General features: G+C 43.3%; 12 protein-coding genes and 4 long non-coding RNA genes across 60 annotated transcripts in view; 7 read left to right on the top strand and 9 right to left on the bottom strand.

Moving 5' to 3' along the window:
* LTK (leukocyte receptor tyrosine kinase) overlaps positions 1 to 62,606 on the top strand; it is a 108,927-nt gene extending 46,321 nt beyond the window's left edge. Inside the window, exons 3-29 of the mRNA XM_068945930.1 lie at positions 1,430 to 1,585; positions 2,243 to 2,465; positions 9,765 to 9,904; positions 11,868 to 12,005; positions 12,920 to 13,072; positions 14,289 to 14,389; positions 15,625 to 15,791; positions 21,178 to 21,272; positions 26,193 to 26,294; positions 28,522 to 28,699; positions 29,239 to 29,389; positions 31,432 to 31,563; positions 32,097 to 32,253; positions 33,123 to 33,305; positions 33,825 to 33,923; positions 34,428 to 34,580; positions 35,346 to 35,456; positions 36,126 to 36,312; positions 37,157 to 37,247; positions 39,465 to 39,529; positions 41,439 to 41,568; positions 44,007 to 44,104; positions 48,476 to 48,568; positions 53,413 to 53,514; positions 55,035 to 55,169; positions 56,000 to 56,090; positions 56,834 to 62,606. Of these exons, the coding sequence (XP_068802031.1) occupies positions 1,430 to 1,585; positions 2,243 to 2,465; positions 9,765 to 9,904; positions 11,868 to 12,005; positions 12,920 to 13,072; positions 14,289 to 14,389; positions 15,625 to 15,791; positions 21,178 to 21,272; positions 26,193 to 26,294; positions 28,522 to 28,699; positions 29,239 to 29,389; positions 31,432 to 31,563; positions 32,097 to 32,253; positions 33,123 to 33,305; positions 33,825 to 33,923; positions 34,428 to 34,580; positions 35,346 to 35,456; positions 36,126 to 36,312; positions 37,157 to 37,247; positions 39,465 to 39,529; positions 41,439 to 41,568; positions 44,007 to 44,104; positions 48,476 to 48,568; positions 53,413 to 53,514; positions 55,035 to 55,169; positions 56,000 to 56,090; positions 56,834 to 57,610 (4,208 nt within the window). The 3' untranslated portion in view covers positions 57,611 to 62,606. The remainder of the gene's footprint in view (positions 1 to 1,429; positions 1,586 to 2,242; positions 2,466 to 9,764; positions 9,905 to 11,867; positions 12,006 to 12,919; positions 13,073 to 14,288; positions 14,390 to 15,624; positions 15,792 to 21,177; positions 21,273 to 26,192; positions 26,295 to 28,521; positions 28,700 to 29,238; positions 29,390 to 31,431; positions 31,564 to 32,096; positions 32,254 to 33,122; positions 33,306 to 33,824; positions 33,924 to 34,427; positions 34,581 to 35,345; positions 35,457 to 36,125; positions 36,313 to 37,156; positions 37,248 to 39,464; positions 39,530 to 41,438; positions 41,569 to 44,006; positions 44,105 to 48,475; positions 48,569 to 53,412; positions 53,515 to 55,034; positions 55,170 to 55,999; positions 56,091 to 56,833) is intronic.
* A 475-nt stretch (positions 62,607 to 63,081) lies between these two features.
* ITPKA (inositol-trisphosphate 3-kinase A) lies at positions 63,082 to 101,940 on the bottom strand. Of its 4 annotated transcripts, XM_068945931.1 has the most exons (8): positions 101,293 to 101,940; positions 78,177 to 78,273; positions 75,718 to 75,931; positions 74,341 to 74,391; positions 73,806 to 74,010; positions 69,082 to 69,183; positions 67,905 to 67,976; positions 63,082 to 67,049 (listed from the first exon to the last, which is right to left on the bottom strand). In XM_068945931.1, exons 1-8 carry the CDS (start codon positions 101,794 to 101,796, stop codon positions 66,846 to 66,848), a joined length of 1,449 nt encoding a protein of 482 aa, XP_068802032.1. In that variant the 5' UTR covers positions 101,797 to 101,940; the 3' UTR covers positions 63,082 to 66,845. The 4 variants fall into 4 exon arrangements, with proteins under 4 accessions (XP_068802032.1, XP_068802034.1, XP_068802033.1 ...); XM_068945933.1 differs by lacking the exon at positions 67,905 to 67,976; XM_068945932.1 differs by lacking the exon at positions 74,341 to 74,391.
* A 17,159-nt stretch (positions 101,941 to 119,099) lies between these two features.
* LOC104150422 (carbohydrate sulfotransferase 9) lies at positions 119,100 to 177,605 on the bottom strand. Of its 16 annotated transcripts, none has more exons than XM_068945922.1 (5): positions 142,280 to 142,389; positions 137,603 to 137,683; positions 126,369 to 126,539; positions 123,695 to 123,842; positions 119,673 to 123,371 (listed from the first exon to the last, which is right to left on the bottom strand). In XM_068945922.1, exons 4-5 carry the CDS (start codon positions 123,786 to 123,788, stop codon positions 122,521 to 122,523), a joined length of 945 nt encoding a protein of 314 aa, XP_068802023.1. In that variant the 5' UTR covers positions 123,789 to 123,842; positions 126,369 to 126,539; positions 137,603 to 137,683; positions 142,280 to 142,389; the 3' UTR covers positions 119,673 to 122,520. The 16 variants fall into 16 exon arrangements, with proteins under 16 accessions (XP_068802016.1, XP_068802017.1, XP_068802019.1 ...); XM_068945923.1 differs by lacking the exons at positions 137,603 to 137,683; positions 142,280 to 142,389 and adding exons at positions 167,550 to 167,664; positions 177,375 to 177,605 and having other exon boundaries at positions 119,867 to 123,371; XM_068945920.1 differs by having other exon boundaries at positions 119,867 to 123,371; positions 142,354 to 142,411.
* Positions 177,606 to 182,952: 5,347 nt separating this feature from the next.
* Positions 182,953 to 211,734, bottom strand: RTF1 (RTF1 homolog, Paf1/RNA polymerase II complex component). Its single transcript, XM_068945913.1, has 18 exons — positions 211,461 to 211,734; positions 208,661 to 208,771; positions 200,299 to 200,446; positions 198,753 to 198,957; positions 196,270 to 196,384; positions 194,549 to 194,660; positions 193,558 to 193,693; positions 192,760 to 192,937; positions 191,620 to 191,702; positions 190,336 to 190,423; positions 190,142 to 190,249; positions 189,479 to 189,556; positions 188,159 to 188,280; positions 187,746 to 187,803; positions 187,089 to 187,166; positions 185,829 to 185,924; positions 185,434 to 185,545; positions 182,953 to 183,777 (listed from the first exon to the last, which is right to left on the bottom strand). Exons 1-18 carry the CDS (start codon positions 211,710 to 211,712, stop codon positions 183,671 to 183,673), a joined length of 2,187 nt encoding a protein of 728 aa, XP_068802014.1. The 5' UTR covers positions 211,713 to 211,734; the 3' UTR covers positions 182,953 to 183,670.
* A 113-nt stretch (positions 211,735 to 211,847) lies between these two features.
* Positions 211,848 to 221,052, top strand: NDUFAF1 (NADH:ubiquinone oxidoreductase complex assembly factor 1). 16 transcript variants are annotated; one of them, XM_068945901.1, is made up of 6 exons: positions 211,853 to 211,970; positions 212,542 to 212,630; positions 214,893 to 215,518; positions 217,479 to 217,664; positions 218,121 to 218,195; positions 220,592 to 221,052. In XM_068945901.1, exons 3-6 carry the CDS (start codon positions 215,009 to 215,011, stop codon positions 220,730 to 220,732), a joined length of 912 nt encoding a protein of 303 aa, XP_068802002.1. In that variant the 5' UTR covers positions 211,853 to 211,970; positions 212,542 to 212,630; positions 214,893 to 215,008; the 3' UTR covers positions 220,733 to 221,052. The 16 variants fall into 16 exon arrangements, with proteins under 16 accessions (XP_068802004.1, XP_068802005.1, XP_068802002.1 ...); XM_068945900.1 differs by having other exon boundaries at positions 211,869 to 211,961; positions 212,527 to 212,630; XM_068945899.1 differs by having other exon boundaries at positions 211,869 to 211,970; positions 212,527 to 212,630.
* A 1,064-nt stretch (positions 221,053 to 222,116) lies between these two features.
* On the bottom strand, positions 222,117 to 235,767 carry NUSAP1 (nucleolar and spindle associated protein 1). Its single transcript, XM_068945896.1, has 12 exons — positions 235,580 to 235,767; positions 234,081 to 234,146; positions 232,769 to 232,960; positions 231,528 to 231,696; positions 230,373 to 230,471; positions 229,540 to 229,652; positions 228,717 to 228,782; positions 228,322 to 228,509; positions 226,136 to 226,323; positions 224,527 to 224,637; positions 223,816 to 223,927; positions 222,117 to 223,289 (listed from the first exon to the last, which is right to left on the bottom strand). The coding sequence occupies exons 1-12, from the start codon at positions 235,670 to 235,672 to the stop codon at positions 223,202 to 223,204; spliced, it is 1,485 nt and encodes a 494-aa protein (XP_068801997.1). The 5' UTR covers positions 235,673 to 235,767; the 3' UTR covers positions 222,117 to 223,201.
* A 270-nt stretch (positions 235,768 to 236,037) lies between these two features.
* OIP5 (Opa interacting protein 5) lies at positions 236,038 to 241,282 on the top strand. 2 transcript variants are annotated; one of them, XR_011141476.1, is made up of 6 exons: positions 236,053 to 236,335; positions 236,570 to 236,636; positions 237,218 to 237,340; positions 237,893 to 237,974; positions 238,839 to 239,081; positions 239,154 to 241,282. XR_011141476.1 is itself a non-coding variant. In XM_068945895.1 (5 exons), the coding sequence occupies exons 1-5, from the start codon at positions 236,053 to 236,055 to the stop codon at positions 238,995 to 238,997; spliced, it is 714 nt and encodes a 237-aa protein (XP_068801996.1). In that variant the 5' UTR covers positions 236,038 to 236,052; the 3' UTR covers positions 238,998 to 241,282. The 2 variants fall into 2 exon arrangements, 1 of the variants encoding a protein (XP_068801996.1); XM_068945895.1 differs by having other exon boundaries at positions 236,038 to 236,335; positions 238,839 to 241,282.
* Positions 241,283 to 242,691: 1,409 nt separating this feature from the next.
* LOC104150390 (uncharacterized) lies at positions 242,692 to 259,355 on the bottom strand. The gene is made up of 4 exons (XR_011141475.1): positions 259,207 to 259,355; positions 253,198 to 253,234; positions 252,424 to 252,653; positions 242,692 to 251,658 (listed from the first exon to the last, which is right to left on the bottom strand). It is a non-coding gene; the product is annotated as an uncharacterized lncRNA (long non-coding RNA).
* A 2,444-nt stretch (positions 259,356 to 261,799) lies between these two features.
* CHP1 (calcineurin like EF-hand protein 1) lies at positions 261,800 to 282,930 on the bottom strand. 4 transcript variants are annotated; one of them, XM_068945891.1, is made up of 7 exons: positions 282,545 to 282,930; positions 277,008 to 277,080; positions 269,027 to 269,107; positions 267,566 to 267,693; positions 266,545 to 266,606; positions 265,357 to 265,479; positions 261,800 to 263,771 (listed from the first exon to the last, which is right to left on the bottom strand). In XM_068945891.1, exons 1-7 carry the CDS (start codon positions 282,831 to 282,833, stop codon positions 263,718 to 263,720), a joined length of 810 nt encoding a protein of 269 aa, XP_068801992.1. In that variant the 5' UTR covers positions 282,834 to 282,930; the 3' UTR covers positions 261,800 to 263,717. The 4 variants fall into 4 exon arrangements, with proteins under 4 accessions (XP_068801992.1, XP_068801990.1, XP_068801993.1 ...); XM_068945889.1 differs by having other exon boundaries at positions 267,539 to 267,693; positions 282,545 to 282,848; XM_068945892.1 differs by having other exon boundaries at positions 267,539 to 267,693; positions 282,704 to 282,848.
* On the top strand, positions 282,785 to 305,688 carry EXD1 (exonuclease 3'-5' domain containing 1). 3 transcript variants are annotated; one of them, XM_068945886.1, is made up of 12 exons: positions 282,785 to 282,948; positions 283,143 to 283,350; positions 284,163 to 284,231; positions 285,236 to 285,287; positions 286,847 to 286,977; positions 288,244 to 288,311; positions 289,566 to 289,652; positions 290,773 to 290,877; positions 290,989 to 291,069; positions 295,514 to 295,657; positions 297,318 to 297,509; positions 303,683 to 305,688. In XM_068945886.1, the coding sequence occupies exons 1-12, from the start codon at positions 282,943 to 282,945 to the stop codon at positions 303,995 to 303,997; spliced, it is 1,458 nt and encodes a 485-aa protein (XP_068801987.1). In that variant the 5' UTR covers positions 282,785 to 282,942; the 3' UTR covers positions 303,998 to 305,688. The 3 variants fall into 3 exon arrangements, with proteins under 3 accessions (XP_068801987.1, XP_068801988.1, XP_068801989.1); XM_068945887.1 differs by lacking the exon at positions 289,566 to 289,652 and having other exon boundaries at positions 282,868 to 282,948; XM_068945888.1 differs by lacking the exon at positions 282,785 to 282,948 and having other exon boundaries at positions 283,047 to 283,248.
* A 1,142-nt stretch (positions 305,689 to 306,830) lies between these two features.
* On the top strand, positions 306,831 to 376,717 carry INO80 (INO80 complex ATPase subunit). Of its 4 annotated transcripts, none has more exons than XM_068945885.1 (36): positions 306,831 to 306,902; positions 315,842 to 316,027; positions 316,908 to 317,074; positions 317,175 to 317,242; positions 318,667 to 318,828; positions 320,718 to 320,838; positions 322,127 to 322,341; positions 323,399 to 323,452; positions 325,061 to 325,264; positions 326,672 to 326,867; positions 327,064 to 327,131; positions 327,457 to 327,666; positions 328,236 to 328,316; positions 329,537 to 329,632; positions 332,051 to 332,110; positions 332,697 to 332,839; positions 333,943 to 334,027; positions 334,503 to 334,620; positions 334,983 to 335,068; positions 336,042 to 336,209; positions 336,622 to 336,755; positions 337,594 to 337,661; positions 339,086 to 339,179; positions 340,348 to 340,525; positions 346,422 to 346,562; positions 352,733 to 352,958; positions 358,627 to 358,754; positions 362,657 to 362,751; positions 366,649 to 366,721; positions 368,401 to 368,559; positions 369,959 to 370,061; positions 370,624 to 370,712; positions 371,536 to 371,691; positions 372,897 to 373,056; positions 373,860 to 374,075; positions 374,682 to 376,717. In XM_068945885.1, the coding sequence occupies exons 2-36, from the start codon at positions 315,885 to 315,887 to the stop codon at positions 374,897 to 374,899; spliced, it is 4,683 nt and encodes a 1,560-aa protein (XP_068801986.1). In that variant the 5' UTR covers positions 306,831 to 306,902; positions 315,842 to 315,884; the 3' UTR covers positions 374,900 to 376,717. The 4 variants fall into 4 exon arrangements, with proteins under 4 accessions (XP_068801986.1, XP_068801985.1, XP_068801984.1 ...); XM_068945884.1 differs by lacking the exon at positions 306,831 to 306,902 and adding an exon at positions 307,199 to 307,295; XM_068945883.1 differs by lacking the exon at positions 306,831 to 306,902 and adding an exon at positions 307,491 to 307,648.
* Positions 376,718 to 380,657: 3,940 nt separating this feature from the next.
* On the bottom strand, positions 380,658 to 392,282 carry CHAC1 (ChaC glutathione specific gamma-glutamylcyclotransferase 1). 2 transcript variants are annotated; one of them, XM_068945881.1, is made up of 3 exons: positions 391,951 to 392,282; positions 391,823 to 391,858; positions 380,660 to 391,503 (listed from the first exon to the last, which is right to left on the bottom strand). In XM_068945881.1, exons 1-3 carry the CDS (start codon positions 392,179 to 392,181, stop codon positions 391,072 to 391,074), a joined length of 699 nt encoding a protein of 232 aa, XP_068801982.1. In that variant the 5' UTR covers positions 392,182 to 392,282; the 3' UTR covers positions 380,660 to 391,071. The 2 variants fall into 2 exon arrangements, with proteins under 2 accessions (XP_068801983.1, XP_068801982.1); XM_068945882.1 differs by lacking the exon at positions 391,823 to 391,858 and having other exon boundaries at positions 380,658 to 391,503; positions 391,951 to 392,247.
* On the top strand, positions 392,052 to 436,724 carry LOC138067475 (uncharacterized). Of its 2 annotated transcripts, XR_011141474.1 has the most exons (4): positions 392,052 to 392,185; positions 401,356 to 401,443; positions 434,926 to 435,131; positions 436,593 to 436,724. It is a non-coding gene; the product is annotated as an uncharacterized lncRNA (long non-coding RNA). The 2 variants fall into 2 exon arrangements; XR_011141473.1 differs by lacking the exon at positions 434,926 to 435,131.
* Positions 424,917 to 438,148, bottom strand: DLL4 (delta like canonical Notch ligand 4). Its single transcript, XM_068945880.1, has 11 exons — positions 437,117 to 438,148; positions 436,722 to 436,985; positions 436,080 to 436,137; positions 434,789 to 435,058; positions 433,470 to 433,530; positions 433,231 to 433,361; positions 431,619 to 431,788; positions 430,337 to 430,556; positions 429,175 to 429,883; positions 428,293 to 428,401; positions 424,917 to 426,763 (listed from the first exon to the last, which is right to left on the bottom strand). The coding sequence occupies exons 1-11, from the start codon at positions 437,168 to 437,170 to the stop codon at positions 426,758 to 426,760; spliced, it is 2,052 nt and encodes a 683-aa protein (XP_068801981.1). The 5' UTR covers positions 437,171 to 438,148; the 3' UTR covers positions 424,917 to 426,757.
* Positions 438,149 to 505,261: 67,113 nt separating this feature from the next.
* On the top strand, positions 505,262 to 524,305 carry LOC138067317 (uncharacterized). Its single transcript, XR_011141190.1, has 3 exons — positions 505,262 to 505,626; positions 519,591 to 520,081; positions 523,091 to 524,305. It is a non-coding gene; the product is annotated as an uncharacterized lncRNA (long non-coding RNA).
* An 11,900-nt stretch (positions 524,306 to 536,205) lies between these two features.
* On the bottom strand, positions 536,206 to 545,512 carry LOC138067474 (uncharacterized). Its single transcript, XR_011141471.1, has 4 exons — positions 545,341 to 545,512; positions 541,111 to 541,205; positions 537,660 to 537,839; positions 536,206 to 536,471 (listed from the first exon to the last, which is right to left on the bottom strand). It is a non-coding gene; the product is annotated as an uncharacterized lncRNA (long non-coding RNA).
* Positions 545,513 to 573,272: the final 27,760 nt, after the last annotated feature.

The raw sequence follows: 573,272 nt of genomic DNA, 5'->3' as shown, positions 1-573,272 counted from the left end.
TTTCTGTTTAAAAGTGATGGGCTGAACAGTGCAGGAGACGTTTGCTAACCTGTGTCAGCTTGGTGAGATGGGCTGGGAAGACTATTGAGGTGATGGCTTAGCTGGTAGGGTGAGAGAGGCAATAACTTCCAGCCGCGAGCAGGCAATGCTGTACAGCTGCAACTGGAAGAGGATGTGCGTTCAGGCCAGAGTCACAGCCTGTACCAAGCCTCAGTGATATGCAACCCCACAAAATCCTGTGTTTCTCTTACCTCTGCACACTGGGTGAAGTTTTTTAAAAATGTAGTTACAATTAACTTCAAAAATTGGGAAAACTTATCTACAGCGCTGAAAAGGTATTTTTTTCCCCTTGACTAAAAGGGTACTTCCGTTACAGTTTTCACTAGAAGTTTAGGTGAAGTATGGCCAATCTCCTGGAGGTTTTTATGTTTTGAATTCTGCCTGCCTGCGTTGCCTGTGCAGCCACCTGTCCTTGTTCTGTCACTGGCTTCAATTCTGTTCTTTAGACCTATCTGTTCTCTACCAAAGGGAAAACAGTGTCATTCATGTTTGCAAGGTCTGAATACTGCCTGAATGTCAGGATCCCAGATACAAATGTTTAGTCTCTTACTATTTCTGCATATGGCCTGGGGGTCCTCCAGTTATTACTGGGATATTATTATTACTACTGAAAATAAATATCACACAAGTTAATATCAGCCTACCGTATCTATTCAGCCCTATTCTCTGTGGGAGAGCTTTGTGCAACTAATACCCCTTCAGGGAGCTTATATTAGATTGATGAGAGAGCAGTGAATTACTTCTTGTCTGGTTCATAATATGCTGATTATAAAAAAAAAAAAAAAAAAAAAAATTCTGGCCAGGATGGTCTAGCGTTCTCAGTGTTGCAAATGGACTCTGGAGTTTGTTAGGAGGCATTCTTGCCTGTTCTGCTGGAGGAGACCAAAACTGTTTTAAAAAAAAAAAAAAAAAAAAGTAAAGCTTGCCTTGCTCAGCTGTTCTTTTGAGCTCTTCCTACTGCTGAGAGAGGGTTAACCTCAGAGTTTCTCATGTCCTTATCTGCCAAAATGCTAAATCCATACAGTTTCAATACCATTGCTGCACTGGGAATTATTCAGGATTTTATGTACATATGGGCCAGATTTTCCACTGATGTAAATTCACGTAGCACTGGTGGGAGGATGCTGATTTACACCTGCCAAGATTTTACAGGGTTGTTTTTCCTTCTGGAATGTTCCTTCGCCCACCCTGAGGGAGACTCTCTGATGTGATTGCACAAGACAAATTTTCTTTTTACCTTTCAACTCTTCCATTTTTTGGAAGAGGTGGCCCCCTACACTGGAAATCTACTCATTCAAGTCCCAGTCGGACCCCTGTCTTTGAACTGGGGAAGGCACCACTCAATAAAACCTTCGGTTTCTCGTAACAGAAACCTCATGCATCATCGGCTCAAGCTGCTCCTGGGTGATGTCTACAGATGGTTTTGGAAAAGCAGACTGGGTGTTATCTTCAGTTGGTGTCCTGGTGTCTCAGGAGAGGCAGCAGCTGCTTCTGGAGAACAGCTCCTCTAGCGGAGATGTTGAAGGTAGGCAGAATTACTGTTCCCTCCCTGGAAAAGACATCTGCTTTCCCCCAGCACTGGTAGTAGCCTTGAGGGAGGTGGCAACAGGAGTCGGTCGCATGTCAGTGACAATACTGCCATATGCTGGTTCTGGTGCACGACTCGTTGGTGCAGTGTCTCTGCCCAAGAGAATCGGTCACTAAGAACCATATATAATGCATATGTTCTATATGAGAACTGCTTGGGTTGTGCATGTGTGTACCACACATACAGCCAGACCCTTTATATACTTCCTTTGCATCTACTTCAACATAAGCTACTTTTGCCTGCAGAGACTGGGTATTTCTTAGGAAACTCAGTCCTTTACACGACAGGGCTGCTTCCTCATGTTTGCTGTCTGATTTGCAAAGTCTTTCGCTTGTGTTTTGCTGAATGTGCCTTCACTGCTTTGTTTTGTTTTTTTCTCTCCTCATTCCTTCCATCGCTCATCACTTCTTATTTCCTTCATTTTTACTTTATTCTCTTTTCTCTTCTTTCTGTTATTTTTACTTTTTTGTGCATGTTCCTCTCCTTTCTTCTGTTCTGAACCCAAACTTATCCATTTTCCTCTTATAATCTCTCCTCCATCTGCACTGTCTGTCTCTCTTTTTTTTTTTTTCTTTTTTTTTTTCTCTCTCACAGGGGACATTTTCCTCCTGAACACCAGTAGGCTCCCAGACAGATGTGAGTTCAGCCTGCATAGCCCCATCCTGCCTGGGAGCTTGGACTCTTGCTTGCTGGAACTGGCGATATATTCACAGGATGCTGTTCCTCTCCTCCAGAGGTTCACAGTTGAAATCACACATGTGGAGACAAACAGAAATATGATAATTCCTCTGAGAGTTGGCCATGAGGAAGATGCCAGGTAAGACAATCAATTTGTAGCTGTTTAGTTTGAACTGCAGGGTAGGATGGAGTCCCTTCAGGCTACGGTTTATCCATATCTTCTCCCTTCTTGAGATCATTGCTTCTATTACACCAGAAAAAGAAGGAAGGGCTGTGAGAACCAAAACGTGCAACTCCCTAACAGGATGTCTGTAGCAGACTCAGGTTTTGTGTGTCCCCTTCACAAGGAACACACTTGATTAGGAGTCATTCTTCTTTCTTCACATTAGACAGGGTCAAGAGTGATTGACTCTCTCACTGATGCTAGGATTATAGATCTAAAATACAGTCAGCCCAAAGACTGCCTTGTCTAAGTATTCAGTGCATACTATCAGAGTTACAAGGGTCCCATTTCTCATTTTGAGGAAGGGTTAATTTTGCCTCTTGTGAATTTCTTCCTCCTAGTGTCTGCAAAGTTCAGGAACATTCACTTTTGGTTCATTTGCAGAGTTCAGGGAGGGGAAGAACAGAGGCTAGAGGCAAGAAGAAGTGAAAAAAGGAAAAAAAAGTGCAGCAACCCTAGACCTGTCCTGCATTTTCTTCTCTTTGATCACCCCCATGTTTCACTTTCTCATTCCAGCCGATAGCAGAAGGCAGTGAGAAGGGAAATGGGCAAAGAAAATGGCTTAACAACAGAAGAAGGAGAAAAATCCACGTGACATCTGATTTTGCCATTTTCTTTGTGCTTGTTTTTCCTTGCAGCAATCTGCCTCCTAAGAACCTGAATCAGGGCTTTTTGTTTCCATCACCTGACTGACTCCCATGGAGAATTTAAGCAATAGATCCCCATTCTTGTTTTCTTTGAATTCCTTGGCACTTCCCAGGCTGCCATGGGAGCCGTGTAGCCAAGACTGCTGGTCAGCCCAAGATAGCAGAGTTTGACTAAAACAACGTATTTATTTCCTTTCAGATTCCTCTCTCTCCTGCTTTTAGCTTTTGCTCACTGACTTCCTGGCTACTCTTTCTCCCTTCTTCTTGCCACTTTCACAAGGAATCTGTTGCCTTTTCCAGGGTCAATTTCTAATGTCCTCTTTCATACCTATAACCTTGCTGCTTTTCGTATTTGACCAGCCTCTGCTGGCATAAGCAGCTAAAGCCCACAGCTCCATTCCCATGTATTAATTTATGTAATGCCCTTCTGATGTACCTGCCTTCCCAGAACAGGCACCATCACCATCACTGCAGTGTCTCTAGAATGAATCATAGATGTGGTTAAACAGCTTATTTGAGCACTGTAAAACAATTCTGCATGAAACTAAGATCATCTCTCTTTAAACGTGGTGGCATTTAGATATATTAGAATGGAGTTAGCGCCACTGGAAGTTGGCATAGGCCTTGGTATTATTTTTTCCTAGTGAGTGAAATGAAGCACTGATAAGCCCAGATGCTTTAGTTTTAAGGACTTAAAGAAGGAAGGTGACTGAGTCCTGTTTTAAATCAAGATAGAAAGGAGGGGAAGGAGTAAAGATGGAATAGGGTTAGGAAGCCTTTTAGGTCAAATAGTCTTCCTTTTCTCCCCTCTTTTACAGGGAAACTCTGTAAAATCTCTGCACAATTCCAGGAAAATCTGACTGTGCGGGCAGAAGAAAATTTACTTTTACACAGTGACTGAGCTGCTTCCTACTAGACAGATGGTCAAAGATGAACATTCTCCCCTGATTAAGATTTTAACAATTCTGGTTGTCAAGAATAGATACTATCCTGAAGCGTTCCAGCTTTCCAGTGGCTTTCCAGATGGAGTGGGAGTTCTGCAAGCTTTTGTGTGTTGACAAAACACTGCTGCACAACTAGGAGTGAAACAAGGAGGACAATGAGCAAATGGCCTTGAGGCAGATGCCTGTGTGTAGTACCAAGTTTAATCTCTGATGATTACTGTGACTCTTGAGGTCAGAGTAGATACTTAACTACAGAAAAAAGCTTGAGTGTCACTTCTTCAGATAATGAGGCACTCCAGAAAACCCTGCTTCAGTCCCTTCTACCACCCCTTAATCCCACGATCAAGCTGTATACTTCATCATAAAATCCAGCCGCACCAGACCACTTCAGTGAACTCTCCTCTTTCTAGAGGATCCTCTTTTCTGGAGATCTTCTGATCTTGTTTCCATCTTCAGGATCTGTCAGCCACACAGTTTCCAAAAGCTTAGATGTGTGTCATGAGAGAAAGTTACTCTCCCTGTCCACGTCACTGACAGCTGGGATTTATCATCAAATCTGTAGTATTGAAGCTGCCACTCATTTTCTCATGCACGCACTTTAGGCACAGACAAAGACAGAAACAGCTGAACCTCTAGGCACTGAGTCCTCTGGACAAGTAGGGCAAAGGCATATTGTTCTATTGTTATTGTATACCCCCCAGTGTGAGTATTCTGAGTTACTACCATTAGAGAGAGAACTGCTCAGGGAGTGAGATGTTTGGAATTCTGTATGTTTACAAAAATATATATAAAAACTATGTATCCCATGATCTGAGAGAGCTCAAACATCAGCAACCTGTAGCTTTGCTTGAAAGTCCAAGGCCTTTTTATCGCTCAGAAAGCTGTCTTCAGTTTTTCAGGGTTACAGTTAATGGTTCTTGCTCAGGCCATGTCTGTTGTCTTTCTGACTATTTCGCTTATCCCACCTTTTCCCCTCTTTACCACACAGAGCTAAAAGCAGCCACAGCTGAAAATTCTTCAGAGTTCTGTGTGGTTTTGTTCTGAATAGTTTCATTTGCTTGTTTGTTGTTGGCTACAATTATTTCAGGAAGAATTCTATTTCTTACAACTGTAAGTGCACACGCTCCAATGAAAATGAGAAAACATCACTTGGTACAAGGGTAATCTTTGCCCCTTCCATGACAAAGGGGTGCTCAATAAGCCAGGTTTATTTTGTTCTGTTTTCCTTCTGAAGTATAAGACATTGGCCATGGTTCTCTTGGCCAAAAAGCAACAAGTTCAAGGCTAAGTTCATGGATGGGTGATCAGTTAGCCAACTGCACACAAAAGGATTGTTGCTTAATTTTTCCTGTCTTCCCCTCGGAGAGGGCTGGGGGCGCACTAAAATGCCCTGCCAACTTCCGAGAGACTTGTAGAAACTTACCATCTTTCAGAGTTCCTCTCTGCTATCAATTCTGGTTTTTATTGTCCACAAGAGTTATTTAACTTCTGCTATGGATCATACATGGAAGCATTGCCGTATAGCTGATCTGAACATCTAGAAAAATCTAAAGTTGTTTGGGATTAATAAATCAGATGTCCTAGAACATAAGCCTTTGAAAGAGAGTGGTCTGGTAAGCGGCCTCAGAAAATGCCTGATACATACTGAGAACAATGAGCACAGCCACTTTGATTTAAAAAATGCAGCTAGAAAAGGAGAAGCTGTCTAGCTGTCATATAAGACTAGCATTTTGAATGCTAATCTGGCAGTATGAATTACTGCCCCTCATGCTTCTGTCAGAACTGCACCCAAAAATGTGCTGGCCGTAGGAGGAAAGATCTTGACTCTCTAACCGGTTGGTGAGGGCAAGACGGGAGACATATCTTCCTCTCTCTGGTCTATTTCTAAGTCCAAAGGCTAGAACTGCATGCTTGTGAAGACTTGGAGCAAACAACTTCCTATACATATAACAAGTAATGTCTTCGAATTTGTATGTTCACTAACTGAACCTACAGTCATTTAGCATACCTTTCTGTAATAATCTGTGCAGTGAATCCCCCCAACTCAGAAAAGTTTTCAGTTTTCCTGTTCAATTTTATTTTGTCACTCTTAATGAAGAAACTTGTTGATATTAAAATAGTCTTTCTTAAAATTCATGATCACTTCCCTTTGTTGGAGACAGAAAGGCATTGCATGGAAAAGAATGGTAAGGAGCGGGGAAGGCTTTTGTTTAGCAGGGGAGATCAAGAGGCTAATCTTAAAATAAAAATCAAAAGTTAAAATCACAGGTTTGCACAGTCAATCTTGAATTCTCTTGCATTAAGCATCAGGTTGCTTGCAACTCCAGACTTTCTAGAAGTTTCTCATAATGGTGTGAGACTCTAGCAGCCTCATCATACGTACAGAGCAGTTTTAACATCTGAATTTAAAAGAAGAGTAATATTACCTCATTAATTGAGATCTGGCTTGACATAAAATCAATAGTAAGGGTATTGCCAAGCCATGCTTTTCTGAAAGCCTGCTACAGTGATCCATCTTCTGCTAGATCGACCATGGGCTTCGTTCCTCATTCCATTAAGAAAATTAAATTGGCTCTGACTAGCCTCTGTTTGGATACTGGGAACAAGCAAAGAAGGTGCATTATTTACAGCATTAGAAAACTTGCTGCAGTTGGATCTTAGGTTGGAGGGTGTCTCTGAGAGGAAATACCTGGCTGGTTATGAGAATTTGTACATCAAAGTATTGTGTATCATGCAAAGCCGCTTGTCATTTTTGTGAACTCTGGGTGCTTGCCAAATTTTCCTGTGGTGGTATGAATGGAGTCAAATTTGAATATCAGACATCTTTTAGTGCGGTCCTGCAATGTTTCGTGGGACCTAAGAGCTCTGACTCAAAAGAGCTGCCAGTTCACACATGGTGGTTTAAGATATTAGCCATGCTCTTCTACTAGAAGCCACAGTTCTCCACTCTTCTCTCTCTTCTCTTCTCTTCTCTCTCTTCTTTCTTCTCTTCTCTCTCACAGTAAAGGTGCTGTAATGGACAATATGTCTCTTTCTCAGCTGTAACATTTCAGAGGTTTATTTTGATATTTATTTTGATATACCAAGCTTAAAACTGAAACATCTGAAATATCCGGCCCATAAACCATTTAGGATTAAGGGGAAGCTGCTGAACTGGTCATTGTTTGCAGCTGTGGGGCAGTAATTGCTTTAGTCACTACTATTAAGTCTAACAGAGGCTGTGAATTGGAGGCTGAGTGCTAAAGGTTCCTGCCCTCAGGGGTCTGATAACCTTGGTGATGCAGTGATGTCTCATCTGGGAGGTAGGCTGTAGCTTGGTGGAGGTAGTAGAACTATAGCTCAGTGTTTGGAAGATCTAGTATGCTTAATAGGTAAATTCAAAAGATTTTAAGGCTCTCTATATCCTCAGTGGCTCACTGAACCATCAACGATCTCATCAACGTGTATAAGTATCTGAAGGGAGGGTGTCAAGAGGATGAGGCCAGTCTTTTCTCCGTGGTGCCCAGCAACAGGACAAGAGGCAATGGGCGGAAACTGAACCACAGGAAGTTCCACCTAAACCTGAGGAAAAACTTTACTGTGAGGGTGACAGAGCATTGGAACAGGTTGCCCCGAGAGGTAGCGGAGTCTCCTTCCCTGGAGATAATCAAAACCCGTCTGGATGCGATCCTGGGAAATATGCTCTAGAGGGCCCTGCTTGAGCAGGGGGGTTGGACTAGATGATCTCCAGAGGTCCCTTCCAACTCAACCATTCTGTGATTTTTGTGGCCAACAGGATGCAATGCTGAGTAATGCAACAGAAGTGTGGGGGCTGTGGGTCAGTGCTGAATGGTCTTGGACCATTCACAGCAGGGCAGAGAGACTGTGCTTGTACGTGTCTCAGTGCTGAAGATTCCAGAAGCTGCACTGAAATACAAAATGGAAGCAGAGCAGTCATTCTGCTTTGCTGGATAGTAGAGCTAATGCAGTTGTGGTTCAGGTCTGGCGATTTCTGAAGCTGAATTAAATTATATTGAAATATTGAATATGATACGATGGGACGGGAAGCATGGGAAGTAGGGTCATCTTGATAAGAGATGGCTCAGCTTCAGCTGAGTCTATGGTGTCTGTGGGTTTTTGCGCATGAGTGCAAGACTGAAAGTGGAAGATGGAGGGGAGGCCATGGGAAAGGATAGTAATAAGCTCTCACCAGAAAAAGGCAATATGGTTGGTTTGTGGCAAGAAGAATGAAATAGGTGGATAATCAGTGGCAAGTGAAAGTGGAGAAGGTGATTAACAATCTAAGTTACCTTTAGTTTTTTGCAGGTTGCAGATTAGGTGGTCTGTGCTTTTCACATTGTGTCTAGTAGACATCCGTTTGTCCTCTAGGAGTTGCCTTGTAATCTGTTCCTGGTGCTGGAGAAGCAAATATGGTCATTGCATGGCAGCTGAAGGCGTTTCCCAAAGGAAAAAGTACTACTAGGAGCAGAGCCGTAGCAACACATCTTGACACTGTGGCCTGGCCTCCTGCCAGCTGCTACTGTCTCCTCCTCACCCCACTGGCATTGGCTCAGAGTCACTTGTTCAGGGTGTCAGCAGCAACATCAGCAATGTATGGGATTCAGACAAATTTATCTGTGTCTGGCATCCTTTTCAGAAGAGAGCTCAGAGCAGGGATTCCTCTGTTCTTATCCTTGCTACGCCCCCCCCCCCCTTACAAGATAATCACATAGACTATCAACTGTCTTTTATTGCCCTGTTCACATGAGATGGAAGGACACTTTTAAAAAATACTGTTAGTAATCCTGTGGGATTTGTTTTTAATGACAGCTGGATACCCTGACTCCCATCAGACCAATTCGAGTGAGGTGCTTTGAGAATTCCTATTTGGTATTTCTCTGTAGCTTTTGATGCCTAACTGTCTTTAAAATTAGAGTCCGTGGGGCCGTCTGTCTTTCTCTGAACTTCCAGAAGTGTTGCACAGTTTAAAAACCTTTGCTCTCTAGGGGTTATGGCATTTGTTTTATGGCAAAATGTAAATTCGCAGAGCAATCAGTGTTTTTTGGAACACCACTTCTCTTGTTCCCCTTGCTTTGTGGGTGCCTTCTTGCTTTTTAAACTAGAAGATCAGACTGAGAATGCACAGAAAAGGGTTCTTGGAGTTTATGCAACCAAGAAGCCCTCGTGGCCAGTCATTTACTGGCTGCTCCTTGCAGAACATAAAACATCAGTGTTTGTTTGAGGAGATCGAGGTCTTGTGCAACTGCTTGGTTGAACTGTACTTACATGGTTGTGTTCTGTTTGCTTGTGCATGTGGAAGGCACACATTGGGGATGAGGAGGTTGTCCAAAAATGGTGATAATTTCAGCACCGTTTTGACTGGAGAATCCTTGAGAATGATTGGCTGTTTTCATCATCAGGAGCAGAAACAGGATCGGCAGCATAAAAAACTCAACGTGAACTTTGTCCGACTGAACATCACTTGTTTTCTGTGAACAACTGTTTGTTATGCTGGAGTTTACATTCATCAGGCTATCCCCATGTGAATGCTATCACTTCTGTTTGATACAGTACAGAATTTTAACGCAGAGACCCTGTGGACTCCACTGTGCTCTGTGCATGTCTGATAGCTCTTTGTCTCCTAGGATGAAAAGGAAATCACTGATGGCCCAGATTGGCCGAACAGAAAGACCTTTTAAAATCACCTTGCTGTATTCAAGCTGTGGAGCACAAGAGACTGGACTATTGGCAGTGGGCTCTTTGCAGCTCAGGAATTGCTTTCATGGTATGTTCCAATATAGTCAGGTTTGGAATAACCAAATGCAGTTGAAAAAGCGAGCATCGTCTTCACCAAAATTGATAACTCTGATCTGGGAGTAAGCTGGATGGGAAATAAATAATAGCTGAATTACCCCCAGGGTTTCTGGCAGTGCTTTACCTATCAAGGGTCATATTTGCATGTGTTTCATGTATGTAAACACATGTGCATGTGCTCTGAAGGCAGGGTTGAAGTTCAGAATTATAAAATTGACTTCAGTAATCCACTCTGCTTTTCAGGTTTGCTTTGCATAGTCTTTGGATGAGAAAACAACAGGGTTTACGGTGCATCCAGCAGCAGGGATGGAGAAAAGTAATTATCTAGATTATTTTAACATTTGTTATTTTTCGTTCTTAAATAATAAAATCCTTCCCAGTGTCACCCAAGCGTTTTCTATGCTGTGGTTCCGTGGTCCAGATCTATAAAGAAAAGAAACACTGGTCTGTACTCTGTGGAGTCTGCTTGTTACTGCCAGGCTGGGAACTTCTGTCTAAAGTTAGAGTAATTAGAATGTAATTATTTTCACTGAAGTACTGAGTGCTCAGCTTGGAAATACTCAGTTTTACCAGGCATTTACAGCCCTGTTGCCAATTTCATGCAAATCGTCCTCATTACCTGTGCAGAACCCTGCTGATGTCATTTAGACTCCTTGGAAGTCTGTTGGCACAGGCAGCCTGCAGGTTAGAGACGTAATCATCTTCACTTCCTGGTTTTCATGCATTAATATAATGCTGTTACTTCTGTTTTGCAGACAGTGTGGAAAAGCTTTGAATGTAAATGTATCCAAGAGATACTGGTTTAACAGAGCTGTTTCATAACGTAGCATGAAACCATTTTTGATCATATTAGAGGTTTAATTCTATTGTAGTCATTAATTTTTTTTAACAGATGGTATATTTTTAATGCAATGTTTTTGACAGTCACAGAGTTTTTGAGGGCTTGTATACGGCTTGAAATGCTGTACTAACTACTCTCAAATGGTCCCTAAATAAGGTGATACGTGTATGCAGCACAACACAGTGCCACGGAGAGATACTGTATTGGACCGCGTACTTGGATTTCTGCAGATATGTCCTTTTCTTTGCCTTCTGGAATTGGTTACTGAATTTGTGCATTTTTTCCAGAGCAGTAACAGTCCCAGTGGAACTTCTGTGCAGAGCTCTGCTAATGGGGTGGAGGTCTAGAAGTCCTAGGCATGTTCACTCTATACACACAGATCCACAGGACAGGCTGGGTCCATTAGGAGTGATGATTTCAGGAAATATCAGACTTAACAAATTGTGTACAAACCAGTTGCTGGGTACCTGTGCAGTAGAGTCAACTGCTTCTGCAGTACAGCTGACTATACTAATTAGGGTGCGTTAAGTGAAGTTCCTGCACAGAAAGCCAACCTGCAAGGAAAGCAGCCCACTTAATGGGCTCGATTCCACAGAGCCAGCATAGAAATGTTCCAGCAGCATAGGTATTAGTTATCCCTGACTCTCAATAGGTTATAACGATGTGTCTGTTGGGACCAGAGCTAAGGGGTGCCTCTGCCTCTTGCAATAGAGTGTCATGCAACATGCCCTAGCTGCCTGATGGGTACGCAGTCACATGTGCAAAACTGAAGAGCATACCATGGTAGGAAACTTTGGGGTTCTTAGCCAAGAAAAAGCTGATTATATAAAGACAGCACAAAGGCAGCAGAGAACAGTGGGTGAGAGAAATAAATGAGCAATAAATTTTGTCTCCATGAAAGCTGAGGTGATATGCAGGAACCTCATGCTGGAGAGAAACCTTCATAGTAAATAGTCAAGATAAGGATCACTTATCACCCCAGTAACACTTTCTGAGGTCATACACATGAAGGCTAGAGACTCATCTCAGCCAAAACCCTGCTGTAGACCTGCTGATGCCTCACCTCTGGCCTTTTTTCTGTTTTTCCCTTTAGATAAAGACAACCAAGATCTTTCTATATATGACAAAGGCTCCACCTTCCCATGCCTTCTCGGGGGCTGTGTCAGCCACTTGCAAGTCTGTGAATTCATCAGCGACTGCCCTGCCAAAGAACAGGAAGGGGTGAGGTGTGGTGAGTATGTAGCATGCCACTTCATGGGAATATTCATCCCATCGGGAGAATTAATTTAGAATGAAAAATAGGTTAAATTGATTCCATCTCTAGATGAAATCAGTTTTTTTGCCTCCCAAGTTAATTTAGCCTATGTATGTAAATTGAGTATCAAGATTCTTCGAAAATTCACCCTCTATAGGATAATATGGATTTGGGACTTCTGATGTGTTTGTTTTTTTTTTTTTTTTAAATACTGCAGTACTGAGGTCAATGGCCTGCCTTTCGTAATTACTGCTGTTTCAGAGAAAGGCAAAACCTTGTTTATACATCTGCAGCTGGGTGAGGAATTCCTTCTGAACCTGCCTGCAGGTAAAGGCACTGATCATCATTCTAGTGCCACCTCCAACATGATCAGTCATAAATCTGTCCTTCCAAGATCCCAGTTCAGAGCTCATGTTGCATGTCATGATAGAAAAAAATCTCCTGATTAAGCAGAAGTGGTGCTAAGAAGCATCTTTTAGCTTTATTGCAAGTACAGTGGCAGAGATGTAAAATAGTCTGTCAATAGTCAATCTTTTAATTGGGCATAGAAACCCTTGTGATGTCTGCAATTTCATGTACAGCAATGGCATTTACAAACGTATGGCACTGATTTACCGCTCTGGAGAGCGTGGGAGGTGTTCTTCGGTATCTAGAGCAGGACAGAACTGCAAGGTCTCTAATATTTCCAGATGCAAGTAGTGTTGACTTTTTGATGATGACTCCATGGAAATAAACAAATGAGACCTGATAATATTTTGTCATTGAAAGACTGTGTGGCCTAAGTTGTGTAACTTAGGGAACCACAATGAGTTTTGACTTCTGCTGCTGTTTGTTTTCTTCCATAATCAAATTTCTTCTACTTCCTTAGTTTTTCGTATTATCCCTTTCAGACAGACTCCCGGAGGGCTCACATTGCTCTTTTGAAGAAGGTCCTTGTGGCTGGACACTGAATGGCACTGCAGCATCCACCTGGTCTATTAGGGGCTTTACCAAAACAGTTCAAGAAGCCTCATTAATAGGTTCTACCTTGCAAGCCACTGAAGGTTGGTTTCTCATCGTTCTCTCTGACTGTGTGTGCATTTGTGTATGTATAATAGCCTCAACCCTAATTTTTTAAAATTCATTGAAAGTTCTTGGCATCTCCATTGCCAAATCAACTTTAGCATCGGTGTTATCTAGACAAATTCATAAACATAGACAAAGTTAACTTCTGAGCATAAGTCAAAGCCTTATTGGAACAAGTTCAGCAGCAAAGTTAACGCAAAATTGAGGCAGGCTAGGATTTGTCTTCAGTTTTAACAGGAATTATATTATGAATTCTTTTGTCTCTATATATACCTCTTCCCACCCTCTTCCTCTTATGAGCTGTGCAACTGTAGAGTGCTTCAGCAGCTGCATGACAGCTGCTGCCTCACAAAGTAGAAATTCCCCAACAGAACTAAGCAGCTTATAGAAGCACATATCTTTTGGAGACCTCTTCCAGACTCCACCAGTGGGTTCACACTTAAGTATATCCCAAGGCCAAATGTTCATGCATGTTTTGTGCCGTAGGAAACTACAATAAAGAGTCAGATTCAATTCTCATAATGCTAGCTAGCTTGGTAGATAAGAAAGAGGGAGGCTCTTTTATGTACAGGCTTAAAGTCAGAAATGTTCAGCGCAGCATGTCTTGGCTCACAGTTCCCTGCTGAAATGAAGGGTGTCTATATGAGTGTCCTTTTTGTGTCTTGAGAACTTGTATAAACTGTTCCTGGGAACAAAGACTACAAATAAGCTCTTCCAGCCCACGATTTGTCTGATCAATTTGTTTTTGATGCTTATGGTGTAAGAATTATGGCTGAAGAGGGAACTCACTATAGATTGCTGTGATCCCTTGTATTTGGATGCGATAGCTGAGGTTTGTGCACTCGTGTTTCAAGAACGGGTTTGGGATGTTGGCCTTTATGCTGCTAATATCCACTTTCCTTCAGTATTTATTATATCCAGGTTAACTACCTCAATGGTGGATCTGCTATCAAGCCCTAAAGTAGTTTCCACTACATCTTCTTACTTGCATTGTGCTTCAGCACAATGATAATTTATGTCAAGAAAGTATAGAAAAGGGAAACATTAGACAGATTTCTTTGACAAGTTCCTCCTGGGATCAGGTGTTCATGAATCAATATACGTGTTCAGCAAGTGAACATCTAGCAGCAGACATTTCTTGTTGGCAGAATGAGCATGAATCTTGTCTTTCCTGATTCACTTTTTTGCTTGCAGGACACTTCCTCTACCTGCGAGCAGACAGCAGTCAGACTAATGGTATGGCCAAGGCTTACAGTACCAGCTTGCCAGCCAGTATTGCCACTGAAGGCTACCAGGTAAATCACTCTGTCTTAGTATCTCTGTGAAGCAGATCCTCAGGCTGTGGGCACTCTCTGCACAGTATGCCCATTCTGCCTGTGCCTCTGCATGCTGTACAAAACAGTGGAAAGCAGAAGAGCTGACTGTACTTCCCAGCTAGCTGAATGTTGAACACCAGAAAGGAGACATGAGGTGCTACCTTAGTAAGAGAAAGGAGGAGCCCCAAATCTACTCCCAGGTGTGGGTATATTCCCCAGCCTAGCTGTACTGACCCTTCCTCTGAAGGGTACCCAGACCTTGGTTTGTAGGAAAGGGAGTTGCCCACCCGGGCTGTTGATCCATTCCGTATACCTGCTGCTGAGACTTTTGCTCCTAAATTCTGCTGCAGGTTAGTGGCAGTTAACAAACTTGAGAGCTTCACTGAGAACAGGAGCATGAAGTTAATGGGGCATCAGACTTTCCAGGAATAGATGAATATCAACTTTTGCTCACATTCTTCTAAAATCTCAAGTGGTGAGGGTAGCTAGGTGTGGTAAGATCATGTATCCTGCTTTCAGCCCAGATCTCTATAAAGAATAAGGGGAGGACTGGGATGCTGGAGTTAAAAAAAAAAAAAACAACAAAAAAACAACAAAAAAAAACCAAACAAGACATTAAATAAAATTGCACTCAACAGCACTTAGGAAAATTAGTGCCCTTGGAGTTGTACCCTGCAGAGTGCCTGGGTAGACACTGAGCCACGTCAGTGTAACACACTGACCTGGGTGGTTGCAATGGGAAATCTTAAGAGATGTGGTTCAAACCCTTTCCCATGAATCTTTAAGCTGGTGAGAACACTGAGGAAGAATGTATTTGGTATTGTTTTTCTAAAATGTGTGACTAATAGAAAAGCATTTAGTGATAAAGAGGTTCTTGAGTAAAGCCTACTTTACTGCCTGTTCCTGAAGGACATAAAAAAGGCAACTGGCACTCCCTCACCCAGATGGTGTCTGCCACAATGAACGTAGTCATTAGTGCCTGCAGATCGGCTGTCCAACATGAATGTCAATTCAGGTCTCCACCAAGAAAATTCTGTACTGTGAGCAGCGGTGAGTCATGCGCAAACACTGAGGGAACTAGGGGCATGTGCGCTTAAACAGATTGACTCAGCATCAAAGGTCTGATGTCTCAGATCCCCAAGGAGAGAAGTCCAGAATGCCATTGCCTTTTTATCAGAAGATATCCTCCTTTTTCTGTTCTTCCTCTATTATAGGTCCAATTCTCAGTGCATGTTTTTGGCAGCTACAACGGTACCATCTCCTTCTCTGTCAGGGAAGAGACAAAGGGAGCCCCAACCACCTTGCAGATGTGGGAAAGAGCAGGGAGCTGGAGCGACCACTGGTTTCTCATCACTTTACCAATGCCAGTGCTTCGGAACTGGTGAGAGCCCCACTGACAGCATCCAGGAATGTTGCTGGAAGTCTAGTAAACTGTTAATGTCTTTGTTGTGAAGTATTGCTTTTATTCTTGCCTTCTTCAAGTGCCATTTCTAATGAAAAAATTACAGGAGTACAGCAATTCAGCTTGCTGAGGAAGTCTTGTTTCGCTTTGCACATCTTCAGGCACATACCTAGCTTAGGTCAGCACAAGACCACAGTGTGTGTCTGCACTCACGTGCAGGCGCAGTGTTTAGGTACTGGGAATAACAAGTGTCTACACTAGAAACGTTTTACCAGTGGGAGAAAACCAGTATACTCACAATGGCAAAGGGCTCCCAGTAAGGACACAGCCATACTAGCAAAGCTGCCCTTTGTAGTCCTACAGTAAAAACAGCCCTGAGAGTCAAATAAATGATTGTGGTAAAACCACAGTTTAGCCAATACATCTGTCTATGCTACGGGCTATATCGGTGCAGCCTGGGCAGTCGGAAATCATTCATTGCCACATCACTGACGCAACATTCTCAGCGAAAGACTGTGGCCCAAATCAGTCTTGCAGAAAAGTGTGTTTCACAGTCATGGATGTGAAAATACAGAGTGACGTTGGCTTTCTAAAACAAGCCAAATATTGAAGATTCCAAGAATTTCAGCTGAATCTATTTTTAATCAGATATTTCTCTTCCCCTGCCTGGTGTCAGTTGATCTCAAGCCCTGTAAACTGTATTGGCAGCTGGGTTTTTTTGCACCACACAAGTGATTTTTTCAATTGCTCCATTCTGCTTTTTGCTTCTTTCTCAGGAGAGCCTCTCTCCCATGACACTTCTAACAAAAAAAAAAAAAAAACCCTCAGAGTCTATTCAGTGTATATTATAAATGGGAAAAGATCTGCCTAATATTTGCAATAAATAGTATATTGAAACTTCATGGATTAGAAGGTGTGAGGGGATTCCTTTTAACCTCGAATGTTCTCAGCCTTTTCCTGTAAAAGGCAAGGGATTTGGGTCTGGAAGTGAAAGCAATTCACATCCAAAAGGCAGTAAGATTCAGAGAGAGAGAGAGAGAATGTTGTTCCACTCTCTGGCTAGTTTAATTTCATGGTTACCTTTGGTCTGAGCATTATCAAATGTTCACCGTACACACCTTTGCCATGAATGATTCCTTCAAGAGAGGGCAGGCTGGCAGTGCATGTGATATTTTTGTCTGACACTTTGCTGATCCACAGGGCTCTAGACAGCTGTTTAGAACTGAGCATGTAAAGTGAAGCTGTCTAGAATAGCTCTTTTTGCCAGGCACTCCCAGTTGGAACAAACCGTTTAGGATCCCAGAGCAGAGTCCTAGGGGCTCTGTGGAGATACCTAAGATCTGTCTCCTCTGAAAAATGGTCCCTTATGTTTGTTCCCTGACACTTCTGATTTCTGTGTCAGCCCTTGCATCTAAGAGAAAGTGGATCTTCTGTGGCAATACAGAATGGATGGCAAGAGGCTTCGGGAACATTATTCAGCATAGCATGGAAAAAAATTGATATTCAGATACTGTTATATTTGAAAGAGTTGAGCACTCAGAACAGAGAGAATGAAAGAAGTAGGTAGCTCCTGTATGTGTGTATTAGGACAGTCTGTTTCACGTAGTAATAGCTTGTTTCTCTTCATGTAACCTTTTTGTATGTCATTTTCAAGCAAATTTAAAAAAGCGGATAATCTATCATGTGGTATGACAGTGATAGTCACTGTGGGTAAGGCTGGATGGAGTTGTTTCATCTAGCAAGCAAACATCTGCTATTTGAGCTAGCAGAATAACTGACAGCAGTAATAGCGTGTCATCTGCTGCCCTGGCCATGACAGAAACAGAAGCAGCACACGCTTTGGTGGAAGGTGTTACAGCTATTTGCCCAGAGCAGGGAAACCCTGGTCCTCCTGCTGCCAGGACTCCTGGGCCGCGTTCCAGACTTTTGTCTTGTTCCTTCCGTGCTATCCTCCTCCTGCATTATCCCACCTGCTTCTGTAACACCCTGTACTTTCTTTCCTTATTTTCATACACTTGATCTCTCTTCCTTCTCCTCCAGGCTCCTTCCTATTTGTGATCCCATTTTGTGTGTTACACGCTTCCAGTCCCACTCTCACTTTCTGAACTCCTCACTGCTTCTTGTTTCAATATCTCTTCTAGCAGGTAGTTTGTCTCTTGTGTGGCTTTTTATAAAGTCTGTCTCCCTTCCCTGCACTTCCATTCCTTACTCCTCCTAATCATCTCTTGTGCTCTCTTTTATTTAGGTGATCCCAGATCTACAGGCAAAGTTTATTCCCAGCTTACCTACTGCAATTGGCTACTTGTTTCTCTCAGTAGATCTCAGGCCTAAACCCCCTGTGCACCAAATCCAAGCTTCCTTGGCTGTAGCATTCCCAGGGAGCTCCTCAACCTCTCCAAGATGCCCGCTTGTTCACTCTGGATTCAGTTCAGGCAGCTTCTTTCTCCTGTTTGCCTGGGGTTCAGCGAAAGGAAGAAGGGCTGGGGAGCAAAAGATGTATTCATAAATTCAGAAAGGTACTTCCTCTGCTCTCACCTCATGTGGCTGAAGCAGGACCTGACACAGTTCAGAACAGCACTGCCATGGAGAGTACTGCTTAGCTCTAGGCTTGAGGATATCCAGGGCAGAGGAGACTTTAGGATTTAAAAAGTTCTTGCAGGCATGTGGAAATGTCAGGAATTTTGAATTTGCAGGGATGTCATTAAAGTTTGAATAGATTCCCATGGAAATGGCAAAACGCTTGTCCCTGCCGTTAAGACTATCTTCCTCACACATTTCAGATCCCAGCTCCAATTCCTGGCAGCACAGAGTACTTAAACACTTGTCAGCATTTTCCAGCATGGTCAAAAGGATGAATTCCTACATTGCTTCGTTCTCAACACTGGAAAAACATTTTGGTTGCTATGCAAATTCTACCAAATCACCCAAAATAGGAAAGTTCAGCCTAAATTGATTTAAGTTTGGCAAAGTTGCAGGCAACTGTAAACAGAGGCTTGTTGTGAACATTACTGCACAAACTTAATACAGTTTGCTATAAATCTCTGTGAATGACTTCTGTGTATTTGCGAGTGTTGCCAGCTTTCCTCTGTAATGCAAGCTCCAGCAATGCTGTACTTAGGGAAATTTTTAGCACTGAGTTTGGCCTGGCATGCCACTCTCCCATATTCTGACTCTTCAAGCAACTGCTATCCTTCCCTTGTTGTCACTGAGAAAGGATGAAAGACCTGTTTTGTTTTTTTTTTTTCCATGTTTCTTGAAGGGATAACAGTCAGTGGCAAAATGGTTGGGAGGGGACAGGTTGGGAGAAGGAGCAGATAAGAACTGCAACCCACATTGTTGGTGTAGGAGGACATTTCTGTGTTGGTGAGACCAGAAGGAGAGAAGCCTTGGCAGATAGAAGGAGGAGGTCATGTAGGGGATAAAGATAGTTTTCAGCAAGAGCTTCCTCCAGTGAATTTATTTTTCAGCTGAGGGGAGATGTAAGACAAACTACACCACTAGCTGATCAGCCTCCCGGTTGGGCATCTAGCTACTTGGAAAACTGCTTTTGGTGGTCAACTGGCAAATTCACTCACTTAGTTCATACACACAGAGAAAACAGGCTCTATCCGAAGAAAATTAGAAGGCAGAAGACCAGAGAGCTGGAGAGTGTAATATGTTAGCATCAGCAAAGTGAACTCAATTAACAGGAACACTGGAAACCCTTCTGGCTACACAGCACTGGGTTCAAAAGATGAATTCCTCCCCTCTTTCTGAATTTCTGAAGGAAGAGGAGGCATGCAGAGCCCAGAGATTAAGAGAGAGCTGTTCTCCTGCGCTGGAGGGGGTCATTCCCCAAGCTCCCACTTGTATGCAGCTGAAGCAGAAATCTACCTTGTAGTGTAGTGCCATGGCCCTCTTCCCACTCTAGCTCTATAGACCAGGCACAAAAGATTGATCTGACCAAGGATACACTGACATGTGGGTGTCTTAATTAAAAGGTAGACTGTGGTGCTGTATTCGTTATGAGGATCCCAGAAGTGTCTTAATCCTGACCTCCTACTGCTATGATTTCATCTTCTATCTCATGGCCAGAGGAAGTGCTGTTTTGTGTCAGTGGAGTTACGTACAAGACCTGAAAATGCAGAAGTGTTACTAAATCTGCTAATAAGGAGGCAGGTTTCTGTACAAAGGGGCTCCAGTGGCAAATTCCTCTACTAATCCCATAGCTGAAAAAGAGAGGTGATCCAAGGAACCCTGGATTTGCATTTGCTGCAACAACACTGTTACTCGCAGAGGGCCCAAATCCTGTAAGTGTGAACGCTTTCATTTAAGCATAAGGAGCCGTTCTCGAGTAGGGATAAAAGCAGTTTATCCCTAAGGATTTTAAAGCAGCTATGCCCTGTTACATCAGCTGTGGATATGGACCAACATTTGGCTGGTGGGTGGAATATACATACATACTTGATTGCCACTAATTTGGGACAAGTGTGTTCCTAGGCTGAATGATTAATATGGTAGGCAAGTCAGTGCTTGATCTCCCATAAATCATGATTGAGTTTCACCAGTGACAACAGCAGAGGTCCTCTCCGTATGCTTTTAATAAGCTCTAAATGGACTGGACGTCAGACATCTGTTTATTTCTGAAGTTAAATCAGGAACAGTTCAGTTCTAGCCATTAAAAAGAGACCCTTCAGCCCATTTTCTTTTCTCCTTGTGAATTCAGAATGTGGCAACACACATGAGATGTGACGGACCCCTTAGATAAGTAGCTAGTACCTGGTCATGCTGGAAAAAGATGAGACAGCCCAGAAAGCAAATATTTCAGGGAGCTATGGCTAAAATATAAAAAGGCCTGAGCTTCAGCTAAAATAAATTTCTGCTACCCTGTTGTTTCACTGATTTACCTTGGCTGAGAATCAGGCCCAAGGTTCATCTCTGTTAGGATGTTGCTGTTATGTTCAGTTTTTATTTTGGCCATCTCCTTGGGGATGGAAAGGAGAGGATTCTTTTTCGCTATGCTTTTGTGCATATAATCCCTTACTACTGTTAGGGGTTGAACAGGGACGGTTGTCTGTGTGTGAATATTTGTGAAGGATGGCAGCTTGTGTTTCTACATGTGTGTGCACATGGCTGGGGAAGCAGAGCTTTTATTCTTCCCCATGAAAAGTGGTATTATATGAATGTTAATTGGTCCTTACTAACTGCTGATGTGTGGATAAGCGATTTCTAGCAAGTCCTTTTGGCTGCTCAGCATGTATTGTCTGGAGAACACGTTCTAAATAGTGATTATCATGACTGGATGATGAAGGGATGTTTTATTTTAAGGGTTTTTCCCCTCTGCCCCTTTATCTGTGTTCTCTAAAACTTCTGTCTTATTGCAAAGGTTTCACCTGCAGCTGCTGGCAACCTGGGGCTGGAATTGCCAAGCTGACATTGCTGTCGACAATATTACGTTTGGACTGGACTGCTTCACTGATGGTGAGCCACACGTTACAGAATACCTGAAAGAATTTGGATAGGGATCAACATCCCGCAGGTCCAGGACACGCACATGCAGTTCCCTCCACAGAGCGTACTTGGATCATTTGTGTTAGCTTTCGTAGCGCAATAGCATTTTATCTCAGACCTACTGAAGTTTGCAAATGGAGGCAGTTTTGCAGTGTGTCGGAGTCTCCTAGCACTCTTTCTTTTCCCTGCTCTGAGATATCCTGTGTAACATAGTTGAGACCTGTCTTGACAAGAAACACTGGACTTACTCCTAAGCCCCTAAGTAGAAGGATTACATCACACTGTTCTTCAGCAGTCTCCTCTGACCCATGTACCCTGGCAATTGATAGCTGAAGGGAATTTGTTGAAAGCTAAGTGCAAAGTCACCATATTTTAGAGGAGAAAAGGAGGAAGATGGAAGTATGAAGCTTCTGTCTCACATAAAAGTTTAGATTATTGCCACAGGTTTATTTTACCCTGCAAAGAGGTGCATCAAATGTCACTGCCGGGTGTGTAACAGATATATGCTTTCCTCTGCTTCATTACTGCAAATGCGATGGATCACAAGGTACGCCACTGAAAATGCAGCCAACTCTACCCTCTGAAGCAGTGTAGCAAAAGAGATGAATTTACATAGAAGACAAGTGGGAAGAGGTTGGATATTTGTACCACTTTCCAGTATTAGAAACTGGCTTCTTTTTGTCCCTGGAGAAAAGCGCCAATTGTAAAGCAATTGGAGAATATGCAGCACTTTGAATCATGACTTTTGTTACAGACAAAATGTACATCAGTAGCTTTGTGCTTTGCATGTCACCGTATCTAGTACGTCAGCATTCAGGGTAATAACATGTCCCAGCAGAGACTAGCTGTAGTCTAATGTAACTCATGGGACGCTTTGTGTCAGAACTGACACATGTTAAAAGTTATACATCAACAAAACGCCTTTTCACTTCCCCACCTCTGTCTGATTCAGTCTCTCGTTCTCTGCCACTTTGTTCTATGGGCACTGACACCACTATTCTCTAAAATGTTGAGCACCCACATTTTCCTTGAGGGTAAAGTCATTTGTTCACTTCGGCTCCTTGAACACCTATGGGTCCCAAACGCTTTGGGACCTCCATACTAACACTTTGTTTTGAAATCTTTTGAGGAAAGCAAAGGGAGGGAGTCCAGGTGATCTTGTGCCTCGCTGCTCTCCTCCTCGCTGCTGCAGTTTGCTATCCTTCTGAGAGCAAATAGAGCTGCCTGTGTAATTATACCTCTGTGCTAAGGCTGTTGCTTTTGCTCTAGTGCACCAGTTTGGAGGGCTTGAACTAAGGCACTGAACTCTGGGCTAAAACGATCAGTGAACCCGTAGGCATTTTGTTGGCTATGGTGTAGGGACGTAGGCTTTGGCAAATAGGCGGGGCAGAAATGCCACTGAAGCGATGCTTATCAGAGCTTATCTACTCAAGCTCCCAAGTTACTTCTCATTTTTGATTAGTATAAATTGAAACAAACTTACAGGACTGACTTCCCCTATCTGAAGGTGTGACCCAGAGGTGTGTGACTCATGCAGGAGAGAGACAGCGTGAAGGAAATATGTTTCTCAGAAGCCTTACACTTGCCATTGTTCCTTGAATCCTCTTTGTGAATTGACATTTTCTCGCCTCTGAAAGCAACCCCCTTGCATTTGTCTTCTTGTGAGTTTAATTCAGTTAGGCTGTGGAGAAGCCCAGCAGCTCTGCTGTGTTTTCAGTAATGAAATTATCTCTGCCTGGCAAGGAGAGGCTTCAGATGTCACTGATGGAGCCAATTAAGACCCAAGCAGTAGTTTCTACGCATGAGGGCAACAGGAAGGATGTATGGCAGGAAGGAAGAGTTTACTGTTTGCTAGGATGTAAATATTAATTTCTCCGTCTATTTCAATCCTGTAGTTGAAGTGCTCTGCAAAATCCAGTGCAGACTTTAAATGCACTGCTTGTATGTATGCAAACCAGGAAAGAAGGTGAGATTTAGGCAGAAAGAAGTGGGTAGTGAGGTCAGCTCAAGGGACATCAGTAAGGACAAAAAATAAACAGCCCATCCCTTGGATGGGAGTCCCTGGGCAGAGACAGGCAAGATTAGAAAAGTGAAAAGGCAAGATTAGACCATCTTCTGCTTAATGCAAGCACCTTCTGTAAGACAGTGTCGCAGGCCAAAAGATGTAGGTCTGATTCGTTACGAGAACTCTCAGGGGACAGGAATGAAAATATTTTAAGCTTTTAGTTATCTAGTGCTTGCACAGGAAGAGGTCTGGCTTTTGAGTGTCTAAATATCTTTGAAAATGTGGCCTGGCATAGCTAATAGACTGCATCTGCGTGACTATTGCCCTCCTCAGTCCTTAGGTAGTCGTTACTTTTTCTCTGTGACCTTTTAGTACTCTGAGCATGCTCTTGTTTCCGTTAAGATCACAGGCCTGTGGTCTATCGAAGTGTACTTTCCTACCTTGGCCTAGGGCTTAATATACGTTTCATACCATGCATTACTTGCGCGTTCCTAAAAGACTGTTTATTAAATGGCAAGACTGTCCAAAGAGAGCTTCGTATGGCATATGCCCAGTTTTTGACTTTGAGTTTGCCACCCCAGCAAAGCTTGGGCCTGTGGACCTGCCGGTCTCATTGCTAGACAGAAATGGCAGGCGGTGGTTCAAACTACTCAGCGCTGCCTCATTTGGCTAATTTAGTAGAAGTGTTGACTGGAAATGCAATATATCAACCAAAGAGTTGAGGGCAGGAGAAGCTGGCACAGCTTCCTTATTCCCTCTCCCACTCCCGGACAAGCTGGAGAGGCTTGCAGGAGTACTCCAAGCTGCGCCGGTAATGCAGGATCTGTGAAGGGACTGTATACGCTTTGGGGATACTTCAAGGCACCTTACTCTGGTCCCTAGAACCGCTGTATTTTTTTCATTACGGTCTCAGAGACAGAGAAGTAGGAACTACTTTAGCTCTGTTCCTGCAGGAGTTCCTCTCCTCCTTTCTCCTCTTTCTCCTTTTCTCTTCCCTCTGTCCTTCTCCAGTGTGGAAATTAACAGCATGAGCTGAGTCCTGGAGAAAAGGAGTCCCTTGCTCTTCAGATTTTTCTCATATAAGTACACCTTAATAGGAAGAGGTCTTGTTCCCTTCTGTTCACTTACTGTCAGCATCTTGGCTATTAGAGGAGCAAGTGGAAGCGAAAATAGACTGGAGCACCAGGCCCTGAATCCCACAGCTACAGCATGGTAGTAGAAAATGCCATCTTACAAATTCACATGTCTGGCAGCACGTGAAGTATCAGCCTTCTAAGAGTTAACAGCTCATGTGGGCAGGCTGACGCTCAGCCTGTCATGCAGCTTGTCTGCTGAGCACGGAGGAGACAGAAGCTTCTTTCCAGTGTGAGAGGGTTTGAGACTGTTTGGAGAAGGAGGAAAGATTGTTTGGAAATGAAGCATTGCCTTAGGATATACTCAGTTGGGTTGCTGCAAAAAAATCCATGCCGACACACAGACTAAGTCTGTATTTCAGAGACTGATTTACATTCCTTCACTCTGGCAAAAGTAACCAGGCTTCTTGTACATCTCTAAGCATCCGAAACTGTTGTGACCTTTGGGATTCATAATTGAATGAATGCTTTGGGAGACCAGGCATCTTTTCTGGCTATGTGTTGTCTTTTTAGTTTGATTTTCCTTCTTGTCTTTGATCCAGATCATTTGTTTTGGGTTAATTTCATTTTTTGCTGGCTTGACAGCTCTATCCGTTGAAGTTCTCTGTCTCTGCATGGACAGAGTCTGTCAGTACAAAGCTCCCTTTTACTTCCATCTCCCAATGTGCTTTCTGCCAGACCTGGGGGGAATGTTCTCAAGAGTAAGAGCTGAGCAAGGTCACCATACTTCAATTACTTATTTGGCCTCTCTGACACAGCTAACAAGGGTGTTAATTATTGCTATTTAGAGCACTGGCTTTGTGGCAGAGATAATTGCGCAGCTGGAACTGAGTGACTCTTTTGAATAGAGCATCAAACAGCTGTTAGATTCTCACAACTGGAACAAGTTGAAATATTTGTAATGTTTTTCAACTAATGAAAAATGTTCACTATTAAATTAACCAAGGGCTCATAAAATGGAAGGACGTCTCTCCTTTTTTTTAACAGAGATTTTCTAATCAAATATCTGCATAAAAATGTGTGATTTAACTATTGAAATAGGATGTTTGCAGACTATAATACAAGGTCTCAGTTATTACTTTTTTCTGTTGCGAGGCAGCTTTGGTTATATACGCTGTTCTTAATGCATTCAGTGCTTTAGATCAGCAACTGCTTTGAAGTCCCTGTTCTCTCAGAAGGATCCAGTTTTTAAAGGCCTGTTTCGCTGGTCAGAAATGTAACTTTTTGCTGTGTGTTTTTCAAAAGTGTTTGTCCAAAGATTTGCGACTACGTCAAGGGTATGCTGCTGCTTCTTAGCTGTTCATTTTAGTAGGTATGTCATTAAGTGATCCATTAGACTGGTTTACCTGCTATGATGCCATTAAGAACCAAAGATGATAATTTTTGACATCTCTCTCCTTTGCACATTCACTGATTTGGCTGCCCAGCATTGTCACCTGCCCCTTTGATGGATACCCTACATGGTATCCATTTCTCCCAGGCCATGCTTTTTCCAAAGTCTCTTGTAATCACAGCCAGTGAAATATGTAGACCAAGGAGTTTATCCTGCAGGTGAGACTGCATAGGATAACGTGGGGAGCTAAGCCAAGATTTGGGCCCCAAAGAATAAAATAAATGCACAGCTTTTCTGCACAAGGCACTCTTTATTTGTTTTAACCAAATGATTGTACTTGGTTCATTCATGTGATTTTATGTATTTTCCATCTCTCTACTGCCTTCCCATCTCTCTCATCCATTCCACAACTGTAACAGGAAGACAACCAAGCTATTTTGGTGGGAAGCGCCAGTACCAACAGGAAACTAGTATCCTGGATGAGCATCTCCTGAACCCACTGGAAGAGCCCTCCCTCCCAGGTAGATTGTTCTGTACTGAAAACCTGTCTTTTGGGCTCTAGCAGGTAGTTCCTTGCCCATCACCTATGCGTAATCTGCCTGCCCTATAACAACAGAGCAACTAAGTATGATCCGTCCCAAAGATGTGGAGACCACATCCGGTAGTCTCTGCTTGGCTAGAGTGCAGCAGGATGCTAGAGCCCAACTTACCAGTCCTTAAAGAGTGTAAAAGCAGAAGCTACCTGACTCAAATGCAGAGAGGACAAAAGTCAGGCCAGGAGGGAAAGGTGTAGCCCAGCACCGGAAGCTGGGGATGGACAGAAATTTACTGGGACTTGGAGAGCAGTGAACTGACCCTAATGGGTGGGCAATAGAGGTGTAGAGATGGGAATCCAGAGAGGGAAACAAGTGCGAATCTGAAAATCCACTGAGGAGAGAGAATGCTAAAACTGGATGCAAAGCGAGGAAAAGGGGGGCACTGGGGACCAATTTGTTGGTAGCAATAGAGGCTGGCACTCTGGAGGGTAGATAACAACTGTTTGGGTGAGAAGAACTGGCTAAAGGAGGGCCTGAGGAGGGGAGGCTGTGCGTGGGCAGTCTTGGAGCCTGGGGTTGCCTGAGGAGCCGGTCATAGGGAAGAGGCACAGGCAGTTTGAAGGGGACAAGACGGGACGTAACAAGCTTGGAGCACAAGCAGAAGTCTAGTAAAGTACCCAAGGAAGTATATTCCACCTCAGAACCTGCGATGAAATGCAGGATTCTTGTGTCTTGAGGTTGCTGTGCTGCCAAAAAATGCATGTGTGACTGCATGCTCTTGGCCCCTGAAGACTGGGTCCACCTGAAAGGTGACAATCTGTGCTGCTCTCAGGCTCCTCTACTAGCTCAAGTGACAGAGATTTCTGTAGTGGAGCTCCCACCCCACTGATCTAGCTGCGTGTTGGCAGGAGGACATCTATTGGAATATTTAGGGATAGTTTTGCTTGCCTTTTTCTTTAAATAAGATTGCAAGTTTTAAAAAAAGTTTGTGCTATTTACTCTTTTACTATTTACTGTTTCTGGCATGTACTATTTTGATCATTCTGCTCTTAAACAGTTCTACTATGGCGTATCCTGTGCCACCTGATTCTGGCCCTTGAGCCTGCCCTATGTGGTACCTGGTACAGTTTTTAGTTACGTTATCCAATAGTTTTATTCTTAGGCCTTGTCTCATTCACTGGACAGGATGGACCTGTTTGGGACATGAAAAAGAGTAGTGAAATGCAGGAGATGGTTATTTGCCACGTTGTTGCAGAAACTACAAAGAGTAATGAGAGCGAGGAAGAAGTTTGATTGGAAAAAAAAAAAAAAAAAAAAGACCCTAGTGAAAGTAGGAAGATGCTGTTCTGCCTTTTGATGCTGCTACCTTAGACAAGTTGTTTAAACCCAGGCCTTTCATAGAAGGTTGGTAGCAGTACTGGCAGATGTTCTCAGCCTTTACTTCTGGGTATACGTTTTGGTTCCCATCTGGAAAGCTGAAAGAATATCTTCTTGCATCCTACTGGCACTGAGAAGAGAAATTTGGTAATGTCTTTGAGACACTTGGATAAAACTCATCAGAAACCTGCAAAGAAAATTACAGGTTTAGCTGCAGTCCATGATTTATTAAATAGTGTGTGGGAAATAAGGTGAGAGAAATGAGACAAATAATGGCTATAAAGAGAGCACTCTTTGTGCTATGACTAGAGTGAAGCCGGGATAGTGTGATGAAAATAACTGTGTTATGATGATATAATTAAGGATGATATCATAGTGGACTGTATTATGAGGGAGCTTCACTGAAGTTGTACAGATAAACTTAACTTTAGCATGCACTGGCTTTGAAGACCTTAACGTTGTAAATGCAACTTTAAGCTTTTTTTTTTGATAGTTCACAATCATATGAATGATTGTTATAAGTATAAGCCTGTGACCAAATGAACGTATTTGATTTTAAAGCCCTGCAGATAGCAGGTACTGCTGTAACATGGTCTTTCTCATGGCCATCTGATTTTTATATAAAAATCATTACTGTTGTTTGTGAATAACAATGTTGTGAAGTTTGTTACTGAATAAGCTTCCAGTTTGATCACTAAGGAAACGTATCAACAGGAACAGCTATTTGTTTTGATGATATTTGTCCTTTGGTTACATAATTCTGTGAGTTACTGCACCTACCTTAGAAACAAAGGGAAGCTGACGTCTGTCCCAACTCTTGCTGTTTTGATCACAGGGGACACATCTGTCATTCTCTGGTGGTTCACAACATGTGGTGCCAGTGGTCCACACGGGCCAACTCAAGCACAGTGTGACAGCGCCTATAAGAACAGCAACGTGTCAGTGACTGTGGAGAAAGAGGGCAGGCTTCGAGGAGTGCAAGTCTGGAGAGTGCCAGCCACAAACCGATACAGGTGAGTATTAGTGTGTACTGGAGAGGTGACCATTTAGCTGCTTTCTGGTCGTAGACCTCCAGCTAGCTAAGTGTGGGACTGTTCCTATTGAGTGGGCAAAGGGACCAGTGAAGCAAGAGAGAAGTGGGCGCGCTGGCTGTCAGGATTTGTGTCTGAATTGCCATGAAGTGTGGAAGGGTGGTAGTGGTGACTGAGAAGAGATCAGAGCAGGAGTGGCTGTGGGGGTGAGGTCAAGTGCAGGTGCTGCCATCATTTCAGTCCTAAAGCCTTGGTCTTTTAGATTTGGTTGTAACAGCTCATGTTTTCACTCCTGAAGCCTCTGTCTCCAGTGCTCTGGCTGAGAGTCCGCCCATCCTCTTGAGAAGATGTGGCGGTGTGGACCTTGGAAAAAGGAACAGCTGTGAGATGCTGTGGCAGGGGAGCTTGCTCTGGAGCGATGTCTGTTTGGGAGCGCAGGGTGGCAGGAGCTCACAGTGGGAGTTGCTTTGGGGATGAGAAGTGCCAGATTTCTGTCTCTAATTACTTCCTTTTTCTTCCAGGATTTCTGCCTATGGAGCAGCTGGAGGGAAAGGAGCCAAGAACCACAATAAGAGGTCCCATGGGGTCTTCATCTCGGCCACTTTCCAGCTGGAGAAAGATGAGCTGCTGTACATCTTAGTGGGGCAGCAGGGGGAGGATGCCTGCCCTGGGGTGAGGGCTGCACAAACACATGTGGGCAGAGACTTTGCAGAAAAGCATCAGCAAGATTCCGTGGGTGGCTTGGGGTTTCGCTGTATTGGCGATGAGTGATAGAAATCCCGGGATCCAGCAGTGAAATCCAGTCAGGAGACTGGGAGGAATCAGTGAGCCAAGTTAGAAAGAATCTTCTCAAAACAAATATAAAGAACTCTAAAATGAGAAACCATCCCAAAATGCACAAACAAATACAAAACCCACAGGAACTCTGCTTTAAGCTCATGTTTAAAATAAGAAATTCTTCCTCAGCTTTCTTCTGTTTGTTTTAAGCTACTAGGCAAGAGTTGTGCGCTCCCTATTTTATTTTTTCCACAGTCTAGATTTCCTTTTATGTGCTAGGATTTCAGATAATTTTCTGTTAATTACAGGAGTTTCTACAAGCCCCCAGCAGCACGGGGCTGCACTCTGTTAGGTACTCTTCTAAGTTTGGAGACTAAGGGCTGAATCCAAAGCCTGTCAAAAGCGGTGGGATTCTTCCCACTGACAATAGTGGCCCCTTGATTAGATGTACATAATGACAAAAAATCCACTCAGGAAGAACAGAAATTGATGTTTTGGATGCTTATACAAGCGTCCTCTAATGTTAGACACCAGTGTTTTCAAAGTCCTTTTACCAGTTAGGCTCAAAAACTACCTCTTTTTAGCCTAAGTTCCTCTTTTCAGAAATGTGATCTGGCAGCCCATGCCCAGGAGCAATGCTGTTCTCTCTTTTCCCCCCAGATAGACTACTGAGCTTGGGGATACAAACACTGTTCTTGTAGGCATTCAGAGTTACCCTTTACTTTGCCCAGAACATACAGTGTCTTACTCAGATACTGCAACAGATTCTAAATCCAACCATTCTTTGCTGAGACAGTACAAGAATTACGTCTGTCTAGATAAAGCATACCTTTGTATATCTGCACATCTCACACTAGTGCATTCTCTAAACCTAGGTCATGAGCTTCATAGGCGTCCGTTATTCCCTTGCATTTCATGGACTGCTCTTCAAATGGCAAAGTTATCTGCCTGCACTAGCTTTCTCCCTTTGGCAGATGCTGCTATTGGAAAAAGCTTCCCTTCTTTTTTCCCTCTTGGCCCAGCTTTCTTTGTCTCTGGCTTCGGAAGTCCTGCTGAGTCTGTATGTTGGGTAACTAACATGTTTGTTGTCCTTCCTCTGAAGAAACTCTGTAGCTCTGAACTTTCATCCTCTCCCCTCAGTGTTTTCCCAGTTGCTTTTCCCTTGTCCTCGGCTACCCTGTCACCTTTTGCCCTCTCCTTTGAATAAGCGAAGATAGCCAGCATAACTGGCCCAATGCTTCTGGCCTAGCTATGTGACATGACCCAAACACGTGGGGATTTCACCTGCACTGAGGCAATATAGCATTTTCTGAAGTCATTCAGAATTCATTGTCTGAATGAAGCTGGGCAGATTTATAAAGTCATTGCACCTCGTGGAACTCAGCGTCAAGCAGTCTTCAATTTTTCAGTGTCCTCTAGCATTTATCAGGGAATGGGAAGCTGGGGCTCCAGATTTCTATGCTGAGATGTATCAGTAGTCACTATTAACTATGTGCAGATCACCTCTGTCTGCTTTGTATTTAGGAAGCTGAGAAATACCTATTAAGTACAGCAATAAGGAAGTTCTGAAAATTAATCCATAGTTGAAACACACTTTAACGTTCTTGGATGTAAGAAGTTATAAATGTGCAAAATATGAGTTTGTGTTATCAATAATGAGTTATTGCTGCGTTACTGTGGTGTTTTTTTCTGTGGGCGTTTGTGTTTTCACTTGCGTGTGTGCAATGCGAGTTTGCAAATCAGAGGTAACAGGACAGATCCCTCCCTCAGCTGTTGGTCCCTGTAGAAGAGCTTGCTCTCCACACAGATAATGTATATCAGACATATATATATCATTGTATATATCTCAAACAATATATTATTACCTTGAGAGATACAGATAACTCTCGAGAGTTGGACTTTGCTGACTTAGGAGTGCCTCTGTTGTCTCCTTTCAGGGCAATCCTCAAACCCAGAAGATCTGCTTAGGGGAGTCATCTCTCATTGAAGAAGATTACAAAAAAAAAAAGGACCTGAAGGACTGGGCTGGAGGAGGTGGGGGTGGAGGAGGAGCAACTTACATCTTCAGAGTAAGTACTCCCTCTTTCCATTCTGCCCTGGTGGGTGGTGTGCAGCAGAGCAACTAGTTTTCACTGTCCTGTTGTATGACACTCTCAGTTCTTACAAGAAGGTGATGGAGAAAGGAGTCTGTTTCCCCCTCTCTGTCTGTTTTCCTCTCTCTGTCTTTATGTCTTTTCAATTCAAATTCTTTACCTCTTTTCATATCCTTGATCACACTTGTCACAGTCACGAAACAAGCTGAACTGCTTTCTCAGGTCTGGCAGCTCTGGTCTGGGAATCAGACCAGGACCCCTCTTTAATACTGGCAGCGGTCCTACCGAAAATCCCTGGTGTTTAATTGAACAAAACCAGTTCCTTTTGCACACAGAAACACTGTGTAAAACATTTCTGTAATGCAGTCAAGAAACAATCATTAGTGATGTCCTGGCCTTGGGCCATTGTCCTTTAGGTTGCTTCCATGCTTTTTGATGCAAAGAGTTGTGTGAGTTCACGTATCCAAGGGATGTGAAGTTTTTCTGATGTTTGATGGGGGGTTTTCCAGCAGAAAGATGGGATTTTCGAACCTTTGCTCATCGCAGCAGGAGGAGGAGGGAAAGCCTACCTGAAGGCTCAGGACAGCTCCCTAGATGATGTACCCCTCGAGCAGTTTGAGAACAGCACTGCAGTACCTGGAGTCAGTGGGAGTACAGGGGCAGCAGGTGAGACACTAAAACCTCACAAGGTCTGGATCTGATGGCTGAATGTACAAGTTGTTCTGTAGACATGAAACGAGAGCCTTCTCTTTGATCTTTTGTAATTTTTTTGTGGAAGCAGTTGTTAGAAATGTGTTGGCAGTTCACAAAGGTTGTCTTTTCATGCATTGTGTTACCAGAAGAGAGAGAATGCACAGGGCAGGTGAGGAGTGCTCCAGGAGAGGCTGTTCTATAGGAGGGGTCCTCTCTTCCACAAAACGACCTAGAGAAAGAAAATGGTGTTTTGTGGGTAGAGCCCACTCCTCCGCGCTGTAGTAATGGCCTTTAAAGAGAAGAGAAGACTTTTTCCCTGTTACTCCCCCAAAGCAAGAACATTTCTGGAATTATCCCAGAAATCAAACCTTATTCATAACTGAGTGACAGCTATGCCTGGAACCGATTCCTGAAAGACAAAAAACCAAGTGATTCTCCATCTCCTGCTGTAATAGCCTTATGTAGGGTTCTCTAGAGGGAGATGGGAAGTCCGGGTTAGATTTTATGTCCTCCGGGGAACTCAGCATCTCAAGTGGCTGAAAGCCCCAACCAGCTATCCCAAAGTGGACTAGTGGGTTCCCTATTTCCCCAGTACCACTAGAAGCTGGTGCTTAGGTGCTTGTTAGGCAGCAGGTACCATAGATCCTGCACTAGATTTCCACTTCTTGTCCATAGCAACAAGAAGCTTGTCTGTATTCTTCTCCTTCGAGGAAGAGTTAACTTGAATGCAGGCATATCTTAGGACCAACCTCCATCTCTTTCCAGTATCATCCTGCCACTCTCCTCTGCTTGTGCTTGCCTCACCTGTTCTTGTTTTGTTCTCTCACTGTCTGTCCGTGAAGGTGGAGGTGGTGGCTGGCAAGACATGACTCTGCTTCCTCAGGCTGGGAAGTCCCTCCTGGAAGGTGGAGAAGGGGGTCAGGCTTGTCCCCAGGCACTAGCCAAGCTCCAGTGGGCCACCTCTGGTGGCTTTGGTGGGGGAGGAGGAGCTTGTACTTCTGGTGGAGGAGGCGGAGGCTACAGAGGTAAGTTTGTTAAAGGAAAAGACACGTCGTCTAATTTGGTGCAATTCAGAGCACCTGCTGGAGCTCTCAGTACAGAGGAAAACTGCTCCAGAAGATGATTCACAGAGGCTTCAAGTTAAATCATATGAAGCCCTTGTACCCTCTCTTTTTAGTTGGGGGAATTAAGGTTACAGAAATATGCCTATGTGATTTCATGTTTGGAAGGAGTGCTGAATCATCCCTTTGTTTGCCCCCAAGTTGCCTGTGGAAAATGCTCCGTTTTCTTTTTCTGTTGAAAGCAAATACATTTTTACCTTGCTGAACTGAGAAACCTGCATTGGAACAATTCACTTCACTAGCCCTGGGACTGGTTGGGTTGAATGAATGTTATCTGTCAAGGGCATGATTCATATTAATGTCACGGGAAGGTCGCAGAATGACCCCAGGTGATAAGAGCCAGGAAGAAATGGAGCACTTTAGAGGCATCATATTTTTGCAGCATGCAGCGCTGATCAGCTAGTCAGACTCTTCTTTCTTCAGGGGGGCATGCCTCTGCTAATGATGATATCACGGCTGGTGGGCAGGATGGCATCTCTTTTGTGAACCCCATTGGAGAGATCTTCTTGCATCCCCTGGCAGGTACAATGCACTTTTTCTTCTTCCTCCTAGTTCTTTTCTTCCTTCTTGTCTCTTCCTTTCTTTTTTTTTTTTTTTAACTTCCTATTTCCTACCCCTTCTTCTCCTGTCTTTGCCTTTCATACGTCTTACTCAGGCATATTTCACTCTGCAGGACAGATCCTCAGCTGTGCTCATTCCTTTAAATACATCTATACTACTCTAGGACTTTCCCACCTATATCTGATAAGCCAGGAGAGACACCATTGATCAAGTTCAACTGCACATCCTCAGCCCCAGGCGTTTCCAGGCCAATTCACTTCAGGACCTCTGTGCCTGCCTGAGGGACTGAACCCCTTTTTTTCTCCTGGCCTGCACCAGCTGTCTGGCATGTCTCCACACTGTTGGACTGTTTGGTCTCCTGCAGAGAAAGAGAGAGGATGTAGTGTTTGCTCTTTTGTGTCCTTACCTAAGCAAGATAGGAAAAGCTAAACTAAACCTGCCTATTCTGTCTGATTCTTTATTCAGCCATGGAGAGTCACGGTGAGGTGGAGGTTCAGATCTATCTGAACTGCAGCCACTGCCACTCGGACAACTGTAAGCGGGACCCTGATACCAACCTGCCAGTCTGCCAGTGTGAGATAGGGGCTGTGCTAGCCGACGACAATGTCACCTGCACTGGTAAATTGTGGAGTTTTATCCTCATCAGATAGCTTTTGTGTTTTTTATGTCTCCTCTCCTCCTGGTTCTTTTGACAGTCAAATCACTGAGTTACAGCTGAGGACTCCCGTGAGCTCAGTGTTACGAGAAATTTCTGGCCAACATATGACTGAAAATTCCTGATGTCCTTTTCTTACACACTAAGCTGCATCTCTGTCACCATCTCCAAAATTCAGGTTTGGGTTAGGTAAAAGGTAAAATAGATGGAAAGGGGCACAGCATAAATTTCCTGAATGGGTGTAGTGCGTCAGATTGCTTTATCTGCAAATATTTAAGCATAAATACTTCACTGGTGTAATATACTACCCGACGCTGGGTTACTTAAGCCACAAATTACTTCCTTCCACAGCAGTTTCCTGCTGTTCCTGTTTGCCTGATGCCTGGTATTTGTTGTTATTTCCTGACACAGTCTTTTGGAACTCCAAAGCATAAAGACTGTAATGGAGTTTCAACTTGTGAGCAGTGTTTTTATCCATTAGTGAAAAACTGCGCAATAGATAAGTGGTTCTGTGTTTTGTTGGTCAGTTTTTTTATCTTTACAATTTTTTTAATGAATTATGAATGTTTTCAATCTCCAGGACTGTGAAGAGATTTGCTATAATTTTTAAGAAGGTCTGGTCATGATCTCTGGGTCATTTTCTGAAACAGAAGCAACCTTGAAAGGGATTCTTAACTGCAGCTCTGGTTGCTTCCTGATTAATGCGTCTCTCTCTTTACTTTTTCCAGTACTCCAGGGTCCTATCCTAGAGGCACACCTGTCTTTTCCGCTCCTCCTAGCTGTGGTGGCAGTGATTGTGGTGCTTGGAATGATCCTCACTTGCGGCAGCCTATCTATCAGTAAGAAACATCTTCGCACTTGCTCCTTATCTTCCTTTGACTTGGCCTTTCCCAGTGAAATTAGACAAAAGGAAAACACCCTACCACGTGCTGCTACAATTAATACTTGGAGCCAGACTGTTTTGGTCGCCCAGGTGGATCAGAGGGACAGGGAGAAAGGAGTGGTAGGAAACATGACCCTCCCAAAATTAGACACAAGTGTAGTTCCATAGAGCAAAGACTGCTCTGGCTTGGTATTTGCAAGAGAGAAGAGTTTGGAAAGCCCTCTTAGCAGGCCCTCTTTAGCCACTCTTACTACCTAAGCTGAAGTCATAATCTGCAATTAAACATAAAACTCATTCTGGTGAATGTCATGTTTCACGTGCTTAGCTTTTGGGACTGAATGCCAGCAAGGTTTCTTGTGGACCAGCCTTTCCTTAGCCAACACATGAAGAAATAGAGGAAGCTGAAGCTTATTCTGAGTGATAAGGACTCTGTAGAGATAAGGCTGTTTGCCTATCCCGGATTACGCTATAGAGTGTGGAAATAAGAGTGACGCTAGAAAGCTAAAGGGAGTTCTTGGGCATTTATAATTACTGATTTGATTTCTTCTTTCTGTTCTGTATGGTCAGTATTGTCTTTCTCTCCAGATGTTGATCTTGTTTGCCTTTTTATTTGCCCCCAATCCAGTTTATCACCTTAAGAAGCAGCAGCTAGAAGGAGCCGGAGCACGACTGCAGAGCCCAGAATATAAACTGAGCAAAATCCGCACATCAACCATCATGACAGATTACAACCCCAACTACTGCTTTGCAGGGAAAGCTGCCACTCTGAGTGAGCTGAAAGAGATCCCACGGAAGAACATCTCTCTGCTTCGGTAAGACTTGCTGCAGGGGCTGTTCTCTGGCACAGCAGAGGAAAGGCAGCCTGAAGCTAAGGCAGAGGTAGGGCTCACATGCTTCCTTTATTCACCATCAAGCATCCCGGACAAGAAACTGAGGGCCACCTGCCTGGCTAACTGGAAAGCACCTAGTCCAGGGCAGCCAAAATATGACAGATATGACACAGTGTTCTCCAAAATATTTTGATCCAGTAAAGAGCTCAAGCAGAAGTGTAAATTCATGAGTGTCCTGTTCCATGGACCAGTTTATGCTGCCACTCAGAGCAGAGTGTATTTCACCTCTGTGTTTTTATATGATGTCCTGGATAGCGCCCACCCCCTGGCAGTAGCTTCTTTCCAAATCGATAGCACTATTTCTTTTTCAACATTTTCTGTTACAAGGAAATGCACACTAGGTTGCTTTTGTGCTCCATACAATCCAGATGATGCTGGTTAAAGCTATACAAACCTCAGAATGAGGAGCTTGATCATCCTCGTGTGCACTATTTCCTGTAGATATCAGCTCAGAGTCTTCCTTATCTCTTATTCCCCATCTCTTTCTTGCCTTGCAATTGCTATACTTTGAGACAGGGCTCTAGGACTGAGCAGCCTGCTTTATTTGTTCAGAACTATTGATGATCTAGCTTCTCTGGTTTAGGGACAGCACCAGGAGATACTAAAAAGTTATTTTGGGAGTCTTTGAGATTAAACCAAAACACTGTCATCAAGTCCATCTCTTATAGCAGGTTCTAAACCCATTCTTGGACTGGACAAAAAGAAGAGCTCAGCCAGTGCTGGATCCAGGGCCGTAATAACGTCTGTTCTGTCTCTTTATTCCCAGAGCACTAGGACATGGTGCGTTTGGAGAAGTTTATGAGGGGACAGTGGTAGGCATTGGAGGAGATCCCAGCCCTCTTCAAGTAGCAATCAAGGTCAGTACCCACAGATTTCTTATATAGCAGAGTAACTGCCCCTAAGGGCCATACTATCTTATTACTGTTCCAGTCAGAGAATCACTGTCATATGCAGTGATTCATCACATGCATAGTCATCACATGCATAGTGTTATATGTGAACTTTGATTTTAAAGCTGTGTGGCACTAGCAGCAGGTTGAAAGAAGAACATCTGTCTTGTTTGCTTCATGCCTAATGGCTGTAAGTTGTGATCTAACTAGGATGAGAATCTTAAGGAGTATGATGGTCTCTTTTGGTAGCCTCCATTCCCGTGGCTCAGGAAAGATACAGCCTTTGCCCTCAGATGGGAAGTTGTGCAAATTAGTCACCCAGGGACTGCATAGTATTATTAAATATTGTTAAAACGATAAACCAAATTATCTATCAGCATAAACAAATATAACTCCCTTGTGATCAGCCGGGCCCACCAGTTCACTCTGGTATAGAATCTGGTCTGCCCTCATAAAATTGACTTCTCTTGAGGTGGTCACTGAGCATCTTACTGAAAATCCTTGACAGCACCACTAAGCTGATAGAGCTCCTGTCCAGTGCCTTTCTGCCACAATGATTTAAAGATCTGAGTAGCGAGAAGAGAAAGAAATTGGGAGGGAAACCCCAACAAACAGATTCCTAAGGCCGGAAAAAAGAAAAAGGATACCCTGACAAAAATTATTTATCTGACAGCAAACATTAAACACTGAGACTAATGCTTAAAATATTATTAATTCTGCAGTTCAGTATTCTTAAGTGCCTTCTTGAAAGTTTTTCATATGAAGTTACTGCATTTCAAATTTTGTATCATTTGATAGCCACCTTTCCTTTACACTGAGGGTTGTGTCTGCCTACCACAGACCAAACTTTCAGGTAGTCTTTAATACTCTGCAGTGTTAACTATGCTGCTATAAATATATATTGCGATATCATGTGAATTTTCCATATTTTTTCACTGGAAGTACAAGCTTTTTCATTATCTCTGTTATAACATTAATCTCTTAACGTATTTCTCTGAATTTCTTTTTGTTTATAAGTCCACAATAGATCCACATTTATTTTCTCCCTGTTAAGCAATATGTTAGCAAACCGATATACAGTTTAGCACTGTGGTGGCTGCGCAGCTCCCTCTCAGACACTGGCCGTATTTCTCATTATCCAAAAGATTTTGTACTTATGGCTTAAGCAAATGAGCAGTGCTTTCTTGGTGTTAAGTAAATTGTTTGTACCATATTTATTCTTTCTTAAAAAGGAATTAGTTCCTTTTTCTTTCTTAGTTTCTTCTCCCCTGCTGGAAACTGATACAGTATCCACGGGGCCCAGGGTCTGACTGTGCTTATTTTGCATCGTGATGTAGTCAATTGGCCCTGATCAGGCCTTGCAGAAGAAGCAGATGCAGACTATGAATAAATTTAAAAAGTATATTTGCAACATACTGTTTGTAGGTATTCCACCGATGTAGTAGATCATCTGCAAGGTACTCTGTGAAGCAATGACTTACTTCAGACAACGAAGCGCAATCCCATCCTCTGTAGCCCATGCTGCAAATGGCAGGAACTGTATTTCCATGCCAGCCCGCCCCACGCTCAGCAGCAACATCCCACCTCTCTGTGTGCACTTTGGCAGCAAGCACTACCCACAGCTGTGGCCAAATCATCCCGCAATGTTAGAACAGTGGGTACAGCCACAGGCACTGCTTCTACTGCAACCTGCGCTCTCAGTTCACGTACACCAGGGGAAGGTGCTGCCCAAATCTTGTTCAAGAGAAAGCTATAAAGGCAAAGACACAATTATATCCATCATGTTGTTGTGTGTCTCACGTCACACAGGAACATGTGCTGCACTGTAGAAACACTGAAAAGGAGAATAGATTTGCACCTGTGGCTATAAAGTGCTTATCAGATCTGTAGAAGCTATTTTGCTCCAGCACACTGGATGTAGTTAAATGCACGCACAAAGCTCCCTAAGTAGGTCACCAGTTGCCTGTTCCTTTAACTGCCAAATGGGTCATGGACAGACCAATAAACTGGGCACTGAAAAGATGAGGCCCTCCTCATAGATTCCTGAAGTCATTGACATTCATGTTCCTTGCTTGTTCTTTTCTTTTTCTTCTTCTTCTTCTTCTTCTTCTTCTTTCATTAGTGCTTCCCTAAATGTTCTCAGTTCTTTGCTGGGGTGGTCCTCACGTTCTTTCTTCTCAACAGACATTACCAGAAGTCTGTTCTGAGCAGGATGAGATGGATTTCCTGATGGAAGCATTGATAATCAGGTACAGTTTACGGTTCTTAAACCTGTAGTAGGCGGGACGAAGAGGAGCAATGTAATAATAATTTTGCTTGGATTTGGTAAAGAAATCTAGCCTTATTATTTTTCACCAGATGGCAGTTTAGTAGTGCATGGTTGCTGGTTTCAGCCGCTTGTTCATCTCAGACAGAGTACCTTTGTTTCTTTTTTATGGGCATCTCAACAAAAATTTCTTCTGGCTGATTTTGCCGGTCACATTCAGAGAAGTAAAAAGGTACAACGTTCTTGTACAAGTGTGTTCTGTGTTTGAACTGTTTTCCTTTTCAAATAATCCTGTTGCTGTTTTTCTAAGTATAAATCATGTCCTGAATCCCTTGTCAAATAAATTTTCAGTGGTGAAATGGAAAGCAGACCATGCAACAGGAAAGTTGAAGATTAGTGCCACCTGTGCAGCAACTCAGATGACCAGCCTCTGCCAAGATGAAGACGAGCACCAAGGTGGTGCAACACGGGCTGCGTGTCAGGGAGTTAAGCTTACTGTGTGTCAGGGAGTTAAGCTTATAGGCTTGGATGCTAGGGCTTAAACTCTATCATCTCTTGCAAATAAAGACGAGGGTTTTTAGAAGAACAGGTTTTACAGCTGAAGCAGGTGTGAAAAGCTTTTTCCATTGTGGCTTTCATGTAGCTGCCAAGGATACATGCAGCCTTTTGGTTTTCCCTGTCTATGGATCAGTTTGTTGTCAGAGGGTGCTTTCTGCAGTGAAGGTCCTTGGGTTTTGGCCCTCCCTCAAACAAAAATAGCTGAGTGAGGCCCTCTGAAACCTCTGTAGGGGTGAGATGGGGAATATGGCTTCCCTATATGCCAGTAGCCAGCACAGATAGAGCACAGCCCTTCTCCCAGTGAGGCCACTTCTCTTAGATGTCTTCTGGTTTTTGATGTCTTTGCAAACTTGATGGGAACTTTATAAGGTCTCATGTGCAAGATCCTCTGACAGTGACCAATGAGCTATATAAAATTTATTTGCCTGGATAATGGATTGAGCCATTCCTGTAACTACTTGTACTTCTCATTGTCTGGCTTGGACCGTATGCAGATGCTGTTTTTCTTCTGTTAAAGCATGATTCAAGAACGAATCTCATAACGTAAGGCACTTCCCAAAGTCTGCAAAAATTTGAATGAAGTGAAGAGGAGGTAACACTGATTCATGATTTTTAAGGAGCATTTCAATCAAACAATTACAGAATGCTTTGATTTAGTTAGAACATGACCCTCCCTCTCTCCCAAATTCCTTTTCATTCTCAGTTCCCATATTACCTAGATGATCACTATCCAAGGAAGATTCTTACTTTCTAGTGTTGGGGGTTTTGCTGAGCTTGCTGACAGTCTTAGCTTTCTTTTATAAGAGACAAAAGGCTATCACACAAACAGCTGCCATAGGAGGTACTTAGCTGGGCCTCTCTTTGGCAAACTAGATACTGAACTTAGTCCACCAAACTAGACAGCAGTGTGTATTTAAAGTAACCAAGGCTGAAATAAAATACAGGACAGGATTTTGTTTCACAAATGCCAGTAATTTTTGGATATTTGAATTGTGTGGTTTCCTTTTCCCTTTCACCTCTTCCTCCCCCATTCAGTGTGTCCACTAAATCCTCTCTTCACAGACAGAAAGCTCTGCTTTACTTTCAGCTTTTCACACCTTCTAAGGAAGTTTTTCATGGACAAAGCCAGGCAGAAGCCTGTTCTTGGGACCCTCGTAATTGGAGAGGCACTTTGATACGGCTGAAGTTGGAATTTGTTTGGTAGTTTGCACTGCGTTCGAGGTTCCTTTCACTCCAGGTTGTCAAAGCTCAAGGCAGAACAGTGAGCGTCATAGATGCTGGCCGGTTACTAATCTTGTTTCTGTTTCTCATGCTGCTATGATCTTGGCTTTCAGTAAGTTCAACCACCAAAACATTGTGCAGTGCATCGGTGTGAGCCTGCAGACGCTGCCTCGCTTCATTCTGCTTGAGCTCATGGCTGGAGGAGATATGAAGAGTTTCCTTCGGCAGAATCGACCCAGGGTGGTGAGATAACTTCCCTGCTAGGCTTTTGACTGTTTTTATTACTGCTATTTTTTTTTTTTTTTAATGAATGAGATAAAGGCACTGAAGCCAAGCAGGGCTGTCTCTGTGTCTCAGCTCCTACAAACTTCTGGACACATCTGTCTCTTTGCCTGGCTTGAGCAGATGTGAGGAAGAGAAAAAGAAAACAGAGCAAGAGCTCTGGTCTATTAGTGACTAAGGAGGAAAGAGAAAAATCCTGTCCATTCATTCCAGAGTTCTCTGTAACTGGAACACAAGCGTAGGGGTATTTTTCTCGCAATGTCTGCGTCACTTTCTGTGCACTGTGGTGGTATGTGAGGAGTTAAACACTGATAAGCAGTAATGGGAATTTGCTGCACCAGATCCTTAGGTGTACATCAACATCACAGGCAGACACATAAATTTATACTAGCTGAAGAGTTGGGCCTGCATATAGCACTGTGGCAGGGATTTAAATCAATGTAAATGAAATTATCAAGTCAAATGTTGTGTTTAAAAAAAGCTTTTATTAAAAAAAATTTGTCATGAGGGTTTTTACAAAACAGATCTGATTTCTAATAATGCAATGACGATGACCAGGTACAGTGAATAATTGGAATGAATGATTTTCAATGTTCTTATTATTCTAGGTATGTGCTCTTGCATCTTAACAGTGTGTATGCTGGACACCTCTGTTAAATAAGCACATATATCTGCTTGAGCAGAAACTTCAAAAAAAAGAAGTGTTCGGCCTGGTTCTACATTAATTTTTTTTATATTGATATGCCTATCTTGGCTAGAGGCAGGCACAGAAGGAACAAAGAAGAGTGTAGGAGGGGACTGACTGGTACCTCGGGTACTACATCACATGACGCCGTTGCACAACCTCTCCATACACACATACACGCTCCCCCATACTTATGACAATATAGTTTCATGTGTGTATACTTTTATGCTGGTGCTAACTGCTGTTAAAAAGTCTAGCTTAATTCCTTCCTCTTACAGAAGTAAATATACCACTTAACAGTGATATAACAGCACCTATATGGAGGAATTTTTATATCTTTAATTCTAGCATTTATAATGAACGTAGTGCACTTTCTGTGGGCAGATAAAGTCTGTGGGATCAAGATGGGCAACAAAAAATAATATTCTTATTTGTACGTACTATATAGCGGTAATGTGAAGAACAGTTATTTTTTAAACATCATGTGAAAACAAACCCGCTACTAAGTATGTTAGCGGATAGTGAATAAAACAGTTGAATTTCACTTAGTGCCCAGAGAAATGTCCCTGTACACCTTTTTTGAAAACAGAAGTTGCCTAACAACTACAGAGAAAATGAATCCCTGCAGCCTTCTGGCAGCGGGATCCCGGAGCAGAGATAAGGTCTGCTGTCTGGGGTTCTGTTCCTCCTCCTTACTCTTCATTTCCTCTCTAGAAATGCCTACTTTATAACTATAATATTTCTCACTGGCAGATGTCCAAGAGCTTTGTACAATAACTTGCCTAGCCAATAAAAACGGGGCTCAGTAGCTGTAGTGCAAGTTACGTGGTTTGACCATGAGAAATTACAGACAGAGGCACCCAGAAACAAAAGCAGGTTTGACAAGAGAAATCAAATGAATTGCTCTTGGGCTTTTGATGAGCAATGTAGTAATTTTTCCCCATCCTTTCCCAGAGCAATGCAGAAGTTCCTGGAGAAGCACCGAGGAACTTTCCCTACAGGGATATAAATGACTCCATGAAAATAAGCAGGGATCGTGGAGAAAGACTTCTTTATTTCTTCTTGTTAGGAAAGTGTAGAGTGTGAAGGGCTGGTACCACCTCAGAGGCCATAAAGAATCCTTTTTGTGCCTACTGCTCCTGAGGGTATTCTCTGCCCTTCCACAGCAGTGATAAGTTGATGAATGCTGAGTGCTGGTAAAGAGATGTGTACTTGCGCATCTTTCCCCTGTTCCCTCTCTCAGAGATCACGGGTATGTGTTTTAAGAAATTGTCTGACTTTTGTTGCAATTTGCTTAATTCAGTCTTTTAAAAGTTCTCTTTTTTTTCCTCACCCTTTAAACCTGCTTGTTTTTTTTTTTTTTTTATTTCACGAAGTCCAACACCACTGGGGAGCAGTTCTCTCCCACTCCCTTGTACCAGGGTATTCAGGCTAGGCCATAAATCTCTCACCAGCTCACACTCATGCGCTGTGCTCAGGAGAATCCGAAACTTCTGAAAGCTTTTGGCTTCAGTAAAAGCTCATTCTTTTTCTAATTCTTTACCTTGATCTGCCTGTGTTCCTCTTTGCTCCTTACTGACTAACCTTTCCCCCACCATGTATGTATGTTTCTCCCCTTCCCTTCTTTTGCCCCTCTCTAATTATTCTCTGCCTAGACTATTCTCTTCTCCTTCTCCACTATTCTTCCCTTACCATTTTCTGTGTCCTTTTCCAGAATCAGCCATCCACACTAACAATGCAGGACCTGCTGAACATAGCTAGGGATATTGCCTGCGGTTGTAAATATCTGGAAGAGAATCATTTCATCCACAGGTGAGGAGAAACAGACCCTTCAGACCTATGTCCCCTGAAGGTGTGCTAACCTTACGCAGTTTCTATTTGCAGTGGATTGCCCAGAGCTAATCTTCAGGCAGAAGCCAGAGATTTCCTCCACCAATATAGGTTGTGCTTAGGTGCCCAGACTGATCTCGCTGGCTGCTGGTAGAGTTGTGTGCTGCTCCTTGCATCTTGGGGAGAAAGGAATCTTCCTGTTTGTAGTGAACGTTTTCACGTGTTAACTTTTGGGTGCCTACAAGGGAAATGCGCTTGAGATTATCCTTGTAGGCCACTAGATGGTAGTATCACTCTGTGTTAGTTTGTAAGACAAAGCAGTATGATTTCTCTTTCTTTTCTGATCTCCCTGTCTTGACTTACTGTCCCATCAGCACCGGAGAGCCCAAAACGTTTGAGCCACTGACTAGAGAAAGGGAGAACAGGGACATTAGGAGAGAAAACATAGCGTATGCATGGCCTGAACTCTAAGATTTTCTTCTCAACTCAGCAGCTGACCTGCTGTGTGATCTTCAGCAGCCTGTATTTATCTGTTCACACCTTTTACCTCATTTGTAGAGTAAGAAAATGTTGATATGGCAGGCTTAAAACATGAATAAAATAATATAGAAGAGGCAGAGGTTATTATAGGTAGCCTTTTAAAATTCTCAGCTGGATGTAGGAGTCCTTTGCTTCTGATTAGGAGTTCTTTCAGCTCATAATGTTCCCACACATAGCATGCCATTGAATTCCTTCCTGAGTATGAAAGTCCATGCTGAGCTCAGCTCTTGGCTGTAAAGGAGAGGAGAGGCCTGCATCCAAGAGGGACACATAGGCTCTGACTAAACCTACATACAGCCTGGAGTTATGCAAGGAGACAGCAGATGCACCCACACGCTCAAGCACATGTATATATATGCACATGACATCGCACAGAGCAAAGAGGCAGAGCTAGGCAAGAGTGGGTAGAGATTGGAGGAACTGAGGGAAACAAGTGGCAAGCAGCAGCTGGAGAAAAAAAACATGAGATTGAGATATGGGTTGTGTTATGACTTTGTGATTATAACATCAGAGGCAGCAACCGAAGGATGAGCAATCTTTTGCTACATCTGCCACAGGCTTGAGATGTGGCCTCAGTTAAGTCTCATTCTCTCCTTGTTGCCCCAGTTCTTCCGCGCAGACTCAAATCGATATAAGAAGATAGTAAAGTACAGCAGATAAAGATTCAGAACCTTCAATAGGTGGTGGTTAGTAGTAACTAAATGAAGAAAAGTGCAGTGAAAAAAGATTGTGCATCTGGGTACAGAGGTAAACAGGTCACAGCAAGAGGCCTCTCTTCCTCCCTTCCTCTCATGTGAACCAGTGGAGCTGGCTGGATGCAGAGGGCAGCGTGTGCTGTGTGTGTGGGAAAGCCCTGCATGGCGGTCTGTCCAGCAGAAAACAGGAGCTCCGGGAAGTTTGTGGACTAGAGCTGAGTCGATTTCTTTTGCTAGCTGTTCCTATGATGGCATAGCTGTAAATCCTTCTCCTTTGCTAAAATCCGTGGAGTGTGACAAAGGTACATTGGAAAAGCCAGAGATGATCTGCTGCTGTTTTATAAATCCTAAGTGTAAGAGACTGAGAGACAAGATGCTTTTGAGAGCAGGGCATCCCCTATCTCCCTGACAGCTTAAGGCAAATCACATCTTTGCTTTGAGCATGGCCTCAGGAGTGGCTTTCCTAACTTCCCCCTGCACACATAGCCACAGCATCTATTGGGATAGCAGATCTTGTCAAAATTGGTTAAGTTTTTCATGAAAGGTCTCCATGCTTTCAATACGATCCCATTTTTGTTCTTAGCTCTGCTAAACTCCAAAATTATGTATATTTTGGCTTAGGGTGGCTTAGAGAACTTCATCTCTTTCCCCTCCCACCCGAACAGTGGATTATGGAGCTGGTTACAGGAACATGATCATTTGCTGGTAGGAACTCTGCAAGGGCAATATTTGTATGGTCGGTGAGGTCACACAGAAGTGCCTTCGCTATACCAAGGCCAGAATTAGGGCTTGAATTAGCAGTTAAGTTTAACTGCTGTTTCACTGGGATAGGCTTCCTATCCCAAGAGTAGAAAAGTTGTGGTAGAGTCTCCTCACCCTCGGAGAATTGCAAGAGGCTTGCGTGTTGACTGTAGGCAGAAAATTTTGCCACCTGTTAGCATGCAAGGAGAGCATCAGAGCATCTGTGTCTAAGGAGTGCCAGAGCTACCTCTCTCTCCCAAGCTGTTCTACCTCCCAGGCAGGCTCTCGCTCTTGACAGCTTTCTGGTACCGCAGGTTATGTATCTCCAGTGGCTCTAGCACACAGTTCATTCTAGGCAGTCAGTATTTGTCAGGGACCTCATATTCAGCAGCAGCAGCACACGCAGCACCAGATCAGGAGATCTATCCCTTATAGTGAAAGCCTCTTCAGAGCGCATTAGTTTGACGTATTTCTTTGGGAGCTATCCTGCTGACAGGTTTCCAAGTAAAGGCTGCTGGGCAGAGGGGGCCATTCGTCCCTCCTGAGAGTTGCAAGACCAGAGCAAGTGTCTGAAGGACATACGGCCTCAACTCTAGGCAGATGTCACCGTTGCTCTAAAGAGGATCGCTGCAGACTCTATCTTCATCCAGGAATTAACCCACTGAAGAATGATTGGAGGTGACCAGAGAAGGAAGAACAAAATTATTGTCCCATTGACAAGTATACGTCTTCACAGAAGGAAATGCAAAGAGGCAGAATTATCAACAGAGCTGTTAAAATATCAGAAAATGAAATGTTCAGTGTTAATTCTGCTTTATATGGGACAATAAATAAATTCCTTTGAGCAGGTGATTAGAGGCTTCTGTAGTAAAGAAGAGCAGTAAGAGTGTGCAGCAAATTTTATCTCTTGGATCTCCTAATAAGTACATGAGAGGATCGATACTTTAATTGGAAACATCAGACTTAATCACTACAGCATTATTTTCAAAAAATCTAGAATGTGATAGTAATATCCTCCATCATTCCCTCACCACCACCCCAATCTGCTGAATTTATGATGAGGGACAATTTTTGTTTGTGCTACAAGAAGCTCAATAGAAATTAACAGAAAATTCCTCCACTTGTGTTTTATCAGACCAGTTTTCATTTCTCCTGTCAATTAGAAGCTCCCTGATTTTTCTTTTCTTGGCACTGAGCCTAACAGTCATCACACAAAGCTGCTAACAATTATGCGAAGGAATGGACAGGCCAAATGTTATTGCTCGAGACCAGACTCCATTTCAGGAGAGAAATGGAAGATGCTTGACTTTAACAATAGCATGTCTCTGTGAAAAACTCTCTGGCGCAGCTCTTCCACTGTTAGATCTCTAGTATAAGCAACCTCGCAATGGGCTCATTTTGTGTTAGCCAGCAATTCCTTCCATACTGATTTACTGATTTTTGTTCAGGCCCTGTATTAGTATCTGTTAGTGAAATCCATATTAGAGTGAGTGTGTGTGGAAGCCAGGGAGAATGGCTGCCAGTAGAGGTAGCAGGTATCTGAGAGGGCAAGGCAGGGCAGTGGGGTGGCAGAGGTGTCACTAAGGGCAGGTCTTGTCACCTAGGAGTCACAGATAATGAAGGAAGAGAAAGCTCAGCTTGACTTACAAATCCTGAGGGAATTTTCAAGGCTGGCAGTGGAAAGAAATGTATGAGTTGTTTAAGGAGTTCATTTCTCTTGGCAGTCACCAGGGCTCCCGCAGTGCTATGATTTTTTTAATGAGTTCCTCTTCAGAACATATTTAAAATAAATGCAAACCCTTCAGTCTTGGTCATGCAGTCATCGCTGCCATTTGTCACAAGCTAAACCTGCGTCCAGCAAATAGTTCCTCCCATATGTAGCTTTGTTTGGTTCCACGGGAGATAGCCAGAAGGAACACAGCAACAATTTGCTGAATTTGGCCCTACATTGACTTTTCAAGAAGTATAGTAAGACTGCCAAATAGCATCGCATTTGTCATTGACAGAGATAATGCTGAGCTACCATTAAAAACACCCCTTAAAAAAACAGAGCAAAAAAGAAATGTGTGTCATAATGTGGTTGAAGCAAGAGGGGTTGGATCTGTCCCAGGTCTGACATCGATCCTGTTTTCTGCCTTTGTGAAGGAGATGGTAGTGGAGAATGCTTGGAGATCACTGCGTAAAAAGTGCGACATAAACGTACTTTATTAATTTTGGTTAATAAAATGATAATGTAGCTAGCATTGGTTTTTGTTTTTAATATCTGTTCTTCATTTGTGTAAAGATAATTAAGACTCGTAGCACTGGGTGTAATATTCTTTCTCTATTTTTTTAGCTACTTAAGAGTTTAGAATTACTTTTTTTTTTTTTTTTAAAGGGACATAGCTGCAAGGAACTGCCTTTTGACCTGCATTGGGGCAGGACGAATAGCCAAAATTGGTGACTTTGGGATGGCCAGGGATATTTATAGGTAAGTGAAAGGGTATTTCTGTCCTGTGAATAACTCAGTAATCATAACTAAGTCATATATCAGTCTGAACAATATGAGCTCAGAAGCTGAGCACGAATCAGTGAAACTGTCCATTATGTGTCTGAATTTGATTACCAGTTAATTAACTGGAGTTAATAGAGTGTGAATTAAAACATTTGTGCCTACTAGCCAATACAGTTCAACTGTGTTTTTTTCCAGATTGGGCCCTAGAGAACACTGCAAACACGTGCGGACACTAAACCAAGCATAGATAAATTTATTGACTAGATGACCACCAATAATCTTAAGTTAAAAAAAACCCTCCTAATTCTAAGTTCAGCATGTCAAGAAGACGTGCTGCATCAATGCCCTGTGCCAAGCATCAGCAAAGTCTGATTTGTGACTTTGAACGCCCTTAAGTCTCCATCCCAGTTGCGAACAGGGTATAAAATATTGCTCAGATGCACTTGTTGTTTTGATGCCTGTTTCCCTTTTGGCCCCCACTGCTGCATTCACTTTCCATTTGATGCAGTGGTATGAGTTTTTATACATCTGAGCCCTTTCAGGGTATGCCAGCAGCGCAGCCAACAGAGGCAGCGAACAGACGCAGCAGTTTGCGCAGAAGGGCGGCAGAAGGCAAAGAAGGCACCTCTCCATTTTGCACAGTGGTGTGTCCTTCCCCGGGGCATGGTCATGACACGCCACAGAGCACGTTCCCCAGTGGCAGCTGGAGGTGCTGCATCGGCTGTGTCTGAGGCTTCAACCCACACAGACCCTCGGACAGCAGACGCAGCTCTGCAGGTGTCAGGCTGCAGGGAGTGCCTGGGGCCTCTCTGGGAGGCCTGGGCTGACAGTCAGCTCTCCTGCATGAAGTGTGCTGTGGTTGACCAGTTGCGTCACCAGATAAAGGAGTTACGGGAGGAGGTTAGTAGGCTGCGTAGCCTCCGAGAGGATGAGCAGGAGATTGACAGGGCGTTCTCGGAGACTGTTCAGCTCCAGGAGTCCCCTGCCCCCACTGCAGCGGAGGTGTCAGAGGGCTCAGCACCGTGTGTAAAGGTGCATCATAACACTGTTGAAGAGGGCGGAAGCTGGTGACCTCTCGTAGAAGGAGAAAGGCTCTTGCTCCTCCTCAAGAGTTGCCTGTGAAGAACAAGTTTAGCGCCCTCCAAGCTGAGGAGGAGCTGGGCATGGCTCCAAGTGAGGCAACTGGCCTGGCAGACCCCGTGCCGTGCAGGAGCCCCCGGAAGAAGCGGCGAGTGATTGTTGTGGGTGACTCCCTGCTGCAGGGGACAGAGGCACCTATCTGCCGACCTGACCTCTTGTCCAGAGAGGTTTGCTGCCTGCCAGGGGCTCGAATAAGAGATGTCGTGGAAAGACTGCCAAGGCTTGTCCATGCATCAGACTACTACCCTCTGCTGATCTTCCATGTGGGCACTAACGACGCGAAAGGCAAACTGGAAACCATCAGACGGGACTTCAGAGCTCTGGGAATGGTGGTGAAGGGTCTGGGAGCCCAGGTCGTTTTCTCCTCAATCTTGCCTGTGAGGGGAAAGGATGGGAGGAGGTGTAGACGAGTTTTCCAAGTTAACAGCTGGCTGCGCCACTGGTGTTGGCAACAGGGCTTTGGTTTCTATGACCATGGGACCCTGTTTGAAGATCGACAGCTGATGGGGAGCGATGGGATCCACCTTACCAAGCAGGTCACGCGCGTCTTTGCCAACAGATTGGCCAGCCTGGTACGGAGGGCTTTAAACTAGGCAAGATGGGGGAAGGGGAGTGGTATAGTGGCAGGGGAGTCAGTAAAACACCGCTCAAGTCAGGATGCCTCCAGCGGGTGCATACAGCCAGGGGAGACAGCATGGAACATGGCTATGAAGATGCTCTTGCACCTCTCCTGGGAAGCTTGCATGCTTGACTGGCTCTCTGAAATGCCTGTATACCAATGCACGCAGCGTGGGGAATAAACAGGAAGAGTTAGAGATCTGCGTGCGGTCGCAGGGCCATGATCTCATTGCGGTTACAGAGACATGGTGGGATAGTTCACATGACTGGGATGCTGTCATGGATGGCTATGTGCTTTTTAGGAAAGACAGGCCAGGAAGGCGAGGTGGTGGAGTTGCTCTTTATGTGAGGGAGCAACTAGAATGTATGGCGCTCTGCCTGGGGTGGGGTGGGGTGGGGTGGATGAAGAGCAAGTTGCGAGCCTATGGGTAAGGCTTAAAGGGCAGGCTAACGTGGGTGACACGGTGGTGGTGGGGGGTTTACTGCAGGCCACCCGATCAGGAAGAGGCAGTCGAGGAGGCCTTCTACAGACAGCTGGAAGTAGCCTCACGCTCACAGGCCCTGGTTCTCATGGCAGACTTCAACCACCCTGACATCTTTTGGCAAGACAGCACAGCTAGGCACAAACAGTCAAAGAGGTTCCTGCAGAGGACTGATGATAATTTCTTGACTCAGGTGGTGGAGACACCAACGAGGAGAGGTGCAATGCTAGACCTTGTACTAACGAACAAAGAAGGTCTAGTTGGAGATGTGAAGGTTGGGGGCAGCCTTGGCTGCAGTGACCGTGAGATGGTGGAGTTCAGGATCCTACGAGGAGGGAGCAGGGCAATGGGTAGGATTGCAACGCTGGACTTCAGGAGCGCTAACTTTGGCCTCTTCAGGGACCTACTTAGAGGAATCTCATGGGGTAGGGCCCTAGAAGGAAGAGGGGTCCAAGAAAGCTGGTTGATATTCAAGCATCACCTCCTCCAGGCTCAAGATCAGAGCATCCCTCTGAGGAAGAAGTCCAGCAAAGCGGGCAGGAGACCTGCATGGATGAGCAAGGAACTCCTGGCAAAACTCCAGCAGAAGAAGGAAGTGTACAGAATGTGGAAAAGGGGACAGGCCACTTGGGAGGAATACAGGGACGTTGTCAGAGCGTGCAGGGCTGCGACAAGGAAGGCTAAGGCCCAGTTGGAATTAAATCTGGCAATGGACGTCAAGGACAACAAGAAGGGCTTCTTCAAATACATCAATAGCAAAAGGAAGACTAGGGAAAACGTGGGCCCGCTGCTGAATGGGGCGGGTGCCCTGGTAACAAAGGATACAGAGAAGGCAGAGTTACTGAATGCTGCCTTTGCTTCAGCCTTCACTGCTAAGGCCAGTCCTCAGGAATTCCAGACCTCGGAGACAAGAGAGGAAGTCTGGAGAAAGGAAGACTCTGCCTCGGTCGAGGAGGATCAGGTTAGAGATCTTTTGTCCAAACTTGACATCCATAAATCCATGGGCCCCGATGGGATGCACCCACGAGTGCTGAGGGAGCTGGCGGATGTTATCGCTAGGCCACTCGCCATCCTCTTTGAAAGGTCCTGGAGATCAGGAGAGGTGCCTGAGGACTGGAAGAAAGCCAATGTCACGCCAGTCTTCAAAAAGGGCAAGAAGGAGGAGCCAGGAAACTCCAGGCCTGTCAGCCTCCCCTCCATCCCTGGAAAGGTGATGGAACAGCTCCTCCTGGAGGTCACCACTAAGCATGTGGAGGACAAGAAGGTGATCAGGAGGAGTCAGCATGGCTTCACCAAAGGGAAATCATGCTTGACCAATCTGATAGCCTTCTATGATGGGACAACTGGCTGGGTAGATGAGGGGAGAGCAGTGGATGTTGTCTCCCTGGACTTCGGCAAGGCTTTGGACACTGTCTCCCATCACATGCTCCTAGGTAAGCTCAGGAAGTGTGGGCTAGACGAGTGGACGGTGAGGTGGCTTGAGAACTGGCTGGATGGCCGAGCTCAGAGGGTTGTGGTCAGTGGCACAGAGTCGAGTTGGAGGCCTGTGGCTAGTGGTGTCCCGCAGGGGTCAGTCCTGGGTCCAGTCTTGTTCAATGTATTCATCAATGACCTGGAGGAAGGGACAGAGTGCACCCTCAGCAAGTTTGCTGATGATACTAAACCAGGGGGGAGAGACTAACACACCAGAAGACTGTGCTGCCATTCCGAGGGACCTGGACAGGCTGGAGAGCTGGGCAGAGAGGAACCTCCTGAAGTTCAACAAAGGCAAGTGCAAGGTCCTGCACCTAGGCAGAAATAATCCCATGCAGCAGTACAGGCTGGGGGTTGACCTGCTGGAAAGTAGCTCTGCCGAGAAGGACCTGGGAGTGCTGGTAGACAACAAGTGAAGCATGAGGCAGCAGTGTGCCCTTGTGGCCAAGAAGGCCAATGGTCTCCTGGGGTGCATTAGGCAGAGTGTTGCCAGCAGGACGAGGGAGGTGATCCTGCCCCTCTCCTCAGCCCTGGTGAGGCCTCACCTGGAGTACTGTGTCCAGTGCTGGGCTCCCCAGGACAAGAGAGACATGGAGCTCCTGGATTGAGTCCGGCGGAGGGCTACAAAGATGATTAGGGGCCTGGAGCATCTCTCCTATGAAGAAAGACTGCAAGAGCTGGGCCTGTTCAGCCTGGAGAAGAGAAGACTGAGAGGCGATCTCATCAACGTGTACAAGTATCTGAAGGGGGCGTATCAAGAGGATGAGGCCAGTCTCTTCTCCGTGGTGCCCAGCAACAGGACAAGAGGCAATGGGCGGAAACTGAACCACAGGAAGTTCCACCTAAACCTGAGGAAAAACTTCTTCACTGTGAGGGTGACTGAGCATTGGAACAGGTTGCCCAGAGAGGTTGTGGAGTCTCCTTTGCTGGAGATATTCCAAACCCGCCTGGATGCGATCCTGGGAAGTATGCTCTAGAGGATCCTGCTTGAGCAGGGAGGTTGGACTAGATGATCTCCAGAGGTCCCATCCAACCTAAACGATTCTGTGATTCTGTGATTGTGTGATTCTGTGATGTGACATTCTCTATGCATTTTATCTTTCCCAGAGCAAGTTACTATCGCAAAGGAGGAAGAGCCATGCTTCCTGTCAAGTGGATGCCACCAGAAGCTTTTCTAGAGGGGATATTCACCTCCAAGACTGACACCTGGTAACAAATGTCTTTTAATCACCTCCACTATTCAGGGATAAGGGTCAAGGAATCTGCTACTCTTGAAAAAAAGTCAGCTCAGCAGGAACCTTTAAAGATGTCAGAACTTCCCCAGGTCCTTAAAAAAAATTGGAAATTGCTTCTCTGCATTCGGTTAGAAGCATAGCTAAAGAATTCTGAGTGAGAATTAAAAAAAATCTAATATAAATGGAGGGCAGAAAAATAGCCATACATAAATGCAGAGTATCATCTAAGGGTAATTGCAAGTGTAAGGAGAGGGCAGTTTAGATTCCCAACAAGTCTCAGCTTAAAATCCTTACAAATACATAAAATCACCATCAGAGACTTCCCTCAACTCTCAGTATCTGCCACTCAGTTTCTATTGGTGACAAGCCCTGCTTAGATATCCTATAAATGGCTCTCTCTATACTGCCCAAGATTACTCCTTTGTATCATTTTTTTCTGGTGTATACAAAATTACAGCATATTTAAGCAGAAGTCCTTGCTGGTTGCTGAGGAAACAGTATTTATATACCCGCTCCTCATGTAACCTATTCTTTCTTTAAAATAAGCACCCCCTCAACAGTAGTGCGTTCATGCAGACGTGCTGGGGAACGGAAGCTTTCCGGTTGCTCAAGAACACCTTGCTTCCTATACAGTAGCTTCTTCAGTGTACTGTACTGAGACATTCCCCTACATGCCACACTGACCCAGTTTCCTAAAGTTGCTCATGATGCCAGAAGACAAGGGATAGCATATCAGAGCACACCTGGGAGTAGCCAGTCCTGAAGATTTTGAAGGAAAGTGCTGCTATTCCTGTAATGGACTATTATAAGTAATGTGCGTGTGCTGGAAATTTCTTCAACCTTTCCATCAAATAGTGACTCTTAAAATTCTGACCCTACAGAAATCTTGGCAGAACTCCCCTTGACTTCCCCGGGTCAAGGTTGTCAGTTATTTTCGGTGGTACTGCTTAACAGACCTGCGGATGACATATAAAAATGACGAGCAACCATATCACAACAAAAAAATTCATGTACTGCCTTTCATTTTCGCTGGAAGTCTCTGACTTGTTTTTATTCTTGAGCATCCTGTTTTCAAACACTCATTCAAACATCTTGAGTCTTTCGAAGGAAGGTAGGAATCTCCAGGTGAGATCCAATGGTTCTTCTTCTCAATCAGACCATACATAGCAAGGAAATACATTTCAAAGGTGGTCTGGCATTTCCTGTTCTAGAAATAACAAATGCAGCAGAGAGAACAACTTCAGAGTTATTCAAGTATTTTGAAATCTCTACAAAGCTACTTTTGAAGCTTGAGCAAGGGTTTTGATTGATCTTTTTTTTTTTTTTTGTCAGTTGACTTGTAATCATGCAAATTACCCATTCCCGGGGCTGGCCTATAGCTTCGCTAGCTAGCTAGCTAGGGCAGTTGCTGCAGTATTACCTGAACAGCTTCGTGCAACGTTTGTGGAGCACAGATGATACCAAATTGACGTTGTTGGCTGGTTTCTGACACAGGTCCTTCGGTGTGCTGCTTTGGGAGATTTTCTCTCTAGGCTACATGCCCTACCCTTGCAAAACCAACCAGGAAGTGCTGGAATTTGTCACCAGTGGAGGAAGAATGGATCCACCGAAGAACTGTCCAGGGCCCGTGTAAGTATTTCATCACCCCCACAAGCTAAGGGATAGTGAATATCATAAGGGTTAGGCAAAGGTAACTAGACACCCCCGTTCAGCCAGCAGAAATTACCCAAATAACTTACAGTTTCCTGAAGCTTTAACACAAGCTTAAGATGTAAATATCACAAATTCCTACCCTTTTTGGTTGTTTCTGGCCAGAGAAGCAAGAGTGGGAGACTTAACTAGCTTACCCTCAATGATGATCTTTCCTGAATGTAACTAGGGAGAACAAAGAAACGTTATACTAACTTCCTACTTGCTTTGTGTGTAAACTGGAGACTTCGGTTTCTAGAGCTAGTAACCTGGCAACTGTCAGCATAAATAAAAATACATAAAATTAGTAGTAGATAATACATAAAATTAATAATAGATAACCCAGTTACGGATGTTCTAAAGCCCTTTTGTGCCAGCAGTCACCAGTGTTTCCCTACTGATAGGAATTCCCAGATAAATTAGAGTTTGTGCATGTGCATCCCAGCTCCAGTTGGGAGACTGTGTCATCAGTGCAGTCAGGGAATGGTGATTACCCAGACTGTTCCCCAGGTGTTATTGAACCTCTTCTGAGCCACTGCCATTTGTACACAGCTTTTAAGCACCATAGGATTTGCTTTAAATAGTGGTCCCCTCATGAATCGGGATCTGAAGATGCAGCAATGACATGTCCACTTTTGCTCTCCTCTTTGGGGCCTGTTGCTGAGTGCAGATCTTCTAAACCCATAATACTGAAACAATTTTTCATAATTATCTTTAACCGACACTTTATTTATTTATTTATTTATTTATTTATTTATTTTTGTTTCAAGGTACCGGATCATGACACAGTGCTGGCAGCACAGCCCAGAGTATCGGCCGAACTTCTCCACCATCCTAGAAAGAATCAAATACTGCACACAGGTATTGGTCTTTGGGATCCAGGTGGATGATAATCCATGGAATCCCAGCTATTCAAAGGTACCAGCATTAGTGCCCAAAACAAGAAGATTTAAGATTCCTGACAGACTGATCTAATTGCGTTCCCGATTGCAGTGGTGGTCTTGGCTGAACTTTCATTTGTTTCCGTGTGCCCATCATAACTCTCCCATCTTCAGCCCAGCCAAAATGAGTTTATACTGTTCCTGTGCAAGCAGCTGCTTCCAGTTCTCAGCTTGTTCAGTAACAAAACGTGCTTCATTTTGTGATGGAGAGATTTTAAGAATCTCTCATCTCTTTCAAGGCCCATATTCTGACTTTGCATAGTGTTTCTTGAAAGCCATAACTGAACTGATAGGGAGGGGGGAGTGAGATATGGCACAGTGAGTTCACCACCTAGTAGCATTCTACAGCTGGATCCAACTTGCCCAAGAGAGAGAAATGATATATTGGTGACCCCTGCTTAGTCACTCATTTCAATAAAACACAGCCTCTGTTCAAAGGAAGCCCATAAATGAGAGAGGATTTTTTCAAGTTCTAACAGAACGCATTCTCTAGATGTCATATGGCAGCTTGTACAGACTGCAGGAGTATTGCCCAAACTTGATGTTAACCATGGCCAAAAGCGTTTTTTACTCTCCTAGGCATTTCTGTGAAAATGCACATGCGACAGGCTCCCTGAGGTGCTCAGGATGTAACAGGCTCTTGCGCAATCCTCTCTTTTTCAGGACCCTGATGTGATCAACACTGAGCTGCCCATTGAGTGTGGCCCAGCACCAGAGGATGAAGGGAGCACAGTAATGCGCCCAAGCATTTCCAGTGGGATAGTGCCCCTGTTGGTGAGCCCTTCTCTCACACCTCAGATGACTCCTAGAACACTCGACTCCCAACATGCTGGGCATAAACCTGGACAATGTCCACAAGAGCTGCTGGTGGAGAACCTGGGCAACTGGACTGCTCGAGGGCCCAGCCTGCCCTGCCTCAGTGATTTCAACAGCGGGTCCTGGTTTCAGCAGAGCTCAAACCAGAAGTTGGAGCTCAGCAAACCATCAACTCACAGACTGAAGAACAAAACCAAAAACCTTTGGAACCCAACCTATGGATCATGGGTGCTAGACAACCTGTGTCACTCCAGCCCCAGCTCCAAGCTCAAAGCAACTCCAGAGCGAGAAGATTCAGGCTTTGATGGGAATTGCAGTTCTTCTCCTAGTTCTCGAGCATCTCCAGCATCTCCAAGTCGAAGCAACTGCCCTCACCTGGATATCGGTGGGATTGAACTGGTGAAACTCCAGACTTTCCCCTGCGGCAATGTAAATTATGCATACGATGATCTGTGCTATAGTACTGACCACCAGCCATCAGCTTTGGCAGGGGCCAGAGCAGCTGTGCTAAGGAGCTCCAGTCTGCGTAGAGATGAGAAGCCTTTTTATAAACCAGAGAAAACATCAAGAGAGAGGGACTCTGGGCTGTCTTTGTCAGATGACTTGAGTGTTACACCAGTATAACAGAAAAGATTCTTCCAAAGATCAGGGAACGTGTATGTCTGGAAAGGCAAACTTGAACTGCTTTCTATTTCATTTACTTCCTCCATTCTTCAGATGGATGATGTTTCAACATCAGCAACGTTCTGCTTTCTCCTTCTACCTGCTGGATCCCCAGATCTTCAAAGACAGTTGCATTTCTCTCTCTGGCCATCAAACCTGTTCCACTGAACCAGTGCCTCTGCTTAGCTGCAGAGAACAATGGCATTGCTGCACTGATTCAGAATATGGCACCTAATAAAAGGAGTCCTTTTCAATGTGCTCAGGTGAAAAAGAAAAGGACCTAGCATCCAACCACAGCATTTCGATGGAAATGATAACCAACACAGGCTGTTCTTCTTTCTGAGCTAAGAAACCAGAAATGCGTGCTGTGCCAGCAGCAACTAACTTGCAAAGGCTGCTGTATTCCCTAGAGCTTTGTACAGTCCTGTTGACTTATTAATGATGCTCATGCACTGACAGGGAAGTAAATAAATAGCAGCCACGTTTGCACCTGTTTTCTTAGCAGACTCTGTGAAGAAGATGAAAATGAAGCTGCTGTTCAAATTGGAAGCAGTAGGGAAGATGTGTGTGTTTTGAAAGTAAGCAGTGAAGAAGAAAACAAATTCAGTATTGAAAAAATGGTGGAGGTGATGGAGTCCCTCTGAATAGTGAAGAAAATGTGCTGCTTGCCTCAGGGTGTTGCTTTCCTCCCAGCTTCTGGCATGGAAGGGGCAGGAAGTTTTCCGAGTAATGGTGAGCTGCATGGTGTGGTGAGAAACAGACTTGCTTTTCTTTTAATGGACAGTAGTTGGGATGAACTTCATTTTTGTAAGTAAGTACGTTGCTATTCAGCAGTAATTTCCTGTGCTATGTTGGTAAGCATTAAGCTGAGATTTTTAGGGTAACTGTGTAGCATGCGGTGCTCTGGAGTTCTTGTTGGTTTTACTACATACTCTTCTGAGATGCGTTCAACAGAGTAAGGCCAGGGAGGGGCAGAGTGAAGGGGAACCTGTTTAATACAGCTGTTATCTTACAGTGCCCCTTACACAGCAGGGCAGAACAGCTCAACTCTTTGGGCTGAAGCCATTACTTGGCTTCACGCACCTGAGCAGGCCGTTTATTGTTTTTTGACTCCCAAGCATACAATCCTGGTGGTTAAGGTAAGTGGTGTTTCTTTTGAAGAGATACTATTTCTAAGGTTTTCTTCTGTTGTTTAGGCTCTAAACTGTTGTTTACTGGTGAAATCTTGCAAAACAAGGAGACTGAAAAGGTAAATCATTGGGTTTAAGCCTGAAATAGCTCAGAAGCATTTTGTCCTTGTCCCACACCTGAATGTTGCACTGCCAGCCTACCACAGCAGAGGAGAACTTACGGTTGCAGAGAATGGGAAATGACAGAAAATGTAGAGCTGTATAACAAGTCAGTGATAGCACTCAGGGGTCTAAGCGGTGGCAAGTGCAAGGACAGAAAAGGTTTCTAAATTACATGCTGCTTTCACATGTAATCAGGCTGTGTGCTGAGGGGTCCGTCTTAGACGCTGTCTAGTTCCTCTCTGAGGAGAGAAGTGCTGTGGCACAAGCTTCATGCATAGTGATTCCTGCCTGTTCAGGCTGAAGGCGTGGGTTGGCAGGAGGTGGTTTGCTTTGAACACACACTTCATGTCCTCTGCATCATTCAGGAATGGATACTACTGATGTGGGATACAGAAAAGCACAGCGTGAAGAGTCGGATTCCATCTTTTGCCAGCAAAGTGCGTCTTCATCTCAGTTTTGGTTTGTCTGTGTGACGTTGTATTTGTTTCCTAGCTTCCTATATTCTTAGGCCTTTGGTTTTAGAATGAGCGATTTTATAAACTCTTTTCAGAATCTGTCTGGTGATGATGGCTCCTTGTAGCAATGACCTTTATGGTAGGGTAAAACAAATCACAAATCCAGGCTGTGCAATGACAGCTGGTCAGAACAGAGGTGTCGTCTGGCCGTCCGTGCCCGCCCCCCCCCCCCCCCCCCCCGGCAGTGCATAGGCAAGGTCCAGGAGTGGTTTGGGAGCAAAGGGCTTAGTAACCAAGTCAGAAAGTTTTCTTTGTCTCTCACCCTCCCTTCCCATTTCACCTTCCTTTTAGCTCTGTGGCTTGGTCATTGCCTATCCAATCATATCCCCTAGGAGCTTGTGCAGCCTGGTTAGATGAAGCACAGTAAGCAGGGTCTCTCCATTGAATTCTGGCAGTGCATTTTTTTTCAGTTGATTGGCAAGAGACAGCCCAGTCATTCCTGCAGAGGCTAACACGCATTTTTTTTAACATGTCTCTGGCTGGTCACCTCGGAATATTGCCAGTAAAGAATAAATGAATTTATTCTTAGCTAACTGGAATAACACCAGCTCATCTTCAACATCCTTATCTTTCCGATTACATTAGTCCCATGGTTTAATGCATTAGCAGCTTTTTTGCCCAAAGGAGAGCTAGCAGCTCTCCAGCTGTTACTACTGGGCACCAGCAGCTCAGCCCCGGCCGCCATGCGTTTGTGATAGGCAAGGCCCTAGCAGAGCGCAGTGATCGTGGTGCAGTTGTGACGGCGGTCACGTTGGAGCACCTTCCCACCTCTGTTTGCATCAGGCTCCATTCTGAGCAGAGCAGTGGTGGGTCATGACTATGCTTTTACAGGCCAATTATGACTCTGCTTTCAATCCTCCTTAGCCGTCAGTTTGTACAAGAAAAATTGATGGTTAGTGAGGCGGGAGATACTGACTTGTTTGGAAGTCAGGGGAAGCTGAGACGTGTATCACCTTTCCTTTCATCTGTGAACTTTCTGTAAGGTAGTAGGCACTAGACAGCTCCTTTTCACACAAGTAAGATTCCAGGGAGAAGCAGGTATGTCCATATGGTACCTGCTGTCCATATGGTACCTAGCTTGAGCCAACATTGTTTTCCCTATACATATCCCTTGCCTTGGCTTAATTCACAAATTTAGAATGGCAAATAGTGATAAAACTAGATAACTCACTGGAAAGTAAAGTGAGAGAAGAGCAAAGCTGGAACCACAGTTTCTATTACTCTCCAATGCCATAAGCAGGCTTGTCTGCAGATCATCTCTTGTTTTATAAATAAAACACAAGTTCTTCCATCCTGCGCTGTGGACAACGTACGTGTTTTTAACTGAGCGGTTTAAGTATTCACAGGAAGATCATCGGAAAAGCTGCACTGAGCCAGACTAAAACTATACAGCCCGGTATCTTCTCTCTGCCAGGTGTCTGAAGGGCAAAGATAAGAGCAGAGTGAGCATGTAGCGATTATTTCCTGTATTCTCCTGGTCTACAGCAGTGCGTAGCTCGGGCACTTATGGCGCTAGAGGCGGCGTCTTGTAGCAAGACAGAACCTGGATGTGCACATAGTTAACGGGCACTAAGAGAAACAGTTGAGAATTTTATAAGAATTAGCAACCTATATTTTCTTTATGCTCTTAACTCTCTCAGCTGGAAATAAAGATAGGTAAACTATCTTCTGTCTGCACAGTTATCATCCGTCGTTGATCTGAAAAAAAAAATTGTGTATCTGATCTCTTAGTTGCTTCTTAAAAAAACCCCTCACAAGAGTGAATTTTTAATGGATATCTTAGAGGAACTAATGCTAATATTACTCCTGTTGTGATGGTGAAATGCTACATGCTTTCCAAAACATATTTATCTTAAAAAAACAAAAAAGCCAAAAAACCCCATATACCATTACATTCAAATCCTACAATTCTGAGAAGAGGCTGGGAAAAAAAAAAAAAAAATCACTATTCCCACAATCACAGATTTCATACAGTGCCCAAGTTGTAGCATTTCAAAATACATTCTGCTTGAAATTGTTTTTTAAGACACTTTTAATGAGTAATGAAAGAGTGAACCCACACTGTCAGAATTATAAGAATTTACTTTGGCAATTGAAAGCCAAAAAAAGATTTTTCTCCATAGAGGAATGACATAAACTGGAGGTCTGGGGTTAATTCAATCCTGTAATCCACGTGAAAAGTCTTCCAACACGTCCCCCATGGAGAATCAGCCACCTAGAGGAATAGTATAGCTTATTTTTCCAGATGGTCATTGTGTTTTAACATAAGTTGTTGGTAGTTACACTATTTTTAAATACAAGTGTATTTATATTTTTCTCTGGGCTTTACATTAATAGTTTATGATGTTGCTCATACAGCCTCATACCTACATTTTAAAGAGTGGACTTTATAACACACGCTAAAACAATAACGCAAATTTCAATTTGTCTTTGCCTTCTCTTCGCTCCTGTTGCTATTCTGGTTCTGTTTTCTTTGTTATCTATCTGTAGTTTTTCCTCTCTCCTCTGTTTTTTTCCAAATGTTTTGCATCTTCATTTTCCCTTCAAAAAACCCCTAATTTTTAACTGTGAACAGATCTAAGGTGTGTCCCCTTCTCATCATCTCTTTTCCTAAAGTAGGTGCTCCACTAATTTGCCAGGGCGGGTAGAAAAAGAAAGCTTTGCAGGCATAACTAGTTATGAGCTTTTACAAGTATAACTTATTCCACCCCCCACTATCCTCTCCCTCATTACCCTAAAGAAAAGAAAATTCTACTGGTAGGAGTATGGTTTTCCCCGATGTAATTGCACCTACACAGCTGTGTCAGCCAGGGCCCACAACTCCTCATACACCTGAGCAGCAGAGCTATGCAAGACAAAGTTTCTCCTGTAGATCTGGCCTTGCTCTCTCTCCTCCTGGCCACCTACCCTGTTCGATCTGATGCAGAGACATGAAGGGAGACACCACTATCCACAAGTCTTGTCACATGACTTTTTCATTTAATTGAATTCCTTTTGATTTGTCATTACCTCTGAACAAGGCAGCACTTCTTGCCAACTTACTGTTTTGGTTGACTACTGTACATAAGTAGATGACAAGCCTGCTTCTATGCAATTTAAAGTTGGACAACTGTATACTTCTATATTTGCAACACAAAATAAAGAGACACTAGTGGTTGCTATTTGTCTCTGTCTCTGTTAAATATTCTTGGCACTCAGGTGAGAGGACGCTCTTGCTTGCTGATAAATGTTGCCAGTTCTAGAGCCTGAAGTCCAGGAACAGAGTACTACTTGCTCCCTGCTGGTACAGGAGGCGCCCTGTGGAAGTTAGCTGTGCTGAAGACAGCGAGTACCTTTTGATATGCTTTTTTTTTTTTTTTTTTGAGGTCTGTAAGACTATGAACTGAGATTTTTGAGATAGAACTTACCTCTGTGGAAGCTGTCAGACTTTGTGTGGATCAGGTGCTAAAGCAAACAAACCTAATTCGTTTTGGCTTTAGATGTCTTCGAGCCAGTTTTGCTTTAGGAAATATTAGATGCTAAAGACTAAAAGCACAAGAAACACTGAAAGAAGTGATTTTTCGCTCATCTGTAAAGAAATTCTTGAGGAAAAGAAATGACCCAATCATAGTTTATGTCTTTTTTTCCTCCAGTCTCATTTATTTAGTAGCATACACACTCTGGAGCAACACACACTCAACCAATACAGTCAATGTCAAAAGTGACCATGGTCAGCAATTGCATTGTAGTGTTCAGAACGGATGCACTGTGGATGATACAAGCCATTTGATCGCAGTACCTTAAGAATAACAAAATAATAACAGCAATACAAAAAAAGATAAGCAAGAGCCCGTTGAGATACTTAGGGGTTTGGTCCAACTCCCTTTGAAATCTTCCCGTATAGTAGGAACTGGATCAGATGATGTTAAGTGAATTCTCCCTCTGTGTACAATGAAGAGGGATTTAATTTGCACCACTCTGGATGAAAGTTGACCAAATTCGTATCCTTGTGCGGCCACAACACCCATCATTTTTAACTTAGCCAATATATTTGTCTGTCTGTTTCTTTCTATATTGCACCATCCTCCAAAGAATCTCACAGCATCTTGCAAGCAATAATGAAGTACAGCCTCACACCATTCCTGTGAGGTAAGGGTACTACTCCCATCTGTAAAATAGGAACAAAACTGAGGCCTAGGAGATAGTTGTAAAGGCCAAAAAGCAAGTCATTGACAAAGTTAGGGAGATATGTCCTACTGCTAGATTCACACAAGAATGAAGCACCTACAGCACTGAGCATTGCTGCATCTAACTAGTGAGGACCTTGGTGCCTAATGGCACTCCCAGCCAAGGTTAGCTGTACAACACCAAGGTGCCACTGAGCCAGCACGTCTCACCATCTCGCCAAGGAAACACCGGTACTTTCAGTGTCTCCAGAGTGAGGCAGTATCTCAGCTGAGGCACTGAAGAGCTACATTCTGGACTCGTTTGTGAACAAGTGTTTTGGTCATCATGCATCAGCTCTTTTATGTTAAATGCCTGGGCAAAGGCGTTATGTTGACCTGTCAGTAAATGGAAGCTTGTTCAAGGTTAACTTACCCCACAGTGAAAGGCGGCTACGCTGCTCCCTTACACCAGCAAGTAAGTGTACACAGGCAGGCACTCTGAAACATCTGATGTGAGTCAAAACATCTACCTTACCCTGTGGTAATTTGCTCATGAGCTCATAGCCTCCAGGCCTCACTTGGAGTCCTGCACTTGCAGTTTGCTAATTAAAAGCTCCCTCCTCCTCTCTTTTCGTGAAACAGCAGCAGAATGTTAGACTGTGGCTTCCTCCCTTCTAACCCCATGACAAGCCAAAGGGCCATTTCAAAACAAACATGATAGGACTATTTCTGGTCTAAACTGAGTTTCCAGGCCAGGGTCTGCTGTAGTACAGGTCTTTTTTTTCCTTGGTCTTTGCAACTACTGCACAGGAATAAATCATTTCCCATGTTTTCCCCCAAGACTCTGTACTGCAAACCATCCTTCCAGGTACTAGCAGCAGCAGGTGTTCTGGGTTTTTTTGTTTGTTTGTTTTTGAAGCTACTGGTATCACTTTGTTTCTAGTTTTCCATTAGAACTGAAGAGTCATTCTAAAAGTTCGTCTCAAATTGTCTTCTGATATTTAAGCATCAGTTTTTATATTCTAATCCCCCCCCCCCCCCCCAAAGATAAGTTGCACTGGCACAAGAGGTTCACACATGTGGTAACAGAAGAAAGAAATTTGACTCTGGAGGTTAATTAAAATTAGACAAGAAAACCACTAATGAATTGTATCACCTTAACAGTCTCCTTTCTAACTTCTCTAGTTGTAATTTTATTTTTAATTGTGGGAGGACTGCTTGAAATTGCAATTTTATAGAAAAAAAATCTATATATTAAAGTCCTTTCCTGTGACACCTATTTACTTCCTATTCTCTTTAAGCACTGCTAACAGACGGGCTACCTGGTTGCTGCAGGAAAGGAGGAAAACTTTAATTCTATGCAATTCACCACAGATGATTAATTTGTTATCTCATAAAAATAAGTTTGGAGGTATCTGGAATAATCTGTGTGCTTGCTGTTGAAGGCTCACCTTCACTTACTTAAAAAACAAACAAACCAAAAAACCAAGTTTCTTGACAGCCTATCTTTTTCAAACAACTGTGTAGCCCTTCCGCAGCTCTACATTCACTAAGTTTAAACCCTCTGAAATACCTAAGTGTAAAGAAAAAGTCATTAATATATCATGAAAATAATACTGAGAGGGACTCTGGGAGGCCACAGAACAATTCTGACTTTGCAGTGAGCTGCAAAAATAATTACCAGTTTCAAACAATTTCTGTAGGCAAAAACATTTCCATTTCTCAGTGCTTCCTGCAGACTCCCCGCTCTACCTTGTTGAACTTTGAATGAACTGATGAATATTGATAATACTTATATTTTGATAGTGTTTATACTGCTAGCATTTAAAGAACTGTTCAAGTGACCAGAGACAACCAGAGCTGACATGACAAGAAAAAGTATCACTTCAGTCTTTCTTGATTTTTAACACGTCAAACTGAATTTTCTGTGGCTACCCCTGGGCCACAGCAAAAGAGAATCAACCACAGATGGTCCTGTGACTCCAGACAGGGATTAGGGAATCTCATATATTGACATTCCTCCCTCTAAACTCCCCCTGAGATAACAGCTGATAGCTCAGAGGAAGGATGCCTAGGACTGGATCTCACCATTAGTGTAATGTTGTAAATGCAAAAACATTTACTTCATGATCTCTGTGCTGGTCTATATATTCAAGTGGCAGCCTCATGTTTGGGACTAGGATAAACAGGGCCAAGAAGTCACCTCTTTCGTATGCATTAGGAGAGCGTCAAAACTATGGTCTAAGAAATCACACTGGTAGCAGGGTTACTCCTGTGGGGGGTGGGGGTTATATAGGGTTTTAGCTTTAAAAATAATCAAATCCTGAAAAAAAAAAAAGTCCTTTGCTTCCCACACTGTGCACCAAAAAAAGAGTCGTTACTGATTTTTTTTTAGAGCTGCAGTTCAACTGCAAGGGGCCAGCCTTGCCACGCTAGCCACTTTTCCAACAGCCCACCCAGTCTGAAAAAAAAAAAAAAATCAAACATTTTTGAAGACTATAGGGTGCTGTTCTCTCACTAGAGTATCTGTACTCTCCTGAGAAGCTCCATAAAAAGCAAAAGCTGTTCTGACAGAAATAAACTGAGGCTAGTGTAGGGAAGAGAAGGAATGGTCAACAGCAGTTACTACATCCAGCCACTAATGCAGTCTCTGGTACAAACTGGTGCCTCCCTTTGGTCCAATTTTCACCAATTCCCACGTTGTGCACACTGTAACACAGGGCAGCACCTGTTCTTAGCCCAACCCGTAGTATTCATGGGAGGAAGGAGACTCTGAATTTGGGGGGTGAGGGGGGGAAAATACTCTTGCTGGTTTCAAAACTGTGCAGTTCCCTGAAAAAAAATTCAGCTACCCCCTACCCTGCATCCCCAAGTAGTTGCTCTGGTTCACTAAGAGGTAACCTAGAGTCGTATCTGTTTGCCTGAAATCAGAATCATGCTGGGTTTACCATACAGACCTCTTGACTCATGCTGGTGTGATTCCTGAGTGTGGAGATCCTGATTCTCTGAGGACCAGTCCGAAGTTTTAGGTTTGTGCAATACACACCATTCTGGAGTTATTCAGGTTCATAGAGGGATGATGCAGTCATTTTGATCACTAACAGCTGGGCTCTGGATGCAGCTCCCTCTGCAGTGTAATGACCCCCAGGAGTCTGGAGAGAATTAAAGACGTTTCCTTCTAACTGAGTGATCCCAGTAGAGCGGAAAGTTACAAAGCAGCCCTGTGAGTTTTGTGCCACTCATCTCATCTTTCAGTGATGCTTTCTAAGATGCCAATCAAATTGTCCAGTCCCAACAGGTACCCATCTTCCCTGTTGCCTTCTTGCCAGGGAATTCTGTGATCCAGTGTCTGCCCATCAGGCAGAAGGGTGGTCTTTCCAAAATCAATCAGCCACACGTTGGCATTCCCACTGTCGTCATGCACAAAAAGTAGTGAACTTCCAACGACCTGGAAGACAGACGAAGATGTTTTATTGACCAGATCATCCCTAAGTCTCCCCTACCACTCACCCTTCCTGCTAAGATCACCTCCTCAGATGCTCTCCTCATCTGTGACCAAACAGATGAGCTGTATTGCTGACAATCCGTATGCCCCATTTGCATAACAAAAATCAATCCTTAATTTATAAATGGGCATGTAGATGGCAAAAAGGGACCCAGCAGAGCGAGGGAAGAAAAGCAGTTCTCCAGCTCACTTGGCAGCAGGTCTCAATTTTAGCGAGTCAGTAAAAAGACAGTGACCACTTTCAAAGAAAGACCATGGTGTATATTATAAACAAAACTGCCACTAGTGACTAGTGGGAATCAACACCAACAAGGTAAAATAAGATGTCTGACCTCAAGATCTTGAGCCGTAGCAAATAGAACTTAAAATGCTAACACTGCCCCTCTACAGCAAAACTTACAAGGAGAATCCCGTATAACTCCAGTAAAGCCTTGACTGTCAAACTACAACTGAATGCTACTGTACTAAAGGAAAGCTTCCACATTACTACTCCCCCTGCAGAGATTCCCACTGGAACATATTGAAATTAGAGGAGCCATAGGAAATTGGTACTAATAAACCATTTCCTGTGGTGACCCAAAGCTATAGGAATGGGAAGATTTATTACTCCTCAACTGGATTAGCCTTCTGCATTATTGTGATGGAGGCTTTGAGGTATCTGTATTGTTAACATATGTTAGTTTTCTACTATTATAAACTCCTCTCTACTAATACAGCAGGCTGTTCTGAAGCGCATCTGAATGATCAAATGAAGCAACAATGCACCTCCACACCACATTGCACTCGCTCACCGCTCACCTCATGCCGCTTGAAGAAGTCTGAGGACTCAAGAATGACATGAATTTCCTGCAGACGCTTGAGGTATTTTTTCTGGAAGAAGGGGGGGGGGGAGGGGGGGGAAACCTTTTAAGTAAGTGGAGGATGAATGAAGATACTCTGCTTACAAGAATCATAATAATGAAGCAATCATGTTAATTTTAGGCCAGATGTCCTTCAAAACAACAGGCTCATCATTTGAAAGCCAATCAGAAAATACATTTCAACAGACTGCCTTTACAGAAGAACAGTACAAAGTTCCTCTGCTGCTTGTGTGCCACAGTGAACATACATACTCATCGGTCTTTGGCTTTGGAAGCAGTGAGATAGCATCTGGCTACATACCCTCTGCACTCTTTCTTTTTGAATGAAGAGAAAATAAGTTTCAAGCAAGGAACAGTCTTTCAGTTCTCCATAGGGAAAAAGAGACTGACATTACATTAGAGAGACAAGGAGCTCCAACCATGTTATGGGAAAAATCGAAGCCTAATGCCTAAAGCTGTAGTAAGCATTTTCAGTGCTGCCTTGTGTTACCAGGCATGCTGCTCTTGAAGAGTTGGTCTTCCCCTGTAATGGCTTCTACATGGTCGCAAACCACTACGGCCTCCTTTGAAGTTCCAAAGACAAAGCCATGTTATGCCCCCTGCCGTATGCCTGCTGTGCTACCCTTGAAGGACCTTGAAGTAGCATACAGGAATTACTCCTTGATCAAATCTCACCCTTGGGGAGCACAGCCAACCACCAGTCTCACTTCCTGGCCCCCATGCAGGTTTCATCCTGTCTAGACTGAACTCACGAATCACAAGCTTTCCTGTCACCGTAGCCTTCTCTTAGACATCAGCATCTTTCTGATACCACATACACTCATGGTGGAAGGCTAACAGCAAGCCACAAGTTGGCTTGTCTTACTTTTTGCTAGCACAAGCAATGTGAGGGGAACTCATGGTACTCCAACTACGGCAAGAGTTGTGGCAGGTGGCCTTAACCACTACTGCTCACAGTCTGCCAAGACTCCAGCTCCGCCTGCTGAGCGGGCCAGAAAGTTCAATCCATTTTCTTCCTCAGTAGTTTCGTAGAACGTTCTTCTTTCAGAGGAAGCGTGGCCCCAAAGCAAGCTGAATGAGCCAAAGATCAGTGTACTTAAATAGTTCAGACTCACCAGAATAGTTGTGTTACCCTCAATGAATTCCACAAAAACTTGGAGAACTTGCTCCTGTGTCTTCGTAGTTTTGAAGTTTGTGTTACATGTTCCATCTGCCTTCTGCACAAAAACACACAAAGACAGAGAGGGTGTATACTGCACATAGTGTTCCTCTCATCAGTAAATCCTCTTGAACCATCAGCAGCTCAGCTCAGCTCTCACTAACCAGCTGAAAGTGAGTAGCTGAACAGGAAGAGAGAAGATAAACCAAGCAACAGGTGGAAGAAGAAAAAATACAAGTGCTGATTAAATAGTTTTAAACAGCACTTCATTTCCTGTTGACTGCAGTTTTAAAAAACATCTCAAGATATTACCAGCCAGTAGAAGGATTTTTCTCACATCTCAGTAGTAGCAATGCAAAGTTGAAAGGAGCAAACCACAGTGACATCTTTTTGGTTGTCTTCTCATCTAGCTTGGTGCAGGCATCCCCCCAACTGGGATTATAAAGGGACATTCCCAAATCCTGTTTTCACTAGGTTTTCCCCCCCCCCCCCTCCTTCAGATGGGGAAACCAAAGAATTGCAGGTAAGACTCTTAATATACCTTTGCACCTGAACGTGATCTAGAAGTCATAGAAAGGAAAGCTACTTGCAGACTAGAACTAAGGATCTGCAATACTGTCTGATACAAATGTTAGCGATAACAAGGCACATGTGTGACTTTTGGCAAAGGACAGCGTGAGTATGCATCCAACTGGTGCTGGAGAAATACAGAATATTTTTGTGCTAACAGCACAGCTCAATAGAGAAGCATCCTGCTACTGAAAGACAGCAGAGCTTTTGTGAACTGGTAGCGGCCTGTCTGTGCGTTGTCCCTGTTCTTTCAGGTGACGCAAAAACACACTTTGAGGACATATATATAAAATACAGCAATTATTGCGGGCAGTAGCCTTTATCTACCACAGAGCTGCAAGAGCATCAAACCATATTTTCCTCCATCATATCAGTCCAGTGAAGCCCCCTTCATTTCCGTTATAGGAGGAACTCAACTAGCCACAAAAATATGTTCCCTCCTACATGTTTAAGACACTGCACCAAAACTGGATAAATTCAGCCCTGGTCTCAGCAGGTGCAACACTATTACTCCCCAGAAGAACTCAGCCCCTGGTAGGTACATGAAACAAAAAGATAATGCTAAAATTCCAGAATTATCGCACAAGCAAGTGAACTGACTGAATGGCAAAGCCATGCAGAACAGCCTCCCACCTACCAGACTTTTTAGCTGCAGAATAAACAGAATTTTATTCCAAGGCTGTGGGCCAGATACAAGTGTGGTTTGTCAGCCTGACGAGATGTGTAAGTTATGCAAGAGGAGTTCAGCAGGTAGGCAGGGGAAGTTAGGAGCCATCTGAACTGATGTATGGTAATACTTAATAGTATATAGAAATGTGGAAATTATTTTGATGCCTCATATCTTTTCTCTAGGGAGCAGCAAAATACTATTGAGAGGAAAGCTACTGTAAAAATAATTTCTCCCATCCCTAAAGCCCAGAGCAAACTATGGAACAGCGGCTGTGTTTTCCCTTTTCTTCCCTTTTTGTCTGGATGTATTAGCTGCTTGGTTCCTTGTTGTTCAGAAATATTTTTACGATTCTGTTCCCTGGCAGTGGTTGGCAGAAAACATAATCACTGCCTTTCTTTACTTGTTGTAAACACCTGTCCAGTTTTTGAGTTCCACCATCCCTCACATTCTACACCAGCTCCTTGCAACAAATCTGGGTGTACCTGATCCCCAGCAGGAGCTTGCCAACCTGCTCCTTGAAGCCACAGCTTTGTCAGCACCTCCACGTACATCCCCTCACGGTGGAGTTCTCTGTTGCACACTCCAGCTAGTGGCTCACCTGTGGCACTTCTCACTAGATGTGACAGTGACTCAAGCAGCAGGAAATCAGGTTTGGCTGCCCCATACAATAGTGCTACCTGTCTCTTAAATGCTTAGCTCAGCTTCTTCTGCAGACTTCTCTTAAAGGGCTCTGGGCTAAGGCCACAACCTAAAAGGATTTACAAATATTTATGAGTCAGATCTCCTGTTCTCCTGGGAAGATGGCTATCCCTGACCTACAGCTAAAGGAACAGTAACAAAGGGAGAAGCAACTTCATAAACTGCACAGAGATTCAAATGGCAGAATGAGATGGCAGGACTGCTGAGTCTCAGCCCTGTGCGTATCTACTCTGCAAGACTGTTAGCTCAGTGTTGGAGAGATGACGTTTGTGAAGCTTAGCACTCAGTGTCTTCCAGAGAGGAAGCCTGCCTTCTGAAGCCAGCAGGCACAAGAGGCTGAGTGTCAAGTGCCAGCTGTAAGAAAACCCAACGGCTCCACCTACTTCTGATAAGAGGAGGAGTGACATATTCAGTGAATGAACCTGGCCTGATTTCAAGGACATGGAAGTGATCCAAGGAAAAGAGATGGATCAACCAAAAAAAGGTACCCCACTGATGAAGGAGGAGTGCGTATCGTGAATCAGATCTCACTTATAGGGAGCCACCTCGGAGCCCAGGGCTTCTGTAATTTCACCTTCTTTGCTTCTCACTGCCGCAGGCACAGGAGTAGGAATATTGCTGAATGACTAAACCCAACATGTGCTCAGCTAACCCAGGGAGTTACTCCCTGTACTTAGGGAGAACAACCCCTCTGCTTCCCATCAACCACTAGCTGGCACCACTGATCCTCACAGGTTTTTCTCTCAAAATTAGAAACTCTGCAGCAGGGTTTCGCTCCACTGCAAATAAGCAGAACTGGATGTACAGTTCAACTACAGTAAAACAGCGTGGGGAGTACTGACTGGCTGTATTGTTTAAACAACTCACTTCTGTCTTCATTTGTCCATATATAAAATGAAGAGAGTGACACCTACATCCCCATAACAGTACAGAGAGAGAGAGAGGAAAAAGTAAGTTTCTGGAGTACTCCAAAGTATTTCCTCCCCCGGACTAAAAGCTTCAGTATCTGTGTCCTGTTTTGCACTGTTACAGCACTATCCCAACTGAGGGAAACATCATGCAGTCAGCATGCGCCATACTGCTCCTCCCTGCCTCTACAACCAGCCAAACCAGACAGAGCAAGTCAGGAGAGGTTACTGGAGCTCCCCTGGGCTCCCCTGGTTCAATCACTCTTCAGGACTCAACATAATTCTGTAAATCTGTGTTGACCAAAGCTCTTTCCAATAACATATGTATAAGGTCTTGAGAACATCTGGGTTTCTAATGCCATTACAGAGAGCATCCAAAGACTTAAGTGGTATAGGAACTAAAACAGGTACCTTGATAATAGTATTAGATGGCTAAAGGGTAAGCCAGGAAAGTCTTGGTTAGGCTGGAGCCAGATCATTTATCACCCAAACATTTCCTGTATGAGGGTGCCTGTCTCTAACAGCCAGGAGTGGGTGGCAGAGCGTACAGGGGGCCAACACAGCATGAGCTGGAACTCCTAGTTCCCGCATCACAGCGGGAAGGGAGGAAACACCATGGGGAAGCAGAGAAAAAAAAGGGGTGGCTAAGGAGCCTCTGCCTGTCAGCTTCACCCTCTTCTATCCCTTTCTTTTTCCTATGTGCTTTAACTATGGAACGGAAGCAAAGTTAATCCAGAGTCTCATTTACAGCATCTTAACATACGTAAATTAAACTGATGAAGGACACAAGTGTGCTCTGCTGAACATCCTGGAATTCACACAGGGTAAGCCATGCTAACTTCTTCATAGCTGTCAAGGCATGAGCTCCAGCTAACAGTACTCACCCACGGTATAGGTGGGCTTGGGCAGCCCCCGTCATGCTCTGTACTGCTAAAGGAACACTGCTATCAAAACCTGAGCAAACCAGTTTAAGGCTAGCTCTGACAGGCCTATACAAACAGAAAGCACACTTCTAGACCACAAGTAACTCGGTCAGGTGGCTGATATTCTGAGAGTGGGTCTAAATGGGCTTCTAGGGTAGGTCTATCTGATACTGCCACAGAGCATGGCAAATATAAAGAATTGATGACTAGGATAAAAAACTGCAGAGGCTCTTCCATGGCTGTAAGGTAACATCCTAGAAAGGTATAAGGATAGACACTCTTCCCTTAAGATTAGCAGATGAACTCTGTTGATGCAGAAATTACATCTTTGGTTGTTTTGGCTTTATTCCAGCTCCATCTAGACTGCATATTGTCATGCACTTAAAAGGAAAAGGGGTTTCCTCAGTCGCAAGAATATCCAGCTAATGCTTTTACCCTGCTTTGCAAATAAACACAGCTGGAATAGAACTGCTTTACTGTGATTCACTTGGAATAAATATGTGAGTTCCCAGAATAGCTCCTGGATATAGATATATAGAAAAAAAAAAAAAAAAAAAAGCAATTGCATGAGGAGAGGTGATTATTCCACCAGTTCTGAATTCCTCCTTTTATCAGTTTCATTTTCATTGTACCTATACTGTGTATCTGCTTGGGTCCTTTCTGCAGCGTCCCTGTGGTTGATCCAAGTATGGCTGATGCGCATCTGATGACCAGCTTACTTGACGCTACTCTGCTATAACTATAGTGGATGCTATAAGGTCACAGTACACTGAACTCTGTTGTTTCAATTCGTAGTGTTTTACATAATCCTTTGGAAAACTTGGCTAGCGATGCAACACTAGCTTGCTGATTAACTAACAAATCAGGCAACGTTCAGTCACGAAAAACAGGCAGAATTGGAACTATTTACCTTAATCCCTTCAATCCTGAAGCCCAAGTTGGCACTGGAGCTGATGGTTTCCCTCCATTGCATGTATCGGGGCTTGGTGACAGCATGCTGCGCGTTCTCTTCTGCTGTAGGAGCAAGAGGATCCACTTCTATCATTTTCTTGTACATGTCCTTACGCAGCTTTGGTTTCTCACGGGCCTTAGTCAACTCTTCCTCCAGATATGTCCTGCAAAAACATCACATCCCAACAAAACTGCAAGAACTCCCCAAGCATTTATTAGTCTCAGAAGAGGTCAACCACAAAAATAAGCATTATCATTATCCCAGCTTTGCATATGGGGAAAACTGAAGAACACAGATTAACGGCTGCATAGAGTTATTTATGAAACAGTAACAGGAGTTAGGATTCTTGTCACTCGTTTCTTGCTCTAACTACCTTTACTTACTGTTACATATTATTGCTATATCCTGCTTACAGATTGTAAGAAAGCTGAATGCCCGTTCTTCCATGATACAGAAAAGTATTTTCAGAGGATAATTAAAAGAGATCACTTACAGTGAAATCAAAAGCAGATGGGCCTGCTGAAGCCTTACAGTAGTCTCTCTCCTCAAAAAAAAAAAAAACTAACTTCAGTCATGCTTGATTTTTCAGGCCTCAGAAGGCACTTAAGGCTACCTTTATGTATCGGGCAGCGAGCAAAGAGTAAAGCACATTTATCTGAGGAACTGCAGCTCCAAACCAAAAGAGGTAACTAAGAAAGGGAAGGTGCAGGGTGTCACGGTGCAGGGGGTCTTTCACATTTTGCTGTTATCACTCTAACCGTTAATTTGGTAACCATTAGAGTTAGAAAGGTACCATGCACGTTCTCTGCACTCCACTGGACTCCTACAGGTTCTCTCTCTCCATAAAGCTTGCACTTTGTCAGGTGCCTGGAGTGTACTTTCTTCATCACAGTGACATAAACAGGGCTGGCATTTAGGAGATGCTGTCGCCCGTTACCAGAATGACAACTACTTTGAATAAAATACGTACTGCTGCAAATCGCTCATCTTTCTTCTGGGCATGTCTGTGCTACACGTTTCTACCTTGAGTTAGCAGACAGACAGACACTTAAGGTTCTGCACCTATTTGAAAAGGCTTGCCTAGACTCCTCCAAGTTGAATACTTCATTTAGCCCAGTAACTCTGAGCATCTGAGTTAACACCAGAAGATGAATAGACAGTTCATACCTCTCTGAACTGTTCCTCCAGGCTCTTAACAGATTCCTTATCTATTTATTAGTTATGCTTAGTTAACCTTTTACAGGTTTTCCTCTCAATCATAGACAAGGGAAAAGGAAAAAGAAAAGAAAACTCTTCTGGAGAGCAATGCAATAGCATCATGGAGATGTCAGAGTGGGGAAGGACATAGGCCAGTCCTGGAAGGATTGTCAACTTTTTTCCCTACATGAAAGATCACTACCACTGAAGAGTCATTCACGTTTTAGAAACAGGCTTTCCACACTGCTATTTAGTCAGTCATACTTAGAGAAGGCAATTTTACTCTGTTGGTTTTTTTGAATCACTGTGTAAGCAAAGATTAAAAGAACTGGCAGTGAGTGAATCACGTAATTTTCCCCTCCCCCACCCCCCCGTGTAGTATCAGGCCATTGCAGAGAAACTTTGCCTCAAATCACCCCTGAAAATATCCTGATGTGGGTAGTTTTTGAGGCTACAGATCATTCAGTCTCCAGAACCTATGTACAATTAGACAACAACAGAACACCTTCTCCTCAGGTTGTCAAGGCAATTGCCAAGCCAATAACAGGCTGCGTACACTGAACCCTAAGGCTCCAAAAATGTTATTGAGCTCCTCCAGGCAGAGCATGACAACATCTCCCCTTACCCCAAGCACATTCAGGCTAGAAAGCACATTCTCTTCCATGTCTCTCACCTGATCCCCATCTTGCAGTCCATCACACATGGCCCTTCAAAATCAGTAAGCAAGTCATCCAGCTGAATATAGCTCTCGCCATCTCTCTCCACCACACCGTGGAAGCAAGGAACGCAGGAGCGTAGTGGGTCTTTCATCAGTCGCTCAAAACACTCCTTTTCGTTCTCTGAGAAGCGCTTGAGAATCTTCCCACTATCGGCTGCCTTGAAACTCCCTAAAGAGAAAATCAAATACGTGCTGACAAGGCTGACCCTGCAGAAGAGGAAGACACCTTCCGCCACTACCCTGGCCTCATCTACCTCACCCTCATGATACCAAATAAAGATTCTCCCTGAACAGAAAAGGTAACATGCTTCTCAAAAAAAATAAAACACCCAGGACAAACACAGCCATTGGCAGTGAAAACCTATTTGGATACATTTCCATATCAGAATTTATAGCTTTAAGGAGTGCAGCTGCTCCAGGCCATAGCATGGAGGGGGGAAAAAAAAAAAAAAAAAAAACCAACACACCCCCAAACCCTAAACTCTTTGTTAGGATATTAAACATTGCTACACTTATTAACACGCACAGGAAGAAGCCACAGGCCAGACTTTGCTAATACTCTGACAGGCTATTTTAAAGCTGTATAACACTGCCAGTGTTGGCTGTGCCCTGAATCCTCCTATAGGGTATATCTGCTAAGTGTGTACGTACCAAAGCGGTGCGGTCAATCAGTGATGATTAAGCAGCCACCAACAGGCCAGAAGCCAAGCACTGCCCTTTCTACACACACACACACACACACACACACACACTCTGCGACCGCACATGCCTATACCTCCAGGTACTGAGCTCCTCTGGAGCCCTGCTAATCCGCAGGTACAAACTGTAGCACAATTGTTTTACAACCATGGGTTTGAATCTCATCCAGTACAAGCGATACCGTGTACGTAGGCCAAGATTGGCAGTAATTAGATTGCAGCCGCAGAAGTCACTCTCCTGTCCTGCAGCATGCCAGTAACATCAGAGGAAAGTACATGTTTCACTCAGACGTAGCCTTTAATCTACACAGCATAAAATAGGCTCCAAAGTAGGAGCCTGATTAAACCTGAGAGTGAAACTCAAATTTTTTAATCACAGTAGGATCCTCCATATTCAGCCATTAGCAACTGGCTCTTCTCTGACAAATCCTAGAACTGGCACTGCCTCAGCACAAGGGCTGGGGTGGTGATGGCCCACATTATAGTTTAGAAAGAACTTGTCATATCAGAGAAGACTAGCTGCAAAAATGATGGACTAAATGCAACTATAGAAAACTACCTAAAGGCAACTGGAGCGGTCTCTCTCCTTCTAATCCGCTTCTGGTAATCTCTCATCCCTCCTCCTCCACCCTACACAAACTCCACAAAGGGTTGTAATTACATAACCAATGTACCACTCCACGCAGATCAAGCCAACCCCTTATACACTGCGACAGAAACTGCAAGCAGTAAGACCGGGTCATCTTGGCACACTACCTGATACCATCAGCCCCACCAACACCACTGTGCAAATGCAGCTACCTCATTTCTAGGACTGAATAAATACGTCTGCACAGCTTTGCAACTAGCATATAGAGAAGTGGTTCAGATACTGCACTAAAGCACTATGCAGTGTTAGGTGCCTGCCCACGTGTACTAATAAATTCTGCACTAGCAAATTAGGAAGAAGGGTGGCTTAGAAAATGAAGCGTTAGAGAAGGAAACTTGATGACTTTGGTTTTTTGCCTTACCAATGAAACAAAGCCTAAATCAGGAGCACATTTATCAAGATCTACAGACACTAAACTGGACTCAGCTGACTGAGCTGCTCCTTGTGCTCATGTAGTGAGCACAGGAGACTCACAGTGCAAAACACCTCGTCATCAAGTCCCTATTTCACCATGTTTGTTTTTCGCTTGTGGGTTTACATTCAGATATGAGGTTTGGAATTGGTGCTAGAAACGCAGTACTCACCAGGGCTGAGGCACGTAAAGGAACGAACAGTTATCCTTTCCACTAGGGAACTAACATGTTGGCTGCTCACTTGAGAGAGATGATGCCATACCACAAGCAACAGCAGGTAGACCAGGCCTTCGACTTCACTCCCCACTCCCTCTTGTTTTCCTCTAACATGTATTTTACTCATACCGTTTTACAAGAAGTGCATACAGGAGCATGGCCCTTTCCCCTGAAGTCTGCCCACTGCATCCTTGTTCATCTCCTTATTTAGGTGCAACACTCTCCCTTTTCTACCCCACAACGCAGCTGAAAGAAAGGCGTTCTACTTCACAGAGTCATGTGTGTCACATAGTACTTGCTTCCTTCAGGTAAAAAGGAACAGACTGATCACCTGCCCAGATCCCAACACAAAGCAGCTAAACAAACACCGAAATAACTGTTTTCCTTGCTGCTGCTATCCCCATAAGAGGAACAAAACACTGAAAATACTCATCTCACCTGTATGCCCAGCCAGCTGCACCCATGAGTAGCGTTTCTTGAAGGGGCTGATGACTGGTAAGTTAACCATGGTTTTAATCGTATGCCATGCCTTTTTCTGGAATACAGAGAAAAGAAATATTAAATTGGACAAACTCTGAAATCCTGTCGCACCACAAATGTACCCAGTAGTCTGAAATTCATGCACACTGAGTTGTCCCTCCCCAGTTTGTTTGTAAAACTTGTAAATGTTCGAAGGTGGAACCACAAAACGTACACTATGATCATCATTGGAAAAATACACAGGTGAGAGCAAGAATGGAAATACTTCCTACAGTCCATAAGAAAACCGCCTCCAAGGCATAAAAGATGTGTCATGCTGTGCATGTCACAGGCCTGTTCTTAGCCACACCTGACCCTCTCTGAGTCATGCAGTACACAGAGAGCAGACTCTGAACCCACACATAAGCCGGCTAAAGTTTTTATGAGGCATGAACATAAGCAGTTTGCCACTGTCAACAATACTTCTCTTCCCAGAGGCCTTCAGCATCACCTCATGATTAACAGCTTTCTCCAAGTCAGCAGGCGATTCTTATTGTGATAGATGCATAGAAAATGCATCCGTAATCAGGCACCAAGGTCACCCAGTTCCCTGTAACACCAGTTGACAATGTGCTGTAGGATCTATTCCAGGTCATGGATTTTCCTGCTCTCTCCCCCCCTCCTTCCCAATCCTGTTACATTTTAACAAAGTTGGGCACTACTCTTGCCACCTTGGCTGTCCCACAGTGCAGCTGCCTGGATACCACTGCAGGCAGACAGGGAAACACAGCAGCTGCTCAGAAACAGCTCGAGTGCTCTGTCGCAATGGGGCAAAGTAGAAAGTGAAGAAGTCCCACACTTTGGAACTGAAACCCAGGTAAGTAAGAATCACAGCCCATAATGACACTGACTCACAGAGTGAGTGATCCCAAAGTGCTTTATAAATGAGGAAGGCGGGCTCATTTCTTCTTCCTCTAGAACAAGATGCCCTCCTGAAGAAAAAGCAGCTGGTAACAGCCTACAGAGGTTCTGCACAACAATTTAGTACTGAAGTTTTTCTGTTAAGATTTTTTTTTTTTTTTTGCTAAGATCAAGTATAGTTGGCGGGTAGGCCAGGTTTTCAGTAGTTTTCACTTATCAATGGCCTAAACATGCTCCATAAAAATCAATGGGAGCCACTGATTTCACTGAAAAGAGTTTAGAGCTTGCTGAACACCTTAAAATCCACCTTTAAAACACTACATGTTCTCTAGCAGGGACAATGATTTGATGATTTAGATGCTCAAGCCACCTAACAACTACTGTCTTCTACAAAAGACTTTGTGGAAGTGAAAAATACAAAAAGTGAAATTGCAGGCAGTACCATCCAGGCAAAATGTAGTTTTCCAGGTCACATTCTGGCATGGTCACCCTTCCCCACACTCATTCAGTTATAACAGGTTTCTTATAAGGCATCCTCTAGTGATGCTGGTCGCTGTGTGATGGCAAAACCCTGTGGCAGTCCTAGGGCACATCGAGAGGATATGGCAACTCATAGAAGCAAGTGATCTTTCTTTTAAAGGTTTGTTTTCACAAGAACATCGTAAATTATGCTGCAAATTTAAACTGACGTAACAATAGAATCTCCATAGGGCTATACTTATCCTGGAAGAAGATTGCTTCTTTCCTATTTAACTTATCTTGGTTTTGAAAGCCGTTCAAGCTGAAATGAAATCACTCTTGGTCTGACACGCGTCCCATGCAGCAGTAATACTTTCATAAACATACAGGGCTAGTAAGAGGGAGCATCCAAAGAAAGTCCCAGACGTTTCAGAATTATGAAAACTCAGTTGCACTTATGCAACACCACAGATGTCACTGGCTCTAACTAAACTACAGTTTAGTAAAGACTTTCTGCAGGTTCAAGTGTCCCTGCAGTCTCCAGTGGATTTCATATTATGTATTATTTGCCTTAAACTGTTCTAAATTGCTACTGTGCACTGCTAAACAGTGGCTGGGCTCTATCCCAAAGCTAGCTGCTTTTTAGTGGCAATGAAAGAGATTCTCGTACATCATTTGGGAACATCCGTAGCCTCCCTTCTGGCCAAAAGGGCAATGTAAATATTGTTATTCAAGTAGAAAAGATAGTAAGTGTCTTTCGTATAGTCCATTTGCCAGATCTAGCTGATAGCAGAATCCCTTCAGTCTGCTCTGCTGTTCCTGCTCCAGATGGGCAGGGCTAAGTTATTTACAGAATAGCTGAAAGTAAACCTCATTCTGAACATAGCCTCTGAAGAAATTTAAGTTTTTAAAGACTCCAGCTGAATTTTCAGGTTAGCACTGCTGTTTCCCCCTCCCTCAATCAGAGATGAGGGCTCTACATCCCTCCCGTAAAGATCCTATGCTCATCACAACGTCCCTTTCCTAACATACTGTATCCTGTCTGTCTCCCAATGATTTGTCCTACTGCTATATCCAAAAGTGAGGAGAAGCACAGGTTTTCAAGGAATGCACGTCAGCTGTCAACGCAACACCACACGCTAGTGGCTTTCCCACCTCCTCCCACCCACCTAGCCTTAGGAAGCTCCAGCTTATATTTTTACTGTGGGGGTTAAGGAGAGACAATGGGCCAAATTCAGCCCCAGCTCAAGCAGGCTTTGGCTGCTTAGGTTACCGCTGCCTTGGATGAATACGTTTGAGCTACTCACACAATAAACACACACGGTCAATTTGTTACAATCTCTTCACAGGCCTTTTTGCCTTAACAGGGAAAGCATGAGGCTCAAGCTAGGATGGAAAGGACTGCTGCTTCGGCACCTAGACCCCTCCCAACACGCTGCCATCAGCGGGGCTTCGGCAAATGCACTCTCCCCCACTGCAGCTTCCAGTCCCCAAACTCACTCAAGCCATTGCCAGCATGCAAACAGGGTTGCACGCTCTTGGAGCAGCGGTGTGAGTGGGAAGATGAAGACTTTTTGTGCCTGTTGTGGGAGGAATCTTTCTCACTTCTATTTCTAAAGCAAGATCTCTTCCTCTTTGTTAGCAAATGGTTTTATGTGCTTTTCCAACCACTGTTTCATGCATCAATGGCAAAGAGGACTGCAGCCTATGTGCAGTTGCAGTCCATGTCTCCCTCAGTCCCCATTTCTTCTAGATTCTTGCTCAGTCTTCCTTGCTCTCTTGGTCAGGCTGGTTTTCTCCAAACCCCTCAGTCAGTGTTTGATGCTATCCACGTATATTCAGAGAAAGTTCCGATTTCTCTCTAACAGTACTGCCTGAATCAGATGCCTCTGACATCGCCGATGCAGTTTCATATTTCTCTTCAGATCTGTACACTCAAGAGTTCTGCAGTAGCAAAAGGAAGACATTCCAGAAAGGCCCAAAAGTCAAACAGGAGAAATGTTAGCATTCTTAGATTCAGCATACAAATTATGGATACATCTATACATATATATATATATATATATATATGTATATAACGTGTGTGTGTATGTGTGTGTGTATATATATATATATATATATATGCGCAATAAAAGGAGTGGGGTGCTAAAGAAGGGAAAAGCTAGTTTCCTGCTGTCTAGCCAGCAAAAAAGCAGAAAGCAAGTGGAAGAATATGGGAGAACTGACCCCTACCATGGGGCCACAGTGCATTCAAGGCATTGTGGCCTGATATCTGATGTTCACCTGTTCTGTGGTATCTGGATTACTCATTTGAATCACTCTTCCAAATGTGAAGCACAGCACTGGAGAGAGGCATATTTCCATGCAGGAGATGTGGCAAACTTGCCCTATGTTAGCACTGACATGTGTGGATATGATACTGGCCAGATGGCCTGTGCAATAGCATCTCCAGCCTATTCATCCCTGGATAGGGGTAGCTGTTGCCATAATGCCTATCCCATCAAGAGGCAACGAAGAAGGGCAAGAACCAATAGCCGCTGGCTCCTGTGCACATAGCTCCCCCAGGCCTGCTCTCACGATGAGCGCACAACTTCATATGTTATTAGTATGCAGAAGCACAACTATCACACAAGTAGGACTTGGTAGAAACTTCCTAGAACCTTAGTAGAGCAACACTCCCTGGGAGCACTTACATCCGTTCCCTAGGCATCACCGTCCCCAAGAAACAATCTGCAGGAACTGCCAGGCTTTCTTGAAACCCTCCCATGATCAGGGCAAAAACATCCTAAGAGCAAAGTCTGTTGAATAGATTAGTGCAGACATTTGATTCCCTGTTTTTTGTTTTTTTTTTTAAATAAGAGCAGTATAAAACAAGTTAAATCTCTCCTTGAGCATATATGCTTAAATCCCTCATGAAGAGGTGATCTACTCTTACCTCTAAGGACCACAGAGGACCAGGACCTGTACCTTCCTCTGCTGTTCCATGGGAAAACAAATACCTCCCCCTTATTCAATTCTGCAAATGCCTAAAACACATACAACTATCCTCAGGCAAGCACTGGCAATCAGGTAACATATGCAGGAATTTGTAGAATTGAGTCCTAACTGAAGCAAAGAAAATAAGCATTAAAAATAGCTATGATGTGTAAACTAACATGGGGGAAGGGGGTAATGAGAAAAACTTCTTCTCAAGAAAAGTCCAACAGTTCTAATGAACCTCGTATGATACTTTGAAACTATAGTGATTTAAAGAAAAACAGTAGGCAGAAATGCAACATAAATTAATAAGGGCCCTAAAAACATTCATTTTTCCATTATCATCAGCAGGGTGGAGGAGTAGTCTCTTGCCTAAGCCGGTAAATTTTCATGGAAATTTTGCTAGGCTATAGTAAACAATGACCCTTGGATCCTTTTTCCCAGAAAACTTCAGCAGTTTCTTTATGCAAGATCCTGTTGTCTTTTTTTCTGTGCATTAGTACAAGCCTACGCAAGCCTACAAAGAGCTATTATGACAGTAAGAAACAAAAGGATAGGGACAAATTTCTTTTAAATCTTTTCTTTTTTTTTTTTTTTTTTTTCTAAAAGGCTTTAAGGAAAAAAAAAAAAGAGTACTAAATTGTCAGTCATCATAATCTACTGTTCTGTTAAAGTCCTTAAGTTATTTAGGCTAAATTCTGCAACTCTGGGACATGGGGGCTGAAATGTGATCTGTATCACTGGTTGCCACTGCCTACTCAGTGTCTCACTAACTCCTAGAAGGAACAAGTTTCTTCCACAGGGACTTACAAGGAGTATAAAAAGCTATAATTATCAAAAAGTTACTACACGTGTTTCAAAATAATTCTTAAGAGCCGTGCGTCCAAAACACAAAAGCACCAAGTCATACCTTCCTTGCCTGGCAATCTCAGCCAATGCAGTGCAACTGAGCAAGCACATGGGAAGGTGCCGAGTCTCGGCCCCTTGCAGAGCACAGAAGCCAAAGCAGCGCCTGGAAAATATAACACCTGAGAAGGCATCAGAGCATTCGCTGAAACTACTTTGTATGAGTGGGCCCCGAGCTAACAATAAGTGTTACTAAGCTAGGTATCGGTTCTGGGTTATCCACACAGAGTATTACTCATTCTCCAGTGGCTGGCTCACCTTTTTTCTGTGGGGGTTTTTGTTTTTTTTATTTTCCTTTTGTACTTCTTCTTTCCTGGGTCACACACTAGCACCCATGTTATTCTTTTTGTGCGACACAAGAAATCCTAATAATGTTCATGAGATTACTCACAGAGCTGTCGTAAGTATCAGTGTGAACAGGCGGTAGGGTCGAGTCCTGCAACGTTTAGCTCTTTGTTAACACTTGTTCTCAACGACTTGTTTATTTTAAACTCTGTGTACCTTTTACAGTTTTATCGTTGTATTGGTTTTACATTTTATAGTATGTACATTTACTTTAAAACCTCAATAAAATGCTTTGAAGCTTTTAAAACCCAGTAAGTTCATTACATCTATAACATACTTAACTGTTTTACTTGCCTTCAGTTTATTAAAACTGAAATCAGCTTGAAAGCTAGTTTTGTTTTTTTAATTCTTTATGCTTTTTATTTCACTCAAGTATTTCATTAAATTTGGAAAATTAATGTATTCAGATTTGTTCTCCATTTCCAATAGTCTGTGGTTTTATTTTAATTAGCTTTGACCTGACAGACTGGACCTGCACAAAGAACTTAAATATGGAAGCAAGCAACCAACCATACTATTTTAATAAACTATATAATAAACAACCATAGTGCTGCAATAAACTAAAGCTAACCTGAACGAACTTTGTAGTCAGCTGTCTCACTGCTGCCACTGCCAGCTGTCACCAAAAAGGGCTCCCATAAAAAATCATTCTGAGCAGACCTCTACTGAGACAATTACTAGGCTAATTTAATCACTTTGTAATTAGATATATGCTTCTCTCTCTAGGTGAAAGTAATCAATAACTACAGCACTATAATTACAACCAATAAAAAAATTATAAACACTTCAACAAGAATCTACTGCTTTGTCAAAATCACAATGTTCCACAGAGACAAGTTGATATCAGCATAATTCTCCTCAAACCAATGGAGTCTTCCATGGGTTCAGCTTCACAGCAGCCAGCTTGAAAGGTTGATTAGGGACTTTACTGTTTCAAGGGTATGCAGCTCTGGGACAGTGAACTGTACAGTTCCATTTGATGGAGAAATCCAGGGATTTGAGTGATATAAAACATATTTTAAAAGACAACAAGTGCTGCTGAACACTAGCAGCTAGAATTTACCTATGGAGGGATTCCTGTTTGGAGTTCTTTCAGTGTGAGGCTTACTAGATCTTTGCAGACCTGAAACAGGCAGGCAGTTAACTTGGTCAGAGACAGATGCTGGAGCAACAGCTATTTTTATGCCTAACATAAGCAAATGACAGTTATCCTTGTTTTTTTGTCTCTATGTATGTGTGTCTGTGCATGCGCATGTAGGTGAACACATACGGATATAGATATATACGCGTGCAGACACACACACGCATACACACACACACTTTAAAATATTTAAAATATCTACAGCATCTAGTATAAGCTTTTCATTGCAGTCTATCAAAATTCCATGACTACTTCGTTATTGTCCAGACCATAAAAGCTCCTGAGTTAAGGATCACTTGGCATTTAAGAAACTTAGAAGACCTAATAAAGCATCATACTACAATGGAAAAAGTGAGGCATATCTGTACCTTCTCCATTTTTTGCTGGAGGAAACACAATTTAGATATCCACCACACAGGTTCTGTGAGGGGAAGCAAAGCGCAAGATTTGCCCATAGCTAAAACAAAAATACCTCTAATAACAAGCAAACCTGGATTCATAATATAAGGCACTTGCTTGCCACTTTCAGCAGCTTTCTTCTGCTCTTTTGCCCCTTATTAAAGGTTCCTGGAATCCTTAAACTAAGGAGATTCTTGCTGCCAAGTCTACTACCCACTTGGATGAATCAGACATGAATCACAAATCAAGACAAGGATCTCAACGGGTGGGAGGTGAAAGAGCAAGTCAACAAGAAGAATGCTCCCCAAGCAAGCTCTGACAGGAGTAAGTGAGCAAACACAACCCTTACAACCAAGTTTGAGTGCAACGCTTGATTCAACTCCCAAGATAGGGTGAGGCTCTCACAGCAAATGACTTAGCCCTGTTATTACCACATTTCATCTTTTGTCACTGGACAGACAAACAGGTTCCTGATGCACACAGGAAACATTACTCGTCATCACATTCCCAGATGAGACTGTTCATCCTAAGACAAAAACGTATTTTGGCCTAGAATCAAAACGTTGCTCTACGCTAACTTATATTGATGGATAGCCCAGCCCAGAGTCCAGATTTTGGAATATCTACTTGAAACGGGCTGTGCCCTGACCTAATGAGCACCAAAATCATTCCTCAGACTATCAGAGGGGTTATGCCGACCAACATCAACTGATAATTCGTGCAAATCACTGCACCTGGCCTTTTGCCAGGGCAGCTGTATTAACCCAAATGCTGTCAGCTGTCACTCAAGGAACATAAACAGGATAACAGTGTCCTAAATCAAGGAAATGACCGAGTAACCTCCACATGTCAGACTTAGGAATTCCTTGCATCTGCGTTAGTCAGGGGAGTCCCCAAGGAACTAACGCTTGCTGCTTTCTCACACGGTTGATCTTCCTGTGGTACAGTGCCAGCTGGAGCAGGAAGACTGATGATCAACACCCAGGGAGAATGCACACTCCTGAGGAAGAACAGCAGTTTTCATGCTGCATGAGCACCTTCCTCATCAGCACCTCCAATCAGACTGCTAGGCAAACTGTGACTACACCTTCATCTCTCTCTCTGTCTCTCTCTCACCATCCAGCCTCCCAAGCTTTGAGAAGAAATAGCGCTCAGCCTGTACTTAGCCCTTGATGCTTCTGCTTTTGCGCTCAACCATGGGTGAGGGCCGCAGCTGCTCAGGCAGCCTATGGCAGGTGTATCCTCCGACTGTGGGGTTTTCATTTCCTGTTTGTACCACAGTCAAGACAGGCTGGGCTAATTCTTCAGAGTCATGAGAAATTCTTAACGCAATATGCGGAAACAAAAATGTAAGACAGAATCCTCAGGTTCCTGCATTCTCCTCTTTGTCATACCTCACCATGCATTATGCAGTGAGACGCACACATTCCTTGGCTTGCTCTCCTTTAGAGTACCTGGTAAATTTGTTTGATACTCATTCTGACTGGACAAAAGGAAGAAGGGAAGAAGAAAGAAACTGATGATCAGTATCTGACCAAATTCCTTGGAGCACAAAGTCTCTGGTCCCGCTTCCCAGCTGGATTCCACTTGTAATTCCAGGAGCAAATTCCCTCTCCAAGTCAGAGGAAGAGTGAAGTGCCATGGAGTGAAAGCCCTGCTTGCCATTCTGCGAGCAGCATCAGTGACCACAGTCTACTGACTGTGCTATAGCAATCAACATTGGCATTTTGCTTCTGACCAGTATCAAGTAAAATATCCACAATCTTTATTGCATTCCCAGGCCGAAAGCCAAAGCAGCCAAGGAATTAGATAGCTTTAGAGCTGCTCTGTCACAAGGGTTTCATTCACTTTCCTTACAAGGATTCTGTAAGAGCCAATTTTGTAAGAGGCAACACTTAACTAAAAGCCAGATTTTGATTTTTCTTTTAATAAGAAAGGGACAACATTTGCTGTTTTGAGGGATACTTAAATCTCCAGCTTTCAAAACAGAGCTTTAACAAGCCCCTATTTCCATTATCACTACCTACACAACTTGTGCTGTGCTCTGCTCTGAAAGACACTGGTTCTCTAGTAGGATGGTGTTCTGCCACCTGTCCTTACTAAACCTGAGCAAAACTGAACCAAAGAAGTCCTGTCCCTACCAGGGTTCTGCCGGAACATCAGTCTTTGCTGGAAACCTAAATGTTATTATCCAAAAGTAAATGGAAACTTCCTCACCACAGGAAACTTGACTCATTTTCAGAGCACAGACACCCGGAACAATTTTGTGGTAAATCAAACATCACTTCAGCAGATGGTGTGGTAGAAGGAAACAAATCTTTCTTAACCTTCAAAACAGCTGCAGTCTAATTCTTCAGAAACTTTCTATGCCACAGTTCAACAACTTGAGAAATCTGACCATCCTCCTTATCCATCCTTTATTTGTCACGGGTCACTGATTGATATTACCAGTCATGAGGCTGGGACACCTAAAAAGATCATACTCGTGGGATGAAAAAATGAGCCTAGCATCCTATTAGATAGGACACAGAATTACCAGTTCCAAACAGGATGAATCTTCGGGTATTTCTAAACCCAAACACATATCCACTCCTCTATACACACACCAATAAAGAGGTCCAGGCTGCAACATAAGCGCAATTTGTCAAAGCAAAGTGAACTGTGTATGACCTCAAATCCAAATGTATTACAAAAAGCACCAATCCACTTCAGTCAGGTGTGGCTTCTGCCTAACATCAAGAGAACAACAAGCCAGGAAACAACTTCAAGAAGCTAATCTGCCCTGGGTGTACTCCAGGCGCTCTCAGGAAGGGAGCTGAGCATGCGCTGCATCTTATTTGTGAGGGTGGTGCAGACTGTTACCTGGAGGCACAGCTCTAGCCAGCCTGCTGAGCCAGAGCTGAGGGCTAGGCTCACCACCAGTTTACCACCCCAGTGATTTACTGGGAAATCTCCAGTTCAGAGAGATAACCAAGAGAAAAGAAGGACATTTTTAATGATTACCCTTGATTACACCTCCTTGTTTCCCACTAACACATTGGTCACAAACTACTACCATCAGACAGAAATTGCACCTTTGTCTACTATTGACTGGTCAGACTCTTCTCTTCCTATCCCTAGCAGAGTTGGATAGTGAACACAGGTCGAAAGCTTACTTTGTCACCGTATCCTCACATATGGGCTGGTATGGGACATACAAGCCAACATCCCATATGCCTTTGAGATTCAGCTTGACAGGAAGGAATGATGCGTACAGACTCTGACATTGTGACAACACAAGGCTGTTGTGCTATAATTTATTTTTTCAGTAAGAAAGGATGGAAAGCACAAGGGCAGAGTTAAGGTTGCTCTAAGAACCTACTGGTTACCCATGATGATTAAGCTGCACTTTGGTCACTGTTCGATAAGAGTTTTGACAAACTGGAGGAAAGATCAGAGACAAACAACAAATATCGCTGAGCAGAGGTTGAAGGAACTGTGGTTTTTTAACCGAAGAAGAGAGGACCGAGTATGGTAACTTTCTTCTAATACACAGAAAGTTTTCATAACTAGAAGAGCTGTCAATTCTTCCCCATGCCCCCCAGAAAAGGCAAGAACAAACGGCTTCAATTTGCAATATAAAGAGAATAATCATGTGAGATATCAGAAAAAAAATGTCCTGTATGGTGGTGAGACACTGGAAAAGACTTTCCAGGGGTATCAGTGAGTTTACCTTGTTGAAGGCTTTAGAACTAAACTGGAAAAATATCTTTATATCATGGTCTAGGTCAGTGATGGAGGGCATTTGCCACCAGGAGTGGGTTGATCCCAGTGACAATGAGCTGCAATACTTGTAGAGGAGTTCCACAAACAGGCACCAAGAAAGTTCATCATCACTGTTCTAAAGATAACTGATCTCCTGCAGTGCAGTGAATAAAGTTAGATGTTCCCTTTCTGCACTAGATTTCTACATCCTAAAAAGTATTAAAATATTCATTTACAAAATTAAGTCTCTCCTACCAAGATTTGTCTGTAAACTAGGTTTTTAGAAATCATTGTATACATGCATGTACATATGTACATACATATAAAGAAGTTACTGACAGGTATTTATTTTTAAAATGCACTTAAAATCTATTTTGGTTCTTCTCTACATGATAACTCAGTGTCTAACATCCTAAAACGTCACTCACTTGCGAAAGACCTGAGAAACTCTATTGCCTCAGTATGGGACCTTGGTCCAGACACATGTCCCCTCTCTGTTCCAGTTACTGCAAGTGCAAGTTATAACAGCTATACTTCAGAACAGTGTTCAATGACTGAAGTAATGAACGCTTGTAAACTACATTACAGGCACTCAAATAAGGCATTCAGGTACTCAAAAAAGAAACAGTATAGCAGTAAGTGAAAAGCATTATTAGAATCTAAAAATATGCAATATAAAGAACAGATCAGCCGTGCAAATACTGATAACAGTTTACCATCTGCTCTTCTAATCTATCACAAGACAAAGTCCAGTACTCTGTTCCTCCTCTCCTCCTTTGTCTCCTCCAAGCCTACACCTCCATTTTCCTCTAAAGAGGCAAGAACAGCCACTGCTTCGCCTATCAGGAACTCCAGCTTGCTATGCAAACAAGGTCCACCCTCAGCAAAGGAATGCAAGTGTCAACACCCGATAGGGCACTGCTATTGAGCAGGGTGTGGTATTTACCTAAAGGAAAGCCACCTCCTTCAGCAACCACTTTAATAGCTCGAGGCTTTAACATAGTAACTGTGAGATTATTCCAAACCACTGTGTTGAAAGGATTTTTTTTTTTTTAACTCCTTTTTGGGTTTGCATCAGAACGTAATAAGCAAGGATGGGCGTCTGCAAATGGAACCTGGCAATGACAAGAGAAACTTGGGATTGAAGGGAAATGGGGAACCTCCACCCTCCCCATAGGAGTGAGGGGGTCTGCTGGGTCATCAGATAGCAGTTTGCTTTCAGAGCAAAACTAAGATCAGAGAAGCTCTCCCTCCCTCAAGTCAGCACTGAGAGCAATACAAGGATTCTGGAGAAGAGGAGGACTTCTCCCTTGAGCAAAACTACAGAATCAGAAGAGAATTTCTGTTAACAGAACAGCACAAGAAAGGCAAGTTGAATTCCTCCTCCATACCAGAAGCAGATAGTCCCAGCAGACACGAGATTATTTAAAATTTTAATTTTCATAGCCTAGCCTTTTGAAAAGAGTCAAATTCAGGCCTTATATAAGCAGGAGTGACTCAACGAAAGACTGGAACTGAAACAAGGCATCTGCCTTCCTGAAGGGTTGTGGGTGTCCGAACAATAGTCAGTGTGTTGTACAGAGTATGTTTCCTCTGCCCTGTAGGTAAACAAATGTGTTTACAATCGAGATCCTGGGGAATCCCACCTTTTCAGAAGCACAAGCATCAACTGTCAGTTATTAAGAATCTTGCCAAACTAAAATAAAACTAAAATAAAACTAAAATAAAACTAAAATAAAACTAAAATAAAACTAAAATAAAACTAAAATAAAACTAAAATAAAACTAAAATAAAACTAAAATAAAACTAAAAAGGCTTATGTATAAGCTACACCATTTTATCTACCACAACTTTTACCTCATAGTAAAACATAGACAAACAAAAAAAAAAAACCCACGTGAGTCTGAAAATTTTTCTACTGTTGGGTTCCTAGCAACAGAATGACAACCCATGCTCTCCTAGCTTGCACAACCACTTAGACCAGCCTCCGAAAATTTGGAACAAGCAGCGTGTTCTATGCCAGTTTGGACACAGGTAGCAGAACCCAAGAGTGACTAATACCAACATACCAGAGCCCAGCAGATGAGGAAAAGAAAGACAACATCCGAAATGTCATTTGCAGATGGCTTATGGCTTGTAGAGAATACAGGGAACAAACCATGCAGAGACTTATGCTTGACTTCATAAGCCAAGACTGATTTTGCTGCCCTGTATGCTCTCATTCTTGCAGAACGCAACACAAAAACTGGTGATTTGGCTTCATTCATTCCACAGCCATCCCCTTACTCAATAGCTGTGATGGCACAATGAGTGAGCAAGTGATAGGAGACAGCACCTTAAAATCCCCTCCCATAGGATTTTCAACATAAAGGAGTATCTGGCCTGAAATGAGGACCTCAGGATTTCATTGCTTAGTCTATCCGGGTTTGTGCAAAGAGGACAGAAAAGTTGCTTATCTCAATTCCAAGGAGTAAGATAATACAAACTGGGTTCAATTATCAGCCCAGAATTCTGACGCTCAGCATTTTACACTATGAAAAGTAAAAGCTAGCTCATGGGAAGGTTTCCTAGTTTCTCCAGATTACATTCTCCTCTGAACAAAGCTGACCCTTTGTGGAAGCAGCGCCTCTGCTCCTGCAGAGCTCCCATGGGCAGGAAAGGCTGGGGAAGGAGCCCACAGTCGGCACAGCTTATCGTGATGAGAACATTCAGGTCACCCTCAGCCAACAGCCCACTCAAACCCCACAAAAGATAACAAATGGCCTATCTGCGTGCACAAACGCTTTCTGTTCACACGATTATCCTTTCTATCACAGCATCGTAAGCATACAGCGGTGGAGAAAAATTCAGAGGCCACCTTTTAATATTTGCCTGATCTCTCACAGGGGCTCTGTAGAAAAGCAAGCAGTTCTCCAGATCAACATTCAGCTCTGCTAATTGGGAAGTCTTTTCCTGTGGTCTTCTGCCTGATTCACTGCATACCTACCTATTTCAGCAACACAAGAAATGGAGATCCTGCAAAACATGGCATTAGTCGCTATGTAACCGTAACTTGTCTCTTGAGTTGGTCTGAAATATAGAATAGCTGCTTTTTAATTGAGAATCATCCATTCTGCGCATCAAATACCATGCCAGCTTGTAATTAAAGACTGTTGGGTATTAATATGCACAGACTGCACAGTCACTTCAATACTTTTATTTCATAAATTTTCAGTGCTTGCATCTATGTTTTCCTAATATAGTTGCTTCATGTTCTTTCAATGTGGTTTTTTGGAGAATGTATTTTCCTCATGTTTTAAAGCAATAGTCTGCTTGCTCATTAAGTTTTAATCTTCTGTCTAGTCTTCCCTCTCTCATTTCCAATGGCATTCCCAGCCAGTCCCAATCACTCCTTCTATTCCCCTGTATATGTCCTGCAGCTATCGCAATCCTCTCATCTCCCTCTTGTCTCCAAAGTTTTTTTTGCTCTTGACCAGCCTGCATTTTTATCAGGCAGCTTTCTCCTGCGGTCTCTCTTTCCATAACACAGGTCATTAGAAAGCACAGGAGAGAACCGCTACCCATGGCACATGCTAAGTGGATTTTTAAGGGTTTTCTGCACAGGTGCTGAACTTCAGAGCATCTGAATGCATTCCAGTAGTGGAAGGTACTGACACCTCACAACAGTGTTTCATCCTCACTTCCTTTCCAAAAGGCATGCTGCACAGTGCACTAGGGCTGGCTGGTATATTGAAGGTGCTTACGCTGAAGAGGACACTCAAAGGAGCGTTGTACTTGGAGAGGATCTTCTGCCCCTGTGGACGATGGCTCTCTTGTATGGGGCAAACCTGAGATACAGCTGCCTCCTCCACAGCAGAGCCTTCCCAAGCTCCCCCTGTGGCGGACGCGTGGGATGGCTGAGCACACTCTTCTCTGCTGAGCTCTGCCAATCTCGTGTGTGTGCTGCATCCAGACTTTGAGGTGTGCCAGCACCGCAAAGATGAGAAGCAGAAACATACATCTGATTCAGCGCTCCACCACGGGAAACGAGCGCAAAGCAGAGCACAAGTATGACATGCTGCCCACAGTGAACATCACTGAGAAGAACTACTGCAGTGTTCTCAACTAGATGGAGCTGCTGAAAAAAAACTAAGACACAAAGAAAGCTGTGTTCTCTGTTGCAGTTCACAGTAATGAAGGCTAGCTAAGGCTGGATCATTTTATATCAGCAAGTGGCAGAGAGCAGGGGACAGAACCAGCTCTAATGACAATTAATGAGGATTTCCTACTATCACTAGACAACCAAAACATTCTCTTTCTATGCAGGATCCAACATATCGGACCAAGAGATATTACTCCTATAACATGAAAGGGGTATGAAAGGCTACAGCAGTTTACAAGTCCTTCAATGCAACATCACCAAGCACCAAGCAAATGATGCCATTGCCACTCAGCTTCTTCTTGCAGCCTCCTGCTAAACTGGTAATCATTTGGTGGACTGATGAATGATACAAACTTCCATGCCAATTACCTCTAGACATAATATGTATCTATCTATACCTATTCTTTATCACCCAAGACCGCACCTCTGTTATCAAGGTGTCCCAAGTGTGGATGAGGTCAGATGGCTGATGAACTGCAGATCAAACCTGAATGTGTGCAAAATAAAGGTGTTTTCAGTAGGCTTGGGTACGCAGTTCAAAGAGTTTGCAGTCACTGTGCCACCTCATTTGGATATTTCAACCTATAGATTAGGAGCATTCCTGGAATCTGGGCTAATGCCAAGCTCCCGCAAGGCAGCATCTGTCATACCTGCTTCAGCCACCAACTGGCTTGGAGATTCTGTCCCAGGCTCCGAATTCAGATTGTGCCAGGTCTATGATATTGTTTCAAATGAGCTGCCGACTGGGCTTTGGCTAACTTCTTCCTGAGCTTGCCAAGGAATGGAAGGTTTGGTAACAGGAAATAGTAGCTAGGTCTGATGGGTTCAGGGTAGGCTGAACTGTTGCATGTTTTACAAGGGAAGGGAAAATTTCATCTGGTGTGGGAAGCTAACAGTTTATAGATACAAAAAGAAAAAAAACCCCAAATACTACTTGCTATGTATTATCCCAAAAAAAGCATTCTCCATTACTGACAGGAGTGAATCAGTTAAGCACAGAAAACAATATATCAGTGTGACTGCTAGTCTGACATCGCCTGAACCGCTAGCCTCTCCCACCTACCCTGTGCTTTACCCGCTGCTCTTAGATCATAAAGAAAGAAATGATGGAGCCTAACTCCTTTCTTTTTAAAATATTTTCCCATAGGTATGCCATGTTATGGACAAACAACGCCATCTTGCCTACCCAGTGAGCTTTACAGAGGAAGATCTGCCAGTAGAGAAGGTTGAGGAGAGTACTTAAAAAAAAAAAAAAAAAAAAAAAGAAGAAGAAGAAGAAACCCTAAACCAACCAACCAACCAACCAAATCCCAGTGCCTTAGTCCTCTTCCTCTGCAAAAACTATATTGAGAGATAGAGGAAGTAAAAGAGAGATAGATAGTGACTTTATTGGTGCTGTGCACAACACAAAATCACTTATTCCTTCTAAGGTATACAAAGATAATATTACTTTTTCTGCCATCACATTTTATAGATAATCACCCCAAAATGAACCATGTCTGATGATCCTTAGTCCTCTGAGTCATCACTAAACAAAACAGACACCTACTACATAAATAGAATCTGCATTCTTAGCTTCCAGAAATAGTCCAGCCTTTAGTCCAGGCTGTATTAAAGTGAATTGCATTATGTTGTGACCATTTAATCAAACTGATTCACTTTAATACATTCTGTATATACTAAGTTGTGAGTATAGCCTTAGTTGTGAGTTGACAGTTGTTTTTGTTTATGTTAACTACCACCAGTTCAATAAAAAGTGTTCACCTTCATCAAACCTGTCAAATAGGTTAAGAGTAGCAGAACCTCAAAACTATAAACAGACATGCTAAATTTCCAAGCCATCACTTCAGCCACTACCCTTATTCCTTTTCCTACTGCCATGGGTTTTCGCAAACATATCTCCAGCCCGCCCCACGAACTGATGGTAGCCTGTGAAAAACGTGCCTAGGTGAGCCCTCTTTGTATATGAGCGCATCCTCTCATGGCAGTAAGTCACCACTTTCTTTCCTGCTTTCCAGCTGTGATGAGTGCCACAAGGAGCTTTCAATCATAGGAGTGCACACACACAGAAAGAACAAACTTTTACAACTTTTACAACTTGATCCAATAGGTTCATAGGAAATAAAATTATAATAGAGCTCTTCCAATTCTAAACTGTCCGGCAGGTATCCTTTACAATATTAAAAATGAGAACTATCAGGGGGGACTGAGTGGTTCAGGCAACTGATGTGAAAGAGAAGAATCTTGTAACCTGTAAGTCACCATTTGAGATATATCCAGGGTCAGAAGCTATTAACTAACAGTATTCAATGCCTCTCTCAACTGATTTGCTAAGATCTAATTCATTTTCTACTAGACAAGAGTTTACAATACTTATAAACAGTCACCACTGAAACTGATACTGCAGACGTTTCAGATACACACCTCCAGCTGAGCATACAGTGGAAAGCAAACCATTCTCAAACTGAGAAAAGGCTCCCAATTCAGAGTTGTGGCCTGGTAACTGGGCGACGTAGGAAAACCTACGCTACTGCTGCTCACTTCATATTTGTTCTGGGTATACAAGAATGTCATTATAAATTAGCATTTTTCAGAATCACAAAACGTATTCCATCAAGACTAGTTGTCCCATGAACAGCAAATAAATGAAACCTGGTGTCTAATGGACTGGTGACCTACAGTCCTGCACCCTCATCAAAACAACCACAACCTGCTGCTGTGTCCTCTACGAGCTTGTGCCCCACACCCACCCCCCTCAAAAAAAAAACTCCAATCCCTCTCACATTTCCACATCTCCCCACAATTTCCTCATCTTCCTCCCCAGTCCCCCAACTCCCCTAGGGTCATCCATATTCTCTTATCTCACCAGCCCACAGCACGGCATGCTCCTTCCCATACTTCCTCCTATTACCATCAGGACAGGAGGCACCACATGCTGCAGCAGGCTTCCCAGCACATTAGCACTAACCAACTGGCCAGTGTGCACATGCCAGTTCAGTAGTAAACTGGCAAAACAGAAGGGAGAACCACTGAACTCATGCTGCACCTTCTCCCTCAGAGAAGGAAAGGGAATGCACTGCTTTGGGTTTCTCTCCTCTACTCAGAGGTTGCTTTTTGTGGAACTTTAAAGAGATCTTGTCAGAAACTTTGAAATCGCTATCCCACCATCAAATTTGGCTGAAAGCTACCTGAAAGTTCTTAAAGTGAAATTGATAGACAGAGTGATTACACAAGCTTTGTTTCTTTAGGAAAGTAGGCTAAAAACCCATTAAGAGTCTACTTATGTCATCCCTTCATTCCCATTCTTCATTTAAAAATAACAATTCTATTCTAGTGTGTTAGCTTACATAACTCTCTTCCAAGCTGAAACAGTTCAAACTTTCAGTCCATATTTATCAAGCATGTGTGTATGTATTTTTGTCTATTTTAAGGTGTTTGGTAGGAATGGAAAGTAATAGCAAGAAGATCAGCGAAACCAAATAAGCTTCGCTAATGGCTATCTCCCAAACTTTTTGGATTAGTATCATTGCAAGTGAGAACTGAACTGCTTTTTCTCCAGCAAGCTGTCAGCTGTTCTCATGGTTACAGATCTCGGAATTTGGAATGACAGGTCACAGTTATGAGAATGAGTAGATTTATTTGGCATGTTTCTATCTAGTAAATAACATTCTGCTATAAACAGAACAAGAGACTGCTGTACATTATCATGTTGTTTATTCTTTGTGCAAACCACTTTTTAGAGTCTCTGTCCCAGCAAAGAAGGTGCTAACCAGACTTACATATTTCTTAAAATTGCTCACTCACAGAATGAGGACAGAAATACCTAACTCTTGCACCCTCTCCATTACTATATATAAATGGACCAATGGGGCTTTTGTTGGAAGAGCCAACTGTATACATACACTTTCCAGATGGGACTTCTTATCCCATGGTGTGAAACAGGAGTGGAAAAGCACACTCCATTCCAATGCAAAAGGAGGCAGGGATGTTAACTGTTGTCATAGAGCAAAATCTAATCTGTCAATTGGCTATTTAAAAAATAAGCAAAACATCTTTTTCATTAAGTTAACTGCCAAGATTTGTGCCATTCCAGATATGATGTTAGGCAAAATATATTAACATTGATACATGCAACAGGTTTCCACAAAACCACAAAACTCAGCTAGCAGGATAGCAGCAGAACAGGGCTCCCTCACACTTCAAACTGCTCCTGGAAGGGAGCTTGATGACTGCAAGCCTCTATTCATTACTGCAAAATCAGCTGAAGAATTTGTGATGAGGAACTGGAACACAAACCCAATGAGTTTCTCTCAAATCTGGACCTGCCTAGATGGGAACCACTTTTAGTCCCTACTGAGCCAGGCTGGAAATGTACTGTAATCCTCAGCCATTAGTCTCAAGGTATTCAGTCCCCTTAACAAGGGCCCTAACACTTCAGGGACGTTACCCACATACTGTGCTCAATAAGAAGCAAAATTACATGTTGTCCTGATGTGTCAGTTCATTCAACCCAGGATGTTCTGTGAAAAGTTTAACTGAAACGCTCACGCTCTTGGAGAACTATCTGCTTTCCTAGTGAGCAGCCAGGCAGTACAGTCGTCCAAGGCACACAGCTGGGGACAGTGCTCTGGGGCTCACCATCCCAGGACTTTAAGGCTTGATTACTCCAGGGCAGCAAGTCCCTTTACATGCAGTAAAGACTCCAGAGCTTTCGGTGCTTCAGACAGGCTTGCACTAGTAGCCCAAGGGTCTACAAGATTTTAAAGACCCAACCAGGTCAACAAAATGCTGCCTGCATTTCCAGGCCAACAGAAGGGAGGCCTACAACCAAGAAGCCAAGGAGGGCCTTCTTCAGCTTAGGTCTCAAGCTCCTGAGTCTGCACATGGAAGCCTTGAAGCCCTGATAACAGGAACATTATCAGAACTTCTGCTCTCACAGATGAAGACCTGGGCAAGTTTCCAAGGTCCCTGCTAGGCACTGGAAAGTCTAGAAAGGTTTGACTGCCCAGCAGTCCTGTGAGTGCTGGTCTGAGCTTAGTCACAAGGTGCCAGGCTCCAAATTCATTTCTCACATTTCCAAAGGAAAGTCTAGGGAAATTCCATTACAAGTGAAATCTCAAAATGTCAAAATTTCCCATGAATGAGGCAGGGTATACCAAGTTTAGTCCACCTCTGTTTTCAGTTTCCTTCAGAAAATCTTTACCCTTTGTGTTCCACTCTGAGAACGAGCTTTCATCTGTTAAAATACACACCCTAAAACCATATATATGAACAAAATGCACAAATTAACCTCTCAAGAGAAACCTTCACAATATGAAACCATTCCTCAAGCTGTACTAAAATTTCTACAGTTACTTCCACGTGCTTGTGCTTGCCTTGAACCCACAGCCTTCCCTTATAAAAATCAGAAACCGATCTATCCTGCCTCAAGACTAGTAGCAGAAAAGATAAAATTCTATGAAGATGAACCCACAGAGATATTTAAAGCACGCACTTCCATTTTGGCATGCCATTTACTCACTATTTCAGTAAAGAAGCAGTACCTGTAAAGAGACGAGAGCTGAGTGTGGGGATTGCTAGCATCAGAGTGCTGTCCTATGGTGGGGAACATCAACAGCAACAAGCCTGTTCCAGTCATTACCAGGTATCACCAAGCCCACAGTGCAATCACTTGAGGTGAAGGGCAATGTGCCTCTCCACAGGGAGAACAGCACATTCCTGGGATTCTAGCTCTCATCTAGCCAGCAGCAAGGAAGGGAGGGACGAACTGCATGAGCATGCACTAAGTAAATGTAAGATTTGGCCTATTTCATTTATAAGGCAGTGTCAGAAAGCTGTTGATGTTTAGTTCTGCCATTTTAGAGTCGTCAGTCCCAGTTCCAGCTCCGATTTGTCAACTTGCTGCAGAAGTGAGAGTGAAATAAAGAATATCAGTCAGAACTTAGGCTCTCAGTGGACAGTTCATGCCACCTTCTCCTACAATGCAAGTATGGTAAAGTAACTCTGTTATTAAAAATATTAAGTACTTTACCAGCTGAGTGAATACTTTACCAATGAGACATTAAAAAATCCTGAAGATGCACTAAGCTTGGGCAGCCTCCAAAAAAACGTTAAAAAAGTGAATTTCCCATAATACCACTAAAGTTCCTGATTTCCCATGCACCTAAATGAACTGGACATTCTCTCAGAGCTGTAAGTATTTATAATATGGCTATTTTGATTGTCTATAAACCATTTTTAAAGAGGTTTTTTTGTTTTTGTTTTTTTTTACTTTTAAAACTTGTGTTCCTTGTCATTAAAAGCAAGGTGAATGGAATCCTCTTCAGTTTTACACAGCGCCTAGGAACTTTATAAAATTTTAAAGAAAGTAGTACAATTTACATCCATTTACACCGTATGTTTTAAGATATGCCCATATCAGACTAAAGGGGAGGCTATAGCTCTAACTCATGATTTAGCGCCCACTATTGTGTACGGTATCACTGACCTCAGCAGAGACGCAGGAGAAAAACCTTAAAGGCCAAATGGCTCCTTCCCTGAAGAACAGTTTTGCTTCACTCTATAATCAGAGACAAACTAACTTTGAGATGCTGTTGCAGCATGTGGTTCTCTGAATTGCTAAAGCGTTACTAATAAATTCCTGTTCTCTATTAACCACGCATTCAGCTCAGGGTTTACCTCAGCAGAATTCATTCTCACACTCATTTGCCCACTGGAATAGCAGGGGTATTGAGCCAAACGATTCAATAGCCCTTTTCCGTCTTTAACTTCCTATTCTTCTGCTACTTACACAAAATCCCTAAAAGCACAGCACATAGTTTAAAAAAGAAAGCAATAAAGCTATCGAGTAGCAATTGTTTCCCCCCTGCAAGGATCAAAAGGGCTTTGTGCACAAATTGAGTAGTAGTGTTATTAGTTTCTTGATACAGAATATGCCAAAGTACAAAGCATTTTTTCCCCAAGCTAGGCCACAAGTTGACGCAAACAAAACCAATATTGCACACAGCATTTTAGCTCCTGTACTATGTGTCCTCCAGTGTAGCAAGCCCACAATTATCATGAGAAAAGTCCAGCTGGAGGTATCACCTACAAGTAGCATTATGTCTTGCTTATGTATTTTTTTCAAAATATATGTTCTTCTTGAAAACAATTCAGTACCAAACAGCTGGCAGTATGAACAACAATTTAAGTTGTGGTCTCAGTAAAGGTAGGAGGGGGAATTTGCTAAAAGCCACGTATTTCAGTTACAAAGCCTTGAGAACCCTATTATAAAGGGCCACGCAAGTATACGTTATAGATCATGAAAAAACGGCTAAATGTATGCCTTTAAAAGTGCAGTTCATGGTTAAAAGTGAGATTCATGGGTGAAAGCCGCCAAATTACAGAGGGGATTTGCTGAGAAGAATGTGTTACTGCCAGAATGGACAAAAGCATGCATTCTACCCGTTCCAAGCTCCTCCCCGTCTCCTGTCATGCTCACAGCAAGAAGCAGCTCAAAAATTGACAACCACAGACTCCAGGATTGGAGGAGACAAAAAATACCTGCTGGTAAATGCTTGGAAAAATGTTATTTTGAAGATCTAATAAAAGAGACAGAAAAAATACCCACGATCAGAAAAAGCCCCCCAAAATTCTTGAGGCATCAAGCCCCATTTCGCAGCGCAAAGGAAATATAACACACACCTGACCGGGTTTTCAAAGAGCCAACACTCAGAAATATCTTTTAAAATAGCAGCAGCAGCGTATATCCTATTATCGCCCCGCTACTAGCCCCAAGGCAGGCGTTTCCCAGAGCGTGTGGGGAAGGGGGAGCAGCAGCTGCACCCTAGTCGGGTCACTGGAAGCGCACTTCAGCGGGCAGCGCGGGGGAGCCCCGCAGCGGGGCCAGGCGGGAGCCTCCTACTTCTGATTTCCGGTCGCCGCTGCTGCTGCTGCTAGTTGCAGAGCACGGCGGAGCCCTGCGCCCCCGGGCCCCAGCCAGGTCGCCCACCCCCGGCGCCAGGCGGTGCCGCCCCCCCGGGCCGCGCTCGCCCCGGGCGCCAGCAGGAGGCGCCCGCCCCTACCTGGTTGGCGTCCTCGCCGTGCTCCAGGTGCACGATGCCCTGGCTCCTGCCCTCCGTGTCGCTCAGCAGGTCGTCCTCGGAGTCCTCGAGCAGGGACGAGGAGCCCGTGGAGGAGAGCGAGGAGGTGGAGAGCCGGCGGGACTGCAGGTGCAACGAGCTGTCCGTCCTCAGACAGCCGCCTTCCGGGTGCGGCGGCAGCGCCTTGGGGCTGCCCTGCGCCTCCTCGCTCTCCTCGGCGGTGACGGTGAGCCGCGGGATGACGGGCGGCAGCACCCCGTTAGGGGGGCGGCAGCCCCGCTTGGCCGGGTCGGGCAGCTGCCGGGCGGCGGCGGCGGCCACGGCGGCGCAGCGAGCCTCGAAGAGGGAGCGCAGCTCCCCCACGCTCAGCCGCGTGGCCCGGCTGAGGTCGGGGCTGCTGTGCAGCCCCGCGCGGGGCTTCATGGCCGGCTCGGCGCCCGGAGCCGGCCGGGCAGCGCTCCAGTGCCGGCGGCTGGGGGCGTGCATCGGGGAGCGCCGCGCCTCCGCCGCCGCCCGCCGCCTCCGCCGCCGGAGAAACTTCTTTGTGGCTCAACCCCCGGCCGCTGCTCGGAGCGCGGCCGCGGGGCTCATGTCCAGCCCGCCCGCCCGGGGCAGCTCCGACTCACCCGCCGGCCCCGCCGCAGCCGGCTACCGTGCGCGCCGGCCCGGCGCCAGGGCCATGGGGGCGCGATGAGCCCGCCCGCCGCCGCCACCGCCCCGCTCCGCCTCGGCGCTGAGGGGAGGAGCGAGCCGCGCCGCGGGCAGCCTCTGCCCGCCCGTTTCCTCCGCCCTTTTGGTTTCGGTTTCCCTGAGGCGGCCGGCGGGCGGTGGAGGTTCCCTCAGGGCCCCCGCCCCTCCCCCCCCTTACCTCCGCGCCGCCCGCTCCAACGGCCGCTGCCCGCCTGCCGCGCGCGCCCCTCCCCGCACCCCGGCGGGTAACGGCTGCCCGGGCGCCACGGCGGCTGCGCGGCGGCCTCGGCCCTCGTGGGCCGCAAGGAGGCGCCCCGCGGCCCGTCCCGCCCGGCGAGGGCGGTTTTCGCGCCCTGCCGTGACCCGTGCTGGGGCCGGGGCCGGGGCCGGGGCCGGGGCCGGGGCCGGGGCCGGGGCCGGCGCTGCCCCCCGCGCCGCTGCCCCCGGGCCGCGGCTGCGGAGGGCTCCTGAAGTTTGTGCGCATCGGTCAGCGCGTTAGCTGCTGAGCTGTGCTTAAGGAGTTTCTCTTAACCCCCACAGGCTGCTGAGGTGCCCTGGCCTCCTTTTCTGAAAGAATCTCTTCAAATATCTTCCCCCCCCCCCCGATTACTTCTTGCCTACTGTACTCCCACTCTTTACCTAAATTGCAACCCCTGCTGGGTTGTGGCATGTGTTGCAGTTGCAGATACGAAGACCTTTGGAAGGGGAAAGGCGTCCTACCCATAGGGTTACATCAGCTGAGATGATTAGTAAAATTAATAATTTTGGAACCGAATGCTGAAGTCTTCCGCGTAGTTTTTGCTCATTTGCCTCATTGTTTCCTTGTACTCTCCCATCTGCCTCCAGCCATCTGTTGTCTCCTGCCTGACGCTGAGACTGTGAGCTCCTTGGGAAAAGGGCTGGGCTTTGCTCAGCGCAAACCCCGAGGCCCTGCAATGGTGTAAAGAGGAATTTGCTAGCCCATCTCAAAGCCTTCTGATTGTCTGGCTGGCGCTGACGGTTTCATAGTCCCGGTCCTGCAGGCAGTCTCCGAAAAGGCCTGTTTCACCAGGCACCGCACAAGGCGCACCTTCGCGCGCTGACTGCCGGGCCGCTCACAAATCGCGGAGCTTGGCAACGCCACGGAGCGATTGTGAAGGCAGCTGGGGAGCGCCGTAAGTGAAAGATTAGGCCTCTTTAGATGCCTTGGCTAGCCACTAGTTTTGCCGATCTACGTTTCCAGCTTAAATCGCCGTGTCTTGCGGTGCATTTAGTTCGCTGCATAGAAGCAGTTGCAACCGTTGTCACAAAGACCTGCCAAGGTGTGTGGCGTGGGTGACAGCTACTGCACAGGTAGGTAGAAACATCAGAAGCGCTGTGCGGAAGAAAATGGTTGGCAGTACAGCGTTTCACCAGCAGACAGAGGTAAAACTACAGTGTCGGTGGGTAGATATTTCTTCATGGTAGTCAGGAGCAAGGTAAAGTTCTTTCTGTAGAAAGATACAGTCACCACCTTCATTGTTAGTTTTGTAATTCATTTTAAATTTTATAGTGCAATCTTAACATATTGAGACTGGTTAGGCCCGATGCATATGTAAAATTGTACCAGAATGTTGAAAAGCATGATTTTAATTGATAGCTCTATAAGAAGAGTCATTTACAATGGTAAATTTATGGAAATAGCAGAAAACAAAGTAGCCAGTTTTAAATGAGTACAGAAGATTACACATGCACAGGTTGGACCCATTTAACTAATATAAGTAACTGTCATAGCTTCAGTTTTGTAGATAAGCAAGACAGAAGAAGAGTTTATTCACAGGGTAGAGATAAATGCATGCCTCCACAGGCCAAACAGGAATCTCAGGGAGCCCTTCTGCATGTGGAAAGGCAATCCAGCTTCCAGCATCTTTTAGCCATTGCTGCGTGTGCTGATCCTACGATTACAGGATTATGTGCGGTCTGTGATTAGGAAACTCTACTTCTAGCAACTGTTCGGAGACCACCGACTCACTTCACATTGGGCTAAGATTAGTTAACAGTAACATTATAAGATACAATTTTAATAAACTAAATTTCAGCTAATAAAGATAGATACAAAATATATGCAATAAATTTAATTTTAATAAACTAATGCATATAAGTATAGAAAAATAATTTATATATTTAATAATAGAAATTAATGGTGATTTGTTGGATAAGATTAGGTAAGTTTACTTAGCTGCTTTTCCAGTATCAGCTTTAAAGAGCTACAGATCTCTTAAGTTTGCATAGGATTTAACCTGAAGACTTTAAACACTAACAGAAGTACCAAGAGATTCTTCAGTCAATCAGGAATGACCACGTTAGTTAATTTGTAAATGTACAACTGTTTTAACAGAAGGGGTGGGGATTCCTGTCCTAAGGTTGGACAGGCAAAGTGCTAATGACTTGTACTTTACACTTGTGAATTATTCTGGACTGTGGAGTGCTGTCAGCATTCATTAATGATGCTTAGCAAAAGTTAAATCTGATAAGATGCAGATATGGGTACCCGTCTATTTTATAGACAGGTACACTGATACACAGACAATAAATGAGTTGACTACAGTCATACAGTGAGTCAGTGGCAGAACAGAGGGCGTCAGATTTGCTGCCTGCTACTAACCACCAGATCACGTTCCCACCTCCAGGGGTATTAAGTCATGTTTATCTCCGTTGTTCTTACTCATGTTGGTGTTACTTCTCAACTGCCGTGGTTTCAAATTTCACACGCTCCTGCTACAAAAAGAACTTTCTGCCTTTATTTATATTGGCAAAAAAAAAAAAGAAATCATTCCCATGAAATCCTTTTCTAAACATTGTTATCATTAACATATTGCCTATTTTCACTTCCGTTAATTTGCATTTATATTGGATACGCCATGGATAAGCCATGACTATGCAAAGACAAAAAAGGGTGCTACAGACACTTTAACAAGTTTAAAAGCTTTCATACGGACAAGAGTTTAATATGGTTTAGAGGGGAGCCTTGGTTTTAACTTGACCTGCTTAGCACATATAAAGTATTTCATTGTCCACATTAAGTTTTTCACACAGTTTAGTGCACGTCAGCTGAGAAATGCCACATCTTTAAATGCCAACCTGAGCAAGGCCTAAGAAAACCTGAAAAGTAACTGAGAGTTGTGGTTCACGTGTCATTTCCAGATACAACCACTATAAGCAAGATAAAGTTTACAAGAAATTATAAGATCTTTTTCTGGGCCAACTGATATAATTGGAAAAAAAGATAGGCAAGCTTTCATATATGAAGGCCCCCTTTCAGGACTTGAGGAAAGCAATGTGGGCCTGAAAACTCGCCTGTCTCTTCTAAGAGTATCAGTCGGTCTAACAGAAGATCTTACCTCTCCCACGAGCCCTTCCAGATAAAGTCTACGTGTCCCCCCAGCGGCTGAAACTAAGATCACAACCCCACGTGGAAAGTGGATGAGAAAAGTGAGGGGTTGACTGACTTCTCCGGGGGAAAGGCGCAGATCAGGAGTAGCTCTGCTGAAAGGTGCTTCTGCCCTGCAGGGAGAAGGGGCGAGTGTCGCAGGACCTGAACGACCCTCGCTGGCAGAGAGCAGCGGCAGCGAGGGTAGGGAGCAAGTGCTTTATCTGCAGCCAGCCACCAAGTGTGAACAGGCTGTGCCCTCTGATGGTTTATTTTAGTCGCTGCTCTTTGCTGCTCGCTAGAGTAAGCAAGTAGGTTAGTACGTTACAGTCACATCTTCATTTTATCATATAAACATAACCAAATCGAATTATCCAACTGCAAAGCTACTGCATGCAAAAGGAGAATGAGCTCCCCAAACCAGGTTATATGAAGTGAAAGAAATCATTGCAATAAGTGGGAGCTGTTTATTTTTCAGACTACATTTCATAGGCTATTTACCAAATTCCTCTGTGAAAGACTTGGAGAGTTTTTGTTAAAAGCTCTGGATATCTGCTCAATGAATGCCATATAAAAATGATTTAGGAAATCTATTCTCCGATTTTTAAGATGATAATGCGGTTAGTTATTAAGACGTGAAGTGACACAAACTATGCCTCAGCCGTCCCCTACTCCACATGCCTGTTCTGTGGATCAGCTTGTGCGGAAGTCACTTTTCTGTTCCTCACTCCCTCAGCCAGCTCAGCTGTTAGTACCCCTTTGTATAACTCCTGAGCAACCCAGACGCTGGGAAGAGTTCATGACTTGGAAGGGGAATCTAAAGCTGTTGGGGAAACATAAGAAAGATGATATTGGTTTTAAGTAGTGGAATAAAGTTTGTTTGGATGCAGATTCCAAGGAAACTGGAGAGTTGACTTAACAGGGGTTACAGATCCTCACCCAGGAGAGAGGTATTGTGTTTTGGTGGAAGTGAGCATGGTTGTATTGGACTGAGTGGATGTATCAGATGAACCTTAAACTACGGAGGTCCCCTCGTGGCTGAAATTAAAATTACATTTCCAAACTGTATTCCTGAACAGAAGTACCTGGAACTATTTAGCTACTCATCTGTAATAGGGGGAGCTAATGGGGGGACAATAGGCCTCAAGCACAGTCAGGTGCCATTGCCCCCTAGGAAAAGAGACTGCAGCGCTTTGGGACCATAAAGTGAGAACTATGATAGTGAGAAAAGACACAAGGACAGGAAAGGGGAGAAGGAAGGCGGGCACGCAGCACCCCTGCTTACAGCAGCCTGCTGATACAGAGTATAGGGAAGTACGAGGTGAAGAGAGAGGAAGTCACAAATGACAGGAAAACAAGGGGAGAGAAAGAGCACTTTTCTCCCACACCTGTCCCATCTTTTGCTGCAGTATTACTGCTCTTACTGTTTTTCATTATGAAAGGGGAAGAGTAAGGCCCGGTCTTTCCACTTCCCTCTCAGCCTATCACCAGTACTTTTCTCCCTAGCATTCTTACTGCTGGCCTTGGGGCCAATATACCCAGGCAGTCAAACAAAAGAGGGAGGGAAGAGGAGAGGGCCCAGGTATGCTATTGCATGACAGGAAGAGTGCACTAGCAGGAGCAGGCAGGTGAATAAATGGTAGCAGCGTCACTGGCTGAGGACGGCAGCCGCGGGCTGGTTAGTTTGCCATTAGGTCAGTGAGCTCCCTCCTCACTTAAGAGTGGCTGCACGTTAGTAGAAGAGCATCTGAGATACATGGTTTCTGTTTGTGTTTTGCCTGTTCTTGGATTAAATAAAAGATTCAACTTTCATGACTGTCACTTTAGCACAAGATGCATGTAAAAATGTAATAACAAGAGGAAGCTTTGTTGTCATATGAGATAATTAGAGGTAACACTTTACCATAATAGCCATGTTCTTAATAGTTCCCTGTGAACTGAGAACTGATTCTGAGAGCTTCGGTATGACTTAAAGATAAGTCCTCTTGGTGAAATCATTTATTAGCTTTACGCTTTACGTAAGCACAGTTGTTATTTCTGGCTAGCCATTTACAACTGCCTCAGAACCAAGGGGCTAAATTCTGCCTATGCCTACAGTAATGATTACATTACATTTTTCAGAATTACTCCTGATTTATAATAGTGCAACGAAGAGCAGGATATGCCTCATCATGTACACAGGCAGACTCTTTCTAGAGGTTTAATTTCACCTGTTCACCCTGCAACCTAAGGATTTACTTGAAAAATAACTTTACATTATTCCCTATCAGAAGAGATTAAAACGTATCTCAGCAAGAGGCTATTCCACTTTTAATAAGTCAGAAAGTATAAATTATAAAAAACTTTCAGGTTACTGAGAAAACTGAAAGACTGAAATAGCATAACTAGTTCAGATTTTGGCAAAGATTAAAGCAGAATCTAATGTTTTCCACACAAAGCATCACTAACAGTATTCATTCCAACAAAGGATCTGGCACGGTAGCTTAATTTAAATGGTCTTCTCAGCGATGGATATTATTAGACAAATGTAGTCAGAAGTTCATACCCCAGCTATTACAGAGCTGTGCTCCCCATTTAAAGGGGGAAATTACTGGAGAACTCTTAGAACTTCTTACTGAGCTACACAGCTTGCTCTGCAGGTTCATTTTACAGTGCTGCACTAAAAGTCAAATACATCCTGTAAAGACCTTAGAAATAATGATGATGTCATATGAGTATATCTTCATGAAAAGGGCAAGCAGGTATAACTACTAAGCAATGAAGAAGCAATTTTGTTTTCACGTAAGCATCTATTTTGTGCTTCTGCAAAAGTACTTACACTTGGAGTGTTTTCAAGGGTTTTTCTAGGATACGTAGGTGCTCTTTAGCACGACCTAATTGCAAATTAGTGCCAATCTGCCTATGACAATGTTCATTTTGTCCTGCATATGCCAGTGTGCCTACTGGCACACACATTTGTCCAGTTTTTGCTGACTAGCATGATGAAGAAATTGAAGGGATTTGTATTCACAAGACCCAGTTATATGTCATGTGGAATCAGCTGAAATATAGAATAAAAATATAAATACAGGATAGAATAAAAATAAAATGGTTTGCTAAAATATTCAGGAAAAGTTTCCTCTACTTTTTCTTTCCTTCTTTCTTTTTGGCCCCCCAAAAAAGTGAAATATTTGCGCGCTTCTCATTTGCTTACCCCTGAGAAGCTTGCTTTCCTTACCTAAAGTCATAAGAACACATTTAGCACTAGAATTCGGAAGCGGTGAGAGAAAGGCATTTCCAAAACCGCTGCCAACGTCAGCTTTGTGCCTCATAAGGTAGCAGGGGCGCAGGAGCGGTGCGGCTGCCCGCAGGGGCGGAGGGGGGCCGGGCGCGGGCGGCTTTCAGCACTCGGGACAGCTCCCGCTCCCGTCCCGCCCGAGCCTGGGAAACCCGCCACCCCCGCCGCTCCACGCCTTGCTCACCTTTCGGCTTTCCCTATATACCACAGACAGCTTTCTTGCGCTGTACCGGTCATTTCAAGGCTATTGGTACCAAAGCAGTGTTACAAACCAAAACAAAGCTTACTATCGGTGCTGAGTTACGTTAGTGGGTTCTGTTTTTCTCCAAAACAGAAACCCCATATTCTGTTGTCACCTACAAAGTCCCAGAACCACTGCTATTACTAATGTCTCTGAAACTTCTTTGTATTGGATGTTTTGAAGATTTCCTGACAGTAAACAGACAAAATTCTCAGTTTCATTTTTAAATTACAGTAGCTGAACACAAGCCATCCTCTTACACTTTCCTTATCATCCAAACTTGCCTTGGGCTCAGGTTTCTGAAATACTCCATGGTGACATGAGTCCTCCTTTTTGAGCTATAAGCCTTAATATATGGGTAATGCAGAAACACAGGAGCTGCAAAGCTCTTAAAGGCACGTTCAGTGAATTTTTTTCCAGCTCTCATATCTTACTTTCTCATAATCCTACAACAAATACTACAGAATCACAACCTAAACATCCACAGGGGAGACAAAGTTTCTGCCAGCTGGAGCTAACTACGCTGGGCACCTTACAGTAGATGAATTTAAGTTAATGCTCCACAAGCTTGCGTGACAAGAGGCAGGTAGGCTTCAGATAGGCTGAGTGCTGCTTAACATTACAGTAGATCTCATTCACTGGCAGCCTGCTGAAGGAACTGGGAGCAATAGCATGTGCAAGGAAGATATACCTAAGTGGAATACAATATTAGAGTGCTTCCTTTCTCAGTCAGAACGCAGGTGAATCCCTAAAGATATTAAAGGAGTGGAGTAGATGTCTGTCAAACAAGAATATTGGACTGCACAGCTTTATAAAGAAGTACCACATGGACCATGGTCCATGCAGTGCAGGAACTTGGAGTAACTGGATGGCTATCACTAGTGAAACAATTATATCTTCAAAAGCCAGCTCTTGACTTTATATCAGGCTTATGTTTAGTTTACTGTTGTAGACAAAATCTTGATTATCTTTTCTGTACCTCAGTACTTCCATTTTTAGACTGTTACTAATCTTTCTAATCTTTCACATCCATTTCAGGTTTTAGCAGAACATAAGCTGAAAAACAGAGTAGAAATAGAACATCTTCACAACATTGGCTTTTAAGGGAAGAAGTAGGGAAGAAGGATGCAACCTTCACTTGTTTACTAGTGAACATTTTACAGTAAACATTTTCCTAATGTCTCCATTTCACCTGTCAGATCAGCAGACAACATACATTTGCAAAAATATCTTGTACCTGCAAAGGATATGTCTGTTGCAGAGTACTCCACAGAAATGGGCCTGATCCCAAGGGCTCTGCTCACATGAGCAGTCACACTGGTCATGTCTACGTCATTCTGTTGGATCCCTCACCACACTGACTCAGTAGTCAGAGGCTGACACAACCATCCAAGACTGTACTGTAGACCCTTAGAGCATCTCCAGATCACCGACTTGTGTCAACACTCCAAACCGCTTGGCCGCCTGCCTGCTACCACACCTTGCAGCACCCCAGACAAGGCCCTTCTAGCCCTCATCATCTCCCTAGCTTCTCCCACGACTGAACATGTCCCCCAGTCCCACCATAAAGCTCTATTTAAGGGCTCCCACTCATTGCCACCTTTCCTCATCTGCACTGATATCCTTGTACTGACATGTGATAAGTCACAACTCAGGAAAGTGGGAAAAGTTGAGAGGAAATTACTTGCCAGCCTGAGACCTGGCGAGTAAAAATGACTCTGTTTTGCAACCCTGTACAGACTTCTTTCCCTACTACAACCAAGGCTACGCGTGGAACGCAACAAACATGAGATTCGCTTTTCTTCTGGTCACCACCAGTACCTTAAGCTAGGCAGTCATGAGCACATCTCAACCATTATTCAGTAATCAGGAATTCCTGCAGAAGGCCCTGCTGTCTTTCATGTAATCACTTTGTGAAGCCTCATTCATGCAGGAACATGCCCCAGAGTCAGTCCTGCCTGCTAGTTGTTGACCTCCATTGCAGAATGTCTAACTTTGCAAGCATACAAGCAGTGAAAATTTAGATATGAGTAATTTGCATGACTTACTTGAAGTGAACCATGGGAATATTGAGATACAGAAAGTACCCTGTTGCCCAGGAAGTAGTGGTGACCTTTCTCATTAGTTAGAAAGAAAAACAAAGATACGACATTTTAGCTACATACGTTGTTTAGGTCAAGCTCTTTTGACACTTATCTTTGATAAGACACTTGAACAGTCAAGCAATGATGACCCTGTAACTTTAATGATGCTGCTCATGAAAGCATGACATAACATTTGATGCTTTGTAACCAATCTAAATAGACAGCCTAATGCACTAAATGTTGCAAGAGTAAATCGGTATAAACAGTAAATAAAAATAACATATAAATAGGCATATTCAAGGACTGGTTCTTCTTCTTCTGTATGGTGTTTCAATTACTGTTTTATTTCAAATTATTTTGAAAATAAAGCAAGTAACTGGCTGAATGGAAAACAATAATTTCTGATTTCAGCATTAAAGAAATGTTAACTCTTGATTTCTGCTGAAGTGAATTAATAGTGGGGAAGGTCCACTTTCCCCAGGGCCAGGGACCTGCATTTGTCATTTGTTCAAATCAGAATATAAATTGTACTGTCTTTTCCTTCAGCCTACTGGATAAACTTTGAGATTTCCTATACCATCTGCCTGATGGGTTTCTTCAATCCTGTTTATGATTAGAAGCTGTCCAGGACCCTGGTGCAAAAGCTAATGCTGCCGTACCTGTGTGCTGACTTCATATCGGGCACTTCTCTTTGGTAAGGGCGCGAAGAGTTCGCTTCAGTAACCTAAACAGGGATTTCAGATCACTCAGTTGGGCTTTCATTTCTGTTTCTCTTCAAGGCAGCAGATTTCTGGAAAAAAAATAAGACAGAAAAACATCATCCTTCTTTCCTCATAAGGAAACGTGTTACTATTTTATAAGCCAGGAGTGGTCAATCTTTCAGTAAATTCTTCTCAACCCTATGACAGAATAAGCATATATGCAATCAAGTGTACCTCCAGCCTCCTGAACCCATGGTGCTTTCTACTGTTTCATCCCCAGGTTTGTTTTTGATGATGCTCAATTTGTCCTAATAAACAGCAATAACCAAAATAGCCCTGCAAAAGCAGTAGGAAAAGTAGACTATCTGGCACAAAAAAACCATTTACATGATCTTTACTGTGATGAAAAAATATAGCAAAAACAAACAAAAAACAAGGGTATTTTACTCATGCGTCCAATATACTATTTGCCTTGGTAAGTATGATTTTGCAAGGCTGCATGATGACCAGAGAGGAAGCAAAGAAAAACCACATCCTCTTTGAAACTGCAAGGAGAGGATCTTTGCTTCTCCAGCAGAGCTTTTATCAATCTGAGGAAGCACTCTTTGTTTTTAGCTTGATTTTAGTTGGGAAGAGTGACTGTAAATTAATTACGATGTTTACTAACTAGAACCTTTTTTTTTCAGTATATCAGCTGGAGGAATAGTGAATCCTATTTCACCTAAATGCTATCGAAGTACTAGCAAAGAGCTTGAAAAATTGCCTCATGAGGACACAGGCAACTTCAGAAATGGAAATAGTGGCCTGAGATGATGTTGAGAGACAGAAATCAAGTGTCTCGGGGTTTGTTTGAGTGTTTTGCTTTTCATTTTAGGAACTGCATTTCTCTCACAGACAGATTTTGGTCATTTTCATAACAACTTTCCACTTCCAACCCATGCACATGAATGCCTGAAAATAATATTATCTGCAGATTTCATCATGCAAACACACTAGTAGAATTTTAGCTGAGGTTAGTAATAGATGTTATGAGCTGCACTTTATAGAGAAAATGCCTAATGGTAGGTTGTATGCCCATACATAACCTTACACCTCCATTTATTTTGCAAATTATCATATGGGTATCAAACTGATAAAGAGATATTCAAAGAGGGTGAATGGCTAAAATATCTGCCTGAAGCAATGATCAAGATGCATCAAAGCACACAAAATAAAAAGTCTTTTCAAATGTGGGCAACTGAAAATTAACTGTATTCATAACTGCTTTTTATATTACATTTAATGACAATGTTCAGCTACAGCTTTATGTGGGAGCTGAGAAATCAAATCCATCATGCCATATTTTCCTGCCCAGTCGCAGGCCAAAAATGGAGAGAGTCAACTTTCACTGTGGAAGAAGCTAAGTGCCACAGGGAAACAAGAGGTCCTTGGTGAGGGGGCACAGGCTGATCTCCAGGATCAGAAGCAGGACAGCCACAGCAGAACAGTCCTCACATCTGAGTTTGTCAGGGTAAAAGGTTTGGGCAAACTGATTAATGAGCTGCTGGGATAAGGAAACCATCAGTGGCAAAGTTGAAACTGAACACTTGATTTACAGAGAGTGAGAAAGAGTGAGAGAGAGTGAAAGAGAGCAAAGGAGAGAGAATGAAGGAGAATGTACAAGCATGAGAACCTTGAGATAAAAGACTCTAGGTCAAAAAAACATTGAAACACGGAAGACTCTGTCAAAGCAGCTCTTCTTCAGGTGAAACATGTATTCACGCTCGCCTCGCCCACACTTTACCACCAGGTGGCCCCGTATGAACTGCAATGAAAAATTGCTTACCAGCTTCAAAGATGTATTGTCATTTAAATCTGTTTAATTTCCAAGGGTGCTAGGCGCCAAAAGAAAAAAAAACCTTCAAAAGTCCGGCCATATGGGCTGAAATAAGACAAGAGTTTCAACAGCTCCAAATTCAAAAGCTTGAATTGGAATCCAGGTCTCAGGTCCTGGATTCAGGACCATGGTTCAGTCTAACAAACCTGAGAGGTGAAGAATCAGCATAGCCATGACAGTGAAATCACACAAATGGGTGTTTGGTATATAACATACCTGAGTTCAGTCTTTCAATCTATGCAGCACTGGTAAAGTCACAGGATTGCACCCAGCTTTGGGCACTTCCTTCAGGAAAGACAGAGACCATCTGGAACTGGAGAGAATTCAGAGGAGAGCAGCAAAGATGAGTTCTGCAAAATGTAACAAGTATGGAAAGCCTGAGAAAACTCGCTCAGCCTACAAAGGGCTGAGAGGGTTGTGGAAAGTCAGCCATGGGAAGCTTTGAAGAATAAGTGTGTCAGACCTCTGTCAGGAGAGATTCTCACTGATTCTGCCTCAGCAACATCTACCAAAACCTCTCAGCCTTTTCAGGTTTTTGAGAAGGTTTTTAATGGCCTGATCACCACCAATAGGACCTCATATGGCTCCACAGCATGCTTGCAATGCGTCCCCGTCTTCCTTGTCAGGATTTGCAAGGGATTAAGGGGCTGAACCTTTTACTCGCTGCTGTTGTTTGCCCCATCAACAAATGGGGGTGCAAGTGGCTGTGCCAGGCAGATGCAGGCAGCTGGTGGTATTGCTGCCATGTGCCTCCATCAAAATCAGGAAATTTAGCAGGGCACTAGGGCATTGGTTGGCCATGAGCTAACAAATGAGAGCTAATAAATCCTGGAATAGATGGTCTCTTCAAGTCCCTTCCAGGCTCATTTTCTAAGGTTTCTAGGAGGAATCTTTGCAGAAAGACTCAAGGGAGTTAAATTACACATATCAGTAGAAAACTACTAAATGCCAACGTCAACTCCTCCAGCAATTCCACCAAAAACCCTTCTAGAAAAGGTGAAGTACAGTCAGATCTGGCATCCCAAACATTTGACAAAGATGGGTCAGATGAGTGTGTGTCTAATTATAGAGCAGAATTTAAAAGCCAGTGAGATCTTGATATTAATCAGTGCTTATTGTGACAAGCCCCACACCAAGGAGCAGCAGTGCCAGGGCTGTGATTCTCAGGTTTCTTGTTCTAAACACTTCCATTTCTGGCCCTTGCTGGGGTCCCAGGGGCCGTTGCACACTTCAGTAAGAGGATTCTGCTTGGATTTCCCAGTTTTCCTCTCCTAGGCTCAAGGCGTTGTGGAGCCCTCTATTAGCTCTTCATTTCTCAAAGAGAGGAGAGGAGAAGAAAGCACTGTCATTATGCTTAGTAGGTTTATTCCAGATAAACTTCCATTACTAGATTCACAGCTGATGCAATGAATGCTTGAAAGACCACAAGTTCTAGCCAATCTCCTAAAAGGGAGGATGCAGGCGGTAAGCAACTGAGTTCAAGAACACAGACCTTCAAATCTTCCATCTATACTTTGGGCACCAAAAATTTCATCAATGCATTTTCAGAGATGCTTGAAGTACTGCTGTGGCACTTGTGCAGACTGGTAGCACTGCCTGCCTATGCCCACTGGAAATCTCCAGCCTGGACAATCCTGTGCTCACAGCTCTTGAGTTAGTCTTGACAGTCAGTGTGCTCAAGGCACACTTGTCTCACTGCGGCAAGTCCAGGATTTCCCCAAAACTCAGCAGCCACAGTGAGCAACTTCACTTTTCTGAATAAAGCGCTAAATGCAGAAGAGAAATATTTAGATCTAAAGCCCTCTTCAGGCTAAGGCAATTCAATTCTGGAAGGTACTCCAGATAGATACCTACCTGTAGGATAAGCCATGTTCAGGCGCTGTTCACTCCTCTGGCTGGGTTAATCTCATGTTGTATAAGGATAAGAATCAGCTTGCCACATACCTTTACACGAAAGTGTTGCCATGCATCTTGGAGTCCAGACATTTCCTACCCTGGAGGAATGTCCTGTGGGAGTTTCCATACAGAGACAGGAATATGAAGCACTGTAAAACAACCCTGTAAAATATTACCAATAACTGGTAATCCTTCCCTTGCTTTCAGATAGAGATGCACGTATTTGTCGTATCCTGTCCTGAGAGGGAGAGGAGGAAATATTCTTTGATGTGTTGATTTGTTTATTTGTTTATATATTTTACCTTTCAAATACCACAAGGTCATTATCATCCCTATAGACACCTTCCTCATCAATGATAAATTTAAATTGTGAACTGTTATTACAGGGTGTGATGCATGTCCAGGTTAAGGGCCTTTAAGGAACAGCTAATTCGACATTTGCTTTACAGTGAGCTGCCCTAAAAGACTGAAAAGCTTTTAAACTTACAAAACCTATAATTTATTAGAACATAAATTAGGAAAAAAATGAAGCAAAGCAAATAAGAATTGCAATATATGCTCTGTACTAAAGCTGCAGGACTTTAAAAAAAATTGCATGAAGAATTTATAGAGCAATTTACACACAAAATAAATAATTAAAATATCTATTTTGGAACTATTATTTATTCATATTATTATAATTTTAGAATGATTAAATATTCTCAACAACTCCTAACCCTGCAGTTTGCAGAGTGTAGAGTATAAGATCTGTTTCAGACACAAACAAAACCTGAAAAATTGAGCGGAACGCGAAGCTTTGGCACAGGCTGTAATAAATGCCTAACACATAGCACCCAGTCAGCTGCCAGCAGTGAGACAGCGTACTCCTGAGAATCATACATCATGTAAACAAGAGCAACAAGAACTTAATGGAACAAATCCAAATTCTGACAGGGTATGCATTTATGTGGGTGTCTGGCTCTGTATAGCAACAAAGAATACTACTATGAATAAAAGCATTGTTATGTCCCTTTATTTAAAAAATACAAACCCAAAAAAGGCTCTACCTGTAGTAGTAGCTGCTGTGCTGCAAACCAAAATGCCAAAGCCATAATCTCAGCCTTCCAAATAGCAACCTAATGAACAAACACAAAATATTACCTTCAGCCCCACATACTATCAGGCTACCAAGTAAAATCAACAACCTTTAGGATAATAATTTGTTTGTATTAACTAGATTGATTTCTCCCTTTTCTTTATTTCTTACCTAGGCTGTCAGACTGGATAGACCCAAAAATCAATTGTTTGATGGCAGATGGCAGATGGATTCTTTCCCAACTTCATCACATTTTTATGCTTATCAAAAGCTAGAAGTTTCAAGGAAGTCCTTACCATGTAGATACCTCTGGAGACAAGCCTTAGCCAATCTCTGCGGTAAACAAGATTTAACCCTGAAAAGAACGCTGGCTGCTAATGAAAGAGAATTTCCTTTTTTTTTTTTTTTTTGGTTTATAATTACTTGGGGCCTCTGAGACTTGATGATGACAATGAACTCAAAATTAGGTTTCTCCCTTGCCTACCATCTGAACAGAAGATGAGCTTATTTTCAGGAAAAATGCCTTCAAAACTTCTTTCACTTTATATTGACATCTCACCTTATATTAATATCTTGCTTGTGGAACAGGTGTTTGAAAAACTTTTTCAGGGCCAGCTTACAATAGTTGCAGTATATCCAGCAACTCGCACCTGGCAACAACCCACGCCTGAGTAAGTCAGCATCTACTGTGTGGTCCCCCCCAACTGTGGGAACTCAGCAGGAGACCAGGCATGCATTTCAGGTGAACACTGAAGAAGGAGGCTGGGAAAAAAGGGGGTACAATGTAAGGAAGTGAGGTGGGAGTAGGGATATTAGTCATAGATTTGTAAGTATAAAAGCTTTCCCCATACCTATGCTAAATTTGAGAAATACAAACCAGAGTATGCCTACGAGGCTTTGGGCACCTATGCTAAGTTCTGCTCTAAACTGCAATGATGGTTGGACTCTAGTCCTTTTGTGGGACACCACAAACAATGTGTGATCTTATGAACAATGTCTCTGGAGAGTGGGATGATGGGAATTTTTAAGGAAGCCCTTTAATCTTGCTAAGTTTTGATATATCTCTAGGAAAAGCCGAAGGAAGAACCCTGGAGGTTTAAAGCAACACAAGAAAATGTTCTATGGTTGTGAACAAAGGTGATACAAATATGGGCAGTGTGGAAATCGTGCTAAGCTGCCTTCATTTCACAGACCTGATGCTATGATGTATCACACACTTTGCATTTATTGATTCATTGTAATTTTAATTGAGACTGAGTGAGGTTTATGAGCTCTTGAACTTTTTCTTTAAAAAGAATTCGTATTGGAAACAGCATTATAGCAATATACCTTCTGTGTACATTCAATACCCCATCAAAACTTCAAGAAAAACTTCCTGAAATTTCAGACAATTCTCCTATTAAGTAAATCCTCTGCTTATTCTAATTTAGTTCATATAAACTTTATAATTATGTAAACTATTTAATTTATTAACTTTTTATTTTACACTGGAGCATGACCTAGCTTAAAATTCTGAGTATGAAGGAAGGGAGATAAGAAATGCTGTGACAGGAAGAAAACATGCCAGGCCTACACTGCTATAGGTGGCCATTACTGTGCTTTTCTTTCCATTTATTTTCCAGTCATAGCTGTCAGCCTGGAACTGGATAGACCCAAAGAAAGGCAAAGCAAGAAAACTGGAGACTGTACAGCTTAAAGCTTTAGAAGTATTAAGATTCTGAATACGAACATACAATCACCTTTTAGTTTTGAGCTGGCAGGCCTCTCATTTGTTACAAGTAGCTGTGACTTGCACAGGTCATACTTACTTTGTATTCTTCCGCTTGGTCAAAGGAAGCTTTTCTGTAGCAGTGAATGCTTGAAGTTGTGTCATTCCTCATGGCGTTCTCCCATCTGCATGATTTACTGTGTTTTAGAGGTTTTCTGAACAAGAAACCACTAATCTCTGTTTACTTGTTGTTTTAAGACCCACATTCAAAACTGTATGAAAAATTAAGACTACTTAATGGCATCACATGATTTTTAAGCGAAGGAAACGTCTGGTTAAGTGGATTATTGATGACATTGCCTCTACTGTTGGTATACACTGACCAACTCTTGGATCTATTATTCCTTCATGAAGGGGTGTGATGTCAGGTTTGTAGATACTTCTCCTGAAAGGATATGTGTGTGTGGATATCCATAAGGATGGGAAGATGCTCCCTTATTTTCTCACTGCTAATGAGAAGACTTATAAGAAAGCTGCGAATTTGACTTCACAAATTTTTCTCTCTCTCTTTCTTTCTCTCTTCTCTCTGTTTTTTCTCTCTTTCTCTCTTTCTTTCCCAGCTTAGCTCCACTTTTTCCCAAAACTGGAATGTCTGTTACTATTTGCTAATTCTTTAAACTGTTTAAAAAACTTGTGAGATACTTTCTTATGAATATATTTAAGCAGAATCAATGGCTTTGAATTTATTGTTGTCCAATAGCTTGTGATCTCTGTTATGATCTGATGGAACAGCCCAGTTTTGTTTTGGTTTTTTTTACAATAGTTGTTACAGAGAAGGATGAACAAATACATTACTGTGTTAACCTGCTACTGTTTATTATGGTAACTAAAAATGAAACATAGCAATAGTTGTATCACGGGCAAATATGATATAAAATCAGAAGAAATCAGTCAAGTGATTGGAGTACCAATTGCATACAGCAGCTTATTAAATGGATATATGGGATCCAACTAGAACAAGTGCCTTTCGGGCACAACATCCCCCTCCAGTTTTGCTGTATGGTGTGAACACATGCAGCTGCTCTCAGGGCAGGGGCAGCTCCTGCTCTGAGAGGAGCAGAGTCTATCTACCTCTATCAGTACTTCATACACCTTGCTAAAATGTTGCTCTGTGATTCTGTGTGAAGTAACATGCGGCAGTTTTAATGCAGTGGCAGTAACAGGTAGCTAAGGTGTTACAACATTAACAAGTTTGCTTCTTTTCTTTAACTAAGCCTTAAATACCTTAGAGATTTCTTGTGCACCCCTGTGCTGTATTCTTCAGTGGGGATTTTGCTAGGTCTTCCAAAACTTGTAGATAAGGACAACTGGTAACTCAATCTGAGCATGAAAAAAGGCCTGTAAGAGAATGCTACAAGGTCCTTTACAAGGTGATGGATATTTTTATTTTCTGTTTTCCAACAGATAACAACTTAATATTCTCGTTTTGTTAGTTTTATCTTGATAACACATAACCTTGATAACCGTTCTTGTACAATATTGCTTTCTAAAACATCTGTTGTTATATGTGCATACACACACACATACACACATCTTCTGCAAAGTTTTTTTTTTTTTTTTGGGAACTGCACTGACTAAACAGCAGTACAGCTGTCAGTGGTTCAGGGACATATGCTGCTGAAAATTTCCTACAGGTAAATGCCAAAATCTGACATTCTGTCATTAAAAGTTAGAGATTTTTCTGCAGCAAAAATAGCCTTCTGTTACTGACCTGCATCTGCAATGACTGAACTAGCCATCTCTTTTCTACCGCCACTGGAGGAAGAATACAGGATGCTGTGTGAAAGAGGAAATAAGATCCAGGAAGCCAGTCAAATACAACAGCAAGAAACTGGAAGGGAGCATTAACAAAGAGTAATGATACCAAAGACACCTCTCAAACCTCTTCAGTATTATTTCTTCAGACCTTTCCCAGACTGGCTGGCAGTGCCAGAAAATAAAAGTATCTTTGCTGAGGGTTACAACTCAGGAGGAACCTAACATGTAGAAGGAGGTTATAAGGCAAACCTCATTCTCCTCCCTCTTCTTCCTCTGCATGATTTGGTGAAAGACAGGAGAAGCGCATAGCCAGAGATGGTGCCAATTCCGATTCAGGAAAGTGACAGAGAGAAACCATCCCACTGCATAGGCTTACTTTTGCTAGGCGTCATTTTCAGCTTCCCTTGCCTCAGCACAACTAAAAAGTGAAAAATCCATATGAAATTCAGGGGTCTCAGGGAGATATGAGCAATTCTCTACTGAGGGACAGCAGGACTGTCGGGACACCAAATATGGGGGTGGCAAGGGTAGGATCCGGAACTATGAATCCCTCCGTAGAAAATCATGAGCTATTTTTTTTTTAAATTTGTTTCAGTGTGCTTACTTGGTCTTCTCACTTTGGATCTCTTCCTGTCCCACTTTGGATCTTCTCTTCCTGTCCCAAAGCTGCACCATTCATGGATTAGTCAGCCATGCAAAAGCTGCCAGGTCTCCTGAAAGGCAATCCTTAGCTTTGCGTACCATCTGCCATTGAGGAGCGATGCACAGAGCTTCTTCCTCTGCCTCTGCCTGTCCCCAGAGTCTCATCAGTTCTGTCACCAGCTGATGACCAATATATCACTTCATCTTCCCTCTCAGGTTGATTGCTCCTGCATCCCATTCTCAATTCCCTCCCTACACAGGAACTCTCCCCGCCACACTCATGACTCAAAGCCCATCCCATCCATTTGTCCCAGTCCCCTTTCCCACCTTCCCTGGCCATGCTGTTGGTGGGATTAGCTGTGCAGCTAGGTAGCTGCAGTGTAACTAAATTGTTTTGTCCTTTTCTATGCAACTGAGAAGCTGGTAGCCAGCTCTGCATCCAAAACTAACCTGCCAGCCTTAGTACGTTTGCGGACAAAGCTGATAGGAATTAGCTGCATTTGAGAGAGTGGGATTTGAGGCATTTTCAAATTAGCTTCAGGGAGACTGACACACCCAAATGGTGGTGCTAATATTAACAGATAGTTTCTAAAACCTGCTACAGTTAACATGGTCACTAATTAATTTTCAATGTGACTAGGCCATAGATTTTCAAAAAAAAAAAAATTGAACAAATATCATTCTTAACAAAGGAGCAATTATAGACCCCCCAATGACATAAAACCAGAGCTACCCTAGGAAAACAAAAAATGGGAGAAATTGCTCAAACTATTATCCAAGTGCTTCATTGCTCCCCTCACCATAATTCTGCAATTAATTTGCACTCATAACCTGCTGAGAGGCAAGAAAGCAAGAGGCAGAACAAATGTATGACAGTGGGTTACATACCTTCAATTAAATACCACAGTCAGGTTAGTCCCCAGTCCTCATGGCTTCCAGCATGCACAAACGGGGAAAGCCCAAACACTTTCATTCTTGTGCTGCCTGGCCAGTCAGTAGATTGACTGACCAGCGCTTCTGAAGAGCGGGTAAGAGAGTTTGGTTTTCACTAACATTTCAGATCCTGCCTCACTCCAGCTGTACAGTCTAGGTGCCTCTACCTGCCTCTCTAAGAAAGAGTTTCCCTCTGAACATAACGCTGACAAAGGTGGTGAAGACAATTTGCAAAGATACCAGGAACACAAGACACACTCATCAGAAGATTTTGAAGAGACACAGAGGAAGGCCTGGTTGGATCACTGCCAACTATACTTCCTCAGGGAAGAGGCTGGTCAGCTGTGATAAGAACACTGCCAGAGGGGAATAGAGTGAGGATTTAAGTTCTGTGTAATGCACCTCCAAACATCTGAAGTTATCTGCTGCTTTCCTATAGGATTCATGATTGAGGCTCTTACAGAAAAAGGCTGATTTGATTCTAAAGTAGATTATTTATTGTTTTGTATGTCTTTTTCTAATCAAAAATTAAAATCACTCATATAAAAAAGATGTTATAAAATATCCATTGTGAAAAACATAACATTTTTGTCCTTTCCCCACCTCTTCCCAACAGACCAAAATCTATCATTTATGAACAGTCTTAATGAAATAAACATATCCGATTAATGATCGACAGAAGAAAATCCTATCACGTAGATGAAGCACTGTACAACAGATCATCGCAGAGATTTGCTATAAGGGTGCCTAGGATGAATAAAATCATGTTTCATAACACCAGTAAAATCTCAGCAGCAGTCACTGCTAACCCGTCTATAAAGCACCTGTGGGGATAAGTTCAGCCCATTTTGCACAAAAATGGCCCTCTTGTTTAAACTAAATTAGCTTTCCAGGGAAAAATAATCTTCATATTTCATAGTATAATTGAACAATAAAAAATCCATTTGATACAATTTTTTGATCTTCTCAATTTGCTCTGAGCTCAATTGTCTGAGATACTCCAAGGTGATATCATCAGTAGTTCGTTTCTCTGAGCTATACCTCTTCAAGCTGGGGTAGTGCAGGCTCTCTGGTGCTCCAACGATCTTCAGAACATGCTCAGAATCTAACCCTAGAGTTTCATACTTGCCCAGGACATCGTAGTGAATGTTGCAAGGATCACAGAGCAGAAACATTGGCTTCCAGTGGATATCTAGAGTGTCTGGTTTTTTTTTTATAATAAAGTTGACAAACTCTTGGAAACTCACTTTTTCAGAAGAATTTTGATTCTTTCTGAACATGGCCCTAATCTCATTTGCAACAGTGATACTATAGAATGGCTCAGAGTGCAGAAGCTTGTCTCTGTAAGCTGAAACCAGCCGTTCCAAGGGATGTCTGGTGAACATCACTTTCGTGTAGTTGTTTAGAAATTCATTTTGTTCGGCAGGAGGGTAAGACGTCAGTTTTTTGATCAGCGAGGTTCTGTGAATGTGGTCGTGCTCAATTTCAGCAGCTTTCACGTTCAAGTCTCCTTGGAGAAGAAAAATAGTTCTCTTCCAGTTGGAGCAGCCTACCTTGGGAACCTCACAGTAGATTAGTTTATGTTTATGCTCCACAAAGAGATGGTTTGCAATATGAAAATCCAATTTGCTTCTTGATTTAAGAAGGTGTTTCTCCAGGCAGACAGAAGCCAGTGTGTTTTTGCGAACATTTTGAGTCACCAGCCAATCTTCAATGCGATCAGGAAAAGAACCTGCAACCAGCAAAGACATTTAAACAATTAGTGTGAAAGAAACTCATACAATTATTTTCTTCACTGTGACAACCATAGCATTCAATCTACCTACCAACATACCAAAACTAATGATCAAACACACCTAATGTTAAGTGTTTTTTGTAATGTTCTTCCCATACATTGCTAAGATAGCTATCACAGGTGAAGTGACAGGGCCTTAGATATTTTCCTAGCAGTGTTTTTATCACTTGGGCTATATAGTTACTTTTCAACACATCTGGGAAGGATGGCCCTGGTTCTAAAAACCTTTAAGTCTTTCTGTTGGTAAATTCTTTACTCACCGGATAGGTTTCTTTGTCTCTTATAAGATAACCCAAAAAGAAATATCCCAAACAGAAAGTTTGGGAGGAGGAAAACTAACACCTTCTGGTTCATATTATTTTCACAGGAAGGACGATGATGTAGTCTCTTAACTGGGAATCTGCCTTTCTGTCAACAAGAAAATGTAATACAGGTTAGATTTTGTATGACTGATACAACAGAAATGACATGGTATCATCTACAGAATTTAAGATAGTGGAAAGACCTTTCAAGCCCTAAAAAATATAGGCTTTGGTAAGAGCCTTTTCATTCTACTATGAAAAAGACTCACCATAATTATACTGTTAAACCAGACCAAACAAATAATATGACCGTTTTAAATGATTACAAGAATAGAAGTTCCTTCTTTCTCAGAATAAAGAGCCATGCATGAGTAAGTACTCCTCCCTCTTCCTCATTTAAAGGTGGTGCTTCTGCCAAGGAAAATCTTCTACCCCTTTGCACTGTATAATAATAACAACCTCACATAGGATTATAGAGATCTGTTTAAAAAAAAAAAAAAAAAGCACACACCTTACAGGTAATACAAACAAGTTTTCCTTAATTTGGAGAAGCCCTATTTATAAGCTTACGATGGATTTAGGATGTGATTCTTCTCATCTCTCTCACCGAAGCTTTCCACTTGGTAAAACTAAATCAATATTCTCTGCAGCAGAAACTGTTTCATGTTCCAGCTGAGAATCCAAACTACTAAGCAACAGATTCACTCTCCTACTTTCTCTATCCCAAAGACTGCACAGCACACATCTGCTGCTGCTGCAGCACACAGGACTGCAGGAAATGTTCAAAAAAAGGTGCACTATGGAAGAAAGCATACAGAAGAAACAGAGACATCCCATGTTCATAGATAAAAGATGAGAGCAGGCTAATGCAGTGCGCTACTCTGAATGTACTCCTTCCCCTGCATTCCCTTGTTCTGTCCCCTAGTGCTGCCTGGAGGTAGAGCTCTTAATTCTTCTGTGCAGCCTTACGGTATCGTCCCCACTAGGAAGCTCTCCATCAGCCAGCTGCTCATCACATTTTTTCCTGGCATAGCAAAATTAAGTGAAAAACCTAATTGCTTCTCAACATGACATTCTATTTTTGACCCATAAAATCTGCACTGCCAAAAAAGTCAAGACACATTGTTTTGCCTTTTGTGTAAGTTTTTCACCCTGCACTTCCTTGGTAACAAAAGCATCATCACCTGGATTTCTCAAGGATGTGACTTCACCTTTGCTGTTTTTATTTTCACAAAGATATAACACAACCAGAAAGTTATTTGGGGTCCTCCCAACAGTGTGGATGTACATAAACCTAAGCTGGAATTATGGAGACAGATTTCACGTGTGTTATGAAGCAGCAGTATAGATATAACTACCTTACTTCAGTTATACCACTGCAAATGAACTTGTACAACACAGCTGCTTTCTTTCAGGCCTGAGGGGTGTTTTTTTTTATACCACATACTCTTGCCACACATCTTCATTTAAACTCATATAGTTAGGAGCATTACTAAGAATCAGTTCTCTCTTAGTGTAGGTATGACCTTAGAAAGAAAGAGGGATGACTGTTCACTATTTCTGACTTGTAAGCACAGACATGTACTAGTCCACAATTATACGTTAAGTATTTTACTTGTATTTATATTGCATTCATTTGAATGAATACTGAAATGATTTAGCGTTTACACACACTCAAATGAAGGCAGTGCTTAAACGTGCTCTCCTTTACGTAGCCAATACTTTTGCATCTGCTCGGCTGCAAGAGCAGCAAGAGGCTACAAGAAAAAAGGCTACAAGAAAAAATATGGGTTGACCTTTGACCCTTCTGTTTAACTTTTTCTTCACTGCATGTCAAGTTCTCCCTTCACTATTGCCTTCTTATGCATCAAGGCCTTTTTTCAAAGCCAGCTGAAGTCAGTCTGAAACTGTTCATTGATCTCACCGGGTCTGAGACCAAGTGACACCTTCTTATTCTTTTCCAGAAGTATTCAAAAGCACAGTTTCACACTTTGTGGCAATTAAAATGCGTATGACATTAAATGATCCTGTACAGGGATTTCTTGTTAGCGTATACTTCAGAGAAAGAGGTTAGGCATCAGTCACCCTGAAATCGTCACCTCAGAGTGGTTATCGCTATTATAGATGTCTCCGTCAGGAACAAGAAAACGAGCTAGATTCATTTATCCTATTCAGATATTTGTATCATGCATATTTGTTAATGAAATGATTTTTATAGAATAGAATGATTTAGAATAGAATAGAATAGAATGATTATAGAATGATTTTTATAGGGTCCACTGTAAGACATTTCATGCTGAAACATGTCACTGAGACACCAGAGGGAAACAGGAAAGTTTTGCCTCCTAGAGGCAAAGAAGCTGTTTACAAACTAGTCAAATATAGGAGACAACTCCTCTCCTCTCCTCAAAAAGAGACATTTGTATATTTGTGGAAGCAAAAAAATCCTTATTTTAATTCAGGAGAATGGCCAGGCTGCCTCCTGGGTAGGGAGGGAATAGAACAAACTCCAAAGTGAAAGATTAAATCTGTCTGAATCCCTTAGGACACTTTAGAGTGCAGACTTGCTGCAAGAGCTGACATCCTCAACCAAGAAGGAAACTGGGTCAGACTGATGATTTGGAGAAGCTACCTGGTGGTGAAGTTCTGAGGATGCTTCTGAGGGTGTTTTCTGATGGGAATTCCTGGCAATAAGTTCTGTATAATGGAAGGACCCAATGACAAGAATCACCTAAAGGCAACCTGAGGCATAGGCAAGAAAGGAAATTCTGAGATCCATCTTTTTGGAAGAGGAACAAATAACCTGGAAATGAAAAAACAAAAAACAAACAAAAAAAATTTAGTTACATATCTACTGTCTTAGTAGATCAAATATACTTTTCCATCTATTTCTTCTGTTTTTTATAGATATTCGTTAACTGTGTTGTCTATTTTAGAAGTAATGAATAAATACTTTTATTTGCGTTTTACTTTGGCCTGCCTTGAACTAAGCGTGATTTAAGGTGACTGGATAACTACAAGGCACTCCTCACACAAGGTGTGATGAATCGATTAACGCAACAACTCCTCAACAAACACTCCAGTTTAGCTGTATCCAAAGGGTAGCAGAACGTGCCCCCACAGGCAGGACAGAAAGGTAGCACCACAGGGCTCAAAAAAAAGAGGCAAAATGTCTTCTAGCGAAAGAATGCTTCTTTGGAACCGACGTATCTCAAAAGAGGGGACAGTATACTGAAAACTGAATGTAGGGCATTAGTCTGCTTTGTTGTCGTAGTTGTGCTCATTTTTTATGAAAAACGAAGTCTAAATACAGACTTATACTGCACAGGTGGTTTACACTTATTCTTTAGATCACATCATTATAGATCACCAGACATAGCCACTGCTTAATATCTACAGCTCTGCCAATCTTAGCGGCAACTCCAGACTTTATCAGAAATTATTTTATGGGTTTTTTTTGGACATTGCTAAAAATAGTAAACAGGGCAGTAAGAGGAATGATCCTTGTAGAACCATTTCTGGCAGAACTCTTTAGGAAACTTTTCTACCAGATGGTTAGATTTTGAGGTCTGTCAGTTAACAAGTGTTTAATGCCTTTACTGTGTGTCCAGCTGATTTCATAGCTTTCCAGCTTCTCGGACAAAACACGCTGCAGTATCGAGTCAAATGCTTCACGCAAGCCTACTCTGTTAAATTCATTACCTTAATCAACCTATCATCACCATTTAAAAAAAATCAAATTAATTTGGTGAGATCTATTTGCTATAACATAATGAAGTTTTATAAGAGAGCAACCAGAGCAATTGCTCAAGCCAACAATGGTGGCAAATAGAATGCATTACTGTAGGAAGCAGTAAAAATCATCTAATCTTGCATTCAAGATGAGAAAAAGGCCTGGAGCCCTCATAGAATCAGGAATATCTATTGAATTCTACCACCCCTCTCAACTAATCTACTATAAAGTTTTTTTTTCCTAATATATGCACTCTTTAAAACAAAAACGAAAAAGTTGTGTTATATGCTTATCATATCTTTGTTCTTCAGTCTTCTTAAGAAGATGTTCTCTCCATCTTTTTGTTTCCTTTAAGAGTTTATGAAAGTTTTCTGCTTTTAATTTATACCGATTGCTTTCAGCATCCCCCTTTTCTGTATGTTATACTGAGGATACGGGAGGGACTAGCCACCTACTTCCGAATCCCCTGTGTATTGGCTAGTTCTTTTGACCCAGTAGAGCTCTCTGCCTCAATGACAAGACTGTACTTCTGCGGGGCTCTCAGAAAACATGCCCCAGCTATTGGATATATTTTCTGTTTAATTGCTTTCTCTTGGTTAATTTATCTTATACTTGCTCTCCATTTTGTGATACTAGACCCTCTGTAATCATTATTTATATCTGTTAGTGATCTGGACTTTAACTGCTGGCATAAAATGTAGCCACATCACAACCACTCACACCCATCCAACCACCAACTTTGGTTCTGTAATGAATTCCTTTTCCTCTGACCAGAATGAGGTCTGTTATAGACTCACATGTTCATGATCCAGACCTCTTTCAAACAGCAAATATTTAGACAGTCCAAAGATATTTTAATGCTGAAATAATGTGAGCACATGATCTAGCATATCACACCCAAACTGAAATTCTTCCTCCTACCATACAGGTTTATTCTTAGATACTATGTACTGGCACTGAAGGACTAGATAGCGTTGCCTGTAATAAGTATCACTAATACCCCATTCTGTCCTTGAACTATTAAAACAATAATGCATAATACCATATTCCCTAATCCTTCTCTTGAAAACTCTGAAGGCATCTAATTGAAAATCTGCAGTTTACTGGTATTAAAAAAAAAAAGTCTGAACAACAATATTTTGGTTCTTTTATAAACAATTATAAGACTTACGATTGGAAATCACAGAATCACAGAATGGTTGAGGTTGGAAGGGACCTCTGGAGATCATCTAGTCCAACCCCCCTGCTCAAGCAGGGTCACCCAGAGCACATTGCCCCAGGATTGTGTCCAGATAGCTTTTGAATATCTCCAGGGAAGGAGACTCCACAACCTCTCTGGGCAACCTCTTCCAGTGCTCTGTCACCCTCACAGGAAAGAAGTTTTTCCTCATGTTCAGATAGAACTGCCTGTGTTTCGGTTTGTGCCCGTTGCCTCTTGTTCTATCACTGGGCACCTCTGAGAAGAGTCACCCCACACTCTTGACACCTTCCCTTCATATTTATACATATTGATCAGATCTTCCCTCAGTCTTCTCTTCTCCGAGCTGAATAGGCTCAGCTCTCTCAGCCTTTCTTCATAGGAGAGATGCTCCAGTCCCTTGTTCATTTTAGTAGCCCTCTGCTGGACTTGCTCCAGGACCTCCATGTTTCTCTTGTACTGGGGAGCCCAGAACTGGACACAGTACTCCAGGTGAGGCCTCACCAGGGCTGAGGAGAGGGGCAGGATCGCCTCCCTCCACCTGCCTAATGCACCTGAGGAGACCCTTGGCCTTCTTGGCCACAAGGGCACACTGCTGCCTCATGCTTCACTTGTTGTCCACCAGCACTCCCAGGTCCTTCTCGGCAGAGCTACTTTCCAGCAGGCCAACCTCCAACCTGTACTGGTGCACGGGGTTATTCCTCCCCAGGTACAGGACCCTGCACTTGCCTTTGTCAAACTTCATTAGGTTCCCCTCTGCCCATATCTCCAGCCTGTCCAGGTCCTTCTGAATGGCAGCACAGCCCTCTGGAGTATCAGCCACTCCTCCTAGTTTTGTATCATCAGCAGACTTGCTGAGAGGCACTCTGTCCCTTCCTCCAGGTGACTGATGAATAAGTTAAACAATACTGGGCCCTGTGCTGACCCTGGGAGGACACCGCTAGCTACAGGCCTCCAACTAGACTCTGCACTGCTGATCACAACCCTCTGAGCTCGGCCATCCAGCCAGTTCTCAATCCACCTCACCGTCCACTCATCCAGCCTGCACTTCCTGAGCTTGCCTATGAGGATGTGATGGGAGACAGTGTCAAAAGCCTTGCCAAAGTCCAGGTAGACAACATCCACTGCTCTCCCCTCATCTACCCAGCCAGTTGTCCCATCATAGAAGGCTATCAGATTGGTCAAGCATGATTTCCCTTTGGTGAATCTGTGCTAACTACTCCTGATCACCTTCTTGTCCTCCACATGCTTAGAGATGGCATCCAGGACGAGCTGTTGTATCACCTTTCCAGGGATGGAGGTGAGGCTGACAGGCCTGCAGTTCCCTGGGTCCTTATTCTTGCCCTTTTTGAAGACTAGGGTGACATTTGCTTTCTTCCAGTCCTCAGGCACCTCTCCTGATCTCCAGGACCTTTCAAAGATAATCAAGAGTGGCCTAGCAAATGTTACATAATGTTAAGTCTCTATGTATGGCACCTATTATCCAAGTATAAGAATACACATACAAACTCATATGCATGTATACACACACACACACACACACACACACACACACACACATATATATATATGTATGTGTGCATACACACACATATGCGTAGTTCAAAAACACATTAATATCAGTTATACCAGCATACTATTTGCTCCAAGTAAACTAACTAAATAGGTTGATAAGGATTTAAAATCTCCTGGTGATAAACTTACAAACAGAGGTGTGCCTCCAGCTAATTTTTGGTAAAGACAGACCTTGGTCACAGCTGAGCATATGGGTGATCCCCGGGACTCAGCCCCATGATAAGTGGGACTTTCCAGATTAAAAGAATGAAATGGTAACAATACTTGTGTGTGTCCCTGATATACTTGAACTCCGAGGCGAAAAATGTACCAGTAGGGTAGCTCAGTGGAAGGCAGAGAAAACCTCTGTAAACAGATAACATTCTCAGTGATTGGGTCACATTCTCTACTTAAGCTCTGTTAATACCTTCAAAAAGACAACTATGAATACACACATACCCATATGCACATGGGTACACAGCATATGAGGAGGAGGTGACGTGTAGCAGCCCCACACGAACAACCAGAACAAAAAAGCAGCAGGAAAAACAAGCTTTGCAGGAAGAATGTCTGACTGTGGGTCCTAAGAGGGTGAATCCCCCCTTTAAAAGCAAGAGGCTTGGTCACCCAAATCAACAGCTCCACCTGTTTCAGTCTGCTCATGGTGAACAGGAGGGAGTGAGTCTGAGCAGACAGGCTGGTCTGCTACACAATATGGAAAATCATTAGCAGATCAGGAACTTCCAGCAGGCTGCAGAGAGCCAAGGGCTCATTGCAAGAAGGATAATCTGATCTGGGTCATTTTGTTGGCAAGAGCCAGATTCTGACAGTATCTCATTTGCAGAAAAAGGGCTTCAAGTTCTTAAATAAAAGTGAGTACAAGCTTGGCGAGGGGACAACGTATGACTTCAGCTGGGGGCTGCTGAGAAAGAGACTGACAGGGGTTTCTTACAGTAGAACGCACTTCACAGCAGTGAGGCAGGTACAAGTCACAATCTGCAACACAGCTACACAGCTAAACCTCTTATCCAGACTGTGGTCACCTCTGACCTCCATTACTGCATTAGGTTTCTTTCAGGCCTCAACAGTTGCAAAGTTACCTTCCTTACTGCCATCACTAAACTGCTTGTCATCCTCATTGCATCACCTCTTTATACCTGTCCCCTGGCTACTCGTTCTCCATTGCAGCCCTGGTTATCTGCCTGTCTTGCCTTCCAAGGCTTCTCTTTATCTGTCACTTTAGGCAGCATTAAAAGCTTGACTTTCCCTTCTGATCAGTCCTACCACTACCCTCCACTACTAATTTTTCAAACAAATAGCTCATGCTTGCTCCTATGGTGCCTCCCTCCTTCAGAAAAAGCTTCTAAAACTTCTACAGAGCTTTTGCATTTTTCACCTAAAAAAATCACTCCTTAAAATCCTTTTCTGGGATGCCAACAGAAAAAAAATGACACTAGCTAGGCTGCCAGTGTGCTAGAAACTATTACCAACCAGCATGCAAAAGGGCGAGAGAAAGCAAGAGCCAATTTGAGGATGAAAAGAACCAAAGCAAGGAGAAGAAAGAGGACACAGAAAAAGGCAAAATGGAACCTGATGGAAGAACTCTAGGAGAAGCAGGGAGCTGTAACCCAAGGAAGAGCAAAGGAGCCGGGGTGATGGGAACAAGACCCTTTCATGTAACCTGCTCAAGCAACGCTGTAGGAAAGGGAGGCTGAAAGTGGGAGCAGCAAAGATACTAAGTATAATTCCGTCAAGTAAAGATGGAGAAAAATAAATTCAAGGTGGTACACACTGAGATGATCTTGCATACAGAGGATATATCTAAAATGATCCAATTAATTACCATAGTCTTTTAAAAAGTAATGAGATTAAATGCAGGCTGACCACACTCCAGACCCCACCCCTTTCTTTTCAGTCTGACTGGTCTCTTTCAATGTTGAGACATGTTTTCTTTCCTGTAGCGGTAGCCATAAGGGTCCCAAGTTTTTGGTTTTGTGAAGTGTGGCCACTTCCATTGGATACTGATAGAGAGCAGCAAGGGCCAGCTGCTCCCAAAGGGCCAGGGAGCCATGAGCTGAGGGCAGTAACACAGCTGCCGGGGTAAGGGTCTTGCCACACAGGGCTCCATCTCCCAGTGACGGAGCAGGACAGGCTGGTGGGTGGTAGCCAGGTTCAAACAAGAGTCCAGATCATCAGGCAAGATTATGGTGATGAGGCAGAGCCAAGGTCAAGCCAGGAAGTCAGTCCACAAGTCAGGGACCAGAGCAGCGGGGTCTATGGCCAGGTATAGGCACGATTATGTCTGAGCTGGAAGCCAGCAGGCCTATAGCATAGCTCAGATGGGGACCGAAGGCCCCAGGCTGAGCTTAAATGAGGCTCCTGGATCCACTGGGGGTGGGGAGGGGAAAGGGAAGGGGAAGGGGGAAGGGGGAAGGGGGAAGGGGGGTGAGGGAGGCCCCAGGTGAGGCTGGTCAGGGCCATTAAAACCTCTTAGTGTCATCAGGGCCCTGACAGATACATGAGAACAAAATCCACTCTGCTCTGGTTACCTTATGCGCCCAAGTGTTTGAGCCAGTTGGGACTCAAAGGGTGAGGAAGAGGCACAAATGCATGCTACAGTCAGGGAAGGGCGGGGAGAAAGGGATGGGAGAGGATGGAATTCACTTTCCAAGTGTGCATTGACAAGAAAACCTCAGAGATTTGAAATGGGAATTATAAACTGGTAACAAAGAGAAAAGCCTATGAGCCCAGCTCATCCGGGCTACATGAGCCACAGGAACCAGAGGCTGTGTGGCATGCAGATTGCTTTGTGGATGGGGGTGAAAAGAAGGCTGGGCAGACAATCCTCTAATTTTCCTAGCTCTAAGGCTGCCTTAGCCTCATCACTGCAGAATTTCCTTTAGGTAGGAACATCCTTACAGGTGCAGGTCTCAGGCAATTATTCCTTCTGGAGTCCCAGAATACCTGGCATTAGTGTGGTCCTGCAGTGCTGAACTGGTAAATGTGCACTACAGCAAAGGAAGTACGTATAGAAAGCTCAGATTTTCATTGACTGGTGCAAAACAATCTCCTGGTTGGAAAGCAAAGCTGATCTTTGGCCACTCACCTCCTTCTTGATTGTGCCTATAGGCAAAACGCCAGCTCTTAATCTACTGGTAACGGGATGTAGGGCCTTCTTATCTAAACTCCTAATTCAAAACCCCACTCGTGTTAACTGCCACTTAAACCACTGCAAAACTAGTCATGGGAGAGCAAGCCTCCACCACTCTTTCTTTCAGGGAATCTAGATGAGCCTATGAAACTTGAAAAGGAGGAAGAAAGGGAGAAAAGAGAGTAGAAGAGCTTAGAATATGAAGCACACTTACTACTGTGGCAATGAACAACCTCATCCCAGGCTTATTTTATGGGAAACTCGTCCTCATAAAATCCCTCTGCTTGTCTTATTATATTGATATATAGGGTTCTGGCTTCTTGTGTGTCTTACCTTCCCCTCCCAAATTCCTCTCTTATCCGTTACTGTTGACAACAGTGATGTCTTCCTTGCCATTCAGGTCTACCCACATTGTCTCAGTCCTAGATCCTCTCTCTCCCTTCCGACTTTTCACCTCACTGTGTAAATTTGATTCATTCACTCCTGCCATTGCACACTGAATAGAACAATTCAAAACTTTATTTAAAAGTCCGTGTTGCTTGGAATTCAGCCTCTAGACTGCTGTTTGCCTAGTTGTATCCTTCTTATGCTCTCTCTTCTGGTAAAATCTCTGACACAGTTCATGACAGTCATAATCTCCCTCCCTCTTTTTACACTTCAGTAAAAAAAAAAAGTGGCACAAAGTGCCACCACTAACATTATTTTCCTTTTTGCTCCCATCTTCTCTAGCTTCTTCTATCTCATTCACCCTTGCTTCAGGGTCCAACACTATGTCATCCAAAACTCTGCTCTCATTTCCTCTAGCTGTTTATTTTTTATATTCCTTCCGAGACTCCTTCTGCCTTATCCTTACATTGGTGGTTTTGTGCCTGCTCTTTTACAGAAATGAACTCCTGAAATAGCCTGACACTTATTGACAAAAATGCATGCATTTCTCCTTCTTCCTATGCCGATCCAGGTCTATTTTTCCTCTCCATATTGATCTCCTTTGTGTCCCAGGACAAGCTGTTCAGCAGAAGGATTGTGTTTTAGCCTTCATTTTTACAAAACATGCTTTTATATTGTACACTTATGGCACATGCAATATCAAGTATTCAAAAGTTAGGAAACAGTAGCATTAAAGTTACCTATGAGCTGGAGCACAGAGAGCATAAGATGAAATATCTACTGACTTCTGGTTTCAAGATTGCGATGCCTAAGACATGACATTTCAGACTATTTAACGTTATGGTACGCTCTGTAAATTCAAAATAGATTTGCTGATTCAGTTACAGACATGAATGCTCAAAAGTTCTGCAAATCTGATTCCAGAGCCTCCTCAGGTACCCAGAAAATAGAGAATGCACAGTCAATGAGAGCCCTGGAGAAGGTGGGTGCCCCACATCCTGTGGAAATATTGTGGCAGAGAAAGAACTCAAACTCTCATACTAAAACTTCTCACCCGATTCATTGTGCACCTTCCCTCTTCTGGTGCAGACAGAGGTGATGCTACTGCACAGCCCTAGAGATTCTCAAGAATATGTCCATCCTGTGAACTGAATGTGTGAAACTGTATGTGTTTAATATCCTGTTTCTTTAAAAAACAAATGCTGAAGGAACTCCCCCAAAATGCCTTCAGGTGGCATCATGCTTCTCCTTTGTCCCTTCCCAGCTGTGACACCCCCACCCTTTCCCAGTGCCTGGTTCCATTCCTCAGGCTTTTAATCCAGCCTCCAGCAAATCCTCATCTCACCTCTGCAAGCCATGTTCATACCTTTCCCAGGCAGTTTGCCCAGCAAATCCTGTTTTCCAGCTTCCCAGATGCCCATCAGATCTCACCCTGATTCTAGTGTTCAGCATTCCTCAGGCATGACCCAAGAACTGGCTCCCACTCCCTAACTCCTCCCTTTGGTTCCTCCTTCAGTCTCAGAGCCCCCTACAGTAACCACACTTCTGAGCCCAGCTCATCAGACCTGTCTCTCCTTCCTCTTAAAACCTCCCACACAGTCCCACTGCTTCTCACTTCGGAGCTCTGTATTCAGCTAAGCCCAAGCTCTGCACTCCAGGTCTGCTAGAGATTTTAGTATACTGACATTCTCCTTCCTTTTCCTGCCACATCAACCTTCATACTACTCATCAGGTCATTTGCTTCCTGCCAGATTCATTATTTGAATCTATTTTGCCAGTGACCCACAACAACTTCCCAGAAGAGTCTGGCTCATGCCATCCTTATTTAAAATGTGTGGTTTCCTTCTCCATGCCACTTCAGTCCAGCAGAGATTTCAGAGATAATATTCCAGAGGAAATCCTTCGATTTTATATTTAAACGCTTTTTCCAAAGCCTGCCAAGCACCTGAGCTTCTCAGAGGAAAGGTTTCCAGAACTGTTCAGCATGAGGAAAGGGAACACAGTTTCCAAAGCACTTTGTACAAATGCCTATAAACTATTTTTGCTCAAATTAGAAAAAAAAATATCCTGAGGCATGGAAAAATTCTGCTTAAACATCAGAAATTTGAGAAAATCCTATGCAGTTGCAAACTGTACTGAAATGAGAAGAATCAAGATGCCTATTAGGTTCACCTATAAAACTTTACTGTCATGCAATGCCAGAAATGAATGAAAGCTTCTGTCTCCTCATTTCAAATATCAGAGTCATTAGAGCATCAACTTTTAGCTGTATGTTAAACACCTAAGTACTTAATTTAGGACAACTAAAGGAATGAAAAATAAAATTCCAAAAATCAATACTCTGTAGATTCACTTCCTCATGAGGTGAGTTCAAAAGGTAAATATTATTAATGCCCCAGCTTATTTCTTGAGAGATTCAGTGGTGATTTCATGGAGAATACATAAATGAAAAAAAGTAACCTTGTGATAGAGAAATCTCCCTTTGTGAAGATTTGACTATACTATGGAAATCACGATACCATGAAAAGCCACTAACAATCCATTTTTACTCACCAGTTAAACAACCTTAGTGAAGACTTCCCACTTCTCTGAATGGTGGTAAATAGAAAACAAAGATCCAGAGAAAGAAAAAGTGGGCCAAAGAAACATTTCATTTTATGCCTAGGTCTGCAGAGGAAGCGGGAAGAGGTTTTGTCTTCTTACCTGGACTTCAAGGCTGGGCAAAGTGTTTCTGCATCCGCACAGATGCCTTCCCAGAGGAGCATCTGAAACACTCTGCATATGTAGGATTTATTCTGTTTTCACTTTGATTAAGCGCCCAGCTAAAGATGTGTTTCCCTATGAATGTTTAGGTGCCCGTTACAGAGCAACGTGCTGTGTCTGTCTCTGGGTATAATGAGCAGCATTTAACCACTCCCTGCATATGGTCTACAGCAGCTGTCAGAGCCTGCCAAGTGCTTCAACAGCAGCCTGCCAAGAGGTTGCCTGCTAAGCGACGAAGAGGGAGGATGGCTGGGAATACGAGGGTAAAGGTAATCTGGGTGAGAGTGACCGTGATGTGATAATGTATATTATTTTAGATGAGGTACAAGAGGGAGTTTGCTTTGCAAAGCAAACCCAATGGACTTTATACAAGTAGAATCCAATAAGCCTTGGGAACTGCAAGGTAAGTTCTCATGAGAAACGCAGCTAAGGCAGAAAGAATTTAGTAGAGTTGGCAGTTTCTTAAAGAAATGATGTTTAGGGTACAAGCACAAACAATCCCACACAGTAGGAGGATAGGAAGTATGGTCAGAGACCAATTTGGCTAAGTAACAAGGTCTTCAATGACCTGAAACACAAGAAGGAAATGTACAGAAAGTGGAAACCAGGTCAAATTGCTAAAGACAAGTATAAAAGAATACCAAAAGATGCTGAAACAAAATCAGAAAGGATAAAGTACAAATCTAACTGCAAAAAGCAATGGAAATAAAGAATAGCAAGAAAACAATCTATAAGGAAAAGAAAAGCCTAGTGATAGATCACTTGCAGAAAGCTACGGTACATTTTGCTTCACTCCTCACTAAAAGGGTGATCGCATGACTAACATAACTAAACCTGGGAAGAAAGAATTCAGCTAAAATAGGGAAAGAACAGGTCTGAGAATAATTTGGTAGGACTGCAATTCACCTCATCCGGAAGTGTGCACCTACAGCAGGTCTCCAGAATAGCTCTTTATTGGTCATCTACTATACTAAGTCTCCCATGACTCTGATGGGGCAGATATAGATAGCTATGATACAGACGGTTAAAGTTAGGCACCAATAATGAAGGCAGGGCCTGAGGAAGCGCAAGTGAGGATACCTTGAGGACACGCTGAAGGAAGCGCAGAGGTGTTAGCTTCCCTTCTGAAAACTCATGGAAGATGTGTGAGATTCCAGAGAACTGTGGAGAAATGAACACAATGCTCATCCTTAAAAATGACCAATCCTGGAAAAATATTGGCATTAATAACACAAGAAATTGTTCATATAACAGCTCAGGGATAATTTAAAAAGCTGACAGCCAACATGTCAGAAATATAAAGCAATATAGTTTTTGTAACATGACAACAGGTCTCATAAATAGAGAAGAAGTAGGTCATGTAATATGTCTTAATTTTAGTAATACCATTGATTGGCTTACAACATTTTTATAAGCAAGTTAAGAAACAAAGTGAAGCTACTTTAGGGTGAGCACAAAACTAGCTGGAAAAAATAGTCTTTTAGATTAGATTACAATCATTAATTGTCAAACTCAAAATAAACTAATCAATGAGATTCTAGCTGGGTCTGCTCTGGACTAGGTGCATTTTCATTAGTCACCTGAATACAGGAATGGTCCTTCAACCTTGTAGATAACTATAAGCCCAGACAAGCAGCAAACACATTGGATGATATGTTAAGTTCAGACTGTTCTTGACAAATAAGAGACATGGTCTGTAGGAGAAAAAAGGGTGCAATGCACTTGTGTTTACAAGTGTACATTCCTATGCAGGGTTGGCAATGATCAATTAGGCAGCCATTCTACCAAAAAGGGATAATAGGGATAGTAGTCAGTCACAAGCCATACAAGAGTAAGTAATATTACACTGCTCAAAAAAAAAAAAAAAAAAAAAACCTTGCATATTACAAAGATAAGCAATTTTGTTTGTAAGATATATTAAGGAATCCTGTTATATTTTGGGCTAGCAAAGTGGCCAGCATCACTGTATACTGTTGCAAATAAAACAGTTTAGGGAGAAGGTAGACCAAGTGGAGAGAGTCCAGAGAAGATCATGGAAAATGGTCCAATGTCTGGAAAAACAAGAAAGAAATATTGAAAGAATTGGGGCTGCTCAGTCTACGGAAGAGAAGGCCAAGCAAAGACATGAAAATAATCATCTACATAAAAGCTACCTGTAAAGAGGTAGGGACTAAATTGTCTTATCTGTAGTGGATATGAGGTAATGGGCTTAAACTGTGACAATGGAGCTTATGGTATGTATGAGGAAGATGTTATTAACAATAAAGATAATTAAATACTTGTTCATTTCCTAGGTATGCTTGATCCTTTCTTGGAGCTTCAGAATGCATAAGATGACCTCTTTAGGTCTTTTCCAGCCTCATTTTCTGAAAGTCTGTGGTTGTACAATTTAGAATTGTTGTGTAATTTAGAATATCCATGTTACATCTCTAGAGAATATAAATTTTTTAAAGTTTGCATGTTAAATGAAAAGTCAGGTGGTGGTTTCAACACAGTGACTCAGAGAACCGATGAAGCCACTATGGGGCTTACCACTGCCCAGATTGGCATGATGCCACCTCTGTTTTTTCAATACCATGTCCTCTTAGCTCTCATAAGATAAATAAAATAAAACAATTTATTCTAAAATAAAACAATTTATTCTATTGGAGTTCAAAAACTTTATAAAGCCAAGGAATATCCTTACTTCTAAAGGCAGCCTGTCTTTCTTCCTGCTTGAGTGTAGACCTTTCAACTAATACGCCTGTTTAAACCCACCAAGGGACCTCATTGCCTCAACCCCACAAGTAAGTGCCAATACCTTGAAAAGTTCCCTTTCCGTTGCTATCTTATTTTGCCAACACCTACGTTTTTTCAGTGCCTACCTTCTCCTAGTAAATCAGGGGCCCGCTGCCCAAGTCCTAAATCTCGGAGCTTAAGCCATCCCTAAGCCTTATAAATATTCTCCATAAAGTCTATATTGTCATATATATAAAGAGTATCATTTCCTTCAAATACTTTTTACTGTCAGAGGCTGCTCAAGCCACCCTCAGCCTCCACTACTAGCTACTAGCTGCTCTGTCCACTGTCCTCTCCTGATACTCTTGGATACAGCTGCTTTCACCACAGGCAAACCTGGCTGCCTCAGGAGCTGTTTCTAATCCCAGCACCTCCAGGGATCGGGTCACTCAGCTTGCCCAGCCACAACGCTCAGCTTTGCTCTAGATCCTAACGCAGGTCTTTTGATTTGGGTAAGTAGGAAGTCCCAGTAATATTATCACACAGCGAGGTGAAGCCATAAAGCCCTCCCAAGGCAGGAAAAAGGTTTGATATTTATGCAGTGGACTAGGATACATACTATAATATCTTTCTTTAGACGGTGAATATCCAGAATAGATAAAAAGGAATGAGACTTCAGGCAGAGGACCCCATCAGCTTAGCAAGAAAACATTGTGGGAAGCAAGCTGCTTTAATGACTTGATTCCGCTGAATTCTGAGAGCGCACAGATCCTATATAGTTTTAGGGCCAATGGCCATAGGAGTCCAAAACACCTGACAGTGGCTGAGAAGGAAGGCTATGAGCTCAGGCATTTAATCCGTATCAGGCAACGAACAGTACAAAAGTCAAGGTCTTAGTGCAAATTCAGCAATCATCCACTGAACTTTCCGAGTCCCTGGCAGTGTACTGCTCATATTTGATATTAAAGGGGAATATGAACCAAAAAATGCTAATGATGATACCTGGCATGGAGCAGGTATTTCAGAAAAGGGAAGACTAAGAGTCCCAGGAAACTGTTTTGAAGTGCCAGGCAATAAGCTTGAAACAACAATTTTCCTAGAGGCCCTGCCTCGAAACTTTAAGGTTTCGAAGTCCAAAGTCCAGCACATGAAGCAGTGGCTGCTGTGAGGGTCAAGGTCTGTTCCTTCAGCAATACAAAATGCAAACTGTATTTTCAGATGTGAGATAGAGATGTTGTGACGTTGTGGAACTGTTTTATAATATCAGTATGCTCTATAAGGAGGCAAATACAATTCTACTAGATGAGAGATGTTAATTTAAACCATTTTACTTAGTAGCAACAGTATCTAAAACTAAGTAACTATTAAGATACACCACAGCTTTCCAACAACTTCTACAACTCCAAAAAAAGGCAATGATAGCATCTAGATTTAGGATAAATAATGGAAAAGTTTAACTATATAAAGCCAAAAAAGAAGGAAGTAAACAAAAGATGCATTATTTCTCTTTCCTAAGAATAATTACAGTTACAAAAATAGTTGCAAATGTATCACTCAGTAAATTATTAATTCTTCTCTGATTTTTCACAGATCATAATTAAGTCTGAATACGGCAATACACACAAATATGGCTTTTGATGGACCTTTTACAGTTATTTGAGAAATGGGACACTATCACGTTGTCCCGTCACAACACAGGCTCTACAAATATGACTGTCCATATCGGTGGAGCTATGGCTTGGAGCTCCCTCAGCACAGCAGATGTCCGAAGAATGCCTGTACGAGTGAGGGAGGAAAACGGCAGAAGCACTTTGCATACACAAACATTTCTACAGGTATCTCTTGCTTCATCCGCAGAAAAGAAGGACGATTAAGTGTATAAAGCATAGTTCGGCTTTACATTTTTGCGCTTTCTCAGAGAATTTGCCAATACGGTTTACCAGAATTTCTAACTGGTGAAGCACTCCTAGCATAAGTGAAACCAGAGGAACAAACAAAGGCAGTCCTTCACTTCTGTTTTCTCTTTGTTTCACATTTAGAACTACCAGTGTCTTTCAAAAGGCTAACATTTTCAAAAAGATCAAAGTAGAGTAAAAGAAACAGAAATACAAGCTAGTAATTTATTTGTATTCTCAATAAGCCTTGGTAACCGTCATTCAAACGCTGCAAGAAATGAAAAACAAAGGCAACTCAATACTTCTGAAATATTGTAGCAGAACTCATTTTATAGGCAGAGGTGTTCAAAATTTTAGAAGTTTTATTGTGGAAGGATTTCCAAAGCAGCTTCAGGAATCTGCGAGTTAAGAATGAAAAAGGAAAGAGTGTTCTGGAAAGAACCTCAATAATAACATGACAATGAAGGAGAAAATTTGTGGGCATTTTTGTATTCTCTGTTTTCAAGAATCAGAAGAGTTGTTGTACTAGTATAAAAATGGATTTATGACACCCCATTGGTAGCTGAAAAAAATGTCAGTAGTCTGAAAGGAGAACCAATTTTTTTCTCGTAAGAAGAGGTTTTTCTACGGATTTGCAGCTATACTGCCTGTAAAAAAATATAAATATCAAAGAAAAAACTGAAGACATTAAACAAGATCATGCCCTGTTTTGTAAACAAAGCAGAGAGAAAAACATGCAGAAAACATAGACTGTAATATCCAATGAAGCTTCAAATAACCTATAAACAATATCAGCATTTCTTCCTTATACATTTTCTTTAAATTCTTTAAATATTATCTACAAAATATTACTATTTTGTCTAATTCCTTAATCTCCTTTATACTGCTATTTACGCACCATATTTCTGAGGCAACAGGAATTATTCAGTGGATATCTGGCTATAATTGTGTAAATTTATGATTTTCTTTTCAGTGCAATTAAGACAATGTAAAAATAAAACAAAAAAATAGCAACAACTGTACAACTATTTCTGCTTCTGAAGAAATCTATTAGGAAGTCAACTGCCTTTGCCATCGTGAAATCTAAAGTCAGAACTCTGCAACTTTTAAAACACAAATAGAGAATACAAATGCTTTCATTTACCTTCAAAGTGCCCAGAAGAAGAAGGAAAAAATACAAAATATTCTATGAGAAATAGAAAAACGAAGAAAAAGTACCTCTACAATATATTCTGCCTCTGCAGCCTCCTGTCTGGATACAGCTTTGCACAACTCTGGCTCCAGTTTGCTTTCTGTTTACTTAATACCTCAGCTCAAATAAAAAGAAGGTGTATCCTTGAATACTATACGTACAGCACAATCCATTGTGGGCTTTCTTTAGCCCAAGAGTTTAGGTTTTTTTCTTAGTAGTATCAGGCCACAGGAAAAACTAGAAGAAAATATTTGGACTGAGAGTTCCCTTCACTTTTAAAATTTTCCTTCATTCATGCACTGCACTTGCACTGTGCAGCCTGTTGATTTCTAATTCAAAAAGAGTCTGATTCAAAGCTCACAGAAGTCGTTTGAGATGTTTCAGACACTGCTGACAGATTGATTTCTACCCATTCTGGAGTGGCCTGGAATCATTCCACTTCTAGCCAGTTTGGGTCCCAAGGGCGGCTTGGCAACCTGAGGATACACAAAGTTTTCCAAGGGACGTGTGTGGAAGGGTGTGCACTGCATTCATCCTGAGAGTCACAGTCATAGAGGAAGCGAGAGATTTGTAAAGGCAAAAAAAAAAGAATGGAATTCAATACCTAAATACTATGTGTTTAGAAATCTCTTTTTCCAGCATCTGTCCTTAACTCCCTTGCAGTTCACTTTGATGGTATGAGCACAAAGGGTGAACAACAAAGTCGCTCGACTCTAACAAACACATCAACAGCAAATGGGCCAATCCCTGCACGCATGCATGGTATGCATCCTGCATACTGTGCCGGCACCTTCCTAGTGAGTGGGAAGGGGACTGCAGGAGGTCAGTAAGACTTTCTGGGCACGACTCATTACCTGCCGACACTAAAAGCAAAGTGTCCACAGAAGCTTTTGGTCTGACTCGGAGACACAGCGGCTCCTGGGAATTCTGCAGCAGCAGCTCTACCTAGGGCTGTCTTTTAGGTCATTTCATCCGCATGTTTACATCTCCAAACTGGGAATCTTTAGTCTGCAATAAAGTTAAGTGTTTAGTTTTGGGGATGAACTCCACACTGTGTTATTAGACCAGATTGACAGCCTAAGGACCGATCTCACTGAGACTGACCTATCCAAAGACTAGGACAACAACACTAGGGACAAAGTCCACAGCATGAACCCGGTATGTTCTGTTCTTGTAACACATAACAATAACATGATTATTATTAAAAATATACAGGTGCAAATTGTTTTCTTGATTCAATTTCTGATTTTGTGCTTTCTGCAGGAACAGCGAGTGCTGCGTTGACCCATACTGCTGTCCTTTCGTTATTGCACTGCAATAAAAATAAAAATTAAAAAAAAAGCAAAATCACAGAACAAGTTCACTGAAAATCATTCCCCACCGCAACACTTTTTTATCCTCATTTAACAGTCTGTAACTGGCTCTTTTACTTATCTGCTGATGGACAATTATTGCCTAGCTTGGCCAGTCATCATGTAACAAGCTTTTAAGACTGAACCATTTCCAGGTAAAAGCAGTTTTCTATCCTATCAGGTGCAGCAACATCACAATAGCAATATCAGCTAAAACCACATATCAGTGGTACGCTGCCTATGTAGCTTTATGAATTTCGCTGCCAACTAAAATAGCTATCACAAAAATATGACCTGCAGGCAACAACAATCATTGTGATTGTTTATATGACGGCAGCACCTACAGAAGAATCAGCAGATCATTGTTCTAGCCTGCATATATAACAGAGAGACAGTCCCCACCCAGGAGGGCTGCACTAGAAAGGAATATTGCTGACAAAACAAACTGATACTGATGGAGAATTACAGGTATCAGGTGAACCTAAGCAGATGCCTCCCCACATAGGAATAAGTGGGTTTTGCTAGTGTTTTCGTCCTTTATCTTACTCTTATGTTTTTAATAAAAGGGAGGTGGGAATATTTGCAATATAGTAAAGGCACGGGCAGATCATGTTTACATTTGCAAATGTGAAAAATTTCAACAAATGCTGATGTTACTACAGAATAACATGCTGTAAACTGAAGAGAAAATTTTATTAATCTTTTAATAACTTAGCTACTGTCTCTGCCAGAACCTTTTTTACTTACTTCTACTTCCACCTGTGGTGAGGAAAGGAAAGAAGGCACAACAGAGGGAAAACAAGGTGACCATGTTTCAATAGTGATGTCTGATGTTATAGCATCCCACAGCTCCTATAAAGCTGGAAAGTTCTGCTTGCAATACATGCACTTCTTGAAGAATTTATTTGAAAACTTCCATGACTGAAAAAAACCCTTAAATTTTTTAGAGAGTTATAAAGCATCCAAATATGGATGTATTTTCAAAAAAATCTATCCCTCTTCCTGGAACAACATTCGTACCTTCATGGCTCAAATCACAAACATATGAGAGCTTCTCAGTGAAATGACTGTGAATTTTAATATGAGAAATACAACACTCCTAGATCTAATGGGCTAAAGACACTCTGGTTATCTAGCCTAGTCCCCTGCAAAACTCTGGTTTGAGTTAATTACTGCTTAAAACTCCAGAGATGGGCTTGAGCTAAAACACACTTTTCAGAAATGCACCCAAGCTCAATTAAAATATCTTTAATGATATGGAACTCCATCTTCAACTCTTTGTATCTTGAATCACCCACCACTCTTGTATCTTCCCTTCTAATAATTTCCACCCAGTCTGAACTTGCCTAAGAGCAGTTACCAGCCCCAGAATCTTATTAAACATTTCTCCAGGAAGACTGAACAGGCTTCTGCCATCAACTTCTGGTTCATGAAGTAGGACGCAGGAATAAAATCAAGCCCAGAGCAACTTGGAGGACATTGAGAGGAGCTCATTGTAAGCACATTTCAAGTATTCTGATTATTATTTTGACTCTCCCCAGTCTTCAACCTCTTATTTGAAGTACCAACAGAAGAACTGGAGGTGGCATCAGGAAAGAGTACATACCAGTGACATACCCAGAGGAAACATTCAGTCTCCTTAAACCAGTGCTTGAAATGCTTTATTTTCCCTGAATGTAATATTCAGGCACCTAAAGGCCTAGCTACATGCTCTCTACTGTCATCTGATGGCTTGTGGCAGATATTAGTTATTACTCCATTCAGCCCTTTATCGTTCAAAACAATGACCTGCAAAATAATATACTCTGATCTTGTTTTGGAAACATTAAGTGATTTCTATTTTTAATTGCAAAAGTAATAAGTAAAAATCAAGTTTATGCATTTTCATATTTTCAGTCTAAACAGCTAAATTTAGGAAAAATTATAAGTAACTGACATTCTTACAATGGAAAATGTTGTACAACTTTAAAGGTAGGAGTATCTGTATATGGTAGCTCTTATCTCCATATGTGGATATATATTAACGTACACACACTATAGTTCAGAAGCTTAATAATATCAGTTTCACTCAAACTGGCGTATTATTTGTCTCAAGTAAACTAATGAAAATGGGTGATACATATTCAAAATCTCCTGGAGATAAACTTATAAAAATGCAGGTGTGTCTCAAACAAAAACTTGGCAGGGACAAATCTTGCTCACAGTCGAGCACAGGGTGATCTTCAGCACTTGATCTTGGGATAAGATTTGCCAAAAAACAAAAAACAAAATGACAATGATATCTATATGTGTTACTGATATGTTTGAGTGCTAAGGCAAATGGTTGAAATGATAGGGTTGCTCAATGAAAGGCACGAAAAACCTCTGGAAACAGATAGCACTAGTAGCGATTAGGCTGTGTTCTCTGCATAAATTCTGTCAATCCCGGGATGGTTAATCCACCATCTAGCTATTAAAATTTGATTATTTTTGTGTTGGCTATTTTATCATCAAATTCCTTCAAAAGTGTTCAAAAAATAACTACTGCTGCCTCTATCGGGGTTTGGAAAAGATACATTTTCTCTCCTGATAGGGGAGAGAAGGGAAAGCAACATATACCAGCCACATATGGAAAAAAAATACATTCATTAAAGAACATAAAAAGGAAAAGAGCTATACATAGAGGATCCTCCATAGTCCCTCAGAGTGGTGGCTGCTATCTAAGTGGTTAATATGGCTCAAACCATAAAACTAGAAATCAGGTTCTTACCCCTCACACTTCAGTTATTACCACCACCTTTTCTCAGGCCTTAAGAAATACAGTCTTATCCTGCTCTAGCCACTAAAGTTAATAGTCTGTCATGTCCCATCCACTCTATATCTCTCCTTTGTATTCTGCATTTCAGTCACATCAAACATCAATTGCTTGGTTTTGCTTTGTATGTCCTTACTCTTCATTTATCAGAAGGGCAGCTGACATCCCTGACTACTTCTCATCTCCAGGGATGATCCTCTACCACCAATACATTCCATTCTTAAACACCTTTCTGCGCTCCCTCACGCTGAGTTTTAAGCGTTAGGGAAGTTAACTACAAACATCTACAAAACTATTTCAATTTTCCTCTTTCAAATCTCTCCTTAAAACGAACAATTGCCATGACAACTAAAAACTATCACAAATTCCATCTACTGCCATGTTAAAGTCGCTGCCTATCAGGCTTTGAGAAAAATTGTCTCACTGTGCTCCTGACTCCTCATAAAAGACTCCAAACATTTTGGGGACAACAGTTATTTTCTTGTTTCGCATCTGCAGAACACATACCACAATCCATGGAATGCTAATCATTAGGTTACTATGTCGGGCTAGGAACTAGTAGGCTTGACTGTGACAACTATTTGTCTTCTCCCATAGCGGATTGCTGGTGAAATTTGAAATGTTCTTAAAATAGCCATCACAAACTATTTAAGGTGTGCTATAGATACTCTATATATTAGAGACTCCTTGTTTATAGAGCAGCAAACAGGCTGGATGTCATATTTCAGGTGAGACAAGTGCAGGTAAGCCAAGTATCTCTAGCAGAAGGAATAAAATGTTAGCTTCTGCCTTCCCTTGCCTTAAGGGGGCAGGATAATTGCCTTGCAATTATTCCCACTGGTGCTTTACTTCAGGTGAGGACACTTTAGTTAAGAAGCAGTTTGCACTCATGTGACAGGCATGTATCATTAAACTAACTCAGAAGAAAAGAGAGATAAAGCTGTATCCAAGGGATTTCAGCTGTTTTAAGCTTTATGTTGACTTTTTGTAATTTAATGCAGGATTTTCTTTCTTTTAATATTTCCTAAATATTAAAATTGGCCAAAAAAGATACTTCATAATCAAGAATTATTCCATAGCCGACAATATGCCATCTCACGCCATGTGGAGATCCTGGAGAACCTACTCCATGCTCACTGCACAGCGCTCTGACTGTGACACAGCCCAGGCTTCAATGTTATTGCTATGCAAGCAACCTAAATAAAAGCTATGACTACATGTACTGGTAACAAAAGAAAGATTTTAGGTTATCAGGCATGATCTAGCCCTGGAAAAACACCCTGCTTTCTATCCCATTTTTCATTTACTTTGTATCTTGAATTAATCCTTCTTTCCAACATTTGTTCTGAAGCTTTGCATGCTGTTCAAGTCCGATCAATAGACTGTAGTTGCTTACATCATTTTTGACTTTTACTTAAATACAGTACTGTCCTTAAAACTTCACAAAATTCTGTGGTGGTGATTATCCATCCCTCCCATTCTGAGTGCACCAGTCTCACAGAGTTCTTCTCCCTTCTAGGAGGTACTTTTGTTAATTACCTTTTATCAACACGGTAGAAAATGATGCAAGATATTTTGTCAGGCCTTGATTGCTTTAAAATTATCTTACCCTGACCTTCATTGTATAGGAAGTCTAATTCTGTTTTTCCTTTTTGCCTTTTTATCGCTTTTGATGAAGCATCTTTTGTTAATTCTTTGTATGCCCATTAATACAGAAAACAAGTGATGTAAAGGCCTCATATAACACCACCACTTTCTGAAACATCTGGTCCTTGACAGGCCCTAGAGTGCAAAAGAAGATGTAGAGATGGTCAGTGACCACCTCTACGTGACTAAATAGAAGCACATTTGGTTATTTCTGGCCTATATTAGACCCACTGGCTTTAGGGCTGCCTGGGCATAGTCACTACAGGGCAGGACACAAGTGGCAGGGCCCGCTCTCGTGTATTTCACATGTAGTCTCTGTACGTGTAAAATCAAAACCTTGAGCCCTTGCAGTTGAAGGAGAGAAAACCATCATCTTGTTTCATGTTCATATTTGGAACTGACATATTTGGAAGAAGGATGACAGAGCCAGAAAACACAAGGTCCATGGACATTGCTTACCCAGCAGGATATTTTTAAAGTTTGTGGTTATTTCCTAGCAGATTTCATAGCTACCTCACTTTTTCCCAAATCTGTCACCAACTATCTTCATCAAGAGCTCACTAGAGCAACCATTGCAGTTACAGGCCACCTTGCCTAATTACTGAGGGAAGAATCATTCAGTAACTCCACATCCCAAGGGAGTTCAGCATGAAATGCAGTGCCTATCAATTTCTTTTAAATTTCCTCTTGTTTCCTTGGGACAGATAGGAGAGAGTTTAGCACCAGACCAGTTCAAGTCCCCTACACCAACCAAAATCAACACCCAATGTTGTAGAAGGTGCTCTATACTGTCAAAGTTGTTCGCTCCTTATTTTGCTCCAGGGCCCTTGTCCCCGCAGGCATGCTCTTTGCACACGTTTTACTATAGTCCCTGGCTCCAGTATGTCAAACTGTTTGTATATTACTTCCAAGATACTATGAATGTTATCTCTGTGGCTTGGCACTGCAATAGTGTTTTGTATTTTGAATTGCTCCATGCCATACCAGCTTCTGAGACTGAGCTGCAGGCCAGACACCTTCATTTGGCCTGGCTGTGTCCACCTGAATACCGAGAAGCTGTTGCACAGCCATTTTTCTCCCCAAGTTTCTCAAAGTCCAGAGGGCTTTGCCCAACTAAGGATAAAGGATGATTCTCAGCAAACCCAGGCCTAAGCAGGGGAGAGCAGGGAGTCACACTGTTCTAGAGGCAGCGTCCAAGATTTCTGCAGTTTGCACACTCCTTCAGGCTGAAGCCACCATTTTCCTTCACGTGGTCAACCTCAGCCTCTCCAGCAGCGTGAAGCTACATGCTGAAGCAGTTACCCTCAGCCAGTACCTCAGTCCGGGGTATGATGAGTCCCAAGCAGGGATATAACATGTAGAACCTCTCATTGCCCTTTTCACTCTTGCCCCTGCATTGCGTCACACTGGGGTCAGAATGAAGCAAGACTCTGTAAGTCTCTTCATCATGTTCAGTTAGCATACATATACAACCTTGCATGACATTGGAGACCTTTTGCGTTCCATGCATGGAGCCCTGCCTGGTACAACACGCTCACTAAAGCTGTTTTACACTCCGATCCTATCTCCTTCCTGGACACCTACTATATCACTTGTCTCTTTTCACAGACTTTTTGTCTTTACAACTCTTGTGAGGAAATTGTTTGGAAACCTTGCTTCTTTTCATTTCCAGACTAAAGATCTTTATGGCAAAGATTAAACCTGTATGTGTGTTAATGATGTTCTTAAGCTTAACTAGCACTTCTGTGTCCCTGACATTTACCCCACAACACATTACAGTGCGCTATCATATTCCATTCAGCCTTACCCTTATCCAATAAGCCAAGCTGCCTTGGTTTCTTCTAATTCAATAGGCTGTTCTTTCCCTTGGCTACCTTACTAGACCTTTGCTGGAGTTTGCCAGTTCAAATTCATCCTTTTGAGTATAGCTAGCCCGAACTGCATGTGGTTTTCTCTTTGAGAGTCTACTAGTCACTTGGTGGAGGGAAGTAGGTATTTTGAAGGTACACGCGATCTGGCCTACTTTAGACAGAGGAATCATGACAATGAGAGGAATCATGCTCCAGCATTGCTTGTTGATTCCACTAACTATTAAACCAAATCCAGATGACCAGCTCAGCTGTGGGCCTCTACATGGTAGGCACCCATATTTGGACAGTTGAGTCTCACTGTGGCTATGCGAAAGTTTGACGTCTAAGCCAAGAACTCTAGTTCCTTCTGCCTGAGAGATAATCAATCACAAGAAAGAAACTCATCTCTCTTACACAGCTTAGGAGAGGATAAATTACACCCTAGAGGAAACCAGGAGCATCATGATGTGCCTTGTACTGTGGTATTCCATCCCATTTCTACTGCCTAGAAATCAACCTGTACTTGGTGCCTAACATCCCAGCTCATCAACTTCCACTGATGGTGGGTGCCTCCTCAGTCTGCACTATCAAGAGGTCTTCCCTTTTTGGTGCCAAGTTCTTCAATAGAAGTATTTACCAAGACCAGTTTAATGACTAATCTTTTAGAAACCCCACTAGAAATCTCCCCACTATAAACTTAACCCAGTGCTTCCACTTCTTTAACTAATTCCTTAGAGCTCTTCCCCACTTGCAAAATTTTCAACATGATACTATATTAAAAAAGGCTTTCCTGAAGTCCAGATAAATTAGATCCACAGCATTTCTCTTAACTAGAAGATCATTCATTTCACCTAATATATCAAATCAGTACAGCATGATCTACCTTTGGAGTATGTTCCCTTTTATTCCATTTTCTTGTCCTGCCTTAATTAATTCTTTCCTTCAAAATCTGTTCTAAAGCTTTGCACACTGTTGAGTCAGACTAAAGGCCCTATTGTTGCCTGGACCAATTTTACTGCCACTCCTGACCCTGCTTTAATACAGGTACACTGTCTGTTAGAAGAGTAACTGATAGCCCTGTAATCTGCATGATCTGAAACAGTCCAGAGTCATAGTGGACTAAGCATGGCCCATTCCCTGTAGGCACTGAAATAATTCGTATGCTAGGATCTAGTGCCTCCTTTTTCTGGAGGAATTAAAACTCTGGATATTTGGCTATTACAGTCTCTGTGGCCTATTCACTCCTTTATTATCTGCCAAGACAGATCGAACAGTGTCAGCAGTAAACTGATACTACTGAATGTCACATATATTGAACAGAACATTATGTGAAAAGTTTTGCTTGTTTTACCTGTACACAAACTGTATTTGTCAATTGGCATGTAGACGTACAAGCATCTTGTGCAAGCAAAGTATACAAAAATTGCATCCTGAAAATAAACTTCCCCCTAACCCAGGAAATTCACACCTCAACTACGTGTTTCTGCCTTTCTGTGTTTTTACACCATGCTCCTATTTGTAGCTGTGACTCAGCTTGACTCGTGCTCTTTGGTATATATCTTCCAATATCTGTGCGATCAACTCTGCCTAATCAAATAACTATCCGCTATGTTTAAGGTTCCTCTAGGACTTTCTTGATTCCATTGTACAGGAGGAACGTTTCTGGGCATAAGTATGCATCTAAAACCTCATTTTAGAAAGAAGTCATACATTTCAGGGTAGCCACCAAACAGGTAGAGCAAGAAAACAGTGCCAAATATATAGCAGGAAATATATCAGACTTAAAAATCACACACTGGGGCTGTTTCAGAAAAAAGACCAAGCTGATAAGTTTTAAGAAGTTCTTGCTGAAATCCTTACAGCTAAGAAAATGGGCAAATCTGTGTTTTACTCACTTTGCAAAGAGAAAAAATTGTAATCCTCCCCATGGGCTCTTTTAGTAAAACCTTTCTTTATCTTGTCTAACACTGTTTATGAATTTTCCATGTTAGGTTGCAATCAGGGAGAAATAAATTTGTGTCTGTGGCTTTTCTGTTAGTTTATAGATACCTATTCTGTTAGTTATTAAATATACACGCATATGTACTCTCTGTCTCCTTTTCATACAGTACAGTGATACTTGTTTGACCTTTCTAAATGAAAAGTTGAACATATTTTTTACTCACTTAATCTCTTTTTCTCATGGGCACAGGGCAGGATGAACACATTCTGCCGGTTAAAGAAAGTCAAGACATTTTTACTGTCTTTATTTTGCTCTCTAAATTCTGAGATTTAAAGTGGTCAGTAAGTTAAAGATGAAAAATAAGGTAATTAAAACACACAAGCAATTCAACATACAATTGTCTCAAGGGATTAGCAACACAATGCAAAAACATCCCTGTACAATGTCCCACTTCAAATGGCACTCTGGCAATTAATGAGCACCTATATAATTCTCAGAGGTACCAATCTTCTTACTGCTGGACTGCTCACTACTGATTTAGACAGAAGCACACAGATTACATATATCAAATTCCACCAGCATGTACCAATGTTTACGGAAACCCCTTGAAATTGGTCAGATTAGTCTTGCAATAATTTGATACTTTGCCCCTGCTCAAAACATAATATTTTCAGTGGTTTATTTGTTGAAAAGTGTGAAACACGTTTTGCATGAATGTGTATCTCACTCTGTGTATCCCTTTATCGTATTTCTCAGGATTATGCATCCAAGCAGTGAATGAACGCATAATACTCTATTTATTATTCCCATATGGGGTTGGTTATCTTTAGCACAAAGAAAGGTTTCCTCTGTTTCTTCCACAGGTCTTTCAAGGGTCACAAAGATACATTCACATCCACATAGAGCCCTGTCAGTTACCCTTGACAAGTGGCCAAGAGAAGAGTTGCTCTTTTTCCAAATTCCTGTCTATATCATTCAGTAATAATTGGACCTTTCTACTAAGAGGCTGAGAAAACAATAAAGTTATCATCATTACATTACATAGTTGGTCGAGTTGAGAAGTAGTTTTTTTCTCAACAACTGTTTCTGACTGAATTCACTCGGAAGCCAGCGTTCTGAAAATATTTTGTTCACTGCTTCAGTTGATAACATCTAGAAATTTTGTCATGCTTGCTCTGGAATGTTAAGGCCACTTCTTGCTGTGTAACCACACCGCTGACATTGGGGAACATGGGACATTCTCTTAAATGTACACTTAAATTCTGCAAAAAATAAGACAATTACCTTAGTTTCACAAAATAAAAGTCACTGCAATAGGGTTCAGTCTACCCTTGGTACAATGCATAGATTTTATGACAATGGTCATTCAAGGATATGGCAGGCTAACTGAAAATTTCATTAGAATACAAAATATGTGGCATCTAGTCGTGTAAAATTTTAGCCATAATATTATAATAGGAGCAACCTTCATATTAGGGAAGTAAACGTAGTTCAAGAACTGCAGATGTGCTTAAAGCCTCTCATGTATATTGGGGCATGTGAACAAGTAGCAATAACTGTTAAGTGCATCAATATTTGCAAAGTTCTTTCTGTTGTTGAGATAAAAGAATGATCTGGATGTCCATGGGCTATCATTATGAATAGGAAAAGGAGACCGGAAAGAGCTATTCAAGCAGTGGCCCGTTCTGCCAAAACGTGGTATTCCAAGTACTTGCACTGAGATACAGTAATCAGTAAACAAGGCTAATTTTGTAGTTAGTATTTGCTGGATGCTGCACTTAACTTTTTTCAGTCCAAATTTCCTTGGTAGAGATGGGCCAAGGAAGCCATCTTTAGTTCTAGGGTAGTTTTAAATGAGGATTAGGCATCTGAGCTTGAGAATAAACCACGACAGATTGAAGCTTCTACAGTATTAAAATTAGTAGGCTATAAGCTGAAGGCTTTGCATCCTAATAATGATAATCTGCCATCACACTGGCATTGGGGTTAGGAGATTTGAGGCAAAATGTTATTTATTATTGTTATGGATCAAAATTGGGGGTTTTTTTTGAGAAAAATCATGTTTTACTGTGTCCTAAGCAAAAATAAAAACTGAGAGGATTTGCCGATGTCTTGATAGGCTTTGTTCATTTTTGTTCATTTTAATTCAAACTAAAGAGAACTCAGGAGAGAGAAGCGGGGCAGATTAGACATCCAAAGACCACGACCTATCATAAAGAATTGTAAAAACTGATGTCTAAGAACCTCAATTAGAGGTAATAACCTCTCTTTTTAAAGAACAGAAAACTGAGAGGGAACATAACAGTTTTCAAATATGTAAAAGACTTTTCTTAAGAGAAAGAGAATAATCTCTTGTCTTTGGAAAGAACAAGAAATAATGGGTCTGAACTACAAAAAGGAACTTTTAAGTTAGACATTAGAAATAAATCTGTAGTGATAAGGTTGGTAAAGCCCAGCAACAGACTGCCTGAGTATGTTGTAGATTCTCTATACTGGGGTATAGTGACAAGACGGTATCTTTACAGACAAGACGGATAATCATATCAGGACTGATGTAAACGTAATGGATGCTCTGCTGGGGCCAGGGATTTGGTGACTGAACAGCACTTCTTCCTGCCATATTTGTCTGATTCTGGTAAGATGATTTTCTTGGTTCTTAATGGTTCCCCTCCACTAAACCAGAGTTAATTAAACTCAACCCTCAGCATCAGACAGCCAGCTCTGATGTTCACTTTCCCGAGGGAGAAAGGGGGCTCTGTCTGCAGAGCGTGCTGTTCTCAGCCCCAGCCTATGCAGCCACGTAGCTGCAGTACAGCTGCCTCTAGACAACCCTCATTACTTCCTCACATAAAGGAGAATTGTTTTGCCCTGGTAACCTGTGAAGGGAACTGACCATCCCGTTCAGTTGCAGAACGCTTACACACACCAGCGGGGCTCCTCTTTTTTTATGCTTGATAGGGAATAGCACACAACATGTGCATTGGTGCTAAGAACAGACAGGAAGGATGTCTTTCATCTTTTTTGCAAAAAACTGCTAGAGAAGTCTTTCCAAAAGCTGAAGCACGCACACACTAAGCTATCCGAAAAGAAAGCTTTTACCTTTTTTACAGCTTAATACATTATGAGTATTCCCCAATCAACTCAGAGCTCATACATTTTGTAAAGAATACCTAGCAGTATGCCAAGGCGGTTATCTTGCTACATACCTTTCTCAGGATGTGAATGTACCTCCAGGTTTTCCTTATGCAGCAGGTGAAGAAGATACATTTATCAACTGTGGACTGAAGATTTGGAACGTGCCAGATATGAATGTCACAAAAAGCTCACCAACAAACAAATCTGTAACTGCCCTACACCCATTCCTTTCAGATTCCACAGAAAACTTAGCCAGAACTCACACAGGTGAATTTATACCAGTCAATAATTTGATTTCTCTTGTTACTAAGAAATCAGGCCAGTATGAAATCTCCTGGCCTCCAGTGAAAAGGGAGGAGAGCTGTTACAGAAAGGTACGGATGTAGTATAGGCGGTTGAATTCTTAAAGTTCAGCCAGCTGTGGCTGAACTGCAATAATTAAAATTGTGCTGGCACCAATCTGTATAATCATTTTAGAAAGTTTCTGACAGTGCTCTACTAGCTGTGACAGACATGCAGTTATCAATACGTGGTTGTCAGAAGTTAAGGTAATTCCCTCATTTTATTATTCTCTATTATTCTCTCATTTTGTATGAATTTAATGTTTGTGAACGGTGCTCATAGTCCAACCTTCAGACCGTAATTCTTTACTTACTGACAAGGCTGGTTCATTTTTTAAACAAGCTTCCTCATTGTCTCAACTCCTCAGTTCCAGTCTATTCACATTTCTTTATTGTTTCTAAACTGAGATTGCTTTACCTGGAATACTCCATTCTCTGCTCAAATCCTGCCATGGTACAGGTATGTAGCGCATGAGTCAAAGACCACAGAATCACAAAAAACAGAGAAAAGTTGGCCAGAAGGGGCCTCCGGAGGTAACCTAGTCCAACCCCCCCACTCAAAGTGGGACAATCACCAACACCAGGTCAGGAAAGCCACAGCTTTGTCTAGTAAAGTCTTGAAAAGCTTAAGGATAGAGAGTCAGAAGGGACTGGAGGAAGGTACCTAGTTCATGCCTTGCTTCAGTGTAAGGTCAACTGTACTAAAACTACTGCCTGATCATTCCTGCTGCTCTCCTCTGTAGAGAGGTGTTATAATTCACATAGCATTTGTGTTTATTCACTGCAAACAGTGAATAAGAACATTTCCCTGAGAAGTGTTAACGTCAAGAAGACAAAAGTCCTTGGGCACTGATCTGGACAATGGTCTAGATCTCTTCAGTCTACTCTTCAGTCTTTGTAATACATCCTAAGGAAACCCCAGAGCGAGATCCTGAGCCTATTCGCAGTATGACTGCACTTACATTAATTCCTGCTGAGAGAAACGGAACAGTCATGTTACTCTGAACTACAACAGAAAGGTCAGCTTGAGAAAGCAGAAAGGACATTCATTGCTACAATACAGAAGGTAAAAATCCAGGAAAAATTGGTTATTCTTATTTAAAAGAATATTTTCCAGTATCTCCACTACACAAGGAAAGTAATGCACCTGTGCCATCTCTGCGGCCCAGGTCTTTACTCCTGTCCATCATTGCTTGTCCCCATATGAGGCACTAACTTCTTCCAAAGACACCTGCTTAGAAAGTCCTTGCACCTTCCTTAAGGATAGCATCATCATTACGTCCATTTCAGAGGCACGGATCTGTATAGCTGGGATCTGTGTATCTATATTTGTGTATGTAACGCTCCTGATTGATACCATTTCCCTGGCCTCTTGCTGTGCAACTGAGAACAAACTGGTGGTTTAAGTCAAACTGCGTTTACACTATACTGTGCCCTGCCAGCACTTATGATCAGTTAACTATGTTGATTATTTTTCGTACAGTCCAACTTCTACATCACCGGTTCCCTGCTGTCACTTTGTCACAAGAGTTAAGTCCACCTTTGGCTTGCAGACCAGAATGCCTCAGTACAATCACATGCGGTGGAGCCATTGTGTTGAGTGTTCTCCGATTCCATTATACATTTGCAATCCACATTTTTTCAGATGACTTGGAAAGAAGATAAAGAGATCTGTACCAAGTTATTTGTCTTAATCTACATCCTGCCAAGAATGATTATAAGGTTTTATAATTAATAGCACAAACAGCACTGCAAATGTACATAGCATTGTATCAAACAGAGTAAAACTAAAGAATTTATACTCCATTACACAGTAGGCAACATTTACAGAGAGCAGGGTTGATCAAAACCACAGAGGATGAACTGAAGGAACTGGAAAGGACTCTGAAAAGAGATTAAAAAGAAGAGAGAGGAACTAATTCCCTAACAAGCAATATACTCTACCAATTATATGTTCTAATCTATGTTCTTAGAGGCAATATACCTCTAAGAACAGGGTAATACCAGAGGCAATGGGAAATAAGAAACAAGGAAAGGAATGAATACAGTGCTATAAAATTTGGGATGCAAGAGTAGAGAGAAATAACAATCTGGTCAGCAACAATATCGTCCCAAAGCTTGAAAGAAATGGCAAGGCAGGTCAGTACAATCCAACCAGGTCTAGTAAAAGGAAACAGAGGGCTCTCAGGGGACCTGAGGGAAGCAGCACCAGAAGGTTTAGGCATTGGTACTTTGTACAGAGGAACATGATGATAACAGCATGCACAAAAATGTTACAAGAAATGTATGGACAAAAATGGCAAAATAAGAAAAGGGTAGTTTCTCATGACTTCATGGAGAAGCAGACGTTGGAGCATGAATATAAGCTTGTCTTTCCTAGTTTTCTCTCACAGACTGCTTAGAGGTAGTCCACGGACCAGTGGAAAAATCACTGATTTGTTGCATAGTTCTGAATATAATTGACAGTGCTACTAAGTTTGGATTTAAACTCAAGCTAGCTGAGGCCTATTAGCACTTACTGGACAAGTAAACCCTTTCAGCTGCAGTGGTCCACAGCTGATGTTTGTGGTTGGGTGTCATATCTTCTCCCGGCCTTTGCCTTATAACTTGGCTCCCACCACTGGGTTCAGCTCTCCATGTGCCAGTCCCTTAGAAGCTGCTCCAGAAATAGCGTCTCCAAGCAGACCATACATGCTGAGCTTTCCTCATCGTTCTTTTGCCTGCTCCTCAGAGGAGCGTGCCGCTGAGCCACAAACAGTGTGCTCATCTCTAGGGAGCTGCAGCCTAATAAGGATCTGCTGCTTCGCACAAGGACAAGATTGCCAGGAAGCTAAGTAAGATGAACTATAGGGAGGTTCAGTTTTGCTACGTATCCTACCACATCCGTATCCCATTCAGATAGTGAGGGGAAGTGCTGAGATCTAAAGCAGGGGACTCTCAGGTGAGAAAAGAACAGGGATTTCTTGAAGTACTAGGATGGGCATGCGCAGTCAGTAATCCTGATGAAGAGCTGGGAATGGCATGAGGACTGAGCTTCTTGAGGAGAAAGGGAGAGGGCTCTTGGGAGGCTGATTTTGAAAAGCAGCTGGCAAGCTAGCATATTTTGGGCTAGCACCTCAGACCCCTCACACGGAAGCTGACATTTCATAGGAAGGAGGGAAGGCAAGAGTCCCTTTGAAGCGATGCAAAGGACTATGTTTCCTCTCTATCACCAAATATTTTACAAAAGTACAGTCTGTTTTGTTGCCACACAGAAGGCTCAAGTCTTTACAGAAGGATGGAGAAAGTGCACAGGCGTTGCGCAGTCTAACACACAGGCAACTACCTGAGAAATTGTGGAAGAAAGTCAATAAGGAAGAGGAAAGAAAGCTTATGATTAGTTTGTTTGCAGGTATCTCCTACACTGATAATCGAGTGTCTCATAATAAAATAATAGAAAAGGCTGGACGTTTGCCCACAGCTTGGCAAGACTTTATCTGATATCTTGAAGATTTGTTCAAATGCTCCTTTAACCACAGGCTTACCTACACGCTGTATACAACTATTTAGTGCAAACCCTCCTACTGCTTATCACTTCACTCACTGTTTGACAAACGCTGAGTAATTCTTAAAACTCTATGAAATAAGAACAGAAACCGAGGCCTAGAGAAAGATCAAATGACTTATCCTAACATGCTGGTCTACAGCATACAGAAAGGGGTTGGGACGTTGCTCAGAGGTATCCTGGCACGACATGAATTGTACTAATCTACTAGATTCTGCTATGTACCGGAATTCAAAAGTACTAACTGCTCTAATTTTGAATGTTTTGTTACCCTCAGCAATTTTCCAGGAATGCCCTACGGAAGATCCATTCTGGGAAAATTTCAAAGATTAAAAAATCTAATGAAGATGGCCAGGGCAGGGGGACTTTTCACAGACCTCAGAATCTTGCAAGGTCCAAACAATCCTTGTAAAGAGACTTTAAAAGTAAAAGCTCTAGTGATTCACTTTTCTTAGGTTTTTAAAGATACAGTCTTCTTTGAAAGTGAAACTACTATAGTGAACGAACTAACTAATCTTGGCTTTCACGCACTGTTGCTTTGAAGCAAGAAGTCAGTCATTTTCTGAAACAGTGAGTGGCACTATCTACAGTCTACGAAGTTCCTAACTACTGAACATTGGAAACTTAGGTGGATATACCAGGGAAGCATCACTTAAGGTAGCTCTCTTTCTTCTGCCTTTCTTTAAACACCAACTATTGGTGCTTTTAGGACAGGATACAGGGCTGGATGGAGCTTTGGAGCTTTTTTACAAAAAGGAAGTAAGTAAAGAAAAAGCCCACTACACACACACCTCTTCCAGTATTCCCGAAGGATCCAAGGATTTTCCAAAAGTCTGATATTTCCCTACCTAAAGAGAGAACTTTTGGACATTCAATAGAAATCTGACATTTCTAGTCTGCGGTCCCCGCAACAATGTCTGCTGGACCGTAAAATACAGCCGCATCTATGTTGCTGAGAAACTCTCTGAACTCAGGGAACCCGCTGTGGTCTGGTGTACACAGGCTACCATAAGTTTCATCTGTTCTTGTGGCTGGCAATGTCAGGCGCTGCTAGAAAGGACTTCATGGCCTCTGCAAGATAAGATCCTGCTTTGTCTTGTTTTTCTACTTGATGTCACTACTGCAAGCACATATGGATAACTAGATTCCTGTGGCCATGTGAACTCCAGGTTACAGTGCTTTAGGGTGCCTTTGTCATAGGAAGTATTCTTAGTTACCCTGCCAGAAATCTCAGCAAGATCAAAGAACTAGCCAAACAGGTGCTCCTGAAGGCAAAAAACATAGAAAGATGTTTATTTTGGTCCCAAGGCTGTCCTGGAGGGTGGTGATAGGGACTCCACACAGCAAGACAGACGCAGTCTATAACATTGCAGATGCAGAGATAGCCATGTTCTTAAGCATTGGCTCTGTGCTATCCTAACTTGAAGCAATATGGCTAATAGAAACTAATATGGAGGATCTGAGCCACCACCATATATGTATGTGCCTAAATACTTGGGAGAGAAATAAAACATTGGAGGCGCCTACTGAAAAGGTTTTCAAGCTGTGAAGAAGAAAATTATCTCCCTTTGAGTCTTCAGTTATTCAAGAATGCAAAACTTTGATGTCTTTATTCACAGAATTATGTGATTTGCATAGCTGGCTCTTTCTGCAGTTTCTCCTCCTCCTACTTGACTCTGAATTCTGGTACCTGCCTGGAGCAAAAAAGATACGAGAGTTTTAGGCATCTTGTTCTTCTGACCTTGCTATGTGCTCCATGTGCTTGCTGTACCATCTGGATTTCTCCTGGTTCAGCTTTCCTATAAAATCTGAAATTACAGGCAGTCAAGAAAACTGATACAATATTTTTTAAAATATTGTTTTGTAGTATACATAAGTCATCTGAACTTGTCTACAAAGACGGGTCAGAACTGATTAATAGGATGGTGATTACTGAATGTGTTTTGCTGATCATACAGATCTTTGCGCTATCCTTCTTAGGCACTGACAGTGAATCAGTGAAACAATTTTTACACTTACATGAGGCTTTCTTTCTGCTGGTCACCGATGGCAAACAGTCATTTTGCAAAGGATTTCTATAAATAAGCTGAGCTGGGTCTTCTGCCATCAGGCAGACAAAGGACAGGGATTCCTGCAAATTCTAAAATGTCAGATTTAAAGCTTCCCTTATTCATTTAGATGACCTTGGTTTTATTTTGAGGAGGAGGAGAAGGATGTTTTTCTTATTAAAAGCAACACAGAGAGCAAAAATGTTAGACAGAGAAGTCTGTATCTGTAATAACCCAGGAACCCCAGTTCGGAAACATTAAGAAAAGAAGCAGGAAAAATCTACATTTTTAAGGTACAGCATATGCAACTGCCCCTCCCCAGGACTAGAGGAATATATTTTTCTGGATACTAAAAGAGTATAATGAAGTTCTGATCACGTCCTCCACTTCTCTTGTGGGCACTGAACCAGCAAGACAACTATCAACACACGGCATTTTTTGGGAGAAGAAGTTGCAACAAGACCCTTAATCCGAACTAGAGCTGCACTTTAGAGTAGCCAGAAACTCACCAGCTCCACACTCCACTTCCCACAGTGTATTCCAGCACTGCACTTCTGCTGCAAGTGACACCAATTTTATTTCCTGCTATCAAATTATGCAAGAAATTATGCAAGGTTTATGCATACTCAACAAAGCCATTAATTAAATTCCTTTCTAGACATTTTATTGCAGACATATATTTCAGCTGTATGTTAAAAGCAAGTTTCGCTTTAACCTGTAATGCACCTTCACTGGAAAGATCTGTTTATGTTCAACTGACATGTAGACATTCACTTCTACGTTGAAATTTGGAGTGAGTATCTCCGGGTTTTGTTATCGTCTATGTGCTTTGTTTGTTGCTTTATTTTTTTCCTTAATTTGTAGATTTTTAAGTTCGTATAATCATAAAACAATGACATAACAAACACACACCTCGGACATCAGTTTTCTAGTGCTGTGAATAACTAGACTTTTAAATGAGCCTCAGAGGTCAAATCATGTATCAAAACTCCATCAATCTACATGCTATGCAATCATGAGATAAAAAGGTTGCTCTTAATCTAAAGAACAAGTCAGGCATGCATACAAAGACAGCTAGAGATAGTAATGGCAGTAGACGTCCCTAGAATATTTTACAAATTAAGACTTTTAACCTAAGTTAGGCCAAAAAGAGAGGCAAGAGGAAAAGATTTAGAAAAAAACTGAAAAATGATCACTGAAGGAATGAACTTTTTGTTTCAACAGCTAGAGCTAACTAAGGAAAAGAATTGCTCAGTTTAAGTAGCCACAAAATGTAAATATTAGACAAAGGTTAAATCTAGTTTGCTTAGAAACAGGGAGTCAACTTACTATAGCTATAATAATATAACTTTATATTAGTTATTAGATAATAAAAAATGACACTAGCTTGGGGCAGCACTCCGCTGACATAAAATCTCCATTCTTGAGTAAACTCCGACAGCCACATCCAATGTGAACCTTGCAACTTGGCATCTGTAGTTTACAGCAAAGTTTAGACCTAATATATTGGTGACTTTTAGTGTTTCTTAACATCTTAGAAGTTAAAACGTCTGTATCAACATTTTTCTCTTTATTATACTACTTCTGTATTTCTTTCAGGCAGTATTTGTGTTGCATTATTTTAATTAGTTCACTGTATTTTGTGAAAAACATTTTCAGTAGAGTTCGTTAAAATCAATCTGCATGCTCGGGCTACTTGGCACTCATAGTTCAACTCATTTGGTTCCCAGCCCACCTCTGGGGATCAACAGTTTCTTTACATCTATGGCTATAAGGGAGACTGCGTGCTGGAAAAGGTTTTAGGTTAGCAGCCCCAGATCCTCTTTCTAGCCATCCTATTTCCCATTTCAGTTTAAGATGTGTTCTTGCAGCCAAAATATCTGTCAAGCTGGCAACATTGCTTGGGGTGCCAACCCTTTAGTGAATCTTTGTGCTGTGCAAAAGCTGTATAGCCAAGACAAAGTAGCTCTAGGCACAGGATTTTCTTCTTCATACTCCAGTGCTTCTTTGTTCTGCTTTGTTTGTTTGTTTGTTTGTTTGTTTTCCCGAGATTCGCTGTCACAGGATAGACTTACTGCAGGTGAAAAGGTAGTAATCAGCTCAGCAGCCTTCACCCAATACAAGCCTGCCAATATGTACTATTTTCTCCACAGGTTCCTTTGTTTCTGTCTGGTAAATAGGAAGAAAGGTGAGTCATCAAGCTGGCTCCTTTCATGAGAATATTCTGAAGTTCAGTTACTGGAATTCTCACTAAACTTTGCTCATGGCAAATTTTCAGGGGCTGCAATAACCTTCAGAATACGTTTGGCTCAAGCTCTCAGACTTCCCTGTAATGTTGCAGTGACTATTACACTGATGAGAAAACAGGACTCCAGTTTCCAGTGAAATAAGCCCACAAGTTCTTGTTCTCTTGCGTGCATGGAGTTAATCGTTCTCAGAAAGCAACCACCTTCTCAATAAATTTTCATATTTGCTAAGGTAGCTTTAATCTCATTTGCTGAAGAAAGTAAGATCAGCAGTGAATGGAAATAATCATACTACTGTGTCATAACTGTGTATCTTCTTTTCATTCAGCAGAGCTCCAGTTAATACTCTGAAATGTTCAGCTAACCAATTCAAGTTTAAAATCTTTTCTTAAAAAATTTCACAAGTTAAAATAAAAAAAGAAGAACTTAGGAGGCACGAAGTGCTGACATAGACCCTGTATACCTCACACCGCCTCACACCAACAGCTTTTTTGGATCAGTGGTGACAGTTTCACAAAGGGACAATCATCTGTACATCTCCATCTCCCATAAGAAAAAATATATTAGCATTTCCAGATCAAACAAGACATGTATCACTGGTTTTCAAATAGTCTCTGAGGTCTCTTCTATTTCATGACTCTTCAAAAGAGCTCCTAGGATTTGCTCTCTGCAATATTTGCCTCACGCTGCCTCTCAGAGCCGACTGATTTTAACAACTTGTCCTCTATTTTGACTCAGAAAGTCAGAGTTCTTCTTACTTTCCCCTTCCCCCCTTTTGTGCAATAATTCAGCTGTGAACTATCCCTTTCATAGGCATGATCATGTTCAGTAACCACCTTGCAGGAACTTGAAAAGTTTAGAAATGCCTACAGTCCCTTCCACCTTAGTTGCAACTATGCTGTCTTGAGCTTGCTTTTTCGTAGAGCGTTTTCTGTTTTATTTTCTCTTGTGCAAGTAAAGGTTCACAATATTCCCATTTGTAATGGGAAACTGCAAGAACATCTGTTTCTCAGCTTTCTGTTGAATACTTTATTGATGATAGTCCTAGTTTCAAAGATTTTTAGCTATGACAACTAAGAGTTTGGCTTAATTCTCTAGTCTTTTTAAATTTCTTTTAACATGTCAGTACTGTATTCCAAAAAATTATGAGATTGTGGCTACTCTGTACGCAGTAGGAAATGCATACAGTCACATGCTTTTGCAAAACATTTACACATACTGCAATCAGCTTGGAAGCCAGGTGTTCACTCTTTACTACAACTGCTAAGCTCTTGTCACATTTAGCATGGCATCACAAACACATCAGTGTACTGCACTTGAACTCTCTAACAAACAGTACTATTTCTGTGTATCGAGAAAATAATACAAACTAGTATGTAATTTTTTTCAAGTATACGCACGTAGCGTATACTTAAGCTTCTGCAATTACCATGACAAACCTTTTTTGGACATTTTTGAATTTTTTTAAGTTTCACATTCTTTGACATACTTCTACCCCTACAGCCATCTGAGGCTAGCACTACACAACTTTAGCCATTTTTATATTGCTTAAGTCTCTGGAGCTAAAAGCAAGCAACGGTTTACACCTTTATTTTCCGTAACTACTACAGCATTAACCCACTACGTAGGCCTTTACCTTCTTCTGTTTATCAAATTCCTCTCTTAAGTTTTTGCTTGAGCACTAAAGACACATTTACAGATGAATTTGTTGGCAGTACAACTTCATCTTATATTAAAGCGACTTCCACCTCCACCTTTAAAACATTAAATGCTGCACCTGTGAGTACCTGTCTACCTAGCGTGCGCATCCTCCAAACGACACCTGGCGTGTTTACAAGCACGGAATAAGTATTTCTTTTCCTAAAACAATTTAAAACTATTTATTTCAATTTTACCTTTATATGTCAATCATTTACGCATTGGAAAGGATTTCCCTGCTGTATAATCTGAATTATGATCAGCAGCAGAACAGTTTCCTAACTTTTGTTTACTACTGCAGATTAACTTCATGCCTCAATGCTTGACAAACATGTAGTCAGATTTACCTAACAAGCAGATGTTCCCGTCTCTTTAAACAGCTTGGTCTTTACTGTTTTCAAAATAATTCTTGTGTATCGCAAGCACATTTGCTTAGTCTCTTGGTAAATATTTTCACTCCTTGGCTTTGGGCTCTGGTAAAGTGGTTTTGCTCCTTACACCTGCACCGTCTGCTCCCAGATACTGGGAGCAGCTTCGCCCTCTGCTATTTCCTCGTGCGGCCGGGCCGGCTGCTCCCTGCTAGCTCGGGCTCATTGTGTTTTGCGGGCTCTTTCGCCTCTGCCCGCGCGCACTGTTGTTGTTTGCTTAATATCATCCAGGACAACATAGTCTTGTCCCGTTCCAGCAGCTGGAGACTGGTTCGTTCTGGTTTGCACCCCAGTGCATTTGCATCGCTTTTTTCTAAGCCCAAATCAGAATAATCCACCTCATTTTTTTCTCAGCTTCGGATGTCCGAGTCCTACTGCAAGGCCCTCTTCGCTTAGATACCCCCCCCAACCATTTTTTACCCGGTTGCGTTGTAAAGACTTGACACCTATTTCTTTTTCTTTCCTTCCGGACACCGGACTGGCTTTCCCTAACTTAATTTCTGGTTTCCGACGGCTGTCTAGCCGCTGCCCCAGCAAGGTTTTCTCCATCAGTCAGCCCTGCGCCCGCCATTTCGCGGGGCTGCCCGGGGCCTGTGGGGAGAGGCGCCGTCCTGCCCCGGACGGCTCCCGGGGGCCCGCCGCGCTCCTGCGGCCTTTCAGGCGCGTGGGCGACGTCCAGCTGCTGTCACCCGCCAGCGCTGTCGCCCTTTCCCCCACCTGCTCCTCGCGCCGTCGCCCGCTCTTACCTGCCGCCGGCGCCACTCCCTGCCCCGCCGCGCGCCCGGTCATGCTCGCTAAACCCAGCTCTGGGCTGCGGCCCCGAACTGCCCTTCAGAGCAGGGCGAGAGCTGGCACCGGCGCGCCAGGGCCGCGGGTGCGAAGCGGCGCGGGCCGCTTGGCTGGCAGGCGGCGGCGGGGGACGGACGCCTCCTTTTATAACTCATGCTTCCTTCTGGGGCCGCCGGGCAGCCCCCCCGCCGCTCTTTTCCCCTTCCCTCCTGGGGAGGGGGGGGGCTTTCGCTTAGGGCTGCCGGGGCCCTGGGGAAGGGCCGGCCTGTGGCTGCCGCCCCGGCCCGGGCGCCGCCGCCAGCGCGGGACGTGGGGCCTGAAGGGGCGGAGGGCCCGCGCCCCTCACGGGCGCCGCGTGGGCACAGAGCGAACGGAGACTGGGGTACAGCACGTGGTAACGCTAGCAGATCAGGGCGGCGTGCCATGTTAGTGACCGCGTTTCAGCTCCCCCCCTCCGCCGAGGGAGAAAGAAACCTCTTCCCGTCTTTCTGGGGCGAGCCGTTGGCCAGCCGACTCTACTACCGTGAGCCCAGACAACAGATCCTTTGGGGTCTGAAAGGATGGATGAGTGCAGAAGCCAGTCCTGGTGGTACTTATTAACCCAGTTCTCTGTGAAACACACGTTTTGCAGGTCAGAAATATGCAGTCCTCAGTCTAATGCATTTAATTTCTTCCCCGAGAGCACAGGGCAAAGCTGGAAGCGTGTTCAGTCTCGGAGAGGGAGGTGATGAAACCACCATTGTGGTGCACCATTGTTTGACCACTTGAGAACTGTATGACCTTTGGGTTTATTGAGAAATATTAATAAATATGCAAACATAGCGAACCATTTCTCTTTTCTGAAAGCTTATTGTGCTGCGTTCAGATTTTTGGAAGAGACGTTTGTAACATTTGTTTGTGTCAAAGATAAAAAACAGTCCCTCCCAGCTACCTTTACTTAGCATGAACGCACACGTTGTATAGTCTTTCCTGCAAAGCATGAAAGGAAACACCAACCCCAGCGAACATAAATATTTCAGGACAGAAGAGAATTTTCTGTCCCTATCATACATGCTTAAAATAAAATAACTCTGGTTTTATTCCAGGAGGCACCAGCAATTCTGCAGAGCAACTATTCCAGCGGCTAGAACAGAAAGTAGTGAGCATTACATAGCACGGGCTCCCCTGGCTGACTGAAGACGAGTGCCGGCTGGCTGATCCAAAGTCAGTTCTGGCACTGGTGCAATAAACAGACCTCCGAAACGCCATCTTGTTAAGGGGATTCAGTCCGCAGGGACAACAGACAAAGAGCTGCTCCTCTTCGTTACAGGAACAAACTCCGAAAATCTAATCATAACAACTTAATGCCAACTTTTCAACTGTTCCATCATTTTAATAGAAACGTCAGAGTGTTATTGAAAAGCGGTACCTGGAATTTGGAACGAGCAGCAGCGTTGTCTCGCAAGGCCAGAGACCGTGGCGGTTAGTTTTAGCCTGAGGTTGGGCAACGCCCTCCCTCCACACGAGCAGGGCTGCTCAGGAGGCTGGAAGGAAGCATAAGTGGAAAATAAGAAGCATTATTTCTGAGACAAAAGTTTTCATTCAAGCATGTTGATTAGAAAACGGAACTACTAGAATTAATAGTTACAAGGAAGATCAATCAATACATAGGCTGGATTCATATAAAATACATGCACATAAGACATTTGTTTTGCTCATTCAAAGGACAAGTACATCAGCAAAAATCCCCAGGTTCTAAACTGAGTGAATGGCTCAAGTCATTGTGGCTTATCTGTGATACTATTCTGATGTTTTTTACAGGAGTTTCTCTATTTGCTCGTTTCTCCAGGTAAGATGTGAACCAGAAATACTTGTTTGCTCCAAACTGGATTGAGGCTAGCAGCTAGGAGATCAGTCTCTTGGAAGTTAACCCTTGCGTTCATTAACTTGAAAAATGAACACACAGTGGAACATTTCTGAATTATACTACTAGTTCTTAAGCCAATCAGATCCTGAAATTACGCTTTCATTTTTTTTTCATATTTTCACTTTAAAAACATCTTGAGATTTTGGAAAAAATGCATCTCTATATCTAGTTACTCACAAGAAAAAAATGCTGACTGAAACGAGAACGTGGACTTCATGTCACTTAAAGTGTAAAAGGTATGTGGTATGGAAGGAGGACAACGTTATCAAAAAGCTGTTAAAGAAGAACCACAACAATTTGTTCAAGAACTAGTTTATTTTTCACACCTTGCAACTTAAAATAAGATTTTCACGAACCCTTACAGAAATGTCAAACAGGTTGTTAAGAAAGGTTTTACGGAAGGAGAAAATATGTGGAGGGCAACACAGTTATTTTCTTTATGGAAGATGATGAATATTCTGGTTTTCTCAGTAAACATACACGTTTTTATCTGTAACACCTTAGAGCGTCTTTTAGGCTCCTGCTTTAGTTTCTTTTTCAAACATATTATAATAATAGTCAAATAAGAAGATACCACTCAGGAATATTTCCTTATTGTGCTGCATTTGCACAGAACTCAGCTGTCTGAGGTGCTCCCAGATGGGGGTGACAGTCCCCTTCTCTGAGACATACCTCCCAAACTCAGCACAGACTGCTGGAGGCACCAGGTACCTCAGGAGGCCTCTTATCCAAGGCCTCATGTTTGCCTCGGAGGTCGTAGTGAATATTGAAGTGATCACAGAACAGGGACATTGGTTTCTAATGAATTGCCAAACACTAAGGGCTTAGACTTATACCAAAATCAACAAAATTCCTGGAAAGTCACATCTTAGTACTTTTTTTCTTTCCTCACAGCCCCCGCAAGTCTATAGAAACACTCAGGGCTGTAGAAGCTTGTCTCTGTAAGCTGGGACTGGCTACTCAATGGGATGTCCAGTAAACATCACTGCAGTGCGATTGTTCAGAAATCCCTGTTTTAGCTCAGGAGATTACGGCTTCAGTTTCTTTATGGGTGACTTCAGAAAGGTCCTCCTCAAGAGCTTTTGGTGGAGAAGCCTGTGCAACCAGGCACCTCCCAGGAGATGAAATAGAAGCTGTTCTGTCTGCACGCTTATTTCAATGCTGTACCAACCCCACATCCATGAGAGACAGGCTATATGGCCTGTGAGGAAAAAATATGTAAAGAACTTTGCAGGAAAATCCAAATTATGCTGGAACACAGTATGTTTAATCAGGAAAACGTTATCAAAAGTTGACACCTAGTTCTTAGTTTGTTTTTTAAAATACCTCTGTTTTAACTTGGTTGCTACCCTTCATATGGTTTTGCATGTTTTAACAGGTTTAATTTGAAACTATAAACAAAGGCTGAGATGACAAATATGCTTTTTGAGCCTTCAATCCTTTATATATAAGCTGTGCCGGTGGCTTCCACAGGTACTGAAGAATCAGGAAATATTGCTGGATTTGAAAAATGTTTCCTCATTGCGTTATTTACCATGGCTTGTTACAGAGGATCATGTGTTTTCTAGTTTTTTCCCCATATCTGCTCCTCTTCCCATGTCTGCGCTTTATTTGTTCCGTGTTCCCTCCTCCTTTACATTTGAGAAATGGTCGCATAACAAAATAGTGACTGACCCCTTCTTACCTTATTTTCAACAGTAGACTTAAAGAAAGGAAAATCTGCTTCTTCAGGCACCAGGTATAAACAAACTGGAACTGGTAGCTGAAGAGCAAGGCTCACCAACTGGCAGGATGAAGAACTAAACAACAGCGAATCTGTATCCCTATCCCAGCCTGTAAACAGAGTTTCCCTTTTAAAAGGCTGCTTGAAATGTTCTTCAGTGATGTGCAGCACAGAGTAAGTCTGCAGGAGCCCGTGCTGGAGCTGAGGAATGCACCACAGGCAGCTGCCACTGAAAGCAGGCAGGAGCTCAAGAACAACATGAAAAATCTCTGCTGCCTACTCCTGCTGGATGGCTGCAATCCCTGCCTCCAAGGTGCTCCCCCAGGGCAGAGCTGGAGGAAAAGGCTGAGCCTAAGAGGCTAGAAGCTGACCAGGAGAGGAGGGCAGCTTGGCTGGAGGTGGTACAGTGGGGGACTGAGGTCCCGGGGCACAAAGAGGTCACCGAGCTCTGTGGAGGAAGCCAAAGGGCGATTTGGGACGCTTGAGAGCGTTTGCAGAAAGCTCCTCCCAAACCTGAGAAGCAGCACAGGAGAAAGCATGAAATAATTTGTTTGAAAGATGTTTATGTCAGCCATAGAGATTAGAGGCAGAAACAGGCATCTCATTAATGATTGAAGATAATTAGTAGGGTGGGGATAAACAGCAGAGAGCCTTGAAAGTAAAGGCATAAAGCCCACGTTTGATGTAATTAGAGAAGCATACATCAGCAAAGAGATCAAAAGAGAGGGGGTCATGTATTATCAACGTTACTCCAAAAAACAAGATTTTAGGAAAAGTACCCAATAGAGTTATCTTCCAATTAAATTCAAGGAGTTGCCACATCACGTGGACAGCATCTGACAGGCTCTATAACCTTCTCTCAGGACAGCACACCTCAGTCAGCTAAGTCCTGACAACAGCAAGGACGGTCAGCATGGCTACCTGCCTGAGGAACAGTGCTTATTGCCCCACACCAACAAAAAAACTGTATTTGTTCTGCTCAAATTTCAGCAAGGAGCACAGGCCAGCAGCCAGCTAGCTTAGAGCAGCCAGGCTGGGGGTGATGGTTGCTTTGTCCCTACACTGTTCCCATTGCAGTTTGCTCCCTCGTTCCTAATGTGAAGAAGCAGCTTCAAAAACCATCAGTGACATTAGTCACCACAAAACTACCTGTACTACCCAAACTGAAAAGTACTTGAACATCGGTTTTCCCCAGGAAGCAGGAACACTTTTTCTCTTAATTCCTTTTCACTAGTTCATTGCAGGGGGTAAGGAGGGAAATCAAGATCCTTTTCCTCCAGCAAAGAATCAGCTACCTTAAAGTCTACTATTCCACCCACACTATACAACTCCTCTGCAAATTACATCACTTGTCCTACACTGCTGGGTGCAATGAAAACCATCCTGGTTTTTCCTGCCCTTTGCACCTTCCCACAAACACTCTTACTGGCAAATCCCAGACACTGCTGCTCTCTGTATCTCTCAGCTTCTATTGCTTGTGAAAATTGTAATGGTTTCAGCCACTTTCCTCTTACCTGGGTTCCAGAAAATACCATGAACAAACGCAGAGAGGATAGGTCCATTAGTGGTTAAGACGGGTTAATGGTTTGGAAACAACCTGTGGTTCAGGAAGCCCCTGGACTGTGGCTTTTAAGAGCTGGGAAAAGATACTAAAGGGAGAGAGCGTTTTGTATATGCCCTATTTCTTATATTGTTTTCCTAATCACTCCAGACTGCCCCTTGTCTGAGAAAAGGATAACAGCCCAAAGGGATACTTGATTAGACTCAGCAGGGCAGTTCTTACGCCCTTCCCCACCTAAAGAAGGAAGGCTGCTTCTCCCCCCAAAGAAAGTGATGGAGCAGTCCCTGGCAAAACCTCTCACAGTCTAACTGCCTTCTCATGGCATCTTTGCTTCTCCCCCTTGATAGATTTTGCAGGATTTATAAATCTCTCTTGGGAGAATCTATTAGAAAGCCTACTACATTCCTCTCTTTTCACCACATAATTTCACTGGAAAATATCCAATCTCTTATAGAAAAGTGATAAATCAGTCTTTTGCAACATAGGCAAGACGAGTAAGAAAGGAAGGTTGATTATAGCTGTATGCTTGTCCCACACAAGTTCTTCCTTACTTTCCCACAGAGTTCCTCAGAGGTTTTCTGCTATTTTAAGTGAACCCTGAATCAATTGAAAGGCTGAAAAGAAAATATTCTGCAAAACTGCAAAAAGTTTTTACTATTACAAATAAGGGCTCCTACTATTTTTTCCTCAATAATGCAAAAAGTGCCTATCTGATTAAATTATGTTTTGTTTCAGCTTTGTTCGTGTCTTAAGGTAAAGTCTGGGATCAAGACACGGGAGACAAAACAAACATTTAAACATTTGATCAGCTACAAGCTAGAAGCCACTCTGTTTGTTCCGTGAGCGGGCCTCCAGCTCCTTCTGCAATTGAGCAAGCAAAGCAAACCGTTTCATTGGCATCCAAGGAGTGTGGTCTTATTCCTTCTACACCAAGGAAGGCCCTGGAGAACGTCACCCCTTTGAATAAGGATAGCAAAGTGAGAGTTAAAGAGCAACTCGCTGTATAACGGTCTCCTGAATGTTACTCCATTAAGAGGGATTGGTCAAATCCCTTTTAAAACCACCAGCCTTCCCCTGATTTTGCGTTCTTGCATTTCTCCTCATTAGTAACTACTACATACTATCTTTGTCTCATGCTTTTTGAGCACGCTTCAACCACAGGATTTCTGGAAAGGAGTCACCTAATTTTCTAAATCCTCAGCTTTGACCTAGTCTTCCATTTACAGAGAGACAAGTATCAAGACAGACATTTCATCAGTTTTAGCTGAATTGCTTTATTTAAGAATTTTATTGAATACTTAACTTCTACTTAATACTTGATTTTAGTTAATAGCCTTGTGATGTTGATTGCTTCAATGATGTGCATGTTGTGGCCGTTTATTACAGAGCGAGTGCGCTGTGTGCTCCTCCGGGTGATGTTTTTGGACATGCTTGTCCAGGTGGACAGTTACCACGGTTACCTGGCATGCCTGAACGGTGCTTTGGCTCTCTGAACTTGACAAATAGATTCATTTTAATACTGAATAACTTTTTACAATACCATGTTGGTCTTTTCCCAGGATTAATTTTCAGCCACGGTAATAAGTTAAAAGAGCAAAATATACACATACATATAAATACATAATTTTATAAAGAAACCAAAGGCAGTAGCATACTACAAGCACATTCCCCCCCCTCCCCCCCCGGGAATCTAATCAAGTACAGCTGCATTATTACAAACTCACACCAAGCCCCAGAAGGTGTTTGGAGAAGGGTGCTCATGAGCCACCACTGAGCAGCTGTGGGAGTCGATTTAAACATGCTCAGGAGCAGCATTCACTCCTCGCTCTCCTGAACTCGGGGCACTGCAAAAACAAGCTGAGAGCATTAGTCAAGTTGGCAAAGCCCAGCCCTGCTTTATAAGAACAGATCCCAGCTTTTTAGTGGTAGGCCTTGAAGACGCTGCCTTTCACCCTCCTTACTCTGCAGACACCGCAGCCTCAGTGCCCCTGGGTCCCCTCATCCCTTCCCAGCCGCCCAGCCCTTGCTTTCCCAGAGCCCTGTGCCCCCCCTTCCCCCAGAAGAGAGACAGCAACACCGCTGCTGGTAGTGGAGCAGGAAGACAGTAGGATGAAGGGACAATGAGAAAAGCTGCTGCAAGGAAGACCACTGCTGTGCCTCTCCAGCACACGTTGCTGGTTCCTGTCATTGCCTCCTTACCAAAGCACAGAGCTCAAGCGAATAAGCACAGCAGAGCGTTGGGGCTTAGACTCCACACGTCGTTTTTGGTGTTTGAGACAACTCATCCTTAGCCAGAGAGTTACAAATGCTTTCACGCAGCACAGACTGCTCACTCTACCCTCTGACAGCTTTCTGCCTCCCACTTATCTCCTCAGCCAGTCTCTCCTTTCACAGTTGAGATTCAGATCACATTTAGTATCTAGTTACATTCCTGGCAAACTCTTAACTTTAGCCTGGCCCTCTTTAACATGTGAAAAAAACATCCATTGTTCAGCTATTGCCATCTGTTACTCTCCCCAATAAGTCAAGGCAAAAATACCTCTGTACTTTGAAGAACAGTGTTAGCCAGGACCCAAAACATGTATAGACAACCTGATCAATGGGTTATTTTAAAGGCTTTTACGAATGGACTGGACCTGGTTTCTACCTCTAAGGGTAGGTTAGCATCACTGCTCCCTTTGCAAAGGGGCTGCAGGGAAGGAAAGCAAAATACCATATAAATACAGAGACAGAATAAAGACCTTATTTTATCACAAGGTGGAAGTTAAGAAACAGGACTAGGAACACATAAAAATGAAGGGGCAACACCAGCCTTCAGAACTTAAGTGTCATCTAATTTTAAAGTCATAGCTTATAGTTAGTTAGTAATCAGGCATTAACTAAGGAGAAGATAACAGGACCAGAGGAATTACCCAGGCTGTCTTATCCTAGCATTCAAAACTTTGGTGCGTGGTTTTCTGTGAGGCCTTCAGTAAACAGCACAAAATAATCACCATGGGAACAGTCTTGCCCTGTGACTTTGCAAATTCAGGTCACCGGTAAGTGAAAACATTCTCCATGAGAGAGAGCTCTATCCACTTCCCACTGCCCTCCACTGAGTCTTCCCATCTGCTACAACAGAAGCTGGGCTGAGCCCTAAATCAACCATTATATAATATTAGGGATTGTATATTTTGAGGCTCCTGGGCATTCACCCATACTAAAGTACTTCAAGAGGCAATTTATAAACTCTAATTTCTTCCCCCTCACTCTGCCTCTTGAAAAGAACTATTTACTGTGAACAGACGGACTGATTGAAATAGTCTGGAAGTCACAGTCCACAGTGACTGGAAGTCTAGGACTGAGTGCTGTCTTATTAAGAACTCTTTAGTGCAGAGCAGTAAAGGTATTTTAGCTTAAGTTTATCGATAAAGATGATATATCCCATGATTTGACAGTATTTCATTCCCAGACTTTGCTTGGTAAGTTAGATTGCTGAACACCTCACAGAAGATCCTTCTACTAGGAGTGGAGCTAAAAAGAACATCTTATAAAAGGCTAAAGCTGTCTTCAGTTTAATTTCAATTTAAGTTTGAACCATCTCACTTCGCTGTCTTCAGCTTCTTGTTTTTGATCATTTGAGGAAATTAGTATATATATTACATACAATCAGCTTTTCTAGCACAGCAAACAGGTTTTTTCCAGACCAGGGAAACCTACGCCATTACACTAATTGTTGAGCATGTAGTTGGGCTAACTGCAGCCAGCCCCGCCCCCCCCCCCCAAAACAAACAAACAAACAACCAGCATTAGAGCTACTCTTAGGGGAATATTAATTTCTCATAGGAATCTTATAAAGCATAGCTGGGATACAAGCAACAACTTCATTCAAATCATCATAGCCAGTCATTAACAGAAAGTCTGTTGTTGCTTGAATGAGATGAGAAATACCTGGGATATGTAACAAGCCAAGAATATATTAGAACTACCCTCTTAGGAAGAGTCAGTATGTACACTGCTGAGTCACTGCTGTTACGACTATTTTCTCACAACACTGTTTTCTCACAACAGCTTGTACTCCTCCATCAGCAAAAGGCCTAGGTGTCTGGTAGTCGTGCATCTGATTCAGGGAGCTTCTCCCTCCCCCCCCCCCCCCCCCCCAAAACGATTTCACAGTTAGAAATAATGGAAGAGAATTAACAGCTGGACGACCTGCCATCAAGAGGAGTTACAGAAAATTGATGAGGAAATAGTCAACCGTTTTCACTGTTGCACTTCAGACACATACACCTTTGTCCCAAATGGGATATTTTGCAATTGCATGTTTGTCCACAGTCATGAAAGCAAACAAATGGGCAATTCAAGAAAGGACTGCCACAACCATCAGGGATCTCAGTAAAATTTGTTTGATTTACTAGCATGTTTTACAGCTCTCAGGAATTTCCACCTTGCCACTGTTACGTGACTTTCATTTGAACTTCTTTCCTGGAAGAGGCACAGCAAAACAACATGCAGCAATGTTATTTATGCTGTCTATAGAGGCAAACTACCCTCAACTTCAATGAGTACCACTCCTTTCTCAGAATCACAAATCCCTTAAGACTTGAAGTTCTTTTAGTCATTGTATGTATATAAACTTGTGCTAGGAAATAACCTGTATTCTTTGCTTCTGTGTACATTAGGCTGTATTTATGAATTTTGTCTGAAATGAGTTTTCTGGTCAAGTTGTTAAAAACCACCTGCAATATAATTTATTACCCTACCCACTCTTGTAGTTTGTGCAGTACAAGCTGACAGATTTACTAATAAAACAAAACCTGCCCCCAGGAAGACTGAGGAAGTGACATATTTTACTTGAGAATTGACATAAGGTTTAGGACCTTCACCTGAGACTTGTTTCAAAAAAAGTCTTTTGTGTTTCAGTACTGGAGATAGAGTGCAAAGTTAATGTTAGAGAATACATTCTGCTCTGAAATGATTTCAGGTAATTGTTTCTTGACTATGCTTTCATGGTTACGTAAAAGAAAAACCCACCACAGCCAACCTACTCAAACTCAGATTGATTATTTGGCTCTAGAGAAAATATGCTTTATCCTTCAGACTTACACTACTAGGGTGCAGGATGGCGTGAATTTGTTATGAGCTGACTTAAGTTGTAGGTTTCTCCAAGAAATATAGTTTTGAAACATTGCCCTCCCAGTGAACTACATTGACAGAACTGCTCTTCATACTTTCCACTCAGTTAAAAGCTGTAAGTTAAGAAACTTATTTAGTGGAGCTAGATTGTAACTAAACCAATCTCCTATAAATCCTGGGTGGCAAGTAGTTAAGTGCTGTGTTTGGCAACCTGAATAATTCTCAGTTATCTCAAAAACAGCTTGACAACGGGGCAGACAAGTTACAGCAAAGTTAATCTGGGTGTGAATTTACCATACACAGGATCACACTACCATTCAGGTTGGAAGGGACCTCAGCATGTCCATAGTCCAACTTTCAGCACAAAACAGGGTCAGCTATGGGGTCAGACTATGTTTCTCAGGGTTTTATCCAGTCAAGTCTTGAAGATATCCAAGGACATAGGCTGCACAACCTCTCTGGGTAACATATTCCACTGATTGACTGGCCTCATGGGGAAAAAGTTTTTCCTTATCTCTAATCAGAGCCTCTAGTTTCAACTTATGCCTGTTGTTTCTCATCCTCCCACTATGCACCACTGAAGAGCCTCATTCTGTCTTCTTAAACTCTTTGTAGGTACTGGAAGGCTGCTGTTAGGTCCCTCTGAAGCGGTCTCTTCTGCTATGCTTAAAGTCTTGTTTATGGGCAAAGAGGAAGCATACTAAATACATAAGTAAAGCCATGAATTCATTGTTAGCATAACTGAAATCTTAACAGTCTAATTCAAGAATCATTATTACTCTAGATCTAATTATTATAGAAAGGAAGAATAATAATGCCATTATAATACTTCTATACAGAAAAAGTTTCAGTAATAGTTCAATGAAAATTGTAACACACACACACACGCGCCCTTAGTTTCTGTTCCTTTCCTTGGGGTTGTACTCACCCTCCCATTACTCCTCTGGGTCTTAAAGTCAGTAGCTTCAGAAGCTAGAGGGTAACACTAAGTCATCAGCCTCTGGAGTCCAACCCCCAACCATCTTGCTGGCCCTCCCTTAACTCACTTCAGGTGGTCGATGTCTTTCCTGAATGGGGATCCCAAAACGGGACACAGTATTTTAAATGTAGTTTAATACACAAGACCAGTTACTTCACAGTAAGTACCATCAATGTGCTCTCTTGCCTTCTGTTTACCACAGATAAATAGAAGTACCACCTTCCCTGCAGTTATCTTGCAATGATTTGTTTAACTGGTCATACCCTTAGCTGGATGCTGCTTCTCTCAGAATTTATACAGGCCATGCATCCAAAGGCTGGCCATGTCAGGGGTCCAGCTTGCTATGAGCCAAGACACTAAGGTCACAAGAGCCTTTAGCATTTAGATACACATCAAGCCATCAGGAACCCTAACAGAGTATCTACTGGCTTGCTTTCCAAACAGCTGGAACAGTTTAACACATTACTACCATCTCTTCATGTTTACTACCCCTGCAGTTGAACTGAAAAGCAGAAAATCAGGCATACCTCTTTTTTTTTTTTTTTTTTTTTTGACTACTACAGCTCAAACAACTTTTGCTAGAGAATCTCGCTGACTCACTTAACTCCACATGATAGCAGACTAAAGAAATTACTCATATGATATTCCTTCAGCAGCTGGGGGTGAGGGGCGCTAGCTTCTGGAATGGTTGACTGTGGTGGTAGAGCAGAAGCAGTGAGTGCTTAACCACTCCAGCTGAAAGAAACAAAATTAAAAGTAAAGGCCATCCATTTATTTAGCTACTTAAACATCTACCCCTAGGTAGAAAGTGCTCTGGACAAGTTTAACTATGTTCCCTAGCTAAGATGAGATTAAAAACAGCCAGAAGATACCAAAAATAAATTTGGGATGACATCCACATGTCTAAGCCTAACACACAACAATACTGTTAGAGAGTGTATTATATTTAAGAATAACATTTACACCTCCTTACCAGATTCCAGTTGGAGTCAGGAAGTGAAGAAGTCCTGAAGCTGTGGCAGTGGGTTTCTTTATGACTAGCCAAGACTTCAATCTCTCAGTCGTGTTGTGCAAACACCAAACTGCTTTCTCTACCATCTCTGCTGCAAAGGATCACAGTTCTCCTACATCTACAAGACACAGCAAAATCTCCTTTTGTACAAGGAGGGAAACTGTGAGAGTCTGCCTCCTTTGCTAGAATACTATGTTCTCCTGTCACCACCTTGAAGTTTTTAACAGTAACTGGAATCTGCCATAAAACAGACATAGGTGCAAAAAACATTCATGACATCTCAGGAGTTTTGCCTTTCTTGGGGCCTGTTAACATCCATTTTTCTGGGTAATATTTTACTGCAATATTTCACATTTAGATCTGTACTAAATTTTAACTTCCGTCTGATATTTTTCAAGGAACATAAAGATATGAATGTTTTGAAGTCTAGAACATATTACAGGAGGTGCTGAAAGGTGTTCTACCAAGCATGTTCCTGCAATAACCCTCACAACCATCAACACTTGAAGATGAGTCTAAGAACTTTTAAAAACTGCAGAGCCATACTTTTCAGAGGCTATATTGTCTGCAATTGGCTTTTGCGTTTGTCAGAGTAGGATTGTATTGTTAAAGCAATACAGAAACCAACTGAAGAGTGTATATACATACAATACCCAGCTGCAAGCATCCACTGAGATTATCAGCATGCATATCAGCTCTCATGTGATGTATGGTACCTCCTCCCTTTCCCCCAGCCCCATACTCTGCCTATTTTTTCTCCTGTTCCAATTGGGCATGCACTTGAGGGGGGCAGGGAAAGGGGGTGTCTTACAGCATTTACACTTGACTGTTATGATTAACAAGTCTGTCTCACTGAGGCTGGAGCTTCAATGTAAGCAAAACATTTTGGTAATGCTAATTCCCCCCTCCCCCCCCCCTCAATTTTCAGCATACAGGAACTACCGCACAGACAAACAAGTCTTCCTCTGGAAAGAGGATGCCCACTGGAATTAAGTGATTCCCAAGGAAGCACTACTCCTCCGAGACAGAGGATTTTGACACTTACTGCAGTCTAAGCCTTTCCTCCATATGACAGTCCCATTCTTTTACCAATTATTGTCCTAGATGCAATTCCTAGGCTTTCCGAAACAGACTGCCAGCATCACTGACTTCAGCCTCGAGACCAAAACAAACAGAGCTGCAGTGACAGAAAGCCTGTTTGCACAGGCAAGAGGCATTTGATTTTATCCATGTTGGACATATAGATTTAAGACACCATTTGAAAACAGGTTTTTATTCTCCAGTATGTATAACAAATGAAGCATTTCTGTAAGCCTCTCATTTTAAGTTTGCACCTTCTTCTCCTAGAGCACTTTCTCTTCACAGCTATTTCATTCCTTTTCTTTTGAGGCAAAACAGCCTCCATTTTTCCTTTGATTGATTATACCTCCCAAAGCCAGTTAAAAAACTGTCAACCCATCCTCAAGACTCCTTATGCTAAAGCTTTCTTTAAAAATCTGTGGCCCTGCACAGCAATTAAAAAGCATATTCAATTAAAGCACAACAGGAGGTAGAAAACTCAAAGTATACTTGTATAATACCTATAGCTATGGTGTAGGTTAGAGTTTTTACAACCCATTCAGTGAGAAATCTCTAGAGACAGTTTCATTTCAGAGAAATAGTACTAGCACAAACTCTAGATATCCACACCTAACAGGTCAGAAAGCATGTCTACTGGAGAGTGCTGCACTGCTCATTGTGAGCCATCCAGCTTCATGAGAAAGGTTCTGTGAGCACCATGTAGGAAGGGAGACTGGGGAAAGCACACATCAAAAAAAACCTGGAAGACGCCATGTTACATTATCTATAGCATATCATAGGATAATTCAGGTTGGAAGGGACCTCAGGAGAGCTCTAGTCCAGCCCTCTGCTCCTATTAGGGTCAGTTATAAGGTTGGATCATGTTGCTCAGAGCTTTATCCAGTCTAGTCTTGAAAAAATCTCCAAGACGTAGACTGAACAACCTCTCTGGGCATCCTATTCCACTGACCGACTATCCTCAGGGTGGAAAGATTTTTCCTTGCAGCTAGGCACAATCTCTTGTTTCAACTTAGGCCTGTTCTCTCTTATCCTCCTACTATGCATCCCTGAGAAGAACCTGGCTCCAGGTTCTTAGTTTCAATAGTTTTCAACAGTTTTTCTATGCTCAGCTACACAGTATAGCATCTTTGATTACAGGAGTAGCCTAGATTTCTATGAGACGAACAAAGTTTGTGTCTTTAGCGAGATGGAGCAGAAATACAAATGAATTAACCTTCCAGTGGGCTCCATTTGATTCTAGTGGCAAGGAGCAACTCCAGCAGTTAGCAGAGAGTGATCCAGGAAGTCAATAGTCCTTCTTGCAAAAGAAAGCCCTTATTTTTCATTAAATATTTTACAACATTGGTATTTTTAAAAAATTGTTGCAGATTGATGCACAATGTATCAGTTTCTGAAAAGCAAGATTTCCACAGACAAGCAGTCCTGAACATCTCTGATAAGGGATAAACAATCAACCTTATTAAACCAACAAACCAAGTTTATTTATAGAAGCCTGTACATTTGTAATGAACTATGCTAGAACACCAATGAAACAAAGCAAACAAATCTCTCCCCCTGTAATGAGTGGGAGGTATAGTCACTCACCTTTACATGCACTTAAAGGAAAAAAGATTACAGCTTTCATACAAAGTTCTGTAACTATCCAAGAAAAGTACTTTCTTGATGTATTATTCTTAACATAAGAGGTTTGCATGATGACTTACTGACTGTTGCCTTTCCTCAAAAACAGTATTTCAGCAAAATCCAGAGACTTTCAGAAGATAAGTGGCAGTTTCATAGTTGCAGATAACTAGGACATAGTCATACCATTCAAATCCGCATTCTAAACTCACTGCCTCTCCTCTGTTTTGATTATCTGATTATTTGCAACACTGTATGGGTCTTGCCAGCATTTTGACTATACAACCTATTCACGGGTTACCAAATGTAACAGTCTGCTAAAACCAATATATCAAGGGCAAATATATTAAAAATACTGAATCTGAGTTAACTTTACCTTCAGAGACCACTTTTCACTGCACCCCAAAGCTCTGGCGCATTTCTGTGAGCAAATCAAGATCTGCATTGCATGATTTTGCAGTTATTTCTGAAAAGGATGATAGGGCAATTTTGAAACTTAATTTGCAGTAGCCAGCTTTAATTTTTTTTTTTTTTAATTACAAATCTGTAACATCATTGAAGCTGTTGCAAAACCAAAACTGTATCAAATGCATATCTACACAGTGGATCATGATGTCTCCTAAGAAATTACGATGGCAGATTCCATAAATCCACTCTCAAAGTTAAAAGTACATATATGTGAGAGCCTACAACAACTCCAAAGAAGCTGCTAAAAAAGGCTATCAAATAGAGCAGTCTATTACATATTTACAGAATAATCCATGCGAGAGTCCTAGCATTATGGACTATTCAGTAAATAAGTATGGAAGGATCCCTAATTATTTGTTTACATGGTAGCTAAGAGCTGCTTCATAGGTTGACTTTCATTTTATACACAGTTTATAATATCAATCTGCACACAATTACATGATGTTTCTTTAAAACTACCATAAAAAAAGAAATAAGAGAAAGTTAAATATAAGAACTAGATTAAAATTACATTAAGAATCCAACATGAAAGCATCAAACACAGGTTTAAAAATAACCAGTGTATGATTTCAGAAAAACAGTAATGCTCTGACATAGGAAGAGCATCAGCATTTTCCCTTTTCAGGGTCCCCCAGAAATATTCCTATCCAGTTCAGTGCTCAAGTTAACATACAGGTACTGGCCTGAGTAGGAACAAACACGTGCTTGCACGCTTACCTGAACGAGGGCCTCTGACCTGCAAGATTTCTAATTCTCTTTTAATTTAGTTCTTAGCTCCATATATTCAGTTGTATCTTGTTTGGAAAAGCTCTTTTTAAAATGTCACTTATATTTACACTTTGATTTTTTACACCTGAGTGATAACTGAGCTGTCACCTTGTGTCCAGTCAAACATTCCATAAAGTCATACAATTTTTGTGCTAGTGTTGCACTGCACATGTACCAGTTTATATGAAAAACATGCGTCAGCTACTGCTCTTGTATGTTACCCACTGACCTTTCTACTATTGTGTCCTTCCCCTTTCACACAAAGCATTAAAATTTTTGTTTGTTTATAGAAGCCAAGTTTAAATGGTTCACAAAAGCAGGAAACAAAACCTGAGCTGGAACCCAGTGAAGATAAGATGACTTAAATATGTGATATTGGAGGCTTGGAGAAGTTAAATCCCAATCAATGAGCACCCCAGGGGCATCGCATAAAGAGCTACTCCACTCAGTTACAGCTGGAGACTCTGGGTGTGCTATAGATGACAAGTCTCACATCAAGATCTATGTACATATCTCTCATCAGTTAAGTGTAAGGAAGGAAAAAAAAAAAAAAAAGGAACATAAAGTTAAACAGCTATATCAGCCAAGCCGCTTTAGTAAGAAGAATCACATTTAATGAGTTTCTTTCTTGCAATTTCAGATGCTCAAGTACAGCTGGTAGAAATTCAAAACAGCCGTAAAGAACTGTGACAGACGGATACAAATAGTACTGCAGCTTAAAAATGATAAAAAACACCTGAAAAAAAGTCACACAACCCTCCCAAAAAAATTTACACTTTGAACCTAAGCCAGTTTTTGAAGATTCCCTTCTCCAGAGCTAGGATGAAGGAGGAAGAAGAGGAGGAAGAAAGTGCAGATGACCTTCCAGCCACAAAGGTCTTGAGCCAACGTTTATTCACCATGCCTGTGGTGGTATGTAAGGGGAGATCACCAAGTGCTGATTCTGCAACCACCAAAGAGATTCCTATGGAAATCCAGACCTCAGGCTAATACTGAACACAGAGTGGACCAACGAGCTGCATCAACAAAATAAAAACAAACCTCAAACTAAAAGAAATGGGAGAACCCCAAATAGCACAGATCCACATTTGTGAGGGGGGCAGGAAGAAAGGGCAAGAAGGGAGGTCTATACAGTAAATAGTTGAATGGTTTATGTTACAGATGACTGGCAGTTTTAAAGAGTCTCTTCCCAGCTCCATTGCTGCTCCAACCCAGACAGGAGAACTGAAAAGGGAGGAAGAAAAGGTAGGACATCATCATGGAGCATGCAGGATCAGAAGCAGCAGAGTGGGCACGCTCAAATAAGCCCCCTCCTCTTTTTGTAGTCCTCCAAGTTCAATGATCGCCGAGGGGCACCATCTTTTGCTGGTGGAGCCTTGGAGGTGATGGCCAGCGCCTTAGACTCTGTTGGAGATAAGAGAAGAGTGAGGACCGAAGTACATGAAAACTAAGGATTTTTACTTGTTGCTTTTATGACAACTTCACCATGAGATCACATTTGGCTTTTCTGGAAAACATCAGTTTAAATGTTCAGTTAATAGAATAGCCAGTTTACAGTTGTTTATTGTTAAAGATATTCAGTCCTGACTCAACTTGTTCATCCTGCTTACTGCCAATAAACTTCCGTTTCCTAAGAAAACTACTCTGCAGCACACCGAAATAACAATACAAACAGAGCTTTCAGGCCAAGCTCTCGAATTTCTCTGATAGGTCATTACCCCATGACAACAGCAAGCACAGGTAACAGGTAGAGGTACAGGTAATAAAGGGACAGAAGTCAGACCTCCTACCCATGCCTATGATGCATGCTTTAACCAAGCCCCACATTCTTCTCCTGTTAAGAAATGAGGTTGCACAAAGCAAGATGCCCAAACATTGTTCTGTCTGAGGAAAAAAAAACAAACAAACAAACAAAAAACCAGCCATACTTAAACCTCTACCTATATTCTTTCTCTTTCTCATATCCTTCTCTTTTCAGCCCCTTCCTGGCTTTCAGTGTCCATCAGTGCCCAGCCCTCAGCTGCTTTGTAACTCTTTGACATTCCTAATTCTCACTTCCCCCACCACTTCAGGAAGTCTGCTCTTGTTATCCTACTTTATTCTACACAATCTTATGTCCAGAGTTCCAATTTTCATCTAGTTTGGAAAGATTCAACTCTTCTACTTTCCTTCTTGACAAGGTTTTAAATCTTTGTGAATTCCTACAGTAGATCAACTAAATTGTTGTCCTCCAAGAATCCTCAGCTCTAATCCTTCTAGCAACACAAGGGAGTCTACACATGAGTCTACTAGCACTGCTACACTCCCATGCTTTCCCTCCATTAGAAAACAGTTTGCTCAGACTCCAAACTGTTCTTCCCACAAATCTCAGGCCCTCAAACAAAGTCAGGATCACAAAGAATATTTGGAACAGTCAGCAAGTTTAAGCAGGGAGTACAAGTGTGCTTATGGAGATAGTTTATAAACAAAAATTTGGGGGGGGGGGGGGGAAGACACCGAAAAAGCTATCTCTATTACCAAAGTTAGGAAGCAGCAACTTGGTAAGAAGCAGGTTCAAAAACTAGATAAAAATATTTTAACCACGTAACATGTGGACATACTATAGAACAGGACATAACAGATACCAGATGCTTATCTGGCTTCAAAAGTGATTAGACAAATTCATAGAGTAAGTATCAAGGTAGATATCAAGGCTTATTAAAATATAAGATTATCAGCTGTTCCTCAAGGATTGTGCGAGCCACAGATACTGTAGACTGGAAGAGCATATTGGGAAATTCTTTACTCCTTTTCTCCCTAGACACTCAGAGCAAGGATACTAGGATATACAGGCTTTCTGTCTAACATGGCATAGCTTGTTTCTTGTTTTCTTTCCTTTTTCTCTTAATGGACATCACTAGCACACATCCCCCCTCTCCTCAACTCAAGGTACTTGCCAAGACAACAAACAGAGCGCTTGCTCCCATCTCAAAGTCCACTACTGATTTGTATTCTGGAGGAACTGAGCTCTACCATAGTGATATGGGCGATTACCTTGCCATACACAACTGAAACACCTACCTGAGCTGGGAACCTGAAGATCAATCTTTACATCAAAGTCATGTACTTTAAAAAGATCTTCTGAGAGGTCACTGGCTGATTTAGAGTTCACATCTTTATCCTTCCCCTGACCCTGAAATAAAAACTACAGGTAAATCCACAACCCATATCTGTCCAGATAAGAGTAATTCCTCCCACTCCTGTCACATACATATTTAGTTTTGCTATCCTATTGCTAGAGGAACTTAATTTTCTCTCCTCAAGGAAGAAAAAGCTGTTCCTTTTCTGAATAGTGCTCCTCAAGATACTATTTCTAAAACTGAAGATGCACATCTACTGTTAGTCACAGGTTTCTAGAGTAAAATGGTGACAATGAGGGGTGGGGAAACGCAGCAGAGACAGAAAGGTGAACTTGCCTTACTCATGTCCTTTGGAGCATCTGGTAGTACACCAGATCCATATTTTGCATTTAGCTGTGCAAGGATGGCAGCCTGGACAGCAGGATCTCTGGACTGTAGCAAGAGGGAGAAGAGAGGGAGGAAAGAAAAAAAGAAAGAATTAAATTGGTGAAAACTATAGAAGATCACCCATTTGGTTAAGAAAGTGCTTATATCCATGAATCTAAAAACCATAAGAGGCTGTAGATCAGTTAACCAAACCTTCAGGATCTTGGAGACCATTAAAATCATCCAGATACCTGTGTAATGCATCCAACAGTGAGTACTGAATAAAAGTTATCCTCCAGAAAGTCTTCACTTAAGAGAAGTAAATTACTTTCTGATGTGGTTTGTTCCTGTGACTGATCTTAATGCTAACTTTAGATGTATTTGCTTTTAGCTAACAGTTCTGGCTGGAATACTCTACTAGAGAGAAGAAATCTTTAAAAGACTTCACATGGTAATAATAGCTGTATACCATAATAAAGCTACTCAACTATGATTCTTCTTTTCAATAAAGATTTAGTTTAAGCATTGCAATGAAATGCTTTTTCCATCTCTTTACCTTCTTGCATTTACACATATCTTGTGTGTGATGAGCACCAACGCAATCAATTTTTTGAAATACTGATATCAGAATCACATACAAAACACCAGAATAGACTTTAACAAAGCCATATTGTTTAGAAGGAGGAGCTAATCACTCAACTTGGCTATCCACCATTTATATAGCTATGGATTGCACTAGCAGTTTTTGCCACTGCATCACAGTGAAAGTTTGTTCAGCTACTTTATCCATCACAGCCTCAACATGCTTAGCCTCCACTCCTTGCCAGATCTTTTAGAATAAGTCTCAACTGATTAGAAGTGAAACTCACAGCTAAAGCAAGCTGTCTTCCCAATGGTAACTAAATTTTATGAGTAATTATACATACAAGAACTCACTACAGAAGCATAAACCACAGTTTCTTCTCCATGTACATACCCATAACACTTACGGCCTTCACACCTTGCTACAGAAAAGTGGATGTACTGCTTTTTCCTTCTTTTGGGAAACTGAGACCAGGATTTCACTCAGTTATACCTCACTCTGGCATCTGGAGTTTCAATAGCATATGGCACAGTTGGGAATGATTGTGAATATTACCCTACTTTTTTTCCTACTTTCTGCATTACATTGGTTTCTCTCTCTGCAAGTTGCCTCAGTTGGTGATCAGTTGCCTTCAGTATTACACTCACATTAGACACTATCGTGGGCTTGCACTGCCGCCTAGTAAAGGGGTCCATTTGTTGGTTTTTCATGCTGTGACTTTCAGCCTGAAGAAGAAAAGTACACGGGTTTTGCACAGTTAGCTACCTGCACCCTTGTAAATCCTCCCACAGCACCCCATACATCTCCCCATCCCAACTACATATGCTATTAAGGTCAGAGGAAAAAAAAGCAACAGCAGTACACACTAGAAAGAATGTCACATCCACAGTGCTGTTCTTCAAAGGGAAGACTGCCTTATTGAATATAACACAGAAAGTAGCTGTACAACTCTTAGGGTAACTGTTGGGCCTAAACTTCTGTTAACAAGCTTAACTCTTCTCAAATAAAAGCATCACCACAGAGAACAAAATATTTCCTTTACTGTTTTCTCCTCTGAAGTCTGGTTTCTGGTTCCCTTCCCATACAAAATGGGGATGCAATGTACTAAGTCATTATTACAGTCAGTAATCTCCTGATAATTAAGCTGATCAAAGAGATAAAGCTATCTTCTTATCAAAATATCACTTGATACATTGAAAGATTTTATGGGTTATTAAAAAGCAGAACAACTTCAGCATGCAATTATCCCCATTCACATGAATTCATCTCTTCTTGTACAGAAATATTAATTCAGTTTTATTTACCACAAGAGCCTTCTCAGACTCTACAATATTCCATTCTCTATTCCTCTGGTTGATGTAACTGCAAAAATAAATAAATAATTATTATTTAACAAGCCCTACACAACAGAATGCCTGACAACATTCTTGCAGCTTCATCATGCTCATGAATTCACAAATTACTCTTATTGCAACAGAACTGCTACCTGGGGGGTAGGGAACAGAGTTTCTATTTCTGGCTGTTTAACTGAATGACACATACAAGCGAGTGGAGAGAGGCAAACACTAGTAGAGCCATCATGATATGCACTTCAGGAATACATCATGCAGAAAAGAGGAGTCAAAACCTTGCAATTAACTCACTACTGCACTAGTTTCTCCTCACTGCGTATCCTGACTGATACTGTTTTAGAAAGTTCCCAGTAGCTGTTTCTTACCTGATTGCAGAAATATTTTTTGTTCGTTGACGATCCAGGGCCTCTGCTCTCTCCTCAAGTTCGTTAAGCTGATCTTGAATTTGCTTGGCCTTATCTTGGTCCCCTAAGTCCTCAGCCATGGCCTTCAACCAAACAGTAACTCATTAGGCATAACTCTTTTTGCATAGAGCTAGTCAGAAAAACGAAGGACAGATCTAGGAATCAACTAGCTAACCCTATTCCAGTTGCAAATGTTCCACACCTTATAGTAAGAATACAACAAGGAGCTAAATTGTACTTATATATGGAAGCAAAGAAAATAAAAGGGGGGGGAGGAGATAAGACTTCTTATTCCAAAACACTTTTGTAAAACCTTCAAAACCCTTGAAACTACTGAAGACTTAGGAACACCAGTCCCAGCATGAATAGGAGAAATAATCAGTCAGATGATTTAAGTTACAGCTTTGAATAACATTTAATATTGACATTACCAGCCCAGGAAGAGAGTGATTATTTCTGCAATTGTCATTGCCACTTACTCTGGAGAGTCTGAATCTCCCTATTGCAACATCAGACCAGCAATAATAGCTTACTACGCCACCTGGTGACAGCAGAGAGCAATCGCAGTCTCCACAATGGAAAGCTTACATATTTGTGCATAGTAAAATGGTGACCAAACCATACAGTTAAGGCAAAGAACATGAACTCTTTGTTTTGATCGTATTTGAAGCATGAATGGCTAGAAAGAGATCTACACAAACAAAAAATATGCTATATCAATCTTTATCCTCAGAGATATTTAAGATTGCTTCTTTACTTGACTTCTGGGCTTTGGCTTCTCAAGTAGAATACTCAAAGCCCTGTACTGTTAGGTCTATTCGTTCCAGGAGGCTTACACGTAAGAGCAGGTCAGTGGCAAATAAATACTTCAGCAATGCATTCTTTTCAGTATAAAGCTTTCCAATATAAATCACTGGGTAAAAGACAATTCAACACATGCTCTTTTTTCAGAGAAGAGGGGAAAAGAATTCAGCTTTCAAGTGTTACTTAGGGATACTCTGCAAAAAAGAAAATGAGTTTCTACAACAGATCATCAACTTAGGAGCTTCTTCTCCAAAAGACATGGAAAGGGATAGCTAGAGTAGCTGCTCGTAGTGAAAGAACATAATAGCTTAAACTGGGTTCTAAGTATTCTGAACCCAGCAATGAACCTTGAAATCAGCCTTTTAGCTGCATAATTAAAGTCAAGCTTACTGCTGACTACTGCCAAAATCCAGTTCAGCTCCAGTTCTTCAAAATCAAAGACTGCATTAAGCTTGCAGGCATCATCTCATCTCTCACCTTCTCCTTCAAAAGCTGAGTTTTCTTCATGGCATAATTTGGAGGGGCTTTTCTGAACCTTTCCTTCTCTTTCACAATCTGTAAGATACGAAGAAAACAGCAAGGATCTCCTGTTATTAAATGACTGTTTCGGTACTTGGACACTAGAAGCGACAGATGAGTGCCACCTAAGAAATGTACTTACTGCCACAGAATTTTACATGCTCTTTCTCTGCTGCATTTTTTAATTTGCAAATTGGTAATGCGTTAGAGCTCCATTCCCCTCATTTATGACCTACAAAAAACCTGACACTAATCACATTTGGTCAGTATTAAGCAAATAAGAAGCTACAGAAACCATGATAAATGCATCTATCATGACACTGTTAGCTTTTCAGAACTTGAAAACGTAAGTCATCATACTCAAGTTGGGAATTCAGACCTCTGCAGGACAAGTTCAAAATGAGGGAACAGGGCACAGGGGGTCGAATAAAGCAAGAGTGAGCACCGAACAAGAGCTGGATCACTGAGCTACTCTATCCAGTTATCTGATTTCACATTGAGCCTTTTTTCTTTTTAGTAAGCAGATACCATGATCATTTTGCTTTGGAAGAGCTAATGCTCTGCTCTGAGTTCCTGTTACCTCTGAGCACTGCCCTAACCTCACTAAAACACATTGTTTACCTCCTCAATGTCCTGATCATTGAACTTGTAGTTGAGGGCTTCTTTGATGGACACTTCCTTCTTGTTTATCTCATCTAATGTGGGTAGCTGCATCCCAGCAGAGAACATCTAAACACAAGTGAAAGATGTTACTTTCCACTTAAAATATCCTTAGCAAAAGGCTTCTGGGAAGAAACTAAGTTTGGCAAACTTACCGCTTCCTTCCACTTCATGAACTCACTTTCAGTAAATTCCTGATTTGAGACAAACTCCAAACGAAATACACGCTGATCACTGCCATGCCTGCAACAAGAAAACGTAACATCTCTCTCTGATGGTAGAGAGCTGTGATTTGGATCTATAGGTGTAAACAGATTTGAGGAATCCCAAATCAGGTTAGAGGCTGTGGAGGCTACTCTTTTGGCTCACATGCTATCCACTTTTAACTTCAAACAGGTCAACTGCTGTTTAGGAGCTTTAGACAGTTACCAGCTCCAAGTCATAGTGAGTCTGTAGGAGACAGTCATCCAGTTGTGGCAGTAACAGCTCCAGGAGGAGACAAACAGACCTATCTCACACCTAGACCTTATATACCGTATCCAGTGACCCACTGCATGACCTTCAGAAACATAAGACTCACTTTCTGCTTTGATCAGTAGTAACCACCTTTAAGCTGGACTGAATTATATGATGCTGAAGCCAACCCCTATCTAATTTCTCGTTCATCAGCAAGTCAAGAGCCAGAAATCCTTAAGGATTATATTCTGCTGAGCACTTTCTTTGGCACTACCAGCTAAACTACTGCTACTACTAAGCACTACTAAAACTAGCTGTCATGGTGCAAAATTCAATTTAAATACAAAGCTCTCTCTCCTGAGAGAGCAAGCCTTTAACAGCCCAAGAAGCTATTAAATATCACGATGCATTCAAGTAAGACTGTCTTTTTTTACTCCAAGCGTGCACCCATGTCCATTCTTCACATGTGTTCCTGTTTTACTCAATTAGTTAACATCTTGTCATCCTGGCTCACCAGAATGTTTTCTATTGTAACTATTAGCCTGCACCTTGTGATCTTTATAATAGCCATAAGAACAACTGACAAATCTGATGCTGTATTCAGCTTCCTCCCTCCAAAGTGCTGTTGATATTGTAACACAAAGGCACATGTGATTGTGTTTGATGCAAGTGACACATTTCTAACACCTAATTTTAATAATGGTGGAGAAAGATAGGAAAAAAAAAATATGGCAAAGCCCAACAGGTACATATAAACAATGCTGGGTTACCAATGCAAATGAAATGCTCAGATGTCAACACAATCACAGGTCCTCAGGTGAGACTTGCCATTTCACTATGCCTTCAATGGGAAGAACTTTCAGAGTGCCACAGCAAGACTCACTTTCTTGCTTAGCTTTCATCTCCAAACCACACATGGACCACCACATGCTATCAAGAGAGACATTGATTTATGAACTGTGAGGATTAGTTTTATATCTTACCGCAACTGTAGTCCTTTGTTTGTTCGGGTACCGCCAAGCTGGTAGACTTTTGCAGTCTCTACCACACCAGTTATTTCAGCGACCTATACCACACAGAAAAATACACGAGAGAGCGCGTGAAAGGGCGTTTTTGCTCCTAGAACATATTTAAGCCCTTTCACTAGAGATAAGAAAACTTAATCCAATTAACAATTCTAACTACAGCAAGGAAAGCAAGACTTTTCACTGTATATTATCAGGTACTAAATTAGTTGCTTCATACGTCACCTTTGAGTTGGCAAGTTATATTATCTGAAAGCTTGATGGAATTTTCATATGTTCTCAGTCTACCTTCCTACCAAGTGATGTGCATCTTCCTACATTTCCTATCATGTTTTCCATTAAGCACACAGGTTTAGTTAATGTATCTTCCAAATAAATTATACCCAGTGCTGCCCACATACTAAACACAGCTCCTCTGAGTACCTTTTTAAAGCAATTTTAGAGAATTCTATTGCATGCTATGATTGTGCAGTTGCAGCAATGAAGCAGAACAAAACTGTTTCTCAATCGTCATCTCTTCTGAAGAGCACAGATATACTAGAAATACTTTGTAAAGCAAGAACTGAGACCATGCAATAAGAATAACTTGGGAGCATTCCCAGAAATAAGAATTGAACGTTACTCATCCTTACTTGGTCAAAGCAGAATCTTGAACTCTAGTTTGCAAAACAGATGAAAAGGCAGGACAGCATGAACCAGAGCTGGAAGAACAGGCTTTCTTAGCGTCCTCTCTCTCACTATATACAGTGAGATATATATCCCTCACAGTGTAAATCCCTATATATAATGGTGTATAAATCACTATACATAGCAATATATCTATATATATATATCTCACTATATATAACCACATGGCACAAATCAGCTTGATTTAAAGGCCAATAAACTGTTTCATCTCTTCACCTAGCTAGTCCCACAGATGCATTTATTTTTAAAGCAGTCTCCTCCACTAAGCACTGATTATGCTTTCTGGTTACAATCAGTCTTTTCATACTAATTACCCAAATGGCCACAGGTACTTTTCCTGAGAAATGCTAAGTAGCAAATATTATGCCACAACACTACAAAATAACTGAAATCCCTTGGAACTAAACTCACCCGATAAACAGGCTTACTATTGTGATTTCCAATGCCAATACGGACAAAGCAGCCAGTGACTGTCTTGGCAAAGAATGGCATGTGACACCAGCGTTCCAGCTTGTGTCGCGATAGCCGTACTCGGTTGAGTTCTTCAGGCAAGGACACTGGCTGGGATTTAGGAGGAATTTCTTCTTTCCTAGTTTGGGAAAGATGAGAAGGAAAAGGAAAAAAAAAAAAAGAGACATTATCAAACAAAAGGGTCTTGAGCAAGGTACAGTGTAAGTGCCAACTATTTAAAATACTATTAAAGAGAATGACTGTAGATGTACAAATTTAGCATTCACGAGAAAAGGCCCAGTTCAGAGTCCTGATGAGTGGACTTCTTACCCACTGCTACCACAAAGCATAAACACTCAGATGCACCAAGGCAGTTATAGGCCAATGCTTCAAGAGAAGCTGGCACAGTTCCAGCTTCCTACTGATATGCCAGGCTAAAATTTGCATGGGTTCTGCAGCTACTAAACTGTAGGACTAGACCAACCTGTAAACAATTCCCACTTACAAGTGGAAGTCAAGGTAACAGCAGGGAAATGGAAGCTGCAAACCAGTTCATGATAAAATCCGTCCCAGCTCTGATTCAGAGGCCAAGGACCCAAATCTCAACGCTAAGTGTTCCACAGGTGCCCAGAGGCAAAGCCATCTGAGACACACTAATTTGCCCTCAAATAATCTCAAACAGTACATGTCCACATGAAGTGGATATGCGTCTTTTAAAATACACAGTTATAGTAATCACAGTATGGCGTTGCTGCTTACTCTTCTTCTTCATCAGAGGATGAGGATCTAGATGAGCGATCACTTTTCTCACTAGACTTATCATCCTCCTCCTCCTCTTCATCATCAGAGTACACTTCACTGGTTTTTAATGGCTGTTTCTTTGCAAGCAATTCAGCTGGGGGAGGGAGGAGAGAGAACAGAGACAGGCAAGCTATGATTTTTGCTGAAAGCGTCTTTTCAGAGCTGAAACTTTACTGTTCTAAAAAACAGCAGCACAAGCAGATAACTGTTAAATGTATGTTGGAAAGATGTGCCACATATTTAAATTCACCTGTAAGCTAGGTACTCCATTGTATATATTCAAGCAAATAAAACGGAGTATCCAAAAGCATCGTAAATCTCAACCGTACTCATCTTCAAACAGTTTCTCAATTTAACTGCAAGTAGCAATACAAGATGGGCATAACAACTGGATATACAACTATTAGGAAGAGACAGTTCACTGTCATCTTGCAAGGAAAAAACGAAAATCTAGTATTTGGCTAGAATAATTAAAACCCAGCAGAAACACAAACGGGGTTGCATCAATAGTCTGGCGAGAAGGACAAGATGATGTGCCAGTGAAGAAACGAGCAAATGCAATCATGATAGTACAATAAATATGGTTTTGACTTAATAGATTTGATAACAAACTTCTACGCGACCAGTTCAAACACGTGAAATGAATATTTCCAACTAAGTGCCACTCAATGGACTACAAAGAAAGTTTACTTCTCCCCCTTGCCCCTCACAACATTCCTTAGGAGATGTGAGGAAAAAATACAAATAAAAATAGACACAACAGTGCCAAATAATACCCTAGGTGGCCATCTTGGTCACAAGATCAAGGAAAACACAGACATGGAGTTCATTCACTCCAAAAATGTACCAAGGTCAGGCTTGTAGTGTTAATTACAAGTAAGTAGTAGCACTCGAAAAGTGGTGTTAACATCTCAAAAAATTCACAATCAATAGCAGCAAGTTCTTATACCTGTTCTGTTCTTCCTTTTCTCTCTTTCTGCTTTTAGCTCCTCCATTGCCTGAGATTTCTTGTCTAGTTTCTCATCCCGCTTTGATCGCCGCTCTTTGTTGTGTGACATGACCTGAAAAACATGCACAGAGAGTGCCTCAACACCAAAGTACAATTCATAAATTGAAATGAAATAAAGCTAAGATTGTTTGCACACTTTGAAAATTTTTTGAATGGAAATCACTAAAACTTAATTTTGAAATCATTTTTTTCAAAGTTTTTTGTTTTCCCAGGGGCTAGGTGTGAATCACCCTGAAGCGTATTTCTTTTTTCTGCTTAGCATTGAAAGCTGCTAACTTATTCCGTTTTCAACATTTCTGCCAGCAAGTTTTAGCCTCAAAATTCCCCCTCAAAGTTAAAAATGACTAGAGAAATAAAATGGAAGTACTTCTGTGACTAACAAGTCACAAGGAAAACTTGAAGATTATTATTCTCATTGGCTTTTCCTTCTGAAAGTCCAATTAAAGACCTCCACTTTCATTCAGTAGCAAAGGGAAGTCGGGAAAGTTCAGTTAAATACTTTATGCAGAAATAAAGTTCTGTGCAAAATCTGCAGTATGCATCCAAATCCAAAAGCTTTCTAATATTTTCTTTTACTAACAAGTCTACTAGAATACCAAGCAGCACAGAATGAATCTTCTATAATAAGCACTCGAGACAGTCATTTGAAATAAGTCAAAGTAATTTCTGGAAAGTGCTGTAGAACTCTGGATATTTTATCTACATATACATCTAGATATATATGTATCTAAGAGGGGTGGGGAGATGAGATTCACTCCACTTAACAGATGCCTGAGGGAAAATTCATCTCATACAGCTTGATTTAAATGCGAGACATCTATTTCAGTGGAAAAAAACATGGGTTGAATTGCCCTCTGGAGATGCCCTCCTCTATTGCACAGAGGGACAAGTGACAAAAAGCATAAACAACAAACTAGTTCTTAGACAGCTAAAGTTAGGCAAGATGAATCCCATCCCATGTTGGGAGCTTAACTGTCCAGGCTCTATAAATAGAGAAGGGAGTGATCTTAACATAAGAATTCAGCCATCTGAAACTACAGTTCAGTTACTCGGGCCTCACCCCAGAAACTGGTATTGTCCTTTTTCTACAGGAGGTAGAAAGAAACTATAGGAAGAAACTATCGGAAACTATAGAAAGAAACAACTTACTTCTGTTTCTCCTAGATTTCAGATTTCTCCTTCACACCCCCAGCAGTAGAAACTAAATATTAGTTCCACACGATGCCAAAAAAACACACCACCACACCAAGTAATTTCTGGCCTAATCTCTCAAAAATTTCATTTGCAAGTAAGACCAGAGTCTGAAAAGTTTGAGACAACGCTAGAAGATTGACTAAAATATAAGGAACTGCAAAAGCTTACCTTCCTGTTCTCATATGGAAGGATTATCACAGCAAGTATAGCTATAGTTGCAACTTTTTTACTTTGCGTTTTCATTGGGAGGAGTTACTGGAGCACCCCTCAGCAAACCATGTTAATCTCCTTTTAAAGGAACTCAAAAAGCTAAAGATAGCTTGAACACATAGATGAACCAAATTCTGACCTGCCCATCATGCTGCTTGACAATTCTAAGGGAAAAGGTCATGGGCAGGGAGAGACAGCATCCCATCTCTATTGACACAGGAAAAGGGTTTGTTAGTAAGGACGGTTTCATTTCCTACCTGGGATTCCTGGATCTGTGTGAGCTTTTTCTTCTCCTGTTCTTCTTCTTGCTTTTTCTTTTTCTCCTTCTTTTCTTTCTTTTTTGCTGTTTTTAGTTTTTTCTTGATTTCAAATCTGGTATCAGATGTTAAAACAAAGAGAGCACATGAAAGAACGCTCCTGCCCTGAGTGAGCAAAGCATCAAACACTACCTCAGCTTTTGTTGTTCGGAGACTGCAAGGAACACTTCCACTGCTTGCCCCAGACCAGTGACCCTTTAACCCTACCTGCTACTCTGGCCACCTTGCCCCCTCCCCAAAGAGGGAAAAATAAGATGAAGGGAAGCTAAGCACAGAAAAGTGCAGTCTTACAGAAGATGGGAGCTAACCTAAAGGGCTGAGGAGATCACACAGGACTAGCTACCCACTAGAAACCTGTCCTTACCCCATCTTCATCTTTGCCAGTGCAGTGACCGCAGCAGGCAGCCTCCAAATATAAGAACTATTGCACACCATTTGAAACTCCGGCTAAAAACTTAGCCATTTAAAGCCTACTATCATGCTAACTTTCTCCTGCTTAAAGTCCACCTTTCAACTGGCACTAGTTTGTATAAGAAAGACTGCAAAGCAGCCATAGCAAGTCCTCCCACAACAACTACAGCACATTCCATCAGACTCGGGCAGCTTCTGCAGTACAGCTTAGGCATTCCTCTTTCTACCTTCACTAAAATACATCACCCTGAAATCTCGTACTCAGCCACTGTATTCATAAAGAGTAGTGATTTGACCAGAACTATCCTGTGACAGATTCCACTGCAGCATGGACTCATTGCTTTAGTGAAGTGTGCACACGGACGAATAAAAGAAGTTTGACTTACAATAACTGAAATTCAAAATATGTTATCCATGAGCACACTATACAATCCACTCTTCTTCAGAATCCTTTACACCTGGATTTTGCAGACAAGAAACTGAGGTGCCAGACAAGCTTGTTGTCCTTTATGCCTTTAACATGATGCATAGCAGATAGAGCACAGGCACTGCATCACGTGATGTTTGCTGTACGCAGCCAAACAGATGCTTAGACTGTATTTTGAAGATTTGACTTACCAGAAAGTAAATAACTCCCCTCTCTACTTTAGTTCTACCTGTTACCCCCTCTACACAGAACAGGATAGACTTGTTTAAGATTAGATCAGTAACTCAAGCCTAGATTGTTTAGCTTCTTCCTATCAAGTATTCTCCAATTGTTCATTTTAAAAGGAAAAATATTCAGTTACCACTCAGCTGTGAATGCACTTCAAAAATATGATGGCCTATCTGATCTAAATCCTATCTTTCACCCATTCTAATCCTTTTGAGGAGAGCAGCAGACTAAAGAAAACACTGAAAGTAGTATTAAAAGCGCAAACAGTCAGAGCTCTTGTTATAGCTTGGAGAAATGGACAGTAACAGTTAATTGTACCGACACGATTCACTAGACAGATGCCAGTCCTCTAGAGAAATTTCTCAGTAAGAAGTAGAGAGAAAAGTCACCGAAAAGAAGGAAAAAAACTGCAGAAAACTTTCCCCATATAAGCCACAATTTTTCTGTTAGATACACTGGAAAGAAATATCTTTAACCACAATGGAGCTGGCTGACAGGACAGCATTCTAACAACAAAACAAATCATAATCCTGAGACAGACATCCAAAAATAAACCCTTGAAAGTGCCACGTCCAAGACCACCCCTCCCTATTTCAACGTTTCTCTATTAGGTCCCTAACCAGCTTCACACCCATGCAGAGGCAACCCTTGTGTTGCTCTGTGCTTCACTATTGCATTTGAGAAATTCCAAGCTCAAATCCACACTGCATTTTGTTTGAACTGTATTTTTCCAAAGTATCAATATATGACAGTCAATATAGGAGGAAAAAAAAGGGGGGAGAGAAAGAAAGATGTCCTACTGACTGTCTGGTATGTAGCATTTGAAGCAGTAACAACTGCAATGGTGGCTGACAGACCCACATGTATTCAACAACAGAAAAATGCCTGCTTGTGCAATACAGAATTCATGCTACATATTTCCAAATGAGCTATAAGAATATTTACACCAAAAAAAAAAAAAGAAGCTTGATTCACATTAGAGTGCTGACTACTTGCAGCCTTCATACTTAATTCTTAATTAAAAATACAAAAATGCTATGAACAGAACAATTCCATCTCAACTCCTCGCACTGTGCTATTTACGAAACACAAAAATTGAAATGTGCTAGCTGCAAGTCAAAGAAACAGCAACTTCAGGTAAATGTTATGAACCTTAAACTCTAACAGAAATGAGAAAAATACACGTTTCACACAACAGGAAACACACAGGATATGCAATACTTTATTGTTAATTCTGCTGTAGGATTTAGTTTCAACAGTTTAACTGAATAGTGCATTGAAAAGGATTTAATTAAAATATTGTCTACATAACAGCCTCTATGAACTTGCTATCCAATATCAACAGATATAAACTCACCTTCTCTTTAGCACTTCTCTCTTCTCTATCCGGTTAAACAACTCCTGCTCTCTCTCCTTCTCTGTCATTTGTTCTAGTCGAGCTCGGTCTTCCTCATCTCCCATCAGATCTTCCCCATAGCCATCATGGAACTCTTCATCTTCAGATGAAGAATCTGAATCTGAGCTAGACGAGGAGCTGTTGCTTTCTGAGTCAGATACTTCTCCTGAAACAGAATCACAGGACAGTCGGATTCAACAAGGGCAAAACATTAAGAGGGGGTACTACATACGAACACAAATTGGTCATAAGTAAAAACTCTCAGTAGAACAAGCTATTTCTGGGAGCCCTTTTGATTAGCGTTAAAGTCTTAGGATTAGATTTTTATGCCATCGTGCTTGTGTCACTTAGAGGTAGCTTGCACATCCATAACTTCACAAGTGTGTGTGCACCTCAAATGGCACTATGAACCACTGTCAATACTCCTCATTAGAGCAACCTGAAGGGCTAAAATTTGTTGTTTCAAGATTGCAGCAGTATGAATTGTTACAACCCAAGGTAAGGTTGAAACAGGCAACCCTCAGACCTGGCAAAGCCATGACACTAGCTGCACTACTGTAACAAGCCCTCCCCAATTTACACATCAGCTTAGGAAACAGCTATCTCCCTGTTAATATTCAGTCATAACACCTTTCAACTTGATCCAGATCCAAGTGCTTTCATTATCTTACCTAGTCAACTACATTACACCAAGTCACAAAAGCACAGTTATTGTGATTCTTTCCTCCAGTTTTGTCCTAGTCTCAGTATTTCTAAAAATCTTCCAGCTTTGCAAACTTACTCCAACTTTGCATGCACTTACAGGTAAAGGTTCACTCACTTCACACTTCAGGCTGTCTCAGCTGTGCTAAGTTACATAAAACTGCAGTCTTTATACTCTTTCTTAGCTTTATTGCTTTTCAGTATCAACTGAAATCATAAATAACCACCCACAAACCTACACAGTCATGATGAGAACAGGAAAGAAAAGAGGACTTTATCTGGCATACAACAGACTCAATGTTCATCTAAAAATACCTGGGACGGTTAAAGTCATGATTTTCCTTCAATTTCAACAAAAACCTGTAAGAATTTTGAATCAGAGCAAATACGGGAGATTATTTTACATTTGAACCATGCATGCTATACACCTTCCCCTTCATTGGGATAAGATGTTTGGAAGGAAGAGACATCAATGGGAATAAAAGAAAATGCAACTGACTACAGCTAGGTCAAGCTCGAAGGAAGAAAATAATTTTCCAGGAGGAAGTCAAATAATTAGATGTTATACGTTCCTCAGTTGAAACAGTATTGCATTTTTAATGGTGAACTTAGAGCAAGACTGTACTGAATTACATACTTTGAGGTCAACTTCAAGCCATGGAAAGTCTAACAGTCATCTAGACTACTCATAACAAAGGAAGCTCTTTGAAGATAATCTTTGACATCACCAGCTTTTTATTGTTCAGTGTGAAATGACATGACTTCCCTGAGAGTTGCACTGTAAGTAGATGCGCATGTGTCTTACCCTCTTCAGGTGCCGAGCTCTCAGCGGAACTGTCTTTATCTGAGCTGCCTGAAGAGGCAGCTTTGTTTGTCTGTTTCTTCATGGCTCCTTTCTTCTCTGCCTTACCCGCTTTTCCCTTCTTTTTGTTTTTAGACCCTCCAACAGTCCACTGCAAGGAAAGATACAAGAAAGGGATCATGAGATAGGAACATCACATCTCTCCCTGCCCCAAAACACTGGAGTAAAAATGATTGAGAAAGAGTTGAATACCTGACAGCAACAAGTCAATGATGTAAGGGGCGGGGGGGACTGAATAGGAATAGGAAACTTGTCATACAAAAGTAATTTACAAGTTTTTCATTAGTTATCAGCACAAGCCAAAAGCTGGTAGGACACTCCTTTAAAAATAAAGGCCTCAGAACTCAGGGTCTGCAATACCCAACAGAAAAAAAGAAATTCCTAGGAAAACAAGTTTAAATAACAAGTCTCCAACTGTATTTGTAAAGCTTTGCTTCTGTTTCCTACTATTAAACAGGAGAAGCAACAGATGTGCTTCCAAAACCAGTTAATTCAAGAGCAGATTCTAGATTTCATGAAGGCAAACCAATTACATATGATGGTGTTTCAGAAATCTCAGTTTTAACAAGAATACACAGTATCCGTATATTTCTATGCAACAGAACAGCGTACTCAAACTGTAGTGTCACTGATTGCATCTACGTACAGTGCACAAGCTGGAATCAAATCAGAATCACAGAAGCCAAAAATCAAATGTCTAGTCTTAATTTTCTCTAGCATCATATCCTCAATGAGCTTGGACTGCAGCTTCCAAAAGCACCACATATACCACCACATACATGTAGGCAGCAACTCTAAACATCAAGCACCCAGGAGAAGAGCTGGCATTTATCTTACAACATGATTTCTTACTAGAATGTTTCATTGTCCCAACTACCTGGTTAAAGCCAGAAGACAACAGAACCACTGAGGATTGTCTATGTATGATTTAAGTCTTAGAAATATTTTGTACCAAGCTACCTCTCCTAGAAGTTCTCCAAATGGAAAATGTTTAGGAATCAGACAGATAGTTTCTTTTTAAGTAAACATATTTAGAATATTCTCCTCCTCATACCTGTATATTACTCTCATCCTCATACATCCCACCACTTGTTCAAGTACCCAGTCTACTCAAGAAATATCCTAATTCAAATGAGCAAGCATCCTTTTGCATAACTGCTCTAACTGGAAAAAAAAAAAAAAGTCTTATATCTGACTTCAAGGGCATACAAATCTCAGGCTTCTCCCCCAACTCCCTTTCTGTGGCATGAACCAAACCCATCCCTCCAGCTAGTAATCACTGCATCAAATCTGACCTCCTCTTCTGCCTGATTAGGCATTGCCTTTAGAATATTTAGATATGAGAGTCCTCTGAATGAAATTCAACTGTTTAGTTAGAAGCTACTACCCAATCTCCTAATACCATAGGATTTACTACCTTTTGATCATTGTCACACTCAGTCTTGTACCTCCCACGTCTTCTTTAAGTGTCACCTGTGCATTCAAACTAATCAGTTAAGGCCAGGCAGAACATTTCTTTTCTGAGATGAATACAACCACCTAGTGGTAAGCCTTTGATTGGGGTAACTGCATAGAGCATGTTTTGCAATCTGTAATGCTGCACAGGATCAGTGATAAGCTCTGCACAGAAGGCAACTGACTGTACATCAGCCTGGGCTTGCAATCAAGTCTTCGTTGGCTTTCATGTTTTACTTGTTGAATGTCGTAACATACAAGCTACCTAGCTTCACCAGTATGGCCAATAATATTTCTAGCTAACTATGCCCATGTAAATTAGTTAAGAACAAGCTTGTACGCAATCTGAATGTGCTCAAAGCTCAATGTTAAGGAATCACCTCGGATGTACTAGAGATCAAGATAAGTATATTTTTGCTACTCCTTCAACAAGCTCACCTATCATTAGCATACCAGTGGTAAAACAAAAGGGAGAAAGTGAAACTAAACGTTTGGCAAGGAGGAGCAGATCCCTCCGAGGCAGGACAGGTGCTTCCTCCCAGAGCTCTGCTGCTTCTCTTCTTTTCACTGTTCCAGCACTGACTTCTACCTTGCATCAGCATGCTGTTTAGCAAGAAAGAAGCATAGAGAAAGCCATATGACATCCCCACAGCTATACCAAGACCTTGACAGGCCATGCTGAGATAAAAGTTGAGATCAGATGAGAACAGCAAGATTTAAATGGTTAATAAAATGTTTAATAGGTGTAGGTACATGTGCCACAGATCACCGTCCTCAGTCTTTGACTCACAAGCAGTATCGTGGCAAGAACCTGAAGCCTGGAAGATGGGACTGAGGAGAGAACTGTGTGACACAGCCTCTTAAATTAAAAAGTCTGCTCTAACGTAGGAAATTTCACTTTGGTTTCTACTCAAGATAACCTTATCCTGAAGGTTTCACCATTCTCTGTTTACGCAAATGACCCCTACACCTCTGAGGTAAAGGAACTGGTTGTCATCTCCTAGTTTCAGTGCAACCACAAAGCCAATTTCTTCCCCATCTATCTCAGGTGCGTCAGGGGTCACCCAACTACAGGTCTCTCAAGAACACTCGGTCGTTCCTGCTGCCACTACAGGACAAAATAAGGCTTGAGCAAGCCTCGAGGACAAACAAATAATTAAAACTAGTGCTAGGGCTAGGGCACAGTGCTAGGGCTCTTAAGCTCATGGTTTGCTCTGCTGGGTCAAGGTAACAATATACAAGAACCATCAGCTGTCATTCGGACACCGAATGACTGCTCTGTATCATACAGAGCAAGACTAGCTAGCATCAGGCTGCTTCTTACAGCAGAGAAAGGTAACTGAGATTAGCAGGTCTGGGAAAGAGACAATACTGGAAAACCACGAGTTGCTTGGCAACCTGCTGCCCAAACCAGAGTTTTGAGCCCCTTCCTCATGCTCTAGCACACCAGCAGGAATGAGAAAGGCAACAATGTGCTCGCATGTCACATCAAGTAAAAGTGTGCACCCAGTTATGATCAGCAGCATTTCTTAACTCTGTTTCTCTTCCTTTCATGCATCTCAAACAGCAAACAGTAACCATAGTTTCCAAAATCTGCCCTCTACTGCAGCTTCTCTAGGCTCCCTCTTCATGTTCCACGCAAGCAAAGTTGGGCAACGCTTTTGATGACATGCTCTCTGCAACCGTAACACCTCCTCTGAACAGCCCCTCTATTCACCACTGCCTCCTTGCGCACCATCTTTACCTCTGTGGTTCCAGACACAGCAAGTTAATAAACCCATCCAGAAGCGTTCTGTAACATTGCTTTCTGTTTACTGTTTGGTACTATTGAACAATAGAGCTTTATGGTTCAGTCACAGGAAGTAGCCAGAAGAGCATTTCAGTATTTCCTCTTGCTTCAAAAGTTCACAATACTAATTACTTAGATATTGCCCAAAGAAGCACAAGTTATGGGCCCAGAATGGACTGCCAATAACAAAAAGCAATTAGAAACCAGACAGGTTTAGAAGTCAATTTCTGCAGAAGCAACTACACACAATCACTGAATTAAAAAAAATTAGCAAACTTCACACACATTTCCACTGGGGAGATGAAATGAGACGGGGGGTGGGAGAAGAGAGGGAAGACTGACACAACAACACATAGAGCTTGACAGTCTGACAGTGCAGAGTAGAGCAGAATTGTTTTGCCCCTGTTGCTCATATGGTCAGTATTTTCTACTATCCATACAGTACCTAATTGCATCATCCATCAAAATTTTCCTTTGCAAGTAGTAGGTATTCTCCCTGCTTTTTCTTCAGTCATCTATGTGCAGAGATGCAGAGCTGAGTTTACCTGCCTGTCCTTGCCATATCCTTCCCTCCTGGATCTGCCTTTTATAAGCAGAAGGCAAATTACAAGCCACAATATCAAAGCAGAACAGGTCCCTTACTGACCTGCGGGCCAGATATACTTACATGCCATGTCATCATGACGACATAAGAGCCCAAAGGTAGAAAACATTAGACCAGCTTCCAAACTTTCACCCGTTCTTCTCCATTAAGATAGAGAAAATAAAAGGCAGTCCTCCAGGCAAGTCAAACTGCAGCTTCAAACTGACTGAAGACAACAGCAGGCAGTACAGATATCAAGATAAGAAAGTGTTTACTCTTTTCAAGGTGTCTCAAAGCTGGGAGAACTCCAGAGATAGCACTTCAAGAGCTACAAGGAAGAAAATATTCTCCCGCTGCTACTACCAACCAGCAAAGATTAGCTGGGCTAACAAAGGTCTAACCATTTCTCTAGATATTAGCCTGCACCTTACTTATACTATTACAGCTGGTTCCCAGGAAAAATTGCTCCCTGGGTACAAAGGAAATGTTAATTCAGTGAAAAAACACTTACTCTAATACCTACATCAGCCTATTTCTGGAGTGCCCTGGTCCATGCAACAGCTCTTGCAGACTCACACCATGTAGTTCATGTCCCCAGAAGTTAACCCCACCCTAGCTTGCAGTTTGAAGAAAAAAGTTACCTACAGATCAAATTTTATACCTCCTATTTTGTTCCCACAGTGCTTCTTTCTGCATGTTAGCCTTCACACAGTTAACGTGCGCTATTCAGATTTGTACTTGCACTTTGTGTGTTGTGGGAGGAAGGAGGGGGGAAGGGAAGGAAGAGCATTTCTCTCTTCCATAAGGAAAGCGCAACCATTACACATGTTAACAGTTAAAGGAAAGTCTCCAGGAAAAGTCAAAATTACAAAGCATGCAGCCTATATAGCTGTGAGAGAAAGATTACAGTGCACACTGCTTCAAATTTCTTAAGCCTGAAAAATGCATAGCAAAGACCTCACAAGACTGGAGAACCCACTCAGTCTTGGAGGCCTAAATAAGCAGTGCTATGAAACAAAAGCACAGAGGGAAGACATTTACCACAGTACTCTCTACAAACCCACAGAAGGCATCCCCAAAACAGAAGGAACACATGCATTTTTCTGCTAATCTGTGGTTACCCAGAGTACTCTATAACTTGAAAAGCACTAAGTAGATTTAAAGTCTTAAGTCCTTTCCTTATAATATAGGCATAAAGTCTCCTAGGCAGGCTGCTATTCAGGATCATCTTACTCACTAGCAGCATAAACGCTGTCCATCTCTTCCTCTACACCCCAGCTCTCAATAAGATCTTCAACTATGCTGTTTCCTGTCAACTCCACACATTTGAAAGCAAAGGCCTACACAGATATTCTTCACTAAACTCCAGCCTAGTACCAAGCACTCATGATCTAGCTTTTAATGTCCTGTCTTTGTGAGACACGATATGTAACGCTATCACCCTATAGTTCTTGAACAGCACAAATAAACCTTTTGCAATCATACGGTCAACATCAGCACGAGTAGAAGGATGCAGAGACTCATACCAGCACGGCTAACAACAATCCATTCAGGAGAAACAAATAAGTTTTTAGTCTAACCTACGCTGACATTAGTGACGCTGCTGCAGAAGTCATCCAGGCCTCGTAGCACAACAGAAAGAAGTCTATTACAGAGAGCAATGATGGCAGGATAAGAAAAAGAGCAAGAATCCAGAATTAACCTAACACAGGTAAACAACACGATCAACACAATGTCTTCAATAAGTAATAAGGGTATCTTTTCAACAGACACATATACCTCCGGCACAACAGCTCCAGTGGTAATTTGGCTAACAAACTGGTTACCCTCAGCAGGCTCACAACAATTTGGCATGGTGAGCTGTTGGATGGTCATGGCCACATTCTTCTCTACAGATAAAGGAATCATCTCTCTCCACATCTGTGTCAAGCTTAGCACATCTCCCTCGGAAGGCGGTGCTTCTTATTGCAAAGTCCTACAGTCACTGCTAGTCATCTGACCAACAGTTCACAGTCAGTTAAGTCATGTTTGTTCCATGGACCCACCAGAAGATGGTCCAGAGCATCCTTCCTACCTCATTGCCTGCAACTCATTTTCAATCCCTTCCCCATATAGATATATGATTCAGACCACACGGGTCCTTAAAATTTTACATAGGCCAGCATCTGCATCATGAACACCTGATGTGGCTAAGAGCTTTCACAGAAGTGTATTCTTACAGTGTTACATACTGTGTCTCACAAAGATCTACCGAAATCACTTGGGCACCACCATATAGATGTGGCACGATTTGTTTCTGCAGCTATTCCATAATTCTAAAATGCATCATCTTCTCTACACTCTAACTCCCACCCACCATCACCAACTTTTTTCCCTATGAGAACAGCAAAACACAGCATTTGGCCACTGAAGCAGAGATTTGGGCTCCTTTCCTGTACATGCAACATAACTACCCTGGAATGGTTAGCACTTGCCAGGAGGCACAAAGGATGTACACACTGCAATATCTGCGTGGAAGCAAGTGAATATGATTAAGTACTTTTGCCCAGGGCAACAATTCCCATGTTTTTGCCTCTAGGTCCACATCTTGCTGCAAGTCCAGTAAGATCATCTCAACTTTTAGAATACCCCTCCCCCAAAAGGTTAAGCAAACTTCAAACCAGCCACAAGAACACCGAGCAAAACCAAAGTTGTTCAAGCAGGAACACTGGGAAGTTTGTCCAGTCTAGGTATGCATACAACTGAACGACTGGCAGAAGCAGAACTGTCATAACCCAGCTCATCTCATCCTACGAGAAAAAGCAGTTCAGAATGCATAGTTCAGGCACAGGAATAGAAGCAAGTGCCCCAATTACCTCTTCTCTAAACCTTTTCCTCTTGCTGCATGGAAGTTAGAAAGAACAGAGTATCAATTAGAAATGACACACAGATTAGAAAAGTCAGAGTATCAATTGAACATGGTGCAACAGAGACATTACTTTCTATGCGCAGACCTTGCAAATGCAATCAGAAATGACTTTACAGTCACTCGTTTTCCGGGCAAGAACAGAAACATTGTCATAGTCTACATATAATGGAAAGGTTGACCTTATTTGTAGTTTTGCAAACTGAAAAAAAAAAATTATTTATTCTGTCAGTTTTCAGAGATAAACACAAGCCATAAGACTATCATCAAGGTGCTCTCCACACTTAAGTCTACATTTATAGACAAGTTGGTCTCCAAGCAGCTTAAAAATAAGCTGCGTGCTGGCAGATCAGAACACACCAAGTGACAGACCGAGCAGTCACCCGTTAACACACCTAATATCCAGCTCATTCATATCTTCCTCTCTCCTTATGTATGAAGTATGTATTAGATACAAGTCACTAAATGTAGTAACAAAACATCAGCTATTCTTTTTAAGAAGCTGACTGAAACAGTTGCAAAAGTATTTATTTCATATATCCCTCAGTAAGAAAACTATACTGTCACATTCTTTACAGGTGCTGAAGAACTCCCAAAAGCTTAGCACTTCATAGTTTATCTTTGACCTGCACTATTGGTTTTCAAGTTGCCACAAAATAATCTTTCCTGTAGTTTCAGATGAAAGAGGAGAGAGGAGAAAAAGGCAAAGAAAACCAAAACAAACTTCCTTGTTACATTTTTAAAAATGGATGGAATAAACAACCTCTCTGTATTGCATGGTAGGCTCACAGAGATGTCTCTAACACTTCAAGAAAACATTTTTATTCAAGAAGCTACGTGACCAATTTGTCAGTTCTCTGTTTTAACGAGTCAATTTCAGTTTTCACTTATAGATGAAAGCAGGCACTTTTAACTAGCTCTAGAACCTAACACCAAGAACCCATAATAGAAACATATCTAACAGCTAAGCATTGCTACAGAACAAATGGACAAAACCCTAGAACAAAGTAATTCTAAATTCTTGTTCTCCTCACTTTCTTCAAAAACACCAATAAAAATACACTCTGTTGCACGTTTGGATGATCAGACAAGCTACTTCAAAGTAGCTACTTTGATTCTCCAAGAGCTCTAAGTAGGACAGTTTTATTGCCTCTAAAATAGTACCACCTGTCTTAGCCCTTCTCTCCTTTGAGGAAGGAAGCTCTCTTCTAAAGCTCAAGAGAGAGAGGTTGTCTGCTAAGGGTCCAGCTTCAGCAACTTTGCTGCATCTTCAGCCACAGAAGCAACACTAGTTGCAGGCAAGATCACCAAACCGTTCAAAACATGGGATTAAACATGAATATGGGATTAAACAGGCAATCAACTCTGCTATAGACATTCAGACTATTTTGTACACAGTTATAATTTCTGGCTTGTTAATTAAAAGAAAAAAGTATTTCTGAGTACACTCCCCCTGGGCTTAATGGGCCTCCATCAGTTCCACTGAAGTCAGCACGCTAAATATACTTTCACTGCTTAGGTATGCTCAGACAAGTAACCCATAGTAAATTCAGTGATAACAAGACAAACTCACCTCATCATCACTATCTGATGTCTCAGAGTCTGAAGATGCTGTAGGTTTGCTCACAGGTGGTTCCTTCTCTTCGGAGTCACTGCGTTTCCGTTTGGCCAATGACAAGAGCTCCTAGTGTAAAAAATAAATAAATAAAAACGTATTTTAAAATGATGTCACTAGTTTACCAATTTGGGTCAGCACATATACACCTTCTCTGTGATATTTGAGCACGTCTCAGTAACACGATTATCCCCACAGACTAGGGAACAAAGACTACAAATGTTTTTAGACATCTACGTGCGCGTATACATATGTGTATATACACACACACACAATTTTAATATAGATGAATGCTAGAAAAGGATTTTGAAGATAACAAAACCTAAGTGTTACTGTCATTACTTTTTTGAGATGAACATCATGACAAGTTACCTTCAGATTCATGTCCAGGGCTATAGTGTTTGGAGCGGGCAATAAATTAAGAACAACCTAGCTACACTGTGTAGCATTAACATAAAAAAGCCAAAGGCTTTTTTAGCCTAAAAAAGCCAAAGGCATGAGACTCTGAAGAGTCTCGTGCGAGCACCCTAAATCTTTTTAAAAAAAAAAAAAAACCTGACACGTTTGTAGCACCCTTTAAACTTTAAAAGATACTTTGTTTCTCACGTCATGGCAGATACATTTAGTTAGTCTACTGAATTTCTTTCAACATCCCCTAAGTACCCGAGAATGCACTTAAAGCTTTGGATATACACATAGCAGGCATCAAGCTCAAAGTCTGTCAAACTAAATAAACCTGTTTCCTTCAAAAGAAAGCACCCTCAAAGGCAACACATAGCAGCACAAAGAACTAAATGGCTCACAAATAATCCCATCAGCTGCTTCTTCAGATGACAGCAGTAGTAGCATAAAATCAACACGTTTCTGAAGCTGCATTACTGTCTGCATAGTCTGTGAAACATGCCATATTCTTGAAAATTTATCTCTGGGGCTGATGAACCTGAGCTGCAAGCAGAAGCCACACCAACTTCTGCAGTCTTGGGAAGACAACACTAGATTGGCTTACATGAGTTGTACAACTGGAAGGTTATCTCCACAGCATTATGGATTAGAATTTAGCATCTCAAATGAGAACATAAATACTGCAGAAACCAATGGCCTAGGCTACTTACCGACAAAGAAATCTTCCACTAGTAATGGCATTTTACAAATCTCCCCCTGAAGACAACACAACATCAACAGTGCACAGCTCTCTTGAGGAAGCTCCTGATGTTTTCTATAATTATCTTCTAGACTTTCCCTCTTGCAACTGCCTCTGAATAGTCCTTCAGCCCAGATTACCTGCCTGCATGATATCTGGGAACATTTACCACTATTTTTATTCCAGACAATTTTCCTTTGTTTGCTTTCTACTCTTGTTCTTTCTGTTTTTCAAGACACTGTATTCAAAAGGCTCCTATTCCTTTGGTTCAACAGGACAAGATGGCTACAGAAAACTGTCAACTATTTAACCTGCAGGGACCCCACTTGGCATACTCTCCTAGTCAAACTGCAGCACAGAAACATCTCTTATCCCTGTACCTGCAGGCCTCTGCTGCAATAGTTGCTACAAACAACACCATGGAGGAGGAAGCATAGACAGGCAGCTTTGATGCCACAACCTACTATCCAGGTACAGCTGCAGAAGCATGTTTTCAGTGAACATGGGAAGAGATGGAGAACCAGGCAGCTATTCCTACCATCATTGTTCTCCTTCCCAGATCTAATCAAGGGCTAGTCTGACTCTAATTTTCAGGCTCTAAAGCAACTACAGAATTAACGTACCAGCAGCAAAAAGCTGACAGCCCTAGAGACTGAAGTGGGATGTAGTAAGATCAGCATGATGAGGGCATACACCATTCCAATAGATTTGTCTAATAAAGTCTCCAATTTGACTTTCCTAAAGCTCCAAGTAGCAAAACTATTTTCAAGCGTCTGTGTTTTTGCAACACAGCAACATCTTCCATATTAAAAACCTTTAAGGTCCGGCACATAAATTATGTCAGATACATAGGCTTCAGTACATTTAACCAGCCAAAGCTCCTCAGAGGACAAGCGCTGCTGGATGGCCCACAACATACTTCACCTATAGTGTCTTTCTTCACCATTGATATCACATCATGGATGACTGCCACACTTGGAAGATAAAAGCCCCCTCCAAAGACAGGGACACCCCCTTTGGAGCCCTGACATGACTAAAGTGATGCCAGACACCGTATTTCCAGTCCCAGGAGAAGCCCTGATGATAAGTAAACGCTTCCCCTTGCTACATCTGCAGGCTCCTAACCTCGAGCAGTCTCCCACCGATGGCGCTCCCCCAGCACGCAGCAACGACTGCCCCAGCAGCCCGACCGCCCCGACGGGCAGCGGCGGGACCCGACACGCTGCTCCCCCCGCGGGTGCCCCGGCGGGCGGCGGCGGCGGCACAGGGAAGTTGCCGGCGCCGCGCTCCCGCCGCTCCCCGACGGCGGCGGGCCAGCAGCCGGGCCCGCTCCCGCGCGGCCGCCGGCATCGCCCCACGGCCCCGCCGCGGCCCGCCAGCCCCGCGGGCCGCGCCGCGCCGCCCCGCCCGCGCCTCCCGCTCCGCCGCCGCGGGCCGAGCCCCGCCAGGGCAGGCCAGGCCAGGCCGGGCCGGGCCGGGTCTCTCCCCGGCGGCCCCGGGACACCCAAGGGGCGCGATCCCGCCGGCGCGGCGCGGGCCCGGCCGCCCCGGCGGCGGGAGGATGGCGGCGCCGCGGGGCGGAGAGCCCAGGCCCGGGCCTCCCGCCGCGCCGCGCACCTGGTCCAGGTTCTCCTCGCTGCCGCTGTCCTCGGTGTCGGAGTCGATGAGGACGCGGCCTTTCCGCTTCTTCACCATGGCGGAGCCGGCCCCCGCCGCCGCCGCCGGCGGGGAGGGAGGAGGGCGGAGGAGGGCAGAGGGGCGCGGAGCGGAGCGGCGCGGCTCAGCGCAGCGCGGCGCTGCGCGGCGCTGCGAGCGGCCCGGCCTGCCCCGCGCCGCCCGCCCGCCGGGGACACAAAGGGCACCGAGCATGCGCAGCGCACCGCCCCGCCCGCGGGGGAGGGGCCGCGCCGTGGCGGGCGGTGGCGCGGGGCGGGGCGGGGCGCACGTGCCGGAGGGGCGGGGTCTGGAAGGGGGCGGGGCCTGGGGCGGGGCCCGCCCACCGGCGGGGCGGGGGCGGCCGCGAGCGTGCGCGGCGGTAGCGGGAGGGGTGGTTGCTCCTTGAAGCGCGGCCTGGGCTGTCAAGGGGAATTACAACGGCCCAGGCGAGACTAGCTACAGGTTAGAAAGGTTTGTGGCCGTCTGCGGCGAGACAGCTGCTCTCTGAATTCACAGGAGGGGAGAAATTCCGGGCAGGTCGCTCTTACAAGGGCTTAACGCAGAGCATTCCCCTGCACGGTGCGGGCTGAGGGGAGGTTTTTTTTGCTGCGTTTTATAAGCGTGTTAAATCCGTTCTTCTAGCTAGTTGTGAAGAAGCCTGTAGGCTATAGCTTAGCCTGTAAACTACTGTAGGTTAGCTGCAGTTTAAACGCAAAATAGGGAGCTGAGCTGTAAGGTGGCTGGACAGCTGCAGTGTAAGAGGCTGGAAACTATACCGCTAAGATGACTAAGGATGGATGTTTTAAAATTTGTCAGTTCAAAATCCAAAAAAGTTTCCTTCATTGACTTAAAATACACGCGCAAGTGTAGCACATGCGGAGGATAGCATATGCGTAGCGTAGCAGTACAGGGCAAAAGTAGTGTTTGAGTTTATCCTAATAGGTGATGACATCAAAATAAGTGAGCTAATAATTATGTTTGTGTCTGCCTGTTTGTAATCCCTGGAAGTAAAAGCTTTTAATTGCAGTTTGGTGGTTGTCAGGCTGAGGGTGGTGATTAAAAGCAAGTAGGAGGAGCTTGGATTTCCAAAGCTCAGCTAGCCACTGGCATTCGTGAGGAAAATGCGATAAAGTAAGTCTGAAGACACTGCAGTACGCCACTTAAAAAGTATGGGTCTCCGCGCCCTGCCCGTTGCTGGTGCTGAACGGGAGCGCGGCGCTCTCTCCGGGGAGGCCGCCGCCGCCGCCGCCGCCGGGCCGCCCCGGGCCGCCCGGAACCCGTGCGCCGCGGCCGCGTTCCCCGGCGGGCCCGGAAGCGGCGGACCGGCGGCAGGTGAGGCCGGTCCCCGGCGACGCCCCAGCGGACGCGTCGTCCCGGCGGAGCCCTCGGTTACCGAGCGGGGAGCTCGTGGTCCGTCCCGAGCTGAGGGCGGGGGCGAGTTGGATTTGGGGCCCCGCCCGGGGGGACCGTTGGGAGGGGGCGGTTGGGCGCGAGGGCCCCGCCCGGGGGGACCGTTGGGAGGGGGCGGTTGGGCGCGAGGGCCCCGCCCCGGGGGACCGTTGGGAGGGGGCGGTTGGGCGCGAGGGCCCCGCCCGGGGGACCGTTGGGAGGGGGCGGTTGGGCGGTGACTTGCCGCCCTCGGCGCCGAGGGGAAGCAGGGGCAGGCTGCAGCGTGCCTGGGAAGGAGTGAGGAGTGCGGCTGTTCGAGAACTTTGCTTTCTGTCGTGTGTGTTTTGGGGAAATGTCTAGGCAGGGCTCAGACACGGGCTGGATAACCTCCCGGGATAACTTCCTGGACAACTTTTATATGGTTCGCCCTCGGCGCGGAGGGTATGGAAGATTGTGCATGTGTTTTCTTTTTGAGAAGCTTGCCTCCTTTCTTGCTGAGTGTGAGGGAGAAAATATGACTTCCTTCAATGTAATTTTAGGCTAGAGTGCATAGCTTAGCCTGTAAAAGATCAAGCGTGGAAAAGGAGAACAACAATACTGACCTCTGTCTGGAGTGAAGGAAGGTATTTGACAGATAGGATGAGAATAGAACATGGTTTGCTGCAAGTCTTTTTACAGTGTCGGCTAATATATGGCTTGTTACTCGTAGCTTAGATTTATTATGATCAGGTGACAGACCTCAAAAAGACATTTTGCAAGTGTTTCTGGAAAATAGTACAGTGCTACCACTACAGCTGGTCCAAGATGCAGACTGATTATAATTGATCTAGCTTTCTGATGCATGCTATGCTGTGGAAAGCAAGCTTCATCTCTCAGCTCATGTTGCAAGAAAAAGAGATAGAGAAGTTTAAAAAGGAAATGGGGGGGGGGGGGAGGATCAAAGAACAGGAAAGGAACATCCCACCGCTGTTCCACAGCGGTGGTAACAGAATTGTATGGGACTTCCAAGCTCAGAAGATTTTGTGAGTGAAGGGGGGAGTGAGTGTATTTTGCAACGTAAACGTTCTTAAGGGGAATGAATAAGTTCAGAGGTCCAATATGACACTTCCATAATTTGTCTTGAGTGACGACTCCTTTCTTAAAATCTTTGAGAAGATGAACTGATTTGGCATTGGTTTTGGATTTATTGCATAGCAAAAAAAAAAAAAACCCAAGTAACTAGCAAGGCTAATCTTATGAGCTGGAGATATAATAGCTTCTGTACAGAGCATTGAATATTAAGGCTCTCCATTATCAACTAGAGAATAACTGGGTGGCATGGCCATTCCTACCAGCAGTGACTCAGGGCAAAACAAAGAAAAGACTTTCAGATTTCTCAGTGCTTTATCAAAAAAATAATTGAAATACAATCTTTTGTATTAATGGTTGTGGTCATTTTCATTATTTGCAAGCCTTTTTGTAATCCAAGAGGCCCCTCAGGATGGAAGAAGGAAGTACTATGATTGCTACAGGACTTAAGAATTTTCAGATGCATAACATGTATTATTGTCTGTGACTATCAGCTGAGACTGTCCTTGCAGTCCATATGGCACTAGGGTCTAGCTGCTGTGAATTTGTCATTTTGTTGTAGGGGATATTACTTTCCAGCTATGTAGGTGCCATCTTTTAGAAACATTTTTTTTGTAAGACTGTTTGTGCTACTAACTACTTATGTTACTTAAACTTACTTATAGTGAATGGATAAAGAAGAACTGGGTTTTTTTCTGTCTTCAGTTTTATTTAATGTATTTGACTTAGTTTTTTCCTATTTTCCTGGGTCACCATGGGGAGAAGACATAGGGCAAAAATCACTGAATAAACTAGAGAACTGAGCAAATGTAATACTTGAAGTTATATTTGACTCCTTTTTACAATGGATTAGATTTCTAATTGATGTTCCTTTTTAAAATCAGTTTTACAAGCATTCAGTGTGTAATTTTTTTAATCTACTCTTTTTCACTGAAGGTGGAGACACGCTACAGTAACTACAGTGAGATACCTCTGGATATTAATTTTGTTTTTCAGTTAATTGCAAGCCTGATAATTGCCTTACTGAACCTGAATCTTTCAGCTTTACTGTTATGGCTCTGGCTGCTACATTGCTGAGCAGTGCTTTCATACGCGGTAGATGCTGCAGGCACAAAGTCTTGCATCCTTTTCTTGGACCTCTCCTCATTGAGTCCGTGTCAAAATCGTATAGCAGCTACAGGAGGCCAGGATCACAGCCTGAAAAAACACCATCTTGGCAAAAGATTGATTTCAGTTTTAAGAAGGGAATAGATGTCTTAAAGACTCAACTAGGACTGCTGAAGAAGGAGAGCAAAGATCACTTAATCGGACCTGAAGGCCGTCCACTCAATGAGTACATCTTAGAACAGACAAGGGTTGTGTGGGTATTTCGGAGCCAAGAAGATTTAAATAAATGGGTAATTTCCTCTGATGTAGAGATTGGAGGGAAAAGTGAGGTCTACCTAAAACTGGGTAGGAATAACCAGGCTGCTCTGCTATATGGGACCCTCAATACTGAAGTACCTCGTGACGGGGAGACAAAATACAGTGGATACTGTAGTATGAGATCCAAACCACCAGTGGTAAGTACAGCTTATTAGCATTTGTTATTTAAGCAGAGAACTCTTTCCTGTAATGAGAACAGGAACAGGGGGAGCTTTTGGTAACATTCTCACCCCTATAAGGACAAACGACCTCACCGTCAGGAACATTAGGTATTCCTTCATCAGTCCCATCACAGATGTAGTTGCTGCTGTATCCTTTGACCTGGAATGAACTTAAACTTCTTCTCAGATTTGGTTCTCCTTTCTTAGAAGAGGAATATTTTATGTTTAATCATTTAGTACTGTACAATAGGAAATCTGCTCATTAATACAGGCCACATTAATACAGTATGCATTCTCCTCGCAAATGAAGGATTAGTGATGAAACTTCATATCCAAAATTGGTGTGATTAAAATAGATGAGTCTTTCTAAATTGGAAGTTAATCGAATGTGTCATAAGAAAAAATTTTCCGGGCTTTAACTCAGCCTATTCATCAAACTCTTGTTTTAGGTGAATGAACTAGTCTTTTCTTTCTCATAGAGACAAAAGTGCTCTGAAATCTGCTTTTTAAAGATCTGAGACCTAAAAGATGTCAGAAAAAGCAAGAGACAAATCTCTGGTAGCTCTAAATTGAGCAAAACAGAAGCAGAAATGCATGTGCTTACTATTGATACTGCTGTTTTCCTTCTTTTTTTAAACATCTTCAAAAAGCAAAAGAACATTTTGACTCGGTGTATAAAATACTTACCTTTTTTGTCTGTTCTGTTGTTTGTGACTTGACACTAGAACACGGACAAAAAATTTTTTCTGAGCTAGAAATTTGGAGAACGGAGAACTTGAGCAAGCAAAATCAATGGGAAAATGAGAGGTAGATGAACACTGATTAAAATGACAACACTGATTCAGGGGAGCAGAACACTGTGCTGAATCTCATCTGAGTTAAATTCCCAGGACTGCTACCGGCTTGTGCAAATGTGACTCAGTCTTTTGTTTCCTAACTCTGAGGCAGTGGAGGTATCAATCCATCTTTACGATACAGTTTGAGGTCAGAGGATGAAGACATAAATTCAAAGTCTGGGGTGGGGGAACTGCTTGTTGTTATTTTTCGTTTGGGCGGGGTTTTTTGTTAATTTTTAGGTTGAAAGCCTCAAAACTGGCAAAAGCATAAAATCAACAGAGCCCTTGTATTAAGGTATTGATTATCATTAGTCATCTTTCCTGTAAGATGAATTGATAAAAGGAAGGTTGATAGGTAACCATAGTGCTGCAAAACAGAGGGGAAACCTCTGAATTTTTGGTGCTATTTTTGACTCGGCTTAAGCAATTCTGGTCAAGAATAGCCCTGCCACCTACAATTGCTGCAGTGACCTCAGAAGTTTCTGAAGGTTCCTGGATCTGCCTATGTGCAAATTGCAATGCCTGGACTTTTAAGATCTTCAGTAAAAAATTCAGATGAGACTTAGCTATGCCTGTAATGCATATCATTATGCACAGTTAATGACAAAGAGGTTGGAAAACACACATGTGGTTTCAGTGCTCAAGTCAGTTGTTAATAAGGGAAGTTATCACGGGGGTAAGTTATCCCACTTCTGTTTCTTGCAGCTTCCTCTGGATAATCTAGTACTGACACAGAATATTAAACTTCATGAACTGCAGGCCTGGTCCATCATTGTAGCATTTTTGTACTTGCCTGGTCGGGAATTTGGTCCTAAGAAGGATGTCTCATTCCCGATAGTTACACTGTTGTGATCTATAATTAAAGCATGGGTCTTTAGAGTGATGATACTGCATTTTGTGGGCTTTAATACAGTGCTGAAATTCAATGAGACCACTGACTAGTATGATGAAAGAGTAACCCAGTTTCCATTACATGACTGTAGCTACCATCTGAAATAAGAACAAGGAAAGTGATCAAAGCAGTAGTATTCTGTTTTTCATGATGAAAATTCCCATTTAAGGGTTAAGCAGGAATAATATTATTTATTAATGTTTTGTAGGGATCTTTTGCTAAGAAGAAATACTATGACTGGTCAAACTTCAATAGTCTGTATTTACGTGTCCGTGGTGATGGCAGACCTTGGATGGTAAACATTTATACAGACCCCTACTTCTCTCATCAAAAAGATGATCTGTACAACTACTTCATGTTCACCAGAGGAGGGCCATACTGGGAGGAAATAAAGGTAAATTAATGACTCCTTCAGTAAATCTAAAAACAAAAAAACTAACTCTCTCAAATATGTTACTGTTTTAGAGGTTTCTGAAACAAAGAGAGTCCAAGGGTTCTGGCCCTACCTCTGTGAAACAGTAATTCTTTCAACAGTCATACTTTGTTTCCATTTAAATGCCTTGTCTATTTAAAAATGCTTCTGTTACACAATGACTAATAATCCTGTACAACAGCTAGAAACATCCATCACAGGACAGCATGGGACTGGGGCTAGCTACAAGAAGTTAATGAAAGAATTATTAAGTGTGAAAGAATAATTATTATTATTATTTCTCTGTGGCAGTTCTACGTACCTGAGTGGTGCTGGTACCAAATGTAGACCGTTATTTTGTTTAGTAAGGCAGGCTTGTCTCTGTAAGTTTTTATTTTATGTACTGTTGACACTAAAGTCTATATTTTTTGCTATCAGATTCCATTCTCCAAGTTCTTTCTCTCCAGTCGGGGAAGAATCCAGGATGACCAGCATCCTCTCTGGTTAGACAAGGCAAGTTCTGTATAGGTCTCATCTCTCTGAAATTTCCCCTAAAATTATTTTGTCACAATATAGCTAATTTAGAAATCTTTGGAACATCTAACTTTTATGAATTTGAAAATGAAGTTTCCCTCCACTCCTGTTATATGGTACTTATTTTTGTGTGCTTACCTTTGCCTTTAAACTATCTTACTTTGTAGTTATAATGTCAGTTTACTTTGAAGTAGCTCCAGATTCTTTTTTTTTTTTCTAAGCGGAAATAACCAAGAAACATCTCACAACTTATTTGACTTTTTTAAAAGCCCCTTTTTTTTTTTTTGAAGAGCTGATCAAAGTCATTGAGAAAACTAAAACGTGAGTTGACAAAGTACTGTCAAAAACAGTAGAAGTAGATATATATCATAAACTTCCTTTCTGACAGAAGATTGTAAGGGATTATTACAGGATTCTATGTGAGAATATACTTAACATCAGTGACCTTGATGGTGAGCAGTAAACTGACATATAGTAGGAACTGTTTTAGTTTCATCAGACTTTATAGCCTAAGTATTAAACAAATTTGTTGCATTTTTTTTATTTCTGCAAATAGATTGATTCATTTCACTAGTTAATGGGGGGAGACAAGTTGGAAGAAATTGTTTCTGTATGTGTGGGGGTTTTCTTTTTCCTTCATTTCAGTGACTTGAGAAAAACTTCTATATGTAACTGAGGGCAGCCTAATACCCAATGACTATCAAAAGAAAAACAAATAACGTTAGGAATTCATTAGGGGAGAAAAAAAGGCCCATTACATGAGTCAGTGTTTGAGTTGCCTAGAATCCTACATTGAGTTCCAAATTGCCTTAACAAAAAATAATTTAGGAAAAAGAAGGCAATTATATAAAATATAAAAGGCCTATGTTTAAATACAGGCACTGAAGAATTTAACAGGATTTGGAGTATATAATCCAATCAGAATGGTTAATGAAACTATAGAACTACATTGAGTGTTACTTGAAATGTTTACTAGGGAGTTAAAGGGATAAAATGGTACTTGATCTAAGCATTCCTCCTGCCCTAGTTTTCTTCCCTTGTTGTCTTATGCTTAGTATTTCATAGACAGAATAATTATGATTCCGGTAAAAATCATGAATTTGGTATTTCTCATAATACAATGTATAGTTTTACCAATGCATTTTCATAAGCCTATAAATAGGGAAAGCAGCATGAAGTCAATTAAAGTATATTACAGAGATCTTGATAAAACATCTGTCTTTCATGTTACTGTATGTTTTCCCAGTACCAACCACAGGAAACATGGGTGGGTAAACAGGAATAAAAAAGCAGGAAATAGTCATTGTATCTAGGGTTTGCAAAGGAATAAATTCCTTAGAGGATAGAGCTTAGGTAGGTGACTCCCACAGTCATCTGAAACAATAGGATGCAGAGAGATGTAGCTTTAAAAACTCTTCAGGCTGTATAAATGCCAAGAGGCAGATTACAGTTTGATTCTGAGCAATGTTGCTGCAATAAAGCAGCTGAAACACTAGAACAACCTGAGAGGGATGTTAATGTGTTTAATTGAAAGTACTTTTTATTGTAACCATAATAAATTCCAGAAAAACGGCTGTGGCTCAGGCATGCTTCCTATTAGCCTGTAGCTTGCCAGAAAGCTTTCTTGGTTATTGTATATTGCCACTCCTCTTTCATAGCCTCTGGCATTATCATTTCTCAGAAGAAATCAGATAACTCAGAGGAGGAGCATCTATTAAGCAGTAGGTACCCCTGAGCTGTGCCAGGGGTTCAAGTCCATCTGTATCCATGATTTTAAGGACTGCTGTATATACAGAAAAATAATGCCTAGGATGTCAGATTATTCAACTTTGACCACAGGAATTGAGGATAAATATGTACTGCAGATAGATGCTAAGTAAATAATAAAACAAAGAAAATAAAGAAGTTGGCAGGGTGGTGAGGGAAAACAGTAAGGGAAGGGAATGTGAGACATTCTTCTATTTCAGAACATTAGACAGTCTGATTGGGGAACAGTGGTTAAGAAACTTGCCTTAACATAAAACTAAGTAACAAAGTGCCATGCATACCTGTTTTGGCATATTTTCACATTTATACCACATATTTAACTTTATCTACAATGAAAGCTCCCTTCAATGCTTAAATACATCTTATGTATATTTCTCATCTTGAAAATGTAACAGACTTTAAAAATGTACTTGTTCAAATAGTTGATCATGATGAAACTAGCTAGTTGGATAGAAGTCCCAGAATTGACCCAGGCTGAGATCTTTATTTTGAATAAATACCACTGTTCAGAAGGGATGGCCATAGACAGACTTTTGTAAAAATATGGAAGTGTGTTTGCTTTCAGCATTATTACAAACACTATTTTAATATATGCATTTTAAAATTAGATTAGTACCCTTGGATTCACACTGGGAGATAAAGTAGATGGACCATTCCAGTTGGAGATCGATTTTATTGGCCTGATCAATGACAGAGCTCACACAGAAGAATTTGCATATGAGAAATATGAAAGGAATCCTCAAGTCTAAGATGGTCTTGGTGTCCTTTGGAATATACTTCAGCAGCTTATTAGTTTTTTTTGTAACTCTCCTTAAAGTGTGGTTCATAACAATTTGAAGATTATGTAAATACTAAAAAGTTAAACGCATGAAGTGTTGTCTGTAGTAATCTGACTGCTAGCATCTTCTAGCTGTCAAAATGCAGAATCCTAGACAGACTTACGTACATGGACTGGAATGGAACATGGCCTGAGGCAAGTTGTGATACATATTTACAAAGTAGTAACTGCTGACTGTAAAATAGGGCTTCTATCCTGACCGTTACAGGAAATAAAGACAATTTGCGAGTGTGTTGTGGCTTTTCTTCATACCACTTCTCCTTCATTTTCTATTACATTATGCTGTTTATGGACATAATTTTCCCACTTAAACTATTGGATATAACATTGTTTTACAACTACCATGAGAATCAGTACGCTAAGAAACAGTACTGAAGTGTGATTCAGCCTCCGAAAATAACAAAGGACAGGACCCAAAGTGGAAAGGGCAGAAGTATTGCAGTCTTCTGGTATTCACAAACAAACAAGAAAACCTTCCACTGTCAAGCCAGGAACAGTAGCTTTGGGTGATTTGGGGGGGGGAGGGGGGGGGCTTTTTATTTTAGAGCTGGTGATGATAGCTTTACTTCTTTCAACAACTTTAGCTCTACAAAGTTGTAATGCTCCAAGGTTGGGGAGGGGGGAGGAAGTGGATGACACCCCCCATCACTATCAGTTCCCTAAAATGACGCAGCGGAGAACTTGATGAGCACTGCCCTTGGCACTATAGTTAGAGAGGGACAACCTGGAACCGGCAAGATCTGGTCACCCTTTCTGATAAGAGGGCAGTCAGCTGAACGCAGCAGTACTGTAAAATCACAGGCTCAGCTGGCATCACAAAAGCTCAGTACCTCAATTTTTGAGGTTTGTTTTCTAGTAAGTTGAGACAGTGTTAAAGGACAATCAGTCACTGAATAGTTTAGTTCCACATGTTCTATAATCTTAGTCTAATCAAAACATAGACATCCTCCACACACTCCTTATTTAAGAGCATTTAAAAAATATTAAGTGTATCTATCTTTGATAGGAGACTCATGACAAAACACGAGGGTGTCCTATACTATCATTTTCTTCTTGCACAAAATTAAGTAATAGATTAAGAGCAAAACAGGGGCAATGCTTAGCCTTTCTGAAGTTATCAGAATACACGTGTATTCAAAAAGTGGTAGGCAAGCTAATCAGTAAGGAAAACCAATCAGTTACAGAAAAAGGAGACGAGTAATAATACGAATGTGAGCAAAATCAGTGCTATAGTAGATGCAGTTACACATAGTGCACACAAGTGATATAACAATAATATATTCAAAACCATGATATATACAAAACATTTATTTTTTCTCCCATTTAAGTTTATAAAAAAATTTTCTGAGCTTGACATTCCAGCATATATTTGATGTGATAGGAGAGTATACTCAAATAATTATTTGCTCACAATTCTAACTATGAGATTACAACTGCTAAATTACCTTTCCAGTCACTGCTTCATCCAAAATAATCCAGATAGTTACTTTGGGTGGGAAAATAGACAGAAAACCTGACAGCAACACCAGCTTCTAAATCTGAGATCCTGAGTGTACCTCAGTAATACTTTAAACACCTTTTAAGCATTATAGAGAATAAAGCAGAGTAATTGTTGTATTAACATCTGCTATTTAACATGGAAAAAACCAAAATCTTAACTGTTCACAAAGCATCCAGTTGGTAACTTAAAAAAAATCACTTTTTAGTTGTGACTTTTAAAAAAGTTATATTTTAAAATTACACTATGCCATAAGCTTTGTAGCTTCCCAAAGAGGTCAAATATTTGTTATTCTCCTGGAGATTTCTAATTGCATATGGAGTAGCAGGGAATGGTGAATAATTGGTCTAACGGTTGTTAAAAGATTTAAGGATTGGTTTGGGGAAAGGGGCAAGCAGGTATCCCCAGCTGTTTTTATTACCAGTAGAACATTTTGAAGCTTGCAGTCCAAAGAATGCATTCTAGCAAGTAAGGAATGCACTCTCTTGGGGAAGCCTGACTTAAGTTACAAGGAGGCTCTCTGAGCATCTTTTTTCACTTACATTTTCTCCTTCAACATCTTTTAGTTCAGACTTATCAAATCTACTTGTTGAAGATGCCTTTGTTCAAAGTCAAGAGTATCCAGTCAATTCAAGAGTTAAATGAAAATATTATCAAGTAACTGGAAGTAATTCTAAACTCCTAGAAGCTTAGAACTTTCAACTTATTGGAAGAGTCAATCACTTAAACATTATGCTCAGATACACTATGAGGTCTTATTCAAAGCTCTTTCAATTCCACTAGTAATAGCAACTTGACAAATACTCTAATGCACAGATAGCACAAATATTTACATGAGAGGAACAGTATTTACAGTGAGCTCTTAGGTATTTCTGATTGCTCCTAAGCCACAGTTAGTCCTCTACGGTTTCCGAGAGCCTGAGCCTTTTTCTTCTTTCTCTCCTGCTCATGCTTTTCGCGCCTTTCTTCCCTGAAGAGGGAGAGAAAATTAATCAAACTGGAGGTTTAAGTAAAGAAGCAACCAAAAGGAATCTTAAGTTAACCAAGGCTTTACATACATTTAACCAAGCTTAACATATATTTTACCAATGCGCTGCATTAGCTATGGGCAGAGAACAGTTCCACTTTAGATCGACTCCAAACTTTCAGACAAACATTTCTTCTCAGACATACAGATCTAACATTGACATACAGATCTAACATTGATCTAACAGATCTAACAAAAAAGTCAACGTTCACAGCTGCTTTCTGAGATAAAGATAAATGGCTAAGTGCTCATATTAATAACTTTCATGGAATAGAAGTCTGCATCTGATTCATAGTTTCCTTCTATCTTTCTGGCCTTCCTGATACTAGACAACCGTTGGAGGCAAAAATTGCTTTAATACAATAGTATTCTTTCCTGAACTATATATTTAAAAATATGTAAAAAGTCAAATTGAACTATCACGTTAGCTTTATATGAGTAATGTTATTTAAAATAAAGTTGTACTAACCTTGTCTGGAGAGGTGGCTGTTTGTAGTCTTTCCTGTATGAAGAGATGTTGCTGTTCGCAGACTTATTTAGGACTGTACTTTCTTTAAATTCTCCCCAAGGTTTTAGTCTTCCTATAATTTAGAGGCAAAGAGGCCAGTGAATTAGTATAGTTCATTGCTTAACTTGTTCTTATCCTGATTATACTAGCTAGCTTGTTTTGTTGGTTGCCTTTGAGATTAAATGCAGTCATCTTCAGCTGCATTTTTAGTTTCATCAGCCCATATCTGGCAAGTAGATTTCTGAGTAACAGTCTTTACACAAAGAGCACGTCAACTGCTTTGCTTCTCCAACGTTGCATTCTTTATAGAATAAGAGCACCAAAAAAAAAAAAAAACCACCAAGAAAACCCCCACAACACAACAAAAAACACCAAACTTATATTTCTTGTGCATATATACGTTCAGAGAAAGACAAAGATGTTCATTCATGTACCTTTATGAACAAAGGCAATAAGAGTGTGTTCTTTGGTAGAAATAGGCTTTTAAAAGCCTATTTACAAATTTAACATCAATGCACAAACTGAAGTTTGCAAACACTGTGTGGGAATGCAGTCTTAATCAGGTATGCAAAAAGAACGAGCAACTTCGTTACATCATGGTTCGTATGAATGTCTTACAAGGACTTTACTATATGGGATATACTGACAGCAAAAGGCACAAGATCACAGTACCTTTATGGGGCTGATACCGAAGCGGCCTTGAGAGACTGGCTTTGAGATCAAATGTCTTCTTTGTGCTTGTGGATTCTACAACATGAGCTGCGAACTTGAAGGGGGTGATAACTACAAAAAGCATCAAGATATCATATTTAATAAGAAATAGCAAGAACATCCCTGTATATATCTAGTTATAAAGTATCTGAGGAGACCACCTTACAACTATCAGAATTTAAAGGGCCATAAAATGCTACCTTCAGCTACCTTGGAAGGCAGAATTCCACAAATACCACATATTTGAAATGGGGAGTTTTCAGATCTAGAGAAAGCAAGAGGTGCAGAGTAGTAACCGTTTTTTGCTCCGATTTTAAGCAGAGTGCCCTGGGAAGCAACAAACCTGCTACACCTACAAACTGGATGCAGTGATTCTTAGTTTAAGCCAAAGTTGTAGGCACAGTTGTGTAAACCATATTACAGATATCGTTGGCCACAGAAACTGACTATTTAAATTGCATAATTTTATACCGAAATTTAAGGTGTCATTTATACATATTAATTCTTTAGTCAAGTGGTTCTCAAGGTGCCTTAAACCATAACCTCAGACTGCATTTGGAAAGTAAATTTCTGTAAATATTGTCCTATCTTCTCACCAAATGAAACTGGCAACAGTTTTTTTCCTGAGCCTATTTATTATTCTTTTGGGATACAAATCATTACTTTTATTAAAAAAAAAAACAAAAAAAAAACCACACTAGGGTGCCACAATTCAGCTTTGTAATACGACTACGAATAGCACATATTGACCATGTAGCTTTCTCATCCTTAAGAGAAAGTTGTTTGCTTCCATAATCTCTGTACTTTTATTTGGTAACTCAAATAGTTTAATGCACAATAACAATTTTCTGGAACACTTCAGCTTCAGTGCACAATAACAATTTTCTGGAACACTTCAGCTTCAGATCTGCAGTGCATCTTTCCCCTTCCCCCCCTCAGATTTCAATATTCTCATACAGCAAGGCAAGCCACTCTGGGCTCGTGGGCTATGCTAGTGTACTTCTGATGCTAGCGTTAGGTAGCAGAGCTGTGCTGATGCAGAGGTTATTAGTCATAGGAAGATTTCTGCTTTTTCTTAGAGCCAGGGTTTTGGATCACAAGCCAGCTAGAGTTGCTGAGGGTGATGACACCAGGTTGTCCTAAGACACAGCTAGATGCCGGGTGCATATCCTTTTTCTGCAAGAAGGATGAGACCCCTGAGAAGGTATCAGGGATCCCTCTCACAGAGGGGAGAAGGATCTCCCTGTCTCTGTTACACAAAACTTTTGCTATGTAGTCCATAAAAGTCCAGAAAGGTTTCTAATCCCTCCCATCCTATATTTAGTCACTTCCGTAGGCAGATAAGGCATTTCAAAGTCTTCACGCTTATTGTGCCCTTAGTTCTTAGCACCTAAGCTTTTAGTCAAAAGACACAGGAAACTAAAAGAAACTACTGCAGCTTCTAAAGAATCAGTCTTGAATTAGAGAATTAAATTAAAACCTGGACCTACAGGAAACTAGGATATAGAAGATTCGTATAAAAATATTCAGTAGGAAAAAAAAGTCTTGATCTGAAAATCCAGGTATTTACCATTCACTTTGCCCTTTGATGCGTTCAGATCATTACTTGTTGCATTCCCCTTGCTGTTTTTCCTACTTAGGATTTTGCTGCTCTTCTGGCTATCAGGTGTGCAGGCCTCCTCCAAGTACGGAGACATTCTAGATGGAGTCTTAGTAAGAGAGCGCTTATGCTCATTATCTCTTGTGGCTTCTGAGAACCTGAAAATTATTAGAAATACGAAGACAAAATTAGTTACCTATATGGAATGCAAGTGGTACAAAGTTTGGTCCTTTTGTATTCTGCCATGTTTTACAGGTGCAAAGTTCTTGCATATAAGATATTCACAGCTAATGCAGCAGCCACACTAAAAATACCTTTCCTGACAGCTTTCACCTTATGATCCATCATTATCTGCAATAAGTACTATTAAGATTTATAGGAAGCTGACTTTCTTGATGTTTTGGAGAGCAAGTATATTTAGATGCAGTAAGCTGGGAGATGTTCTTCACTAAGAGATGTAGTTTACTTTACATTTGGATTCTGTAGTAAAGCATTTATAAAAAGTAATATTTCCTTTATAATAATTTGAATTTTCAAAGTCAGGAGAAAAGCTAAAAGAGAAAGAAGTAGCTAGCCGAACTTCACAACTCAGTGAGAGTAAGGTGAAAGCTGCAAGGTATGGAAAGATAGTGAGTAAATATTGCAGAAAGCTATGTTTTAAAGGCTAGAAGATTTATGGATAAAGTACAGCTTGCAATATCTAGCTCAGCACATCTTTGTACAAATGGAATAGAAGTGTTGTTGTTTTCTATTTTACATATTGTCCAAGAATCAAGTAGGACTGCAGTGAAGAGAATAAGCAATATTTAATAAGACACTAAAGGCAGAAAGAATGTTATTTTCATACATTGTCATCTTTACTGAAAACTGATACAACAGAACCAAAACAGGTTAAGTAGTAGGAAAGAGCATGGAAACTAAAAATAGTATTTTGAAACAAAGCTAGTAAGATTACATTCTTGATTTTGCAAGGACCGGGTAATCCTCATCTCTGAATAGCAAAAGAACTGGCACACAAAAGTTACAAGCCCCATAAGTATACATATTTTTTTAATTAAAGGTTGTCAATATCAGAAGTTGTACTATTTGACTTGAGAATAACAGAAAAAAAATTATTCAGGGACAAAGAACAGTCCTAACAACTAGACTTCTTGGCACGTCAGTGTTCTGAATAGCTCTTAAGAAAACAAAGATTATCAGAAAAATAGATTATAACACAACAGATACTTGAGATTAACCCTCTATCTTTAGCAAGGGAGAAGGATCAGGGCAAAGTATGGGATGTCTCAATCTGGATTTCAGTCACTGTGGAAAGTTAAGTAAATTGAAGAAAGTAGGGATTAATACAACAGTTAGAAGCCAACCAAGAAATAGTAAAGACAATGAACTTTGCTGAAAGGAAAGCATTTGGGCAGAAGGGTATTTAGTAATGCAGTACCATAAGGACTGTTCTTTCAATTCCTTAAGTGTTTCTGTTCAAACCTTGAGAAAAATTAGTAGTAAACTAATAAAGTTTATCGATAATAAAAATTCAGGAGACAGTAATCTAATTCTCCACTGTATTAATGTGTAGGAAGACAAAGAGTCCATCATGCTTTAAATGGAAATTAAATTGAATAGCATCAAGTATGAGCTTATTCACTTAGGAATTCATTGTGACTTTCTGGTGTCAATGTGCTTCCCATCTGTTAGAAACAATCTGCTTTTATCAGTTGAGCGCAAGAGCAAGTTTAAAAAAAAAAAAAAAGCAGCAAATAAACCATCTTGGGTATAACCACCCAGTGTATACAGTTGGAAGTAAGAGGAACCTGTTACCATTCGCAGAGGTCCATTGGGAAACCTCACCTGGAATATAGTATACAATTCTGTTAAGTTATCTCCTAGATAAGTTAATTCAAATGTAAGAGACAAATAAGAAGAAAGTGAAGGATGAAAGAGGCAAAACTCCTATCTTCATACATTAAACTGAAGAATTGAGACAGTATCAGAACCATCAGGTTTAAACTAGCCATGAAGTTAGGCTGAAAGTTAGAAATTAGTCTCATGTATTTCAAGTTCAAAATAGAGATAAAGTCATTCAAATCACAGTCAGTGTTTAGTATTTCATGTATATTATATCAAATTGCTGACTGATGGCTTTAGTTCATTCCTTTTACCTGACATTCATTTTGGTTGTTGAGAGGACAGAAGGATTAAATGAAGATTTCCTGGATAAAATAGTCCTATTTGCAGTGTTCGAAGAACTGCGTGGTGAGCGTCGGAGGTTGCTAGGAGTGCAGGTGGTGGAGAATCTGCCTCTCTCTGGATTTGGGCTGAATAAGAATGTTTTACCACTGGAATGTTTCTAGGGAAAAGCAAAGCATGAGTTAGCACATTCCTCTAAAAATATATTAGGAAGGAAGGAAGGCTAAGAGGAAGGAAAAAAATACGTACAATGAATCAAAAGCATACAGTCTTTTCTGCTTTCAAAGAAAAAAAAAAAAGACAGATCTCCTATTTTAAACACAAGAAGTTTGTATGTTATTTAAAAAGTGATCTGAAAAACACATACCTTAGAATTGTTATGTGGAGTACCTTTTTCTGATACCCTTAAATGATTAGATTTTTTGGCCAGCACCTGCCAAAAATAATTTATCTTAGGTACATACATATACATTGCTTGTCATAGAAAGAGAAACGTAACATGGAGGAGTGTTAAGATCGATACAATGACGTTAATTCTTACACAGTGTCAGAACTACTGGAATAAGTCTGCTACACCCTGAAAGAGCCCCTATTTTCAGTTCTCACGTATACAGGTACCAAATACAAGAACTGGGAATCAGGGCCACCAAGAACAACATATAATGCATATAATTTAAGGGAGAGTTGCATGCAGTCATTGGTCTAAGGCGCTTTTTTTTATGTCTTAAAGAAGGAAAGAAAAATATTTAACTCCCGCTTTTTGAAGAATGATTTATCTGCAGCAATTCAAGCAGTCATAAATAAAAGTTTCAGAATATCCTCCACAAAGTAATTAAGAATTAGTTAAACTACAAATTAGTTATAACAAGTAGTTATAACAAACTTAATGTCACTTCTCAGTAAAAATACATAAATAACTGTATATAGTTATTTATAACTGTAAAAGTTATATATAAATTTATATATAAGGCATATATAAATAACAATGTATAACAAGTTATGTAGGACTCCAGTTTAGTGGAATGCTTCGATCAGTGAAATTGAAGGTACGCATGAAAAACCACTTACAGTTCTAAAGAATCTCTGCAAGCAGGACTTTTAAAATGAGGCTTTGTGTAGGTAAATGAATATTGTCTCCGATTTTCCAAAGACCGTGTGAACAGTGGATGTCTTCCTATGTCAGCGCTTACCTTGACTTCATTGAGAGAACTGCTGCAGTTTTCAATTATTTTTTTTTTCCTCTCAATGTAGTCAGCAATGGACTCCATTTTCCTGAAGTGAGCCTCATGCAACTTTTTGAAGTCTAAGAAGTTCCAAAAATAGGAAGAGTTATGCATCTGATAAGATTCTAAGAAAAATTACTATTACATAGAACATAGAAAACTTGCAACACCTATTACCAGGGGCTGAGAAAAAACATGACAGCACCTTTAATGAAAGACTGCATCTCTACACATGGTCAAATACCAAATGAAATAGCATCTACTTCACCAACTATTTAGCCAGTTATATGGTACATATTCTGGAGAATCTTTTAGCTCAAGGGGAAAAAAAAAGAAAAAGAGAAAGAAAGAAAAAGATTCCTTTATCTGGTGATCCAAAAACTTTAAATGCCTATCTGATTTTTTTACACAGCGATCAAAATCGGCAAATACGTGGTAATATACCACAACAGAAATATTTATGAAGTGTAAGCTGAACAAGTAGGAATCACAGCATGTCTTCCTGCTCTTTTTTGTTTTGACCATTGTGAATACAGGTATTATATCCAGAACACATCAAAACATGTGACAAACCACTTTTAAACTAGGCACAAAAGTCATTTACTACCATAAATATACAAAAAACTATTGGAAAATAAAATTCTCAATGCAACTTTCTGGAGGTTTGGTTGTTTTAAAGAGAGGGTATTTTCTTTTTTCAAATTAAGTGAAAAGAGAAGTTTGATCCATAAAAATTGTGGGGCAAGTCTCTCTTCAGACACAAACAATACATCTATTTATAGAGATGGTAGGTATCTTACTCGGTGTGGTAGCTTTTGTTCCCGTTTTCCCAGACTTAGATGCACGGCCTACATATAAAGGGATCTTCCCTCCTGCGGGATGAGCTAGAAGAGCATCACCTAGGGCAGAGAGGTTAGGCAAGGTGGTTAGGACTACTGGACATTAATTTAGCGTAATTAAAGCCCGTTTTGAAAAGCTACTTGAAACGCAAGAAGCATGCGTTCTAAAGTATATCTCCTCTCCTCAAAGTATCTCTTTCCTTTGAGAAATAAAAGGTCAACTAGAATGAATTTGTCCTCAGTCTTTTGAAAGTCTTTTAAATGGTGTATGTCAATAATGACATGTCTTGGTGAACTACAAGCTTAACGTGAATCTGCAGTTCAAGCTAGGTTATTTTATTTTGAATTATTACTTCTCTTATTTCACATAAATTTATACAAATTAGCAAGAAAACTGCTTGTCACAACTTTAAATGCAGAGAAGATCTTTAACTGCTTAATAAGCTAGCAATTTTTAAATTTTGATACCTGACAGAACAAACACTTTTTAGCAAACTTTTCAGCTGCTGCCTTAAATATACACAGAGTAGAGTTCTTTTTATCATTTCTGCCCTCAGGTCAGCTTCTGTTTAATCTTGTCTCTACCTATGTTTTTAAGTATAGTATTAAATTTATTTTCTTATTTAGTACTTAATTGTATTTCATTTTAAAAAGTCAACTACAGACTTCAGATTGAGTTCAGTAAGTAGGAAAAGAAAGATGAAGTGCGAGGAAGAAAGTTCTCCATTTCTTGCCTCGTTCCAAAGGGGCTGAGTAGCGTATCAGTGGTATTCCTAAAGGCACTGATCCTAAACAAGGTGCAAGACTCAAATACGCTCAGATCTTTGAGAACTCCTTCACTAAAACCAATCAACAACAGGACCGCAGTTCTCAAGTCAAATCCAGCAGAACGGCTATACTGCTGACTGTGTGAACTTGCTTTACAATACGATAAGCAAACAAGTACATAAGCCTAAATTACACAGATTCTGTTCAAGTATCCTTACTCAAGTACTGTTGGTCCATCAGATCACCAGACATTCCACAAAAATCTTTGTGGACACAATCAAATGCACTTTTTGATTATTTTAATTAGTACGAATGACTAAACTTACTCTGTTGGAAGTTTTTACTTACATTCCACTCCACTTCTCTTAGTGGAAATCTTCTCTGGTTGCTCTTTCTGCCCCATACCCATCGCTGGATTCTCTATAGCTCTCTTTTTAGTTACTGATTTATCGTTTTGGAATACTTTCTGTCCCTTTTCATGCTGTGGCACTTTGTTTTCTTTCATTTCTGAATGCTCCTGTGGTTTAAACATACTTCGGTTAGGCAGATTTTTTCAACTGGACATAAGGAAAACATTTTCCACAGGACAGACAAGAGATTTTCTGAAATCCAACCTGAATTATAAAGCACTTTAATATTAAATTGATTTTGTTGGCAAAACATAAATTCACTGACCATGTCACTTTTTACTACTGTAGCTGTGGTTACTGTAGGCTTTTGCTTACTCAGACATTTTGAGAAATTTTCACCTAAAAAATGATTTCTCTTATTCTCATTCTTCCACCTTTACACCAGTAAAAGTCTTTCATAAAGTTCTGTCTTAGTTCTCCCTCTACTTGCATGTGATTTTAGAGGGGAGAAGAAAAAAGTTTTATCCCCACCTCACCTTGAAAACCTCCTCTCCCTCAGTCATACAACCAATACATATTAAAAAGAAAAAAGGGGGGGGGGGGGGGGGAGAGAGGAGAAAACAACCAGCCGAACACACCAAGACACTCGCCCCACATACTTTGAAATTGAGAGGAATGGGAAACCTCCAGCCCACCAGAGCAATTAATCTGCCTTGTAGTTAGTCTGTCTCTATGTATAGTTCTTCAGAAAATAATCTAAGAGTTACCTTTTAATAGAAAAAGGAATTCATATGAAAAGGCAATCACAGAGTTTCTGTGAATTTTTACTATACAGGAAAGTGAAAACAGCCTGATTTTAGATAAGTTTCAAAACTTGCCTAACAATCTCGTGAATACTATGATGAACCAATGAAAATAGTCTTATATTCTGATAAAATAATTTGAATGATACAGTCTTTATTTGATCTTTTTCTTCAATAATATTCCCTCCCCCCCAAAAAAATGTACAAAAAGAACAAATTATATGTTCATTTTGGAGTAGTGTATAGTCAAATTGGACAAAAACAGAGCTATAAAGCACAGAAGACCAATAACACTAGTAGGTCTGCATACCAAAAAGTGAATGTTACCTGTTAAACACTGGTAAAATGAATCAACTCCGTTTAACTTATGCTTCACTACATGTGTTTAGCGGAGGGAGGACGGGGCAGACACTCAAACCCAAGAAACGTAAATCACCTCTTTCTCAGCAGAATGCCCTGTATTGTCTTCACTGCTGTTAGTTTCCTCATTGGAATTGTTTTTTTTTCTGGTTGCTTTCTTTTCTTTTCCACGCCTTTTTGTGATAAAACACACTGGATCAGGCATAAGTTCCTCCTGACTGTTCTGTTCATCCAATTCGATGGAAGCAGATGCACTTTCTTCAGAGTCCTATATCAGATAAGTATCATCATATGAAACATATCTGACATATACTACAAAGAGACAGCCTCAGCGTTATTATCGGAAAAGGCGTGGTCTTTAGTAGCACAGCAATGAATGAGTGATATCTAGGTTTCCTTAAATAGCAAGCTGATTATTGGAAGACTGAGACAGAAAACCTACAGTTGTTTCATTATATGCACAATATTCTACAAAGACATTTAAAAAAACCTAATAGTTTATATTGGAAATTTGACTTGCATGATGCTGTGATCTGCCAAGTTTTTACATTCCTATGGAATAACCTTAAAAAAAAAAAGAGAGAGATACAACAACAGCATTCTTCCACACTTATCATACCAGACTGTAATCAGATGTTGGAAAAATATGTAATATATTCAAGTTGTTACTCATGCGTCGAAGCTTGATAAAATTAAAAATAAACTGACAAGGATTACACAAGCTCTCCATATTTTAAAAGAAGCAGATTATAAAGGAAGCATTTAAAATATATGGTGTGTTTTAAATAGATTCTAATTTACTTTTGTCAAAAAATGTATAAACATTCCATACTCAATGAAATACTTACAAAAGGGAAAGCTTTAGGAAAAAAAAAAAAAAATCAAGAAAATAACATATTAAGAGATGATTAAAGGAAAGGTTCTCTTCTCTTATAACATCAGTAAGTAAACTGTAGTAAATGGAGAATGCTTTGAGATGAATACCCAGTCCCTCCCTCATCTAGGCATTTTTATATTTAGTATTGACTAGCACTTGGAGCTAAAGAGGCAAAAATTAAGATTTGGTCAATGGAAATTGAAGTGTTAGCGTTCACAGGGGATAATTTTGTGCTTACACTGAAAAAATACACTGCTGTTTTTGGCATGAGGGGGTGGGGGGAAAAAATAAAAAAAATCAGCCTTCAGTCATACACACAACCACTTTAAAGCTAATATCAACACATCTATTTCAATCAGTATGCAAGTATACTGAACACTGTTTAAAAAAAATATATTTTTTGTTACAGTTTGCACCATGTTAAATGCGACATTCACTACATGCCATACTTTACTAGTTACAAAGTTAGATTTATCTTTCTTAAAGAGAATAGCTAATTTCTCATTATTACCATATTTTCATTTTCTTGTTTTGCTCCATGAAAATGTTGCTTCAGTGCTTTCAACAATTTGTCTGCCTGCAGAGAAATCAAAACATATGAACTAAAGATTATATTAAGTCATCAGACACTTGCACAAACCCTATAAGCACCCTAAAAATCAGTCCAAACTAGCAAAGCACTTGCTGAATCCAATAAAATAGAACTCTTAAAGCATGCTTGAAGCCTCATTAAAGTCAGTCAGATTTGAGAACATACTTAAGGCCCAGGCTAAATATGTAGCATACAAAGAGAGATTTCCCCGACCAGATTTCTTCTGGTCTAGCTATTGTCCAGAAAGGTCGATTGTTCTAGGATAAAAGAAACTATTTCAGCAGCCTAACTGAATGCTAATAACATTGCACCCAACTTCTCTAATAACTTTTTCCCATTTCACACAATACTATATGGAAAGCATTCTCCTCATCCCTTCTGTATATTCACATAGAATAATAATAAAAAAAGACACACCATCGATGTTTTAATCTATGAATAAAAGACTTTAACTGGAAAGGTCAGCATAAAATCAGTTCTGAACTAGAAGTTACACACAAAGTAACAGAGAACCAAAACCCCAAGCAGAAGCCTCAGTCCTGTGAGGACAATTAATCCTTGATCCAAATTACCACATAAGTGGTGCATCTGGGGTTTCCCTCTGTCTGTTTTTAAAGGCTGTACGCCTTCTCGCACTGGTGGTGCGGGTCTGACTTCTGCTGAGGGATTTACCAGCGGTACCTGCCAAGATCAGGCCAGGCTGGGTCACTGTCATATACCCGTAGGGCCCTAGGCAAAACAGATGGGCACATGCTTTAACTCCTTGTTCTTAATTCCTATCGGTAAGTAAAAAATAATCACTCTCGACCCTTCAGGCTCCCCGTGGTTACCACTCTTCCCAGCCCCAGTCGGATGAAACGCCCGCGTCGGCGGGTACGGCCGGCGCGGCGGGGGCAGCGCGGGCACGGCGGGGCTCCACGCGCCAGCGCAGCCCGGACGCGGGGCGGTCGGGGGCCCGGGAAGAAGGGAGCCCCGCCTTCTCAGCTTCGTCTACAGTCTCACGCCCCTAACTGAAGGCGGTAAGGAACGCTTAAGCGTCAAACTATCAAACTGCCGGCTCCACGCCCCAGGCCCGAGCCGCGCCTCTGCCGACACCACCTCCAGACCGCAGGTTTTCTCATCGCAGCGGCCGAAAGCAGAACAACGACCGCGGGGCCGCCGGGGGCACTCGACCCCCACGACGCCCGCCCGCCCGCCCACACTCCCGCCGCTCCCGCTCGGCTCCGCCGGGCCCCTCGCTCCCCCCGGCGCCGCCCTAGAGCTCCCGGCCGAGCGCAGGGGCAGCGCCGGAGGCGAGCCGAGCCGAGCCGAGCCGAGCCGAGCCCGCCCGCCAGAGCGGGCAGCCCGGAGCTCCCGCCAGCCCCGCGCCGCGGCGCCGCTCGCTGCATCGCGGCCGGGCAGCCGCCGCGCCGCCTCACCCGGAGGTTGGCCTTCAGGCCGGCGGCCTTCGCTATCCGCTGGAGCTCGATGTACTTCAGCGAGTCCAGCTGCTGCAACGAAGAGAGCGCCATGGCGGCGCGACCACCGCCCGCCGGCAAGCCCCAACCGCCGCCTTTCGAATCTCGCGCTCAACTGACACGGCGCCTTGCCCCGCCCCCGCCGTTCGAACTGGCCCGCCGCGCCCTCCCACTGGCTGATCGGAGCGAAGGGGACGGGCCCGCGGGCAAGGTAACCACCAATAGCGGCCCGGCCACAGGGATCGTGTTTGTTTCAAAGGCGATAGGCGCTCCCGGTAAGGGGAAACCCTGCCCCCGCCTGCCTGATTGCCCAATGGTCTCAGGCGAGGAGGATTGACTTGTCTCTCGCCCAGTGGCAACGCAGAGCTGTGTCCCACGCTCCAATGGGGAGGCCGAGAAGGCGGGTGCCGCTCTCGAACGCAGGGCGGGAGAAGATGGCGGTGAGGCGGCGGCTGCAGGAGCTGTTCCAGGACCCGCAGCTCGGCGGGGTCATCACCGTGGAGCGGCCGCCGCCGCCCCCCCCCGCACCGGCGCGGGTCCAGCCGCCGCCGGCCCAGCCGCCGCCGGCTGCGGGCTCGGCGGAGGCGGCGCGGCGGCGGAGGCTGCGGCCGGAGGAGTGGGCGGTGTTCCAGTGCCGCGGCTGCCGGGCCGTGCTGGGGGACTCGCTGCACCTGTGCGCGCAGGAGGAGCGGCGCCTCGGGCTTCTCGCCTGCTTCAGTCAGTGCTGCCGGGGCCGGGGCTGCGGAGCGAGGGGTGTCCGGGCTGGCGGGACAGGGCCATAAGCTTTTACTAATGCAGGTTTTAATACCGGAGCGGAAACTTCCAGCCCCGCGTTAGAAAGAGGCCCGTTGTGCGCCTCGGCGGGGCTCTGCGTCGCCTGCCGTGCTGGGGGGCGCTGGGGCGACCGGCCGTTGCTCTGGGGTTGTTCACTGGCTCTGCCTTTCTTCGTAGAAGTCACAAATGAGGTTGCTTGGGAAGAGTCGCTAATGATCGGCCTTGAAGGAGCCCTCCTAGGCTGGTAGGTAACGGACGTACCTCTTGCTTTTGACATCAAGTTTTAGTCATCAGATGAAATAGGTGGACCAAAATAGGCCTCCCCAAAGTCAGAGGGAAAGAGTTCCTGCACGTTTTCTAGCTGGGGCACTGAGATGTCTCGTGGAATTGATAAAGTCCTAAGTGATTTTTGGACCTGTACTTCATAACTTTGAACTGAAAATTCTTTTGTATATGTGTAGCTTTAATTCTTATCAAAATCAGAAGAAGTTTTGTCAGCATTTACCCTTGTTAACGGAGAGAGAGGAATGTTTGAGCAATGCAGTAAAAGGTAGCCTATAGCCTTTTACCCTTTTTTTTCCTCCTGCTCCTGCCTTTTAAGCATATATCATCTAAATTAATATATAAATTATATATTTTATTTATATAAAATATAAATTTTATATATACGAGCATATATATAACACATATATAGAAAAGTAATATTATGCACTTTGTTTGCTCTTCTGGTAAAACTAATAACCTGATGTCCTCTGATTAGCAGGCAGTATCTATGGTTTCAGAAGCTTCTGTTTAAACATACTATTTTCCCCTTTCTCCTTTCAGCACTTTCAATGCATTATCCTGTCGTTCATGTGGCTTGATTGTGGGCTTCATTCTGTATTCTACTTTCAGTGATCTGGCTTATCTCCGAGGCTTCTTCTGTTTCTTCAAGGACAGCATCCTCTGGTGAATATGCTGTTTTTTTTAATGGTAAATGACTTCACAGGAGTTTGTAAGTGATTCTGTTTTAATCAGATAGTTAGTTATTAGTATAATTAATCTACAGCTAACAGAAGCTGTTTTACTTTTGAATGCATTGGTGCATGGGTTTTAATATTCTTTCTATTTAAATTGCTCATGTTGGCACAATTCCATTTGATTTGGCTTACATTTTTAAGTATCCTCATGTAATTTCAAGGATTAAATTTAAGTGCTTGCAGTATGAGATCAACTTTACTTCCAGATCCACTTAAGTAACGTATCAAAACGGTTCTGTGCTAGATTGAAGACTTGATTATAGAAACTATAAATTACTTTTAGTTGATGATGAGAGATCTTATGATTTGAAAGTAAAACTATTGTTATGTTTTAAATATTTTCATAATATATTGACTACTTTTGACAGCAGTTATACGATCTCCTTAAAATCATCTTAAATAGTCTGTCTAAACAATTAATACAACCATGTTTTTTAAAACTGTTTTTCTTGTCTTTCCCCTTTCCCTGCTTGTCTTCCAGTTATCTCTTAAAAACTAAAATGATAATAGAAGCCTCTAAGGTAAATTTTCCTGCTTTGAGCCTAAAGGAAGAACTCGGAAAAGTAAGGTTCTACATGACTTTGTATGTAAAATGCAAAAAATGCCAAATTTTTTTTTAGAGATCAGTCCAAAAATATTGTTTTTTTTTTTTTTTGCTTGTTTGTTTTTAAGTGCAGATGATGTAGAAGATATTGGATTGTAATGTAGCTATGATACACGTGCGGAACATACAAAACATTTTCCGTAACAACTTATCTGCAAAACATAAAAAGTTCTAGCTAACTTTCTGACAAGTGTGTTACCCTGTAATGAGTATGTATATTTTTGTGGTACCTGAATGTCATCAAGAGAGAAGAAGGGATTTTTCTGCCTCTTGAAAAGAGAAACCCAGAGAAATCTATACTTCATTTTTATGTGTTTGTCATCTGTTTCCTCACTCCCTTCTTTATGCTCCCTTCAAAGCACATACGCTATCCTGAGTGAAACGTAACATAACAGATGAGTATATTTAGGTGTACCCCTAAGCAAAGATGAAACAGTCTGTCCAGATCTTGTCAAAATAGGTCTCTGGCTTTGTAAAAGTTGTAATGAGTTAACCGGGAAATGTTATGTTGGTCATACTAAGGCTTCAGCAGCTCTGGCTGCTTACTTAAGTGGAAAATTTCCATGCATCCCTGAAAGGGCTTCTGCTGACACACATTCATCTTATATGTGTAACGGAAGCTTCTGATTTGGGTGCTAGTTTTGGCTGTACTAAGCATAGGGTATAGAGATATGTCGTATTAGACACTAGTGATACAACAGAGTCCAGTTTCATTTTCCATCTTGAAAGTCAGCTGCTTTTTAACTACTTAAAGTGGGGTACACATCTTGCAAGGACCTGATGTTAGGACAATGGTATTTTTTTTTATTTATCTTTTTTCTAGCTAAAAGAAAAACTTGTGGTGGTCCACATGCGCCTAGAATTGCTGATGAAGAAGCTAGAGGAATTGAACCAACAGAATAACGTGGCAGAAAAGCAGAGCACTGCATCAGATGCAGCTGGTCTCATGCCAGGATATGCAGTAGTCAAGATGAACAAATAATATGCCTTTTTAAAAGAACTACTGGAGTCGTTTCTACATCTCTGCGGGGTTTGTTCATTATGATGAAACAATGCACAAAAAAAGGTCAGAGACTTAATCTTTTACTTTATGTGCGTATAGAAAGAACTTATGCTAAAGTGCATCTCTTCAATCTAGGGGGACCATCCTGAAGCTATGCTGTGAAAAATTAATAGCTCACCCATGCAGCACAGTACTCTCTGAGGCAGCAGACCCACGGCTGTGGTTCTCCCAACAACTTTAGGGGAAAAAAGCAGCCTTCAGAAAGCTGAACTCAGCTTTTAGGGACTATATGAAACATACTAATAAGGTGATACACAAGAGGAGCCATTATTAATTAAACCTTCTTACAGAGGTCTACAATTTTTTGTCTTACCTTTTCATATAGTTACAATGTTTACGGTAGCTAGTTGTTGATCAAGAGGCTTGTTAGCTGCATCAGGTATGAGAGGCACTGCTAAATGGTGTCCTGATAGTTCTTTTTTACTTAGGTATGTGGCCTGCAAAAGAGGCCAGCTAGCATGTCATAGAAGCTGCACGGCATGCTCAAAGCATGGGAATGGAAGGCACGTTGCTGCTTGGAGCACAAGGTTTTGCATTACAAATTCAAGCACAATTCAAGTGCCTGCCAAGTCCTCTGGAAGAGCAACTCCATGGCTGCACTGAGCTGGGTCAGATTCCGTCTGCTTTGTCAACCTCAGACCGTGGGCAACTGCTTTTAATAGATTTGAGCCCATCTCTGGGGTTGAAGCCATGAAACCAAGGAATGCTCTTTTCTCCTCCCTTCCTTTCTGCTCAGTCATGGGAACACCGCTCTGCTGAAGCTGTGATAGTCCACCTGCTGCCTTCCCTTGGCCAGTCAAGATGTTTCACAAAAAAATAGCCGAAGGGTACTCATCAGCGTTTCTGTTAGTTTTGAATAGGTTCTGCTCCTCTCCAAACATCTAGAAACTCATTTGATGGAGAGGAAAGAATGCTACTTATCCCTTCTTATTGCGACAGAACATCTTAGTCCTTAATTCCCATTAGCTGGAAGATTAAGGGTCCTTTTCTTCTCCCTCCTGCTGCCTAAAAGTTTGATGTTTTAAAGCTTCCATTAAGCTTAATGACTGCCTGTAATACTCTAGAGAGGAATGTATTTACTTGATTGACTTAATTCTGGTGATGTGATTTGCCCTCCTCTACTTCTGTTTCCACATATGAATGGCAGATTGTAGCATGGTCTCAGTTGTTTTGATGTATTTGTAAAATAACTGTTATAATTGACTGGAGGGGATGAAACTCACTGCAAGGCACCCCAGGAGTTTAGACGGGCAACTGGTTGGTACTTATCCTGCTACTTATGTACAATGTAACCAATGCTTTTTGGTTAATGGTTCTGGGTGCTCTCGAAGTTTGTTCGAATTGAGTTATAACATAAAATATCAACAGCTGTTCTGCTGGAAGAGGAGCTCGTCTCCCTCAGTTAAATTATAATATTATATGCTACCTGAATTACTATTATTGCTTGTTTAGGTCACTGACAGACATGAGTGCAGAAAAGCAGTGCTTTTCAATTACAGCTAAATTCAAGATATCAAAAGTAACTACTTGAAGTAAATATTACACTTTTGTAAGATCTGTTTCATTGTCTGTAATGATAAACGTTTTCCTCTCTAAAAAGAGCTCTAGAACCCTTATCCAGGGAGCTGTGCTTTTTAGAGTTGTCATTGTATGTTCATGTAAGGTTGGAGTTGCTGTATTTGATTACTTCATTATTAAAAACAAGGAATTTTTTTTGTAAAGTTGTGTTGTACAGTGACTTCTGCACTATGTTTAAGGGCCTGTTGGTCTTTAACTGGGGTCTTGTGACAAAATTCATTTTGTATGATCATCCTCCCATCTCAGGTGAACGTTTTCACTTGTATAACTTCAGTTTTGTCTTACTTTCCAAGTGACAGCCCTTTTGTTGTTGCATCAGTCTAAGGAACGTGACTGATAATGGGACTATTTACTTTTACCCTTTCATTCTGGTTTCTGCATTGACTTTGTTTCTTAATATACACTTTACATCTACTCTGTGTGTAATATAAATAGTGGTGAAGTGTCTTGTTTCATGTCTAATATTCTAGATGCAGGAATTGTATTCACTGAACTTAGCTAAGCGTCCCTAAGTGGAAAAAGAAGCTGTCGGTTGTCTTTGTTATGATTTTACTGTTACAGTTGTAAAGAAGAAATTTTTTAATAAAAAAAACCCTGAAATTCAGAAGTGCATATTATACAGATCACATGTACTATCATGCGAGTCTTAAGTCTGCTTCTTTTACTTAGGTTACAAGATGATTGCAGCAAAGACCACCAATTTATCTTGTACATGCAGGTCCTGGCTTATTGTGATGCATTGAATTAATAGTAATGCAATTCCTTGCATTACTTTGCTTGCTTAGCAGGAGTAACTGTTCATGATTTTAAGCAATTAATGAGTATGTGCTAGATAATAGCTGGTAAACTTTCTCAGGCTAATATTAAAGTGCATTTCAGTAACCTTTGGAACTGGAAACGCCTCAGGTCTGTTGAGTCCTTTATGTCTCAAACAAGACACTTTCTCAGCACCAGCCTAATTTACCGGCTGGCACTAACAGCACTACGCTGCTAAGCACTTACTGAGATACCAACTTAAACCCAAGGGTGTGCTTTGAATTAAGTGATGCGTAACTTTTTCTTGCTGAAGGATTCAGCTTTGGATCCGTCTGGCCCAGATTCAAATTCCTCTGAATTTACAGTTGATCAGTGAGTATTCATTTTCTTAGTGGAACCTAATCTCTACCTGGGCATCTTGAGACGTGTTCTCACTTTTCTAAGTGCAGCTGGACCACTCTGGCTCAGGAAGGACGGATTTTATTTAAACGAACACCAACTGCTTAAAAAGCAAGTGTCAAGGTCAGGCCACAGCTATTTTTATTCTTGTGTGTGCTAACCTGAAGCTGTCTTCTCTAGAACTCTATCCCTAAGGATAAAAGGGAGCAGAAAGTGAAACAAATTAGGTGTCTGAGCAGGCTATTGAAGTAACAACCCTACCGCACACCTTTTATAAGCTAGTGTAAGGGTAAGCAATCCATAACAGGTTTTGGAAAGCATGCAGCAGGGTGGGGAGGCATGGCCACTGCAGCACATATAAGGTGATGTCCTGCTACTGTGTTACAGCAGTCCTGAAAACAGCTCTCGGAAGCAACTGCAGGGAAAGTTGTGCTTGCCTCTAGGCTGCCACATACCGACTACAGAAAGAATTTGGAGGAAATATAATTACCAAACAACAAAAATGTGTGAAACAGTTTTTCCTAGGGACTTACTACTTTTTAATCAAGCTTTTATACAAGCAACAGAAATTTTCTGCTACCATCTAAAACAACCCTTAGAGCTTTTATTTGGCAATTGACCATCTTAATCTGATCAAAGTGACAATCTTCCTTAGTTGCCTCCAGGAAGTCAAGAGCACTCTTCTGCCTGAAGTCTCCTGGAACAGCTGGACCCAAAGCAGATACAAGAATATGTGAGTGAGTCCAAATTGCTAAACTTTGACAAAGTTACAGCAAGTGACAACAGGTCTTAAAAGTGGAAGCAGTTAGTTAGCATCTCCACGAAGATGCTGCGTATAGTAACTTGGTTAATTTGTCTTTTGAACAAATGACACACAAAGTTTTTTAGTGCATTCTCAGCCTGTGCTGCTTTATTGCTAAAAAAAATTTGTATACAGGTGCAGAGTTTCCAAGTTCATTTTTAAACAGTTCCTCTTTACAGTGTTCAAAAGAATAAAATCTTATCTTGAAATCCCCAAAGATGCATAGATATAAAAGCAAGCTGCCTTTTGGAAAAACTTCAGAATTCACAGGGAGACATTCTTTTACTGTTGCCATGTAAAACGTGTGCAATGGGAGTACATAGTTTCTAATGATACCAATAATTTCCTCCACTAACCCATGTGAGCATGCCATCAGAAGTCCAGTATAAGAAGCACTCTCTAACCTGGTTTTTAAGTATTTGAATGCTTTTAAGAATCTGCTACAACTGTCTAATACTTCTCCTCTGCTGCTACATACCTTTCAAAAGGAGGATAGCTTCACTGAAGTCCTAAAGTACCTTATTTCCCCTGGTTTTGTATTGAAGGGGATAAACATTAAGAATGGATACAACTACTTACTCTTCACATGAAAAAATACATTTAACAGGGTTTAAAACCACGTGAAGCATTCTAAAGAATAGCGACTAGGTTTTAGATGGCCATGGTTAACCACTGGACTCAACTTGTTTTACAAATTCCCTTTTTGCTTGAAGTTGGCTCAAATTATTTCATTTAATCTAGTTTTTGATACCATAAAATAGTTATCTTCTTTTCATATTCCTGTCTTCATTTGGCAATTCTTATATATTGATAGAAAGAGCATTCATGAGGAAAACATGGCCCCTGTTCTAAACCCAAATCACGGTGCTTTGTGGATGGTTGCCTAAGTATGATTGGGAGTTAACTTGACAGTTTCTTCCTCTAAGAAAGACACTTCCTCTTTCTATTTAAGAAAGAAAGCTGAGCCTCAAGTATATGGAGGAATATTTGCACAAGTTAAGCCCACCTATAACATTAAGCTAAGCTGTTAAGTATGGAATCCTGCAGTAACAAACTAGCATTCTACTTGTTTGAATACTTCAGACTAGGAAAAGCATTAGTGATATAGGCTATGCCACAGGTGCTATGTTATTTTCATACTGCCAGCAGAAATTCACTGCATCACCCACTAAAAGACTTGGGAAATAATACAGAGAACATACCAAAAGTTTACAGAAAGATGGCACCCAATTTCCCTTTTATTAAATAAGTGAAACAAAGAAAAAAAATACTATATTGCAACCTGTGTTGTGGAAGATAAAGACCTCCAGTGATCAAATCTCATTTTCTATTTTAAAAATCTCTTTGTCAAAGAACTTAAAAAATATACAAGGTAACCAGTATTTTCAGGCTCATTCCTGCAGATGCCATTATTGCTGGCTGATACCAGTATGCTTCAGTACAGCTGCCTATGTGGCTAAAGAGTTACCTGAAAATACTGTCTATTAAAAAGCTATTCAACACCTGAAATATATGTACTGTGCTTATTGATTTCAGTCTTCTCCAAATAATTCCTCTCACCACACCCAAGCCTTTTACCTACTGTCTGGCAAATAACCATTCAATTTGAGTCTGTTGTTCCTGTTATTGTGGGGTTCTTTTTTTTTTTCCTCTACGAGTTGCTCCCCCCTGTACCTTGTGAGAAACTCTGCACCCTTTTCCTTGCTACAGCTGCAGCAGGTGAGAAACCTCATCTTGACCCTAAACATGCTTAGTTCATGCCCTGCTTTTTACATGCCCAGGGCACTAACATGAACCAGACAAGAGGTTATAAAGGCAAGTTCTGCTGATCCTGGTTCCTGATTTGCTGCTGTTTTGGTGCCATGCTTCTGTCCCTATCTGTACATTCTGCCCCTTTCTCTACAGGGGCAGTGCATTCTCTAAAAACACATTTTGAGAATCAAAGCAGGAAGTTCAAGCTATTGGTATATTAATTCCTATTGCTTCATTATGTATAAATGCATATCTCAATTTACTGGTAATAACTACATTACACTAGACATTTTGAATCATGCATAATTAGAATACTAGCTCTAAGATTTGGTTTGTGGGCCTGTGCTACTTTCCTTCAGTTTCACCATGCAGTTCTTCCTTCTAAGGCATCACAAAAGTAGCCTTTTCTTTGACTTGCAAACATGCTCATTCGGAAGGGAAGAGAAGCAACCAGGATTTACACAGGACACACTAGATGGTAAGTTACCTTTTATCTTTAATAGTAGATTTTGTAAAGTCTTAGGGAATCCGTATTATAACCTGGTACATAGGCTCAGTGACAGAAACACACTCTTTCTTTAAAACTATTGCTCAGTAGAAAGTGCAGAGCAGACTGAAAGAGTTCAGAAATCCATAGTTAGTGTTCTGCACTAATAAATGAGACACCCTGGTTCCACTGCTGGCTTTTGTGTGCTAGTCAAAGTGCTGTAGAGGCAATACGCTGGATCACTCATTAGAAGAAATCCAATGGTATCTAACTTGAACTGCCATTATACAGCTCTGTACCTGAACAGCAAGTAGGATTATTAGGTTTTGAAGGAAGACCAGATAGTTTCTTAGAGAAGTGGGGAAGCAGATATTTCAAAGACAGGTTGTTCTTCAAAAACTGTTCTGCCCTTCCATATTCTTCTCTGCCCAGAAATACACTGCTAGCTCTTGTCAATGTACTCCTTGTGTAAAGCATTAGTGTCCTGGAGCTTGATACAATTTCTTCTCTCTATATTTAGGAGTCCTTGCAAGACTTTGTTTATTTTAAGTCCTGAATTAACTATTATCTTCAGCAGAAGTTGCAATTTCCAACATAACTACTGACTAGATCTTCTGCAGCAGCAGCACCGGGTAAGGAAACACTATATACATGCATCATCTGAGTTTAGTACTGCTAAAGGAGTCATGTCTGTAGTGGGCACTACATGTTTGATATCCCACAGTGAAATGTGCTAGCATCTGACACTTCTGCTTAGTTTTAGAAGCAGTGAAATCAAGGGCATGGGGGCCAAGTCACACAACAGTTCAGGCAGCTGTAAGGCAATGGGATTTCTGCTGCTGCTGTGAATAGTAATTTCTAGTCTAGTAACCCATGGAGTACAGATCATTATAAAGTCTGAATGGGGATGTATACATGGACAGCTTGCCTGGCTACTGCAGTCTTAGTTTTTTTCCCTCTTCTCTAAATGAATAAAGCCTTGAAGAACTCTATTCAGCCACAACATGAAGTGTGAACATGAGCATGTTTTCATTATTATGTAAGTGTACTTGATAACCACTGACTAGAATAAATTTGTAATTTATCTAATACTATCTAATAATCAAATTAAGGTTCCGCCATGGCCAGCTTCCAGTTTTATCAGAAATCCAGTAGCTGGAATTTAAGCTGATTACAACCTTCCAGATCTATTAACTTTCCATATGCATATTACATATTAGCTAACACCTCATTTAGTCATCTTCATGTTTATCTTGGTTACTTTAGACTGTAAAAATGCTCACAGCCCTCACAGTCTCATTATCAACTTATGAAGAGCCAAAGGATTTCACTTAAGTAATTTTAGATCTAAGAGTAGCCTCCCTTAAGCTATAACTTATGGTTCAAATTACTTCACCTTTCTAGAAGAAATCCAACCAGACAGAGGTACATCCAGAGGTACATCTCTGACACAATAATTCTGTCCAAAAGAGTATTATATATTGAGCCCTACTGTCTCTACAGACTACATACCTACACTGAAAACAAAGTGTCAAACATGGACTACTTTTTCTTCTTCTTCTTTTTTTTAAACAGAGGCTACAGCTGTAGATCAATACCCCTTTGTGTTATGAGAGGCTTCACAGCATTTGTCTCTCAAAGCTTCAGGCAACAGAAATCAGCCGTGGTCTGAAATAGGGTGCTTAGCAAGCCCAAAATTATTTTGGCTGTAAAGTAATATTTTTAGAATCCTACATTTCTGTTTGAGAAGTACAAATGTTTCGAGTGTCAAGTGTTCTCCAATAAACTTTTTTTTTTAAATTGGTCTTTTTAAAGAAAGAAAACAAAAAGCACTTCCTGCAATAAAATGCCTTCTAACAACAGAACCAGGTTCTCTTCACAGTTCAGTACTTGGAAGGGTTCAGTTTTACCTCAGAGAAACAGAGCATGTATTAGACTACAAAAAAATAAAAACAAAATAGGGAAACTTCACCCATACTTTCAAGAAGAACTGCCTGCCCTTCCCCAGCACACATCGATTCAGACACGTTACAAAACTAACCAATGTTTTTCGTACCAGGTTCATTAACAAAGTATTCAAGTGCCAAGTTCCCTCCAAGGAGAGGAACACTAAGAGGAATTCACCCATCTTCTTAGGAAGAAGTGCAACTCCCTGCAGCACAGAACGCCACAAACTTATTTGGTTATTACCCACTTATTCTACTGTACAATCTTGCTAACGCAAGTTATTTTACTATCACATGCAAAACAGTTATTGCTACTAAAGTTCTATTTTTTCTTATTACATCATCTTATGGCTTTGTTTGCATCAGGGATTCTTCCCCCTACATACTGTGCTATTTTGCATTCCAGTTTCAGAGGTATTTTTCAATTGATTCTCCCAAGCACTAAACTACTTTATTCAATGGTACAGCTACACAGCTACTTTTGTTCAGAATTGAATCTAACTCCAATGACAGGTCCCCCAGAGCTCTGCCGTAAATGGCCCACCTGCCCAATTTTCTTGGAGATGTAGTAAATGCAGAAGTTCCCCCCCATTACATACATTAACTCTGCAAGGATTACTGGTTTCGCACCCAAGTATATGCTGCTTAATTACTTTATATTTATATTAAAATTACAAAACCAAGCTACTTATTCCCTCCCTCCCCCTAATGGCCATTTACAGGCAGGTCTCAGGAAAAAAAGATGCAGTATCCTCTCTAAGCTGACAGAGAATTTTGTTCCTATAAAAGAGAGAAATGGGTGAAAAGAAACACTGGCACCAAATAAAACACTTTTTCCTAGGAAATCAGAGGATGCCATCCACAGAGCATTGCAAACCTTGGAGATTATAACAGTCTCTTATTTGACCAGTCCAAGCTGCCCATTGAGTGCTACATCATTTGGACTTCCCCCGGTCTAAACTTTCCTTCTTAAAAAGCAGAGGGAGAGACAGCAACTATTAAAATTGAGATTAGAGATGGAAAGCAATACTGGAAGTTATCCAAAATAGAGGATATTGAGTTCTCGGTAATACAGGGGTGGGGAATCTATGACCCATAGGCCAGATACGGCCCACTGAACAGCTACAGTCTGCAGCATTGACTTTTAACAGCCCTTGACCTTACTATTCTCTCACGTTATTATTAAGATGTGTGTAAATGCAGGATCCACCATTGGTGTTTTAGAGATTCAATAGGACTTCAGCAAAAGAGGTTCCCGATTCCTGCAATAATAGATAAAAGTTTCTACAGAGAATTGGCAGATAGCATTTTGCAACCATTAATTTATAAGATGAGGAGGCTAACATTTAACTTGTAACAATTACATAGTCAGAACTGAAAAATTGTTTTGATTTAATTAACAGAGTTTGCAAATGATAATCTTAAGGTAGCAGAGACGTGTACAAAATGCACACTAGCTCTTTAGCATATTCATGCTTTCTGAGTATATCATAGGATGGGTAATAATAAAACTGAAAACGCTGCTCATGGAAGAAAGCACCTTCACTAAAGACTTAAAAAAAAAAAAATCACCACCGGTAAAGAGATGAGAATTCTAGACGCTTACGTACAATAGTCTACTACTGCAGTTGGACAGATTTACTAAAAACAAAGAGTCAACTATGATTCTATGAAGCCCATTAAGTGAATGCATTCCATTTCTAAAGATAACATTACCATTGCCAAAGGGAGGATACTGCATATTTAGACCATGTTTGTGACATTTTTACTGTATCCTTTCTATTGTTAATTACATTATCACTGTTTATTAATAAATTTGTCACTCTGAAATTGTAAAAATACTACTAGGCTCATGCACTGATCCTAACATGGCACTACAGTTTGCTACAAAGCACTAATGCTTATGGAACTATACACATCTCAAAATGGAAGACATTGGTGATTTTGTTGTTTTCAAACAACTTGTAACATCATTTTGTCCACAAGTATTAAAATATATATATGTGTATATATATGATCTATTGCACATGCCCCTTATTTTTATAATCTTTCACATGGGAAGATTTCCAACCAACATAGAGAAAGAAAGTGGAGCAAGAAAAAGTAAGAACGCTGAGGCAGCATTTCCTAACACCGCAATTTTATAAAGAAGCTGGCTGGAAAGATACAGCAGTGGGGGTCTCTTGGGCATGCACTATTGGAGTATTATTTCTGTGAAAGCCACAGATCTTTAGCCCTGCTAAAAATGTTATGTTCTAAAATTAAACTTAACAACTAACATTGTCACATCGTCAGGGATAGAAGTCAGAAAAAAAAAATCAATAGGTCTATTTCTTAGAATGCAGGGTTACAAAATACAAAATGTTGAGTTATTCCTATGGACATGGCATCAAAGAGCTTAAGGTGTGTCTACTCTCTAATCAGGGTTTTGTACCTACCCACAGAAAATAAAATACATTCCTGTCCCCCACGTATTTTGTCATCAAGCAGTGCTAGAAACAGCTGCTAGCTCTAATGTCCAAAGGATAATGAGTATAGGTAGAAGGAAGAAAAAGAAATTCCCAGATTTAGGAACAGATGTTTCTTATGCCAGATACCTTCCAACCTCATATAATCCTATGATATTGACAGTATTTTCCATCGCTTAGAGATGGATCCTGCTTCTACAGACATCTACATTAAATCCCACTGGTTTCAACATAAGGAGGACCTAAAAGGAAAAGTCCGTTTCTAGTTGTCTCTAGCACAATAAAATTCAGACCGTATTCAGTAAAGAAATCCTGCATTCTTAAAAGTCAGGCCAAGTTTGTGGTTGCCTTGCCACAATATAACGTGACTCTTACACAGCTCAGAGTGTCACCCACAATGTTAGTGCACCTCTCTGCTCGTTACAATTGGCTTTACTTTGATATGCAGTGTCTTGCCCATCACTCCTTAACTTATGAGCCTGATCTTTTCTTCCTGGAAACAAAAAAGGGGTAAAGCTGCCATTAAATCCTATTGTTACAATGCATATCTAGATGTGGATCTAACTGAACTCTGTTATGAAGACCAGAATCAAGATCAGTATTTGTCCTTACTCCACTATGGAACTTGTTCACCATTAAATTTCAGTACATTTTAAAAAACAGAATGCTGCCCTTGCAATCTATCATTAAGATTTAGGAAGGATTTCAGCTGTTGCTTTTTTTTTCAGCCATTTGCAGGCTGTCTGGCTCTCTCCAGCAGTTTTCTAAAAGGAAAAACAAAACAACCCCCCTCCCCAAAACGTCCCCTAACCCTGCTACTGTCCCCCCAAACCCTATTAACAGAACCTAGATACCTTTATTTGATCGAGATTTGAAAATATTATTTTAAGCTAGTAAGTCACATTTTCTAAATCACAAGCTTGGAATAAGGTGCACTAAGAAGAGCTCCAGATTAAAGTGGAAAAGAATACATAACCTATTTCTGGCTCTTTTGCCAAGAAATCATACTCGCCACATACAACATCACAGCAGGGAGCATGTGAGCATTATAAGCTCGCATTTCAGACTGACAGAAAACATCCCAAATAATCACAAATGATGGAGACAAAGAATGCTATGTAAACATAAAAACAACAGATTGCTCCTTAGTTTGGGAAGGAAATTCAGAAGGAACCAGAAAAAAAGCCCATCCTAAATATTTCTGCTCTCTCAACACATCACTCTTACGTGGCTAAGAGTTCATTCTATTGGGCCTATTTCCACCTATATATGATGGAAACATGTAGGTCATCTCAGTTCTCCATCAGCCACAGAAGAATCGAAAAGCTAATTTCATCAGCAGTATGAGAAGCTGAAACTGTGCCAGGAAAGTTGAGTGGATAAACTGAAGCTTTACACCTCTGGTCTCTTCCATCACACCAGAAGAGAATTTCTTTAACAAATAAAGTTCTGCCCCACCTCTTTGATAGTAGAGTGTTTTTGTTCCTTTTGCTGCTTAGGGTTCATAAAAAGCCATGGAGAGAGAATGATTTAACATAAACCCAATCATTATCCTGTAACTCTAGAGGTCTTTAAAGCTTCATTTTCTTTGCGAAAAATGAAATGTGCAGAGTAATTTCTCCTTCCGGTCAAAGCTCATCATATCCAGACTTATGTGGATTTACACATGCAAAATATATATTTTGATCACAGATTGGGATGATGCATTTACACACTATAGACAAGGTGACTCTGCATTTGTTCCTTTGCATTAGTTGCTTTATGTGAGTTGACATCAAGACATCTATCTACAAAGTCAAGCCTAGGTCCTGGACTAGAAAATACCTGCTCTGGGGCTTCCCCAATTGTCTGGGGAAGTTCCTTCCTCATTTCAGAATGGAAAGTATATTCTGGTTCTCCTGTTGTAACCTCTCATGCACATCAAGGCAATCTGGCATAGCAATACATGCAGACACTTTATCTGATAGGAGCTCCAATATGACACAGTGAAGAACTTATCCCTCCTGAAATGAAGAAGGAAATATCAGTGAAGACGACTGGCTCCTTCATGCATCTCATTACAAAGTCTTTCTCATTTTAAAATAGAATGTAGAAAGCTGAATGAAGAGCTGGCACAGGAGACACTTCTTCAGGGAAACAAATGCTCACTTCTGTTACTCTGCTTTTGAGTCTTGGTAAGATGGTGGGTGCTTCTGTGGGAGAAGCCATCTGGTGACTCAAATGTTGGGTAAAATGGTGGAAATCGGAAGTAGAGAGGTCTTTGTTCATTCAGCTCCATGGAAATAAAGGACAGGCTTTCTCTTGCTAGAAGAGAAACATCCACATCTCACAGCCTGTGAGCAGTCACCAAGAAAAAGCAACAGGACCACCTTCTCAAATGTCAAGAGAGGATCTGGAATCCCAAAACAAAAGAACAGGAAAGATAGTTTAGGAAACAGAATAAACTATATTCAACATGGAAATAACCACAAATTCATTTCTTTAAAAGTCTAATTCTAATGAGTAAAATTAGCTGGCTTCACAAAGTGCAAGAGTCCCTTGTTCTAAAAGATTTTAAATCTAATTGCAGATGTTTGTAGGCTGGCTAAGAAAATACTATGGAAATGCTAAATTAACTTATTATGCTTACTCAGAAGCAATGCATCCAAAAATATACAGGTGATAATAAGCTATGGGGCTTCTTAACTGTGACTCTAAAAATAACATGACAATGTTGAGGTAGCACCAGAATACATACTGCACACAGAGCGTGTATTCTGCTTTAACAGGTCATAACTCAAAGAGATGCTATAAATTATCACCTAATTAACTAAAAAATTGTCAATGCTGTATGAAAACAAAAAGTGCTTATGACAGCTGTACAATCACAGAGATTAGGCATTTTCTTTTATTCATTTCTCCCTACTTGCCCACAGCGTAGATATACTTCAACGTCTTCCATCATGTCACTGATCTCCCGGCCTTTCATCAGCGATACTCACCTGGTATAACCTAGTCCTGTACTGCAATGAGAGAAGTGTTTTTCCTTTTCTCTCTTGCTCTTGCTCTCTCTCCTTCTCTCACATACAAGAATATGGGCATACACAGTATTTTCTACCCCTTTCCTCTCTTCTCCCTGATCTTTCTTTGCCTACATTTCTCAACTTACTCCAATTACCTTAACCCTTTAGTTGATCAAGTTCTGAAATAATCTTCCAGCGATAATTTTCAACTCCTATATTAGGAGTAGTGAGTAGATCATGAGAATGGATATACAGCACACATCACCGCTTTCTCTCTGAGGCATTCAAATACTTCAGCTGATCATAAAGTTGACCATCCATACCCACACTGTTGGGAAAGTCTTATTCTTGTTGTGAAGCTGGGGAAAACCAGAGGCCTGGAGAGCTGCAACAAAACATGCCAAAGGTTTGTGGCAAAGCTGAGAACAGAATCTAGAATTTCCTAACTCTATTATATATCTTAACTGCCAGAACTTTACTTATTCACTAGGCAAAAAAACAAATCAAAGCTCCAGAAGTTGATTGCCATCCTTTGAAATTCTGAATGTACTTCTTTTCTACTCGATAACTCATATTTTGACTATGTTATCGTTCTTCCTATGCTACTGTTTAAAAAATATAAATTTTAAGATGACTATTCTAAGTTAAATTTATACAATAAGCATCTTTTAACAGACTAAAATGACAGCATGAGACAAGTATTTCATAACTTTAAAAGCATTAATTCTTTTTTAGAATACACAGTTAAATCAAGCTTTCTTTCACGAGAAGCCCAACCCAAAAGCTGACACAGAGGTAACATTCCAGTGCTCTGAAAGTACGCTAAGAAAAATTACAATCCCAATGACTGATGGTCATTTGAGTGGTCAGAAAGGAGAAAAAAAACTGAGAACTGCAGTACTTATCGATGTCCTGATGGCTTTACCCACCATTATTTGTCACCATCCAACATTCTCTTCAGTGAACCTAGACAGAAAGAGATGAACAAATAAGATTAAATTTGCAGCTAACAAGCTATTCAGATGATAGAACACCTGCATAAGATACAGTCGATTAGCCATACCTTCCAGGAATTAGTTAAAATTTTTACACGTTTTATATAAACCATGCTGATGTTACTTTTCCTTTAGTTTAACAGGAAAGATGATCAAGCAAGTGAGGCTTAACTCTGGAAGACCCAGGACAGACAGCTTACCCTAAGAACAAGGTGGGGAGGGGGAGCACACGTCCAAAACATGCTTGAAAAGCTTCTGTTCAAAAGCCATTCTGTTTCCTGGAGTAAAACCATGTGTGTCATTCTACAGAATACAGTTTGCAAAGTAATGAACTCCCTTCTTTCCTAGATTTTGTTAGTTCTTACTTCACTGAGAGCAGCCAATAATCCATGCTTAACTGACTATACCGGGAGACATAAGTATACATTACTACTCAAACTTTTAACTGAGCATATTTTGAAAATAAGCAATCCTTTTTACAGTAAGCTAACATCAACAGACACATGTTCCAATTTCATAGGAACAGAGATGGACAGAACAACTGTAGGCTCCAATAAGACAAGGAACTCTTTCATGCTTGCACAGACCTGCCGTACCAAGGAGACATAATGCCTGTACTCAAGGGTGCTGAGCCAACAACCTAACTGCAAGAAAAATGGATTGCTATACGCAGGACTATCTCATTATACAGGACTTAGAAGAATGAAAGGTCCCAATATCCTCTGCAGTATTCTTGATTTCCATCTTCCTGCACTACAGAGCATTTTGGCAAGCAGCAGAGGACCCCCACCTTTACAAAACTGTGGTCAGTTGGCCATCCTAAACCCTGTGTTTCAGGCTATTTCTTCCATTATGACCCCTGCAAATGACATCTTGTCAAGGTCACATAGTGCTTGTTAGGTTCTTGCGGGAGGTTGGGAACTCAATAGCAAGTCATTCACAAAACAATTAACTTGATAAAGAAAAGTTATCAGGAATTTTCACATGCTTACTGATTGTGATAGTGGAAATGAGACAATCCCCAATATTAGTCTTTGAAAAGCTGGGTTTCCTTTCACTCATTCAAAACTAAATACTACCTTAAGTTTCATTATAAAAAGGCAGCAAGTGACACTTAAAGTAACTCATACCAAGAAAATGCTTCAACCAATACTGAAATTCAGTTGCTTTAATCCTTTTTTTAAAATCCACTCTTTGATTTTAGATGCTCCAGTTTTTAACTGCTCTGCTTGATATACTTTCTATCCAACTTTCATAGAAGATGTGAAAGCAGAATTCACAACAGTATCATCAGAACTTGAAAATGCAACCAAGACTGAAATTAGCAGAGACGGAAATTGATAGTAACAGTACCAACTCCATAACTAAAATCTAGTGGAAGCTTTGGTTCACCAAAAAAAAAAAAAAATTGATTTTTTTTGTTTCATAACTGTCTGACTGCATACCTAAATCAACTGATCTGGAACAAGAAACTGGTTGTGAAAACTCCACGTTATACTTACTAGTCAAAATTTCATGAAAAAAAATTAAAAAAAAAAAAAAAAGAAAAGGCTATCTCCTACTCATGAACTTTGAATCTCATTCATATTGACAATTTCCGGAATACAGACAACTTCACAAGCTTGAAAGCTAAAAAGACACGAAGAAATATCTCATTAAAAGAAGCATTTGTCTTCTCATTTAGATCAATTTATCTTACTACTAATGGACCAACTGGAAAAAAAAAAGCAGCCTTCTAGCATAATCTGCACACTGGAAATGGAAGCTATAGTGACATGAATAGTGGTATAACCATGCTACTAAGCATTGTCAAATTCCTTACCTTCAAATTTAAGGTATCTTAAGTTTTAATCAGATTAGTGAGCAAGAACTCAGATCCATCAGATGTGGCTTTCCAAAATAACACTTATAAGTTGTACTTAGAGATATAACACACACACACACGAGCGCATGTGCGCTCAAGGAGGTAAGTAGAAGAATTAACAGGAATGTAGAAGACAGGTTTGAGGGCTGAGAAGATGAGTAGAGTAGCATACGAGGAAGGAAAGAGCTAGAAATAGGTTTATGGAGAAAGGCCAAGATATGAATGTTTGAAGCTTATATGTGATGGAGGTATTTGAAGATACAGATAGCAAAATAAATGCTATAGTTTGCAAGTCCACTGAGATCTTTTTGATAGCTTAACAAGACATGTCTTGGAAAGGCAATTGACACACACAACAGTTCTTTTTTAAATAGGCAAACTAGAAGAACAGTTACTTTAAAATGTAGTTAAATACAGTTTAAGTTACTATACATAATTACATTAAACACTAACTGCTTTGTATCTAGAAGTCCTCAGTTTTTGTCTTCCCTTTAGGTCAGCCTTTTTCAGTCACTAGTATTTTTTAAAATACAGATATGACCAAAACAGTGAACACAGGCAGGAGCCTGTAACTTGATTCTTTTTCGGTATAACTTCTAGTAATTTCTTCTAGCTTCTTGAATTAAAAGAATATGCCCTTTTTCTCTAGTAGATTCAATTAGATTCCATCCTGCTTTCTATATGACAAATTTTTCAATGATATGTAAACAGAAAAGTTTTTTTCTGGAAGCTGGTATTTACATAAAGTCAAAGCTGAAATAATGTGCTTAATAAGACCAGTAGGAAATTCACAGAACTTGTGGGTAAGAAATAGTTTTGATGGGTACAATAAGCAAGCTAATGTACGTGGAATGTTTATCATTTTATAGCCCCTCGCTATCTTAACCAAGTTCCAAATTTACACCATAAAGCTGATAATGACAAAAGCTGAAATCATAGACACAGTGTACAACAGAATAGCTTAACATCCTTTTATGCTGTTTTCACTTTCTAGGCAACTTTTTTAAAAAGTATCTAAACCCAATCAAACTATGCAGCAACGTAGAGAATTGTAACAGAAAGGCTAACATTGTTGTGAATGGAGAATGAATGGGATTAATGTGGATTCACCAAAAGGAGGACACAACAGAGAGCGGGGCCTCTGTTAATGGCACCCAGGTTTGCAGGTCATCAAGATCCTAGCACATCCTCCTGCACTTTCAGAAGACACCCAGATCTGGAGACAAAGAACGCTGATGACTTCTAGAAGGGGGACAGGATTGAGATACTGGTCACTGTCAGCTCCAAAAGGGTACAAAAAAGCATATCTGAAAACTATATGTGGTTGCCAACCTACGAGCAACCCAGGAGACCTGAAGAGAACTCGAGAGCTGATGTCACTTGTCCTCTACGTCATGGTAAAAGAATTCGGGACCTAAGATCTGGTCACAAGCAACATGGGGCTGACTGCTGGACAGATGGCATGAACACCTCTGTTGCAGTGCTTAGCTGCTGCATAGACTTCTTGGGCACTGCACACATTCTGGTGCTTGTAGGGGACTCAGAGTGCAAGTGACAAGTCTTTGTTTCACTTTTTATTTTAAATAAAAACATCCTCCCCTTCTATGAGGTTTCCAAATGGATATCGGCTACATTGTTGATACAATGTTGCAATAGCATTTCCTACAGCAAATGAGAAAAACAGAAGATTTTTTACAGATGAGTTTTCTATTTCATGATACACACATCACAGCAAAGCGTTACTTGATTACCATCAAAGGAACAAAACATCCCTTCCTTCCCAATTTGGGATTTTTTTCCCCAAGAGGAAAAAATCCTCTTTCTTCTTTTAGATCTTCAAGGACTGCATGGACCCTTGCATCCTGCATTCACATAACCTCCAGCATGCCTCAGGACACTGTTCCTTTCCTAGTTTTAACAGGAAAGGTGGAAATTGGTCAAGAGGTATTCTAGAATCTTCACAAATTCAGAGTTTTTAGCTTTAGTTGGCCCCGGATGTTTGAAATACCTGAATGGCAGGTCGCCATTGTAAGGTACCTGGCTCTGTCATGCAAATCTCCATATTCAACACACACACACAGACAGAGCATTGTGTGCAAGATTGTAAAGCAGTGCACACAGTTAATTTGACACATACTGGTAGAACAGTAAATTCTCAGATTTTTTTTTTTTTTTTAAGAAATTACTTCCCATAGCTCTTGAGCATTCAGTATAATGAAGAATAAACGTTAATCCAAGTGACATTTACTTACTGCTAAAGTAGTGTAGTACTTCATGTGAAAGAAGATTGATTGCTTATTATTCTTTTAACTCTAGTATAAAGTAGAATTTTCTATGTATTGTGCCAGAAGTAAATCCACTTCTTCCAAAGCTCAGTTTAAATTCTCACTACAGGAAATTTTTACTTTCCATTTCTTAAAAAAAAAAAAAAAAGAAAAAAGAAAAAAAAGGTCTTCTTACTATCAACTGTGTGTCAAACACAACTGGGTGCGTTCTTTCTGCACGTTCAGATAACTTAAAATCAGGCTTCTTAAAAAGATGTTCAGACAAGCCTATCATGACAAATTTTTGGAGATGTGTATAAGTAGATATTCATCAGTAGCAGCATATCGTGCCGTGGTGTTATGTTGCTCATAAACTGCTATTGCTGTTATTAAGTGAATAATAAACACATGGAATGAGTAAAACATTCCCGAGGAAATTTTTCTCATAAGCAGAAACTGCTTTCAGAAGCAGCCACTACAAACACACTTACCATATTTCCTTCGAGTTACTTCAGTTAGAAGCAACTTTGTCATTACCAGATAATAAGATAAGATGTAAGATAACGTGCCATGACTTCACAGGATCCGAAGCTACGCTTCTCACTTAGCCACTGCAACTTTTAAATTTCACCTGACAAGAATGTTGAAAATGCAGTCACTAGTAACAAACTAAAGATTTAAGACAGTGTTATAAAATAAGTAACATCAAGAATTCCATGCTAGTGAGGGTAATCAAATTTTTTTACAGAGAGTACCTTTCTATAGCACAAAAAACTCAAAGAATCCTGGCTGAAAAATTTAGTGTAAATCTGGCCTGCATGCTGCTAACCCGGAAAGGAGGGAAAATGTTTTTACTAATACTCTTTCACATGTCTCATTATATGTAAGGCCCTTTTCACCTTGCTATTGTCAATAATCACATGAACTCGTAAGCTTACAGTCAATTCCGCTGTCAACATCTCCTCTCCACTCTCTGTAAAGCTTACTTTCCGGTACGAGATTACTTACACGTTCTGATTCCGTTTGTCAAATCACTTGGAAGTCATGCCCTTTGCACACTCCAAAGTCGGTACGACTCAGATATCAGAAAAGGACACAACTATTCAGATTATCAAGTTAACGAGAGCCTTCTAATATACAGACTCCAGGAATGAGAGAGAGGACAAAAGAGTAACGAAGAACTGTGCTATTTTGGTAGCCCGACATGAAAAGCCTAGTTTCCGACGACACGCTTTGATTCCTCTCCTACACGTACGTTGCAGCTGCAGCTCCGCACCGCAGACGTGCTCCCGGCCGCGGGTACCTGAGGCGCGCTGTAGCGCTGCGCAGGAAGCCCGCTCCCGCAGCCAGGGGCGGCAGCCGGGCAAGCCGCCCGCCGCCGCCCGCTCCCAAGTTGCTCCGACTTCCCCGGGGCGGCCCGGAGCGCTGACCCGGCCCGGCTCCCGCCTCGCCACCCGCGGCCCGGCAGCGCTCCCGGGGCAACGGCCGCCACCACCCGGAGCCGCCGCTCCCGCCCCCCGGGGCCGCCGCGGCGGGGAGGCCGCGCTGCCCTGCCGCCGCCGCAGCACGCGCAGCCCGGCCGGGGGGAGGCGGCGGCGGACCGGACCGAGCCGGGCCGGGCTGGGGGGCGGCGGCGCCCGCGGAGCGCGCCTCAGGAAGCCGCGGGGCGCGAACGTGCCCGGGCCCAGCCCAATCAGGGAGCGGCGAGGGGAGGCGGGTGCGCGGCGCCCGGGCCCAGCCCAATCAGGGCGCGGGGCAGCCGACGCCAGGCTGGGTGCGGCCTCGCGCCGAGGCTGTTGTTCCCGTCGCACTCACCTGTGCGCGGCCGAAGCCGCCGGGCCGCGGCCGGCCCCGGCCCGTCCGCCTCCTCCTCTCACTCCGCCATCTTCCCCTCCTTACCTCGGCCACCCGGCGGCGGGCCCGCAGCGCCCGGCGACGCCGGGCCCGCCCACTCGAGCGCAAGCCTATTGGATGCCTCTCCTATGCATCTGCCGTCCCGTCTCGGCGGTCATTGGCCGTCGTCACCATCCATCAGAGGGGCCTGCCTCCCGCCTCCGATGCTCTCCTTCCTGATTGGCCCCGAGGAAGATACACGCCTGAGAAAGGATTGGCTACAGCCGCGCTAGCAGGGCTGGCCGGGGGGGGGAGGGGGGCTAATCCGCCGGTGACCCCGACGAGAGTTTAAAGGGGCCGCCCGAGGAGGGCGCGCGGGGTGCTAACGACACCACCGCAGACGCGAGGCACGGCACGGCACGGCACGGCACGGCACGGCACGGCGCCGTTGGCCTGCCGGCTCCGGCCCGGCGGCCCTCGCGGTTCTGCCCGTCCCGGGCTCCACCGGAGCGAGGAGAGCAAAGGCGGGTCGCGTGTGCCGGTTCGGGGACTCCCCGCCCGGCCGCCCCTCCCCCTGCCGTGCCCTCTCGGCACGACCCCGCTGGCCGGCGTTCGCCGAAGAGCCCCGGCGCGGGGCCGTTAGCGGCCGTTGCTCCTGGGGCCGGGTGCCGCTCCTTTCGGGGCTGCTGCCGCTGCCCCGTCCTCCATTTCGCTGCGCAGCAGCGCGGCCGCAGCCGCGCGCCCGGCCCGAGCGGGCCTCGCTGTGGAGCGATGGCCCTGAATGAGAGTGCCTTAATTCACGCTGCCGGCTTTGGTGGCATCTGCCCAAAAAAAAAAAAAAATCGCAGCAGTAATTTTACACTTCGAGATGACTGATGAATACGTTGAAGAGTGTGAAGAGGAGTACTTACCCATTCAGAAAACTCTCGAGAAACACCCCCAGTTAACAGTGATTCACCACAGACAACTACTACAAGCCATTTCAGTTGAAAAGTTAATCCATTTAATGCACCCTTTTCTACCACGTAGTGCTTTTTAATTCAGACTGCCACATTTAATGAAGCACTTTAGCCAACTTAAATATATTACATCCACGCATTATTTACAACCAGAGAAGTAACTTCAAAGAATTGAAAGTAGACCTTTAATTTTTCATTCTAAAGTTAGAGAAACTAACATTATTTTTACTTCTATTCTTTTTGATTCAAATTCTGTATTTAGATTCTATTATTTCGCCTGGACTTGATTGCCAAGTTACCATCAATTCATTTGCCTTCTTTCAGCAGTGATGAGCTATTAATTCTCTACAGAAAACTGGAAGTCTTTATAGTATTCCAACAGTTAATGAAAACTAATAGAAACCATAGATTTCTGCAGCCAATCATTTCAGAGATCCTCAGTGCAAGAAATGTGGGTCTGCTGATTTGAAAATAGATCTTACTTTCCATTTACCATCAGACTGGAAGATAGTTCAGCCCTATTTAATACCTATCCCTCATACTGCTTTTTCAAAAGACAGAGCAGAAATACTCAATAGTTCTGTCTTTCAGCTGATATTCTCATCTTCCTTCCAGATTTTAACTTTCACCGATCACCTTCATTATCGAGAACACTTAAAAGATAACTTCTGCAAGTAAGCAGGTACACTAGAAATATGGCTTTTGTGGACATCTGCTTACATCTGTAGGGCTTAGTTTTGTATGATCTTCAATGCAACATAAACTTAAAAGATCTTAAAACATCTCTTATTGTCACACATGCCTAATACATAAACTTCAGATAATCAAATATGAGACTCAGTTGCAGACAGCAGGAATTGTAAAAAAAAGTAGGGAACTATGCTTTTCTTCATACTTTCATCTCAGTTTATCCTTGGATGGCTAGTAATGGGCAAATTCTTGTTAAAAGCTTTTCCCTCAGAAAGGCTACTAAAAATATTTCTGTCAGATCCTTTTCATAAAGCAAGGTAAGAACTTACCATCTTGAATGCTTACCTGTCTTTGAAACTGAGGTAGACTCTGTAGACTTAAAAAAAAAAAAAAAATACTGTGAACAGGCTTATATTTGTCCGTCTATAGCTTTTCATCCCATGTGTCTTCCAGGTGATTACACAGCTAACAGCAAAATTAAATTCTGCTGTTCTTTTCTTTTTTTTGTTGCTGTGCACATATTAAAACTATTTGGGTTCTCCTTAAGGTATATTAGCAAGAGTATCTGTCCTTATAAGCCCCTAGCTTAGAAATCAGACTTCTTCTCAAAGTAGCACTCATATTACACACTTCAAACAGAACAACACTATGAAGGTGGGAGGGAGTTTAGTTTGGAACCACACGGAAGTGTAAAGCTCATGTTGGTACAAGGCTCCATATTGAGGTACTAGGACTGCACTACCCTCCTCTTCCAGATCTTAGGTTTCACACTAGCTTCCTCTACTCCACCAGCAGAATGAAGGATTTTTGTTAGCTTGTTTTCAGAGTATTAAGTGATAAAATTCAAACTATAAGGCCTGCTACTAGTAGTATACCGGTATTTAACTTCTCCGGTCATTAGAAGATAGTCAATTATCAGACAGGAATAGTTTTTACAGTGGAGGGTTTATTTATGGATTAATACAATATCCAGTCTCACTTTGACAATAAGGCACAACTGTGGGTTACAACTATATAGCCAGAAAGGAAGATAGCAACACCTACTTTTAATAAGCAGATCACAATGCCTACAAAAACTTGTGTATTTTTAAATTTAACATTGTTACATTCCTATTTTACATGACATGGTCATAAAACCAGAATGTTTCTTTCTCATACAGAATAAAAGTTTTGAATATACATTTCATTCTGGATTTGTTTGTTATGCTGCAGTCTGCAAAACAAAGTGTAGTATTTCAGTTTGCAATTCCTTAATTTAAAACAAAACAAAAATCCTCCAGAGATTTGCACATCATTCTTTATCACAAGGGAGGATTAAAGGAAGTGAGAAAAAAGGAAATGCACATTTGAGGGTACAGTTTGAGAACATAGAAATGTTAAAACGTGACACAGAAGCAGTTATAACACTGATTCTTCAATAAAGAAGCTCCTGGTGTTTTTTGGTTTTATTGGACCTCTCAGACAATAGGATGTTCCAGCTGAGATGAGATCATTTGTCAATCTAACCGCAGAAAATTTTGTCACTGGTGAACCTGAAGGTTCACAACCAGTTATAGTCAACACTTTTGCTGTCTTGAATTTATCAGCAAGATTATATTAATTGTATTTACCTTATATTTGCAAAGATATGTGTACAAATATTCTGAAATTTCACTATTAGTTTAATTTGGGATAACATGTACTTCCCTAAAAGGTATTTTTGTATCTGAGCTTTCATAAATATAGTTATTGCCCTCAACACAACTCTAACAACCCAAGACTTCCATATTAGATAATACAAGTTTATGTCCAGATCACTATGATTTAAAAAAAAAAAAAACCCACAAACCACAAAACCAAATCACACACACCAGAACAATGTTTCATGACACTATTACCAGGGACAGTGACAGAGCTACAAATCCAGATTTTGACATGACTAGTTTTCTTCCATTAAGTATGCTGGTAAACAAGTTTACACCTTCAGAGGCAAAACCACCCTGATGGGAGGAGGGATCCTAGAGTAAAGCAACCTGGAGAGGGCACTTTGTGGTCCACTGGCTGTCAAGCCTGAAAGCTACCCAAAGGAAAGAAATGTCTGCATCTGCTACTGAACACTTAATGCAGAATTCATCTTTCCTTTCAGGACAGAGCAGCTTGTCTTCACCACAGATTCCTATTGTTCCTGTGGACTGATCCCACAAAAAATAAAATCTATTCACAGTACTTTAAGTTACTCTGGACTATCATCATGCATTCAATCCTAGTCTTATAGCCATAGAAACTGAGAAGTCCTCAAGTAAAAGGCAGATTTAGAAGGAGGAAGAAAAATCTGCACATAAAGGGTCAACTGGGGAAGGAAAAAAAAGGCAAAAAAAAAAAAAAGGCAGCTGTAATTTGGTGTTGCTAGTGGAAGCAAACGTGAAGAATTACCACTGCACGTAGTACTGGAGCAAGTGCTTGTCTCCAGAAAGCATTTTGGAGGGTGTTCCCCTTTTTCCATTCAGATTCAGAGCTCAGAAGAATCAGTTTGTAGATTAAACAACAGTACACGGGAAGAGACTTTTTTTACTCATACAGTAACATAGAAGGAAAGAGGGGAGAAAGGGTAAAAATTGAAAATGGAAGGAAAAGTTTCAGTTTTTGCTTTTGTTTTTTTTTAAATGCTCCTTTCCAAGTTGCACTGAAGCTATTTCCCTTTGTTCCTGATGCATGGGAAATGTTCACATCGGTAGAACAAACCAGGGAGGGTTTGGAGATGTATTTTACATGCACCAGTAGCAATGGTCTGGGGAAAGGTGTCAGGGAGAAAATGAAGTTCTGTTCCTTATCTATCGGGGTAGAAAGGAATAGGTTCTCCATCCATCAGTGAAGAAATCGAATACTCATTTTCTGCTCTACGTCCACCTTCTCCAAAACCTGCAATACAACCCAGAAATAGGAATTTAAGTTAATGCACATGAGATATTTCTGTCTTAAAAGATGTCTTATGCTGGTGAAAAAAGGAAATGGGCAGGAACATGGATGTCTTCAGTTTGGCATGCCATTCTTTCATCTAGACACTGCTATTTTTTGCTGTAGACTACAGTTTCCTGTCCAAGGAAGCAATCCTCAGCCATTATAGCACGAAGAAAGCTGTAAACCAAAATGCAACCAACATGGTTTCAGCATGCCAACAGCCCAGATAAGTTTGGACTATCCCCGGGAAGTTGTTCCACAACAGCATAAGTTTGTGCTTGTGCAAGTTAGATTGTGTAGAAACATATGGCCAAGAGACAGAAGGCAGAATGGAGGAGAGGAAGGGGCATGAACAGTCACTGAAGAGCTAAGAGCAAGACCACAGCATCACTAACTTAGATCATTTTAAACTGAGGTGGCAACCTCATTCACTGAATTGCTATTAATACTGAGGTAAGATATTAACAGTCTGCTTCAAGCAGTTTTAGATGCTGACCTTTGGTATTCCAAGCTCAGAATAATTTAGGTTTGAAGAGACCTCTGGAGATCTTTTAGTTCAGCTCCCCACAGCCATTCAAAGCAGGGCCAACTAGATCAGGCCGCTCAGGGCCTTGTCCATTGACGTAGAACCTCCTTCCCCTGAGATGTCTAAAACTCATCTTCAGCAACCTGTTCCTGTATTTGCCCATCCTCATGGTCAAAGATTTTTCCTTAAATCTAATCATAATTTCTCATGTTGCAGCTTGTGTCTGCTGCCTCTTGTCCTATCTATTTCTGTCCATCTGGAAGAGTCTGGTTCCAGCCCTCACATTAAGTAGTTGAAGTTGTCCTGCTATAGGACAACTTTCTCCACTGGCTATATAACGACTGCTTACCGCTATTTCTCTAGTTCTGACAACCAACTAAAAGATGCAAATCAAAGGACTAGAGCTAGGAAATTGCACACTGGTATTAGCTGTGTCACTAATGTATAAAGTCTACAAGCAACAACCAACTGGCAGAATCATAGCATAGGAGCTACTCTCCTGTCACTACACTAGTCAGGTTACATGTGTAGAAAGAAGTGGCTACAAAAGAAAAGTAACAATAGTTACTGCAATACAAATCTCATTCTATCATCTCACTGCAAGCAGGCTTTGGAAGAGTATCACTACCTTCCTATAACTCTTAAGCTCCTGTCACTGTTCATTTAACAATTTCCTCTATGAGGAAGTACTTTACAGGATCTGATGTCTGAAGTTTTCCTACTATGGTGTGAAAAGTCTTCAGTATATTCAGCAGTGTAGCTTAACAAGAGTATGGAAGAAACACGTGGACTAATTATTAATACCCTGATAGCCGAGCTTTAAAAAAAAAAAAAAAAAAGCTGTCTTGACATAGAAGGGATAGAGAAGAACTAGCGGAAGGCTTGCTTTGCCAAATGCAGGCAGGAAGGACTGTTTGAACAACTTCCCCTCCCTATTTCCACCTGCATTTTCAAGTCTGAATGACCTGCCCATTAACTGAGCAATTTAATTTCCTCTCATTAAAAATGTAGTTTACCAACCTTTACAAACTCTGCAAAGGAGATGGCACTATCCCCATCTTGATCAGCTTCCTGGATTGTCCTGTCAGCAATGCTGCCCAGCTGCTCGTCTGAGATGTTTACACCAACCATCATCCGTAACACCTACAACATACAGAAGTCCCCAGATGCCTTTTATTTGTTTTTAAGAAAGCAAAATAACCATTACTGACATAGGAACAAGTATTCTTAGTGTTTTTTTCCCCATGGATTCTGTTCGGGTAACAACTCTATACAAGAACAGCTCAGGATTTCCATGGAAGTCATTTCTAGAGAGACTTTATTTGTCCTTGCGCATCAACTCTTTTAGGCAAAAGAGCTTCCTTTTGTAGCTACCTTTGAAAAAGAAACCTCTTCTGCTTTTTCAATACGCAATAGAAGACTAGAAGAATTTAGAAAGCATTTGGAACTACAAATGAATCATTTTTTTTTCCCCTGATGCTTTTGTCTCTCTCATAGAGCTTATCAATATTTGATTTGAATATCTACCATTCAAGACTGCTGCCTACAGGAATCTTTAAGTATATGGTCAAGTGATAACTGTCACTCTCCACATTTAGTGAAGCATTTTTTGTGCAGCAGATAGAAGAGGGCAGTTTCAGCTGAAAGTAAATTCTCGTCCTACATCGGGAACCACAAATTGCTATGTCTGTTTCCCAGGATTAGTAGTATGTAATTACTCCTAGCTCAAGCCTAGTTTCATACACATGCAGCACTGATGAACTTTGATTACCTTTGCTGCAGTTTCAAGAAGTTTTAATCTACTGAGAGGACAAAGAGAGAACCAGTCAAATGACCTCATCCACCTCAAGCAGCGTCCCTCTGAAGTCTTGTTAGAAACAGCTTTAAAAGTTATAGAAGGTAGTTCTTAAGGGGGCTGGTGTAATTCCTGCATATTTATGCATTATTTAGAAAAGTTCTGTTTAGCCTAATGGTCTGCTTTAAGTCTGAATCTAGCATCCACAGTCTGATAAAACAATCTAGGCTACCAAAAGTTAAGGTCTCATAGCATATCTAACGCTTTAAATCAGAGATAAGCAATTAGCCACCAATTTCTTTCAGGAATTCTTCTGAGAGGACTGCTGCAACTTCCCTCTTCCTTCTACATGGGCGTGAAGTGACAGAGAAGGTCACGATAAGAGTTGTTCAAAGCAGCCCCATGCTATTTACCTGAAGAAGCTCATCCCTGGAAATCTTGTCATCTTTGTCTAGATCATATAATCGAAAAGCAACTACAGGGAAGAGAAGAATGAGTTGAATTTGAGTGCCATTATTTTTCTTCATAACCACATATTTATATATTAAAAATAACAGTAGCTATTTGTTAACCATTTTAAAAGAGTTACCTTGAATTTTATGGTGAGTCAATTCTACGTTCAGTTCCATAAAGTGAGATTACTATACACAGGAATAACATTATTGCCAAGATGTGAAAGTCTTACTTGAGTACTCGCTATGAGTACTTAGAGAAGCACTCTGCTTGCAGAAGAATTTCTTCAAAGCTCTAAGCTACGGAAGTGTAGATACCACTAAGATATATTAAATCCTTGAACTTCAGATCCACACATTTTTAGATTATTGTTCATTGTCCCTTTGATTATATTCTGGATGAGATATGTGAGAGACAGTTTCAGTGCTCAGAGGAGTCTTGCCAACTTAGTTTAGTGTGCAAGCACATTCTGCTCTTACACTGTAGGCAGAGTGCAGAATTGTCATAGAAAGTACTCAGCTGAAGCAGAGAAAACCAGCAGTACTGTATTCCATGGAAGACTAGAGAAAGAAACCAAAAAGCCCATTCACATCTGGAACATAACTTTGTAATCTGAATTAGCTCTTAGGATACAAATTATTCTGGAATACATGTCAGAAGACATTCAGAGAAGGATGTCTATTACTCAAGGTTCAATCAACTCTATAGTTTCAAACAATTCCAATTTCCAATACTAGTATGAGATGACTATCTTTTGCATTGTTGACATTCTGAATAGATTAACTTAAGTTCTTTAGAAACAAAAAAAAAAAAAAACAAAAAAAAATCTACAATATATCACTCCACAAGGAAAGACTGTGCAGAGAACCTTCACTTCCAAGCTCCTTCACTACCTTCCCAGAAATGGAACAGAAAAGTGTGAAAAATCTACCAAAAAAAAATAAAAGGAAGTACTTGTATAGGAAGGTTCATATTTCTTACAGTGGAGCTTGTTACTTCGGCTGTTCAGTGGTTCTGGTCCATTCTGGTCTTTGCTCTTTTCATTATCTTCTATGGGTCGGAAGTGGGCCAGAGTCCTCATGAATCCACGGAAATTCACTTGGTCCTCTCTGCATAAGCATTTCAACAAGTCAATTTGTTTCAGGTTAGCTTATGCGAGTTCTTTACTTCAGTAATGAACAATATGAACACCTAGTGTCAGTGCCGTGCAAACTCTTCCACTCTCCCCTCCCCAGGGTTTGGTTGCCTGTGCTCAAAACCAGCTCTGATATGGTGCAGTTGTAACTGTCAGGCTGCTGTGAGGACTGCTCTGTGGAGAGGGGAAAAAAAGCTGCAAGTAGTCTTGTCGGGGAGCTCCCCTCTCTTTGCCTGAAAGCGGTATTTAAGCTTAGGCCCTCGCTGTTCATTCTTGCTTGAGCTGTCTTGCAGCTTTACCTGTGCCTGGCAATCTTGCTGATCTGGACCTGCAGACAACTCTGTTGCTTGACCTCAAACCTGCTCATTGCTGTGGACTTGTCTGGCAATCACTGGACTGTTGGCTGACCCCAGTGGGCTTACCAGCAGTGGACTCGCTCTGCTCTTCTTGTTCAGGCACTGAGCCCTTTGTCAGGGAGGGCACTGCCTTTACCAGTGCTGCCGTCACCCTTGGCTCTGGCCTGTGGTGTAGCCCTCTCTTGCTGCTCCCTGACAAATAGCTCTTTCCTCTAGAGCTCCTGTGGGAATAAGCTATGTATATACTTTCCAGAGCTCTTGTTTTCCATTCAGGAAACCCTTGCCTGGCATTAACCTGTATGAAGAGTTGATTAGATGAATTGTGTGCCATCAGTCAATAATGAGAAGTGTGTTCAAGAGCAGTAGCAGATTCTATAAAACAATCTAGAGAAGCAGTAAATATAGTGAAGGAAGACAGTAACTCCACCTTTGATTGTCTCTTTGGATCTGTATTAGAAATGTCATAAGACACAGGGTGTGAATAATTTGAAATTTAAGTATGATCCAAACTAAAAAACAAAAGCTGATCTAATAACAGAGGTACACTTAGAGGCCAAAAGGTGAAAAATCGAGATTGAATTAGTTAATTGTAATGTTAGTCAGCAAAAGATAGCATTGCTGCAAGTTTACTTGAAGAATGAAAGTCAACAGATGCCCTGAACTTTCTTCAGGGACATTTAGCAGCATGGCAAGAAAACCAGGAAACAAAACGACTTGCAGCCAGAGTTTGTCACTGAATAAAGCTCACAAAATGCTCAACTACTCAGGCTGGCAAATATCTCGTATTACGGAAGGAAAACATGCAGAGAAAACAAGTGACCTACAAAGCTCATGACAAGGTGAGCGAAATTCAGATCCTGTGCTTTAACCATGGGCATTTCACTCTGATAAGAGCTTCTCATGAACTACAAATTTTGTGACTGTTCACAAATTCAGCCAGCAGAAACTCACCCCTCTGGAAAAAAGGCATTGATAATCCTATCTCCCAGCGGATTGATGGCAAGCTCTGGAATCCGCTGGAAGTCTTCACGGCTAAGAAAAACAAGAACATAAAAAGTCTGCATGAAGTTAAATTAGAAGGAGATAAAGTTGCTTAAAAAGAAGCCACAGTAAAACATCGCTGTTTGGTTCTATTTCTGCAGCAAGACAACTGGTTGTTTTCAAAATACAACTCTTTAAATGATGCCTTCTCTATTGCTAATGGCATAAAGCTAAGCAGAAGGTAACACCAAGCCTGAATTAAATGAACACTGCTAGTCTGTAATGTATCACGTTAACAGCACTGTTTAGATGCAAAAGTTACGTCCATGCTAGTAACCTTCCTAAAATAATGCTGATAGTTTGCAAGTTAAGGAAAGCATGCTTCTGAAATGGCTTTGAAATGAAAATAAATTATTTTTGATAGGTATTTTGGCAGTAAGTCATTTGAATTAGAATGATTTTTCCCAGACTAGCTCATTCCAGGTTCTGAGACAGTGCCCTGTGCTTCCAAACATACTTCAGTTGGCCTGCATACTTTAATTTAAATTTTTGGTCTATGTAAGAACTTTATATATAATTATGAATGCTAAATTTCAGATTATTTCAGCTTCAGTCAAGGAGTATTCTTACTTTTAAATAATAAAAGGTTTAGTCTTTTTTTTGACGGGGCCTGTACGCTAGCTGCAACTTCAGTGCAAACACTGCTCTTGCTAGCCATTCTCTTCTCCTTTCCGCTCATGGTTATATGTATACAGCTAGTACAAGCATAACTATGCTTACATAGTTATAGCCTTTTCTAATTTGGAAGAGATCCTGGGTTGTACTGGTGTAAACACATTTCAGATCAGTATGACAAGAACACACTAATATTACAGTTACACTAATAGTTTTTCTTTCCTTTCAACTTAACAGAATCTCTCTGACAGAGAAATGGCATAATCTTGGTGTGTCCAGGGCAGAGCTACAGGGTAGGTGGTAGATTATTCTCAGTGAAAACTTCAGGAAACCTTTTTTTTTTTTGGCAGGACAGAGCGCAACAATTTACCAGTTAGTATAAGACTCACTCCGTACTCATTTAGCCTTGAAAGAGCAAAGGTAAGGCTGTAGAAGTCTATCCTGTCTAGATGCATTATTTGACTTTTCCTGTCTGATTTTTCAGAAATACCTGCAATTCCCTTCAAGTCAAATGCAGTCCTGCTGTTTCTGGAGTTTGAGTCACAATGTCAAGTTTGGTTGCTAAATTCTCACTGCTTTTGACACCAACGCTCACTAAATGAGCCAGCAAGGCTCACTAAATGAGCCAGCAACAAGGTTGATGTGTTGTCCTTAACCAGAAAAACAAACAAAACCCCCCAAAATCTGCCAGAGAAAAATAAACAAGAACATACTTTGAGATTATTTAAGTATACTGGCCTTTTACAGCACTGAGATCTTAAAGACAAAAAGCCTTAAGGAATCAGCTAACCCTCTTCTTATTACTAGTCTAGCCCGAGAGAGGTGCAAGTGATAAGTTCAAATTTTAGATGCATTGTAAAGCACTCCTTGCACCCTCTTACACCACAGCACTGTTAAGAGTCCCAATTATACTGTATATCTGTTGCAAGATAGTTGAAACTATTTGGCCTTCTAATATAGAGGGACCCGATCATACTTTTAAGCTATCTCAGAGACAGAATCACTGCTCTGACCATGTCTGAATCATTTTTAACAAGGCAAAGTTAACATCTGCATAACACTATCACCTTGCTACCAGACCCTTCAGGACTGCTGCATGTTAAGCCATAGCTGAAGGGCACAGTATGCATTAGTGATTTAGGCAGGAGATGCAGTGATGTGGAAAACCTATGTCATAGTAACAATATTTTAACCACAGGACTTCCATATCAATGCTAACATTTACAGGCTAAAAGCAACAACTGCTCTCAGATTCCATTTAGAACAAAATCCTAATGCTTACACATTTCTCCTTACATATCACTATTTCTTAATATTGAGTCTCAAACAGTTTACATTCAGCATTTCAGCCTCTAGTTGTTCTGTTTAATAGCAGAAGATTAACAATTAACCACAAATAACTCCCCAGATTTCAAATCTATTTCTCCTGTCATTATCAGGATTGCAGCAGGCCATTTTTGCCTGTTAAGAGCACATTACGGAGTGAGTATTATAATTGATATAGCTAAAACAGCCATAAAAGTAAATGAATGCAGGATGCAAGTTATTCTCCACTCATAAACCAAGGCTTCTGAGAGTCATTAGGGACCAACTTCACCTGGCTGAGGCTGGAGCTTACAGGAAATTTGATGCCCTCTACTTCTTCCTTGTTCATGTGCCATAGCAACAAGGCTCTTCTAATGAGATCTTTCCTGGAGGCTGGCTTCCATTAAATCCTTGCTTAAAGATAACATGCAAAGCTGTCATTAACTGCATGTTATTGTTATGCAGACCAGCCATTTCATATCAATGCCAGAGCATTCATGCTTAGACTTCCTTTTGCAGCAAGGAATTCACAGATTCTAAGACAAGCATTTCTAAGCGTGAATAGTGCTAGTATATCCTCTGAGACACATAGCAGATCCCTAAATAAACGCGACTCTGCCTTATCCCAAATGCTACAAGCAACCTACTTGCCTCTCTTTTTATTCCATTATTTCTGATTGTTTATGCTGCTTCTTTTAGAAAGCACTAGAGCGCACTGTTCCCTAAACAGGAATGGAGAGGGTAGGGCTACCTAGAGCTGAAGGAAAGCAAAACTATGGAGAGAATATAAACAACATGCATAACAAAAGGTGGAGGAAGGGGAAACTTGATGTAGTTCTCCAGAGCCTGGAGAACTAATGTCATCCTCCTTTTTCACAGCTGTGTCAGCTACCTCATCTAACTTCACCCTTGCACACTGTCTATACAAATTTAAGAGTCTGTCTTAATAAACAGAAGAGTAATTGCTTAACAAACATCAGGCAAGGAAGGAGTATGCCAGAAGTAAAGAGATGAAAATCAGAAGAAAAGCAATAGAAAAAAAATCAGTATGAATAAAAGAAAGCACAGTCAAGGAGGAAAGCATAGACTAATATACACTGATCCAAACCCATATCCTGCCTGTCTAGTCTGTTTTGGGTAAAGCTTAAAAACAAAAAAAAGTAAAGAATTCCACCTTCAGAGAGAGTAAGCTTGTATGCTTTACTTGAAAAGCCTGCAATGCAGTTCGAACTATTAAGAACAAGCTTCAGACTTGTTCAAACTGAAATGAATCAGCACCCTGACAAAGAGTAACAGCTAGCTCAGCTATCTCTCCTCTTACCCATCTCTCAGGACCAGGGGTTTTCTGAAGTTCTCCAGAAGACACTGTCCCATGAACAGCTTTCCTAAGTGTGAGGCAGCCAGAAACAGCTCAGTTTGCCTATTGTCCTTATGTATCACCTTTCAGAATATTTGCCTGCCTTTGTTCTTCCACACTCAATCTAAACCAATTGCTGTACAGTAAAAAACAAAAAACAAAAAACCACACGCACACAAAAAACCCCACTTCTGAATTGCTTACCATTTCATTTCTCCAGTGTGGAAGAAACTATTATAAGTGGGAGGCTCTACGCAGAAGTTACACAGGAGCAGTTTAAGCAAGTACCTCCTTTTTATAGCTCTATCCATGACTGTCTAGCACTACTTCCTCATAAGAAGTATCTACATTTTGGAGCAGATATAATATATGTGCACTACAGTACTGGTCCTCCAATGAGCCAGAGGAGACAACTCACTAGGGCATGAACACACTTATCCTGTTTACACACTCCTGTTTCCTCATATTGGAGATCAGAACGTAAAGGCAAAAAGGTGCACACTGCTCTCCTGATAAAGTTAGGATTTAGTCAAACTGATGCCTCAGATTGCGCTATTTAGCGGTATCCATGGACATTCAAGAGCATTAACATTGCTTGGCAATTCAGCATGTCATAATATTGACATCTAAAGCATCAAGAATATTTTCAAAGGAACAGTTTCATCCTAGCTTTTACAATTCAGTTTCAGGCAGATGGTGCCAATCTGAGGGAATTTACCCATTTCATTTAGAAAAATTCTATGTTCTTCTTTAGCTTTCCTAGTCCTTTAAAGAATCGGTTGCAGTTCCTCAGGAGCCAGATTTGTACCCATTTAGAGGATAGGAGAGGGGAATAAATAAAGTGCCCGAGGAAGGCACATGTAAGCAAAGAGTACTGATGCAGCCAGAACTTCATCTCATTTATGTAGCTCTGTAGTACTGCACAGGCTACCACGCAGATGTAAAAAGCTATACAACGACGGTACCCTGGAATTCCATCCAGGTGTACTGGTTACAATCCTCTGACTAGAAAATACTTCAACTTTGGATTCTATTTCCAGAATGAATTACCCGACCTCTCTAACCCCCAGGATCTTCTGAACTCAGTACTCTTCACTTTGCCCTTTTTTAATACAAAAATAAGAAGAGCCACAGCTTTTTCCATGCTTTGAAGGAGTGGTCCATATTTAAAGAGGTACTGCACGCCACAAGGAACTGTGTAACAGACTTCTTTAAATCATGGTCACATGAGTGATTTTTGTCATTTAAAAGTCAATCATGTAACCACCCTTCTAGAAACGATCATTCTTGCTCACAGGAAATAAAGAGAAGATATGCTTTCTAAATCATGTGATGGTAATAAGTAGGTGGTAACAGGTAGAATCCCGCCCTCCCTTCCCCATCTCTTCATCTCGCTTGTCTGAAACTAGCACATTCTTGTTGATCAGCATTTCCAAAACCATCATTTACAAGCTTCTGACCTGCAATTCTCCTCCCTTCCCCACCACCATTGTTTTATCAGGAAGTAGTTTTCCATTACTTAGAAATGTAATGAGTGTTTCCACATCTTGTGGGAGCCAGGACAGGTTTCCGAATCTGCATACCACTCTTAAGTCAGCCACCTTTGGGAACAGGCTATACTTACAATGCTGCAGGTTAATGGATCACAGCCTGCTGGGATTTTCCACATGAAGTTCACTTCCTTTCCAAGTACCAAGTGGTTATCAACAACGAAAGTCAAACTCCTCCTGATACATAGCACTATGAAACTAAACATTGTGCAACAAACATTCATATCATATTTAACTAATTATTCCTCTTCTTAAGTAAATTGAGCACGATCAGTTCAAACTTTAAATTCACCCACTGGATCCATAAAAGTTGTGTAAAGTTGGAGGGAGGAAGTGAGGAACAGTATGTACCTGAGAAATAAGGCTCAAATGGAACTAGACTAGTCTGGTAGCCATCATCTTTATTCATCAGCAAACGCTAAACCCACGTGCAAAGTTTCACGAGGCTGTTAGTGTTCTTCTGTTAACTAATTTAATGTTGAGACATAAGTAGTAGTAAAAAAGTTACTAGCCATTCTAGCACCATTGTTGGCTTGAAATAAAATTAGTCAGCTACCTTTGTACTACTTGGCTTATACACTATCTCTATAAAAGTAAATTTTTCCTAAAGAAAACTCACTTGAAAAAAACCCAAAACTTTCTTGGACAAAGCAGAGACTTTAAGTGCAATTTTCACTGAAAAGTTTGTTTAAAAAAAAAAAAAAACAAACAAAACAAAGCAAAGCTTTAATCCCTTGTTCAAAAATCAAGTCAGCTGTCCTACCACATTCATTTTATTTATTAACCGAACATGCCTTTAAAAATTACACTACACTTTTCCTCAGATTTTGAGCATGCTTCAACACTCCAGCTGGATACAAACTGAATCCTGCCAGAGATGTATCTAATCCTTGGCAGACCCTTCCAGGAAAACGCCAACTATTTTCTTTAATGTCAGATAAGTGGTTTAAAATTGAATTGGTCAACAGAACATTACGTAGAAGCAGTGACTAGATTTTGCCTAATCTGACCCAAGTTTTAATCTCCAGACAGTAGCTCCTTCCCTACACATCATCAGGTGATCTGTATTGTCACAATAGCCAATGCTATAATTTAAATGATACACTGTCTTCAGTGGCAGAGCTGGCTGAAGAAGTTCCTGCCCATCCCATTTAAAGTCACTTGTTTCCACACCCGCAATCCAGTCTGTCATCCCTTCAGCTATGCCAGGCCAGATATTTACAGTACAGCCAAGTATCTGAATCAGTAGAGTCTCAGGCTAAAAACACCCGTACACACAAGGGGAGGGGGTGGAGGTGGGGAAAGCAGGAGCTTTGTTTGTTTGTTGTGGAATTTTTCTGGTTAAAAGAAAAAAAAAATCACTCTGTAGTCCAGTACAGCACCACAACCAATTACTTGCATATAACCGAGAAGTCAGCAATTGGTGGCACCGCAAGGATCTGCATTCAAGTCAGGGAAGGAAGCTGCAGTAAGCCAGCTGTACTGGCAAAGATAGTGCATCTTACAACTGCACTTTCATCTTGTAAGCAGTGATTCTAGCTGTTTGGGTTATAGTGCACTCTGGCATCACATTTTACAAGGACTGATTATGCAAAACTCAAGAATTCCTGAATGTACATTACAACAAGATCCCTTTCTCCTCCCTACTCTGTTCTACATTCTTTCCAGCTTCTCTGTACACTGGTGCTGGCATCTGTGGCCATATGGTGAGTGTGAAAAAGGCTGAAAACTAATTGGGTTCCTTTTTTGTTCATTTTGCTGGGCAAATTTTCAGCCAGGTGAGTTTCCAAAGATGAGCTTTGATCACTAGCATCAACACAAGAAAGCAACAGACTTTTAGTGGCAAAATAGTCCTAGATCAGCTTATACTAGTCATAAAATTGTATCCTTAAACTAATTATGGGCAACTTATTTGCCATGTTTCCATATTATTAATTCATTTATTGGAATCTGTAAGCTCTATCAAAAGAGAAGAGTAATAAGCAACTGCACACAATCAGAATCTGTAATGAATTCAGTAAATAAAGAGCAAGTCAATACCAACATGCAATACAATAACCAGAACGGAGAAGGCTACAGAACAGAGATGGCAAAGGTACACAGTTAAACAGGCAATCACCCCACTAGAGTTTGTTTCACTTGAGAATACTTCCAGCAGGCTCAGTGCATCAAAGGGAAAAATCTTCTGCAGATGAAAAATTTAAATCACATTTTTATTTATCCGATTGTTTAAGCTGTAACTAACCAGCCCATTTTTACAGTTTTCAAACTGTAGTCAGAAGACAAACAGATTAAGGGACTCAGAATATCAAACTGTAAATTCAAATTGCAGACAGAGACAAACACATTGGACTTGGAAAAAGTGCAGGATATTCCATGTGAACTACTACTTTAAAGAACAGAGCGTGCATTTGTTTAGTCACAGTGACTTGGTTCCAGCTTTTTTTTTTTGAGCATGTTAATAGACATGGTTGTTCAACAAGAGGTGCAAAGTTAGATTGGAAAAAGATTTGTAGATCAAAGTAGTATTAAAAGACACTGAGCTTCAGAAACAATTAAAACCCCAACAAGATGAATGACCTTTTTGTTATGACAGTCAGAACGAATAAGATAGTGAAGCAGTGTCCAGTATGGAGTGGAGCAGTGAAAAGTATTAGTGGAAAACTAATAAGTATAAATTAGAAGTAATGTGTAAGGAGAAGTTAGAGATAAAAATCTAAAAAACAAACAAAAAAACCCACACGGTTTAAAATTTCTGAATGGTTGTTTTAAAACCTTGAATATCAACTCTGACCTTTTGTGCATTAACTGCTACAAATCTTTAGCTCTACAGTAAAGACGGCTGGTATTTAGAGCACCTTTACTCAGTTCAACAGTGAGATTTCTCCTTCATAAGAGGGAACAAACTTGAATTTCTGTGTAGACAACAGGTATGAAAGACCCTGTTATAATAGCCTCACTGATTCACCATGTGAGGAAAACATACGCAGGCACACTGCAACAGCAAGTCACCGTTATAGGTATGGGTCAGTGCAAGGACAGCCAAATTAACAACGGTACCTACCTAAGAGTGCCATTTTCTCCTTTGTCTAGGCTGGTGAAGCGACTGTATAAGCGAGTGATTTGACTGTGGGAGACTGGAGGAAGAAAAACACAAAACAGAAATTAGCATGTCCATAATCCTTCCTAGGACTGGATCTCGTTACACCGAGCTACTCGGTTGCAAGCAGACATGTTATAAGATTGCCAGATTTCAAGTTGTCAGGAGCGTAAGAAGCTATTCTCTCCTTCACAAGAGAGGAAATCTGATGTTCTCTTGACAAAGAAGCAGAAGAAAACAGTACTGGGACAGAATAGCTTCTCTTGGAGAGATCTTGTGATGAATTTTCAATTTTGACAGTCATCTTAACCTGAAGAAGGTAAAAATAACTTACAGTAGCTTAGGTGAAAGTCAGGGTCAACTTTAGCTTCTAGCATGCATCTTCCTAAAAATCTTCAACTACTTGTTTACTATGTGATTTCTGTTAAGATTCAAATTGTTTGCATGTAAAAGTTCTCTGCAAAGCATTCACAGGGACTATATCCGTTAGTTCCACCTTCTGTATTATAAATGACCATCTCTTCTACACGTTTGATTATTAAAGCAAATTTGAAATTCAAATTGTTGCTAAGTTATTTTTCCCTTTAAAAATCTAGTCATAGCAAGGAGGGAAGCAAAACCAAAGGTCCAGCTAGTCTAGTATCAAACAGATATTCAAAAAAGATTACACAGGACATGTTATATTAGAAGCACGTGGTAATGAGTATTTAGGGACTTGACATCTAAATTGCCTCTAAATGTTCAAGAATCCATCAATGAGCCTGTTCTTCATGAATTCGTCTAACCATGTTTTCCATCCTTTTATATTTTTAGTCCCTAACATTCTTTGGTGATCTATGCATAGTTTAATAAAAGGTAATTAAAACTAAAAGCAAACCAAAAAAACAAAACAAGTCTGATTCACTATTTCACCAAGTTTTCCTTGATTCTTTGAAGTTGAGAAATAATCTGGATGCAATCTCCATTGACCTTCCCCTCATCATTTATGAGGCTGCAGACCTCCGCTGAAACATCTTTCCTTGTTTTGCCCGTCTCCACTCCTATTGTCTTTTTCCAGTCTATGAAGTCCAAGTGCACTCAATTTCTCTTCGTCTGGAAAGTGGTCAAGAAGACTTTACGCCCAACTTTGTTTCTTCCCCTACAGGACTTTCAGAATCCAAATATACTTTTTTCATTTCAGGGTTCAGTAAAGCAATTTGCAGGCGTCTAGGACCTTGAAGTTAAAAAAGCTTCTTTTTAGAGGGGTCTTAGGAGGGATTTGGGACACCATATAAGATCAAATAAGAAAATTATTGCAGACTAAGTATGCATTTTGCAACAGAAATTCCAAAGCCCATTATTAACTTTAATACAACGGTGTCAATTTTACCAAGATATTAAACAGCACTAGATACTAGACATCCAAGTCCTTAGAAGAGTCCATGGTGGGAGTGGATGAATCTATCTAAAATCACAATTCCTTTAACACTGAAAGTATGTCTTATAGAAAACCCAGGCTTTTCTGAGCCTCTGCAGATAGCATCAAGTTAATAAATACAATAATATGGCCAAATGGAATCTTAATGTTTACTCAGTAAAGGTGTGATTTTGAAAGTGACACTAAGTACTAATTCAACATTGTACAAATTCAATTGTTTCAACAGCAAGGGCTTTGTTAGTTCCTAAAACTTATCTGGGAACAGGTTGCACAGCAGTTGTCTGATCTGTGACAACTGAGGTAAAATTATTTTATCAGGTTTGTTCTTTCTCCAGCCTATTTGTTTAGGTTCAACTGCTCCCTCCTTTAGGATGACCTGCCAGCAACTATTTTTTCACGTCTCCTTGGCAACCTTCGTTCTTTGCATTGGGTTGGGCAATGTGCTCATAAGGCAACTTCCCTATGATCAGATTGGGCAGCTTGCTCAATTTCAAGTTAAGCAACACACACTGAGAGCAGACAGCAGTATTTTGAAGACTTCTGTCTGCATTTCCGATTTGGTGTTTTAAATATGATATGCAAATACAACAACTGACGGTGAAAGAGGAATAGCTGAGTGTTACATCTCAGATAAGAAGCCTTGCACACCCACCTCTCCCCAGAAACACAGTGGCGCTATTTCTACTTAGCTACCATTTCTAAACTATTATCAGTGACTCCATTTTTTGGAACGGCTCCATAATAGTACATGATAAATATGAAGCTATGGACAGGAGAAGAGATGTTTTTGGTAACATCACACTAGACCCATAGCTATATGAGAAAGAATATATAATTCAGGTCCACTAATATATTCTTTCCTCTCATCCTGCATAAAAGCTGCAGCACTGAACTCCACTTTTCAGAGCCCTCTCATGCAAGATAGCCTTGACCTTCCCGGCTAACGAAAGGAGAACCAGATGCAAAATCTGTAAATTACTGCTTCTTAAAGCCAAAAGCTGAAGCTGCAAGCTAACTGAAACAGTTTTCCCTATCCATGAGAGCCCTTCTAAAACTTTAAATCAAGCTCCTCTGTTTTGCATGAAACCATACTTCTGCTAAATATTTAGCAAGTTCATTATAGTTAGACACTTTGAAACTTTTGTCCAAGTTAAATCTACAACACATCAGCATAAACCCATTTATTTGTACTTCCATTACCTGTTACCGCTAAAATGATATTTTATGATAAATGACTTTATCATAAGTTCTGATATGAGCATTAGTTTATTATTCATCCTTAGGTAGATTGCTTCAAAGCATAAGAATAAGGGGTGCGAACCAAGTAGTTTAAATACTGTTACATTCCGAGGCTTTTCTAAAAGCTTGCAGCAGAATGCTGACAAGTAACATCTAGGAACTTTCATCGACTTCTTTTAGTGGTTACTAAAATATAAGAGCAATTAGGACTACTTGAATGTTTTTTCAAACTCTAATTTCAGAATGTTTATATGCACAGCAAACAAATTCTGCAAAACATCATGTAATATTTAGGACTGTCAACTTGATGCTCAACTCCCGTTACTGAGTACCTACTGCAGATTATCTGCCACTAAGCAAAGGCTTTACAAGCAAATACATACTTGTCAGTTCTCGGAAGCATTACTTTTATACATGTTTCTAAACTTAATATGCTAAAAAGTGTCTTTTTCCACCACAATTAAAAAGACAAGCAATATAGAACCTGAATCACAACTTAGATTTCATCCAAGATATTTCTAAGCGTCAGCGTATGGCTTCTGAAAGACTGCTACAAATTCCCTTCAAAGATTTTTTTTTAATCTGCTCAGCTAAAGACCATTAACATATGATTTATCACTCCTATCAGTGTCATTAGCTGTTCAGTTTTGTGCTATTTAAAAATTAAGGAAGAGAGGAGTTATATACTTCCATAGTTCAACACCTTCCAATAGGTTAAGTGTTCTGTTCATGCATTTGCACTTACCCAAAATGAACTGGAAAAGTTGTTTCACAGTAAGGAATCCCCCAGAAAAGAAAGAATCCTTAGAAGTGCTTACCAGAACATTAGTTCAAGATGGACATTCAGTCCTGCCAAATAGTTTTCCTTTCATTAAGTCCCTTTCTCAAACTCTTCAGTAGGTGAAGTACCATCAGTATCGAGTTTCTAACAAATTGTAGGATACTCTACTCAGTGACACTGGCTTAGCATTCTTCCAGTGAACTCTGTTCCAAATAATCCAGTCTGGTTTTTCCCCATCTTGCACCTTGCACAGATATTTGCACCTATGCAAAGGTTATGACTGTGCTACCTAAAGCCTAATCTAAAGAACTACAAAAGGCAGAGGAGAATCATATGGTTACATGCAGGGAAAAAAAGAGAAAGACTGATAAAGCCCCAAAACAGATACTCTATGACAACTTACAAACAGGCATAAGAAGATTAGCAATGCTTGATTAATAATGCTGTATTTTACAACACTGCACATAAATGTGAATAGTAAAAAAAAAAAAAAAAAAAAGGCAGATTAGCCAAATTCAGGTCACAAAGCTTACACCTGCTGGCCACAGTCTTTAAGTTTCACACTTTAAAAACATATAAAAAAAGCTTTTAGGGGCTAACTACAACAGGATCTCTACTGGCTCCAGGTGGGCTTATCACTTAGATCATCTACATAGTTACCCTAATCATATTTATTTAACCATCAATCATCTAAAAATCTAGGAATGAAACACCACTGATAAAGCAAATACTGGAGCAGAGGAAACAAAAAAGTTAAGTCTTTTGGAAGAGTATTCCGGATCTGGAGTTTGTTTAAAACCTCTTTAGTAGGAGGCTACCTTTACTTTTATCTTTATTTTTTAAAAGGATCACAGAGTACTTTCTTGCTGGACAAGCAGACTCTTAAACTCCTACTTGTTTATCATAACGATGCTGTAGAAGTTCCCTTGATCGACAGAAAAAAGATCATGGAAAGTATGCTAACTCAGCTGCCTGTCATACTGGCCAGTACCGTCTCAGTTTTCTTGTACTCCCTCTCTGGATTCATTTGTTTTCCTGGCACAGATAAACTATCATCTAAAATGAATACGTGACAACATTTACACTGAAGAGGTAAAGTGTTTTCAGGTATCAAGGGCAGATCAGCAAGTGCAAGTAGGAAATAAGCGTGATCTAGGAAGACCTTGTTTCCGTACAGGAAGGCGGGGAAAAAAAAAAAACACCACACACACCCAAGGAAAAAAAAAGCAAGGTGACACCTAGGATGCCACACCCTCTTCTTTCCTGCTAAGGGTGTCCTACATATGCCATCATTCACTATCATTCTCAAATTGGCAATCATTGTAATCAGCCAAATTAACAAAACAAAGTCCTAAGTTTTACCTTGTCTTTATATTTAGAGAAAACTCAATATAACACTACAGGATAAACTAGCTACATAGCATTATCCAGTTAGGATAATGCTGTCCTATTTCTTGATTAAGACAGGAATTTTCACTTTTTTTTTTTTCCAGATTAACCATACCCAACTCTTACAGGTTACATTATTTCCTATACGTTTTAAATGTCGCTCAAGCATTCATTCGGAGTATCCTTAAGGCATCTTTAGCGATAGCCCATTTCGCAAATAGCACTTGGGGAAAAAGCGTACTATACAATGAGAGCTTCTCCAGAGCGGCTCATTAGGCTGAAACAGCTGCTTGAGAGAAACTCTAGAGCCAGAAACACAGGCAACTCTTCAAAACCCAAAGCAACAGAGCAAAGATCACGGCAGGTACCAAGTGCATTGCTTCCCCCCGCCTTTCGCCCGCTCCCGCCGCCGCAGTACAGCCCCTCTCCGCCCCGCGAGGCCCCGGGGCGCTCGCCGACCGAGAGGTACCTCCCCGCAGCCAGCCCGGGGCCTGGTGCGACCGGGCACTGCCCCACCGGCAGCGCAGGGGCCGCGCTCGCCTCCCCCCCGCCCCAGGGTGTGCCCCCTGCCCGGGCGCGACGCAGACGGCGGGGCAGCCGGCCGAGACGCTTCCCGGCCGGAGGGACGGGCCGCTGCCCCGCTCCGGACACCCGCCCGCTCGGCCCCACGCTCACAGCCCGTCTCCTTCTTGATCTCCTCGATCTCCTCGTCCCGCAGCAGCGTGGACGCCCGAGACCCCATCGCCGCCGCACGGGCAGGGCCGCCGAGCCGCGCTCCGCTCTGCTCCGCTCCGCTCCGCGCCGTACCGGGCCGAACCGGACAACGACACGCACCCGTCAGCAGCAGCGGCGGTTCAGCGAAAGGCCAGCCCGCCCCCGCCCCGCCCCCGTGGGCCAACCCGCGGGCGCACGCGCAGAGCGACGCCCCGCCAACGAGCGGGCACGCGCCCGCCTCTGACGTCATCGCGGGCGGCTGCTAAAGCTGAGCCGCAGGCCGCCTGCTGCTCCCGGCGTGCACTGCGCGAAGCAGCTGTAATTCCTTATCCCCCCCCCAATCCCTCCTCCGGAACGTCATGGCGGTAAGCTGCGCGCGCTCGGCCCTCCCCCGGCGATTGGGTAGGGGCTATGGTGGCTCCGCCCCGCGGGGCGGGGCCGCAGCTCGGCTCTCCGCGGCGGTGAGGCGAGCGCCCGCCGCCTCTCGGCTCTGTGGGGGCGCTGCGCGCTGCCGCGGCCGGCCCAGGCCTTCAGCCCCGTTCCTTGCTCCGTGCCGTAGGTGCCCCGTGAGGAGCCCGGCTGGCCGCGCCGGGGGACCCCGTCCGTGCTGCCGCCGCCTGCCACCGCCGCCGGCTGCCGCATGGCCCTCAGCAGCGAGCACTTCGGTGCCATCCTGGGGAGAACCGTCAAAATCACCTTAAAATGTGGCGTTTTCCAAGGGGTGCTGCAGCACGTGAACCCCGACCGGAGCCTGCTCCTGCGGACAGGTCGGGGCCGGGCCGGCAGGCAGGCAGCCCCGCAGCGCCGCCGGCGCGCCCGGCCCGGCCGGGGCGGGGCGGGGGCGCCCCTGCGGCCGTTGGGCCGTTAGCAGCCCCCCGCCCCTCGTGGGGTTGGCTGAGGCTGCGAGTTGCTCGTCACCTTCCAGAGTGCTGCGCGTAAAAGTCTGAGCTCCATGTTCAAAAAGCACTGTAACCGCCCCTCGTTTTTTTCCCCCCACCCTTGCGAGTAAGCTAAATCTGCGTGGAGGCAGCCTTATGGGGGAAGGGCAGTGGTGTACTGGCATCTTGCTCAGCCTTAAAAAAAATTATATCTTAACTAGGGTCTGTGGCACTCTAGTTACTAAGTGGCTGAACTTTCAAAAGTCTAAAAATAACCATGCTAATGCCATGCAGAAACCATTTAGAGCTAGTGTGTGCAGGCTCCCACGCAGAGCGTGCCTGCTGCTAGTTGTACACAGCCTAGCATCGGTATGTGCTTTCTGAGAGCCAAGCCCAGTCACTGGGATAAATAAAGCATCTACTTAAGGTAAAAGGTGCCTCGAATTATGCTCTCAGTTGTTTAGATCATGTGGGTGTAAAAGATCATAACTTGGTCCTACTAGGTGTACACAATCACTTTGTGGAAGCACTCTTCTGTTGAGTAAAAAACTTGTTATTGAGACCTGACTTGTTGCTTTTTTTTTTTTTTCAGGTGGAATTAGTAGAGCTAATCAGCCCTAAGGTCTTGTTTTGTTTTGCAAAGGATAAGCTTTTATTCCTAACAGTGGAACATGATGGATTGTTTTTCTTTTTCATTTCAGTGAAGAACTTGGACACTGGCAGAAGTGCCCCGGGAGCAAAGATGTTTTTTGGCCCTGAAATAGTCAATGGTGAAGCCTTTCTTAGTGCATATTAAGGCACAGGGATCATGGCTGCTCTTAGCGCTTTTTAATCTAATTGTGGACGCTCTGCTGAATTCTTCAGTTGCACAACTTTTCCCCAAAATCCCTAGGAATGAGAACATTGTCAAAGTCGCGGAACTTCTCTGTTCCCCAGTTATCTTCTATAAAATAATAGTAATTCCATGCCTTATGAAGGTCTCGTGACTGTACTGCCTTAAAGCTTTTGAGTTAAATAATGAATAAAGTCCAGTAAGGCCAGTTGAGATATGCATGCATCCTGTGTGCTTCTTAAAGGCAGGTTACATTCAATGTCTATGTTCTTATATATGGAAGACTCAGTGATGGACTCCCCTGGGAAGTTAAATCCCTGAAAACAGGGATTCTGATTGACTTGTTTTTTTGCATTCACTTGCAGAGATGAAAAGCATCTCTGTTAAGTGCTCTGTTTTATCTGACCCTCTTTCTGTGATTCATTAGTGGTAAAAATACGGAATTATTTAAGAAAAATGTTTGTAGTGCATGATGGTCCTGTGCGTTTCTGCTGCAGGTGCTAAGCTTTGCTTTGGGGACAAAGAGCAAAGTAGTGGTGGGAAAGAGCTAGAAGGCTCTTTACAAGTCTTTATCAGACTTAAGTGCTTAACTATGTCCATTCTATCTTTTTCCATGTAGCTGTTTTGTAGTAATAGTCTGTAAAGTAATAAGTTGTAGTTTGATATTGACTTTGTGTCTTTGAAAGGATGGTAAACCATGAATTAGTTTTGCTTAAATGCTACAGTTCTGAAATAGATCTCATCTAGGCTAGTGATATAAGTTAATTTTTACAGAATTGTACATCAGAGTGAATTATTTTTATTTAAGCTATGTTTTGAGTCCATTTTCTTTTGTGCAAGTCTGCTGGTTAGTATCAGTTTGGACTCTTCGTTTTGGGGGAAAATGAGTGTTAGGAAGTTGCTTGTTAGTGCTAGAGTATAAACTATTTATTTCTATTACAGTGGAATTGCTGGATGAACCAGGTTCAGAGAAGGGAACAGCAACACTCTCCGAGTATGTTGAAATGTTTTATTTGTTTATTTCCTTCACAATAGGAGAAAGGGTGGGACTGCACTTGCTAGGCCAGCCAGCACCTGCATTTTGTATCTTATCAATGTTCTGACTCAGCTATGCCAAGATTGTGTTTTTGTGCTCTAAAGAAGTGAGAAGGTGATGAGCGGAAAGCCTCTGCTGTTTTAAAAGATTCTTTCAAGCTATTACTACTCCTTATCTCTGCCCACTGCCCCTTAGTTTCCTAGGTAGAATAACTTGCTGAGGTTGTTTTTTTCCTTTTTTTTTTTTTTTTCCAGTCAGCTTGTTGTCTCAAGGAGAATTTCCCATGAGCGTTTCTTCTGTGCCTGAACAGTTCCTGAACAGTTGCACAGGCGGGTTAGGTTTAAGCAGATGCTTTCAAATGTATATAAACGTAATTTTGGGAAGCAGGTAAAAGTATGTTTCTCTGCTTTGAACTCCTGCAGACCCCTGCTGTTAGATGGCTGTGCGTTGAGTCTTTTCACAAGACCACATTTCATTAGTTTACTTTTCCTGTTAAAAGAAGTAGGAATGACGTGGCGTCTACTGAAAGTTCTTTAAAATACGGTTAGACAGCACGTATATTTGTTGAAAGCAGCAGTCTTCTCCCCTGCTGCTGTCTCTCTCCTTACGTGTGAATACATACACTTAAATATGCTAATTTTTCTAGGAGATTTATTTCTGTGTTAATCCATTAAATATAAAATGTTAGATACAAGATTCTTCACCTATATCTAAGGGCTGGTTGGAAAGTTATTTATGTTTCCCTGTATTGACATAGGGACATACATGGCTGGATCTGTATAATAATGGGATGTTTTTATATCAGTATAAAGGAATATATACTAATAGGGCATCCTTCCTCATAAAGTATGCTTTAATCAGACTGTCTTCTGTTGTAAGAATGAAGCATCTTATATGGGGCGTGTTTCTGTAAGGTGAATGGTTGATACTAACTGTTTTATCTTTTTGATTGTGATATGCCACTGTTTCAGTACTTACTTAATAACTTCCATTTGATAATGGGAAAGTTTCAGTTGATATAACTGTTTTATGTATTTATGGACTTTTGTAAAAACACCCTCCTAATCATAATATTTAAATAATTTATCTAATGTTTTTGATTCAACATGAAGATTTAAAAATATTTAAATTATATGGTGTTTGGGCTCAGGTCAGGTACCTCATTCTTGAAGTTGTTTGTGCTTTGAGCTCTTTCTCCTCTCAGACTTCATTACTGACCTTTGCAGCAAATATTTTTTCAGGTTGGGCTCCCACTTTCTGCTTTTTTCAGGAATAAAACTGAAATTTTATCCGAAATAAATGCCCGGGGCAAAATAAACTTCTGGTTGGGTAGCTTCAAGATCCCCTTTAAGAAACATGTGTAGTGGACTGGGAGGTTGCTTCAAATACAGCAGTTTGTTGTCTTACAGCAGGTAGATGGTGCTGGATGAAGTATTTATTAGAACATTCATGCTGGCAAAATGAGGTGTTATGTGTGGCCTTCTGTACTGTGTGTGGTCTCCCCCTTGCTTCTGCAGGTGTACTTCAGCTCTTGAAGGGAACACAGAAGCAGATACAGGCAGATCGGCATATTGTGGCCCATGGAGTTCTTGCATTTCCTTAGAGAACCAGCTGAGAGCCTGGAATAGCTTAAAAAACTGTCTTTCAGGTAACGTGGCTATTAGTCAAGCAATATAGTTTGTCTTTGTCAGACAAAACCTTTCCCAGAGGCTGTTATCCCTTCATACTCCTAGGGCTTGCCGGTTATCAGGGCAGGCTTTGCTCTGAAAGAGCAATGGTCGCAGATGGCCCAGAGCTCACTAGGCTGTGGACACGTCCGCAGCGTCAGAAAGAAACTCGTCTGCTTTCCAGAATGTTTATCCTGTAGTTTTCATCAACTATACAAGTGGCTGAGCAGTGTAGCTTATCTTTTCAAGAAGTTAAAGTACTTCAGTCAGTCAGTGTTCTTCTGTTGTGATTTAATCCTTTATTTGTTCCTCACATGTATGTAGCATGACAGATAGCCCAAAGCTCATTTAGGCTATTGCTCTTTGGTCCTGTGCTGGCTGTTACACTCTGAAGGTGCTTCCACAGATTTGGTTGTCTGGTTCCTGCTGTTTGTACTTGCGTAGTTTCAGATCCAAAGTCTAATTGGATCCCTTGGTGTTCACACACAGCCATGCCAAGAATGCAAGACCTGTGTAGGCTAAAGAGAAGGCTAGCAGCATTTACCTGGAATATAGGGGAGAAAATAAGCAAGGGTTAATGTGATCTGGGAGAGCTTCATAAAATTGTTTTTATGATCCTTTGGTTTGAAATGACCAGAGTTTAAAAGGTCATTGCTCCTTGTGTTATGGATGTATGGGATTAACATTTGGCATCTTACCTGAAAGAAAAGGAAGGAAAAGGAGAATCTTTAACAGCGATTCCTTCTCTAGCTTTTAATTAGACATTGTTAAGCAGGTGTTCAAAAATATCATTAAAAAAGCCTATCTTAAATTCCCTTTCCCCTCTTGATCACTTAGTTGTCAGTGTTTTGTGGTGTCATTGTCAGTTCTGCCTTCATTATTTTTCTCTTTCCTTGGGCAAGTTGGGAATCGTGGCTTTTTTTAAACAGGTTTTTTTTTTTTTTGCCATAACCTTACTATTTTCTTTATTTATCATAAAACTTGGTCAAAAAAAGGCACCAAAACTCACTCTTAAGCAGGCGATTTTGCTGAAAAGTCAGAATTTTGGCTCATACTCATTGCTTGCTGTGTATGCTTGAAGCAGGCCTCAAGTAATCTGTTTGTGTGCTCAGGAAGTAGAGAGGGAAGGGACTGAATAGCTAAACCAGAAAAGTAGAGTGATTAACCATAAAATACTTATCTTGTGCGGAGTTTATCCACGTAGAGGAAGTTTCTAATGGTGTGGGGGATTTTTTCCTTCATTGTAGGGAAGGAGGAAGAGGAGAATGTGGAGTACACAGTTGTCGATTGTTTCCAGCAGAAATTTGGCTCAGCAGTAAGTATTAACTGAAGTTCAGTGCAGCATGTTGACTCCTAACCCTCTTCCGTCTGTCAGTAGATCTATTAGGTGCAAGACTGGGAACACAGCTTCATAATGTCTTTTATTGGAAAATGAAAAACACTTTTGTGGAGTGCAATGAAACTTCAGTAATATAACTTTTTTAGTCAAGTAGAAATGGTGTCCCTGGTGGTGTCAAAGCATATGCAAAGTGGACATCCATGGAGGGGAAGAGAGTGCAGTGCGTGAGTCTGTTGCGGTTGTTAGTCTTCACCAGAGCGCGTTGGTTGCTCTTTTGGAAATTTGTATCAGCTGTATACTGCGATGAAGGGGTTGTATTACTAGTTAGTGAATAATTCCTTTCTTGAAGAAAGGAAGAACACCAGGGTTTGTTGGTGTTTAGAAAGGGAGTTGATTGCACTTTTTTATAGGTGTTTTGAACTCCAGAAATGCCTGGACCTTAGCTTTTCTCTTAAACCATGTACAGTAACATCAGCAGACTTGGTAGGGGAGGGCTTTGTTTCAGAACCAATGGCAGATTTATTATTAAACCTATAGCATTACTGGGTACTGAATTAGACCAGCAATGCTATGTGTCCTCCATGCCACTTTGACCTGCAGTAACATTAGCTGGGTTTGGGCTCCTATAATGGTAAATCTAGTGCAGTATAGGGGAGGAAAAAAAAACTCCCAAAGGAGGTTTCCCTGCTTACAGAAGAATCTTACTGTTACTTGAAGAAGCATGTTTGTTTTTTTCTTTTTAATTTCTAATTATGCCTTCTGCTCTCCTGTTGCATGTGCTCTAATGAGTTGGTTTATTTTAATTGTCTAAAAGCGTTTAGTGTCGGTGAGCGTAGAAGGCTTTTTTCATTTATACTTGAGAAGATGAGTTCTCCTTTTTTATTTAAGAGGAGTACCTCTATCTGATCTTAAGGTAGTACCTAAACCCTACACAGAAGGATTTCTTGGGAGGAGTTTGGGAGCTGTCTGTATTGTTTAGTTAATCCTTGATCTTTCTGCTAAATCTACCATCAATGTTTCTAGTTGTGGAGTGTCCAACTGTCTTACCTGTAGTTGGACTGAGATCTTGTCTGTTTCTATCAGATCTTTAGATATCTGTAAGATTTGTTGTGTTGCTGATCACTATTTACCTTTCGTAAATATGGATCATGACCAGAAAAAAAAAGCATTTTTTTTTTCCTCCAACCTATCAATCTCTGGCAGTATTTTTCTCTATTTTTTTTTTATTAGTTGCTGCACCTAAAGCAGCAGTGTGTTATCAGTGTAGCAGCTGAAGGTGTTAATTTGTGTCGTCATGGAAAACTTTCTTGGCTTCAGGTAAGAGGCAGATATTGCCCAAGATGCACCACTAAACATAGACGTAATTAGGAAAGATTTGGGGATTAGCCTGTGTTTAAGACTTACTGGCATAACTCTTTTGGTAAAAGACGTTATTTTCTTCATGACAAATCAGGTGTTTCATAAAAGGCCTATTATAGAAAGAGTGATACCAGTATAGGGCATCTAATTTTTTTTAGTTCATTTAACTTATGTAGTATATTTTTATATATAACAGTATAACTTACTTTGCTTTGTTATCTGTATATACTTTTATACAGTTAGAGGTATTTTGCTAGAATAGCTGGTATCTATTTACAAATTGCAAGACCTACTCATAGTATTGGTATAATTAAAGGAGTAAAAATCTATCTAAAGATGCAATATCTTCACTGGCTGTGGAATGATCAATATCTGAAAAGGAAGAGAGAGAATGAAGAATAGCTTAATGTATTGATTCAAAGTGGTCTTAGTTTATTTTTAATTAGGTTGAAAAGCAAGTATGTTTAATCCACACAAATTTTTGCTTAAGACTTTCATAGTTCAAACTTGAAACTGTTTATACAGAAGCAAGTGTCCATAGAATGTTTGCTTTGGTATGGCTAGATTCTTTATTAATAACAGCTTTAGTTAATCTATTATAAATTAGAACATAGGCAAAGCCTAAATTTTATATCCTGTCGTGCATACTAGGATAGAAAACAACATTTTATAGTTCCTTTGTAGCAGTTTTTGACAATGATAGGAATGTTGGGGACGTGAGAATTTTCTTGAATGCGGTTCTTTGCAAAAATATCCCTGTCATAGATGTAGGAAATTATTTTAAGTATTATGGATAGGATTTGCTCTTTATATGTGTCAAAATGCCCTATTTATCTGTGTACTGTAGATACCAAATGTGATTCTCTTTAATTGTTGTGACCTTTTCTAAGCACCTCTCTGGGGGGAAAAAAAAAAGATTTGTTTATGGGTTAGTATTAAGGAAACTAAAGTGCATTCCTCAATATAAGTCTATACATGGGAGATTATGGCTTGTGCGAAACAGTGCACTGTCTCCTACTTTCAAATCCTTTGTTTTTCTCTCCCTCACTCATCTTCTCTGCCATTGAATTTGTTTTAGATAGCAACAAAAAGCCGTATTTTCCTATTTGATATTTTCCTTCTGGGACCTCAGGCTTTCAAAAATGGATTACAAATGGTACTGGAGGATAGAAGCATCTTGAAGGTAAAAGTAGAGGGTATGTGGGCAGAGGTTGCCTATGTGTGTAATCATCCAGCTGCACCACAAAAGTTGCAGTTGGACACAGGTTTTTCTGACCGCTCTTTCCTGCTTCAGGTCATGCACGACTGCCGTTGGATTTCAGACTGTCTCTCTCACCAGTATGGAGTCCTTCTCTCCAATGTCTTTGATACACAGGTACTCTCCTGATATTGTGGTTGGGTACAAAAGCTTCAACAAGAGAAACTTCTGCCTTGTCCAGGGCATCCTCTTGAGAAAGATTTACCATTGCTAGAATGTGACAGTTGTTGAGCATTCTAAATGTAGCATTTGTATTCTAGCTAAAAAGAATTGTTAAGCAAGGCTGATAGCATTAATTAGAGCCTGTCTTGTGTAGACTAGAATACATTAAATGTGATGGTTACTCATAGGAGTTCTTTTCTCTTAGTCAAGAGAAACAGCCTATGAGAAATGTTTGGGTGTCTTCAAATCCCCATGTTAAATGGTTATTAATATTAGATGCTAACAGGAAGTTTAATGTTTTTAAAAAGGTGATAACAGGTCTTGGTCAAACTTGACACAACGTGAGGCTACTGTGACTTGCACAGCAGCCAGGTAGGCTTGTGCTTTCTGTTCCTTGTGACCCTTTCTGTCCTTTTCACGAGTGTAGAAACAAAGAATAGGCTACAGGTATCCAGCACTGGTGAGTATCCACTAATAAATGCAGTGGTGGAAGTGAGAGAACAGAACAGGTAACCATGAACATAGGCTACAGGTGTCCAGCACTGGGGAGTATCCACTAATAAATGCAGTGGTGGAAGTGAGAGAACAGAACAGGTAACCATGAACATTTTTGCTTCTGCTCGTGCTGGCCTGGGTAGCTGTGCTACTCAAGAAGATGCATGGTTAGGTGGAGCATTAGAGCCTTTCTAGAGAGAAGAAAATAACATGATGGCTGTGACCTTTCAGAGTGGGCATGGATACATTATGCTTAGTCACACATGACTTGTCCTTGCCTATGCTCTGACTTCTCATAGCATAGACATGATTGCAGTCATAGCATGACTGACTCTTCAGGGTCCTAGTCTGGGTTAAGTAGTAAGTTTCATACAGCAAAGGTTTCTCTTTGTCCTTCCCCAATCTTAGTTTGGCCTTCTGCCCCTAGGAATTAGAATATTCTTATTCCATAACAGGTCAAATAACAATCAATGTTAAGTCTTGACTGCTTGCAGGAGATGAGAGAGAATTCCCACCAGTGCTGCGAACTGTATTGACTAGCCTGAGGGAAGAGCTCCAGAACGTGTAACTGATGCAGGGGAAATAACTGCCAGAGGTATCTGCACTAGGGCCTGAGGTGCACACAATTACACTAGTTGCTCTGTTGTATTGGTATGAGCTGACATACACCCTTCTCTTACATTTGATAGGTCTCTAGTCTTAGATTCAAGTACTGTGATTCATGATTAGCCTGAATCTTCCTGAATAAATTGGCCTGAATCCTACTGCTAATATACCTAAACTGGTGAAACAGTCAGGTTTTGATTGCCCTACAGTATACCTGATAGAGCGGAATTAACCTGTCTGTGTTCTGCTCTGTTCTGCTCTGGAGTCAATAACTGGGAGATACCCCTGAGCAGACTCTCATAGATCCTCTCTGTGAAGTACTTCTGTTGCAATCTGTTAGCACTTCTCTTAGAGAGACAGCTTCTCAGTCGTGTTAGAATTGGAGTAGACTGTGCACTTACACAAGCGTATGCACAAGTGAGACTTGATGTGTTTAAAAAGAGCAATGAAATGAGGAACTCTGGTTCTCCTTTTCTTCTGGAACAGGATCTTGCCTTCATCTTTTGAGAAAAGTGTTATTATTTACCCCTGGTTTTGGGCAGTTGCTGCAACTGTCTATTGCTTACCTAATATACTTAATGCAACATGCAGCATATGGCAGTGAGAGGCTTCTGGATGTTCCTTGGCTGTCTTGGCTTCTGTATCTTTTATGCTTTTATACTACCTGAGTATCAACTGTTAATGGAAGTCTGATACTCTATTTCACATTTGTCTGCCTTGGGGGGTGTGTGTGTGTGTGTTCCCATTGCAGTCCTGGGCTGTAGGAGCATAAGCAGCTGCACAGTGAGTAAGCAACCAAAGGTTGTCAGTGCTTACATCCGTCATGAGATTAAAGCATTTTCATGCTGTAGAATTCCTTCCTATTGTGAAATGCTGTTGGCTGTCTGTTTGTTTACTACCACACAAAATAATAGAATTTTTCCTAGAGATGTATGCTGAAAGAATAAAGGAAACTTGCCTGAAACTTAGCTTGAGGCTGTGCATAAGACAGATGCATACTAGTTTTTATCACAAAATGCTCAAGCAAAGAAGTTGCTGTTGCTTTCTGGTTGTGCAGATCAGTCCACATCCACTCCTCTAGAGCCTGTAGCGGTCTTTCTGCCTTTGAATCTAAGCTATTAGCTTGCAATGGCTTTAGACTAAGGTTTTCAAAATGAAAACAAAAACATCGTGTTTTCATTGTTGGTAAGTTTGTATATAACCTTGTTCATTCGAATTACTTTATGAATACTAATTGCAGGGATTCTTTCATTTTGTTTGAATATTTAAGTCTCTTCTCTGTTTGGAAAGCATTTAAGTTTTTATTAGAAACGATGTCTGACCTTCCAGAAAAATGGAATCTATTTTAATTGATTTGAAAATCTTGCTCTGTCTTGACTTCTGCTTCAGAAAGTCTTTCCTGAGGTTCTTCCTCACCTGCATTTGGCACAGAGAGCAAAAAGCTAGAGTTGGTATTAGTGGTCAGAAGTACAATACAAAGGACTGTTCTGTAATGAGTGACAGGAACTTCCTCCTCTTTACCTAGTGATTTGTGTTTACAATCGTGTGAAGGTCAGCTTCACCTGGGTTTTCTCCATGTCCCATTCTCTGTGTACTAATTAGTTTGAACTATTGCAGTTCCTTTCTCCAAGTATGTTCCCTGTTGCTTTTGGACTGGTGTTTGAAGAAGACTCCAACCTACAGCAATGTACTCAGCCTAGCAGGGGCAGAAATACAGGGCAGTCCTAGATTCTCTGTCCTACCACAGAGCAGAGGAGTCTTGACACTTCTGTAGCCCAGCATAGCTTGTCCTGCTTGTCATGCTATAACATTTTCTTTTTTCTTCTTAGTCTTCATAAAATCTTTTATTCCTTAATAATTCAGTAAAGGGATTTGCCTAACGCTTTATTCTGGCAGGCTTGGCCAAATGCATAGCTTCTCTTGCAGAGAATGCAGCAGCTAGATACTTAGCTAATGCTGTAGAGGTGGCTTTAGTCAGTAGTAGGTCATACAAGCTTCTTTGCCTTTGCTCTTGCAAAGGAGAGAGGTATTTGTCAAAAGACTTTTCCCTTGGGGAGGGGGGGGTGCTCTTGGAATTCACTTTCACTGAGAGCGGCCAAAAGAGATCAAAGTTACAATCCTGTGGTCGCTGTTGCAGGTGACCTGGGCTGGTACTATAAAGCGCTGCTTGGACTGGTCTAGGTAACGCATGGGCACTGTGTGGTGGAATAGCTAGTACAGTGGCTTCAACCAAAACACTTGCAGTAAAAGTGGGCTGGCATAAGCTCAAGATGTTATTGGCAGGATCGTGGATGCTTGTCTTACGAGTTGGCTCAAGGTTTCTCAGAGCAGTAAGGAGAGAAGGGTTATGGGTGATCAGTGTGGATTTTGGGGAATCAAAGTGGCAACCTGCCTTTGGTCATTGGGCTTTTAGCAGGGGAGACGGTCTGAGGCTGTAGGTTGTTCTAATGACAGATAGCTCAATCTTAGATTTTGAGGACAGATAGAAGCTTTCTCATTTTTCTTCCCATCCCCTTGGAGCATGCACTCTTTCTTCAAAGCTTCCCTTTTCCATTTAGTCACCACTTTGCACTTGTTCAGTAGTCGCACTCATCTTTGTTTCCTGGGTAGGGACAAAAGTCAGGGCCTGCCCCTGCTTTTACTCAAGGGTGAAGTGGTGAAACCAGGACAGAGTTGGAGGGAAAAGTTTGTGGCTTCTTGCTTTTTCTGGGGGTGGAGGCAGCAGCAGCTGCTGGAAGGCTTCTCTTACCAGCACCCCACTTCCAGCCCAAAAGGGACTGAATATATACAACTTGGGGATGAGCTATTCAGACTGGAGTACACAATAAATATTGTCTCTGACACAGACAAGACAGCGCATGCCACGCAGTCACTGCTGGAGATGGTTGTCAGCTTTCCTGCTGGCTCTGTATGCTGTCATAGGACAAGTCTTACTACCAAAATCAATCCCTAGACAAAGGGTTTTATGCAACTTGCATATTCTTTACATCATGTTTTCCTTAAATTGTGATGCAGTGTCATGTAATAAATGATAAAACCGTAAGTATTTTGGGGAAGTTTCACTATTTATTATCCCTCTTCTGATACTGTTCCTAACCACCTGCTGACTGGGTACAAGAATACTGGGCTAGATGGAGCCTTAGGCTGATACGATATGGTCATTCTTACAGGTTAATTTACCCTTCTGTGTATATTAACATACTTCATTTTTTATTTGCTTCCCCACTATCAAATCTCCATATTCTCTGCCTTGGGTTTATGGACAGTGGTCATGGCATACTGATTCCTTCCATTACAGGTTGCTGATGTTCTGCAGTTCTCAATGGCAACAGGCGGCTTTCTTCCACACCGCATCTGCACCTTACAGGAGTGTTTGATGGGGCACTTGAAGATATCTTCCAGATCAGTTACCCTCATGAAGTGCAGGCAGCAGATGGCTTGGGTGAGTGATTCAGTCAATGAGATGCCTTCTTAAGATTCAACTCACCTGTGCTTTGCCCCCTTCAGCTGTGTTTTTACACATGCATGCACACGCACATAAAAGAGCTTGGCACTCTTCAGTGGTCAGATTGTAATTAAGGACATTTTGTTACACTGACATGGGAGATGGATGCAGGCTTTAGCTGGCATCAGTGCTTATGCTAGTATGCTAGTTCATTTGAAATTGAGGTATTAAGAGCCACAAAGGTCTTACTGCAGAGGATGTGTATAACTAGGGTAAAAGTTGTTCTGGATATCTTAATACGTTTAACTAATTCTGAAACCTAGTACTAACAAAACAAGTTGGTTGAAACCAACCCTGAGTCAAGTAGGGCAAGGGGAAACTTCTGTTGCCAGCAACATTAGAATGGAGAAAGGATTTATATACTTTTTTGCTTGTGCGGTTTAGCAGTATGTGGCATGTCATTAGTCTCTATTGCACTTATTTTTGTTAATCTTTTAGATGGGGAGAAGCAAGGCAAAACTTAATGGGCCAAAGGTTCCCAAGATTTGGGGAATGTAAGCTTGCATTTTAAAAAATGTTATTAAACATGATAAAGTAAATAGTATATAAATGCTAGGCATGGCATCTTTTTGTTGGGGTTTTTAATCACCTGTCCTCCCTTTTATGGAGAGGAGGACTTCCAAAGAAGCTGGTAACTATGAGATCTAGATACTAAATGAGACCCTACCATATGAGCAGGATTTCTTTACCTAGTAAGAAAAACTTCCTTCCTACCTGAGTGGTCTTTTTGGTTCCTTCATGTTAGTCTGTCTTGTATCTTCTAGAATAAATTTGAGTGTTTTGCACTGTCTATTCATAGATTTTAAAAATCTTTCTTGATAGTCTGGATTAAATGTTATTTGATAGTGCTATAATTTCTTTAGGGCAATTGTTTTTAAACTGATGGTTACTTCACTGAAATCCATAATATGGACACAGCTTCACTTTATGTAAGTTTCTGAATTCTAATAGTGTCTCAGACTTTTGATTTAGAGAATCCTATATAGCAAATCTAAGACAAATGAGAACACACTTGCCTTCCACAGGGTAGTTTGTGAAAGTTAACTACTGGTCTGCAGACTGAAAATGGAAAATGGCTGTTATGTATGTAGTGAGTATGCCAGTATAAGCCACTTCATATTGGCGGTTTTGCCCACAGTATCATGGTCATGCTGCTTAACTTGGGCTTATTTACGTGTTCTGCTGGTTGCAGTTGTGCTGGCTGAAGATGTTACTGTCCTCAGCTGCTTCCACTGCTCCTGTGATGGGAAATTTTTTCCTGTTAGATCTTTCGGTTCAGCTCTTATAAATCCAGCCAAGATCAAGACAAAATGAGGTGGGTGAGAAAGAATCTAACATTAAATACTAGGATAGTTTAAAAAAAAAAAAAAAAAAAAAAACCAGAAGCAATCTGTCCTCCCAGCCTTCCTTTCCTAACATCCACAGACTGTGCACAGATGGCCTTAGAAGCTGCAAACTTCAGTAGCACTGAAAATAGAGACCTGCATCTGGAAATACTGTGAAACTAGGGGAAGAGTGTGATGAAAAGTATTTTGTTTTGTTTTTTAATCATTCTGGTTACTTAAATAACTGTTTTCATTTGCGTTGGGGTACACAGGAGAATCCTGATATATGGTTCTTGAGACCCTTTCCACCCTCTCTGCTTAAAGCACTTGCTCTGAAGGCCATGTACCTTCTGCCACTCCGCTCATTTCTAATGGATAAGTTGATGTCTGACCTAACAGCCCTGGTGGATGATTACATAAATGCTTTTCGGGACAGTTCAGGAGATCGCCTTGGGAGCACAAAGGTAGGCATGTCTACTGATTTCTCGGGGTAGCGATATGATCTAAGGCTCTGATGGATGAACTCTGGAGGACCTAGCTATAGGAGCTTCCTACTTTGTGACTGTCCACCCTACTTTATGCCCCATACTCCTGCTGCTTGTGCAGAGCAGCAGAGGTGATCATGTCTGTATCTACATAGCTGCAGTTCAGGTTGGTCTACTTGCACAAACCTAGCCCAAGTTAAAATGGTGGATGATGAGCTGCAGCTTTTGAGGCATGGGCACAGGTGCCTGCTGTTGACTCTGATTTGAGGTGCCTGCTGTTGACTCTGATTTGAGGTGCCTGCTGTTGACTCTGATTTGAGGTGCCTGCTGTTGACTCTGATTTGAGGTGCCTGCTGTTGACTCTGATTTGAGGCTAAGAACCTCTGGGCTCAGCAGGGGCTGTGTGAGAGGGTATGGATAGGGGCAGGCAGCTGTGAAATGTTAGTAACTAAAGCTGCTGGAGTTGCTTTGTTGTGGTATGAGTCCCTAGTCCCCAAATGTTGTTTAACTTTGTCTTACTATGTCATCTTTAGTGATATTTTGCATATATTGGCTGTTTCTGAGAAATGCATTGTCTTTTGCTGGCCAATTTTTTTTTTTCCATAACAGCATCTCTAGAGTTATCTTGTCTTCCTAATTTGTTTTCTCCTGGATTTTCTTTAAAAAAAAGAAACGAACTTGGTTACATAGAACCAATAGTCATGTTTCACAAATGCTTATCCAGATGTCTTGGAATAGCTCTTGTATGGTGAATGCTGCTGTACTTCCCTGTTCATTTTTTAAAAGGGGGAGTGGGATTTTTGGTAAAGAAACTTGACTTCCTGCCCTGATGAAAAGAACTGTTTCATGCAAACCAGAGCAGGCAGTGGTATTGATGTGGTCTTTTTCTGTCTCTTCTTCAGTGAAAAAATCTTAGCAAGGGCTTGTAATAACTATTTAAAGTATTACTGGCACTAAAGTTGAGTGGAAGGCGGATGATCAGACATCCTCATTCACTGTGAGACTGAACAAATTTTGTTTGGATCATGTCACTGCTTCATGTTTATGCAGTTGTAAATATCTTGAAATAGATGAAGAAAGTGAACACAAGTCTGTCTTCAAGAAAGAAACTGTATTTTTTTTTTTTTTGCCCCAGTTTTACAAAATACTCAAACACAGACTTGAATCCTTTGGGAATTACGTATGGGCAGTAAATCACAGCACTGAGGATTTAAGAGGAGATGAATTTAGATAACCACACGAGGTCGTTGTTCTTTCATAGATGGAGGAGATCATATCTGAAAACCTTTCCATTTAAAAGGAGAGCTGCCGAGAAAGAAGATTGGCAATTCAGATGTCAGGCTCTTTTTTGAAAAACTATGAATAACAATGTAAAATGCATGCAAAAGTAGAAGGACACAAGAGGAAAGGACAGTCTGTTAAAGAAGTAGAAAGAATACAAAATAATTTTCTACTTTGTCTTCTACAAACAAATAGCTTAATACTTTTTAAAGTGATCTCAGGTTAATAGTTGCTGAAGTCAATCCTTATGCAAATCCATTTATTCTGTAAGACTAGCCAAGGAATTAATCTGACCCTGAGCACATCCTAACTGACTGACCTCCACCACTCCAGGTAAGAAAGCCTCTTTGGGGCCCTTCTCTATTGTGTTTTCATTCTTGGATTGTGCTTTCTGATTGGAACAGCAGGTCTTCAACCCTTTGCCAAAGGGACGTTTAGTTGTGTAGACAGGTCTTGTGCTGTGCCCCTGACCTACAGAGGTGTTTGAGCTCATGATGCCTCACTAGAGCAATGAGCAGAACGAGGCCTCCCAGGCCTGCTCTGGTTCTGCTGCCTGTGGCCCCTGCTTGATGTTAATGAGTGACATCATGTCACACAGCAATGCACTCTTTTCCCTTTCGCCTTCTTCCAAACTTATGGCACTCCTACAGAAACCATTCTTGCAAGACAAGTACACAGATACAGATGCAGTTTCAATCGTGAGACTTCATTAATATGAAGTACAGAAGCTAGGTGGAATACACATCCGTACACCTTCTCATCTACAGCTATCACAGCTGCTGGGTCAGGGGTTACAACATTGATCTTCAGCTTGGAGTAGCACAGTAGCATCCTCCTATTCTTTCTTGGGTCACTGTCCCACCCAGAAGTTCATCATATCAACGGCTATTGTGCATAGCAACTGTATCAGGATATACTTGGTGAAAAAGATGCTTTGACTGGCCTGCTGTGGGGGGAACAGTGTCATCTTTTCCAGTCTGAGGTTGCCTGTGAATTGCATAATGTTGAGTAATGGCTGCTAATGACCAGTAACCATAGAATAATGACTACTGGGGCAGTTACCTACTCCCTTCTCCTGTCTAATCATGGGTTTCTGCCTCCAGGAGCAGATCTGGCCAGTCTTGCTGTTATTCCTGCTTTCAGAAATAGCAGCAAGGACAAGTAAATGTGCATAATCATGGAGGGAGAGCCAAGCATGCTCAGCTGCCCTTATGGACCTCATGGGCTCCTGCATCCAGTAAGAGTTGCAGAAAGATAGATGTGAATGAAGCTGATGAATGTAATTGTCACCACCATTCCTTGGGCTCTGTATGCCCAGTCTCTACAGTCTGTTTTCTACACGCATCTCTTGTTTCCCAGTGAGAAGTTGCTGTATGTTTCAGCAGCCTCCTGTAAGTGGCAGAATGCAAGAAGTACTTTCTGCCTCAATGCAGAGCTCCTGCTGGGGTTCAGATCATTGCAGTGGCCTTGTTCTGGAGCACTTGATTTCAGACTTCTACCTAGTTCTCTCTACCTATGTCTAGTTCTGTCTTGTTCCTTGAAAAGGCGTGAGCGTCAATGGGGGGGGGGGGGGCGGGGAGAGAGTATTTTGTTTTGGCTTATTTCAACAAAGGTTTGCACTTTATTTAAGACAAGTTTTCATATATAACTTGAGGGGTATAAAGTCCTGAGTTATCAGAGATCATGGATAAGCTGGTAGAAATGGAGATGGATTAACGACAGTTTGTTTTCACAGCAATAAACTCAGGGCAAGCAGCAGTCGTTTATTTTGTGCAAATAGTATGTTAAGAGTATCTTTGACTTGGCTGTCTTAGCTCTCATGAGCAATTACAGTAGTCACTGGTGATCCCTCTGTTTTTTTTCCTGAGGGTTTCAGGCATATCTGCCCCTTGGCCTCACAAATGTTTTACTGGAGATGGCAAGAAAGCAGAGTCCTTATGGTCAGCAGCCCTATCAGCACGTCTTCCACCTTGCTTCTGGTGAAACACGCTCTTCTGTCATTTGATAGTTGTTTTTGATGTACTGGGGAATTGGCCCATGAGCTGGCCCACCAGGTGGGAGACGTGTTGCCAAGGTGGTAGGATGCAGCTCTGGCCTATAGTTTTTCAGGAAAAGGTTGTAGAAAAGACGGGTGTCATGCACCTTGTCAGCAGTGGCTAGCAACAGAAAAGCATTTGCAGTGATCCACAGCAGGCAAACATATGATAATGAAACACCCTGGTTTATATAGTACTGAGAGCAGACAATCATGGAGAAGGCCTATGAAAGGGAAAGGCATCTCATTGATCCTAACGGTTTAGGAAATCCCTGTACATTTACACTTTCTGTGGTTTCCCTGTGACATCACCTGCTGACAGTCGTCTGAACGGTGGACGTTCTCCCCTAAGCAATCAACTTGCTACTTACTTTCCACCCACAAACCAGATGCAAAACCAGTAATCCCTGAACTGCACTGCTTCATTATCAAAAACACTTAGCTACCGTCTTCTATATCTTTCTGAAAGCAATAATATTCCTCATGATTAGGGAAGGGAACTCAGTACAGACTTCCTGCCCTGAGGGTCTATCTATAGTCGTCTGCGTTTTCAGTATGACACTCTGTCAGGAGTAATTGCTGTTGTGGATACAGACACCAACTAAAACAGGCTTTTGAGCCTCTGCATCTTTGTCAGTAGAAAAGAGCTAGCAAAGGAGCTGTACATACTAAATTTCCAATTCTCCTTGTAGACTTATGTTGTATATGATTTGTGGCTGGGTACTTGAAAATGCAGCTAGCTGCATTCTAATGTGTATGACTCGGAGGTTCCCAAGCCATTTTTGCTTCTTTGAACCCCAGTGTAAAGGAGCAAATAATCTCCTAGAGAAGCGGTGTTTTCTTTTTAAAGTGGTGACAGAGTTCACAAGCAGAGCCCTGGTACTATAGGGGAGCTGCTCATAGGCATCGTTCCTGTGCAGCAGTGCTGACCTACCAACATGCTTCAGGTAAGGTTGCAATAGGCAAGCTGCAGTGCAGTCTAGGATACCAGTAACTTATTCATAGCATGTGATGGCATAAATTCCATTTTCTGGCTAAATATGCTTGCATGCCTGAGACAGAGATTATTCTATTTGACAAGTGATTTGGCACAGCACACAATGTGTATTAATGGATAGAAATGAACATAAAGCCTGAATTTCTGTGCAACTTAGCTTTAAATGGTTTAGGGCACAGCTTACCTCTCACTGTAGGATATGCTATGAGAATTAGGAAGCTAAATGTAAATTCTCCTGAAGGTGAGATTTTTTTTCAAGAAAGTTCTTTGCTTGTTTGGTTGTGGGTGTCGTGTCTCCTCCCACCCTGTAATCCTCTGAACTATTTAGCCGCCTTCTGGATCTGTGCAAACTTCTAGACATAGATTTTTATGAGGCATGGCTTGCCTTCTGAAAAGCCGTGATAATGCTTTCTCAGGGCATCATGTCTATATGTTCACTAATTCTATTCTTAGTGTTTCTAGCAGCGTACCCATACACTCATCTGACTTACCCGCTTGTAGCTTCATGTACCTTCACCTGAACCTTCTTTAAACACTTACCATCTTCCAGTCCTTGCCTATCAAGGCAGGTTTTAAGCAAGAAGTTACACAGTTATTAGTTCATCGTTAGTTCCGCTTTCCAGTTTACTTGGAGAATTTGTGGTGGAGTCTACCTTGTTTGTGTTTAAAGTATCAGTGGAAGTATTTATGGGACAATCTGAGACACATTCTGCATATGTAATTAATGTTTTTGGTATGTGGATCTCCAGATTTTTTTCATGGTAAACACTGAAGAGAAAAAATGTTTTTTCCCCTGTACCCCTTTTATATTGTGATCATCAGTTGGTTGTGCAGGCTGCCTGACATTTTCTATTCCTATTGTGTTTGAAGAAAACTTTTTTATTAGTTTTCATATATTTTGTTAGGTATGAGTAGCATTCTTCTGGCCTGCCTTTTGTTTGTTCTGCAACTTCATCCTTACTATTCACTGCATATGAATATGGCTTTACTTTTCTGAAGGATACTTATTTATTAGTCTCCCTTCCTCTACTCTGTAGTCCTGGAAGTTTCCTTTTGTCCTTTCTGGGATCTTTTGCAGTTAAGTAATGTTTACGCTGTGCTGCATGTGTATTGTCTTGAAGTTGTCTCCATGCTACCTGCTTAGGGTTTAATTTGCCTGACTGACTCTTGCTACTTTTTGCAGGCTTCCTTATTTATAGGTAATTTCCCTTTCTACAGTTAAACACAACTGTGGATTTTTTTTATTGTTCCTGCAAAGGAACACAGCAACAAGTGTTAAGCAACAGTCCTCCTTACAAAGCGAATTCTTGAATGTAGCATTTTGAACAGTGTCCCATGCACTGCTTAGGATCAAGTCAAGGAGCATTTTTCTTTTTGTGAACTCCCAAAGCAGCTGTTCCATTGATTTAGCCATTGATTTGTTGGCTCTTTCCACATGAGGGTGTTTTTTTTTTTTTTTTACCCATATGATAGAAATAATATGGCTTAAAAGAAATCAGGAAAGCTTTGTCTTTGCAGTGGCTCCTACAAGGAAATATGAACTGGTCATGGCTCTTGTGGGTATTACAACAAATTCATAGTGCAAAAGGTCTCTCAGAAGAAACCTAAACCCTATATGCAAAGTAATACTTACATCTTAAAGACCTTCCTCTTTAAAGTAGCAAATAGTAAATGCAAGTCTGATTATTTTTCCACTAGCAGGTAGTTGCTATATTCCCCAGATCAGACATGTCATTATTCTGTTCCATGGGCTAATTACAGAAGAAGCTCTTATCTGGTACCAACAAAAGTAGAATATGTGTAAGTATTGTTTGAATTTCTTTTCTTTCTCTTTATTAGCCCACTTGCATGGAGCTGCCAGAGGAGCTGCATCAGCTGGCAGACTTCCAGAAGTTACGAAGGAAGAAAGCAATGGAAGACTACAAGATGGATGAGAATGGTCTTTTGATCAGACCTGCTGTGGAATTAAAAGAGAAAAAAGATGCACAGAAGGAAGGAAACCACAGAGATGACAGGGACTGTCTTCCCACAAATAAAGTGCCATCTCAAATTACATCCTTCTACAATCAGGATCCACTTTGTCAAGAAAAGCATGAAAACCAAACCCTAGTAAATCTGTGGGAGAACCTAGAGCCAGCCTCAACCTGGCTGTAAAAGTCTTTTATGCAGGTGACATGAGGAGCTCAGATTGTGCCTCTGAGGACATCCAAATGAATGAAAAGGAACTATGGCCCATGCAGAAGCTCAAACCAAAGCTCCTGTTTTTACAAGGACAGGTAAACTTACTGTTGAAGGGAAATAATTATGGTCTAATTTTAAGCCAATTCCTGCTGTGTCTGGCTGTTTTCAAGATCTATTTCAGGTTCAGAGGCTACCCTTTCATTCTCTCTTGCCACCCTGCCAAAGCTTGGAGACCACTGGCTCATGGCAGAACCAGTCATTGAAGGTGTCTTGGGGTTAGACTTCCCAGTTCTTTTTTTTTTTTTTTTTTTTTTTTAAAAACAACCACAGAAAACACCATGAGGGAAGATGCTTCAACATTTAGCTCTGTTTCTCCTTCCGTCTTCTACTATCAGGTGGCTGCACCAGGTCTTCCAAGCAAATTAGAGCTATTTGTGCTATTAAAACAGGGATTTTTGTTTTTCTTGTTGTTGTTATCAGACCAACATCTTAAGTGTATTGGTTCTTTTGTTGTCACCTGTTGCAGGTATATAGAGCTCTCACACAAGCTCCCCATCTATGTATTTGAATTGGAAGAGGCCTGTTTATTGAGATTAGAAAGGATTTTCTTCAAAAAATTAAAAATGTCTGGTTGGTCCTCGTGGGCTTGGTTTATACACAGATATGTTTCTTGGCATAGATATCCAAGGGCCTTGCAATAGAAGAGCAAAAAAGATTGCACTGTGTTGAAGAGCTATGCTCACAAAACCAGAAAGGTGTACTAATGAAAAGGACCCATCTGCCAAGTCAGAGTTACCTTAGACCATAGTGGTAAAAGTTTTCTGCTCAAAGTTGCACCTCCATCACTGCTTGCCAGGACTGCTGTATCAACCGAATGTAGGTAAGGGGGGTAACATAGAGTGGTGTGTGTGTGTTTATATACATACCGATCTCCTCCAACTGATAGTGCTATGCTACTACAATGGCAAATTAAGGCTGGCCATGCCTGAATCTTTGAATGTTTTTAGTATGTAACTGTACATACAAGTACAGGACTGTTAAAGATTGTTCTTGGTCTTAGAAATTCTGAATCTATCTATATATATATTTAAATGTTTAAAAAAATTGGATGTTTTGCAGTTCATATGCTTCAGAAAAAGTTTGGAACACCTTATTCATGTGTTAGGAAGGTTCTTAGGGTTGTGATTAAAGAGTATCAGTGAGTACTGATGAAGTATGTGAAATAGAGAAGAATGGAACAGGTAATGGTCAGATTAGCCTGTAATCTGTTAACAGGTGAGAACAACTTGGACATCCAGTTGCAAATGTAAACTAATGATAAGGAAACTAGGTTGCAAGTGGAACGTGAGGTCTGTGTATCAGAGTATGTGCCCACACCTGATGTATCTGTATTTTTTTGTATTGCTAGAGGAAGAGTAAGTTTGTATTTTTTTTTTTTCCCAGAGTACTAAGCCAGCAATATTTGAGTAGATTTTTTTTTCTTTGAAACTATAGGTAAAACTTGCTCACTTCAGGGAGTGGCAGAAAACATTTCCAAAGTTGCTCTTTGTCGGTACACTTCTACTACTTTTTTTTTTTTAACCCCTCACAGTGTTCTGTAATTAAACTGTATAGTTCCTTTGTCTCAGTTTACTTTAGAAAAATAAAATAGATTTGAAAAGTTGGTATTGCAATATTTTACTTAGTCTGTGTTCATTGGTCTGCTAGGAGATGCTGGCAGTGGGCTGGGCCTCTTCTCGGCACTGATACTCATGTTCATTTGGAGCAAGATTTCTCTTAACCAGTGGTGTGTTGTGAACCAGTGAGGTACAATATGGAAATTGCAGGCCCTTCTGAACTAGGGCCAGCTCAGGAGTGCTACATTGTATTTCCACAATTAAAATATCTGAGTCCAACCAGCCTTAGAGAAAGGGGGAAAATGGCAGTGTATCAGATGGTGGAGGAGGAAGTAAGACGTCTGGGATCACGTGTAGAACAGTCATCTGGAGTGTCTGTGTGCAGGCCACAAACTGAACTCCAAAGGCATCTTTCAGGATGAGAAAAGAGTTGGATTCTCTGCCTCTTTCGAGAGGAAGTGAATCTCTAGCTGGAACCATATTAAAATGGAATAAGGATTTCCAGATAGGAACTTGAGGGTGTAACTACATCTGTGCCACTATATTGCTTTAAGTAGTAAAAACCGTAGGTAAACAGACTGCAGCTTTCCCCCCTTTTGAGTATGGCATAAAGAAGAAGAAATGGATTAGAACTGAGTCACCACTCATTTTCACTCTTGCTTACATATCAATGACAAACTTTTACAGGAAGAAACTGGCTTTTAAAATGTATCTTTAAAAGGATCCATAGACCTTGTAATGCTGTCTAGTGCTAGTGTTCATTACAACTAACCTTAGAAAGTGATCTGTATTAAGCAGCAAGATGTACTTCACTTATGTATTTTTCTTAACAACACAGTTGCTGGTTAAAGTTACGCTTATAGGTATTTAGGGGACACCACTGTAGTGAAGTTTTTCTGGGGAGGTGAACATTTGTGTGTTTGTTTTTTCCCCTCCTCTCCTGTCTTTCTAGAAACTGTGGTGTCTCCTGAGTGCTGCAGTGAAGTAGAGCCTAGCGGTAGGAAGAACAGAGTCTGATAGTGAGTCATCGGTGTACTGGCTAAATACCCGCCATGGGGTCTGGGGGCCAGCAGTGCTCTCGGCCCGGTCGCTGCTGACGCCGCCCAACGTCCCCGCCGTCGGCTCCGAGGCCTTCGGCTCCGAGGCCTCCGGCCCCGCGCGCGGGGGCGCCGCCCCCGAGGACAACCTTTGTGCCCGGGTCGCCGCTGGCTCCCGCCAGCGTCCCTGCCTCAACGCCGGCGCCGGGCGTCGCTTGTTTTGAGGTGGGCCAGGGCCCGGGGCACCGGGGGGTGATGATGGGGGGGGGGGGGCGTCCTGCGGCCGCCTCTCTCCGCGGGCCCAAGCCTCTCCCCACCGCCCTTCCGGCCGGGCCAAGGGCGATTCTGCGTCACTTCCGGTACGCACCCGCCGGCCCTGGCAGCCCCCCGCCATCGCGAGAGTTTCCTCCTCCCTCACGCGAGACTTGCTGTCTCACCCGGCCACTTCGGCCGAGTCCCTTCGGCAATTTCCGTCAGTGTCAGACTCTACCAATCGGGCGTGCGAGCGCATCGATGGGCGCGGGCCCCGCGCGGGCTGCGTGTGGGGATGGCACCCGCGGTGCGGGCGCGGGGGCCGTGCGGCGGCGCCGGCGGCGCGAGCAAGGCCGCGGCGGCGAGGTGCGGTACCGGGGCGGCGGGAGGGTATGCGGCGCTCGATTGTTCAGGCCTGGCCATGGCGCCTCTCCTCCCCCCCGCCATGGCTCCCCGTGTCCCTGCTCCTCTCCTCTCAGTGAGCGAAAGTGGCCGCCGCCGCCGTCCCAGCGCCCGCAGCCGCCGCCTCCTCCTCAGTAGCAGCGCGGGCGCCATCTTGGCGAGGCAAGAGTCGAGAGGGCCCCGCAGCAGGAGACAGGCAGCGCCAGCCCCGGCAGCGCCGGGCGAGAGGCCGGGCGGAGCGAGCGGGGGAGCGAGCCCAGGAGACACCCCCAGCCCCCCGCCGCCGCCGCCGCGCCGAGGCCGGGCCTGCCACCCAGGTGAGCCCCCGCGGCGACCGGGCAAGGGCACGCCGGGCCGGGGCGAAGCGAGGCGGCGGCGGCGGGGCCCGGGCTGGGCAGGCCGCGGCTTCACCCCCCCCCCGGCCGCCGCCGAGCAGCGGCCGCAGCAGCCGGGCCTCTTCTTAAAGGCACAGGCCCCTTCCCCGCCCTGCCCGCCGGATGCGCCCCGATACTGGCGCAGGAGGCGCCCCTCCCCCGCCGCCCGGCGCGGAGCGGCTCCGGGGCCCGGGGGGCGCGCGAGCGGCGCCAGGCGGGCAGCGGGGGGGGGGGCGGCGGGGGCGCCGCGGCGCACCTGCGGGGCGGCGGCGGGAGCGCGCCCCCTCGCTCTCCCCCCGGCGCCGTCACATGGCAGCGCGCCCGCGCCCCGCCCGCGCCCGGCGCGGAGCCGTTGGTAACTTTCCGCGGCGCGTGGTGGGGGGCGGGGGGCGCCGCGTGGTGGGGCGCGGCCGCGGCCCGGCGCCGCGCTGCCGCCCGGGGCGGGGCGGGGCGGGGCGGGAGCGCGGCCGCCCCCGGTAACGCCCCGGGCGGCGCGAGGTCTGCGCGGCCGCCGCGGCGCCGGCGTTTGTGCCGCCTCCGCGAGCGGGTCCCGCGTAGGTGGCGTGGGGGCCGGTCTCGCCGCGCGTTGTCGCGTCGTCGCGCCTGAAGGTGTCACGTTCAGGGCCTGAGCTTCTGACTCGTTCCGCGATGCCCAGAGCGGTCGGTCTTTAGCGCGCCCTGGCCTGGGCAGCGGACTCTGTTCGCTGACTGCATGATGCAACGCGGTTGTTAAAACACGGACTCTTTTTTTCCTCAGTGTGAGCTCTTCCCCTGTCAGTCTCCCAGTTTTGGGAAGTCCTGGGCTTGCAGCAAGCTCTGTCTGAATAGCCATGGGCACCTGGCGTTGCTTGCAGAGTTAGCGTCGTAGTTCAAAAGTGCTGTGCTAGGTGCTAGGTGTGTATATGAAACAGCTTAGCCTTACGGTTGCGCTGGTAAATACATACCTAAGGGAAGGCCACGTTAAGGTTGTGGTATAAAGTCTAAGCCCGTTTCACTGCAAACTCACAGTATCAACGCAATTTCTGTTTTAATTAATATGCTATTTGACGTTATACGTTCATTTCTTTGCCCTATTGCTGATCCTACGCGGTACATTTAAATCTTGGCAGCGTTGATATATGTGATGATAATCAACGTTTTTTAAGATTGTATTGTTGTATATGATGACAATCAATTTTTTTAGGTTTTTTCCTTTGCACGTGCAAGAGTGAAGTTCCTTCATCCTGCAGTGAAACAGCTTTATATGCAGTATTAGAATGTAACACTTTCCTCGTACAAATAATTGTATTATTAGGATTTACACAGCACACCTAATATGCCTGTACGTCACCACAGCTCAATTTGATATTATTCAGCAATGATGTATGTGTATTGTCATGCCTTTAATACGTATGTATATGAGAGTATGTTATGATGCTCTGAGATTGATAAGGCAGTGGGCAGATATGGGAAAGAACAAGAAATACGGCTCTCACTTGAACCTTTCCCCCACTTTTAGGAATGATTCCTTTATTTCTGGACTTCTAGTCCCTCTCTTGCACGTATCTCTTAAGGTTGCTTAAAATACTACCTGGCGTTTCATGACTATTTAGATTCGCAAGTTTTGTTCCATTTGGGTATAACGTAATAAATAAGCTGTCAATTCTGCAAACAAGCATGCTACGTGACAAGGTAAATTATGTACTAGGGATTGGTGCAGGTGGCAAGAATAAAAACGTCCAAGAGAACCCTGCGAGGGCCTTTTTGTGAGCTAGGGTGGAGGGAGGGAAAAACAAACCAAAACCAAATCATCCGTGCAGTTGGTATTCTGTGTATACAGAAAGCGAAGGAGGAGCAAAGGCAGTGGCAATGTATCAGGGTAGCCGTTGATGCTCTTCTGTGATTTGTAATGCAGAAAATATGGACCTATTGTCAGAGATCTCCACAAATGCTCATCACAGCTCTTCTGGGACAAGACTTACCCTAACTGAACAGTTAGGCTGTTTGGTTTCTCCTAGCCATTTTTCTATTAGTTTAGACATGGAAACTGAACTGTAACTTGCCAACTTTTGCGTTTGGTAGCTTTACACATATCTTTTAAGGTATTCAGTGATTCACTTACCTATAGGCTTCTAATAAAATTTGTGTAGAGCTGTGCAGCTTTTTTTTGTAATAGAGTGGCCCTCATCTGTGACTGCTGTTTCTGCAGTTAGAGAATCCAATCCTTGTGTCTACTGGCTCTGCATCTCTGTATTTAAAAGCTATTAAAAGGTTGAACTGAGATCAATGAAATGCTATCTCGTTCCTTGGAAAACACTGTGAAACATTGCCACAAAAGTAAAATAGCAAAGTAAAATACTGCATTATTCATTCAACTTGAATTCAAAGGAAACCGAGGGCTTTAAGTTCATATGAAATATTTTTCTTTTTTTCTTTTTTAAACAATAATCTCTTGTATATCAAAGTTTTGTTTAAAAGACTTCTTGCCATAAAAAAGACAATATGGCAATTACACTTGGATTTAAGACCCAGCATATAGAGTGCTCTAGAAAAGTGGTGTCAGTGTAACTATGTATTTATCAAGACAAGCTACAAGGTGGGTGAGAGAGGGAAGAAGAGCATGTAGTTCTCCAAGTGAAATGCCTGTTAAAACTCTTCAGTAGCACCGCAGTTGTGTTAGAGATTTTACCTTTAAAGAAATTGACAAATAAATACCCCTTAACTGGTGTTACTGTACTAATGTGAGTTTTCCATATAAGTCTTGACTTAATCTGCTGTGTGGATGTGTGTGTCTATACGTCAAGGGTTATTTTGGAGCTGTTACTACTACTGAGGCAAATTCTTGCGCTGTTCTAGTATTCTGATGAGAGTTGTGTGTCTCATTTTTGAATTTCTTCTTGGGTGTTTGTATTAGTTTGGAAATTCTCTCTTGATAAGCTGGTGTCAAAATACGAAGTATAAAAAGACCAGCAAAAAAAAAAAAGCAGAAAACTGCTAAAATTGTGAGGGAACTTAAAATTGTGTAGAAGGTTATGTTCTCACACTCCTGGCTTCAGTTTTTAATTCTGCTGTATGTTTAAGACTTTCAGTGATGGAAATAGGCATGTGAGAGAGACATATTTTCCTTGTGTAGACTGAATGTCAACTTTTTGTCCACTTGAATGTCGACGCGTGAATGTTTCGTCAGGGTGCTTACAAGCGTTACCAGGAGGAGAGATGAGAAACTGTGCTTTTGTTTGCTGAAATACTTGGACAAGTAACTGTGCTCACCTGTTAGCTGGTAACACTGAGTATGTACGCTGTTAGTATGTGGTGAGTTGAAACCATTTGAATTAGTTTTACCTTGTTGATTTGTCTTGCGTTTGACATAGCCTACAAACAGGTACTGTGGATTAGCTGATACGCTGTACCTTATACCTCCCTGGTAGCTTGCTTTTCTGTATGTGCCCTTGATTAGGAATATTGTTGTTGTTATTATTTACTGTAACATTTGTTGTCATTGTTAGGTGTAAAGAGGAGAAAAAGTAATCCCCTGGGCTTTACCTGAAACGTAGAAATGCCACTCAGTGAAGAGGGAGGAGGGCAGGGAAGAGAGATTCTTGGAGAAAAAGTACTATTTAAATAAGCCATACAAAGCTTGCAGCTAGGCAGAAATTCTGCTGCTTGTGGGGCTGCTGTTTTAGATTGGTCTTGGTTGCAAAAGCTTGTTGGACTTCCATTCAGAAATAGCCAATAGATTTTTTTTTAAACTAGGAAAGTCTACTTTTAAAGCTAAGCTGCCTAGTGGAAGCAGTATATTTGCTGTTTGATTGCTGCAGGTCAGTGGGCATAAAACTTAGAAACCTCCTTATAAAACGTAACTCTGCTTTCTGAAGATGTCCTTGGAGGATTCTTCTCCAATGCTGGGTGTTTACTTACTGGCTAGACATTATAAGGGACTGATTTGAAAAACAAACAAAAAACCCCTCACACCTACCTTAACTTTGAACTAAGCAATGTGATTTAAAACAGAATGAGGAAGACGTCTTCAAAAACGAGCTTAAATCTTTAAAAAAAATGTATTGTTTCGAAGGTTTGAAGGTCATTTACATGAAGTTGATAGCCAAATTCAGAAACCACTAGCAGTATTTTACTTGTACCTTTAATAATTTAAAGGGCCGCGTCATAGAATTAGTTTGTGTGAACTTATGATTAAATAAGAACATTAAAGAATTCAAGGTGTCAGCCAGCCAGCGAGTACACCCGCTGTTTAGCTCCTGATGCTAATTTCCTGAACTTGTACTACTTTTGGGGAGAGAAAGGGAGGAGAGAGAAGGCAAACGACTCTACTAAATCTGACACTGAAACTTGGTATAATATTGGAGTATATTAGTAAGGAAGTCATGACTCCAGAACCATTGCTCAGCAGTATCCAGCCATTTTAACACCTGTAACATGATTATCTAAACATTACCACCAGCAATTCAAAACATTTTCAAAATCAATATTTCTGCAGTCCTCCTTAAACCAAGTAGGCAAAAGGGTAGATTTGTATCAAAAATGGCAAAGAAAAGTGGAATGAATGTCATCACCATTTAAATCTACTGAAACAACGTCTTTGATTTCCTGGACCCTTTTACCTGCTGCAGTGCATAAGGCAGTTGTGGGTGTCTCATTTGTTTATTCTCATCTTCTCTCACTTCAGTGTTCAAGCAATTTTAGCCATTGGAAATCTTTGTTTCTTAAAACTTATAAAGGGAACAAAAGAGTAGAGAATAAAGAGATTGCTGTCAGTTAGCTTCCGTTGTTATTACTTTGATCAGCAGAGAAGCACCGTGCAACTGTTAGCATATAATTAAATGAAAGGCAGAATTCAAGGGCTGAGCTGTTCTCTATGCCTATATAACACTTTTATTAAATTTGTTTTGAGCATTGTTATTACATTTAAGACTATTGTTAAATTCTCTTGTTTTTCTTTGGTTATTCACTAGGCGAGAGACAGGGGAGTAATTTTTTGGATGAGAATAGTAATTAACATTGTATGTACAGGAGCCTCTTAGGAAAATTAAAGTGGAAAACAGGCAGAAGTTTATATCTTTTCTTTGGGTAGAATATAGATTACTTCTACTGTGCAAGCACAAGGAGGACATCGTTAATTGTAGAAATGTGAAGTTTCCTGATCTGAGAAATAATACTTAAGAACATAGTTATTAACAAAAGGTATGGATGAGACAGGTGTAGCACATCTCATAGTACACAAAAAGGGGAATTTAATGTATTAAAATACTGAATGAAAACTCACTTTTTGCTGTTACTACATTCATTGCAGATAGAGGATATTATTGCTGGCTTTCACAGATGTCTGGGAACTCTGTGCAGTATGAATGAGCCACTCCAGAGGAAATGCCTTAGTGTTTTAATTAGCAAACACATCTGATATGCCATCTTTTTGTAGGTTCCTTTTATCTTGCAGATAAGGAAGTAAGCTGTCTCCTTGTAGAGCTGGATGAGCACTGGTGCCTGCGCAAAGGAGCGGCAATGCTGCACGCTGGTGGCAGCACTGGCTTAGACCGGCTCTTAGGCAAGCACATCTGGGCAGCTAGAAAAGCATCCAGTTGCTCACGTTAGACAAGGAAAGCGATTGTGTTTGTTCTGCCTCTAACCTGTTTGCTGTCCCGTAGTTAGGAACTTGATGTTAAATTGATCTTGCATTTTTTTCCTTTATTTTGCTGTTAAGTTTGTACAGTTTTGAGGGCAAGTATGGTCAGGGTGAAAAAGACCCTGGAAAACCTGTCAGCTTCCCCAGAAGCAGTGAAGCCAAATAAAGCCATGTGTGCTCCATGCCCCTTGAGGCAGGTTTCTTTCCTGCAATGCCTCAAGGACAAGCACTGTTACCAAATGTTGACTTTTAGGAAGGAGGTTTTCTGCAAAGGGCAGACAGCTGCAAAATGCATTGTGGTTCTGAGCAAAACCATAAAGCATCATCGTTGCACATGACATTTTGGCTGGGAAACTAAAATAATATGATAGTCATGTAACACAAGCTAGTTCTTGTTTACAGATACATTTTGAAATGCAGTGATAAAAGGGGTCACCATAGTTTGTTTCTGGTGTGGCAGAGGGATTGAATCAGGCCCCTCTTCTCGGTTTTATTGGTGATCTCAAAGAAAACCACTTTCACCTTCTTGGTGTCCTTTGCTGTGCCCTCCTATAATGATTCCTTCTGTCAGAGGCACAAGGTTAAGGCTTCTTCTCTTTTTCTAACCTCTTTGCTTTCCTCATGGTCCTGTGTGTTGGAAGACAGTCTGTGGGTTTAGTTTTTTGTTTTTTTTTCCCCAGGTGGTTTTTAAGGAATAAGATAGACACAGATGAAAGCTTCAGAAATTATTAAAGTCTTGGAAAACACAAATCTTAACCGCCTTTTCATAGGGAAAGCTTTCAGGTGCTTTGTTCTGGCTGTTAACCTCTGCTGAAAACAGGTGTGTCGTAACAGAGGTCATTCATTCTATTTTTGTCAGGTGTAAGAAGTTCTAGTATATAGATAATGGAACCTAGATAGCTTCAGTCTAAAATTCAGTTTTAATTGGTGGTTGCTATCCTGCCTAAAATTTCTGGGCTACTGTTCTATCTTCTGTATGACTAAAGATCTTAAATCGACGCTAGGTATTTTTTCTGATAAAAAAATTAATAAAATTTGCTCCTATTCCACCACAGCTATTAGGCTCAAGGTAGTAATGAGTTAATCCTAGCTTTTTGTAGTTTCTGGAGTTCTGAAACTGATCTGTGGTTTTCAAGGATAAGAGACTTGGAAAAAGTTAGTCACTGATTTTCAGGCTGTATACATAGAGCAATTAGAAGACCTTAAAGCTTAGTTTGTGTTTTCACATGTATAAGCTTAAAACAGTTTACTAATTGAACACCCATAAAAAGTTGTGGAGTAAAAGAGAGTGCAAGGTTTGCTTCGGGTTTTGTAATTTTTTAAAAATGTTACCAGAAGAATCCGTTAGAAGAGCAGGTAATCTAATAAATCTTTCAAAAGCTGACTGTTTTTATTTTTGTCCTCCACCAGAAACAAAAGCTTAAGCTGAAGGTATTCATTTATTGATAAATATTGTCCTGCTTAGGGCATTGACAGCACTTTATTTTTACAGTAACAGTTTTGAATTTGGAAATAAATGTGTTTTAGAATAATTTTTCTCACCATTACTGTAACAATCATTAAGATATCTTTTATAATTGAAGAAAAATAAAAGTGAAATTGACAGAGCACTAAAATGTTTTATTAACTTTGTCTTTAACGTATGCTTGATGCAACTGTGGTGGGTTATTTTTTCTTTTTTTGAGAATCTAAAATCCCAAGAACAAGTGACGATAAAAATTAGGCAGGTGATTTATTAGTTCAAAACCAGAAAGCTGGAGTGATGTGTTCTAAGTTTGTAATTGGAAAAGGCATATAATAAATTGCAAATTATATATTACTTTTTTCTTTAATGTTGATGGTTGAATTTTAGATTGGAAGTTTTTTTGGTCAGATATTTGTAGTTTGTGCAACAGGTAGCTATTTCTGAGTGCCTTGAGAGAAACGCTGCTTTTGAATAGAGGAAGGGTCTTAGAAGTATTCTGTAGACTTAGCTGTGGATTGAACTGTAAAAACATAAAACATCTTCAGTGTTCTTTGTATATATGCTTTATATAGATGATTCAACTTAAAAATAATCACTTAATTGCATGCATTTGTTTTATATGATACGTGGCTGCCCTCACTATTCAGAATGTTATCTTTAATAGTGATGAAAGTTTATTTTAGGTGTTCAAGGACTGGATTCATTGTACTTTGTGTTTCTATATCATCGTTTGCTAAAGCATTGGGATTATCATACTAGGTCAGTGCAACGTAGATTCATAAAATCAAAATATATTGCAGATTCATAAAAGAGAAGACTAGGAATCTAATTTTTGACTACGTTAATATTGTGGTGGAGATCTTAGTGTGAATTTCATGTTGTTAACTACACCTGCTAACTGCAAACCAAAGCTCTTTGATGGGGACTTCTCTCGTTATGTGTTCAGTGGAACAGACCCTTTGGACTGTTTAAAATAATAGGCAGTAGGTATTGTCTGTTCATTTAGTTCTTTCTTTTCAAAGGTGGTAATGATAATGATATTTCTTCTTAACAGCTGTGTATTTGGAGGCATCTGTGCATGAGGAGAAGTTTGTTCTATGGCCTCAGAGCTGGGTGCCAGAGAGGATGGCAGCTGCTCAGAGCTGGCAAAACCCCTTTATCTACAGTATCTGGAGAAAGCTCTGCAATTGGATCAGTTTCTACGACAGACATCTGCCATCTTTAACAGGAATATATCCAGGTACCAAAAGCTCTTCTGTTTTCATTTGGGAATAACAAGGAAAGATGAGCATGTTTTTAGTATTGTTCCAAGGCAGCACCATTGTAAGGGTTTAGAGTGACTTGTTCAGTATAAACCCTGTTCCTGTAAAGATTTTGCACTGTTCCTTCTCTTACCTCACACTGATAGCGCTGCATATTGCCAGCCTGGATGCGAATTAGCACGATCTTTTAAAGCTGTTTTTCACAGCTGAGCGGCCAAAAATTTCTTCATCTGCAAAAAGCAGGATGAACAAGCGCTGAGTTGATGTTTCAGGGAACTGGCCCATAACCGTAAGTGAAATGCAAGCACTGTTGTCAGATGGAGAGTTTATGTGGAAGAAAGTAAAGTTCTACCATTGAGAAATAAGTCATCAGGGTGAAGTGCCTATCTCAAAACAATTTACTTCCAGTTTCATTAGTGTTGTGGAACTGCAGAGTCACAGAACTGAAAAGTGAGTGGGTAATAGATAGCAGGTATATTACAGGCACTTAATAAGATGCACATGAGGAGTAGAAAAAGCAGGTGTTGTATATTTTTTGCATATACAGTAGTGTTGAGACTGGCAATGTTGTGCTTTGGTTTGACTCATCACCCCAGTTTATTGCTTAGTTCAGACTTCTCAAATTAAGTACCTAATTAAAGACTGAGGCTGCAGGTTGATAGCATAGGCAGACTGGCTTGATGATTAACTGCTACTGAAAGGGGATAACGGGAAATTATTATAATGTGTATAATTATGCCTGAGACCTTCTTAATTCTCAAACCTTAGAAAAATGGCCGCATGTAAGAAAATGTCATAGAGATCTCCTCTTTTGAATATTTTCCTCTCGTTTTGACCATATTATTTATCTTACTGCAGTGATGAAAGTGAGGATGGATTGGATGACAATCCTTTGCTGCCTCAGTCTGGGGATCCCCTGATGCAAGTTAAGGAAGAGCCTCCAAACTCTTTGCTTGGGGAACCTTCTGGAGCAGGAAATTCTGGAATGTTAAACGCTCATTCCCTGAATGGAGTACTGCAGCCAGGTAGGCATGCACCAGACTGACTCTCTGCTTACTTTGGGATAAGGTGGGAAAAGCATTATTTCTTAAGAAATTTGTTTTTTTTTTTTCCCCCTCTAAACAGAACCAAAGTCTGAAAAGGGGAGCTTTTATAATTTTTCCAAACTGAAGAAAAGCAGAAAGTGGCTGAAGGTAAGAATATTGGAAAGAAATGTAGCTGTTGCTAAATATGTGAGTAGAGTCCCAGTAACACCCTGCAGACAGTGGTAAATGAGTGGTTCCATGTTGTCATCCCCTGTGGATCATGAAGATCTGTTTAAGCAAACAGACAGCAACAAGAAAATGCGTTGAGCTCTGTTCAGAGTATTACCACAAATAAATTTCCAAATACAGTGAGTTTTTGTGCTCATCTCGATAGTCCCTTTAATTTTACTTTACGTTTACCACTGAGAGCTCAGAAAGCTGGACTTTTGTGTTTAAGAGCTGCCTTAAGATGATGTGGTGTCGTCTTAATTGATGCAAAATCTCACATTGGAAAAAACGTATAAGTGGCTATAGAGATGTGGTAATATTTTGTAAGTCACTGAAAAGAGGGCTCCAAAGGAATTCTTTTCTCCTGAGCTATGCCAGACTCTTTGCTGCACTAATTTTTGCTGTAAATGGAGCTAGTATCCCTTGCTAAGAAGAAAGGCATGCTTTTATATACATTTAAAACACCTACCAAAAAAAAAAAGTGCCCTACAGAGGCCGCCTCATCTTGGAAAGGGAAAGGAAGAGTATGTGACAGTGGATAATAAATACTGCATTAGGTCTTGCATAGAACAAGATAAAATTATAGTCACTGTAGGTTTGAGGCTTTTATTTCCATTGTGTAACAAAATGGACAGTAGTCTTTTCTGTTTTGGTCAGCAGCTGCATTTTAGTTGAATTTCACAATAAGTATACATTCAGAAACTTGAAGTAGTTTTAGTACACTGTACAAATTAAAAGGAGCTATTTTGAAATATATTAAATGGACATATGGGACTCAACTGAATATTTCTTTCAAAGCTGAAGTCAGTACAAGGTCCAATGAGGAAGGACGGACAGAATGGAATGGTGGCTTTATGCCGTCTGTGCATCTTCATTGCAGTGTAGCCTCCTCTAGTGAAAATTAGGTCATTTTAAGAAACCATTTCGGCTGCTTGTGGTACCTGAAGGCTCTTGGCAGCAGTGAGAAAAGCCAGGGTATAAGGAAGGGAATTTTGTGATGTATGGTTTTATATGCTTTCCTACTCCCTTTGCATTATTTGTCCTGCTATTCTCCTGCTTCCGGCTGCATGCCTTGCATCAGGTCTGGCTCTTGTCTGACCTCTTGGCAATCTGATTTAGCACGCTAAACTGACAGAAAAGTACCTCCCCAGCCATTGAAAAATACCTATATTAGATTAGCTGTTACGCAGTACTTCTATCTCAGAAAGCTATTTCATACTTGAGGCGTTTCAGATGGGAGACGCTTGTAGATGCTAAGGCCTGCAGCCCTTAATTGGGTAAGGGCTCAAGAGTATTCTGCTTAAATAAATGATTTGGTATAGGGACCTGTGATTGTTAAACTAGTCTCTGTTTATTCTTGTCAGAGTATCCTTCTGAGTGATGACTCCAGTGATACAGATTCACCAAGTGATGAGGATGGAGAGGAGGAAGAAGAATTTTCTCTCTCAAGAGAGGAGCTTCACAATATGCTGCGATTGCACAAATATAAGAAACTGCATCAAAGTAAATATAGCAAAGACAAAGAGGTAAATATCTGGATTTTTTATATTTCCTTGATTATTATTCTCTCCTTTACAGGTGCTTTTTTTGGACTGCTCTTACATTTTTCTGAAAAGCTATAATATTTTGTGGACTGGAAAATATCCTAATTTTTGGTAGTGTAGATAAATCTAGCATCAGTTTAAGACAAGGGTAATTTAATTAAATTACATACAGATTAGAAAGCTGCTGATCGCTTATAGTGAGAATCTCTCAAGTTATGTAGACAGTACTGGTACATGTGTTGTATAGCTTTCAAAGTGCTCTGTCCTGTTCACTGGAGCAAATACATGGTGCTAGAATGCAAGATCTGGGTAATATATATGAAAACTGAGGTGCTGTAGGGTAAATGTTAGTACAGGTAGTAGCTGCACTATTCAAGACTAAAATCGTGTATTTAAACCTAAAGCAGTACACTTGCATAATTGTTGGGGAAGGGAGTAGTAAGGCAATGTTTACCTTATTCAAAGGGAGTTCCTAGTTTTCTTCCTACTGTTTTCTCTGAATCTTTTGGATTTTCCATGCCTTTCTGTTTTTCTTTCTCACCTCTCTTTTCTGTTTTAGATTTTCTTCTCATATGCTCATTTTCTTCTCTTCTTTACAAGAAAATTTCTGATGCGTTTCTGCATTTTTCTTAATATCAGGCCAAGTTTCTGTGCCTGTTCTGATTCTAATAATATATTCCTTCCTATTGTAAGGGAGTTTGCAGACATTTTCATTGCTATTTTGAATTGCACCAGAAAACAGTACTCGGATGAAGGAAGTCATCCTATTTGGCTGTCAAAGGATGCGTCTGAAATAAATATTTACTTTCTTATCTCATATTCCTTGGAAATTTCACCAGAAGAGTGAAGAGAGAGAGATTTCCCACCCAAGCCTTTGCTTCTGTTCACCTCTTTTCCTTGTTTACTCATTAAGTTGTAAACCCAGATTGTGTTAGCTTCTTGAAATATTACATAATTACAAAAATATTCATATACCCAATTTTCACACAGGTTGCAGCTTTTGTTAGATTTTACATTAGTGTTTAATCCTAGACTGCTGAGAAATAATATCCAATGGAAATAACCAGAGTATTTTCACATCAGCAGTATGCATTTACAAGAGAGAGAGGGGGAGAAACCCCACAACTATCTAAACATTTTTTTAAATTAATAGCTTACTTCCTATGCTGATTTTCTCACTTTTCAGTAATCTCTGATTGACTTAGTAGTATTCTCAGTGTAAAAAGTTAATTAAAGAGAGTACATTTAACTAAAGAGAGTACAATTCAAAAATTTCCCTGTTTATATGTAACCTGTATATGATTCCTTAATATTTTAGTTGCGTAATGTTTGGAAAGTACTGACCTTTTTTAACAATTGTGAAAAAATATTGGGGCGACTATACTTTTGCTTGATAATCTGAATGTTAAAGTTATTTGTTGCCGTGGAAATGCTTTAAATGCCTGTCATCTAACTGAGTTCTCTGGCATCCTTTGGTATAATAAATAGAGCAGATATGTAATATGGGAATGCAAGCAAAACAAATAGGAAGTCCTGAGCTGAACCACTACAAGTACTGTGCTTCCTGCTGGGCAGCACCCACATGTAAAAAGATAGAGCAATATGAATTGAAACTGTCAGGCTCACCGCCTGCTCTTCCTGTTCTGCGTAACTAGGTGGGTTTGATTCCCTCGGCAGAACTTTGGGGGGTACCTCTGGACCAGTAGGTTCACTTTGGTCGCTTCATGATCCTTGATAACAATGCTAAATTTGGAAAAGTACATGTTTTTTGATCTCTTATTTACGATCAAGATCTGAACTTATTTACTTGATATTTCTGGTAACTGCAGTTATCTATTTTCCATTACCATGCTTATTTACCTCCACCTTAGTTGCAGCAATATCAGTACTACAGTGCAGGACTCCTCTCCACACATGATCCTTACTATGAGCAGCAGCGCCACCTGCTAGGGCCCAAGAAAAAGAAGTTTAAAGAAGAGAAAAAAATAAAAGGTAAAGTCACTAATCTTGTGTTTTTAACTGCTTTTAACTAGTTCTTTTCTACAGGATTTTCTTCCAGTAAACATAAGTGTTCAGAAACTTTGGGTGACAGATGGAAAGCTAATGTCCAGTTCTGTCAAAGAAAAATCACCAGAAAACACTGTGCTTTATCTTCTGGCTTCCAGAGAGCTAGGTTGAAAGAAAGAGTGTGACTTGAGAGTTCATGGTTTTAGATTTTCTTTGTGGACCTCCAGATCTAGAACGAAAGTGTCATGGTATTGCTGCTTTATAGCCTGCTTCATTGGTTGGCAGTGTTTTGGAGTGCACAGATAACTGCTGCATGTCACGATCCATTTGCTCAGACTTTTTGAAAACATGATAGTTCCTTGAAAAGCATAAGAAGCTACCCAGTACCTGATACAGTTATTCCTGGATGCGTGATTCTAGTGAACAAGGAATGATAGGGAGTGAGACTGTTTTCTGGAAATGAGAGGCAAATTGATGTCCAGTGTGAATTAAAATACAATTACTTCTGTAACCTCTCAGCTGGAGTTTCTCAGATGCGTGTTTGCCAGGAACTACAGTTTCCTTTCTTGATCGAGCTGGCAGCAGCTGTAAATCTGTAAGAAAGCAGGAAGAGAAGGTTGTGAACTGTCAGTATAAAGTGAATTCTCTCTAGTGTAACTACTTAAAGTTTGAGCTATGTTTTAAGGAGGCTATTTTGAGCTTGCTTGCTTGCTTCCTTCCTTCCTATCTTCCTGCAAGTTCCTTTAACTGTGTATGTTTTTCTTCACTAATCTTGTAGCATCCATGGTTTTGCATACTCTCAGAGTATTTTTAATATCTGATATCAGTATCTGGTAGTTCCTTCTCAAAGTGGGTATCTGTAGTAAGTGATGACATGGAGCTCTCTTTCAACTGATGATGAGTTTGGTTTCAGACTTATCCTACTGAATGCTGATCTTGTTATCTTTAAGTAGAATTTTACCACAGAGGAAGAAACATTATACCAGATCCCAGATATTTTAACTTTTAAGGCATATTTCCCTGCATGGAAGATTTGCGTTTCACCCCTCTATTTATTAAACAAGAAAATCATTCAGTTACAAGGTAATGAGGAAATATCTGATGTGATGTATGAATGGTGCCAGAATTGATAGCCATGGATAAGTTTGCCTTTTTTGTTGGTTCCACATGTAAATTAGATAGGATAGCTTAATCAGGAAAGATAGCTGACGAAATGTAGAAGGTCCCAAAAGATGGAAGAAAACCTAATTCTATGATCTTTGTTCCCATGCAGGCAAGTTGAAAAAAGTAAAGAAAAAGAGGAGACGGGATGAAGAGCTCTCTTCAGAGGAATCACCACGCCGCCATCATCACCAGACCAAAGTTTTTGCCAAGTTTTCTCATGATACACCACCACCAGGGTCCAAGAAAAAGCATTTGACTATTGAGCAACTTAATGCCCGTCGGCGGAAAGTGTGGCTTAGCATAGTTAAAAAGGAGTTGCCAAAGGTGAGCTTGGCTAGTGGCACTAGATAGTGATGTTGAGAAGAAAGTGGAATAGAAGATTAACTTAGTGGGGAATTAACATGTGGAGAAACAGAGTAAAGTGAGACATGATTTTCTGTTGGATATCAGTGGCCAAACTGATAGTCTGTAGTCCATAAGTAAAGTGCAGTTCCGATTACTCATCACCAGTGATATCTAAGTAGGTCATGCGGTGCTTTGCCACTGCTTTCATTTGGCTATCCAAATCTTCTCTGAAAAGCACAGTAAACTCCATTAGATACTCCTACTAACCTTGCCACACAGCAATTTAGAGCAATCCAATATCTAGGTCTTGCTTCAAGTTCGGGAGAGGAGTATTTCAGTCACTGTAGCATGAGTATTTTTGAAGTTTCCCATTTCAGAAACAGTCTAGGGAAAACAGTATTTGAATCATTTACAGAAGGACCTTCAGGCACATTTGAAATAGGAAGCTGTGTTCACTGTCATTCGTTCTCTAAGAGGTGATCAGAGTGGATCTTACGACCTGGCTTTTTGAAATCTGCAGTAGCAGACTTTGAATTTTTAGGAAGCTGAATAAGAGCGATGGCTTTACCATCCATTATGAATGCGTAAGCCAGGCAAAGGGTATACACGTTGTGATACATCTTCCATTTTCAAAAGACTAATTTCGATCACCTGAGGAATGTAAGATCTACGTTTACTCTTAACTTCTTTAGAAAACATTGGAAATACCTTTTCTTTTTTTTTTTTTTTTCAAATGATAACAGGGGAATAGGAGAACCCTGTTTTGCAAAAGTAGTAATTAAGGAAATCATCCTGAAAAAGGAGATGTTGAACATACTTTCCTTTAGAAGCTGAAATACATTTTGGTCTATCTTCAGTAACGAAAGATGAAAGCAGTTTCAATTGAAATTGAAAATACTTACAATACATACACCCAATTATACAGTGGTGTGTATGGCTGAGGTTGGCGCATATAGCTGCTAAAGACTGGATAATCTTTTAAAATAGATTGAAGCCATTATTCTTTGAGTGATTTTAAGATGGTGTTCTTTTATAGGCGTACAAGCAAAAAGCCTCAGCACGCAACCTTTTCCTAACCAACAGCAAAAAGGTAAGCATTGTTTAGCTTTATACTGTTACTTGTACAGGATATAAGAAGTAAACTGTAACTTCTTCATGTTTCTTTTGCTTCGTACTGTACTGATTACACTAGCAGGGCAGTATGGGAGAAAGCACTATATACAACTAATTTGTCATTTAGTTGAGGCTTTTCATTTTTTGGATGTATCATTGCAGCATGTTTCATAAACAGTAGATAAAATAGGAAACATGAGCTTCTTTCCTGAGACCTTTTTGACTTTCAGAAGATTTAGTTTGTATGCTTTTAATTTTGATGACCTTTGACTCAATAAATCAATGGGTACAAGCTTCAGTACACTTTAGCTTTGACACTTTTTGGCCACTTTTAGTGGTATCTGTCCGTTAGCTAGAATTTACTGTTTTGAGCACTCTTGTTTAATTTAAAGGAGCTTTTGAAAGCATTAAATGTATTAATTTACATAACTATATATAGGAGCAGAGATTAAAAATAGAACAATTTTCTGCTTAAGTTATTGTAAAAGAAAAGTATCATTGAAGTCTTCTCCGAGATGTGTCATTGTTGATACCTAGAAGGCTTTACTTTAGGAACATTTTGTTAAGGCTTTCTGAGCATTTTTGAAGTGTTGCACTCAGGTGTCTGACTCATTTATATGGCTAATGAAAAAGTAATGAGGTATATGGCGGAGAATCATCAGAGTCCAGAAGATGCAAGAAACTTTCATTCTATATATACGTTTTTAAGAAAGGGAGCATTTTCTGTGAAAGGGATGCAGAAAATAGGGCATGCATGTATATATCTGAGAAACTTTACTCTCTGTAGGTTCTCTCCTACAGTCTTCCATAGCTAGCTGAGATGAGATTTCTTTGTGATGTCTGGGCAAATAGTCTGTGATCATTGTGTTTGTAGGTATCATAAATTGCACTTTAGCAAGTGAGTGAAGCAGCAGACTTAAAGCTGTGAAATTCCTCTCTTTTTTTTCCCTTACTTTCATTTTGTTTGATCATTTGAAATTTCTGTGGGACAGAATTATCGGTGTGCAAATTTTACTGGAGAAAAAAGACTGACATCAAAGCCAGATATTTACTGGACCATTATGACAATGGCATTAATTTATTTATCCAGGAATGAAAAATTACACTGTATTATGCTTTGTTATGAGATGTTAGGAAAATTGCAGGATTACGCCCATGTTCTTCAGTGTATTAGCACGTGAATGGGATTGTGTTCCACTGATATTGCCACTGCTGCAGCCTTACTAAAATAGTGAGAAAGCATAGTTGCTGCAGAAAAATGTATAGGATAGATGAGTTAAGAGCTGGAGGCAGGGCTTGAACTCTGGTCTCCTGAGTCCTTTCAAGGACCTACCCACTGGTGAATACTTAGAGTATCAGGCCTCTGAAACTGATTTTAGGTTTTGTCTTCTGTATGCGTTTCAGGAGCTTTTTGGAAGTTCATGTTCTCTCACTTCAATTCAAAATCTTTAGAGCTGAGGAAAGTATCACAGGTTTTATCTTTTGAAGGATCAGATTTGGCTGTGAATAAATAATGCTTTTTTATTGGTGGATTTCTTTAAATCTTTCCGTTTTTCCTCTGTATCTGAACCTTATTTCTCCCTAGCTTGCCCATCAGTGCATGAGGGAGGTACGTCGAGCTGCTATCCAGGCCCAGAAAAACTGTAAGGAAACTCTACCACGGGCACGTCGTCTGACCAAGGAGATGCTTCTCTATTGGAAAAAGTATGAGAAGGTCGAAAAAGAACATCGCAAACGAGCTGAGAAGGAGGCTCTGGAGCAACGCAAGCTGGATGAGGAGATGAGAGAGGTACAGCAAAAATACAATTATTGATAATTAATCTGTTGGGGAGACACAGAATTAACCAAATAATTTCTAAATATGGTTCATGAGCTTCAGATTTTTGTTTTTGTTTCAGTGGTTTTCCAGCTATATCTTCTGCTATCTTAAAATTCTTTTCATAATTCTTCTAGTATAAGCTAGATGTGAATAAAAAGCCCTCAAGCTGTGTAAGTCCTTTAGAAATGAATGAAAATGGAAGAATGGGTTAGACAAGCATCATGTGTCTCTGACATACATAGCTAAGTGTTAGCAAGGGCCAGCCTTTTGTAATGGTTTGTACGTCCTTCTGGATTCAGAAGGCAAGCCAGATTTTAATTCACACTGTTTTTGTTTATCTTTTTTCTACTCTATACCTAACTTAATAATTTGTGTGTGTATATACATACGTGTGTGTGTGTGTGTGTATGTGTGTGTGTATATACACACCTTCTGTATGAAAGTAACAGAGAACGTTAACAAAAGTGTTGGGACATGCAGAGTGGAATATTTTTCTGTAATCACTTTTTTATTGTCCACTTAAAGGGCAAAATGACTGCTTTGTGGACTCTCTTAGGGATTAATAAGGGTTGAATTTAAGAAAAAACCTGTTTCTTGCCAGAGTGCTCTGGTAGATTTTAAGTTGTTACCTTACATTTGCAGTGATGAGCTGAGATTGAGCTTCCAAATACCCTCTCTTTAGTTCTGTGATTAAATCATGCCTTTGTTTACTGTGTCCTCTCGTTCTTACCAATTCATTAAGCGTTTTCTGAAGACTTTAGCTGGCTTAGATTAATAGACAGCTTTTACTGTAGCATTTTCAGGCAAAATTTAAAAACAGTGTTTCTACAACATCTTGCTGAACCCTGAACATTCCGCTATGATCATAATATCTCAGTTGAGTGCTGTTTTACTTGGTCATGCATTTCACATGTTCTATCAAAATTCTCTTTACTAAGTAAATAATAGAATATTCGAGTTAGCTACTGTAAGTGTCATGAGAGTTTGTTTTTTTTTTTTTTTTACTGTTCCAGTCTTTAACCACAGACATCTGTACTCTTGTTTATTTTTGTCAATCTCTTATTTAAAAAGCCAAACTTTTAAACTTCCTTTAAGTAGATGAGTGTTCTTTGCCATGGTGACGGAGTTAAAAACAAAAAACTTTCAGTGTACTACAACTTTATATTTTAATATAGGTGTTTTTGTGAGCAACCAAAATATCTGATATCATAGAAATGTGCATAATACAATCTACACAGATCAGTTGTTAGTATGTTATGAGATTAGAACAGTCAAGATCATAACTGCTCTACATTTTTTCTTTAATTATAATTTAAATATTAAACCTTTATCTTGTTTTTTCCCTTCATCTGTTTTTTGTAAATGCTCTCCTTTTAGGCTAAGAGGCAGCAGCGAAAACTTAACTTCCTGATCACACAAACTGAACTATATGCTCATTTTATGAGTCGTAAACGTGATATTGGACATGATGGAATACAGGAGGAAATCCTACGCAAACTGGAAGACAGCTCTACTCAAAGGCAGATTGATATTGGTGGAGGAGTAGTGGTCAATATCACCCAGGAAGATTATGGTAAGCAATTTATCTTGATGCTTTCTGTGCCCTCTTCTGAAGTTTGCTGTATTCGATGCATTATTATGCAAGCTTACAATTTCGAGCACAAAAATCCTTCTGTGTAAGAAGCCCTGCTATTGTCATTAGAATTTATCTGTGCGTTAATTTCGATGGTTACTACTGCAGAGCTCTAACATGGACCTACTGTTTTCAGATAGTAACTACTACAAGGCCCAAGCTCTGAGGAATGCTGAAGATGCTTACCAGATTCACCAGGCCAGGGTATGTATTGTTTAGGTCGATGAAACAAAAGGGAAGGCAGAGTAACTGGTAGGGGCCTAAACCCAGGATTTTTCGTAGTAGCCAAGTCAAGTCACTATATGTAATCTTGGATGCCAGACTTGAATTTGACTGCATTGCCCCTTTCTGTGACAAAGAGCTAGAAAAATAGAAGACAAAGATTTGGCCTGTGGGAACAGGCTTATTCTCCGTTGGTCTATGGCAGACATCCTGTGTTTTAATGTGAAGTGTAAAGCCTTTTGCCATAGAGTTTCTTGATAAGTTAGTATGTTCATCAACTTATGCATACTTTTCTCTCCTTGTTTAGACCAGATCATTTGACGAAGATGCAAAGGAGAGTCGGGCAGCTGCTTTACGGGCTGCTAACAAGTCTGGTACCGGTTTTGGAGAGAGCTACAGTTTAGCGAACCCATCTATCCGGGCAGGAGAAGACATTCCACAGCCTACCATTTTCAATGGTAAACTGAAAGGTTACCAACTGAAAGGCATGAATTGGCTGGCCAACCTATATGAACAGGTATCTTAGTACATCTCGCAAATATTTAAAACTTCTGGGATAATTACGTCGTTAGAGTAATCTTGGTCTAAAATAATTTGTAGTTTTCAAATTAGACCACATAGGTTGCATTTGTAATGTCTTTCTGGAGAAGAGAAAACATGCAAACCACCCATCAGTATCCTTGACTTACTTGGGAAATAACTTTGAACGGAGCATTAATCTCATTCTTTATGTGGATGTTTATGCAAGTGTTTACCAGTTAGATCATACACTGAGGAGACTTTGGCTGCTCAGAGTCTTGTGCTGTTTCAGGCTTTGGTTAGCCTGTAAATGCAGGCAGCCTTGCCCTTAGGTCGTGTGTAATGTGATTGCCAAGTGCAGACAGGCCAAAGGGAGAAAATCAGGCCTAGAAATGAAAGTGCAGTTTTGGGAAATTACCTCTTAATAGAACACCTGAAAGACAGTAAGGTGTTTCAGACTTGTTGCGGTGGGGCTGCTTCCCCTAAACTCAGTGGCCACTGTTCTGCTATTCCTGTATGGATGAAAAAGTAGCAGGGTAAAGGTATTCATTTGTGGATCTTTTGCAGGGCATCAATGGAATCCTGGCAGATGAAATGGGTCTGGGTAAAACAGTACAAAGTATTGCTCTCCTTGCACATTTGGCTGAGGTAAGTGCTGCTTCTTGGTCAGCATGCTTGATAGAACATGCATATTTTTTCCTGTGTTTGAAATGAATTATAGATTATAAAGCTTGAATATCTTAAGATGCTTTTTGTCTGTGGTATTTCCTTTCCTTTTAAAGCTGCATCTTTAAAAGGAAATATGTATATGTGTGTGTGTATATATCTATCCATATATATATATGTAGCTTTATGTAGAAATAAAAGATTATTTATTCACAGAGGCGGCACCTTCTCATTCACACTGAATGGGAAAGCCCCATGAGATAACAGGTTGCAGGCTTTATGGTTCAGAGTTGTTCATCTTCGGGATGCTTGCAGAAGTGAAGCCCAAATTCTGAACTTCATGGCCAATCTGTGTGGATTTCCACATTTCAGTAGATTTTTTTTGGTTAGGTAGCATAGTGATTCTTCTGTGTCAGGGTAGTCGAACAAGGCAGAAAAAGTAATCTGAACTTCTTTATGCAGATATATTAAAAAGACAAAAAAACAGGAAAAAAAGTCTCGATTGGCATCCAGTCACTTGCCTTAAATAGAGGACATTGCTCAGTTGGAGTGAAAACAGAACTGTGTGTAGTCGTGACTGAAAGACAGTTACCTGCATTTGTTTGTTTTTTGATACCAGTTCAAAGCCATATCAACCAGCATATCAGAAGGGTATGCAGAACCTCAGGCTCTTGAGCTCATCTGTGTGGAAGAGACAACTGAGAAGCTTGTCTCCCTGTTGCACTGCAATTTGAGATTCTGGAAGCCTACACAGGGCTTTTACTTCTGCTTGCTCTCCTTTATGCAGAATCAACTCATGACCACCAGTATGCTAATGACTCAACTTTGTTATTCCCATCCAGTGTGATGCGATGGAGCTAGGATTTCCAGTGCTGCCTGAAGTCTTTTCCTTCACGTAATGACAGGGGCTGTTAGTAATGTGAAAGTAGCAACTTTCAGAGACAGAGGGGTGAGCCAGTTTGAAACAGTGGTTGTTCTGGGAACAACTCTGCTATTGCGAAAGAAGTCTTAGTTAAACATTAAATCTACTCTATGTGATTGTGTATCACCCTACTGGGCTAGTTGGAGTTTTTGTATGTTGCATATAGTTTCCTCTCTTATGCAGCCCTTGTCATTCAGTAGTTGTAAGGCTGTGTACATCAGTCGCTATGTCCTTTGCGCCAAATAATTTATGTGTATGTGTTTTAATGTATACTTTTCAGAGAGAGAACATCTGGGGACCTTTTCTAATAATTTCACCTGCCTCTACTCTTAACAACTGGCATCAGGAGTTTGCCAGATTTGTTCCTAAATTTAAGGTAACGAGCATGTACAGGAAAGTTATTTATGTTGTCTCAAAAGCGAACTGTTTTGTTCTCCTGAGCTCTTTGCCACATCTGAGTGAACTAATTAGCTTGAAATTTGAAGCTCTTTAGCTTCCAGCTCTGATTCTGCAATTTCTTCTGTGATCCTATTTTTCTGGCGCATTCAGTTATCCAGGGCTCAAAAATGTTCTTACTTATGTCACGTGATGTCATTTTAGAACAGCTAAAAGACACCTTCCCAGTGAGGAATTGAAGTGGGGCAGGCAGTAGATGTTCAGTTCTAATGTGAGGGCCTAGAAGCAGAAACAAGAATAGTATTTCAGTCTTGCGTGCTTCAAGGTTAGAGCAATGCTTTTAGTTTTTCATACCAATCTGAGTTTACCTGAGGATAAAGTTTGTATGTAAACAAAAATAGAACTCTAAACAGATTAGCGAAGATATAGTTGTTATTGAGGAAAAATGGAAGAACCATAGGCATACAACCAGTAATTAAGAAAAAGTGAGGCACAAAGATGAGGACAAAAAGATAAGGAGAAGAAAAAGAGATCTTCAGGTACATTGTGAATGGGGAAAAATAGTAAGGTGAAAGCAAGGAATGATCAGTTACTGAAAAAAGAACTGCTTATGTATTTCTCAATGGATAATATTGAATTGTTGCAAAGAATGATTTGAAAGAAATGTGTATCGCCAGAACAGTGCCAAAACTTTTGAATTAAAGATAGACAAAAGCGTCAGATGCTTTCGGTGAGACATCTGCAAATAAGAGAGTATAGTTTAAATATTTGAATTGCTGACATAGTAGCCTTTAATATGAAGAGGTTTGGGTCAGTAGTTAACAGATCTAATTTTAATTAGAACATGTAGGAAAAATAAATAAAAGACTCCTAGTTATATCTGTAAGTACCAGTTACATCTAGGCTACTATTTTGAATGTCTTGGTTAGTTAGTGAGGTGGAAAAAAAGACTTGGAAATAATACTATAAGAAATATTTAAATAAGTGAGGATTTACTTTAAAAAAAAGAAAAAAAAAGAACCACTGTTATATTTGCATAGCTGAAAGCAATAGAGACCTGTGTTTAAACCCTGCAGGAGAAGATGTTAGAGCAGTTGACCATTCTGCCTATTTACTTTCTGTAACTTCATCTAATTAGTTCATGGTATAGAATAGGTGAGCATTTTTCTCCTTCTCGTGAATGAAATGTGGAAGACATTTCAAAATATGCAGTCAGGATGCTTTTGAAAATAGGATTTTTCACTTTTTTTGATATAAAAAGTAATTTTCTCTGTTTCTCTCATTATGCAGCTGTTTTTTGGGGGGAGAGGGGGGTGTTGTTTCCCTTATGTTTAATTAATTCCTCGAACAGGATATTTTGTAAAAAGTAAATAATAATGATAAATTCTGTACTTGTAAACATATAAAACTAATCATACGTTTTATCATTTTTTTTGAAACCAGTTTTGTTCCTTCTTTCATTCATATGGAGTTATGCGTATATTAGGCTAATAGTAAATCACAGTGAATTAATTTCTTCCAGTCCATGGCAAAATATGTAAAATAGAAGGCAAATCACATTTTGATTAATATGATATTTCTTTACTAGTATCCTGCTTTCAGAATGCTGAAAGAACATTTCAACCAAAGGCACTTAATAATGTGTGAGCTATATAGAGCTCATCAGGTGCAGGATAGAAGTATTTAGTTATTGTAGAAGACCTTTCACGGCCTCAGAAACCACCGTTCAATACTTTCAATCCTGCTTGGGTGCAGTCCTTTCATTAGACAAAAGATGGCGGTACAACGTTATTAACTAGTAACTCTGACCTATTTTAGTTCACTGCAAAGACCAGATCCCTGTTCTGAGTAACAGGACCCATAAAATTCTGAGCTATAAATTGATTAACAAACTTCTCTGGCAGTAGTGCTTTTATTTTTATTCTTTTATTAAATATGTCCAGAGCAGATGCTTTATCTCAGAGTTTAGGGACAATTTTGATGTACAAAACCAACCGAGGCAGTGTGATTAGGGACACCACGGAAGGTTAAACAACAGGAGAACAAGTCCTGGGCCAACTTCTTTCTGTGATACACAAAGTATCTATTCGAATTTCTAGAAAAGAATGGCTGGAAAGGGTAATGGATGCTTCTGGACGTCTTGAGATTCTTGGTATAGCATGACCTACTCTTTATACCAGGCATAAGTTGTTTGACGTTTTTGTTTGGAATGCTCTGTTTCTAAGTATTTTTTAAGTCCTTTCTGATTTTTGTCTGTGTTAAAAAAGACCATTAATTTCCCTTTCGGTTGCTTTGGAGAAAGCTATCTTGTTCATTTTGTAGAATACAAAATATAAAATTCTGGTAGAGGTATGTCTTTATTTGAATGTAATGTCTTTGTACTTTTGGGCTGTTCCAGGTGCTACCTTACTGGGGAAACCCCCATGATAGAAAAGTGATCAGGAAATTCTGGAGTCAGGTAATATTGACATCCACGTGGGCTTTGGCCATCTTTGTGATTTGTGCAGAGTAAAGCAGAAACTGCCGATATACCCTACCAAGCTAAAGAATGTGTGTATGTAGAGTTCTGTTTCTTCGTCAGTGTAGTTACGTTTTCATTAAGATAACGAAGCAGAAAGCTTTTCCTGTTCAGGGCAATTTAGGGCAGTACAGAGAAACTGAAGAAACTACAGCACTGCAAATAAAGCAGGCAATTTCAGTGTCTAGAACTGTTTATTTGAGTAACCTAACTCAGGAGGCCCAAGTCTTGCATCCCTGTGGGCCTGTCAGGATGTTCCTGATCCATGTGGGTAAGAAGCGTTTTTCAGGGTTCAGTGCCTGGTTCTGGTCAGGCACATTCAGAAGCATCTAAAATTTGTTCAAGGGCTGGTGGGCTGAAGTCCAGATCCACCAGTTGAACAGTCTTTTGTAATTAATTAAAAAGCCAGCTGGAGAAGAAATGCAGCAGGAAGGAGAAAACATTATGAAACAGAGTCTGAAGCAAGTGAACTCTTCACAATGTGTTTATATCATGTGGACATTTGTCTCTTATTTTGTGGTTATAGAAGACATTGTATACTCAGGATGCTCCTTTCCACGTGGTGATTACCAGTTATCAGCTAGTAGTGCAGGACGTGAAGTATTTCCAGCGAGTGAAGTGGCAATATATGGTGCTGGATGAAGCGCAAGCACTCAAGAGTAGCTCCAGGTAATAAATGAACTCGAAACAAAATCTTCCCTCATCCCTCAGCCTTTCAAAGAAATACTGAGAAGACATCAAGATCGCACAAGTACATAGTTAAAATTAACACACATAAGAGCCTTTAGGTACCAAACCTAGTTAAATACCGGTATGACTCCAACTCCATGACATTAGAATGATCCAGTAGTTTTTTTGTGTTTAGGCTTTCCTCCTCCAAAAATGTGAAGTGGTGTGACAGAAATACGCGTAGGATAGAGGACAGTGAAATAAAATGGTGAAAAATGCTTTTTACCGTCGTCTTTCCTAACCACTCATAGAATTTTCCTGGTGAACAATCTGTAGCCGTTAACAGATATGAATTAGTTCTGTTGCCTCCATTAAATATTTTGATTCCTTCTTCAGTGGCGTCTACAGACACCAGTAAAGGTCAGAACCCTGTGAATACTGTAGGCTGCAGTAAAGCTCAATTTTTGTCTTAGAACTCTGTGCCAGGAAGTTTTCGTTGTTTGTTTTTTTTTCTTTTTCCAGATTTGTCCATCTTTACTTCTCTAGTTGCTTGCTCATAGCCTTTCCCAAAATTGCCACTGTACACATCAAATCTCCATTTTCATGAGTTGAGAAGTGTTTTTAAGGGAGATTGATTCAGACCTAAGCCTGCCTCCTCAGCGTTCTTTGGAAGTTGCCCCCCTAAGGGGATTCTAACATACATTTCAGCATTCCTTCTGCTGTCGCCTATATGCTTAGTGTTGTAAAGTCTAAAAAAAAATACATGAAATGATTAATTCATAACAGTGGTTTCCTTTGGGAGTCTAAGTATTCTGATGATGAGATCGTATTAGTATCAAAGCATTCGTGTTAAAAAAATTAAAAAGATACTTAGAAAACATAAAATAAATGATTTTTGTTTCCTTGTGATTTGTAAACAGCAACTTTTTCCTGTAATGGTCTTTTGGAAGATGAAGGAGCAACCTATACTCATCGTAGTTTTATCCAGTGACCTCAAAAGTCACGTGCCAAGGTCACTGGAAGTGCTTGCTCTTAAAATTGCTTTTGTTGTATACTCCTTGTACAAATTCAGTTTTAATGGTTTTCTTGAATTTATTGATCAGTGTCCGTTGGAAGATCCTACTACAGTTCCAGTGTCGAAACAGACTGTTACTGACTGGGACCCCAATCCAGAACACGATGGCTGAGGTATTCAGGAGCTCACAAGAGCTGCCTTTTCTCTATAACAATAGTATATCCCATATGTTAGTGAACAGTTGAGAAATCCATTTTATTTGTACAGTTGTGGGATCATGTTTATAGCAGACCATTGGCAAATAAACATGGAATCAGCTTCAGGAGGGAAAATGTGGGTACGTACCAGGCATTTGAATAACAATATGAAGATACCTGATAGTCACGTCTAGATTACAGGATACAATATAACCCTGCTGGCTTTTTTTTTTCAGTTGGCCAAAATCATTGCCCTGTATTTGTCATTGCATTCTGATGGTATTTTAATAAGCTGATATATCTGGCATTTGTACAATGTAAAATGGAAAAAAAATCTCTTTTTGTTTGCCATGCCTTATGATCTTTTAAAGTGACTGCACATGAAGAGCTGCAATAAGATTGGGATCCCTAATTACTTTGCTGCGTCACTGTTTCTTCCTCTCCTTTTTAGCTGTGGGCCCTGCTGCACTTTATCATGCCAACATTGTTCGATTCCCATGAAGAGTTCAATGAGTGGTTTTCTAAGGACATAGAGAGCCACGCAGAGAACAAATCTGCCATTGATGAAAGTGAGTGCCATGTGTAATTGCAACAAATTTTTAATATAAAAATTACTGTCTCTTTAGACTGCCAGTGGATAAAATTCACCAGTCAAATTTGAGCAATGTCATCTAAAGCAGAGAATGCATTGGGTTGGAAAATCATGGGCTGTGTAGTTTATAAACATATATGTATATATTATAAATATACAAAATATATATACACATATAAAATATATACACATTTTTTTTCAGCACAGAAACACCGACCCTGTGCTGTAAGTACTCATACGAGCAGAAATGACTGAGCAGTAAGAGGCTTAATTTGTAGTAGAACACAGTATACTTTTCTTGAAGTAGTTATTTCTTCTTCCCCATATTTTTCGTTTCAGACCAGCTGTCCCGCTTGCACATGATCCTGAAGCCTTTCATGTTGAGAAGAATCAAGAAAGATGTGGAAAATGAGTTGTCGGATAAGGTGAGAAAAAGTATTTATTTGGAATGAGTATTTCAAGTAATGTCGTTGTTGTAGCTCAGTGTTGTTTTTTACAAATTCATTTGTCGGTCTGCATACCTGAAGTTTGATCATAGATCTTTCACAGACTTTCTGTTTTTGGCACCAAATTCCATCATTCTCATCAGATGTGAATGTAATTGAAGAACTCCTAATTAACAAAACTCTTATTCTAGGGAAAACATTTTATTAACAGCTATAAATAAAAAAGACGTTAAGCCTGAACGGATTGACAGAAACATGACTAAATGAATTGAAGACATTGATACAGCAGTGATTGGGTTAGAAAAGTCTCCAGTGGATGTTGAGAAGGGTTCGGCACGGATTTAGTATTGTTTTTGCTTGCTTGTACTGAGCAAGAAATGCATAGTGGGCAACGTTATACTCGTTTCTCGTGGATGTTAGCAATACTAGATGATCTTGGGATCAGCGTGTCCCCAGGCTTTGGGACCACTGGTTAAGAGACTTCCTTCTTCTTTATTCTGATGCGCTTCTTAATTCCAAAGCTGGAACTCTTCCCACAAACACTGTTGTTACGTGATACAACTATAGTTTTCATGGGCTCCTGACAGTTGTTTAAGAAGACTCCAAGCTGGTAGCAGGTTAATAGTAGAATTTGGGCCGGATTTGTAAAGCTATTCAGCTGTAGATGTGAAGTTTTCAGAGCTTCTTAGGAATCTGTTTACTTAGTTGTGCTTAAATATGTTCAAAGGTCTGTCTCCTACCTCATCGCCTAAGCCTTCTAAAACACATTGGTTAAGAAGTCCTTCCCAGGTTGGAGCCTGAATTACAGATATGAATGCAGCTGCCTATATATATTCTTTGAGAAAATTACACGTTTTTCCTTAAGATACATTTCTCCTGGTTTATGTGTACTGATGTGATCTTGTTCCCTTTCAGAGAAGAAAAAGGCTAAAACTTCGATACTGTTTTGCAGATTGAAATTCTTATGTACTGCCAGCAGACAAGTCGACAGAAGCTGTTGTACCAAGCTCTGAAGAACAAAATCTCTATTGATGACCTGTTGCAGTCCTCAATGGGCACTACTCAGCAAGCACAGAACACCACTAGTAGTCTCATGAATCTGGTCATGCAGTTCAGGAAGGTAAGTATAATCAATCATTAGCTCAGAGCTAAAATATGACTTCTGGAAAACACCATATGAAAAAAAATTCTGGCATAGGCAAGCAAATTTGCATGCAGTTCAGCTGTATTTCTGATGCAATATGATGTTTGGGTAGAAGAGCTTTTGCCAAATCATGCATCTGCTAACTGGGTTAGTTCCAAATCGATTGCTGAAGAAAGCATTCACCTGTGAAGAAGAGCGCAATAGGGGTGATATGAATAGGGAAAGATAATACAGTATTCAAATTTGAACAGATATGCTAAAATAGCTATGAAATGGTAATCGGTATTAGAGTTTGAGGGATAAGTAGTCTTAGCTGATTTGGGATGTAAATACAACATTGGACTGGTTTTGTTCCTCCCCGGTGTTTGACATGTTCTCTCTCTTACAGGTGTGTAATCACCCAGAGCTGTTTGAGCGACAAGAAACTTGGTCTCCATTTCACATCTCTCTAAAGCCATATCAGATTTCAAAGTTCATCTACCGTCATGGACTGATCAGGGTCTTTAACCACTCACGGGACAGGCAAGCCAACTCAGCTTCCTCTCCAGCTTAGCATTTTTAGTAGTATTACTTAAGACTTATTTTAGCTTTGTAAGTGCTAATTAACCTCCTTACTTGATGTTCTTAAGTAGCATGGGCCAAGCAATGCATTCCTAGCTTCCTTTCGTTTATTCAGCTGTTAAACATTTGATATCTAACGCTCTTTCTTAGTGGAATCCTGGTCATCAAATATCCCTTTGGTTGAAGAGGAAAGTCAGGAAGAGGAAAAGGAATTTAGATTTGTTGCTGATGATGTGTAATAGAATTAAACTTTAGTAGGATTCTTTAAAAAAAAACACACACACACACAAAATTGGCTTCCCTTGAGTGTTTTTTCATGTTTAAGGAAGCTATCAGTATGTCTTTGTTGTGACATGAATACTGTGAGCATCTAATGTTGCCCTGGCAGCTTGTAATGCTTATGTTGGATAAGTAAAAGCAGCTTGAGTGCAGTCTGCTGTTTCCCTTGTCTGTGGCGATTCCTGATTAATATTTTTTGACCTCAGTTATGAGAAATTCTGTTGGCAGAGATGAGAAAACCGTTTTTGAAGACAAGACTAACTGTTCTACAACATAAAATGCTGTACTAGAACAATGGTGTGTTCCAGTGTCAAATTAATAATAGTGCATCTGGACTGATGCTTTTCATTCACTATTATGCACTTCCAGATGCCCGGAGAGTTGAGCTGCTTGTCATAAAGAACTAGACTGTTGTTCTGCTTTGGGGACATCACATTGTTTTTTCTGTCTATGTGATTGAACATTGTCTTCATTAACATTTTCTTAGTGGTTTTGTTTGTTTTGTTGTTTTCATTTTCAGGTGGTTACGGGTTTTACTTTCGCCATTTGCACCAGACCACATTCAGCAGTCTCTCTTCCATAGGAAGGGTAGGTTTACAGTCCTGGGAAACCAGCTGGGTTGCACGCTTGCATTTAATGTTGTCCCATGTTGATGGGAAGTCAGCACATACATTTAATCTGCCCAGTATGGAAAGGGTGGAAGAAGGCAGAAGAATAATCTGTGGAAGACTTGTTTAGTCACTGCATAATCCTACTTCTGTCTCTTGTTACGTTCTTCCTACCTTGTTTTAGCTTGCTTTAAAGAATTAATGCTGCTTTTATATTCTTATGTGAATTTTTCACAGATTCAATTCATGGAAATCTTGGATTCATTTTAGTACAGTTTGTATTGCATGCTAAACTCCTGATTTCTCTTTCAAGTAAAAAGTAAAGAGAATGCAAATGACCCTGGGTCTAATTAATGAGGGGGAAAAAAATCTGCCTATATTGATAAATACAGCTTAACGTTATAGATGATAGAATTTATTTGCTAAAAAGAGAAAATTAGATTGCCCAGCTGCTGCTGCTGGGATGGGAAAAGTTTGGGGAGAAGAAGCACGAGCTTATAATGGCTGCGTTGCTGTGCTGAAATCTATTAGCCTGGACTTGCTCACCTACGCAAAACTCTCATCAAGTCAGATGCTGCACCAGGGTGCAGCAACAGGAGCCTGCACTTGTCTGCAATGTTCTTGGGTGTATCTTGTTGATTACTCTGGTCTTCATTTGTTTTAGTATTCATAACAGGCTTTTTCTAGGGGATCTCTTTTTGACATACTTTAAAGGGAAAATATTTTGAGGAATATGCTTTTTTTGTGCAGATTTTAAACATGAAAAAGTCATGAATGGTGTTGGGGATGCACAGTGCATGTGGGTGGGCCTGAAAGGCTCTTCTGATTAACAGTGAAATGTATCTTTCCTGCTCCCCCACTTCACTGCAGTGTTTCCATAATCATTGCCATATTTACTGTATCTTTATCCCCTCTTGCAATATCCCCATTCCTCTCCCAATCCCAGTATCTCCTAGAACGTTTGACTCACTGGCTGGGTGAGAGGGAGCGTGTCTGGCAGGCCGTTCTGAGGTCGTCTCTCTCCTGATCAGCTGTCTGGGAGATACGTGTTCTGATTAGCAAACAGGCACACTGCCTATTGATTCCTAGCAGGTCAAATAAACTGCATGGTTTTTTCTGGCCTAGAGCACATCCATCTTTCTTTTTAAATGTCCTTCTCTTGCCCAGACTGGAAGTTGAACTGAAACTTGGAGTCGAGGAACAGCAATTAAGATGAAATTTTCAATATTTCTAAAAAGTCTAGGTTAAATTAGGATCTCCTATTTATTCCCTTAGATTTGTTTTATGTTAGAGTATGTGTGTATCTTGAATAGCATTTACCACAGTTGATGAAGTATGCTCGTTGTTTTCAGGTATGAGTGTCTGAAATGTGTCAGCCTTAACTGTAGTATTTCTGTGACATAGGCATCAATGAAGAAAGCTGTTTTTCTTTCCTCCGGTTTATTGATGTCTCTCCAGCAGAAATGGCAAACCTCATGCATCAGGGACATTTAGCCAGGTGAGGACCCCCCTCCCCCCCCTTTTTAATAATTAAAGGAAAAGTGCTAGTGATATTAGAAGTATCTCTGTAAACCTGCATTTTTTTGACTCTCTTAATATTAATCACTTATCTATCATTATGTAATATTATCGTAACCTCTAGAGTGTTCTTCCAGGTATAGGACTCTGTTATACAAGGTAATTTTTTATGCCTCTGTCAAGAGAAAAACTCTTATTACAAAGAGTTTTACACCATTATAAATACACAAGGCCATCAGAAGGTGAGAGAAGAGTTTGCTCTGGAACGTACTGCAGGTTGCTGCCGTTGGCAAACACAAAATCCCGACTTTGGAACGCCAGTTTATTGTAGCACTTACCAGTTGTACTTGGGTGCGTGTTTTAATACACACGGAATAACCTCGCACTGTGATAGCTGTTCTTCAGCTCCAAGCCGTGTTGTCTCATTTCCACATGTCTCATTTGCAGTGTGGAATGGAATTCCAAGGCATGGGTTTAGGATGGTGGATTAGGATTATAGTTTAATGCTGTAAACTGCCTTATCTTGGAAAGGGAAGTGATCTGTTTAAGTAAAGTAACTGATGTTAGGTAGTAACTGCAAGAAACTTAAGATTAAAAGCAGGCCTTATTTATTAATAAGCATTCTCTACTTAGAGCTTTTTAAGTGTCATATTCTTTCATGGTTACAGTTATTTTTGGTGCGGGACTATTTGTTTCTCTGTGTTTCACTAACATAATACAATTTTCTGTTGATCTATCTGAATGATCTTGGTGATATTTTCTGCATTCATATTGCAGGTTATAGTGAATAATTTATATATGGAGCAACTTCCAGAGAAGTCAGAGTGCAGTATTAAGTAGTAGTGGCTAACTCAGGCTTGACCCTGAAGTGCTTCACCCTTGAAGTGAAGCGAATCCTGCACCCCTGAAGTGCTTCAAAATGTATTCTGATGTCATCATTAAGATTCAATTAAGCCACCTTAGAAAAAATAAAAATAAGAACAATATAATTGGAAGACGTCTAGCAAAAATGACTTCCCTCTAATCAGGGTGCTGTAAGCTGGAAATTCTAGAAAAAAAATTGTTTCAAATGGAATTTGTTGTTAAATATATTAAAGCCTTTCTTTCACAAAGCAGAGAATAAATGTGTCTAATATGGTTTGTTTCAGATGGTTAGCTCTTTTCCTGTCTCTGAAAGCATCCTACAGGCTCCATCACTTGCGCTGCTGGATGGAGACAGAAGGGGAGAACCAGCAGGGGTCACGTTGTCTGAGAAACAAAGATTTCTTGCTTGATGTAAATTTTCCACTCTCTTTCCCCAACTTGCACAGCTGCACTTTGCTGCAGGTAAGCAAAATTTCTGTACTGGGCAGATATTAGCAAGTCCTCATGAGGGAGAAAACAGAAGAAAACATAAATTTGGAAAGAGGGTGGCTTTATCAGTGTGCTCTCTTGCCTGCCGTATTAGAATCAGAAAGTTCAGACTACCAAGCAGAAAAATAGTTTGACAACTGTTCTCCTATATAATGATTCATTCCAAAACTTGCTGTAAAATAAGTTATTTGGCTTAGAAATCTTAAAAATTACTGGTGCAACAGAACTAGATTTATGATTTGTCGGGGATGGGTTCTGCACGTAAGCTTAAGATATGTAGAAAAAATGAGGAAAACTATGGGGCTTGTTTTCTGATTGTTTGAAACCCCCTCTTATTTCTAACTTCAGTGTTGTTGCAGCAACTGCGATAAGCAGAGACCAGCCTGGCAGGGTTCCAGAGTTGCTAGATGAGCATTATCAGTGGTGTCTTTTTACTTGGAAATTTGCTTCTGCTGCTGGCTGTTAGATTCCAAATATGTTCATCTTACTGTGTAATGCAAGGTCATTTTCTCTGAGCTTTTCACTCTGTGTGTGTGTGTGTGTGTGTGTGTGTGTGTGTGTGTGAATGTTTCGTCTTTTCATGACTAAATTGCTGTTCATTTCCTGTGCTGCACCATAGCTCTTTCAGTTTGTTTCACTGGAAAGTAAAAGTAAGTTCACAAAAATACAAGCATAGAGTGAGGAAAGCCTCTAGAGTACAGCTGAAACTGTTCTTTAAGTGGCAGTTAACATATATGCAGTGAAAAAATCTTTTCTGAAGCAGAGACATCTTGCTTGGGTAAGCCAAATTTCTCTACAGATCATTGCTTCTGTTCATGAGTCTGGAAAGGGAAAGGAGATAGCCAGAATTCAATTGAATAGCGTGTAGAGGAAGTTGAAACTGAAGATGCATAAGCAGTAGGAAACCAACCTTGGGCTTGGTGTCATGTTTTGCAGCGTCAACAGTAAAGCCAACAAAGTGAGTCTTCCTAGTTATCAAACAAAGAGCAAGCCAACTGAGTGTGTATGCCAGTTAACTGTGGCTGTGCTGGTGTTTAAATACCATGCGACTCCGTAGCTAGCGTGGTAAAATGTCTACCGTACATCGGTTTGCTTGCAGTCATTTTTCTGAGATTATGTTCAGCCATTTGCGTACTGACAGTGTAATGGTTGTCCCTGAAACTATATTGTCACTCTGTCCTCTCATTTGTATGGCCAAGGAAATCTTTTGCGTTCTCATAAATGTTGCAGCCTAGCAGTAAAGCAGTAGAAGACAGTGCAATCATGAGCACAGTTGTATGTGCTTACAGGACGGTAGAATTCATGTTTGCATATGTAGAAAGGAAATCTGCATATGCAAATCTTCTATATTAGTCTGCGTAAATAATGAAATGAAAATTGATATTTTTTTCTTAAAGAACAGAAGAAGAATTTGCATTGTAGATGCTAAATGTGAGATGTGGAATATGCGTGTCTAGCTTTCAATAGTAACTAGTAAAGTAAAGTAATAGTATTCCAATAGTGGAATGAAAAGCTTGTGGAAAGGCTACAACCCCACCTGTAACACAACCTGCAAAGACTTAAATATATAATTTGGTTTCTCCAAATTATCTCTGTTTTTCAGGAAGCCGTTAGTTGTGTCTCTGGGGTCCGCAGTGCTGTGACTGTTTTAACTTGTGTAACTAGTGGCGCTTACATAGCAAACAGCCAGCTGAGGAGCAATTGTATGCAATACAGCCTGCTTGTCATAACCCTGGTAAATCTAAAGGAAGTTTAGCTCTGGGATTATGGAGGATTCTTAAGAACTTTTTTCTAACCTTCATGATAGACAAAGTTACCACCTGAAGTCACTTTAAAATAAGTTATGTTTCCAGAATTTTGTCTATATGTAGAACATCTTAACCAAAAAAAAAAGTGCAAAATGAAAAGAGCAGTTGAAAATGAGCTGCCCTTCAAGTATCTTACTTTTAACAGCACCCATCATCCTGAGTAAAAAATAAGGTCACTTTCTTATCTTGGCCCAAATATGAGAATTTTTTCATATAACATTCCCTGAGGTTTCCTCTAGAGTTCCATAAGATAGTAACGTGTAGGGAGTGTGGGGAGGGGAAGAAACAGAGGAAAAAGGAAATGGCATAAATCTGGAAAGGCTTTTCTTAACTGTTCAGACCAGCGTTTCCGATGTAACACACAAACTATAAAAATAAGTCAATAAAGAACAAAAAAAGACTTATTTTTAATACATCTTTCTGAAATTAAGGTAACATCTGTCTGAAGATACCGTGAGTTTCTTCATGTCAACACAGAAATCCTTTGCAATGTGAATTCTCTTCATCCCCCGTATTCAGCACCTCCACAACATATGTATTAATTTGTGTGCATTCATTTAATATAAAATCTGATCTCTGTTGAGATCAGATTTCTCCTGTTCTCTCCTTCGCTTTCCTTGTTTTCTAGCTATAAAAACATTAAGTGTTAATGAACTTCAGACAGTGCTGTTAGCCGTTACCCATAGTTATTTGCAGCCCTATTTGCAACATTAGCAAAGTCTCTTTCAACGCTTGTTTTGATTGCATCTTTGCAATAGATGTGTATGTTGTTATTTTTTAACAGTCCTCCTCTTGCATTCTTGACTTTGTTGCACTCAAGTGTATGATCCATTTTAGAGCTGTGGCTGTGTTCTGTTCTGTAACCTTACCCTTCCATGTAGGTGGCTGATGGGAAGCCAGTCTCTATTGTCTGTTCCACTCATGAATATTTAATGGCTGTATATGTTGTGGATTTCAGAGAGGGATGTTTCTCATGTGACTTGCTCATGATTTGTGCACAGGAAGCATGGAACTGAGAACTGGACTAAAGTCCATGTATAAGAACTGCTTCTGATACTGTCCATATACAAAAATAATATATATATTTTTTCTTATTTTGGATACCTTCTTAAAAGTTTTCCCTATGTTTCTTCCTGTGTACTTCTAATTGGGCTGCAGCCATCTTTGATGACTCTTTTGATATTGGCTTCCAAAAGAGAATTAGATAGCGAAGTTACATTCCTTTGATAGATTTGGAACTACAGCTTGTTAGCTAATTGTTTATGAATAATAGCCTATGAGAAACTGGAATTCCTCTCTTATCTGCCTCCTGTGGCCTCACTTTCCGGGAAGTAAAGTTAACAAACCCCTCCAACAACTAGGGCCACAATCAGTATGCCAGCACGTACTGTCATAAAATTTACTGGAAGCCTCATGTCACTGCACACAACACTGACTGCTCACCATAAAATCAGCTCTCTCCCCGGGTTATGGGCCTGGGCAGGGGTGGTCCTTTAAGCTAAAGCAGTTGTTCTGAGTCAGTCTAACAGCTTGCTGTTGCTGAGAGAAGTCACAATTCCTCTCTGGCCCTCACTTTCCCTTTTTACCTCCCAGCCACTGAATCCTGCCCCCTCTGATGGGAGTTTTTACGTTCTCAGATCCCTCCATGAGAAGCTGCAGAATATCTTCTATTCTTGTGTCTATTGAATGTGTTTTCTGTTTTTTTGTGTAGCTAAATATGCTTGTGGAGGGGTGTGAGGGTGATAAAGCTAGCACAAGAAATGACACAAATATGTGGTGGGAAGGGACTACTCATCCTTTTTGGCAGCAGTGAGCTATTAATTCAGCTCAATAGTGTCTTGTGGAACCATACTCTATGGGTGAGACTTCAGAATACCTTAGCCGATTTAAGAATGTCCTGCTGGTGCTGGAAGAGTTGGTCAGCCTTTCAGTTGCATGTTCCTCGTGCTTCGTTGCCACCACCGTTTCTGGTACTTGGGTGAGTAAGCCAGTGTTAGCATCCCAGCCATGTATTCCTAGCCCTGTGTTGCCCATTGTGCTGTTTCTGCACAGCTAGTCTGTTTTGCCAAGTAGTGAAAATGCCGGAACTAACCTGGGGTGGAGAGGCAAGGGTTTGTTTTCATCTCAGTCAGCTTCTTAATATGTGCAGATAGCTATGGCAACAATAAAAAGGGGCTCTGCGGGGACAGGAACGAACAAGTGGAAGCAGTTATTGTTGCTTAAGCCAGCATTACTGATGAAGAAGTGCTGGCCAAGTAAGAGTCAATGTTTGGAATCACTTCACGTTGCCCAGTTAAGCCCAAGCTTTCACTTGTGCTTTAACTCTGCTGAGGAAGGGTCAGAGAAAGTCTTTTGTCAGCTCTTTCTGCCCACTGAAGAGCAGATGTTCAGTCAGAGGGCATTAACTTTTTTGCCAGCTCCAGACCACGAGTCCTGCTGGTAGTGGCTGGAGGACCCACTTACATACGAGGGTTGACTGAATGTATTTCATAGGTGGTGCTAGCACTTGTGTACAGTAAGACTATTTATCTCTTGTTGTCTGCGGGCTCAAGGACCATGAGTACTTGTCTCTCTCGTATAGTGTAATTCTCATTATATTGTTTTCCTTTTGTAATTAGGGGCGGGGGCAGACAGGACAACTAAACTATTGTATCAATTGAAATGTCTGTTGATGGCATGTGAATTTTTAGCTGGTGGCCTCCTCTGTGTGTTAGCTGTCCGCATCTTGCCCAGTGCATCTACACCTGAAGTAGAAGTGACCAAGGATGTATGATCCATCTTAGCAGCCTACTGCTGTGGATGTTTTCTAGCATTTTCTTATTATGCATGCATGAATATGCATATCCAGCGTGTGACACATACAATGCATCTGCTTCTTTCATGTGGCCTGATGTTTAGAACCTCAAAACACTGGGCTTTTAAAAAATTGGGAGGCTCTGTCAATTAAAAATAGCATGCAATTAGTTTGGATGCATTAGGAACTGGGGCAACACTAAGCTGAAGTTTTAGATTCTGTTTACATTGTACTTAGCTTAAACAAACTGCTAGAAGTGCCAGTAGGGCGCATCCTGTGACCCTATGGCAGCAAGAGGTATATACCTCTTAGTGTTTCTTTCCGTGTTGCTCGTTTCCTACACTGTTCAGAATAATGGTCTCGTGTTCCTCTTATCATAGTTATGTTCACAGCAGCCGATTGCTATGTTCTGTGTAGAAGAGGCAGTCAGAATAAAAGTAGCAAGAATGACTTAATATGTAAGCAATTTACTTCATTGTTTGCAGATATTTACAATGAAAGAGGAAATATAGTAACTGATATAATTGAAGAAAACAATTTTCTGTTATTTCTCTGCATGGAGCTGAGCACCTTCAACTAAAGTGTCATCTTAATACCCTTAGTTTTGAGTCAGTTATATTTTGTTAATGTCAGAAGGACATTGACGTATATGTGGCAAATTCCAGATTTTGTACATGTGTGTGTTCGTGAATGTCAGGCAGCATGCCAGCACCTTGAGAGGCTTTAGGATAAAAGTCAGAGCCGTTTTACATGGGAAAGGAAGAAAAGGTTGGAAAAGATGAAAATGCAAAGATACCAGTCCAGTTTCCTTCAGTGTCTTATTCTTTTCCCCTTCCAAATTTCTTTTACCCATGCAGAATAGATACAGGAGTATCTTGAAAACAGTGTGAGAGTAGACCTACTATCCACACTGCAGCGTGAGCAGACCTACTGGAATATTCCTGTCCTTCCTTCCTCACAAAAGCTAAGGTCAAAAGGTTCAAAGAAGGAAAAACCTGTTTCCATTTCCGACTGAGCATAAAGGCTAAAGATGACGGTTGGTTGTTCTGTCTTCAACCATTTCAAGATTTGAATGTTCTGATAATCAGACAAGATGATGTAAAGATGATGGTGTCTGCAGACTGCAGAAGATGTATAGAGTTTCCTCCTTCCAAGGGAAATATTTGATGAATGTTCATTGTCATTCTTTCTCATGGATGGCTGTATGATTTCAGAGAGTTTCCTCTTTATAGGCATAGTAACTTCTTAATTTTAATTTTCTTTTTAGAACCTTGTGTTCAGTAGCCACTGCAAAGCAGTTACTGGCTATTCAGATCATGTCATACATCGAAGAAGATCAGCTACCTCATGTATACGGTGCTGCCAGGTGACTGAGCTGCCATCCTTCCTGTGCATAGCCAGTCCACGGGTAAGTGCAAGTTAAGTTGTAAATGATATATTTTCTATTGTGTTTTCAATCTTTTGTTAGAATTGTGTCTTGGGAACAGAATGATCTATTTCTTTCTTTTGGTTGGGTAAAACTGTTGTAAGGATATCCTTTTGCTACTGTATTCTATAGAGCTTTTTTCATAGGGGAAATGACTGTGATGTGTACTGATGGGAAAAGGGAAGTTGTAGTAAGATGCTCCCAACCGGAGTAATTCTGAGATATCTAGATTTCACTTTCTCTCCTAATACCAAAAGAAGTAAAATTATAGAACAGATTGTCAAACAGGTTATTCCCATGTAATCTGAAGAGGATGTAGGTATGGTATATACATAGGAGAGGATGTTTTTTGGCAGCTCTGTTGACAAAAATGGGCGGAGGAGGTATGCTTTTTTGAAGAGTGTACAGTCTCGTTCATTGTGTCAGCTTATGCTCCAAAAAGGAAACATCAGATTCCAGTATGTGAGGATTACTTGAGCTGACATTTTCTGAATCTTCTAGGTATTAAGTAGCACTGCTTTGGGTTGTCCGTTCCTTAGTAACTGAATTTTGAAATTGCTTCAGCTGAAGTTTGCTGGACTGACGCAAGACACCTTCCTAAGTCTATGGCTGTTGTTTTCGTTCTGTTTTACTGCATCTTGGTGGCGTTGGGCAAAACGTACTCATGATTCGAGTCTGGGCTCGGGTCTGCCATTTGTGACCTAGTAGCAGACAACTGTATCTATAGAGAGTTTCCATCTTTAGAATAACCTTTTTTAAAGAGGAGGTTCTGACCCAGGCTTTTCGCAAAAGGTGAACTGTTGAATATTGTTCCTCCTCGTTGCCTGGATGAACTTCAGTTTTGAGGAAACAGCTAAAAGTAAGATAAACATGCAGTTTCTATAGGATGCTGGGTGAGATACAGAGGTAATGTTCTGCAAAAATATCTCTGACGGCTGGGCCCATCCTTGTTCCTATTAAGTATGAGAAAGCTGAAGCTGTGTATCACCAAGTAGGCAGTGCATAGTTAATTTGGGAGACAGTCACCTTAGATTATTTTCTGTTTTATCTTTTTTTCTTTACTGTGTAGTTCTTTGTTATTCTCAGCTTAGTAAATTGGAGATGAAGGAATCTAAATGAGAAACTGCAAATCTACAAACAATAACTAATACAATAGACTTGTCCTGCGTTGCTTTATAGTCCAATAAAATATGAAAAGCTTTCACTGTCTTGCAAGGAATAATTAATTTCATAGTTATGAAAATGTCCACATATTATTACGTACCCTGGAGCCCCGGTCAATCACCTGCTGCAGGGGAAAGATCCTACCTGAAATACAGTGAAAACTTGGCATCAGTAGGGCCAAGAATGAGGACATCTGCTTCCCATTACTTTGAAGCAATAGCAGGCCAATAAAATCCCCACTATTTAAAAGAGGACTCTTAATAGAAATAATGATACAAAATTAGACTAGTAGTAGACTTTTATTATCAGGCCACCCAGATGTTCTGTTCTGTAACCAGCGTTGATGTCGCTTCTGTAGGCGTGATCAGATGCGGCTGTGTAGGTAACGCTGCATTGGCCTCTGGAGGAAGGCAAATAGCACTTACCACTTGCCTGCTGCTCCTTGAGCAGAATTGGTCTGTGCCTTCGGTTCTAGGGGCAGGAATCCAACTAAACTCAGAATAGCATGTCACCTCCCAGTCTCAACATATTACCTCTTCAAGAACAAGCAGTAATTCTGAAAGTAAATGTGAACCCCTTGCTCCTTCAGACTCCTTTAATCTGTGGCTCTCTGTACCTAGAGTTGCATAATTTACGAAGACACGTCGAATACTTCCTGTATGTTAGAAAGACAGGAGGGAGGCTGAGTTAAAAGGCTAGGGTGGTGTTAAGGGGAAGGGAAAGGAGAAGAGACATCTTTTCTGACTTTTATTCTAGTAAATAAAAAGTTATTTAAATGTTTTGGCTTGGCCAGTGTATGCAAGTGATTAAGTGGAGGCATGACTTTTTGTTTCTAGGAATACAAATAGTTAATTTTATGCTCGTTAGAAACTTTTGGCAGGAAGGTACGAGACCTGAAGCAGCAGAAAGAACACCTATGTTTCCGGACAGTATAGCCTTCTGTTGTTGTTTGATCTGTGATGAATGTTGGGAAGTTAATGGAGCGAATGATGGGAATAGGAGTGTGTGTGGCAGCTCTGGGAGAATTGTGGGGCAGGGGGGATTGGTGGGTTTTCAGTGCTGTGGTTTTCTTGGTATCCACTTGCAGGCAATTTTTCTGAATAGAGATAGGCCTCAATCACAGAAAAGTAACTTGGAATATGCATCTTGTATTTTCATTAGAAAGCTGGTTGATTCAGTCCAATGCGTTATTGTTCGTTTTAGTTTAGCAGTGTAATAGATTCCCCGTGTCACAGGTGCTGCAGTGAAAAGTGCCTCTGGACGTCTTACAGTGTCTAGAGGGTTAACTTTGCATGGGCCTAAATGCAGGAAACATTTTTAAATTACCCTAAACTAAGTCATTGAATTTAGGGAGAGAGAGATATGTGAATGTATTACCACCTCAATTTTTTTTAATGTATTTCTGAACTGTGAGTCTTATATTCAGTCTGTTTGAAAATCATGCATTGATATACATGAGGGTCTAGCACTCAGGACTCTCCTACCTTTTGTTATAAGCAAAACCACAAAAATAAGCCTGACAGAAACAACTACTCCATGAAAAAAAGCAGAGAGTAGAAGCATGAACAAGTTTGAATGGAAATTTTTTTTTCTGTTACAGTTAAGTCCGTTTTTCCCATAAGGTGGTATAAAAGATGTGGAGCTCTACCTTAGAAGTGTGTGTGCGTGTGTGTATGTGTGTGTGGGCACACATTTTAAAAAAAAAAAAAAGAGAGAGGAGAAGAAGAAGAAAAAAGAATAAGTCCTCTGACAATAAAGATAGTCTTATGTTCTCAGATGTTAGTCACTGTTGCCCAGGCATACTTCCTATATGGGAAGATTTGTTCCTGCTAGTACAGAGGTTACTCTGAAGCACACACACAGTTCATCTCAAGATCGTCTCCTAATAGCTCTTCTTTTAGATAAGGCTTTACTGAAACATAGCTTGTAGAATTTTGCAACGTGATTTTATTTTTCTTATACAAATCCTGGTATACAAATCTCTGTGTTGATTTCAGCAGATGGGCCACGTTTCTGTGTTAGGTATTAGTTTGCTCTGTTTTGTGTGTAGTGGCTATTGCTCCTAGGTGTCCTGGAAATAAAGATGGCAGATTGCCCGTGACTGAAAATGTATTTGTTCCAGTGTCCAGTATAGAGATGCGAATGGAAATCTGAGGGTTAGTAGTGTCCCTTAAAAGAAACAACGCAAGTCTCTACCGTAGTTTGCATTGGACATTCAGTCCTTCAGGCAACAAGACTTGAATTTTGAATTGTGAGAAGCTTTGCCCACCTGCACAAAAGACAGTCCTGTGCTTTGACTGCAGATGGCAGTACAAGATAGCATTAACTCTAACATCTAGTAATGTTAGAGTAAGTAGTGGAAATGTATACACAAATGTTGTTTAACCCAGTCCCTTTCACTTTGCAGTATTCCAGGTGACTGTTTGTGTAGACCTATAAGCCAGTCTGACTTAAAAATAACTCTTTACGTCTTGCAAAACAATGAATTTCTCATAAGTGCTTTTTTGTTTTTGCTTCAAAATGTACTCTAGTTGTGCTCAAGAATCAGTTTAAACAAGCGATTGGACCTTGCAAAGATAACTGCCTGTGAGATTAATCATTCCTATAAGAAGCATGCCTTTAGAAAAGGGGTGGACCACAGTCTTTTCCGTTAAGATGATCTTGGTTAATACCTTTTACTTTGAATTAACTGGTAAAAGCTGGGGAGAGTAACCAGCATCTAAGATGTCAGGCAGTCTGTCCTGAGGTGTCGGTTGTTCCCTTCATCTTACAATTCTAAAGTACAATAAGAATCTTTAAAATTGTTGACATTTAAATTATGTTGCTGCTTATCATTTAGCTAAGCTATTAAAATCTTGTCTTTTCATTTACATGTACAGTATTACACACACACACACACACACAAAATTCTCAGTATGTAGGAGTCAAGTATGTCATACCAGAGTAAGCTAGAACAAGAAATTTGTCCCCCTTCAAAAACATAAGAACTTTTCAGCTGCAATACAAAGATAATGTTTGCACTATCTTTAATGTTTCAACTGTCCCACTGTGCAACAAATTCCCAGGCCTTCCTAGTTCTCCAGAAACTCATCTGTTTACCATTCACCATCAAAGCTTACAGACTTCCCTAGTATTTCTTAGTGTGCAGCTCTGCATCGTTTTTTCGAATGTGAAAACTTTAACAAGTTGTTTTCGTCTGTGTCCCTATTTTATTTGTTGCGTTATTTCTCATAGTCCTTTCGTTAATGTGTTCATTCTCCAGAGTGTTAGGATGCATAATAATGCTTCTAACATACATGAATCTACGTGGATAACAATCTTTTTAATTCTACTTCCGAAATATAGAAAGTGTGGCTTCTAAAGTAGTGATCTATTTGCTTCCTATATTAGTGAAGAAACCTACAAAGCATTGCAAATGCCTAACCTTTCCCTGTTTTAAGTACATACTGTAAAGTTAATTATCTAATGCTAAATTTTAGTTTTGATTTTTAATTTAAGGGCTTTTGCAACACATTTCTAGGTCTCTTGATAGTATGTGAAAGTTTTTGCTATCTTTCTTTTGCAAACTGGGTTATAAATAGCTTATGTAAACGCCTACCCCAGAACATTGTCCCAAAGTAGACATATATTCAGAAAAGATAGGAAGAAGTTGGCAGTCTGCCTTTTATTGTAAAGAATTTTGTGTTAGATGGCGAGTTGTATATTTGTGCGTGAGTGAAAGTGTTGTAATTGTTCCATTTGCTTTGGGTTGCCTGGTTTAACTCTCGGTGAAGGTGCTTAAGAAGAACCCGGCAGAATAGACTGTCCTGATATATGTCAGAGCTTTTGTCTCTTACTCTTTTTAGTTTTCATTACTCCAGCGAGTTGGAGAGATGGAAGAAATTCACATATCACTATGTCTACAGATCTGTTTTTAAAGCTCCAAGCCTCACCTCCATCTAAGAAAAGAGCAGCACACATCAGATTATGGAGTGCAGCATTCCTTGTTTCTCTCAATGAGATGCATCCTTGATGAGAAACTTCCTACATCCATCTTGATTCTTTGCTCTTCATTGGCCAGTAGTCAAAATCTGTGTGCTCGTTGCAGTTATCTGTAGCACAGGATGGCATCTTGAAGTTGTCTGCTACCCTGGTAAGGGAGAGATAAGAGAAAACTATATAGTACACAAAGGGCAACCTTGTCAGCTGGAACAGACTCTTTACTCAGGAACTTTACAGCCGTCGGGGCGTACAGCTGTTTGGCTAACGTATACCTTCTGCTCTCTGTCCGGGTTTGGGAAAAAAAAAAAGTGATGGAAATGTTCCAAGGTAACTCATACGGCATAAAATCAGAGTTCTGTGTTTGCTACGCTAGCCTGCGTAGTTGGGTTGTACATAATGAGGCAGGTAATGGGGCAAGGAATTCATAGAGTGGTTGGTTGTAAGAGACCGGAGATCATCCTACGCTCACTGGCTCTGTTTTTGTGGTTTCTGTGTTCTGATCATGTCAGCTGTCAGTCCTGAGAAATGTGCTCCTCCAGAATGTGGCTGTTTGCCCGTTGTTTTTTTTTTCCTTCCTAACTTGTACATCTTCCTGATTTTAAATCATACCGTGAGTTTCTACTGAAGACAAATTGTAAATCTCATTTCTGCTAGGTAAAGACTTGATTGTGAAGGGCAAAAATTAAAAAACAAGTGTAGGCAAAATGGCATGCGCAGCAAAGATAACGTTCTTTACTCTCAGCTTTGCCGTCAGTTGCATATAGGTTGGCACGAGGCAGTTTATCAAAAGGAAAGTAGTCCACGACTGATCATTCATAGGGCTTTTTTGTGGGGTGGTGAGCTGTCACAGCTTTTCTTATTTAAAGCCGGCCTATGATTGTTTTCCATTTGTACATGTCAGTAATGATTTAGCCTTTAAAATGTGAAGGTAACTGAACTGGGGATTTGGGGAATGAGGATGAGGGAGAATTTGTGAGCAAGAGTGTTGGTTGTTTGTTTACTTACAGGTAACTGCTGTGCCGCTGGAATTCTATTGCAATGATCGAAGTGCAGAATATGAGCGCAGGGCACTAAAGGAAGGAGGAAGTCTTGAAGCAAAGCAGTGTATACTCAATGGAGCCCCCGAACTAGCAGCTGACTGGCTGAAGCAGTGCTCCCAGTTCTTCCCAGAATATCCAGGAGGGCTGTTGGGAATTAGACCTCAGAATGGCTGGTCTTTTATCAGGATACCAGGTAAGCTTACAGTTTGTCATGGAAATAGCTTAGAGATGAGATAAATTAGAATGATCTGTTCTTTGATGGTCACAGCGTTTGAGATCTTTTTTTAAATTTTTTTTTCTTCATGAGTGAAAATTAACCTTGTCATGTTAAAATATGCTGTGACATCATATCCTTTGTTGTCTGGGGTAAAGCCGTCAGTGAAGACTGAGCAAGTCTAATATAAACTCTTCTAATGCTTACCGCCCTCTCTTTGTAGCTGTCAGCCCTCGAAAAGACTGTAAAGAGATGGTCTTGCTTACTTAAGCACAGACTAATCTCACAACTGAATACTACTTTGAGGTTGGAGGTGGGTGGATTGCAAGAAAAATAGCAATCCTCTCTTTCCTCCTGGTGTGCCAAAAGACCTTGGTAGTGACCTAAGACATCTTTTGTTGGCTTTCCTCATGGAAGGGTAAACATAACTTGTGGCACTCTGTCCTGAGAAAGAAGGGTTTGGGGACCAAGATCAGAGGAAATTGGCTGGAAAACAAGGCATAAGGGATTTATTGAATTTCAGCTGGAATAAAGAAGACTTGTTCATGTTTCTTGGTAAAGCAGTAGAAAGATACCAGGGTAATAATAAAGAAAACGCACTTCATTTTTTTTTTTTCTTTGGAATTAGACTAAAGTAATCCAAGATCAGCTAGAGTTTGGTTACCAGTACTGCAGTGACTTTTGTGGGCCGGACACACTCCAGCTTTGTCGGAAGATGGTCCTGAACAGTGAACAGAGTTCTGCATAAAGCACTAGAGATCTGAGAGATAGCCAAGAGGAAAAACAGCTTACACTGCCAGATCCTAAGTTATTCCCAGACCCTTTTGGGTCAAGGATGTTTGGCAGGGGAAGTGAACACAGTAAAAGGAAAATGGCCTTTGCTTGCTACAGTCCGGTTTAAGAAGATGCCTCATAAGTATTTGGAGTCATTTGAAGAGCATGCATATTTGTACCTGTGTAATGGAGGAACTGTTTTTGCTGAGTTTTTGCTAGGTTAATGCTTAATGGTATTTGATGATTTTATATAGCTTCCTTTCTTCAGGAGTGCATTGGATCATTTTTCAGTTATTTGGAAATGGAAGATGAATCACTACAGGGAAAAAGCGAAGGGATAAAATAAGATAGAAGGCATGAATGGAGAAATGAGGAAAAGTGGAAATATTTATGGCTGACGTAGCATAGAGAGGGCTGAATTCTCATCAAAACGCTTCAGCTTTAAGGCATTTAAGCATTTATACAAAAATGTATAAAGGAGTAAAAATGGGTTACAAGAAACTTACAGGAATGAGTGAATAGGTGCAAGGTAAGACAAATTGTCAGAGCCTAATACAGAAGTTGGTTGAAAATATGGCTGGGATGGGTGCTATATGTAAAGCTGGTGGATTTGGGGGTGTGTTGGAATTAAAAGCAGATACAAAAGTAGACTGATGCAGCTGTGTTTTAATTAGGTGGGAAATAGCATTCAAACCTAAACTTATTCTAAGGGGAGAGGACACATACCACAACAGAACAGCTGTGTTTATACACGTAGAAGCAGGCACAGGGCATTACAGAAAGTGACTGATACGCTGAAGAAGCCATTTACAAGGCTGAAGTCTAGCAAGTGTAAAATGAAGCGGTAGGTGTGAAGGTCTGTGGTGAATAGGTGACAAGAACAAAGGGGAAACCTCTCTCTCCCAACCCTGATCTATCCTTTCTCAGACTCGGCGTTCCCAGTACCCTGGCAGCAGGCTCGGTTGCGATCACTGTGGGAATCTCTTGAGGCTTTTCCTGTTCTTTGAAAGAAAAATGGTCCTGGATTAAATGGCAGGAAGTGTCTGAGTCCTTTTAGCATCGATAAAAAGCACCGGCCTCACTGGCTGTTTACTGTGAGAGCCAGTTAGCTCCTCACTGACCCCATTGTGCTGGGCAGACTGTCGGGAGGGGAACCAGGGGTGTCAGCTGGAACCCAGACTTTATCTCTCTTCCCTCTGCATTTTACATGTCCAGAGGCACTTTTTGCATTCTCCAGAGAACTGTGAGCCCAGCTACAGTCATCAGCCGGAGCTCCTGGCTGGGGTTATTTTGAGTCATAATCATTTGTGACTGTTCTTCCCATAGTATCCCATAGTATCCCCTTGTAGGTAATTTATGTCTGCATCCCTGCATGCCTGGAAGCAGGGATTTTTTTTTTTTTTTCTCCAGACTGAAGCAATACGATATGATTTTACAGTTACTGCTCTCTGCTCGGGTTGTCTCATGTCTGTTGCATGCTGTGCTGAAGAAGAACCCCAAGATTGCATCCTAGGGAGAATTTTGTTGTTGCAGTCCAGGATCTGTATCTCATGACCGGTTGAAAATTTTTGATGTTCCTTTGATGATGCTATTAAAAATAAAATAAAAAGGCATTGTCATTGGAATTGTTCAGTGATAATTAAAACTCAAAAATGTAGAATTGCAAATTTTGGAAGTCCCATTTGAAAATAAACAAACAGCTTTTTTCTCCTAGGGTAAAAGGGGATGAGAAATAGCAGTGAGAGAAACTGGAAGATTATTTTTTTTTAAACTAATTGTGATGTTTTCTGAAGGCAGCGTGAATAAAGAGGTATATTTTCTGTGAAGGTTTTACAGAATTTGTCATTTTTAAGCACTAGGTGGCAGGCTTTAAGCATACAAAAGCTTTTGAGCTTGGAAAACACAATGGTATCAAGATAGCACACTTAAAGATGCCAGGCTGAATTCAAATGTTTTTCTCTTCCAGGAATGATAAATCTTTTTGTTAGTTCTATTTTGTTTTCCTCAAAAAATTTCTCAGCAGTGCTCTGATGCCAAGATATTGGACAAACTGAATTGTTAACAGTTTGCTAACTTTCAGGACTCTAAGACTGTCTGCAAAGTTGTCCTTTACCTGCAATTTGCATTATACTGCTATTTAAAAATAGTTACCTATACAATGGAGACCAGCAGCAAAGGACACACCTCTTTTACCACACTTTCATTTTACCTATTCATGCTTGTAACAAGAGTATGTGAGGAAAGCGGCAGGATTTTGCTTTTGGAAACTTGCTAGTATGTTTATCTGAGTCAGTCTAGATTGACTTTGAACAGACCCTGCTTGTTATCTCTGTTTCCTTCCATTCAGATGGCTCTTCGTTAATAATCCTATTAGTTTATTGTGCATATCTAGACTTTTCATGTTGCATTGCTCCTTTTATTTAATTCATTCTGAAATAGCAAGTTCACGAATTAGAATAAAAGAAAAATGTAATGGCTTTATCGTTTAAAGAAAAAAATAACGTTTAGTGAAGAGAATAAAGATTCCTGTTGTGCAGACTTTTTGATGTAGCATAAACGTATTTTAAAACCAAATAACTCTGTCATTTCCATTGTTATTTAACTGTGTAAGCTCAAAGTTCTGTTTTCCTTAGACGAATGCTTGAAATTATTAAAAATGTGTATGTAATTGAGACTATTCTGTTTCAGAGGTCAGTGTGCCGTTATACGTTAAGTTGCGTGTAAAACAAACGCCTGCCTGAACCGTGATCTTGAGCTTGCCCTACAGGATCTCCTTGGCTTGGCTCTGTAGTTGATGGATTCCCTGAGGTAGTTGCTAATGATTCAAGCAACGATGTGGTACTTACTCCTGGCAAGGCAACGAGATCTCCATCGGATGAGATCTGTGCGGAGAAGGGAGAGCAAAGCGCTCACTGAGTATTTAGATAGGCTGACCAGCAAACAAGAGGAAAGCTCTTTTGTCTGGGTTTTTTAATTAATGAATTCCAGGAACATTGCTCTAAATTTACCAAAGGAGAAAATATTCACAGCGTGAGCTTATAGCGCGGACATAATCACTAATAATTTTAAGCAGTACTGCCAGCTCATAGTTTTGAGGTTCAGAAAAGCAGTACTGTGGCTGCATCTTCCGATGTCCTAACACAGATCCCAGTAACGCCAGAACTAAGGCCATATTTCATACGTAAGCTAAAGAATATAATTTTGAGAGAGATCTTAATCAAAATGCTCAATTGATGAAGAATTCACCACATTTCTGGGTCAAAGTTTTGCAGGCTAGTTTTTCTGCACTGTGGGAAGGATAAGGGGGATGTGTACCTTGTTTTTACAGATCTAGTTTTAACATAAGTCACTGGATGCTATGCCTTTTTCCTTTAGTATAAAGACATTTTCTATTGTTAGAAACCTTTGTCCCAAAGGGGAACCTTGAGCGTTGCAAATTGCTGTTTGAAAAATGGAAATGAATTCAGTTTCTTAACTCCTTCACTGCAGGAATTTTTTTTTAAGGCACTGAGATCTTGGAACTTTTTTCCTGAACTTTTTCAATTTCTTTTTTGTTTTTTTTTTTTTTTTAAACAACCTTTCTGAAAGTGGGTACTAAATCCAGACATGTTATTTCTATACTTCTTTCAAAAGATCATTTTGAAGAAGAGTTACCGTGCTGCTTTTTCTCAGTAAACCCCTATTTGTATGTGCAAGAATTAAGCTTACCCTCTGTGCCGCATCACTGCACTTGGACACTTATGGACTTGGTTGCCTGCTCTGTTCATAAGTCCTCCTTAGAAGCACTGTTTTCCACGTGTGATCTGTAGATCTCTTTTCTACTAGTATGATCTTGGTTTTAGCTATATTAAAAATACATGCTGCTCGAATTAAGAAATTTTGGTTTATACCATTTTTTTAAATCAGAGATTTTCTTCAGCCTATCAGTTAGTTCATTCTGTGCAAGGAAACGTGTGCAGAAGTGTTACCTCCTAGACGTTAGAGAATGGTACCTGCTAGACATGGTGAAAATATTTGGATTCTGTACTAGCCTGCACCATCTGCAATCGTCAACTTTCCGTTTTGGCTGTGAACCTAAATTCAGGCATACCAAAGAATAAAGAATCATCAGTGGCCTTTCCAAGAGATAATTTTTTGGAAGAAAATTTATCTTCATCCTCTTTCAACAGTAATGTATTGTTTACTGAAGTTTGTGTACAGAATGTACAAACAGGAAGCTCTCCTTCCTGAAAAATACTTCATGAGCAGTGCTGAAATAGAGAGGACATGAAAGAAAAGATCTGAAGTGACTTTAAAAATTGCCATTGGGAAACATGTCTTAAAACAAATAGGAAACCAAAAATGGAGGATGAGGAAGAAAAGAGTTAAGGCCGCACTGTTGGGGGGCTCTTACCTTACAGTGACCTAGAAAATTGTTTTTCACTCTCTGTGATGGTGGCAGATTTGATCCTGAAACTAGACCTTGATAGGACTATAGTTGGACTAAATAGGACTAAAGCTCAGCAACAGGTAACAGGAAATGTCCAAAAGACAAAATTTAATGTTTAAAATAGAAAAAAAAAAAACCTTTAACTGCCAAATTATAACATGAAGCATGTTGTGGTTGTTGATGTGGTCAGGATGAACCTTCAGAAGGGGAAAACAGCTGAAAGATGGACTAAACTCATACTCATGACGAGATCAACCTGTGATGAGATTTTGCCAAGCAGGTATAGTCATACGTTCCCAATGGAGCTAAGAAAGGTTACTGTCAGCAGCGTGATTATACATGTCAGCAAGAAGGGATCTTGTAGTTTCTTTCATCACAGCTCATTTGTTGTATGCTGCTGTTTGGGCTATTTTAGTGACCTTCTTTTTTTCCGTTTCTTCTTAGACAAAGAGAGTCTGATCACTGACAGTGGGAAACTTCATGCTCTTGATCTTCTGTTGACACGTCTGAAATCTCAAGGACACAGAGTTCTTATCTACTCTCAGATGACGCGGATGATTGACTTACTGGAGGTAGGAGAGCTGTAGCCTATGGGAGGCAAATTCTGAAGATGCGGATTTAGCAACAATGTTTTGGAGAAAATACTGTAATTTGGATGCAGCAAACCTGATGTAAAATTATTGTAATTAGGGATACCCAGTAAATGCGTTAATATAAGAGTTGCCATACAAAGTCAGACCAAAGGTCCAGCCTAGTGTCATGCTTCCACCAGTATACAAAAGCAGATGGTTAGGGGAAGATGTATAAGAATAGCGATACTTCCTGATTATTCCCTCAGCCTCCAGCAATTTGCAACTCAAGGACTTTGTGAGCCAGCTGTGATTTCTGTATAGTCAGTAATCCTAAATGGGTTCCTCTTCCATGAAAGTTTCCGGTTGCTTCTTGAATTTTTGTAAATTTTTGTCATTTGTGCTGCCACTTTTTACTGCTTTTGAACTGCTTCCTTCTAGTTTCATTTGATACCCATGTGTCCTTATATTGGAAGGAAGATGGAGAACAGTGATTAATTTTACACTGTTCATGCTGCTTGTAATTCTACAGACTTCTGCTGTTTCCTTCTGTCATTTTATTCCCTTGCAGAAGATTGGTAGACATTAATAAAGAGGTTCTCTGGCATATTAAATAGGAGGATAATTAAGAATTAAGTTATTACTCATTTAGATATACTCAGTGTGCCTCTGAAAAAAAAATCTCTATTTGGTTAGCAACTATGCCACCAAAGAGCTAGTCTGGAAAGAAGTTAGTGGGAGGATTATTAATTTGGTTTCCTACTGGTAGTTCTTACACTGCTTTGAAAGAAATGCGTATCTATCTTTGATTTAGCTTTAGCTGAAGAACTGCCTCTTTATTAAGCCATTATAGAATGGCAAATACAAATACAAAGAGGAAAATGGTTTTGTTTCAACAAGGATAAAGTATAATTTCAGTATTATTATTTCTTGCAGCCCTCTCTATTTCATACTTTTAAGATTAATATCACATTTATTTTTCTGGATCTGACTGATTACTCCTATATGTAAGAGTAATTGTCAGTGATTTCAGCAGGGCTCACATTGCATTCATCTGATGAGGGGTCAAATTTTATTCTACGTTCAGTAAAATATCTTAGTGCTAAGTGCTGCCAAATACACAGAATTTTGTTTGAGTTAAAATACACAGAACTTGATTTGGACTATGAAATAACATGCAGGGGGAAAAAACATTTTATAATTTTTGAGAAAATATCAGTGTCTAAGCCCATTAAGAGCACTTTATTTTAATGGTACTGCCTTCTTAACCATGATGGTGTCTTTCTTCCTTATTAGTTTCCACTGTTGGTGCTCTGCAGCCAGGGTCAATTTCATTATTTTTCCAATATTAATGCTTCTGGTGTCTTATTGACTCCTCTGACTGGTTAAGATTAGCAGGTGGATTTTCAAGCAAGTCTGATGTCCTTATAAGATTAAGCACTGGCTTTTTTTTAACTGTTAAAATAATTGCAATGATTGCCTGTATTTGGCTATTGGCTAGGAGGTTTTTATCAACTTGCACCTCTTGATGTGGTTACTGTCAGTTCTTCATTTTGTCTCAACTGTGGAAAAACTGCATGATGTAGTAGTGGTGTGACCTCAATCCTTCCAGATGGTCAAGGATTAGATGTTGCTTTACATCATCTTGTTCTATGTTTTCTTGATTCTCCACAGTCTGGGGGTACTAGAAAGGTAAGCAGTCATCAAGTACCTCTCACAACTAAAGTTAGGGAGCAAATATATTAGTTTCTTTGCTCTCAGAGTGCTCTCTCTCTTTTTTTTTTTTTCTTCTTAAAGCCTGAAAGCATGTCATTTCTGGGAGTGCTCAAAACACCAATCTACTGGGAAGTGTAGCATAAGTTGTAATGTTGTTTCTTTTTCTGAACTGGAAGTGTACTGTAAACATTTGAAAAAATTACTGAATAAACGTGTTTTGCAAAAAAAGGTGATTCGTAGGAGCACTGTTAAAATACTGTGAGGCCTTCTTTTTTGGTCATGGGAAGGCAGATGGAGTCAGAGACCAGGACCTGTTAAGCGGAGAATTGAAGATGGGATTAGCTAAAGGCTAGGTTAATAAGCTAGTTTTATGGAAAAAAATATGCATTCCAGTATTGAAGGTCTAGAATGGTTTATTCTTTTGTAAATCGTGTCTTAGTGGAAATATTTAAGATCGGGGTAAGGATACACGCACCTGACAGAATGAAATAAGTTGTTTTCTATTTACACTGAAGTTTGGTTAGGAGACTTGCTGATGTAGGGAGATGAGGGAAGACTGAATCAAGATGTTAAAAGATTGAATCAAAGTAAAGGCAAGTAGAGACAATAAGAAAGAAATGGAAAAAAATGTCTTCATGATAATACAAAGAGGATCAATCAAATCTGGGGAAAAGGTCACATAGTGCCTGATTGACATCTGTATCCTCTGGTTTTAGTTGGTGGCAAAACACTTGTGTAGAAATGGAATAAATCAATAGCAAACGAGGGCCTGAGTGTCTGGTTAAGCAGCTCTTCTCTGCTTTAAAATTCTGTGGCTCTATGCTAAAGTTCTACCAGCCATGAGCTATGTTTTGTAGAGGTAGATAGACCAAGGGTGACTTTTGACCTTTTCCACATTGTTAATTTTATTTATCTATCTTTCCCTCCTCCATCTGTCTTAGGCTGAAGCTTCTTTTCAGTTAAGCAGACTTTTCCCCCAGGTTCCTTATAGTATGGCAGCACTTTTCACTTCTCCTGCGGTGGAGAAGCAAAACAGAAGAGGAACAGGAACACTGGAGGATAACTGAAAAGGATAACTGAGCATGGCATTGTCAGAAGGTTCACTAGAGTGCAGACACCGCCGTGTCTTCTCACAGCGCGTCAGTTCTTGCCCTGCTGAACGCTGAAGCTTGGAGCAAGATGAATCCAGTAGTTCTTACTGCTGAAGCACCATCTGTTCCCTTTCTGTCTTCATGTGCAGTCACAGCTTCTCAAAAAGAGACACATATACCAATAGGATTTACATCTAGCTAATGTAACCAATAGGAGTTATATCAGCAAAGGATCTCAGTGATAATACGTTAGAGGGTATCTTTCCAAAGAAACTCTAAGGATGTCTCCATAGCCTGCAGAGCTTTCTCTGTATTTCAGAATTTGTTGATTTGTTGCACGTTTACCAGAAAACGCTAGGCACTTTGGAGCATGAAAAATCTCTCTCATTGAAGAAAGCCTTTGCCTACAGCATTCCTGGTTGGTGCCATTTGATTTGTGTCCCAGGCAATGGTTTCATTTCTGTTGCTTGCCGTGAGCTATGTGTTAATACACCGACATTTCAAAGTGTTCATGCACGCAGTGAGATTCACAGGCTCTTTACTAGTGAGATAAAGCCTGGGTGGATGTTAGTGTACAGTGCAGGCTTTTTAAAGCCACTAGCCAAGTTGTTTAAAAATCAGCAGGGAGCAGACACAATGGGTATTTTGTTTTGTGAGAAAGTGACTGGGATTTGGTCAAAATTTGGAATTTGTGAAAGCAAACCTTTAAAGAAGTTAGTGATTTTTATTTACCTATTTATTTACTTATAGAAAAAAGGCGTGTACCTTAACGTTGTCTCCAGCCGAGCACATGCATCCCCAACTCTGAAACCCTGAAAGGGAAATTGTAAATGAATAAAGGCTGAACTGACATTATTATTTATTCCTTGGCTTATGTGAAATGCAAAAAGTAATTAACAGAGGATTAAGAACAGATTTAATTTCTAAACTTTTATTATTATAAAATATTGCTTACATACACTTACGGCATGTTTAGTGATGACATTACAGGATTTTTTTTCCCCTCAGTGTCAATTCCATCTTACAGCTTTTTCTTGAAGAATCAAGACTGAACAGTTTCAAGAGTCACTGTATTTTTCTGCCTTATGTCCTTTGCAGGAGTACATGGTTTATAGGAAACATACTTACATGAGGTTGGATGGTTCTTCGAAGATTTCTGAGCGAAGGGATATGGTAGCAGATTTTCAGAACAGGTAATGCATTTAATAAGGCATTTCTCTGCTAAAACATGTGTATGTACAGATTTGGTATAAGATGTAATAGAAATCAAATAAATGAGGTTTGCACTTAAGTTACGTTTTATGAAATCGAATGAACTTTGTTCACCTGAAACGTTCAAGGTGTTGGTGGTTTGCTGACCAGGATTTGCTTCTGTTGAATCCGGTTGCATTTAGGAATTTGTTGTCTGTGAAACAGAGTAGCGGAAGCAAATTTCAGTGAACTCCGAATTCTGTTTCTTTACCATTCCAAATACGCTACTGCCTATATAGCACCTCAACAGAAAGGGAACAAACGTTCGTTGGTTTCTATGTGCTCTGAGAAATGACATTCTGAAGATAAAATAGAAAACCGGGGGTATGCTAGAGCTTTTGAAACTGACCTAGATTGCTGTAAAACAAGCCATATCATTTAAGCATAATTTCATGGAATGGCATTATAATTTATTAATTTTATCTGTAATGCAGCAAGATTTATTACGAAATGTTAAACCAATATACTAATGATAAAATGGGTTTTTTATTGAGTAGGAAGATGTACTGGCTGGTTCGATTTAGTAAAATAAAATGGTTTCTTGCAACTTTTACTAGCGTATCGGGAAAGGAAGAGTTATGTATTCATTATAAATTCATATATTTTAATATAAGCTTGCTTCCACTGAGATACATGATTTATAATGTATGAATTTATGGCTGTTAAGTTGCCTTTTGATCATTAGATCTGGCTTGATAGGATGTTGCTTTGGTGTAGTAGTTCAGTCAGAGACGGTATGATACTTTAGTAGGGCTACCTTCCTGAATGTTGATGTGACCTTTAAAAACAGGGTTGCTCTGTGTTCAGAGAAGTAAGGATCACAGATTACTGCAGGGTGAAAGCACACATTCTAGGACAGAGAATAGTCCTTGTATTAACAGTCCCAAGGTATCATCGTTGAAGACTGGAGGAGAGGTAATAACTAGACTTTCAAACCACTAGCTCATACGAGGCTTAAAGACCTGAGGGACTGTGTGCAATGAAGAGACTTTTATTAAGCTCCCCTGAGCAATAAAACTTTAAAAGAATGTGTGCCAAAGTAAGTAAGTTAGAGTACTGTGCAGAACCTTTCTGCCTCTTTCTAGTTGTCAGAAGTAGGTTCCTTGCTGGTTATGATGTCCTCCTGAAATCCTGATGCTTCTTCCTGTAAGACCCTTTAACCAAAAGAAGTCAAAAAAAAATCTGTTTATTCATGAACAGAATTTATTTTTATTAATGAATAGAGCAGCTGAAGAAAAATAATCATTTCAACAGGAAATCCCTTTGAGATATAGGTCAGCCAGTCCAAACAAGAATTCCTATTAAAATATTATTTGAGTTATACACGATTTATTTATGAGAAATGTTTCCAGGAAAAAAAAAGCCTGACTGAGACTAAACTCTCCTGCGGGATGCCCTAGCCGGGTGCTGAAAATATATAACCATGGAATGATAATTTGTTCCTATAGTCTTTGGCACTATCCTGTTTCTTTTCTTTCCATATGGCATTTGCAGAAGCATTTCAAAGCTGGATGTTCAGGTGACTGCCTGTATGCGTGTTCCACTATTGTTGCAACAGTGGAAAGACTTCCTGGCCAAGGATTACCTTCGTTATGAACATGCCCATGCAGACTCCTTTGACTTTGTACCTGGTAGATAAAGTCTAGAGCTTGACAACTCTGCTTCAGTTCCTCCCAACTGTCCATAGCTCAAGATGGAATTTCATGTTGTTAGATTTCAGATGCCCGAACGTTTCTGTTCTAATTTCAGACTGCTTGGCTTTCTTGTGTTAATAATTATTTTTGTTATCTATTGGCAGTTTCTTGGGGGCTTAACTTGAAGCAGAATGAATTCTTTGAGAGTCACTTTTTTATGATACACCCTTGCCAGGTAAAGATTGGTGCTTGTGAATCTTGAGTCATGAGAAAATAATCAGTTCTGCTTGCCCTGCAAGTATGTGGATTCCAAAACCCTTAGGTTTTTTTACGTTTGAGTTATGCTAGCAGAGGCATGATACTATGCAGTGTACCTGCACTTGCTCCAGGAAGGACAAGAAAGACACTGTGGATTTGATGGATGGGCTTTCAGGAGCAGACTACCTACAAATAGTTACTCTAGAAGGAGATGTCCCATGCTGCTCATGCGACAAGAGTTTCTGGTCTCTGGTTGCTAATCTTACATGCGTTAAAGTGGAAACAATTTCCGCTGACACTGCAATGCCACATCTCTTCAGTACCACGGTGTCTCCTCTGAAGCAGAGGACCTGATTCTGTGACTGTCAAAGTACACTAATCAACCTCTCTGATGTCCTTAGTACTGCTGTCTGCTTTGTACCAACCTGTGTCCAGACCCACAGGGTGGTGAACACAGTTACATACTGCTGACTGATCAGTGGCATCAGTGAGGCTCACAACCTTTGCAGAAACCCTGGTTTCACTGTTATCACTAGAGTTTCCAATGAGTACTTGGCCATCCAGTATGTATAGACCTGCCTCCTTTTGTTCTTGTCTGCTGTGTGCAAAGCGTTAAAGCTGCCATTGAATCACAACAGTAGTAGTCCATTTTGTCTGACTCCTCAGACTGCAGCTAGGCCCAGAAGGACTTTTAGAGGTACTTGTCTAGTGTCCCCCACCTTCCTCAGTTACCTAAAGGATTTGTTAGGTTTAGAGGATTATTTGAAATCAGGTATTGGGATGCCTCATATCTGTGTCAGTGGCCAACATCCCTAACCATAAGCGTAACCATAGCACCCTGATGATGGTGCTATGACTGTGTTAGGCTTTGTGGGTCTCCCAAGGAGGTACTCAGAAATGGCTTTCCTGAACTGTGTTTTAGAATGATGGTCTGTACTCACTCCACCGTGGCCTTTTGTCTAGGAAGCCTTGTTCACTGCAGGCAACTGAAGAGTGGTTGACTTTAATGCCGTCTGAGGAATCCCGAGGAATGTAATGTCATACATTTAGCGCACACTGAAAAGGCTCCAAGGTGGGACAGTGTACGCACACTAATAATAGAATTCACTTCCAGGCAACAAATCTCAGAGTTAGAGCAAGATGAATGACTCTTCCTTTTATGCAGTATCTGATTGTTAGTACCGTTTACATAGTCATCCTTGAAACAATTTACAGTCAGTCACAACTAAATCCTTACGTTACTGTCTTGAGATGAATCACTTCATCCTCTTTTTACAAATAAGGAAACTGAACAAAAGAGATCAGAATTATTAATTTAAATCAGCAACAGAATTAGGACTAGAACTCAGAAATTTTCAGGCTGGGGACTTTATTCTATGCCTATAGGCCTTGGCCCTTTTCTAATGTGTCTCTGTATTTGCCAGTTCATTTTTATTATTTTTATTACTAATGAGATTCTTCTTCTTTTTTTTTTTTTTCCCTGCAGGAGTTTTGTTCTGTGCAAAGCACAGAATTTAGAACAAAACTTGCATCCTCATAGTTGCAACGTTTATTTTTCTTTCTTTATCAATTGAGCATCTTAGGGCAAGATTTTCTTTTTAACTTTGATCAGTTCCGTGAAACTATAAATTGTTCTTTGTCCAAATGAAATCTTAATATCCAATGTAGGCAGGATAAGCAAACTCTGGTTTGTTTTGAGGAAGAATAAGGAGCTGCTGTTGCAAACTGAATGTTTGTATTTACAGATCAGGTCTGCTGGAATATTAACTTCTCTCACTCCCTATCATATGTTTTCTTTCTTGTCCATGAACAGCGCAAAACACTCAGAAGTGTTCAAGAAATAGAAATAACTATGATCACTTTATATGGGTCAAAAAGTTTACTTCTGTGGTTACTTCTTGTTCATCATGCACAAAATAAGGGTTTTCTACTCTTCTTCCTTTTCAGGAATGATATTTTTGTGTTCCTGTTAAGCACAAGAGCTGGAGGCTTGGGCATTAACCTTACAGCTGCAGATACGGTAGGTGAAGCTTGACAGAGCTTACAAAGCTCTATGCAGAACAGAGATTGGCTTATTAATGTTTAATTTTCAGTTTAAGTATTTCCTTGCTTTTCCTGCCTCATATGCCCGCAACAGCCATTTTTCCAAAGCTGCTCGTTTTCTGCTTCCCATCCCCACAATTTATGTAGCAAAATTGGTCTTTCTATGTGAAAGTCTTTCAGCTGTATTGATCTTATTTATTTATTTATTTATTTTAGTACTGCCATTCACATCATGAAATTGCATAACCTTGTTTACTTCGCTTATCTTTATAATGCAGTATTATATCAGTAATAAAGTTGTAGAATATTGCACACCTGGTACACAGTTTTCTGTTGCATTTGGAGATGCCTTCCTTCCCCCCACATACCTTAGTAAGAAAATTTAGAAAGAAGTTGAAGGGGCCTACAAATGCAAATGACACTTTTATGCAATGAGTTCCATTTTATGTATGGACTTCTTGCTCTTAAGGCTCAGTAACAAAAGAATAATGGCACAGGTATCAACGAGCCTTTTTTTCTGTACAGTAAAGCACTGTAGTTAACCACAACTGACTTTGTATTTTTGAGTTGAGTTGTCCTTGTGCTTCAAAACACTAAACGAGTATCTGCTATTCAGGAAGGATAAATTTTTACCCTCACACTCGCTCATCGTATAAGTGCATACCGATTTAACTGCAAGAATTTGCACTCTGGAGCAGCTGGCACTAATCACTAGGGGAAGAAATGCTGAACTACATGAACGGTTCATCTTTTGAATAATAGCTATTCTAGTGCTTCTATGAGTGCATGCTGATTTGACCCCAAGACTATTGTCCTTTGCTGCACAAAACTAAAGATCTCTGAATCAAAAACCTTACTACATAATTCTTTTTTTTTAAATATCCCATCATATTCTGCTATCACTTAAAGAAATTGGAAGAGAGCAAGTATGTGTAGGATCATCAGAATTGGAAAGCTCTCGTGACTGAAGTTGTTCCAGCAGAGAAAATAGATGAAAATACATGCATGCTCCTGCAGGCTCCTTGCATGAGCAGTCTTACTTCTCAGTTGTGGTGACTTTCTGAATGCTTCACCTTGCTGCCTTAAATTTCTTTTAGCGTCTGTGCTTTGCATGGTTACAGTGCTTACTTTTAGAATGACTGGGCAATATAAATGTAATGTGATATTTCGGTTGTTTGTAGTGAGAGCACTAGAAGATGAGATTTTAATCAGGCTTGAAAGAAAAAATTGAACTGTTGCTGTTCATGTGAAATTCTAATTTGGTGGAGTTTTCTTTTTAGTGTAAATAACACTCTTAAATGGATTCATGATGTAATGAGTCATAGGCTAATCACATGGCAGTGATTTAATATGGTGATGAACTTCAGAATGTTGTGCCCCTGAAGCAGACTTAAAGAAGATAAGATTCTGAAGATATTCTGTAAAAGCTGAAACATTCACAGTGTTGAGGAGTTTTAATGTATCTGAAATGCAGTGAAAAGCCTTGAGAGTACTGTGCAAGGCTGGGTGAATTCAGCCTGCAGTGAGCAGGTAGTTCTGTGGGTTGTATAATGGCACTTTCATTTTTCTCAGTATGTTTGGGGTTTTTGTTTTAATCATCATCTTCTCTAAATGCGTTGTTTTATTTAACCCTTCTGTTCTGGTGTTCTTTTCCAGGTAATTTTCTATGACAGTGATTGGAACCCAACAGTAGACCAGCAAGCCATGGACCGGGCCCACAGGCTGGGTCAAACAAAACAAGTCACTGTGTATCGGTTGATATGTAAAGGCACTATTGAGGAGCGCATCTTACAAAGGGCCAAGGAAAAGAGTGAGGTAGGAACAAAGAAACCGTCTGGAACAAGTACATATAAAAATGGTATCAGCAGGAAACGTGTATCAAAACGAATAAAGCAACAAGAAAGATCTCTGCCGGGAGCTGGAAGGGGGAAGCCAAAAGGGAATATCTTTGTTCAAAAAATAAAAAATAAAAAAATCTGCACCCGTACCACAGCAGCACTACAGCTGCATTATATAAAGTAGGAAGAAGCTAACTATTTATACCATGGCTTCATGAAAACTGCTTCTTACGACACACTGAAACTACTCAGGCCTCTTTAAGGCAAGAACCTTAAAGGCTCCTGTTCGGGCTACTGGTTCCTTTAATATTATACTGTTATATCACAGCTGAATTTTCTTTAAGGAAATCTGGAAGGTATCGAGTGACACTTATTTAAGGTGTGAGGGTTCACAGGAATGCTCAGCGTCTTGCAGCATCAAGCAGTAAATGTATTGTAAATTTTAAACCTCACAACACTTTACTGGCAAGAAAAATAAAGCAATTTTTCTTTGGTGGCAATACCGATAATGCATACCAGACTCCGATGTTGTGGATGTTCAGGGATTCTATTAGCTTTCTTCTTGCTTACGTGCTTGTCAGCCTTTCTTTACTTAGCATTTGCTTTGCATTGTAGCAATTGAAGTATCTCCGATTGAATGCGTTCACATTTTCCCTGCTGAATCTCATCCGTTTTGCCCTAGGATGCTGCACTAGTCACCTGGCATTAGCCTGAGAACGGAGCCTAGACTTTTTGCTGGTGAAACAAATGATTGAAATTGACTTATACTAAAGCTTCAAGTCTTGAATTGCATATTCTCTTTTCATACTTTGCACCTCTCTCTCTCCCTTCCCTTCTCTTTTTTTTTTTTTTCAGTATGATTACAGCTATAGAAATTGAGTGAAGTGCTTAAATTGAGACGTTAAATTAATATGGAGATTTAGGTTTTCAGTCAAGGAGACTGAAAATTTTTTAGCCTTTAAGAATGTGATCTACATGAACCTCTATGCAAATTACTTGAAAAATATGACTGGTAATATTTACCTTGCAGGAGGTACTGCTTTATCTTTACCTACTGTTCAACAATATATTAATACTGTTAATTGTTGTTGTTGTTTATTACATGTTCCTTTAGAAGAGGGGTGGCGCATTGGACAAAGGATGGCAGTTTTCTGCTTTCTAGCTCAGTTGCTGTTTGTTTTAATAATTATACTGTCAATAAAATCTTCTCTTTTAAGTTTTGCTAATAACTTTAGTATAATAGAGAAGTTGAGACTATTCTGACTTTCACACGCTTGCCCTTGCATCTTTTTCTGGTTGGCTTTCAGTGAAGAAAAGCTCGTTGCTTCTTTGTGTGATGTCTTTTTTTTTTTTCCTCCTTTTTTTTTTCCTTCTAGATCCAGCGAATGGTGATTTCAGGTGGCAATTTCAAACCTGACACCTTGAAACCCAAAGAGGTGGTTAGCCTTCTACTGGATGATGAGGAACTAGAAAAGAAATGTGCGTAAAATTCATATTGCAGCATTCACCGCATCTTCTAGTTCATTAGCTCATGAAACTTGTTTTTTATCTCTACAAACACATGTATTGCTGATAACCACTTCTGTTTCCTGGCTCGTTTTGCGTTGCCAGCTCTTGTTAGTACAAGCTGGTTTCATATCACTTCAGAGTTGAGAGGATAAGTTGTGTAAGAGAGACATGATGATGTGATAAAGTTTTTATTGGCACTCGTTCAGGATCATTACATTGTTCCTGAATGGCAAAGTTTTGACAAGAATTATGTAGGTCATAACAAACAAGTATTAATAAGAATGCTGTTTTTCATTGTACTTTTGAAGGTAGGTGTACACTATTATATTCCTTGAAAGAAGAATTTCCCAGGAAGACTTTTAGTAATTTGGATACGAAAAGCTGTAATATAGTAGTTCTCCTTTGAGCCTTTCAGTGTAATATGGCTGGCTTTTCTTCACAGCTCTATCAGAACTAGAGTTTCTCATAATGCTCACAAAGGGATATGAAATAGCTTTCCAGTGATGACAGCTTTGTATTTCTGTTCTAACAGTGCGTCAGCGTCAAGAAGAGAAGCGACAGCAGGAAGAGACAAATCGTGTGAAGGAGCGTAAACGTAAAAGGGAAAAATACGCTGAAAAGGTACTTTGATACAAAGAGGGTGCCTATTTCAGTGATAGAGAGACTGAAAAGCTTCAAGCACGCTATAATGTACTGTGGAAACATCTTATGCAAGGGCAATCAAATAAATAAGTCCTTCACCATTGAGCATCCATCGGTAGCCGTTCCTTACACGGAGAGGGATGTTCCAAAATATGTACTGCATTTTTATTTGTCTTTTAATATGATTTACAGCTTCAGAAATAAGGAAGTACTGCTTTGTAGATTCATCAGCAGTCTACAGACAGCAGCTTTTTAAAAAATTAAATCATCCTATGATCATTTTGTGGCACATAAAGGGAGACTTCATTATGATTTCTGGAACCGTGACAAGGGAATGTAAATGTAACTATTTGGGTTTCATCTGTGTTTTGTGCTTCATGGTTTGTGTGGAATGAGGGAAAGTTAGTTTGTTTAAAAAATGATCATTAAAACTATTTCTGAAAATTCTGAATTTTTGGAATGGAGATCTTTGCATTAATTAATTGGAATTCAGTATAATGGTAAAGAATGTCAAGCTCACTTAAAAAGGCAATGGAAATCAAATAATTCTGAGAGAGTGATTCTCCAGCATTCCAGCTCTTTCAGGATGGGGGGAAAAAAAAAAAAAAACAACTAGCTTTGATCTAAAGCAGCAGCCCCTAAGGGGTCTGTTACTCTGTCCTCCAGAAGCTTGTTCTGATTAATTCTGGACAGGGTGGTCCTTAAGTTGTATTGCATTAGACATTGAGCTTTCAATTAGCTTGTTTCCTTTCTTCCTGTTTTATTGTATTGTTCATTCCCTGTATTGTTTTATTTATTTCAGAAGAAGAAGGAAGATGAGTTGGATGGGAAGAGAAAGAAAGAGGGCATGAACCTGGTGATCCCATTTGTTCCCTCAGCTGATAACTCCAACCTGTCTGCTGATGGCGATGACTCCTTCATTAGTGTAGACTCTGCTATGCCCAGCCCTTTCAGTGAGGTGAGACTTGCTGCTTCTTGGAACTATATCCTATTTCAACGGTGGTTTTACAGCCTGTAGGATTCTTGCTTTCTGTGTTTATTTTAGCTAGTATGGAACTTCAAATATGTAGGGAAGTGAGATGTCCTAAAGTTGAACCGTAAAAGTGAGAATAGTTTATTGAAAATCTAACAACTGAAATAATCTGCTACTGTGTTATTTATCTTACCCTCATCCCTTTCTTCATTTGTTGCCTGCCTGCCTCTTTTTACAGCAGGTGTGTGCCCTGACTCTCCCTCCCTCTCAGCCTCCAAAATCATTCCATTCCTGCCTGCAATCCCACTTACTTTCTTCTTACTTTCCTCTCCCTTTTTCCTGCCTTTATGTCCTGCTCACATTTATAACTTGATGCCTTTCTCCATACAAATACCTTCCCTACCAGGAATGGTCTCTTTCTATTCATGAACCAAACAGTATCCCTCAAATAACTCCTCAAAGTTCAGTTCCTTTGTAAGTACTCCTCACTAGTCTCTTCTGCGTTTCCTTCTCTGCTTCGTTCTTTTCTTCTGATTCTGAACTAGTGTGGGGTTTTTCTGCCTCTGGAATTTAGATTGCAAATTCCCAGTGACATGCATCTTACTTTCCTTCATCTTTTTGTGAAGAGTTGCAAACTGTTTTTGTCAGCAAATATATTTTGTTCTATGCCATGCTGATTAAGTTTCCTGTATTGTGTCATTCTGTTATTGATAAAGATTTTCATTAGCGATCTTGTTAGGTTAAGAATCCTGTTTTCTGTCTTGGTGGAGGTGGTGTTCCCATGGGAGCAGTCTGTTTGAGAAAGATGCACAGTTGAGCAGAGATTTTCTTAAATCTCTATGGAGCCCCCTCCTACTTCTTGATGTACATTTTAATCGATTGAAATTAAATAGTACCTAGAGGTCTTTACTGCTGCTCAACGTATACATAGTTGTATAGAACTAGTTGTAGCTAATGAGTTGTGATTAATGAAGGGAAAAGAGTTTTGTGTACATAATTTCCTTCCATGGGATGAGCGTGATTAGGCAGGATGTGAACCTGGGCAGTATGACAGATAAAGAGACAGATCAGAACAAGTACCCATTAATTACTTGTGAGTGTATGTCTTTTAAAGGTCCTGTTATGTTTGTACCCTTCATTCCCCTTTCCTAAGCTGAGAAGCTAATGGCTTTGTTCCCTGTCATGTTTAGATATCCATCAGCAGTGAATTACATATGGGCTCTATCCCTCCTGATGAGAGCAGTAGTGATATGCTTGTGATTGTGGATGATCCAGCTTCTTCCGCACCTCAGTCAAGGGCAACAAACTCTCCTGCTTCCATTACTGGTTCAGTTTCAGATACCATGAATGGTCAGTACTGCTGCTTTGACTAACTTAACTAACGTATACTTAAACCTTGATTTTTTTGTATGCCTAGGAAATGCACTTGCTGCGTTTTAATCACAGTGTAGGTGATTGACAAGATTTGGGAGGAGGTGAACAGTTCAGAAAAATGTGCCTTTTCGCTGTGATATTACTTCAGATTTGATAGGAAATCTGCCTGTTTATAGTCTGTCATCCATCACACTTCTGTTCCCTGCGTTACTTACTCTTCATAAGAGTTTTGTCCTTTGTTCCTGTGTTACAGAGGGCTCTCCTTGCATCACATGCATATCACCAAATTATAGACATCCTCAGAAATGCTCGTCTCTGAGCTTTTCCTTGAATTTGCCATAGGGCTGATAATCAGCTCTCTTTTTCTACTGGATGACTGAAGCAACTGTAATTTTATATAGTAGGATTTTATATCATGGGAAATGTTTTTAACTACCATAGTTTTAGAGACTGAAATAGATAGAGCCATAATTCTTGATGAATTTCTTTACAGATAGCACATTTTAAAATACTGTGTCTTCAAATATGAAAGTACTTCCTCCTGAAGTAATTAAAACCCCGAATCCTTCACCTCTCTATGGATTGTATTCATAATAACGACAACTAGTTGTAGCTAATGAGTTGTGATTAATGAAGGGAGAAGAGTTTTGTGTACATAATTTCCTTCCATGGGATGAATACTTGTTAACAGTTTAATGAAAATGGCAGGTACAGTGTTCAGTTGTGAGTCATCTTACACACTGTAGAAGTTACTATTTTAACTTTCTCTTTCTGTTAAGGTGTTTCACTGCAAGATACACCTCTCACTGGGAGAGGCCAGTCAGGTAGAAGTCGGGGTCGTCCTAAAGGTTCAGGCAGCGGATCAAAGGGCACTGGGAAAGGCAGAAGCCGGAAATCAACAGCAGGAAGCGCAGCTGCAATGGCAGGTGCCAAAGCAGGGGCAGCAGCAGCCTCTGCAGCTGCATACGCAGCTTACGGGTACAATGTCTCTAAAGGTATGTGGGGAAGCGGGGGGCAGCAGACTACCTAGAGCAGAATTTGGGGGGATTGTTTGTTTACAGCCTGTCAAAAAAGAGATGAAAGTACTGTATTGCTGCTGTTGCTTGTTCAGTCTCCTCTGAGGTTCGGGCAGTTGGCAGTGCGACATGGTAACAATGTGTCAGGGTAGCCAGTTTTACTGCAGCTGACCGTGAGGGGCTGGTCCAGTGGAAGTTTCATCTGCCCTTTGAATTATCTCATACGATTTTTATTCTGGTGCCCAGGCAAACTGGATAGTGTTGTTTGTCCCAGGGGTATGGCTATGACTTTTCTATATTGCTGTCATGTTGATGTTACAGCACCAGGTCCCAAAATATTCTAAGCTGACAGTGATGGAGTTTCAGCTTTATACCAGCTGAAGGGTGCCCAGGGTATAAACACAAAATGAGTTGTACAGTAAGGACATCCTTCTTTGTTAAACTGTCAGAATTCATGAACACGGGGTGGTGTTGGGAGTAATTGTTAGGGTATTGACACCATTAAAGTTTTTGTTATTTGCTGCTGAAGAGCAACAAGGGAAATAATATGCTCACATGGAATTTGATTCTCTTTTCCATTACTAGGCATGTCTGCAAGTAGCCCTCTGCAAACAGCAATTATTCGGCCTTCTGGACTTGCAGATTTTGGACCTTCAAGCGCCTCTTCTCCCTTGAGCTCCCCTTTGAGCAAAGGAAACAGTGTTTGTGGGACCCCCAAAAGCTTAAACCTGACCAGCAGTCTCATATCAGAAACTCCAATTCGGAAGCAAAGCAAAGGTGCCCACACCTCAGGCGGTCGGTAGTAATTTTGAACCCCCAAAGCTTGTCTGAACTGTGTTGGCTTTCAAAGTAGACCACCCTGCCAGCTGAAGGCATGCAGATGGATGCCTTGTTGCTGTCCAGCGTGTGTGTGTGAAAAGAAAATCAAAGCACAAGGGGAGTGGGTGGTTTATGTGAGCACTTTGATTATGCGTATCCCAAAAAATTATCTTTGCAGACACTGCGAGGAAGGAGTGAAGGTGGTCTGGGGTAGCTGAGAGAGTGTCAGATTCTTTTTTCCTTGTGTTTTATTCACACATCTGACAAAGATTCCTGAGAAAGCATTCAGCCACTCTGTGCGGTATCTTGCAGCCACATGTGCGTGAGGTCACACCAGTGTACTTCCTCTCTTGTAGCCTGAGGCGGAACCCAGCTTTAGTATTATTCTATGAAATCAGCATCTGAACCCCAGGGGTATCCTGCAGAGTCAGAAGACATTTGCGTACTGGGAACTGACAGTGTACATGCAGGAGAAATTGGGTGCTAAGCTGAGGACGTTGGATGATGAGAGAATCTCAGATTCTTCTAGAGTGGTCCTCTGGGTTCTTAGAAGGTCTGAAATTTAAAGGAAGGTGTCTCAGATGGTTTCCAGGGAGTGGACTCTTTTCAGCATCACTTGCCAGGAACTGGTTCAGAGCCACAGAGTAATGAGAACTCGAGCAGGCTTAGTGAGAACAGTAGTACAGCCTGCGCTTCATAGAATGGAAGGAGCTACAAGCCAGGTTTACGTTTCAAAGTTTGTTTGTCAGCAGGAGTATCCACTGTGTTAAGAATGATATCTCCCGTTTTTTGAGGTATGTTGAACTCTTAAAGGCTTAGAAACAAAATTAGGCTCTACTTGTACAAATCTCAAGAAGAGGGAAAGCTGAAGTGTTGAGGAAGAGTTTGTTGCTGTTCCTTTCACCGTGCCATAACAGAGCATGGTCCTGCAGCTTGCAGTGCTGCGAGGAGAGCAATGAAAAACAGTGCTGAGAAATAGGACTGTGCCATTCCCCTTTCCATCCAAATTGTGGGAAAAGTCTCATCCCAGCCCTCCATTGACTGTCCTTCCAGTGTGTTTTCCCTTCATCTTTGTGGTCGTCACACACACTAAGCTTTGAGTTCGCTGCAGTGTGCGGGTATGATAGCCAAGTCCCGTAAGACTTGACTGGAGGCAGTGCTGCCAGTGCCCGTCTGTGTTCTCATTCTCTGATTGCTCCTTCCCCGTTCTCAATGTGCAAGACCCCTCCGTAGCCCCTTGCTTTGCTGTAAGCATTGTCTGCATTGCACTGAGATTTAAATGTGGGGCAGTTCTTCTGTCTGACACATTGAATTAAATGGCTGTTCTGCCGGGGCACTTTGATCCCTCAAGAGAGAAGCAAGTTATGAGTTACAGGTCTGGGCTGTGACAGCGGAAGATGACTTTTTTTGTTATTATAGTTTTTTTTCCAACCCCAAATCCTTTGCCTGGCGTCCTACAGTGTGGAGCGAGTGCTTCCTGTTGGCTCTGCCTCTAATTTGCACACCTGAAAATAGCAGAACTGAGCTTAGTTAGATTGATTTTTAAACAGATTTGCAGGGGTTAATTGAGGGGGAGGTGGTGTTTAATTAACTCGTGAAGACTTCCCCCTTCCCCTCATGTTCACATGTACATATGATATTTAGAGGGAATCAGACAAATGCCAAGCCTTTTTTTCTCTTTGAATGTGCTGTCTATTTTTATAACTGAACTTGTACATATGTATAAAGAGAGACACATCTTTCTTTTACTAACTGGAGAAGAAAATCTTAAATAAAAATGGAGTGAGATAATTTTATGTAAATCAGTGTCTTTGTGGTTTTTATGCGTATCGCTGTATGAATGAGAGGATTAGCATTGGGAGCATGGAGGGTGTGCATCTGGAAATGTGTCTGTGGTCATATGCTGCTCGAAGTAATGCTCTCGAGTGTTAACCTTCTTTGGAATATCCCGTTCTGTAACTTTTTCATTGTAGCTGTGCAGTTATCGCATGTCTGTGTTCACTGGTTATCTGGTAATCTACTTTGGAATACATACGCAGTAGATCACAAGAAAACAGATGCAGGTGTAAGATGGATAATTACATGAGTGTCTGAACTATGGTGGTTGAATTCAACACAGTTGATTTCTTCTGGGGACATCGTTCCCCGAAGTTTCTTTTGTGTGTGGGGGGGGTTTTTTCAGTAGGATTTGAAAGGACTCTCTTCTATGTAGTCTTGCTAGAAAGTTGCATCACAATTTGGTATAAGTGGGGAGAGAGGAAAAAAAAAAAGGTTTGTGATCTGAAAAGACTGCAAAAATGCAATATGTACTGTTGCCTGCTGCAGTTTTGGGAGATTAAGCGAATTCAATAATATTGTAAAAACTTTGATAATATCAACATTTTTTATATTGAAATCATTAAATCTTCAAAAGAAATAGAGAGTGACATGATAAGTTGTGACAAAAGTAGTGATAGCCTAACTGCTTGCGAAACTTCAGTCAGACTAGCAAGTTCTGGAAAACCTAATACAGCAGTGAAATAAAGAAATGAGCTGCTAGAACGTATCCATCTCAGTTTCTGTGAAGAGTTAAACTGATCCATTCTTTGTACCACGCACAATAGAAAAACTGAGATTTCTTGATATTAAATAGGGAACTGGGAAGAATTTGTATGAAGGCTGTTCTGTTCTAATTTCTCGATTTGTGGAATTCACTAGTGCTAGAAAGGCAAACGGTTGTGGGACTTCTTTAAGGAGGTGGAGGAGGTTTTGTGATTGACAATATGGAAATACTGCCGTTTAAGCGAGTAAAATGGACATGCCTGCTGAAACTTCCTTCTTTGAAGGTTTACTCTGGGCATCTTTTTTGCTCAGACTCTGCACTGCACAATTCTCTCATGCATTAATGGCAGAGAATGTCACATTGGAGGAGGACTGAGCTATTTGTTAGTGCCAGAAACGAAACACTGAATTAATGGAGTTTGTGATTTAAGCCGCAATGGTGAAATAGATGTTAATGTTTTGGGGGGTGTTGGGAATTTTTTGTATGTTCCTCATGCCATTTGATTATAGCATTTATATCTTTACACATAATTACTGTGAAATTGTAAAATACAGACCACTGATTAATATTACTATTGAAGCTATTTAAAGGTAATTTTCTTAGGTCATCTGGGAAGTTAGGACTACGAGAGGCTCTGTGTGCCATTGTGTCCCATCCCCACAGACACATTTTTCAGTTTACCCTGCAAGGGATGCGTAGTTCAGAAGAGTCCCCAAAACACCCGTTCTTCCCGCTGCCACACATCACCTGCAGCAAAATCTTCCTAACCAGTAACAAAATTAAGGCCAAAAAGTGCAACTGTAACGTGCCTTTGGAAGAGAGGAAGAATGACTGAAATCATTGCCTTTTCTCAAAAAATAGGTGGGGTAGCTGGAGAGAGGAGGAAGTCTAATGATGACTTTAACCCTTTGAGTGTGGGCAGAACATACCAGCCAGGCCCCTGGTAAAATGCAACATTAGAAAGTACCAATGCAGTCTGCCCTACCTGGTGTCTCTGGCAGTGCTTAATCTTCAGCACCCCAGAAGATGCCAAAGCCAAACAAACAACCTAGAGGGAAAAAAAGCCATGAAGCCAAGTTACACATCAAGAGAGAGAAGAACTTCTTGCTCATGCTGGACAAATTGTGAAAGCCAACCTGTAGGATTAATACATTATAAAAAAGAGAGTACTCTAGTCTCCTTCTAACTTCTCTTCAAAACCACATACATCAGGTAGCCAGGGACTTATATCATGCTGTCTTCAGCAACTCTCCTGTTTAGCCATGCAGTCCCTTCCACACAACCCTATGTTTTTTTTTAAAGGTGGTGTGGTTCCTTGATTGCATGATATCTTCAGAATTCTTCTAATTTTTGATTTTAATTACTCTGTAATCAACTGAGGTCCATTTAGTCTAATTAATGGTAGATTAATTAGCTTGCGAGGCTTTTTCTCTCTCTATGCTAGATCAAGTCTGTTCTCATCGTTTAGTCAGCCACTAGATCTCCTCTTTCTGTTCTGTAAAGGTTTCTGTAGGAGGGTTTTCACCTAGAACTGCTCTAATCCTTAACTTCAGGGTAGGTATACTGCATTGTCCGAATGGCTTCTGGTGTTACTTTCATGCCTTCTCCCCTTTCTGTTGCATGCTTTCCCCTCCACAGTGTATCTGCTGATGTTGTCTCACATTTTGTTTGTGGAATGCCTTATGCCTGCCTAGGGCTATGTTTTGTTTAATGCCCGTTTTCCTGAAATATTTCCGTTAGCAGCGTTTCCCAGCGGAGGTGGCACGCAAAGCACTCAGTGAGAAAAGATCTGGGCAGAGGGAATGCTGCTCTGTGACCACTGCACTGCCAATCCTGATCTCCCGCAGAGCCAGCTGGCCTGCTTCTGCTCCCAGATATACTAAACAGGCTCTTCCTCTCATTTCTGCCTCCATCGTTCATTTTGTTGACTATTCAATCTGAAACACACATTAATACCTATGAAGGAGCTTTATAGGGATGTCTTGTGCTCCCATCCTTGCTCAGTAAGGGGTGGTTATGCCCTGAATGCTGTCCTTTCGACATTTTTGCTTGATTAGATTGAAAACAATTCATAGCTCTCTACCCAAAGACTTGCTGCTTGTATGCTGAGTATAACTGAGACATATATATTAAAATAAAGGCAATCACATCTTTGCTCGTAGGCATGAGCACCCACTGAATGGAGAAGGAATTTTTTTTGTTTTGCTGCATGAACCAGATGCATAGTAGTGAATGAGAGAGGAAGGGGAGATTCATCATTTCTCTCTGGAGCTCTGGAGCATGGATGATACAGATAGCCCCGCTCTCAGACTCAACCAGCAGGTCTGTATTGTAAACAGCAGTTTTTCTCGCAGCATTCAGATTAGCATTTGCTCCTCTGAAAAGCGTGCAACAAATACCTTATGAAATGGAGAAAGGTGTGATAACGTAAGCTGGGTTTCTTCCAGCTTTACCCTCCTGTTAGGTCCTGCCTCTTCCATAAGGAAAGTTACTCCAAAACTAATGGATCTCCCAGACATTTTATAGCAAACTTTATTTACACAATGCTGTTCTTGTGGCATATGAGGCTATTATTTTGCATCCAGGCATGAGGAAGTGTTTCAGTGCTCAGGTATGAAATGACAACTTCCTGCCTTAGCTGATGAGTATCATTGATAGAATGAGGTAGAGGAGGAAAATATTTAAACAACACTTTCATGCCCTCTTGAGTTTCCCTGTGGACTGTTCCTTCCTTCTTCTACGGTGTCCCTGATTGTGTTAAATCAGTGTACTGATTGTGTTAAATCTTGTACTATAGCACAAGAGTAGCCAAGTATCCCTTGTCTTCCTTATGGCATTTGCTTTGAAGTACTTGTTTTTTCCTCCCTGCTCCTTAGCCTTATCTAACTCATGTCAATCCTGTCTTCAGGATTTTTTGTTGACAGGAGAAGTGTTTCTGTTTAAAGGTGTTAATTTTTAAACAAAGGACCTTCATAGGCTTGCATCTCAGGGTTATGAAAACTGAATGCAAATAAAGCTAAGTGTGTGCATAGCTTGCAGCATTGTCACCTTGAATAAACCTTCACCAACCTTTACAAAAACGAGAACAAGTTTTATCGTTGCTCTGAGATTAGCAGAATCTATTTGACAGCTTACTCCTGTTTTGGACTGTCATGCAAAACGGATGATAAATTTATTCAAATTTCCTTATTCACAACTAGAACTAGTGACTTTTATATTTAACAGAATCACATTCTCCTTTAATTCAAGTCACTTTTTTCGGTAGACAAGCCTAAGCTCATATCAAAGGAGCCCTAAAAGCCATCTGATCTTACCACAGAGATGTGGATGGAGTAAGTGCGGTTTGCATTGGTTCACGGTGATCTGACTTCTTTGAAGAAATTGTCTTTGGTAGTCCTGATCCTTCCCGTGTCAGTCTTAATTTGCAAAGCACAGATTGCATTTCTGTGAGCCTATAAACAGTTGTGTCTGTTTTTTTTTTTTTTTTAATGGAAATGAATGGTCAGCAAATTTCAGGCTTGGTTTGCTGACTATTGCTTTCTATGACGATATTTTAAAAAACCACCGTAAGCTTTTGCTGTGTGATTGCACTTACCTACTTGCTGGCCAGTGGAGTGTGTTGCTGGCTAGTAAATAAAATGGAGCGCAGCTGGACACACCCCTGGGTGCCACTTTATTACCTGTGACAAAGCTCCATGGTTTTCCTCTGCAAGTATGGGAAACAGAAGAGACCTTCAGCCTTAAAAAACTTCCTAGCTAGAATACATGAAATCATATAGAATCTTGAAAACTAACGTCCAAAAAAAGCCTTTTGGGATCACCCCATGCATCTTGCCAGGTGCTGGTGTTGGTGTGAGGGCTCTTCTGTGTCTTGGAGCTTCTTGTTGCTCTTGCCTCCTTCCATAGAGTTCAAATGAATACTTCCTTAGACAACCTCTGCATCCCTACAGACCTCTTTTCTTGACGTTTAATCTAGATTTTTCTTTGATTTCATCTCATTTATAGCCATAGTATTATGGTATTTCTTTGCAAAGATAACATTTGATATAGCTCTAGAGATATGTAATGGTACAATTTCAGTATCTGGACTTCAGGTGCTTCTGAAACAGTAATTCAGCTTCATAACATGTTTGTCTCAGGTGATGACAGTCTTTCATCATTCTCTTTGATACTCTTTTGGAGGAAGTTACTGTGTCTACTCTTAGCCATAATTGTACCGTGATATATACTGAATTTGGTTAACATGGAAAAGTAATTGCTGTTTATTTTTTTTTAATTATTTGACACTCGGCTTAGTTCCTATCAACAAGTTCAAAACTTACAGACAGTGATGCTAGATCTGTACAAGCAGGTTTTTAAATGCGGTGTTGACTTAGGACTAGAAGGCATGACGATTACTTTTATGGGTTGTTACAGCCCCAAGTGACTTAACGTGTTTTTGAAAAATATCATCATGAACTTTGCAGAAGGAGACTCGTTTCCCTGGCCTTGATAGCGTGCTATTGTCATATATGATCAGAAGTATATATTGTATAATTAATACCAGTCAGTTACAGTGTAGTTTGATGTCCTTAGCTATACATGATTGTGTCTATCTGGAATCAAATAGCTAAAAGTTAGAGGTGAGAGTGGTTTAGCAGAATATTTACAGACAGATTAGAGAAGCCCAGCTCTTCCTTGCAGTGATATAACTGATAACAAATGAGAGAAGTAATGTTGTTTAAATTTTAAATTTAAAACAGAGCTTATGTCTGAGATGTTGCAGGAGTAAACACATGTGAGCAGCTTGGAACCGCCAGCAACTGTGAGCCTATGCCATTGGCTAAAGAAGCTTGAGGGCTTACAACTGATTTAAGGGTTATGTAAAAAAAACAAAACAAAACAAAACAAAAAAATGTTTCTCTGCCGAAGTTCATTTTTAGTTGGCAAATCAGTATTTTGCAAAGTTAAATGTGTGAGGTTTTAAGAATACTAAGAGCAAATGACTAAAATTGCAAAAACATGAATTCTAATTAGGCGATGACAAAGGTATCCATGAAAGCTTAAAATGATTCTTATAAAAATACATCTTCATACAGTCCTGATTACATGAACACACAGTATCTTTTTCTCACAGGGTGTCCCTGAATACCTACTATAAGGTATGGTTCCAAGTGCTTTGAAAAATATCATTCCTTAATGTTGCAATATGTGCAATCAAAGTCAGTGTACGCTTTTGAACTTACACTCTTGATCTGACACTTCATCGGTAAAATCAAAATTATACTACTTCACAAAGATGCTGTGAAGGTGAATTAAAGTTTGCAAAGGACTTGCTCGCTACAGCGATTTACCAGAGAAAAGTCAGTGTGGGAAACGGTCGCCTTGCATTCAGAGCAAGGTACATAAACAAATGTGGGACCACATATTAAACAAGGGGGAAACAAGGAATTGAGCTGCTGCTTGTTTGCTAACATCCTTTATGAAGTGAGATGAGACAAGAATCCTCTGGAAAAAACAGTGGCTATTTATTCTGACTGAGAGTGGTCCCACTGTTATTTTTTATCCTCAGTCCAGGACTGATCTGTCCTCAAATTATCAGATGAATTTCCAGGAACAGATGCAATATATATGTGGTTTAGAGATGCAAATACTTCCAGAACTGACTGTGCCATGCAGCAACAAGAGAGACTATTTCATCTGGCTCTTGCCTAACAGAGCCGGAGGTAATGGTGCGTCTGAGGTTGAATGTCAAAGGGAAAATAAAAAGCAGTATCCATCATAGCTACAGGGAGCTGGGCATTCCTGCTCTTTTCCCCCTCTAAAAATGAGATTGTGTGTTGGAGGAAGATTAAAGCTTTGGAGAAAAACACACTGTTATAAAGCAGACAGAAGAATGAATAAATGTAGAGTCTAAAAACTAGCTAGCTGTTTGAAATTTACTTTGGGATCCATTTTCTGAAGGAAATGGGCACCTCACTGAAAAAAAAACCAGAGAGGTTCCAGCTCATGATGTCTGTCGGAGTGTCCTGAGGACAAGGCTGTTGACCCCGGCTCTCTGTAACAGTATCTGCCGCCAGTGAGCGCCAGCAGCCTCTCACAGCGTTTTGGTTGCAGTTCCCAGAGGTCGCTTACAGCACTAGCTGCTCCGTCGCACTTGGAAAGCGAACACATCAACAGAGCCCTGGCACGCGGGGTGCGCAGGGTGAGGGGAGGTAGCGTCAGCACGCTCACCAGCAGCCTCTGTGTTCCTGTTGATGACAGAGCTGCCTTGCCATCGCCTGGAAGCAGGACAGTGCGTGCTCCCTCCTTTGCCATCACATGCCACGTTTCTGCTGACCTGGAGTTTGCAATCAATCAATCACTGGTGTCTCGTCTAGACAAGGAGGAAAAAAGGCTACTTTTTTGCTTGTTTTCTGAATGTTTTCAAATGTCACAAATGCATTGTGTAGACAGAGTTTAATGTCAGCGAGCTGGTTGTGGTTGCCCCGAGACTGTTTGTGGGCTGTTTGTAATTGCTGTAAGAAGGTCGGATGTGGGTCTGTGAAATGACTTCAGTATTGTTTGTACTGATGGTGTTGCTAGGTCCATAACTTCAGTTCAAGGCAGACTAGCAAAACAGATTACTGAGGCCATAAACTAATGAATTCCAGTGCTGATGTTGGCTTGAACCATTCTTTAGCCTCCCCCTTCACCTGTGAATGAAGATATTTGGGGCAGGTGCATTGCTGTGCAAGTCTGAGAGGGGATGGTGCCTAGCCTCAAGCATGCCGCCTCTTGTGTATGTGTGCGTGTGCTTACGAAGCCCCTGGGCTGCAGAAACCTGCAGCCAGAAATGAACCGTGATGAGTCCGGTATGTCAGAGGCCATCTGTGGCTGCTCTGCGCAGTATCTGACTTGCATGGTACAGTTGGCCACCATGTGTCCAGTGAGCCCAGACATGCATTAGTCATGTTTCTGCAGGACAAGCTTCCTATGCAGCAAGGTTTTACAGGCTGAATGAAAAACTCTTCTGTATAAAATTCATCCAGAGACGACTTTTTCTGTGAGTGGAGTGCTTACCGATTTCTGGGTGCTGCTAAGTGCTGTAATACCCACTAGCTGCTTGTGGACAGAGCAGGGAGCTGGCATTTGCTTTTGCTACCTGAGCTACCATGGCTTGAGTGGTTTGGATAAAAGCTTCCCCTTTCCTGATTCTCTTGGTGATAGGAGCTTTTAAGACCATTAGCTATCAATCAATCAGGTGTCTCCTAAATTGTCAGACTAGGGCCAAACTGATCCTTGGTGATTTTAATTTAAGACTCATGGAAATGTGTCCCATGAAAATAGTGAGAAGAGGGAGGCAAAAAGCAGCAAAAGCAGGAGGACAGAAGAGAGCAGTCTTTGTTCTTGTGTCCCCAGAAAAGCTCAGTGTGGTCTGGGAACAGTTTGGTGTCCCCAGCTAGGAAAACAGCACCTCTCTGTCTTTGAACTTGCCTGACCTTTTACATTATTTCAGCCTCATTCTCTAGAGTTCAAGGTACTGGCTGTGCTTCAGGAATTCAAAAGCATAAACACTCATCAGTTTGGCTGGCACTACACATGAGATGAAAAGGGAGCTGGGAAAGAATAAAACGCATCCAAAAACCAAACAAAAAGTGTATGGGGTTTGTAAACAAACCATGTAGAGCTTCCACAGTGTTGTCCAGGATGCCCACTTCCTTCCTGCCTCCCTTTCCTCTCTACTGCCTCCTGGTCCTAACACCGCTATGAAACCATACAGGAATTCTCTAATAACTTCAATACTGCGTAGTTAAACGAGAGAGGCTTTTGCTTAAGCCAAGGCAACTAGTTAGTAGGAAATCCCCAAGTCTGCTGAGTGGTTGCTACTTTTGCTGCCAGTGTAATTTTCCCCTAACCTGGCTGCAAATCTATTTTTTTTTTAATCCCCTCTTGTTCTTCCTGTGGCCAGGGAACTATGCAGTCCTGAGCTAGGCTGTGTGTTAGTACTACATCACTGCCCACTCATATGCTGGGACTGCACTGCCTTATGCTGAATTATGCTGCACTGTCTTATTCCTGAATTACAGGAAAAAAACTTTGGATTTGATGCTACTAAAGTATAGGGCTTTTCATGAGAACTGACAGTACCAAAGCAAGAGGTCTGACTCAGGAAAAACCTCCCATCCAGTCTCTGCTCATTCATTTTCCCCTCTGCCTTTGGGACTAGGCTGGAGAACCGAATGCGATATAAACCAATTTAAAGCTTCACAGAGGACTTTCAGGCCTAGACTGATTCATGATACTAGGTTTTGGCACCTGCTGGCCATAGGCAGTACTACTATTCTGGCACTGAAATTATCTGAAATGTGTTAAATGGAGAAGCTCGAAAGCACGCAGGTGACCACATCTCTCTGTTTTGTGCTGACTGGTTCAGGCCATACTGTGCCAAGTCAATCTCACTTGTCTCGTTGCAGCCACGCATCCACTACACCCTTGTTCTTTTCCCTGCTTCACTATTCCGTCCTTTTAGGCAGCAGGAGCAGAAAAACAGGCTGTTACAAAACCAGACATCGTTTCTTGACAGATCCGCTCTGTAGTGTGTATAAAGTGCTGTTCAGCCTCTACTGCAGATGGGAGAGCTTGATAGAGTGCAGCCTTTGCAGATGCTATAACAAAAAAAAAAAAAACCACAAAGACGACAGGCTGCTTTCTGCACGTGCCAGCCAGACTGTGTCACTGCAGAGATTGTGACTGACCAGGGCAGAAGCCAGTAGCTGTGATAAGTGTTCTTTGGCTTTGGCTTTTACTTTTCCTCTGCTTGTGAAGCATCTGTAAGTGATAAAAATCCACATTTCAGTCTGTCTCGAGTGGCAAACAGACACATAGGGAATAACACATGTGCTACATACAACCAGCTGCAGCTCCTGTAACAGCTGCTGAATTCATTGTGTGCCACCTTCTGTAGCTTGCACACACTCACTGCGAGCTCGCCTCTCCCAGCTGTGCGCGGCAGAGCTGTGGGGCCCCTCAGGATGCTGTAGGTGAGTCCCCCGCAGCAGCGTCCCTCCCCTTGAGCTCCCTGCTCCTGCTGGGACTGACAGCCTGCTCTGGCGCTTTGATAGTCTTAAGAGTCTGTGCTGGCCCCATTTTCTGTATGCTCAAGTGTATGTTCTCCTCAAGGAGACCTGACCAAACTGCTGGCTGCTTGAATACCCAAACAAGGAATACTGGTCTGTTCCCTACCCCTCTCCCAGGTCACTGTCCTCTCCTACATCCTCCCTGCTTCTCTGAACCCTGTCCCAGTACTGTGATCAACCACAAATGAGAGTTTTGTCTTTTTTCATATTTTCCTCCTCCCCAGTGAGAGGCAATCTCATTGATTTTTGAATCCTAAGTCTCATCTAGAAAAGGGCATGGAGCATCGGTTAGGCAAGTTTACAGTTGGGTGATATTATATTTAAACTACAGTTATCTATATTTACATGACAGGATCTCATTTTTACCAAAGCTGGAATCATCCTAATGGTGATCTACTGCATGAGGTCTCCTTGGTTTTCAACACTGTACTTGGAAATAATGTGATATGGTAGCATCTGAAAGACAGAGCCTTTTTCTTCTATTTTCATCTTCCTTGAATCTTTTAAACATTCTTGAGTATCTTTTTCCTTTCTCCTGTCCTAGTAAAGACCATGTGCACTTGGGAGTGCTTTATACATATGGAGGCCAGGATTGGATTAACTGTTGTCATCTACTTTATTTAGCTGGGTGGGCCCTTACCTAATGTGCTCTAGAAACGGTGACCATCAGGCCTACGTTCCCAGGGTTATGTGGGAGCCATTGGGTGGGAAAATGGGAAAGAGTGAAGAAGGGACTGAAATCATGTGAATTGTGGTGTTTTAAAACTTGGGAAGTGAGAGAGCTGGTAAACACGTTTACACTACAAGCAGGAAAGCTGATTTCTAGCGTGAGGTGACCCAATAGGAGCGAGCTTGTTAGGGAACTCAGTTGCAAATGAGAGAGGAAGCCACTAGATATGAAAGCATCTCCAGAGATATCTTAGCAGTATTTTGCACATGGGGTTGATACTATTACTCTCTTCCAAAAAAGTTGAAGTGCTTTGTCCAAGGTTAGCCCTCAGGCCTATGGCAGAGCTCACAGATTTGTGCCCACATCCAGCTTTTTACTGCACTGGGCTGTGCTGCTTTGCCTAGATTGAGTACTGTTAAAGTAGCCACATGAAGTGGGGGGAGGCTGCTTGTAGTGAAATGTGTATGGGGTACTCTGGAACTCACTGCATACTGTCTTCACATATTATCACTGACCTGGCACTCACAAGCACAAGGTCATACGACTATCTCCGAGCAGCAATTTTCCACAACTTTGGTTCTTCAGAGACAAAACACCTTGGTCCCATCTTTTGAGTAGCCATATAACACATTAGCTGGGCAAATAGCAAATGTTGCAGGGCTTTGCCTCTCCTCACTCATGTGACCAAAAATTCAAATTTGGAATCTTAACCTAAGTTCATCAGCCAACTAAAACCTGACTAGTTCCCAGAATCACAGGACACAAGAAAGGCCTCAAGAAAGAACTTTTGAAATATTTCATTGTCTGTCCTAATGGCTATAAGATGCAGTGACAGGACGACAGCAGACAACAGGGAAGCTGCTGCCTTTGCCACTCCTGCTGGGCTATGAAAAGAAAACAGGCTCTCTTTCTTGGACCATCACTACAAAGAGCTCATTCAGGAGAAAAATGGCAGTTCAGTGAGGCTTCTCTACACTTGTGCTTAAAATACATAATTCTTCAAGAAAAGAAGAAACAGCAGCTGAAGGAACAGTCCTACCACTGACTTGTTCACAAGCACTTGCTGCCTGTCCTTTACTGCTTACATGAAAGATCATGGAACCAATCCTGCCTAGATGGGATGAAAACCAGCTGGCCATATGAAATAGTAATGCAGGATGCTTATTGCATATCTGCTATCAGTTCCTAGCTGTCTGAAGTGACTAAGTGCCTTTGAAACTTTGGAAAGGTATGAAGATATTTTTGCTTTATCTGGAGATACTTTGCTATTTGAGCACGTAGTCTTGTACTAAGAGAACATTCTCCTTGCTGGTAAGTTGATTCTTTAACCCTGTAATTTTCCAGCTGGGGGATACTGGCAAGCCACAAAGGCTTGACAGCTAGGGAAGGAATGGAAGTTTGCAAGCCACCCTGGTAAGGGCTTAACAGTTGTAAGTGGGCCATATCATCCATAAGCTATCTCAGGGAGATTCTCCCCAAAGTATCAGTTTAATGATAAAAATGCCCATCAACTGTGGGTACTGCTTTCTCTCATAGGAGACTTGTAACAACAGGACATTCCCCATCTCTAAGTATCTCCAGAATTGCCCATGAGTTACTCCAAAGATGTTTTATGGTCTCACATAGAGAACAAAACATCGCTCAGAGCAGCACTGTCAGCAGAAGAGGGCAAGAAGAGGCTTTCTGCTGAGTATTCTCCCTTAGAAGGGCTGAGTCTTTGATTTTCCTGTAACTGAACCCCAGGCTTACAGCTCCCATGGGGAAACGCAGCTACTCAGTTGAAGCAAGAGCCTTCAAGCAAAAGGAAGAGCTCAGTTTTCTCTAACATTCTTTCATTAGCACTAAGTTAATTGTTTCAATTAGCTGTCACTCCTTCATCACTCAGGAGTCAAGGCAGGTAATACTGGTAAGTAACATGATGTACCAGTGTTGAGGCAAGTGGTGACTAGAGGAGTCCAGAAGGGCACCACACATTACCCCTGAACATACCATATTATGCACAAGACAAGGGAAAGAACTTTCTCCCCTGCTCCAGTCAGATTGAGCTGTGAGTTGCTGTTTCTTGTCCTTTTGCCATTACTTCTTGGAAGCAGTGATGCCAAGTTACACTTAAAAAGAAACCTTTTGACCTGCCAAGGGAGAATTACGTTTTTATGCCTGACCTCCACTGCCAGGAGGCCTGGTTTGTATCCATTGTCAGCACTTGGACTCCAGGATCAACAAGAGCTGAAAGCTGAGAAAACAAAATGATTCAACTCCCCTTTTTTCAAAGGGAAAGGGTCAGTTGGTGTCTTCTAATAGAACTGGCAGAAGGAGGCTGCTCAGTGAGATTTTTTATACACAGGAACAATGGCAGCATCACTTTATTTTTAAAAACCTATTAAGGGTCAGTTTGAATGCAAAAATCACTAATGAGAGAGACCAGAGTACAAAAAAACTTTAGAATTTTGTCATTTTGTTTTTTACTGGGCACAGTACAGTATAGCTTTATATACATACAAGCCACAGTAATACAAACTTCCTAGCCCCCTTCCCCCCCATCCTTTTTTTTTTTTTAATTAAAAAAGACATTTGGGAGGAGTCAATATGTCCCAGGAGTCAGCTCCCAAAAGCTATTTTGCCACAGCCGCAGTAGCAGCTTTTTTTTTTTTTTTTTTTTTTAAGTAAATACTATGGATTTTGTTGACATTAATATGTCAAGTTCAAAAGCCTGAGCTTGCAGCATTGCCTGTTTAACATGATGGAAGCAGGCTTCTAGATAACTCAAAGGCTTGCAAATATGCTCAGTCACAGTCCTTTGTAGTCAAAGGAGAGTGTACTATACAAGTGGGATTGCTTAGACACCTAGGTATGAAACTAGAACCTTCAAATGCTTTCTAGAGAAACCCATACTATCCTGAAGCCTAATAGGCTTATCCAGCACAAGGTTAGAGTGCTGCAGCATCCAGACAGCTTTCCTGCAGACAGTACAGACTTTCCACACAGGTAGGACCACTTCTTATCAAGTCAGTTAAGACTGTAGCAGCACAGAGTCAGTGAGGCTTGGAGAAAAGCTTCTGTCTTTAAAGCAGGCTTAGTTCCTCAGAAAACTGATCTAAAACTAGAAGGCACAAATGCAAGGTTGAATGTGAACCACATACCAGTGTGGCATGTAAATAAACAGTTCAGACATCCCTCCTAAGGGAGCATGCAACATATAATAAATAAGACACGACATTTTAGAAAATAAGTGCATTCATCTGATCCTTTGCAACATAAGGAAGTAGGACCTACAGAGGCAAGTTCATTCAATATTGCACAGAAATCCTGACATTTACTGTCAGGTCATTGTAGTGGAGGTGGGACAGGGGAAAATAGGGGGTCTTGTTTAGCAGAGCCTGCCCAAGTCTCCACCACCACACAGGCAGCTTTGCCGGCCTGAGGTAGAATTACATATAGACTGCTTAAGCCCAGTCAAGTCCTGCTCAACTGGTCTTCAGAAAGAAGAAAAGAAAAAAGGGAAGGAAGTACACAGAAGAGACAAGCTTCTTTTCAGAGGAAAAGAGTGAATGCTTCAGGTTTGACCCCCCAAAGCAAGCCTTACAGAAGAAGATTATCTACCAGCCAAGACCCCTGCTCCCCAGCAGGAAAGCAGCAATAGCTATCTTAGTGTTACAGGTAAGGAGTGTAGCAGGCATACTAATTGCAAGTCCCATAGCAAACATGCTTTACAGCTCCTCCACTTCCTCCCCTACTATTTGCTAAGGTTCCCTTTATTTACCCAGTCCAGTATATTTTGTTGGAATTAAGGCTGTCCCATTTTTCTCCCTTATTTCCATTTTACTGGTACCCTGCAAGTTTTCTGCTTCAGCCCTTGGACTTCTGAGGGACATTTGCAGTCTCTTCTAGGGACTCCTCTGTGCGGTATAGGCAGGGAAGAATAGAAATAAGAGCCTCTTCAATGGAGAAGAGATGTTCATCCTCTGCTTGAGGACAGAAGTAGCGCATGAAGTCCGCTAGTCTCAGCAAGTACTCTATGTTATGGCCAGCACAACCACTTGAGACAATGATTTGAGCTGCAATGTCTTCTTCAGATGCTGGGCCAAGGTAAGAAGGGTTCTGTGGCGTTGCAATGTAAACAAGGGCCAAGATGGGTTCACCTGCATCTTTATCCTGTGGGTGGAACTTCACCAACTTGGTGTCATAGCCTCCCAGGACAGCTTCTCGCATGTTCAGATACTGCAGTGATGCAGCAATTTGTTCTCCACAGACTTCATAGGCTACACCCCAGGTGCATGCCTAAAATAAGAGCAAGGTGGTTACGTGATGCTGTAACTGCAATGAACAAGTCCATTTATGCTTCAAAGCAAACCTATCTAGTTCTTCAACTGCTCCTTCCTGCACCAGCTAGCTGGTGGAAGTCTGTTCAGGGAACAAACTGCAGAACTGATGACAGAAAGGGGCAGAGCAAGATAACCCGCCCCCCACCCCCAGCAGGGCAGAAAAGCACTCGGCTGCTGACATGAGCAAGTGCCGGCTACTGATGCGGGCACCGCCGCCCGGAGTCGGCCGGCTGCACGCCCCTCTCCCCGCCAGCCCGCCGCGGCCCCCTACTCACCCCGCAGTCCTCCAGCAGCGTCACCACCCGGCCGGGCTGTGGGGAGAGGCAAAGCCGTTAGAAGCGGGGCCGCCGCCGCCGCCCCCCTCCCCGCCCGCCCAACGGCCGCCGAGGCGCCCCGCCCTCACCGTCTTCGCGCTGCCGCGGTGGAAGGTGTCGCCCTGCCAGAAGCGGCGGCTGTAGCCGCGGATGAAGCCCACCTTGCGCGACGTGAACTCGAAGCCCGGCCGCCACACCAGCGAGCCGTACCCGAAGATCCACAACGGCGCCTTCAGCTCCGCGCCGTCCGCCTGCCGCGGGGGCGGCGCCAGCTCCGGCCGGCCCAGCAGCTCCTCGGCAGGCAGCGAGTCTCCCGGCATAACGGTAGCAACGGCAGCAGCGCGAGGCGCTCGTAGCGCGGCATGCGCCGCCGCGGCGCTTTAAAGGCCGGGCCGCCGCGCGCCGCGCGCCCCGCCCCCCCGGCCGGGAGGCGGCCTCTCATTGGCGGCACAGGCCGCCGCCGCTCGCTGATTGGTGGGAGCGGGCACGGCGGCGGCGGTGGTGGCGGCGCGGGGTGATGCAACGCGGCCGGGGTGTTTCGCGGTGCCGCGCGTGGGGCAAAGCGGGGCGGGGGTTGCGTCAGGCGCGCGGAGGGGGCGGCGGCCGGTACCCCCGCCCGGGCGGGGCGGGCCGGGTCGGGCCGAGGCGGCCGGCGGCCGGTGTCGCGCAGCCCGCGGGGAGGAGCCGTCAGCCGCTCCTCACGGAGCCTGAAGCCGGCGGCGGCGCTTGTTTTTGCCTCTCTGCCGCGGGAGCGGCTTTCCGCCCGCGCGCCAGGGGGTGCGCGAGGGGCCGGAGCCGTTGGCGCCGGGGGAGGGGCTGACCCCCCCCCCCCCACCTCACCTCACGGTCGAGGAGGAGCCGCGGGGCTTCAAGGCCGCGGAGCTTGTGGAGCCCAGGCGAGGTCCTGGTTCCTGGCTGCCCCGGCCGGAGGTCGCCCTGCTGCCTTGGGCAGAGCTGGGCCCAAACGCAGCTTTCTGCCAGGTGGTCCCTGAACAGTCACCCCTTCGGTCTCGTTAAGAAATGAAGTTGCTCTCGCAGTCTGGGGAAGGGAAAACCTCATTTTACAATGAGCCGCCCAAATGTTTGTAGCGATGCTTTTCCGTTGTATTTCTGAAGACTGCCGGACGTACCTAATCTGGCTGAGGTGAAGGGCCGTGTTGCGTGTGTTGAGCAGGTCGTACCAATATTTCCATGCCACCATGCCAAACCTCTCCCATGTATCTCAAGCCAGGGTGGACTCCCTGGTGTCTGGCTGGGGCGTATCCAAAATGCTTCTGGCTCCATAGCAGTCCTGGGTGCTGACCCAGCCCAAAGCATGGCAGGTCTTGGAGGAGACATTGCGCATTCTCACAATCAGCAGCTGTGCGGACCGGAGTGGGATTTCTCTTTGATCAGGTTCTTGTCCTGCAGTCAAATTTTTTGCCCCCTGTAATAAGGTCGGAAATACCACTTGGCAGAATTCAGAAGGATGCTAATTCCGAAGGAAGTTAAAGAAATCAGCCTTTTCTGTGATGTCTCCGTAAACCAGCCTTTGGGTGGAAACAAGGTGGCGTTAGTGAGATTCCAATCTGGTGATTGGAACAAAGATGATGAGGGGACTGGAGCATCTCTCCTATGAGGAAAGAGGGAGAGAGCTGGGCCTGTTCAGCCTGGACAAGAGAAGACTGGGGGGGGATCTGACCAATGTGCATCAGTATCGGGGGGGGGAGGTGTCAAGAGGATGGGGCCAGACTCTTCTCAGTGGTGCCCAGCAACAGGACGAGAGGCAACGGGCACAAACTGAAACACTGAACAGAAAGAAAAACTTCTTTACTGTGAGGGTGACAGAGCACTGGGATAGGTTGCCCAGAGAGGTTGTGGAGTCTCCTTCCCTGGAGATCTTCAGAAGCCATTTGGATACAGTCCTGGGCAACAGGCTCTAGAGGATCCTGCTTGAGCAGGGGGATTGGACTAGATGATCTCCAGAGGTCCCTTCCAACCTCAACCGTTCTGTGATTCTGTGATCACAGGGGATCATCAGCTACCAGATCCTTACAGTGATGATCAGCTATTAATTTCTAGTGAAGATATTTATGTAGGCACTGCTTATCACTTGATGGGAGTTTCTCCTTTCTCCTTGTACAGTCTTAGTAGCGGTCCTAGGGTTGACAAAGTAGATTGTCTGCAGAAGGAACTTAAAATACATATGAGGAAGAACTAGACATTGGATGGTGGAAGTGGGAATTTTCATGTATGTTTCCTCATTCTCCATGCACATGCACACTCACTGGACTGCAGAAACCAGCAGGGATTTTTGCAGTGGAGGCTACCTACTCAAGTAAGCAGGTCAGAGGCCAAGGAACAGATTGGTTCTGCAGGAAAGCTTTCCATTCAGAGAGACTGACACTGTAGCCAGCCCTCTTTGCTGCCCTCCTTGCAAATGTGTCTGTGCAGAGGACCACCATGCTGGGGCAATGGGAAAACAAGAGAAATTCAGGTTGAATTAACTGACAAGTCCTCAGGATTCCGCACCCCACAGTTAGTCTGACTTCATCTGAGGTTGTTAACTGGCCATATTAGAACACCAAGCAGTTAATATTAAACTGAGTGATGCAAAAGCTCCTGATGTCAGCAGAGCTGAGTAATAAGGTGCATAAGTGAGACTAAGAGAGTAATAAAATCCACATGAATGTAAGGAAATGGTGCTGCATCAAGCAAATTGAATGCTTTTTTCCTTGTGCTATATTCAAGCTGGAGGGTGGGCTCGTAGTATATAACGTTTGTTGTGTAGATAGGTCTGAGAACTGTCTCAAACCTAACTGTTTGAGCTCTCTGTTTGGACTGTATCCTGGACACCCAGCTGTAAGTCAGCTTTAACCAGGCTGTGATGGCTAAGGTGCCCAGGTAAAGAGGTAGGTGAAAATTAGCTGGCTATTGGCTGTTTTGGGGGGGAAAGAATGAGAAGCAAAACCACCGACCCGTTTTTATAGAAATATTTCCCACTGCTGTTCTTTTCCTTTGCATCTAATCCCTCTGAACAGGCTAGTTTTCTTGAGTTTGCTGTTGGATCCCATGCAACCAGCACCCGCCTTCCCATTCCCCTTAGCAAGGGTTTCTAGTTATATCCTTGTTGTCAGATCTAGGCCTTTATTCTGCCCTTGTCCTCTTTGAGCTTCCCCAGCCTTCAGTCTCTCCCACCTGATCCCTTGCTCTCCCTGGCCTTTCATGGCTTGCTTTCTTCCTCAGTCCGTTCCCTTTCTCAGCTTATCACCCAAGTGTTTCTACAAATATCTGTATGTACTATGGTGGGTGTTCCCAGTACCTTGGCTCATTCATCATGGGTGACATAAACAGTCTGCATGGCCATCATGTCTGTCCTACGATGCTGCATACAGGATGCCCTTCTCTCCTACTCTGTGATTTACTCTCGGGTTGTCACCTTGGATGATCTATCACCAGCTGAGTCTTAACAGAGCCCACAGTAAGCTCCTTAATCTTCTTCTCCCACTCTCTCCGCTTCTGCTTTTTTCAATCACCTTCTCTGTCTTCCTCAGGCTCATGGGCATGAGGTCGACTGAGTCCTCCCAGCCCTTCACACCACACGCACATGCTGTTATAGGCTTGCAGCTTCTTCCTCTGTGGTGCTCTTATTCCTTCCCCGCTTGTCTCTTCCCATAGCCAGAATGTGAATCCATCATCTGTTTGTACAGCTGCAGTACTCAGAGGCCCTAGTGACAGACAAGAAAGTGATCTTCTTAGCAGCTATCTCTGTTTCAAGGCTCTGGCAAGACAAGACAAAATTTCTAATCTCACTTTTTTTCATTTAGCAGATCCTGGCTCCTAAGATACATAACTTCTGCCGTAATCATGCAGTTTGTCAAGGCTAAAATAATGTGACCTTTCAATCCAATAGAGCCAGGTTCATCTGGCAATTCACTACCTCCTCTGTGCCCCATTGCAGCAAGTCTATATTTTTCCTATTTCTCTCTGGGATTTTTTCCTGCTAAGATCAAGGACATTTGAGCAAAAACCGAAAATGTAGTTAATAAAAGCATTAAAACATTTGACTGTAACTGCACTATGTTCATCAAGCAAGGGCACAAACAGTGACAGACAAATCAGCATCTAAAAGAAAGCTGAAGAAGCTTTTGTTAGGTTCTGGTCTTAGTGACACCAGTAAAAAAAATCTAGCCTCTTTCCACTGGATGTGAGTTTGATCTGAGTGGATTATGCATCACTCTCGCAAATGAAGCAATAGACATCTGATGGGACAAGCTAAGGAACATAGGATAAAGAAAAAACATACACTACTGGGAAACAACCATGTGCTCAATGACTGAGCGAGAAAAATAGCTCCTTTTCATTGCAGAGCTTTCTTAACTGTACATCTTACATTGCCAAGAGACTCTGCAATATAGCTAGGTCAGATTTGCAGTCAAGAGCCAATGCCTAAGGCAAAAAAACCCTTAGGGGGCTTGATTCAGATCCCAAACCAGTTTAACAATAGAGGTCTCTGGTCCCTTCACTGCTGTTACACCCAGATCAATTAGGTGTGAGGTTAGAAACTGCTTTTGAAGTCAAGTCCCTGATTTGGATGTTGCTCTATCATTAGGAGCACAGCCTGGGGAAAGACTATTATAGAAGTTGTGGCATATACAGCAAGAGTTCAAGTTTTTTTTTTTTTTGGTTTTGAGCTTTCATTCATCCATTTCTTGTTACAGACTATACTTTCATTTTACTTTGGTTAAATAAATCAAAGGGTGTGGGGACAACAGTGGTGAAGAGGGTGAGCGAAGGAGGTACCTTGCAGGAGATGGGACCATGCAAGTAAAGCATGTAGGTGCTAAAGAGAGGAGCATGTGCAGAAACAGAGCAGGTGGATACTAAGGGGCCCCAGGAGAGCATTTAGTGTCTGTTAGTGCTTGTGTCCATAAGGCAAGGAGAACAGCCTGCCAAACTAAACCACAGGAATGCTCAAATAGGTGTGAAAGAGGATGTGGAGCAGCAATGGTGTTAACTGTTAAAGAACTAGGTGTAGATTCAGGGACACAACAAAAGCAGATGGATAAAAAACATAGCACTTCACAGTTTACAAGTGGCTAAGAGAAAAATGAATAGAAGATGATGGCTGCCATTTGTTAACCATAAACACATGAAACCTTTTGCATGTTTTTGCTTTTTATTTTGGCCTGGTGTCCTTCAGGAAGGACAAAAAGCCAATCGTAGCTTTACATGTTGCAGCCTGAATGTGGTTTTCCCGGGTTCCAGGAAAAGGAAGACCTAGTTTCTGTTTAGCAGTAAATCTTCTGCTTCCCCAGAGTGAGTGTTCTCCATGTTAGTGCCAGGTGACTAACAACGTGCCAGTGTTGCCTGTTTTACAGGACAGTGGTGAATCACCGCAGAGCCAGAGGAACCAGCAACAGGGCTGGCATAACACATAGCAGTGAATCGAAACTGTCATTAACTTCATCTTGTGTTGCAGGTCTCTTATTTGTTTCAATAAGCTGAAGGCACATACTGGGTTTTTCCAAAACTTACACTATTCAGAAAATACTGACTGGGAACAGGAGGATTGCAGGCTCATTTCTAGGCACCGTTATCGCCTCCATCAGCTTTCTGCTTGGCACTGCATTCTTCTCTCTGTAGAGAACAGGCAAAAAAATCTTTAAAAAACGAATTTACCCCTTTTCCCTAATGCTTCAGCAAAGATCAGAGATACTGAGATTGGAGGTGAAGTTCAAACAATGCCACAGACTTTTTCAAGTGGTGTAAATCAGCACTGTTCCCTTGATATCCATGGTGTCGTATTCACGTGCACCACCAAAGGTCTTGTGCACTTCTATTTGTTGAATCTAAGTCTTCTGGCATTTACAGATCTACTCCAGATCTGAACACGCATCAGATAAATACAGAGTCCTCCTTGTTTCAAACACACGCAAATACAAAAGTGGCATTGTCAAAGCTTCCAGGTAGAAGCTTGGTGATCTGGGATGATGTATGGAAGAGTAGGCAGTGGTTTATTTGGATTTGCTTGCTACATCCAAAGGGAATGCACTTTCATTGCTGGATGCTTTAACTCGTGGGGGTGAATACAGTCCTGAGCAGAGAGAAGGGAAAAATGGCAAAGGACGTGCCAGTAGTTTAAAGAGAACATCCCTAAACTCTAACAAATACATCACTAAGCTGAAAAATAAAAGTCCATGTATCTAGGACAACAAAGAAAACTTGCATACAAGGTACCTCCTCAAGTGGAAATACAACAAGGTGGTGAAACAAGCTTCCGCGTTTAGGTGGCTTGTATATCAGTAATAATAAAAGGACTAATTGGAGAATTCTTCTACAGGACAAGACTTGGACTGTTGATCCGCTCCATGTTCAGTCTGTTCACACCTTGGCTGCTACAGCTCTGGTAGTTGCCAATTGTGTTGGTAGTTTTTGCAGCGTGCCCGACTCATACCCCAAAGCACACTGAATGCCTGCAGGCAGGAATGGGTTTTAAGCCTTGACAAACTTGATTTGCAGTTGAACTAGTAATGTGGAAAAGAAAAATTCCATAGATCCAAACAGCATTCTTACCTGCCATCAATTCCCAGTGGCCTGGTAGTTTACTGAGTAGTCCTTTGAAGAAAACCCAGCATTATCTTTTTGGCTTTTGAATCTTGCACACAAAAGTGTTCTGATGCACTATGCTTTTCTACTGACTTTCCCTCCGATTCTCACATCAAGCATGGGGGCAGCTTTGGCCATGCTGGTGGGAGCTGGCCTCCGTTACTATGGTCACCTTGCCTCTCAGTCAGACTCCACGTTGCTGACTGATTATTGAGGTTCCCCTAGCACTGGTCCATAAAGAATTTCTTGATAAAGAATCAGAAATTTAATTTAAGGCTAGATTTTATCTTGGTTGAAAGTATAGATCCTGACAGAGATTGACAAGAGAGTGTGGAGGATCGTAGCAGGAGTTTGGGGAATTTTGTCTTTTCTTCCTTTAGGCTAGGAAAGAAACTCAAGTACTGGCTATAAGTGCAGCATGAGGGATGAACAAGGAGGAGAATGAACATAAAAGTTGAGCCCAGACCTGCTGGAAACCCTTTTGCCTGAGCCTATAGCATCTTAAGCCTACAAGCTGATCTGAGTGCCAGCCATGAGCCATGCACCAGACCAGCTCACCCTCTGGCGTGCTGTAACCTGTCGCTCTTTGTGCCCCACTGCATGTTTCCACTGCCCAGAGAGTGCTGTAAATATATCTAAGTGGGGCAGATACCACAGGACTGAAAAATAGCGAGCAGTGTCCATATTTGAGACATGGGGAAAAAATGCAACGTAGATAAATTGAAGACCTGTTAGTCTGACCTCGATAACGTTAAAAAAAACCAAAACCCTTTCTACTACATGCTTTGACAGAAAGAATAACTCAAGATGCAAATATAATTGAAATACAGCATGATCTTAGCAGAAACAGTTCACTGCAGACTAACTTCACAGCTTTCTTTGATGCTTGACTTTTGTATACAATGTGCGGTAGATTCAGTTTGTCTAGGCTTCAGTTAAAGTATTTAATACAATATTGCATGACAAGTTATTAGCTGAGGTACAGACAAGAATTAAGACAAGAACTTCCCAGTGATGAATTTCAAACTGTTAAAGAGTAGATGACAGCACTGGATGAAGAGGAGAAAATTGGGGTGCATTGACTGGGTACTATTGTTCTGAGACACACCAGTGTGGTTCCAGGATATGTAAGGGGAGCATTTGCCAAAAGGACAAAGAAAAGTTAATGCTGTTGCACAGTACACTCCTGAAGCCTCATCTGAAAGACTGTTTACAGTTCAAAAGAAAGATGGAAGTATGGACAGGAACAGGGAAGAGCTATTAGGATGATTGAGGGGACGAAGAACTATCGCTCCCAGAGAGGGCTGGATGTGCCTAACTTGCTTAGTCTGGCCACATGCAAGCAAGGGAATAGGACTGCTTTACCTCACGGGTATGCGCTCATGGCTGGGGGGTGGAGGAGGAGAAGGGGACTGTTACTCAAACTGAATAACAGCATTCGTACAAAAGCGCATGAACATTAGCTGGACACAAGTAGCCTAGCCTAGAGATCCAAAGGAATATCCTAGCAGGTAAAGCAGCATGTTTTTGAGATAGCCCCCTCCCCCCAATGAGGAACCAGTAACACTAAAGGAAACACTTTATGTAGATTTAACTGCAGCAGGGATTACGTGATGTCATTACACCTATTACCTACAGTACTTTTCCATCTGGTGCTCTTGTTTGAAGAACAGAAAGTTTCTGTTCCAGAAACATCACAAAAAATAGCCTAGGTGAAGTCTCAGTCAGTCAGAGGCAGGCAAAATTGCTAAAGCTTTATCGTGTCAGAAAAGCTTCATCGCTTTACCGTGACAAGGTCTTGATCTGACTTGCCTGCAGCAATTCCTGCCTGCATAGTAACAGTGTCTTCATAACAAACACTATTTCTCAGTAGCCTAGATGTTATGATCCATTTTCTACTAAACTCAAGACAGTGCTAGTAAGAGGATGACCACAAAGCCCAGACCAGGTACCAACTGAGATGCTGAGATGCACCGAGAGCAAAGCAGGAGTTACAGAACAAATACAAACACTGAAGCACCATCTTACCGCTTGACTACTGAGAAACCTCTAACAAGGTGCTATGACAACATCATTTGGGATTTTGATGGGGGGGGGGGGGGGGAAGCAGCCTGAAATTCACATCCTACTTGCCAGCAGAGGAATGAGCTACAGCAAGGTCTGTAATCAAGCTTTAAGAAAGGACTGAAACTAGCTGGCATATACCCTGAAGAGAGGGAACAGCAGGTACCCAAGTGTAATACCAGCACAAGAGGCTTCTCCTTGGGAACAAAGCCCATAAGCCATGCAGCTAAAGAGATGTGAGAAAGGTCTATAACAAAGGAGTAAAGGTGAGGTCTGGAATGAGACTAAGCAGCAGAAATATCAATCAAATCCTTCCTGTACCAGTCAGCTGAAAAGCCCAGCAGACCCTATTGTAAGGACAGCAGCCAGTCCCCCAGCAGCCATGGCAAGGGAGAAGGATTTGCTCCTGCAGCAATTACTGATAGTCTCCATGTGAGGGAAAAAGGGAACCCACCTGCCATCCATTCAGTCAAATCTTTGATAAGGCAAAAGGGTGGGAACAAGCAACACAAGAAGAGGTGGTACCAGCATGTCTCAGTAATGAGAATTACTGTCCCCTCACCCTTGCCCCCTTAAAAAAAAAAAAAAAAAAAAAAAAAGCCCTGAGTGATGGATGTAGCATCTTCTACTCTGTGACTAGACAGTGGACTGGGGGTCGGGGCGGAGTGTTCCTATACAACCTGGGCCAAAGGGCTGCTCTGAGACCTTTCCAGAAAAGGAATATCTCTCAGGTACAGAAAGCAAACTGTAGTTCAGAGCAAGATGTGACAGAAACCCCTTGTCAGGAGGACAGTAACGTTGTTTATGTTTGTTGTTTATGTTTAAACTCTTGATTGTTCCAGGACAGGAAGATGTGTGTTGACCTTCCAATCAAAGCAATAAATCAGCTGTTGCTGCATGAGATTTGTGGATCAGTGTGGAGAAAGAAGGGTAAGTAGCCATCCAGATAGGTAAGCTGCTCTTTCACTGGGTTCTTTCTCTTTTTTTTTTTTCCCCCCAGTTTCTTTTATAGTCTATGTAAATATGTCTCATTTACATCAAATGTCACTGTTTCAAACATCTGAATGTTGCTGTGGCAATTATGCTAGTTGAGATGATACTTAATGCAACTTATTGCTGGACAAGAAGACAAATTGTGCTTGATGTTATGTTGTCACTACATTTGATTTGCTTATTTCTGTAATTACTAAAGAGTCTGGTCAGCATGACATAAAAACCTGGAGACTCTAAATGATCCTTAATTTGTGGATCCCACCAAGTAGATTTTTGTTAGTGACAAATAACGAAAGACTTTGTTTTAAACATGTGCACACTGGTCTGAATTTTGCGTTCTGATTATAAGACTATGTTCTAATAGAACTTGAATTCCTATACCGAATTCTTCTGATAAGCAGTTGAAAATCAGTGTCTTCATATTTTACTAACTCAGGCATCTCTATTCAGAACTGTCTTGAGATTTGAGGAATAGCTATAGATGTGTTGTGTGTGAGTCAATGAATTTGCTTTTGTGGCAGATTCTGGCTTAACAGTAGGGCAATAGGGCAGATTCTGGCTTAACAGTAACTCCACTTCTTTTGTGACTTCCTAAGTAGTGTCCACTCAGGTTTTGGGCCCTTAGTCCACAACCATCCCAAAGTAAAACACTGTATTCTTCTTTGGATTTGGAATCTAGGTCTGTAGTTTTCATTGCTGAAAGTTTCCATGATTAGCCCAGCAGATCTGAAGATCTGTCATTACTAATTACAGGTACTGTTCCCAAAGACAAGGTACAGCTTACACCAGTGATCACCACCTTCCATAAAACGCAATGCTATTTATTTAAAACAAAAAGTTATGGGGAAAAAAAAAAACACTTAATAAGCCAAGAAATGACTAGCACACCTGCTAAGCATTGCCCATCTTCTTTGTGGTGCTCTGGCAAATACGAGTTGCAAATTCTGCCAGCTCTTTAATTCAGAGAGAGCATCTGTGTGTCAGATGAGGCTGTCTCTCTATGTCAGGCCCCAGAAGACAGAGCTGAATGCCAGAATAACAGGCACGGAGGACTTTCATGAATACACACAGGTTCCATAGAAACACTCTTATTCTGCCTGGGACCCAGATGCATGAGTAACGTGTTGCACAGCAGTCTGTCCAGTCCATCCTTTCCATGCTGTAGGCTAGAGATCAGCTCTTGAGCATCTCTAAGTCACATACACTCCATTCTCTGCCTGTAAATCTGGCACCAGTCGTGCCGCTCTGTGGAGTCTCGTGCCTGTCACCTTATCACACAGGGGGAGAGGAAGAATTTGCAGGGCTGGATAGCTGAGAGTACTCAAAAGTACTCAGTAGCTGTTGAACTTTGTCTATTGCCAGTAATGGGCATTGCCCTTCTACTCTCAACCACATGCAAGATCGCAGTAGGAAAAACAGCTGGCTGGCTGGTTGTGTGCATTGGCTGTGGCCCATTATGGATGGTCCTGGTGTGTGCCATAACCTTTGTGGCATTTCACTGTAGCAGCGCTTGAAAGCTCCATGTTATCATCTTCATCATGGGGATGTCATGATTCTCAAATACTTAACAACTCTTCAGGATAATAAAGATAAATCATTTGAAAATTAAATCTCTTTCAGTTCAGTTTAGGATAAATGATGCTCCCAAGTCCTCTGGAATGGGAGGTCAGAAAGTGCCTGTTCCCATCAGCAGCTGTAGCCCCTATGAGATTAGAATTTTTCTAGGGAAATAAAATAGATTTGCTTTTTAAGAGAGGTAGCAATTTTTGTGGTCTGTCACCAGATTGGCAGCAGCTCTGGTTGCAGCCTCTTTGCAGTCTGGGTTTGGCTTTAAAAAGAAAAACAGACATACGTGTGTTTTACTGTGTTCTTTCTGGAGGAAAAAAAAAGTTTCCTTTCTGCCCACTATGTAAAATCTGAGCGTGTAGCAGAATGGTTGTGCTGTCCTGTACTAAGATGGAAACAGAAGGCTCATTAGGGTATATTGTGTCAAGTTGCAGGCTGTGGCGGTAACAGAAGGTAGGGCTGGAAAAACAACAGTGGCCAGGCTTTAGGCATGGGCTGCCTGACCAAAACTGTCATTGTACTGGCCACAGAGAGAGAGGCCGATCACCAGAGTCAGAGCATTAGAATGGAGTGAGGTGAATTCCACGTGGTGGCACTATGCTAGGGGGTGTGATTCAGAGAAGCTGACTCCAGGCACGTACAAAGCCCAGGAGCTACTGGGCTATTTCACCTGCACTGCTCATGATTCATGCCATTGTTTGCGTAAAGGGCTGCCTTGGACTGTGTGGTTGCGTTAGCCGAGGTTACAGTGATCATTAGACGACCCAAGGCTAGGGCAGAAACGCCAGACATGCCTGTAACTGGAGGCGCCATCTTCTCCTTCCCGCTCCAGGGAGAAACAAGAAGAGGTCAGACTCCTTCAGTGTCCTTTGTCTCCGTTTCCTGGGCATAATGAGGCAGGGGTGGGTTTTCAGTGAAATTCTAGCTATGTTGCTGTGCTGTGTCTGAACGTCTACAGGTAGGGTTCTTGCAGCACTAAACAGCCAGTCCATTGATTCAGTTACTGCTTCCCTGCTTCCAGTGCAAACGTGAAGTGGGAAGGCTGCTGCTGTCCTTCAGGGATAAAGGGTAACTCAGTGATTTTTTGCTGGGTGCAGAGACGATATTCTTGCTGTGCTTCCTAGTCACAGAAGTTGTGTGTGGGAAGTGTTGATGGTGCAGTTCTGTAGTCCTTGGTCCTGATTGGGAGGCAACAGGAAGGTGACTCATGTGACACTGAATTCCCTTCTGAGCAGGGGACATAGTGACTCGGGAGACAGGCACTGGGCTACACAGTAGCTGTGGGATTGACGCAAAACAATGCAGGCTGGCAGTAACCAAGCTCTTGGCTGGCTGAAGATCCCTAGTAAAGACATTGGAGCTCCACTTAGAAGTTCCTTAGCTGTCAGTGACCTATGGGTACCAGCAAATAAAGTTCTGCTCCAGCAAGAACTGTGCCCTACTTTACCTGTGTTTTAATTCCTGTGGCCAAAAGGACCGTCCAGTATTGACAGCACAAGATTCTGACTCCTAGCCTGTTCTCACCTCTGCTTGGGTAACTCTTCCATGCCTCTCTCTGCAGTGGCACAGTCTGTACTTTTTTCCTGTGCTCACTGACAATATCCTGATGTTGCTCCTCTTTTGGCCGACTGCACTGTCACAATTTCCTACAAGGTCATATTTCTTTCTCCATCTGCTCAAGTTCAGCTTTTGATTCTGACCTGGCACTGACCTTTCTCTTTCCCAGCTCTGCCATGACATCACTCCATGGCAGATTTTAATTCATCTGTGTTTCTAACTTTGTCTTATCTAGATCTTGCTACATGCTGAACTTCTAGGAACTGGCCTAAGAGCACAAGCTTAATCTAGTCATGCTGAATTTAATAGTTCAATCTGTTTATATCAAGGCCAGAGTTTTCCTTGCCATTCTTCACCCTCTAATGTCAGCTCTCAGCAGCTCTTGAGATGCTGTGGGATCTTCCCAGTTCCTAACACCCTGTCTAGTTATGTCTGTCTGTGCAGGCTGACAGTGACAATGCTACCAGAGCAGAATGGAAGTGCATGGTCTGCTTTGACCGGAGTAAAGGGCAATGTGGGTGCGGGGCTACAGTCATCCGGGCTTATTTGGGCTCCTGAAAAGGAATGGGATCGGCAGGGAGGGGGAGAGAGGAGGGAGGAAGAAGTGAGGTTGATTTGGTTTACCTGCTTTTTACAAATAGTCTACTCAAATTCATCCAACCTAAATTCCAGCTACACCCATGCACCTCATGTTTGCTATTGGCTAGCACTCATCTGCCAGAGACACCCAGCCAGTAGCAACAACACATGGTAAGAGGAAATGTAATTTGGGTGAATCTGGATCCAGATTTTACTGTGGCACCCTCCCTGCTAGTGGCTGGTATGAGGTCTGGCAGTGAGCTGTACAGTATTGGTCGCAGGGAATTTTTTCACTGAAGTGGCAAACTAAAGCTGTGGGCACTTTACTTGCACGAATGCTGGAAGCTGATGACCGGTGTGTCAGTGGAATATCAAAGTCATAACCTGAGCGTTGATACATGATGAAATGCTGTACACAAGTAGAGGCATCGTCACCAGCTGTTTACTAATCCTGGTGTTCCACATAGCCTGAGGTTACATCAGGTTAAAGACAGTATAGGCAGATTTTTTGTGAAGTGGGAACACTAGACGAGTGCCAGGACAACAGCTGACCCGGTCAGCTTTTTGATAGATATTTGCCGTGTTTTACTTGAGGGGGAAAAGCCCTGAAACTTTCCCTTGATGGTATCCTTGGTATAGCGTTTCACAACTCTCAGCTAACCCTTTTATTTCAAGCCCTCAAAGGTGTGTGAAACCCAGCTTCGCACAACTGCTCTGCTGAGGGAAAACTCTCTGTCTTCTTACCTGTGTGTACTGAATAGAAAGCAGTCCCTTGGCTCTATCTTAGCTCTAAGAAAATAAACTAACTCTTTCTCCAGTGCCCCCAAACAATTATAACGAAGTGGTTGTACAACCACTTGCTTTCCACCCTCTTATGAATATAAATTTGCTTGCTGCAGTGTTGAGAGGTGTGCAGCCCTTTCTTAATGCTGAGGGGTGCGCATGCATGTCGTGGTGCAGTATACTGGGGGCTTCCCAGTGTATTTCAGTCTTGTCTACAGTAGAACTCCCTTTTTAGAAAATCTGCAGCTGCTCAAATAGGAAGGTTGTTGCCTTCCAACCCTCTAAGGGGCTAATGATTCTTTAGGATAATCATTTTCTCTTTTTAAACCACTCTTTAATCTCATGAGGTCTGATCTTACAGCACTTAGTGACAATCTGCCAAGACCCAGCAGCTAGCTTGCAATGTCAGCTGAAGCTCCTGGGCACCATCTGGGGGAGAGGTGCTTAATGCAGATGTGGATGCAGGGTAAGAAGGCAGTAGTGTCCTGCTCTTTAGGGGGTTGGTTCGTGGAGGCTTATTCCTAAAGGCTGGCCCTGGAGGCTAAGGCCAAAATCTTTAGCTTTATTCTCAATTCCACTGCTTCAAACAGGAACGTGCACTCATGGTACTGCCCGTTCATGGACTGACATCTGTGTGTATAATGTTATGTTCCTGTGTGCAGACCGTTTAGTAATATGCATAAATTCCTTGAAGCTGAACTTAATCACATCCTTAAGATTAAGCACTTAGTGATTCCTTCAATTCAGGTCTGAGTCTATGCATAATAGGCACCTTCAGACTTAGAATATGAAAAATCTCTCCAAATCCACTAGGCCTTTTCTCTCCAATCCCGGAGATGGCTGAGGTGACCAGATTGTTGTCCAAGGACCATTTAATTCCCCAGCTCTGACTTGCTGGCCACCCACTCCTCTTCCCCACATCATTACCTCCTTTGCTGAAATTGGAGCCGGTAATATAAACTCTCCTTGAAGTAAGGTCATGGATAACTGTCCTCTTCTCGATCAAGCTGGTGGGAAACTTTACCACACTCAATCTGTCCCAGCTTTTTCTTACTGCCCCTTCAGATCTGCTGGCAGTGCCGTCTGTATACGTTTTAGCTTAAGTGAGCTGGGCAACCAAACTGCTATTCAACAGGTTAAGCTAACATCTGCTGGCACAGCAGTTTATAGAGTGCATGTCCACCTCCAAGCATTCTTCTCCCCCTTAGCTAGCTCATTGAACTGGCTTTCCAAGTTTCATTGCCATACGATGCAAAGCAGCACAGTGGAGCTGTGCACTTAGCCCTTGGATTTCTGTGGATGAGAGGAGTGGAGAGCTGTCGCATGTGAAGGGCTTGGCCATGAATGACTAAATTGTGGAGAGATATGCGGGTAGGCAGGTTAAGTGCAAGGGCAGGGAGGATTTAAATAGATTTTGCAGCAAGGTGATGGAATGGCCTACAGTGTTGACGGATGTAGCTGAAGTGGGCTCCATTGATCCATTGATTGACAAAGCCTACATACAGCACTTGTAGTCAAGCAGTACACGTGAGAAAGCAAATCTAAGCCAAAAAGTGGATCTCTTCTCTTCCTCTCTTGAAGTCTTGGTGACATGGTGCATGTTGAACATAAATACAGTTCTGCCATGCGTTTTCTTTCAAACGCCAGCAAGTGTGAGATCTTCTAGTTCTTTCAGGATGAGTTCTGCCCCACAGAAGATTCAAAACTAGACTCTTTCGCAACCTCTGTGAAACTTTAATTCTGAGAAATAAAACCTTGTCAAACTTCAGCCACTTTCCTGTAGCTCCCGTTGAGCTATTTCTGGCGGTTCTTTGGATGTATGTGTGGTAGAGGAAAATTATGACGGCAATTAAAAAAGGAATTACAAGGTGTTGTGCTGGTAATGGAAGAAAGGTGTCATAGTATGGATGTGTCATCACCATAATGTTTTGCATATTGCTCATGGCGAAAGAACCCAGTACCTGAGTAGGTCATCGTGGGATGTCACAGTATTAGTGATATGTGTAGCAAAGGTTGCATCACATTGCTGAGTATTAGCAGTATGAACATTTGTAAAGAGCCCTAAGGTGGGAGAAATCCTAGGGGAGGGCCACCCTTGGGCTAGGTATGCCTCTTCACAGAAGAATTTGGACCAGATAAACTACAAGCTGAACTTCCCAACTTTCCTGTGGTGTTTGCGGAGTACCTAATGCACCAGATTGGGAAACAAACGTTTCATATTCGGCAACCAGGCTAGTCAATAAGCAACAATGGTAGGATAGAAAACAGCATTCAGCTCTCAGTCTGAAGCTTTAAATGGAAAAAGCAAGAAATATCCTATGCAGATTCTGTAAGTGATGGAGCTGGGAAACATCACAGTTTAAGAGAGCATCACTGCTTATTGTCATACTTTTATAGACAAATCTCTTTCTGGGAAGCTGCCTTTGTATAAGGGAAATAAAAGCAACTGCTTAGATACTGCTACTTGTCAAATGTTGTACCTATGGAGCCTCTAAGAAAACTCAGCAGGCAAGCTGCTCCTATTCCCATGCAGAGTTCTTATTTGTTATCAGTTTCTTTCCTCTGCTGATCTCTCATTCTTCTCATTCCTTTCTGAGCCCCCTGAACAGCAGACCCATTCCCCTCTCAGCAAGCTCTAATCAGTGTGTGGAGAGATGATGTGAAAGATGGTGCTGAGATAACCAGGACACCTGAAATAATTTTATGACTTCAACAGGCCAAAAGTACCATGGGACCATAGCGTCGACCTTGCTGTATTTATTTCCTCTAGCCTATGCTTGCTTCTGGCCTGAGCAGGCTCAGCCATAGCATCAGTATATTCTAGTAATGCGCAGAACTCTTCTTAGGCTTGCTAATTGAGTCTAACGATCCCTCTCAGAGGCAGATGAGTAAGTATTAGCCCCACTTTACACCCACGAAGAGAGGTGGAGGGAAAGTGGTTTGCCAAAGTGGGAAATGGTGTCAGTGAGGTCAGAGTACCCTATTTGCCTGGGCCCAGGCTGCGTGCACACGAGGACTGAAGGCTCATCTCCAACACCTGCCTTCCCGTCTGCCATGTTAAAAGGGAACAGGAGGTCACTAGCTACTTAGGTCCACTTCTCCTGCTGTTTAGACCTTCACTTCCACTGGCAGTGTTGGGAGGAGGAAAAAACATGGCTGTTATATACCAGGTACCACTAAAACACCCATTTCCTCAGGCTGCATATATGCCCTGAGAAAGTAAAGCTCCAAGTGAACTTTTCAAGAGAGAACACTGTTCTTATTTTGAAGATGTCAGTGTACCTAATATACATGTGTCCCAGAAGAGGTACCAAAGGTGTTTAATAATGGAGAGATGCTGAAGAAATTGCAATGTTCCTTACAGAACATGGGAAAATACAGAAGGGACATCCCATGCTTAATTTATTAGATATTGTATTGCTTGCTGGCTACTAGGTACTACAGTGGGCAAAGAAAGGCACGGGGGGTGGCAGGCTCAGAGACACAAGTCACTGCCAAGCAGAATAACAGTACTAGTGATATGGTGGCAACAGGCTTGCATTGGCCTGCTGAGTGCTGGCAGGAGGACAGCCTGGGTAGTCCGAAGGCAAAAGGGATGCTGGCCTGATTCCAATTGCTCAGTCTGGCTGCATCAATGCCCTGGTTGGTATTTCCTTCCTTCTCTAGAGAAAAGACAAGATAATTTGAAACATAAAGCCAAGACTTTGCCCTCTGGAGGAATTCCAGGGTTACAGATGGACTGAGCTCTTCACAGTGCTGCTGGAGAGCAATTACACTTGCAGTTCAGGGAAAGGGAAGAGGAGGAGGGGAGAGTCACTGAACTGACAGCAGGGATAAGAAGGTAGCTCATTAGCACATCATCTTTTCTGCACCCTTCTGTGTAGGAGCAGATCTCCATATGATGACATTCAGAGTCTGGCGGGAGTGTCATCCTCAGCTAGTAGGAATTTTTCTGTAAGAGAGCACAAGTGTGTAGGTTTTAAAGAGATCAAAAGTGAGCTGCTCTGTGGTCTGAAGAGCATAAGGTTGTGTTGTTCATCCTTTACAGTCCTTTTCAAGCTTGACCATCAGCTGCTGACCTGGAATATGAAGAGGAAACAAGGAATAATGAGGTAGTCATCTGAAAAAAGCATCTCTACTGCAGATCTCGTCCATTTCACTTGCCCAGCCTTGTTACCATTTAGTGCACTGTCTATAGTAAATCGTAGCTAAGATGGTGTCTCCCCTTACCATGCAAACTTCCCCTACTGCAGCTGAATTGTTTTAGCTGATTATTAGAAGTAGAGGGCTCTTTATGTACAGAGCAGTGACTTGTGCTTGAAGAATTCTAGTAGGAACCATACAGGAAACCTTAGTGCTTCTGTGTGGCATTCATAACAATTCAGAGAGCACGAGTCCTGTGGCAGTGATGATGACCTGATGGAATTGTACATCATAAATACAGCTATAATACACTTAATTATGAGCTGAAAGGTGAATTTCTTACAAGCTTATTCAAGAGACTGTTGCGTGATTGTTTAACAGCACTAAGATGTTCTCTCCCATCAGCTGAACAGCCCCAAGGCAAAATGTCAGTGAAAGCATAGCTTCATCTTTTTCTGAAGTTTGTCATGGATGGGAAATATGTGTTTCTCCCACCTGCCAGCCAACTATAAATTACTATGCATGGGAACAGTCCTCCATGACACAGCTCTTGTCATCTTTGTGTAGATGTCTATTACGTGAAAAGGAGGCAGAGGATGGCAGATCCTTTCATTGAGATGGGATGGGGTTAAGGGCCAAAAGAATGAACCCACCCTGAAATCTTTTGAACCTAGTGGACTACGAAGACCGACCCGCCTTATTTTATCTTGATTCTTCTATTCCTTCAGTGAAGATAGGACATAAAAACATAAATGTTTTTCAGCTCAGACTGGGGGAACTGGAATTTCCACAGGTCACACAGCACCGTGGTGAGGTAATACAGCTGTGAAGGAATCAGCTGTTAGTCTGCTTGTAGACGAAAGGAGGCTTTTCAGTGCTGCCTTTGCTTGCATCAGTATAGTAACTGTACCATTAACTCAGGCATGTCCTGCAATGTGATGGTGACAGCAAGGTGGATGGCGGAACAGAAAACAGAGGTGCTTGCATTTGACAATAACGCAGCCTCCACCAACAGAGGATCTCAAAGCACTGTACAAAAACCTGGTGCAATCTGTAGTAGGTAACAACACCTGATGGAGAATCTGAGGGATGGAGAAAGAGGGTGAATTTCGCACAGAATAGCTGTATAGCCTGATCAGCAGGAGCTGGAGAAGAGAGAGGGACTAGATGCCTCAGTCTGAATTCCTGTGATTCTGATTTACACCCATGTATCTCTGTTAGAGTTAGTGCAATTATGCCAGTTTGAATCATGGAATAGTTGAGGTTGGAAGGGATCTCTGGAGATTGTCTGGTCCGCCCTCCCTGCTCAAGCAGGGTCAGCTACAGCAGGTTGCTCAGGGCTGTGTCCAGTTGGGTTTTGAGCATCTTTGGGGATGGAGACTCCACAGCTCTCTGGGTAACCTGTTCCAGTGTTCAACCACTCTTACAGTGAAGAAGTATTTTCTTATGTTCAGATGGGATTTCCGGTGTTTCAATCTGTGCCCGTTGCCTCTTGTCCTGTCACTGGGCATCACTGAGAAGAGCCTGATCCTGTCTTCTTTACGCCCTCCCATCAGATATTTATAAACCTTGATAAGATACCCACTGAGCCTTTTCTTCTCCAGGCTAAACAGTCCCAGCTCTCTCAGCCTCTCCTCATATGAGATGCTTTCATATGAAAGCTGGCTGACAGACCAAAAACGAGCTTCAGCTCTCTTAACCCGTTGCTCTTTGTACTAATAGCACAAGTTTTCTTTGTACTCCACAGTGTGCTGTGGAGGTAGGTTGTAGGTAAATACAAGCTGGAACTGTTCAGCAATGCTTTTATATCATAAGACAGCTGAGAACAAGAGAAAGACACAAGATGTGTGTATCAAATACAGCACAGGTTAATGCAAAGGCATTTGTGACCTATTCATCCAGCCCTAGAGACCCAGAGCTATTCAGCTGCCTCGAGGCAGCCAAGTGCCCGCATGAAGAGCGGTTTCCTTTCATCTGGAAACAACAGCCCCATGCAATTAACCACCACAGGACATCAGTGGGGCAGCTGGACTTAGGGGGATTGAAATGGAGGTAGCGTTCATGGAGATGAATAACTAGGTTAGAAAGTGATGAAGGATGGCATCTGCCATTCTTCTGGGCAAATGCTGATCTCTGAGGATCTAAAGGAGGTTTTTCTCCTGTGATATCCTATGCGGGTGCACAGCTGTGCCTGGAACACCCCTGCCTCTCTGGAAGCTGACTCTGAAAGGCTGCAGAGCTGCAGTCAGTTATCCTCAGAAAGGAGGCAGAACGGCCTGGAGAAATGAAACAGGAGCTGGAGTGAACGAAAAGCAGAGGTGGACTGTAAGGAATCCTTTTCAAAGTAAGCGTGCATAGCACAGCTGCTTGCCGTGACATGCTAATGCCTCTTGCGCTAGGCTTACAAATATCCCTTAAACCACACTGCGTGCCCCTTTGCTAGTGTAATTAGCGTGTGTGAGCCTGAGAGAAAGAGATTCAAAAGCAAACCAGCCCTACCCAAAAATATCAGTGCTGCAGGAGGACTCTTGCCAGTCCCTGAAGGGACATGGTTGACATCCTTAACCAGAGAGAAGTGCATGGTTTTCAGGTGGCCTGCTCTCCCCACCTGCCTCTGGGCTACCTCGAGAGTCAGGCTTCCAAACTGCAGGCCACTGAAACATGTGTCGTCTTTTCTGTAAGCCTTTGAAAACCCTGGGCTCCCCGGCTCCTCTACCTTTGTGCTGTAGTGATAGTGATTAAATATTGGTATGTTAATGAGTCTCTGACAATGCTGTGCACAGACTGGCATGTGGGAAGCTAGAGCTAGTCCCTGCTTCTGAGAGAGCTCCCAGAGGTACCAGCAACCCCATGGCTCTGATGCTGCTGCGGACCCATGTGCGCAGGTGTTCCCTAAAGCAAAAGGAGAACTGAGAGAAACAGAAAGCCCTCTGCCCCATCGATGCTCAGGCTTGAGGGCAACTGCTCTAGAGCTTTCTAGTTAACTATTTTCAGCCAGCTATGTGACAGCAGACTGCGGAGAGCTGCAATGTGCCATCTCCCACACAAACTGCTTCCTCTGTTGTTTGTTAGCTTTTCTGTTGTATTTGAAAGAGTCTTCCTAGTCATAGAACCGCAGTCCAGTGATCTCGCTCATGGCTGGGGCAGCCCAGTGCAGTAGGGTCCTGGGGTGGGAATCTGATGCTCTTTGCTTTCTCTCTGTGCCTGGAGTTTCGCAGTAATGCTTCTCGAGTGGAGTCGCAGTTTGAAACAAACATGAGCAGTGACTGTCAAGAAGACGCCCTTCCTAGCCCTGCAGCAAGTCTCTGAATGAAAATCTGTTACCTGGATGGCTAGGTCATGCAGCCACAAAGCACTAAGTCACTGAAGGCCTAGGGCTATAAATTCCCCAATACCTGATGGGATCTGGGCAGAGGTTGTCTCTGTGGGTTTTTTGAAAGAGTAGAGTTTGTTCCATCTTTTACAGATTTGGAGGAGTGTTAGCTATAGGTCCCACTGAAAATGTCCAAGTTGCCTCCCCTTGGTTGCAGGGGTCTATACTTGCACCTTGCCTATACCATACCATGGGTCCTAGGTGCTGCACACCCTCTTCCCATGCAGCAGACCAGCAGACCTGGCAACTGCCTGTGTAGACAGCACTTTGCAACGTCTCAGTGCGTTCCCTGTGGCAATACAGACGCAGCGTTCCTTGTGACCTTGCCTCTGTAGTCCCAGAGCTGTGCAAAACCTTCTAACTTTGTAAAGCAGTACTTTGGCCAGAGATCTTCTACCTATGATAATACAATACTGCATCTGTACTCCCAGTATCAGAAAGCTACCCCTGCGGCCACAAAACTTACTTCCTGCCCTGTGGCAGCATGACTCTATTCCCCATCAATCAGACTGCACGTTACCAGCACTGCTGTGTTTTCAGTTACAAGTTACCTACTCAGTTATGGTGCCCCTTATGACATATTCTGCCACCTACCTGAGCCTTCGCAGCCTCAGAGCTCTAGTCTCAGGCTGTGACTACTCTACTGACTTCTACTGGTTCTACGCTGTTGGTCAGTGTTTTTCCAGCTCCTAAGGGACTGCAGGACTCTGTGTGCATGTGTGGGAGGTTTACAGAAGTGGTGCAATACTTCCTCCCCTTTCCCACCCCTCTCCCTGCCCTCCAGCACAGATAAACATACGTGGCTTTCCAAAGATAAAATATCAGTGTGATGGCTGGTGTATGATGAAGAGCTCCTTCAACACCAGAGCTCTCACCCACTCCCACGTGCTGCCAGTTTGGAATCGCATGGTATGATCTGTTCCTCTCCCGCCTGTTCCTGGCAACATGCTACGGAGTTACTTGTGCTGGGACAGTCTGCAGTAAAGTTGATGCACAGATAATGCCCTGCTGCTATTCCCTGCTGAGACTTCTGACAGCAACAGACTCAAACGGAATAGCCATGAGGATTTATACTGCAGTGAGGCCACTAACAGTAGTACAGTCTTATTTACAGATGTTTTATTAACAAAATGGCTGGTTAAAAGCATGCACGTCATGTTCATGTAGGGTCAGCTAGGAAAATAAGCTTTCATTTTTTGCTGTAGATGAGTTATTGCCACTTTGGTCTCTTCTTTCTGCAGTTCAGAATGCTCAGGGTCTTTCCCGTGCTGTGTCTCAGAAGCACTCGAATATTGTCAAAGCCATAGCAAGAGGCATTTCCTTCCTCGAATAGTTTACAGTATAAACAGACAAGGCCTGCAAAACGTGAAGGACCAGAAGCACTTTTTTTTTTTGCCTGCTGTAGGTAAGATGTGAGGAAATGAAGTGCCAGCTCACCATCAAATTAGCACTCTGCTAAGCATAAATTTGATCAAGCTCCGGCCACAGAACCGTTAGGAGGTCTCTGATGTGAGATCCATATGGCCTTGTAGAACCTAAAGCTTTGACAGCACCAAGCTCACTGGTGGCCTATGTGCCCTTTCTGCCGATCAATATGCAAGGAACAGTTACAGATATGTTTGCACTGAGCCAGCAAATGCAGACGTGAAGTTGCAGGAGCAGAAGCACAGTGTCTCGAAGCCTCCCACTTCCATTGCCAACCCGTAACGTTCTTTTCCAAACCACACCGTTTCAGCACCTCTCTGATGTTCCCTGGCCAAATCCTCTCCTGATTCATGCTCTGTTTCATGTGTGGCTCACCCTTCACTGTGGTGAAACACCATCTCTGGCTAGCAGTATGCAGTCTGCCTTCTTTATTAATGCATTTTTATAAACAGGAACCTTAAGGCTGATATTTATTGGCAGTAAATACTACATCATCTTCTACTTAAAAGGCACCTATGCCAAAGGGCCTTAAAAAGAAATCGCTGCACACCACAAGAAATGAAAATGCAATAGCATTGATGGAATGTCCAAACTGGCCTGTGAAACAAGTCATTGGGTAGGACACAAAATCTGTCCTACTGAAGGGACTTTAGATAGCATTTTCCTCCCAAGTGACTCAGAGCACTTTGAAAACATAGGACACAGGCCTTCTAGTGCTCCAGATGCCTCCTCTGTGGCAGAGTGCTCACTGTGGAACAGCCTGGATAGGCCTGTTGTTCTTCCTCTTTCCTATGGGAGAGCTACTCAACCTAAGGAAGGTGGCAGGATCTGGCCCACACATAACAATGGCAGCCATGGGGCTGGCTGCTGGCCTCCAGAGCTGGTTGTTTCACAGTTGCTGAGGAAACAGCATTTGTGCAGGATGATCTGGGCATGTGCCTCTGGCATTCATCTGCAGTAGCTTCTTATTTATTTTTTCATAATTGAGAGGTGGTGACCCAACACTTGGTAAGAAATCAGTAACATGTATTGGCTGGGTCAGGCTTTAAACTAGGTACTGTACTAGAAAGAGGATTCACTTAGTCTAGCAGTTCATTGCTGCTGGCGTGACCTGTGACCACATGACAGCAGGTAAAGGCACAGACCAGAGTTACATAATAGTGCCTAGGAATCTCCTGGGTTGCTTGCTAAATTTAGATTATTTTCCTGAGTGTTCCTGTCCCCCACTGCCTTAAAAATCAGAACTGCAGTGTTTGCTTTCCACCCACCTGCAGACTGCTCCCTGTCTCTGAGAATCTCAAAGTCCTGCCAGGACTTTGGATATGTCATCAGGTGACTGGCAAGATTACAACAGTCTTCCAGGGGCTTGGGAAAGGGACCTCTTCTGGGGTCCATGAAGTCCTCGGGTGCGTAAACAAGGGTGTAGTGAGGAGAAGGAGGAGGAGGAAGGTGTTTTTACCTCTGTGGCATTGGCAAGCCAGATATAAGAATACTCTGTGGGTTCCTGAGGTCTAGATGCAAAAGAGGATGCTGAAAAACCTGGAGAGGGTGGAGAGAAGGACCACAGAAATGACTTCAGAGTTAGAAACTGTGATGCTCATGGAGAGAATGAAATGGCTCATCTGGTTCAGATACTGATACAGAACTTGAACCAAAGACTGAATTACAAATGACTCAATTACAGGTACAGGGAGAAAATACCGTATGCTTAAAGGTCCTAAACAGAGGGGAGAAAGCCACAACCAGGGAGAAGTAGCTGGATGCTGAAATAAGACAAATTCAGCTAAGGCTAAGAAAATCAAAACATTTGCACTGTGGGGTGATAAGCTACTAAGACTAGCTACTGAGGACAGCATTAATCCTGTGCTTTGCTGCCTTAATGTGCTCTCCTGTAATATTTGCTTTAGCCAGCTCAGTACAAGGTTGCTGAGTAAACGGAAAGCCCCATGACCTATAAGATGTCAGACGGGATGAGCCCTATGAATCCCTTAGATTATTACCTATGCCCAGCTGATTCAGATACATTTCAGGGAGTGTTGCTTCCTCATAATAAAATACTGGGAGTTATCCACACAGTGATTTCTTTCTCTCTCACTTTAAAGGCCCTGTAAGATTAGCTCCATCCGAATTGGACTGAAAGCCAAAATGGGCAGGGTAAGGGCACGTGCCAACCTGCAGAACCTGGAAAAATTGAGTGTCCTTCCAGGGCAGACCGTTCCTTTCATAGTCCCGGCATCACCTGGTGCCTTTGGAGGGAGAGGACTGTGCTTCATAGCAGGGACAAAAGGACCCTCACCATCCCCGCCGTAGCTAAGCTGACGGAGGCGGATACAGCCTGTAGGCACTGAGACCAGAGCCATGGTGCGTGCTTGGCTGTAGCCCTGTGCGTACTGAAGGGAGCCGTGCCCCGGTTGCAGTCGGTGCTGGAAGCTGCGTTTCTGGCTCTTTCGGGCCCTTTTCCCAGCTTTTGTCACCTGTCGCCCTTCTTCTCTCTCTCTCTCTCACCTCCTCTTGACTCCGTTTCGGTTACGTACCCGTGGTGGCCTTCTCCCTCTCGGCATCTGTCCTTCGTCCTGAGCAGAACGTGAATGGAAAAAAGGTGTAATCTTTTTCATAAGGAGAACGGGGCAAAAGTGAAAAAGTCAGATTTCAAAGCCATAGGTGTTCTTAGAGGTGGGGGGCGGGGGAAATATATTTGATGCAAATAACGGTGCCAAAATCCATTTCTGGTCCCTAGAGAAGAGAACCAGCCCTCACCTTTACTTTCAGCGCTCCGGCTGGAAAATCCTGTCAGCAGCAATCCGCCGGCGGATTTTCCAGCCTGGTTTCCGCAGCTTTCTTCCCCCCCCCCCCCCCAACCCAAACGCCTCCCTTGCCGGCGGGGACGAGGGACGAGCGCCCAGGGGCCGGGCCGGGGCGGCGGCGCCCCCTGCCGCCGGCCGCGGGGAGACCGCGGCTCGGCCCCCGCTTGGCCGGGAGCGGCGGTGCCGCCGGCTGCGCCCCTCTTTGTGGCGGTGGGTTTGTTTGACAAGACAAGGTGGGGGCGGGGGCGGTGGGAAGTTGGTCAACGTTTGAGGAAAAAGCAGTTGGCAGGGTTATAATCAGGCAGGAAGCAGGAAATGATGTCAGGAGGTCACAAACAGGAAGCAATGATTGTAAGACAATGCGGTGGCCTGGCTTTTGGGCTGAAACTCAAGGAAAAATTTTCTTCCACGGTGAGGAAAGGAGGAGGGAACAGTTTCTGTCTCCGTGCATTTGAATACAGCTGCTTTATTTTCCCAGATACTGTTTACATTGAGCTGTTATTTAAACAAGGAGATGAGAACAGTAAATAATTATTTGCGCTTCTGTCGCATCTTTTCCCAAAGAGTCTGAAAGATGAATGAACGCGCACCACATCCTTCTGAGTCACAGGGATATTATTAACTCCATCTTACATTTGAGGAAAGTGGAACATATAGTCAAAAACACCCATGGGCGAAGTGCCCAGTTCCTGCTCGGTGCAGAGGAAAATTATGTGCTCGTTTACCAAAGTTCCCATGCAAATCCATGCGCAAGGATGCATCGCACGCAGTCTGGACCGTCTTGAAGTTATTTGTCAGGTTATAGTTAATGGTATGGGCCCTCTCAGGAGTCAGTCTCCAGAAAGCAGTTCATTCCCAGTGGTTTCAGCTACCTCTTGGGGGGGGGGGGGGGAAGGGGTGGTGATGCTGGAAGTGTCTGTCTTCCTCCAGGAACCACAGATGAACTCTGCATGGTTGGCTCAAACTAGGCGCCTCGCGTTTGGTTGCCTGAAGTGAGGTATGATGAACCCTGCTCCACAGGATTCTGCATTTGCTGACAGTAACTGAGAGCAGGTTGTGGAACAATTGCCAGAACCGCTAAGAAATTCTTCCCCACCGTGCGTCTGATAAAAGGTCGTCTTAACCATGCTGACTGCCTCAGTGAAAAAGGAGCTTTTCATAATTACAAATATATGGGCATTTCTACCTGTTCCCGGGATGTAAGTAAACTCTATCTCTGGGAGTTTTCCCCCTGTATTACAATTGTATCCAGTGTTTTGGAGAATTACAAAAAACTCCTCCTAAACAACTTACGACAAACTTAAATACCATTAACAGAGTGAAAATCAGTGTAAGCATCTTCATGAAGAGAGCAGGTCTGAGCCTCTGTGGAATAAGGAGACATGCAAGTAGGAGGAGTTACTAATGAAGAAGCAAAGCTAACACTGAGAGCTGGTGGGCTGAACTGAAAGGAGTGATTAGAGCTGGGTCATTTCTGTCGTAATTATCACACTTTTGTTCTGTTTTTTTTTTGTTTTTGTTTTTAATAATACATTTTGTTTGTATTCTCTTGCGTTTCTTTGCTGACAGTCTTCCAGAGAAGAAATGAGTTTATGAGCGGGAACAAAAATGCCTTGGCAATGCTTTGGCACTTCTTGCCAAAGCAGAAAACGTAAGGCAAATGTTAAACAGTGTTAATAGAAAATAAATTTCAAATGCACAGTGATTCACATCTGCACCAGAAATTTGACTGCAGCAACCCTGCTCACATAATCCCACATTGTGGGAGCTGCATGTCCAAGTACAGGGATCATCAGCGCTTTTGCGCAGTGTGAGGAACGGTCAGGTCCTGTTCTGACTGGTGATGGCTGCTCTAGCTATAAACCTAACTCTCAACAAATCTGTTTGGATGTTAAATACGATTTAGTTTAATTTTAATGCAATTTATGAAAACAAACATGGTGTCTCTGTGACCTTCTAGGCAGTTAGTTAAAAATGTAATCAGTAAAACCTTAGTAAAGCCAGCAACAGCTCCACAAATAAATCATAAAGCACAGATAAAAGACGCCACCCCCAAACAGCCTCTCCTCAAGCTGCACGTTTTCCTCATTTATCTGTGTATTTGTGAAACATGACTGCGAACAAGGTGCTGTTCTGCATGTTGGGACTCTTCTTGGGAACGATCTGGGCCTCATCCAGAGCATGGTTTGTCCGAGCAGAGCAGCCTGCAGGATGGCTTAGCAGGCAGGGATAGATGGGAGCCTGAGCACCGTCCCTCCCTCGGCTGGTAGAAGGAAATACAGGATGCTCAGAGAGGAAATTGAGTAGGATTTAGCCCTCCTATGGGTAGTTATGTACCAGTGTTAGAGGCAGCTCCATCACTAACTGCATAATATATGGTATATGGAAGAGACAGCTGTTTGGGGAAGGTTTGTCAGCTGAACTGGCGAATCTTCATCTACAAATCAAGGGTGATGGGCCCTAGCTAAGCGCTTACAAGGCCTTTGCTGGGCTTTTTCCACTTCTGCCCAAAGCAGCCAAGAAGAGCGGATGCTCATGTGGTCTGTGTCAGCAGGGAGAAGGCGCTCCTGTTGCTTTTTGCCCCAAAGACCATGGCTCTGCTCTTTCTGAGCTCTGCTCTTTCAGAACCCCTCTTCTCCACACAGGCAAGCAACCAGGAGATTTGTCTGTTGTTTCCAGCAGAAGGAGACCCAGGCAGAGAGACTCAGGCATCTTCTCCTGTCTCTCCCTCTCTGCCCTTCCAAGTAGGCAGGAGGAAGCTGTCGCTGGAAAGGCGAACCAGCCCCATAGCATGTTGGCTCAACAGAGCTGGCGTGAACAGACTTCCTAGTTAAGGTTGAAAATAGATATTGCCTGAGAACTGGTGGGATATTAGCTGAGGCAAAAGGAGGACGTTTAGCTGCTTGGCTGCGATATGTGAGGGTAACAGCTCTTGGGACAGCAGAGCAGGATAAATGGGCTCAGCTCTGGTGGAGCCAATACAGCTACAGCAAGCAAGAGCATGCGATAGTGTGGAACTGTTAGGCCTGGCACGTTTAGTTAGAGAAAGCCATCCAGGGATGGTGTGTGTTATGCAGGTCACATAACATCCAGGGTTATGTTATCTCCAGGTGTGGACCACTTTATTTACCTTACCTCTCTGCTCTCACACTGCAAACAATGCTGCCATGTTAGTCAGAAGCCCTGCGTGACCCAGTCGGAGAGGAGGACAATGAGATGAAGACTCAGGAAGCAGGAATTCTTTTTCAGCCCACTTCACTCCCTGCACTTTTAAAATTTATTTTTAATTCTTCCGGCCCCGGGGGTGCACTCCCGCAGCTTGGAGAGCCCGCACAAAGCCTGTCACCACTGAGTCCTGCTGGGAATTGCATGGCTGGTAGCTGGAAGGCAGTGAAGACTTCTGGGTGTGAGTGATTCCTGGATGAGCCTTGTAAGCACATAGACTTTTTTTCTCTGTTCCCCTTTGTATCTCCCAAGAGCTGAATGGCAAACTGGAGGAGAGGGCTGAGCTATGCATAGAGGGAGGGGTGATAGTTGCTGTCAAGCTGTAAAAGGGAAGGGGAGAAAGGATATGCTGGTCCCCTGAGTTGAACACTGTGCATGGAACTATTGATCTAGCACCTGGAGTTATTGCTCTCTCTGCAGTAAATCGGACAAGAGTCCTGTGCTAACACTGCAGCGTGATGGACCTCACAGCTGCATGTGGGAAAAGGAGTGAGGGCAACAGTGGTGGTAAGAACAGCAGAAGGGGGAGAAAGAGAAAGGGTCGCTTTATGGTGTTGAGTCACGGTGTTGTCCAGGCAAGGTATGAGAGCAGAATGGGCAGGATTAGAGCAGGCAGGAGAGTGATCAGGAAGAAATCTCACTTCTTTGAGCGTCACCAGCTACGAGACTATCAGGTCACGCTACCTGCAAGCTCTGGGAACTGACTTAGCAAAACTGAAACAGAGACACAGAGAGAGAGTAGAGAGGGGGGAAATCATGATGTTGACTCTCCAGATAGGCTGTAAAATTGAAGTTATGAAAATAGTGAAGCATGGCAGAGGGCCACTGAGTTATGTCACATCTCCACAACTGGAGTGTGGATTGTGACTCTCACTCTCTTGCCTGCTCTAATATGCTGGGAGTGTCTTATCTACTATGTAAAATCAATATGTATTTATGATCAGGTATGTGAGATAGGGAAGAAGAATGACAGGCAAATACAGATACATAACTTTTGCTTAAGCCACTGTAGCACAGGTGTTGTTAGTGGCTTGCTATGCCTTTCTCATTTTAGCATGGGCTAATAAAAAATGACTGAGGAGTAATCAAGTATATGAAATGTGTTTTTTACAGAGATGATTTCGTCTGTCAGATGGTTGCAACTGCACAATAACTAACTAAATCTCTCTCAGCAGCTCCTTGAAGGCTGAGTGCTGCTGCTGGCCAAGTATTGTGTTGTCCAGACATTTTGCATTTTATCCCATTTAAGGCATGTTTTGTATCAGGGATAATTTTTATGAGCATCCCTTTTCTACACTTACCTAACTGAATTCCATGCCCTGTGATGTGTCTGAATAAATGCCGTGCTGCTGCATGTTGTCTCAGCACCAGTGGGTGCTATAGTTACGGGTATATCCCAGCATCTGTTTCCCCTAATAAGCAAACGTTCAAGAGGTAGGTGATGAAGGGCTGTATCCCGAAACTGGAGCAATGCAAGCCAAGTGCTGCACTGAGTGGCACCCCTTTCACTCAATCCAGCTTTGAATGTGTTTAGAATGAAGGGCTCTGTGTGGCTAGGAAGTAGTTTCTGTTGAGTACAAACGAGAGGAAACATCAAAGAGGTTTGCGGGATCAGGAGCCCGTTCTTGCAGTCGTTGTTGTTAGATTGTTTTTAAGTGAGTTGATCTGTGCAGTCTTTTAAAACTGAAAGCCAAGTTTAGGTGCAGTCCTCGAGCCAAATCTGTAATCTTGCCATAGTTGGTGCAAATTATGCTAACAGAAGTTAGTCGCAGAGCACAGCTGAGTCTTAGACGCCACAAGTTTGTTTAATGAAAAGGCAAGCTAAATGTAGTTTACTGGTGCACTTATGGTCCTGGCATCACCTGTGGTTGTCATGGGGAATGTTTGAAATTCAGGTGAGCACTTACAGCCCTGTAGGAGCTCAGAGCTCTTCCCAGGGAGTTTATGCTGTGGCTCTGAGATGCGCTCACTTGAAGAGACAGGCTGGTGAGCAGACAGTGCACAGCAGTCCTTGGTGAGGAAATTTTTGGCTAAAGATGTGAGTTATCCAGGTCATAGAATGTATTCGGCTAATTTGCTTGTAATATCTTTGGCAAAGACTTGGGGATGTGCACACGTGCATAGATCCACATGTGCTTTCCATCTCCTCCTGTGTGGAAGCAGGCACCGCTCCTGTTTTTCCTGTGTAGGATCTGTGATCTATTCTGGTAGCTGCATAGTGCAGTACTGCCTACAGTAAATATTCACAGATTTCCTTGTGAGCTGATGTATGGTAGTTTTTTTTCTCTTCTCTCCTGTGTGAGAGAATACACAAAAGCATGTCTTGTACCTGCTTTTACCCTGTGGGATCTGCGTAATCAGGTCCATGGGTTTTAATGGATTTCAACTCCCTTCTGTCTACACATAGAGTTTCCTGTCTCGTTTTGAGCAGGAAGAGCTGAGTCCTTTTTGGTCTTAGCATTCCTGCTTGCCTAGGCTTTGAGAAGAGTTCTCTGGCTATTTTCCTGTTTGATTTTTTGTGTGTGTTTTGTTTTAAGCAGGACAGAGTGCATGTGTGTATGTAATCCATGTGCTCAATTAAGAGAGGCATCTGTTGGGTTTATTTCACATTGCCGAGGAAGGACTGCAAGCAGGGAGCATCTGCTCGGCTTTTTGTCAATGGCTTGTTTTTCATAATTTGCTCTACAGGGTGAATGTTTGGGGAGGGGGAGGAGGCTTTTTATTTCTGAGTTTCATCTTAAATTTATTTTAATGGTAGCCAGGGAAATTGATTGGGATTGGAAAGTTAATTTTACTAAGAGAAGAACTGAAGAGGGAGAAACAAAACCACCCAAAGTAAATAGCATTTATGTAACCTTAATAACACACTCAGAAGGACCCTTATTAACCATTATTTGCAGTGCTTTAAAGACAAAGTCAAAATGTATTCGTTATAGCGCTTTCATAATGGTTGTGTTTTTTACAAAAAAAACTAGCAAGTTTTGGTTAATTTTGTTTTGGGGAAAGATAGGAAAGACATCCAAAACTAAGATGCTTTTTTGGCATTTTGTCAACAAGAAAAAGGCCTGGTTTTAAAATAGAGCAGCAGTGGTTTCCTGTTCTTACAGTTTTTGCTTTTGTGCATTCGGATGTTGGCTGTATTGCACCTAGTTGATCTAGTGAGAGATTTAATTGTCTGTAAATGCATGCATTTCAAGGGCTACTAAAGCTGTTGGGAGTATTTCATGTAAGTTTGTTTTTTCCACTTCTTGTGGAAGCCTCCTCCAGAAGGGCTGTGGAGGATAATGACTTTGTTATACCCTGGGAGGTCAGTGCTGCCAGTGGAGTGTAGGGAATGCGGGAGAAGGCCTGAAACTCCCCCTAGTACTGCAAGGGAGGGCCAAATCTTACCCACCCTGATCAAACAAACAGTAATATGATTTTGCAAGCGTAGATGGAGATGCTGTGCAAGAATAACCCAAGCAGGGAAAATTTCGGTCTTCCTGTAAGTACTTAAAGAAATGGGATTAAAAAAAAATGAGAAATCTTGTCCTATGAGTGAACCCCCAGCCAAGCCATTTATTAAGCTGCTTTGAAAAGATATTAGACCTGTATCTTCCATGCCACAAGTTGTCATGGAAGAGTGAAGGATGAATTAATAAAAATAGCTTTTCTGACAGTTCAATCCCACTCCAAACTGAGAGAGTACGTATGTATATATTATTTAAATATTATATAACGCAATATAAATATGTATAACTTTTCTGTCAGATGAATGTCACTTAGCTGAACAACTTTGTTGACATCAGTTAATGGTTATGAAAGCAGCCTACAGCAGGTTGGTTTGCAAAATGCAAATATAGGGCTGATAACAGTGAGCAGACAGACAAGCTCACATCTGAAGCTTCAAGTAAACCTAGGCTGTCACAGAGTCATGGAACCTCAACTGTAGAAGGACAAACCACAATAAACTTCATAGTAGCAGGAAAGTATTTTCATTGTTTGAAAAAAAAATAAAATTCAAACTTTGTCATCACATTAAAAACATTACATGAGAAGTAATAAACATATTTACACTTCTGTTTTGATTATAAATATACATTATATACAAAATAATGTTATAAAACGTAGAAAGTTCAGTGCTTCTGATTTTTTTAAATTACTGAAATACTAGACTTCAAAATAAACTACAGACAGACAAACTAAAACCCATATTATTGATTTCTGAAGGTCATCTTCAAAATGGTCCTACATGGTCAGAGCAGAAGGTCAGTAGTGGACATTATGAAAGGGCCTTGTCTGCACAGTCCAAAGCAGTAGATTGGCTAGTCCAATGACAGGCTTTACAAGGGCAGGACTATCACTGTCTGAGAGATAGCACGATCCAGGTTTCTTTGAAGTGATCTTCTTTCCTCCCTCCTCATTCTGCCGCATCCCAAAGTCTCATCTTATTATAGTGTCACAGCACTTTCCACTGAGGTGTCAATATTATTCTGTAAATATGTATGTAAGAAAATAGTTTAGGTATGCCTCTTAGTTTCCAGGGGCACACTTCCCCCTTTCCCTATAGCAGTGGGTGGGTAGTTATGAAAGAAAGGGGACACACCTAGAACCTTCTCACTCTAATCTCCACCTGTTTCGGCAGAGGGCTTCTCAGTGGATGCTTCTCTATTGGACATTTGGAACAACAGAAGTGGGAATTTGACAATGAGACAGAGCAATTGGGGGGGGGGGTGACAGTATTTCTTCTTCAGAAAGTAACAGCTGTGACTTTGAGACTACTTGCAGTAGAAGGTGGCATAAAACCCCAAATCTGTGCAAGAAGTAAGGGAGGGAGAGAGAATGAGGGAGGAGAAGAAAAATATAATTTCTATTCACAATCACTGGTAGTGCAAAGGGCATGAAAACCGCTGAGACAGCTCAGCCCATATAGGTTCTAGAAGCTGATTGATTTTAAACGCATTTGTAAGGCTGGGATTATGTCTCTCCTCATAACAGGGAAGAGGCAGTAGACATTCCTTATCACACCTTTCCCTTCTCAGGGGTTTAAATCCATGACAATCCTGTCCCATATCGTGGCTTGGGTCAATCAGTTCTCCAAAGCATCACCAAATGAGATGAAATGTAAATTCTGTATCCCTCTTTCCTTCCTCCTCTCACCCTTAAACTGTCTCCAATACATGCAGCAGGAGAGAGGAGATGCAAATAGATGTATAGCAGGAAGTGTCAATCACTCCTGCCCAATACTGTTCAGGTAACTGCAAACAGAGCAGTCAAGTGTCTGTTTGGGCTCAAGATTCTCTTGACACATTTTAGGCACTTTTAAACCCAGAAAAAAAAATGGAGATCTCATGTATTCTGTATCCGTTATCTGCATAGCAATGTGTCTTTCTTCACATCTTCCGTCGCAACATCTGTGAAAGTTCAGTGTCTCCTCCTCTACTGGCACCTCCCATAACCAGAGTTCTGGAAAGCCACGGGTCTGTCCATGAGGAACTGGCCTCAATATCTTTAAAAATGTTATTGTTTTGATACATTTTTAAACCCCTTTCTCTTCCCTCTGCCTCCCCTTTTCTATAGCCAATGAGATTTCTGGTATCAAACTTCAAACAAGGGCAGTTAGAACAAAAAGGTGTATTGCATCTTTCGGTAAATTCACAGTCTGTCCAGTTCACCCAGTTCCATCCTCCGCCTGAGAGCAGCAAGTTGCATGTAATTAAAACAGTCCAATCCAGTTCTGAATTGTAAACAATGCAGCAGGAACGTCCATCTACTGGCATTACCAAATCTGAGGTGCAAACGGACTGATCCTCAGTCTTATACCTGTCAGGACGTAAAATAATACAAGGAATGAGAAGGAAGCACAATGTACACAGTACTGCAGAGTTACAAATTATAAATCAATATGTCAAGTCAAAGTAACTTAAGCCAAACACTCCTGCAGCCTAACTATCAGTATTCAAAGTTTTTGATTGGGACCAGAGATAGAAAATCGCTAGCAAACAACTCTTCTGTATGACAAGTAGCCTCTCGACCTGATGTGAGGGAAAGAATATTTAGGATAAAACTTATAAATCTGATGCTTAACATGAAGTCTCCATAACAGGCATATGGTATAGCTAAATAGCTTGTGTTCAAAAGCATCAAGCCTGACTGATGTTGAGAGAAGTAACCCTGAAAATAAGAATACTTCTTGAGGTGCCTGATGTAAACCTGGGAGTCTGGCTTTGGTCAGTAAGATCTTCAAAGGAACAGATGGTATTTAGGTTAGTTAATGGAAATTAAGCGTGTAACTGTCATTTGTATCTTTGAAAAATTCTTTCAGTTAGTCTTAAACTGTTAATATTGCTGGTTGACTTGTATTCCAGCTTGCCTTTAAGCAGAAATCTGATATCCACCCTGGCAAGGGAGACAGATTCCTGCGGATCTGCTTTCACAGATCACTCCTATATAGTACAGCAAGCTCCTCTTTCCTGGAGCCTGAAACTACCTGAAACCTGTCCTAAAGATAGCTACACTGGAAGAGACAATCAAAAAAGGAGCAAACTCAGGTCTTTCTTAGAATCAGAGGGTATTAGCTGATATTAAATTGCATTTAAACTCAGAGGGAGCTTTTCTGACTGGGTCAGTAATTCTTCAGGAAGTACTCAGTTCCTCAGTAGCTGCTTTTAAAAGTCTTAGGATTGTTCACTGCTAGGCCTTTCCTAGAAAATCTGTTTTTCTGTATTGTCCCCTAACCTTTCATAATACCATCAAAATCTTGACATGTTTATCAGTACCACAAGAAGTACTGGTAATTTCTGTTGGAACCACAAACACACAGCTGGAGCTTAAAGGCCAAGAGGTTGAACTTCCTTCCATGTCTTATTATGGACTCCCTAAATGGTTGTAATGCTTATCCATTAGCTCATGCAGTTACTGTCCATCTTCTGCTGGAAATCTACAGATTGACCTCTTTCCACAGGACACAGATTATCTGTTTTAGTCATGGGGAAAACCCTGGCTTTACATCTATGGGTCTATAAACTCGTACTGTTCCTATTTTTGCTGACTACCTATTTAAGAGGAAATAATCCTACGCTGCACTGAATTTTTATAGGCTGATGTTCAGTGCTTTCATCTCCACTGACTTACTAAGCTCAAAACCTCTGGTTTAATAAAATCAGAGCTGCTAATTTATTTTCCTTGCTTTGGCACTCCTGTGCACCACAGAAGAGGAGAGGTGAACGTTGGAAAGTATCTGTGATCCCTGGAAATAGAGTTACCTTCTAAGATGTAATTCTAAATGATAGTTTGCCCTCTTTGTGAATTCACGTCCCTCCACGAATGTTTGTAAGGAGCTATGCACTTACCTCTGTGGCTATGATGCACTCGTTCCTTTCTTCTGTTATCACAAAGACAGATTGGTACATTGAATCCCTTGGAGAGCATATCGCTGATATCCTACATTCTGGCTTTTCACTAAGGCAGGGCAGAGAGAAAAGAACGTTACTGGACTTCAGACATGCCTGACTCCAGGAATCTTCTATGAACATAGAGGAGTGAAATGAGATAGCCATGAAGGCAGGGGAGGGGAGGCCAGAGGATGAAGTTTCACATATTCTATAGGATGGACATTACACTAGAAAAGTGGAAGTAAGGAATAGGTAGTATCTTGCTATGCTACTTGCTAGCTATACTGCTATGCAGTATCTGGCATGTCCAGTCTAATAAATCTACTCCTCAGATCCCTCAGGATAGCAGAGCCACAAGCAGAACTCAGACAAGACTTTCAGTACACAGATAAGACTGATGAGCCAGTGGATACCTGCCTTTTTTGACAACAGTAGTTATTTTTATTCTATCCCTCTCTCAGTAAGTAGCTCACTTTGCCTTCTTAATAACTGAAATACTTATTTGTAATGCCTGTACGGCATACTGTTGTGGTCTCTCCATGATCTACTGGGGCAAGGAAAGACACTTCTTAGTCTCACCGCTGGGCTAGCCACCCTTATTCACCCATACTAGCAGCACCCTGCACAAACACTCAGTTCAATTGTTTGACTTAGCCAGGAATACCACTTGGCTATACATGCATGTGCATACTCCACTATGAAGATTCCTAGCTTTGTTCTTGTTTGTTTTGGATTTTATCTTCCTGAATCAATCCTTTTTTCATATTTTCTCATATGTTTCTAGACATGTATGAAGATGAGGGGGCTTACAGAAGACTACAAGGAAGACTGCATTCTCACCTGTGTAGTCGGAGGGGAGATTTTTCTCCTAGACACTTTTCACTTTTGTAATATTTATCCTCCTGTGTCCCTCTACTTGTCAGGTCTTTTACCAGATTATAGTCCAGTTTATGATTCTTGGGTTTGTAGTTTGATTTTTCCAGCCCACAGTCCACTTCGAGGTCTTTATTTTTATTGGTGTTTTTGAGCTGTGAAGCTGGAATGAGATTGTCCTTCTGGAAGTCAGATAGGTTGTTCATTGTCTCCAGCTCCTGCTCTGGGTGCATCCTCATCTGCCTGATGACCATTGCTATCATGCAGAACAGTATGAGCAAAGCCACCAGCCCCACCCCCATGGATATAGCAATCCAGGGGATTGGTTTAGGAGGAAGTGTAACAGGCACGGTATAAACGGGTAGCTCACAACGGTTGCCCATGAAGCCAGAAGGACAGTAGCAGACAAAGTTGGCACTATAAAGTCCGCTGTAGCATGTGCCTCCATTCTCACATGGCCCAGAAGCACATTCATCTCTGGTTTTGATGTCGCAGTTCCTGCCAGTATAGCCTGGCAAGCATGTGCAGGTGTAGTCGTTGATCAGGTCATGGCAAGTTCCCCCGTTGGAACATGGGCTCCTGGCACAATCGTTGATGTTTATCTCACATTTCTGACCAGAGAAACCAGCCCGACAACGACACACACGAATCTGACCCAGGTAAAAGCAATTGCCACCTGGGGGAAAAAAGTAAAATAATAAAAAAATCAGTCTGCGATGCACTTCACTCTGAGACCTAAACCTCTCCCTGGTAAGCATATTTTACTGCCTCAAGAAGAGGGAGATTATTTTACAAAACAATCAAATGCATCTGCAAGTTCTTTCCAGCTTGCCTAATTATATCACTGTGGCTTTAAAAGATGCCCCTTCCAAATATGTAATAAAGTTAATTTAATCTACATAACCCTGCCATCTCTTCCATTCCATGGAAGTCTTGTGCATTTTTATTGCATAGAAAATGCCAGTGAAAGCCCCTCAAGAGAGCAAAATTAGGGTAGATGTGGAATACAGTGGGGAAGAGGGACTAACATATTATAGGAATAGTAGAGGTCAGATTGGATTTCTATCACTTCTGCACTGAAAAGCACAAACAAGTCGGAGGCATGAGATTTTTGGATAAAAAGACTTACCATTTGCACATGGGTTGCTTGTGCACCGATCTACTTTTTTTTCACAGTTTGACCCTGTGAAGCCTAAAGGGCAAAGGCAAGTGTAGCTAGCCCCTTGTTCTTTTTCCAAGCATGTGCCGCCGTTAAAACATGGAGAATCTATACATGTCAAAGCACTGTGCTCACAGTGAGTTCCATAGTATCCAGGGGGGCACAGGCAGTGATAACCATTCTCCATATCCTGCAAAACACAACATGAGACCACTGTTATTTGATGTCACCAAGTAACAGAAACATGCTTGCATGTTTCTTTTTGGTCAACAGTGTGTGCTGTTCTACCCCTTCTCATTCACGCTCCGATATGGCCAAAGCAACATTTGCAAAGAAAATATCTGTGTGCTTGACTGTAAGGGATGTAGCCACGAATGGGCCATATTCAGCATACAGGAGTCATCATGTACCTACATAACAGAGCAGATGCAGTACAGGCAAGTAGGCAAAACAGTAATACCGCTACCGTCTAATGGGATCCCCAAGGTCCCTCTAGAGTAGAACGGCGTGTATAAACCTACACAGCTGTAATCTGGCCATATATCCTCTACATGCCAGCCCTTTTTTTTTAAGGGCTGATTTTCTTTGCCATGGAAAAGCCTCACCACTTAGATCACAACAAAACCCTCTGTTCTTTCCGGGTACAGTACGTCCAAAGCGTTGGGAGAAGAGAGCTAGGGTCTTGCATCATTAGCTTTAATCGAAACGTGCATCGTATTACATTTGATGTCTGTAATCTACCAATCTTTTATCAACAGGCAGAATTAATCACTGAATGCGTCTGAAAAATACACTGAAACACTAGACTGCAGAAAACTAAAAAAGCAGAACCCTGCTTCACAGAAAATGTTTCAGCTCACAGAGTGGAAAGCAGATGCTTTCTTTTATTTACTCTTAAAATGCAGATTTAGTGCATTTCTGTAGGCACCTCAGTTTGGGAAGCTTTTTTTTTTTTTTTTTTTTTTTTTAAACAGCTCTACTCCCTCACCAACCTTAGCTCTTGCCAAGATCTCATAATGGCTGCCACAGAAACCTAAGGATCAGTTGACTAGTTCCGATCTAGATGATACATCTCCTCCTGTAACAGGCTTCCTCTGCTGACACCTCTAGGGAAGGGTTCAGTATGATAGTGGTGAGCATCAGTAATGAACCTGTGTACTATCAAATTCCCATTACGTTGTTACAAAAACATTCTGAAAAGGTATACTTGGGCTTGCTTCTCACAAAGATTTTACATTTAAAATGTCCTTACCGTGCAACTACCACCATTCCTACAAGGGTTGCTGTCACACTCGCTGATCTCATGTTCGCAATCAACACCAGTAAAGCCAGGTTTGCATGAACATGTGTAACTGCCTTGGCCAGTGTTCATGCAAGTTGCTCCATTTTTGCATGGTCTGTGATGAGTGCAATAATTCAGATCTGCAAAGATACCAAAATGTTAGAGAAAAGTCTTTTGACAGCTGGGAAAAGACATTCATTTCTCAAGGCTTGAAGAGCACAGAAAGTAGAAGCAAAAATGCTTTAGTCAGCAAAAAGGACAGAATTTTCAATAAGAAGTCCTTTCATTTTCCTGTCAATAGGAATATTGGCGATTATTATTCAGATTAGCAATAATAATCAGATTTTTCAGTTTTTTATTAGTTTTGTTTATTCCTCTATGGCCACCACAGCAACACAGTAACCTCTGAATTGTGGGAGACCTGGCAAACTTCTAAGTCTATTAGTGTTGTAGTATACTCTCCCTTTTTGTGTGCGTAAATCCATTAGCTGTAATGGGATTTAGATGCCCACTTATCAAGTTGGAAAATGTACTTCCTAAGTGTACATTCTCTGAAAGGCACTCCATGGCCTTAGAAACACTTAGTGCATAGCATGTCACATTAAAAGAGTAAGCCCCATCTTTAAAAAGTGTGCTCCAAAGCATGTTCTGGGGAAGTTGGGAGGAAATAAAAAGAAAACTGTTTAGGCTTGGAGATTTAAACAAACATTAGAAACCTTTTATTGTTTATTTACGATGCTCTCTTGTTATGAATGTTAGTAGTTTAAACAGTCGAAATGCTCTGCCAAGCTTGATAGTGCTTTTTTTCCTTTAAATTTGAGACAGAGGTTAAGCACACAAGTTCATAGGACATAAGCAGAAAATCTTTATAAGCACTATAAATACCACAGTAAGTGGAATACAACTGGTTAATAGATAACTACAAGCAGAAAAAAATCTGCAACTTTACTTTTCCTGCTTATTCAGACTTCCCCGTCTTAATCCTATAACTGTCTTAAAAACACTTAACTTGGTTTGAGTACTTAATGCTCTCAGTGCCAGCAGCGCATATATGGCCTTGAGGACATGACTGCTCAGCTGGCTAGAGTTCAGTGATTCAGTGGGTTGAATAGGTGGAAGTGGTCTGGTGTACCTTAAAATGGAACCTGTACTTTTCATTCTTGCTTACATGATTTTTCTCTCATGCTCTAGACTTATCACATGAGTTAACTTCCTTGTATGCAAAATAAGGAAGGCCCAAATGATAGTGTTTACTGCTGCTGGAAACTGTTTAGTAAACTGTTATAGTTGTACAGGGAATAAGTTAAACTTAGCTTGAGCAGGCAGAAAACTTGCCTTTTCAACACTTTGTCCCTTTTTTTTTTCCAAGAAAAAAATGCAACTACCAAAAAAAGGTTTGCTTGTTTTCAGCTAAAATTACTAAAAATGTAAGAATTTTTGTCTAAGAAAGCCTTGGTACAAACTGATGCCTATAAACATATACCTTCAGGAGATTTAGTTCTAGATCCTATCCAACAGATTCCTTAGTCCAGTACCAAGGAATACCCAGTCTAGAGGCGTAAGCACAACCTTCGGAACTAACCTTGATCACAGAAGAGGCCACCCCATCCTTCATCACATATGCACTGCCATTGTGTTTTACAAGTCCCGTGGCGGCAGCCTATATGTGGAATGCATTCATCACAGTAGCGGCCTTGCCAACCGGGACGACAGCTAAAAGAAAAGTCAAATTAAAACATTAATGACACAGAAGAGAGCTGAAGTTTCTATTACAAGGTGACATTTTAACTGAAGTTCAGATTGCAATTGCCATCTACTTACATGCACTCCCCAGGTTTGTTACAGTATCCATTCTGTTCAGTACATCCAGACAGACAAATGGCTGTGAAGAGAACATAAAAAAGCAGAAATGTTTAGGTAAATACGTGTGGCAGTACAGAATACAGTTTTAAAAGGGGAAATGCCTGCATTTGAAAAGGTACTTTGAAAACCTGTTTTGCTCTTTCAAAGCTTTGTTTTAAAAATTCTCCGTACGGGGAGTTCTGGAGCAGGAGGAAGTGAACAAGGAGAGCCAACATTTGACAAGGTGTCCTTTAGTTTTTTCTGTTTACACAACAAACATGAACTCCTGCAGCTCTTGCTGGAAAAGGAGCAAGATGAAGCAGCTGTGCCTGTGCTAATGAAAGCCTGAAAAACCCAAAAGGAGGAGCCTGAGCCTATGCTAAAAATTCCCACTACTACACTGCAGCACCTGTCCATCTCCTCTGGCAGTAGAAATGGTGGAAGCATTTGTGTGGGCAAGCTGCTAACATTTTAACTTGGAATAGATACCACTGATTCAGGGATATCAGCCAAGACCCTTTCTCTGCTAGCTCTCTCTTCATGGCTGCCACTCACGGAGGTGAGGCACAAAAGGAAGGCACTAGTAGTTGCAGCAGAAAGGGCCAAAGTCCTCAGAGTGTGACTTTCCTTCTCCAGGCCCAGAGAAAGGTAGGGAGGAAAACATGGCCCCAGTGGCTACCATGTGACTCCGTACAACGCTCCTTACCAGTGTGGTTGCGGCCACGATATTTTAAGGACAGACAGCAAAGATAGCTAAAACCAGCATCAGGCCTGCTAATACAACTGGAAAAGGGGGCAAGCTTTCAGGTTCTGAGACCTTTCCTCCAATAGCTCCCTGATGTTTTGGGAGCATGCATTTCCTCAAAGACCTCATGAGTTGTATTCCTACCCCTCACTGACTAGCACTTGAATTAGCACAGGTAAGGACCTAAAGAAGCCAAAGTGACATTTTTTAATATGCTGAGCTCAGGTGGTTAGTATGCGACAGAACGAGGCGCAGACTCTCTTTCCGGGAGTTCCTCATCACCTCCATCGAGGCAAGACGCCCGTGTTTTGCCCCTAAGGGCTGGCCCTCCCGCGAGCAAGCAGGCAAGAGGCAGGCCTGCTGCCGCTGCTTGCCGGGCACTGTGTGAGGAGACCAGAGGCGGCCCGCAACTGGGGGACCCTCAGCTGCGCGAGTGGGCCGCGTCCCGCTGCCCCCAGCCCCGACATGGTGGACAGCAGCTGCTGGCGCCCCGCCACCTCGCGCCCAACCGCTCCCGCCCCCCACAGCCCCTGCAAGGCGGCGTGGCACTTACGCTCGGTGCAGTACTCGCCGGTCCAGCCGGGCAGGCAGGCGAGGCTGCCGTCTGGCTGGCAGACGTAGTGGCCGAAGCGGTCGTCGCGGCGCTTGCAGAGGCGGGAGCAGCTCTCGCCGTAGTAGTTCTCGCTGCAGATCACCCGGTAGGAGTAGCGCAGCTGGGTCTGCGCGCCGCTCTGCACGTCCTGCGACCAGTCCTCGCCCACCGCCAGCGACCGCTGGATCGCCATCTGGCTGATGAGCCAGTCCTCCGAGGGCAGCCGGGAGCCTGCGGCAGGAGACCGGCATGAGCGGCGGCAGCGTGGGCCCTCCCGCCCGCGACATCCCCCGCCCCGAACAACGTACGCGCACTGCAGTATATATATATATATATATATATATATATATGTATATGTATATGTATGTTCTTTGGAAAGGAAGCAATCCTGCCCCCAGCGCCATGGAAAGTCAAACGCCCCATCGCCAGAAATTAGGAGCAGGATCCGGCTCCCGCACATGGCACCGTTCTTGCCTATGCATTTCATTATTCATACACATATATATTCATATATATATAAATACACATATATGTAAATATAGCGAGAGATGCTGTATTGCGGGCCTCAAAAGGAGGAAAATTGGAGGTGGGCTGCGCTGTGCCACTCGGCGGCAGGCAGCTGGGGGTGGAAAGGCACAAGCGTGCTGCTCAGGCAAGTGAAAGCGGCCAGCGTTCCCGAGATCCCACATCGCCTCTGCCGTCGCCAGTATCAGTGATTATTAACCTGGCCCTTAAGAGGCTTTGCAGAGAGCTTTTCAAAGTGAGAACTGTTTTGCTGTTGAAATATCCTTTTCCTCTATGTCAGAAAAACATCCCAAAGCCATTATTCCTTTCCAAAGGGCGGAATTTGAAAAAGGTGTAAAATACAGGAAAAGGCAGTCAGGACTTTTTGGCAGCCTTGTAGTTTTCTCACCACAGAGCTCCTTTCTTTCCCACGCCAAAAATAAACCGGAGGAAACGCAATTGTGTTGGAGATTAGGTAGGGGACAGAATCAAAGCGGCCCTGATGGATATCGTTTAGGGACTAACTCCTGATGGGAGGATAAAGCTAGCCCTGAAAATTATAGTATAAACATCTGAGCGCGGTGAGGTCAGCGGCGCGGCCGCGGCCGGCCGTTAGCCGTTGGCCGTTAGCCGTTAGCCGTTAACCGTTTCGGGGGCGGGGGGGGGGGGGAGGGAGGGAGGGAAGGGGGCGCGCGCGGCGCTCGCGGGGCGCGGCCGCCCCCTAGGGGCAGCGCGGAGCCGTCTTCACCTTCCGGCAGGTAGTTGGCGGGCGCGTGCCAGGCCTGGATGATCAGCGAGAAGGTCCCCTGCGGGCGGAAAAACCAGCGTGAGCCCCGGCCGCCGCCGCCGCCGCCGCCGCTTCGCCCCCCCCCCCCTCCTCCCTCCCCGGCCCCCGGCCCGCTAGCGGCGCCACCAGGAAACCACCCCCTGGCAGCGCTGCCCGCTCCTGGCCGCACGTTTTAATTAACCTAATTGCGGATCGCGTTACTTAAGTCTGCGGCTCCGAAGCGGAGCTTCCCGCCCCTTGGGAAAGCGGTTTTCTCCCGCCGCGCAAGGAGCGCGGGGGGGAGGGGGGGAGGAAGGAGAGCAGTTCGTTTCTGTTTTTAATGGCTAGGCACTTCCCTCTCTCTCTCTACATAAGTTTCATACAGTGCAGATTTTCCCAGCTTGCCTTTCCCCCTCCCCTCTCTGTTTAACATTTATTTTTCTAAGTGCTTCGGGACTTGATGCACTTTTTCATTGCTTTTTTTTTTTTTTAAAGGAAGTTCTGGGAATAAGTCTAAAGACGCAAGTAGTTTGTTTACAGTACAGATTAACAGCGCGCTGCGATCAGCCTTCCCTGCCGCCCTCCTGCCCCGCAACTGCAATCAGGTCTAAAGTGGAATCTCACCGGCCACGTGAAGTTAAAGGGTAACTTAATGGGGCTGTCAAATCTCTCTGTATCCTTGACGCTGAAGGAGTTTATTCCCAGTACTGGGGTGATGATGCTGCCGAAAGTGCAGGAGCCCGGGGAGACCACTGCCTGAAAATGCTTCAAGCAAACGCGAAAGAAGGTCCTGCAGTGGGGGGAGCAGGGCTTCCCGCTGGCCAGAGCCCCGTGGCTATTCACGAACTCGTGCAGCTCCAGTTGGAAGACGCCAGAGCCGGACACCCTCTGCACAAAGGGGAGACATACAAAATAGCCAAATCAGAGCTTACCCAGGCTTTGCCATGCAAACTTGCTTCCATCACCCACTTTACATTTAGCGAACCCTTTTTTTTTTTTTTTTTGCAATGCGTGATTACCTGCTGCAAAATCATTAACAGAAACGTCAAGCCAAAGATGCGCAAGGCTGTCATCCTTGTGTTACTCAAGGCTTCCAATTCTTAGTGGGTTTAGTTTTCCTCCTGTATTCCTCAAATGGTCCAAGTAAGCGCTTCTCGCTTGATGGAGAAAAGAGAGGCGTCACGGCGAGTCTCCTAGAGCAACCTGCTCTTCCAAATATTCCCCGAGCACCAGCAGAAATTGGAAGGTAAAATCCAGGTGTTAAAACGTCCACTTCTGGGAATTAATCCTGCAGCCAACGACCAAACTCTGATTGCTTTAGTCGCCTTTATAAACTCCAGAGCCGAGGGGATTTGGTGAGAGACGCAAAGGGGAGTGCTTAGTGTTGAACTGCTCCTCCTTTAACTGGTGCTAACAGCGCTCAGTAAATGGAAAACTTGCTTCCCTTCGAGCTGTTTATATAGTTGCCTCGCATCCTCTCAAGCTCATTATGTAAACTGTCAGTCAGACTCACGGGCGATCCCTCCCCTTTTCCAGCTTTCCTTTCTGGAAAAAAAGAACCAAATGTTGTGGAGAGCCCTCATATCCAGAATTAATACCCTGCTGCCGCTGCCGCTGCTGCACTGACCGCCAAGGAGCCGAGCTGATTACCAACAAGCCAAGCATCTGTTGAGATATTTACAGCGCTCGCACTGGGAGAGTTCCCTCGAAAATCAGACGCCTCTCCAAAGAGCAGCTTCCCAGAGTGGCCGAACAATAGCGGATGAAATGTTTAAAAACACGTTTGCTCGCTCGCTCCCGTGCTTCCCCCTTCGTGCCACGTCCCCGCCCGTCCTCACCCCGACTTTTCCCCAGGGCCGCGCTGGGCGACGAGGGGCAGCGCGGCGCTGCTGCCCGCGGCCCGTCGGACGGCCCTTGGCCGCCCCGCGGGACCTGCCCTGCCTGGCGACGGCTGGCAGCAGCTAGAAAGTAAAAGTGAAATGGGGTTTGCACGAGAGGGCCAGCCGGGACGGCCCCGCCGCCGCCGCCTCCGGGGCGCGGCAGCCTGCTTTGGGGCGCCCGCAGGCCCCGGCGCACCGGGAGCCCTCCTCGGAGCTGCGTTTAATCCCGGCTGAAGGCAGGGAGGGGGGCAGCGAGCGGGGCGCGGACGGGACCTGCGGCGCTCGCCGGCTGCCCCGTAACCGAGCGCTGCCGGGAGGTGGCCGCGCCGCGCTGCCTGCGGGGCCGGCGCGGGGGACTCGGGCGCGGGGCACTGGCGGGCGGCGGCGGCGGGGGGCGGGGGGGGCGAGGGCTCCGTGTCGCCGCCAGGGGCAAACGCCGCGGGTCGCGACAAGCGGCTTGGCAGGGGCTAGCGCCGGGCTGCAGCCTGGCTGCGATCTGGCGTGTGCCAGTAAAGTCCTTGGCCTGATTGCAGCGTGCGCTCATTGTTGGGTCGCGTGTCCCTCATTAAAGCCAAGCACAGAGAAGGCCTTTCATGTGGCTTTTTATTTCAGCTTGTTAAATGGATGGGAGACCGGAGGGGGAGGGAGAGATAAACCTTCAGCTGTATGATAATGAGGTCTTGCCACCTTTATGCCAGTGCCTGGCTCGCAAGGCTGCAAACCTTTCCGGGGTGGATCACCTGGGAGCAGCGCAGCACGCTGGAAGTCGCCCTTGAGCTTCTCCGTCTTCTCCCAAAAGGTGTTTTCGTGTAGCGTTAATTCTTCAGTGCAGGCTCGGGAAAGGGGGAAAGAAAAGGAAAAAAAAAAGGCGAGGCTGGGATGTGGCTTGTTTGGAGGCGAGGCAACATGCCGAACATCGCATCCTCGCTAAACTTCCCGCACCAGTCCTCCCCGCTCTTACATTTCCAACAATAAATGACCGCTTTTCTTAGAAATCAGCTTTGGTCTGGGATGCGGTTAGAGCACATGTGCGGACGTGCGCCCGGGGTCGGGCCGCGGAGGAGGAGAGGGCAAGGCACAACTTTGGCAGAGAAATATTTGAACTGTCCTAGGGAGAAAGCCACGATACAGCCGCGACCGGCAGCCGCTGTGAACGGTGCAATTGCATCTGTGTGTGTGTGTGTGTGTGTGTTTGGGGAGGGGGCAGGCCTGCAGTTGGGGGTCTCCCTGAAAGGGGGATTAACACTTCGCCTGGTCCCCGCTGCGCTAGGGCGAGCCAGATGCGGGGGGGCACAAGCCCTGGCGCTATCGGGGGCTGCACCCGGGGCCGGGCACGCTTGGTTTAGCTGCCGTCCAGAGCGGCCCGGCTGTCGCCTCTGTGTGTCTGTCTGCCTGCGTGTCTGTCTGTCGGCGGCCCTCCCCGGGCACGGACGGGAGCAGTGCTTGTGATGGAGATAAACCACAAGGCAGAGGCACAGAGAGGAGCTCTTTTGTCTCGTCCTCGTAAACAAGTCGGAAGGAGGAATGTGTCGCCGCTGATGAACTCGGAATTTTGCAGCGATCCGCCCGGCCAGATCCCGGCTTTACCAGCAGCAGCGTCAACTGTCAAAATCAAATCTGATGCTAATAGCTTCGGTACTAAATAAAATGAGAGGCCAGATAACATCAGTGCTTGATAAATGGTAATGAGTGTCTAACCTAGGGGAACAGAAGGGCTGTGGGGCTCTTTAATTCAGTATTGAAAGGCTAGCTGGGTACTGCAGGCTCTAGCAGATGTTAGTATGTGTGTGTTTTGATTTTTGACTTGTATTGGACGTTTATTAGGCTAACCAGAGCCACCCCACGCATGGCCACTTGGTCCAGGCACCATCTGGCACAAGCAGGGCGGCGTGCAAGAATAGGGCCTCGCTTTGGTGCTGAAGATCCACAGGCAGCATCTACCATATGGACCCGGAGCTAATGTAGGTTAAAGCAAGACAAGCTGATCGCTGCTTTTCACAGCTCCGCCAAACCTCGCTGAAATCCTGCCGGCGTGCACCTTCGCGGCTCGGGGGGCGCGCCGCGGCCCGGCCGCCGCGGCCCCGCCGGCACCGCGATGCGGCCGGAGGGGGGCAAGCCCCGGGCCCTGCAGACCCTCACGGCCCGGCCCGCCGCTCTCGGGTCGCCGCTATTTTTCGAGTCACACCTTGCACCTAGTTTCGCTCGTGCCCGACAGGAGCAGAAGTTGCTACAGCTCCCCATGTGTTCCCCACAAAACAAATATTTTCAGAAGCTCGAGTGCGGGGTGCAAAACAGACCTAAAATCCTCCTTGAAACTCCAGTGTGATTACTGCTATAAAAAGAGCCGATAATAAAATAATAACCAGGGAATATAGTAAACCACCTGCTGCATGTTGACTCACAAGCACGCAGAATTTAGATAAAGAAGTCGCATTAATGGCATCAAACAGCTGAGCCTGAAACTCGACAGAGAGCAGATTAGAAGCGCAACTCTTGCGAGCTTTTCTCTGTCTAACGCGCCTTCCTGGGTCATTTTCAGGAGCACCAGCGCAGCAACCTCCCTCCACTTTCTTAAGAAATTCGGGTCCTTTCGAGGGGCGCGTTTCCCGGTGGGGGGGGGGAGCCGGGGCAGAGCGGGGGGCCAGGCCCCCTCGGCAGTCGCTGGAGATGCCCAGAGCGAGGCAGCGCGTCCGAAGCGGCTCGTTTTAGGGCTGCCGACCCCCTTGCCCCTCTGCCCCCGCGCAAGCCGCGGCCGAGCCTGGCAGGACGCGCCGCGCCGCGCTCCGCGCAGGGCTCCCTGCCGCAGGCGCAACCGCAGCGCAGGCCGCCCGGCTGCAGCCGGGTGCGTCTGATCGGGCTGCGCCCGCCAGCCCCGGGCCGCCCCGCCGCTCTGCCAGGCTGCTCGCGAGCCCCTGCCCGTACAGGCCAGAAAGGCGGCGAGAAACCGGGAAAGAGAAGGGAGCGCGAGCAAGGAAGAAGTCGGGAGGGGAAAGCAGAAGCTGCGTACGGCCAGGCATTGTTTACCGGCCTTCCTACCCTGAGGTTGTCTCACTGAAGACTAGCGGGCCACCACAATGTGTATTGCACTGCCACATTTTGCTTTATGCTGTATGAGGGGCGGCGAAGCTGTGGCTCAGTCACGGCACCTCGCGTGGGAGGCTTGCACGGCCGGAGGCTGGGCGAGCCCGGCGGTGCCTCCCCGGTGCCCGAGGGAGGAAGGGAGCTGGGTCCCGGGGCGGGGAGGGGGTTTCCCGTCCCTTCCCCAGCCGTGTTCCCCAGCGCTGCAGCCCGGCCGGGGGACCTTCCCCGCGGGCCCCGGGCGGCCCCGCGCAGCGCTTGGCCCCCCCAGGTTTTTGGAAGGGGCACACAAGCTGCAGGCTCCCCCCGCGCCGTGCCCCCACGGCCTTGCACCCCCAGGGGCCCGGGGGCTCCTCCCCCGCTCGGCTGCAGCCGCGCCCCGCCGCGGCCCCTCTTCCCCGCTGATCCTGCCCCAAAAGCGGCCGCGCACGGGGCCGCCTCCCCGGCCAGAGCGTTTGGGGGAAGAGCTCCGCGTCCCCTGCCTGTCCGCCCCGCAGGAGGACCGGGGCCAGCGCCGGGGCACCCCGCGGGCAACCCCCGCATCAGCTCCTGCCCCGCACCACTCCGCGCCCTCGTCCCCCTCCCCCCTTTATTTTTGGAGCGGATCTGGTGTTACAGAGGTGCGGAACAAAGCGCGGGAGGTGCCCGCGCCCCCGCTTCCTCGCCGCAGCCCCCTTCCCCTTCCCCCGGGGGCTCTTCCCCGCAGGGCCGGCGGCGCGGGCAGCCCCCCAAAGCGGCTGCCCACCGCCAAGCCCGGCCGCCCCCTGCGCGCTTCGCCCCGACGCGCGTCTGATAAGTACTTTGTGTGTGTCATTTGTCATGTATCAAATCCTTTAGGGTCCTTAAAATCCGGGTGGGGGGGATTTCTTTCTCAAGCAGCGCTTACTCAAATTTGGCATAACGATCGTGTTGTTCAATACAGCAACTCCAGCGTCTACGCAAGTGAGATATTTTATTATGCACCTTGTGCGCCTTCTTCTTGGTAGCGTTTCTGCTTCTGTCGCGTACAGGCTGCGTTTCGTGGCCTGGCTCTCCTGATCGCCTTTTTCATTCCTGAGTTAGAAACTTGCCCATGTATTCAGCGCTCGCCAGCCCTTCCATGTGCACGGCCCCACTTTGGGAGCCGGATTCCCTGATGGCTTTTAAACCCCTTAGCTAGAAAGTTGCACATCGATTCAGCGCTGACACACACCGAGGGTCTAAAAAAAGAGAAAAGACCAAAAAAAAAAATCCCACTTGCTTGTTTTGTTTCTGCCTAAATGTGCATAGCACAGAGCATCTCTCCAGGGAAGAGCCGCTCCGAGGGGTGTTAATGTGGTCGATTTGGGGTACAAATGTTTGGAAATGTTGCCCGATTTGCACAGAAGGAGGGGGGATTTGCAAACTGTTGCTGCCACATGGCTCCTCCAGCCTGTCCATTCTCATTGTAATGAGGCCGGCGCGTGCCTCATCTGCCGCGGGGGCGCTGCCACGGGCCGGCCGGGCACGCCGCGTGCCAACTGGGGCAGCCCGCCGCCGCCGCGCCGCGCCGCGCTGCTCGCCTCGGCACGGCACGGCTCGGCACGGCACGGCTCGGCACGGCTCGGCTCGGCTCGGCTCGGCTCGGCTCGGCACGGCTCGGCACGGCTCGGCTCGGCTCGGCACGGCTCGGCACGGCTCGGCACGGCACGGCTCGGCTCGGCACGGCACGGCTCGGCACGGCACGGCTCGGCACGGCGCGGCTCGGCTCGGCACGGCGCGGCTCGGCTCGGCTCGGCTCGGCTCAGCTCGGCACGGCGCGGCTCGGCTCGGCTCGGCTCGGCTCAGCTCGGCACGGCACGGCCCCTGAGACGCAGCGCAGGCGAGGCCGGGCCCGGTGGCAGCACGCCGCTGTGCCCGTTCGCCCTTTGTTGCTCCGAGCTGAGCCCATAAAAATAAGAGCATTTCTATTAAAGGGTATAACGATCACCATTGAGTCTCTCGCTACAAATCGATGGCTTCTTTTCCATACAAATGCCTGCTTATGCCTTTATGTTCTCCATCTGTTTGTAGCTAACACCTGCCATTCAATAAATCGATTTGGCCATTTAATGTAACAGCTTCCCGGGACATTTTTTCGTGCCAGATGCCACAGCAGCTCCAAACCTCTACCCCAGCCCAGCGCCCCACCGGCGCAGCCGCCCAGCCAGGCTGCGCCTCCGCAGAGACCCTCTGCTGGCTACGGATCAGAGCTGAAAAGCAAACAAAAAAGTAAAAAGTGTCTTTTTTTTTTTTTTTCGTTTTGAGACTAACCCCCGATCTCACCTGCACCTTTAGCAGAGCGGTTTCTGAGCGCCTGGGGGACGACCCCCCCCCCAGCCGAAGGATAACAGCGCGCCAGCAGGGGCCCACTGTGTGCACCGTGACTCCTGCAGGCCACAATCTTTGGGGCAGTTGGTGACATTTTGGGTTCCCTTTTACTTTTCTAGCCAGCAGATACTTCTCATATTGGAAGGAACTGGCCCCGACACAAAGATGCGCTGTGACCCATGTGAGCAGCTGCCCCACGGCGTGGGGCAAGGCTGGCCCGGGCCTCCCTTACCCGGAGCTCCTGGGCGCAGGGGCCCCTCCTGCTCCCCGCCGGTGTCGGGGGCAGCCCTCCCCGCGCACCAGCCCCCCGGGCCTCTGCGCAGCGGATGCTGCAGCCCCCCGGCAGCAAGAGCCACGAGGGGCAGGCGCCGGCCTGCCTGCCTGTTTGCCCCAGGCAGGGGCCAGCGTCAGCTAGGGTTTCCCTATGATCACCCTGGGCCCCGGGGGGGGGGGGGTTGCCCCCACGTCCCCCCTTTCCTACTTCACATTGTGTTAAGATAAGCCCAGCTGAGGGAGGAAGGGGAATCTCTCTTTACAGATGCCTCTTGGCAGGTCTCAGGGCAGGGAAAACACCGTTGCTGGGCTATGAGCAAGTGAAGTCAGGAACACGGCTCGGGGAAGTTACAGGGCAGTTTTCTCAAGGAGGAAGGGAGCAGTGCGGGGCTGGCCGAGTTCCCCTGGAAGAAGCAATCCCAGTGCCGCTGGGGTTTTGTCTGACTGGGTTTATTGTATTATTAATTATGCTGCGAGTCCTTGAAAGGCACCTTTATTGGTTTAAATCTGAATAAATGCATAAAATGCAATAAATGCATAAAATGAAATGCATAATACAAAGAAGTGGTTATAGATATGTACACATTTCAGCTCTGTAGGTCTGCTTCTGTCTTAATTAATTCAGTACTGGCCATGGATACTATTTTCAAATGCACTTGGCTGTAAAAGCCTGATTTCCTTTGAAAATCTGCAAAAGTCATGCAGTCATTTGGCATTTGGCTGGATAAAATTGAGATTTCTCATAGAAAGCAGCCCTGGAAGCTGTGACTGGAACTGAGAGCAGGTACCTGGGAGATGAGCAAATCTTAGTCTTTCCTTTGAATCTCAGAGCTGGAGTGAGATTAACAAGGGAGAGGTGGAGAGGAGAGAAAGAGCTCACTTGGACCAGAGGGTCCCAAGTTTTTGTTCATACAGAATCGTGTATGGGGCAATGTTCAGGGATGCGACACTGGCCCGAGGCAGCATAACAACAAGTACAGGTTGGCTTCAGTTAAAGGGAAAAAAATTCTTTTGCAGGCTCCAAGCAAACGTCCCATGGGCCAGACTTGGGAACTCCTGCATCAGAAGTTCAGTGTCTTCAAGCAGGTGGCAGCCCTTGGCTACCTCGAATATGTTTGGGGCTATACTATATAGCACCGAGTGAAGAGATCTGTCACTGAAAACCAGTAAAAGGCAGTTTTAACCCTTCCCCCAGGGACTGGTGTGGATCTGTGCTCCGACTATGTGCCCAGCGCCTCCTCTCCAGTCCCCCGCACCAAACCCACGGGATGTTTGGTATGGACCCAGCATTGTGGCGCTCGAGTTCAGACAGTAGGAGCAGGAAGCCTCAAACCTCTGGCATTTCTGAGATTTGGCAGAGCGCATCCTCCCCCCAAGTCAGATGCGCATGGTGTCAGCACAGCAACTGCACAGGCTGCTCAAGCGGGGCAGGCCCTAGAGCAGGAGGGGCTCACTGGGGGAAGCCCCTTCCGGGGCAGCCCGGGCTGTGCGACCTCCAGCTCCACACGCCGCGAAGGTGGACGCCACGCTGCCGCCTTCCCGCTGCAGCGGGTATTTGCCTTCTGCAGGCTGATACGCCGGACTTGTTGGCTGGTGTCAGGCATGGCGGTTATGCTGGGTTTTTGCTATGCTCTTCTCTCCCCCTCTGTTGGTAGCCCAGTGGTAGGCAGCAGCTGTTGAACTCCCAGGACCAAATTTCTGGTCAAATTTGGAAGCCAGAGCTGGTGTAATAGCAGGAGAAGGCCTGCAGGAATCGGTGGAGTTGCACCTGCTTGAGCACCAGGATAATCTGGACCAAGACAGTTGTAACTTCTCAGAGCTGCACACTGGTAAAAGTCAAAGGGATTTAAAATATAGCTGGACACATAAGTGAGAAAATCCTTTTTTCAGGTCTCTGCACTGGAGGTAAAACTCACTAATGACTGAAGAAAGAGAAAGACCGTTTTGACATTTTATCCACAGCATTTATATTTATTTGTAGCAAAAAAGATTTTAACCAGGAGCAGCTGCTTCCACATCCCATCAAAAGCAATCCTAGATTGTCCAGATGGAGTCACTCAAGACAGAGACATGAACGAGGGCTGCCACCGGCTCCAGGATTTCTGGGTTTGTCCTATTTTAAGAAGATCTCACATCCTGCAAACACTGCTTATGGGAAACGATTGGATGCAGAAATCCTAGTGGGGGCCCATGAGGCAGCCTCATGTGGAGATGTGGCGATGTGGCATGCTGACATTTTGACATAACGTGGTGATGATTTTATGCTAGCATCAGCCCTCCAAGAGGAAAGTAAATATGTGACATATTGTTCAGGGAAACAAAACAAACCAAACAATGAGGTCCTGTGCCCAGTGACTGATGTAGCCTCTGCAGGCCCGTGCAAAACCTCTTTTCCTTTGTGATCTGGGGATGCTGGGAAAATGAGTGCACCAGGGTATCCAATACCCATCCCTGGCCCAAGCAGCCCTCCTCGCTTTTTGTCTTTGTGTGTGCGGCCATGCAGGGAGCAAACACAGAGCACCCGCTGTGTTTCTATTGTTTCTCCTGTCTAATGGCCCTACTTAGCCATGGAGGAGTGGGATGGATTTGTGCCTTGTGCGCATTGTTCTTAGGGTTCAAAAGAATACTTAAACTAGAGCAGTAGTTAGTATGACAATGGAATAGAAATGAACATTCACTCCAGTGACTGTGGATGGCACAGGGGCTTAGATAATAGGACAAGAGAGAAGAAAATTAATGAATCTGTCTGTCTGTCTGTTGACCCATCAGCATAAATATCTTGTCAGTCATATGTGACAGTAGATCTATTTGGATGGTAAAAGCTATGCTCATCTAGGCTCCCAGCTGTATCCTTTAAAATCAAAAGTTTAATCAGGTAATGTAGTAGACTAAAGAAAGCTGGTACTTGACCACATAGTGACCACATAAATGGATGACCAATAAAAGCTTAATCTGTAAGTGTTAAATGACGCAAAACAGTGGTATACAGAGGGCATGGAGTACTAGGCTCCTGCCTCCTGCTCCCGGGCCCATAGCGCTGCTGTCTCCTCCAGCCTGCGGACTGGCATGGAGATGTTCCTGGTGTCACCCTGCACAGGAGCCTCTCTTGAGCTGAATAACTGTGAGGACTTCCTGTTAGGCTCTTGTCTGCTCTTGGATAGAGATGTGTTGTCCCTGCTTAACCAGCAGGGCGGGAGCAAGAGTTCTTCTCTCACTGGGGGCCCTCGAACTCAAATGTCAGAAACTGCTTAAGGTGACCCCTAACGTCTCCCTGGGTGACTAAATCACTTGCAGGAGGACAGAGGGCAGAGACCTGTCCTGTCCTGGAGGGGAGGTAGCTGTCATGACAAAAGAATTTACTGGTAGGGTGAGGCTGACGTACTATTTCATTTACAATTCTCTAAAAAGCCTTGGGTGAGGCGAGGGGCCCAGCCTGTGTGGTTTTGTGCACGCCTACACAACCCGCCAGTAGGAACCTGTCCTTCTAGGAGCTTAGGATAGGATTTGTCTCATCTTACTTTAGCTGTCTAATAGGCATGTAGGCTACATGAAGTGTCTACCTTGCCTCTTGATTCCACATTGAGAGATGGGATGGTATTTCCCATGCTAGGAGGGAAATCTGTGCTAGAAAGCATAAATCATCTTCTACAGATGCTCTTCCCTCTCCACTAACTGCGGAGGAACCTGAATGACCAGGTCAGGTGAGAGAGCTGATTTTTTAGAGAGCTAAAGTGAGGTGAGATTGATCCCTTCTTTGGTGTCTGAATAGACAAAATGGTTACACGACGAGAGAGGAAAATGAGCAGGGGCGCTGTGGTTTGCCGGAAGGTGCACAGCAGACCTGTGGCAGAGCCAGCAACAAAGCAGGGCTTCACTGGGCATCAGCCGCGGGTCCGTGCTGGGGGGATCTGGCTGCATTTCGGACTGGGGTGGCCCAGTTCTGAGGAGAGCACACGGTTGTTACGGCAAAATTTGCAGAACATGTTACAAAGTATGAAGAAATACAGCCTCACAGATCAGTGCTTGCATTTTGACTCTCCTTCCATTGAAGCCCCCCTTACGCCACAGCCGGGCATCTGAGCTAAAGGCATTGGTGCAACCCAGAAAGGGGGCAAGCTCAGATGTCTGTATTAAGCCTGGGATCTGTACCACGGTCGTGATGTTGAATGGAGTAATTTGTAAAATCAGGTTTTGCAATTGGCAATGAACTTTAAGCACCCTTCAACTTTGGGGAAGGGAGAATCTAATGCAAGATTTTGCTCATTCATGTTAAAATCTGGAGTGTTGCAGCAAATGTAGAGGAAGGAATGTTTCAAATGACATATACTGCAACCTCTACCTCTTTGTAGGTTGCAAAACATTTCTATCTTATTGTTTATACATTCAGAATGCCCCAAAGTAGTTGGTAACGAATCAACAGCTTTTGAAAATATTTCTGGGTTTTATTCATTTATTAGGGGATCTCATAGTCAACCTTTGAATAATCAGCTTAAAGGCCGAAGGCAGATTTACTGGCATACGGTTTTACACGGATGTCTTGCTGGTAAAATGCCAAGACATATAACAATTTAGATATTCCGTGTGTTTATTACCTAGGATCTAGCAGAGGCTTTAGCTTTCAGTCTTGAAATTTACACTGTGGCTGCTGAAGTCTTTGGAGAATATCATCAAACTGGGATGCTTTATCTCATGTACTGGGAAATGTTTTATTCTGTTAATGATGAATTGTCCAGCGAAGGCACTTTACACAACATATTGTACAACTGCTTATTTTGGTGCCTGCTTGTTTTCCTGTTTAAGAGTTTTGGCCACATTTTCATGTTCTGTTTCGTTTCATGCCTGCTGCTGCCCCCCCGGCGGATGAGTGCTGCTTCTTGTCTCGTTTTAGAAACAATTCACAGCTGATTAATTTTTGCTAACTCTTCAAATCAGTGAAAACACTGAACATTCATTTACGAGGACTAATTCCAGCTTTAAAACTGTAGCTTTTATGTTTGAGAGCTTTGGCAAGGCCTTTATGAGCCCTTTTTCCTGGTTATTTCCCATTCCTTCTACTGTCAGCCATGGTAGCAGGAGTTGGGACGGGAGGATCGCCCGTGTCCTGTCGGCTTGGACTTTAACCACCATGATATCTGCTCTTTCTCAGAGCAAGTGTAGATGACAACAAGAAAACTACCAGGGCCAGTTTCCCTGCATTAGCTATCCCACGGTGACCATCACCAGCGAAGCTCTTGCAGGGGAGCAGGGACAGAAGATGCTCAGAGATAAAAGCCTGGCACAGAAATGACTGCTAGTGCAAATCCTGCTTACTCCCCCTAGCCTGCTCCTCTTGCTGGGGGGACCTCAGTTCACTGAAACACTTTGAGTCAGCCTCTAACGAGCCTTGTAATCCCACTCAATGTCCTTTGCAATGAGCCTGTACAATGAACCTGTACAATGAGACCGCTAAGCAGTGGGGGAATGGTTATGAGTAGGAAATACATTCACCTGTCAAGGTACTTCTCTGGTTCCCATGACCCTCTTTCCTGAGATCCTCACCCCTTACCTGGCACAGCATCACTATGCTCACCTGAGGCCAGGCAGCCCTGCTGAGAAGCTCTTTGTTAATGCAGGTGCAGGTGTTCCTCGTGGTATAATACACTGCACTGCCTGTAGTCACACTGGTAGCCAGCACTGTGGCAGAGTGAGACTGGTGGGCTGGAGAGGCAACCAGTTTCAGGAGACAAACTGGTTGTCTCCTGATTGTTTGTCTGTTGTTTGTACAGCAGCTTGCAGCTCTGATCAGAGACTGTGGTATGTGCTGGATGCTTAAGGGGGGAATATGCCCTGGATGCGCAGGGGATGATGTTGCCTACAAAGATATCAGCATAAAGGATGAAGGAAAGCTGGAAAATGACATGACAATGGAGGTGAAGGAGCAAGAGTGTACAAGAGGATATGGAGAAGGAGGTGAGACTCAGGGTAGGGAGGTGGATCTAAGGAGATGATCAGGGAACCTGCTTTAGTGCACAGATGTACAATACCCCAAATAAAGGAGTATCTGCTTTTCCGAAGGCAATAGTTTGGAGGGGATGGGGGGGAGAAAAAAGTGAGAGCATGCCTTTTTGTCATGCGTTGGCTGGCATCAGTTCTCAGAACAGGTTCTTAGCTCTGGCTCTTGTTTCTCTTCTGTTTACCTGCCTGATACACAAATCAGTGAAATCAGGCTTGAAAACTGATATTTGTGTTAATCACTCAAATTACTTTTAACTGAGCAATCATTTAGAGGTGGTCAGCAAGGGTGATTAGAAGAATGATTTCTATAAAAAACCATACTTGAGCTGATTGCAACCCAAATGAGGAAATGCCACCAAAAGCCCCTCTATGAATAGGATACTTAAAGATCTTAGCAGGAGATATCAATGTTCTCAGTGTAGCTGAGGTTTGGGGTGTGTAAACAGCAAAGTGATTGTCAGTTTAGTCCTAAAATAACAGGAACTGTTAAGTTTTGTTGCTTAGAAATCTGCTGAAAAACCCAGGCCTCTGACTGTTGTGGACTCTGAAGCCCTCCAACTACAGCTAAGCTCAGCACAGACATATTTTTCTGAAGTGCTTCATGTAGACCTCAGCTAGTCTGGAGCTGTGCTGCCCATAATCATGTAAGACACACTGTGGACAGGCACCATATAAATCTTTTAAAGTCAAACCAATGAAAGGGGTCACTTAGTTCTGTATCAATGCAATCATAATTCAGATCAGGTTCCTGTGACGCTTCAAACCATTCTCCTTGAATTTAGTCTTGCCACGAGGTTTTGGACATGTGGCTTTACAGGCTGATACATTCTCTTACTAATATGCATCTTACTAGTATGTATGCGGCTTCGGGTTAAAGGTTAGTAAATCACTGAAGTCATTGCTGTACTAGAAGCCCTTGAACGTCAATGTGCAAAGCTTGCATTTACGATTATGCCTGGTAAAGTCACGTAAGGTTGATCTGAGGGGACCTGACGGTGTTCCCTCCCTCCACCTCTGTGAATTGTTCTTTCTATCCTGTCCTTATGCAGCGCCATGGCAATGGGAAGATCGCACTCGGCTGAGCTCACACTAGCATTGCCCGTTAGGATTTTCTCTGTTAGATCCTATCGCTTCTCTCCCCTTCGTCCCAGTGAGATCTTACAGCCTTTGGGATATGGGGCTGCTACGATTTGCTATGGGATACTCGCACAGGTAGGGCTTTTGGGCAATAGGAAGCAGAGCAGCACCAGGCTGGGTGCAGGAGCCTAATTCAAACACGCACACCAGGATCAATCTTTTACATTGATCTGAGTATTTTTATTTTTTTTCTTAGGTTGGCAAGAAAAGTCGCCCTTAGAGACCCTGCTCTTCCAAGTGCTGTGAGTAAATGTTGAAAGCTAGTCTGGCAAAGGAAGCTATTTCTGTGGCGATGAGATAATGGCTGGCTGCTTGTGCCAGCTCTTTATCAGGAAAGCAGCTTGCAAATCTGAGAATACTTAAGTATGAAAACTCTGGGAGCAACAGTCTTTTCACTGTGGCCGTCTCCCTGGAAATGGAGAGCGTGGACACGTGGGAGTGTGTGTGTTACTGTTCAGATGAGGCTTCTTGATTTGATGCATTTTTAGATTTTCTTTCTCTGCAAAGTAGAAAATTGCATTAATAAGTTGTCAGAAGTTCATTGATATGTGATAATTTCTATTGAGCTTATTTGTGAACCTGCTGGTAACACCTAACACTGAATATCTATCCATTCCTGATGCTGTTTCACTCCAAGTGCCTACAGAAACCTGCACTGCACGAATACCATATACAAATCCACACTGAAGCCATACTGCTTTTTCAGGGCATATCAGCCTCCAAAGAAGTCAGAGCCACTCATCAAAGTGCTTTAATCTAACGAGGAGAAAGAGGGAAAAGTGGGGAGTGGAACATCTACTGTGGCACACCTGCTGTGACAGCGCACCACTCCCGGTGCTTCAGGAGCAGGAGATGAGGAAGGGAGGTGGGACGCTAACTAGTGTGCATCTGGGCAACTGACTGCTGCCTGGCTACAAGAGTGTGCTTGCCAGGGCCTGAATCCCTGGTGGTGGTGTTTGATAGTGCTGTGTGATGCAGGAGATGGTCACTTTTGCCCACCAGATCGGGCTCTTGATACGCCCAGCTTTCTCATGTTTGCATGAGAGTTTTCACCACGCACTTTGTGAATGGGAAGGTGGCACACTAGACGTTTTCCAGACAGGAATTAGGGAGAGAATTTAACTGGCTGTACTTTGGGTCCACAGTATTGCCATGCCTGGAACTGCGCACAGTCCTGGTCTCACCATCCCTAGAAGAGGGATGGGAAAGAGCCACAGAAATGGTTAGGAACACGGCATGGTCCCTGTATGAGGAGGGATTAAATGGACTAGGAAAGCAGCTGAGAGAGGATGGTCATGAGAGAGATCTCTAAAATGGAGAAAGTGGAATAGGCAATGATTCTTTTTTTTCTTGCCATTTCTTGTAGCTCATGAGTTCAGAAGCACCAAATGAAACCATCAGCCTGTGATTTTTTTTAAAACAAACATAAGGAACTACTTTTTATCCCCCTCCCCCAAAAGTATGATTAAATTATGGAGCACATTGCTATAAGATGTTGCAGGTTCAAATACAACCTTTTATGGATTCAGAAATGACCCTGTATTGCCACCCTTATGTTCACGCCATTCTCTCCCTCCTCTGTCCCATGTCTGTGCTCCCGTGCACTGCATCAGCAGGTAAACTGTGACTGCAAAATCGGCAAGGAGACCTTCTCTGGGGCTTATCCAGGCCTTTCCTCAACACAGCAAGCGAGTTGCGCTCATCATAGGTAAAGACTATTATGCCTATTTTATAAGTGGAAACTGAGGCATGGGAAGGTACCCAGAGTCATCAGCACATAAAGTGGCAGCAAAGCTGTGAGCAAGAATCCCAGTTCCCCGAGGCCCAGAGCAGCGGTTAGTTTGCGTGGTATCTGGGCTCCCCAGCACAGCCTCACTGCCTTGATTCTCCTCATCTGTCATCCTGTGTATTGTAGGTTTTCATCTGTTTTCTCTAGGGCCAAATGTTGGCTGCACTCTGCAGGGGACTTGTGGTCAGCTCTGTGTGAGAGGCCGCACATTCCTCCCGGCTTTCCCTTTGCTGCTGCCACCCCCCTTCCCTGTCTCCTCTGCCTTGCTGCCACAGCGATTCAGGGAGGAATCCAAGCAGACACTTTGTCAATCAATGATCTTGATTTTTGGAGAACTCTGCTACTGGGAACATCAGACCCTGGCATGATGTGAACCTCCATATCAAGAGAAGAGATACCTCTGTCTGTCTGGACGCTGTAGTGCACAGATTCGCTTTGGCTTTCATATCCATGCATGGCGAGCTGGCTCTCTCCCTCTGCATTTGCAGGGCCTTCTGCTGTTCCACCCCACCCCCTGTCCTAGCTGAATAGAACTTTTTCCAGAGAAATGCAGGAAGGGAGATAAATGTGTAAAAAAGCAATGGCCCTAACCCCAGAGCTGGCACTGCATTTAGACTGTTTTTCCTTTCACTTTTTTTTGTTCTAGTCCAATCTCCTTCCTCAGTGTGTGACTTTGCTTTTTGGTCTCATTTAACTTCTATCTCCTCCCACGTGCTGGTCTATTTGCTGTGTTCCTGAATCCCTCATTTGTCCCACTGTAAAACAATCACTTCATAGGAGAATCCAGCAGAGCAGCATCTCTCCCCTGTTCGTGGTATCTATCTTTCCACTGTTATCCCTTCCTCTTTTGCTTTCTCTAGGTGATTTTTATCCCTCTTTCTTATGGTGGTTTTGTACCTTTTTTGCTATCATTACCGTCTCTTTTCTTCAGGCTCCTCTTCCCTGCCTTTTAGGATGCTCCTACTCCTTGCTCTGTTTTGGAAACACTAAAAAGAGCTATCTGCACTATCTTCTTTCCCTGTCCCTACTCCTGACTTGTCCTTTCTGCTGCCTTGCTGCTACTCACTTGCTCTCTCCACATCCCATTGGCTACAGTGGTCAGGTTAGGAACCGGCAAGAACACACGCTCTACCATAGCAAAAGACAAGACAAGACTTGGAAATGCACTTAGTGGGAATATATGACTCTGGACTGATACGGAGAAGGAGGGACTGTTAGATTAGCTCAGTGGCATTTTTTCTGAGTAGACAGTAAATAAATGTTTAACCTGAATTATATCTTTATTGCTTTCTCCATCCAGCCATTAAAAATCAAGGAAACCACCACAGTAAATAAGAGCTGCCCATGTCTTCAGTGCCTCCACCCACACATCTTTGCACCCTCATGCAGTCATAGGTTATTCATCTCTCCAGCAAGTTCCCTTTCACTCCCCACCTCTCAGTGCAGCAGCCTGATTTCTTTGAATCCTGCTTGTGGCATGAAAATAGTTGCAGCTGCAGAGAGCTGGTGTTTCCACGAGAGTGTGGACACACTCCTGTCTGGTGAGCCAGAGGCAGGGTTAAACCAGAGTGTGTTTTAGAGGAACTGAAGGTGTGCTGTAAGCACTCATTTATGGTGAGACATTTGCTAAAAAAGGCGGATAGCCTGTGAGTCAACACCTTTACCGTGCATCCTGGTTCCTGGAGTGACTGGTGTGTCAGGAGGTGGTACCCACCAGGCTGCACCAGAAGGGCTGCTGTGCCGCTTCTCTCGCGATGAAGAGCAAAATGATTTTCACACAGGTGGTCTTAGTAATATTGAAACATGTCTCCTCATGTAGCTGTGATGCTCGACTGTGCACTTGCACATGGCTCCTGCACATCGGGCTCTCCCACTTTGCTTCAGGTTGGGAATGTTGTCCTGGAGCCACCTTCCTGGAAATAATCTAGGGTAACGTCACATCCTCCAGGCTGGAAAGCCTGAGAGCTGCTGCCTAGCCGGCCCTCAGCAAGTGCTTGGGTGTGAGGTGGAGCTTTTGAGGGTTGCAAGCGGTTGCACGTCAGCTGTGCAAAGAGGGTTATGCTGAAGTGGCTTTGCTGCAGGTGGGAGCACACACGGACAGGTACGCGCAGCGGCTCGCCTGATGTGTGGTAACAGCTGAAGTGCCTGAGCTCTGTCTCCAAGGAGAAAATTCACTCTTTCCTTTTCACAAGCAGAGTTGCAAAAATGCAGCTGGCTCAACCAGGGGCCATCAGAATACAGTTTTGTTGACTTAAGATTATTCGTTTAGCAGATTTCCGTTGGAGCTGCTCGCAAATGTGGGAATTGCTGGGTTAATCTTCATAAAAGATAGAAAAATTGGCAGCAGAAGGAATTTTTAAAAAAGCAAATTAAAGCAAAGGGAAGAAGCGGGTGTGAAGTAAATTATTTGCACTGGAGCGTTTTCCTTTCTGAGCTAGCAGAGAATGTAAGGGTATTTCCTGGGGAGAAGAATGTCACATTTAGAGGTGTCCTTCCTTTGCTAACACAGAGGTGAAAATCCCTAACAGTTAAATATTTCCAGCTGAAACATGCCCGTTACTGGCATAAGAAACTCCGTGATTAGAGTTCACTGGCCCTTTGGGCCTTCAGTTCAGTTCCCACATAGATTTAATTTGCCGCAAAGAACAAAGTTGCGGTACAAATGATCAAGGAAGTTTTTACGAATCATGGTATTGTTTCACATGCATCTGAGTAATTCCTGCAAAGAAGGAAACATGAAATAATATAACATATTTATCACACAGCTCAGAGAATGCTGTGGTGGTTGCCAGGGGAGATTTCTGTTCATAAACCTGCTTATTGGATTTTTCACGTGAGAAAAGATTTTCTAGATGGCAACTCCATTCACCACCCTGCCTGTGTAGAGCTGCTTTGGGACCAGCTGGAGCCCCGGTGAGCCTTGGTGAGCAGAGCGCGCTGCACTGCTCTTGAGACACCCTGAGTATCTTCGTTGCTACAGCAGGAGTTTTGGGTCCAAAAGGATAAAGCTGATGCAAAACCTCTGCAGGGAAATGGTCAACAACATATGAAGTGAAAACAGATCAGTGAATGTTTATCATGGCCTCCTGAACCTGAAAAATTAGATCAGGGCATAGCCTTTATAGTAGACTCTTAGTCCTGTAGACTCCTAGCTCTTTGCTATGCATCTTCATCTCCCATAATCCGAGCAGAAATGATTATTTTCCTCTCACCGTAGCAACATTCAGCTCAGGACTGGCTTAAGGGCATGGGGGAAGAGACGCAAAGAGGTTCTTTGAGAATGTCTCACATGTAGCTGATATGCTTATTTGAAGAGAGTTCATGTGCGTCTGAAGTGAGATTTTTGGTCTTTTGACCTCTACATCTGGAGCTGGTTGCTGTTCTTCTGGTGGGCATACACAAGCCTACTCTTCAGCTTAGTTTCAAGGCTAACGTGTGAATAAAAGGCAAGACATTTACTGTTTCCCTTAATGGCAAGGTTCCTTACATTTCAAGGTCCTTCATGTTTTGCAGTGAGGCAGAAGGCCTGGCTTTGTTCATATCAAGAAGCTTGAGAGATGGCCGCAAGCAACATGGAAGGATGCTGCTTGAGAAATGTCTCCTACATGAGGTCTCCAGTATTTCTGACTCCCCTTTAGGCGAAAAGCATCATGAGAGCAGTTTTTCCATCCTATTTATAAAATGTAACCTGTGGAGTGAGCGTCTCATGTTTGTGAATGCGACCATGTGCGCCTGTGTGCGTGTGGTTGGGCAGTGGGTATTCGGCACTCCCAAAACTCCAGAAGTTGAAGTTTGTGTTGAATGTGTTGAGGTTCCTTATTGAAAAACATCCTTGCAGTTTAATGTGTTCAACAGAGCACTGCTCAAATGCAGCTTCTGTCTGTGTCCAGGTGTCCTTTTGATGAGGTGTTCTGGGATCTGAGCTTATGATTCTGCCCATTACAGAAAGAGGATCAGCTGAATAGCCAGGTCCTGATCTGAACTGTCAAGGCATGAGCAATGTTGGTATTTGGAGGTGGGTTTAATCCAGGGTGCAGACAGGACCATTTGCAAAATTCAGACTCCAGTTTAGGCAGCAAACACTTCAGAGTGGGAAGGAGATGCAAACATTGGGTATGGAATATGCAAGACAGTTTTTAATCAGCCTTCATTCCATTGTATTTCTTTCATTAATCCTCCAGTGCAATTAACCTTTGCAGCAGGTGAACTTTTTCCTTTTTTCCTTGTCCTGCATCTGAGTTATACTTTGTGCCCATTCTAATTATTTGTGAAATATGGCATCTTTATGATGCCCTGGTAGCCCAGAGACTCCAGTCTGGGGCAGGAAATTCCCATCATTAAGGGTTTTCTGAGCTCTCTCTCTCCAGAAAATGACATTTACTAATTACATCATTTTGATGTATATGATACCCAAACCAAACATGTTATAAATTAGCAAAAGCTCATTTGTTTCATGAAAAGTATTGTTCTTCTTTTATTCAATGACCTTTTTGTTCCTCTACATCCTGGACCAATCAAGTACCGGTGCAGTAGCTGACTTCTGAGCACAGACAATAGCTTATTCCGTCTATTCTGTTCAGATGACTGTAGGAATAGGCAGTCACTTTGTCATGTGGAGACTGGAGGTTGTATAAAACCCTTTTTCCCACCATTTAGAGAGACTCTGAATCCTGAGAGGAAAACCCTGTCATAATAATAATAATAATCCAGAAGCTAGTGCCCATTGAAGTTTTCTCAGCTTTATGATTTGGGTGGGGTTGGAATGCAGCCCTCCCCGGCCGAGGCACAGCTTAATTTTTAGAGTTGTAACACAGATTGCCTTTCTCTGTCTTTCTAGCAGCAGGTTGGGTTTTTTTCAACAAACTTTAAATGCAGTCTTCACCGTGGAACGGCCGTGCTTGCTAAGGTAACCTGTTCAGGGGCTGATGGATGTAGCCCCACGGATTTAGCCTCCAGACCTTCCAGGATGGGGAGTGCCTCTCTCGTGCGCTAGTAGAGTGGCCCAGCATGATGGGTTTGATGGCTGGACTGGGTTCCCTCCAAGCTGCTGTCATTCATGCGCAGTGTGATGGCGTGTTACCTAGGCAGGGACGAGAGGCTTTGCTCTAGAGGAAACATCCGAGGAAGGCTCTGGGGCAGATGATGGAGGGAGAACCATAGGAGAGTCCTCAGGTGCCTCCTGCAAGTGGCCACAATGAAAGCCAGCCTGAGACCGAGGGTGAGCAACTTCATGCTGGGCCCCAAGGACAGAGCAGGTGCTGGGGGAAACGGGACGACCCCCTGTGCAGAGCATGGACGGGGCAGGCTGCAAGGAGTAGAGGGAGAGTGGAAGAAGGAGGAGGACTAGGACGTCCGTAAATCCCAGGACCTGCGGCTGATTTCCAGCCCCTCCAGCATCCCCAGGGGCAGCCCTGAAACACAGGCTGCGAGGCGTCACATGTGCTTGTGGGGTTAGGAGAGGGCCAAAAGACCTCATTAGCATCATTCATATATTTCTGAGCAGTCATTTAATACCGTTGTGCTTCCTATCAGCCCTTTTGGAAGCCGGCATGTACCATTCACAACAAGTGTTTATCTTTCAGCTTTAAAGACAGACGTCAGAATATTTCCCTCCTTATTCATGCTCCATCTTTTCTCACAGCCCAGTTATTCATGACATCATCACCTTTTCCTCCTCAGCCCCAGACACAGTGTTTCTTTGGCTACAATTTCCTGGACAAGAATTTCCAGTTTGCATTGTTGGGGGGCGGGGGGGACAAAACAAAACAAAAAGGTTATTTCATATGGAAATATTAAATGAGAAATACAGCCATGGAAAAACTCAGAGAGACACACACACAGAGCAGCAGCAGCAGCAACAACAACAACCACCACCAAGGTTATTATAATTAATTTAAAATCTGTTTAGAAAAGGGTTCCTTTTATGTTGGACTGGCTCTTTAAGTGGCTCAAGAAGTATGAAAAACAGGAAATCAAACTGCCTCATTAGGAATTGACTCTGCTCAGTAATTAGAGGCTAGAAAACAAAACAAGGAAAAGCAGGTGGCGAGTGAGCTGCAAGCAGGCAGCTATTGTATCATTTCAGTGTTCTGCAGGGTAACGACATTATTTTTTCGGAAAAGTGTTACTTCCATGGAGAAATAATTGCAAGAATCATCCCAAGTTTACTAATAAAGTGCTACTTTCTCCAGACTGGATACCAAGACTGTTAGGTTGCCTCAGTCTGGAGCTTAATTTATAATTAGGCAGTATTTCGCTTTATTTAAAAGAGAACTCTGTTCTCCGGCGCTGACTGCTCTCCCGCTAAAATCATGTTAAAAGTAATTAGATAGCCTATTTTGCTGATACAATCAGATGAGATAACCCGAGACGTTAATATCAATTATGTTTTGCAACAACAACCTGTGCTGAGCAAATACTGCCTGTGATTTCCAGCAAATATCTATTCATGTTTTAGTCATGACGGAGCTGCTTTGAGAGTTTGCTCTCTGTCTGCGTTTGCTCCGTCGCTTTTACAGGAATGTCTTCTTTTGTAGGAAGCTCATCTCCAAAGGCTGCGCACGATTATTTGCCAAAAATGAGTTTGCCTTGTGAGAGCAGCGGTCATGCCGGAGCGGGGTGCCGGCTGCCCCAGCTGTGGGTGGTAGCGGGCCTTGCTGACGCCTTGCTCCCCGCGCAGGCAAGGCGCGCCTTGCAGGTGGCCAGTGCTTGCGGAGGATGGGGACAGTGCTTTATCCACCTGTAAAATACGTTTGTAACTAAATCAAACCTTTTCCCGAGAATTAAGTAAACGGATGCAAAAAAAAAAAAAATCTAAAAAACGACACAATCATCATCTAACTTTTCTGTGCGTGGAATAGTAACAGAGGAAATGCTTTCCTTACACAGCTCTCCTGTGAGCAGAAAATAGAAACTGTGTGTGCTCTATGCATTTTTCACTGGGAATTTTGGTGCAGCTCTCTGAAAAACAACAAACACTAACAGATGATAAAGCGTCAGTATTTGCCTACTGCGTGCTGTCGATATCCTGCCAGGATACGGTGCTGTTTGGCGAGTAAATTTTGACTCCAGACGGGCCTGGCGAATTTGCATGTTGGGAATAAAAATCGGAAGGTCTGTGTCAGGAGTATCGAACGAACGCAGGCTGGTAGCAGAGCTAACCGGTGCCTTTCCCTGCTGGCCAGACTCCTCGCTGTTGGGGGGCGGTTTGTCCCCGCCGGCAGCCGGGAAGCTGCAGCAACGGGCGAGGGTGACGTTTCCCCCATGATCTGAACTGAACCCTTAGGTGATGCCAAGTCCTGCGGAGAGAAGCAGAAAGCCAGCTGCAGGCAACGCAGTTTTGCTGGCGTAAACGCGGTGTCAGTAAGATTAAAACTCAGCCTTCCTGTGGGCAAAGCCAGGCTGTGCCCACGTCGTCCGGGAGGAGCGACAAGCAGCCCAGGCCGGCTGGTCGGAGAGCGGCGGTGCTCTTCGGAGCGGCTCTTTGGGATCGTTTCTTCCCTCAGGCAAAGGCTTTGCCGAGGCTGGGGACACGTCGCCCAGCTCCCGCGGCTGACGTGGGAGCTCCCTGCGGCTTGTGGCTTCGCTGCGGAAGTGCCCGCGGGGCCCTTCCCTGCACCCCGGTGCTGGGTTTCGGCTGCTCCGGGCTCCGCGCGGTGTCCGATGGCTGGCAGTGCCCTGCGCAGGGAGCTTTGAGCGGGAGAAGGAGCGAGAGTAGGGGGCAGGAGCCGGGAAGAGAAGAGGGGAAAGGAGGCAGGGGATCGTCGGTGGAGAAGAGGCGCAGCGGAGAAGGGGCCGTGCTCTGGGCAGGCGCCAGGAGGAGCCGGTCGGCTGTAGGGCTTGTGGTTTAACCACCGCCGCTGAAGCGTGAGCGCTGGTGGCAGCGCTGGGAGGTGGGACGGGACGGAGCGGTTCGCAGCCGGCCGAACGCTGCCCTCGGCGAAGCCGACTGTCGCTGCCGCAGCCTGCGTCCCGGGGGGCAGCGTGCCTTGGCCGTGCCGGGCGGCTCTTGAAACCAAGCCCTGGCCTTCTCGGGGCACCTGAACGTAGGCATCTTGCCTGTAAAAGGTGGTAAGAGCAAATGCCCTGGCCTGCACAGGTGGAGGCCTCCGGCGCACAGCGTTTGCTCTGCACGCAGTGCAAACACGCTGTACCTCCAGCCCTGCTGTGGGATTGACCCATTAAAGAGTTTCTTGTCCCTCCGGGTCCCAGCCGGCAGCCTGACGTGATGGGTCCGTCTGTTGGGGGACCACGGGCAAGCGCTGCTTCTGGCGGAGGAGGGGAGGTGGGAGAGCGTCGCCTGGCCAAAGGGCGCAGGAGGGCATTAAAGACGTCCCCAGCACCACCGCGCTGCGCGCGCGGGCGGGAGAGGCGCCCCTTCCCTCCGCGGCGGGCGCTGCCTTCGGGGCTGGCCTCTGCCCACGGGAACCACCCGTTGAGCGAAGGGACCTTGGGCTGGCGAAGGTCAGATACGCAGAAAGCATCGCAAATCGCCACCCTTCCCTGGGTGGAACGGCCCCAGAAGAGGTGGATGTGGCTCCGACTGTGCTTCCCTACTCTGTCCCCCTCTCCTGGGGTTTCCCTTCGCTTAATAGATTTGCATTTCTTTCCCATTGTGTTATGTACACTAGCTGCAAGGCTAGAGGTTTCCTTCCTGGCACCCTGAACCCTATTCCTAGATCTATTGACATTTACTATAAGTGCTTGTGCTGAGCAAATAATCCATGAATATATGTTGACATTTCTAAATCAATTTGCTTTGGCTAGTACTACACCTGTCTAGGGATTACACTTTGCAGACACCCAATGGCCTGACTTCCAGTGTCGTAAACATTCGCAGAAAGTGTGCTTCAGCATCTCAGAGGGCACATTTGAAACTGGGTCGTACGCGTATCAGGGTGGACCTGCTTCCGTGTGTACTTACTAGGGAGCAGATACGGCTCCGTGCAACATAATTGCCTAATCGCAACCGACCAGCATTACTTAAAACTGGGGTAATTGTTCTGCGGGAGGCCTTTGAGCCTTACCTTGCTATGATTAATCCGCATAACCAAACACCAGAAACTGCATAAATCCACAGAGAAGCAAACCTGTGGAAACCATAAACACCGTGAAACAAAAAAGCTCTCAGTTCATCAAATGGGAATAATCTGTTGGGATCCCGAAGTAGCAGGCCCAGCTAATGGTTTCCTGTGGTTTGCACAGTTCAGTGGCCGACAGTGAGGAGCGAGGGAGCACGCCACGCTGCCTCCATTATTGTTTTAATCGGGCTTTTGTAGGTGGAATTTGTGAACTCATGAGAACGAAAGTTTCCTAGCGCTGGCGAGGATCCAAGCCGCGTTTGGGCAGACATTGTGCAAACTTCCCCGCACATCTCCCAGGGCTGATTTACGGCAGGATGAGCGGGTTCCCGGGCTTCCCCCCAGCACGGCCCAGTGTCGCCCACAGCCCCCAGTCACACGATGGGCGAGCGGCAGAGGTGCCCATCTCCTCCGCGGCGGCACCCGGGGGCGGCAGCTCGCTCGGTCGCTCCCGCGCGCGGCCGGAGGGAGCACCGCGTCTTGCAAATCAGCCTCAATTCTGATTTGCATCAGCCTTGCTATTTCAGTCTTGGGAACCCCAAAGTTGCCAGATTAGGTTGTTTCGTTGTTTTTACAAATGTCCCTCAGGGGCTGAGCTGAGCTGTTAAAAATAAGGCACTAGAAAGACAAATGGTTTCCGGGGGGGGGGGATGGGGAAGGGAGAAGGGAAGAGGGTTAGGACAGCTGTAAAATGCTGCAAGGTTAAATAAAACATTCAACTGCTTGTGTATTTCTTCCTCGTGTTCCTGAAACCAAGAACGACCTGGAGAAACTGGAGGAATCATTCTGCTTGCTGTGTATGTTTTTTTTTTTAAACTTGTTACACAAAACATTGTTTTTTTCAATTTCAGGAAGTCTCTTGATGCCCTTTGGTTGATTTTGTTTTGCTTGTTATCTGGACAACTAATATTTTTTCCTGTTACAGGGAAAAAAAGATTTTCCCAAGCAGATTAAAGATGTTTTTTAAGTGTATGAATGGTGACATGGTTCACTTTCATTGCTTTGTTTATTTTTAATAATGAAAAACACCTTAATTTATCGTAGCAAGACGTCCATCCTGGAGTAAACCTTGAATTGAGTTTTCGCTTGTTGTTTCTGATTTGTTTGTGGCTTCTTATCTAAGAGAACGCTGTGAGTGTTTTCTCATGTTTTTATAAAACTGTGGCATGTGACAGAGTTTTCCCCACGGCATATTGATGTCTGCAGGACAAGGAGCGCAATGACATTTATGAAAAGGGCCTACTTTACTTGGTGTATTTGAAACAACGGGTTGATTCAAAAGAAAATGTATTTAGGTTTAAGAAGGTAGATCCGTCCAACCCTGCTGTTAGTGTGATTGTTCAGGGCGACCTTGGTTCTTCTTTGAGGAGCATAAGGAAAGAAATGGGCTTTCTAAGTGAAGAGCAGGTCTGCAGAGGAGCAGCTGAGACGTCACCTGCTAGGTGCATTGTTGGGCGTGAGGACCTCAGGGACCCTGTCCCCTTCTCTTTTGCAACTCAGGTTGTTATTCACGCTTGGGGAAGGCAGTCACACTCTCTGTGCCTTCAGGGTGGTGGTGTATTTTACAGCTATATTGATGCCAGCAAGACAGTGGAAAATCGGGTTGCTGGGCTTAATTTCTCTGTGTGCTACCTAAGAAACATAAGCTAGCCTGTTAGCAAGAAGGCAATTTGGTATGAAATTTACAGCTCAAATTCCTGACTATTAAGCAGTTGGCCGGGTGAGAGGGAGATACCAGGGACATTTTTTACTGAGGTTGCAGTGCATTAACGGAGAGGAGTGAGCTGTAGGATGGAGGGCAGCCCAGGAATCATGAGATTTCCACACTACGGATCCTTGCTGGCGCCAGGGTGGCTGGTAGGCCAGGCACGTCTGATGACATCCCCTTCCTCCATGTTCATGGCAGAGCCTCCTTCACCCAGTATTCGAGGCATTTCTCTGCCATACTCTGAAGGAATAAATAAATCAATGTGACACAACAGTGTCTGGGCCCTGAGGGCATCGTCCCCTGCTCTGCCCAGAGGCATCCCAGTGTCCCTGGGGTGCAGCCCCACTGTAGTGGCTTCCTGCCCTTGCTCCTCCTGGATGGCCTCTTCCCCGCTCACCACCTCAAGCCTCCTTCAGTGAAATGGGGACAATGCTTCCTTTTTCTCACTTTCTTCATCATTCCCTGTGGAAAACACTTCAGGGACTGGGTGGTCTCATCACTCCATGCGTGCAGGCAGGTGAACATCAATGGGTCAAAATACTTTACTGCCACTATTGCCGCCCCTAACAAATAAAATGAATTAGGTCTTTTGTGAAAAATGAAACATTTCCTGCTCTTTCTTTGGATCAGTGTTAGTCCCTGGCTGAGCATTATTTCAAACCTCATCACTTACCCCTTGGCTTTAAACTAGGGCTTTAAAGAAGAAAGGCCAAAATTATGAAAGAGATATGATGAAAAAATAGTCATAACTGGTTATAAAACCACAAATGGTATTATTTGGCCACCAGTGAGTATGGGGCAGGTACTGGTGGGTGCCAAATGAGCTGCAGCTTGCTGGTCCATGAAACATCAGCACATATGGACCCCTGTTGACTTTGTATAAAGTGGCAGAGACGGATGTGATCTGCCTCAGGGGAAGGTCTCAGTCATGCATTTGCCCATTCTCCACATTTCCCAGGTCCTAAGTGCCTTACTTGCTGTAATAGGTTTCCCTCGCTCTGACTGATGCCCTCCATGCTCATGTCATTGGCCTTGGTTGCAATGATTCCCCGTAGTCATGGGGTGGTCCTAGGACCTTTCTATTTTATGACCTTTTTTCTTGTCTCATTGGTCTCCCCGCCATGCTGGTGTGGGGTCCTGCTTTTGAGGTGCCTCTTCATCTTCCAAGACCAGGCTGGCCCTGGATACGACAGGGAGCTGAAGCGGACAGACATCACTGGCGTTGCTCGTCCAGTGCAGGGTCTCGAGTGTGTGCAGGGGTGCAGCAGGGCAGAGGTGCATCTCCAAAGCCAGAGATGAGTTGCAGCCTGCGTGGCCTTTGCCGTGGGGAGGGCATCCGCTTTGGCATGAACTGAGGAACCGTGGGCGGAGCGATTTCCACCACTCAGCAAACCGCTGCAGAGATTCATGCTGTCACTCAGATATCTTTTTATAGATGGATCTGAGACTGGATCCAAGCACAACAAACACTCCCATTTGTCCATTTGCCTACCAATCTAGAGGAAACAACTGGGGCTGTCCTGCCCACCGAGAGCACGGAGGAAGCGCAACTAAGATATTTTTCTTGGCACCGAGATCTCTAATGTTACAGGTCTGCACGTGCCACCTGACCCCAGTTAACAGCCTCCATCAGGGAATGTAACTCGTTTCCTCTTTCTTTGAAGAAAAGGCTGTGTTGGTCAGACTTCTGGGACAACCGGGCTGCTGGCTCCTTGTTTGCAGGAGTGACGTGCTCACAGCGTTCATATTTTCTCCTCCATTTTCTCAGCCGGGGAGGGCAGCACTGGGAGCGGAAACGCCTGCTGACAGCGTGCACTATCGGCCGCTTGGGGGGCCTTCAGGAGGGAGGTGCTTTCAAAAACCAGCTGCCTCTGGTGGCAACCCTGGAGCGCCCAAATGCTGGTGCCCTTCCCCCCTCAGGTGTGTCTGGACCATCACAGTTTGGCTAGAGCAGGACATGCGTCCGCTGCAAAGGCGGAACTACCTCTGTCGAGCCTAGGACTCGTTCCTCCGCTGATTATCAGAAACAGCAGTGCATACTCCCTCAAACACACGTCTGTTCAGTCCTGTCTGTAGTATTAAGATCATATGCTGCATGTACATGGGTCTTTTTCACCCGAACAACAGCCTTATTCTTCCTAAATTCACTTGGCTCAGCCTACCCTGTCTCTGATAGCTACCAGTTTTTACCTCCTTCACACATTTGTTTTTCAACAACCTGTGCAAATAATAATAGTAAGCCTTGAACTCATCCTTAGAATGAAAAGCACAGAGAAAAGGAGGAAATTTCTTCTTCTGGAGTGGAAAGACATTCTCTCCTTCCTTGATTTATCCGAGTTATCTACCTAAGCTCTAGATACTTATATCATATTCACTGTTGTAGTCATTCGCATTTTTTAAATCCAGCCTCCATGCACGAGGCAGGTTAATTCGTGCAGTCTATTCCAAATGTCCTGTAGGTAGAAGGCAAGTTTATCCGAGGAGCAGACGTGGATGAATTTCTTTGCAGAGCTTATGGGAGAGAGGCTTCCAAAATGAGAGGTCGCCTGACTCAACAAAGTGCCTGTGAGCAGAATTCAGCTTTTGCTTTTCCTGGATATCTAATAATAAAAAAGCCAGTGCATTCTGAGGAGGCACTTTCAAAGAAGAAAAACAAAATTTATAAGCAGGAATATGGCATAATTTCAGCTGTAACTACAAGGATCTGGTGGTGAGAGCAGCTGCACCTCGAGACCTCTTGGATAAACAGCTGGACCAGACCCAAGGAAGGGCTATTATTACTTCTTTATTATGTTAGCAACCGAAACACGCAAGGTGCTGCGCACAATCTCTTTTCCAAATGATGGTGGTACTGCTACTACTATTTATATACGCTCTTATTGTGGCAATGATGGAAAGGTCCTGGTCAAGCTGGCATTGTGAGGTATTAATTTTTGCTCAAGGACGGGGGAGAATATTAACCCAAGGGAATTATGAAAAATGGCGGAAAAGGGGCAAATGCCAAAATCACGTTATGCTTGTGTGCACAGCCCCGTGGTGCCCTTGCACAACATATGACTGCGTGTCATGTTCCCCGCACATCAGGCATGTACGCTCGCACTGTTTTGGGCATGACCTGCAGGACTTCTTCACTTCTGTTTAGACAGCTGGGAACGGCACACTGAGTAAGTGTGCAGGATAGCGATTAACACATTGTGACCAGTTCTGAAATTGCAAACATTAGGTAGGAAGGATCCCAGCAGCTGATATTTGGCTAATTGTCAGTAAGCAGTGCCACAGGTCTGGCTTGCACTGTTGTCTTAACCTCTTTGCAAGCTCGTTTGGAGGCTCATTGCCCTGTTTTCTACTGCTGACTCTTGCAGCCTTCAGTTTATTTGGTCCTGTAGCAAGTGTGGGAGGAAGCTGAGTAATTGAACTTGGACAGGTGGAGGGTAGATGTGGAGAGAGGACTGGAGAGGATGTGAAGGACATCTTCCAAACAGCAAACACCTCACCAGGGTCTCACTCCTAACACAAGCAGTTAACTGATGGATTTGTCCCACTGTACTGCTTGTCCTCACGCAAATGGACCACTCATTTAATAGCAGGAGAACAAAGGCTGGGAGAGGAATAGCCAGCATCCAGGCACATAAAAATGCGAAAGGAAACCAAAAAGTTTTTGATGAGGTTTCAGTGTATGGGCCTTGTAACAGTGCTGGGAAATGATGAAACATCCTAGGCATCCATCATTGCCCCAATTTCAAGACAATAGGTCTGAGGGGCTGCTTGGTGTAGGGTTAGGTCAGCCTTTCCTGCCAACCTTGCAGCCTCAGCGAGCGCCCAGATCCTGGGAAGCCCCTTACCAGGAGGCACAAGAGGAGGAGCTGGGCTGATGCGGAGGGTTGTATGGACCTTAGCTGAGTTGGTAACACAGAAACAGGGGCTTTGAAGTGCAAATCCCATTCCTGGCTCCCCCTCTCCTCAGTGTCTGCAGCCAGGGGACTCGGAGGGGTGGCTGTGCCCGAGGGAAGGGGCTGCTGTGGCCACTCTGCTGGGCCAGCCTCGACCAGGCTGCTCTGGGCCCCGCGCAGAGGCTTGCTGCACAGCGCCCAGCTCTACTGTAGCTGCACTTGGCCTGCCTCAGGTCCCTCGTTTGTTACATAAAGGTGAGCGATTGCTCTTGCCCTCCTCACAGGGCTAGCAGACTATTGATGATTTGTAGTTAGGAGTGCCTATAATCTCTTAGCTGGTGCCCTGTCGCTTTGTGTGAACAGCAAGCTTTGGGGAGGCACTCACTCTGGCCAGCATTTCCTCATCTCCTTGTTAAAGGAAAACCCTACTCCTTGATGCCTCTACTTCCCTCAAACAACCGTCTGTGATATTACGCAGTGAGCCTCGGCTTTGCAGTGCCATGTTCCCAAAGGACCGTGGTGGGCTGTGCATCCCGGAGCGTGGCTCAGCTCCTCCCTAGGAAAAGTGCAGGGGTCACATCCGAGACCAGCACTGTGTTTCCTCTGTGTGAGGCAGGCAGAGCAAGAGCAGCTTTAGCCACAATTGCTTCGTCCATGAGAACCACCCACAGGGCTTCACAGAGCTGTGAGGGTGAGAGTGTGCGTCTAGAGACACCGGACGCGTGTTCCCACTTTAGCCATTCAAGAGCAGCAGTGTAAAGGGCTCCCCGGGGAGCCCTTGCCGCCTCTTCCCTGGAAGAGACACAGCTGCAAAGCATCACTCAGGAGGAGAAGGCTATAACATGGGGGAAATTGAGGTTGTCTCAGATGCCTTTAAAAAGCTAGTAGTGCTGAAGTCAGAGATGCTGTTTTCAGCCCATAGGCTCCTATTTTTTGTGGCAAAGTTATACATGACAGAGGTCATTGATCACAGCTGTGTAACAATGTAGTTTTTAGGGATGAAGACCTATGACTTATAATCCTATGAGATCAAGTAGAAAGCAAATCTTGACAGTTACAGGGGAAACAGCCCCTAAACCTTTAGACCAGATAACCTCAAAAATAGCCAAGAGAACTAGTGAAAAACTGCCTGAGTATATTTCATTATGCATAAATAGTCTCTCTTTTCTCCCACTGTTCTTAACTATAAAAGGAAATGTCATGTTGAGTCAACCTGTGACCCAAATTAAATGACATGTATTTGTTTATTTTACGCTCCTGTTTACAATATGTTGCACTTGCTGGACATATTTTTGTGCATGCTGTTGCACTCCAGCATCAAAATATATTTTCAGATTTGCTGCCCAAACTCTGGCTGAGGAGTTGTGTTGCTGGGTATCAGTCGCATAAACGAACAAGCTGTGTGTGTGAGTGCGCACTTACTAACTAAGTACTCATTGCTCTGCAAATTAAACCTAATTATGCATACAGTATAGTGATGAAAGCCTCTCTGCTTTTTATCAGCCACATGATTTTAAGAAAGAGGAGGAGGAGGTGGGTTTGCTACCCGGGCCAGTTCCAGGAAAGTGTTCTGATGGACCATGGGCAGGCATTTTTAACCCTTTGTTTTAGGGTTTATTATGTATGAGGCACTGTAAGATGCTACTCCAAGGAATATTGGGGGGGGGGGGCTCCTTTTCACCCTCTGAGTGTGCTTCTGTTGAATTGTTCCTGTCTTGCATATAGGTTGCATATACACTTTGGTTGATGGGTGGGTTTTATGTGGGCCATGGAGAGTATTTGCCACATTATGGCAAATCCTGCATCATGCTTGCTATATGGCATTGTTTCTAACTCCTGTTTGGATGAGGTATGCTTCACAGATGGGGAAGGGGATGCCTTCTGACTGTTTGCAAATCATCAGTAGCTGTTTGTAATGCATAACCTTATTGGATAAGAAGCTATTTTCTCACTGGCCACCTGGATGCTTCCTATACAAACTGCACATGCAAGGTCTATTCATGTTGGCCTACACAATGGATTTCCTTTCCACAAGCATTCTTGGAAATAAAGTTTTGCTCCCTGAATCGCTGTGAATAGCAAGGTTTGTGGATTCCACCTAAATAAAGTAATGGTTTTAGAAGCAAGAGCATTTGTCAATATTGTTGTGCTGCATTTTCCTGGCTCCAGGTTACTTCAGCAGCTCACCGGCCGCTCCAGCTTCTGTTTGAGTGCTAGCACATATTTACAGAAGGGTTGGCTCCGGAGAATGTGGCAGGACGGAGACCAGAGCCCTGGATTGTTTTATTGCAGGAATCGGATTAACTCATATGAGCTCATTCTCTGCTCTTCATTGCATTGTGTTTGGCAGTTCCTGCAGTATGATTGCATCTAGGTTAAGTAGCATTGTTCTGGAGTCCGGCAGGGAACAATCCTGTATTGACTAAACGTGGGGGATGGGCAAGATGATCTCATTGGTTTTCACCATTTTTGGTACCTGTGCTTCACTTGTATGTCCGGTGTTCTAACTTTCATCTCTGCCTGAAGGTGATTATTCTCCCTAAGGAACAGATGGGATTGCTCCATGAAGCAGAGGTTGCTGTTTGGAGCCTGTGTGATGCCAGTCAAGCTAGTGTGTTAGGCAAAATGGCTTGCCCACCTCTAGCATGGACTAGGAGACACAGTCTTCATGTCAGGCACTGGATTAATGGGCCTCCTTTAAACAAGAGAAGACGTAATTCATCTAGTCATCAGTGTTTGTGCTTGTCAGCATTAACTCTCCCACTTTCCACCTCCTCCACCGAGTGCTGCTCCTCCGGGGAGGTTCTGGGAATAGCTGCAACGCACCAGTGAGGAGAAGCCCCTATGACTCTCCCAAGTACCATGTAGAGCTTGGAGGATCATGTCGTTCAAGCTTAATGAGGTCTGCATGAGTGTCTGCTGAGCATGCTGTATGCTGTACAAACAACTCTAGGAGTGGACTTCGAGTGCAACTCCTATGGACTTGGACTTTCCAGGAGAAAACAGGAGGCTGCTCCAGACCTACAAAGGTATTTGGGCAGTTAAAGTCAAAGGAAATCAATGTCAGCGTTTTGAAAATCTGAGTCTTGCTTTCTTTATTATCAATGCCTAAGCAGTCTCATTTAAAAGCTGTCATTGGTTAACAGTAAAATGCAGCTTACGTTTGAACATGTTGACCCTGCTTCATAGACCTAAGTGGTTAAAGGCCGGGAAAAATCTGCCTTGAACAGGAAAGTTTGTAGGAAACCTTATTTTTCACATGGAGGTGAAAGGAACAAAAAGATCTTTCCTCTTCTCCCTGGAAATGCTTCCTAACCCCACTGATGAAACTACTGAAGGGGCAAGAACGTGAAGAAGTAAGAAAGACCTTCACACATCACTTTCCAAAAACAGTGGTTGGTTTCCCCATAAGATCTGGAAGAGTTTCTCGACATTAGTTGTTGCTGGTGCTGTATCTCCTCCTGACTGCCCCTTTACAGATTGACTGGGAACATCAGTAGCTCTTGCAGGGCAGACGTTATGGAGGGGCTGACAGGCCATGGTTCAGGGGCAAATGGGAAAAGGGGGGTTTGGCACAGGATTTGAAGTCACTGAATAAGTGCCAGAGCTGCTTGTATGTGCCCAAGGACTGTTCAAGCTGCAGGAGAGGGGAGCTAACCCCAGGTTTGTCAGCGATGGGAGAGACCCTGATCATCTGCCCATTACGGTGACCTGGGAGACCTTCTGTGAGCTGCACCTGCTACCCTGGGGCTGCAGCACTTGGGCCTCTGTCCCTTCAAAGCACATAAACTTACCTCTGAACCTTTGGTCGGAAAAGATATGGAATAAACAGGAGCGTTTCTGTTTGACATAATCAGAGGCGGATGTAAGAAGGTGGTAGGCTTTTCCAGTCCTCTTGAAATCATTTTATAGGAAGAACCATGTTTGCCCTCAGGACCTCCTTCTTCCATTGCGATTTCTATCTGTCGGTATCTGTCTTTCTGCGCAAATCACAGTTCAGAAGCAACAGAGTGGCTTCATACCTGCCACACAAACTTTATTTTATCATAATCATGTTTTACGCAGCGCTTCCTATGTGTTTGTGGCACTCTCCATCTAAGTGACATGTGGTGTGTGCCAGACACAGGGCCTTTGCTCTCTGGACAGGAGTTTGGGCAGGTGTCTGTGCAGGTGTGTTTTGTGAATCTGCTCCGTTCTGCAGCCCCATATGCAGACAAAGTAAACACACATGTAGGTCAGAAGCAGCAAAGGCCCCTTTGGGAGCTGACTGGATGATGCAAAATGCAGCGAACCTGGAAGGATGGTGAATCACACTTGCTGCTGTTGCTTGGGCTATTGTAAGAGGAGTCAGCTGGCAAAACCCTGTCCCTGGGCAATTTTAGAATTTTAGTGACATGCTCCAAAGATTTACTGTCTCACCTGTTCCAGAAAACTACAGATGCAAGTTCACATGCATTCACAGAGGCTTATTTAGCTCATATTTAGTCAAAGGCATCAAAATATCTCCAAAAGGAGACCAATGTCACCATTTCAATGCTCCACTGAAGGAAACCAAGCAATGAAGTGGTAGATTCAAGGTCACTTGCAGGCCACTTGTGACCTGAGCATTAGGTGTACATACCGTTCACAGCACGACCTCCGATAGCCTGCAGAAGCAAACCCCAGCACCCCACCGTTGCTCCAAGAGGGGGCCAGGAAGCTGAGCTTGTGGAAAGGCATTCCTGTAGAAAGGGGGAGGCAGGTTTCCTCAGGGTTGAGTACAAAAACCAGTGATGAGCAGTATGTGCTGTTGTACAGACATGTCAGAAAAAAACCCTGTTTGTGCCAAATACATTGGAGAAATTGTTTTGGAATGGTTGATTGGTGTGAAGATGTGGCCCTAAAATAGTTTCAGGAGCAGAGGAGCTGTAGTGATATGCTGGGGAAGTGCCAGCTGTCTGTGTTGTGGAGAGTAAGGTGGGAGATTAGGAAGGAACACAGGAGCATTTACTCCCCCATATTTTCCCTCAAATTTCTAAAAAATTCTGCAGAAGAGGAGAATGTTTTCCGACTACAGGTGCTTCTCATGCCTGCCCTAAGACAAGGCAGGGTTGTGCTGTTGCTGTAAAGGGTCCGCCCTGCCCTCCCCAGGGCCTGGCTCTGTGCTCCTCCCTCCCAGTGATCATGGAGCTGTGCGCTTCCTGAGCCACCTGAAAACAAGATCCACACACGCAGAGAAAAGATTAGTTTTCCATCAGCGAGTGATCCCTGTGCAGCCTCCTACCCCTAGCACTGACATCAAGGACGATCTAGGGAGGGCTGGGGGCAGAGGCCGGGGACATATCTTCTTGGTGGTGCAGTCTCTGATCAGCAAAACCCAGCTGCAGGACTGGTTTCTCTAGTGTTGTTAGAAACAGAGTGAAAAGGGTGTCAGCAGCTTGTGAACAAGGAACTAGGATAGCAAGGGGGGAATTAGGAAAGAGGTCCTTCTCTTGCATGTGCCTTTTGGGGGAGCACAACAGAAATGTCATGCCGGTGGGGCTCCCTTGTCCTCGCTGGGCGTTGGAGGGCAGGCAGAAGGTACTGGATGGAGGATGGAAACTTTAGACTGTACAGAACTCAAAGAAGCAAGTGGATCCTGTGATTTCAGAGATCTTTGAGCTCTTTCCTGATTGCCTTGGTCAGATCAAGCTGTGCTGGGGCATGGGTGAGGGGAAGGGCCGTACAGCTACACAAGGGCCCTACCTGAGGCACACAAGTGCCCTTTCCTACGGTAGGGCGACGTGGCTGGGAGGAAGGAGTGGGATTTAGAGGTTGTGGCCCCTGGCCTCCTTCCTACAAACTCTGCCCAAGTGCTTCCCCCATGGACAGACATGCAGTTCTTATTAGCAGCACGATCCTGCAGCTGCAATGAAAGATCCAGGCAAATCTGATTCGGAAAAACAGAACAAAAAAGAAAAATAACCCAGGAATGAAAAGAGTCCTCTGTCATGTGTGGCTTATTTTCAAAGGGTGGCATTGCTATTTTCCCAGGCCAAAGCTGGCTGAGAGGCAACTTGGGTGGGCAGGTGACCAGAGCAAAGCAGAGCACTACCAGCTCCAGCAGAGATCAGGATGCTATTTACAATAAACAGAAAGCTATAAAAGGAGGGAGGGAGTATAGAGAGGGAATTGCTGAGATCTCCATGGAGACACTTAACCTGCTGCAATGGGTGCCTTTGGGGATTGGCACTGACCAGGTCCTTAGGAAGAAAAGAGCTTGGCACAAGAGTGGCAGGATCCTCATTACACTCATGGCCCACAGCAAAGGTGGAGCATTCCAGGCCTGCTATTCAGCACACAAAAAATGGCATTGAAACAACTTCAAGGTTGGGACCCAAGCTATAGGAAGCCAAGAAACATGAAAACGCAGGCCAGCTGTTTGCTCTCAGAGACCCAAAGCCCTGGGAACAGGGGGAGCAGGCAGGGAGGTAGCAGGGCGGGGAGTGAAGGGAGGGATGTCATGCTTGCCTCAGCTGGCAGCGCCAGGGCTCTCCTTGCTTCTGGCACAGGCCAAGAGTGGCAGAAAGTATCCTTTGGATTTATCTTTACTGTTATTATGTTGGAGCAGTATTTGCGGGAGGATAGAGAGTAAGAAGTGGGAAAAGAGACTTTGCTGGAGGATAAAGGAGTAGAGGGTAATTTTGTGACTCACCCTGAGGAAGGCCAGTACCTGTTCCTCTGCCTGAGGATGTGAGCAGGATCATGGTCTGCTCCCTGCCTGCTCCAGGCCTCTGGAGAAGGCCTGGGATAATAATATCTGTGGCTGAACTCTGGTGGCTTTGCTTTATGGCACCAAAGTCAAGGCTCCTCCCTCCCTCCCTCTCTTCCCAGCCTTGGAGAAGGAGACGAATACATGCCCTAGGGTGCCTTTTACCTCTTTATGGTTTGTGTTCATCACCATCGTGCCTGAGTATCTTCTAGTCTTTGTGCTCTGTGAAGGGGAGAGGAGTGTAAGGCTGGGTCTGCTCAAGGGCAAGATTCAGCCTACTTGCTATAGGGACGTCAAAGTATGTTTGCATAGTGAAAAGACCAAAATCTCAATCCCAAGCTTACTCACAGCTAGCACACCAAAGGTGCTTCTCCCATCCTTGGGTTAATGCATACTAAGACTGTTGCCACTATTTCAGCAACTTGCCATTCTCAATTTGAAGCCAGAAGCATCTTTCTAAAATGCTTCTCAGCTATAGCTGCGGCTGTGTCAGAGCATCCTCACATTTGATGGCTAAGAAATGAGTATATACCAGATCAGCAATAATTTAAACAAGCCCATCTAACTATGCTGATGATGACCAGCAATACTCACAATGCTGGAAACAGCAGGGAAGCAACTTACATAGCTGCCATCTCTTGGTGATTAGGTACTACTTTGCAGTTGAGACTTGCGCTAGCAAGCGGCAAAGAGGTGTTTAGGGTGTGTGTAGGGTGTCCATGTGATCTGGAGACCTTGCTGATCTGTGTATGGTCACATCCTGCAGAGGATGGAGGGCCTCAGGCTGAAGAGGAGCCAGAACACCTTTTCTCCAGCACTACCTGCTGGTGGTGATCCACTGGTAGAGCTCCAAACTCTTGAAGAGTTGACATTTTGGAAAATGAGTTTGCAAAACGCCTGTTGAAACTACCTTCTGGGCCCTGGGCTTCCCTGGTACCACTGTGTTCAGAATCAGAGCAGATAAACCTGAGACTGTGCCTGCTTCCAGGCCAGGACCACTGGGCATCGACCTCTGAACATGCCCAGCACAGACAGACAGCAGTGGTTCAACATGAACCAAAACCAAGGGAGTCATGCAGCAGTGGCAGTGCTCAGCCTTCCTATGGAGGCCAGCCTGTTGTAGCACTTCTCCAAGAAGAGGGAGGTGCCTGTTTAGCCTCTTCCCAGTCTCAGGATATTGAGATCCATGCTTCCTGGAGGAATGTCTCAGACACCTCATGGCTAGAATAGGCTTGGGATGAGATATTTACCCCCACTTTTCTTGAGGAAATTGGGTGGGGTGGGGGCAATGTTACCCATTTCAAAACTGTGCCTCTGTTCCAAGAGAAATGCAAGATTCATGATATTAGAGTGAGATGAGACAAGGAACAGCTGTACTCAGTAAGCGGTGGTGCTATGGTGCATGTCTGGCAGGGGCAGATCTGAGTTGTGCTACACCAGCATTTTGGTTCATCCTGCTTGAGGAAAGAAGAGACTGGGATACTCAGGGCTGCAGTTTCCAGAGATGCGTTTGAATTGGTGCAGGAGCGTGAAGGGAAATGACAGCATGGAGCCAGACCTCTTACCTTCTTTCCTAGAGACTGGGTGTCAGCAATGCATATGATGAAATGATGGTATGGGTTGTGCTCATGTGCCAAGTGCCGCGTCACATAGACATGGAAATCACCGAATCCACCTAGTGTAAACAAAGGAAATGGGGAAGTGATTTACTGTAAAATCAATGAGAATGTGATAAATCTCAAAAGGGAAATGCACAGATCACACATTGGGGTTTGGGGAGGGTCAGCAGGACAGAAGGGGGACTGGGCCAGGGAGAACAGTTTTTCCCTGCAGGCTTAGGAGAGACTGCTGGGCTCATCCAGTGTTGTTCTGCTCTGGGAAATGGTGCAGGTAGCCCATGAGGACAGCCCTGAGAAAAGATGGCTTTTCTTCATGCCTTGGAGGTGTAACTGGGCTCAGTTTTTATTAGTAAGGTGGAGAAGGACATTCTTTTGTTCTCTGAAGATATATTTTTTAACCATTTGAGTGACCTTCTGCTATTAGTGAAAGAGAGGCCCACTGACGCTGCTTGGCCTGTCTCTGCTCTTGCATGGTGCTGTGGAGTCGTGGTGCTGAAGCCCCGGTTGGCAGACCAGCCCAGGGAGGCTCACAGGCATGCCTGTGCCACCCTGCCTGGAGCCAGTTGGCTCTGGAGGCCGTGTAACCCTGTCAACACAATCCCAGCCCTGAGCTGGTATATCCAGGGACTACCTGGCTTCTACTCTGAAGTTGGCTTGTGCTGGGCTGGCTCATGCCAGGCTGGCTCTGAGCACCAGCAGGCTTGGTGCACAAATGTCAGCGCCTCACTCATTGACATGCGCTGCTTTGCCTTGTACTCTCTTCTGCCCAGGCAGGGTAGCCCAGGGACACCACGTGATCTTGCTCCAGGGACACTGCTGGTGGAGAGATCAACTTTGTAGTTTCATTCCTTGCTTCCCTTCCTCCTGGGCACATGCTGCAGGAGCAGGGAAAGGAAGGGCATGTGTGTGGTCAGAAGAACAGAGCTGTAGTTCCCCAAACCCAGCTGCTTTGAGAGGATTGGAAGGCAATAAGAGAGTCCCTAATCCTGGCCTCTGCCTTTGTGCTGGGCAATGTGCTAGCTGTGGCCACTGTCTGCACAGGCCAAAGGGGAGGCACTGGTCTGGGGACACGCTCTTGTCATCTGGGAATGCGTGAGGCGAGGGAGTGGTTGGCTCTGTCGCAGAACTGTCTGACCAGTACCGGAGTCATTTCCCTTTTCCTATACTCCTTGCGGGAAGCAGTGGGGCTTTGGTGGGTGTTGTGAGGCTGAACAGTCATGCCTGAAGTGTGCCTCTGCCATGACAGATCTACACTTTGGCAGCTTCACATCTGTGAATAGAGGCAAAATGGATGGAGGAAAAAGAAGAAAAAATGGCAAGGGAGCTGCAGGGACAGGCACCACGTGCCTCTCTTCTTTCATCCACCACTTTACCTCGCTTGAGCAAGGCAACATTTCTCCAGATTTACTCCAGCAGAAGTCCAAAGGGTAGTGAAACAGTGTGAGAGACAATAATTAATTATAGCTGTTAGCTTGGCTAAAGGATGTATAAGTGTAGACTGGATTATTTGCAAGATTGCAAGGAGGACTGCATTGAGATTTCTCCTAACTTCGAACATGTAATGTATGGGACAGTTTCAGAGGGAGAAAGGTGGTGATGTTCTTTAAAACTGCTCTGGTTGGGATATTAAAAGCTAGTGTTCAAAGAAGTATTACTGTATCAAGGCTAACTAGTTTGTCTTGAGATATTTTCTGCCTCTGATTCATAAAATTCTTGGTAATTAATAGGAGGTACTTGAAAAAGCAGGCATTTGCTTAAATAAACATAGGACAGATAAAGATCAGGGAGGAATTAGGGGTGGTACTCTGGTCAGCCATTTATATCCCCTCTGTAATTTTAACAGAAGACTCTGATTCTTCATAATCCTTCTCTTTACATTTCTTCCACTCCCACCATCTACATTCCGTCCCTTATAATGGTCTTCATTGGCCTTCCTGCCCCATAGAAGCTTGCAGGACAAGATTAAAAAACCAAACAAGTGCAGGACAAGATTAAAAAACCAAACAAGTCACAAAACATGAAATCCCAAGTCCTTTTGTTACATCTGTGGCTAGAGGACAATCAGATCTTATGCTTCAAGGTATCAGTTAGTTAGAGCCGAATTGCTTCCCCCAAGCCATCACACAGAAACGTAGTTCATGAGGTACTTCACAGGGGAACTTTCTTCTCAGGCCTGGGCCTTATATGAGGATCTGTCAGGCATAGGATACCAGCAGTAGTGGAAAGATGATCCGAACAAAAGTAGTGGTGGGAGCTGCCCTCAAGACCAGGATGGCCTTTGGAAGGCATTAATCTTGTCAATCATGTTATGTAGCCCAGATGTCCCCTGATTTTTAAACGCTGTCTTTCGAATCCTCAACACATCTTCATTCCTACCACCATGGCAGTCCTCTAGGCCCTTCCCCTTTGGGCTATTATGAAGAAAAGCTCCATAGTGGAGACAGAGAGAGATGAAAGAATAGCTAAATTTGAATGGATAGACTATTTTATGAGCACGTACAAGGTAAGAGCAGTAGACCACTGTGGTTCATTGGAAAGGTGTGATTCAGGAGATGTAACCAGTTAGTAACCTGAATTACTGAGTTGCATTTCTGCCGAAGAGTTGCTTTTCTGAGCTTTGGAGTTGCGTAAAATGTTCAACAATGACAAAGTTATGTAAATTAAATGATTAATAGATCAAATTTTTCAGTTTTCAAATTTTTCATTTTTTCACATTATTTTCAACATGATATTTCTTTCATGAAGCAATGTCAGCTACCAACATAGGTGTAACTTCTTCTGAAAATCCTGGATAAATGCCTGCTCTTACTGATTTTTCATATAGTTGGAAAAAAAAATCCCTTGAATGGAAAAGTCCCTGGGCAAGCAGCTGATGTCAAAAAGGAAGATCCTCCATAGACACCCTAAGAACATACACATCTTCAAAGTCTTTCCCAAAAGCAGGCTGGACCTTGAGAAGGTGTGCTGGCAAGGACCACGCTCTGCAGCGCTTGCCTAGAGGGCCCCAGCAAAGGCAAGGGGCGAGCCAGGGCTGCTCTGAAAACAAGGGTGTCCTGCAAGTGGCCAGGCATTGCACCAACAGACAATCTTTCATTGAATGCAGTACTTCTCTTGAAGGACGGCTCTGGGGCTTTGGAGGAAGCCTGCTTCATACCCAAAACGTCCTCCTGCGGCTCTGCAGGTTCACGCTGGGATCCTCCAGGATTTCCCAGGCCATGGCCTTGCTCTCTAGTGGGCTTGGCCCAAGCTGTCTAGTAGGAGTGGGGGAGATGCAGTGAGCTGTGAGTCCCAGTCTGATTCATGTCCTGCCCTGGGAGAGGCCAGCACATGCTACTGTTTGCTCAAACTGTAGGAACTGCTCCCATAAGGTGGAGTGATTCACGCATGTCCTTTTTTTTTTTTTTTAATTTTCTCCCTCTTCTTTATTTTCAGAGGCTCCACAGCATCAGAAATAGTTTTGTTGAAGTGTTTTAGTAACTTTCTGACCCAAAGAAGCTTGAAGCAAAATATACTTTACTATTTCAAAATAAAACCATTGCTTCTGAGGCACAGGAGAATACATGGGAGAGATTATCTTTAGTAGTTTTAATGTATCGTAGTCTTGCAGTGGTTTTGGTCATTTAAACACAATTTGGCATTAAATATAATTTCTCTACATAGTGTGGAGAAAATGGACGCTAGGATTCAATTTAGAGAACCTTAGATGAATTGACCAAAGATTACTGTTTGCACATAATCTTTCATTTCCAGACCATCATATTTTCTAAAAATATGCTTAGGGCCCTGTGACAAATTGTAATGGCTCCAGACTAGCTCTTGCAATGAAGCTGAGGTGGTCTGTTCAGTAAATCAACTATTTCATCAGCCTGTATTTATGTTATAAGAAACTATGCTGTAGTATGATAAATCCACCATCTGGTCACTTACCGCTCTACACATCTGTATTATATTATCAGTTTAGACTGTAACGATGGGATTCATCCCTTCTCTATTTAGCGGATAGGTGTTTAGTCTAAGTTAGTTATCTGTGCTTCCTGGTAGTCCATAGGAGCATCTTCAAACAGCAGTTTAACCTCCCCTCCCCCTGCTAACACCATCTATCTTGAAAGGAGGTGAATTATCTTTTGGAAATACTTCTCTTTCTCTCTCCATTGACTTGAGGGAGTGCAGAGATGACTAGCTTAGACCGGACACCAAACTGGTAAATGGGCTTGTGCTGCATCAGCACCTCCTCTGGTTCTGCGCCCACCAGCGTAGCAGGGCACCCACAGCTGTCTATGAGTATCTGCAGAAGGATGCTTTAAGCTCACAAAGTCAGACTCAGACTGTCAAAACTGAAAGCCTATGGCTAGCAACCGAAAAGTTTTATTTAGATATTACAATAATAGCCTGGCTCTTGATCTCAGTGGAAAGATTCTCAGTAGTTTCTCAGTGGGGTTGCCCTCCCTTCCAGAGGTATTGTGTGCTCACAGTTCAGTTACTCCTGGAGGAAGATTGCCTCAGTAAGTATTAAGGACTAAGAAGTCTGAATTTGGCCCCACTATAGTCATTTCCTGATAGTTTTCCTTTTGTTGTGTCTCTGAGAGTGTTGAATATCTCCTTAATTTTCTATATTTACTTTCCTTCCCTCTTTTTGTAGAGTGCATTGTAAAAGGCCCTAGCTATGACAATGTCCTTTCGGTTCAGGAAATACTCATATCAGAGCAGTTGCTGTTCTGTGTGATGAGGTCATTTCAAGAGAAAGATTTTGCAACAATGTGCAAGGTTTGCTTTGCCTGAGGGCTGGCAGCCAGATCTGGGAACTCAGGCCAGACAGGGCACACAGGCAAATGCCCGTGAAACTTGTGCAGTACTGAAGTCTCCTCAGTAGGAGGAGCGAGTATAGTTCCTCAAGAAGCAGATGGATTCACTACACTCCCCAAGAGCATGTGGTACTGAAACTCAGATTACCTGGAAAGCACATGGTACAGTGCACAGTGCTATCCTGACGCTGATGGTATTGCCTAGTCCTGAGCAATGGTCTAAGTAAAATAAAACGTAAAAGATAAATTTTCTTAAGATAAGTTTGAGTTTGCTTCTTGCTCTCCTTCATCAGTGGACAGGTAGTTAAACAACAAAATGATTTGGCATTATCCTTGTTCTTTAAAACCAGTAAAGATGACTATGTGAAGTTGGGGGTCGATGAGTATGGCTGCCAGGGGTCTTGTATTCTGAGTTCAGAAAGGTTACCTTAAGACAAGACTGATTGGGGAAATATGTGGCATGCAAGCTTGGCCATAACATGAAGGTTACTGAGCGCATGTGGCCCATTGCGAACAGTTCCTGTCCTCAGTGGGACATTTGTAGGAAAGCCCCACCCGACTGTGACCTCCATTTCCCTCTGGGCATTCGCTCTGCCCATGCTGGCCCCTTGGCCCTTAGCTCTGTAAGTAGCAGGCTTTCAGAGCACTTTAAACAAGCCATTAAATTACACAGGCCATTAAAAATGCAGACTTTGCAGTGGTGGTGACTGTTACCCAGCCCATTCTTTCCATTAAAAGAACAGATTTGTTCAGCCGCTTGTTGTTTTATCAGGTCGGTATTCCTCCTGCAAACCACCATGGTGTGCCACCAACATGGCAATGAACCTGGGAGAGCAATCGGCCCTACAGGGTGAGCGAGGATCCTGAAAAAAATACGTGGCTTCTCCAATAATGGACAAGATAGGTACACAGATAGATGAAACTGGAGGTACGTGAGAGTATATTGAGGTCTTGACTAGACTAAATGGCTCATTTCAGTGAGACTCATTGCAGAGTAGTATACTAAGTCCTGCCACTAAGGCAGGCAGAAACCGCTCAGTCTAAAACATTATATCTGCAATTGTGCATGCTTTTCAAAACTTGGCCTATAATCTTTATCTGAGGCTGTGTGCCTGGCTTTGCAGAAATTCAGATAGGCAGAGCCTGGACTCCCACACATGTAGGTACAAGCTGTGAGCCATCCCGGGAACCCAGGCCATGTAGGGTGAGATGGAGCTCACAGCACTGACTAACGCACAGCTTTGACCAGGAGAACTTACCACTTTCAGATTAGAGAATAAATGAGTATTTTACGATGAAGCTAAAAAACAACACAGCCATCTTCTGATGCAACTGAAACAAACGTAAGCAAAGGCAATACAGACAAACCCAGAGGCTAAGGTACAGCCTTATTTGTCTCTGAGTTTTCCATCTGGATCAGAAAACTGATCTGAAACATAGCCTCTCTAGGAGATCTGTGCCTTCCTCTGCACCCCCAACCACAGCAAAGTGAACAATGCTTAGCATTTGCTGCCAAATCCTATTGTAAGACGGTTTATTCTTGTCTCTGTGACTGCATTGGCCTTCTCTGTATTTCCGCAGTGCAAGTTCTACTGCGCTAACAACGGCACCAGTGCAGTTTCAGACGGACCACCAGCGGTTCAGCCCCATGTTATCTCCCTTCTTTGGAGCAAGGCTCCATGTGATGATGCAACAAAAAACAGATGTCTTAAACAGGGCCCCTGGCCTCCCTCCATAGCAGCTTTCATAGCACTAGTGCAAAATGCTCTGGAAAAGCCTGGTGTAGTCTATATCTTGGTACAAAACCTAGGAGAACCCTCTGGAGTACATACAGATGACTGGTCAATACCACATGCTGGTAAAAGACCAATTAACATTCCCCACGTGTCTTTTCCTAGCGAATCCAGTTAGAACTTGAAAATTTTCCATGAACAGCCATCTCAAAAAGTTTGTGACTCTCCAGGTAGACCAAGAAAGTTTATGTCTTTCTCTGATAAAAAGTTTATGAACCTGGACAAAAGTTTTGCATTAGTCGCAGGCAGTTAACAAATTACACAATTAATTTTTATGCATTTGTGGGGTGAAGTGAGATTCCAGCACAGCTTGATCGGTACCTCGGCCAACACCCGGAGTGTTCCTTTAAACAGCCCTCTGAAATTCCCAGAGCCATTTTCTGAAACCAGCACTTCAGTTTGTGACCTTTGTGAATTACGGTAGTATTAGGCACTGGGCCACTCTGATGCAAGTTCCGCGAAACCTCAGACCATTTCTAAACTTCCATATTGATATATTTCCTGATTCCAGTGGTGCATAAAAGAAACAAACCCCAGAAAGCCCCACTCTGGATTTTCCCCTGCTCTCTTGAGACTTAAATCCATCATGTTATTGTATTGACTGTGCTATCACACAGGTTCTGTAGAGGAGCAGCCCACCTTTTGCTTGCTGAAGCTTTCAAACCCAGGTCTGAGTAGTGGAAGGCAAACGTTACCTTATTTAATTTGCTGGGGATCCATCACAAAGATATATATATAGACGTACATTTTTCTCATCATCTGTACATGGCAGCAGTCGATCACATTACATGTTGTTTCAGTTCAGTTTCCTGAGGTGTCTCCTCATCAGTCTGATATTATAATAGGCTAACTCTTATCCTTCCCCCCACCCCATGCTTTTAGAAGTATTTTGCATCTTTCAGCATGCACAAAACAGCTCTGATGATAATGAGTTCACCTGAAGGAAGATCCTCCTGGCAAGGAATCCTTTGGGGAATGTAGTCCTATTGTGATGCTTCCTCTTCTCTTGCATGTAGACAACAGTTACATCTTTGCATCCTGATGACTCCTAGTAGCCAGAATAGCTCTTGAGAGTGTAGGAAGCCAGCACAGACAGTGACCCATCTGGAACCTAAACACCCCAAAGGGCTGTTTGAGAGAGCACAAATCCTGCAATTTTGGTGTACAGTGCACTCAAGTGTGGGCTCAAATAATTTAGCTTCTCACTAATGGCTGTGAGGCACTACTGCCACATCTTTAGTCTTACCTCGTGCTGCTGCATCTCCAAGCCCTTCTCCACAGTTTCAGGTCTTGGGTGTTCTGTGATTCACCTTCTTCTGTGGTGCCTCTAGCAGAAAGGGTCACCGTAGGGCCCTCCATGCCATGTGTAAAATTAGATGGAATGAACAGTGACCTTGCTTAGTATGTCATTACCTGCTTGGTAGCAATGACTTCTAAGCCCAAGTTAGTGGAGGGAGAAGCTGAAATAGGCCGGCCTGAAGCTCAGCGAGGTTTAGTGCAGCTGCATGTGGCCAGTAAAGGAATATGGTGTCAGGAAGTGACACACTTGTGCATAACGGACAAAAGGGAACAAAGGTGGTAGGAAAGAAAGGCTGTGGTGGGGCCAAGGTCAGAATGCCTTGGTCTACCACCTGGTCTTACCTCCCACGGTAAGACCTAGCCACTGCTTTCACCAACACAGTTATTTAATGTTTTTGGATCTCTAGCAATTAGTGGAGGAGGAGGGAGGAGAAAGCAAGCAAGTCTTTTCTTCATCCCTTGTATCCCTCTTTGACCTTTTTCCTCATCTTTTTTCTCATCCCCATCTTCCTCTCCAGGAATATCTCAGCACAGGCAGCAGTATGTCATCCCACTCTGGGCTATGTATGGTGTGTGAGCTGTGCCACATCCACCACGGGCTCCTGGCCCCACTCTCTGGGCACCAGCTGATTGAAGCTCAGGGTAGGGTGTGAGGAGATATTACAGGGAAGCCACATGATGGGTGGCAAAAGGAAGTGCTTGAATAGTACAAAAGAGAGATGCTATTTGCATACTTTAGAGCCTCTGGAGGCCAAGCACACGCTGAGCACGGAGGACTTCTTGTGCTCTTCTGTCCACCAAGCTCCCTATGGGACGTGGCACCTCTTCCTCAGTTCAGGGACTCTGACTTTCCCTATGTCATGTTTCAGGCCAGCCGCTATGTTGTTCCCTTCATTCCTTCCCTCCTCTGCAGTACAACACCGTTCCTAAAATGTTTTTCACTTTGGCTATTTCTGGACTAAATAACTAAGTATTAAAGGTTTGCTAAAGTTTCTATGTCTTTTAAACCTCCCACTCCAAAAAAAAAAAAAACCCAGAAAACCCAAAACTATCAAAAACATCTCAGTGAATATGTTTTTGTTAAAAAAAAGTCTTTGATTTGCCTCCAAAATAGCAACCCCCAGACAGAATTGTTCACTGTTAGAAGTGACTAAGTACAGAGGGTTAGGATTGGTGCTGAATGGATGATTTGTGATTATTACTCAAACACACTTACATTGTTCTACAGTTTACCAGGCAAACCCAGATGTCTTTGCTTCTTAACTTTTCACAGACAGAACTGGACAAAAAGATTAAAAATACTGAATCCCACTTTTCAGCTGTGGAAAGCTTCCCAGTCAGGCTTATGTTCCACTAAACATGATCACTTAAATCCTTCTCTGGTCCAACAAAACAACCAGGTGCCTGTCAACTGGCAAACTTCAGAGTTCTCCTGATTTGTCTTGGATGTGCCTTGCTGAGTCACAGCCATATGCCAGAGTGGGTCTAATCTGTGCATGGGTATTGCAACCAGACACTCTTTCCCTGTATGCACCTAAAGGTGCAATAAGATCTGAGCTGGAATTTCTCCTGAAGTTTTCCCAGCCTGCTGCTGAGCCATAATTGTTCCCAAAAGACATCGATGCCTTGGCCATAGGCAACTAATTGAGCATTTCTCTGTAAGCATTTTCTCTGTAAGTGTCCAGGATTTGCTGCTTATGTTATCTGTTCCTGGTGCTTGGTTGCTTTCATCACATGGCATTGTTTCTGTTCCCTAACCGGAGGAGTAAGTGTGCCTTTTCAGCAGGAATTCTCAGATTTTCAGACCTAGAAATTGATTTCCACAAAAGTTTACACCTAGAGTTTCAGTGCTGGGAAGGGTCTTGCTAAGGGAACTTGATCATAGGAATCTTTCCAGACTCTGCAGGGGCTCAAAGCCAAATAAACCAAACCAAACCAAACCAAACCAAGCCAAACCAAGCCAAACCAAACCAAACTCCCATTTTTGTGACTTTCCCTCTGAATAATCTCCTCTCTAGTCAGGAAAGCTGAGTTTCACTTTGACCTGCAGACTTTGCAGTGTGATTCCCCTAGGGAAGGTAGGGCATCTCTCTACATCCCAGTTTCCCCAACTGCTCATTCTTCCCTCTGTGCTGAAGGTCCAGCTCTACAGGGCTATCTGATCAGCAGTCGTTTCTCCTCCCAAAATGTTTGTGACATCAGCCTTCCTCTCGTCTTCTCACTCCACCACCCCACCAGCGCCTTTCAGCACTGAAAGGTCAGGCGCGTTGAATGCAGGTGTCTCATGTACTTGGATGGAGCGCAGCCTCGCAGGGCTGTGACAGACAGGAAGCCTTTTACTCTAATTAGTCTTTACAGAAGTTTGGCATTGCTCCTTGGAGCAGTTTCCCCACTGATTAGCAGCACGTATCCAGCTCTTCCTTCTCACCTAGCACGTCCGAGCTCACGCTGTCTCCCGCTGGGCTGCAGAGCTTCAGCTGCGGAGCACGTTGCTTTGAGGAAGCAGGCAGGGGATATGTAAAGAGGTAAACATTATTTTCTGTTGCTGAGAGGGACTTCTTTCAACTTGGCCGCGTTTGCAATCTGAACATGGATCATTTTGTTTACCAGTTCCCCCTCCCTCCTCCCGCCTGGCCCAGACTTGCCACGCTTTTGTCTAGTTAATCAGTACAACTCTTTCCAGGGCTTCCTGGGGGCTCTTTGGCTGCTGGGTTATGAAGACCCATGAGTTCATTGTTTAAATTAAGTTCTTCTATATGGAAACACCACTGGTTTCCCATATGGTCTTGGCAAAGCCACCATCCGCTCCCCACCTAAATTAAATTTCACTAATTGAATTAGTTACCATTTTATCAGCTGCCGCTTTGCAGTAGTTTGTGAAGCCCCAGGGGCCCAGGCCACGCGCAGTCAAGAGCTTCCCCACCTCACTCTCTCATTTATCATCGTGACAACGTGCAGCACTGGGAGAAGCAGGGGGGTGGAGAATATCCTACCCTTCCCAAGCATCCCAGCCATCTCCGAGCATCCTAATGACTGACCTCTGTGAGCAAAGCAGCCCTGCGCTGACCCCAGGCTGCTGAAAGGAAGCATTCTCCCCTTTGTAAAAATCCCCCTGCGACCGGGGAGTGGGCTGTGCTGGACGCAGGAGTGTCAGAAGGGAAGCCCAGCACAGAGGCAGCGATGCCCGGGGTGATTGCAGGTGCCATATGCCAAGGGGACTAATAGCAACAGACCTGGGCTCGGGGGATAATGCCGCCCCGCTGGCCTATGGTCTAAAGAGGGAGAGGAGGCCATGAGCAAAGGGAAGGCCTGAAATAGGTCTGCCAGCGTCTGGCAGTGGAGCATGAAGCGTGTCACCTGCCTCAGTCCCCGCCTTCCTTCTAAAGGCACCGGGGGCTTTGCTATTGTTGTGTCCGGCTTCTGTCCTGGTGAGATGCAGGGGCCCTGCGGCACTGGTGCATGTGGTGGGCACTGCAGTGCTGCCGTGGGTGCTTCTCAGCTGCTGGGACAGGCAAAGGCTCTTTGGGGCTGCTGCCGTCTGGTTCCTGGATGAAGTAGGCACTGATTATCCCTTTGAAAGTGTTGACTCTCCTGTAACAGCTTTTGGGAGCTTGGGGAGGGGAGGGGCACTGTAGAAACTGTCATCCCGTGCTTTCTGACACCCTGTCACTGCATCGTTGTCCCCTTTCTGCAGAGGAAGAGAGGGATGTGTAGAAACGGCAACCACATAGCAAGCAGGCTGGGGATGCAACCCACTGGACTCTAACCACTAAGAAATGCTTTCTAAGGGTATATTGGCACTATGTAATGCTTTGTGGTGCGGGAATCACTTAGTGGTGGAAATCAGAGGCGGTAAGGCCAGAGAGCACCGTGTGGGCTTAACAGCCTGCACTTATCAGTCACAGCAGTTGGCGTTCAGACCACTTGCTGAAGGTGTCTAATTTAGATGTTGCCAAACCTGAATTTTCTTTGTAGGCGATGCAGAAAAGTAGTGACAGTGATGATCAAGGTTGGTACCTGCAGGAGGCCTCTGAATAAGAGCCTCTGGCTCCTATAGCCAAACTCCACTGCTTTCAAAATAACTTGTCAAATGATGACCTGACTTTACAATGTAGATCCCTGATGCAGAAGTATGTAGCTCACCATGAATGGAGGAAAGCTAAACCCAGGAACAGTGCAACTACTCCAATCTTCAGCCAGAGCAGCACCTTTCTCCCCACAGCTACCTACACACTTTCTCTTCTGGGCCATGTACCTGAAAACAGAAACAAAAAATCTGTTGAATAATCATCACAGCTGAATGTAAATTTCACTGGCATCTGGCTTACGCCCAAAATATCGTATGTCCTTAATAAAATGCTGTCTCCTTTCAGAAATCCCTCAAGGGTGTTTAAATATCTGAAAAAGAACAGTCCCAAGAGTACCTTTCCACTCCTTAATGCTCAGTGGTTGGTCTTTCATTTTTCTCTTCACCAATTTATGTCCCCCGACCAAGTTTACCATTTCCTCCTAAATCATCCAAAAAGTACATGCAAAGGTCACAGAGGATGAGTTGGAAAGTATTGGGAATGAATGTCTTGGACAGGAAATGGGTTTTGCTCCAAGTTAATTACTGGTTTCACTACTGTGAGTGGTTTTGTAGGTTTTCACCTGGGTTTTTGCTAAGATACAACTACTGACTCCTATTTTTTCCTCTGTAAATAGCCTTTAACAAAGGTCAGGCACTGATCCTCAAAGCAGCCCGTGACCGCATCAGTGAGATTATGAGCTGATGAACAAAAGCTGTGACAACATGTGAAAAGCCCAGTGCTCAACAAAATAGTGCACAAGCAGAAGAGCTCAAACCTCTGCATAGCCTAGAGGTCTGGTTCTCCAAAAGGAGGGGAATGGCAATTTGGAAGAGTCTCATTTAGCTAGGGATTCAGAGCAGCGGCCGCACCGCTAGCAGGGAGAGGAGGGTATGGGGTCTGGATGGGAGCAGGGAGCATGAGTGGAGGGAAGGGGGATGTGGGAAGGGCGCTCTGGTGTGGGATGCTGAGCATGGGGTGGTGGTTGTCACATGAGGCACTGCGGGGGGAAGAAGTGGGATGTGTCTGCTGAGCAGCCCTGGGATGCTTTGCCAGGCTGCCTTGCAAGTCACTGCTGTGAGCTGGAGGCAGAGGTGAGCTATCTGTAGTATGCAACAGGTTTAAATGGGACTGAAATTATGAGCAATCTCTGGATAGCCTAGATGCGTTTTCTAGGCCTTTCCTGTTTATGTCGAGGCTTTGTGTACCTAGTGATGTGTTGCAAGGTTGGAGGCAGTAAACCCAAGAAACTGCCTTGGCAGTCTCTGGCATGATTGTACGCTGAACAAGCCTTCTCCTGATGAACTGGAACAGCTGCTCTGGGGACACTGTGATACGGACCTGTGAAGCACCACTATCCCCTCTCTGAGGCCACCTTTGCTGACAGCTGCTGGCACAGCTCTCTGTGGCCCAGGAAGGTAGCAGAAATCAGCAGGCTCCAGGCAAGCACCTCTTTGTCCCACATCCATGCAGAGCTGAGGCTGAGCAATCCCTCAAATGTTTACTTTGCTTTTTGAAGACAATGGAAATTTACTCCAAAGCTTTACCTCATCGGTTCTGGGATGTTTGTGGGCAATAGCATTTCCAGCACCCTTCTGATTTCTCTTCTGTCTGGCTCCTCCTGTACCAGCGGCAACTGGCTTTCAGTGGTGTTATTTTTTTCCCAATTTCATTTGAATTCGTTCCCTCCAGAACTTGCATGAAATCTTCATTCAGATCTTCTTCTGAATTTGCATGAGCCAAAATGTTAGTCATGAAAACTTCCAGTCCTCCACACTTAACAAAAGTTCTCCTTTTCCATGAAGAAGTCCTAAGGAGCCAGGGGCACTGCATGGGGGGCAGGGAAAACATCCTCTCTCCATTTGGGACCAAGAGGCTGGTTTGCTTGGCACCTCCAGGAGGGAGGACCGACTTGCCAGCATCCACTAGCTCCATCTAGTGAGGAGAATATTGCTGCATCAGTTAGCATGGAGATTTGGGGCCAGATCCACCATCCATCCCTGTGAGCCCTCTTGCAGGGAGTCTTACTGGCTTCACAGGGACTCTGCGTGCCTTATGCCAGAGGATGTGAGGCTGACTGAAAAATGTGGTCAGAGAGTCACTGTGACTGTGGCTGCAACCTGAGGTGCAGAGGAGGCACGGATGGTGAACCAGCCCCACAAGGAGGATGCTTTGGGCCCAGGCTCTTGCTCTAGCACAGCTGTTATCAGACAGTGACTTCCTGCAGAAGGAAAGAATTGGGATATCTCCTGGTGGGCTGTGTGGTAGTCTGCTTGTTCCAGATCATCTGTGGTGGCAATCTCTTCTCCCAGCATGGTGCATTCACAGTGTGGACAGTGTGCGAATCTGGTCTTTACCCTGGGCTTGGACCTGCTTTAGGCTGGCGATGTCCTGTGTCTTCCTACCTCTAGATGCCACCATTTTATGGCTATCAACAGCAACCTCTGTCGGAAATAGGGGCTAGCACCAGAAGTTCATCCTTCCACTGGACTTACTCTTGAGGACAGAGGAATGAGCTTGGTGAATCAAAGCCCCCATTAGCTGCAAGGGAAAGATTGAGCTCTAATGTGAGTCTCTTTAGGTCTGCACAGGTTTAGGGTTCCCCGGTCTTCTTTATAATACGCACAACAGGGGACTGCACACGTGCAACAGCACCATTTCCTGGGGAAGAGCGGACATAGTCTTTCCTTTTCCACTACTATTGCTGTGTTTCACCTTTCGGCAAACTACCCCCCAGCACCCATCTTTCTCTAAGCCTATTAGGAAGAGGGCTCTGAAACTAATTGATCTATTCCCTTGGCTGTTGAACTCCTTGGGTTCAACCATATTGTTTGTCCAATATATGGCTAAAGTGCATGAGCTTTAAGGTCATTTACTAGATCACAGTAGTTTTAAATTTTGTGACAGTACAACAAATCTGAAGTTAAGATTTGAGACTGGGACTCCTAGCATATTCTTGACTGCTGTTGTTGGACAAGATTAGTGGAATCAGATATTTGTTTGGGATTTCTTGTGTTCGCTCTATAACTCTCTTTGCTTTAGCCAGTAGATTACTTCAGTGACTGAGATAAAACTTATCTGTACAGTGTTCATCCCTACCAACTGAACTCAGCACTTCCATGGGAATGGTGCCTTAAAAGATGGGAATCTGGGAAGGACATGAGAATAATTATAGATTACCTTCTGGGTGTGATTACTTAATGTGACAATTTGGCAAAAAAGACTAGCACTGTCCTTGGGATGGGCCAAAGGGGAAATTAGGGCTCCTCAGGAAGACACAGAGATGGTACACTTTTGTGACCTACAGTTCTGGGAATCACAATGGCATACCGGGTCCAACTCTGCTAGCCAGGTTTGAAAAAAGGGGATGAAAAATTGCAGATGAGTCTGACAAGGGCTAGAAGAATTTTAAAAAAAGCAATCTACAAAACCTGCTTTTCAGTTTAGGAAAAGTTATAGTCCTTGATCAAAAGGAAGATCAAAAGGAAGTATCTGATACTAGTGAGATTTTTCATTTAGTCAATGAAGATTGGTAAACTATGCTGGCTGGAGGTTTAAGAATTCAAAGCTGGAATAAAGGTTACATTTTTAAGAATAAGCATAAAAATCTAGTTCATTTGAGCAATCTCGGGAACTGCAGTATTATTTATAGATCATATTCCTCTCTGGAACAGGAAAAAAAATCATCAATCTTTTTTTTAAGAGCAACATTATAGTGATTCCTGTCTCCCTTCCAAGTAAAAGCAGATGATTTATGCGTGTTTTGAAAACGATTCTGTTCTTGGTGCCTGCATATACAGAGGACGAGACTGCGTGACCCAAGAGGTCTCTTGTGTTTCTCTGTATTTTGTTTCATTCCCTCTTGAACAAATGTATTGGGTAGAACCTTTCAGAGTTTTGCAGATTAAGCTTCCCCGCAGTTTGGAAGCTAGTGAAGGATTTTTTTCCCTCAAGCCATTTCATGGTTTGGCAAAGAGGAAGTCTTGTGCAAAGCTGACCCGTGGCAGCTTCTTTCTCTTGGTCTCTCTCTCCTTGGAGCATATGTTTGACACCATGTCATGAGGCAACAGAAAAGAATGGCAAAAAGTCATTTTTATCTAATACCAAATAAGGTCTTCTACCAGAAGGCGAAAAGCTATACTGCTGCGTTCTGTTTCTGTGTTGCTCTGGTGCTTCAGCTTTGAGATTTTGTTTTATCCTATCACCCACTAATTTACCCCCCACCAGGGTCTCTCCTGCCTGGCCGCCTGATGCAGATTTGAGGAAATGCTGCACGTACTCTCACACTAAGACAAATATTGCAAGAATGGGAAGATTCCAGGAATAGGAAATACGGTATTACTCAACAAATGGTAAATAACAAACACCCCCTCAAGCCATAGGAGAAAAAAGCATTCACTGACCTTTTTGGTATAAAATAATTAAGAAAAGAGCAAATGATTTGAAGATGTTTGATGTCCTTTTCCAGTGTGAATACTGGATTTATTTACTGGAATGTCTAAGACTCAAGCTGGAATGAGGGGAAGAAAGCGAGGGGCTTTCCTCCACGCATACTATAACACAGAGAAGTCAAGTGTCTTTGCATTGTGCAACACATGATTTCTGTAACTTTAATTGAAATATGTGTGTGGGGCTGGCAGATTGTGTTGATACAATGCTGCTTAGAAAAGTTCTAATTCCTGAAGATCTTAATAAAAGTATTCGCAATGAGGAGAGAGGGAAGGGTTGGCAATGAAGACCTTTTTTCTCAAGAACTCCCATTTGGAACATATTACTCTCTTGCAACATGGGATGGATAAACATTGTATTAATGATTAGATAGAGACCAAAAGCTGAATTTGTTTGCATTTGATGCGTTGTTCTATTAACTGTGTGTCTTTATGCTTGGGAAGGAATAGCTTTGGAAGAAATAGAGAAAATGTGTCTCTTTTTGTAGGAACAAAGTGGATTGTACACGAAACAGAGGAACAATCATTTGTACTGCGAGTAAAACAACTGGTATTTTGCCCCTGCGCCAGTTTCGCTTTCAGAAAGTGGCTGTCAGGTTATCAGGCTGAGAGATGAGCATTTCAATCTGTAAAGTTTCCAGTGATACCTATGCCAAACATCTCAACGCATGAACTAGGAGCCAACATATCAGAAGAAAAAGAAAACAAGAAACATACACAAACATAAACAGGCAAATACAGAAATGAATGATTGCACCTGGGCTGATGCAAAAGTGGAGAAAACCAGCTAGATTTGCCCTATGTAGGGATTCCAGTATGACCTTTTGGGTCATTTTTCAAAATCTGCCTTTTAATTTTAAGCCATATTCCTCAAGTTTTCAGGTGCTCTTTCCAGGTGCAAAATGCTGCCTGGAAGGAGCACATAAAAATCCCAGCTTCCTGGTGGCTGCCTGCCCGGCCGGCCCCGTTCACTCTTGTCGTGGCCAGCCAGGATGGGGAAGAACTCCTTGGATGGACAGGGCTCACCCGTGTACTCCAGCTGGGCTCCAGTGAGGGCAGAAACAGATGTGTTTCTCAGGATTTTGTGGCTGGAGCTCTCCCACTCAAATTTTTAGGAATTTCTCCCATATAAGTGAAAGCAATGATTCACCTTTTAGATAGGAAATAATTCATTGGCACTTTCTGATCTGGAATTTCTCTTGGAATAGTCTGTCACCAGGAAAAAGTCCAGCACTAGGATAATAGACTTAGCTTTTTGTTCTTAAATTCAACCCTCTGTTAAGCTTGTAATTTATTTTCATATCCAAAATGAACCAGATGTTCTTTGCTGCTTTTGCCATTATAGTAAACTTGCTCAGCTTCTATGGAAAATGCTCATTTGGTCTGGGTTCTCAAGTTTTCTCCGGGTATCTTAAACAGTCATAAACTCCGTTCTGAGCCTATTACTCAATCTAAAGCTCCAAGGGATGAAAAATGCTGCATTTTGATAAAATGAAATATTTCAGTAGTGATCACTTTTCTAGATGGTGCTTGGGTGCCTGGCACTGCAATGAAAGGTTTCATTTGCAGTCACACCTGCATCTTGAGCAGCCTGAGGAGGGCTGAAGAGGGCTTCATTTTGAGTGAAACAATCTTTCAACCCTTCGTGGTTAGGTCAAATTTTGTTTCTCACTTATGCAGGAGTGGGAATGACTCAATGTCAGGGAACGAGAAGTGGTGAAATTCAGGGTCCGTTAGACTGAAGAATAAAATCGAAGCTTATGGGGAAAACTGGGGTTAAGAACAAAACAAGACAGGGCAAAGAAAAATGGGGGCAGGAACATCTGCAGACACTCATAATTGTGCAGGAATCTCAGCTGTGAGGCTGGAAGAGGAGGTTATAAATATTATGTGGTTAGGAAGGATGCAAAGTAGAGACCAGAGTAGCTCTTCAAATCAGAAAGAGAAGTAGAGTAGCTGGGGAAGTGCCAGGATTACAATAACCAAGAAACTGTCCTTGAGTTCTCTGAGCTACAGAGCATTCCCACAGACAGCAAGCTTGCTAAACGAGGCATTGCCTGAAGTGAGAGGAGAAGAAACTGGACATCTCTCAAGCACGCAGGAAGACCAGTGGTCAGTAATTCATCTAGCCAAACAAATTTCCAGGAGAAATACTGGAGATAGTAACCGATAATTTGAGTATGTGTCCCAGTCAATGAGGGAAAAGGCACAAAAGAAAGGGGTAGGAGAAGTTCAGGTAACTCAGAGAGACAAGCTGGACGACAACATGTACAATGCACATTTTCTGGGCGCTGAGACACAAACTAGTGTTCTAAACGCATTCCGGAGGGAGGTGCAGTTTTCAGAGGACTGGATTCAGAGCTGAGAAGGGCCCATTGAACAAGACTCTGTTTTAGGCATGATATTTGTGCGCACTCAGAGGACTTGGAGGTCCATGGCTGTGGACCTGGCAGTGCTAGCAGGGTATGACGGCTGTTCTGCTATGCTGCAGCCAGGACAGGGGTTATCATTTGATTTCTCTTAGCTGGATGTGAGTTACCATTGTGCCACCGTCTATGGCCTATAGTATCAAAAGCAAAAGGAAGAACTTTTTATAGAAGTTGTTCCTTTCTCATTGACAGCTTGCCAACTCCTTTGTACAGGAGATTTTAATTGTTTAGCTGCAATGACTGATGCAGAAAAACAACCCCAAAGGTTAGGAGCTGCCACAACATCTCTGCAAGCTGTATGGAATACCAAGGGCTAAAGGGTGTTTCTAAGCGTCTTCACTAAAGAAGAGTTATTTTGTTTTGAAAGGGAGCCGGTAGTCAGGTCAGCTTGCCATATGGAAAAGTTGCTGCAATAGCTAAATGCCACGTAGCACAGACTGTTAGTGGAGTTTTCTATGGCTTGATTCTGGTTGAACTTTGCAAGTGCAGAGCAGTAATGTTAGGTGGTAGTCAGTAGGCAGTAGCTAGCTGTTTAGCTAATAGTGTGCTGGTAAATTAATCTTGAAAAAGCAGTTGGAACATTTCAAGCAACCTAGAGGCAGGCAAGGAAATGTAAGTGGAGGCTAGCAGCCTTTCTGTTTTGCTTCTCTAGACATTTGTACATAGCTCATTAGATGCATTATATGATACCATTAGTCTGTAGATTAACCCATTGCAGAGTCATCTCAAAAATCTTCATTGCTGACCATAGGCTGGTGATCACATGGATGTGAGAGCTGAAGAGGAGTTCTTATTGTAGAAGAGAACTGGCACAGGCTAATTTTGTGAAGGTCTTTAGGACAAAAAGAGGGATAACCTCTTCCAGCATGTGTCTGAGATGTGGAGTTATAGCATGCCAGTTAGAAGACCCCCACAATGCAACCTGGTTCCACTGGGACTCTCATATGTGAACATGGGCAGCACCCATTTTGCACATGGTACCAGCCGGGGGCCAGGCTGGATCCCATGTGGTAGTGAAGGAGGGTGGGGATTATCTTCAGGGCCCTTTGTGACATGGGTAATTTAGACACATCTCAAGAAGCTGTTGTGACTTGGCTGCCTTTCCAGCAGCTGCCACCTGTGTATAGTATTTTGAGTTTTCCAGCTTTGACAGATGAAGAAATAGCCTTACCCATGAGGCCACTATGGAAGATAGGAAGTCTGTGCAGCTGACACGTTAACGAAGAAGGGAACGTCCCTGGGGCTGGCCGCAGGGTCTTACTGGGGGTTCATTGATATCCTCTCCATGGTGCTTTCATTGATGCTCTTTAGGATTGTCTTTATATAAAGCTATTGTGATATTTAGGGGGAAATAGGAAGGAATTTGGAGAATCTTAGGCACTGAAGTCCCACTACCCTTTTGAACTTGGATTACAACATTTTAGCATTCTTTTGGTCCAAGAGGCTGGAGAAGCAGCAGAGGAATCATCACAGCCCTTTAGTTCAACTTAAGTTTACACAGCAGCCAACACTCTATATTGTCTGTGGGAAGTGTTTTCAGTTTGGTAATGGGGCAAATGAGGGAGTTTTCTCTGACGTTGAATTCAGTGTTCATTGCTCATTTCAATATTATATTCCCATGCAGTTGACTAACTGGCTCCACATCTTGTATGTTCTTGCTTGTGATTTTTCTAACGAACAGGTAGGGTGGACAGGCAAACTCAGAATATTCAGGGATAAAGCAAGGTTATCTGCTTGGGTCCATTATTACACTGGTTTAGGGGGAGAATTCTTTTTATCCTTCATCCTGGACGTTGCATTGCAGAAGAGCGCTGAAGGGTTTACCTGGGTACACCAGGAGACAGAGGAATTTCACCTGGGTGGCAACAAAGTTTGCATGTGTGGAGGATGTTACAGAGCTCATGGGCAACTGTGAAGATAAGAATGTCTTTCTGATGCTGTGTGGAATTAACTATTTGCAGTCTGAGCCATTATCAGTGTGAACAGATTCAAGGCTTTCTCATTGCCCTTTTTTGCTCTGCAAGCAAATTTACAAATAGTGCTGACATCTTTGGGGATTAAATATTTTAAGCCTGGTCTTCAGTGACTCTGACACTGAACCGATCCTGAAAGGTAAGGTTTCCTTCTGCCAGGACGAAGTAATGCAGCTGAATAGTTAAAGGCTTGGGTTTACTGAAGAGCTAAGGGAGCTAAACTGTAATTTTCTATTAGCATCCCCAGATATAGCATGCAGGTTCCTGGCCACATAGTATAGTAGTGTCCAAACAGCTCCTGAACCAGCTTCCCAGCCTTGACTGGAGTTGCATCCATCCTGACTTTGGCAGATAGGATAACATAAATCAAAACAGCTTTGTCCTTTTGTTGTTGCTATGTTACACATGTGGTCATTATTAGGTACATTGTTAGGACTGTGTTTTTCACCTGCTCTGAGAGGAAGCACATGAAATTTAGCAAGGAGAAATACACCTACATAGAGAAAGGAATTTGGACAAGGCATACCTCAGAGCTTCTTATTCCTCTTCTCTCTTCACTTCTGCAGACTTTATTTAGTAGAGGATAGAGAAGGGGCATGTTTATCTAGAAATGCTGGTGAGGATCACAAAGGAAGAAACAGGCACCTGGTGAGAAAAAGACATTTCAGCCCTAAAAAGGCTATATTCCCCCCGCCCCCCACATCAGTTCCTCAGATTCCTTTTTACATGTACTTTGCTTTGAGGTGCACTTAAAGACTAGTAGACATAGACAATTGCTGCCTCGCACGCTAATTTGCAGCCTGGGAAAGCACTCTCAGAAGAGCCCCCCCAGAGGAAGCGTTCCCAGCACACCCGTTGCCAGCTCAGCGATCACCAGAAGAGTGTCTCCGTCGGGTACCCTGCTTTCAAATAACAGCGTTCCACTGCCGGCTGAGGATGTACAGTGGCCCGTCTGGCATTGTAAATCATATTTCAGAGGCAGCCCATGAAGAAAGCACACAGTAGATAAAGGCTGTCCCTGGGAAGGCTGGTCTATATCAAACGAGTCTGTGAAATGCTTTTTCCTACTGTTCCTTTAATATTTGCATGTGGAGTCTGGCAGCCTCAAAATTCAGCATTCCAGTGAAGCATGGCCACACTTTATAGACTGTAAGCTTTCAAACTTTTTTGGACATCAGTGAACAATCCATCTACCCTTCGTATTTTCCTTGAGACCTTCATGGGCATTAATGCAGATTTGTGATGTTACTAGCAATAGAGCTGTTGTTTCCAGGGCTGGAGTGCCTTGCCTGAGACTTCCAGTCTACTTGGCCAGCGGACATGCGGTTAGGAGCAACAGACCAGGAAATGGGCCCTAATGTGAGCTGGTGCCTGAATTAGTATGGAAAATGGCTGGTATCCCTCCCAGGTTAGGGAGATTTTTCTACATTTAGTGATGCCCAAGACTAAAAGGATGACCTCTGAAACACATGCTGTGGTTTTACGCACCAAAGGAACATTGCACACATACCAAACTTGTACTGCCAGGATAGATAAAGCTGTATGATCCTTTTTGTGTGACATGGTTGCACCAGTATAGAGGTACAGTGATACCCAGACAGAGAGGTAATATGAATCCAGGTGGCGATGACGCCAGAGCTGGGCATTAGGCTGACTGTGTCATAATCTCGGCTGCGTTTGCATCCTGCTGATGGAAAGGACTCCTTTACTCCAGAAGAGGGATTGCAGTAGAGCCTCCAGCATCCAAGTACCCTCTCCCCAGGGCGCTCACAGGGAAAGGTGATCAAATCAGCATCTAACCAGAATGGCTCCTCTCTGCTTAGAGCTGTTGCAAGCTATCCATAAACCGCAAACCCAAAGAGTTTTAATCCAGGTGGTAGGGCACACTTCTCATGACGGACATCTCTCCCAGCTCCAGCCTCTCCCTGCAACATGCAAGCGTAGGGGAAGTGGGGTGCGAAGCATGTCCATGAGTGTTGCTGTTAATGGCAACTTGTATAACTGCGTTCATAACCACAGAGTAGGAAAGAAGTGGTATGTGAGTCTTAAACGCTATGCTGTACTGGCTTCCCATGGCTAGTCCTCTAAGGAATATTTTGTAAGAGTGCCATTAGTGAGGAAGTTCGTAATTATTTGAGTTCAGTCCTGGTCTAGTAGGGGAGCTTTGACTGCGCCGGAATTGCTAACTGTCCTCAACAGGGATGGACATGCATCAGGTTCCCATGGTGGAAGTAACTCTGCATGTCCCACCAGGGGACATTATGGACAGAGGCATGTGAATCACTGACAGCAGGGGACACCCTACCCCCTAGTCCCAACTGTCGGGAAATTCAAAAATGTCTAAAATATGGGAGTTTAAGGGGGCATTTTGGAGTGTAGAGCAGTGTTCCTTATGGTTATTTTACCTCGTGAAAACTGCAGCAAAGCATGTGTGTGAAAGGGTGGTGAGCGTGCATATCTCCGGAGCAGGCCATAGCAATTCTGCCAGGGGGATATATTGCTGTCCTGTCTTGTTGGCTGATCCTGGCACCCCGGCCACGGTAAATCTTCTTTGCGATGCCATTATCTTTGAGTTCCTGAAATCATTTGTGTGACTGAGCTGCTGCAGAAGTCTTTTGTCATCCCAGCCAATTGCTAACAACAAGAAAGTATAAACAAATACCATTCCTGTAAATCAGCATTTAATTAGTTTAGTGGAAGGAGTTCAGAGATATGTAGCCTAAAAACAAGATTTCAAAGGAAGGCTTCTGATGCTTCATGGCCTGATGCCTCCTTGCTTTGTACATGGTGTGGGGAGCTCATTGGGAAGACTGCATCGGTCCTTTGCCGACTCTCTGCTTGCACAGAGGGCCCCATCCAGCACCAGCCACAGTGCAGAAACCTTGTAAGCAACAGGCTGCTCGCTGTGAAGCTCCCAGTAGCAGATAGTTTATTTCAAGTATGGTTTTGGCTCTCGGATGCACAGACCACACCACTGCGTGCCAAAAATCTCATACTATGGGGTCTGCCAGTGCCACATGCCCCTTTGTGGGGGAATTTGAACTGAAGGGGGTTCAAGACACGGGGTTCAAGCTGAAGGGTTTTACTCAGGGTCAAGAATAGGCAGCCCTATAGCTAAAAGCCCTAGGGCAGCTGATATAACTACATGGACTCCCATGCAGTGGCGGTTCTTTGGCACCTGCAAGTCTGGGGTATGCAGATACAGAAAGATGTGTTTTATTGCTATTAGTACCAGCATCTCATGAAGCTATGACTGAGTCCTACACTTGCTCTGCTCTCATTTCCCGTTCTGGTCTGCTCCATCTTTGCATTTGCATTTGCACAGGGCCGAGCAGGGTGCTGCCACAACATCACCTATCTTTTCCATCTGTGATGAGGGTTGAGGGGAATTGCCTCCTACGCAGAAGGCAATTTTTAAACTCAATAGATTTCCATCCTGGAACATGAAAACATGGAGTTTTCACTTCAAGAGTTATTTCCAAACTGCTGTGTTTTCCTAACAGAGTTTCTCTGCAGAAGCAGAGAACAGCTTTTGATATGTGTCAGCCTGAACTAGAACACTTCTTAACTTGACCTACTTCCAGCAGAGTAAACACAGATGCTTGAGATTTGAGTTAAAAATCATATTTCTGCATATATAAATAATCTCCTAGCTATGATAGTAAAATAACACAGCTGTGTCTCTTCTAGAACTGAAGGAGTCAGACTCTTGTGAGTAAATATACTGATTTAAGTGGTTGCTTCTCCGGTCTTCTGCTTTCCTGAAAGCTGTTTTTTTTTAGTATGGAAGATCAGCACAGTCATCGCTTCTTGGTTTTGAGGGTTACAGTGTGCTGCTCTGTAGTGCGGCAACACAGTGGTGTAGTCCTCCGCCTGGGAGCTCTTTGCCGGTAGCCTGTACTGTACCAGTGGGATGGTGCTGTCCTCCGGGCTCAAAGTATATCCACGTGGTCTTACGTCAACATATGTGGTGGGCTCTCTTTGCCTTGCTCTCTGCCTATGCTCTGCCTCATTCAGAGCTGGATGCAGCTGTGCATATGGCATCCCATGCCTGACGGCCTGCCAGAGCAGCGCTGCTGCAGCACTACCGAAACACTGCTTCGGACGAGAGCGAAGGACAAAGCTGTGTCTGATCTGGTGCAAGTTTAGCTCAGCTGCCTGCAGTTGAATTGCTTCAGATTTTTCACTGCAATGTACAAGAGTAAAATTAGGTTCTTAAAGCAGATAGGTCACATGGCAAAGAATTTTTGTGAAGTGCCTCAGGGACCTGGAGATTGAGTGTGCTCCCATCCTGTGGGCACCACCGGACTGGGGACAATATGTGCAGCGCCCTCTCCATCACTGCCCTGACCATCCTCTGCTGGGGAGGAGAGAAAGAAGGGAGTTGTGCACCTGGCAGATATTCAGCGCCAGCCCACTCAGCTCAGCCAGTGTGCTGCGTTACTCACCTCTTATCTTTATGCCAATCTCATTTTATTATTTTTATAGTTTGGAAAATAAAACCTCAGAGATGCAGAACACCCTGAACACAATATCCAAGCAAAGACACCCTTTTCTGTCTGACGTAAATGCTGCTTCTGGGGATAGTTATATCCAGGCTCTGATCCTCCTCCGTGTCAGTTCCTCATGCTATCTGCAGCAAATATACATCTTGATTTACACTGATGCAAATGAGAGATAAGATCCAACGGCCCTGTCCACTTTTGTGGGAAAATTTTTGTCTAACTCCCATTTCAATTTTTTCAAAACCTCCTGGCTGTGGTGGAATTGCACTACTTTCATACTCAGCTGAGGAGGGAAGGACGTGGTCTGAGCATAGGTGGAACACCCAGCTAGACAGAAGCTGCTCACTACTTTCTTGGATTTAGCCACCTGGCTTTAGGCAGCAATATCTCAATAACTGAGCCCCTGGTAGTGCTCTGCCACAGACAATGACGTGTTTACAAGAGAAAGGAGTTGTGCTCCCATCACATGCACTTTCAAACAGAAGCAACAAGAAAATTACTTTTTGTAGCATCCTAGTAATCTTGCTAGACTGAGATAATCCTTTTTATAGTCAAAATTATTTTGCCATTGGTGTGAAAAGTTGTTGTCTGTACTGACAATTTTTCAGAGTGCTATTTCAGAAATTGATTTTTTCAATTTAGTTCAGTAAGAAGCTTTTCATTTTGCTTTGATAAGAGTTATGCTTTTGAGAGAGTGGGGGTTGTCGTGCGCACTTGGCAGGAGGGAAGTTCCTTTCCTTCCTTCCCTTTTCCCCCTTTCTTACTTGGGACGCATTTTTTAGTCTCTTTTTAAAGTTGTTTTTCATTTACTCACAGCCTTTATTCATATCCCTTCCTCTTTCAATTCCAGCTCAGGTTTCTGCTCCACACGTCTTCCACGCTGGGATTTCCTAAAAATTCTGGGCAGAAGCTCTGATGAACATAGGAAAGGGAGACTTGGTCCTCTTTATATGCTATAAATAAAAAGCATTGTGAGTGAACAGCAACATTTACTCAAATGTGAGAATCCTAAATAAATGTTTTTGCTTAGTGGTAGATTTTTAAAGCCAAGTAGATCATTTTGTGACCTCAGTTGCTCCAGCTGTTCCTCATTGTAGCTCCCTGAAGCCAGTTGAGTCACTGTGCATTTACCAGTCCATCTCAGCTGAGAAAGGAGACCGTGGCTGGAGCATCAGGCAGAAAGCTGAGTTAGCTCAGCCTGTTCCCTGCCTGACCAGAGGGCAGATGCAGGCTCCCATGCTCCTGGGCTGCAGGTCAGTGCCTCTCACCAGCACTCAATCACTGTAGAAAAATGGAAAGGGGAAAAAAGGGATTTCCTAATGGTAAGATATAACTGAACTCTGCTATTCTTGGTAGTGGATCTCACAGTGTTAAACAGGGGATCATGTACTTGAAGCCTAGGGGTTTGTTTTAGTTTGGCTCATTAATCTAACTGAAGCATTGCTGGCTTCAGACACGGCAAGGATTAAGTGGGGCAGCAAAACAAACGGAAGCTTGAATATCTGCCCAGGTTATCAGCACCTCCCTTCCACCAATAAACACGCCGGGACCGGTTAGTAAAAGGGGACCCTAAATCCTACCCTATTGTCTGACTTTTATCACTGAAATTCCTCTTTAGGCTTTTATTGTTGGGAATATTGATCAGACTATCATAAAACACATAGAAATGAAAATAAATCATTACCTATGCTGTCAGCCAAAGCTGAGGGTAGAAGGGGCGGTTTCTTAGTTCATTTTGGCTGTTCACTTTTTGTTGCTCTATAGAGATTTGCTAGTGTATTGTGAACTAAATAACATCAAGCATGAGATCTGTAGGTAAAGTGCATGGACCGCAATGGGCTGCAGGTTATTCCTGATTCTTTTGCTTCTGTAGCTCCTGTTTCCTCATCAATGCTCACAGACTTTCCTTCATTCAAACTTACCCTTTTGCCTAATGGGAGGTGATTTTTAGAGGTCTCTCTTCTTTTGGCAGGCTTAATTCAGCTAGATCATTTTGCCTGTGTTCATGGCCAGTACTCTGTACAATTCAACGAAAGCTGAGGCCTTGGAAGAACACTGTGCTTATAAATCTGTAAACCTCTGGTTCTCCTTTCTCCAAGACCTGTAGAGATGCAGCAGAAGTAACTGTGTTAAAACCAATAGGGCTACACCCATGCAAAATACACATGAACAATGAGGCTGTGTAATGACCACAAATAATATCTGCTGACCCTCAGGGTGCAGTTTCCCCTTTATGCTTAATCTGATCTGACCATGGGTTGCTGGTGAAAGGGGTGGCCCTACTCTTCCTGTCTACTCCTGGCCACATGTTCCTGGCACCTCCCTTGTACTGAGTGTAGCAACCCTGTGGCTACAGAAAGATCTGATGGATTTTTTTTGGTAAGTTAGTTTTCTGCTGGATCAACAAGCCAATGTGAATCACCCTGCCACACCAAGACCCCTAGGTGTGCTGTCAGGGACCACCTGGCTGGATGGCAACCTGCAGTTAGACTGGATTAAGCAAAACCAGAAAATAGATCATCTGTCTTCCATAGACACCCTTTGAGCTAAAGACCCTGGGGAACCACCCCTCTTTCCAACATATAGGTTTACATGAAACCACTAATGCAACAGCACAACATAAGCTCCACAGAGTAGTCAGAAACAGAGCAAGAGTCTACCTCTGGGTTTCCCACACCTGCGCTACCCATAGCAAACCTCTGATCTGTATTTCCTGCTCTCTTCCCCTGGCTGAAATGCCACTCCAGCCTCAATGCCTTCCAGGTGATGTTCTTGAAGGAACCTGTTTCCACAAACTGCTTTAGCACTGGTGAGAAAAAAGAAAGTGACACAATATTTTTGATCCTCTTGCCTGCAGATGCACTTGTGCGGGTCTGGCCATGGGGATGACCTTGCCCCTTGCTACCTGGGCTGGGGTAGGCCTGCCCCACTGTGTGGTGTTGAAGCGGGTTTCTCTCTCAACCTCACTGTTGCCTTTCCCTCTAAGCGCTGCCCTTGCACAGTGCCCCAGAGCGTCACAGTCCGCCAGGGATGGCTGCCGTTCTGCTCTTGCTGAAGACGCTCTTTCTGCAGCGCGTAGAGCCATTGCCTGCAAGAAAACAACCGCAGGTGCTCAGGGGGTTGGGGAAGGTTTTTAGCGGGCAGGTGAATGCATACAGGAGAGCTAACATGGAGGAAGGGGACTTAGAGTGGCTCAGACACAAATGATGGAACGTGAACACAGCCTCACACAGAGTTGCCTGGTAATGTTTCCTTATGGATTTAGACTGTGTATTTTTCAAAAGGTCTCAAGGGGAAAGCTCACTTGCAAAGACGGGCAAGCGACTGTGACTGTGACCGTGACCCTTGGAGGTCTATGCATTTTCTGCAAAGAAGAGAAGTTCACACTCAGTGTCACAGTTTACAAGGGGTAAGCCCAGAAGCAACAACTGCTGGCTGTTTTTCCCCACCTTGGCAGTACAAGCAATCATCAATTTATATTTTGAAAGTTCAGCCTCATGTGTTTCATCTCTGACACTAGTTTCTCCTCAGGTTAATTCCCCTCTGGCTTCCAGGAGAGCTGGATGTGACCCCTCCTGACATTTGTTTAGTGAACTATGCTTGTCTTCCGGAGAATACAAACAAGCTGCAGGACTTCCTCTCTTCAGCTTTAACTCTGGTCCAGCTCTTTGCTGGAGCTACTCTGGCCTTACACTGACACAGCATCAGCCTTCTTGAGTAATACTTGCAAAAGTGCCTGTGTGATTTAGAGTTTTTGTTCTTTTTTCAAAAGAGACTTATGTCCAACCATATTGAAAGGAACGTAAGTGTGTAATCCGCATTGATTTCACTGGAAATGAAACATCTGACTGTCTTTGAGGAGCTGGTCTTAATCACTTGAAAAAGTTACTTGGATTTAGGTCTTTAAATACTAATGTAATTTCTAAAAATAGGTCTTGTACTCCAAAGTTGCCCAGACAGTTCAAATATTGTCCCCTATGTTAGCAGCGGGCAGGAATCTGAAGACTGTAATGAGAAAAATAAAAATAAACTTGTGAAAAGCTCCACTTCACAGTAGCCAGGCCCAAGTGCAATTACTGATGTACCTGTAAGCCTAGCTCCACTATGATGTTTGGAAACCGAAATGAAGCATCCTCCTTATTCATGGGAACAGCAATTCTATTCACATAGCAAAGATATTAGGTAAGAGGAAGTATATTGAGGAACTCAGGAAGTGAAAAGTCTTTCATTGCTCTACTCTTGCAAGAGCAATACGAGGAAACATTAGTCAGTTCTTCAGTAGCTTCCTATTTCCATCACCAAACTGCTTTACTCTTTTAAGATCCTGACCACCTTGCTTTTCTGAAGTTAAGCTGGAAGAATATTAAGTCTCACAGTTTATGTCAGATGGAGTCTGGGCAGAGGTGCAGCGTGGAAGAGCTAATGGAGACTAGCTCCTGGGGGCTGCAGACACTCTAGGGTCACTAAGCTAGGGTGACCTGCAGAAGGATGTGGTATGCTCACTTACACATTAGCAAAGCCAGTGCTCGGAGACACCAAAGTCACCCTGAGTTTCTCGACCACCTGCTCTGATGTGAAGATTAGTTTACATGCAACATATGCCTCTGCTTCTACCTCACTGTGGATGTGGCTTGGGCATTTTCCTGGGAGCTGTCCAACCTTATGCTGGCTGTAAATGATCAAATGGCAATGATACAGCTATCCATGGTGAGTTGTGTATGTTGCTCTATCCCTTTCCCGCCTTCAGGAGCTTTGCATGGGTGGTGGGAAGGAGAATTTGCCCAGGATAGCTGGCTGCAGCCAAAGAACTCCTGGAGCAGTGCTGAGGAGCGGAGTTGCTAGGATTTTCATACATGCCTATTTCTTCATTGGCAAGTAGGGGTTCGGTGACCATAGGACAACACATGACAACAAGAAGTTTCTAAGAAAGAGTGTTATCAGAAGAACTGTCCATTTCTAAGGTGATTTTTAAGGAAAGACTTTTTAGAAACACTCCATTCAGAAAGGTGGATGATGTCCTGCTTTCTCTCAGATTGTTTTTCATTTTCCTCCACTTTGAAAAATGAGGATGGAGGGACAGGGGAGATGGAGATGGGTGCAGGAAAGAATGTGAACAGAAATGGTTTCAAAAGAAAACTTTATCTTTAGCTTTCTTCACTGTATTTTGCAAAACATGTGCATATTTCGAATGAAGACACAAATTCAAAAGGCCAGCCAACGTCCTTTGCAAGGCAAACTGGCTCTGTGCCCAGCTGCCTCCTTCAGTAACCCCAGCTTTGAAGCCCAGGGCCCCAGGCAGGCACTTGAGAGTGCGTCTGCTCCCCTGGAAAAAAGCACATTCCAGCCAGATCTGGCTCTGCAAAGGAAAGGTGGCACAGGGACTTTGGGGTGCGCGTGAAGGGGGAAATGAAGGCAATATGGCAAAACGTTAAAGCGACGCTGTCAAGGTTGTAGCAGCTTTTAAAAATAGCTAAGCACAACAGCTTTCTCTTTTTGCAGATTTGTAAATAAAGCATCACTCTGCACAACTGATGTTTTCAGTTGTACATTACTGCAAAACAGGGAGGCAATCAAACACCCACCTCCCTCAGAGAGTCTATAAAAGATCTTGCTGTGACAAAAGAGCTGAGCCAAAATGAAGGGTCACCGGCTAACCTGTCCCAACGGTCAGCAGAGCCCGGCCCCGGGAGGGCTCGCTGGTGCTAATCACACCCTATTGTGCAGCCACCTGTTACACTGGTAAAGAAAACAGTAGTCCCTCGGAGGCTGTTATGAACAGATTTCACTCTACCTGTTCTCCTGAGACCTGGGCTGTCAGCCACTTGACTATTTAACACTTTCCCAGCATATGGTTTAAGATGGGTTTGCAGCATGTTTCAGATGGCAGCAGTGATTTGAAATGAAGGGTCCTCTAATTTATATTCTTTGAACTATTTCTAGATAGGGACCTTCCCTGGATGAATTTCAGACCTGGAGGCTGAGTTTAGATGCACTAAACTTAACCCAGGAGCACAAGTAGCTGGTGTTGCTCAGCCGGTGTCAGGGAGAAACGCTGAGCACTTAGGTTGCTGCGCCCTGTTACAGTGGTGACACTGGGTGTGCAGCACTTTCTAACTGCAGCCAGCCCAAAAAATGCAGAGGGATAATCCTCTAGGAACAGCATATTTGCAATAAGGGGTCAGACAACTTGCCCCAAAAATCTGATATCCCCTCTCCTGCAATGGCCAATGATGCTCCAGGAAAACATCTCCACATAATCTTTCCTCTTCCCACAAGCCAAATAATTTGCTCCATGTAAAACTGGTGTCAGCTTTTCTTCAGCTGCCTCAGCTCGGTGAGCCTCCACAGAGCAGCCTGGGGTCGAGCAGGTGGGGGCTGACCCAGTGTACCCAGCCCATGGCACCAGGGTCTGCGAGAGATGGCAAAACAGAAGCCCTTCCTGACAAAGGCAGCCAGATCAGTCCCTGAAGTGAGGAATTTTATCATCTTTATTTTCACTTGCCTAGCTACTGTATAAACTTTACTACTTTCTCATAGTATTTTGGTACTGCCACTTCTAGTGCCAGCTGAAGTCAGGAGGTATGGCAGTGGGCAGAAACATATAAATCCTAGAATCCTTAAGGTGAGACCCTCAAAATGGGATAAGTGTCAAGGCTGGTGAATTTTACAGCCTAATGGCAGCATCACTCTCATTATTCCCAGAGCCACGTACCTTCCTTCTGACCTCACCAGCGATGCTCGGCTACTTACAAGGAAGTAAACAAAAGGGACTCATGGGGACTTCGGTTCCATAGAAACAGCAGGGAAAATGTCCATGTGTGCCAAGTGGAAAAGGACTAAATCAGTGGGGAAGGAAATTTTATTGTCGCAGTTTCAAAGGGGATGTTACAAACAAGAGAGTGGGCAAAAAAAAAAAAAGGGGAGAAAGAAGGAAAAAAAGGGAAAACTTTAGAAAGCAGTCCCTGAAGCCAGATCACAAAATACTACTAATGAACCCTTGCCTTACAGCAATTGTCAAATATGATGTGGTATTTACATCAACAGTGACTCAGGCAGCATTTACTACTTCCCCTTTAAACACAGCATGACTCTGCCTACCCTAAGAGAATTGTGGATCCCAGCCCCACGGATGGACCAGACATTCGGTTGATGGGAAAACAATGCACTGGGTGGCAGGATGGGAGAGCATGCAGTTTCATTAACCATGGGTTTGCATTAATTAGGATTTGGTGCAAGGGAAACAAGTGAACAGTACTATGACTGTGGTGGAGAGAGACAGCCCTGTGAGTTCTCTGCATTCAGAGGCTGGCAGCCAGGTAAAAGACGTTCCTGATTCTCAGCTTGACAGCACTTGCCGAACAGGGGGATCGCTGTGGTCTGACCCCAGGTTGATTTGCTGCCAACAGCAGCCTGGGGCTGGAGTGAGGATCGCCCTAAGCTATGCCATCTGGCCAGTCCCTGGGGCCACCCCAAGCTGGGAACTGCTGGAGGGTGGCTAGCTGTGCCTGCACCCTTTTTCTATTTTGCAGGCTGCAGAAGGGATGGTGTGGGTGCTGTCTTGGACGGTGTGTGGGACAGTCTGCTGTGGACTCACCTGGGATACAGCAGGCTCACAACCTGGACTGTGGATCTGATTACGAAATCTGTAATTGCCCAATTTTTGTTTGAGGGTTGGTATCAGGGTGCGTGACATCAGCTACGGACTAAGATCATGGGAATAGCTATGGGATCAAAGAGTCAGATATATGTGTGTAGGATTGAGTTTTCTCCTCATGTCAATTTACAGCAATATCACTGTGCTCCCTTCTCTCTCCTCATTGTGAAAGGATCCTCAGGCCTCCAGGAGGGCTGCTCTTTTAAAGGAGGGGTAGGTCAGCATGTGTCAGCATTCAAATGCATTTGGGTCGGTGACCCCCAGGTGGGGGGGATACAGTGGATTAGGTACAGGTGGATTAGGTACATTGCGTTGCGGGATGCCCATTTCACACGAGATTTTCAGATGAGACAGCAAACCTGATCTTAGCTTTATGAGAACATTAGGGGTGCACTTTCTATAAGAGTGCAGATTGAAATTTCCTTTCAGCTCTTCTCCAGCTGGCTGTATCCTGGTGATGGCAGCATTCAAATAACAAAGATGTAAGTCTCTAGTTTGTAAAGAGCTCCTGTTCGGGGGAGAATATCCAAAGATTTTAAAAGGGGAAATACCAGAGACTTTAGAGATGATGAATTTCATTGTAAGCTAAATGCATACACGGCATTGGGTCTTTGGGAAGGAGAGGTAGGGTTACAGATGTAGAGGGATGGCGTGGCTCAGCTGCTGGGTCATTTTTTATTTACTATTATCTTTTCCAATTGTGGCAGCCCTTCATAAACGTGGGAGCGGCAGGACTCTGGGGTTCACAGAAAAAAAGTTGTCACGGCATTTAGGTACCACAGGTGGTAAGGCTTATAGGCATCTGCTTGCTACTGTATGCTTTGCAAAGGCTAGAAAAGGCTAGTTCACATGACATATTTGCAGTGTGGTTTTCTGGGGGACAAACTGAGACAAGAAGATGGGCCACAAATTGCTGCCAAACGCCTATCTCACGGCCAGTGTTCAGTCCCCCCCCCCCAGCCCAGCTCCAGGAGAGCTTGCCTTTAAGGGAGTCCTGACTCGCTGCCATCGGCTCAGGCTGTGTCCGGCAGGAGCAGCGGCCCTGCAGTAGGAAGTTTCTGCCAGGAAGGCATCCCTATACAGCCCTGCTTTCTGCTTACACCAGTTTGAACAAAACCCAGCATTCCTCAAACCTAGTCTTCTGAGAGTTTGAGTCTCTGCCATTTTATTCCTTGTTTTCACTATATGGCTCGTTTTCCTGAGGCCTTAGAAGGTGAAACAGCCAAGCGCTGTGAACAACATAGACACTTGTGGGGCAGCTGCCCCTCCAGCTTGTAAGAAGTGTCTGGGGGGCTTGGTGAGTCTTTTGCTTAAAGAGCCCTGAGGCTTCACATCCCAATGAAGTTAATCTGAACTCTGCTTTTTAGAGTGCACTATCTGCATTTTATGGATATGGAAAGCCGAGGCAAAGAACGGTGACACAGTTGTTCAAGGGATCAGCGGGGAAACAAAACACAAGATCCCTGGCTCAGAGCTAGCCTAGAGCAGGCTTTAAAAGCAGTAATTAATTTTGATAAAGCTTCCAGGCTATGTTTCTCCTGTTTGCATCACACTAGTGGAAGGCTGCATACTCGGAAGGAGCCTCTATCTAGTCTCTAAAATAAAACCTGCAGTTGAATGCATTTGAGTTGGCTTGAAGGACGCAGTGCCCCTCTTTGCAGCAAGCAGCTGCAGGTCTGAGTCACAGCAGCAAACGCCATCTTCACAAGGGTGAAACTCGACTGAGACCTGGGCATCTGCACTTCTGTAAAGCTGTACATTGGTCCCACACTCTGCTGGAGAGGTGCTCCGGTTTGCATTCGTGCAAATACATGCAGACGCTCACCAACAGGGCACAGGAATAACTTTAGCAGCGCCTTCTGAACTTATGGCTCAAAGACCCATGATGTAGGGCTACGTGCACTGAAAGTGGGAGGATATTTTCCAAATATCACACCAAATTCACTCTTCTTTCATCCTCCGTGTGGAGTGTGTGACTGAGCTTGTTATCTTTGTCTCTCATCTGATTATTTGTTCACAGTACCCATTGAAACTTTGTGGCATCATAACACTCGCCATAAGGCTCTCTAAGAATCTCTACGACAGTGTCAAAAGCATAGGCATGTACTTTGCAGTGCCAGACTCTTGGGAAGCTGTTTTAACAGGCTCCTGTTTTCAATTAGTGTGTAAACTCCTTGGGGCAGGAGTCTGGCTTCCCGTTAGTCTTGGCTGGCAGTCTAGTACTTTCTAAGCAAATGACCCTCATCCTCATCTTCCTACTCAAGTTGGCAAAAATTGAAAGTCAGCTCAAATTTCAATCACCCCATTTACTCGACCTGAAAGGGCTGAAACCAGTGTCTGGGGGCTGGTTTTATAAAGAGGGCCACATCCCTCCAAGCAACATTCAGGTCCACTCCGGGCTCCTTCTCATTTGAAAGAGTTTTGTTTGGACTCGTGTCTCTCAGCAATGCAAACAAGACATGAGCAAGATGCAAATTACACCTGTAGGACCATCACCTGAACAGACTTCTCCCCAGTACTTCCCACTAACATGGCTTGTGATGCAGTCCACATTATGTAGGGGTGTCCTAGTGCTTGCTAGAATTTCAGCCAATTCAGTACTTGCCTGCTGGGATTTTGACCCCTCCCATCCCCCATCTGTTTGTTTGAAGAGATAACTTCTTTTATATATATGCTTGCTCTTTGGATGGGGGGGAAACCTTTATTGTTGTCTCTGAGCTTCTGCAGCATAAAGTTCCAGGATTCCTCCATTCCCAGCTGCTGGATTCAGAAAGCTTTTCCTTTTTAAACTTCCTGTTCACACAGGGTGGGGGTGGGAAGTGGGGGGTGAGGGGGGAGGTTAGGCATTGAATAAAAGGAATTAACCATTTCCCTTCTCTGACCTTTGGGAATTTCCGTATGTGAAAGTGGCAGCTTGTGTGTCTAAGAATTATAAATGATGGGACCTTGCAAGTTACTGAATGGATGTGTGACCAGAGCCCAGAGGCTGCTCCCTCAGCAGGACTGGGCGGGAGGAGGGCAAAGGGGAGGAATGAGAAGCAGGAAAGGCTAAAGATACTGGAAGACCACTTGTTGCATAGGAATGAAAATTGCTTATCATGCTCCAAAGATCTCATGCTATTGCAGCTTCCCTCCACCATGCCTTAGTTCATCTCAATGCACAGTGCGAAGGAGGCCAGGAAGTAAGTTTCCATGAGAAGCTCTCATGACTCAGATCCCCCTCCTGTAGAGTTTCAACAGTTTCCCTAGGACAGGGTCACCATCCTGAGAGGAAAAGAGCCATCTTGGCTGGCTTTAAACTGTATGCAAATTTGGTAATGCATTACTCTTTCTAAACCCTTAGAATGGCCTTGACAGTGCTTACAAGTTAAAATTTCCTTGCTGTTTCTGAGAAATCAGTGTATGTCCGCTAAGCCGCCCTTTCCCCTATTTTATGGGTGCTACACAAACACCCCAGCAGTCTCGCAGTCACTTAGATATCCCTGTGACACACGTACACACTCCCACAGACACGCACAGGCAGGGCCAGGGCGAATGTGGAGCAAGAGGCAGCACCGTCCTCGGTGTGGTTTGCAGGGAGCCCCAAATGCCTGTGGAGGGACTCCCTGGGAGGCTGAGTCCTGCCGTGGGTGGATTAAAACTTAAAACAGCCATAGCCAGACGCAGCAAAGGAGAGTGTGTGCACGTGCGCGTGTGTGTGTATTCACACACTGATGGCAAGGCGTACCAAAGTGGCACGATGCCACAGGCCGCACCAGGGGCAGGCTGCAGCTCTGCTCATATGCTTACCTGGGTGAGCAACCCCAAATGGTAAAATGCACCTAAGCATGTGTGTGCAGCAGCTTATACTCAAGCTGATGTCCTTGGAGGCCCAGGTACCCACACTGAGAGCCTCTAGCCTACGTGACTTAGAAAAAGAAGCAAATTCACCCAGGGAGTTTTCTACTTTCTCATTTTCAGCTAGCTCTACCCCTATCCCACTGGAAAATTTGTTCTTGGGCTCCACCTTCTGCCTTCTCCCAAAAGCCACCAATGCTCATGGGCAAGAGAGGGGAGTTAGATGAGCTTGAAGGGATTCACCAGGCAGAAAGGAGATGGCAAAGGTTGGCAGCTGATGAAGGGCACCAGGACTGGTGCGTATAGTACGTGGGCGGGGGGGAGCTTACATGCATGTTGCTTCAAGCAAGGCCTCGTAAAACCTAGCCCTGGCCTCCCAGACATTCCTCACAGTCATGAGCACACATGCTCACATAAGCACATATGCAAATAGTGGGATCTTTTGCAGGAATTTGGGCAGAGTGAGTCCACAGTGCCTTCCTATGCACAGGAAGCTGGCCGGGACCACTGCATTTCCCTAACCTCGAAGCTCTCGCTGACTCAGGCTGCCCATGCAAAGAGTGAGCAGTGTTGTGTAGCTTGCCTGAGAAGCTGCTCCAACCCACACGATGCAGCCGGAGCTCCACCTGAGCATACCAACACCCAAAACACGCTCAGCTCTTCCTTCTTTATCAGGCTTGACCGGGAGAGTTCCTAAAAACTGGAGGAAAAACCCTGCTTGCAGTCACTGCTAGCTATGATTTGCAAGGCACAGAGGAAAAAATATGTTGCTCAGCAGGGCCCCTGCTGTATCCTGTATAGCATTTCTGTGGAACTACCCAGGCCCATCTGTCTAAGTGTTTACTAATTGTAAACCTAACAGGGATGACCTGGGGAGTCCCAGCCCCTGCTGCTCTACCCGCACGACAGAACCAGACTGAGGATGCTTTATATCTTGCACAGTGCAAGGGGATGAGAGGGGAGGAGGAGGGGGTGGCCTCTGTCTCGCAGCAAACAGCGTCACTGAACCTGCATTTAGGGGGACCCTGGGGGAGTGATATGAGGCAGTTTGGGGAAAATCTCCTCCTCCTCATCCCTCCTTTTCTCTCTCTGATGATGCTACCAGGGAAGCTTCTTTTTACTCTCTGTAGCTGAGCATCCCTTGGCCACTGCTGCCCTCGGTACTTTCATCAGCTTGTGGATGCGACAGGGACCAGCCGGTGCATCAAAGGCTTGTTAAGTTACTGCTGCGCTGTGAAAGAGAAGGAAAAAAATCCTGTTGACTGTGACGAATTAGAGAAGTTCAGAGGTGGCGCTCACCCTTTTATTGAAGAGCTGCTTGAATCTGTGCACTGCTAAAGGGATTAGACTAGCGTGTGGCATGTTTCTGATTCTGACAGAAACCTGAACACGCTCTAGTAGAGCTATAAAGAGAGTGGCAATGTCAATGGTCAGGGAGGGCTGAGGAGGGATGCCTTGTTGCGACTGATTAACCACACTTGGGTGGCACCAGGGGGTTGTGAACTGTACGTGCCGTTAACTAGCAAGGTGCTAAATTCTCCAAAGCGTTGCAAAGAAAAAGCATTTCCAGCACTATATAGGGGCTTTTTCTCCCCAGATCCATTTCTATCACACTGTATTCTTGGATGCCCTCTTGCAGCACTGAGCTCTCCAGCAAGCAGGGCAGTGCCATCCCTGCCGTGGGATTCAGCCCTGACCTGGAATAGTCTCCGCTAGGGATGGAGAGGACTTTGTGGTCTTGGTTACCATTCAGCCTTTGCTCACTCACCTGAGTCAGAAGTGAAAGTATCAGGTCTTGAAATTGCTCAAGTAAGTGAATGTCAATGTGATAAAACATGAAAAAAGTTGTAATTTACTGGGAGGCAAAACAGTCATTATTCCTAAGGTTCAGCATTCATTCGGACTTCCAAGACACCAAGCTGACAGTGCATGGACAGCCAACTAGTATCTGCTTACTCTGCGCTAGATTTCAAAAAAGATACAAGAAAATGGCCATTTTTGAATGTTGCTCACACAGAGCCTACTCTGAGAAGGAGATCAGAGACTAACTCTACAGCCTGGTGTACAAACTGAATGACAATATTCCTAAGCAGGACATCTGCTCAGTAATAGAGACATGAGTGACAAAGCTGAAGATGCTGACAGCGGTGTGGAAGAAGCAACCTGGGAAAATTTGGCAAACCAGAGTTGAAGATGTGGGTATATCTGGAAGAAGGATCTCAGCTTGTCAAATACTGTTTTCCTCAAACATATCCCTAAAGTAGAGTTACACTGGAGCTCTCTAGATGGAGCAGGCAGGACCCAGATTGGCCATTCATTTCCTGAATGTAGCTTTACATTAGCCCTTCAGGCTATCACGGCACAAAGCAAGTTGGGTTCAGAAGGATCTGCAGTTTATACATGGTAAAACTGAAGATCTGATTTAAGAGGAACAAAACTCTTTGATGCTCCAGGAAAATTGCCAGGAAAAGGTTAATAGACAGGACATAAGGGCAATGATTTCAAATCAGACTGAATGATAATTTTCAGCTGCTGCAAGGGCTAAAGCCACTTGAAGAAGTCAGCAAGAAGAAAGCATGTGTCACACTCCTTCCTGCATGACACTATCAGAGACAGCTTGATAAGTCTAGGTGGTTTCCTGACAAGCAAGGCTGAAGCAGAGATGGCTGAAGATATGTGGAACTCCATGAACATAAGGAAAGAAATCAAAGTAAACAACAGGTCCTCAGAGGAACATTCAGGAAAGAGAGGCAGAAAAATATCTGTTCAAGAAAACAGCAAAGCAATATCAGGGAGCGTGAGAGGTGACAAGAGGCACGCACAGACAATGCCATTAGAGAAGTTGAATTCTCTGCTTAAGAAGCTGATAGCAAAGTAGTTTTCCCACTGCCAAAGTGTGATTTTGAGACAGACAGAAAGCAGTTTTTTCACTTTTCTGTGAAAATATCTGTGAGTTCAACGAAACCCTGTTATTCCTATTTGTGTCAACACAAAGACATTTAGAAAAATAATGAGAAAGTATTCAATTCCTTTTTCCCTTTCCCTTGCCTCAATACTGAAATGTGAACAGGTACATATGTGGGACTGAGAGATCTGGAGTCATGTCCTTGCATGAAGCCAAGCAGAGGTTATCTCTGGGGAGTGTACCAACCTCTGGCCCATTTACTAGTCTGAGAAAAGTTCAGATGCAGCTGGAGACTCTTAAGGGCTTGAGTGGGTCAGAGAGTGCCCTGGGCTCCTTGTCCCCCAGCTGCAGAGACCAGGAGCAAATCTGCACACCAGTCTGGGTTCTCTCTCCCACTGAAACCAGACCATGGCAGAGTGGAGCTGATCAGCATGGCCCAGAGCACCTGAAGTGAATGGACCCAGGAACTTAGAAAGCACCCCCCCCCCAATCTGGTGAAACAGATGTAGCCTATGTCTCTATTTTTAATCAGTGACTTCTACCCTGTGGAATATCTCAGTACTCAAACAGCTCTGTGAAACTATTTTTAATGATCCATCATTTCCACAAAAAAAGAAACCTTCTTCAGAATACTTCCAGCCAGATTTAGTTCTAACAGAACTATTCACAGTGTCTAGATAACTCACTGATAATAAACAAGGAGAGACACTAATGAGAGAATAAGCTCAGAAAAAGAGGTAGGGACACACAAAAGACACTAAGCATACAAATGCAAAGTAACTATTGCCTATGAAATAAGTCTGCTTTGCAAGTGAAGAAGTGGGAGATGCAAGTCAAAAACCAAAAGCATTAGCTGAAGGCCTCCTTAAAAGTTTATAATGGTGGAATCACTAATAAACCCATTGAACCTTTCAGTATAGTTGAAAAAAAAGCTCATGACCCCTGGGAAAAAGTCATGGTAGTCAGTCTTTACCTAGAAAGATGAATAAGCTGTCTGCAATACATATCAAGCTGCCTTTCAAGTTTTGCAGAGTATTCTGCTGCTGGATGGCACAGGAGTGGCTGAGGCAAAGTTAAAAGAAAAGCAGGCTGAATTTTGACCTAGAAGATCACACATTGACCACGTTTCCAAAAACCTCTATCAAAGAGATCACAGGACAGAGGGAAATCGCTCATTGTTATTGCTCTTAAGAAATCATTTACTAGCTTGCCTCATGTGTTTGGAAACTTAAATGACTAACATCATCCAAGACATTGACCAAGTAGCAGAAGATGGAGAAAAGCCAGCTGAAGGAATCCCTAGCCTAGCCTAGTTGTGTTAGAGAAAGAAACCCAACGGGCTGGGGCTTGACAATACAGAGCACTGGTTAAGAGCAGTTGGGGCAGACACCTGGAGTCTGGTTTGGACCCAAGGCAACCTTTGAAGAAATCTAGTTTTCAATGCATGACTTTGGCAAAGTGCCCAGCAGGTATTTGAAAGTCTGCAAGCTCCTCTCTCATGTTATCTAAATGAATTTCTCTACAGAGTGTCTGTAGGAGTGCTTATCCTACACTTCCAGGGAGATACAAGCTTCACGTTCAGCTTGTATAAAATGGCATGGCTAGTAGCTGACTCTTCTTTGCCTTCATGCCCAATTCTCCTTTCGCTCAACCATTACCCCCGTTGCTCAAGTGAGCTCAGGGAAGCTGACTGATGCTAGCACTCAGTAAGAAGATAACTAGGCTCTAAGATCCTAACTTTCATTGAGTAAAATCTTCAGGTGGATTAATACATACTTCTTCATTGGCTTTCAAATAGCCTCAGCCATTCTATTAGCATGTGACCCGGCCCGTACTGTACTATAAAAGCATACATAAAAATTGTCTTACAGTATTTGTAGCTCTCCTCTGGGTGTTTGCGCCATTATCTTGTTTTCATCTTTCTGAGCAAAAAGGTACAACGCATCATTTTGCAGGGCGTGCTGAGTTTCCCTGCTTTGGCTTATTACATTCAATCCCTCAAATTCCGAACTCATACTTGTAATACTAGTAGGAAAGGTCTGGAAAATGTACAGGGAACCTGTGGCAAAAGGCTACATGGCTGCTGTCAGCTGCAGCTGGACTTGGGGCAACTCTCTCTGGCAGGCAGGTGGAATCACAAGCAAGCATTCCTTGCGTACTCATCGTCAGCCGAGGATGCTCACCCACGTCGTCTCCCCTGACCCAGAGCCACCAGGCAGGGCTGTGCAGTAGGCCACTGTTTCATGCAGGCAGACTCCTCGCTGTCCCGAGCACAGCAGTGCCCTGCCTATGGCAGCTGGCACCTCGGGCTGCTGGACTTCCTCTGCCCACCGCTGCCAGCACCAACTCAAGCTGTAACAGGACTTCCCCCAGTGATGCCCATTCAGACCTAGCTCGGGACCCAGAAGTGCGGCTGTCCCCTCAAGCCTGCTGAGTCCAGGCCAACACAGACTCCAGTGGCGTCAGCTTCCTCACAGCACTGTCGTGTCAGACCATGTCAAGCCCCAGCTGCATGAGTTCCCATCCCCAACTTCAAACCATGAGTCAGGATGCTCACACCAGATGCTAGTGGCCAACTGACCACAGCCCAGCGGTGAAGCATGTGTTGGCCTGCCTCTGGCGTGGGGTGTGCTCACTTCCTATATCTAAAACTGAGTCAGGGATACATGTGGCTATTAAAGAGGGTATATCAAAACAAAACCTCCTTCTGACATTCTGCATATTGTCCGTCTGACAGCACTATGGTGTGCGGATATAACAAACAGCTAGCAAATAACAGGACAGGAAGAGGTTAGGGATCAGGATCTCTCTGGCCTGCAATAAACCAAGAGGCTCAGATTCAGCAAGCAATAAATGTTTCCAAACTACACGGCATGTATTAGGCCATCTCATCACCCAGTGCTTGCAGCTGCTGACACAGCATGGATTAACAAAACAGACATTAAGGATGGGGTGGGTTAACAAGCTGTGTGCAGTTTCCACATCATGGCAGGGATCCTGCAGGTGGGAGTTGTGAGTCTGGCCAGTCAGATGCATTTTCCACGAGAAGTTTGAGATACTTTTCCACGAGAAGTTGAGATGCACTGCAAACCAGGCAGAGCATGAAGTTTTCAGCTGGGAATGTGCTCTTATTCCTCTACCACAGGTATTTTCATCATCAATCTGCCTTAAGGGCACCTAGTCAAGCAGTAGTTAACTCAGGGCGGAAGGGAAGGCTAACAAAGGCATGGGGATGACTCAGGGTGCTGGAGCACCCCACTCTCACAGCACAGCAGAGCATCTCTATTCAGTTCTACACAAACAATTAGCTGCTCCTGGTAGCAAAGGAACGGTCCTCTCTCGGAGCACTCCTTTGGCGGTGTAGCCGCTGCCTGCCAGTTGCCATCCTGGTGCGTGTCCCTGCTGCCTGGGCTGGAGGGACTGTCACGGGGAAGATGCTCTGAGCAAGGCTGGCTGACTCTACCCCTCTAACTGAATGGTGGCATTGATTCTGGTCTCCCTTGCGGGTCTGCGCTGGTGTCTGTGGTTGGAAGTCCTGTAATCTTGTAATGGGGAACCACCATACCCGAGCTGCAGGTGCACTAGGCTTCCTTCTGCCCTGGGCACCCTCTCAGCCATCCTTGGGGTAGTGCTGACTTGGGACACAGCCCGGCGGGTCTGCTTGGAGAATGGGCTAAGGCATTGCCTCAGTCAGCAAAAGTCCAGCACAATTTAGGCATGACTAAAAGTTTACCTTCTCAGAGACACACAGAAGGGAAAACAGCCATAGCAATACCTCCAACAGTGACTAGGAGGGCAAGCGGAAGAGCTGGGGAGGTGCAATAGGTCAGCCCAGCCCACGCCGCTCTGAGTACAGCACATGGATGGGACTGTGGTCTGTTTATCTGTAAACAGTGGCACTGTTCAGTACAAACACGTAATCAGCCTGAGCTTGGAAGGCTTTGCATCCTTCTTGGTAACAGCATGATAGAAAATAAGGCCTTGGCTCATTGCCCTCAGCAGGCTGCTGAGGTGGGCTGGGTGAGGAGCTGGGAAGAGCTGGAAGAAAAATGTTTAGCTTTGCTTTTCAAGTTTGATTGCCTTGACAATGTGAGCTCCAGTCCCAGCTGAGGTCCTGGAGCCCCTCATAGCTACCTCAGCTGGATGTCTGGGGAGGGTGCAGAGACCTGGGGGGCAGCACTGAAGACCTGCTCAGCTTGATCTCAGAGGAAAGTCATTTGTAACACCTAAAGCCGTACACAGACACTAACTGAAGCTGCTTTCTGTTCGCCATAGGTACTCACAAAGCACCTGTCACTCACAAAGCACCTTGTCTCCAGGGATCCTGACAGATCCTTCTCTTCTCCTTATGAAATCAGGAAGAAATGCCATCCTCATCTCATATGGAGACATGAAGCATGACGAGACGTAATTGCATAAGAGCCGAAGACCCAACCTTTGGCAGAGCAATTGCTTAAAACCTGGAGCTCTGGTCAGCACCTCGTGGGCTGGAGCTGTCTGGATGAGGCCCAGAAAGTATTCTCACCTCCAGAGGAGCAGCCTTGTTCATTCAGGGAACATCAGAGACTTCCAATGCTAGTGAGACTAAAGCCCAGAATATTAGTCAGGTATTATTAATTCCTGCAGTGCTATGTGTCCCATGTACCCCTCACCTTAAGCGCATAGCTCTGCATTAAAGGACAGCCTGCTTTATGGTGAATGGTGGCAGCAAAACTGCATCCAGTTCCCTACCGGAGATGGAGAAGAGGCATTTCAGTTTATAGTTGGTAAGTAACTATACACCTACAATCATGCATACAAACAAAAGCATTGGATCTCACCTATCAGTGTGGTACAATCTGGGAACTATTGCAATAAAAAATCTGATCTGATAAAGCTTAAAAACCTGTCCCATGGGCTGAGTTAGTGTACTTTCCCTGCAGCAATTTCTTTAAGCTAGGAAGCTTTAAGTTGAGATTTGCATTCATTAGATTCACTGAATGTGTTGATAATAAGCTCTCTTAATACTCAGGCACAGACAAGACCATACTGTTAAAATTTCATTTGAGGAATTAGCCACATAGTAAACAGCAAGGGACATATCACAGACTTCTCAGATGTGTGAAAGTCTGAGGAGATTTCACAGTCTCACGTTTGAGTGTTGTTATAGTGATCCTGTTGCCAAGGCCTATGGATCCCAAACCTGCCCTGGGAGAGCATTTTGGGAGACAGACTGACCGTATTGCATTCAAACCCTATTTCTCGGTCACAGAAGAGAGAATATTGCTGATCACTTGTTCAACGGGCAAATCGGTGCAGTTCTCAGAGACCCTTCCCTGCCTTTCTCCTCCTCCTAGGGGAGTGCCATGAGTGACTGGTTTAGATTTGCCACAATATTTTCCAGAGGGGCCTGTGAGCTTTGCAGGCTGCCGGGTTCCTCCCGGGCAGGAAGCTGCAGCGGCACTGTCCTTGCTACACCAGGCCTTGAGGACAGGGTGCAGGAAGGTAGTTTCTGAAGAAAGCAGCCAGACTCTTTCGCTCTACACAGGTGTTTTCTTCCACCCTTACCCCACCTGAGGGATTTGAGAACTCTTTAGAAGAAGCGGCATGCATGCAATTTGCCTCCTCACATTTGCCTTGGGGAATCTTTCCAGACATTGTCCCTAACAGCATCTTATTTCTGAGACATTAAAAAGTCACTCCATTCAAATGCAAATCAAGTCCTTCCTGACAATAACTGTTGAGTAATTTTGACGTCAATACAAGTGCTCTAGCCGGACGTTCCAAGAATAGACCTGGTGTTTGGGAACAGAGCAAAAAGGAAGCGACCACAGATAATACACAGGAGCAACTCTTTAAAGGAGAGACTGTGAGGGGAAGATAGCACAGTTAGGGGTATCAGGTACCAAAGAGTCAGAGATCTCAAGTAAGGAATACGCACAAAAAGCTAGGCCTGAGTGGGCTGAGGTGCAGCTTCTCCTCAGACCAAGGCTGAGGAAACTAGGATATTATTCAGCATACGTCTGCTTGGGCTCTTGTGCTGATAGAACAGGAGTAGTAGGATGAGTGAAGGGTGTCTGGAGGAAAGGGACCTTCTAGGCATGGCAAATGACCCACAGATGGACCTGGCAGGGAGAAAGGTACATAGTACCCACTGTAGCACCAGAGCCGCAGTGCACCCTCTTGCCTCCCAGAATCAGTCTAGTGGGAAGATTTTTGTCATTTTGTCACTCCATCTCCAGTGAGTCCATTTGTCCAGAGGCAACCCCAAACTCTTTCCCTTAGATTGCAGTTTGGACTGAAGCTTACACATCTGGAGCCTGCTTTGGTACCTCTGCCCTGCGCTATATTGTACAATGTGCCCTCAGGAAGCTTTCTCCTATGCAGCGCATGCTGTCATGCCCCTGAAGCGGGCTGCAGAGAGGATGCTGAACTTGCAGGCATTTAGAGGCATAGACTTTCAGCTAGAACTTGATACGAAAAAGTGCATTCAGACACAGAACTGATGGGCTGATAAAACAAACAGCTGGCTCCCCAAGGCTCTCCAGGGCAAACAGCTTGCTCTTGAGCTGAGGTAGACCCCTTAGGAAACACGATCCAGCAGAGATGCCATTGATGTGCTTGTGTGATCAGAGAAATACATGCAGGGCTTCCTGAGTGACATGGCATTCGAACACTGTTTGGAATACAATGGCCTTTCTGCCAGTTTTAGAATTTTCTGACATTCTAAGTACAATCGTATTTATAATGGTTACATCTAGCCTTTGTGATCTGCTTGCTCATCAGCCAACAAAGAGCCCTCAGGTATAAATTTCTTCTCAGCTTTACCCTATTCTACTGCTCTGGATTTGTCTAGTATTAATTAAATACCTAGATTTCTCAGAGAGCTTTACAACATTAACTCATTCACCTCCAAAATTCTTTACTGTCACATTCACAGTGATATTTATTGGCTAGCAAGTAAGTGGGCAATGAAGCCTAGAACCACCACATTAATGTAAAGAGATTATTTTTTTATCCCCCTTCTTTTGCAAAACTGATTTATCCAAATTCACAAGGCAAATCAGTGACAAACAAGGGGACTAGACATGGTGTTCAAACCTTGAAGCTCTGCTGGACCCACTGGTAAGCGCTTTTCATGAAAATGCTTTCTCACCTTTTCATACAAATCCATGCATAACCCAGATAGACTGCAGCCCACCTAGAACCATAGGCTCGACCATATTTACCCCCAAGGGCCCTTCAGCCCATTTCTAGCAGATGACCAGTCCTCTCTTATTACTAGAAAGTGGTACAGTAAAAATGCTGGCTTGTTAAACAAAAGGTTAAACATCAGTCACTTTATCCTCAGGTAAGAACAACTTGTATCATTTCAAGTAGGTGTCACCTGCTGTTCTTTGTGGCATGTTTCTCTTTGATGTCTTTGAGGACAACACTACATACTCACATTCTGGGGGAGCTGTACTGTGTATGCTCCCAGATATGCTCCTCACTCCCCATATATTTCCTATGAGCTGTGGATGTCCCAGAGGGCAGATTGCCCTCCCTAGAGGAGGGAGTGAAGACACGGCCACTGGGGCATGTAGTCCCTGGGCTGTTGCTGTCTTTGCTCAACGTGCTGCATATCATGGCATGGAGTGTCTGCGTAGCTGCACAGCTGTCCACCTAGCCAGGGAGCAACTGGATTGCCCCCAGCTTCCCACGTGAACCTTGGAGTTTCTATGTTGGCTGCACACAGGGAAGGGAAAAATACCCTCTGAGTTTCCTAATCAAGTCCTTCTTTCATCTTCTTACAGCTCTGGAAACACATCGGTGCATTTGAAGAAACAGGGGATGCCATTTTCTCCAGTAAATGTGGCTTACTAGGAAGGGAAAGAGAGATGGCAGCAAACAAAGGGCAGAATCGCTGAAGTACAACTGACACACGAGGATCCTACGAGTACTGCTCTCATCCCTCCACATTAGTATGATCTATATTGTCGTGCACAGGGAAGGCTACTGGGAAACTGTGCACTGTGTTGCCCTGTTGCGGATCCTCTTGCTGGCTGTAGTTAGCTGCTCCTGGAGCCCCTGGGGGCAGCCAGCCCCTCGCCTTGCCTTGGAGCAGAGGAGACCTTGGGCTGTCCCAGGGAGGCGGGCTGGCTCAGATGCTTTAGCAGCCTTGTGCACCTCGAGGCACACCTCAGCCTCTCTGGCAAGGCAAGGACATTGGGATGCAGTCTTCAGCAGTATGAAGAACAGAGAAGTCGGCTCCTGGAGGACTTGGTAGGTTTTGTCTGACCCTGCAGGTACCGGAGTGAATTCTAGCCTCTCCCATCCCGAGAGGTAAGTCAGCACCTAGTGCCTGCTGAAATCAGCTAAGACATATGTGCTAAGCCAGGCACCGGGCGCCAGATTGCTACTGCGAACGTGGCCCTTTCACAGTTCAGTTCTTTGCTCAAAACAAGCTAGCCAGTCCCCAAAGGTTTAATAGCGCTGCAGAGCTGATCTGAGGTTTTCTCAGAGCTGCCCAAAGAAAAAGTTTCTTGCCTTGTGCTCTTCGGGAAGCCAGTGCCGGCCTTCGCAGCTTGCTTGGCAAGGAAGGGCCAATGTTCGTGTTAGCGGCCGGCCCCTTCGGACGTGAGTGGGTGTACATCTGTCAGTGGGACGTGAGCGCGTGTACATCTGTCAGTCACCCACCCCCTGCGCTGCGCCAGGAGGCAGCGCACCACAAACAAACCCATGGAAAACTTGACCTGGCCTTTTTACAGATCTAAGCAAAAATAGTGGCTTTTGGCTTCCTGCTGTCATCCCCCAGCGTTTTAAAATAGCGGTGACCCGTGGAAATCCCGACGTGCTGATGGAGCCCGGTGCCGGGTTGTGTCCTCTGCTGCGGCACGCTGTTTGCGTGTTCAAAGCAGCTTGTCACCCCCGGCCCCGGCCGCGAGGAGAGGGGCCCTCTGGCAGCTGCGGCTGCGCACAGCAAGGGGCGAGGGGCCGCCTCGGCCCGCGGGGGCGGCCTGGCCGGCCACGCTGCCTCCCGTGGCGCTCGCCCGCTCCCCGCGCGCGCGGGCGCCTGTTTCTCGTGGGCCACGGGCCTTGAAGGGGCTCGGCGGCGCGCGGCGGCGCAGGAAGCACCTGCTCCTGCGATGCCGGCTCTCTTATCTGACCCCAGTCACATCAGGTGGCTTCCTTGTTTACGCTGGCAACCGGTCCCAGCGGCCCCCTTCCCCCCCCGCCCCCGGCTTCGGCCGTCGCTGCCTGGCTCGTCCACTCCTTTTTCCAGCATGTCCATTGATCTGAAGAGAAAATCACTCCCAGACTTTCCCGGCAAATAAGCTCCAGCCTCCGCTTCCTTCGCCGAGGCCGATGACAGGGCGAGCGCGGCCGCGGCCCGGCCCGAGCGGTGGTGGGGCGCCCGCGGCCGGCTGCACCCCGCGGCGGGCAGAGGCCGCGGGGCCGGCGCGCGGGGCAGCCACGGGCGAGGGCTGGTGTGCGTCTCCCGCTGGGCCTGCAGCGACAGGTCGAAACTGCGCCCCGCCGGGGCCGGGCCTGGTGGCCTCCCGCGGGTGACACGTCGGCCGGCCGCTGGTGGGCTAGCCGTTGGCGGCCACTGTAAAGCAGTCAGCAAATAAACGCTCCTACTCCAGGGACGGATGGGAAGGGGAGCGACGGGGACGTGGCGTGGGCCTTCCCCAAGAACAAAGATCGCCGGGCTGGGTGGCGGCAGCCGTCAAGCAGGAGTGCCAGGGCTTTAAAGAAATAAATCAACCTTTGCAGTCCTTCTTCCTTCCCCCTTCATCCCTCCTGTGGTCTGAATGATTTACTGAACAACGGTTGCTCGCAGGAGCGGCGAGTCCGCGCCGCGGGCCTGCCCCGGGCAGCGCTGCGGGAGCAGCCTGCCTGACAGCGCGGAGACGCCTCGCTCTGTTTCTCGGTTGTTCTGGGAGCCAGCAGCTTTCAAGAGCAATTCCCCCTATCTCCTTCCAGCTCCGTCTCATGGGCAAATCAAGAGCCTGAGACTGGCGTGAACCCTCGTGCTGATCTGCATTTCAGCCCCTACGCTTGGCGTGACTCCAAAGTGAGGCTGTTTGAGTTTGACATCTACCTCTCGAATAACCAACGCAATAAATTTAACTGGTGGGTTAGATACTGGCACATTGAAACATAACATTATTTCCATATAAAGATAACAACAGATGCTGAGCACACATATCTTTTAAAACCTTACTGTTCCGGTCAGCATTCCCATATAAGCTATAGATGTGTGACAGTAATTGCTTGGCTTTGGATTTCGTGAGACATGCAAGGAGCAATGTTGCAACATGTTTTCCTTTCCCTTTTTTTTCCTGTCTAATCCTTAATCTTAGACTCTTTTGATAAGGAGAACTCTTTCCTTCGAGGGCAAAATTTGCAACAAAAAAACCCATAGAAAAAAGCTTTTCATACTTAATATACTATGCAAAGAGGAACAATAAGGTAATAATGGGGCTGAATATTCATTATGCTAATCAAATGTTAATAAACTATGGGATGGTGTGTAGCTCAGTTTGGGTCCCCATCTCTCTTGCTTTCCTTCTTGCTTTTCTTTTCTTTCTCTCCTTTCTCTCTCTGTCTTTCTCTATCTCGTTCATGTATTCATTTGTTTGTTCATTTTCTTCTGCTGTATGAGCGGAGGAGGGGAAGCCATCTTGATGGAGAGGACTAATGCTCAGATTCAAAGTGTTATTTATTTAAGACAATCCAGCAAATAGTAAACACTGTCAAACAGATGTGCAACATGTGTGCGGTTAAGGCAGTTTGTGAATATTTCTACTTTGACATCAGGGAAGCCTCAGATCCAGAAATATAGAGAAGATAGCCAGTAACCAGAGATGCTCCAAATAGACTCGTATAACTATCTCATTTTCAATACATGAATAGTTAAAAATTAAGACTACCTCACATAACTGTCACCTTACAACTGGATTGTAATTATGCTTGTGCATTTGACATCCTCACAGTTATGTAGACAGTATTTTCATTTTACTACCTTAATAATGTAAGCAAACAAAAATAAACAGGTTAGCATGCACATGATCAATAACAGCGAAGGCTTCATCATAACATCTGTAACCAGAGATGCACCAACATCTTGTGTCTCCAGTTTCAGATAATCACCTGGTGTCAAATCCTTTGTATTGAGGGCGTGCCTCAGAGAAAGGAAAGAGGCTAAAACATTATGCACTGATGAAATACTACCCAGCAGGTGACTGTCTCCCTCTCTCTCTTGAGCAAACCCTTGCCTTTGATATAATAATGCGTCTGCTACAGTAGCAGGCTGCCTCTTTGCTCCCTAAGTGAGCAGCCAGGTGAGTGGTTGGCTGAACAGTGTCGTTCTCAACTGGGAGCCTTGTGTCAAGGCACCTATAGGACCTCTCCTGCAGCAGCCTGGGAGCAAGAGATGCCGAATCCCCGTGCTCCCTGGGCTGGGGGATCCATGCGTCAGAGCGAAGCAGGCTCGCTCTCTTAAGTGCGAGGTGAGGCTTGGCTCTCTTAAGGCGATATTTAGGTAGGTGGTGGCATCTGACTCTCTCTTTGGGAAGAAGAGAAGAGACCGCTCAAGGAATGGTATAGACATAGTCATATAGGTTTCAGAAGTGCTTATATAGTGCTTTTAAGTTCCTTAGGCCCTGGCTTTGGAGTTTCAGGGTCTGTCACAAGCATAGTCACAGCAAGCTTGGTCTCCTCTTTGCTGGCTGTGCCCTGGGTAGCCAGTCCCCCAGCCTTGGGAGTTTTGCTCAGTGGCAAGGTCCGAGCTGCCCTATCCAGATGCTGACAGTGTGGCATACTGTGGCATTCACCCATTGGCTGCCATATGGGGGATGAATATTAACACCTTGCTGAGTACAGCTAGAAAGACTGCAGGGTCATTCTAACAGCATAACAACCAGCCTCTGCAGACATGTTGTCTTTGTAGCCGCTTCTCCTCTGACATCATGCAAATGACTGCTCCTCAGTTTCTCTTGAGCAGGGGCAGCAGAGCACAGACAGACGCCTGGACTCATAGCTACAACACTCCAGACTATTGCAAAGACCTGCCCGCTGTGCTGTAAACACTGTGACAACCCCTCCCCCAGGTGGAGAGGGGGTTTATCAATTCAGTTAAAACTACTATAAAATCCAATCCTGGATTTTTGCAGTGCACATGTAAGACTAGGAATGTGTCTGGGAAAACTCCCTTTGTGCTTTGCTAGAGGTGTGCTAGGAAAGTTGTGCTGCTGAGCAGGCAGCCAATAGGCTGTGAAAAAAACATGATTTTAAAGCTAGCAGCTTGGTTCAAGGTTGTGAGTAGGTGCTGATCAGGAGCTGGGAAAGAGTCGCAGTCTTCTTTGTGTTGAGGGTCTTACATAAAGCATGGCCTGGGCCAGACTGACCCTAAATGAGTATTTCCTGTTACTTTCAGCCTAGGACACATAGCTAAGTGGATCTGTCTGATCCTGCCTTAATTTGTCACTGGCAAGAACTGCCTTGGCCATGTTTGCTTTTCTTTCTCACTCTACTAAATTGACTTCACTGCCTATTCTCCTTCTTTCCACCAGTTTCAGATTAACTAGGATCTGTTTGCTTTTTCATGTGGCTCATGCTTTGCCCTAGCGCCCATAAAGTTAAAAAAAAAAAAGGAAAAGAAAGAGAAAAAAAGACCTCATAGAATCACAGAAAGATGTCTCCAAAATCCAAGCAAACATCTCTTGTCATGTGGCTCAGCTGCTCATGGCATCATTTTGGAAAGAAATCAACTCTATCACATCTGCTGAGTGTGTACAGTCCAGGTGAATGCATGCCAGGCAGAGCATCCTTAGGCATGTATGAAAGGTGCTACCCTCAGGGTGCCTCACAGACCCATCAGTTCTTAGAGATGGATATACTCCTGCCTTCCTCAATACAGCTTCAAACCAGCATGCGTGTTTTAAACATCCAGGTGTTTGCTTAGGAATTAATGCCAGCTTTGCTAAGTGCCTGGCAATGCTATCCATGCTGAATTTCCTCCATTTTCACCTGTCTCTGAAGGGTCACCTGTGGAGGGGGATGTTGGGACACCGGTATTTCTTGTGTGATGGCACTAGCTGGATGCTCTGCAGTGTAACTCTATATTTATCCAGGTTGCTGGTCTAAATAGAGCAGATACCTGGATACTAGGGTCTAAAGGAGGGTTCTGGTCTGAAGTTGGGTGCAAGCCTGTGGCTGTTGCTGGGGAGAGGCAGTGGCTTTGTTTCTTTGGCCAGGCCTCTGTGTTTGTTTTGGCAGAGCCGGGGTGCTGGTGACACTGGGGTAGAGTTCAGGACATCACCTGAAACTGAATTTCTCAATCAATTTGTGTCAAAATAACAAAAGCAATTCCCTCTCAGCATGCCACACTCCACCCACTCAGCTGTCCTTGCTGTGGCTATGGGGCTCAGTTGCCTCTGACCCATCCCCAAAGTTGCAGTTTTCCCTGTCTGACCGCTAGCTGCAAGGAACATGCGGTGTTTCAAGGAGCTTTTGCAGAGGGAAATGCTGCCCCACCAAGGTAGACTGCTTTCTGCCAGACCCTGCAGTTGGCAACCACTGCCCCTCTTACTAGTGGCAGTGAAAAGACTGCATTTTGGGGTCGGCTAAAGAGCTTCCTGGCTGTGACTCCAAGAGAAGGGCTGCTGGGTGGGATTGGTAATGTTCTTATTCTCCATAGCCTTCACACTGTTGTCAGGAAAAGGGAGCAGGAGGCACCAGGTTTCTTTGCTCACTCATACTGGAGACACCTGCCTTCCTCAGCCATTTGAAGGACACAGAAGGAGCAGAGGAGAAGCCCAGCATGTCCTAATGGCCTTATGATACCAATCAGCTGCTCCCCCAGGGAATACGCCACAGCAGGAGGAAGGGGATGTAGCTGTGGCAGTTCCCTGCTCCAGCTAATGTCACGTCTCTGGGGAGGCAGACAGCTGCAAGCAGGTCAGGCCCACCTTGCCCTTTGTAGAGGCGTGAGAAAAGCAGACTGGGGAGCAGGAATCCATATGCACTAATTGAGCCACGGTGCATTGCTACAGAAGGGCTGGGTCATAAGTAGGACAGGCTTCATCCCTGTATGAAGAGCAAACACAGACACAGATGCTTCAGAAGAGGTAGTTCATTTGGTACTGGGTTCAGCACTTTGACCCTTATTCTGCTGCAGCACTTCCCCTGCACAAGCAGTGCACCTACGCTTCCCAGCCAAGCACCTCCTGCCCTCCATCCCCACCCTCACGTAACACACCTCATACAACATTGCTCTTCAGAAAAACCCACTGGACTCTTAAATCCATGAGGCACTGGAACATGCTGTGACAGAGCCGAGACGCGAGTTCCTTGGACAACGGGTGGGGTGTCAGATTCCCTCTCTATGCATGTGCTCCTCATTCTTCATTTCTCATCCTGTCAGTCTTCTTCAGCGGATTGTTTGTTTTGCCCTTCACCAGAATGTGCTGCTGCATGTTTAGGCTGAGAAAGCAAAACAGACGACTCAACAGCTGCTGGATTTGGGGAGGAGGAAGGGAGGGAAATGCTTTCAGTTTTGACTTTTAACCACAAAATACACACTGGATTCTTCCTGACAAACGTGACAAGAAACAGAGCCATGGATCTTTGCTGGAAGCAGAGAGAGAAAAAGTTAGAGAAGGTACTTCCTGACGCTTGTGCCTCTTGGGTGTTTTCTGGTAATAGCAGTAAGCATAGAGGGAAGGCAATATATCAGACAGGGTTATGTGTTCCTGCCCTCCACTCAGGCGAGCAGAAGAGAGCTACAGCTATGTCCACATGCTGAGTTGAAGAGTAGACTTGAAAGTGGGCTGAAGCATATTGCACCCTTGGGTCTCTTGCTTTCTGTTCATCTCCTTGGCTGTTGCTTAAAATGTCATACTGCGTTGGGAAGAATTCAGTTTTCTGCTGGAAGATCAGGCTGGTGTAAAGACAACAGGAGAGAGCTCAGCATCAAGTCAGATGTTTCCAAACTCTACCGCCCAAGAAGGGCACGACCTTGACAGCTCCAGCAGTATCTAGCATACCCACTACACGACTGAACCTCCTGGTGGACGAGGTGCCTGCCTAGAATGCAGCCTCATGCTGTGGTCTTTGCCAGGCAGGGGTAGAGGATTCAGCACCCGAGATTACTGATTCAGGACCCACTGACACATTATAACTGTCCTACTTACTCAGAATCTGACGTACTTTTTACTCTCTCCTCACTCAGGAAGAAGTCACTCCAGCGCAGTCAAGGTTTATGCGAGGCACCAGGTCATTTATTCCATGAAGGCTTTAGGATGAGGTCTGAGAGACTCAGAGTCTGTATGGATATGAATGCTCTCAGGATCTTTCTTTCAAGAGAGGGTCAATATTTTACAGCAGGAAAAAAAAGGCCTGTTTCAGGCAACATGTCCTTGACTGTCTCCAAGATGGTAGTGCGGCTCAGTAGGGAGTGCTTTATCAGATTGGTTCATTCTATAAATAGAAAGAAGGAAGGAAGAAAGGAAGGAAGGAAAGAAAGAAGAGAGGGACGTGGTATATGGCCCATTAACAAAAGCATTTCTTTCCCAAATTAGGGCGCGAGAGCTGTCTTGCAGATATGGAGCTATGCTTACATATGGTAGAGCTCCACCAAGTCACTGCACTTTTAGTGTGGATGAGTCAGGCTCCATGTGGCTAATTTTCAGTGAATATTCAGAGGTTCTCCAAACTCACTTGTGGCTTACCACTGCTGTCCTGAGCAGAAGCACAGGGTGGCTTGTTGTGTCTGCAGCTAACAAGAGCCATGCCAAGGCTAAACCCTCCAAGGCTACAGAAAGCACTTGCTATGCAGCTGTTTGGTCAGTGAGGAGTAAAGGGAGCCTGCCCTGGTCTCAGAGGTGCGCTGCAACGGCTCTACAATAGGGAGGCTATTCTGGCACAGGAGGAAGCAGAGGGACAAATTTTGTCAGACCTCATAGTGCAAAATGGATTGGCTCCTTGTGCCCTCTATTTTCCTCACACATCAGTGCAGCAATCAGGTGTAGTCTAGCCACACGTAGCTCAGTCCCACAGAGGAACATTTCCCATTGTCCCACTATTTTTTTTTCCATCACTGTAAATTTTATTACCTCAAAGGTATGGAATTAGGAAATGAAAGATGTGGAAAAATTCCTCAGACCAAAGCACTCATTTCCATCATTTCCACCTTGCCCTGGATTTCCTTCTCAATTAGTTCCAGCAGTGTCCTTGGTTCAAGCCTTGGAGTCATTAAAGTGCTTTTGAAGATCTAGTGCCCCATGTTAGTTCTCATTGCTCAGCAGAATGATACAGCAGGAATAACAAAAGTCCACTTTGATCAACTACTTCCATCCTTTACAGCTGCTTCTGCGGGAGTGATTAATCCCAGCCCTTCCTCCGCTAATAATAAGTGCATAGAATCAGCTACATCCTTTGTTGTTATTATTTTCTCTTTTCATGTCCCTTTTTGGGGAGATCTGTGAAAGGAACTTGATGACTTCGGTCCTGTTTCTGGTGGACAGGTAGCTTTGCCACAAGAACCGATCCCCTGGAAGGTGACAGCAGCAAAGAGCGGGGCACCATGTGGGCTAGGGAACTAGGGCACTGCTGAACTTTGGCCCAGTCTAGATTGTGAGTTTCCTGAGCGCTGTGCTAGTGGTGCACCTGCTCTGGAAAGCTTTGCCACACCATGCGTGCGCCTGAAATCCTACCTACGTGCAGGACATTAGCGTTTCCTATTGGCAGGGAGCCTTTCAGAGATGCAAAATCATTCAGTAGGAAACACTAGGCACAGGGACTTTGCTGGGAATTAGGCCATCTTTGAACAAATCCCTCAGTCCCCTGGGTTGCTATTCTGGCACCTTGCTCCCTGATAAACTTCTCCTTGCAAATAAAAAGTATTCCAGGCCTTCGGTTTCTGTTTTAAGCTGACACTGAGCCGGAATTGCTCTTGATTTGTACTAATCTAATTGGGAAAAAGAGGAAGTACATTGTTTGTTTAATGCTAAATGCCAGCTAAAATAGAGGAGGTTGAATTATCAGTGACCACCAACTTTTTACAGATAAGAGTTCAGCATCTAGGCCCACAGTCCTCTGTACTTCAAAGGCTGAAGAGGGGCCATGAGATAAAAGCCCTGGACATGGGAAATACCCCCAGTGTAGAGTATTCCTCAGGGGCTGCGGATGGCCTGTATCACCCCCAGTAACTCCTCGTGCAGGCTATATTATGGATTATGCATGCTGCACACCAGAAGAGGACATCACACCTTTTGAACTAATCTACCTCTTCACTGAAACAGCTGTTACCTGAGGTGGATCCTGGGCATATGCTCTTCTGGGTAGCAATTCCTAGGTCCATTCCTGTGGTACCTGCATACCAAGCTCCTTGCAGATTGCTCCTGGTATGAGGAGGGGAGATGAAGGCTTGGCTAAGAAAGGAAAAGCAGCAGAATAGGAAGCTGTGGCTGGAGCTCTTGGTTTCTGTGCTAGACATGGGGCTGGGAGCTGCTGAATGCTGTTGTGACGCAGAAGAAAGTCCAAGGACTGGATGGAGCTGGTTTGTGTTTTCTGTGAGATCCAGTTTGGGGAAACGCTGGCCTGCAGTAGATCGTGGGGTCAGGCTGTTGTTCCTCAAGACTTAGACACTCTGGTTGTCAGCTGGGTCTTGCAGCACCTCTGTTCCTACGTGGAGCACACTGTGTGCTGATGAAGAAGGAGCTGTATGGGAAAGCACCTCTGTCAATGCTGCTCTGAGTTGCCATCCTGATCTCTTGATACCCCTCCCTTTCTGGGTGTTACAGTGATGGATGGTATGATCTCTCTTTGAGATTGAGACATTTGGGACAAGCAAGACACCACTGCTGTGGTAAAAAGAGACACAGGTGCACGAATGTCTTGTCCAGCATGTCATGTGGGTAGCACATACTTGCTAAACCAAAAAGTGCTGGAATCAGTGGCAGGGAGTGAGAGGACTGCACTAAAGCACAGCTTCTTACACTCAACTGGGACTGTCTGTTCCTGCCAAAGAACTCCCTCAGGCATTCATCCTCATGGGCTGTGTGTATAACTGCAGTAACAGCTGGAGTCCTGCAGAGCCATACTCAGCTTTGTCACATCAGTGTAAAATCAGAACAGCTCTGCTCCCACGCTGCTGCAACAGAGATCAAAACCTGTTGCATAGTCTACCTAAGCAGAGAGTCATTGGACTGTACAGGTACCAATAATCGCAGAATTTGCCCCAAAGTGCATTTATATGCTTTTCTGGTCTCTGGTGAAGATAAGTATGTAAATACGTGCATGAGATTTCAGTGAGTGACCTTGGTGCTTTTCACAATCCGCAAGTCCCAGGGTCTTAGATTCTTATGCAGCTCTGTTGACAGGCACAAGTCGTTATATTCTGACAAGTGTAATCCAGCACAGCTCCATGGATGTCGCTGATATTGAGATGGCTAAGGATATGGCCTAGCCACACTTGGAGTTTTGTCTAATGTATGGCTTGGAAGTGAGCTAACAAACTAGAGAGGAGGCCTAAGATGAAGAAAATAATTGGCTGTTTCATTCTTAATGCAGCAGGCATGCTTTGCATTTTAATGGCATCAAGTCCCTGGCAAAAGGCCCCAAATTCTGAGAAATCAGGAGAACTATGTAAGATATGTGTAATTCTTCCCGCTAAACTGATCTAGTAGTAAACATAAACAGATAAAGAGAAAGCGGGTTGACAAAACAGGCTGAAACCTGCAACTGCTTTGGATGAGCTGCCTATGCATCTTTGGCAAGGTTTGTGGTCCTGAGATCACATGCGGTTTTTGCAGGGCTGTAATGGCTGGGCAGAGTGGGTAAGGAAGAGGGACCAGAAGCCCTGAAAAGAGGCTTGATGAATTGATTGCAGTCATGGCATGGTTTAGAGCTGTTTCACTGTCCAGTCACATCTGGATTTCACTTGCCTTGTTTCACAGAAAGGCATACTCCTGTAGGGAAATGACCAATCTTTCTCAAGGATTTCTATGTAGAAGAAATATTTACCGTGCGTTTCTGACATCACCAGGCAATAAAGAGTTGCATGTATGATTTCTGTGTGCATGCAGGGACATGTGTACCAACAAAAAAGGTGTTATATCATTAGGCATTCCTACATAATTTGTTAGTCTGAAGAGGGGGACAGAGTGACAAAGTCTAATGTGGGTTTACCTCTGATCATCTTTGAATCAGGATTTTGATCTGCTCATCTGATTCAGACTAATTTACAGAAACAGGCAAATCAAGGTTCAGACCCAATTTCCTCAGTGCTAGAAGATGTTTAAGTGGAGCTCCTGTCTTTCCTAGCTGCACTGCTGGCAGTGTCCAGGAAAGCTAGCTTAATGCAGTGCTAGCAGGGTGGACACACAGCCAGACTCCCATCCATGCCCAGTAACCATATTCACAGTAGGCGCTCCTTCTCCCTAGTTTTTTTACTTAAGTGCCCTAAAAGTTAATTCCTCAACTCTTTTAATAACTGCCCTGTGCAGTGGGAGGGTGAACGTATGCGAGCATGTGTCAGAATTGCTGCGGGACTCCTTGTAAGGCCTCTTTGTGGTATAGGGCAATGTTTTAGCTCAAGTTCCTCGACTCACATGTGGTATCGTCATGGTCAGGTGCTGTGGCAGGCAGTGCCCCTGCTTCAGTGGCATCTGCTGCAGCTCCCTGTTTTGTGCAAGGCTACAACACGCTGTAGAAGCTGTGACTCCATCTCCTCTTCCCCCTCATGCAACTCAAAGCTTGGAAAAGGTGATAAAGTCAGCCCACTAGAATAACACTGCACTCCCTGGGGGTCTGGTCCACCCCGCACACTCTTCAACTACACCATGGATGGCCTGACCCTCTGGTCCCCTCAGGCCCTCCTTGCACACACCTCCAGCTCCCCAGAGCAATGTCCCAGTCTCCCTCTTTCCTGCACCGTCTTCCCACACGGCATCCTCATGCTCTCAGCTGCCCGCACTGCCTACCGCATGCCTCACCTGCTCCAAGCTTGAGCCATAATTGCTTTCCAATGCTGCCTGTGTTGTGAGCACAGATTGTCAGTGGCAAGGGCTGCTCTGGGAGTGCTTACCCCACGGTTAGCAGGGGACACTGCATGCACAGGCACAGCCAGCAACTACTGCTGCTGCTGCCAGTATATGCCACTTTGGAGCAGGTCATAGCAAATGGCTGATGCAATGCACAACTGAATCACAGGCTGAATTACCTCTGATTTAGATACTTCTTCCATTCCATTCTGCAGTCAAAAAGTGCACCTTCTCCAAAAAAACAAAATCAAAACAAGTTAGGCTCATCTATAAGTTTTGAAGGAGAAGACAGATGGAGAGAGAGAGGAGGGGACAGCGCTGTGGCCAGGGATGGGCACACTCAGGCATTGGTTGTTATCCCTTCTGGCCTCAGTCCTGCAAACCCTTGCAGATACCTAGCAATACTTGCAGGGGTGATCTCATGGAAGTCAATGCATTGTTATGTTATTATTTTCTATTATTATTGGCATTTCTTTTAAAAAAATGTGTGGTCCTTCTGATTTTTTTTACTGAATGCAGCTCAAGCCAATTCACTGAACTCTGTGGAACAACTCCCCCTCGGAAATCAGTATATGAGAATAGAAACAAGCCAATATGTGTTTTTCTATCATGTGCTAACTTGTTCTGCCATCCTGTGAATGAGCTTCTTGTTTTCTTCTCCTTGATCAGACAGTTCCACCTAAAACAGGACTTGATATAGAAGTAAATCTGGTAGGAGAATACACTTCCTGTTTATAAAAATACCCTTCCTGTGTGGAAGAGCCCTCTTCCTGCACACACTCATCTGTATACATCATCCCAGACCTGTTTCTATGCAGCAACAGGCAGAGTGACAGGGGGCTGGGGGGGTGTTATGGATATTTCATCAGAATGAAGTACTAAATAAATTCATGTATTTATTTTACCACCTCTGGAAGGTGAACTGTTTTAACCCCACGCACGCCCACTTGTAACCAAGATGCCATCCTTTTTAACTGAAGGGCTTTATCGCTTTGGCTTGCAGCTGTACCCGATCTGTGAATTTTCGGAACTGGTGTGTCATTACCATGAACTCATTTAGCTCACTTAATAGGCAGTGTATGTGGCTCTTGTGATTTCATCATGGCTCACACATTCACAGCAGCAAAGGGTTTGAGCTGTGTACCTGAAATGATAAAGTCAGAAAAAAAGTTAAGTCTTAAAAGGCAGTGAGCCGGATGTTTCTGCACGTTCATTCCCCTCATTATGGGTTTTCCTGTGCCTTCTTCTAAAAGGACCTGGCTGAGATGTTTGTCAGGGACACATGCCAGGCTGGACAGGTAACTCCACTCTCCTCTCAAGTGACTATTCCTCTCCTGCCCATCAGTAGCTTAGCAGTGAGCTGTTTAGTGAATGTACCAGACACCCCACTTTCTGCTGGGGTTCCCAACACCCTCCTGAGGCCCTGTGAGACTTTGGGGATCACGAGACAGGCTTGTTCAATAACCAGCTTATGAAAGACCTCAACCATCTGTAATTTCTCAGTCTCCCACTCCTGCCTCAAGAAGTTCCTCAGCTTTGCCCATTTTCAAGATCTTGGAAACCTGTGCAGCTCTGTGACTGCAGTAGCTTCTTGCCATCTCATGTACTCTGTTTGCTCTCCCTCTTGGCTGGGTCATGCTTGCTCCACGCTGGGTTAGAAGCCAGATTTTTGCTTTCATCACCTTGCTGACAGGTTCTGCCACCTCAGCCTATGTCTGGCTGTCACTCACATCATGCCTCCTCTTGATGCCCACAGCAGATTTTCACATTACCTGTTCTGCATTCATTCTCATGCTCTCCCCTCCAGATATTTCCATTGCAGTCTTGGTCAAATGCATGGTTATTGTCATGTATTATACAAAACACCAGTGTGCTTGAGCTAAAGAACATTTATGGAGAAGGGGACACTAACACTTGGCTTCCTTAGATCTATCTCCTCTGTCAGTCTCTGCTAACTTTCCTGCCAGGTGATCCTAAAGGCCTGTTTTATAAACGGCCTTGGAACATCCTCTGAACATACTTCGTAAGCCACAAAATTTGAATTATTGGGAGATCCCTCGCTAGGCAGTTGATGGAATATGAGCTGGGTTTGGAAAGCCCTCTGGTCAGCTAAGCATATCCTCCTCCTCTCAGATGCCTGTTCTGTAAAGTGGAGGTGCAGGAGGACAAGTCCAAACCAGTGAGTCAGACAGAGAGATGACTGGACAAGAGTTTGCCCATCCAGCTAACTTCTTACCTCTGTCCAGCAACAAGGCTCAAGCTCAGAAAGAGGGAGGGGACCTTCTGATTAAGACAATGCAGTCACATAAATCCAGAGGTTATTCTTTTGTACCTGCTTTTTGTCCCTCAGCCTTGTGAGTGCGAGGGTGGGTGCCAAATCTGAGACCTCATGCTGCGGAGAGAAGCGTGTTCAGAGTCAGGTCTCCCTGGTGTTCATGCTGAGGGCTGAACCCACCCCAGGTTTATCTTGCAGAGTTGCATCATCAGTCTGCGGAGGTGAATTTTCTCCAGCCTGGAGGGGAGTTCACATCAAAGATGCGCATGGTTGCTGGGGGCACTGGAAACTGGAAAGGCTCGTTGTGTTAGCATCAGTTTACATTGATGGGTAGAGAGCAGTGACCGAGGGATCTGCTTTTTTAGTGACTAGGAATCCAGGTGCAAGCAAATAAGGCAACCCCAATGCCCCATACAAAGTGGCATTCAGGTACTGCAGCGATCTGAGCCCACAGAAGGCACTGCCAGAGCTGGCTAATTTGCTTTCTTTTGGAAACCCCGATCCCTCCTCTGGCAGGCAGTGCCAGCTCTGTCCCTTGCTTTGCAAGCCATGAGGTCACCTTCCCAGCCAGATTGACGACTGGATGATTAATCTGTTATCTTTTCTCTAATCACAACAATGTTCTTTTCTGCAAATTCTTGTTGTCGTACAGGGAGCTGGTGACCTCACTGTACCAGCATTTATTGCTTTTATTGCCATGCAGCACTGGGAAGAGATTAGCTGGGTGGAGGGCAGCGTACTGGGTTGAAAAAACCACACCTGGCTGGGCTAATATCTGCCCTTTGGGCCTCCTGACGCCTGTGCCCCGGCAGTGTCCCCAGTGGCACTCAGCGTGGCAGCACGCTCGTGCACGCCAGGTCGCCCCGCACTCCTCTCCGCGGGGGAACGTGGTGGGCTGGTGTTGCTGCCTGTGGCAGGCCCCACGCCAGAGGTGGTGAGTAGGCAGATAGGTCAGTGGTGGTCCCATGGGGCACACCTGTGTGGTGGGGCAGGTGTGGGGCGCTGTGCCCTGATCCCGCTGGCCTGCGGCAGCCCATCCTGGTGCTCTTCCGGCCCACTTGCCCAGATTTCCTTCGCAAGGAAAACAGGATACAAGCGGAGGGGGAGGGCAGCAGAGCGCACCTCGGGCTCATCCTGACACGGAGGTGACAAACACAAACATGCTCGTCCCTGTAGAGCAATGGGAAGCACTCCTCAGCCCCATGGTTTGCATACATGCTCCCCCTGGCCAGGCTCTTTCTGCTGATCCCGGAGGGAAGGCTGGGATACCAGGCTCCTAAATTTGGCACCTACATTATGCTTTAAGGGTGGCAGTACCAGCATCCCCTCTCCTCTTCTCTTCCCTGTCCCCAATTTTGAATTCAAATTGACATTTTGAGGGGCTTTAGCCACAGATTTACTCAGCACCTTGATGCTACCCTGCTGGACATTGCTACTGTGCTCACTGGGCTGAGCTACAGAGCTAGGGTCTAGGCTGAAGTCTGACCTGTTCCCACAAGCAAGACATTGAGCAAGTTGGTTTGAGGTAGGCAGGGACGGGCTAGGTCTCATGTCAGATGACATTTATCAAGTTCATGTCATGCCTCAGTCTATCGATGATGGCCAGGGGAGAAAGAATGCCCAAGCCCCTCTTGCCTATTTGTGCAAATATCAGAGGAGTAAAAAAGCAGTGCTGGCTGTTATCCTTACTGAAGTCAGCAGATCTGACTCTGAACGCACATGGGGATCAGATTGGGCAAGGCCTATTTATACAAAAGCACTTTGCGGAGGAGAACTGCACTTTTAACACTGTTACTGTAAAAAAGGAAGGGAAAATAAATGGCTTGAACATTTGAAGGAAAAGCACTTGTTTCCTGTAAGGAGGTTGAGCCACTGGAGATATTACTTCTGCAGTCTGTGTCTCCCTCATGTACTTTAGCCTCAGGTGTGACTGTGAATGGGAAAAGGCAGGACCCACGTCACCCTGCCAAAGGCAGCACAAGCATTTTCTGGTGACCAGTGGGCTGGTGACCTTTGTGCTCATCATCATGAAATCAGCTGATGTTATGCTGAAGTTTGTTAGAAGCACTCCTGTTCCTAGCCCTCACTTTGCATTTGTGAACTTTGTTTCGGCTTGCAACACCTGAACCTTACTGATCCTATCTGGACTCCTGCTCAGTCCTTACCAGAGATCTGACAAACTGTGCTTGGCAGAGGAAAGCTGCCAAGTTTGTTTGCTGTTTGTTCAAAATGCCCGGCGGAACTTCTCCAAACGACATTTTTGTTGAAATAAGTTGGAAACACCACAATTTCTTCACAAGATTTCTGATACTTCCTATTCCTGGTCAAACTGGAAATATTAAAGTAGCTTCCCTTCAGATAATTCTGCTCCTATACCTTTGGCTTGAAGAGGAAGCAGGACACTGAATGATTTGGGTAAACTGAAGCAAGCTAAGAGTTAAGGAAGTCAAAGTTTGAGGCAAATATGTGTTCTATTTAATTGGAGAAAGTAAGATTTAGGCACAAAAACAAGCCTGATGTCAGAGCTTTTGCTTTTGGAACCGAAGCCTGAAGCCCAGGCTCACCTGCAGTGCAAAGTGGCTGCAAAAACAGTGCCAATTGCTCTCACCAGAGTAATGCAAAGCAGACAGGGCTTGAAAGTGAACCTGCCCTTGGCTGTGCGGCCAGCCTCCCCTCCTTATGGCAGATGCTTGCTAGATGGGCCATCTGCTGGTCTTTCAGCTGCAGCTGGTTGGCGAGTGGTTTACCTATGGCTCCCTGGCAATCAGTACAACCCCAGAGCTGAATCAAGGTGAGCAATTTGCCATCAGAGCCCACCCAGCCTGTCCCTATCCTATAGGAGAGCGGTGGCTATTCTGGAGGTCCTGCAGGCTCCTCCATACACCAGTCTTAGATTCCAGGTGTTTGAGGCCTTGTGGCTCCAAGGCACCTAGGTTTTGGCATAACGGTGGTTTGGGGGTGCATCTTGGAGGGCCAGAAATTCTGGCCACCATGGCACAGGCCCTGGGTCTGCAGGAGCCAACCTTTTAGACCTGACAAGTGACTGATTCCTGTTGTTTCTCAGTTGCCCTATCAATACAAGATGAAAATTTGTCATCCCTCCTCCCCACCCCCCAGCCAGGGTGATCCCCTTGAGGAGCCAGCAGAAAGATAGTGAGAAGCACTGCGAGAGGGGCTCCACCAGCTCCGTGCTGAGCTTGGTGGAACTGGAAAAGGGGCCCTCACTTTTGCAAAGACTTGCACGATTCCCTCAGTATTTTAGGAATGTTACAGAGGCATTGCATGCCCTGGTCTGCTACATCCAAAGTCTTTGGTTTTCTGATCTATGAATAAACAAGAGAGATAGTGATGGGGAGAAGGGAAATATCATGCTGCTTTGCTCCTGGAGAGAGCATGGGGACTGAGCTGGCCCTAGGCACGAGGTAGCTGCACGGCTGCCCACAGCTGGGGCCGTGGCAGGGGGAAGGAGACAAGAAACTTGCTTTTGAATAAACATTTTAAGGCTTACCTCTAACTATTCCTTGGGAATTTCTGACACTGCTGAAGCACACCCCTGCCAGGTGGACAACCCAAAAGATGTCCCTTCTTGTTTCAAGGGAGCTTCTGGGAGAAAATGAGAAAAAAGGGGCTTTTTTCCTTGGATTGACCTGAGAAGCGCAGGCCGCTATTTGACACTGCAGAGATAGGAAATACTGTAGCATAGGCAGCCAGTTTCTCCTGTTGCTGCCATGAAATGAAACATAAACATGTTGAGCCTACAAGCAAAGAGTTGATCCTTGCATGTGGTATGCAAGTTATGAGCAATTAGGACAGCTATTGCACAAAGATTGGGTTATGACTGAAAAAAATTTTGGAAGGGCATCTCCTGCCTTTTCATATGCAAGGGATTACATCAAAATTCCTGGTCTGTTGCTACACTGATACCATCCCCCAACTGATTTTGGGAAGTGGGACCATCTGAAAAAAACCACTGACAGAAACATCTGGGAAGCAAGCTGGCCTGTCCAAAGTTTACATTTCAACTCAGCCCCATCCATTCAGATAAAATGAGAGCTGCCTCAAGTTGTTAACCCTGGGGGCACTGGGAATCAGGGATTTGTGTTAGATCCAAATAAAATAGGAACCAATCCTAAAATGTGGCCTAAAATGCAAATTGAGCCAGAGTAGAAACCATTTGTTTAAAAGAATAAACTTACAAACAAAGGAGGAAAAAAAAGCTGAAAATCACATATTTGCTTGGGGAACCGTAAGAGGTGCCCCCACCATTTCCTGTCTCTGAAAGACAGATAGTTTTTGTCCTCCTCAGAGCCAGGCAGACTGGGCTCCTTTCCGGCCCTGCTAAGAAACGCCAGCCTCGGCTCCACTGCCACTTCTCTTTCTGCTGCCTGAGGACTCCTTTGCCAAGAGGCTGAACGAGCAAGACAGCCGTCCCCAAATTTGAATCCTAAGTCCTCAATTCAGGACTCCGAATAGGAACCAAGATAACTGTTGGAGAAGCTTTATACAATCTTAGTCCTCTCTAGGGCCAATGTCAGCATAACACAGCCTGGGGGCTGCTTTGGCTTCTGCGAAGCTGCCTGGGTGTATGGCTGCACAGGGATCAAAGTGGTGGGGGCGAAGGCCCGCTTAGGTTAGCCCTGAATGGCGTGAGTAACCAGAGCAAGCAAGATGCAACCGTGCAGAGCTTGCTGCAAGCTGGAAAAGCTGGCTGAGAAGCTGGGGAAATTCATGGGAGCTTAGCCCATGACGAACTCCATGCTGCGGCTGATAGCCAGGCTGGCGCAAAGCATTGCGGGCAGTTCTATAGCATGCTGCTGCCACCACTGCCCCTGCTCCAGCTCACACCCTCCTGCTAGACACTACTAGTCTTGCCACAGCAGGTTATAGCCCCAAGGGAGTTCACCCCACAGCCCTCCATCTCCCTGCTTTTCATTGCCCCTGCCTCTGACTTTGCAAGGATTATCCAAGAGCATGGGTTGTCTGAGGACATATGTTGAAGGACTGGTACTTTTGAAAGCGTGCCATTTGTGCATGTGAAAATCCAGGACGTGTTCTCCATTGCTAACTCTACCCAGATGAAACTCATTGGTGTCATTCCTGGTTGATGTCAGGGTAAGTAAAAGCAGACTTGAACCCTTAATGTCTACATGCTTAGAAGAATTTCTGTTTTCATTCATGGAGGGAATGTTTTAATTAATTGTTACACTTGCATAACATACCGTTGAAGTGCATTTTTTTCCACAATATAATTTCTAGAGGAAAAAGCAAGGTTAAACTGAAGTTACATAATATAAGAATAAATGTAAAGAAAAAAAATCATATATGAAAAGAGGCAACTATAGAACATATTCTCAAAACATCAGAAATGGAAGAATTTCAAAGTTAAAAAACATAAAAGACTTCCAAACACATTATGATCTAGAAATGCACCATTAGGACATGTAAACACCCAGTGCTGCCCTATAGCAATGCCTGAACAGAGTAAGAAACACATAACAAATAAAAACTTAGGATTTTCCTGAAAAATGAGTTTTGCAAACACTAAGATGCCATTAGTCTGACAATAGCTATCTCCTGAGCCAGTGAAGGGCAGAGTGATGATCAAGAAGCTCACTGTTGGCAGATATGATTACCCTCCCTTGCACTAATAAATAGGCTCCTGAACATATCCGTCCACTGCCTTAGCTGATGTCTCTTGGAGCAACTCAACACCCGCACACGTGTTACAGGGGACAGGACAGCCACGTCCAAACCTGCATCAGGTGCCGTGCCCTGCTTTGGGGGCCACAGTGCGGGGCTCTAGCAGGACAAGGGGACATGGTGCCTCCTGGCCCTGCGTTCCTTCCTGCTTTACACTCCTTCCCTCTCCTCCTTGGAGCCAGAGGATGCTGCTGCAGCGCCCCACAGCTGGGGGCACGGGAGCTGCAAACACCCCTGCAAAGACTGAAAGACACAAGTGGCTGAGGGAGGAAATTCAGCCCTTCAGAGGCCCTGCCGTTAGTTTGGTTTAAATAACCTATCTGTATTTGCCTGCGGTCCCATATGCATGCATATGAAAAGGACCTATCTGCTTTGGCTTTGTACTTGAGACACATCCTGCACATTGCGTTCCCAGCTGGGCCCACCCCATCCCATCCTGGCTGGTGACTCAACTGTGACAGAGCTGGAAGTGTCACAGAGCCCTTCGTCCTGAGTCACCCTCTATTGTTGTCCAGTGCAGGTGGATAGTGCTGCAGAGAGGAATTTCTCCCCTGTTGCCAGAAAAAGCAGGATCACCATCTCCACATCATCACTGTAAAAATAGATCCTTCTCTTTGGGGACTGCTACTTCAGATTAATTTCGGGACACTTGCGGCCTCCTGACAGAAGTGGGATTAGCATATAAAGAAAGCTCATAGACCAGGTTCTGGCACTAAACTTTGTAAAAAATCATGCTTGGGGGGGTTCCGTTTGGGTTCTCTTTCAGTTGTCTTAAGCTAAAACCCGCAGAGTGTGTACATCTGGATGCTACACAGGATATGTGTGCTGTCCTTCGAGCAGATCTGGAGTATCAGTTTATACATGGCTTTAGCAAAGTTGCTTTTTGGGAGGGAATGAACAGGATCATTTCCTCAGCAGCATTTGGAGACTTTCAGTCTAACCTCCTCTTCTCAGGTGTTTTCATCCTTTTGCAAGGTACTGTTAGAGGAACCTTGGTGCGGCTGCTGAATTCATGACAGTGCAAAAAGCAAAGGAGGGAAGTGGAGGAGAGCAGACTCCTGCGCTGGGTCTGGGCTTCCTCCTTGGGGAGCCAGGCGCTTTGGCAAACGGCCTTGCTGCCAGGCTGATGTGGAGGAGCAACACCATGCGCTGGCTGGCTAAATTAGTCCCAGCAGTACATTCCCTAAGGAGGTGCCAGGGAATCCCAGGCTCCATTTCCTAGGGAAAGGTTTAAATCTGAAGATTTTGGCTGTTTGCTGCTCACAGGTTCCACCATTTCCTCAGGAAATGCAGGCTAATGGCATCACTCAGTCATGTTTGGTCTCATCCTTCCTCAGCACCAGGACATCTGGTGCCTCCGGCTTCATCCACAGTGCTGTGAAACACCACCAGGGCTCACTGCTACACGGTGCCCCACCAAATACTGCTCCTCTGCGTGGGGATTTGGGCTGGGCCTGCACCTGGGGGTTTGTGCCGGTGGCTATGGAAAGCACCGAAAGAGCTGTGCATCTGAACTGCCTGAATCCTTTCGGTCCACAAAACTGTTAAAGCAGAGAGTTTCATGAGAACTGCGCCTGTGATGTTTCCTGTACTTCCCGATTGCAGCGAGGCTGAAACCCCTGTGAGAACAGCCTCTGTCAAGGTATTTTGGCACTTCCACTTCCCGCCGCGGCCGGACAGGCAGGAGAGGGGAAGCAGGCGTGGGGGCAGCCGGGGGGGGGGGGGGGAGGGAGGGGGTGGGGAACATCTCAGGAAAGCCAGAACCAGGCTGCAGAACGGTGGGGATGCAAGGCTCTTGTCTTAGCTCTTCAGTAGGCTCCGATTATGGGGAAGGAAAAAAAAAAAAAAAAAAAGCAGGAGGGCTCTTCTGCACCGTCGCGCCCGCATTTTCAGCCTCTCCCCCGTTCACCTGCAGCGCCGCCGCCCTCCCTCCAGCCCCGGGCGCCCGGCGCGCTGCCCGCGCCCGCCGCTGCCGCCCGCAGGTCGCGCCGCCCCGGCCCGGCCCGGCCCGGCCCCGCCGCCGGCCCTCGGTACCCACCTAGCGGCCGCGGCCGCCGCGGGGCCGCTCGGGCAGCCGCCGCGCCGCCCCGCCACGGCGCTGGGGCCAGAGGCGCTCCTCCGCCAGCAACTGCGTTTTTCCCTCCGGAGGAGCGGCAGGGAGCGCGGAGCAGCTGTGGGGACGGGGCTGAGGGGTTGTCCCCGCCAGCGCCAGCCCCTGACCCCTCTCATCCACCCCTCGGGCCCCTCGGTTGTGTGGGCTGCGCAGGAGGAGGCTGGGAAAGGCGGTGGGCTGGTGGTGTGCCCCCGCACACGTGCTGTCCCCCAGCCTCTCCCTGTGGACCCTTCAGGAGCTGGAACCAGCTCCCCGCTTTGGAGCACACATCGCCCTGCACAGCGTTGATGCCTGTGTCTGGCCCCACGCTAATTTACCATTGCCTGGCTCTCGTTAGTCTTTGTTTTTCAGCAAACCTTCAACCAAGGAGTGAGAAAACCGCATCTTCCCCACCTTTTGCTTTGTGGTTGAAAGCAGACCAGAAATGCCATTAGGGATCAGTCTGGAGACCCCTTAATGACAAGGGGAAAGTAGGTTTGCGCAGCTGTGATGGAACTGGATTTTCTGAAACTAGGACTGGCACAGGGTTTACTTCGCAATTGTGTTTGTAACAAAGAGCAGCTCTGGGCATTATTTTAATTTCTGACCTGTTAGGAATCAAGTTCAAAATCCTCGGCTGCTCAGGCACTATAAACCAGCAACCGGCTCCTGAGTTCTGAAGGGGATTTTTCTGGTCACAAGAGCCCAGGGTGAACTCCTGTCTACCTTCTACTTCTGGACAGCCGCTTCCAGGTTTGATGAATCCAGTCTCTATTTAGCTTTAATTTGAAGGGTGTATAAACTGGATGCCTTGTTAGAAGCATACGGAGAGCGGCCTGCTGACCCGATCCTTGCAGTTCATCCAGCAGCTGCAGAAGGACCAGTTAATTAAACACTCTCAAGTCAAATTCTCCTGTATAAAGAAGTGTCCTCAGATGTACATGACTGTGAGCAGGAGGGGAAGTGACCCCTTTCATCAGTGGTTAACGCAATGGTGAAAAGAAACCAAGGAAGGACTCCCTCCGTAAGGAAGGAGATGGCCCTGGGACAATGTCTCTGTTATGGTGGGAATTTCTCTAAACAGATTTGAGAACCCAACCAGAAATGGCAAGGGCAAGGGCTTAGGGGATTTCTATGTTTACTTCTGCCATTGATATACTCTGCAATCTTACGAGTTTTTTAAAGCCTCCTTCCTATTTCCCTGTTTGTAAAACAAGGGTAATAATACTATATTTTGTAAGATCCCAGTGTGACTGAACTATATAAAGTTTGGACTATGCTGTAGGATTTGGCGGAAACTCGGCCTGTGTGACTTAGAAGAGAATGTAGATTAGTTGCCTCTCTTGGCTTGCAGTGACAGCAATGACAGGGAGTGGGAACCACTTCATGAGTCCCTCCGAGAACTTGGCCTACACAAACTGGCACTTGGAAATACTCTCCAACTTGCCTTGTCTCCACGTTCACTCTTCTCCCTCCAGTCTCTGACCTAGAATTCTGTTGTCTCTCCACACACAATAATATCATTCAACATATTAGGCCATGGGCTTTTCAAGGTCAGTACCATCAATGTGTGGAAAGCACTAGAGGACAATAACAGGTTGATAAGTCACATGGCAAATTAGGAAAAGGCCCTCAAGGGTTGTAAAATGTATCAGATCCACTTATCGCAGCCCGTTCTAATAGTTTCTGCAAATCCCTGGTAGTAAACATCCTGCCTGCTCGCAGTGCCAAGGACACTTCCCCATTGTGTGATAGTAGGCGGCTGTCAATCCCAACCGCTTCTGACACAAATGTGAAGTTCTCTTCACATTCACAAGAACAACTGGAGACATCCACCCTACAGAGCTCAATAATCTCTTCTGCTTTCAGAGCTCATGAGACACAACTGAGGACCCTGGTGAAGAAACATGGCTGAATCCTGCTGGGTGGTGAAGAGACAGTTCCACCCTTTGCTTAGCTCCAGGCTTGGTAGCTGGGGCGGCAGTGAGAGGTGCTGCTGACCCTTGCCACATGTTTCCCAGCATGGCAGAGGGTCAGAGGCACCTCTCTGGTGGGTCTGCTTTACCATGCCAGCCACAGGAGGTAAGCAAGTGTCACATGCCGCTGCTACTGCTGCTGGGGGAGCCATGCTGCAGATGAGCAGCACGGAGAGCAGAGGACAGGACTGTCCCCAGTCACGCCAGCAAGATTTGCAGGAGTCTATCTGCACGACCCCCTAGCAATTTTGCTCTCCACTGTCTTGGAAGGAGACACACAAACACACACTCACACAGGGTGTGCAAACTTACTAGCTGCTATAAATTCACACCAAGGCAGAGTGAAAATTAGAGCAGGTAGAGGCACAGCTTTCCTATACTGAGAAAACTTTGCAGGTAATCCCACCTGAGATTTCTTTTGAGAGTGGCAGGTAGCTAGTACTTGTGATATTCTTGTAAAATAGGGATGTGTCTGTGCTAATGTAGGATCTAGGCTCCGTCTATACTAGCAAATTAAACATTTGTAGGCACTGGAACTCAATCAGCTACTCTGTCAAATAGAAATCTCTCTGGCACAGTTTTGTCCTGGGCCACCCAGCACATTTCCACACCGTTCCATGGCAAGGCAAAGGAATTAGCACAACCAGTGTGAACATGAGCTGTTCGATGCTAGCTGGCCTCAGCGTCAGAAAAAAAGCCCTGGGTTTGTTTAATTTACTAATATAGATGTACCGTATGGCTTTCCCAGACTTGTAATTCACAGTCTCTTGTAAAAAAGAAACACAAGTCTGTTCCTTGTCTTAAGCATCTGACGCTTGAAAGGAAGGTGGCTCACCATTAACTTTAGCAAAGCAGGTATTCTCATACACCACTGAGGAGGTAGGACACATCCAGGATGGACTGTGCACACTCCTTTCTACCTGTTCTCAGGTGGGATTTGCCTTTGCAGGCAATAGCTAGCTGTCTGGCTCCCTGTGGAGGGGATGGAGGGGGATAGACACCTCCAGAAGATGATCCCTCCCCTCCTAAAACAATAAATCACCTCTGGCAGTGCCCCTCTCTGGTGGGCGCCAGCTGACTCACCCACTTTGGGTATCTAGCGTCAAGCTGGCTGAAGGGAGCTGTTTTCTCACGCCTCACAGGCTGGGGCATACACAAAGGGCAGTTTGCATCTTCCAGCCAGAGAACAATTCTCCCAAAATGATAGAGGCAAGTGAAACATGTAATGAGGAAGAAATGGCCCAGTTATCTTCATCCTGTTAGCTCTGTTCCCGCCGTGGTGTCCAGTGTCACTCGGAGATAAAGAGCGAGTACCTTATTATCACCATCATGTCTGCCCTTGAGGGTTTATTCTTTCACCCTCTCCTGTCTTTGTTTCTTTCCCCCTTCACTGATTTTTTCTGTGTTGTCTCCCTACTTCCTACCATGCAATTCCCACTTCCCATATGGGTCTCATTCCTACCCTGTCCCCATCCTGTCTGCTAAAATAATCAGCAGTGAAACACCGAATATGGCCGTTCACATTGTTTCCGTGGAACTCGGTGGCAAATCTCCTAGTGCGATGAATGAAGGCAGGACGCGCTCCTCAAAGCCATTGTTTCAAGCTGTCTGCCGGCTCAGGAAAGCACTGCCAGCTCCATTTGCAGCGAGTCCTTGACTGGAAGGTTTTCTCCTCCGTCTGGTGTGAGTACTAAAAGGATCAGGCCCTTATATTTTAAACAGGACTATCTATTTTGTAGAGTGTGTGCTTAATAACTTGCTCTTAGGCCAGAGTAGGTCCACGGGATGGATGTGGGATGACAGCATCATGACATGGCCCTTTGCGAGCAGCCACAAACACTTTATTTACTGCCTGAGGTGGTTGTAAAGAACGGGAACCTGGTTAGTGCAGCAATGAGTGTGGTTTGGGATTGCCAAGCCTGAGCTAAGACTCTCTTCAGTCTCAGGCAGTCCTGATGTCATGTTCATCACACTTACACAGCTTTTAGTCAGCTGAGAGCAGGGGGAAAGACTGCTCACATGGGTTTGCAAAGAGCTGCACAGGCACCTCCTCACTCAGAATAACAACATGAAAACACACTGTAGCAGCTTCTAGCTAACGCTTGTGGTACCTCCCAGTCTATGCTGGTCACTGGGAACATTTTACTCCAGGATTTAGAACTGCTCCCAAGGAGGTAGGAATGATGGCAGATGAACCTGGAAGACATTAGTAGGATTTACAGGTTATAAAATACTCTCTTCCTGGACATTTCAGATTGTTTTAATAGTTTCCAGACTTCCAGCATAAAGAAATTGACAGGACCTTGCCCAATATCTGAATAGCGACATTGTACAGTTTACAAACATGATTCACCAAAAGAGCACTAAGTGGGGTTTGAATATTGACGTAACAAAAATGAGCATGAAGTGAGACATCCCATCTGCTGAGGAAATTGTCTAGCTTGCTGGTAATTGAAAATTCAAGGCAGTCTCATCTATTTCAGTAAAAACATCTTCCCATACGAGGAGAGCGGCTTCCCATCCGTGTCCTGCCCCAGCTTTGCAAGAAAGCTATCCTGCCTGCTACTAGTGTTCCCCTTTTGACCTGAGCGATGGATCAACATTCTTCTCTGCAGTTTGTATACTCCCAAAGTGTGTACATAGAGGCCATGATATAACAAAGCCTGGAGGGTCCCAATTTCCTATCCTAAACAAGAGTTTCCCTGAACACAGGGGAGGATGACACAATTTCTTGTAAAGTGCCAGTCCTTTCTCAACCACAAATGGCTCCCTCAAAGCTCTCTTCCTCCCTCCCTCCCCAAATCAGGCTACAAGGACCTCTCTATGGGCACAGAACCAGCTAAAAAGGTTTTATGGCAGTTTAACAGGCAACTGCCCATCAGCTGTGCTGCTGTAAGGGCCCACGTGCCTAGCTTACCCTGCCTGTGAGAGAAAACACGTTAGTGCAAAGGTCTTCCTTGCCCACTTATGGCAGCTCAGCTGATGGGCAGCTGCCTGCTCAATTGATTGTAGCCGTATGCTTTCTGGCAGAGGAGGAGGCGTCCCACTTGCGTCCCTACACGAAGCTGTGTTCAGGCAGTGTGTGGCCTCCCTGGGTGTCACCAGAGCCCCTGAGCAGCTGGCCAAGCCTCGGCCAGCCTTGCTTGCTGCTGGCCAGGCCTTGGCTGTGGCTTGCCCTTGGTTTCAGTGATCGCTAGGCAGAGGTTTCATGTGTTCAGCCTGAGTGGAAGGGGCTCATGTGTCTAAAGACCTCCATGGGATCTCCCAGCTCTTGTGATCACAGCATGAAGGCCCAAGGCCTTCCCCTTTGGTAGCATTTCAGGTCCTGTTGTTTCAGTTGTTTGGGGTTGTTTCTAATATCTCTGTTGCACACACTTCCAGCCAAAAATTGCAGGTTCCTGGGAGAAGAGATGTGAGCAGCCAAACCCTTCCAAGCTCTGTTCCCTTGGAGAAGCCACTTACCTTATGGTGGCCGCTGAACCCTGAAGGCTTGCCTAAAGTGACACATGAAAGAAGGCAGCACATCTGCGGAAGGATAAGGCACTGTGAGGTGACACATTTATTTCTGATTTGAGGCAGCAGGAATTTCCCTGAATGTTCCCTGACAGTCTTCTGGCCTCTACTCACCCACTTCCAACTCTTTTACTTTGGACAGATTCTGGTAGAAGTAATTTGAAGGGACTTTGCCGTACAAATGCAAGCACAATTGGTACTGTTTCCTGAGGTGAAACATAGGGAAGAGCAGTGGGCCTGATTATCTTTTTGTATAGATTGACACTGGGGAAATGTCAGTCATGAGCAACCTGATCTAACTTTGAAGTTAACCCTGCTTGGAGCAGGGCGTTGAACCAGCTGGCCTCCCAGAGGTCCCTTCCAACCTAATTTATTCTGTTTTTCTATAGTTCATCATTATCCTTGGCTATTCCACAAGGTGGAAGAAATTTAGCCTGAGAGCGCAAGAGCACCCTTTCCCTCCAAACCCTATTATATAGGAAGTGGAGCATTTGCTGAGAGACGCGATTCAGAAGAGGGAATTGAAACTACTCCAGCTGGTCCTGATGATCTAATTGCTACGCACTAGAGAGATCAGGCAAGAGAGGGCCTTGGCTGTAGTCTAGTGGTTAGCACTCCTGGGTTGGAAGAGGGACAGTTTCAAACTGATTCCTGAGCAGTTTCTGTTTCTTGTATGACAACAGAGTATTTTACAAAATACATCAGGGTGCAGTGATCACAGAACAGCAGTGACATGGCTACAACACCAGCTGAGCAGGGTTTTCAGCTGCATACCTTTCGGACTTGAAGGCTCAAGTCCTTTTGTAGATCCAAGCTTGGGTGACTCAGCAGGTTGCCGAACTTAAATTGCCCAGGATGAAATAGGTCTTGAACCACCACACTATTCTGCTTCCTCGCCCTATTTGTTATTTCATAATCCTTCCTAGGCTGCTGACAGTATCAGAAATCAATTGTTTTGTTGAGGCAGAATTTACTGGTAATTACAATTCTGATTTGATTTCTCCAACTGCTGAAGAAAGACGTACAACCCTGGAGCACAGATGAAGCATTGTGGATGGGGAAGAGAGCAATTCTTTTGCCATATTTGAACATTAGAAATACGGCTGCCAAAAAGCAAGCTCCCAGATGCCTGGGGTCCACATGTTGTGTAAAAGCAGAGTAGCATCTTGGCACAGAAAAGGAACATTGCATGAAGGAACCTGAAGTCTCCACAGGTCACATTGTCTTTGCAAGAGATGAAAGCCCCAGGCCGCAAAATGGTACCCCATCAGCTGCGTTTGCCACAAGGCAATGTATTTTGCTTTGACTGCTTTGAAAGCAAACCCCTTAAAGGAAACATGTGCTGGGTATACACATGCAGTGTTTCGTTTATTTAAGACACAAATGCAAAACCAAACAGGCTTTCACAGTTCTAAGTCACAGATGTCTTTAACGAGAAACAGCTATTGGAATGTTAATAACAGCTCCTTGTACCGTAAGCAATGAGTCCACTCAGTCATGCTTTTAGGAAACTAACAGTTTCGACAGATCAACCTATTAATCACTTGGCCTCCCAATGGTTCATTTAAGGGCAACTTTTATGAATTTGTTAGTGCGTTGCACTGACAATTTGCCAAGCAGTATACACAGATGTCCCATATTCTGCTCCTCTGAGGTCCTGAAACGACAGGCTCTCCTCTGAGATACTAATGAAGAATTCATTGACCCAAAGTGCTTCTTTTCATTCAGTGTTTAGTCACTTACTGGCTCAGAAATATTCCTGTGGCTATGAAACAATCATCAATACTAAGAAGATGACAAGTCATGACCCTACACCAACAACCGTGGAAACTCAGATGACTGCCTGGTGTAAAACTGTGCCCCCTCAGTGCAGTCACTGAAAGATACTGATTTATATTTTTATGAGTCTGGCTCTCACATTTCATCATTTTATCATTTGCTTTCACTGGCTCCTCTCACCACTCAGAGGTGAATCTTGCTTCTTCATTGGAAACAGGTATTTTGGATATGTATTTTTTAAGTGATATCCTGGAAAAGGTGGGGAATTTCTGATGATTGGATCTCCATGTTTTCCCTTGCAATGTCTGCAGTCTGCTCTGCAGCTTCATTCCTGAGAACCTTCATGTCAAACTGCTCAAAAATGATAAGGGATGAAACAGAATGACGCCCTTTTAAAAAAAAATTGCAGCCAGAAGTGTGCGCAACACTAGACTGCAACATGTAAACTCATTACTTTTATATATTTTTAGAAATTCTTTCAGGCTTAATCATTACTGTCTCCATTAGTAAGCCAGGAACAACTAGCTACATCTGGATTTTCCTCTCCTTAAACTTCAGTTTCAGGAGTAAACATAGCTTTTATGATTGGGGCCGGTGCATGACATGGAGCTTCGGCCAAGGGAGGCGTCAGTAGTCTCTGTCATTACTCTCTGGTTCCTCTACTACAGCACTGACACGATCCCAGCGAGTGACACAGTGCCACAGCTCCTCTCCAGCTCCCTGAGCTGTTGGTGGACAGGTTAAGCTAAGATGTCACATTTCCTGGTGCAGAAGCAGGTATGTGTAATGTTGTGGGGACCATAACTTCTGGCACAGGAGCAGAGCAGGCTCTGCTGGAGGCCACGGCAGCGTTTGCTGGGGCCTCAGTGTCAAAGCCCTTGAATTGGCAGCTGGTGGCTCTGCGGAATGGTAAAATTTATCCGTTCTGGTAAAGGCAAGAGAAATGGCAGTAACAAACACATTACAGGAAGTTACACACAAAAGAAGTCTGTTTTTTATATTCTTATCTTACCCACCATTCTCTGTAGTTTGCTTTTCCCCTCAGAAAATGAGTAAGTAGCCATATAACCAAGGTGACAGCCTGGTATGCATTTTCCCATTATTTCTGGTGAAAGCCACACAGAGTCACTTTTTGGATCAAATTAATTTCCTCAGTACTGCAGAACTTGTGTCCTCTAACTGAAAGCTGAGTTGTATCAAAAAGAGTTGCTATAGCAGCTTTTCCACCATTGGGCAACCAACTCAGAACGAATGCCATATCTTGCTATTGAAACAGCATTGTCTACATAGAGCAGTGCAAGGCCAAAAACCCAAGTAGTCAGTGCATGTCCCTATCCCTCTGTGACCCCTCTTTCCAATGGATGGTCATATTTGGAACAGAAGCATTCCATTATTAACTGAGAAATTTGTGGCTAAAAGTGCTGATCCATGTGATTACACAGGGTATCCAGATTTGCTTTTTCCCATCCCTACACACACAAGCAATTTACTACCCTCATCAGATAAGCAGGTATTTTTATTTTATCTCAACCAATCATATTCTGATTCTAGAGGCAACATCAAATCTCATGTCGCAACGCAGGACTGCATGCTCATTACGTGTTCACTGAGGTCCCTGTCCTGACGGTACATAAGCATTTGTATCTACCAGTGTCACCAGGAAAGCTCTGCACCTACACCTGAGAAAATTAAGTCCCATCATCTGCGTGTATGTGTGTGCACAGACACGCATGCACATCTAGCAGGAAAATCATCATCTCTTTCCCAGTAAGATCATTCCATCAAGGGACATATTTGATTCATGGAAAAGAAACAGAAAGGATAATAGGAGAGAACTGCTGCAAAACTCAGAGGCTTGGTATGTAACAGTGTCGCTTGGTCTTCTTGTTGTAAAAAGGTGAAAGTTTAAGACTGCAGCATCCTTGTCTCCTTGCACTGCATGAGAAAAGCCAGTCACAGGCCTGCAGAAGTCAGTTGTTTTTGTGCAGGGTTCCTGTTTGTTACTCATTTCCCCTCCCTGTCCCAACACTCTGTCTCTTTAAACCTCTTCCAAGATTCTTTATAGGAGAAGATTAGCTGCCAGCACAGAATTTCCTGCTGTACTCTCAGAGAGTCTTATCTCTGCAATCTTCATGCAAACTGCAAGGGGATTTTTTTGCTTTTCTTTTTTTTTACAACCTAGGCCACTTCTATGAACTAACTGGTCTCTCCGTTGCTGGCTTAGGTGGTGTACTTTCGTGGAAAATTCAGCAGGTAGGTTATTTTAGATCGCAGGTTCCAAATTATTCTCTGCCTCTGTGATTTCTAGAAAATGAACACTACGAGGCTGCCTTCTTTAAAAGTCCTTTAAATAGTCCTTTAAAATCCTTCAGAGATATGTCCAGGGGTCTCACAAGCGTTTGTCTCTCTTGCCTTTCCTTGGTTCTTTTCTCCTTTTGATTGTCTAGCATAAATCGCCTCTCTGGCCCTCTAGATCATATTTCTGTTGAGGAAAGAAGAGCCTTGGTTTTCTTGTAGCCCTTCTCAACTGCAAGAGCCTTGCTGTATTTCTCAGCTTCATTAAATGTCTGCCAATATTCAAAGTTAATGTGAAAACATGCCTCATTTCCCATATCCTCTTTAACTTCCAGTGTCTCCTTCCCTCTGCATTTGTGCATACTTGTATGTAAGCTGTAGGAAAGAGGAGCTTTTGAGAATAAGACTGTGTCAGGGAACCTTTCTACTCTGATACTGGATAAAGATATTGCTGCTGTGTCAGTCTTAAGTTAGAAATATCCTTGTGTCTCTTCACAAACATACTGGAAGCTTCTCCATTTGCAGCCCAGCCAGTAGGAATTGCTGTCAACAATGGGGTAAGAACATTGGCGGTAGGAGCTCATACAACTTTTACCCAGCAGAAGTAACCTTGAACAACAGTGTAAGCTCCTTGGCTCAGACTCCAGATGCTAAATTTAGAGAACAGTGGGTAGTATCTCTGGCGAGAACCTCGGTTCAGGTCCTCTAAGATGTCCCACTGATTGCAATATCTGTTAGGTATCAATATCTTGGAGCATCTGGGTTGTAAATGCTGATAAACTGAATGGCAGCAAGGCTTGCCCTTAGGAATGTGCCTTGCAGGGTAGACTTCAGAGTCGGGTGTCCCCAACCTCAGCACACCGCATGGGCAGAGTTCCTGGCTACTGGACCAGGCTCTACAAGGGATCTTTCCACCTTGTTTGGCAGGGGTTTTGACTGGAGCTGGCTGCCTGGCTGAGTACTCCAGAATAATTCTGGGACTGGTCGTGACTGGTCTTCAGGCCCTAGGGAGGTTTCAAGGCAAAACCAGGTGCATATAGTGAGTCTGGGCATTCCCACGCTTAGTGGGCTACCAGTCAGGGAGTTTGTGAATCACAGTCTTGAGCTTCAGCATAAGCAGTCCACTGACATCCTGCCTTAGGTTTCATCTGGTCCAAACTGACTCCCTAGGACTAGTTTACTGACTGCCTAATTTCAACTTTTGGTTATTTCAGTGAGTTCCAGGGATGATCAGAAAGTAATTAGGAAGATTGTTTAGAGAGCAAACCACTTCCAAACTCCCTGCTATCTTTGAGATCACCCTGAGGAGCAGGTCCCATGATTGTTTCCTGCACTGCTTTTCTAAGTGTGACTAAAAGTGACTAAGTGTGAACTAAAAGGACCCGTCTGACAGAGCTCAGCTGTCTCTCCTCTTCAGCTTTCTCCTTCATGCTCTGCCCTATGCCCGTGTCTCTGTGGCCATCAGGTATATTCCACATAGCAAGATGAGGCATTGCATCTGGGTAAATGAATACTTCTCACGCTGATGAATAATTAGGGACTTTTCCAGCCACTCAGTCTATATTAGGAAAAGATTTTCCTGATATATTTTCTGTAAATAAGAACAGCAGGTGAAGGCCTAACATCCTGAGCCAGATGTCCATGAGTAAGGTTGAGCTGGCTTTGCTCTCCCCATGAATCACTCACTTGCTGTTGTAGTTAGGTCTTGGAATGAGCTGGCCAAAGCCTGCTCTTTGAGGAAAAAGCTGCAGTGGCCCAGTGGCGCCAGGAAGAAGGTGCCTTATGGTTCTGTTCTTCCAGTGAAACTGGCAGAGGTAAGTCTTGGTGCGCACCCAGATGACACAGTCTACCACCTGAGAGGCTGCATGGCTTTGGTATCAGCAGAGATGGAGTTGTCTAGGCAGATCAATACAATGACAAGACAGACAATTCAAGAGAGGCTGACAGACCTGAGGTCTGTATTTCTAGGAGAAAGTGTTCAATTGCAGCTTGTGTCTCCACATGGCTGGATCTGATAAAAATTGCTGTGCTGAGTGATGGCTTTTTTTTCGCTCTGTGAGGACCATGAAGGAGCCATGGCTACTTGTGACATACAGCATGGATGAGAAGGGGAACAGCATTTCCGTGACTGCGCGACAGTGACAAATGCTACACTGCATGGCAACATGGGCTAGGGAAGGTGTCAGCTGGTATATTGGGTGGTAAATGCTCCCTGTCTGTGAATGGAGAATGGAGAACTATGTTAAAAATCAGTGGAAGGAGAAGAAAATGACAATCTGCTGAAGGAAAATTCTTGAGATCTTAACTGGGGCTTGAGAGGAAAAGAGAAGAATATAAAAGAAAACAGTAATGAAAATAGCACAATATTCCATCACATCCCTAAACTAAACACTCAGTGAATCATCAAAAAGATTCTCAAAGCAAGAGAGAAATATATACCTGAGAAGCCTGATGTATCCTCCCGGCTCATAGCAGCCACTGACAAGCCCAAGAGATCAATGTTACCAGGAAATCTTTGTGAGGGCATGAAAGGAAAAGATATATACCTGTCCTTTATTAAGGATGTTGGTCATTTGGCCTAGAAGCAAAAAGCTCATGGCCTATTAAACAGCACTGGCCTTCTGATGCAACTACCATGCCCAGCGAGGATCCTGTTTCCCAGTTGACTCATGAATCTGGCAGAAGCAAATTTGACCTCTGATTGCTAACCAGTTTTACTTTACTTTTCTAATGAGGTTGTTCCCATTGTCCTCATGAGAGACCTGTCAAGCCAAATCTGGGCAGACTGTGGTTATGGCAGCGTCAGATGGAGAAGGAGCAGGTGGCCATGCCCCTAAGCTCTTTCCTTCCCCCACTGTCATCCTTGGAGAATGGTTAGCAATGCAGCAGCCTTGCTTTTGGCATCAGAAGTTAATTTGTTAGCAAATTATTGAAAACTCAAAATTATTCTCATTTCCTACACAGCAGCAAATAATAAGCTATTAATATTTTCCTGACTTGAAGACCTGTGTGGTTTGCCAAAGCAAGATAATTATTTGGCTAGTTTGAGCAGACCCCATCAGGCAGCCTTTTGTGGAATTTGTTTACTGCTGGGCCCCCAAAGCCTCATTATACGCTGTCCTGGGATCTAGAAAACTCCCATTTCTCCACCATCAGCACAAAACTATGGTGCCAAGCCTTTACACCCACAGTTCTTCGGAGCATGAACATGTTTTGTCCATTGGAGCCCTTTGGCTCCAGACAGCGTTGGAGATACTGATGTTCCTTGGGGTGCTGCTATTCCTGGCTGCTCTGGAGATGCAGTTCAGTCAGTTTAACTGTCTACAGCATAGATATCTAGTCGATCTAGTCATCTAGACTCCCTTTCTATCTACTGGAAAGATACAAGTGCCTCTAGGATATGGTTCATCTCACCCTAAAGCAAAGAGCTGGAACAGCTCAGATGATTTGCTCTCTCTCCACTAACTAAAAAAGTACCTCCTCTTAAATTAGGGGGAGATAAGCATTACTCTATCTAGCTACAAAAGACTATGCCTACAAGGACAGAGAACTCAGCTAGGGACTGTAGTCTAACTTTCAATGCCAAGTCCCTGGGGGAAGCTGAGGACACCAGGTTACGCACCTGGACTCCTGACATGGCAGGCGATGAGAGTAACACGCTCCCAGACAGAGAGCCACAGCACCGCAGCCTGAACAGGGCCACACAGAGACAAAAAAGCAGCTCTGCTAGGCACACTTCTCACCCCACCACCGGCTACCACCAACCTTGCCTGGCTGGGGAAAGGAAGATGCATTGGGCCAGATAGCAAGATAACTCTATAGCCCAGACATGTCTGCCCACTTCTGAATGCTTTTGAAAAGCTACCACCAACTCTCTAATGGTTTTGCTTGGTGATTTGCTACCAGTCATCCTTCAAACTCCAGCTACCGTTTGCGGGTTAACCCTGCAGGTCTCCCTTCCTGCAGTATGAATAACTTTCCTCCTCTGGCTTGAATGCAACCCAACCCTATCAGCTCACAGAGGCTTGCAAATTTATGCCAAGAAAGGGACATAGCATGGTTTAAATGTAATTCTATAGGGTCAACAAGGGTGTCATATATGATGAGTTCCTTGATTGTCACAGGAGCATTTCACCAGTGTCTTGCAGTTTAGTAACATTTCCAGCTCCTGTTTTCCATCTACTCAAGTTGGGCATCTCTTCATCTAATGCGGTTTTCACAGCTGCGAGCCATCCGGTGCTGTCACAGCACCGGGTTTAACAAAGTGACTAGAACTCCAGGCTTCTTCCTGAAAGCATAAAAATCTAATGGAAAAGGAGGAGAGCAACAGAGTTTTCCTTTTCTGCCTCTGACCACCATCAAAACTTTGAGATAACCCCTTACTTTGATTAGTTTTTTCATTTCCAGGCTGGTTTTGAGCAGGGAGGGAGATGTGGCAGACAGTATTTTAAACCTTGCAATATCAAGGATATTGTAAGGTGAAACTGTGAAAAGTTTCTAAGTATCTGAAAGGTCTAAATCTCCATCTTGAGTACTCTTTAGATGCTCAGAAATCTAAATCTCACTGGAAGTCAGTGGGAATGATGTTTTTAAATGTCTAAGTAACTTCAGCAGTGGATAACAGCTCCTAAGTCCACTCTGATGCCCTGCAAAATTTTGCCCATTTATAAATGAGATTTTTCCTGGCTTTCTTCAGTGCCAATTTAGTGCAAGCATTGGCAAGATCCGTGTTAGTTTGTCTGGACTCCGAACCACTTTGCTGAATGCTTAATCAAGCTGCTTGCCTCTCTCTCCCAACACAGGCCATTTATATAGCAAGAGAATCAGCTGGTCGACGAAGCAGACAAGTGAAGTGGGGGAGAGGGAGCGAGCTGTTTGAATGGGATGAGAACAGAGCCACCGGCACCTCAAGAAAGTTTATCTGCCTCCAGTGCCAAGCACACACAGTGCTAATCTTTTGTTGCCATGAATATTCAAGCCCAGCTGCCAGTGACAGAGGGAGCAGCTGCAGTGGCAGAGCTGGCAGGTCCCCTCGTGGTGCCCTCGCTTGCCGACCCTGGCATCTGGGTCTGGGGGTGGGGAGGGGGAGATGCCTCTCGCATTGCAGACTCCGAGCCATTCGGCAGCCCTACCCCACACTTCCTAAGCAGCAAGAAGTCAGGAACACGCTCAGCTCAGAGAGCCTAGGGACTGTCCTCCCTTGCTGACATGGATCTGCCAGATGCTCCAGATGTTTGGGGTCCTCTGAAGTCCTGGAGGGAAGTGGTGAGTCAAGGACAAGCAAGAGCAAGAACTGGGGCAACATGAGATTGAAGACCCCCTGCTGCCACTTGGGGAAGCTGAGTTGAGATAATGTCCTGCAGGCCCCATGGAACGCTACAGACGTGTGGCCCGAGGCAGATCTCAGTTGTCATGGCATGTCTGGGGAGGGGGCATAACTGGTGACAGGACAAGGCAGGCTGGTGGCATGTCATTAGAAGAGTGGTATAAGGTTTTGCAGCAGTGGTGCAGGCAGGCTGGCAGGTGACTGTGCTGCTGCAGTGTCATGGAAGAGCTAGGACAGCTGTCACTCAAGGCGGCAGGCAGTGCTAAGAGGGAGGCAAGGACTCTTTGCAGATGGCCAGCTTCTCCTTCTCCACAATTTAGGGCAGCTTCTCAGGGGCAGGGGCACTGTTGCACCTCTCTGCGCCCTGCTTGATAGAGGCAGAGGAAGGCTCTGGGTTAAATGCCAAGAAACACTGGGTCAGAGCAGACCTTTGTACTGCCATGGTATCACTGTGCCTATCACCAAAGTCATCAGAGGCAGTAGTTACCCTGCCCCAGTGAGGAAGATCCCTGATGCCTACTTTGCCCAGCAGATTTCCCCTATCATGCACTGAAATATACTGGGGAAAAAAAATTGGAAAGAAGATAACTGGGGAAGGCAAGACCAGGCTTCAGGGAGCACCCTAGGCTCAGATGTGTTGCCACCAAACCCAGGGAGGCCACTGTCACAGTGAACAGGCTAGGGACTTGTATTGAACCTGTCACTTGTGTGTTTTGAAGATGTTTCCTGCAGCCCTTGCTGTGATCAACTGACAACTATTGGCATTTAAAAATATTTACTCCCATTCTTCTGATTCTCAAAGTCCCTAAAGGAAAGAGGAGCCTCAGAGCAGCAATATGTTAGCGTTGCAATGCCATGAACACACCAGCTACTAAGCAGGAGTGCAAAGTCCTGCTGTCTGGCACATAACTTCTGGTCAAGCACAGGCATACAGCCACAAGAGTGACCTATTCTTCAGTCTTTCTTGTTATAGGACTCAAGACTGTGGATTAGGACACACCTAGAAAACAACAACAACAACAACAACAACAACAAACAGAAATAGATATACATATCTCCCAGGAGAAAGGACAGCCTTTGAAAGCAAGAGGTGGATACTGTGGAGTTGCTAATGATCTCTGGGAAAAGGAGGATTTGGCTGTTTGAAAGATGAGCAGATTTGGGTTTGCATCCACCAAAACAAGTTATTTTCTGTGGGCATCCTGTAAAGAAAAAGGAGCTGGATGTCCCCCTGCCTTGGGACAAGTTTTAGGGTGCTGCAGGGACCAGGGTGAACATTCTTAAGCAACCAGTTTTTAGGAACTGGATAGAGAAGTCATCTCTTGATGCTGTTGATCTTGCTAGTTCTCCATTCTTTCTCTTTCCTTTCAAATTTAGAAAGAAGTTCCATCCTAAATGTATTTGCAAATAGGACATCCTAGAGAAGGGAGGAAAGCAGAAAGAAAGGCAGGAAAAATCACATCTATCAAAACATTTAATATTGCTTTATTGTTTCTTTTTTTGGTAACCTAGTTTGAGACAAAACTAATTTCAAACTTAATTAACTAAATATTTGAGATTTAAAAAGGAGCCACGTGGATTCAGATAAACACAACTTTAATGCAGCACACTCAAATAATCTAATTTCTGGTTAGTTGTAATTTACCTGATTTTCTGGAAAACTTCTCTAAGAGGAGGAGCCCAGCCATTCCCCTATCCATTTGCCTGGTGTGCATCCCATTTAGTATTAGAACGGACACAGAGCATAGATGCTTCCCATGGAGTTATAGCTATCTTTGTCCCCAGATTGCTATTAAATGATAAACAGTTTATGCATAAGGGCTTGATCCCCAGCAAATCCACCCCTTCCTCCTGCTGCTTTTTCACACTAAGAGGTCAAGACTTTAGAAACTGATTTCAGACTCCCAAGCTGTTACCCCTAAAATGCTGCTATAGCAGAAAGAAGATGCCACAGTCACAACAAGTAAATTTGTTGGCAGGAATTTGAAATCATTTCTCATATTCCATCAGTCCTGTATTTACTTCCTCCAGGTTTCACCTTGCACTAAGTGACATCCTTCTGGCCTTAGTATCATGACATGTATTTTTCTCCTCAGCTTTTTTCAATTTTGAACATGTGGGTTCCCATGAAAACCAGCAGCACCAATCTCTAAACCTTGCCTTAGGAGTCTAAATTATTTTAGCCAAAGTTGCTCTTGAGCTCTCTTTCCAGCTGCTTTGAAATACTGATCTGCACTCTCAGAATACAGTGATGGCCCCAAACCCCACAAGTGTGCACAGGGTGACTTGGCCATGCCATATGGACACATTATAGACCATTTAAGCACAGAACAAGGCTCTAGCGAACTGATTGAAGACACAGCTAAACCACAAGGGACAAAGACTAGGCATGTACCTTCCCCTTGGGGAAGTGAAAAGGTGGGCAGAGCTGTGCCTGGGCTTTCCACGTGGCACAATGATCTGGGACAGATTCAGCCTATTTCAGATTTCACCAGTATCTGAGCTGATCATGTTATATTCCACGATGGGCAAATGCCAGGAACAGATATTTATAAAATGCAACTCACCTGATTGAGTTAGATGTCTGTTTTAGGATGAGATAAAATATTCTGGATGTCTTTGGTATAGGAGAGGGGCCTAGTGATCCCAGGATGATACAAAGCAGATCTCTACAAACACCTCTAATATTTTTGGAGGACTTGAGGAAAGAGTTTGAGAGCTGAATAACCATCATCATAAAGAACTTCAAAGGGAAGAAGTGTGCTACTAGGGAAGAGGAGGAGGGAGTTGACAAAGCCAAGAGAAATGTGGGGGGACATATGTATCAGGACTTGAGGAAAAGATAGACAAGGGAATATTTGGACTTTATTGTTACCTGACTGCTATGGACAACAGGGTTGAGATGCTACCAGGGCATATTCAGCACCCGGTGTAAGGGGTTTTAATCCAGTCTAAAGGATGCTAATCCTGTCTGAAGGACTCTGTGCAGCACTGAGCACAGCCACATCTAACTGCCTGATGCCCGGCCTCTGGAAGGGAGGTCAGACCCACGTGCCTGGCCAAGGTCTCCTGGGGTGCCTCGATGCCATGCCTGGCCTGCCAGGATATGGGTCAGCCAATGTATGCGCGCACAGCTAGCGACCCAGCACTGAGGGCGAGCGCTGGGGACAGACATCTACAAAAGCTTGTTCTTCTCCAGGGGATCAGCACTTCATTCAGTGAGACCAGGTGAAGCCTGGTCCTTTGAGACCCCACACCCAGGGTCCTCCTCCCACAGAATGCCACCTCTCAAACACTGTGGGTAAAACATGGCTGACAGGGCACGGTGCCCTCTTACACAACAGTTCAGAGCGCTCACCTGAGCCATGGCACACGGAGCCTGGAAGAGGTGTCTCCAGAGGTGCATGGGGAAGCACCCTGAGTCTCCTCTCGAGATCGCTCTGCCATGCAGAGGTAAAACTAGTAAGACCAAGCAGAGGGGAAGCGTGTCTTTCTTAGTAAGAAGGCAGCTCACCAGGGAAGGGAGGTCTGGACTCCAGAATGGACATGGAGGCAGGATCCCTCTTGCACTCCCCTTCTGCCTCAATGAATACTGACTTCTTTCCTGCTCAGTGAAACTGTTTTAACAGGAGCCACTGAAACTACTCCCAAGATGGTGGCAGTAGTTCCCTGAGTCTCTTCTCAGGCAAATATGCACCCGGAAATGGGTTAGGTGAGCTTTGAGAAAGCCTCAGAGGAGATGAGTAGAGGAGTGTCTAATGCCCATGCCTGGATGAAGCTCAGGAATCAGGCAATAAGTTGCTCAGCACAATCAAAATAAAGGTTCTTCTGGACATGGAAAATGCATTTTTAGGAGAAAAAAAAAAAAAAAGAAGGTGTTGCTGGATTTCAGCTAAGTGGCAGAGGAGTGGGAATTTGTGGGTTCACAACCTGAATTCAGCTTCCTAAATTCTGCCTCACTCACTGTTTAGACACCTAACTCCTTAGAGCAACCAGACAAATAATGAATATGGTAGAACAGCTGTCCTTGCAATCTGGAAATTGTTAATGAGTATGTTGTGGCAGAGGGGTGTCATGCAGAGAGTTGTGGACTTAGTTCTGTTTGGAATACACATTAAAATTTCCCTTCATTCCTCTGGTTTGGCAGAAGATGAATTATGCAGAATGGAAGCGTCTCACTTTTTGATGATGTGCAAGTCCTCAGCTCTGCCTTCCATCAGGCCATTTCAGGCAAGCATTGCCAACAGGGAGTAAATGTGCTTGAACCTTGTCAGCTGCTCTTGCCGTACCTCCTGCTCCCAGAAAGGGGTTTGTGGAGTTGGACTAGGAGTAAGTGGCAGGAGCTGGAAGGAGCCTGCAGGAGAGATGGGAGAACCTGATAGGAGGATGAATATGCAAAATATACCGTCAGTCCAAAACATCTTGTTGCAGCTCTGACTTGAGGATGTATCAATGAGAAGCAGATTGGTTTGGGTGGGTTTTCTCTAATGTGCTCAAAGGCAGGAATGAGGAACGCCAGCAATGGTCCATTCTGCCATCTCTCTCTTGAAATTCAGAAGAAAGCTGCAGCACTCTCTGCAGTTCCCTCTCTCTGAAGCAGGCTGGAAGCACCCCCTTCACTTGCCATCCTCTCTTATAACATGGATACCAATACATAGGCCATTTAAAGTTTGTTAAGTCTCCTGTTTTCCTACTGCGTGTTTCCTACCTTCCTCTGCCAGGCTAGCCTCTGGCCTCTTCACCCTGTTTAGATATAGCCAAGACAGTTGTTAGTGGTTCTTTGTAATAGCTTCTTAAGATTTTTCCAGGTTCTTTTTTCTTGTGCAGATTAGTTTTTCCTGCCTGTGTATCAGAAGGAAGAACCTGTTCAACCCACAGTTGGGCAGTGGCTCTATTTTGTGTACTTTCTGAGCTCTGATTACCTAATAACTGCTTTTTTGGGAAGCAGGTCTGCCAAGAAACGCACTGAGTCTGCAGAGTTGTCTGCCTGAGTCTGCAGACAGCCTGAAAAAACAGTTTGTAGAGAAGGCACTGGCTTATTCAAAGAATATTTGTCTTGTTTTGGCAGGTGCCAGAAACATCAACCGGCCTCCCTGCACCACCTGGCTGGTGGCAATCTTCCTCACGATTTCTACAGCACTTCCAATTTTAAATTCTGTAGAATTTCCTCTGAATCGGCTGTATCACTCTGTTGCTGCTGCAAATCAGTCTGATGCTGCTATAACACGTGCAGTCCTTTGCACCAGAGAGGCCCAGAAAGCAGAGGGTCTTGCCAGGGAATTTAACCAAAGCTCAGCATAGAAAACACAAAACAAGCCCTAATTCTAGGTTCGCAACCTACATCAGGGACAGTGTTAACACAGCCTTAAAGGAGATACATCTGTAACTCTTTCGGTTGCCCCCCTCATTTGCAGGCCTTCAGAAAATCTGTGCCCAGAACAAGTATGGCCCTGTCCCATTATAGCTGAGCAGAACCTATTCAAATCAAAACCAGTGGTATTAATTTCTAACCAAGACTCATGCAGAGAAGCAAAATCCTCCCTGACGTAAGTACAGATTGAATTCCTCGAGGCTTTCTGATATCATGACCGCAGGCTGGGTGATCAATGTTAGGTAGGCTTTCACCTCTGTTGCTTTTGTCTTCAGTGGAAGATGAGGAGGAGGATGAGCTCAGTCCCTAAAGCTTTGTGTCGCAGTGAAAGGTAGCTTTTGTGGCTACCTCTGTGCAGGTTCAAGATAACTCTGTCTGTGGAGCACAAGTTTTGCTTGGATCCTTGACTATGGTGACAAAGCCTCAGTTTAGAAATAAGAAAGGGGCAAAGGTGTGTCCCAGGGCAAAAGAGGGATATTTCAGATGCTCTTACACCAGCCGCTGCCAGATCTGCCTATTACTACCTGCCTTTAGAGGTGTTAAACTGCTGCTCATGCTCTTTCAAGCTCTGTGTTATTCACGTCTCTTTTCAGCCCACCTTCTTTGCCTGTGTTAGATGTTTGTCCAAGGTGTCCTCTTTCTCATGGCAAATCCATCAGTAAGAACATGTGGGGAGATCTGCAGTTCAAGGACTTGAAACTGAAGATAGCCCCAGTTTACCAAAGCCGTGCTTGTGCTGAAGTAGGGCCTTAAATCACGGTATAGTAAACTGGTTCTGCACAGGTCCTCATCCAGTGTAACGCTGCCATTTTAATATCAACGCTGCCTGATACCCATGCAGGTTTTGGCTAGTTTTACAGCCTTTAAAGCTTCAAAGATTTTTTAAAAAAAGAGATGGGGAACCTACACAAGTGATCATATCTGAGGCTAAAAAATAATAATAATAAAAAAAAATCCAAGTCTTTATTTTGCTGCTCCCTTAATAATCTAATTGTGGTCAGATGTATGTTACCTATTGCTTCAAAGTAAACTGAATTTTAGAGAAAACACTTGTTTCACAATTCAGTGATGCTGTACATCAAGCCCATGCCAGAGAAGAGTTGGCTGACATGCAGATTTTCCAGTTCCTGCATCCTGTTGGTAAATTTTGTCTTATTTATACTTCTATGCTTAGCTCAGTACAAGAAACTTTTCTGCTGGGTCAATGAAAAACTTATACTAGGTCTGAAAAGTGATTTCCTGTGCGCACAGTGCATACTGCCTTTCATGTACTGTACCACATACATGTCTAGATTCGCCCCAGCACGATACCTCTGTAACAGTGCTCTGTCCCCGCCAGGTGCTCCACCTGGGAAGCTCAAAGCTCCCAGTAATGGCAGGTAATTAGTACGAATCTGGCTCAGGAGGAGTGAATGAGGTACAAAGGGGTAGAGGGTTTTCCTGACAAGACAGGGCTGCACCCATACGCACCTGAACTGACCAGACCAGGGAGTGGATTGAAGCTGGACTGCTTTGAGCTCCAGGCGGGTTGAAATCCCAGCTGCCCCTGTGGCAGGTGACAACTGAGGAAGGAGCCTGGGGTATTTTGTGTGCCTGTCAGTCATATGCCATCACCACAAGAGCAGATGGGGCAGGCATGGCACGCAGGGACCTGCCTGCACAGTGAGTAAACACACAGAGCTCATTCAAGGCTTTTTCCCTGAATACGCTCACTGGTTCACCCTCAACCCAGCCCCGAGTGTGGACAGTCGGCTGATTTGGCCTCAGGCCCAGCCTTGAGGCTGCTCTTAAAATTCAGCGTCGATGCAGTCACAGCGTCGGCTCTAGCATTGCCTCTCGGAAACCCGGCCTCTCCGCACACACGCTGAGCAGGACTGCAGGCGGTCTCTGTTCCCATATGTGTATACATCACACCAAACATTTTTCCAAGGTAAGTGGAGTTCAGTCCTCAGAGGGCTGTGATTTCCGGGACAGGAGGAACTCAACTCTTTCTGACAAAGCAAGCTGCACAGAAGCAACATGTTAGCTCACCTCAAATCACGAACCATTTCTGAAAACACAGGCCTCTTCCTGGTATGTTTGTACATACAGAGATTCTGCATAAACATGCCACATGTCTAAGCACATGGACTCAGCCATATGCACCCATGAATACACACATGCTTCCCTCCATGCGTGTGCGTGTGTGTACATATCGCTCTGCCAGCACCAGATTTCTGGCAGGCAGCTCCTTCTGCCCTTGCCCCACAAACAGCAGGCACTAACTCTCCCATCTGCAGACTTTACTCTTTTCCTCGCCTTGCTTTCTTGCCTCCCAGCAAACAGGCCCTCTCTTTACCTAGAGCCAGTCGGCAGCCTCCCCCCCGGCTCCAAAACTGGTTCTTTTTAAACAAACAGATTTGCTGCTGAAACTTGGTGCACTCAAGGAGAGAGGTGTGAGTGACCGCAGGCGGCAGTCACTGGACAGCACCATGTGCTGTGTTTGTAGCTGGAGCCCATTCGCATCCTGTCACACAAACGGCACAGCTGGACGCACCTGAAAGCACCAGAGCCACACACACCCAGAGCGCACACGTATACCCACCCATTTGTCTCTGCTAAGGCTTATGGTAGATGTATTACATACCAATGATGCGAGCATAATAGCAAGAGATCACAGACAGGGGTGTCCAGCGTGCTGATTTCTGTTTTTCCTTTGTTTTCTGAATTTATCTCTTCATAGGTTATTGTAATTCCCTGTGGCATAGTGATGCTTTGGCTCCAAGCCAAAGGCAATAGCATTTTGGGGCAGCTGACTGCAGGGTTAAAAATTGGGTTAATACATTTTTAAAAATAGCTTTAATATTGGGTGGTCATCTGCTTTCCCTATTAGATCAGGTCCTTCATAACCTTTAGCCTCTGTGCTATTCATGTGATTTCACTGTTATTCACAGACGTGACTTTGCCCCAGCACTTTTATCTCCTTATGTTTTCCAAGGGACAGCATCAAATTTATCCTCAGAATCTAACCTCAGCCTTTGCAAAAATTAAATCTTCACAATGGACTGAATCAGTCTGATTAAAGTAGGAACTGACCACTCTTTTCCTGACTCTTCACATAAGTTTTTAAAACTCATTTAAGTGTTAAGTTCAGTCTGGAAAGGGTGCAGGTGCTTGTTCTCAATGATTGTTCGCTTTCAAGCAAGAACAACAATCTTGGAAGAGTCCAAGTCCTGTAACTTTTTTTTTTTTGTGTGTGTTAGCATTGCTAGATGAAAGACCATGCTGAATTCTGTCCAAACCACCTTTGTATATAAAGTATAATTCTATCATGTGTAACTATAGTGCCTCCTTCGAGCCCCTCCTCTCTAGGAAGAAAACAAACAAACAAAAAACAGTGAGAGGAAGAAGAGGTTAAAAGAAAAGGACAGAGAGTTGTAGCTGAAGATAACTGCACTTATGACTAAAACCATCTCCACAAAAAAAAGCAGGCCAGCATGTCTCTCCTGCTTGTTTTTCCCCATAGATCTTTTCTAGGTTGTGCCATTTAAAAAACCTGCAAGCTGGGACATCAAAGAGAGGCTAAGCATAAGAGGGAAGCACGCACAGAGGCACTGTAAGGAATTAATACACAAAGACCTGTGGGATTAGGGGCTGGAGATTTAGGTCTGTGCACAGTCACAGAGGAGACTGCAGACATGGCATGTAAAACATTTGCCTTGAATATCAGAGTTTCTTTGCCAAGGGTTTTGTCAGCTCAGTCTCGCAGAGCAGGACAGCAACGGCAGCAGGAGCAGATCTACATTGAAACGGCAGTTGTGTTGCTGCCCCAACACCAGATCCCTTCCTTCCAGTCACAGCTGTCGCAAAGGCTGGTTTGGCTTTGTTGGAGCAGTTTGTTTTGTTTTAGAAAGGATACACTTTGTCCTTGAGATTTTGTTTTGGACAACCAACATTTGGGGCGATGCCATGGATTCCATCAATGCAGGAGCCTGCTGCGCCTTTTCTTTCTAGACTGATCCCCCAGCCTGCGAGACCAGCATGGTGTCTCTTGATCCTTCCTAAATGAAATTAGGAAAATGGGCCGGCTGACTTGCATCTGCCCTACACTGCACGAAATGGCATTGCATAGAGGGTGCATTTGCCGGGAAGAGTAATAAATGTAATTTCCTTCATGAATTAGCTGTGCCACACTGGCTCCAAAAGGGGCAGGAAGGAGAACAAGAAAAGAGCCACTGTCCGTTAAGAATATCAGCCTCTGAGTTATCAAAGGAAGCAGGATATTGGGCCACACTTGAAAACTTAATGACAGCAGTGCAGGGGATTTGCTCAGATCCATTTCCTTAACATAGCATTTTTTTTTTTTTTTTTTTTTTTTTTTTTAAAACAGAGTACTTGCTACCTCACAGCAAGCAAGAAGCTCTCTCTCCTTTTGAGGGGAAGATGCCTAGAGGTTAGAGCAAGGGGGTAGAGGGGAGGGGAGGGCAGGGCAGGGCAGAGCAGGGCTCCGGGTGCCCCAGCTCTGTCAGTGCCTAAAGCGACCTCGTGCAGAAGCAGTAAGAATTTCAGGTCGGCCGAATGTAATTATTCCAGTTGGAAAGTCGCCAAAATTCTGGCATTAACATCCCTAACGCCTGTAAAAAAATGCCACAGGGCCAGAACTATAGATTTCTCCATCACTGGAAAAACAGCACTGGAGAGGTAGAATAGCCTGTAGTCTTGTAAGCAGTTTAAATTGTTATGGTGGGGGTTGCAGAAGCAGTTAGGCTTCACAAATCTCTCTTTATTTTAGTCATGTTTTTTAAATTAAAAGAAAATCAGTGGATTTTTTTCCCCCTTCCCTCTCTTTTAGGAGGGAGAGAAGAAATTCCCGAAGAACTGTGGCAAACGTGTCCTGGCTCAATAGCACACAGACTAATTATGTTTCCATTAGATTTTTTCCCCTCTCTTCCCCAACCCTCACTGCTTTTTGCAACTCAGTCTCATTCATGATAAAAGTCTACCACAGGCAGAATAACGCTCTACTTCAGCGCTGTCCTGCAGGAGAGGAGCAGCAGTGCCCCCAGCCAAACGCAGGCAAAACTCAGGGGTGTGAGGATTAGCTGATGAGATCTTCTAAGCTGGACTGGCACCTCTTTCTACTTTGTTGCGGTGCAGGGAAAGCCAAGCTGAGCACCTTCTCCTTGGCCAAAGTTTTAATGGGTTTGCTGTAGCACAAGCAGCAATAACATAGCTTTCCAGCTCCTTTGCTGGAAAGCTGAAGAAGCTCCCTCTTTAAACCCCCCATTCCTCCAGAGCTTAACAGCTTTGCTGTGTGAACTTACCACAGGAGTGGTTAAGGACCAAAGACATCAAAAGTCTTGTGAATGGCTATCCTGTGTCTAGGCAGTTTCTTTAATCTTTATGAGCCCTTCCCCAGCACTAGTGCTGGCTACTGGGCCCTACTGAGTTTCACTGTGAGCAGAAACATCTTGTACAATCAGGTGTGGAGGTTTCCTATAAAGGTTTTTAAAACACACAGGAGCATGGCCAGGGGCCAGATCCAGTGCTTGAGAAGAGGAATGGACATGCATGCTAGCACAACAGCTGTACTGAATTATATTTATAACCTCCAGAAAAGTACAGAAACACTTTCCAGCAAGTGATTGCATGCATTTCAGGATTAGTCTTGAAAAGGCAGAAGTTAACTCTTCACTCTGCTGGGAACCTCCCCATGACCCACAGTGGATCAATCAGCTTGTAAACTGGAGGGGAACATTTGCACACACAGACTTTTTTCAGATACTGCGTTTGGCAAGGACTCATCAGGAAAAAATGGCACTGCTTAAGTCAAGGGATGGCATTAGCTTTCCTGCTCACCAAAAAACACAGAACATCAGTTACACAGAAACAGGCACGAACTTATAAGAAGAGGGAGGTCCCCCATGGGCAAGCCTGAGGGATTTTAGAGGGCCATGTAGCATTACCACATGCTGTCACATCACATAAGGTTGCAGCTGTGCAGTATCCATCTGCTTTTAGATTAGCGTTATCTGTCCTCAAATGACCATTGCACAGAAGACCTTGGTAAAGCAAGACGGAGCTGTCACTGCTAGCATCTCTCATAGCTTTCTTGTCATCTTTGCTCTCTGATATATATATTTTTAAAAGTCCAACCACTGAACACAGGTGATCACAAAAGACTTGCCTGTCATTTTCAAAAGTTACTTTTTTTTATAGCAGAGAAGGAAAGAAACTAAAACCAATAACGTTGAAAGCTCAAAACAGAAGCAACCAATTTTTCTAAACGTCAAGATATCTTGGTCTCATGGCATTAGAGGCCTGCTTTCTAAGTGGCAAGATTGCTTCTTAAGCCTACTTCCTCAGGAGCTTGCTTTCATCCTTGAGCTGCAACATCTAAACGTGCATGCAGGAATGACATTTTTTCATAGCTTTCCTACAGTTTTTGCTTTTATACTCATTCCTAACTTATGAAGGTGAACCACAAGAGAAGCACTAGACAGCCTCTCTCTGTGAGGGCTGTCTTTCCCCAGGGGAAAATCTACACACTGAAAGTCACTCCAATGACTTTCATTTCACTCTTGAGTAAGAATAAGAGCAAAGGCAACAACTTCTTCACAGATTTTTAGTGGACGTGCATTTGCTTCTTTTCATAACAAGGGAAACTGGGAAAGGACTGCAATAGAAACTTGCATGACTGCAAGCAAAGCACTTTGATCCTACTAGGAACAACCTATTTTATGCATATAAATGAAAACACACAATCCTCTGAGCAGAATTCCCCTTCCCTCTATTTGGGCTTACAGTTCACATACAAAAAATGTAAGTGATAAATGCAGTACATATCAGCATCAGCTCAGATTCAAGCCCAGACTCTTCTGTGTGCTGGAGAGAACAGGTCTTCTGGATAAAAAAAAAATGTCATGAAATGTCTCAGAATATGCAAGCCAATGCCTGCTGTAATAAAATAGGGAAAGCAGTTCAAGAAAAGTATGAGCCCAAAGCTTGTAAGCAAAAAGAGGAGCAGGGAAAATCGACCACAGGCTTGTACTTTGGGATGGGAAAGGAAGTTCAGCTCATGTGACACCATGGTGCAGGCTGACATTATTTCAATCATAACACATTTTAAGCAATGAAACAAAGCTCTCCATGGAAGCACTGGCCCTTCCCCAAAGGCATCATACAGGCCTTACAAAGATCGTATGATAGTAATCACGTGATGACACTCAGACAACATATCTCCAACCTGAGTTCAGGGCCTGGAGCTTAGTCAGGGCAGTTAGATAACCACTGCAGGTGCTGCTTTTATAAATCACTGACTATTTTTAAAGATTGAAGCACATCTTGATCCAGGTACTAACATGCCACGCATCTAAGGGAGCAGCAGCAACAATCTGTTGAACACTAAATAAGTGAGTTGCCTCCAGATTGCAGCCTCCAAAGTACTCCTCAGTTCCTGGAAACGAAGACGTGAAGTCAAAGCAGCCAGAAACCACCAAGGCCTTGCTAGCTGTTTATAGGAAGGCTGCTGGACTGAAATATGATAGTTTAAGTGGAACATCAGGAAAGAGTATTTTCTTTTTTAGAATGTCAGGAGTCTAACTTTCTAACCTCCCCATGCGTGATTGGGGCTCTCACA

The sequence above is a fragment of the Struthio camelus genome, chromosome 5 (genome assembly GCF_040807025.1).
Source record: "Struthio camelus isolate bStrCam1 chromosome 5, bStrCam1.hap1, whole genome shotgun sequence".
Lineage (NCBI taxonomy): Eukaryota > Metazoa > Chordata > Aves > Struthioniformes > Struthionidae > Struthio > Struthio camelus.
This window is presented reverse-complemented; position numbering and strand designations above follow the sequence as displayed.

Bases quoted from the DNA above. Each gene is read 5' to 3' on its own strand.
- ITPKA (XM_068945931.1), bottom strand. From the start codon at position 101,796: ATGCACGCCCCCAGCCGCCGGCACTGGAGCGCTGCCCGGCCGGCTCCG. The intron at 74,392-75,717 runs GTGAGAGACATG...TTTTTTTTTGAG, and splicing joins GACTGCAAGATGGGGATCAG to GAGAGAGACTACTGTAAGGC. The intron at 67,977-69,081 runs GTGAGTCTGAAC...CCCTTCTTCCAG, and splicing joins AGGGTAACACAACTATTCTG to AAAAAATACCTCAAGCGTCT.
- LOC104150422 (XM_068945914.1), bottom strand. From the start codon at position 136,540: ATGCAGAGTGTTTCAGATGCTCCTCTGGGAAGGCATCTGTGCGGATGC. The intron at 123,843-136,462 runs GTAAGAAGACAA...TCTTGTTGACAG, and splicing joins TGCCCAGCCTTGAAGTCCAG to AAAGGCAGATTCCCAGTTAA. The intron at 123,372-123,694 runs GTGAGTAAAGAA...TGCTGGTTGCAG, and splicing joins GAGACAAAGAAACCTATCCG to GTTCTTTTCCTGATCGCATT.
- RTF1 (XM_068945913.1), bottom strand. From the start codon at position 211,712: ATGCTCGGTGCCCTTTGTGTCCCCGGCGGGCGGGCGGCGCGGGGCAGG. The intron at 200,447-208,660 runs GTGAGTTTGTCT...CTTTCCTTGCAG, and splicing joins CATCAGATAGTGATGATGAG to TGGACTGTTGGAGGGTCTAA. The intron at 187,804-188,158 runs GTAAGAAACAGC...TTATTTTTGCAG, and splicing joins AAAAATATTTCTGCAATCAG to TTACATCAACCAGAGGAATA.
- NDUFAF1 (XM_068945903.1), top strand. From the start codon at position 215,009: ATGGCTCTGGCTGCTACATTGCTGAGCAGTGCTTTCATACGCGGTAGA. The intron at 217,665-218,120 runs GTAAATTAATGA...TTTTGCTATCAG, and splicing joins CATACTGGGAGGAAATAAAG to ATTCCATTCTCCAAGTTCTT. The intron at 218,196-220,591 runs GCAAGTTCTGTA...TTTTAAAATTAG, and splicing joins ATCCTCTCTGGTTAGACAAG to ATTAGTACCCTTGGATTCAC.
- NUSAP1 (XM_068945896.1), bottom strand. From the start codon at position 235,672: ATGGCGCTCTCTTCGTTGCAGCAGCTGGACTCGCTGAAGTACATCGAG. The intron at 226,324-228,321 runs GTAAAAGGAATG...AATAATTTTCAG, and splicing joins ACAACCAAAATGAATGTCAG to GTTCTCAGAAGCCACAAGAG. The intron at 223,928-224,526 runs GTACTGTGATCT...TCTAAATTATAG, and splicing joins TCGGTATCAGCCCCATAAAG to GAAGACTAAAACCTTGGGGA.
- OIP5 (XM_068945895.1), top strand. From the start codon at position 236,053: ATGGCGGTGAGGCGGCGGCTGCAGGAGCTGTTCCAGGACCCGCAGCTC. The intron at 236,336-236,569 runs GTCAGTGCTGCC...CTTTCTTCGTAG, and splicing joins CGGGCTTCTCGCCTGCTTCA to AAGTCACAAATGAGGTTGCT. The intron at 237,975-238,838 runs GTAAGGTTCTAC...TCTTTTTTCTAG, and splicing joins TAAAGGAAGAACTCGGAAAA to CTAAAAGAAAAACTTGTGGT.
- CHP1 (XM_068945889.1), bottom strand. From the start codon at position 282,833: ATGACGTCAGAGGCGGGCGCGTGCCCGCTCGTTGGCGGGGCGTCGCTC. The intron at 277,081-282,544 runs GTGAGCGTGGGG...TTCTTCCTCCAG, and splicing joins GATCAAGAAGGAGACGGGCT to TCTCCCACAGTCAAATCACT. The intron at 267,694-269,026 runs GTGAGTTTCTGC...ATGCTTATGCAG, and splicing joins AATGCCTTTTTTCCAGAGGG to AGAGGACCAAGTGAATTTCC.
- EXD1 (XM_068945886.1), top strand. The intron at 285,288-286,846 runs GTATGTTGAAAT...TTGCTTCTGCAG, and splicing joins GGAACAGCAACACTCTCCGA to GTGTACTTCAGCTCTTGAAG. The intron at 289,653-290,772 runs GTAAGAGGCAGA...AATTTGTTTTAG, and splicing joins GAAAACTTTCTTGGCTTCAG to ATAGCAACAAAAAGCCGTAT.
- INO80 (XM_068945885.1), top strand. From the start codon at position 315,885: ATGGCCTCAGAGCTGGGTGCCAGAGAGGATGGCAGCTGCTCAGAGCTG. The intron at 366,722-368,400 runs GTAGGTGAAGCT...GTTCTTTTCCAG, and splicing joins ACCTTACAGCTGCAGATACG to GTAATTTTCTATGACAGTGA. The intron at 368,560-369,958 runs GTAGGAACAAAG...TTTTCCTTCTAG, and splicing joins GGGCCAAGGAAAAGAGTGAG to ATCCAGCGAATGGTGATTTC.
- CHAC1 (XM_068945881.1), bottom strand. From the start codon at position 392,181: ATGCCGGGAGACTCGCTGCCTGCCGAGGAGCTGCTGGGCCGGCCGGAG. The intron at 391,859-391,950 runs GTGAGGGCGGGG...CTCTCCCCACAG, and splicing joins ACCGCGGCAGCGCGAAGACG to CCCGGCCGGGTGGTGACGCT. The intron at 391,504-391,822 runs GTGAGTAGGGGG...CTCTTATTTTAG, and splicing joins CGCTGCTGGAGGACTGCGGG to GCATGCACCTGGGGTGTAGC.
- DLL4 (XM_068945880.1), bottom strand. From the start codon at position 437,170: ATGACAGCCTTGCGCATCTTTGGCTTGACGTTTCTGTTAATGATTTTG. The intron at 433,362-433,469 runs GTAAGTAGATGG...CTTTTCTTTTAG, and splicing joins AACAAACCTGGGGAGTGCAT to CTGTCGTCCCGGTTGGCAAG. The intron at 428,402-429,174 runs GTGAGAATGCAG...GCCCTGCCTTAG, and splicing joins TCTCCCCTCCGACTACACAG to TGAAAAGCCAGAATGTAGGA.